Raw genomic sequence first — 429,779 nt, forward strand, 5'->3', positions numbered from 1 at the left:
TCGATGGCGGCGTCCCTGGACGTGGTGAGGTGGGCGCGGGCCCACATGCGTCCTCTCCAGTATGCTCTGCTCCGGAGGTGGTCTCCCCAGAGGCACGGGATGGATGTTCCGGTTCCCCTGCGAGGCTTGGCGCGCTGCAGTCTGCGTTGGTGGCTCCAGACCCCTCACCTAGTTCAGGGGGTGGGTCTGGATCTTCGGCAGTGGACGGTGCTCCTTACGGATGCGAGTCTCCTGGGTTGGGGGGCTCAGTGTCTAGGTCACTCAGCTCAGGGTACCTGGTCCGCGGAGGAGGCCTCCTGGTCGATCAACGTGTTGGAAACCAGAGCGGTCCGGCTGGCGCTGTTGGCTTTCCACTCCCTTTTGTTGGGCAAGTCGGTCAGAGTCCTGTCGGACAATGCCACGGCGGTGGCTTATGTCAATCGACAGGGGGGCACCAAGAGCACTCAGGTGGCGCAGGAGGCGGCTCGGCTCATGGTTTGGGCGGAGTCACATCTTCTGGACCTCTCGGCCTCTCACATTGCCGGGGTAGAAAATGTTCAGGCGGACTTCCTCAGTCGTCACTTCTTGGATCCAGGAGAGTGGTGTCTCGGCGCCGTGGCGTTTCAGTTGATAGTGCAGGCTTGGGGGCAGCCCCTGATGGATCTTATGGCCACAAGTGGCAACGCCAAAGTGCCCCGCTTCTTCAGTCGTCGCAGGGACGGTCTGGCCGAGGGTCTGGATGCTCTGGTCCAACCGTGGCTAACGGAGGGGCTGTTGTATGTGTTCCCTCCTTGGCCATTAGTGGGCAGAGTACTGCTTCGCATTGTTCGCCATCCGGGGCTGGTGGTTTTGGTGGCTCTGGATTGGCCTCATCGTCCGTGGTATGCGGATCTGGTGAGGCATCTGGTGGCGGATCCTCTTCCTCTGCCTCTCGTGTGCGATCTTCTGACGCAGGGTCCCATTCCCATGTTCGACCCGTCTCCCTTTTGTCTTACGGCTTGGCTCTTGAAAGGGGCCGCCTTAGTAAGAGGGGATATTCAGATAAGGTGATCTCTACACTTTTGGGGTCCCGGAGGCTTTTTACCTCTCGGGCTTATGTACGGGTTTGGCATCTTTTTGAGGAATGGTGCCGGGTGCGGGGAGTGGTCTCTTTTCGCGCTTCCCTGCCTAACATTCTAGAGTTCTTGCAGGATGGCCTGGATAGAGGCCTGGCTTGGTCTTCTCTCCGGGTTCAACTGGCGGCACTGGCGGTTTTTCGGGGGCTGGTGACAGGTCAGCGTTGTCGGCCATTCCTGATGTAATTCGCTTTCTTCGGGCGGCCAAGTTGCTCAGGCCTCCCATTCGGCCCTCGATTCCCTCTTGGGATCTCAATCTGGTTCTCTCGGTTTTGGTGCGCCCGCCTTTCGAGCCGTTGGATGGCTGTTCTTTGAAGGACCTTACGCTGAAGTCGGTCTTTTTGGTGGCCATTACTTCCGCTAGGCGGGTTTCTGAGCTACAGGCTTTCTCTTGTAGGGCTCCCTTCTTGGAATTTTCGAGGGAGCGGGTTGTTTTGCGGCCTGTTCCTTCTTTTCTGCCGAAAGTAGTTTCTCCTTTTCATGTCAATCAATCGGTGGTCCTCCCGGTCTTGGGTAGTCGGGAGGGCTCTTCTGAGCAACGGCAGCTGCGCAAGTTGGATGTCGGTCGGGTCCTCCGCGCTTATGTGCAGCGGACCCGGGATTTTCGGAGCTCCGATCATCTCTTTGTTCTTCTGGCGGGTCCTCGTCGGGGGGCTGGCGCTTCTAAGGCTACTATTGCGCGCTGGATCAAGGAGACGATTGCTTCCGCTTATCTTCTGAGTCAGAAACCGGTTCCGGAGTTTCTCAAGGCTCATTCCACTCGGGGTCAGGCGGCTTCTTGGGCTGAGTCGTCGCTCGTGCCTCCGGTGGATATTTGTAAGGCTGCGGTTTGGTCCTCCTTGCATTCATTTGTTAGACATTATCGGGTAGATGTTCAGGCGCGTCGGGACGCGGTGTTCGGTGAGCGTGTTCTGGTATCGGCCCTTCGGGGGTCCCGCCCGTGAGAGGGACTGCTTTGGTACGTCCCATTTGTAAAGATTAACCTCTACTGGTCTGGAGAGTGCTAAAGAAGGAGAAATTAGGTTCTTACCTGCTAATTTACTTTCTTTTAGCTTCTCCAGACCAGTAGAGGTCCCCACCCTGTCTGTTGTTGTTGTTGTTGGGGCTGTTTCGCGGGCAGTTTTGTTTTTTGCTGCGGGTTCTAGTATTTTTCTAGGGCCGGGGAGAATTAAAGAACAGCGGCTGTGGCTCGGCTGGCTTAGCTGGCGAGCTGTGGGGACATTTTCCTTCAGGTATTTCTCCTCTGCATTTTCCAACAGCATTTGGGTATGTTATTTGTTACTCCTGTTCGGAGTATTGTTTTCTTTCTGTTTTCCAGTTCTTGGTTCTGCTTGGCTATTCGGCAGACTGAGGGAAATAGAGAAGGGAGGATAGTATATACTGTCCCAAAGTTTTGTTTTCAGTCTCCACCTGCTGGTCATGATTGGATATATACCCATTTGTAAAGATTAACCTCTACTGGTCTGGAGAAGCTAAAAGAAAGTAAATTAGCAGGTAAGAACCTAATTTCTCCTTCCCAAACGTATAAGAAAATGTCATTTACCAGTTTCAGGTGCACAAAAAGAGCAGAATGAGCGTGGCATTTTCCGTGTGTAAGTGCTGGCACATTTTCAAAATCGCAATTAAGTAGTGAGGCCACTGGTTTGGGGTTTTTGGAGGCAGAAATAAACAATGAGGGGTTAAGGAGAACTTATCCCCTGAACGTACGTGCCTATAAAGCAGTGGGCACTTTAGAAAAAATTATACCTGCTATTGAGTTGATGCATAACTGGGTCAGACCAGTGGTCCATCGTGCCTAGCAGTCTACTCACACAGTAGCCCTCTGGTCAAAGACCAGCGCCCTAACTGAGACCAGCCCTACCTGCACACGTTCTGGTTCAGCAGGAACTTGTCTAACTTTGTCTTGGATCCCTGGAGGGTGTTTTCCCCTACAACAGCCTCTGGAAGAGCGTTCTAGTTTTCCACCACTTTGGGGAAAAAGAATTTCCTTACGTTTGTATGGAATCTATCCCCTTTCAATTTTAGAGTGTGTCCTCTCGTTCTCCCTACCTTGGAGAGGGTGAACAACCTGTCCTTATCTACTAAGTCTATGCCCTTCATTATCTTGAATGTTTCGATCATGTCCCCTCTCAATCTCCTCTGTTCGAGGGAAAACCCAAACAGGGAAATTTTGGAGTTTTTTTTAACACAGACATGTATTCCCTGTATAAGCTGGGAAGGTTTTTGGCCACCAAACCTTATTCCATGAAATCACATGTAAATAGCAGCTTTCTGAAAAGACCATGTAAACATGCATGTCATTTACATGTGGGGATGCTTTCACAATAGAGGGCTTGGGGTTCTGATACCCAGAAGAGTCTAGTGGTTACAATACAATGACCAGGAACAGGACAAAGAGCAGGTCAGAAATCCCTACTGGACAGAACTGCTCTGAAAAGCCAGAACACTGGAACTAATGTTTGAATCCAACTTCTCAAATTCACTTGAGGTGACAAACATAACATAAAAGCAATTTCTAGACTGCATAACCGTTAAGCTCTATGCCGTTAACAAAAGATTAATAATGTCTATTGCTAATTACACTAATATTTGGAGAATAAGTTTTTAATTGTTTCCTAAAATGTAAATAACAGCAGAGAGGCAGAAGATAAACTCCTTATCCCAAGTAGCGGCCTGATAGGAACGTGTGCGCTAATGATATTTTTTTTAATTTACAACCAGAAAAAGATGGAAATGAGAAAATAGGATTAATTTTATGAGCCACCTTTGTGCTGCTATGTAAAAAGATTCAGCCAGACATTGCGGAACGTGACCTAGAGATACTTTATAGTAAATGGGGCCCAGTTTAAAGATGATACGCGCCTCCACTGGCAACCAGTGCAAATTCCAGTGAAAAAGTGTGATGATGTCATGCTTCTTTAAACCAAAAAGAAGTCTGACTGCAGCGTTTTGGATAATTCTTAGTCTGCAGATGTTCTTTTTAATACCTGCAAGATAAAACTTCAGTTGACTTAAGACCAAGGATTGAACTAACAATTTAAAGGCTGGAAGGTCAACAAAATGCCCTCAGTGTACACAACTTCCTTAATGTATTAAACCCCTTTCATACAACAGAGTCCACATGATTCTTCATAGATAGGTTACAGTCAAGAATCGGATCTCAAAGTCCCTCCTTGAGGGCCGCAATCCAGTTGGGTTTTCAGGATTTCCCCAATGAATATGCTTTGAAAGCAGTGCATGCACATAGATCTCATGCATATTCATTGGGGAAATCCTGAAACCCCGACTGGATTGCGGCCCTCAAGGAAGGAGTTTGAGATCCCTGACATAGAGCCACCCATGTACGAGATAGTCCAGGGATGGGCAACTCCGGTCCTCGAGGGCCACAATCCAGTCGGGTTTTTAGGATTTCCCCAATGAATATGCATTGAAAGCAGTGCATGCACATAGATCTCATGCATATTCATTGGAGAAATCCTGAAAACACGACTGGATTGCGGCCCTCAAGGAGGGACTTTGAGACCTGGTACACCATAGACCAGGGATCTCAAAGTCTCTCCTTGAGGGCCGCAATCCAATCGGGTTTTCAGGATTTCCCCCATGAATATGCATTGAAAGCAGTGCATGCACATAGATCTCATGCATATTCATTGGAGAAATCCTGAAAACACGACTGGATTGCGGCCCTCAAGGAGGGACTTTGAGACCTGGTACACCATAGACCAGGGATCTCAAAGTCTCTCCTTGAGGGCCGCAATCCAATCGGGTTTTCAGGATTTCCCCCATGAATATGCATTGAAAGCAGTGCATGCACATAGATCTCATGCATATTCATTGGAGAAATCCTGAAAACACGACTGGATTGCGGCCCTCAAGGAGGGACTTTGAGACCTGGTACACCATAGACCAGGGATCTCAAAGTCTCTCCTTGAGGGCCGCAATCCAATCGGGTTTTCAGGATTTCCCCTATGAATATGCATTGAAAGCAGTGCATGCACATAGATCTCATGCATATTCATTGGAGAAATCCTGAAAACACGACTGGATTGCGGCCCTCAAGGAGGGACTTTGAGACCTGGTACACCATAGACCAGGGATCTCAAAGTCTCTCCTTGAGGGCCGCAATCCAATCGGGTTTTCAGGATTTCCCCCATGAATATGCATTGAAAGCAGTGCATGCACATAGATCTCATGCATATTCATTGGAGAAATCCTGAAAACACGACTGGATTGCGGCCCTCAAGGAGGGACTTTGAGACCTGGTACACCATAGACCAGGGATCTCAAAGTCTCTCCTTGAGGGCCGCAATCCAATCGGGTTTTCAGGATTTCCCCCATGAATATGCATTGAAAGCAGTGCATGCACATAGATCTCATGCATATTCATTGGAGAAATCCTGAAAACACGACTGGATTGCGGCCCTCAAGGAGGGACTTTGAGACCTGGTACACCATAGACCAGGGATCTCAAAGTCTCTCCTTGAGGGCCGCAATCCAATCGGGTTTTCAGGATTTCCCCCATGAATATGCATTGAAAGCAGTGCATGCACATAGATCTCATGCATATTCATTGGAGAAATCCTGAAAACACGACTGGATTGCGGCCCTCAAGGAGGGACTTTGAGACCTGGTACACCATAGACCAGGGATCTCAAAGTCTCTTCTTGAGGGCCGCAATCCAATCGGGTTTTCAGGATTTCCCCCATGAATATGCATTGAAAGCAGTGCATGCACATAGATCTCATGCATATTCATTGGAGAAATCCTGAAAACCCGACTGGATTGCGGCCCTCAAGGAGGGACTTTGAGACCTGGTACACCATAGACCAGGGATCTCAAAGTCTCTCCTTGAGGGCCGCAATCCAGTCGGGTTTTCAGGATTTCCCCCATGAATATGCATTGAAAGCAGTGCATGCACATAGATCTCATGCATATTCATTGGAGAAATCCTGAAAACACGACTGGATTGCGGCCCTCAAGGAGGGACTTTGAGACCTGGTACACCATAGACCAGGGATCTCAAAGTCTCTCCTTGAGGGCCGCAATCCAATCGGGTTTTCAGGATTTCCCCCATGAATATGCATTGAAAGCAGTGCATGCACATAGATCTCATGCATATTCATTGGAGAAATCCTGAAAACACGACTGGATTGCGGCCCTCAAGGAGGGACTTTGAGACCTGGTACACCATAGACCAGGGATCTCAAAGTCTCTCCTTGAGGGCCGCAATCCAATCGGGTTTTCAGGATTTCCCCCATGAATATGCATTGAAAGCAGTGCATGCACATAGATCTCATGCATATTCATTGGAGAAATCCTGAAAACACGACTGGATTGCGGCCCTCAAGGAGGGACTTTGAGACCTGGTACACCATAGACCAGGGATCTCAAAGTCTCTCCTTGAGGGCCGCAATCCAATCGGGTTTTCAGGATTTCCCCCATGAATATGCATTGAAAGCAGTGCATGCACATAGATCTCATGCATATTCATTGGGGAAATCCTGAAACCCCGACTGGATTGCGGCCCTCAAGGAGGGACTTTGAGACCTGGTACACCATAGACCAGGGATCTCAAAGTCTCTCCTTGAGGGCCGCAATCCAATCGGGTTTTCAGGATTTCCCCCATGAATATGCATTGAAAGCAGTGCATGCACATAGATCTCATGCATATTCATTGGAGAAATCCTGAAAACACGACTGGATTGCGGCCCTCAAGGAGGGACTTTGAGACCTGGTACACCATAGACCAGGGATCTCAAAGTCTCTTCTTGAGGGCCGCAATCCAATCGGGTTTTCAGGATTTCCCCCATGAATATGCATTGAAAGCAGTGCATGCACATAGATCTCATGCATATTCATTGGAGAAATCCTGAAAACCCGACTGGATTGCGGCCCTCAAGGAGGGACTTTGAGACCTGGTACACCATAGACCAGGGATCTCAAAGTCTCTCCTTGAGGGCCGCAATCCAGTCGGGTTTTCAGGATTTCCCCCATGAATATGCATTGAAAGCAGTGCATGCACATAGATCTCATGCATATTCATTGGAGAAATCCTGAAAACACGACTGGATTGCGGCCCTCAAGGAGGGACTTTGAGACCTGGTACACCATAGACCAGGGATCTCAAAGTCTCTCCTTGAGGGCCGCAATCCAATCGGGTTTTCAGGATTTCCCCCATGAATATGCATTGAAAGCAGTGCATGCACATAGATCTCATGCATATTCATTGGAGAAATCCTGAAAACACGACTGGATTGCGGCCCTCAAGGAGGGACTTTGAGACCTGGTACACCATAGACCAGGGATCTCAAAGTCTCTCCTTGAGGGCCGCAATCCAATCGGGTTTTCAGGATTTCCCCCATGAATATGCATTGAAAGCAGTGCATGCACATAGATCTCATGCATATTCATTGGAGAAATCCTGAAAACACGACTGGATTGCGGCCCTCAAGGAGGGACTTTGAGACCTGGTACACCATAGACCAGGGATCTCAAAGTCTCTCCTTGAGGGCCGCAATCCAATCGGGTTTTCAGGATTTCCCCCATGAATATGCATTGAAAGCAGTGCATGCACATAGATCTCATGCATATTCATTGGAGAAATCCTGAAAACACGACTGGATTGCGGCCCTCAAGGAGGGACTTTGAGACCTGGTACACCATAGACCAGGGATCTCAAAGTCTCTCCTTGAGGGCCGCAATCCAATCGGGTTTTCAGGATTTCCCCCATGAATATGCATTGAAAGCAGTGCATGCACATAGATCTCATGCATATTCATTGGAGAAATCCTGAAAACACGACTGGATTGCGGCCCTCAAGGAGGGACTTTGAGACCTGGTACACCATAGACCAGGGATCTCAAAGTCTCTCCTTGAGGGCCGCAATCCAATCGGGTTTTCAGGATTTCCCCCATGAATATGCATTGAAAGCAGTGCATGCACATAGATCTCATGCATATTCATTGGAGAAATCCTGAAAACCCGACTGGATTGCGGCCCTCAAGGAGGGACTTTGAGACCTGGTACACCATAGACCAGGGATCTCAAAGTCTCTTCTTGAGGGCCGCAATCCAATCGGGTTTTCAGGATTTCCCCCATGAATATGCATTGAAAGCAGTGCATGCACATAGATCTCATGCATATTCATTGGAGAAATCCTGAAAACACGACTGGATTGCGGCCCTCAAGGAGGGACTTTGAGACCTGGTACACCATAGACCAGGGATCTCAAAGTCTCTCCTTGAGGGCCGCAATCCAATCGGGTTTTCAGGAGTTCCCCCATGAATATGCATTGAAAGCAGTGCATGCACATAGATCTCATGCATATTCATTGGAGAAATCCTGAAAACACGACTGGATTGCGGCCCTCAAGGAGGGACTTTGAGACCTGGTACACCATAGACCAGGGATCTCAAAGTCTCTCCTTGAGGGCCGCAATCCAATCGGGTTTTCAGGATTTCCCCCATGAATATGCATTGAAAGCAGTGCATGCACATAGATCTCATGCATATTAATTGGGGAAATCCTGAAAACCCGATTCATGCTTCCCTTTGCGAGGGGACGCAAAAAAGAACTTGCTTTTCTCACGGTTTAATCTGTTTATATTCCTTCATTTTTCAATCACCGTAAATGTTTCTTCAACAACAGCTCCTCTTAAAACCAGTTACGTCTTCCTCAGTCCAATCTTACAGTCGCTTGAAAAGACAACAGACGCTCCTGGAATTTTTTTTTTTAATTCTTTATTCATTTTTAAAACACATTCAATAAGTGGAAACAGAATAAATTAATCATTTTACACTATATACATCACTTAAATTTTTCAAGATTCATACATATTAATACCCTCCCCCCACCCAACTCAATCTTTTCCATTAGAGTAACTATAAAATTTTCCCCTAATTTTAGTATTATATTATACATATTTTAAACAGAAAATACATATATATGTATACATTCAGACTTATTTTTCAAACCACAAAATTTATCATCCTTCCCCCCTATTTCCATCTGTAAAATAGTCGATTAAAGACCCTGTATACCTCCCACCCCTCCCCGGATGTGCATATTATCTAATAACAGACCATAACTATAGAGATTCTACAAAGGACTTCAATGGGCCCCAAATTAATTTAAAATTTGTATTATTCCCTAATATAACAGCGTTCATAACAGGAACTTGTCTAACTTTGTCTTGAATCCCTGGAGAGTGTTTTCCCCTATATCAGCCTCCGGAAGAGCGTTCCAGTTTTCCACCATTCGCTGGGTGAAAAAGAACTTCCTTCCAATTAACTTTAGAGAGTGCCCTCTCGTTCTCTCTACCTTGGAGAGGCTGAACAACCTGTCCTTATTTACTAAGTCTATTCCCTTGAATGTTTCAATCATGTCCCCTCTTTTCGAGGGAGAAGAGGCCCAGTTCCTCTAATCTTTCGCTGTACAGAAGCTCCTTCAACCTCTTAACCATCTTAGTTGCTCTTCTCTGGACCCTTTCGAGTAGTACCGTGTCCTTCTTCATGTACATCGACCAGTGCTGGACGCAGTACTCCAGGTGAGGGCGCACCATGGCCCGGTACAGCGGCATGATAACCTTCTCTGATCTGCTTGTGATCCCCTTCTGGACATGAAGGTGCATCAGTACACAGTGCTCAGATGGGGGATCCATATAGAGCTGCATTATGATGTCATTAAGAATTCTGGGTATGACCCTGATGCATTGTGATGTCACTGAGCGTTCAGACAGCTTCTACTGCTACTAATCATTCCTATAGTGCAGGGGTGCCCACACTTTTTGGGCTTGCGAGCTACTTTTAAAATGACCAAGTCAAAATGATATACCAACAATAAATTTTTTTTAAAACCCACAAAGCACACTGTACGCAGAGAAAATGTTAATTATCATTTATATTCTGCGGGTTTTCAAAGCGGTCAAGGCAGATGACTTTATGCAATGTCACCTCAGGAACAACTATACAAAAATAGACAAATATACCCCCTCCCTTTTTACTAACCCGCGAATGCCCTGCGCTGCTCTCAATGCTCATAGGCTCCCTGCGCTAAAAACTGCTATTACAGTTTAGTAAAAGGGGGCCATAGTGCAAAATATAGACAGCAGATATAAATTCTCAAAACGGACACATTTTGATCACTTAATTGAAAAGAAAATAATTTTTCCTACCTTTGTTGTCTGGTGATTTCATGAGTCTCTGGTTGCACTTTCCTCTTCTGACTGTGCATCCAATATTTCTTCCCTTCTTTCAGCCTGCTTTATGTTTCCAGACCTCATTCCCTCTGCCAACTTTTTCTTCCTCTCTACCTGCCCCCCTTTCTTTCTGTCTTTCTCTCTCCATGCCCCCTTTCTTTCTTTTTGTCTCCCTGCCTGCTCCCAAGCCACTGCCGCCGCCATCGGGGAACAGGCATCTAAACCACCGCCGCCCCAAGCTCTCTCTGCTTCCCCACACAGAAGCGTCAGGCCAATCAGTCTTCCTCTCCCTGACGTCATTTCTGAAGTCAGAGAGGAAGTTCCGGGCCAGCCATTCGCTGCCTGGCTGGCCCGGAACTTCCTCACCGACGTCAGAATTGATGTCGAGTGGGGAAAGTTGGTCAGCTCGGCGCTTCTGAGTCGGGAAGCAAGTAGAACGCGAAGGCAACGCGATCGACTGGGCACCCCTGCTATAGTGCTATTAGACATATGCAGTACAGTGCATCAAAACATAGAAGAGAGTCCTTGCTCTAAAGAGCTTACAATCTAGTCAAGACAGACAGACTGGACAAGAAGGTGCATCAATGTACAAGTTCTCCCAGGGGAGCTCAGACTGGTTTACATGAGTTTATTCGGGCACTCAAGCATTTTTCCCTGTCTGTCCTGCCAGGCTCACAATCTATCTAATGTACCTGGGGTCAAGGGGGATTAAGTGGCTTGCCCAGGGTCACAACCCCAGGGTGCTGAGGCTGTAGCTTTAACCACTGCCCACACTCTAAACTAAAGTACAATTTAACTCTATATACCAGGTCTTCAACACAGTTAACAATAAGTTAAAAAAAAATAGCAAACAGAAAAGTTTTTAAAGATTGAAAAGAGCTGGGACGCCTGAAAATTCCAGGAAGTTCATTGCATAACTGGGGCAATTCTCGCCTCTCCCCTGGATCCAGGACTTTGCACTAGCCTGGGAGGCCCTAAAGCATATGACACGAAGCATTTCCCCCAGGGGGCAGCAGTGGGTCTTGGGAGGAGCCTCAGCCAATCATATGACCGAGAGAGCGCGTGACCTGCCCTGGGAGTCGCGTGCGCCCGGGGAAGCTGCTCTGCAACCGCTGCTCAGCCGATCAGCGGACTCGGGCTCTGGGGAGCCGCCGGGGTTCGTTGTTTGCGCCGCGCTCGGATCCGCCGGATCTCTCGCCTCCCCGAAGGTCAAACGGGCAGATCCGGCCACATCCGGGAGAGCTGCCATTGCCTTGCCTACAAATGGCAGCAAAGTCAAGCAAAAGGAGGATTCTTTGAAAGTGACCCTCCTGTCCTTCTTTTTTGTTTCCACAGGGAATGTTGGTGCCAACCGAAAAGAAAAAGTCGATGGCAGCGGCTTCTCCGCAGGGCAGGTGGGCAGCTGCGTATGTGGCGGTGGGATGTGCCCTTGGCGCGGCTCTGCTGCTCCTTTGCTGGGATTCTCCAGTGGTGGCGGGCAGGGTCCTCCGAGCGGTACCTCTGCAACGTGCCCGTGCTCTTGCAGGGGAAGAGAAGCCAAAACGCGGGCATGAAAAAGCGCCAGCTGCAGCGTCTCCGCAGTGCAATGTCTGTCCAGACCGCAGGTTCGATTGTGCGCCTGAGAAGATCCTCACCAAAGAACAGTGTGAGGCCCGAGGCTGCTGCTTTGTTCCTCCGGGCAGCAGGCCTTCCCTGGGGCAGCCCTTCTGCTTCCTGCCGTCCAACTACCCCAGCTATGAAATGAAGAATCTCACTTCTACAGAAAGAGGCTACAGCGCCACCCTGAGTCGTACCTTTCCCACCTTTATGCCAAAAGACATCCTTTTGCTGCAGCTGGAGGTGCGCTTTGAGACCAGAAGTAGACTGCGTTTTACAGTAAGTAGCGGCAAGTTCTAGGCTGGAAACGATGGCATAAACTATAGAGCTAAACACTTTTTCTGAAACTTTAACTTGACAGGTAAAAAGATAATATGCAAAATATTTAGAAAAAAATGACATCCCAACAAATAATCAGCAGGACCTGCGTAGATCACGCCCCTTACCCACCTCTTACTTCTAGACACAGTTTTCAGGGGATTAAAAAGACTAAGAATATTACAATGCCCCTGTATCACTCCATGGTGCGTTCAGTTCTGGTCATCTTATCTCAAAAAAAATATGGCAGAACTAGAAAAGGTTCAAAGAAGAGCGACCAAGATGGTAAAGAGGCTGGAACTCTTCTCGTATGAGGAAAGACTAAAATGGTTAGGGCTCTTCAGCTTGGAAAAGAGACGGCTGAGGGGAGATAGGATTGAAGTCTACAAAATCCTGAGTGGAGTAGAACAGGTACAAGTGGATCGATTTTTCACTCCGTCAAAAATTACAAAGACTAGGGGACACCCGATGAAGTTACAGGGAAATACTTTTAAAACCAATAGGAGGACTTTTTTTCACTCAGAGAATAGTTAAGCTCTGGAACACGTTGCCAGAGGTTGTGCTAAGAGCAAATAGCATAGCTGGTTTTAAGAAAGGTTTGGACAAGTTCCTGGAGGAAAAGTCCATAGTCTGCTATTGAGACAGATATGGGGGAAGCCACTGCTTGCCCTGTACTGGTAGCATGGAATATAGCTACACCTTGGGTTTTGGTCAGGTATTAGTGACCTGGATTGGCCACCATGAGAACGGGCTACTGGGCTTGATGGACCATTGGTCTGACCCAGTAGGGCTATTCATATGTTCTTATCCGTTTTATTTCTTGCTGAAATGGTATTCTGGTAGAAACGCTCTCCCTGCTCCTAGGCCAGAAACAGCAAGAAGGAACTTCAGCCCAGGTTCTGGACAGCACCCCAACAGATTCTCAACCAGTTGGCTTGGGAGGAATCCGCAGCCCCTACCTCTCAAGATGGACGTCAGCCAGTGCCATCTTCTCTTACTCTCCATCCCCCTTCCCCACATATCTCTTTAAATATTCACCAGCTCTGGCACCATCTTCCATTTGCTGCTCGTGCCAGCATCAGCTCCCTTCTGATGTCATTTCCTGCTCACAGAACCAGGACATGATGTCAGAAGGGGACCAACACTAGCATGAACAGTGAGCGGAAGATGCTGTTCATGCCAGCAAGCATTTCAAGAGGTAGACCAGGATGGGGGAAGACGCCTGATGCTTGGCACCACCGCCCCAGGTGCCAACAACCTCCCTCGCTACGCTACTGCCCTGGCTGGCCCTGTCCATAGACATCCCCTAATTCCCTTGTCCACTCGAATCACTTTAAGATGCACAGAAGAAGGAAATCGGCAGCAATTCTGCAAAATGTCTCTCTCGAGGGCAGGTCACATTTTCTAGCATCTCTGTGTAGGGATCTGGGAGGTTGTGCTCTAACGATATCTCTGTTTTCAGGTCAGAGACCCAGCAAAGACTCGCTACGAGGTTCCAATCGAAACCCCGCCTGAGAAGGGCTCAGCCGCTCAGAAGCTCTACGATGTCCACTTCTCTGATAACCCCTTTGGTCTAATTATACAAAGACGGTCCAATGGGCTGGTTCTGTAAGTGCTTTTAGTTTCAATAGTGCTTCAGAGCTGTGTCAATTTCAGACCCCACTGAGAAGTGGGAAACCTGAATGTCAGGAGCTTAAAAGAGGTTGTATTTTTGGAACTAGTCTTGTGCCATTCATGTCTTGGGGGGGGGGGGGGGAGTTTCTGCCTTGCGGTGAGTGTGTCGTCTGTTCTTGTATTTCCGATCTTTTCCACCCTTGCTTCCTTTCTCTCTTTCACAGCCTGAACACCACTATTGCACCCCTGTTTTTTGCTGACCAGTTCCTCCAGATGTCAACTTCGCTGCCCTCCCAGTACATCTTTGGGCTTGGCGAGCACTTAACCTCACTGATGCTGAACATCAACTGGTCCAAAGTGACTCTCTGGAACCGGGACGCGTCACCCAGGGTAAGGAAGATAAAAATGGGGGGTGAGGTACGACACTTGAAAAACAGATAGAAAGGACAGTTTCCCTGGCCCCATTTACATAGCAGTAACCAGAGGGACACATTAGATTCTCACCCATGACTGGCTTGATCGGACATTTCTGACTTTAGCATCTGGGTTATCTCCCATAGGCAGCAGTTCAAGTAGGGGACGTCAACTACAGTCCTTGAGAGCCCTGGGCGGGGGCGGGATTCAGGACAGAACTTTGTGTAGGCTGATCTGTTGAAGCGTCAGATCTGAGAGCACAGGGATGCTGGGAATTTGCTGCCCGATTTTGTACAGCGGGCAAGGAGAGGTCTGATCCCACGGCCAGGGAAAGCTTGGTGGCCATTTGATATTCCGACCATCAGCTAGTATCTGACTGGTTTACAGAGTAAAATGACGTTATTAAAATGAAAATGTAGTTCTAAAATAATAGAGAGAAAGAAAAAGAAAACAATGGTCATTAGCCAAGTATTTACATAATTGACGGGCGGGACTTAGACTGCTTTGATGCAGAAGGAAGAAGGTTGACGCTCTGCTCTGTGACTTCAGCCAGGTGGCAATCTCTATGGCTCCCACCCTTTCTACCTTGTCATGGAAAAGGACGGTTCCTCGCATGGCGTCTTCCTGCTCAACAGCAATGCGATGGGTAAGTGCTTTGTTTTCTTTACTGTGTACTGGGAAGGCCAATGATTCGCAACTGTGACTTATTTTCCATGGGAAAAGATTACGATGTCCCTAGTTAAAGTGAACTGGAAACGCAGTTGAACGCCTAGCGCAGTGGCCTGAGAACTTGGCAGCTCCTTTGCCCCGGGTACAAAATAAGTACCTAAATATATGTATTGAAATCCATCTCAGAAAACGCAAACTAGAGAATGACATGGGGGTCAATTTTTCCCCCATCCCTGCCCCAAGAGTTTTGTTGCTGTTTCTGTCCCTGTCCCTGCCTCATTCCTTTAAGCTCTGCCTTAACTGCATAAGCCTTGAACACATGATTTGAAAGTGTTTGAGGCTTGTGCAGATGAGGACGGAGCTTACAGGAACGGGGCAAGGACAGGAAAAGAACTCTCTGGGATGGGAAAATGAGTTCCTGAGGGGTCGGGGGAAAATTTTCTAATGCAAACTGTATTGTATCACCACTACAGAAGCTCATATAACCTGCTCTGACTTGACGCCTCAGTCATTAGTAACGGTATAGAAGTTTTCAATAAATAAACCGCTTTGATTGTAACCACTGAAAGATAGTATGTCAAATCCCATTACCTAAAGGGGAATAAGGTGGGAGCCTGTGTTACGATAGCAGGGGGGAGGGGGGTTTCTGGTACTAGCAATGCTATAGGTCATCTCTCCTGGCATCTCTTTCCCAGATGTGCTTCTGCAGCCCACCCCTGCGGTTTCTTGGAGAACAATTGGTGGAATCCTGGATTTCTATGTCTTCCTGGGTCCAGAGCCTAAGAGTGTCGTGCGACAGTTCCAGGACGTGATTGGTAAGAGTATGTCAGTAGCTTCTACCCATGCAGGGTCAACCGAGGCTGGCTGGGGCCTTTGATGTGATCGCTAACAAACTCTCAGTCATTGTTCCCGACCACTCCTTAAGGTGGTGACTGTGCCTTCCAAAAGTGGGATTTCTATCTCGGTTTTGGGAACAGATTTAGTGCCAGAGTACCGAAGGAGGAACAGATACGCATAGAGTTCAGGATGAACGAGAAAGAAGGAAGAGATAGAGAGAAGGGAAGGATGGAGGAGAGAGAGTGCAGAAAAGGGGGTAGGATGGAGTGACAAAAACATTTTAGTAGTTTCTGCATTTGTTTACTTCTTTTTTTTTTTTATTAATTCTTTATTCATTTTCATATTTGACAATAAGTGCACAAAATATTATATTACAACAAGTTCTTAATTCAAATATTTATTAACTAGGCAATTTACAATAAAAACATTTGCAATCACATTAAAAAAAACAAACCATAAGAACATAAGCATCGCCTCTGCCGAGTCAGACCATAGGTCCATCGTGCCCAGCAGTCCGAAGGTCAGTGACCTGTAAGTGATCCTTTAATTAAGACATTTTATCCTATATAGTAGCCCTCTAACGATACCCCTCAATCCCCTTTTCCTTCAGGAACTTGTCCAACCCCTTTTTGAAACCCAAAATCATATTCTGCAATTTCAATGGATTATGTACATAAGAACATAAGAAGTTGCCTCCACTGGGTCAGACCAGAGGTCCATGCCGCCCAGTGGTCCGCTCCCGCGGCGGCCCATCAGATCTGTGACCTGTGAAGTGGTTACTGACCATTTCTATAACCTACCTCTAGTTTTATCTGTACCCCTCAATCCCCTTATCCTCCAGGAACCTATCCAAACCTTCCTTGAACCCCTGTAATGTGCTCTGGCCTATCACATCCTCCGGAAGCTTGTTCCATGTGTCCACCACCCTCTGGGTAAAAAAGAACTTCCTAGCATTAGTTCTAAGCCTGTCCCCTTTCAATTTCTCCGAGTGACCCCTAGTGCTTGTGGCTCCCCACAGTTTGAAGAATCTGTCCTTATCCACTTTCTCTATGCCCTTTAGGATTTTGAAGGTTTCTATCATGTCCCCTCTAAGTCTCCTCTTCTCCAGGCCCAGCATTTTTAACCTGTCAGCGTATGATAAATTTTCCATACCTTTTATCAGTTTAGTCGCTCTTCTCTGGACTCCCTCGAGTACTGCCATGTCCTTCTTGAGGTACGGCAACCAGTACTGGACACAGTACTCCAGGTGCGGGCGCACCATTGCGCGATACAGCGGCAAGATGGCTTCCTTCGTCCTGGTTGTGATACCCTTTTTGATGATACCCAACATTCTGTTCGCTTTCTTTGAGGCTGTCGCACACTGTGCCGATGCTTTCAATGTTGTGTCCACCACCACCCCCAGGTTTCTTTCAAGGTTGCTCACCCCTAGCAATGATCCCCCCATTTTGTAGCTGAACATCGGGTTCTTTTTCCCGACATGCATGACCTTACATTTCTCTATGTTAAAACCCATTTGCCACTTTTTTGCCCATTCTTCCAGTCTCGTTAGGTCCCTTTGCAGGTCTTCACAGTCTTCCGTGCTTCTAACCCTGCTGCAGAGTTTGGTGTCATCAGCAAATTTAATAACCTCACATTCAAATTTGCTGATGACACCAAACTCTGCAGCAGGGTTCAGTGTAGTTCAGTGAAAGCAGCCAGAGTGGACTTCTGCCTGTGGGAAGTGGGAAGGGCATGGGAGTGAATGTCCACTAGAAGCTCCCTGCTCCTAGGCCAGAAACAGGAAGAGGGAACTTCAGCCCACAGATTCTCAACCAGGCGTTCATTGATGCTCACTTGTTTTTCTGCAGGTTATCCCTTTATGCCTCCATACTGGGGCCTGGGTTTCCACCTCTGCCGCTTTGGCTACACATCCAGCAACATGACCCGCCTGGTGGTCCAGCGCATGAGAGAGGCAAAGATGCCCTTGGTACGTTGGAATCTTTAGAGACTAAGTGAGTTGTGCGAGTGGTGCATTCCGTCATACGGAACAAATGAATTTAAGACAAGTTTGGGGGATCTTTCGATAGAACAGTTATCGTGGGAGGAGGTGAAGGGTCATGTCTGCCAGTTAAGCGATTGCTGGGCCGGGTGCTGCCCTGGGGCTTTGGAAGAGAACTGAGTCGGTGAAATAAAGGAATTTAGGTGTCCTATTACTCTTCCTTCTTTCCACTAGCTAAATGATAATGAGATGCAGAATCTGTATTCGGTTCACCGAATGCTTAGACGCTGGGTTGAGAGTGGTTGGAACGGCATAAAGGTCTCCTGCTCTGCCCTAGGGTGTAGTGGAGATGGGCAGTGGGTAGAGCGCTGAGCATCAGGAGGGGATATTGGGAGATGTGGCTTGAAATTATGGTCTCTGCTCCCACAGGATGTTCAGTGGAATGATCTGGATTATATGGATGGCAGGCGGGACTTTTCTTACAGCCTGAAAAATTTTGGTGACCTCCCGGACATGGTGAAGGATTTCCATCAGAAGGGCATGAAATACATCATCATTGTGGTAAGTGGCAGGTCTTAGGACCTCTCAGGTTCCCCAAGTCTTTGGCTCTGACTCTAGTTCTATTATGTATAGTAAATTTTAAGAAAAACTTGATTAATTACAGACGGCATAAAGAAATCTCCTATAAGACCAGAACATATATTGAGTTGAAGTTGAACCAAGAACCTGAACAAAAAAAAGAAAACGTTTTCACATGCCATGCTCTGTTTTTGCCCTTGGTACCTCTGTCAGGGGGGATTAAGTGACTTGCCCAGGGTCACAAGGAGCAGCGTGGATTTGAACCCACAACCTCAGGGTGCTGAGGCTGTGGCTTTAACCACTGCACCGCTCTAGAAATCATAATGTAGTAAAAGTGAGCCAAGTAAAGGACAATTGAGCCATTGTGACATCACTGATGAGGTTGGCTCTTATTGGTGCAATTAGACATTGTGACATCACAATAGCAGCTCTGGTTACCAGAGGCTGAAGCTTTTCACACTATTTATTTCTTCAGTTTTCTATACTGTTCTCCCAGGGGAACATTAATTTATTCAGGTACTGAAGCATTTTTCCTTGTCCGTCCTGGGGGGCTCACAATCTATCTAATGTACCTGGGGCTATGGGGGGATGAAGTGACTTGCCCAGGGTCACAAGGAGCAGCGTGGATTTGAACTCACAACCTCAGGGTGCTGAGGCTGTGGCTCTAACCACTGCGCCACACTCCCCTTCCTGTTGTATAAGACAGTTTGTGGGTATTAAAATGAGGTAGATGCTCTTTAAAGGGCTTTGATAAGAGGTGATGTATAGCAGAGATTTTCTTTCCATAGTGGGTAATAATTCCTTATGCTCCTCATTTGAAACAGGATCCCGGTATCAGCAGCTCAAGTCCCCCTGGCACCTACACCCCCTATGATGATGGGCTAAAGAGAGGTGTCTTTATCATGAATGCGACGGGGCAGCCGCTGATAGGCAAGGTGAGAGCCATTGATGGGTGGAGGGAGAAGATGCTGAAAGTTAGCAGGGGAAGAAATGCAGAGAGGGAGGGGGAAACCCGGATGTGGAACCAGAGGAGCTGCAGTTTGGCGAGGAGACAGAGTTAGGAAAACTGTGGACAGAGAGGATCAAAGATTTATTTATTGAATTTTCTATACGGTTTTCCCAGGGTTTACATGAATTTATTCAGGTACTCAAGAACTTTCCCTGCCAGTCCTGGCAGGTTCACAACAGGGGCAATTGGGGGATTAAGTGACTTGCCAGGGTAACAAGAAGCAGCTTGGGTTTGAACCCATAACCCCAGGGTGCTGAGGCTGTGGCTCTAACCACTGCACCACTCTAGAAATCAAAATGTAGTGAAAGTGAGCCAAGTATAGGACAATCAAGCCCTTGTGACATCACTGCTGAGGTTGGCTCTTAGGCATTGGTGGAATGAGGCATTATGACGTCACAATCTCAGAAGCTGAAACTTTTCACACACTTTATTCAATATTCTATCCTGTTCTCCCAGCATAGTTTACATGAATTTATTCAGGTACTCCAGCATTTTCTCTTGATTGTCCTGGTGGGTTCACAATCTATTTAATATACCTGGGGCAATGACTTGCCCTGGGTCAAAGGGAGCAGCGTAGGTTTGAACCCACAACCCCAGGGTGCTGAGGCTGTGGCTTTAACCTCTGCGCCATACTCTGGGGCTTGTGAAAGGGAGGGGAAGAATGAGGTTGGAGCTAGAGTTGCTGATGAAAGGGGAGAGACATGGATTTGGAGGCATGGAGGGAGAATCTGTTTTGAAGCCAGGGAAAGAGCTGGAGCGAAGGGAACTTCAGATGCTGGTAGGCTCGGAGGGGTATTTTTGCTGCCTCTATGTGTTCTGGTAGTGCTGTCATTCCAGGTATTGTGTCACCCTTATGTACAGCGAGGCATTTAATGGTCTTGGTAAGAATCAACACGTCGGCCTTGGAGAGCTGACTCACATTGTAGACGGTTTAAGCACTCTCATTTTGTGTGTGTCTTTCTCTCACGTGCTGCCTCGCAGGTCTGGCCGGGTCCTACAGTATTTCCTGATTTCACCAACCCAGAGGCCTTCAATTGGTGGAGAGATTTGGTGAGGAATTTCCATGCCAAGGTGCCCTTCGATGGTCTGTGGATCGTGAGTATCGTTCTTCCACTCTCACCTCATCCTTTTGTCCAGTGGGAGAGACAGTCTCCCAGCACATCTGGGACTGTCGTGGTCTGATATTTTTTTTTGGGGGGGGTTCTAAATTTTAAGTTGAATAATATTTATTTTCATCCTTTATTATTCATCTGACATTTTAGGGGTTGCTATGCTTTAAATGGTCACTTTTCACAATTCAGATATGTTTGTAGAGGTCACTTTTCTGCATCAATGTTGGATGTTTCTGTGCTGATGGGACAGTAAGAAAAGTCCAGCGCAGGATGAAAGCCGTGTGTGATTCTTTTCTGAGCTCTGATCTTGCGCATTCCTTCTCCCAAATGACAGGACATGAACGAGCCCTCCAATATGGTGTGTGGCTCGATGGATGGCTGCCCTGACAATGAGTTGGAAAACCCTCCGTATGTCCCAGGTAATCCCAGAAGCGTTTCCCTGCCTCCCTTTGTGGGCTCTTTGATGCCCTCTGTTCTTATCCTTGGAAAGTGGGGTCTAAAAAAAAGCCAATTTTAAATGATCCTAGGGTCAGCCACGCCTGCCCCCTTGGAAGCTGTGGAATTAGCCCTCGAAATGTGCTGAGAATAGCCGTTTCAGTTATCGCTATTTGCCCTCAGTGGTATTGGAACTTCAGAAAGCTTCTAGAAGTCAGGGGGAAGTTGATGAATTCAAGTTTATTGTCTATTTGATTAATCGCTTACTCAAATTTCTAAGCGATGAACATATCATTAAAATTACAGACAATTAAGGGGGCAGCAAGACAAGCGATAACTAAACATACATAATGTAAAAACGAGAGGAAAGGATGGGTAGAGAAATACAAATTGCTGATAGAAAAGAAGACAATTATGGTAAAAAACAATAGGGAAGGGATAAACAATGAACCTTAAAGAGGTTATGGAAATGAAATGAAACTCCTAGTCAAGCTTTTTAAGTATCAAAAGCATCCTTGATGTGGACCGTGTTCCCTCCAATTGGGAAAGATGCCCTTCTAGAATCATCTTAATCGCTAATCAGGACTTGGCAATGCATGCTCTTGGAATTCTGTCAGAATCTGATCAGTTTGGGGGAGGGGGGTGTAGCTGCCTCACGTTAATGCCTTTGTCTGTCTTCTCGGTAGGAGTCGTAGGAGGCAGCCTGATGTCAGCCACTATATGTGCCTCCAGCAAGCAGCACCTGTCCAGTCATTACAACTTACACAACCTGTACGGACTGACTGAGGCCATCGCAACCCATAAGTGAGTGATCATGACAAGTCCTTAAAGCCTCAGCATGTCTCTCACAGCAGGGAACATTTACAAACCGCAGGGCAGTGGGTCCTGCAGTGCAGACTCCAGCCACTGGGGGGCAGCACGACATCTTCATTATTCATCCCTTTACACTTCTCCCTCCAAATACATGGTGGTTAGGGCAGAGTTTCGGCCTGCGGGTTGGGTTTTTTACCCTTGTGAGTATGACGAAATTGTGACTAGAATTTCTCTCTGCACGCTGAGAAAAAAGCGCCAAACTTTTTATCGGCACCCCAGGATGATGTCATTTTGGGGGGAGGAGCCATCAAGACAAAAATTGTGAATAATTGAAGTCGCGAGTAGTAAACCCACGTATACGGAGGGAGAAGTGTATTTCAAATGTCATTAAAGCCTCTCGCTCATAAATACCTCCATAACCGTCCCTTGGGGGAGGGAGGAAGATGAAAACTTTCTATGATAGCGAAGACCCTGGAATGACTGAGGATGTTCCCACTGTGGGTTCCGGAGCTGCTCTGATATTTCTAACAGGGAAAAGGATTTCCAAAGAAGTAACATTTCACAGGACGTTCTGACGTGGACGGAGTGTGTGGGATTCAGGTGGATCAGTAGATCGGGGCCTCTCTGAGATTGAACATTCTGGGTGTGAACAAGGGGGGAGAGTACTGTTTAGACCAGGAATCTCAAAGTCCCTCCTTGAGGGCCACAATCCAGTCGGGTTTTCAGGATTTCCCCAATGAATATGCATTGAAAGCAGTGCATGCAAATAGATCTCATGCATATTCATTGGGGAAATCTTGAAAACCCGACTGGATTGCGGCCCTCAAGGAGGGACTTCTACACCCCTGGTTTAGACCAACTGGCTCCAGCCCCTCCTCCTCCTCCCCCCGCCCCCCTCCCCTCAAGCACTGTCCATTCTAAACTAAACCTTAAGCTTATATACCGCATCCTCTCTATAAAGATAGAGTCTCGGCACGGTTTACAGGAACTTTAAAACAAGTAAAAAAAACATAAGAATTAATGATTATAAAGAGAGCAGAGAAATTTACATTTTTGAGAATAATAGTTTTCGGAATAATTGGAGGAAGCCCAGATTCCGCAGCTGGGCAGGAAGGTTATTCCAAAGCTCAGTGATTTTGAAGAAAAGAGATTTCCCTAATTTTCCGGTATAGGTAACGCCTTTTAATGAGGGGAAAGATAGTTTAAGGTTTTGGATGGATTTGGTAGAATTCCAAGATAGTGGAATTAGGGGGGTGGGAAGAATGCCATGCAGGATCTTGAATGTTAGGCAGGCACATTTAAAGTGAAGCCTAGAGATTACTGGAAGCCAGTGAAGTTTTGACAGAAGCAGGGAAAGATGATCAAATTTGCATTTTGCGAAGATCAACCTAGCCGCAGTATTCTGGATCTGCTGAAGTCCTTGAAGACTTTTCTTGGTTAGACTTAGATAGATGGAGTTATGCATAGAATGCTAGGTATTACAAGCAGAACGAAAGACGTTATCCTGCCGTTGTATCGGGCGATGGTGCGCCCCCATCTGGAGTACTGCATCCAGTATTGGTCGCCGTACCTAAAGAAGGATATGGCGATACTCGAGAGGGTTCAGAAAAGAGCGACACGATCGATAAAAGGTATGGAAAACCTTAGAGAAACTGGGGCTCTTTTCCCTAGAAAAATGGAGACTTAGAGGGGACATGATAGAAACCTACAAGATCATGAAGGGAATGGAGAAAGTGGAGAGGGACAGATTCTTCAAATGTTCGAAAACTACAAGAACGAGAGGGCATTCAGAAAAATTAAGAGGGGACAGATTCAGAACCAATGCTAGGAACTTCTTCTGCACCCAAAGGGTGGTGGACACCTGGAATGTGCTTCCAGAGGGTGTGATAGTCCACAGTACGGTATCGGGGTTCAAGAAGGGATTTGATGATTTCCTGAAGGAAAAAGGGGATAGAGGGGTATAGATTGAGACTACTACACAGGTCCTGGACCTGTTAGGCTGCTGCGCGTGTGGACTGCTGGACATGATGGACCTCTGGTCTGACCCAGCAGAGGCACTGCTTATGTTCTTATGTTCTATATAGCTCACATTACCCCTTTCTACCCCCCTCCCTGGCTCTTATCTGTGCTGTGTAGCTAATGTTATCCCCCTTGGCTCTTATCCATGCTGATCATGCTGCTTGGACCCTTCCTTCACCATGTCCTGGATAACACTACGCTGCCTCCTCATTTCCCTTTGTAGGCCACCTCCTGTAGCTGACAAAAGTTGCCTGCTGCTCTGTGTAGTGTCTCCCTCTTCTCATAGGCTTCAGCTCCGTGAAGACCTCCGTTCCAGAGCTACAGTAGAGAGCTTCTCCTTGACCTTCCCAGTTTCAAGTCTTGTATATTGGGATAGAAATATGCTTCTGCTGGGATCATAATCGTCAGAGCTAGGACCTCAGCAGGAGCTCGGCAGATTTCCTCTCTCCTCTCCTGTAACACACGGCCTCTTAGCTAGAGAGCTGCACAGGAACGAGGATGGAAGAAGTTGCCATGGGAGCTGTCAAAATCTCTGGTGATTCCAAAATGAGGTTCGGAATGCCCTGAGAAGCAGCCTAAGGCTTGGAACACTCATTGGTTGAAGAGTGAATACCATCCAAAAAGCTACAGGAAGCTCTTGGGGTCGGGGGGAAACAGAGGGCTGTGAGTAGACTCCTGTGGATACAGGTGGGGATGGAGGAGATTAATTTTGGTGGGTGGATAGGGTGGGGATGGGTGACATATCTGTCCCTGTACCGCTCTGTACTCTCGGCACACGCACGCGACTCCCTCTGCACCCACTGACAACTGACCTCGGAGCAGAGGGGTTTACCTCTCATTAGCACATTTCTCCTGTTCTGAAGAGAAGCCGTGGCTTTTAATAACCCTGTGTGCGTCTGGTCTCTCCCTCTTTACATAGTGCTCTGGTCGATGTGCTGGGGAGACGCCCTTTTGTAATCTCCCGGTCCACTTTTTCGAGTCATGGACATTACGCCGGACACTGGACCGGAGACATTCTCAGTACCTGGGAGCACCTGTACTATTCAATACCAGGTAATTGAGTGCTTCACTGGATGGAAATGTTCAGCCTTAGAAAGTGTAAGTGAAATACACCCTGCAGGGACCTGAGATGGCTCAACACACCCACCAAATTCTCTCAGGCAGCCACTGGGGCTGAAAACATGGTAGAGAAGGTCTGTTAGAGCTCTAAGCAGAAGGAATGAGGGGGAACCAGCCAGAAGCGGCAGCTGTTTTCAAAGAGTGGCAGTTACCTTACATTACCATTTGTATTCCCCCAAAGCCCTTATCAGTTCATGATGGATCCGAATAAATTAACCATTGGGTGGGGTGGGGGGTGGGTAACCTGCAAGGAACAGCAATTACAACCCGAAACAAAGGCGTTGGATATTCCAGGATTGTTGACTGTGTTACTGGTTGGTGGCCATTGACTTGAAGGTCCTGCTTTACTCGCTTGTAACAAGCTGGGCTGTGGGAAAGGGCTGGTGATGAGGAGCTGTGAGGGAGCCTGAAGATGATGGGGGGTGGATAGGAAACCAGGCTGGGAGTTTTACTGGGGGATTCCCAGATTGCTACTGGTGATGCTGGTTTTGCAGAGCCTAAACTAGTCAGGATAATAAATGATCTGTAGAGGTGGCTCCACTTTTCCACTGGCATGGCCTAGGTAGGTGTGAGCTGCACCAACAGATAATACGTGTCCTAAGGACGAAGCTGAGCCAGGCCTGAATTTTAACCCCCTGCCAAATCCTTCAGTGAAATGGGAACCAAGCCAGGCCAACCTCAGAGCTCCCTGATGCATACCAGGGACATTTCCAGGTACAGCTGCATGGTGGCCTGGGGAGGGGGGGTGGGGGCGCAGTGACGACAACCCCCGCTGCTTTCTCTCTCTGGACACACAAAGGATTAAAGCCTCAGCAACTGCTCCTGTAATTCCCAGGATTTGCACTGCTGCACTCTCAGGGTTCAAGTTGATTAACCATCGCAGCTCCCTTCTCTCCTAAAATGAGTAGATTAGCAATTCAAGGTTATGAATATTCGCCTTCATTTGCAGCTGAGGCACAGATAGATTGTATAATATATGTGGCCGTTACGCGCTGACCGGCTCTTTGCAAATGATCTCGTGAGAGGAGTACACGCATGAATTTCTCCGTTCTTTTCTGCACCCATATGCGTGTGTCATAAAGTATCAAATGGCCCCAAAGTGACCTCCTGTATCGCAGAAAGTCCACGATTTATCTGGGATTAGACCTCTAACTGACAGAACCTGTCTCTCGACTCTCCCCAGCGGTGCTGCTTTTTAATCTCTATGGCGTGCCACTGGTCGGAGCTGACATTTGCGGATTTTCTGGTAACACAGAGGAAGAGCTGTGTGTGCGATGGACCCAGCTGGGAGCTTTCTATCCATTCATGAGGAACCATAATGATGAGAATGGCAAGGTAAGTCAGCAGGAGTGCGAGAAGAAGGGGGGATGGTATTGCCCTGACCACTTTGGTAAGCACATGCGAACACAAACATGAAAACTAAAAGTAACTCTGGCCCTAGACTGAGGGGGAGCTGCAGACGGAAGCGCCCAGGTCAGAGGAGGGAGGGAAGGGGTGTAGAGATACCAGTGGAGGAGGGCTGATGTAGATAACGTGCGTAAAGGGTAAATACTAGCTGCTTAGTGCCAAAGGAAAACCTTTGAGACACCAACTACTGTTCATAAGATAATGGCGGTCACTTTGGTCATGACTGTATGAAGGAGTAAGATAATATACTGTAGAGAATGACACGGGGACAAATTTTCCTGTTCCTGCCCCATTCCTGCAAGCTCCGTCCACATTTTAAGTTCTTGTAAACCGTGTCGAGCTCCATTCTCATGGAGATGATGCGGTATATAAACTTAAGGTTTAGATTAGATTAGATTAGATCTGCACAAGCCTCAAACACTCTAAAATCCTAAGTAGCAACATTCTAGAGCTCATATTCTGATGTCATAATGCCTCATTCCACCAATGCCTAAGCTCCGTCCTCATCTGTACAAGCCTCAAACCCTAAGTAGCAACATTCTAGGGCTCAGATTGTGATGTCATAATGCCTCATTCCACCAATGCCTAAGCTCCGTCCTCATCTGCGCAAGCCTCAGACGCTTTAAAATCCTAAGTAGCAACATTCTAGAGCTCAGATTGTGATGTCATAATGCCTCATTCCACCAATGCCTAAGCTCCGTCCTCATCTGTACAAGCCTCAAACCCTAAGTAGCAACATTCTAGGGCTCAGATTGTGATGTCATAATGCCTCATTCCACCAATGCCTAAGCTCCGTCCTCATCTGCGCAAGCCTCAGACGCTTTAAAATCCTAAGTAGCAACATTCTAGAGCTCAGATTGTGATGTCATAATGCCTCATTCCACCAATGCCTAAGCTCCGTCCTCATCTGCATAAGCCTCAAACCCTTGAAAATCCTAAGTAGCAACATTCTAGAGCTCATATTCTGATGTCATAATGCCTCATTCCACCAATGCCTAAGCTCTGTCCTCATCTGCACAAGCCTCAAACCCTAAGTAGCAACATTCTAGAGCTCAGATTGTGATGTCATAATGCCTCATTCCACCAATGCCTGAGCTCCGTCCTCATCTGCACAAGCCTCAAACCCTTTAAAATCCTAAGTAGCAACATTCTAGAGCTCAGATTGTGATGTCATAATGCCTCATTCCACCAATGCCTGAGCTCCGTCCTCATCTGCACAAGCCTCAAACTCTTTAAAATCATAAGTGTTCGAGGCTTGTGTGGTTAAGGCAGAGCTGACAGGAAAATGAGTTCCCATGGGGAGGGGAAAAATTTGTCCCTATGTCATTCTTTAATACACTGCATGTAAACCCAGGTGGCAGATTGTGTACAGGACTGAGAGAAATTCACTGGAGTCCCTGCAGACTGAGGAGCTGGGGTAAGGTGTTTACTTTGGCAAGGGTAAAGGTTAGTTTTGTTCAGGAGAACAGCTTTATTGTTGGAGATGTCCAAAAATCAGTCCCCAAGCTCCCTAGTTATTCTTGCTGGTTGGACAAAATATTGTTTAGGCTGCAGTCCTGCCTGTGTTGTTTATGTCAGGATGACATGACTTCTAAACCCGCTGTCCTCTCAGAAGAGTCCCAGTAGAAAACAGGCCAGAGCTGTGATTCTCGGCCTTTCTCAGGTGGCTCCAAGACTCAGCTCGTCAGTGGAATTGAGTCAGGGGAACCTCAGCTTTCATAAATAGACCCCCCCCCCCCAGTCAATCAAATACAGCAACACTCGCATACACATACACACAGATTCCTATTTTGCTGAAAGAAACTTCTGAGCTTCTTGGCTGTCCTTTTCTGTTTACAGCCCCAGGAGCCCTTTGTCTTCAGTCCCGAAGCTCAGAAGGCCATACGGAAAGCCTTAAACCTGCGCTACACGCTGCTGCCGTATCTCTACACCCTCTTCCACAAGGCCCATACGGCCGGAGAGACTGTGGCTCGACCTCTCTTCCTTGAGTAAGTGCTCCAGGTTACAATAGCACATGTCAACGAGTGGCTGAGAAAATGAGCACAGAGCCATTCTGCGTGAAGCACCTGTCTTATTACCTCATGCACTGAGTACACTTGAGTTCTGCTGCTATTTGGGCCTGTACAACCTCTGCTGGCCTCCAGTGCAAAGTGTTTCTCCCCTTCCTTTTTGGCCTTCCTCCCTTTTCCCTCACATGTTACTCTCATTTAACCTTTTCATTGTAAGGAAAATGTTTATTGGTAGCAGATCGAGGAAAGGGTAGTGGATCCATAGCGAGACCCCCTGGGAGGGTGAAAGAGGTGGAAAGAGGATGAATTGTGAGGTGATGAGGGGAAAATCTGGGGTCAAGGCCTGGTTCTTGTTTTTTTTCCTCTTCGGTGCAGGCCACACAGCCCTTATCACTTGCTGGCAGGTCTGGTTCATCTGGCAAATGCTCTTATTGGGGGGGAGAGTCTTGGAATTACCTAGGCTGAGCTTCATTCTAGTCTGTTATTGTCCCCTTGCTATTGATGTACCCTCAGTTCCAGGCTGCAGAAACCTTTAGTTCTTGAAAGAGGCAAAGGCTGAGACGTGTCAACCCGTCCCTCTCACGCCTGGCAGCTCCACTCTCCCGTGTCTTATGTGTAATATCGCCTTTCAGATTTCCTTCAGACCCAAACACCTGGACTGTGGATCGCCAGTTAATGTGGGGGGAGGCTCTTCTCGTCACTCCAGTCTTGGAGAAGGGGAAGACAGACGTGACCGGCTACTTTCCCCCAGGGACGTGGTATGACACGGCAGCAGTAAGTGTCGGTTACAGAAGTTTACGTATACATTATTAATAGAGATTTTTAATCCTCTATTTATCCTTCACAGATTACATAAAAATATACATAATTCAAAGTAGGATAACATGCAGACCAAAAATCATGCAACAGTTCTGTGGTTCCCGCATTCATCAGAGCAAGTATGTTAGAAATAGAGACCGTGATAGGCCTTTTTTTGTTGTTTTTTGTGGAATTGCATAGCCACATTGCAGTAGTTCAGGTGGATTCGTACCACAGCCTGCATTACTGTTCAGAGGTCTTGTGGGCAAAAAAAGAGCACGTTTTGTCTTACCTTGTGTGACTGGGCCCTGCTTTTCACCACTGCAGTAACCTGGATTGCTGAGTCCAAAATGATTCTTACATTTGTCACGTCACTGGAAAATACAAGGTAAACCCTGTCCTGGAGAACCACCAGCCAGTCGGGAGCAGATTTGCATACCTGTCACCTCCATTATAGGCAAATCTCTCTCATGCATATTCATTAGAGCTATCCTGAAACTCTGACTGGCTGGATGTCCTCCAGGACAGGGTTGGGAACCTCTGCTTTACATCTGATCTCTAACTTACCAGTTGCTCATTGTAAGAATATTTTTGTATTGATAAAAACTGGAGGGACAAGAATCATTTCATCTTCTATGGAAGTCGACAGGGATAACTACTTTTCCTTTTTATTCCTTTCTCTCCTACCCCCCCCCCCCCCCACTTCCCAAATGCTGTTTGTTTAGGGAACTGCCATTCACAGCAAGGGGCAGTGGATCATTCTGTCAGCTCCTTTGGATTCAATCAATGTCCATGTTCGTGCCGGGTACATCCTACCTCTGCAGGTGAGACTCCGGTATTGCAGCTTTGGTGTGTGCCTAGTACCTCCCTCCCTCTGCTGGTGAGACTCCAGTACTGCAGGGTTAGTGTCCTAGATACTTTGCTTCTCGGTGGATGAGAGGTCAAATGTCCCTGGACACGCACTGGAAACAGTAAATATATTTCAGTTCTTTGTGTATTAGGTAAACATTTTTGTTTCTTTGGTGTCTTGCTAGTTTCCAGGCTACACCACAGAAGAGTCACGTAAAAATGGGATGTACCTGGTTGTGGCGCTGACGGAGGATGGAGAGGCCAGTGGTGATCTTTTCTGGGATGACGGGGAAAGTCTGAACACATTTATGAAGGAGGATTATACTCAGATCCTATTCCTGGCAAGCACAGTAAGCGTCCTGCGCACCGAGCCTGCCGGCTGGCCGGAGAACCCTATCCCAGTATTCTTTACTGTGATTGTAAAGCGGGGGTGGGGCAATTAATTCTCCCAGAGTGCCACATGAGAAACTGGAACTGTTATAGAGGGCCGGACCAATTCAGCTCCATGTTAATTTTATCTCTTTATAAAAAGCAGTAAATTGTATGGTTTTGATTAGCTGCTACTGGTAAATGTCAGAATTAGGCTATGCAAATTGTGAACTGGGTACCAACAGTTGTCTTGGGTGTATAATGTAGAATTATTGTGTTTGATCTCATGCGGGAACCATGCAATGCCCAGGTGTAAAGGGACAGATGAAAGGACCGTCGAAGGCTGTGGTACTGTGGGAAGAGGGAGAGGACAGGAGGACAAAATACAGGTCATAATTGGCCAGTACCAAATCACATTGTTTCAGTGGGAAATGATTAACTGATTCCCTTTCACGGGTATTTTTATTCCTAGCATTGTATAGGGAGTGAAAAGCCCTCGGGCTCCAATTGCTTCGAATGCAGCCCATTCTGAAGTAACTTAGGCAGGTTCCCCTCTCCCTGACCGCCACCTTCCTCTGCCCTCTTGCCTAGACTCTCTTCCTACAGATTGATTGACTAATTAATTGATTTATCGCAGAATGTAGTACTGAGTAAACTGATCCACGTGAACAGCCAAGTGGATGGACTGACATTGCAGCTGGTGAAGGTGTTCGGTGTCCCGAACCCTCCCTGGAAGGTTCTGGTTAACGGCGTCTCCAGCAGCGATTTCTCCTATCATCTGGACACTAAGGTAACCCATTTCCCTTGTAAGGGCAGTGAGAGGTGGGGTTGGTAGGAAGCAGGGCCATTTGGGGGTTTTCCTGTGCCACCCAAACCCAAATGAAGCCATATTTGCCTGTAAAACAAAATATTTGCACCAGCTCTAAGGCTCAGGCCCTAGCACAGTGAGCTGTAGTGCATTTGCGTTTGAAGTCCTACTGTCCAATGTACTCTTGAGTGCATCTGAGCCTGAGGAAGAAGGAAAGAGAGCAGTAGCCCCACTAGCCATAAACTATCAGAGGAGATTTCTGTCCAGCTCTGGTGGCCAGTAAAAATTCCTGAGCCATTGAGCTTTCACCAGCCCAGACCAGTTTTGTATATTAAGTAGACACCCCCTTTTTTCAGGGTCTGTCTCTTGCAGCCTTGCAGGACAGACGGTACCAGCTCTACTCATCTTCTTGATGGTGAGCAAGACTGATTCACACCATCCCTTCCCTGGCTGCTAGGTAGTGCCTCCCTCCCTCCCCCCTTCACCCCCACTCCCAACTTTTACCGATTGCAAAAAAAACAAAAAAAAACCCTTCCTAAATACATTGTGTCTTTTCTGCCATCTTCCATTGCAAGGTCTAGAGTAGGATTTGGGCTACAATCCAGTCAGATTTTCAGGATTTCCCCAATGAATTTGCATGAGATCTGCTTGCATGCACTTCTTCCATTGTATACAAATAGATCTCTTGCATATTCATTTGGAAAATCCTGAAAACCCAACCTGGCAAGGGCTGAGGTTGGACACCCCTGATCTAGAGACACCAAACCATTCATAGTGCATTAATAAAATTATGGTGGAAGAGGGGAGGGCGAGGAAAAGTGAGGATCAAAGTGGCTCAGCGAGGGGAGGGAGCCCCAGGTCAGGCTGGTGGGAGAGAAGAGCAGGGATTGGCTTAGCTTGGCTAGGGGCCGGAGGAGAAGAAGATGCACCCTAGGAATGCTGACCGTAGGTGCAGTAATTTGGTAGTGGGGGGGCAGAGAGCTAGAAGGAGTTGGAATGGGGAAGCTGGAAGAGAAGGCGGATGGAGAAGAAGGGATGATGAGGAGGAGGAAAGAATAAGGCTAATATTAAGAAGAAAAGAAAAACCTGAACCATGACTGAACTGTTGTCCATGTTGCTTTTCAGGTCCTGAGCGTGGAGAATCTCTCTCTTTCCATGGGGAGGCAGTTTGTGATCACATGGACATATAGCTGAACGTAGAAATCGGCACCGATTCAGCTATTTTCACACTGGATGGAGGAATAAAATCTGAGTTGGTGGGGTGGGTGAAGGTTGAAATGTTCTGTACATTTACTTGTTGGAGGTTGGTCAGTATCTTCTAGGTCCTGAGCTGAGACCTAGAAAATGGTTTTTTGCTTATTAGGTATTTGATTATACCACCTTTCACAAAAAAAAAAAATATTCTAATCAAAGTGCCTAACAATAAAGAAAATTCTGTAACATGAAGAAAGGCACTAGCCAATGGGGCTTGGCCAGAAATGAAGACGAGCATATCTGTAATCCAGTAGAAAACTTGCAGATTTCTGATTGGAACTGGTTTACTTTAGTCCACATTGCAGTGTGTTGCCCCAGCCCTGGCATTCAGGAATGAGCTGTGCATTGCCTATTTGAATCCAAAAAGCCCTTTGCTGTCATCTGGGTGGCATTTTTTGGGATAATGCCTTGAGTCTGAAAGCCAGCTCCATCTCAGGTTGGGCTGTAACTGACTTCACTCGAGTTCTGAACCATCTCTTGTGAGAGACTGTGCTTAACACTTTGATTTTGTCTGATTTTTTTTTTTTTTTTTTTTTTTTTGGGGGGGGGGGTTCTTGAGTTGGCCACACCAGCAAGTTCAAGTTTTATTACCATTTGATGAATCGCCTATACAAACTTTCTAAGCGATGAACAGTTTAATAAAAAACAACAATTTAGAGGACAAACAGCTTTAAAACACTTATAACACTTAACAAGTTTCATCATACATGTGGATATAAGATATAAGAGGCATGATATAAGAGGATAGGAGGGGAAAAGTTACAATTCTCTCAGGTAGAAAAAACATAAAAGAGAAAAGAACTAGAGGAAGGGAAAAATTGAATTCTGGATTAAGTTAACAGGTCTCAGAATTTAATTGTTAAAAGCATCATTAAATAAGAAAGTTTTTAGAAGTTTTTTAAAGGAAATAAGATCTTTTTCTTTTCTGATATAGAGTGGCAATGAATTCCACAATTGTGGAGCTATAGCAGACTTTGCAAGTGTAGAAAATATCCTCCAAACAACTAACAAAAAAGGTGAACTACATATATAAGTTCTACTCTTTGGGAGACTTTTCTATATATATTTTTTTTTACCCAGTAGTTTTTGATTGAAAATATCCTCCAGACATTGAGGGTCTCGCCATCATGTCCTTCAGAACAAGCACATGCGCTGAAGTCACAGCAGAAGCCATGAGCATAAAGTACCTCCTCCAGTTACTCGAAATAACTTTACTCAATTACAAGCATTGCTTTACGACTTTGGTTCCTCTACCATAAATCCTTTGATCCTTGGAGACTTTAACATCCATTTTGACGATACGAACAACCACAATACAACAGAAATACTTTCCTATATCAATCATTTGGACTTATATCCTTTTCTTACATCCCCTACCCACCAAGCAGGTCACACATTAGATATGGTCTTCATTCCTAAAACTGCTATTAATTTTTACTCACTTGGTTCCAGTTTCCCAGTCACGTGGTCCGATCATCATTTTGTTTCAATAGCTCACACAAGTTCTCATTTCATGGCTCCCTCAACACATAAGACTATCACAACAAGAGATCCCAAAGCCTTCACTGCTTACCCCTCTGTACGACCCGCTCCCCATTGACTCACTCTTATTGTAAACCCGTCCCTACAAAGTTACCTTACTCTATACAAACAGCCATGTACTCAAAGACTTCATTGTTTTTCGCTGTATGTCCAGCTCTTCTTTATTGTAAACCGCCTCGAACTACCTTGGCTTTGATGGTATACAAACAATAAATTATTATTATTATTATCTGAGCAAACTTTCATCTGAATTGATCTCCTCTGCTCTCAATCTAGATCACTCTGATATTAAGGCAGGTTCCTTAGATGATTCCCTTACGTTATAGAATACAGCTACAACAACTTTATTAGACGAAATAGCGCCTCTTCAGTTTAGATCTATCTCTGCCCGATAAAGTCAAAATCCCTGGTTTTCAGCAGAACTTAACACTCTAAAAAAACAACTTCGCACTTTGGAGCGCAGGTGGAGACACAAAAAAACTACTGCTAACCTAGAAAAATTCAAAGAGCATTCAAAATTTTATAAAGCTAAAATTAATCAGGCAAAAATGGAATACTTTTCTAAATTAATCGATAAAGCTAGAAACCCTTCTGCTCTTTACTCCATCTTAAAATCAATAAATCCTGATTCCAAACGGCAGGATCAGACAAATTGTAACCTGCCAACCACTCAAGAATTCGCAAACTATTTTATAGACAAAATCAACTCCATCAGGACAAATCTCATTTTAAAACCGAATTCAAATCCTGCTTCTGAACAAGTCAATACACTTTCATTGTCTTCAAAATGTTCTCAATTCAACCTTCCCTGTCTTGGGGAGATAGAATCCCTTATCAAGGCCATTAACATCAAGGGCTCTCGCACAGAAACTATTCCACCTTTCATTCTTAAACAATATTTCACCATCTTTGGTCCTTTCATTCTTGCATTAATTAATAAAAGCCTTCAAAATAGTATTATGCCTTTAGCCTGGAAGAAATCCATTATCCATCCCATCATGAAAGATCACAACATCAGTCCCGAGGTTAATTCAAACTATAGACCAATCGCCAATATCCCATTCTTAGCAAAGCTGACTGAGAAGGTGGTTTTTAATCAACTTTCAGATTTTATTGGAAAAAACTAATATTTTGCATCCAAATCAAACTGGCTTTAGGCAGCATCATTCTACTGAACATTTTATCTTTGGGACATTGCTGAAACAAGGCTGCCCTGTGAACTTCTAAAAGCTAAGTTACTCAGATTTTCATATTTCAGCATTTCATATTTCAGCTTTTCACTGGTTTTCAGCATTATATCTGCTTAATTTCTCTTCTCCTCCCTGTTTCTTACTAAAAAAAAAATATAAAAAAAAGCACAAAAAAATCCTTCTCTTTCCTCTGTTAAATCTTATTTCCTCTTCCTGCAGTTTTGTTTAAAATACTGTGTTTTAGGTGGTATAGAGCCTATATTTCTGGTGCCTGTGGCTCAAGGTGACTAAAGTAGGGAAAATCCTGTTATAAATCCTGTGTTTTAGGGTAGCACTGATAGAACCTGCAGTTTTGTTTAAAAAACTGTGTTTTAGGTGGTATAGAGCCTATATTTCTGGTGCCTGTGGCTCAAGGTGACTAAAGTAGGGAAAATCCTGTTATAAATCCTGTGTTTTAGGGTAGCACTGATAGAACCTGCAGTTTTGTTTAAAAAACTGTGTTTTTAGGTGGTATAGAGCCTATATTTCTGGTGCCTGTGGCTCAAGGTGACTAAAGTAGGGAAAATCCTGTTATAAATCCTGTGTTTTAGGGTAGCACTGATAGAACCTGCAGTTTTGTTTAAAATACTGTGTTTTAGGTGGTATAGAGCCTATATTTCTGGTGCCTGTGGCTCAAGGTGACTAAAGTAGGGAAAATCCTGTTATAAATCCTGTGTTTTAGGGTAGCACTGATAGAACCTGCAGTTTTGTTTAAAAAACTGTGTTTTAGGTGGTATAGAGCCTATATTTCTGGTGCCTGTGGCTCAAGGTGACTAAAGTAGGGAAAATCCTGTTATAAATCCTGTGTTTTAGGGTAGCACTGATAGAACCTGCAGTTTTGTTTAAAAAACTGTGTTTTAGGTGGTATAGAGCCTATATTTCTGACTCACTAGTTTTTAAACATTGTGTCTGATTAGGTGGAGAAGGGAGGGGCTCTGTTTTACTTCTAAGGTTAATTGCATTATCTTTGGGACATTGCTGAAACAAGGCTGCCCTGTGAACTTCTAAAAGCTAAGTTACTCAGATTTTCATATTTCAGCATTTCATATTTCAGCTTTTCACTGGTTTTCAGCATTATATCTGCTTAATTTCTCTTCTCCTCCCTGTTTCTTACTAAAAAAAAAAAATATAAAAAAAAGCACAAAAAAATCCTTCTCTTTCCTCTGTTAAATCTTATTTCCTCTTCCTGCAGTTTTGTTTAAAATACTGTGTTTTAGGTGGTATAGAGCCTATATTTCTGCCTTACTAGTAGTCTTACTTATAGTCCCACCAACCCCAGGGACCACTATTCATATATAGAGACCCATATAATCAGGACTTCACAACCAATCAAGATGACCTTTATTCTATGCAATCACTGTGGTGCTTTAATTCCAAGACATACTATTTGGAGGCTTAAGGCTTGCCCCATCTGTCTTCAACTTGCCAGTATTAAGGAGGAGCTCTGTAAACTTAAACAGGAATTGAATACAATTAAAGCAGCTTCCATCACTCCACAAAATCATACCAACTTACCACCTCTACCTCAAAGAATAAAACAGCCCAGGAATAAATGGGTCACAGTAGGCTCAGGAAGACTGCGACATGTAACACAGAAACATCCACCTTCACTAATATTACCTCTACAGAATTCCTTCGCTCCACTAGTGCACTGCGATACTCAGGAAAACAGAAGGGAGGTGGGACTGGAACCAATGAAAGAAACTCAAGAGAACAAGAGCACCCTAAGTACAAATAAAAAAGCCAAAAACAGAAAACTATTACTGTTGGGAGATTCCATCATCAGAGGCATTAACCTTGGAACACAGGGCGAGGAGTCCAAAATAGTGAAATGTCTTCCAGGATCCTCAGCTACCAGGAGTTCCAGGCAAATACTGACTATAATTAAGGAAGAAACTAAGGATTTTAACACTGATGTTGTTATCCATCTGGGAACAAATGACCTGGCCAACAACTCCACACTTGCAGCACAGAAAGCTTTTCGGGAGCTTGGTGAGGGCGTGAAACCTTTTGTAAAGACTTTAGCTTTTTCTGAAATACTGCCTGCATATGGAAAAGGAGAGCAAAGAATGAAAAACACAGAGGACTTTAATAGATGGCTCAGAGCCTGGTGTCATCAAGAAGGCTTCAGGTACATAGGAGGATGGGGAAATACATGGAAGGACAAGAAGCTATATTGCACTGATGGGCTACATATTACTACAGCAGGAAAAAGAAACCTTGCAGAGAAATTTAGACAATATTTTTCTAGGCATTTAAACTAGAAGGTGGGGGTGGTGTATGTAGAGACCACCCCCGGCAAAAGAAAAGATGTGATAGTAGTAAAGGCTGCAACAAAAGCAATATCAGCAACTCATTTCTTAGTATTGCAGCGGAAAGTGAAACGACACAAAAATCCATACGAAAAAGGAGATTATCGCTGAAAAATAGCTGGAAAGCGATGACCACAAATGCTCGCAGTCTAAGCAACAAAGTTCATGATCTGCAAGCCCTAATATTAGAGGCAGATCTAGATATTGTTGCTATCACAGAGACATGGTTCAGTGAATCACATGGATGGGATGCAAACATACCGGGATATAATCTTTTTAGGAAGGACAGAGATGGTCATAAAGGTGGAGGAGTAGCTCTCTATGTAAAGATCAATATCCAAGCGACCGAAATGCAAGGGACCTGGGGAGAGGAAGAAGCGATATGGATTGCTCTGAAAAGAGAAGATGGAACTTCTATCTACGTGGGTGTAGTCTACAGACCTCCGACTCAATCGCAGCAAATTGATAAGGATCTGATTGTGGATATCCAAAAGTTTGGAAGGAAAGAGGAGGTTCTGCTGTTGGGAGATTTCAACCTGCCGGATGCGGACTGGAATGTTCCGACTGCGGAATCGGAAAGAAGTAGGGAGATTGTGGATGCCTTTCAAGAGGCTCTGCTCAGACAAATGGTGACGGAACCCACAAGGGAAAAAGCGATATTGGATCTGGTCCTCACAAATGGAGAGAGTATATCTAATGTTCGAGTGGGTGCTCACCTGGGTAGTAGCGATCATCAAACGGTTTGGTTTGATATAACGGCTAAAGTGGAGAGCGGCCGCACGATACTTAAAGTCCTAGATTTCAAACGTACGGACTTTAATGCAATGGGAAAGTACCTGAAGAAAGAGCTGTTAGGATGGGAGGACATAAGAGAAGTGGAAAGACAGTGGTCTAAGCTGAAAGGAGCGATAAAAATGGCTACGGACCTTTATGTGAAGAAAATCAATAAAAACAAGAGAAAAAGGAAGCCGATATGGTTCTCCAACCTAGTGGCTGAGAAAATAAAGGCGAAAGAGTTGGCGTTCATGAAATATAAAAAAACCCAAGAAGAGGAGAGCAGAAAGGACTACAGGGTGAAACTGAAAGAAGCCAAGAGAGAGATACGTTTAGCGAAGGCACAGGCGGAAGAACAAATGGCTAAAAATGTAAAAAAGGGAGATAAAAAATTTTTTCAGATATATTAGTGAAAGGAGGAAGATAAAAAATGGAATTGCTAGGCTAAAAGATGCTGGGAACAAATATGTGGAGAGTGATGAGGAGAAAGCAAATGTGCTAAACAAATACTTCTGTTCTGTGTTCACAGAAGAAAATCCTGGAGAAGGACCGAGATTGTCCGGCAAAGTTACACGAGAAAATGGAGTAGATTCTGCGCCGTTCACGGAGGAGGGTGTTTATGAGCAACTTGAAAAACTGAAGGTGGACAAAGCGATGGGACCAGACGGGATCCATCCCAGGATACTAAGGGAACTCAGAGAGGTTCTGGCGAGTCCTATTAAAGACTTGTTCAACAAATCTCTGGAGACGGGAGTGATTCCTGGGGATTGGAGGAGAGCGGATGTGGTCCCTATTCATAAAAGTGGTCACAGGGATGAAGCAGGAAACTACAGGCCGGTGAGCCTCACTTCAGTTGTTGGAAAAATAATGGAAGTGTTGCTGAAAGAAAGGATAGTGTATTTCCTTGAATCTAATGGGTTACAGGATCCGAGGCAACATGGCTTTACAAAAGGTAAATCGTGCCAAACGAACCTGATTGAATTTTTTGATTGGGTGACCAGAGAGCTGGATCAAGGACATATGCTAGATGTAATTTACTTGGATTTCAGCAAAGCCTTTGATACAGTTCCTCATAGGAGGCTGTTGAACAAACTTGAAGGGCTGAAGTTAGGACCCAAAGTGGTGAACTGGGTCAGAAACTGGCTATCGGACAGACGCCAGAGGGTGGTGGTTAATGGAAGTCGCTCGAAGGAAGGAAAGGTGACTAGTGGAGTCCCTCAGGGTTCGGTGCTGGGGCCAATCCTGTTCAATATGTATGTAAGTGACATTGCTGAAGGGCTAGAAGGAAAAGTGTGCCTTTTTGCAGATGATACCAAGATTTGTAACAGAGTAGACACCGAAGAGGGAGTGGAAAATATGAAAAAGGATCTGCAAAAGTTAGAGGAATGGTCTAATGCCTGGCAACTAAAATTCAATGCAAAGAAATGCAGAGTAATGCATTTGGGGATTAATAATAGGAAGGAACCGTATATGCTGGGAGGAGAGAAGCTGATATGCACGGACGGAGAGAGGGACCTTGGGGTGATAGTGTCCGAAGATCTAAAGGTGAAAAAACAGTGTGATAAGGCAGTGGCTGCTGCCAGAAGGATTCTGGGCTGTATAAAGAGAGGCGTAGTCAGTAGAAGGAAGAAGGTGTTGATGCCCCTGTACAGGTCATTGGTGAGGCCCCACTTGGAGTATTGTGTTCAGTTTTGGAGACCGTATCTGGCGAAAGACGTAAGAAGACTTGAGGCGGTCCAGAGGAGGGCGACGAAAATGATAGGAGGCTTGCGCCAGAAGACGTATGAGGAGAGACTGGAAGACCTGAATATGTATACCCTAGAGGAAAGGAGAGACAGGGGAGATATGATTCAGACGTTCAAATACTTAAAGGGTATTAACGTAGAACAAAATCTTTTCCAGAGAAAGGAAAATGGTAAAACCAGAGGACATAATTTGAGGTTGAGGGGTGGTAGATTCAGGGGCAATGTTAGGAAATTCTACTTTACGGAGAGGGTGGTGGATGCCTGGAATGCGCTCCCGAGAGAGGTGGTGGAGAGTAAAACTGTGACTGAGTTCAAAGAAGCGTGGGATGAACACAGAGGATTTAGAATCAGAAAATAATATTAAATATTGAACTAGGCCAGTAACTGGGCAGACTTGCACGGTCTGTGTCTGTGTATGGCCGTTTGGTGGAGGATGGGCTGGGGAGGGCTTCAATGGCTGGGAGGGTGTAGATGGGCTGGAGTGGGTCTTGACGGAGATTTTGGCAGTTGGAACTCAGGCACAGTACCGGGTAGAGCTTTGGATTCTCGCCCAGAAATAGCTAAGAAGAAAAAAAAAAAAAATTAAAATTGAATCAGGTTGGGCAGACTGGATGGACCATTCGGGTCTTTATCTGCCGTCATCTACTATGTATATGTTTAGGTATGTCCACCTCAATTCTCTATTTTTTTAGATCATCATAAATCTGTTCTTCTCATTTCTATTGACCTCTCATCGGCTTTTGATACAATTGACCACAGCCTTCTCTTAGAAAGACTACAGTCCATAGGTATCACTGATCAGGTTCTTTCTTGGTTTAGATCCTACTTTACCAATCGCTCATCAACCGTAGCCTTTAATAAAAGTATATCAGAACAATTTTCAGTTACATATGGCATTCCTCAAGGGTCTATTCTCTCTCCGTTGCTATTTAACATTTTTCTAGCTCCACTTCTGACCCTTTGCCAATCCATTGGCTTCAATGTTTTTTCATATGCGGACGACATTCAACTTATACACCAGTTAGACTCTAATAATTCCTCCGATACAATAGCTATTAACAATAAACTTGAACAGATTCACCAATGGCTTGAAACTAATCGATTAACCCTGAACGTTAACAAATCTAATGTCATGTTTTTCCCTTGGAAAGATGATCATAAACTTCTGTTTCCCATTACTATTAAAGGTTCTATCCTGCAGTCAACCAGTAGCATTAAGATCCTCGGAGTTATTTTTGACAGCAAGCTTACCTTCCACGAACATATTAGTAGTATTGTTAGATCTACATTCTTTAGATTACGGCAAATTCGTTCTGTTTCTAAATTCCTATACCCTAAATCTCTAAATATACTGATTCACTCGCTGGTGATTTCAAAAATTGATTATTGTAATGCTTTATTCAAAGGAATTGCTTTAAAAGAAATCCGTCGTCTGCAGATTATACAAAATGCCTCAATTAAACTCATAAAGAACGCAAAACAATTTCCTTCCTTGGCCTTTTAGCGTGCAGTCGCGCTTCTCTGTGTTATCTCCGCCCTCCCCCAGCCGGCTCGATGGTCTTCAGAGTTTAGTTATTCTGGTTCCTGAGGAAGGGAGTTTTTTGTTCCCGAAACCATGCCTGGTTGACCTATTGTTCCTGCGGATCTTCTTGCTTTTGGGAGACCGTTTCACTACCTTTTCCAGCTAAGTCGGCGTTTTTGATTCTTGTGGGAGTTGTTCTTGGGGGAGGTCCTCTAAGAGACTGTTGAATGACCTCACTTGTGTGTGTGGCTTTGTGCTTTATTTTTTGCACTTTTTTCACTTAATGATTTATATCACACATTTTGGAAGTGCCCTATGATGGTGTGGGGGCAGGGACGGGTTGTCCTTGTCTCATGATGTGAGCATAGGAGTATTGCTCCCTTTGCTGCTTTAAGTCACACTGAGGGCACTCCTTCACTAAATTAAATTAATTTATTCTTTATTAATTACTCGTGTGAGTTTCACCGCTTGTGTGTTCACAAGTGTTTGGTTCGTGAACAGTCTCTTTGAGGACCGATTGATATTTACTGCCTCTCTTCTCTGGTATCTTGTTAAGTTCCTTTGGCAGGCTTTTTGGAGTGTACTTTTGTTTTTGTTCTTTTTAAAGATGCATTTGACAGCTAATAAAACGAGAATGTTGGATTAGTTTAGGGCTCTCTACTGAGCCCTGTGCTTCAAATTCTCTGTTACTTATTATTTTCCCCCCTCCCTATTGTTGTTCTTCCCTTATATGTTTCCTTTACTATCTTTTAAACTTGTATTTCTTTCCCCATTCCCTTCCTCTTGAGTCATGTTTTGTCTTGTGAGTTATATTCATATTGTCTGTTTCCCTTGAACTACTGTAATTTAATATTTTGTACATCGCTTAGAATGTGGAATAAGCGATTAATCAAATACTTAAGAAACTTGGAAACTTGGTGAGAGACTTTTGGTGAATATTGTTCTGGAAAAGTCTTTTCCATATTTCTCATCTTGGAAGCCATGATGAAAATGGTGGTAGTGGTGGTGGTGGTGGTGGTGGGCAGGGCTAGGCCTGAAACACTGCTGTGTTGCAGCAGTGTTTTTCGGAGGGGGGAGGATTTTCGGTTTCATGTCTACTCCTGTCTGCTTTGGAAGGAAATACTGTTTCTCAATAAAAAGATCCAATGATGTGAACACTTGACTGGTAATCCTGAATTTGGAGCTCAGACACAAGGCGTCACCTGAACTTGCCTTGTCCCCTCTTCCCAAACCTGAGGTCCTTTTTCAGCCTACTAATAAGAAATGAGTTAAGATGGTGGAACTTCAGGTGTGTAGAAGTTTTTCTTTTGATCCAGATAAATCCTAATATGGTTCTGAAAGGATCAGACTCTTAACAGTGATTCCCAAACCTGTCCTTGAAGCAGCCCAGCTAGTCAGATTTTCAGGATATCCTTTAAAAGAAAAGGTTAAAATAGCAGTTGAAGCTTTATCAAACAAGAAGTCGCCTGGCATTGATGGTATTCCGATTGAATTCTCAGAAGGCACTATTCTGGCTCTCAACTGTGTCAACAGATTTGGAAGGAAAATTTTAGCCAAAAGATTGGAGAAGATCACTTTTTATACCTTTACTGAAGAAAAATTGTAACAACTATAGGACGATTGCATTACTTCTGTACAGCAGCAAAATATTACTGAAAATAATTCAACAAAAGTTACATTCTTACGTTGAGCAAGAACTACCTGAAGTTCAGGCGGTTTCAGAAAAGGTCGAGGAACTAGAGACAGTATCACCAATGTTAGATGGATATTGGAGAAGAGCAAAGAATATCAAAAGCCTGTTTACCTTTGCTTCATTGATCATAGCAAAGCTTTGGATTGTGTGGATCAAGATAACCTCGTGCAAATGGGAATACCCAAACTTATAATTCAGTTGATAAAGAGCCTCTATGAAAGTCAAGAAGCTGCAGGGAGAACTGAATATGGCAACACTGATTGGTTCCCAATAAAACATGGTGTAAGGCAAGGATGCATCTTGTTTAATCTTTAGAGTGAAGCTATTTTCAGAAAAGCATATTTGGAAGAAGAGAGCATTGGTTTTAAATTAAGTACTCAAAATATAAACAGCCTACGTTATGCAGATGACACAACGCTCATTGCCAGTAGTAAAGAAGACATATCTGCTGAGAAAAGGTAAAAGCCAAAATCATGGGATTAGAACTGAATATAAACAAAGCAAAGATTATGAATATGGGAAATTATGAAGATTTTGAGCTTGAAGGTGGTAGAATGGAAGTTGTAAAGAGTTTTAATCTTTTGGGCTCTTTGGTAAACAAGGAAGCAACTGGCAGTGAAGAAATACTGCACCGAGTAGCAATCAATCGATCTTTAATGGAGGCTCTTGATAAAGTAAAGGCAAAGAAATAATAGTTAAAATGAAGATCAGACTGGTCCATGCACTCACTCGGTCAATTACAGATGTGAAAGCTGGATATTACGGAAACAAGACGGAAAGAAGATTGACTCATTTGAGTTCTGGTGCTGGAGAGATTCTGTGCATGCTGTGGACCGCTAGGAGCACTAACAAATCGATTTTGGAACAGATCAGTCCAGATATGTCACTCGAAGCCTACATGATCAAGTACCTTTCTTATTTCTAATCTTAATGTATATTTTCTGTAAACCGCTTAGAACCTAACGGATGTAGCGGTATATAAGAAATAAATTACATTACATTACATTACATTACATTAATGATTATCTTATTTTGGTCAGAAGAGAGAGATCACTGAAGAAGGACCTCATGTTTGGGAAGATCAAAGGAACTAGGCGAAGAGGGCGACCTGTTGACAACTACTATGGGGATTACACTGGAGGATCTCGTTGGACTAGCACTTGACCGCCTTCTTTTTGGATCTTTAGCTCATCAAAATCGCTAGAATGGGAACCCGAATCAATGGCATTTAACACACATAGACATGCATACCAAGGATCTCATGAATATTCATCGTGGATATCCCCAAAACCTGACTAGCTGGGGTTCCTCCAGGAAAGGTTTGGGGATCACTCACTCACTCATCCATTCATTCAATCTTCTATACCATTCTTCCAAGGGAGCTCAGAACAGTTTATATGAACTTACTCAGGTGCTTGACTATTTTTACCAGTCTGTCCTGTTGGGTTGACAATTGATCTAATGTACCTATATGTTAAATCAGAAACTATGGCTCAATCAGGGAAGCAAAGTCAGCCCTTCATTCAGGGACTCCCACACCATACAAGAAAATAATCAGTACACACCCACAAGAGCCCTGTGTTGTCATGAAAAGTTCTGCTTCCTTGAAAGTCAGTAATTCTTTAGGGTTGGTAGAAGGTGTCCACAGAAAGGCCAGGTCTCTACCCACAGCCACCCTATTTTTCCCAAGGTAATGTGTTTAGAATGTATGAAAACACATCTGAATAGGAGAGGCAATGAATCTGACAAATGCCTACGCTCAGCTTCCCAAACCTGTTGTGTGTTTCCTAGCAGAGCTCCCCTGGAATCCAGTATAGGGCCCTGAAAAACCTGCTTCTCCACTTACCGTCTCTCTCCTCCCTTTCTGCTTCCTTCCTCCTGGGGCCTCGCTCTACATGAGACGGAGTGTGGAGGAGACCCTGATTTGGGCGAGGGTGGAAAGAGGGAGACCAGAAAGAGCAGGGTGGAAGACGTAAGGCAGCGGATTGTCTGAAAAGGAAGAAAAGCCAAGAGAGAGAGAGAGAGAGTGCTCGGGGAGACTGCTATGTATAGGTGAGTAAGATGCCAGTCTTGCTCTAGTGAAAAGAGAGAGAGATGAATAGTGAATGCTGTCACTTCTCATGGAGCTTTCTAGAAGGCCGGGGAGCTTTTGTATCAGTGGTGGTCAGGTTACTGCACTTGTCCAGCCTTTGAGAGATTGGCTCCCTTCATCAATTCAGAGAAAAATGAACACATGTGTTTTTAATAGATTTTACACCATCAGCAGCTATGTTTAAAGCTCTAAAGAATTGTGAAGTTGAATGCTGGGAGGGAAAGGAAAAAAATTGATACTGAACAAAAAAACAGTGTGTCTGAGATTTTACTCATGTCTTCTGAGCCATTTCAGCAGCTTAGTTCCCCTCTAATGTGTGGTATCTTATACTGGCAGGGCTGGCCTAAGCACTAAGCAGACTAGGCGATTGCCTATGGCAGCAGCATCTGAGTGACAGCAAAACTAGGTTCTGAGAGTGGCAGAAATCCAGAACCATTGACTTGTTCTTTTACCCAAGGGTGGGTCGGCAGTTTTCAAATAGCTTATGTACCTAGGTAAATGATTTTGTGTAGAAATGACCCTATGTATAGCTAAGAGAAACTAAATTTAATATCTAAAATGAGCTTTCTGGGGTGGCTGGTGTAAGGCAGTGGTCTCCAACTCAAACCCTTTGCAGGGCCACATTTTGGATTTGTAGGTACTTGGAGGGCCTCTGAAAAAATAGTTAATGTCTTATTAAAGAAATGAGAATAAAACTCTTTATAGTTTATAAATCTTTCCTTTTGGCTAAGTCTTAATAATAATATTGTCATTTATAGCTAAAGAGACGTACGATCAAGAAACTGTTTTATTTTACTTTTGTGATTATGATAAACATACCGAGGGTCTCAAAATAGGACCTGGCAGGCTGTGAGTTTGAGACCACTGGTGTAGAGTGACTTTAATTATGAAAATCTCAGGGAGGAGGGAGTATTGGGGCCTGAGCAATGATGGTGAAGGCTTCAAGCTGAAGGGAACTAATACCCTTCACTAGCCCAGTTGACTGATGTCAGGTCCAGTGCAAGGAGCCCAGTGAAGACGAGATAACAGGAGGTGAGGCTTGTGGGGGGTATATTTTCCCTAAGCCAGACCATTTGATAAACAAACTTAGGTGATGGGACTTCAGAGCTAGAGAATGACAAGGGGACAAATTTTCCCGTCCCCACAAGCTCTGTCCTCATCTGCGCAAGCCTGAAACACTTTAAAATCATAAGTGTTCGAGGCTTGTGTGGTTAAGGCAGAGCTTACAGGAATGGGACAGGGAAATTGAGTTCCAATTTGTCTCCATGTCATTGTCTATTCAGAACTCTCCAGGAACTTAACCCATTTGAAATTAAAATGGCCAAACTCTTTTCAACATGATGTGATTTTGTGTCAAGTTCAGTCTCACCCACCCATCTTAAAGGGCTAAGTTGGTGACGTCAGAAGGATACTGATAATTCAACTTGGTTGACCACTCCATACTACTACAGATACTTGAAGCCATAGGGATCTCAGGCAGGGTCTACAACTGGTTCCAAGGATTCCTTAAATCAAGAACTTAACGATCTTAAATCAGAACCATGGTCTAACCCATGTGGAGTTCCACAAGGGTCACCACTGTCACCTACGCTCTTCAACCTCTTTATATCCTCCCTTGGGACCACTCTAGATAACCTAAATGTAACATCCTTCAGCTACGCAGACGACATCACCAATCTCCTCCCCTTTGATTCACCAGATCCCACCTCAACAGAAAACCTGAAAAAAACACTAGAAGCAGTGGAAAAATGGATGATAGACCACAAACTGAAACTAAACTCAGACAAAACAAAATTTCTTTTGCTCGAAATTACAGAATTAGAAATAAATGCCACCAAATACCCTTTCAGTCCGCTCTTAAACTCCTAGGAGTGATGATAGATAGATGCTGCACAATGCAGCTCCAAATCAACAAGACTACCCAGAAAGCATTTTTAATCATGAGAAATCTATGAAAAATAAGAAAATTCTTTGACATAGAGCAATATAGGCTCATAGTCCTAGGTCTAGTGGACTATTTCAACATCCTCTATCTACCATGCCCTGCAAACATGATAAAACAACTACAGGCTGTACAAAACACAGCCCTCAGATTGACCACATCACCACTGCCTACCTAGACTCATACTGGTTACCAATACAAGCACGGATTCATTTCAAATCATACTATCTATTATTCAAAGCATTAAATGGCACTGCCCCCACTTACCTAAACAATCACCTAAACCAGAACCTTATAACTAGACAAAGAAGAACTCAGACCCCATTTACCTACCCCCCATTCAAAGGCAAGAAAATGTTTGACAACCTTCTAGCGATGCAAGCAGCGAGACTTGACCACTCCATCTCCAACTGGCTGACAACAACGAGCGACTTCAAATCATTTCGAAAAGAAATTAAAACCCTGCTATTCAAAAAATTTATCCAGATATCTTAACTCTTCCCCTTGTCCTTCCCCTCCCTTGTAAATTCCCCCTCAAAGTCTCACCCTCTCTTGTAAATTTAATCTCCTGGAAATGTCCAGTTATCATTTTCTGTAATCCGCCTAGAACTGCAAGGTTCGAGCGGAATAGAAGTCACTAATGTAATGTCAGATTTAGGGCTATCTTTTATGTGACTAAATTTAGCATCCTGGACCTGATAGAGGCAGGTGAAGGTAAAAGGCTCTCGCCCGTTTTTGGTCACTTTGTGAAAAGGGGAGGGGGAGGGGGTGGATGTTGGATTAAACTTACCACAAAAGCCTGTCTTGCATAGGCACTGATCTCCGATAGCCCGACTTTAGCAGCGTGGACAGTGAGACTGGTGCAGGGAGGGGGAGCAGTTTTCCTTCTTTAGCCGTCATCTGTCTTGGTCACAGACGTTAATGTTCAGGCACCTTGCAATTAAGGGCTCCTTTTACTGAGGTGCCCTAGATGCTGGCGTTAGTTCTAGAAGTGTAGCACGCGTTCATTTCCTGCGTGCGCTAAAAACGCTAGCGCACTTTCCTAAAAGGAGCCCTAATGGCTTGCTCTTTTTCTCGGCATTCTGCTCATAGCTTTCCAGACACGGACAACCACAGAATCTGATGCTATTTCTACCCTTTCCCTTTCTTGTAACTAACCTCATGTTTCTTTTAGACTGGACTATGTTAATTTGTTTGTTCCCTCTCTTTTTATATTTTATATTGTAAACCACTGAGGTTTTAACCCCCGTTTTACAGCTGAGAAAGCATGCACATGTTCTCAGTGGGTTCAAACTACCTCTGTGCGTTGTGCCTGCTTCTTACCAGTTTTTCCATCAAGAGTAATGCAGGCAGAGCTGAAAACGCAACCTTCCTGCATTATATTCCTCTGACATATCATGGCTACCTCCAGGAGCACACTGTGCTTAAAAGAGGTCATTTCCAGGTAAATTATTATTACGCATAGATGACGGTCCTGGTTTAGCAACTTTGGGAAATGCACTGATCATTAGCTAGAAAAGGTTCAAAGAAGAGCGACCAAGATGGTAAAGGGGATGGAACTCCTCTCGTATGAGGAAAGACTAAAAAGGTTAGTTAGGGTTCTTCAGTTTGGAAAAGAGACGGCTGAGGGGAGATAGCATTGAAAACTACAAAATCCTGAGTGGAGTAGAACGGGTGGGTACAAGTGGATCGATTTTTCACTCCGTCAAAAATTACAAAGACTAGGGGGCGCTTGATGAAGTTACAGGGAAATACTTTTAAAACCAATAGGAGGAAATATTTTTTCACTCAGAGAATAGTTAAGCTCTGGAACACATTGCCAGAGGTTGTGGTAAGAGCAGATAGCGTAGCTGGTTTTAAGAAAGGTTTGGACAAGTTCCTGGAGGAAAAGTTCATAGTCTGTTATTGAGAAAGACATGGGGGAAGCAACTGTTTGCCCTGGATCGGTTGCATGGAATGTTGCTACTCTCTGGGATTCCGGAATCTTGCTATTCTTTGAGATTCTATATGGAATGTTGCTACTCCTTGGGGTTCTAGAATCTTGTTACTCTCTGGGATTCCGGAATCTTGCTATTCTTTAAGATTCTGTATAGAATGTTGCTACTCCTTGGGTTTTGGCCAGGTACTAGGGACCTGGATTGGCCACCGTGAGAATGGGCTACTGGGCTTGATGGACCATTGGTCTGACCCACTAAGGTTATTCTTATGTACATTAAATCCAAGCTTGGGGGGGGGGGTGTCTGTTTGCTCATTATATAACCCGGGAGCTTCTCCCGTTGGAAGGAGAGTACCTTCTACCCTGTCCTCAGGCCTCCTGACCAGTTCCATGACACTTAAAACTGTCCCAAAGACCAGTGACTAGGGGAGTGCCTCATAACAAGGCATAGTGAAGGAGTAGCCTAGTGGTCAGTGCACTAGCGTGTGAACCCGGAGAACTGGATTCAGTTCCACTGCAGCTCCCTGGGACTCTGGGCAACTCACTTAACCCTCCACTGGCCCAGGGTCAAAAATAAGACCCTGAACTGTTTATAATATGTAAACTACTGTGACTGTAACCAGAGAAAGTCCCAACCCCTTTCCCTAATAAAGTACCAGAGCACAGAGAGGACACAAATGAGGAAGGCTAAGAAATCTGGTAACACAATAATGTGGGATTTCAATTTGGTAACACAACAATAATGGAATGGCGCAGTCTTCCCCTCACACAGCATCTGGTTGTCATGAAACAGGATATATATATATTAGAGAATGACGCAGAGACCAATTTGTCTTTCTCCCTGCAGGATTTCAATATCCCTGCGCCACTCCTGCAAGCTCGGCCTTGATCACACACGCCTCAAACACTTAAGATTTTAAAGTGTTTGAGGCTTGTGCAGATGAGGACGGAGCTCACAGAGACTGGACGGGGATAGAAAGATCTCGCAGGGATGGGAAAATTTGTCCCTTTGTCATTCTCTAATATATATATTAAACAGAAAACGTGTGGACTGGTCGTGATATGAATGAGACGGGGCCTTTCTTTAATGAGTGAAAAGAGTAATATTTCCACGGTTAACCTCAGGGTTGAGACGCTATTATGTAATGATAAAAGCCTTTTTTTGCTGAATAAATGCTGAGCAGGTCCATGGTTTGACTCAGGCTAGGTTCATTTTTGACAGACTTTTGATTTCTAAAAATGTGAGGGTTCTGTGGTAGTTAGGAATTGCTCTTTAACATTGGATATTGGATATTGTGTTTGATATCTATCCAAGCCTCTTTTTTTGTATGTGATCAAGTTTCAAGTTTATTAAAATTTGATGGTTCGCCTATTAAAACTAAGCGAATTACATAATAAAAGAATATTAGCATAGGACAATAAAACAAGTTATTTTACATTAAAAAAAAAAAAAATTTCAAAGGGCTACGACAAACTGACAATACAGACGTACTAAGATACATAAGGGAAAAAACATTAGGGAGTAAAAGTTACAAATTGTTGTTTCCTCGAGGGAAGAAAGGGGTATGATAAGGGTAGGGCCAAACGATTAGGTTGGGGTAAGATGTGTGAGAAGATATTGATTGTTTAACTGTACGCGGGAAAGTTGTTCTAGAGGTTAAATGAAGCTTTGAAGAGAAATGTTTTTAGATTAGTCTTAAATAAGTTAAGATCTTTGATGTTTCTGATATATAGGGGAAGGGTATTCCATATGATGATTTCAGTTACCCCAATACCGATAAATGTCTCATCAGAACATGCTAGAAGGATGAGGTTCCCAGATGCCATAGCTTCACTTATTGGCCACTCGACATTACAGCAATTCATATGTAAATGTTTAGTGGTTCTCCCACCCCACCCTATGTCTCAACCACACCTCATTTAGATCCCACCACCGTCCCATCCCCATCTCCGCCACTCCAACTCAGAGAACCATCTACCATCCAACAGTTCTTCCACGTTTATCAACTTCGTATCCCAACTTAGAAAGAAGCTCCAAATTACCATCTTTCGTGGTTGGGAACGCAGAGAAGCCATCACCATCTTCTTAAATTGCAAAAAGGTTTTCTTTGAAATGAAGCAGGCAACTCATTCCCCCGGAAACTACTACAAGCTACTACTGCACTTAGCTTCACTATAACACTACTTGACACACAGAGCAGTTGCTCAAAACACGTATCTATTTGAGAAAATACCCACACAGGCCATCTCTTCTCTCACCATACTCATAAATTCTGCCCTATCATCGGGCCTCTTCTCCCCTGAAATGGGACGCATTGCACTGACCCCTCTACTGAAGAAAGCTGACCTAGACCCCTCCTCCCCATCCAATTATCGCCCAATAGCAAACATTCCGCTCCTAACCAAATTGCTAGAGTCCATCGTCTCCTCCCAACTCTCAGCCTACCTGGAAAGATTCTCTGTCCTCCTACCCTATCAATACGGCTTCAGACCCAACTTCAGTACCGAAACCCTCCTGGCCTCCCTAATCTCGAAGATCCAACAATTTCACTCTCACAAAAAATTTGCCGTTCTCCTTCAATTCGACCTCTCTGCTGCCTTTGACGTTGTCCACCATGACATTCTAATCTTCCTACTCTCCGAGATAGGCATTAGTTCTACAGTCCTGGACTGGTTCTCGAACTTCTTACGTTCTCGCTCTTACACCGTCACCAAACATGGTTCCTCTTCCTCCCCATGGAAACCGACTTGTGGAGTCCCACAAGGCTCCCCCCTTTCTCCCATCCTCTTCAACATTTATATGTCCTCCCTGAATCTTCTCCACCTATCCCCCCTAGAAACACTCTACACTTACGCCGACGATATCCTGGTCCTCATCGAGACCGACGCGAACCTCACCAATCTCGCAGCTAACATTTCTTCTTGCATAACCAAACTTCAATCCTGGGCTCACACTGTACAAATTAAATTGAACGAGTCCAAAACTAAACTACTTTGGCTTGGCCCTAAACTTGATCAATTACCCACTTCCATCCCACTGCCCACAGGCTCCTCTCTACAGCTGGAATTCTCTAGCAAAGTTCTGGGCATCACCATAGATTCATCATTATCCTTCAACGACCACCTCAACTCCCTGATAAAAAAATGCTTTTGCAGCCTTCACATGCTGAGGAAAGTGAGATCCTGCTTCCACCAAAAACACTTTGCCGTCCTCGTACAATCCATTATCCTCTCCAGATTGGATTATTGCAATTCCATTTACCTAAGCTTAACAAAGAAAAGCCTCCACAGACTCCAACTAATCCAGAACACCGCGGCCAAACTTATCTTCTCAAAAAGTAAATTTGACCATGTCACACCGCTCCTATCCAAACTCCACTGGCTTCCCGTTATTTCCAGGGTCTACTTTAAATGTGCCTGCCTAACCTTCAAGATCCTCCACGGTATCCTTCCTCCTTTTATCCCTCTATCCTGGAATTCCTCAAATCCAACCTCCACTAGATCCACTCAAAAATTAAAACTATCCTACCCCTCCTTAAAAGGCATCTCCCTTGTTGGTAAACTTGGCTCTTCCCTCCCTTTCAGAATCACTCAGCTCTGGAACAGTCTCCCTTCCCCTCTCCGCAATTTGAGCCCCCTTCTACCATTCCGTAAGCATCTGAAGACCTGGCTCTTCTCCAGAACGTAACCCCGTCCCGCTCCTGGCACTCTCACACCAACCTCTCTTCTCTCATACTTATATAATTCCACTGGAGTTCCGTTCCTTCCCTAACCATGTAAACCGTGTCGAGCTCCATCTGCGGAGATGATGCGGTATATAAACCCAAGATTTAGATTAGATTAGATTAGTAAGAGACCATCCCTGCTCAAATGACCGATTTGGAATCCCAGGCCTGAGAGATTCAAAACTACAATCAAGTATGGTAACTTATAGTAAACGACGGCAGATAGACCTGAATGGTCCATTCAGTTTGCCCGTTGGTTATATTCATTAACCGACTCTTATCATACCGAGCCGCTTCCAGGGATCCTGAATTGGGCCAAGATAGAAAGTTATTAAAAACCCATCTGTTCTCAAAATTCTTGTAATTCCTCCAAAGCAGAATATTGATGTGAAACTATTGTAAATCACTGACAATGGTCAGCCCTTTTGTAAGGGAAAATCAAAAGTTTTACGAGGCTGCCTGGACAGAACTTATACTTTGTGAATTAGGCAATCTAAAACCAGCTCTAAGTGCCCAGAAGGTATCCAAAGTGACAAGATAACCACTGCAGGCACAAAGTACAGACCCCCCACTTCCCAAGTGATCATTGCCCCCCCCCCCCATACTGCCATAAAACTCAGAATAAAAATGTACATACCTGCCTCCGGAACATCAGCACCTGGCATAGGAAAGCCTAGTAGAGCTGTACAGAGGTGGCTTAAGTAGTCTGGGGGGTGGGCTAGTGAATCATAGAGAGGAGGACCCAGGTCCATAAGCCACTCTAACTATTGCATTTATGATGAAAAATGTGAATCTCCCCCAAACCCTACTGTACTGCCATATAGGTGGCACCTGCAGCCATAAGGGCTATTGGGGTTGTAGACAGGTGGGTATAGTAGGTTTGGTGGGTGTTTTAGAGGGCTCACCATGACCTGCAAGGGAGTTGTGGTGAGATGTTTATATAGCACCCTTTTTGTGAAGTTCACAGCAGTGCCCTGTAAGGTGCCCTACTTGCACTGTTGCCATGTCTGGGTGGCCAGTCCATCACTTTGCTGGCCCCTCCCACAGCCAAAAGGTCTTGTTCTGGGCATTTGGGACTTGGACAAATATTTGGATGAGAATGTGGTATAAAGATAGACGTTGTGGCGGTCTGGACAATCAAACGCCTGGACGTACAGATAGACAATTTTTGAAAAAAAAAAAAATGTGGACATACTTTTTGAGAACAGATATTTTGCCACAGCCAACTTTGGACAACTAGCATCCTATGTCCAAATCGTACTTTGACATTTGTTTTAATTATGCCCCTCCACAGAAACAAGACAGAAAAAAGATTGACTCATTTGAGCTTTGGTGCTGGATTGGTGGATTGCCAGAAGGACTAACAAATTGATTCTGGAAGAGATCAAACCAGCTGTCACTCAAAGCACAAATGATGAAGTTGCGACTGTCTTATTTTGGTCACACCATCAGAAGAGAGAAGGACATCATGTTTGGGAAGATCGAAGGGCCATAGTACGCCCTCACCTGGAATATTGCGGCCAGCACTGGTCACTGTACATGAAGAAGGACACGGTACTACTCAAAAGAATCCAGAGAAGAGCGACTAAAATGGTTAAGGGGCTGGATGAGTTGCTGTACAGTGAGAGATTAGAGAAATTGGGCCTCTTCTCCCTTGAAAAGAGGAGAAGGAGAGGGACATGATCGAAACGTTCAAGATAATGAAGGGAATAGACTTAGTAGATAAAGACAGGTTGTTCACCCTCTCCAAGGCAGGGAGAACGAGAGGGCACTCTCTAAAGTTAAAAGGGGATAGATTCTGTACAAACGTAAGGAAGTTCTTCTTCACCCAGAGAGTGGTGGAAAACTGGAACGCTCTTCCTGAGTCTGTCATAGGGGGAAAACATCCTCCAGGGATTCAAGACAAAGTTAGACAAGTTCCTGATATACCAGAACATACGCAGGTAAGGCTAGTCTCAGTTAGGGCACTGGTCTTTGACCTAGGGGCCGCCGCATGAGCAAACTGCTGGGCACGATGGAGCACTGGTCTGACCCAGCAGCGGCAATTGTTATGTTCTTATGAACCAGGTGAAGAGGGCAACCTGGACATGTTGAAAACAATCATGGGGATGATGCTGGAGGACCTCTCCAGACTAGCACTAAACCAATTTATTTTTAGATCTGTAATCTATCAAATCGCTAGGACTCGCACGAGTTGATGGCACCTAACACAACCATCTAGACTTGTGTGGCAAATGAGACAGTATAAAAATTTTAATAAATTATAATAATTCAACATGTTTTACAATCCAAATAAAATAATTAAGACTCAAAAGAATATAAAAACAGCTAGACATTACAATTCTAATTATAACATAACATTGTGCTTGTTGACCGCATAACCATTAGTTCAACGTCTGATAGAAGCCTTTAAGAAAACAATGTCTTAAGACTCTTTTTCAATGCTAACAAGGTTAGTATATCTCTTAATTTGTGAAGTAGTTTGTTCCAGTAAAGGGAACCTAAAGCGCTAAAAGCTTTATTCTTCCATTTCACCCTGTTGCGATGCTCTAATGGTGGAATCTCCAACAATCTGTGGGAGGAAGATTGAAGCATATGAGAAAGAACATATGATGAAATTGAATACCTTATATAATCATAATCATCAGTGTAAATAAGGAACCAAGTCTGGAGTTAGTGGAGGAGAAGGAAATAGATAAGAGTGACTTTCATGAAGAACAGAGTTTCACGGGAGGGTGTAGGGAGAGATATGAGATAAGAGATGCTGAGGAACTGATGAATGAATGCACTCATAAGTCAGTAAGAGGAATTTGAACTGAATACAGAAATGTCTAGAGAGCCAATGAAGTGACTTGAAGAGAGGGGTTATGTGAGCATAGTGACACTGGCAAAACATAAGTCATGGAGCAGAATTTTGAAGAGAAGATTGTTTAGTGGGAGACCTATGAGGAGCAGGTTGCAGTAGTCTAAGGGTGAAGTGATGAGAATGTGAATAAGAGTTTTGCTAGTGAATTCAGAAAGGAAGGTGTAAATTTAGTAATTTTTTAGTGAAAGAAACAACAGTTTTTAGTAGACGGATATGTGCAGAAATAGAGAGAAGAGTCAAAGATGACCCCCCCAGGGCTTAATTAGGGTTTGAATGAAAAAATATTTTCTCCAATTTATTTTCAATGTCATCTCATGAAAATAATAGGAGCTTTGCTTGGCACAATTTTTAATTAAAGGCCTTTTCACAAAAATGTCAGCGCCCAGGTATCTGTAGAGGAAAATTAATGGAGACTCAGCAGGTAAAACATCTTGAAGATGGACTGGGGCTTTATGGCTTCAACATTGCAGACTGCTCCCTTGGGCCATATCAGTATGAGAAAAGTCCAGTGGGCCGAATGATCTCCATTAATTCAAGCCACTCTGAACTTACAAGATGCTCAGGGACTCTCTGTGAGCATCGCCTTCCAAGTTCCTCCTCCTCAAATTGTAACCATGGATGTGTCCAAACTGGGTTGGGGAACTCATGCAGAGGAACTCCTCTCCCAGGGATTCTGGTCTGCTAAGGAAAACTTAATCAGATAATCTTTCTAGAAGAAAGGGATGGTAAATATGACAAGAATGTTATAATGAGCTACACAAGAAAATCAGAAAGCCTCTATATTGCTCCTTGGTGAGATCTCACCTTGAGAATTGCGTACAGTTGACACCATATCTCAAAAGAGATATGGCAGAATTAGAAAAGGTTCAAAGAAAAGCAACCAAAATAATAAAGGGGATGGAACGTCTCCCATATGAGGAAAGACTAAAGAGATTGGGGCTCTTCAGTTTGGAAAAGAGACAGCTGAGGGGGAGGGGGAATATTATTGAGGTCTACAAAATCCTGAGTGGTGTAGAATGAGTTAGAACGAATAGATTTTTCACTCAATGAAATTACGTGGAAGTGCTTTTAAAACAAATAGAAGGAATTTTTTTTCACTCAACAAATAATTAAGCTGTGGAACTCATTGCCAGAGGATGTGGTAAGAGCAGTTAACATAGATAGCTTTAAGAATGGTTTGGACAAGTTATTGTAGGAAAAGTCCGTAGTCTGCTATTGAGATAGACATGGGAGAAGCCACTACTTGCCCTGGGATCAGTAGCATGCAATGTTGTTACTCTTTGGGTTTCTGCCAGGTACTTGTGACTTGAATTGGCCATTGTTGGAAACAGGAATCAGGGCTAGATGGACCATTGGTCTGATCCATTAGGGCTGTTCTTAATTTCTTACCATGCTCTAAAGGTTTTCAGAGGTCAATTGTGGTGTTCCTCAGGGGTCGGTGCTCGGACCGCTGCTATTCAATATATTTATTAATGATATAGAAACAGGGACGAAGTGTGAAATAATAAAATTTGCAGACGACACCAAACTATTTAGTGGTGCTCGGACTAAAGAGGACTGCGAGGAATTACAAAGGGACAGGAACAGGCTAGGGGAGTGGGCGACGAGATGGCAGATGAAGTTCAATGTAGAGAAATGTAAAGTATTGCATATAGGAAGCAGAAACCCAAGGTACAGCTTTACGATGGGAGGGATGTTATTGAATGAGAGTATCCAAGAAAGGGACTTGGGGGTAATGATGGACATGACAATGAAGCCGACGGCACAGTGTACAGTGGCCGCTAAGAGAGCAAATAGAATGCTAGGTATAATCAAGTGGGTATTACAGCCAGAACGAAAGAAGTTATCTTGCCATTGTATCGGGCGATGGTGCGTCCGCATCTGGAGTACTGTGTCCAATATTGGTCGCCATACCTTAAGAAGGATATGGCGATACTCGAGAGAGTTCAGAGGAGAGCGACACGTTTGATAAAAGGTATGGAAAACCTTTCATACATTGAGAGTCTGGAGAAACTGGGGCTCTTTTCCCTGGAGAAGAGGAGAATTAGAGGGGACATGATAGAGACTTACAAGATCATGACGAGCATAGAGAAAGTAGAGAGGATCAGGTTCTTCAAACTTTCAAAAACTACAAGAACGAGAGAGCATTCAGAAAAGTTGAAAGGGGAAAGATTCAAAACCAATGCTAGGAAGTTTTTCTTCACCCAACGGGTGGTGGACACCTGGAATGCGCTTCCAGAGGGCGTGATAGGACAGAATACGGTATTAGGGTTCAAGAAGGGATTGGACAATTTTCTGAAGGAAAAGGGGATAGAATGGTATAGATAGAGGACTACTACACAGGTCCTGGACCTGTTGGGTCGCTGCGCGAGCAGACTGCTGGGCACAATGGACCTCTGGTCTGACCCAGCAAAGGCACTTCTTATGTTCAATAAAACCAATCCTGATCCAGGCTAACACTGGGTAGTAATGTTTCACATGAGCAAGTACATAATTGTACTATCAGAATATGCAACTGGGTCATCACACAAGGGAAGACCATTACAGCCAAGTATTTGGTAGGAAAGAACCACATTCTAGAGGTCAAGCTGAGTAGAGGGAGATTCCATGAGTGGAGAACCCCCCTTGTGCATCTCTGAACATAAGAACATAAGATTTGCTGCTGCTGGGTCAGACCAGTGGTCCATCGTGCCCAGAGGCCTATTAGAGTCTAGCCTTATTTGCATATGTTCTGTTCCTTGTCTTGAATCCCTGAAGGGTGCTTTCCCCTATAACAGCCTCCGGAAGAGCGTTCCAGATTTCTACCACTCTCTGGGTGAAGAAGAACTTCCTTACGTTTGTAGGGAATCTATCCCCTTTTAATTTTAGTGAGTGCCCTCTTGTTCTCTCCACCTTGGAGAGGGTGAACAACCTGTCTCTATCTACTAAGTCTATTCCCTTCATTATCTTGAATGTTTCGATCATGTCCCCTCTTATCAAGGGAGAAGAGGCCCAGTTTCTCTAGCCTCTCATTGTACGGCAACTCCTCCAGTCCCTTAACCATTTTTGTTGCTCTTCTCTGGACCCTTTCGAGTAGTACTATGTCCTTTTTCATGTACGGCAACCAGTGTTGCAGTATTCCAGATGGGGGCATACCATGGCCCGGTACAACGGCATGATAACCTTTTCAGATCTGTTTGTGATCCCCTTCTTAATCATTCCTAGCATTCTATTTGCCCTTTTTGCCGCCGCTGCACATTGCGCGGACGGTTTCATTAACTTGTCTACAAGTACTCCCAAGTCTTTTTCCTGTGGGCTCTCTATAGTGTTACTTCATCCATAGGCCATGACATCATAGCCAACCTATAAAGTTCTTCAGTTGTCCTGTCCTTAGATTGGGAAGAGGCTTTTGTCTTTACAAATCTGCTCATTCCTTTAGTGAAGCTCAGAAGGTACCAAGGAATTGTTCTACTCACTGAGCTGTATTGTCCAAGACTGATGGCAGATCCGGTATCAGGGCTTAAGGCAGTGCATCCTGAGATTTCTGGTGTGCTGTGACACACTGGCGAAGAGGAGAGTGGTCCACGCCGGCTGCCTGCCTACGGGACGTGCCTCCTGCGGCGAGAGGCACATGCTGTAGGAAATCAGCTGGCGTAGATGACTCTCCTCCTGGCTGGCATCTCCTTCTCGCCCCGAACCTCCTGGATCTCTCCACCGGCGGGTCACGGCCAGATAGGCCTCCACGCATGCATGGCCGTCAATGCGATGACATCACGCATGCACATGATGTCATTACATCAATGACCGCACACTTCCGGGTGCCTTCCAGGTAGGACACTGGATTTAGTGTGCCACCGTCCGGAAAGTTTGCGAGACACTGGCTTAAGAAATACGGGAACTCATTTTCCTGTCCCATCCCGTTGAGTTCTTTTCCTGTCCCTACCCCATTCTTGCAAGCTCCGTCCTCATCTGCACAAGCCTCAAACACTTTAAAATCCTGAGTAGCAACATTCTAGAGCTCAGACTGTGATGTCATAATGCCTCATTCCACCAATGCCTAAGCTCCGCCCTCATCTGCACAAGCCTCAGACACTAAAATCATAAGTGGCAACATTCTAGAGCTCTGATTGTGATGTCAAAATGCCTCATTCCACCAATGCCTATGCTCCGCCCTCATCTGCGCAAGCCTCAAACACTTTAAAAGCATAAGAGCAACATTCTAGATTTCAGATTGTGATGTCATAAGGCCTCATTCCACCAATGCCTAAGCTCCGTCCTCATGTGCACAAGCCTCAAACACTTGAAAATCATACATGTTTGAGGTTTGTGCAGAGCATACAGGAATGGGGGCAGGGACAGCGAGAAAACTCATGGGGACGGGGACAAAATTTGTTCCCGTGTCATTCTCTATTAAGGAACTCTCAAACTGATTCATTCGGGGTCTTCCCTGATGCAAATCATACAGAACCAGGTAGCTCTTTGTATCGCGACATCAGATCCTACATCCTAGATTTTGAAGAAAGCATTGAGTTCACCAATTCTGATACTGTGTCTTATAGTGGAAGAGGTCTGCTGTCTGATGTGAGGAGAAGGCCCAGCGCTCTTCTCTCTTGCGAGGTGATGATGCCCGCTTCCGGAAACTGGTATGTTGTCCTTAGAGAGCAGATAAGAATATTGTGAGGTCACAGATCCTAATTTGTCCTCTGCTATAAACATGGACCCACACCTTGCTGTCTAGTTGATGTATAAACAATTAGAATTTCAGTTATAAATCGTCTCTTATGTGAATTCCCCAACCTTTACCTCTAAGCTGGCTAATATTTAATAAGGGTTGGGATGGAAAACACAGAGCTTGCTACTTCCTTTTCTAAATCTCTTCCCTGTTCTTGGTCTGCTTTTCTCTCAGCTTTTGGGGGCCGATGTCACTGAGTCTGGTTCTTCTGCAGGGTCTGACTTGCATCTTCAGGTTGTGAAGCTTGATTTTATTAGAGAGAGAACCTGAGGCTGATCTGAAGCATTAACTGTTTTGGAAACACCGCTCTACAGACCACTACCTAACAGAGCAAATCAAACCTTCTTTTTGGGGGTAATTAATTGAAACAATTGCATCCACCTTTTGTGCCCGCTGCTGCTGTGTTCTGTGGCTTCCTTTGCCTTGTGGTGTGATCAATATTTTTCCGTCTTCTGGTACTGATGCTCTGCTCGGTGACTTAGACACAGGATCTGAGTATCCAGAAGTCACATGCCAGCTTCTTATATTGTTCAGCTGGACACTGTCCTCATGTCATGTGAATCCTGAAGGGGGAATATGATTGAGATCTGTACCCTCCACTTCCTCTCCATTTCCCCCTTTTTTGTCTATAATATAGGGATTTACCAGCCTAACAGATATTCTGCTGCACAAAACTGACAACAGGAAATTAATCTGGCTCATTTTCTAGTGGGAGGTTTAGAAGAACTTAGGACCATTTGAAAAACAGTCTGCGAGACATCCGTGTTCCTAAGGCTCCCTGGAGCCTGGAGCATTTCTAAAGAAGTCTGACTGGAAGCGTCTTGAGGGGAAATTTTTCTGAAGTCCTTTGTACACAATGGGTTCACCCTTCGGATCCTGTGCTGTTCAACTGATTAATTTATTGATGGACTTTCCAAAGAGTTTGTCTACTTCCTGTTTCTCCTCTCCCATCATTGAATTTTCTGATTAAATGTTCTGTCTTCCTACAGATAACAAGAGGATAAAGAGTCGCCAGTGGCTCAGTCTTGCGGCTATGCCAAAGATGAGCCTATGGACCTCCATCTGTGTCTGCTGAGGTCTGCTCTGGGCTTCCACTTTTCTGTGTGACCCTCAGCTGACAGTGAGTATGTAAAGGGGACCTGAGGAAGTGCAAAAGCAGCAGGACGTGTGGCTGAAGTATCACTTTCCACTGTTGTCCGTACCTTCTCCGCAAGTGAGCAATGACTTATAGGGCTGTGCAGTTGTTTGAAACGTACATTTTCTGTTATTTCTTTCATGCCACCCTCACAAAAACAAACATTAATCTGTCATTAATAGTGTGAACTGTTTTTCCAGGACGCACCCTCTTTGCAGACAGTGGGTGCTGTTAACGACACCTGCTCCTGCAACGAAATTTTCAAAACGAAAGCAAAATCCTGAAGATGACATGAGAAACCAACCATAATGGCGTCTTGTTTATTGAAAGCTTCTATACCGCTACCAATGACTGGGGAGTCAATTCAGAGCAGTTTCCGTGCGTTTTCCATGTAAATGCAGACAGACTACCAGTATCGCGCCCTACATTCATTCCAAAACCTACTTACTGAGGCACTTAATACCAATATCGTGTATTATGTTCATCGAAGATCTGTTCATTCTCGTTATCTGCACTTATTTATCTGATTCTCGACATTTGGGGTATATTGTTTGTGTTCACCCTTATGGCCAAGGTGCTATGAAGCAACTCTCTGTCTTCTCATGCCCTAACCCCCCACTCTGCTTCTCTTGGGCCTCTTTATTGGAGCTGTCTTGTATCCCAATTAACCATCGTATTACTTTTAAAATTTTACTTTTAGTATTTAAAACCCTCAATTCATTAATAAATTACTTATCCCTTATAGCACTTCGCGTTCTCTCCGGTCCACTGATCAAAAGCTTATAGTGGTCCCCTCTTTGAAAGTTATTGGAACTCGACAACATGATATGTTTTCAGTGATGGCTCCGCAACTCTGGAACACCTTGCATTTAAGAGCGGAAAATGATTTGAGTCGTTTTAAAAGTAACTTAAAGAGTTTCCTTTTTAAAGATGCTTTTAATCTTTAAATTATGCCCAAATTTTATATTCGTTTTCTTCGTGGTTTCTACTCTTCCCTCTCTAATATTCTTTCCATTTATGGATCTCCTCTGTACTTTAAACCACAGTTCTTCAACCGCCGGTCCGCGGACTGGTGTCGGTCCGCAAAAAAATCTTGCCGGTCCGCAAAGGATTCAGGACCCCGCCGCAGCAAAATGTACCGGCGTCAGCTGACGTGCAACTTCCTGTTGCCGTCGCTATGCCGGCACTCCTGCCTGCCACCACCGACTCCTGCCGTGTTTGTTTCCGCACCCCCAGAAAAGCAGCGGCAGGTCTGTGTGCTTTTAACTTCGGCACACAGCTGCCCCTAGGCAGTATTTTAGCGCGGTTTCATGAGGCAGCCTCGGGGCCTTTGGTAGGCCGGCCCACATCGCATCATCGAAGCGAGCCGGCCTACCAAAGGCCCCAAGGCTGCCTCATGAAACCGCACTAAAATACTGCCTAGGGGCAGCTGTGTGACGAAGTTAAAAGCACACAGAGCTACTGCTAGCCTACATAGAGGGAACATTTTCTGGAGAGGGAAGGAGGGAAGGGAGAAGGGGTACTCCTGGACAAGGTAGGGGAAGAGGCTACTGCTGACAGGGGAGAAGGGAAAGGGAAGGGATGAGAATTACTGTTGGATAAGGGGAGGAGGAAAGGGAGAAGGGGTACTCCTGGACAAGGGAGGGGAAGGGAAGAGAAGAGAATTACTGTTGGAAAAGGGGAGGAAGAAAGGGAGAAGGTTCTGCTGGACAGGGGAGGAGGGAAAGGGAAGGGATGAGAATTACTGTTGGATAAGGGGAGGAGGAAAAGGAGAAGGGGTACTCCTGGACAAGGTAGGGGAAGAGGCTACTGCTGACAGGGGAGAAGGGAAAGGGAAGGGATGAGAATTACTGTTGGATAAGGGGAGGAGGAAAGGGAGAAGGGGTACTCCTGGACAAGGTAGGGGAAGAGGCTACTGCTGATAGGGGAGAAGGGAAAGGGAAGTGATGAGAATTACTGTTGGATAAGGGGAGGAGGAAAGGGAGAAGGGGTACTCCTGGACAAGGGAGGGGAAGGGGAAGGGAAGAGAGTTACTGTTGGATAAGGGGAGGAAGAAAGGGAGAAGGTACTGCTGGACAGGGGAGGAGGAACATTGGAAGGAAACAGCTGGCAGGGAGATTAGAGGAGGGGAAGGAGTCAGGATGGAATGGAGAGATCAGATGAGGGAAAGGGGAGAGACAGAGGAATGACAAGGTAGAGAGAGATTGATGCTGGGAAGGGGGGTCAGATGAAAAATAAGGAAAGAGGGACAAAGATGCTAGATCTGGTGTAGGAGAGAGGGGCATAGAAAGAACGCAGATACCATATGGGAGGGGGAGGGGTAGAGGGCAGACAGTGGATGGAAGAGGCAGATGCTGGATTGAAGAGACAGAGGGCAAATGCTGGATGGAAGAGAGTGAAAAGAAGATGAAAGCAAAAACCAGAGACGACAAAAGGTAGAAAAAAATAATTTTATTTCTATCTTGTGATTAAAATATATCAGATTTAAAATATGTATCCTGCTAGAGCTGATGTTAGACATAACTGGGGAGTGCAAAGCCCAGGCAGTGCGTCTTTAGCTTCCAGCTGGCTTAGGGCTCTCTCTGACCAGGAGGCAGTTGCCCTAGTTGCACTCCCCCTAACACCATTCCTGCCATGTGTGACTGCGGTATTCTGTTAGCATGATATTTGTGTAGCATTCTGTAATAATTTGGCTTATTCAGTTTTCTTGATAGTAGAGGGGATATATGTGAAGGGGAGGGGAGACGGGGGTTTTGTTGATCCTTGCCCTGTATTATTTATGTTTATAAAATGACAATTGTACAGAATATTGTTTCTTTTTATACTTTAATAAAGTATGTTCAATATAAAATCATAACTATTTGAGGCTTGTGCGGATGGGATCGGATGGTTAACGGGACCGAGCTTGCGGGGACAGGGCGGCAATGGGTTTTTAAAAAATTTCAGTCTTATTAGTTTGCCGGTCCACGAAATAATTATTTTATTTCCGCCAGTCCATAGGTGTAAAAAGGTTGAAGAACACTGCTTTAAACCATTGAATTGGAGTTCTGTCCCTTTTTACCTTGTGCATTGATTGGTCTGTAAGTCTATTTGTCTAACCCATTATTTTAAATTTTAAATGGTATGTCTAAATATATGCTTATATTTTTTTATTAATGTTGTATCTCGCTTAGTAAAATTAAATAAGCGATTCATCAAACTGAAATAAATAAACTTGAAACTTAGCATTTTATGTAAAGATAATATTCGGTTTTATTCTGATTATATTTGATGGCTGGCTTTATGTTGTACGTCACTGTTATGTTTTAGCAAGTAATGCTGCTTCATGATTTGATGTTTTGTTTGTTCATTTCATTGTATTTTTTTTTGTTGTTGTTGTTTATTTTCTAGATTGTAAAGCACTTTGATGGGCTTTTAATTCAGAGGATCGTTGAGGAAATTTTACAAATGAAATCAATGGAAAGGAGTAAAACGCGGACCTGACGGACCTCGCGGATCTAAACCCGCACGTCCTTAAAAATCTGAGGTCCGTGCCGCTTGTAATTAAGTTTCTGGCTCTGACAGACCTCAGTGACAATTTAGTGCTGACGGATCCGTCTCAGCATAGGGAGGGAAAAGTATTAGGATCCGTCAGCGCTACAATGTCACCGAGGTCTGTCGGAGCCAGAGACTAGTGCTGGAGCGGCTCTAAAACGAATCCTTTCAACTGGTTTCCTGCAGCCCCAGTAAATCAGCTCTGACAGACCTCGGTGACATTGTAGCGCTGACGGATCCTAATACTTTTCCCTCCCTAAGCTGAGACGGATCCATCAGCGCTAAATTGTCACCGAGGTCTGTCAGAGCCAGAAACTTAACTACAAGCGGCACGGACCTCAGATTTTTAAGGACGTGCGGGTTTAGATCCGCGAGGTCCGTCAAGTCCGCGTTTTACCCCTTCCCTGAAATCAATGATATGTTTATGAATGGATAATGAAGTCCAATGTCGACTTCACTTTCTTTCATCCCTTCTTCTCTGTTAGGAGTCAGCTATGGATAATGACAGTCCCACAGACCTGGAGATTAACGAGCTGGAAGAGGAAGAACTATGGGACATGATCGAGACTCATCGGTGCAAGATCGTGCACAGTCTGACTCCCAGCCGCCTGACCCCGTACCTGCGCCAGGCCAAAGTACTAGACCAGCTGGATGAGGAGGAAATCCTGCACAGCCTCTCTTTTACAAACACTGCTATGCGCACAGGTCAGAGGGGTCACTAAGACTGTTAGCAGGAGTGTGTGGCGTAGTGGTTGGATCTACAGCCTCAGCACCCTGGGGTTGTGGGTTCAAACCCCGTGCTGCTCCTTGTGACCCTGGGCAAGTCACTCAGTCCTCTATAGCCCCAGGTACGTTAGATAGATTATGAGCCCACCGGGACAGAGAGGGAAAATGCTTGAGTACCTGATTGTAAAAACCACTTAGATAACCTTGATAGGCGGTATTAAAATCCTAATAAAACTTGAAACTTATGGCCATGGCAAGGGAAGGAAGCAAAGCAGTTATCGGGGGGTCTGAGCACTTCATGAGGTCCCCTTGGAGAAGCTGGGCAGTGTTTCATTGTGTCTGCCACTGGCTCGGTCCATGCCCTGGGCTCTGGGATGTGTGGTTAGAGGAGTTTGTCTTGTATAAATAAGTTCTTATGGGCGCGGGACATATCTCTGCTCAGTTCAATCCATTTTTTAGGGCATCGGGATCCCTACTGGACCTCCCCCTCTCATGTCCATTGAGGTTCCCTCTTCATTTTACATACATCAGAAAAAATGCCATTGGCACCACTGCCCCAGGAGCTCTTTACAAACATGACTGCATGCCATGATTATGTGCCTCGATACTTGCCGTCGGTGGCGTTGTCCTAGTCACGTATCATTAAGCTTCCTTCTAGGGACTAGTAATCAACAAATTCAACAAGTCACAGTGGCCGAACGGAATTCCACCTAAAGATTTCCTGCTCTCAGTGCCCATGTTCTGACCTCCTATAACACAACTACGTTTGATCTGGTCTTCCTTTATTTTGAAGGCTTCCTACTGGATCGTTTGAAAACCCGTGGAAAGAATGGGGCCATTGCTTTTCTAGAAAGCCTAAAACTTCACAAACCTGAAATCTACACCTTGATAACTGGCAAGGAGCCATCTTTAGACCTCAACAGCTTCAGTGGTAATTGACTTCTTTCTCTCACAGTTCAGATCGGATTGTTTTGAGGACACCATACAGAGGAAGACACTTTGAGCGGGGTTATGTGGTATTACTTGGAGAGCTCCTCAGCTATGCACTGATACTTTTTTGTCTTTCCCTTTCTTTTCAGGCCTGATCGAGACCTCCAAGTTGACAGAGTGCCTGGCAAAGGCAGTGGGCAGCCTGCAGGATGAGCTCCTGCATGAAAAGTGCCAAAAAGTGAATCTCCTTCACCAGTGTCGCAAGATGAAAGAGAAGATTAACCTGCTGGACACTAAGAACAAGTCTCTGACAGACATGGAGGAGGAGCTTCACTGCCTGAGGAGGGACCGCAGCGCTCACTACCACGAAGTACTGAAGCTGAAGGACGAGAAATATGAGCTGTCCATGCGCTATACCAGCGCACTGCAGGAGAAGGACCTGGCTATCACCAGGTGCCAAGAGCTGCAAGAAAAGGTGCTAAGAGTAGCTGGTGTTAAGAAAGGTTTGGACAAGTTCCTGGAGGAAATGTCCATAGTGTGTTACTGAGAAAGACATGGGGGAAGCATCTGTTTGCATGGAATGTTGCTACTCTCTGGGATTCCGGAATCTTGTTACTCTCTGGGATTCTGGAATCTTGCTATTCTTTGAGATTCTGTATGGAATGTTGCTACTCCTTGGGTTTTGGCCAGGTACTAGGGAGAACGGACCACTGGGCTTGATGGACTGTTGGTCTGACCCAGTAAGGCTATTCTTAGGTTCTTATTAGGAATGGGAGAAAGCTCTGTGAAAATACACAAGGCATCACCAGCTAGGGAACATAGTGACGGGGCCACAGTGGAGGACAGGAGGCATAACCTCGTGGTCAGAGAAGCAGGGAAACGGGGGCTCAAATCCCAGGGGCAGTCCTTGTGACTGGGGGCAAGTCACTTTAGGTTCAAACAATTTTTATTGATGCAAACAACAAGAACACAATAGCAAGGCACCCCGAAGGTGCACAATACAAAACAAATATGCATCATATAAATAGTATAACATACAAGGACAAAACAAGACGAATATCGACCAAACCCCCCCCCCCCCGCACACCACTAAGAGCGTGCATGGGAAGGAGAGCGGAAAGGCACCCCGAGGCCCTGGACTCTGATGAGCCCCGAGGAAGCCACACCACTCCCCCCCCCCACTGAATCCCCCGTACACTGACCATAGCAAAATCCCAGAACCTACCCATACCCCTCAATCCCACCCCAAACCCCCCACCCACCCAAAGGTACTCCCCACCAATACTCGCCAGTACTCTCCCAGCCCAACTATCCGGGCACCCACATTAGAACACCCATCTCAATACCGCACTATGGCCCTTTGGATGCAAATCTTGCAAATATGGCTCCCAAATATTCAAGAACAACAACTTACGCTTCCTGGCCCCTCCCGTATCTCGCGCCTCCCAGATGGCCAACTGATACAACTGGTTCCGCCAATGCCAAAATGCCGGTGGGTCAGGGACCGTCCAGCTTTGAAGAATACACTTCCTAGCCAGTAAACTCATCTTCCTGCACAGAGCCCGATTCCCTTTAGGCAAGTGGCCAAAAGCCTCCGGTAAATCCAAGATAAAGTGGGCTGGGGTACTGCACAGGGCTCTCCCAATCAACCCGGACATGTAAAAGATTATACGCCTCCAGAAGCGCTGGATGATGGGGCAGGTCCAGAAGGCATGTCCCAAAGTGTATCCCCCCGACCCACATTTATGACACAGAGGTGTAGGGAGACCCCCACTATAATACAGCTGAGTGCGAGTGTAATATGCACGCAATGTCACCCTATAATGCGTTTCCCTAAACCAAGCACATGGGGTAACCCCAGGCGTCGCCCTCAAAGTACGGGCTACATCCCATTGTCCCAAATTAATGTGCAATTCCCCCCTCCCATTTACTCCTGATGTTCTGGTAATCTTTGGCAGGTTGTAACTCTTGCAAGCTAGCATGAATACTAGACACCGAGAGGGACACCCCCCTCCTCCTGAGTAAACAGTGCCCGCAGCCTGGCCCTCATATGTAATCGCAATTGTGCTCTATCGAGGGATCCCACATAGTGCTCCACCTGATGACACTCAAACTGCGCACCCCAGGTCTCCCCCACCTTAGCGAGCAAATCTGCAGGTGCCAACAACTCCCCATCATCCCCCAAAATATGTTCTAAACGAGAAACCCCTTTCGCTCCCCAGGACAGGAACTCTCTGGAGTCCCGTCCCGGAGGGAAGGCCGGGTTACCCCGCAAGGGCAAGAGATCAGTAACCATCGAATCCCCACCCAGGGCTTGCACAAGCCAATGCCAGGCCGGTGGCAATGCTCTGAAAATTATACTGGAGCGGAGAAAAGGGGGCAAAGCCCCTCGTGGACTATGCAAAAGCGCAAACACATCACAAGGAGCAAAAAACTCACATTCCATCAAAAGAGGAATCACCCAATCACCCAGATGGCAAAGCAAACACGCATAATTATAAACCCTCATATCCGGTATCCCCCCCCCCCCCCCCCCCCCCGCCAAGTCCCCAGCAACTGAGATATCCGCAATTTTGGTTTCTGGGCCGCCCAACAAAAACGAGAAATTCCTTTATAAAGATTGCACAAATCTTTCAAGTCACTTTCATTATAGCTGCTATTTGTTATACCACCTTGCCTTTAAACATCAAAGTGGTGTACAGTATAATTTAAACCTTAGTGTATCTTAAAAAAAATAAAACATACAACTGAAATCTAACAAGACTATAGAGTGCAAAGCGCATACTAATTAGCTGTAACCAGAAGGGTAAGGTCATTAATTTTCAAAGAAGGGATGGGTCCATCTAGCCCAGAATCCTCTTTCCAGCAGTGGCCCACCCAGGTCCCAAGTAGTAAAACAGATTTTATGCTGCTTATCCTAGAAATAAGTAGTGGATTTCCCCAAGCCATCTCAGGAATGGCCTATGGACTTTTTCTTTTAGGAAATTATCCAGTGCTTTTTTAAACCCTGCTAAGCTAACTGATTTCACCACATTCTCTGGCAATGAATTCCAGAGTTTAATTACACGTTGTGTGAAGAAATATTTTCTCCAGTTTGTTTTAAATCTACTACTTAGTAGCTTCATCGCATGCCCCCCTAGTCCTAGTATTTTTGGACAGCGTAAAAAAGCGATTCACATCTACCCTTTCCACTCCACTCATTATTTTATGGACCTCTATCAAATCACCCCTGGGGCGTCTCTTCTCCAAGCTATCATTTTCTTCTTTATAATAGTCTCTACCATTTTGCCTGGCACCATAAGAACATAAGAAGTGCCATCTCCGGATCAGACCTTCGGTCCATCAAGTCCGGCAATCCGCACACGCGGAAGCCCTCCCAGGTAAACACCTGGCATCATTTGTAGTCACCCATATCCTTCTATGCCTCTCTATAATTTCCCAGATCACCTTCTGGAACCCTTTTTAAAAATCAGCATTGCGTTGGCCACTGTCATCTTCCGGTACTTTGCTAGTTGAGAGGTATTAAGCTGGGATCACTAAATAATTACCTGCCGTGATGGACCGAAACTTAGCGAAGAAACATATAAATAGATTAGAGTTCTTAGCCAAAAGGCTCGGTGGGTGACTGGTGGCCATCTGAAGATTTCGCACTGTAGAGTAGTGTTTGATGGCCATACGAGATTCATTGCAACCTTTTCAGCTGATACAACAGACATAAAGATTCTACTTATCACAAAAACAGGCAGCTGGTTTCTGTGATTTAAAACCTCTTCAAAGAACAAATTTTCCTCAGATTCCAAAAATTGTTTTTACAACTTTTGAGATGTGCAAAGGAAATGTTAGATTCGCATTCCTTATCACTCCTAATGAAGTAATGATTAGAGAATGACACGGGGACAAAGCTGTCCCCATCCCCACAGGAACTCAATTTCTCTGCCCCATCCCCATGAGCTTTGTCGCTGACCCTGCCCCATTCCTGTAAGCTGTGCCTTAACCGCAGAAGCCTCGAACACTTATGATTTTAAAGGGTTTGAGGCTTGTGCAGATGAGGACGGAGCTTAGGCATTGGTGGAATGAGGCATTATGACATCACAATCTGAGCTCTAGAATGTTGCTACTTAGGATTTTAAAGGGTTTGAGGCTTGTGCAGATGAGGACGGAGCTCAGGCATTGGTGGAATGAGGCATTATGACATCACAATCTGAGCTCTAGAATGTTGCTAATTAGGATTTTAAAGGGTTTGAGGCTTGTGCAGATGAGGGCGGAGCTTAGGCATTGGTGGAATGAGGCATTATGACATCACAATCTGAGCTCTAGAATGTTGCTACTTAGGATTTTAAAGGGTTTGAGGCTTGTGCAGATGAGGACGGAGCTCAGGCATTGGTGGAATGAGGCATTATGACATCACAATCTGAGCTCTAGAATGTTGCTAATTAGGATTTTAAAGGGTTTGAGGCTTGTGCAGATGAGGACGGAGCTCAGGCATTGGTGGAATGAGGCATTATGACATCACAATCTGAGCTCTAGAATGTTGCTACTTAGGATTTGAAAGTGTTTGAGGCTTGTGCAGATGAGGATGGAGCTTAGGCATTGGTGGAATGAGACATTATGACATCACATTCTGAGCTCTAGAATGTTGCTACTTAGGATTTTAAAGGGTTTGAGGCTTGTGCAGATGAGGGCGGAGCTTAGGCATTGGTGGAATGAGGCATTATGACATCACAATCTCAGCTCTAGAATGTTGCTACTTAGGATTTTAAAGGGTTTGAGGCTTGTGCAGATGAGGGCGGAGCTTAGGCATTGGTGGAATGAGGCATTATGACATCACAATCTGAGCTCTAGAATGTTGCTAATTAGGATTTTAAAGGGTTTGAGGCTTGTGCAGATGAGGGCGGAGCTTAGGCATTGGTGGAATGAGGCATTATGACATCACAATCTCAGCTTGCAGGAATGGGGCAGGGACAGGAAAAGAAATCGCGGGGACCAGACGGGAAAACGAGTTCCCGTGGGGGCAGTGAAAAATTTGTCCCAGTGTCATTCTCTAGAATGATATCCTTAACTTTGGTTGCATGTTGTTGGATCATAGGGACAAACACAGGGACCTTAGTACCAGAGGTACACATAGCCTATAAGCTCTTGGGGGTAGGGAAGAGCTGCTGCACTTGACTAACTTTCCTTCAATGTAGATTTAGAAAGAGGAGCAATTAAGGTCAAACTTTATCCAGCTTCTATTTCTGTTTAATCCTGTAACCAGTGCAAAATTAGTGTGGCCGTGTCCTGGTAAATGTTTTAGCCCAAATCAGGCCAATGAGATGAAATTCCTTCGAGTGAACACCACTCTCAACGGTGTTAGTAGAATCCTGCAACTTTCTGTCTAAGTCACCAATCAGCACTCTGCCCCACCCCCCTCTTGTTTTGGGTAGATTTACATTGTGAAGGAGGAGCTGCAACGAGCACAGATGGACTCCTTCTGTGAAATGCAGCGGTCCATACGGCTGAAGAATGACCTGCAGCCCAAGGAAGATGAACTTCTGAGACTGCAGGAGGATAACAAGAGACTGCACCAGTCACTTGAAGAGCAGGGAAAACAGGGCCTGGTAAGCTCACTGTCTTATCCCCAAAGTCAACCCCTCCCCTCATAACAGCTGATGTAATTGCACCATGCCCCCCCCTCCCACTGACCCCTCCTTTTTGTCCCTCTAGCAAGAGGAGAAAGATACTGCCCCAGAAAGCAAGGAAAAAGCTGAAGCAGAAAAACTGGCATTGATGTACCGCATTCATGCTCTGCGAGGCAGGGCAGAGACAGCTGAGAAGCAGAAGAAGCAGGTGAGTCGTCCCCCCCCCCCCCCCCCTCGCGACACTGCAGTTCTGGTTCCCATCAGTGTAAGTTAATGCTTCTACCACCTTGTGTCTGGCACAGAGCAGTTTCAGCATGCCTAGGGTTACACTAGACCCAGCCCTAGGCCCACTCCGTTTCACCCATCCCCGCCCCCCGCTGCCTGCGCTCATCGGGCAGATGCCACGTCATGACATCACGTGCACGCGTGTTCACCTGCCCAACAGTGATTTGTTCCAAGCTTTTCAAATCCCGGACAAAGTGCCGGGTTTCGAAAAGCTGTCTGGGGAAATCCGTATGTCTGGTAACCCTAAACATGCCAAACTCTTCCATGACACACAGTTCCTGAGAGCTATTGCTTCTCACTAGCATTGGTAACTCACTTCTGTCCCAGACGCTGAGGCAATCCTATAAATTGGGGTCTTAGCGCCAGTCGTGTAATGGCATCTTGGCCCCAAGATTCTTTTTTGAAATGTTGTCGTAAATTTGGCGAATTTAAGTGTGCCATCTTATGCCATGCCAATGGCAGGCGTACATTGACGTGTCCAGGTGCGCAAGTGATGTGTGTAAGTTATAGTATTTCACAAATTAAGTGCAGAACTGAGAGACTCGCCCAGGGTCCACCCGTATGGGCTGACCCTTACCAGCTAGGATAGCATCTGGTGCGCAGAGGTTCCTAACTGTCAATTCTTAGGGCCTATGACACACGTAGGTGGTGCATAGATAGACAATGACACCGTGACAAAATTCATCACCGTTCCCGTCCTCGCGGATAACCACAGGAAACCATCACCATGTCACTCTTTAAGGAGAGTACGGTACTGGGGTTCAAGAAAGGATTGGACAATTTCCTACTGGAAATGGGGATAGAGGGGTATAGATAGAAGATTACTGCACAGGTCCTGGACCTGTTGGGCCGCCGCGTGAGCGGACTGCTGGGCACGATGGACCTTGGGTCTGACCCAGCAGAGGCATTTCTTATGTTCTTATGAGAGAGGGAAGAATCAAGAGTCTGAATGGACTCAGCTTGAGATAGACACTAAAGAATGGGACTTGGGTTGACCACTGTTGGAAACAGAAGACTGGGCATGATGGACCTTTGGTCTATCCCAAAATGGCAGCTCTTATGTGAGCCAAATATAGGACAATCAGGCCATTGTGACATCACTGCTGAGGTTGGCTCTTAGGCATTATGACATCACAATCTCAGCTCTGGAATGTTGCTATTCTTTGGGTTTCTGCCAGGTAGAGAATGACATGGGGACAGAATTTTCTCCTGTCCCTGTGGTTCACCACAAGAAACCATCCCTGCGTTATTCTTTTAGGAGAGAGGGAAGAATCAGAGTATGAATAGGCCCAGCTACTGACCCTCAAGCCTTGTGTTGAAGAATGCTGGTATAGAAGGACTGAGGATGAGAGAGACACTAAAGAATGACAGTCTCTGGTATCCAGAGCAGATACTGTGATGTCATAATGCCTCATTCCACCAGTGCCTAAGAGCTAACCTCATCAGTGATGTCACAATGGCTTCTATACTTGGCTCACATAAGAATCAGAGCATGAATGGGAATAACCACTGACCCTCAAGGCTTGCATTGAAGAATAAGGACTGAGGTTGAGAGAGACACTAAAGAATGACATGGGATGGTTTCCCGCGGTTATCTGCGGGGATGTGTCATCGTGACATTCATTACATATAGCTCTAGACAGCAGCTGATAAAACTACCCTGAATGCCTTCCATGTGCCTCTCCTACTGTCCAGATGAGATCCCACCAGAAGCCTGAAGCATCCTTCACGGGTGCAGTTGCCTTGTGAGCACAAGTACCCCCCCCCCTAGTGTTTTCTGACTTATCTGCCCCCTCCTTTCTGCCCTGTTTTTTCTCTCTTGGCCTGTTCAGTATCTGGAAGAGAAGGAGACAATTTTGGTGGAGTATCAGAAGACGAAGATGGATTCTGAAATGTACAAAGAGAAACTGGGGGACTTCTCCAGCCAGGTGATAGATCTGAAAAAGGAGAGGGACCAGGTAATAAGATCGGATTTGATTTGAATAATATACCGCTGAGACCTGAAATGCTAAAAACAGCTCATTATAACAAGTTCCGAACAATAACATCTCATTGTAAACAATTATTATACTAAAGAAACCTTCACATCCATAGGACCCACCCCTCAAATAATCATTATCACATTCTAGCATTTTGACTCTCCTTACTACCCATGTTATAGCGTTTTGCACAATGCAAAAGTTTTCAATTGCTTACGAAAACCCATCGATTGCAATTCAATTGGCAGCTTATTCCACAAGCCCTCTTCCGTTTTCCAGTCAATCTCACTTTATCGAATGATGGTAATTGAAGCAAGGGGTGAAAAGGGATGGATTATGATATAATAATAATAATCATTTATTTTTCTATACCGCCATACCCAGGGAGTTCTAGGCGGTTCACAACAAATAGATGAATTACAAAAGAGGAACATAACAAGGCAATCGAAGGGTCAAACTAGTTTACATTGACAATTTAAGTGAAGGAAGGGCTAATACAGAGCATATACAGTATGTACTGTAAGAGAATACAATTGGATTTATGAGAAGGGGGAACAAAGCATATTATATGAGAGGGGGGGAGGCAGGGATCTTGGAAGGGGGGGAGGAGGGGGAAAAAGTAAAGGAAGGTGGGCAGTGTTGAGGGGGGAGGGGAGAGTTAAGGATTTGATCTGTTGCAAAGAAGAGTCTTTAGAGTCATAAGAACATAAGAATTGCCGCTGCTGGGTCAGACCAGTGGTCTCCCCCCCCCCTTCCAAGATCGTGCCCAGCAGTTCGTTCACGCTCTAAATGAGTCCAGCCTCACCTGCGTACGTTCCAGTTTAGCAGGACCTGGATGTAATAATGCGGGTTACTGAAGTCTCAACGAACATCTTTTCTCCTCCTTCGTTAAAAATAATAAATACGCGCCATCAGTTTATTTTTTCAGTCACTGCTCCCCAAACCTGGAATTCTCTTCCTAGTTATTTACGAGAAGAAATTAACTTAGAAAAATTCAAATGTAAACTGAAAACTTTCCTTTTTAACAACGCCTTCACAATTTAATACTAAGATATTTCTTTTAACAAATTTAAAAAAAAAAAAAAGTATCAGAACCAACCTTTTCTTCTTTCCATAATCTTATATTTAATCATCTTTATTTTTATCCCTTCCCTAAGTGTTTTCCTTTTTTGTCTCCCACTCTGCTATTATATATTGTAATTTCTTCCCCTACCTATCCCTATGTTTCCAGTTCTTGTCAAAATTGTATTTGTCCCGTTAGTCTTTATTTATTTTAATATTTCTTTTATATTGTAATTTTAATTACTTGTACATCGCTTTGAATAACGACAAAGCGATTAATCAAATACATATTAAACTTGAAACTTGAAACTTGATAAAACCTAGAAAGAGGAAGAGAACATTGAGCAAAGCAGAAAGGAAAGGTTACAAGTCAGATGCACAAATGTGGTTCTTTCTCTGGGATGTGGGTTCTCACACTTAGAGCAGAGGGAAAGTGAACGACGTATTGGAAACCACAAAATCCCGTGGGGAATCTTCTCCGGCTCTGTTCAGCTCTCTGTGTTCTTTCCAGGCGTATGAAGCCCGGGACTTAGCGCAGGCACAGGTGTCGGAGAACTTGGCAGAGAAGGATTCCTTACGACGGCAAATTCTGGAGCTGAAAGAAGAGATATTTGAACTACGTCATCTGGTTCGGACGCTGGAGGACAAGCCGGTAAGACATAGGTGTGAGCTTGTTGCTTCGGATATAGAAACACCACTCGGGCATCTAAAAGGCCGTCGTTTCTCGCTGGTGAAACCAAAGCTAATATTCCCAAAATGACAGGAAGAAAGTCAGAAATCTCCACATTTCAGGTTTTTCTTGTGTTGTGCTTCTCAGAAACAGTTCGCCCTTTTCTCCGAATGCGTATGCTCTTCTGAAATCATGTGCGCGCTTTGGGAAAGACAGTGTGTGTATCTTCACACGAGCATGTGTTGTTTGCATGGGCATCGGTGGCACACGTGTGCCCACTGGTCGACCAAAATGTGCCCCTTTTCCTAAAGCGAGTGCGCTCGGTGACGTAGCGAGGGTGAGAGGTGCCTGGGGTGCTGGTGCCCCCCCCCATTTCTCCATCCCCCCCACCTCCATACGCTCTTTCCCCACCCCCTTCTGCCAAGCGGGCGCCGCTTCCCTTCCCCCTTACCTCTGTAACGTTCCTCCCAACCTGCTGTATTCCTCTGACGTCACTTCCTTGGCGCGGGGGCCCAGAAGTGACATCAGAGGGAGAGCCAACGCTGGTGCGAGCAACAGGTTGAAGGTGCTGATCGCACCAGTGAAGAGATAGAGATACGACGGGAGGGAAGTGAAGGCAAATGCATAGCGGGGGAGGGGGGCAGGACTGGGAAGGAGTGAGGGGGTGGAGAGGAGGAAAAGGGGTGCCGGCGGCCTCACCAAGATGGCGTCCACTGCGGACCACCCTCCGCCCTCCCCCCTTACTATACTACTGATTATACATCTTCTGAGCTGAAACCTAGCAGAGCTCCTCAAAAGACTAAAAGAAGAGCCTCTGCAACGATAAGATCTGACCAGAAATCCTCTCTCATCCTTTTCTTTTCTGCTGCTGGTTAGGAACACAGAGAACAGCTGAACAGTCCAACCCTAGGAGGTAGGCACCAGAGGTTGGTGAGGATGGATGCCATCTGCCCCAAGGAAGACATGGACTGCAGCTCCTTAAACGCCCACGAGGTCCATCGTTTGTATTTTTTTCTGCTTTTGTGCTTTTTCCCCTCTTTTCATGTCCAACTGCAGAGATTGACTTCATACTTCATCACCCCCTCCCTCTTCTTTCAGCACAGAAGTGAGCTCTGATTGCAGCCCATTCCTGATACATTCATTTCTTTTGCAGTCCTGGCAAGACGGTAGTAACCACAGGAGCTCTGACCTCCAGGACAGCGTCGGCTCTTGCTCCGCTCTCGCTCCCTGCACAGTTTCCCTGGACAACTCCATGTCCTACAGGTAAAGACCCCTTTCATCTGAGCTGTGAGTTTCGTCTTCTATGTGTGTGGGGTATATGTGAGTGAATTTATTCTGGTTGATTTCTTTTTTTGGTTTCATTAACTTTGTTCTTCTACCTTGTACTATTTGCAAATAATGTGCACGAGAAATAAAATGAAAGAAGATGAACCCCCCCCCCCCCACCAACTTTTTGGGGAGGTTTGTATTGAAACAAAATGTTTCACAGCATATTTCATTTTGCTTCAAGAGAAATGCCCAGCAAGATCCTTAAGGCATAGCCGGACCAGAAGGTGGCGCTGCTCTCCCTCTTCTCTGTCGTATGTCTCTGGCCCTATCATTTCTCATGCAGTGTGATTGGATTCAGAGGTGATTTTGAGTCTTCTAGGTGGTCCATTTCTCCTCCTGAGTCTTTACGATGGTGTTTGGTCACTCTGATGTCCAGTCTAGTTCTAGCAGCAAAATCTGCCACTCGCTGCTCATAGGGAGTAACGGGTGTAGTGTTAATAAGGGTGCTCCGATGTGCTTTCTGGACTCTTTTCTTTGCCGCTATGTGACTGCACAAGACTCTTTCAGATGTCTGGCTGTTCCACCAAGAAAACAGGCGCATGATGGCAGATAAAGGCCAAATGGCCCATCCGCAGCATCCACTATCTCCTCCTCTCCCTATTGGCTAAGGCTCTTAACATTTGCATCTCCTCTTCCTATAGGCTAAGGCTCTTTCCACCTGCATTGTGAAGTCATAGAGCTTTAGGGTTATAGAAACATGATGGCAGATAAAGGCCAAATGGCCCATCCGCAGCATCCACTATCTCCTCCTCTCCCTATTGGCTAAGGCTCTTAACATTTGCATCTCCTCTTCCTATTGGCTAAGGCTCTTTCCACCTGCATTGTGAGGTCATAGAGCTTTATGGTTATTGAAGCATGGTAACATGATGGCAGATAAAAGCCAAATGGCCCATCCAGTAACCATTATCTCTTTGCCTCTCTAAGAGATCCCATGTGCCTATCCCAGATTTTCTTGAATTCAGTCACAGTCTCTATCTCCACCACCTCTTCTGGGAGACTGTTCCACGCATCTTCCACCACATTTTTTCACAATTACACAGGTGGAAAATGCTTACCTGTCCTGTCTATAGGTTTGGCTGGACGCAGCCATTAAAGCATTCTTCATCTGTGATTATACAGTATTATCAGTGTAAATAAAGCTACCTGTGTTCAGAAGGATTGCTGTAGACATTAAATGGGATTCTGGCCGTACCCTTTCCACCACTGGATTCTCCAACTCCGACATAGAAGTGGAGGTTTGTGGTAATTATTTGGATCACACTGACGGGCAGCATCTCTGTCAGATGTGGCTAAAAATTTGGATGCTGTTGGTTACGGACGAGAATTGATACCGATTATTAATTGAAATGTGTTGTTGGTTCACTCTGTTGCATTTATTTTAACCTTTTTTAGCTTTGTAAACTGGCCAGGTGCACGTCGATGGTCGGTCTATTAAAATGTAATTAAACTTGAAACTTGATTTGATGTTTTTGAATTGTTTTAAATATTGTGCATGCATTTGTACATCATTTACCTGCTTTGAGTACTGGAAGGTTGAGCTACAAATGTTTATTAATAATGGGTGAGGGGGGAGGGGAGTCCTAAGGAGCTGCATTGGGAATCAAACTCACAAGCTCGGGGTGTTGAGGCAGCTGCTCTAACCACTAGGCCACGCCTCCACTTCAGAGTAATAATGCTGGGGAAGAGGTCAGTGTAGCGATGACATGACCAGTCTGACCGTTCCTCTGCTTCTTCTCCTGCAACAGTTCCCAGGAGTCCTTGAACACGTTATCTGCGGAGAAGGGAGACGATACAGAATCGGAATATGAGATGCTTCCACAAAGCGGTATGTGAGCTTCCGTGAAGAGGCAAACGAGCTGGAGCAGAGGTCCCAGGGCAGACTGAGGATTGGAACCCTGCTCGGAGCTTTCTTGAATTCAGGCCCAGTCTCTGTCTCTACCACCTCTTCCGGGAGTCTGTTCCATGCATCTACCACCCTTTCTGTAAAACGAGTAAGAACATAAGATTTGCCGCCGCTGGGTCAGACCAGTGGTTCATCGTGCCCAGCAGTCGCTCACGAGGTGGCCCTTAGGTCAAAGACCAGCGCCCTGAGTCTAGCCTTACCTGCAGGAACATATCTAACCTTTTCTTGAATCCCTGTAGGCTACTTTCCCCTATAACAGCCTCTTGCATGTCTATTCTTAGTGACACATGCCTATGTTATAAAACACACGTGTGCACCTATTTGTACCATTACTTAGACGTGTTTGTTATAAAATACATTTGTGTATCTGTTATGTTTATTGAAACCGTTACTAATGACTGGAGAGTCAATTCAGAGCGGTTTACATGAGCACTTACACATGATTTGTACCAGCCCTTAAATTACATAAGTTACAAAAGACACACGTGTGTCTAGTCTTACCAGCACTTTCCTATGTTTGCTAGAAAACACAGCCATATGTACTTTCCACCAAGCTCAAAGGGTACCAAAAGGTATGTCCAGAGCAGATCTCTGACCAATCTACTACAGAGGGATGCAAATTAGTACTGTTTTAAGACCCCCAGAGGTGAGCTTCAGAGTGAACTGCATCATATTTCTCCAAAATCAAGGAAACATTTTTAACACAGGGTTTCATGTTTTGCATAAAGCTGTTTCATAGAAAAGTCTCCTTCACATATCAGTGGTTAGCTTTGCTCACGCGACCCAGTCAACTGTTCCCCCCCCCCTAGTTCTCACACGAGTGCCCAGTGTCTAATCCCCACTTCCTCTCTCTGATCTCTCCAGAATACTCTCTGCCGTGTTTTCAGCTGACGGCTCAGGGCATCCACCAGTCACTTGGAACTGAACCTGGCTGCCCGTAAGTAATGTGCCTTTATTCTGTTGGGTTGCTGGAGTGGAAAGGTCACAGCATGAAATTCAGTTTATGGCATGTCCTCAGTCTTGGAAATGTATTGCCACAAATTCCAGAATGGGGTCTGAACCTCAGACCTTTCCTGTTCATTCATATTTTAAAATGGTGTTTCTTATTTAAAAAAAGCCCCAAAAAACCATGAAACTGTTCAAGTAGGCTGGAGATTTGAACATTGAGGCCAAAAGAATTGCCAGAATGGATTCTCTTTCCCACATGATTGGGCTAGAGACTCCGTTCTATGAATTCAAATAACAGGCGAGGAAAAGCCATGTAAAAACCAAATATGTTTATTGATAGAGCTTCCATAGTCTGGGAAGAGCAAGCCCTCAGAATTTCAGTGCTCTTCAAAGAGAGAAAACGAGGCAAACAGATTTATACCCTATGTGACATCATTTGTAGTAATTATCATGCTTTAGAATACAGTGGCACAGTTGATCACATGACTTCCTTTCCAAGAATGCCTTACGTCAATGTTAACATTAAAAGTCCATTCTGTTAAGTTTTTAAACCCAGTAGGTGGCAGTGTTTCACTTTTCTTCCTAAATCACTTTTGATCTTTGACCTTTCTAAATATCAATCATGTCAGTAAAAAGCCCTACTTCCTGCAGACACATCTTAACTTCTGTATGACCTTCAAAATAGTACTGTATTTTCTACTCTATAAGAAACAGATTCTCTGTAAAACAACCAAATTTCCTGTTCCTCTGAGAAGCTTAGGATGGATGTGAAGAATAGTACATAAATCTATGTCTCTTAAGAGTCACAAAATCAACCTTCTGAACTTCCTAGCATTAGCTGAAATGTAGACTCAGCAATTTAGACAGGGAATGCCAAGCTGTGAGCTTAATCTCTTTAATATAAGGCCTCAAGGCTGAGTTTCCAATGCAATGTGCAAAAAATGTATTTTAATTTATTCACGTAATTTTGATTAATTCACAATCTCAGTTTTCATATCATCGGTGACAACTCACACCTGTAAATTCCAGGAATCTTCAACAAAACAAAAGACAAAATTTTAAAATATGAAAAACAAAACATGTTTTGTTTACAGCTCTGTCCTCATATTTCTCCCCTCTTTTCCCTCCCCGGGATGATCTCTGGGTGGCTGGAACCTGGATCGTAAGGTCATTTTCTATGGCGCTTATGCAGCTTTCCTGGGTTGATCAAGTTCTTCACTCACCGGTCTATTAAATATATCAGTTTATTTCAGATTATTCTGTAATCCAAAATAGCTTTTATCACATATTTCTCAAACATCTGGACTTGGATTGGGGGAGCAGACTTTGAGTGGCTTCAGCACAGACCTAGAGACACCACAATCTTGGCATAACATTGTTTCAATACACAATGGAACTGAAGTCATATTAGTCCTAGTGTAACAAAGCAAGTGGCACCTTATAGACTAAGCCATGGATTGAGGGCTCAGGAAATTGGTTGGTAAATGGAATGGAGTGAGCTTTGACAGAGACTTCAGTACTGGGCAGAGCTTTGGATTCTTGCCCAGAAATAGCTAAGAAGAAGAAGGAAAAAAAACCAACAAATTTTTAGATTGAATCAGGTTGGGCAGACTGGATGGACCATTCGGGTCTTTATCTGCCGTCATCTACTATGTCACTATGTAGAAACAGGAGGATCCGGGGATAGGCAAGAGTGAAATATATCGAGATGAAATAAATAAAAAAGGGGGTTAAGGGGGAGGGGAAAGGGATTATGCTTCTTAAAAGCGGTTGGTATTCATTTCTATGTGCGAAGTGAGTCCCTGAATAAGCGAGTTTTTAATTTGGTCTTAAATTTGTCCAAAGATTCTTCCAATCTAATATCTAGTGGGAGAGCATTCCAAAGGGTGGTAGAAAACTGGAACAATCTTCTGGAGTCTGTCATAGGGGAAAACACCCTCCAGGGATTCAAGAGAAAGTTAGACAAGTTCCTGCTGAACAAGGACGTACGCTGATAGGGCTGGTCTCACTTAGGGTGCTGGTCTTTGACCAAAAGGGCTGCCACGCAAGCGGACTGCTGGCACGATGGACCGCTGGTCTGACCCGGCAGCGGCAATTCTTATGTTCTTATGTAGTGTCATAAATTAGTTCCCTAATGGATGGAATAGTAAATAAGTTCTGACTGTTGGATCTTAGTAACCGAGAGGGGGGCATAAGGAATTGGAATTGGAAACCTTATCTCAAAGAAGTAGCTAAAGCTTGTCAGACACTCACAGTTAGCAGCTCAGGGCCAAATCCCCGAATGACCTTCCTATCAGGGCCAGTGCAGTTGTATCCTTCATGGCTGGCTATTCAAAGTCTTGTGTGACTTGATTTGTTTCATTGACATCTGTTGCCTTCTTACATCGTCTCCTGTTGACTTGTGTTTATCAAACCTATTGAAGAATTTTCCCTCCCTGCACTTTATTCCTCTAGTATGATTTCTCGGAGACGGTACGCCAGGCGTATTTTGAGCCGCACTACCGTCATTGCCTTCCAAGGAGATGCTCTCTTGGAGCAGATCAGCATCATCGGTGGAAACCAAACTGGCGTCTTTATTCACCAGGTCACCGCTGGCTCAGCTGCCTCTGCAATGGCTCTAGTCCCGGGAAGTCAGATCATGGCGGTGAGGAACCCTGGCCTCTGCCTGTTTTCATCATGTCTTCTTGCTAGTTGTTTTATCGTTGGGGTGAACCAAATCAGAAGGGGGGGCTTATTCTATCTGTCACACCTGTGTGCCTCATAGGTGGATTACGATGTTATGGACCCGGCGTACAAGGCGATCCTGGAAGACGCCACGCTAGAGGAAGCCCTCTGGATTCTGAAGAGGGTGAAGGGCTTCTGCTGCCTTTCCATCAGGTTCAGCACTGACAGTAAGTCATCTCCTTTCTTATAGATTGTATTTACAAGAAGCTTCACACAAGGAAGAGAATGTATTTAAAACCTTAATGACAAACGAGCAAATTTTCAGTCCATATTCATCCGTAGAACAGTTAGTCATTCCTTCATACAGAAAATTTCTTCTTTCTTAGTTCGTGGCCCCACCCTTTCAAATTCCTTACACAATCTAATTTGGGATTCTTTAAATCAGAACTAAAAACTGTTCTTTTTAATGAGGCTTTTTGTAACTGAAATTCGTAGAATTGCAGCAAATCGTTGAAAAGGAAAATACAAGCACATAACATAGCATAAAAGCAATTTCTAGACCGCATAACCGTTAATAATAATAATAATAACAGTTTCTATACCACAGGACCGTGAAGTTCTATGCGGTTTACAATAATTAAAAATGCTACAAATTGAGTGGAGTTAACAAAGTTAGAAGCTAGTGATTAACATCTCTAGGGATCAGTTATTGTGGAATAAGATTGTGCAGGTTAGTTGCCTAAATACTTCAGGAACAGATATGTTTTTAGGCGTTTCCTAAATTCCCCATAAGTAGTAGGCGTAAGCAATTGTTCCAGATCTTTACCCCATAATGCGGCCTGATGTGAGAAAAGATGTAGATGATGTCTTTTAAATTTACATCCTCTAACCGGAGGGGAAGGAAAATTAAGTTCTATGCAGTTAACAAAAGATGAAATAATAAAGCTACAAATGGACGAAGGAACAAAAATTTGGAGCACAAATAAGTTTTTAATCGTTTCCTAAAATGTAACTAAGAAGTAGAGGATGATAATAGATGTTTGAACTCCATATCTCAAGTGGCAGCTTGAGAGGAAAGTGTGCGCTCAAGATATTTTTAAAATTTACAACCCGAAACGGGTGGAAATGTAAAAAAAGGATGAATTTTACAAGGGCCGAAATATAAAACGATTTAGCCAAATATTTGCAGGACTTGACCTAGAGATACTTTGTAGTAAATGCAGCCCAATTTAAAGATGATACGTACCTCCACGTGGCCGAAAATAAGTCTGACCGCAGCGTTTTGGATAAGTCTTAGGTTGGAAAGTTTTTTTTTAATGCCTGCAAGATAAATTATATCGCAGTAATCCAGCTGATTTAAAACCAAGGACTGTACCAACAAGGTGATTTCTATTATTTACCCTCACTTTTTGTCAATAGCGGTTAATCAAAACAGTCAATCCAATCCAGTCCATATGATAGAGGTTTATAAAATGCAGCTGGTTACCAAGGAATGGTCATTTTTCTTTTCAAGCTGGGAAAATGTTCAAATTTCTGTTTGTATATTGTGATGTTGAACCAATAAAAATGATGTTTAAACAAGAATCAGGGGAAGTCCGAAAAACTGATTAGCAGATTTGAAACAATTTTAGTCGCTTTTACAGCTCCTTAGTAGAGAATGACACGGTGACAAAATTTATCACCGTCCCCGTCCCCGCGGATAACTGCGGGAAATAATCCCATGTCATTTTCTAGTGTCTATTTCAACCTCAGTCCTTCTAATCTAATCTAATCTAATCCTTAGGTTTGTATACCGCATCATCTCCACGTTCGTAGAGCTCGATGCGGTTTATAGTAGGAGTGGTTGTGGCCATTCAAACTCTGATTCTTCCCTCTTTCATTAAAGAATGACATGAAGATAGTTTCCCGCGGTTATCCGCGGTGACGGGAACGGTGATGAATTTTGTCACCGTGTCATTCTCTACTCCTTAGTCTGTGGAATTTACTGCCAAGTTAATACCATAGATGCGTTTAAAAAAGATCTGAGCAGGCCCTTTATTAGTCATCAGGAACGCTCTGCTAAGTGACCTGGTCTGGCATTTCCATTGTTCAGGATACCGGAAACTGGTGAACGAAATGGAGAATGAAATAGTGACTTCAGGCGACTCCTTCTACATCCGGGTGAATATGAGCATGGAGAAAACCGCAGGGTGCAGCCTCCGGGTGCAGTGCAACGAGATCCTCCACATCACAGATACCATGTACGAGGGCAAATGCCAGTGGAGTGCCCATCGAGTCAGCCCATATACCATGAGCCACATGGAGAGCGGCATCATTCCTAACTATTATCAGTAAGAAACTCTTCCAGGAGCTATTATTATTATTATTTAGACAAATCTCTAGACCAGAGGTGCCCAAAACGTCGATCGCGATCTACCGGTCGATCGCAAAGGCAACGCCGGTAGCTCACAGAGCCAATGTTCTCCCTAGCATTCCCCCGGTCACTGTCTCACCTTTAAACTAGTGGAATTATGGCAGCCTGCAGAGCGAACATAGCAGATTTCCGTCAGCCTCTGTAGCACGTTCCCTCTGCCGCTGTCCCGCCCCCAACGTCAGAGGAGGTGCGGGACCACGGCAGAGGGAACGTGCTACAGAAGCTGATGGCAGCATGCTACGTTCGCTCTGCAGGCTGCCGTAATGAACTTTCAACTGTGATAGGCCAGAGGGAAGAACGGAGGTGAGGGATCCAGTCTAAGGGAAGCAGCTCGATGATCCAGTCTGATGGAAGCAGCGGAGATAAGGTCCCACATGTCGGGGTAAAATTGGGCCCATTGCGAGGGAGGAGGGAGATTGCCTTAGAGACGCTGGATCGGGGAGGGGGGGAGAGAGAAGAGACAAAAGGACCTTGAGGAGGGGCAGGAAAGCAGCCTTGAACAAAAAGGGAGTGGGAAGATAAGGCAGATCCTGGACTACTAGAGGGCTTAGAGAGGTTGAAACACTCTGAACCGAGGAGAGAGAGATGCCAGGCCCTGGGGAGGGGGAAGACAAAGAGAGTGAGAGACACAAAGACCTGGACCAATGATGGGAGGACTCAAAATGTTAGCAGAAGGAAGATAGAGAGGGAGAAACCTGAAACAAAGGGAAGGCAGAAGAGAGGGGACAGATATTGGGCTATGGGACAGAAGAGACAGAAGGGGAGAGACCCTGAGGAAGAACAAAGAGTTGCAATATCAGAACAGAGGAGGGAGACATGTTGCCAATAGGGGTGGAGGAGAGAGAAAGAAAAGCTGGAAGGACAGAGAGATGTTGGTTGGGGAATGGAGCGAGGTCTGGAGGACAGAAGAGGTGCACTCGATATATATATAAATAAATATGGGGGTCTTTTACTAAGGCGCGCTAGCTGATTTAGCGTGCACTAAATGCTAACGCATCCATAGAATACAATGGGCGCACGCTAAATCGGCTAGCGCACCACAGTACAAGAGGGGGTATATGTTTACTATTTTTATTGTTGGTAGATCATTTTGACTTGGTCGTTTTGAAAGTAGCTCGCAAGCCAAAAAAGTGTGGGCACCCCTGCTCTAGACTGTCCTCCCTGAAGGTTACAACTTGACAGAACAACTGATCAAATGGATGAAGAGCAGTAGTTGAAATTGCTGTGCACATGTTTTGGGTACTGGGCCAACGAGGATGCAAATTCCCATATATGATATTCAGAATAAGAGATTAAAGGGAAGAATGGAAGCAGAGGGATAACTCTTGTGAACTGCATGGAGAAATGAAGACATGATTTGGGGGCTGAGTGCAGTCGCAGGGCAAAGGAAAAGCCCTATAAGCAAAGCAGCTAGAATGACAATACAGTCAAAGTAAGGGACAATTTTAGGCATTCTTGGTGTCGGGACATGTAGTGGGGAGATAAGATCTTGCATAGTTTAGCACCGAGACTTGGTTACACCTGTAAGTCGCGTGAAGGGCACATTCAGTGAGGCAGTGGGGTAGAAATAGAGGTTAGGGGTGTGTTTCAAAGAGTCAGGTAACCCTAACTGCTATCAGTAATTATCTCACTCAGGAGCCATCACTAACTACGAAACATGGAGTAACTTTCTCAGGAGTGGCGTCTTGTTCAACCGATTTGTCACCTAAGAATTTGTTGTTCATTGTTTCTCGTATTCTGTATACCAAATTCATAGCTATGTCGCTGACTGTCCAGCGCCTCTTGTTGTAAACCTCCTCGAACTACCATGGCTTTGGCGGTATATAAGAAAATAAATTATTATTATTATTATTATTAATGGTTAGAGCTGGAGATTGCAAACTGGGGGAGCTTAGTTCAGATGTTGGGCAAGTCCCTTACCTTTCCATCCCCTCAGATACGAATTCCTCCAGCGACAGAAAGACACCTAGTGGACCTCGCAGAATACCACTCCAATAGCTTTCAGACTTGTATGAGCAAATCTCCCAGGAACTTCCTCTAAGTACTAGATACCATCAGGTCTTCTCTCAGGAGTATGTGTCAGAGACTGTCCCTTCTCCCCTCCCATATGCCAGTGGGTATCTCTTGCATATGCCATCTCCGAGTGCTCTATCCTCGCCATCCCTCCCCCCTCCCCCGATAACACGTCATGCAAAAACACATTTTGCTCTGCTCTCTTTTACTCCAGGGCGCAGCAGCTATTGATCAGAGCCATCCAGGACATGACATGGCAAAACTCAGCTTCACGGAAGGTAAGAAAGCCTGTGTTAATGTATGTTGCAATACATGCATGTCTGCTTTGCATGTTTAATGTATGTTGCAATGCATGCACGTCTGCTTTGCATGTTTAATGTATGTTGCAATGCATGCACATCTGCTTTGCATGTTTAATGTATGTTGCAATGCATGCACGTCTGCTTTGCATGTTTAATGTATGCTGCAATAGATACATCTGCTTTGCATGTTTAATGTATGTTGCAATATACACATGTCTGCTTTGCATGTTTAATGTATGTTGCAATGCATGCACGTCTGCTTTGCATGTTTAATATATGTTGCAATGCATGCACGTCTGCTTTGCATGTTTAATGTATGTTGCAATACACGCACATCTGCTTTGCATGTTTAATGTATGTTGCAATGCATGCACATCTGCTTTGCATGTTTAATATATGTTGCAATGCATGCACGTCTGCTTTGCATGTTTAATGTATGTTGCAATAGATACATCTGCTTTGCATGTTTAATGTATGTTGCAATATACACATGTCTGCTTTGCATGTTTATGTTTATTAAAACTTGATATAGCGCTATAGCTTCTGACAGTTCAAAGCGGTTTACAGTTAAGAGTGAGTTACGTGTCTGGTGCATTACACGTGTACTTGGAGTGCTATGTATGAAGCAAGAGATTCAAATGACCTTACCCTAGGTACACACGACTGCAGATAGTGGCTGGTGCGCTCTGCATGTCTACCGCACTTTCTAATCTAAAGATGAACTTTCTACTGGTCTTGCTCTTCCTATTTTTCAATGTCCTCTGCTCACCTGCCTTTCTTGAACCTCCAGCCTTTGACAGGACCCCAGAAGTTGATTCGGGTTGTCAGCACAAGGAGGAGCTTGATTAACCCCTTGTGGACCTCCTTCGATAGCAGCATCAATGAAGGCAAGTAGTTGGTCATTCCTCATTCTTTGCGATGAGCCTTGAGCCCTCGTAGTTCTCTGTTCCTCCTCTATATGGCACTATAGCATTTCACAGATCTATACAGACTGTGGCTATGAAAGGTCACAGGTATACATTTAGGTAAAGATACATCGGTTACGTTTATTAAATTTAATGAACTACTTTTCATACCCAGCATCAAAGTGTTTGAGGAAGTCGATGAAACAATTCCTAATACAACAATATAAACAAAGCAGTCTTAAGAAAATGAAACCAACCCATAAAGGGCAAAGGTTTGGACAAATTCATGGAGGAAAAATCCATAGTCTGCTATTGAGAAAGACATAGAGGAAGGCTCTGCTTGCCCTGGATCGGTAGCATGGAATGTTGCTGCTCTCTGGGATTCTAGAATCTTGTGACTCTCTGGGATTCCGGAATCTTGCTATTCTTTGAGATTCTGTATGGACTGTTGCTACTCCTTAGGTTTTGGCCAGGTACTAGTGACCTGGATTGGCCACCGTTGGTCTGACCCAGGAAGGCTATTCTTCTGTTCTAAAAAGCAAACCATCTCATGTAGACACACTTCTGTGGCAAGTTAATGTAAAGCTGCACTTTCTGGCATGTACTCGTATGCTAGGGATACGACTGCAATGTAGCACATGTATGTTCCTCCCAAGTCATTTGCTATTTAACAGTGAGACTTGGGGTTCCGCCTCGCTAACAGTCTTCTCCTCCTCTCTATGGCATAGGTCCCTTTGGTGTGCACCTTGAGGCTGGCAGCTGTTTCACCCTGATGCCGTACTCCATCGTGAAACCGCACAGGCCGGCCAAGCTACGTCCCATTGTTTTCATGCCCTCACTGCTTGGGAGGATCCTAAATGAGAAGCTGAGGAACAGCAAAGGCTTTGCCAAGTGTGAGCCAAGTATGTGCTCAATGCCTGTCCCTAGACAGGGGGGGAGGGAGAGGGTCTTGCAGTGCCTGGTGGGGAGAGGGAGTCCATTTCTTGTGACACAGGGTCATTAAGTACTTACTACTATGAAATGAATGGCTCCCAGTTAGCCTCTGTATGAGCCTTAACCACTAAAGACATGGAGAGGCTGGGACGGGAGCCAGGTGTGGTTTGTCACTCCATTGAGAGATGGGCAGCAGGATTAAAATACATGGCCTGGTGCTGGAAATTATGGGCTCCTTTTACGAAGGAGCGCTAGCGTTTTTAGTGCACGCTACACGAAAAATACTAACGCAAGCTCTATGGAGGCGTTAGCGTGTAGCCTAAAGAGATGGACATCTGGTTTCATTTTGGAAAAGAATTATAAATACACCTTCAATTGTCTTTATGTGCAGAAAACCACATTAATGCACAGAAAGATGATTTATTTATTTCAAATATTTATATCCCGCAAATCCAACAATGCTAAGCGGGTTCCAAGGTTACATATGTAATCAAAGAAAATGCAAAAGGTACAACACACCCAAGAACTAAACCATCACCAAACAAAGCCAAAAAAAACCAAACCAACCCACACAGTAACAACAAATTGAAAACATAACCCCCCCCTCCCCGAATTTTTTGCCGTTTCTCAGCAACCTCTGAATTTCAAAGGGAAATTTATTCATCATTCCTATTAAACAACATTTAGGGGTCATTTTATTAAGGCACGCAGCTAAAGATTAGCGCGCACTAAAGCGCCCATAGAATATAACGGATGCCTCAGCACACTTAATAAAAGGACCCCTTAATTATCTAAAGCTATGATGAAGATACTGATATTGTACCGTTACCACCTAGCGATTTTTGTACGTTGAAATGTTCAAGTTAAAACGCAATAAAATGTCATTGAAATGATACAGTTAACCAGGTGTCAGAATTTTGCAGTTCCTGAGAATGCTCAAAGGCGCCATTGCCAGCCGCCGATCATGAGCCAATCATGCAATGGTGCCGTTTGTCGACTTGCAGCCTGAAATGTAGGCCAGGGTTTTAAAGGCACTTTACGACGTCCAGCGCCATGCTTACAGTGACATACGGTATTGTAAGTGAAGCAAAAGAAGTAGGTAAAGACACCCCATGCAAGCAAAGCCCACCCCAACCAAATTTATTTCATAAAATTGCAAATCAACACATAAATAGAAAATCCTTAGTTTTCGTGACTTGACACGGTCTGTGTTTTGGCCTCCAAACAGAGGCCTGCCTCAGGAGCGTAATGGTACGTCCACAAGATGGCGCTGTCGTACTTGAAACACAAAACTTTAGAAAATAGTTTGTATAGGAATACACAAAATACGCCGGGGGGGGGGACGGGAACGGAAATGCAGACATCCGGACATGTCCTCCTTTCTGGCACTTTGTCTAGGTTTCGAAAAGCTTCCTCGAAATCGCATCTGACAGGAAGGTGTCCAAACATGCGCAGATGCCCTCCTGCCCGACGAGAGCAGGCATTGGGAGGTGGGGCTAGGGTGAGATTTGGGGAGGGACTTGGGGTGGTTGGGATCCGGATGTTATTAAAATAAAATCTGGTAATCCTATGCAGACGCCCACGGTACTTTTTTTTTTTTTTTTAAACTGCGTTATACACTTAAGTTAGGCACCTAACTTAAGCGGCTATTTATAGAATCTAAGCCAAAGTTTCTTCCCCCAGTTTTAACACAGGCCTTCAGTCGCTTTGAGAAGCTCTTAAAAGCCCCCCTCGGGCTGTCCCAGATCATCTGCACTGCAGCGCTTCCTTGACTTGGACGATTGTTTGCAGCTTTGGGTAGAGCTTGTGATCGACCTCCAACGTTGCTCCCCAGACAAAAGTTGTCAACAGTAAGCTGGGACCCCTGTTTTCTCTCTCAAATAATGGAAGTTTTACAGGGCTGGGTTTCCTTTGCTTGTGGGATCAAGTGTGCGCTACCACTGAAGCCCGGCTATCTTGTTCTGGACCCACTACGACATACTTGGCTTTTTGGGTTTTCTTTAACCGCTGTGTGACTGTACAGTCAGGTGGGGTTCAGGTTTTTCTCGGACTATGTCTGAGTTTGTGACTGAATTTCCGATGATTAAGGACATGTTGCCTCATTGGCTAAAAGGACCTATATTCAGTCCGTGTGTCTGAGGCTCGTTTTGATTAAGTGACAGTTCAGAGTAGTGACTCTTTTGTCCATAAAAGTTTTACAGAGCAAACATTTTTGAAATGTGTGAAAATCACATTCAAAAGTTTACAACTTCACCTTGTTAAAACATAATCTAATTTCACTTGGCCTGTAAAATGTAGATGGTAACAAACAAAGCTGTAAATTTTCACCTTTAAATTTCAAACGGTTGCTGAGAAAAACAGCAAAAAAAACTCTAGGGGGTTACGCTTTTTTCTTTTTTGCCTCCCCTGTACATTAAAACTTATAGTTTCAAGTTCTAGTTTGTTAAAAATTTGATTAATCGTTTAATCAAAATTCTATGTGATGTCCATAATTATGGGGGAACTTTACACGCAACTTAGACTTGACTGACGGACATAGCTACGAATGGGAAAGCCCCCCCCCCTAATATAGCCAAAAATCAGCAAAGAAACAGAAATCTGAAGGTGATTATGCTGTTGGATTATTGTCTCTAATGATAAATTATACGACATTCTACAATGATGCAGGAATTTTCTGGAGACGAGACCCTGTTTTGGCATTTTAAGGGCCAGGATCTGAGAACAGATTTAATGATCCACTCGTCTAAATGTTGTTTACTATTATGGAATCACTGGCCAGAAGTAGGGCCCAGTCCCTGGGGAGGAGCTGCTCTGACCCTCTTCCCTCCTCTTTCCCAGAGTTCCTTAGCGATGCAGAATATGAAACGTGTCAGCAGAACGGTGACATCATTGGAGAGGTGGTGGGAGAGGCATTTCACTGCTGCATCACGCGACAAGCCATGGATATATTAATAAAGAAGGTATAAAACAGAAACCCTTCAGCTTTTCATTGAAAAGAGCAGACTTTGATAAATAGGACTTTCCAGACCAAACCATGTAGCTTATTCCTAGAACGGGCGGCATTGAATCTATTTTTGCTACTTGGGATCTCGCTAGGTTCTTGGGACTCTAGTTGGCCACTGTTGGAAACGGGATACTGGGCTTGATGGACCCAGTAGGGGAACTCTTATGTGATCCAAATATAGGACAATAAAGCCATTGTGACATCACTGCTGAGGTTGGCTCATAGGCATTATGACATCACAACCTCAGCTCTGGAATGTTGCTACTCTTTGGGTTTCTGTCAGGTACTTGGGACCTGGGTTGGCCACTGTTGGAAACAGGATACTGGGCTTGATGGACCTTCCGTCTGTACCAGTATGGCAGCTCTTATGTGATCCAAATATAGCACAATCGTGCCATTGTGACATCACAGATGAGGTTGGCTCTTAGGCATTGGTGGAATAAAGCGTTATGACATCACAATCTCAGCTTTGGAATGTTGCTGCTATTTGGGTTTCTGCCAGGGACTTGGGACCTGGGTTGGCCACTGTTGGAAACAGGACACTGGGCTTGATGGACCATTAATCTGACCCAGTATAGCTATTCTTTTGTTCTTATGTGAATTAAAGATTTTCAGACCCCCCAAACCCAAGCCAGCAGAGGCCAGAGAAATGTCACCTCTCAGAATATGGAATTGGCCATGTCTTCCCGATACAAAGGAGGAGGGGGCTCCCTGGTGAGATAAGTAGCCTGAGCTAGAGACTGATGACCCAACTAAAGCAGTAGAAACTGACCTGAGGTGCACGTTTTCCACAGCCTAAGAGAGACGAGTGACCCTTTCCTGGCTGGGAAGGGAGAGAGGGGCCACCCTGGAGAGATTGTGAGAAAGTATGGGAGGCCAGAGTATGATAAACTCTCCCTGTGCTTGCCTCTCTTCTCCACAGAATGTTCACTGCCTCTTGGATCTGAGCGTAGATTGCGTGAGGGCTCTTCATCGGATGGAGCTCTACCCCATCGTCCTGCACATTCCTGTCAGTGAAAAGAACGCCAAAAAGCTGAAGTAAGTACTCGAGACCGATGGCATCCGTTCCTAAACCTATCCACAATGAATAAGCATGAGATAGATTCACATTCCTTATGGACAATCTGACCGGCTTGGGATCCCCCAGGGGCGACTGTGCCATCAACTGTGCCCTGCTCAAGAGTCTCCCCTCCATAGTCTGTGTCTGGACAGTAGGGGGCATCTTTTACACTTTTGACGTGCACTAGGTGAGGACGAATCAAAGGCCTTAGGCGTAGGATTTTGAGGCTCAATATTCAGCCAGTGATGATCAGCTTTTTGCTGGCAACCATTGGCATTAAACCGGAAAATGTAATGGTAGGCCACGTCCAGACACTGCCACTGAATTTCCAGGTTTGCGGGGCCAGCTAACTTATGGGGGTCCTATTTCTGCAGTGCCGAGTCCATCCCAGAATGCCCCAAATTAGCTGCTTTTGAGATAGATGCCGCTGAAAATGACGGATTAGCCTCAAACAGGCAATTTAACCATCTAGATGTCGTTTGTGGCCAATTAAATCCCTTTGAATATTGAGCTGTTGGATTTGTGCCTCATCAGAACCTGAGAAGCATGTTTATTATTAGAAGAATAGCTGCAAAGACATATTAATTGTAATGAAAGGGTCTCAGGGCTCCCCATTAATGGGATTACCAGATGTCTGGGAAAACCTGGACGTGTCTTCTTCTTAATTGTCTGGGTTTTGGAAGGCCCCGAGCTCAGGGCTATGTGTGGAGGGCAGATATGACGTGACATCATCACATGGCATCTGCACATGCTCAGAAGCCCTCCAGATGCGGCCTCGAGCTCGGGGAAGACGAGATGAAGTTCATGTTGGGGGGGGGGGGGGGCGGAACTAGGGTCATGAACTTGCTGCCCGGTTCTTCACACGGCCTCTTGCTTCCTTTCAGGAAACCTCTGCAACGGCCCAACGCGCTCCTGGAGTGCTCGCGGAGAGAGGAGGTGCTGCTGGATTCTCTGCCTTACCTGCACTGCACAATTGCTCCAGACAGGTGGCATGACCTGGACTCTCTGCTTGGCTGCGTGAGGGAGGCAGTGACTGACGAGCAGAAACACATTGTGTGGGTACATCAAGATCCCCACATGTAGTGCTGCTTCCTGTGTCCCCGAGAAGGGGAGACATCAAAGGCCTGAAAAAGATATTGACCTGGAAAAGTTTCATATTATCAGAATCAGCCTGAGAGCAGACTCTACTGTGCTTGCACCCTCTGTGCAGCGACAGAAATTCCACCCGTCCCCGCCAGAATCTTCTCCATGCCCGCAAAGAATCCCCTCCATATGCCCTCAAAATGACCTGTCCCCATAAAAAGCAGCAATTAGTTCTGACAGTTTTGATTTTAGTTTTTATTGAGTTTTACAGAAAATTCTAAACAAAAGTCAGACATCTGCCAGAACAGGCATAAAACCAATACCCTTTCTCCCTCCCTCTCCCCAAAATGCTATCCCAAAGAAGTAGATTTAAGGCAGAATTTGATGAACAGAAAGAAGATGCCCAGTGTAGCAATTCTCTTCCCCTCTGCTCTTTGTTGTTGTTTTTTTTTTTAAAGTTACATATTTAATGTTGGTACCTGCTGGGCTGAAGCAGTTTAATTCAGGGTAGTCTGGCTCTGGAGCTGCACAGTTATGCTGCCCAGTCTCTCCTGCGCTCCTCTGCACAGCCGCAGTGAGTGGTGGCAGGCTTGGGCCAGCAAAATTCTTGAGGGGAGGTCTCACGCCAAGGCTCACTACTGGGAGAGCTCTGCACATCCACCAGTCTGGGAGCACTTCTACAAGAAAGTGCTCATGATTGGCCATCAAGCTCCAGCTCTGTCTCCCTGATCGGTGCATGTGCAGAGCTCTCCCGTGTGAGTGGCAATCAGCAACTGGTGCACTGAGGGGTCGAAAAAGCTTAGAGGGAACATTGGAAGAAAGGTAGGCTGGCATTCCGTGGGAACCCCGGAGAACCAGCCTCCATCCCCGCGGAAGTCTTGTGGACCTAGGGGGATCCCCGCGGGAGTCCTGTGGACCTTGGGGGATCCCCGCGGGAGACCCACTGTATTCCCGTAATCCCCGTGCATGGTTTGGAAGAAAATTTTTTTTTGTTAAAGCCCACAGGGGCCACATCTAGAGCTGGTCTAAAATGGTCAGACAACACCATCCAACCATAAAGTTCTTTCTTCCTCCTAAACAAAAGCAGCATTAGGCACCCTGGAGTAGGTTGTCATTTCAACTCCTTGAAGAACTGCTACCTGGAAAGGACCTGAGTACAAGTTACACCTAACAACTGTAGAAGGCAACTTATTCTTTTGCTTTCCTACTGAGGATGTGACACATACTTATAACAATACAGAAACGCAGCCTCCAAGAGAACACAAAAGTGCCAAATGAACACAATTACACCTGCCAGTGAGGTCCACAGGGAGACAGGGTGGGATGCTGCCCCCTAGGAGGACTAAGGTGATCACACAGCAGTCCGAGACGTCTGCCCTGCCAGCCCGTTAGGTTTTCCAGATATCTGCAATGAAAAGTCAAGATTGAGATTTGCATGCAAATATGCATTGCGCAGATATCCTGAAAGCCTGATAGGCTGGGGCTCCCCCAGGACGGGTTTGGAACCACTGCCAAAGTCCAGCTTTCCTGATTGTTTCAGAGCCCATCACATGAATACCAGAAACAAATGTTGTCCTCAAGCCACTTCTGATGTTTTGGGTTTTTTCACATTTCAAAATCCAAAATAGACTGGCAGATTGGTTTATGGTGGAAAATATGGGACTATCTGAAATGAACCTGTAGCTCCATATCCAGGGGACAAGCTCAGTCAGTCCTGGGTTTACCCTCTGCATGCTGGGAGATGGAGTTTTCTTCCCTGTTATGTTCTCTGCATGACCGGCTTAGCTTGTCCCCCTGGCCATGGAGTTACATACTCCCCCTGCCTAACAGCTGCATTGATAGCCCATATTTGTGATGTCTGTAAATAGAAACATTTCTCTTGTCATTATTTATATTGGTTTGGCTTAACATTTCCTCCTGCTTCTTGGTGTTTTCACCTCAGCTGGACCTAGAGCCTGGATTTAGCATCAGGAAGTTTTAAACTGCACCTGAATGGGTGTTTTTCTTTATTTTTTCATCTCCTCCAAACATATCCAGTCATTGCAGTGACAGTCTGGATGGGGTTATCATCAGATATCTCCAGTCCCTTCAGAACCTTGTTGTAAGAGCAGTCTAATGATCACAGCAGGGGCCAGAGACCCAGGGGTTCACTTAACCCTCCGTTGTCTCAGCCTGTGAGACCCCCAAAGACAGGAAGAAATCCACTCTACCTGAATGCAACTGACTAAGAAAGAGGGCGCTCCCTTGCGCTCATGGGACCTAAATCCAGCCTCGCCTCTGCAGTTACTTGGACCGTCTGCATTATCTCAGCCCCAAGAAGAGATGATGCAGGTCTCTCTGCTTATCAATGCACTTCTTATTTAATTACAAAACAAAACCCCTCTCTCTGTGAGAAGCACATCTGTCTGCATAAAGCTTCTTCAGTGACTAAGGCATCTTTATGTCCAGAATCCTTATTCTCCAGAAATTCCCTTACTGAACACATTTGGCTCATGTATGATGCACGCAATTAGAACAGATGATGGGCTGACATTGGAATGCTTTCTGCTAATTATCTAAATTCTGGAATTCTCAACTTTTGCAATTCCCAGTCCACAGGGTGAAAAATCAGCAGGCGATGGCCAAATTATTCACTGTACTGAAGTCCTGAGGGACCCTAGATTCAGCTTTGTGATAGTTGGATACATTGTAAATTCTGCACTTTTTGTTAAATTAAAATTATCTATTTTTTCAGTGTTGGGGGTCTGAGTTGTTCACTTACAGGAAAGCCGTAGGGTTAACAAACGTCCAAATCTACCCAGACATATCCAGGGAGAAAGTGTCATGCTGCTGAACCTCTAGCCCTTTTCTCCACCTACCTTCTGCTCCGCTGAAACTGAATCTTCAGGCAGACCGGCAGCAGCAGCAAGGTGAGTCTGCTGCCGTCAGCCTGTCCTGGAAGCCCTCTCACTGGAGTGCCCACCTACACGGGTGCACAAACTCACTCCAGAGAGGCAGCTTCCGGGGCAGGCTGACAACAGCAAGCTCACCCCGCTACTGCTGCTGGATGGCCCAAAGAGGAGATAGGGGAGAGACCAGTCCCCTGCGGGGTGGAGGGAGAGAGAGAAGGAAGAACCTACAGAGAAGGGGGGTTGTGGAGAGAGAAAGAAAAAAAGCACCAGGAGAGGGGGGAACTGGCAAGAGAGAGAGAGAAGAACCCACAGGGAGGGGGGTTGTGGAGAAAGAGAGAAAAGCATCCCTGGGGGGGGGAGAGGTTGGAGGAAGGGAGAGAAAGAGAACCTGCAAAGAAAGGGGTTGTGGAGAGAGAGAAAAGCGCACAGGGGGTAGCTGGAGGAAGAGAAAGGGAATGGGACCTGTTTAATTTATTTTGTTTCAGATATTCTCATGAAGAGGGCAGAGTGCAAAATGCTTAAATATTGTATCTTAACATTACCTAGCATTGTCATATCCTAAGGAAATAGGGGAAAGGTGAGACTGGTGGGAGGCAGGGCCAGGGTGGAGGTGGGGTCATGTGTTCTCTCTTTTGACTTTACAAATATGGTAGCCCTAAAGAATGCAAAAAACTTTTATATAATACTGCTTTAAACTGGAACCTACATATCACAACACAAAGCCCAGTATTATCCAAGAACTCAGGCCTCAGAAACGGAGCCTACGCTCAGTCGTGAATCACAAACTGGAAGGATCCGCGTAGTCAAACAGCCCCTGCTCCAATCATTGGCCAATAAATACGGCTTATTTGAAAAAATTTTTTAAACATATTTTTTTAAGCAATTTAAAACTCTAACATCAATTAAAGAAATGTCTTGCATATGTGGTAGCCAGGATTTGAAAAAAGGACTTATCTCAGAGTTCAGCTTATTTTGTCTGCCATTTGTGTCTTATTTTGCCGACGCGGCCACGTTTCGCGGGAATTTTAACATCCGCTGCGTCAGGGCCATCCAGACACTCAAAATCACAGGCTCAAACCATTCCACCCGTCACAAATTTGTGACGGGTGGAATGGTTTGAGCCTGTGATTTTGAGTGTCTGGATGGCCCTGACGCAGCGGATGTTAAAATTCCCGCGAAACGTGGCCGCGTCGGCAAAATAAGACACAAATGGCAGACAAAATAAGCTGAACTCTGAGATAAGTCCTTTTTTCAAATCCTGGCTACCACATATGCAAGACATTTCTTTAATTGATGTTAGAGTTTTAAATTGCTTAAAAAAATATGTTTAAAAATTTTTTTCAAATAAGCCGTATTTATTGGCCAATGATTGGAGCAGGGGCTGTTTGACTACGCGGATCCTTCCAGTTTGTTATTCACGACTGAGCGTAGGCTCCGTTTCTGAGGCCTGAGTTCTTGGATAATACTGGGCTTTGTGTTGTGATATGTAGGTTCCAGTTTAAAGCAGTATTATATAAAAGTTTTTTGGATTAGTTTATATGCTGCTGGGATAACTAGTGTTAGGTTGTTAGCCCTAAAGAATGGTCTTATTCTCAGCCACAGCCCATATAAATCAATCTGGATAAATCTCTTGCAGTACCAATCTGATCCAGCAGGTGGGAGGTGGGTCTCCATAAACATTTAAGGGACTTTCCAGCACATGCATGTTGATACTTGGATAGAAAAGACTCGGCCCCCCCCCCAAAAAAAAAAAATAAATATATATATATATATTTCCAGTACACTTATGACATTATGCAAACTGTAGATTTTATTAACAGGGGATGTGATGCTCTTAAAGTCATTCCTTTTCTTGGAGCGGTAAAAAGCAAGGAAGCAGAAGACGGCCCTACGGAGAGCACCGCTTTGCCATGTCCCTCCGTCTCAGGGCATTTCAGTGTTGCTCCCTACCCTCTCCTACAATTCATTGTATAGTGGCCAGCACTGAGGGTTCAGCTTCTCTTCCAAAACACCATCAGGTGCACACACCCAGGGATCATGCGTGTCCCACTGCCAAGCCAATAGCCGAGTCTTCAGTTGCTGAAAAATCTCTCTGTACTGGGGGTCAGAGATCAGATTTTGGGTCTCGGTTGGATCTTTGCTCTGATCAAATAGCTCCCAGCGCTCCCTGTAGTAATACTGGTGAAGGGTTTTGAACCAGTGGGTGGGCTGCCCCGATTTGGTCCGATTGAGCAGGTCCTGGAATGTGGGCGAGATGTAGAAGTCTTGGTCGATGGGGAAGGGCATTTTGAAATGGATGTTGTGAATGAGGTGGAAATACTGCTGCTGAATGGATCTCATCGGATAGTACATGGTGGCCTCGTGATGGCTCTGACTGCTGAACGCAGTGGCCCACGGCTGTTCTGACACCAGGACCGGCAGGAGGGACTTTCCCGTCAGCTTGACCATTTTGTTGCCAAAGATGCTGTAGCTGGGATATGAGATGGAGAACCAGTCCAAAATGGTAGGGGTGAGATCTGAAAGAAAGGGGAGCAGAAGAACAGCAACAGCCATGAGAGAGTGAGAGAACTGTGAGAGCAGCATGGGGGGAGGGGAGAGGGCTGGTAGGAACATGGGACCAGGCATGGGGGAGGCAAAGGGACTGGGTCAGGAGGTAGAGGGAGGAGAGAGCAGAGAAAGAGTTCAGAACAATGTGGGGAGGGGGGATGTCTTCACTTCCCTCCCACCGCTCTTCTCTTCCTCTCCACACATCCCCTTTCCAATTCCTGAAGCATTTTTTCGGCGGTTGGCTGTGTAAGTCCCATCAGCTGCCCCATCTGTAGGGGGAGCACCTGCCTTTGCTAATGGCCAAGTCAGTGACCTGGCAGAAAGTCACCACCGAGACGGCGAAAGCAAGTTGAAACCGTCCAATGAGTTCCGAGGTTGTAGGTTTATTCTCTTTTAAAAGGTAATGAATGGTTAGTGACTTTTTTTTTACATTGTTATGTTTTAAGACCGTATTGCTATATGGTTTATAGTGTAAGCTACTTAGGCCTGGATTCTCTAAACGGCAGGCACCAAGCTCAGCGAAAAATGCCATTTAAATGACTTTTTAATTTCAAGGCGCCAACGGCACTGGAATCACTAATGCCAGTCTAGGCGTGGCTAACAGCAGAAGTGGCATTAGGCGGGGGCATGATTCACGTCAAAGGTAGGCACTGGAAACGCAGGCCTGGAAAACCCTGGCCTACATTTCTGGCGCCTGTCTTTGCCGGAGGCGTCATTCTCGAAACGACGTCGTCACACGATTAACATGTGATCAGCAGCCGCTGGCAATGATGCTGGTTAGACGCCAGCCCTTAATGTTTAGTGAGGAGAGGCATTTTAGATAAATAAATTACTCCCTGGGCTGAGGGGAGTGCCAGAATATGGAAAAGGCTGACTGGTCTGCTGATGCACTCTGCACGGTTCTGCTAGGAGATTCCTAATGGTGCACACAGAGAGAAACACAGCCTATCCTTCAGCAGCCATTTCACCTCTGCAGTAAATTCTTGCAAAATGCTACATTGTTTTAACAGTGAATACTGGGCAACCTGTGACAGAAAAAGTCTTACCCAGGAGGCTGGCATAGGCCTGGCTGACTTCACCCCAGCGCTGATGGTGCCGTGGAGACGATACCAGCATAGGCTCTGCCGTGCCGGACCTGTAGAGATTGGTCCTGCCGTTAGGAAAAGGAATGCCGTTGTCCGAGCTGTAAATCACCAAAGTGTCGTTCTCAAGCCCAGCACTGCGCAGCTCTTCCAAGACCAAGCCAATACCTGAAGGCAAAGACAGAAGCTGCTGAACACGGCAAATGTCTCATGCAGGTCAGACCAGTGCTAGATATCCGGGAGCCCCAAAGTCCCCCCTTAAGATGAGCTTGGAGTCCCCTGTGCCATGGTAGCCCAGGCCAGTTGCTCTGGTTGCCACTCTTAACACCAGCCCTGCATCAGAGCTCTTTGCACATTCCTGGGTGGGGGCAAATCAACTGAAGGCTATAATATGGGGCGAGTCACAGAGTACCTAAGCCCTGCCCTTCCTTCTTCCCTAACTGGCCATCTTCACTCAGAATATGAAGCCCAGTAGCCCGTGCTCACGGTGGCCACTTCATGTCACTAGTACCTTGATCAAGTCGGCTAATAGTGGTATACTGGGCAGCAATGTCTGTCCGAGCCGCTGGGGTGTCAGGAATGAAATCTGGGACCTGCAGAATCCGAGAACAAAAAAAGAGGATCGGTGATAGCTTAAAACCCTTACAAACCCCCCCCCCCCCCCCCCCCCCAATATCATCACTGCAGACAGACAAGAGTCATCCAGTTGCAAAAACACCCGTGTCCCACCTTGACTTGCTCTGGCGAGTAGTACAGCGGCTTCCAGTCTGGAATGGAGCCCATCCCACTCTCCCCATTCCCAAACTTCTCACAGAATTCTCCATACTGGGGTTGGGAATGGCCACATCGGTGGGGGTCATGGAAGGCAACATAAAGGAAGAACGGCCTGGAGAAGGCGAAAAAGAGCCCGAGGTAAGGCACTGAGTCCTGGCTGCCTCTCATCCCTGCATTTCTCTCTGGTTCGTCTCCATTTCTCCCCTTCTGTTTTCCACCTTCTCCTTTTAATGTTTTATCTTCTTCACATCTCCTTCTCCTTCTGACTCCTCAGTTTGTCCCTTTGTCATCTTCTCTCTTCCCTTTCTCCCTTTGTCTTTCTCCACTTCTCCCTCTCCTCTTGTCTTCTGCATCTCTTCCCTTTCTCCACTTCAACCCCCTCTTCCCCTCTCCTCTTCTTTTCTTTCTCTCTTCCCTTTCTCCACTTCTCCCTCTCTTCCCTTCTCCTCTTGTCTTTTCCCTCTTTCCCCATCTTCTTCACTTCTCTCTCTTTTCCTTCCTTTCTCATCTTCAGTAGTTCCTCTCTCTTCCCCTCTTCCCTTTCCCTCTCATCTTCCCCAATTCTTCCTCTCTCCTCCCTCCTTTTGTCTTCTTCATTACTTCCTCCTTCTCTTCTTCTCGCCTCACCTGTTTTGCCGACTCTGCAGGAACTTGTGTACCAGAAGCTTGATACGGGTAATATTGCGCCCCACCTGCAGGACAGAGTTGTTCTCTTCTGTATATGCAAAGTCGAAGGGATATACCGCCTCAGGCCCCACGTGCTTTTTCCCAATGATACCTGCGAGGGAGAGACGGCGACTCAGGAAAAGAGAGCAGAAATGCGGGAGGAGGTTCTCAAACAAACAGTTATTCGGTTATTTTATGATATCACAGAGCTCTGGGTTTGGGACTTTCTTCACACCAGTAGATCACACATAGCAAAGGAGAGCAGAGAAGGCACGAGCATCTTTACCTGTGTAGATCCCGGCCTGGCCCAGCAGCATGGGCAGACTCCGCACCTGGTCAAAGGAGTCAAAGTGGTGGACATCCTGATGCAGCCCGTACATCCCATTCTGGTGCTGGAGAGAGAGAAAAATGAGTCTCTTGGCACCGATGTACTGTAGCTTTCAGTCTCACCCAATCAGATTTACCCCTTTCATATTTAGCTTGTCAGGAATTATTCCATTTCCTTTCACTGTACTTTATCCACTAGAGATATGTATCTCCTAGCAACCCCCCCCCCCCCTGAGAACCGCTTCCAGCCTTTGCTGCTGAGCCCAGGGTCACTCCTTACCTGGGGCAAGCCACTCAGGATGGCAGCCCTACTGGGGGAGCAGCTGCTGACAGATGTGAACGCGTTCTGGAAGAGCAGGCTGCGCTGGGCCAGGGCGTCCAGGTTGGGGGTCTCGATGGCGCTGTTGTTGTACACCTGAGTCTCAAAGCCGGCATCGTCAGCTGTCAGGAGAGGGGTCACGGTTATACCCTGACCAAGGACAGTCTCTCCCCCACTGGCCAGAAGCTGATCTGGGAAGGGGGTGGATAACTCAACTGCCAACTTCACAGTGCATGGGTTGTTTTGGGGGGGGTTTGGTACTGAGCCCACCCCATCCCACCAAGAGCTTGTGCTAGTTCTGAATTCAGATTATAAAAACCAAATTACTTAGTTGTGCAGAGCAAATAGGAACTTCGGACCACAGAGATCCAGAAGCACCGCCCAAATCACTAAGCCCAACCCCCTCCCCGAATCAATTCCCCAAAAAGACAACCCTCTCAATTAGAGATCTAGAGCTAAAAAATGAGATCAGACATCAGGCTCTGAATTCAACTGTCTAGAACGAAGCAAATAGTCTGGGTCCCAAACCCCAGACCTGCCCCTCAAACGTCCCCGAGATCCGGATCCGGACCCCCGGATCCGCCCAGCCACTCACCGAGCAGCAGCAGCACGTTCCTGCCGGGGCTGGAGCCAACGAGCAGGGGCAGGAGAAGCAACAGCCAGCCCCCGACCGCCATGGTGCAGAGCCCGCTCCGGTTTCCGCCCCGCCCCCTTCCCGGACTAGCTCCTCCCACCGCCGATCACATGAGCCGGGCAAGGCAGTGACGAAGAACTCCGAGGGTGGGGGGGGGAGAGAAGTTCTTCTGGACCCGGGACCTGCCGTGTTCGGCTCCGGTAAGTTGCACCCATCTGCCCCTCACTCCGGGGGGGGGGGGTTAGAGCCCCCCCCACCTCCGATCCCGGGAACAAAGACTTTCCCAGGTAGCCCAAATCACAGAAAATGACATCCAGATGAAGTGACACCAAATGAGAAGCCAAGAAGTGCTGCAAGATGAGTGCTGGGGTCCCCCAGAGGCCGCCCGGCTGTTCCTCCCAGACCCTCCAGAAGAGCTTCCCCATCCTACGGTGGCTGCCCCACTACTCCCTGCCCTGCCTGAAGTTGGATCTCATCGCTGGGCTGACGGTTGGACTGACTGTAGTGCCACAAGCTCTAGCGTACGCTGACGTGGCCGGGTTACCTGCCCAGGTAAGCGCCCTTGAACCTGTTCAAATCACAGCCTGGCTTCTCGAGCCTTCACTAAGCAGCTCTTTCTCCTTCTCTACAGTATGGGCTCTATTCCTCCTTTATGGGCTGCTTCGTCTACTGTCTGATGGGAACGTCCAAGGATGTGACGCTTGGGCCGACAGCCATTATGTCCCTCTTGGTCTCGTTCTACACATTTGGGGACCCTGCTCTTGCCGTCCTGATGACCTTTCTCTCTGGCTGTATCCAACTAGCTATGGGTCTGCTCTGCCTTGGTAAGTCCTGCATGCAGGTGGGTTTCTTCTGGCCTTTCCTATGGGTCTTGCACTTTCCTGCCTCTCTTCTGAGGTGCCACTCGCCGCTCCAGCAAGTTATAGCCTTCCTCTATGTCCCCACCCCAGGGATCCTCATCTGCTCCCCCACTTTCTGTGCTTTACCTGCGAGGAGAGGCAGGATCTGATCATCTGCTCTGCTGAAATTCTGGTTTTCTTTAAGGACACAGGTGTCTGTACACAGGGAGGGCACTCGGCGTCATTAGTCTGGCTGGCTTCTTACCAGGAGAACTTTTAAAGAGAAACCTAACTGGTTTGCAGTTCTCTCAGGGTTTCCGCAGCTGGCATCGTGCTTGTTGCAGGTTTCCGGGTCTCACTGGGTCTTTGTCAGGTAGAAGCCAACATTTCAGCCACCATGTTCTGAAGTCTGCAGTATGACTTTGGAAATACACTTCTCCCTCTGAATCCGCAATTTTTTTTTAGATCCATTTTCATTTTTCAGAATATTTTTAAGCCCTCTTAGACCCCCCCCCCTTAAGCTTTACCTGGTGGTCTAGCGGGTTTTTGGGGCAGGAGCAATCTTCCTTCGCTCCTGCCCTGTGCAGATCACTCATAGGAAATGGCTGCCATGAGCTCCCGTAGTCTCTCGAGACTATGACGAGACCTCACGTCACCCATTTCCTATGAGTGATCTGCGCGGGGTAGGAGCGAAGGAAGATTGCTCCTGCCCCAAAAACCCGCTAGACCACCAGGTAAGGCGTAAGGGATGCCGGGAGGAAGCAGGGGTGGGTCAGAGCCAGCCCGAATATTATTTGTGGTCTTTTAAATATTCGTGGGCCTGCTCCGCCCCTAACCCCCGTGGATACAGAGGGAGAAGTATGGGTTCACTGTCCTGATTGGGAACAGGGCAGTCCACTAATTTTAATTTTGGCGGGAAAATCAGTTGGTCAGAACATCTAACCCGGCTCCACGGGAACAACATCTTTAAACCTACCATAGACTTTTTCCATTCTATGGACTTATACAACTAAATTCAAATTTCTGATCAACTGACTTTCCCGCCAAAATTCAGATTGGTGAACTGCCCTGTTCCCAATCAGGTCAGTGAATCCACTACTTACAAAGTCAAACTGAAGACTTCAGAGCGTACCCTGAAGAAAGCCACAGCATAGTGGCTGAAACGTTGGCGTCTACCTGACAAAGACCCAGCGAGAGATAGAAACCTGCAACAAACAGCTGGTTTCCAGCTTCCACAAAGCTCTGCATTTTCTCCACTTGTAGGTCAGGGCTTTTGGGTTTATATTTTATGTTCCACTGGTTTGCTCCCCCCCAATTGTAGCACTATCTGGAGATGCTGCATCCTGGTTTGAGAATTCAGAGGTGATAAATGTTTGACAGGTTGGACTAGGTGTCATTTAGGGATGGGAAATGCCGCTAGATATAGGTTTCTCCTTAGAGAATGACAAGGAGACAAATTTGTCCCCATTCATAGTAACATAACATAGTAGATGACGGCAGATAAAGACCCGAATGGTCCATCCAGTCTGCCCAACCTGATTCAATTTAAATTTTTTTTTTTTTTTTTTCTTCTTAGCTATTTCTGGGCAAGAATCCAAAGCTTTACCCGGTACTATGTTTGGGTTCCAACTGCCGAAATCTCTGTTAAGACTTACTCCAGCCCATCTACACCCTCCCAGCCATTGAAGCCCTCCCCTGCCCATCCTCTTCCAAACGGCCATACACAGACACAGACCGTGCAAGTCTGCCCAGTAACTGGCCTAGTTCAATCTTTAATATTATTTTCTGATTCTAAATCTTCTGTGTTCATCCCACGCTTCTTTGAACTCAGTCACAGTTTTACTCTCCACCACCTCTCTCGGGAGCGCATTCCAGGCATCCACCACCCTCTCCGTAAAGTAGAATTTCCTAACATTGCCTTTGAATCTACCACCCCTCAACCTCAAATTATGTCCTCTGGTTTTACATAGAAACATAGAAGAAACATAGAAGATGACGGCAGAAAAGGGCCATAGCCCAACAAGTCTGCCCACTCTATTGACCTACCCCCCTTGATTTTACCTCCTTAGAGAACCCACGTGTGTATCCCATTTCCTTTTAAAATCCGGCACACTGCTGGCCTCAATCACCTGAAGTGGAAGTTCATTCCAATTATCAACCACCCTCCTATGAGGAACTGTATCAAAGGCTTTGCTGAAATCCAAGTAAATTACATCTAGCATATGTCCTCGATCCAGCTCTCTGGTCACCCAATCAAAAAATTCAATCAGGTTCGTTTGGCACGATTCCCCGCGGGTTCTGTCCCTGCAAGCTCTGTCCCCATCTGCACAAGCCTCAAACTCATGATTTTATTTATTTATTTTTATATAAATCTTTATTAGTTTTCAATTATTAACAGTGCAATACAATGAATTTAAACATAATCAAATCAAACAAAAGCACTTTAAATATACAAATAGTTAAAAAAACAAACATTTTCACCCCCCCTCCTCCCATTAACTAATGAAAATAAAACCACATGTATAATTTCAATAAAATAGATATAATGAATAATAATTATAATGTTTTCCCCTCTCCCTGGATGTGTAAGGAGGTCAGATAAAAAGAAAAGGTACACGACAACTATTGTGACTCAATAAATGATGTCAATGGGCTCCACACCCTACTATATCCTCAAATTTCGGCATTCATTCTTTCCTGTTTGTAACTAGAACATAAGTTTGCCCACCAGAAAATATAATTAAGTCTATCATAACTCATCCAGTTGCGTGTTATCATCTGGATGGCTATTGCCGTCATTATTACGAAAAACCGGCTTTTATAGCGATCCAAAGAAGGTTTAACATGTAATAGAGTACCACAAATGATGGCTTTGTAAGTCAGTGATATCGATGACCCAAGTACTATATTAATTTGGCCCCATATCGACTTCCAAAAATTAAGTATCAACGGACAATAGAATATCAGATGATCCAAAGTTCATATATTAGTATGACAATGCCAGCATCTAACTGTCTAACTTTTGCAAACGAATTGGGGCTCAAAAAATCCTGACGCTGTACATTTCAACCTCCAAGTCCAAATTCGTGGCCATCGAGATGCAGAAATATAGTGCTATATCTCCATGCTCCAAATATCTCAGACTATTTTTTGGTTTTTTTATTCAAAAATTCAGAAATTAATTTAGACCATCGGGCGGCCTGATGTCCTAGAAGATCTGTCTGGAAGCATAGGACCTATAAGCTATAATAATTTTTGAGGTTCTGCCAATCAGGGAACCCACTCTGAATGGCCTGCTTCAACTGCAACCACCTATAATTTTGAGACTTTAAAATACCAAATAATTGTTGCAGTCGTGAAAACTCAAGCAGCCTCCCATTAGATATAACATCATCTAATGTACGAATACCTGCCTGCATCCAATTCTTCCACCTATCCAATAGAATAATATTGTCCTTAGCATATCTAGATAATTTGAAACTCAACACATGAGATAGTCGCATTGGGGACATAAGTTTCCATTCTAAATGTAACCAATCCATGAGCTCAGGGAGGATCCAATACATACCCTGATGATACCTATAAAAGTTGGGGAAATATACCCCACCCTCTGTAATGGGTTTTTGTACAGCTACTAAAGCAAACTCATGATTTTAAAGTGTCTGAAGCTTGTGCAGATGAGGGCAGAGCTTGTGGGGACGGGACGGAGATGGAGATAGATTCTGTGTGGACAAATTTTTCCGATTATAACCTTTTTACACTGGGTCTGTGTTGTGTATTGTCCTGCAAGCCCCAATTAATGTTCTACAGCCCTCTAAATAGGACTTAGGATGAAACTCTTCTGGCATTTGCTGACCTGGGCTGAAGAGACAGTGATAGGGGAGCGCCCTAGTTTCCCATTGAAGGGGCTGGGGTTTCAGGTGCTCCATACTGGAAGCCTAATTAGCTTAGAGTGAGAATTGGGTGAGATATGATCAAACTATTCTAAACAATCTTCATAGTAAAAAAAGAAAAAAAATGCATTTTACGCAATGAAATTGGATGTCTGAACATTTTCTCCTCTGAATAGAGCTAAAAATACCAGGTGCTGTCTCATCGGCGCAAAATGGACCTCACGGTTAACAAAAGAACCAGCAATGGCAAAAACAGAAAACAAAACAAGAAGGAATTAAAAAAAAATGAACGCAATGAAAGGCAAACCCCCAAAGAATCAGGAAATGTTCTGTCTTTGCAGCCCACTTTCATGGTAGCAAAGACCCCGGGGGCCAGGAGCAAGGAGGAAGACAATACAGGGCGTTTTGGAGGTGCTTTCAGCATGAAAGTCCCCCCCCCACCACCACCACCGACATTGTGGCTATGAGGGCAGTGTGAAGATTGTCCTTGAAGTAGATGGTCTCTCTTCCAACTGTTCTAGGTCCGAGAGGTTTCCTCAGAAATAAACCCTGAACAGTACACTTTTATGAGCCCATAATGATTACGAGACCCTCATCTGAGCTTCTGTTTAGCACATATTAAATGCCACCATTTAACTGAAGGCTCACACATTATTTAGTAAATTGTGTTAGATGGAATTTTTCTATACCATTCTCCCAGGGGAGTTCAGAATAGTTTACAAGCATTTTCCCCATCTGTCCCGGTGGGCTCACAATGTACCTGGGGCAATGGGGGGATTGAGTGAGCAGTGGTGGTTTGAACCCACAACCCCAGGGTGCTGAGGCTGTAGCTTTCACCACTGCATCACACTCTCCCCTGATGGTGTCAGTCTCACACGTCCGAGTATTTAGTTTTCTTTCTGGATCATGACACACTGATGCTATAGATTTTCTCCTGATGGGATCTTACTACATGAAGCTTTGATAGGAAAGTGGTGGATTCTGAACTCTCATCCTCCCCCCTGTGCTACAGGTTTGGACAGGGGGCACTTCCTGCAGACTGGTGCTGTGCTGAGATGATGCCCTAACCAGGTCTTTCCCTCTGCAGGTTTCCTGCTGGACTTTATTTCGTACCCTGTGATAAAAGGATTTACCTTGGCTGTTTCACTCACCATCGGATTCAGCCAGATCAAGGTATGTCAGGGTGGGGGACATGGAAGACAATCCCAGGGTGGGAGGACGTTGTTGTCACTTATTCTTCTGAGTCTCCTAAGCTGGATTTGAGGGAACTGTCCTTCCTCGAGCTTGAAGCACCTCATTGTGAGGCTGTGAGTTGCAATCGTGCCACCCAGTGGCATACTAAGAGGAGGGTGGGGGGAGGCAGTCTGCTCCGGGTGCTGCCTTGGTGGGGTGCTGGCACCCACCCCCCTCTCTGCCCCTGTACCTCTTTAATGCTCATGGCGCGAGTAGCAACCCCAACCTGCTGCTTGCGCCACTGTCATCTCTTCCTGTGATGTCACTTCCTGGACCCGCACCTAGGAAGTGACGTCAGAGGAAGAACCAGTGCTGGTATGAGCAGCAGGTTGGGGTTGCTGCTCGCACTGGGAACATTAAATAGGTTTGGGGAAGGGAAGGGGTGTGCACATGCAGGGGGGGGGGAAGGAGTAGATGGGGGGGGCAGAGAAGAGGGTGAGGTAGGGGCACCACCACCACCTCTCACCCTTGCTATGCCACTGGTGCCACCCTCCAGATGCAGTTGTTGCTCTGGTCTTCAACTGGTCAGAAGCTGAGTGGCCAGTGGCCTATCTCTGGCATCACTGCATTTCCTCTGGGTGTAAATGAAAGTTCCTGTACAATCCCTCTGGAGGCCGAACGGTAGGGTAATCGATCCCTTCCATGGAGCTCAAAACCAATGATTAATCCCTCCTCCTCTGCTCATCCTCTGTTTCGTTTCCTACAAGTCTTGTTGTAGGAGCTCATCTCTTCTAAGGCTACCATATCTAGATAGATCCGTGCGGCCATTTCGGCTGCCTATGTGTCAGCAGGGAAGAAGCCTCCCCTTGGGGTGAAGGCTCATTCTACCAGAGGAATGGCTTCCTCTTGGGCCCAATCGAAAGCTGTTTCTCCTGAGGAGATTTGCAGGGTGGCCACTTGGGCCTCGCTGCACACTTTCACAAAGTTCTACCAGCTTGATGAGGCAGCCAAGCAAGATGTTGCTTTTGGGGCTTCAGTCCTGACGGTGGGCTCATCAGGGTCCCCCCCCCCGATGTTCTGGGACTGCTCTGATACGTCCCTACCGTTCAGCCTCCAGAGGGATTGTACAAGAACGAAAGATTAGGTTTCTTATCTCTGCTAATCTTTTTTCTTGTAAATCTCCTCTGGAGGCTGAACACCTGCCCAGTTTTTCTGTTCGATTTGCAGGTCGCCTGTCTAGTAACTGGTAAGCTGGATTTCTGTCTTGAACCAACCTCACTGAGAATTCCATCTTGTTCCTTCGTGTAAGGTTTTGTGGTCCCCGGGTGGTTGTCCCCTTCTGACCCTTCAGGCTGTGTTTCCTTTATGCCAATTTGTACTGTTCCAAATTGTTTCTTGTTCAAATTTACTGTTTATGCTATGTTGGCCTTCGGGCATTAATGGTTTTGCAATTGTTTCTCATGAGCAGAATTGATATGCTGCGGTGAGTCCCCCACCCCTCCCCCTCTCTCTTTTCTTTTGTTTCCTGTTTTTGCTATAGATATACCTGGCTTGTGTACTAACTGAGATTCCAGGGGAGTGTCACAGAGGATGACCAGAGGAGGAGGAGTTAATCATTGGTTTTGAGTTCCCTACAATTCAGGGCTGGAAGGGATTGATTACCCTATCGCTCAGCCTCCAGAGGATATTTACAAGAAAGAAGATTAGCAGATGTGAGAAACCTAATCTTTCATTTCTGAAAATACCAGGGAGTCTAGGAGAAAAGTGTAAAGCTGTCTGTCTCCTAGGATCTGAGGGTGACTTTCACCATTTACACCAGTGGTCTTCAATGCAAGGCCCACAAGCCAATGGCGGCATGGGCAGCCTGCACACCTATCTGGAGTCCCCCTTCCCCCCCTCCACCTGGCAAGATCTGGTGTTTGATCACCGTTTTTGTTCCCAGCAGCATTGCTCTTACTCTTTGGACTACTGACAGTGTGGTGAAGTAAACACGCTGAAGCTTTCTCTTTGCTACTGCTTCCTTTCCCTGTGGGAACTTCTAGCTGGCTCCAGGTATCTGACAAACCACAAAAGAGAAACACGAGGACGAATGCAGGGTCCTATGGCATGTATGCACACTTAAGTGTGTGACAGTGCACACCTGGGATGTTAGGGCAATGGAACATAAGAGAAGATGGATCCTTAAACTAGACTACAAGAGCGGTGGCCCAGGGAGGGGGGTGGGGATCCTGGGAGGCTCATGCAAGAGATGTGGGACATTAGGGAGAGCTGTGCCACATGGTTCATTATGTCTCCTAAATCACTCTCTTAAGCTTTAGATGTTTCCTGTGATTTTCACTCTCTTCTCTGATTCTGTAACCATTGGAGGAAGTCTCTCATTACCAAACGCTCACCCACTGTCATTGTGCAACCCTGAGAACCTATGCAAGGACTGGTTGAAAGGCACCTGACTCGGCCCCTGGTCTCCTCCTTCCTTCCCCCTTTAGATTTGTGGCTGGCCAGCTGCACTGTGAAACTTCATGTGATGAAACCGAGGTCTCTCACACTGATAAGGATCTGTCACAGCATCCTCTGTGTCCTGCTCGTGACTCTTTATCATGAGAGTGAGATGCAATTTTCTATACGGTTCTCCCAAGTAGATAATGACACGGGGACAAATTTTTCCTGTCCCTGCAGGAACTCATTTTCCCGTCCCTTCCCTGCGAGTTCTTTTCCTGTCCTTGCCCCATTTCTGCAAGCTCCGTCCTCATCTGCACAAGCCTCAAACACTTTAAAATCCTAAGCAGCAACATTTGAGAGCTCGGATTGTGATGTCATAATGCCTCATTCCACCAATGCCTAAGCTCCGTCCTCATCTGCACAAGCCTCAAACACTTGAAAATCCTAAGTAGCAACATTCTAGAGCTCAGATTGTGATGTCATAATGCCTCATTCCACCAATGCCTAACCTCCGTCCTCATCTGCACAAGCCTCAAACCCTTTAAAATCCTAAGTGTTTGAGGTTTGTGTGGTTAAAGCAGAACTTGCAGGAATGGGACAGGGACAGCGACAGAAGTCACGGGGATGGAATGAGGAAATTGAGTTCCTGTGCAGATGGGAAAAAATTTGTCCCTGTGTCATTCTCTAGTGTACAGCATAGTTTTCTGATGTTTCATTCTAGGTGATTTGACTCGAGGAGGAGTGAGCATGGGGGGGGGGGGGGGTCCTGTGAAAAAGTTGCGTGCAGGGCCTGGGTCTTCAATGTTCTCTCTGTTTGATTTGAACAGAACCTCCTGGGTTTGCACAATATCCCTCAGCAGTTCTTCCTGCAGGTGTACGACACCTTCCGAAGAATCGGCGAGACCAGGTAAGACCTTCCCCAGCTCCTCTGGACTTTCTTGATTTAAGGAGCAAGAAAATGATGATTGTTTGTGTCATGTCAGGAGATTTCCTGCTCTTTTCATCAGTCTGGGCAGAACCTTTCAGACCCAAACTGTGATTCCGATGGGCCCAATCAGGAGAAGAATATCAGGGCTCTGAAGGGATACGCTACGCATGATTCGTGCTGAAAAGTGCCAAAAACGAGCTGAAAATACCCTGCCCTCATGACTCGGGGGTTTCTGTTTCCTGAGCCCAAATGTTAGTCACCCGCTCTTATTTCTCTGCAGAGCCGGGGATGCCACCCTTGGGGTTCTAAGCATTGTGGCCCTCTTGGTGCTGAAATTGATGAAAAGTCATATCCCAAAGATACACCGAGGGATGCCTCTGTGGCTCAGGCTCTGTTATCTGACTGTCTGGCTCACAGCAACAGGTACGGAGGAGGGGAGGGGAAATGGGTCCTTGTTCGGCTCCAAGTTTCAAGTTTATTTAAAATATTTGATATAATCGCACTATCCAAATCCAATGCGATGCATGATAAAATATGACATAAGGACATAAGCAGTGCCTCTGCTGGGTCAGACCAGAGGTCAATCCCGCCCAGCCGTCCGCTCGTCCGTCAAGGACCTGCATAGTAATCCTCTATCTATACCCTTCAATCCCCTTTTCCTTCAGGAATTCATCCAAACCCTTCTTGAAACCCTGTAGCGTACTCTGTCGTATCACACCCTCTGGAAGCGCATTCCAGGTGTCCACCACCCTCTGGGTGAAGAAGAACTTCCTACTATTGGTTCTGAATCTGTCTCCTCTTAACTTATCTGAATGCCTTCTCGTTCTTGTAGTTTTTGAAAGTTTGAAAAATCTGTCCCTCTCCACTTTCTCCATGCCCTTCATGATCTTGTAAGTCTCTATCATGTCCCCTCTAAGCCTCCACTTCTCCAGGGAAAAGAGTCCCAGTTTCTCCAATCTCTCTCTATTTCTGTCTCTCTCCCTTTCTCTCTCTCTCTCTCCCTTTCTCTCTCTCTTTCTGTCCCTCTCTACTCTCTCTATGCCCTTCATGATCTTGTAAGTCTCTATCATGTCCCCTCTAAGCCTCCACTTCTCCAAGGAAAAGAGGCCCAGTTTCTCCAATCTTTCGACATAAGTTAGGTTTTCCATACCCTTTATCAGTCGCGTCGCTCTCCTCTGAAATCTCTCGACTATCGCCATATCCTTCTTAAGGTACGGCGACCAGCATTGGACGCAGTACTCCAGATGCGGGCACACCATTGCCCGATATAGCAGCAGGATAACTTCTGCCGTTCTGGTTGTAATACCCTTCTTGATTATACCTAGCATTCTGTTCGCCTTTTTTGAGGCCGCTGTGCACTGCGCCGACGGCTTCATTGATCTGTCTACCACCTCCTTTCTTGTGTGACGTCACTGGATAATCCATGAGAAGCCTCTCAGTTTGGCCAACAAATACATGTGGAAAGTGAACCCTGCAAAGCCAGCCTAGAAATAATATTCAGTGCCTATTAATTCAGAAATCCAGCTGAGACCCCTTGTAATCTTGAACAAATTACTTCACCCTTCTTTGCCTTGGATATAAGTATACATTGTGGTCTTCTAGGGTAGGGAAAACGGCCTCAAGCTACCAAAAAAGGCAAATTTTGATAACAGTGTTTTAATTTTGGTTTTCTCTTCTACTCTCAGCCCGTAATGCGCTGCTGGTGATCGCTGCTGGCCTCATTGCATATTCCTTCCAGGTGATGGGGTCCCAGCCATTCATATTAACAGGGAAGACAGCAGAAGGTCTCCCCCCATTCCGGCTGCCCCCTTTTTCCAATGGTACTGTGCCTTTTATGAGCATGGTACAGGTGAGTGACGTGAGGGGTGAGTTGGGCTGAATGGGGAGGGTCTCTGCTGTCTGATTCAATGCCTTCTTTCCTTGTAGGATATGGGAGCCGGACTTGGCGTCATTCCCTTCATGGGACTCCTGGAAAGCATAGCCATTGCCAAGGCCTTCGGTAAAGTCCCTTACGTGAGATGTCGGATTTTATGTCTCTTTTATTCCTTGATGTCTGGGGTTGGGGGATCATTTCTTGGGGGAATACTGCAGAGGTTTACCATTGCCTTCTGGTCTTCCCTGGTGGTCCCCCGTCCAGGCCGGTACTAGCCAGGCCTGAGCACTCCTGATCAGTGAGGAGAGAGATGCAGCAGACTCATCCGGCTGGACCTGATTCCTGGGCTTTACCACCAGCAACAGCACCCTGTAAACTAAGAGACCAGCCTCAGAAACGAAGCTGTTAGCTACCTGGAAATAAAATGATCTTAATTCTTCCAAAACGTAGACTTATGATCCTAACGACAGTACTACAATGGCATTTTTAATGAAATTTCTAATGATGGTGTTGGGTCTGGAATTTCATCACACCGGTTTCTGACTAGGCCGATTTAATTAAGAGTCCTTGTGAAGCAGACGTTTAATAGAATCTCTGTTCCTGGTTTGTGCGGACTCAGTACAGATGCTGTAGGGCGTGTCTGCGCATTGATTTAGATTTATAAACCTGGTTCATATTAACATACGAAGCCCGACTGGTTAATCTATGCAGAGCTGTCGGACGGGAATGAAATGTCCTTCTCCTCTCTCCCTCTCTTTCTTCAGCCTCTCAAAATAATTACAGAATTGATCCCAATCAGGAGTTGTTAGCACTTGGTAAGTTTTGTGTGACAATCACATATCACAATTGGGGAACGGGTGTTGATTTTGGAAGATAAGACTATTTATTTATTAAAAGATTTACATACCACATACAACTATGAGGTTTACATATCACGTACCTAAAATCTTATTTCCCTACGATTTCCACGGTTCACAGTCATTCGCGTGCGGGACAAAGCCGCGCTGACATTTGAGCCCAGACAATTGGGCGCAAGACTCCAGCGTGCCGCCGGAAATGATAATTTTAAAGAGCTCCGATGGGGGGGTGTGAGGGGGGAACCCCCACAGTTTACTTAATAGTGTTCGCGCTGCCATTGGGGGAGGATTTGGGGGGTTGGAACCCCCCCCCCATTATAGAGGAAACTTAACTTTTTCCTGATTTTTTAGGAAAAAGTTAGGTTTTCTGTGTAATGTGGGAGGTTGCACCCCCCCCACACCCCACAACGGCAGCGCAAACAGTATTAAGTAAAGTGGGGGGTACCTCCCCACACCCCCCCCCCATTGGAGCTCTTTAAAATTAACTTTTACAGTGGCGCGCTGGAGTCTTGCACGCAATTGTCTGGGCCGAAATGTCAGCGCGGCTTTATCCGGCACACTTTTATCCCGTCACTGATTTCCACATATAACAAGACATAACTGGACAACATCATCAACATCCCCCTAATATAAAATGTCAGTATACGAATGCAACAATTAAGGAAGCAAAGAGACCTTAGATCAAACGATCCCTCCACTCCACATATACAGTCTAAGCAAGTCAAATTCCAACCATTCATGACTAGAAGCAAGCTTTAATTTATACAGTACTATCGGTGTATTCTAAAGAAGGCATTAGCAAATAATTGCGCTGTCAGCATTCTCTTAAAGTTATTCCGTAGTTCTACACCAGCCAGCGACATCATCGATGCTCCATCGACATTCTTCCCTCCAAACTTAATTTCATCCCATTTACAGATCTAAGCTCTCGTCTCGGTTTCTAAGAATTCTGATGCAATGTCTGATGGACCATCGCAAGAATCTTAAACTGTCCTCTTTGTCGTATGGGTAACCAATGTAATTTTTTTCAGCACAGGAGTAATTATGATGCTCCTGGACCCCCCTGTAATTAATCTAGCAGCAGAGTTGATAAGCAACTGCAGAGCCCTCAATTTTCCTTTTGCAATTCCCAAGTAGAATGAATTACAATAATCCACTCATTTATAGAGTGTGAAAACTCCTGGGTAGTGGATAAATGGCATTGAGTAGGACGGGAACTGCTTTTTGGTATGTGGTGAGGATGGGGGTGTTGTTGCAGGGAATGCTGGGTAGATTCTGGGGATGGTGGGTTACTGTGTGAGGAGAGGAAGGTCTGTGGTATTGCCCGGAGGACACGGGGAGCTGTCGGCACTGGTATATCGTCAATAATATTCCATCAAGCTGCTGCCCGCAGGGATATAATGACGGGGGTGGGGGGTCTTCTCATATTTTCTAGCTGGGGAGGGTCTGTAACCGAGATGAGGTATTCCTGTGCAGGGGTCTGCTTTCTTAAACTAAACTAAACTAAACCATTAGGTTTGTATACCGCACCGTCTCCGCATGCGCGCATGTACGGTTTACAGAGGTTAAGAGGAAAGGAATTACAAAGAAGGGGTATAGGAGAGGGACTGAGAGGATAGAGAGGGGCAGGGTACTAGAGAACGGGAGGAGATTAGATTTTTGAGAAGAGCCAAGTTTTCAAGCGTTTACGGAAGGATTGGAAGGAGCTAGAATTTCTGAGCGGGGATGAAAGGTTGTTCCAGAGTTCAGTGGTTCTAAAGGGGAGGGATGTTCCGAGTTTTCCTGCGCGGGATATACCTTTTATAGATGGGAAAGATAGTTTCAGTTTTTGGGAGGGTCTAGAAGAGAGCGGGTTTGAGGAATTCCAGAAGAGTGGGATAACGGGAGGAAGGACGCCATGTAGAATCTTGAAGGCTAAGCAGGCACATTTATAGAGGACTCTGGAGTATACTGGGAGCCAGTGGAGCTTGGAGAGGAGTGGGGAAACGTGATCAAACTTGCCTTTTGCGAAAATAAGCTTGGCAGCGGCGTTCTGAATTAGCTGAAGTCTATGGAGGTTTTTCTTAGTTAGGCATATATAGATGGAGTTGCAGTAGTCTAGTCTAGAGAGGATGGTGGATTGGACGAGGATGGCGAAATGAGAATGATGAAAACAAGATCTTACTTTTCTTAACATATACTTTCTTATACTTTACCGGTAGGATTGCCTTTTTATGCCGAGGGTTTGGTACACCAGCTGCGTAAGCAGTGACGCTCTGTCCCTGCCCTAAATGAATGAGGAAGGAGGATGGTGCACCACATACAGACATCCGAGCATCCCCCTCTGCATTTTTAAGACTGAAACATATTGCATGGCTCTTATGGGATGTTTAGGGTCCGAATGGATGTTGGAGCCTCCTGAAATGTGCTGCTCAGTGAATGACTGGCTGTGTCATTGTATTTTTCACAGGAATCACCAACATCCTTGGATCCTTTGTGTCATCCTATCCTGTCACAGGCAGCTTTGGGCGGTAGGTGGCTTGTTTTGGAAACCTAGGGCCAGATTCACTAACAATAGCGACTCAATCGCTGTTGGCCAATTATCCAAGAGTGATTGGTTCCCTATTAAGTTTGCAGAGCCCTAACAGGAGTGACAGGGGAAGCAGCCTCTGGGCACTGCTGTCAGGGCTTCTGCTTTTTCTGCGCACCATCTATCCCATTAAAAAATTCCCCCCACGTTAGCACCCCCCACCACAAAAATATGGCAGGAGGGATACTCATTCCCCCTCCAGGTCCCCGTACCTTTGACGTTGGAAGCAGGAGGTACTGAAAACACTGGGGGGGGGGGGCCCTAAGGCCTGATTGGCTCAGATGCCTCAGGCTCCTCCCTTGGGAGGGGCCTGAGGTGTCTGAGCCAATCAAGGACTTCCTTAGGGAGGAGTGGTTTGACTAAAGGTGGTGAAACTAACCGCACAGATAATTGTTTCAGTAAACCTAGCCTGCATCTTGTCCTCCTGTTTGTTTGTTTCGATTGTGTTTCACTGCAGACCAGTTGGATTGTGCTTTTCCTTTTATTTAAACGTCTCTATCGTATCTCATTGAGATCTTTAAGTCTGTCCCCATACGCCTTATGACGAAGACCAGCAGCTTTCCTCTGGACCGACTCCATCTTGCTTATATATTTTTGAATGTTTTGGGTACTGGGTGTCAGTGAGATCTTCCCTTCCTTCTCGCCCCTGAGGAGCAATATGGGGCCCTCTTAGAGGCTCTTCTCCCTACTCTGCAGAGCAGTACCTGCAATGTCCCCAGCCCTCGCCACCCACAGAATCTCAGGCTGTGTTCTTATGGCTATCATCTCCTCTGCTTAATGTTTTAGGACTGCAGTGAATGCACAGACCGGGGTTTGCACTCCTGCTGGAGGATTATTTACAGGTATGTGCCACCCTTTTTGACTGGAAGGAATAATTTAGGTTGGTTGTGATGAATGGGATAGGAAGAGGAGGGACTGGAAGTTTCGTCTGATGTCGGCTGTTAAGACTACATAGAAACATGATGATAGATAAAGGCCAATGGCCCATCTGCAGCATCCACTATCTCCTCCTCTCCCTATTGGCTAAGGCTCTTAACATTTGCATCTCCTCTTCCTATAGGCTAAGGCTCTTTCCACCTGCATTGTGAGGTCATAGAGCTTTATGGTTATAGAAACATGATGGCAGATAAAGGCCAAATGGCCCATCCGCAGCATCCACCATCTCCTCCTCTCCCTATTGGCTAAGGCTCTTAACATTTGCATCTCCTCTCCCTATTGGCTAAGGCTCTTTACACCTGCATTGCGAGGTCATAGAGCTTTATGGTTATAGAAACATAGAGCAGGCAAAACAGAAAAACACCTCGCTTTCGAGATAAGACAGTCAAACAAAAAAGGCAAGGGTGGCATGATGGACCCGTGCCTAGGAAGTGTGACATAAGAGGAAGAGTTGATGCTGGCACGACTGCAAGTTGGTGGTTGCTGCTTGCGCCAGGAACGTTACAGTGGTATGGTGGAAGGGAAGCAGCGCTGGCGGGGAAGGAGCATGCGGGGGAGGGGTCACCCTCGCTGCGCCACTGCCTCCATTGTATGCAAATGTATCTCATGCATATTCAGTGTGGATATCCTGAAATTCGTGAACTTCTTTGTGTGTTTTCTGTCTACTCCAGGTGCTCTTGTCCTGCTCTCGCTGGCGTACCTCACCCCTCTCTTCTTCTACATCCCCAAAGCTACCCTTGCGGCTGTCATCATCTGTGCTGTGGCCCCCATGTTTGATACGAAGGTCTTCAGAACTCTCTGGAAGGTGAAAAGTAAGGACATCGCAAAGAATCCCCTTCTCTTGGCCAAGCGTGTGCTGATGAGGCAGCAGAAAGACGCTCTGACTTTCTAGAGAGGTTGCGGGAATTGGGCGCTGGGGCTCGGACCGAGCTGTCCAAGGGGCAGTAGTGCAGCCGGTGGGAAAAGGCTTTTGGACACTCGACTGATACGGTCCGAGTGCCAAGCCGAAACTCAAAGATTTACCAAACTTCCAAGCCGAGCCTCCGCTACTTAGTCGGAGCCTAATTCCTAGAACACCTTTTGGGCACCTGAGTGAATCCTATCCAGTGGTCTGAGAGCTGAAAGAGTTTATTCCTCTGTTGGCATCACTGGCTGGTCTCGGTGAGAAAGGGATTGGGACTCGGATTCCGCCTTTTTCTAGTTTTACAACCACACTCAAAGCGGTTTGCATAAAGGCACTTCAAGCACTTTCCCTCTCTTTCCCACTGGGATCACAATCTATCTAGTGTACCTGGGGCAGTGGAGGATTATTTGACTTGCCTAGGGTCACAGGAAGCAGCGCAGGATTTGAACCCGCAACCTCATGGACTAGAATAAAAGTACTTGGGATCACAGTGACTGATTTTGCTGAGGCCGGCTCTGCCAGCGGGTACAAGATTCTCTCTCTGTGGCCTGTCTGAGGGCAAGTGGGTTGTCTGAGAGGAAACATTTCTTTTACTGAAATAATAGTTAAGCTAGTCTGGAACGCATTGCCAGAGCATGTGGTTACAGCAGTTAGCATAGCTGAGTTTAAAAAAGGTTTGGACAACTTCCTGGAGGAAAAGTCCATTGTCTGCTATTCAGACACTGCTTGCCTTGAATCAGTAGCTTGAAATATTGCTACTCTTTGGCTTTCTGCCAGATACTTGTGACCTGGATTGGCCACTGTTAGAAATAGGATACTGGGCTAGATGGACCATTAGTTTGACTCAGATGTTCTTAAGAACATAAGAATAGTCTTACTGGGTCCATCAAGCCCAGTAGCCAGTTCTCACAGTGGCCAATTCAGGTCACTAGAACCTGGCCAAACCCGGGGAGTAGCAACATTCCACGCTACCGATCCAGGGCAAGCAGAGGCTTCCCCCATGTCTTTCTCAATAACAAACTATGAACTTTTCCTCCAGGAATTTGTCCAAACCTTTCTTAAAACCATCTACGCTATCCGCTCTTAGCACAACCTGTGGGAATGCATTCCAGAGCTTAACTATTCTCTGAGTGAAAAAAAATTTCCTCCTCTTGGTTTTAAAAAGTATTTCCCTGTAACTTCATCGAGTGTCCCCTAGTCTTTTTCATTTTTGACGGAGTGAAAAATTGATCCACTTGTACCCGTTCTACTCCACTCAGGATTTTGTAGATTTCAATCCTATCTCCCCTCAGCCGTCTCTTTTCCAAGCTGAAGAGCCCTAACCTTTTTTAGTCTTTCCTCATACGAGAGGAGTTCCATCCCCTTTACCATCTTGGTCGCTCTTCTTTGAACCTTTTCTAGTGCCACTATATCTTTCTTGAGATAAGGAGACCAGAATTGAACGCAATACTCCAGATGAGGTCCCACCATGGAGCGATACATTATGGGCATTATGACATTCTTAGTCTTGTTAACCATCTCTTTTAAAATAATTTCTAGCATCCTGTTTGCTTTTTTGGCCGCCACCACACATTGGGCGGAAGGTTTCATCGTATTGTCTATTCTTAGGGAACCAAGGTGTCTTAGGAGGGGGGAGAGGCTGTTTGTTTGAGGGGGAAGCAAGGTGTCGGAGAGGAATTGGGTAATTATTCAATTTGGTTGTTCTCTTTCCAGAGCTGGACCTGCTTCCATTCTTTGCCACATTCCTTCTCTGCTTTTGGGAGGTCCAGTATGGGATCCTGGCTGGTGTGATTGTATCAGGAATTCTCCTTTTGTACCCGGTGGCTAGACCACAAATCAAGGTGGGTTGCTGTAACTTCTTGCTGCACAGAGGTGTTTAGACATGAAGGGGGAAGATGACAGTCTCAGGAATGGGGGGTCAAGCAAAATAGAAAGAGAAATGCCACAAGCTAGATTTTAGTTTCTAGGTAACATAATCCAGGCCTGAGCTGTTTGGTACTGAGACAGAGATGCCATAATTTTAAAAAAATTGCTTCCTATCCAGCCTGCCACATGTACGAAATATTCTTCCAGTCCCGATTAAAGATTGCTGATAAATGCTTTGGAATTTGTTGCAATGTTTTTTTTTATCACCAGTGATCTCTCACACATTGGTAACCTGTGCACTGACCCTGTAGAGCAGTGGTCTCAAACTCAGGCCCAGGGGCTACATGCAGCCCGCCAGGTACTATTCTGGGGCCCTCAGTATGTTACCATTGTTCTGGAACGTTGCCCGCCTCACTGCTGTAACCTCACGCAAGCGCTTTCCTGCATCTGTACACAATTGTGAGGTGGAGTGGAGAGGATAATGGCGTACAGACGTAGGAAAGCGCTTGCATGAGGTGGGCAATGTTCCAGAATGTAAGGTATCCATTGGAGGCAGTGCAGCTTGTGCGTGTGTACGTCATCTCGTGAACTCTCACGAAATTTGGCACCTCTCCTGGCGGTGGCTGCTTGATGTAAGACGGCGGTTGTGTCTGGTGCTGCAGGAGGTTGCAGACACGACCACTGGACACTTAAGACACAAGTCGGATATTGATTCTCCCCTAGAGGACTCCACCAAAATCTTGTCTCTTTCAGTTGATGCTTTAGAATCTAAATCACAATTTTGCATGAGGTAAAACTCTTCATAGTTTAGAAATTTTTCCTCAGTTGCTTCTGATCATTTCAGCTCTACACAGCTGAAAGCAGAGCAACATGCAGAAAATGGAAAACCATCTAAACTTCACTTTCTGCATGCTGTGTGTAGCTGAAATGATCAGAAGCAATTAAGGAAAGATTTATAAACTATGAAGAGTTTTTTACCTCATGCAAAGTTGTCATTTCTTTAATAAGACATTAACTCTTTTTTTCTGCAGCCCTCCAAATCCAAAGTGTGGCCCTGCAAAGGGTTTGAGTTTGAGACCGCTGCTGTAGAGGTTTACGTGGTACCTTCTAGGGGCTGAGGTATCTGGCATCAGCTTCCTTGGGTGAGATCAGGCCCAGGCGTTGCAATCAAAAACAGGAATCGATTCCAAAACCAGAGGAAATTTACCAGCAAAAGAGAACAAAGATCGGCAGCACAGGAGGAAAAATGTGGCATTTTACAGGGAAAACAGAGTCTAGTTGCAGACAATTATTCACTTCTGAAGAGGAAACGCAGAAAACCCACTTCACATCTAAATCTCAAACACAGAAACGTAGAACTTGACCTCATAGGGGCAATATCGGATCGCGCCAGTGGCTCTTTTTTAACTTTCTGGCTACCGCTGACTACATTAGACCCGGCTAGTCAGTGTTGGCTCACATGGTGCAAAATGTTCTGTTAGTTGGTATTTTATGAGCTCATTTACTCTTAAGTAGCCAGAATCCCCCCCCCCCCCATTCACATGCCTTTCTGGTGCCTGAAACTGGGGCTTCGTGGAGAATTACCCCCAGAGGGCATAATTTTCCCATGTTAGTGGCGCTTTTGCCTTCCCCCAAGTGCTAGAAATGCCACCCCCAGTTACCATGGAGGGTCTGCAGCCACTGCACATAACACAAATTAATTGCAAAGGCTGAACTCAGTAAATAGGCATCTTTGTGTTAAGAAGGTAACAGAGGACCCCCCCCCCCCCCGGTGCACTGAGAAATCACTTAATTTCTCTAATGTTGATAAGTAGTAGGGGGAAGAGTTTGTGGCGCAGGGGTTAAATCTATAGCCTCGGCACCCTGAGGTTGTGGGTTTAAATCCTACATGGCTCCTTGTGACTCTGGGCAAGTCACTTAATCTCCCCATTTCCCCAGGAACATTAGGTACTCTACTATTACTACTATTTATCACTTCTATAGCGCTGAAGGGTGTACGCAGCTCTGAACATTTGACATTTAATAGATGGTCCCTGCTCGGAAGAGCTTACAGTCTAACTTGGACAGACAGAGGGTTGGGGATGCAGAACTCTAGGTGACAGGAGTTAGGAGACAAAAGCACTCTCAAAGAGATGGACTGACATTATAGACGGTCCCTGCTAAGAAGAGCTTACACTCTTACAGTCTAACTTGGACAGACAGACATGAAATATAGGGTTAGGTATGCAGGTGAGAGGAGTAGGAGTCGAAAACACTCTCAAAGAGGTGGGCTTTTAAATGGCCACGCACTAATCTTGACTTGGGCGTGAGACTATTAAGTAAAGTTACCGCCTGAGCCCTTACCAATACCTGTTTTATAGGTGCTAATGGCCCATGCTCTAATGCCATGCTAACTTAGGCTCCAGCAGGCATCCTACCGCACCCAAGTTAAGTGAAATAATGCCATTTAAATGATGTTTTTAACTGATTTTCAAGACGCCTACCAGCAGCTAAAAATCTATCATCGGTAGAGTCTGAGCCATTGGGACAATTAGGGAAAAACGCTTGAGTACCTGAATATAAACCACTTAGGCTATAAGTGGTACAATAATACTTAAAAGAAATGTACTGTAATTCCTCAGTGAATAGCGCCATCTAATGGTGGAGGCATGCATAGCAAACAAGTAACATTCCAGCACCTAAATTAGAGACCTTAAAGCAGTAAATAGTAAATAACGGCAGATAAAGACCCGAATGGTCCATGCAGTCTGCCCTCTCTTGAAATTACTGATTTAATTAAAATTTTCCTTTTTCTTAGCTATTTCTGGGCCAGAGTAAATAACACTGGAGGCTCTATAACAAGGATTACCAGATTTTTGGACGCAGGGCCCCGCCCTGTTCCACTTCCAGCCCCGCCCTAAACATAGAAACATAGAAACATAGAAATAGACGGCAGATAAGGGCCACAGCCCATCTAGTCTGCCCACCCTAATGACCCTCCCCTACCTTTCTCTGTGAATAGATCCCACGTGTCTATCCCATTTGGCCTTAAAATCAGGCACGCTGCTGGCCTCAATCACCTGTAGTGGAAGACTGTTCCAGCGATCAACCACTCTTTCAGTGAAAAAGAATTTCCTGGTGTCACCTCGTAGTTTCCCGCCCCTGATTTTCAACGGATGCCCTCTTGTTGTCGTGGGACCCTTGAAAAAGAAGATATCTTCCTCCGCCTCGATGCGGCCCGTAAGATACTTGAACGTCTCGATCATGTCTCCCCTCTCTCTGCGCTCCTCGAGCGAGTATAGCTGTAATTTGTCAAGCCGTTCTTCATATGGAAGATCCTTGAGTCCCGAGACCATCCGGGTGGCCATTCTCTGCACCGACTCCAGTCTCAGCACATCCTTGCGATAATGTGGCCTCCAAAATTGCACACAGTATTCCAGGTGGGGCCTCACCATGGATCTATACAATGGCATAATGACTTCCCTCTTACGGCTGACGAAACCCCTTCGTATGCAACCCATTATTTGTCTTGCCTTGGATGAAGCCTGCTCCACTTGATTGGCAGACTTCATGTCCTCACTGACGATCACCCCCAAGTCTCGTTCTGCTACCGTTTTTGCTAGGATCTCGCCATTAAGGGTATAAGACTTGCATGGATTTTGGCTGCCCAGGTGCATAATTTTGCATTTTTTGGCATTGAAGTTGAGTTGCCATGTCCTAGACCAGCGCTCCAGCAGGAGTAGGTCGTGCATCATGTTGTCGGGCACTGAATCTTTGTCTGTTGTGCATTTGCCCACTACATTACTTAGTTTGGCGTCATCGGCGAATAATGTTATTTTACCTCGAAGCCCTTCTGCCAAGTCCCTTATAAAGATGTTGAATAGGATTGGGCCCAAGACTGAGCCCTGTGGCACTCCACTGATCACCTCCGTCATTTCGGAGGGGGTGCCATTCACCACCACCCTTTGAAGCCTACCTCCAAGCCAGTTCCCAACCCATTGCGTCAATGTGTCACCTAATCCTATAGAACTCATCTTGCCCAGCAACCTGCGGTGTGGTACGCTATCGAATGCTTTGCTAAAGTCCAGGTACACGATGTCCAGGGACTCCCCAATATCCAGCTTCTCCGTCACCCAATCAAAGAAGCTGATCAGGTTGGATTGGCATGATCTCCCCTTAGTAAATCCATGTTGTCGGGGATCCCGTAGATTCTTTTCATCCAGGATTTTATCCAATTGGTGTTTGATTAGAGTTTCCATTAGTTTGCTCACTATCGATGTTAGACTCACTGGTCTGTAGTTTTCTGTCTCCATCTTTGAGCCTTTCTTGTGGAGTGGAATGACGTTAGCCGTCCTCCAGTCCAACGGGACGCTGCCTGTACTAAGGGAGAGGTTGAAGAGCGCGGACAGTGGCTCCGCCAAGACATCACTCAGTTCCCTAAGCACCCTGGGGTGCAGGTTGTCCGGCCCCATTGCTTTGTTAACCTTGAGCTTTGACAGCTCACCGTAGACACTGCTGGGCGTAAACTCAAAGTCACTAAAAGGGTCAACTGAGCCAACCCTTGTCTGTAGCTGAGGGCCAAGCCCCGGCGCTTCTCGGGTGAAGACTGAGCAGAAGTATTCATTTAATAGTTGGGCTTTTTCCGAATCCTTATCCACATAGTCTCCGTCTGGATTCCTAAGACTTACAATCCCGCCTGAGTTTTTTCTTCTGTCACTGATATACCTGAAGAAGGATTTATCTCCCTTCTGGATGTTCTTTGCCAGAGACTCTTCCATGTGGAATTTAGCCTCTCTGACTGCTGTTTTGACGGCTTTTGATTTGGTCAGGTAGTCTGCTCTAGAGTCCTGCTTCCCTGATTTTTTGTAAGAGATGAAAGCTTCTTTCTTCTCCTTGATGAGGTTTGAGATCTCTGCAGTAAACCACTGTGGCTTATTGTTCCTTCGCCGTTTACTTACTGATTTAACATAGCGGTTTGTTGCTTCTTGTATGGTGGCTTTCAAAGTCGACCACATTTCTTCCACATTATCAGTTTCAGCTTGGCTTTGTAGCGCCTGGTGAACGAAGTCTCCCATTTCTTTGAAATTTGTGTCCTTGAATTTGAGGACCTTGGTCAGTGTGGTAGATTTAGTGAAACCTTTCCTGAGATTGAACCATACCATGTTGTGGTCACTGGAGGCCAATGTGTCGCCCACCGAGACCTCTGTGACACTTTCTCCATTGGTAAGTATCAGGTCCAGTATTGCCTGATCCCTTGTTGGTTCCAACACCAGTTGCCTGAGTCTTGCTCCCTTCATAGTGTTTAATAGCCTCCTGCTGCTTCCGGAAGCAGAGGTAAGTGTAACCCAATCCACATCAGGCATGTTGAAGTCACCTAGCAATACTGTGTCCCCACGCAAGGTGATATTTTCTATATCTCCGATTATTTCCATATCCAGGTCATCCTGTTGTCTTGGGGGTCTGTAAATTATGCCAAGATACAAGCATTTGTCTTTCCCTCTGGCCAAATTAACCCAAAGGGATTCCCCAGTGTACTGGACATCTGTGATTCTCGTGACCTTAATGTCATCTTTAGTATATAATGCTACACCTCCTCCCATTCTGCCCTCCCTGTCCCGGCGAAGCAAGTTGTAACCCGGTATGACCATATCCCACCCGTGGGAGTCTGTGAGCCAGGTCTCGGATATCGCCACCACATCCAGGTCGGCATTCCTTATTTCTGTTTCCAATTCCAGGATCTTGTTTCCTAAACTGTGTGCGTTGACGTACATAGCCCTCCATGTTGTATTTCTGTTATGTCTCAATGGGGATATTTCTGCTTGAGCTATTTGAACACCTTTAGCATTGTTTGCGTTATTTGTGCTTTCCTTAGGCCCAGAACTACAATGTGTATTCCCCATATACCCAGAACTACAGTGTGTACTCCCCTTAGACCCAGAATTACAATGTGACCCATAAATATGATATGACCCTACTCCCGACTTGAAAGTGTGTGCACTCACCCCCGACCCAGAATTTTGGTGACTACTTACCTCAGCCTCAAAAAAGTATTGGCCCTATTGCGCCCTTGTCCCCACAAAGCCTCGTCTTTCTTGTCTGATCTCTGGGCCACGTCTGGAGGGTCTCCGAGCATGCACAGATAGATGTGTGTGATGTCATCCTCGCATGCTCAGATGCCCTCCAGATGTGGCTGGGGATCGGGGCTTTCCAAAATCCAACCCAACTACTGGGTTTCGGAAAGTCCATCTGGGCACCCAGACGATCCTCTAAAAAAAGGACATGTCCGGGTTTTCCCAGACATCTGGTAACCCTATCTATAACACAACAGCGGTGTCAGCAGATGGCGTCTGCAGGAAGGGCATTTGTCCAGTCCAGGCGCCATGCTTCAGTTTTAAGTCCATTTGTGAGCATTCAGGCCTCAAGCAGCTCTTTCCAAGGATGCGGCCTGGGACCTTCCCTGCATAACAGAAGCGCTCTATTACCTTGCATATCAGGGCCTGGCCTCCACTCCTAACACCTCTTTCACTGGTTCCTAATTCAAAGACTTGCTTGGCCCGGATGCATCAGAAATCATCGTTAAGACCGTATGGGTCACTGTGGGCCAATTAATTGTCCAATTTTAAAATGGCGATCGATGTTCAATTGACTCTGTATGCAAATTAGTTTCATGGAGGTTGGCCGTAATTCCATCCCATCAGTCACTGGAAAAGCGACTTTCATACATGTGCAGAGCCGGCAGGGGAAACCCCGAAGCAGCCTCCTGACACTCAGCTGTTTGGGGCAGGAAGACATTTTTTCTTTCTTTTTTTTTTTTTTTTAATAGCACAGGTGTGTGTGTGTGTCCCCATTAAAAAAAAGTTGTGCCGGGCCCCCCGATTATGGCCCCTGAAAAAGAGAGAGGCAAAATGGATGCCCACTCCCTCCTTCCTCAGCCACCCAGATTCCCCCACAAACACCCTCCCCCCGGGATGATTGCCCCCTTCCCAACAACTTTTTAAAAAATCAGCAGGATGGAGGCCCATTCCCTCCTGCCTTGGCCACCTGGACCACCTCCACACCCCTGACTGCCCAAAACCTGGACCCCCCCCACTCCTCCCAACACCAAGGCCCCCACGTCTGACCCCTCCCACCACCACACCGAGTCTCCAAGAAAAGGCCCTGGTGGGTTGGGGTAAGTCAGGTCAGAACACCCCCTGCTCAAGTATCCCCCAAACCCCTTCTCATACCTTGTAGAAATCCAGATAGAGGCCTGTCTCTTCAAAATGGTGGGCTTTTCCCTTTCCAGTACATCTTGGGATGAACTGGGAGGGGCCTGATTGGCCTAGATACCTAAGGTCCCTCCCATAGGCACCTGGGCCAATCAGGGCCTTAGGCCCCTGGAGGGGGTCTAAGACTGGTTCAGATACCTTAAGCCCCTCCTATGCACGGTGACTTTAGTGCATTTGGTCCTCAGTCCCTTAATATTGTGGTTTCTCAAACTTTCTCAAGCTTTAACAGTCCTTCTGTTCAATAGAAGCCTATAAATGTACCACCCTGGGATATGAGTGAGGTGGGTGGATGGAGCGTGGTCGTGCGATATCATAACCCTACTTCTGTCACCATGGAAATCAGAGCGAGGGACAGCACTGCCCCAGAGCCTACCCGTGTTGGAGGATTAGAGACGCCACAATAAAGTTACTTTAGCAGAGGAGCTGTTGCTAACAGGCTTGGACTGAGGCATGGCAGGGACAGGCCAGCTCCTTTCATAATTTGGCACTGGAGACATTGCCCTGTACTGCCCATTCCTAAATCAATGGGGGAGCCATGTGCTCTCTGTCTCTGGCTGTGCCTTGTGCAAAAAGAGCTCCCAAGGGCCCTGGGGAATTACGGGAAGCAGCTCAGTGTATGTCAACCCTGTCAGGATGGAGAGAGGCTCTAAGTGCCACAGACTGAGCTTGACCACCTTGTGATATAAAGTACATTATTTTGAAGCAAAGAAATGCAGCAGAAACTAGAACATCCCTCTGGGAAACTGTGTCATGGGAGGGAAATAATGTCTCTGCGCTCACAGCTCCCGTAGGAGGTCTCTCTGGTGTGGTGCATTTCAGGGCTCCAGGAAGGCGTCAGGCAGTGAATATGGCCCGTTTTCTCTTCTGACTGCAGGTATATGATCAGGAGAATCTCGTGGTGCAGCCGCTGAGTGGTTTGAGCTTTCCAGCCACCGAATATATTCGAGATCGATTGTATGAAGTTGCCCTGGCAGGTGAGAGGGGTGGGAGGTGATGGGTGCACCGGGTGACGGTGACGGATTACCATAGTTAGGGAGGGTGGGTGGGAGCACAGGGGGCAGTGCCTTGGTATCCTGGGTAGGAGGGATGAGTCACAGGGGGCTGGAGAAGACATCATGTAAGGAGAGGACATGGATGCTGAAGAGCAGAAGCTAATTTGCTTTGGAAGACGTGTGAATGATCCTTAAATAGAAAATAATCCTGTCGATATTCTCTGTCTCCTTTGATTTTATTTTCCTGTCAAATTATTGGGGTGGAGGAGGTTTGTAAAAGGGAAAGAAGAGAAGGAGGTGAGATCACAGGACAGGGCTGGCTTAACCTATGGACCAGTACTAAAGGGAGCCAAATGCCCAGGGCTGTGATGTCGCCGGCTCTTAAGTTACGCTACGAGATGTGGCTTTGAGCACCGTCCTCATCCTCCCTCCGCTGACGCTGTTGCCCGGTCCTGACAAGATGCAGCTTCATAGGCCAGCTGGCACGAGGGAGGAGAGCCAGAGTCAACCTCAGCACTTCCCTCCTCCCTCCTCGTGAAGCCACACCTTGTCAGGACCGGGGAGTAGCGTCAGAGGAGGGAACTGGCCTGGAGGGGTGGGGCATGGGGGTCCGTGGACTCCATCATTTCTTGAGCCACCCTGCGGGAGGACATTGTGACCGCTTGACTGGCCTCGCACTGCTACCCCTCCCCCTTCGGTTGGCATCTGGGCTGGCGCTGGCAGGGAGGCTCCAGGTAACCGCTCTGGTTCTTTATTTCTGCAGCCTCTCCACCACGCTCCGTTGTCCTGGATTGTAGTCACCTGAACACCATCGATTACACTGTCGTGGCTGGACTGAATGACCTTCAGCAGGAGTTTCAGAGGAAGGGGGTCTCGCTCTCCTTCTCTGACCTGCAGGTGTGTGGACCCTCTGCTGCTACCCCAGGGAACATTAGCGCCTGTGCGTCTGGGCTGGGCTCTGCGGAGGTTTGATTAGAGATCACCATCATGGCCAGCAGTGGGGAGTTAAGTTTCAGGAGGTGGACAGACAGCCTCAGATACAGACAGCCACATGGCTTTTATTAATAATTTATTTAAACAAACAAGTCAAGAACACATACACTGATACCAAATTTTACATTAGCAGTGAATTAAATCCCAAATGATACAAGACAGGCAAAACAGCATGAGTCCAGGTGTTGGTTCCCCACAGCCTGTTCACCCCTTCCACCCACAGAAAGCAACAGAGGAACTACTGGTTTCTGTAGTCTATTTAAAATTTGACTCTTTACCGTGGGGGTTGAGGGTGTCCAGAAAAGAGGACCAAACCGACAAAAAGGCCTTAGTCCGGCTTCTAGAGAAATGGACCGACATAGATTCCCAAACCATTAAAAGGTGAAATTTATTTCTCCAGTACCAGATCGTGGGTGGGGAGTCCTGTAACCAAAGGTTTAGAATGCATTTCTTTCCCAGGACATAACCTTTACTAAAGAGTAGAGTAAATTCTCCCTAGCAAGGTGATAAGGGAGGGCATAGCAGCCAGCCGGATATTCAATGCCAGGCCATGACCTGGCACCGCAATTGAATATCTGGACGTGGCTAGAGAACGTTTAGCTGGTCGAAAGCGACACCCAGCACTTAGCAGCTACGACGAATCGCTGAAAGATAGGGCTGTTTAAATGCCATCCCCTCCCCCCACAGGTACCTGCAAAGCAGCTGGATTTTGGCTTGGGCATTGCCCAATTAGCCCCAGACAAGTGATATAAAAGCCAGAAGCCATTTCTGACCCTGTAAATTGCTTTCAATATCAACCCTGTGGAAAATAGGCATTTCAAGAAAAATATGTAATGGCGTGAAGGCTGAATCCCAGCCGAACGTGAATGGACTGGTGGGGACGGGCTCTATACCCTCCTGTGTCCACAGCACAAAAGCAGCGAGTGATGTCTTAAGACCGCTAGTCCAGTACGAGGAAGGGCTCCCAGACATCATTGCTGCTACAGATGTTCACTTTTTACCTGCAACAGCTGTGCCTCTTCTGGTTTACTCTAAGTTTTATTAGCCTGACTTGAGTGATTTGGCTCAAATCCTTGTTCTTTATCTGTACAGTGTCTGCTTTCAGATCTCTCCTACAGGCAAAGGTTGAATCTCTCTATCATCTCCACCCACTTAAGGAATGGAGGAGGAGCCCTAGTGACCTTCGAACCCCACCGTAGTCCCTTATAATTCTGGGCAAGTCATGTAACCCTTCATTGCCCTAGATACAAAATAAGTCCCCTCTGTATGTAATATGTAAATTGCTTTGATTGAACCACAGAAAGGTGGTATATAAAGCCTCATCCCCCCTTTCTGCTCACACAGACCCCTGGCCTGGAGCAGATGCCACACATGACAAGATCTCCATAGGTTGCAGATGAGTTGGGGGCAGGGGGTGCTCAAACACCCCAGAAATGAGCAGACTGCTACAGGGTCCAGGGCGGGATTATCAGCCTTTGGGATCTCAGGAATCAGAAGTTGACTCACACCGGTTAAACATAGAGGATCTCTAATTAGAAAATGAAGGATGTCAATTAAAGAACTAAGGCCGGTATTGGACAGACTTGCATGGTCTGTGTCCCAGATGTGGTGATTTGGTGTAGGATGAGCTGAGGAGGGCATCAGTGGGATCTCCAGGAACTTGGAACATGAGGACATTACTGGCCAGACTTTATGGTAGATTTCCTGCAAACAGGATGGTTAGATAGGCTGGAGTGAGCTTAAATGGCAACTTCAGCAGTTGGAACCTACAATCTATGACCCAGAAATATCAAAGAAGAGAGCAGTTAATTTAATCATGTATTTGTAATGGGTAGACTGGATGGACCGCTCAGGTCTTTATCTGCCGTCATTTACTATGTTACTTGGCAGAAAACCAAACATTCCAGAGCTGAGATTGTGATGTCATAATGCCTCATTCCACCAATGCCTAAGAGCCAACCTCAGCAGTGATGTCACAATGCCTCATTCCACCAATGCCTAAGAGCCAACCTCAGCAGTGATGTCACAATGGCTTGATTAGATGGCAACTTCAGTATTTAGAACCTAGGACAATCCCAGGTGGACTTTACAGTCTACGGCCCAGAAATATCAAAGAAGAGAGCAGTTAATTTAATCATGTATTTGTAATGGGTACAACTAATAGGCAGACTGGATGGACCGCTCGGGTCTTTATCTGCCCTTATTACTGTTACTATAATTCACAAAACCTTCCAATTCTATTCAGATAACAAACTAAGACAAACTGCACAAACACAGTGAGCTACAAAATCGCACTCAATATAACAAAACATATTTTGTTACATTGTATTTTGGTGTCTCTGTTTAAACATTTGTAAGGGTTCCCCTGCCGGGGAGTTAGATCTAGGTTAGTAAGCAGGTCCAGTCTGTCCCCTGCCGACTTCTGAGAAAGAGAACCGCTTCCTGCCCACATGTTCTCCTGTGTGTTGTTTCCTTGAATTTCTTCTCTCTCTCGCTCTGTAGGATCCTGTTTTCCGGGTTCTGCTGGCTGCCAAATTCACAGGACCTGGTTCGTTTCGTATCCAGGGGGAGGCCAGAGGTAAGATGAGTTTAAGGCTCAGTTCTGTGGATTGGATTGCAAGTAGAAATCCAGCAATGTGGGGGGAATATATTCTGAATAATATCTGCAGGGGAAACATTGAATGCAGCTGGTTAGAAGCTGAGATTGTCTGGCTTCTCCCACAGGAAAGGAAGACCAGCAGGAAGCGGATAGCAGCAGTCACTCATCACTTCTACCTGCCGTCAACAACTCACCAGAGATACTAGCAGAGTAACAGCAATGTGGGCAACGTGGTCCAGTATCGTGGCGGCCTTTGGCTACCCATCACTAGTTCTAGAGCTACAACCGTCGCCAAGGATGTTCTTCAAGCAGGTGCCACTGGGGTGTAAGATGTAGGACATAGTTGGATCTGATGTGTAAGAACCATCAGTGACGTTGTAGTTTTCAAGTGACAGACACAACGCATTCCAGCCACAGAGAATATTGTGGTATTAAGATGACATAGACAGGGAAAACCCGCAGAAGAACAAGGCGGAGGCACTAGAGCACAGTGTTGAGAGACCCACCACCAGGAGCACCGGAAGAGATGTCAAAGAGACAGTGGAAGAAAGAGTCAAAAGACTTAATACCTGGAGTGACGGTTCCAGGGGGGCCATGACAAGATTTATTACCATATCAATACCAGACAGCAACGTTTCAGCATCCACCTGCATCAACAGCGCTCTGCTGACCACATAGGACTGAGGGTCTTCTAAAACCAAGTAATGGAGGGGAGGAGTGGCCTAGTGGTTAGAGCTGCGGCCTCAGCCCTGAGGCTGTGAGTTCGATCCCAGTCTGTTCCCTGTGACTCTGGGTAAGTCACTTAACCCTCCGTGACCCCAAGTACCACTGTTACATTGCAAAAAGGGAAAATACTTAAGAAACATCGAAACCTGATGGTACTTAAAGGCCAAATGGCCCATCCAAAGCATCCACTATCTCCTCTCCCTATTGGCTAAGGCTCTTAACATTTGCATCTCCTCTCCCTATTGGCTAAGGCTCTTAACATTTGCATCTCCTCTTCCTATAGGCTAAGGCTCTTTACACCTGCATTGTGAGGTCATAGAGCTTTATGGTTGTAGAAACCTGATGGCAGATAAGGGCCAAATGGCCCATCCAGTCTGCCCATCCACAGTAACCATTATCTCTTCCTCTCTGTGAGAGATCCCACGTGCCTATCCCAGACCCTCTTGAATTCACACAGTCTCTGTTTCCACCACCTCTTCTGGGGAGACTGTTCCACACATCTACCACCCTTTCTGTAAAAAAGTATTTCCTTTGACTACTGTTTCATCCTATGCCCTCTCATTCCACAGCTTTCTTTTAAATGAAAGAGATTCAATTCATGCGCATTTATGCCACGTAGGTATTTAAACGTCTATCATGTCTCCCCTCTCCCGCCTTTCTTCCAAAGTCTACAGATTGAGATCTTTAAAGTCTGTCCCCATCAGTGATGCAGTAAGGGGGAAGGCAAGGGAGTGGTCTGCCCTGGGTGCCATGTTGGTGGGGGCATTGGCAAGCCTCCTCCTCTCCCAATTTCTCCCCTCTACATGCACGCGCCCCTTCCCTTCCCCCGTACCTCTAGTTGAAGTTGTTGTTTGCAGCAGTCAACAACGTGATCTTTGTGACCCCGTCAGCTCACCCAATGACATCACTTCCAGGTACCACCCACAGGAAGTGACGTCAGAGGGAGAGCCAGCGGGGTTGTGAGGAGCACGTTGTTGACCGCCGCAAGCAACAACTTCAACTAGAGGTATAGGGGAAGGGGGGGGGGGGCACCACCACTCCAGGCGCCTCTCGCTGGTCCCCATACACCTAATGACGAAGACCTGATTACTATTCAGTCTATTGTAAATAAATCCCAATAACTAAGTTTATGACCGTCTTTTATCCCGGTCGTCGTACTGGTGTTCATTGACAGTTGTACTGCTGGCCTTCCTGGAGCTGCCACCATAGCTGGTATTTCCTTTGACCAGAAGCACTGGGACAACTGTGATGCTTTCAGTGAAAACACAAAGGCCTAAATTCTCTAAATGGCGCCGTAAGAGCCCTGCTGCTCACTAACTTAATTGTTTTAGATGTAGACAATTTTATTGATGGTAAAACAAACCCACAAATGACAACAAAAGGCACAAGAAACAGCAAGCACTACCCTTCCCCCACCCCCACTCACCCCAACAATGCAGAAACACTGTGAGCCCCATCAGGGACCTAGACTCTTATGGTTTCCGAGGAAGAATCACCCTCTACTCCCTCTAATACCCCAACTAGCGCACCCCCGAAGGTAACGTAATTAATAATAATAATAATTTATTTCTTATATACCGCTATACCGTGAAGTTCGAAGCGGTTTACAATAAAGATACATTTGACAGTACATGGGATAGAAACGGTTTACAATAAAGATACGTTTAGTCAGTACATGGGATGCAAGTTACAGTAAAGATATATTTTGTCAGTACATGGGATGCAAGTGGGTTACAATACAAGTGGTTTACTATCAAGGTGCATTTTGTCAGTGTAAGGGATACAGGTGGGTTACCATAAAGATACATTTAGTCAGTACATGGGTTACAATAAAGATACGTTTTGTCAGTACATGAGATTCAAGGTGGAAAGTATAATTAGTTTCGGGCCTTGGAATTAGGGGGCGAAGTGGAAGGGTCATGGCGAGGAAGAGTTAGGTATGGGAATTTAGAATTTGTTAAACAGTCGAGTTTTCAGGGATTTTCTAAAGTCTGCGTATGTAGTGGCCTCAAGTATGGGCTTTCCAAGCCATGTGTTCAGCCTGGCTGCCTGGAATGATAACATTCTATCTAGAAACTTTTTGTATTGGTAAGATTTCAAGGAGGGGTAACATAGTAACATAGTAGATGATGGCAGATAAAGACCCGAATGGTCCATCCAGTCTGCACAATCTGATTCAATTTAAATTTTTTTAATTTTTTCTTCTTAGCTATTTCTGGGCAAGAATCCAAAGCTTTACCCGGTACTGTGCTTGGGTTCCAACTGCCGAAATCTCTGTTAAGACTTACTCCAGCCCATCTATACCCTCCCAGCCATTGAAGCCCTCCCCAGCCCATTCTCCACCAAACGGCCATGTACAGACACAAACCGTTCAAGTCTGCCCAGTACTGGCCTTAGTTCAATATTTAATCTTATTTTTTGATTCTAGACTCTTTGTGTTCATCCCAAGCTTCTTTGAACTCAGTCACAGTTTTACTCTCCACCACCTCTCTCGGGAGCGCATTCCAGGCATCCACCACCCTCTCCGTAAAGTAGAATTTCCTAACATTGTTCTTGAATCTACCACCCCTCAACCTCAAATTATGTCCTCTGGTTTTACCATTTTCCTTTCTCTGAAAAAGATTTTGTTCTACGTTAATACCCTTCAAGTATTTGAACGTCTGAATCATATCTCCCCTGTCTCTCCTTTCCTCTAGGGTATACATATTCAGGGCTTCCAGTCTCTCCTCATACGTCTTATGGCGCAAGCCTCCTATCATTTTCGTTTACCTCAAGTCTTCTTACATCCTTCGCCAGATACGGTCTCCAAAATTGAACACAATATTCCAAGTGGGGCCTTACCAATGACCTGTACAGGGGCATCAACACATTCTTCCTTCTACTGACTACGCCTCTCTTTATACAGCCCAGCATCCTTCTGGCAGCAGCCACTGCCTTGTCACACTGTTTTTTCACCTTTAGATCTTCGGACACTATCACCCCAAGGTCCCTCTCTCCGTCCGTGCATATCAGCTTCTCTCCTCCCAGCATATACGGTTCCTTCCTATTATTAATCCCCAAATGCATTACTCTGCATTTCTTTGCATTGAATTTTAGTTGCCAGGCATTAGACCATTCCTCTAACTTTTGCAGATCCTTTTTCATATTCTCCACTCCCTCTTCGGTGTCTACTCTGTTACAAATCTTGGTATCATCTGCAAAAAGGCACACTTTTCCTTCTAACCCTTCAGCAATGTCACTCACAAACATATTGAACAGGATCGGCCCCAGCACCGAACCCTGAGGGACTCCACTAGTCACCTTTCCTTCCTTCGATCGACTTCCATTAACCACCACCCTCTGGCGTCTGTCCGACAGCCAGTTTCTGACCCAGTTCACCACTTTGGGTCCTAACTTCAGCCCTTCAAGTTTGTTCAATAGCCTCCTATGAGGAACTGTATCAAAGGCTTTGCTGAAATCCAAGTAAATTACATCTAGCATATGTCCTCGATCCAACTCTTTGGTCACCCAATCAAAAAATTCAATCAGGTTCGTTTGGCACGATTTACCTTTTGTAAAGCCATGTTGCCTCTGATCCTGTAACCCATTTGATTCAAGGAAATACACTATCCTTTCTTTCAGCAACACTTCCATTATTTTTCCAACAACTGAAGTGAGGCTCACCGGCCTGTAGTTTCCTGCTTCATCCCTGTGACCACTTTTATGAATAGGGACCACATCCGCTCTCCTCCAATCCCCAGGAATCACTCCCGTCTCCAGAGATTTGTTGAACAAGTCTTTAATAGGACTCGCCAGAACCTCTCTGAGCTCCCTTAGTATCCTGGGATGGATCCCGTCTGGTCTCATCGCTTTGTCCACCTTCAGTTTTTCAAGTTGCTCATAAACATCCTCCTCCGTGAACGGCGCAGAATCTACTCCATTTTCTCGTGTAACTTTGCCAGACAATCTCGGTCCTTCTCCAGGATTTTCTTCTGTGAACACAGAACAGAAGTATTTGTTTAGCACATTTGCTTTCTCCTCATCACTCTCCACATATTTGTTCCCAGCATCTTTTAGCCTAGCAATTCCATTTTTTATCTTCCTCCTTTCACTAATATATCTGAAAAAAATTTTATCTCCCTTTTTTACATTTTTAGCCATTTGTTCTTCCGCCTGTGCTTTCGCCAGACGTATCTCTCTCTTGGCTTCTTTCAGTTTCACCCTGTAGTCCTGTAGAGGGATGTTTGCGATAGGTCTGAAATTGGTTAGGTTGTTGGGTGGTTCTTTGTTGTTCTTTTTAATGGGTGTTATTACAATTTAACCTAAGATTTTTGGAAATATTCCTGTGGTTAGTTGTAGGTTAACCCAGTTGAGTAGTTTGGCTTTGAAGATGATTGGGGCTGCTTTCATTACATCTGTCCGCATCGTTCAAAAAAGGACGCCGTAATCGCTTTTACAGAGGTGCCTAATGGCACATAAGGTCAAAGTAGGGGTGGTTTATGCCAGAAATGGCTTTAGGCTTCTCTCGTTCAGCAGGAACTTGTCTAACTTTGTCTTGAATCCTGGAGGGTGTTTTCCCCTATGACAGACTCCGGAAAAGCCTAAAGCCATTTCTGGCATAAACCACCCCTACTTTGACCTTATGTGCCATTAGGCACCTCTGTAAAAGCGATTACGGCATCCTTTTTTGAACGATGCGGACAATTACGTTACCCTCCGGGGGTGCGCTAGTTGGGGTATTAGAGGGAGTAGAGGGTGATTCTAAGAGTAACAAGATTCCAGAATCCCAGAGAGTAGAAACATTCCATACAGAATCTCAAAGAATAGTAAGATTCCAGAATCCCAGAGAGTAAAAAGATTCTAGAATCTCAAGGAGTAGCAACATTCCATGCTACCGATCCATGGCAAACAGTGGCTTCCCCCGTGTCTTTCTCAATAACAGACTATGGACTTTTCCTCCAGGAACTTGACCAAACCTTTCTTAAAACCAGCTACGCTATCTGCTCTTACCACAACCTCTGGCAATGCGTTCCAGTGCTTAACTATTGTATCTCGACGTAATTATATTCCCCAGTGTTCTCTTCCTTGACCCTGTCTGTTCATAACCCAGTTTTATTATATCATACCTGATATTGGTTTTAATTTCTTTTTTAAAATATATTATGCCTATTGTTATTGTTTGATAAATAAACTTGGCATGAGATTAAGGAATTACCGGGAACCACTGGAGACCATATAGTTTTAATATACATTAAAGCAAACTTTCTACACACGTACCTTTTTAATCGCCCTTTTTAAGAGTGTAAAGTGCTAAGTCACAGTTCTCAAGACAAACTGGCGGAAAGGAAATGTCACAACTCTATAGAGCCATTAGTGATACGGAAGAACGAGTAGCACTATAAATGTCCTGGTGTCATGGGAAGTGTGTGTGGCCCTATATTGCAGCCTGGCATGGGAGAATGTGTAGTTCTATACAGTAGAGCTGACTTGCATATGGGAACCATGATAAATAGCCAAATATCAGTGATCCGGGGACAACATTCCTAATTTCATAATGTAAATAGCTGCTAATGTATTATTTGATTAAGGATCAAATTTTATGCTACAGTTTTTATAAATTGGTAAAAATGTTTGTTCAACATTTATGACTGTGATTATGTAAACCGTAATATATGCTATATACATTTTTAAATGAATAAATGGCTGTAGGGGTTAGGCCAAAACTTGGAAATAAGGCCAAGTGTTTCACTAAGGGAGTCTTAGTGCACGCTAAATCTGCTAGCAAGCCTTAGTAAAAGCCCCCCTAAATAATAATTTATTTCTTTGGATTTAACAACTGCCTTTATGAAGAGATTCACCCAAGGCGGTGTACAGCAAGTAGAATCCTATATAATAAAACGTTAGCGGCGCATGCGCTTTAAAAAAAGCGTGATTCCTGCCGCTGTGGTGTGTGATCCAAGGCCGTGTTCCATTTTAGAACCCGGCCAGGGATCACTTTGGCCACTCCCCTCCTCCCGCCCTCACCTCACCAACCCGAAGCAAGCTCAACACACCTCCCGCCCTCACCTCACCAACCCGAAGCAAGCTGGAACATACCTCCCGCCTTCGCTCACCGCTGCCGCTGATCCTCTTCGCCGGCTATGGCGGACCTCGCGGGCCGCCTTCCGGCCTCGGTGGCATGTTCCCTCTGACGCACGGGAACGCGTCGGGGGGGAGCGTGCTTCCGGGTTGGGGAGCGGCCTGCTTTGAAGAGGAGCAGGCCAGAAGACGCCGGGATGGAGGGAGGGTAAGCAGGGGGATTAATTCAGGGGGCCAGAGGGAGAGGGAAAGGGGGCTGCTTTGGGGGGAGGGGTGTGCTGAGGGGAGACAGAAGGGACCTTGGAGAGATAGGGAGAGGGAAAGGGGGCTGCTATGAGGGAGGGGTGTGCTGGGGGGAGACAGAAGGGGCCATGGAGAGATAGGGAGAGGGAAAGGGGGCTGCTTTGGGTGGGAGGTGTGTTGGGGACAGACAACTTTGCTCTGGGGGGAAGACAGAAGGGGCCATGGACAGACAGGGAGAGGGAAAGGGGGGCTGCTTTGGGGGGAGGGGTGTGCTTAGGGCAAACAGCTTTGCTCTGGGGAGGGAAGACAGAAGAGGGCCATGGAGAGACAGGGAGAGGGAAAGGGGGCTGCTTTGGGGGGAGATGTGTGCTGGGGGCAGACAGCTTTGCTCGGGGGGGGGGGGAGGGAGAGACAGAAGGACACAGGCAGCGGCCAAGGAGAGAGAGATAAAGAAACACAGACAGACAGACATCTATTCTAGCACCCGTTAATGTAACAGGCTTAAAGACTAGTTCGACATAAAACTTACGATTTTGATAACAGTAGTAAAAAGACCAAATACAACAAACTGAACGAGCGAGGCAGAGTTAAGATCAGGAAATGGAAACTTATGAAAAAGACTACCATGAAAGAGTTTCAAAACTATTAGTCGTAAAAGAGTAAACATGACCACGACAGCGCCTGATACTAGGACACATGGCTCCGCCCCCTTCCACCCCAACACAAACCTCATCTCTTCGGGGCTGCGTTTGGAAGGCATCTGTAGACGTGTGGATGCAAGGTGATGACGTCACGTGACATCCTCATGTCACACCCTCCTTGAGGGCCGCAATCCAGTCGGGTTTTCAGGATTTCCCCAATGAATATGCATGAGATCTATTAGCATACAATGAAAGCAGTGCAAGCAAATACACCTCATGCATATTCATTGGGGAAATCCTGAAAACCCGACTGCATGGCAGCCCTCGAGGAGGGACTTTGACGGACATGTGTGGGTAAATCCGGACCTCTGTTTATCCCACCTGAAACAGCCTGCCAGCATTTTGGCAGATTTGCATATGTTACATGTATTTATCACCTGCCCCTAAAGGTGCTGGAAATGATGTAGAAAACGCACAAATGATTCAAGGGTTGGATGATTGTTTTCTATGATCTGTGTTATTGTGGTTTGTAAATTATTTGATATGCTAAAATTGTAACAAAAGAACTTGTTGATTAAATAAAGATTTAAAATAAACTCCTTTTATGCTTAAATCAACAGACTGTCCATAATACTGTAGACAGGTACTTAATATGTAATTAATATTAATGCACTTGAAGGTCTGAGAAAAAGACAAGACTTAGGGTGAGGGGAGAGTTGCTATCTGCCCAAAGTGGAGGAATTGTAGCCGAGTGGACTGGGTGGGTCAATGTGGTCTTTATAATTGCAGCTCTGTAGACCCGTTGGTGTCATGGAAAAGTGCGTGGCGTCTGACTTTAGCCACCCCGATGCCCTTGTCTGCTCTTAGGCCCATATTCTATAAAAGGCGTCTTAACCCAGGTGCCTAAGTTAAGAGGAAAATGCTGTTTAAAAGTGCTTTTAAAATAAATTTTAAGGTGCCTAAAAAAAAGTGCCAGAATTCCACCTATGGAAGCAATTTAGTTTATTTGATATATAACAAATATAATCAAACCAAAGCGATTAATAAAAGTAAAAGCAATGGGTTAAAAATAAAACCCAAAAAACAGACAGAGTAAAAAGACCAATCCAATAGACAAAAACAAAAGGCTTTGTGGGGAAGGGTTAAAGAAAAACAGATCGTGAAAGGGCACAATTTACCAAAATGCAAAGGATCCACAGCCAAACGCCTTTCTGAAGTAATAAGCTTGGTGCTTTGACTTGAAAACTTTCAAGGATTTTTCCGACCTTACATAAGAAATGCCTTCACCGGATCAGACCTTGGGTCCATCTAGTCCGGCAACCCGCACATGCGGTGGCTAAGCTAGGTGTTGCCTGTTGAAGACCCATATCCCGCAATGTGATTTGCAAGAAGGTGAGCATCCAACTTGCCCTTGAATCCCAGAATGATGGTTTCCGTCACAACCTCCTCCGGGAGAGCATTCCAAGTGTCCACCACTCGCTGTGTGATAAAGAACTTCCTGATATTTGTCATGGACATTTTGCCCCTCAGTTTCAGTCCATGACTTCGTGTCCGAGTCACATTTGACAATGTGAATACCGATGTATCTTGCTCAATTTTGTCAAAACCTTTCAGTATTTTAAAAGTCTCTATCATATCCCCTCGCAGCCTTCTCTTCTCGAGAGTGAACAATTCCACCTTGAATAAAGTGATAGTGAATTCCAGAGACTCGGGCCCATCACAGAAAAGCTTGAGTCACGATTAGCGTCCAGGAACATTTGCCGAAATGATGGTACAGTTAACAGATGCTGAGAGGAAGAACGAAGGTCCCTTATTGGCTTATATGGAATCAAGTGATCGAATTTGAATGGGATCCTATAAGCTATTGGAAGCACGTGTTCAGACATGGCTAACAAGCGCCATAAAGCGGTGCAATTCACGCCAAAGTTAGGCGCCAGAAACGGAGGCCTATATTTTGGGCACCTACCTTTCCTGAAAGCGCGATTTTCTAAATGGCCCCACCGCATGGTTGGCATGTGATTGCCACCAAAAATGGTGCCTTTTAGAGAATCCAGGACTTAATCCATAATGGAATCTTGACCCCCAGGGAAAGGGAAATAAAAGGTTGCTGGGGTTTGATACAGCACTTAAGGGTGTTTTCCCCTATTTGAATCCCTTAAGGGTGTTTTCCCCTATTTGAATCCCTGAAGGATGTTTTCCCCTATTTGAATCCCTTAAGGGTGTTTTCCCCTATAACAGTCACCAGAAGAGCGTTCCAGCTTCCTACCACTCTCTGGGTGAAGAAGAACTTCCTTACGTTCATACGGAATCTATCCCCTTTCAATTTTAGAGTGTGTCCTCTCGTTCTCCCTACCTTGGAGATGGTGAACAACCTGTCCTTATCTACTAAGTCTATTCCCTTCATTATCTTGAATGTTTCGATCATATCCCCTCTTTTCAAGGGAGAAGATGCCCAGTTTCTCCAATCTCTCACTGTACGACAACTCCTCCAGCCCCTTAACCATTTTAGTCGCTCTTCTCTGGACCCTTTTGAGTAGTACCGTGTCCTTCTTCTAAGAATGAAATGAATCGCACGCTTATAGATAAAGGTACAGAGTTTCCATTCATCAGGCCAAGTCATTACTGACAGCCCCAAAAGAAACTTTAAAATAATGAGTTTTTAGCTGAGCTTTAAACTTTGGAAATGATCCTTCTGACCGAATAGGTGGAGGAAGGTCATTTCTTAGTTTGGGACCTATAAACAAAAACACTGACTCATAGTTGGGCCTGTCTATGGGAGGGAAGGTGTAAGCAAGAATGAAAGAGATGACTGGGTGTGTAGGGGGGGATCTATGAGTAAGACAGAGAGTTTGTAAACAAAGACGGAAATGAACAGAAAAGCCAGTGCAATTTTAGCAAAAGTGGAGGAGCTGCATTCTGTGCCCTGGTAAGTGATGTACGAGATATGACATATATGTATATCATAAAATATATAAGGCTTCTAATAAAGACCTCTTGATGTTCCTCCTTTGTTTATATTTTGACTCTGCAGTTTGATCCTCTTTCTTTGGAGCTTCCTTTTTAACTGAAGCTCTGCTCTAGTTGAGAACTATTGTCCAGGGTCAGACTAATCACTGCGACAATAGGACAGTGCCTGAGTGAACTCAATAGTAGGGGGCCCACTCGTCCCTAGGGTCATCTAGTTTAATCTGGAATAGGCTACCTTTAAGTTAAGGAACATGTTAAAAGACATATTTCTTCTCTTTGGAATCCACAAGAAGTCCACGAAATCTTATTGTAACTCCAACCAACTGTCTTATATGACGGGGTGCTGGAAAGTTCTCAGCCCAACCAACTTCCTAAATTCTGAACGTTATTTTGCCACTATAGCTGAAAAGATTGTTATTTTATTTTGGAAAGTGCCAATTTGCAGAATTGTAATGCTATGTTTTGACATTGTTTCAGATCATTGATTGAACCATATCAACGAAAAGTGTCGAATTTTCAAGCGTGGAACTCCGAGCTGTCATGAAGTTCCTATTCCTGTAGAAGAAAACTGCAAAGAAAATTTGTGAACGTATGATGCAAACATTGAGTGACAAATGCTCATCATACTCCACAGTGAAGAACCATGTTTCATCAACAGTAACTAGTTGACACCAGCTTGCTGAAGATGTTGCAAAATCAACTTGGAAGAGTCCACTTGATGTCGTTTCTCATCAGCATTCAAATATTTGAGCACCCACTTGGCTGACAGCTTCTGCATACCCAGCTGCTTGTGGATTATACACCCATCACAGTCCTTGGATATCTGTAGTGTCTTAGCAATTGTTTTAGCTGATATTTATCAATCTGCCAAAATCAGATCATGGACATGGTCAACAGTTTCAGGAGCTGACACCGTTTGAGGCCTCCCAGACCTAGCTGCATCTTCGGTCTCAAAATCTCCATGCTGAAAGTTTGCACATCACTTTGATCCTGAGACAAAAGAAGTCCATGCAATGCCAGCACTCAGTTTCTTCAAGGCCAAGGAAATTCAAGACCCAAACAACAGCAGGAAAAGTCAAGTGTTTTGGGATCAGGAAGGTGTAATGACTATTTTTCAAGGGGCCAAACCATTAATGCAGACTACTACTATAACTTGCTGTGCCAATTAAAGAAGGCTTTGAAAGAAAAAGGAGAGGGAAGCTGTGGAAAGGAGTTCTTTTTGCAAGACAATGCACCTGCTCACAAAGCTGGCAAAATTATAGATGTCTTGACACAGTTGGGGTTTCAGTGCAAAGACCATCAACCTTACTCACCAGATTTTGCTCCATCTGACTATTTTCTGTTTCCAAATCTTAAAAAGAGTTTGAAAGGGCAACAATTTTCGAGTGATTTGGAGGTGATTGCAGCAGTGGAGCAGTATTTCAGTGATAGAAGACATCAGAGTATTTTTTGGAAGAGTTACAGAAACTTCAGACATGATGTGCTAAGTGTGTTGAACTTAGGGGTGAATATGTGAAATAACTTGTAAGTTGCATGGCTCCAAGTCATTCCATTCTTGGTTGGGCTGAGAACTTTTCCACACCCCCTCATGTTGTAAACCACAATGAATCTCAGTTGAAAATTGTGGGATATAAGAACTTGTATAGCGTGGTAATTAATTAGGATAGGTGGTTAGGAGCCCCTATCCCTTATACAGTTATTTTATTTGATATACCTCCATTTTTAACAAAAAAAAAGTCAAATCAAAGTGGTGTACAATAAATGAAAACAGTGGGCATGTACAGAAACAAATTACCCAAACTAGACACAAGAGGAAAGGTTTACAATATCTTAAGGGAAAAACAAGCAGGATAGGAGACAGAAAGAAAAAGCAGAGTAAAGATAAGCATAAGATAGTACAACTTCTGGTGGAATTCCATATGCCATATATATAAAATGGAGTGTACATTTGCAACACGGAGAGGTTATTTTGGTAAGTTTCAGAAGATCTGGGGACCATTAACAGACTTCTATAATGAATGATACCATTTTCCCATAATAAGTTATTTGTTAAGAGGGGATGTGGGTGGGTATTATTTTAATCATCTCATAATATATATGAATTTATCAATATATTTTGTTGTATTTGTATGCAATTTTTTAAGGGGAGGGGATGGGTGGGTCTACAATTTTAGTAATAATTGTTATACATATTATGTATTACATACTTTTTCAAATATTAGAGTACATGATTATAGAATATGTTGTATTTACAGTGATGCATGAAGGAATATCAAGTGTGTATTTTATGAGATTGCATAACTTTATATATGATACACTTGTTGTAGTATGAAAAATGAATAAAAAATTTTAAACAAAAAAGATAGTAATATGAAAAAGGTACAAGGCAATTAACTACTGAGTCTGAATTATGAGAATCACTTTCAGCTGCCCCTGCAATTGTCAGAGGCAGCAGAAAATCCAAGTGGCCATGGCCTCCCCATCTTTAGCTTGAACCGGGGATCGAACCCCTGAAGCTGCGCTCTGCCCAGTCCATGACGTTTGCAAAGCGAACCTATCGCAGGCCGAGCTGAAGTCCGGAAGCCGGTGGCTGCGCAGAGTTTGGCGCGCTTTCGCTTTATGTGGGAGCGTCTAGGACGGACGGAAAGGGGAGGAGCCGGCCCGGGCTGGCCGGGCTCTGATAGGACAGCCCGGACGGGACTATCTGCATACGGTGTGCTGATTGGCTAGAGGGGACGCGAGGCTGCTGCTGGGCGCGTGAAGCAGCCCCCGAGTTGCAGGGAACTGTGCTTGCAATTGCTGCTGCTTTCCTGCCCGGTGGGTCTCCAAAGTTTGCAAGTCTTAAGGTCCGTTTGGCATCTGAGGGTGGGGGAGGGAGTGCCCTGCCAGGGCATCCTAAGATGTGCTTGCACTTGAGTGGCAAGATAAGGTCAGAGGTCTCCCGATCAGCTGAGAGAATTGGGTGTAGCCTGCTTTGATGTTTGCACAGTTTAGCAACAGAATCAGTTGTTCCTGGGAGCAGCTGCGCTTTGCACTGGCTGGGCCAGGAAGCTCTGTGCATTGCATTGTGTATGGCAGAAGAGGGGTTAATAGGGCGCCCTAATCTCGGGGGTGGGGGTGCATGCACCTCCCATTTCCGTTGCATTTCTTTGGAAACGGAAACCGAAACTTAGCTGGAAGCCCATCATGTGTACGTCAGAGGTAAACCGAAACTGTTGCATCCTCATTTCATTCTTCTCCTTGTCGAAGGTGCCTTAAGGACTGCAGGTGGCGAGATGCAGTGCCCGGGCTGTGGCCACATCCCTCGAGAAGACTCCCCCAAGTTCTGTAGCCAGTGTGGGCAAAGGTTGACTCCTCTGCAGAATGAGCAGCACAGAGCCACCATCATTGGTAATTCTCTTTGGTGCTCCCTGGTGTCCTGGGGAGGGTTGAGAGCCACTGGGCACTGGTGGTTCCTGGCATTCTTGGGGGGTGGGGGAGGGGTGTTGGGAGCCACTGGAAGTCCCTGGCATGCTGGGGGGAGGGAGAGTTGGGAGCACTGGTAGTTCCTGGCATTCTTGGGGGGGGGGGGGGTGTTGGGAGGCACTGGGCATTGGTGGTTTGTGGCATGCTGGGGGGAGGGTTGGGAGTAACTGGTACTTCCTAACATGCTGGGAGGAAGGGAGGGTTGGGAGCCACTGGTAGTTCCTGGCATGCTGGGGGTGGAGGGGGGAAAAGTTGGGAGCCACTGGTCACTAGTGATGCCCGATTTCTGATTTGAATCAATTCAACGATTCATTTCGGGTGAATCGATTTGAATCAATTCCTTTTTTTAAAAAATTTGCCTTCCGATTATGTGACTATTCCTCCTCCAGGTGCCTTCAGGTCTTCTAAAGCAGAAGTCAGGAAGTGCTGCAGTGTTCTCTGGTTTCCCCCTGGCCTCCCGCTCTTACCTATATTACCATAGCCTGTAGAGAGGATTGGCAGTGCTGTAGCGATCCTTGCAGGCTGCCATCATTCTCAGTAGCACGTTTCCTCTGCCACGATCCTGCCCCTGACATCAGAGGAGGGGCAGAACCGCGGCAGAGGGAATGTGCTGCTGAGGACAACAGCAGCCTGCAAGGATCGCTACATCACTGCCAATCCTCTCTGCAGGCTGTGGTAATTAGCTGAATCTTTGGGAGGCCAGGGGGGACAGGCCTTCAGGTGGGGAACATGCAGGCTAGTGCTGCCCGATTCAAGGAAGAAATTTTTGATTCGGTTCACCCTGTTGAATCGATTTTTCAATTTGATTCACTTTCAATGACACAGCTTTTTAAGTTTAAACATTTTATTTAACCTTCCCCAAAGCTTCTCCAGCCCCCAGATTCCTATATGGCCTCAGAAAAGAAGAGAGCAGAAGATCCTTTTACTTACACTGTGGAATCGCGGGGAGGAGAGGATAAATGCTTCCGGGAAGGAGAAAAAGAGAGCCAGCCACCAAATCCAAATATTACCTTTGCTGCCGTTGGCGCTGATCCAAATGAGGTCCACTTGGTGTTCCCTTCATCAAAGTCCTTTCTTCTGACGTAACTTCTGGTTTCGCAAAACAGGAAGTTACATTAGATGGAACGACTCCGACGGTACAGGGAAAGCCCAAATAGTTCGGGGCTGACTTGAATCGGTGAGTCCGGTTTTTTTAAACAATGAATCGAATCGATTCACCCGATTCAAATCAAAAATTGAGCAGCACCAATGCAAGCCTTCAGGGGGGGCCCTGGTGTAGAAGAGGGAGGAAAGGGGGGTTCAAAGAGACATGCATATACCAGACTGGGGGATGGAGGGAGAGGGGGGGAAGAAATAATGGGTCTAAAAATAGAGGAGAGGGAGAGAGATGGTGGACAATGGGATTTAGGGAGGGAAGGAACTGAAAGAGAGAGAAGTTGGACACAAGGGATGGTGTGTGTGTATGGGGGGGGGGGTGGATAGAGATATTGGATAGGAGGATAGTTAGGAAGAGAAAGGGAGAGCTCGTGGATCCTGGGGTGGTGGGGAAGGAGGGAGAGATGCTGGATGAAAGGGTAGTAGAGAGATGGTGGATCTGGAGATGGTGGGGTCCATTGCTACAGGAATGGAGATGAAAAAAAGGAAATATGCCAGATCTCTGGGGGAGGAAAGGGAAACGGAGGGGGAGGACCTAGATAGAAGATGGATGGTTAGCATGGAGAAAGGAGACCCTGGCAAGCAAGTTATCAGAAGACAACCAGAGCCTGGGACCAACATGATTTGAAAAATGACTAGACAGCAAAAGGTAGAAAAACTAATTTTATTTTCAGTAGGCTGAATCAGGCAGCACTACTGGTCACTGGTAGTTCCTGGCATGCTGGGGGGGGGGGGGGAGGGTTGGAGCCATTGGGCACTGGCAGTGTGTGTGTTGGGGAGATGCCAAGAGAATAGAGGTCGTGTGTGTTGCAAGTACTTAATTGCGTCAGATGCAGGAATCTGTGTTTAACGGGTCTGGGCATGAAACAAAACTGAAAGCAGTGTTCAGGGCCAGAAATAAGCATTTAGCTGTGTGAAAGTGGAAATGAGCTTTGCTGAGAAGGGAGGGGCCTAAAGGAAAATATGACTGACCTTAAATACACAATAGTGCTGAATTGCTGAAATCTTAAATTTCACCCAGACCCACAGTTTTCTTGCATGGAGTTTTGTGTACACATCTTAAATCGAGCAGAGCATAAAGATCACTGACCTGCTTATATTTTGTAGATTAATTTTGTTCTTAAATTTGAGAGCACAGTGCAAAACGGCATCAGTGGATTTTTGGCATATAAATCAAAAGTTCCCTCCTTCCCTCTAACTGACACCCCCCCTCCCCCGGTGAGATCAGACCTACCTACATGCACAATAATCATGATAAAGATATAATTTTTTTATAAAATTAATATTACTGTAGGTCAGAAGGGTTAGATTACTCTAGACATTGCGGGAAGAGTGTGGCGCAGAGGTTAAAGCCTCATCATCCCGAGGATGTGGGTTCAAACCCACGCTTCTTGTGACCCTGGGCAAGTCACCTAATTCCCACCCCCACCCCCATTGCCCCAGGTACATTAGATTGTGAGCTTAACAGGACAGACAAGGAAAAATGCTGGTATTGTGATGTCATAATGCTGGCTCTTATTGTTGGAATGAAGCATTATGACATCATAATACCTCATTCCACCAATAGGAGCCAGCTTCATCAGTGATGTCACAATGGCTTCATTGTCCTATACTTGGTTCACTTTTACTACATTTTGATTTCTAGAGTGGTGCACTGGTTAAAGCTACAGCCTCAGCACCCTGAGGTTAGGGGTTCAAATCCCACACTGCTCCTTGTGACCCTGGACAAGTCACTTAATCCCCCATTGCCCCAGGTACAGTAAATAGGGGAAAATGCTTGAGTACATGAATCGATTCATGTAAACCGTTCTGAGCTCTCCTGGAAGAACGGTATAGAAAATTGAGTAAGTGTATAAATGGCTCTAGCTCTACTTGTGACCTTACATGGAAAAGATACATTGAAGTATAAAACTTTGTCTACCACCTTTACAATGTATCAAAGCAGTTTACAATACACAATAATAAAGCTTAAAGGGAAACCTCTAGGAGAGAAAAGGATAGAAGGGGTTAATAGGAAGCAGAGGTCATCCTCCATCCACAGGACTTTAAGAGAAAGTTAGTTTTCATATGTGGGGGAGGGGAAGAAAGCATTGGTTTAATGGTATATTGATCTTGAATGTGACTCTGCCGTGGCCATCATAGTAAAACCATTCTTCGGAGTATTCTGCTGTTGTGGCATCTGGCTTTTGTTCTAAGATTGCATCATATATAATTTACCAGTACGTGATTGACATGGTGACATCATGTTTCTATAACTATAAGGCTGTCTATGACCTCACAATGCAGGTGTAAAGAGCCTTAGCCTATAGGAAGAGGAGATGCAAATGTTAAGAGCCTTAGCCAATAGGGAGAGGAAGAGATAGTGGATGCTGCGGATGGGCCATTTGGCCTTTATCTGCCATCATGTTTCTATAACCATGAAGCTCTATGACATCACAATGCAGGTGTAAAGAGCCATAGCCTATAGGAAGAAGAGATGCAAATGATGAGCCTTAGCCAATAGGGAGAGGAGGAGATAGTGGATGCTGCGGATGGGCTATTTGGCCTTTCTCTGCCATCATGTTTCTATAACCCTAAAGCTCTATGACCTCACAATGCAGGTGGAAAGAGCCTTAGCCTATAGGAAGAGGAGATGCAAATGTTAAGAGCCTTAGCCAATAGGGAGAGGAAGAGATAGTGGATGCTGCAGATGGGCCATTTGGCCTTTATCTGCCATCATGTTACAATGTTTCTGTAAATAAGTAAACATAGGGATCAAAATAATATTCAATTGTGATAATAAACTAAATAACTATATTCATATCACTATATTAATAAATTAAATAAATAAATAGTGCTCAGACCCACAACCATTAGTGTTCAAGTGTAAAAACACACAACACCGGCTGCCGTCAGACCATCATAGCACTATTCATGTCTTTCCCACCAATTAACATCCATTTTCTATAAGATTAACTTATCTTTTTTTATGGTGGTTATAAAGTGCTCGTGCATGAAACACAAGTCCTCCCTTCGACTCGAGTTTTGCTTAGTGCGTGCTTCCTCAGGAAGGGATTATCTGAAATCAGCCTCCCTAAATGGACACATCCAAACTGCTCCAACCAAGCCATCATTTTTCTATGAATTGACAATTGGTTATTTGTACAGGTTACCCTCCTTCGTGATTAGAGCTCTGGCTGCCTTGTTCGGCAGACTGGAGAGGAGGACCTTGCCGGTCGATGACCTTTTAAACTCTGGATTGGAGGTTTCGGATCCAAGATAAAATCCCACAACTGAGGAGTAAGGCAATAACATGCCAAACAAGCAGGTCGTTTGGAATTTCTGAAATTTAAGACCGATTTCTCTTGGCAAATAATTGACTCTACTAAATCTGCACAGAGGGCTTTAAACAAATTACGTTTGGGTCTCCTGAAGCAGAAGATCTCGAAACGGGGCCACGTTGGGACCCCTGAGACTTTCAATCTTTTTAAGTCTTTTGCAGCTAAGTGCATTACATCATTTTGTCCATATAGAGAACTTTTTGTTATAAGTTTTGGAATAATACTGCATTGAATATATGAACCTACACTTTTACCAGTGACCAGAGAGTGATTTTCTACATGTAAATGCAATGATTGGATGGTAAACTCTTCCTTTCAAGAGGTGGTTTTCACCCCCTCTTCAGGGTTTCACTTCTCTGAGCATTTTTTTGAACACCAGTAGTTCCACTCCCTCCTCACTGTTAAACATTATTACTATAGTCAGTCTGTTCTTTCTATCATTCAGCAATTTTCTGACTACATTGATATATATCCCTGTATCCTCTTAAACGTGGTTATCAAGAAAAGGCAGAATTATTTGGGGAGGGAGGAGTTGATTAGAAGGGTATAATTGTGACAGTATGAAGATCTGTTTAAGTTATAAAGAGACACAGAAGTCGGTTGCAGGTGACTTTGTGCTGGCACATTGGAGACCCTAATGCTGGCCTCCAGAAATGTGACCTATTACTGTCTCCTAGAACGGGTCTCGTTACCAGAACTCCACATGGGAGGTGTTGTGTGTACACTTTCCTGCATTGAAGGGTAATAATAATAATAATAATAACTTTATTCTTATATACCGCCAACAATCTTGCGACTTCTAGGCGGTTTACAATAAAGAGTAATTGTACAGACAGTTGCTTACAGAGTATGGCAGTGTTCATCTGATAGTAACAGCTTGATAATAATAACAACAGGTTGTATACTGCAGGACCATTCAGTGTCGTGCGGTTTACAAAGAATTAGAAAAATTCCATGGATTGACTGGGGCATTCATAGTTAGTGATTGGGGGTTAACAGTTTACAAGATCAGGTTTGGGTGGGATTGCGTAGGGGGCTATTGTTCTGTTTCGTTACCTAGGTATTTCGAGAACAGGAATGTTTTTAGGTGTTTCCTAAATTCTCCATAATTGTTTGTGAGTGTGATTAGTTTTTCTAAGTCTTTGCCCCATATGGCTGCTTGATACGATAGAAGTTGTTGATGGTATCTCTTATATTTGCATCCTCTAGCCGGTGGGGAGACGAATTTCAGGTGTGCACTTCTTTCATGTCTGTTGGTTGGGAATGAGAAGAGGGCTGTTATGTATTTAGGGGCTAGACCAGATAATACCTTGAAGCATAGACATCCCAGCTTGAACTTCGTACGTGCCTCCATTGGCAGCCAATGCAGGAGTCGGGGGCGGCCTTCGTTTGGGTTCAGTTCAAAGGAAGGGGTGTTCATTTGTTTTGGGTTTTTACACTCGAGACCTTCCTGTGTCAGGTGCTGAACTATGCACACAGTCGGTTGCATGGTTTACTCTGCAAGACTTGGTAGCCACTATTATGCCATCCCTGTCCTGGAGGACTACCAGGCCAATCGGGTTTTCAGGCTAGCCCTAATGAATATGCATGAGAGGGATTTGCATATAATGGACATGACAAGCATGCAAATCTGCTCCATGCAGATTCATTAGGGCTAGCCTGAAAACTCGATTGGCCTGGTGGTCCTCCAGGACAGGGTTGGGAACCACTGCTCTAGAGCAGTGTTTCTCAACTCGGTCCTGGAGTACCCCCTTGCCAGTCAGGCTTTCAGGATATCCACAATGAATATGTATAAACTTGATTTGCATACACTGCCCTCCATTACATGCAAATTTCTTTCATGTGGATATCCTGAAAACCTGACTGGCAAGGGGATACTCCAGGACCGAGTTGAGAACCACTGACTGCTCTAGAACAGGGGTAGGCAATTCCGGTCCTCGAGAGCCACAGGCAGGTCAGGTTTTCAGGCTATTCGCACTGAATATGTATGAGAGGGATTTGCAGGCACTGCCTCCTTGAGATGCAAATCTATCTCATGCATGTTTATTGTGGATATTCTGAAAACCTGACCTGCCTGTGGCTCTCGAGGACTGGAAATGCCTACCCCTGGCTTAGAACAAGGAGTGGGGTTATTTCAGGTTGTAGTTTCTAAATTGTGTGTGTCTATGGGGGGGAGGGTCCCTTTTTTGAAATATGTATATTGTGTTAGTGTTTCTGTAAGATTTATAGGCGTGTTTTTGTAGTCCTCTGTGAGGTGACTTTTCATTGCTATTCGCAGGATATAAGATTTGAAAAACCCCAAGATGCAGTAGTGAAGTTGTCTGTAAAGGTTTATCCCTAATTAGCTGAAACAAATCTACATTTGTAACTTACAAACGGAAGCTTTGCTGCTAGGGTGTGGGGTGCATATAGGACTATTTTGATGCCAGCCACTACTCGCTGTTTGCCTTGGACAGTTTGTTCTCCAGAATTGAACCCAGTGTTTTCTCCGCCATGTTTCCCTGTGCATCCCTCTATCCATCTGGCTCTTGAGAACTCCCTTGTTTCATGTTCGGCAATCTTGAGATTTAGATTTGATCCCTCAAGACTTCTCTCCTGTTTATCCACTTTCTTTGGATTCTTGTGTCCAAGTACATTAACACCACATCTCTTGTGAAGCCCATATCCAAAGTTTGTTCGGTCACATCCTGTTTTATTCTGTTCTAGGGATGTGTATAAGTGGCATCTTAATCCCAAATTCTTTCTCTGCAGAGAGTGAAGACAGCAGCCTGTCCTCTGTGCCTGAGACGGAGCATGGAAAGGAGCTGAGAGTGGAACAGACTATACCACAGGATGGCCAACGGCTTTCTGCGAAGGGACAGGAGAAAGCTCCGGCATCCTTATCCCCATCTGACGATCCTAGCTTCAACGGCAAAAAGAAAGTAAGTTCAGAATGATAACTTACCTCTTACTGGTTTCCGAAACTATGGTGATGGTTCCCCCTCTCTGCGTCAGCTAAAGTTGCAACTGTGTTTGTGAAAATGAAGATCCCAAAAGCAGGCTAAATGTGAGACATCTTAATTAGACCTAGGCAGGGCTTCTCAGTTCGGTCCTGAGGACACACTCATCCAGTCAGGTTTTCAGGATCCTCACAATGAGTTTGCATGGTCCCCATTGTGAGTTTCCTGAGAACCTGACTGGTTCGGTATTTCCTGGGTTGGGAACTCCTGGGCTAAAGAAATGCACATTGGATGAGCTGACAGTTCCTTGTAGCTCGCTTCCCTGTCCATCTATGGTCTACAGTGCCACAGTTTTAAAACTCTTTAGTATCTGGAAAACAAAAAGGGGGAGGTGATGTGTCTGGGTTGTCCTTTACTTTGTTAATCTGTTTAGATTTCTTAAGGATTTTGGGGAGAGAAAAGTGCCAGAGACAAAGGGAGAGTTTTTGGTGTCTGGATTAACCTCTGAGCTGCTGCTGCTGTCCCTGCCATGAAGAGAGAGAGAATTTCTCTCAGGCCAATGCAGAAAACCTCTCTGTGTACACGTTGCAGGGGTGTCAAAGTCCCTCCTCGAGGGCCGGAATCCAGTCGGGTTTTCTGGATTTCCCCAATGAATATGCATTGAAAGCAGTGCATGCAAATAGAACTCATGCAGATTCATTGGGGAAATCCTGAAAACCCGACTGGATTCCGGCCCTCGAGGACCGACTTTGACACCTGTGCGTTAGAGGGTGAACGATACAGAAATGGCTTCGGAATGGGAGTCTGCTTGCGCATTGACATGGCGCACAGCTTATTAAATAGATGGCAAGTAGGCTAAAGCAAAGAGGTTTTTAAGGGAGCCCAGTGTGAGAAATTTACCACCAGCATTGAAGGGTTTGCTTGCTCTCTGCATCCGGGTATAAGAGGTAAAAGACCCCCCAGTTATTTCCCTTCTTTCCTCTCCTCCCTCCACCTGCACCCATAATTAAAAATACACCAACTACCAAGGATTTTTTCTTTATATCCCCCCATCCCAGTGCAATTTCAACGGTAGCAGTGATGCCCACTTAACTCCTGCCTCCATTTCACTATCTTGGAAAATGACACTGCATCCTGGGATGTGCAACGTGAACCAGTATGCCAAATAAGGAAATGTTTCCCTTATTTGGTAATCTCTGCCCACACTACCAAATAAGGGAAAATTGACCCTGTGCGATATGCATACCATTTTCCAAGGTTGTAAATAAGTAGGAGCGAATGGGCGTTGCTCTTGCCTTTTGAAGGTACACTTGTGGGAAGGGGGTCTGGGGGGTTTGGGAAATGTCTGAAGTGTGGGGGGGGGGGGGCAGTAGACTTAAAGAAAATTCCCTGGTAATGTTGGGGTTAGGGGGGCTGCCAGGCTACTAGGGACATGCTTTTCCTGGTGGTGGTGGTGGGGGATGCAAACCTAGTGGCTTTTTGAAAAGAGATTCCTGTCATTGCATGAGCCAATCACCACCCCACACACTAATAGGAAGGGGGGATATTAGCAATGATCTGTGGATTACTGACACAATTTTAACCTTGACCATTCCTTGACGTACTGAGCTGCAATATATATTTTCATTAATTTCCCAGTAGAAGCCACAAACTCAGCCATGGGTGCCTATCTCTACCATGTGGCTTTCTGCATTTGCTCCTCTGAAATCCCAGCTGCTAGGATCAGCCCAACTAATGCTCACAAGGTGAAGGGATCAGAAGTGCAGATAGCTCTCTGGAATAATTCTGTTTTATTTTGTATCAATGTAGAAGAAGAAGAAGAGGTCTAAAAAGAAGAAAAGCCCAGAATCTCTGTCATTCAGCTCTGACCTTGACAGCTTGAGCTCCATGGTAGGAACTGATGGTGACAAGTTACACACCGGAGAACTTGTGTCCAGCCAAAGAAGCACCGACATGTGCACTGGAGCTACGCCCTGCCAGGAGACCACAATTGCACCAGGAACTGATACGTGTACCAGCCACAACACCTCCATTGGTCAGAACTGTCCCACAGAGGTGGAAGTCTCCCAGTCTTCAACAGGTTCCTCGTTGTCTGCACAGGTGTCTTCTCATCCGTTGGAGGAACAAGAATTGGCCGCAGAAAACCAAAGGAAAGAGCATCAGTCAGCCAGGCCAGTGTCTGTAGAACCCTCTGAGGCTGGCAAAAACCAGGATGTCCACGTTCCTGTTCAGGAGGAAGGGGAACGTCCAGGGGAGACCAAAGACACTAGTGGTGACCCCTCGCCAGTGGCAGGAGTGAGAAAGGAGGATGACGCGGGAAATAATCTGAAACCCGAGAACTCTGCTGACCCACAGAAAGAGAACAGTTTACAAGGCAAGGGCAGGGAGAATCAGAAACGCGGAAAGAGCAAGGGTGAGCATGGAAACGCCACAGCCGCTCCTGAATCAGTGTCCAATACAAAGATGCCCGGGAACAAGAGAGAAGTTCCACGTGAAAAGGCCCAGAAAGATGAAGAGGAGTCTGAGAAGAAGAAGAATGAGCAGAAGAAAGGCCAGGAGTCCAGACGACAGGAGGAGCACTCGGGGGTAAAGGTAACTGGTCAGATGAGGATTCCCTGAAGACATGGGGAGGGGAAGGTCTCTGACATATACGACTCAAACGTCCCCTTCTGAAGGTGCAGGGTAAGGGAGGGTGCTCCCCCCCCTCAACACACACATTTCTCCCTGCACAAACCTTCATCTACAGCGGAGGCTGCATTGTGTGGTTTTAGTTGGGGAAACGTCATAGTTGATGTTGCATGTAAGAACTTGGTGGTGCGGGTAGGGGAGAGTTGTATCCATTGAAGTTTCTGGACCCTCGGTATAGTTATACTGGCATGGGAGCTGTGATCTAGAGCAATGGTTCCCAATCCTGTCCTGGAGGACCACCAGGCCAATCGGGTTTTCAGGCTAGTCCAGGGATCTCAAACTCCCTCCTTGAGGGTCGCAATCCAGTCGGGTTTTCAGGATTTCCCCAATGAATATGCATGAGATCTATGTGCATGCACTGCTTTCAATGCATATTCATTGGGGAAATCCTGAAAACCCGACCGGATTGCGACCCTCAAGGAGGGAGTTTGAGATCCCTGGGCTAGTCCTAATGAATATGCATGAGAGAGATTTGCATATAATGGAAGTGAGAGGCATTCAAATCTGCTCCATGAAAACACAATTGGCCTGGGGGTCCTCCACTGATCTAGAGCAGAGGTTCCCAAACCTGTCCTGGAGGACCACCAGCCAGTCGGGTTTTCGGGATAGCCCTAATGGAATATGCATGGAGCAGAATTGCACCATTATAGTCCAATCTGAAATGTTGTTGTTTTTCCATCTTAATATTTTTATTGAATATCTGTCATTCCATTGTGTTTAACTGGACTTGTTTCTGGCGGAATGGAATGTGATGCATTTGCCACTGGAGACTCGTTCTCATGGCCTTGTAAAAGGGTCCCAGGATGCCCCTATTTAAAGGCCGTCATCTTAGGCATGGAGCAAGTGCCCTCTCCTCTGGTGGCAGCTTAGATGCTTCCAATATCTTTGTATTAATTTTTGATACAAACATGCACAACAGTCTATATAATCCATTTCAGAAAGTATCGACCACGCAGTCCCCATAAAAAACCCCTCCTTCCCATATCCCCAGATCACCTGGATGAGACGTGAAAAGAATCCAGCCCAGATTAAAATAAGATCTTTACCCTTATGATCCCCTCACAACACCCCATTATGTAGATTAGTATAATCACTAGTACCCCCTCTCCCCCCTGAAACTGAGTATACTATTAATTGCTGATAAGCTAGGAAACATTCAGAAACCCACCCCCACACACACACACCAATGCTGAATGTTGGTCACAGTTCATTAAGGACAAGCCTTAAGAAACACGAAATGGTCTCTATTGGAAACAGGACACTAGGCTTAATGGACCTTTGGTCTCTCCCAAGATGGCAACTTTTGTGTTCCTATGAATCTAGGGTTCCCATATGAACCAGAAAATGTTTTTGTGGTTTGGGGCTGTTTTTCACCACCAGAAAATCACAGTAGGCTTGGGGGGGAGGGGAGGGAACGCTAGCTTCAGTCTGGTGGGGTTGGGGTGTGGGAAGGGGCACATGTTGATGGTGGCAGCAAAAGTCACCAGATTGGGAGGGTTTGTAGCCATGTGGGGGGGGGAGACTAATATAAACAGAGACTCCCATTTTGGGCAATTTTTCAATTTACAAAATCATAATCCAAAATATAAAACAGAAAAAGGAACCCAAACTTGGCCAACCCTTGCCCCCCCCCCCCGAGAAAGCATAAAAGCTATGCTCTGCGCATTTTTTTGTTCAGCCGACACTCTTCTCCATTACCCCCACCACCAAGCAACTAATTCAAATGGGTCCATTTGACTTGTGATGTATCAGAAGTTCCTGGAGTTGCTCCAAATCGCGAGTCACTTTTTCTCTTAAAGTCCAATCCCTTAATGTTGGGCTCTCTTCATCAGATGTTATCGCTTCAAAACTCTTGTGTTCAGATTCTTTGGGTTCCACTAGTGGTGTGTATATTCTCCATGCTTTCCCCGTTACTTGGGTCTGATGCCTGTCTCTGTCTCCCTATAGAAGGGTGAACAGGGAGATCAGGAGAACTCGGCAGAAGAGCCGGGAAAAGATGTCCCAGCTAACCAGAAGGAGACGAGCCGGCCGAAAGAGCATGCTCAGAGGTGTGGATTTATTTCTGTTTCAGATTTATAGCCAACTGTTCTTACGGGAGTGGAGTAAATGTAGCGTAACGTACCCAACCTCATTTGAAAACCGTAATAAAATAAATTCACTCCCATATTAAAATGTTGTTTCTTTAATGAACAGGTGAGCAAATTGTCTTGCTTTCTGGTGGGATAAAACATAGGAATTGGCTCTGAGTAGTTTATTTACCTGGATCAGTAGGGAAAAGCTTTGTTTAAGGAGCAAAGGCTGTAGCTTTCTAAGGCTGCAGATGGTTAACTTTGTCTTTGTCATTATCGATAATAATAAATCCCTTAGTAGTGCCTCCGCATGCGCAGTACACCGCCGAGCAGGGAAGCGTCTCAGCGCAGTGGCAGCAGTCCTGACCTGCCAACCCCCCTTTCATTACCCAAAGCAGCAGTGGAAGCGCTGTAAACAGGCTACTCGCAGCAAACTCTGGCAGGGCCTTTCCTCCATCGCATCACTTTGGATGTGGTAGAGGAAAGGCCCTGTTGGGGCTGGCCGCGAACAGCTTGTTTACAGCACTGCTACTGCTGCTTTGTGTAAGGAATGGGGGTCAGGACTGCTGCCGCTGCTTTGGGGCTGGAGCGAGGGAAGAAGGTTGGCGGATCAGGATCGCTGCTGCTTTCGGGCACAGAGGGAGGGAGGAGGGGTTAGTAGGTCAGGACCACTGCTGCCACCTCGGGTAAGTAGTGGAGGTTCAGGAGGCCAAACCCATTCGGAGCGAAGGAGTGCAGATGCGGACCAGATGTGTGTGTGGAGGGTTCATCAGGGTGAAGGGTTGGGGAGGGGAGATGGATGGATGTTAGAGCCTAAGTGTGGAGGGGGAGGGTTTGAAGTGGGGGAGATAAAGTGACCTAGACCATAAATGAGGGTGGGATGGGAGGAACAGATACTGGACCTACAAATGAGGGTAGGGGGTGATAGGGAGAGGAAGAGATTGAGGTGGGAAGGGAGACAAAACTATTTTTATAGTAACTCTCAAGCAACCAAAAACTACAGTTATCCAGTATCTACCAATCCCCATGGATGCCGGATAACTGAGAGTCTACTGTATTTAGGAATATTCAAGGGGGGGGGGGTTGGCAGCTTTTGGGGCAAGCCTGCCCAAAGATTCAGTGCAGTGGTCAGAGAGGAGATAGGTGGGGGAGTCAGGAGCTGCAGAAAGTGGTCTGAGGATACCATTGGGGGGTGGGGTTTGAATTGGTGCAGGCTCTGGTGTTGGGGTGTTGTTGGGTGAAGAGGGTTAAAGTGGCAGATGTTGGAATGGGGAAGGGGCAGGGGAGAGACGACAGAAAAATTGGTCCTGGGGTGGGGGTACAAGAGAAAGGGTAAAAAAAGGAAGAGAAGCTGGGTGGGGGTGGAATATAGGGACAGGAAGGACGGATAGGAATGGAGCTGGGACTGAAAGGGGGATAAATGCAGTGGAGGATTTAAGAGGGCCAAAAGGGTGCAGACGACTAAGGAAATGGTGAAAGGTGAGGTGGTGGGACTGGGATCAGTGGGAGGCGTGGCATGGGTGGGGTCAGGGTCAGGGTAGAGGTGGGGGCTAAAACACTTGTTTATTATTTAATGCACAATTTTTTCTTTCTTTTTTCTGGTGCAGTTTGGTGGAGAGTGGGAATGCGGTTACCGTCTGGTTTCATGCCATTCTCTCAAAGGATTTCAAGTTTGATCCTGACAAACACAGAGTTGTGATCAGGGCAGGGGGAATGAAAGGCTATACAGCTTGGAAAGATGATATCTGCGAGATGAGCGTCACAAGGTAAAGAAGAAGCCTTGTGATACATTGGGGGTTGAAGAAATCACCACGTTAGCGGAGTGTAGATTATACCAGTATTGGGTTTAGAGGGTCTCTTGAGCCTAATATCCTGTATCAAACAGTGACTGATCCGGGTCACAAGCTGTCGCCACAATCCCTGTGGGGTAGACCCATTTTATTTCTGCTCATTCGTACCCCATTCCTAATAGTGGTATGTGGACTTTTCCTCCAGAAATTTGTTCTTCAGGTATGCCATCTGTTTGTTTATTAAGAGAAACAGGAAATGATGATGTAGAAATGTTCTTTATTCTACAAACACTGACGTTCTATGCAGATTCCACCATAGAGCCAGGAAAGAATGTCGTGATGACAACCCAGATATACTAATTACTTTGATTTACATCCTTCAGCAACAAATTTCACAGCTTAAATTTTAAGTTGAGTGAAAAAAATACTTTACAGTGCTCCCCCGCGAATTCGTGGTTTGCGGTCATTTGCGGTATTTTCCGACTATGAAGGGGAGGTAGGAGAGGGCAGCCAGAGCACCAGCGAGTGAAGGAAATCACTCGCTGTATGCTCCAACCGCCTCTTCCTGTACTAAAGTCGGGCCTCACCAATCAAGAGCCATAACCTGTTTTGTGTCCCTTTATTAAAGGGGTGGTGGGTTCCCATTCCCTTGTATCGTTTTGCCTTTCTCTGGATTTTGTTAGTGGTAGGTTGACCAAAACTAAACTAAAACTTAGTTTTACAGACTCGGAGCTCAACTCGGTTTACAATAATGTAAAACTTAAAGGTGCGTTGGGGCCCTAACGCGCGGAATAGCACACGCTAAAATGCCGCACACGCTAAAATGCCACACACGCTAGCCGCTATCGCCTCCTTTTAAGCAGGTTGTAGTTTTTCGGCTAGTACGCGCTAATCCGGTGCGTGTGCTAAAAACGCTAGCGCACCTTTGTAAAAGGAGCCCATAGTACATAAACTTGACAAGGAAAAGTCGACTGAAATAGTTAATTTCCAAAATGTTTAGCAAACAAAAGTTTTCAGAACTTTCCGGAATAAAGCAAAAGAACCTAAACTTCTTCATGTAAGTGGTAAAGCATTCCAGAATTCGGTTAATTTAAAAGCAAAAGAATGACGAAATCTCTTAAAGGTTCTGTTTTTACTACTGAGAGAGGGAAAAGTGTAGTTACTTACCTGTAACGTAGGTTCTCCGTGGACAGCAGGATAGTCAGCCACATATGGGTGTTGTCCCAACACCTCCCAATTTGCGGATAAGCTCCAATAGCTCAGAGAGATTTTTTTGTTTGTTTGTTTTCTCTGAGCATGTGCAGTGCCCGGGCCCCACTGGGCATGCCCGAGCCCTACCCATTTCCCCCTGCTTCCCCCTAATCCCCAGGATGTTCCTAGCTGTGGCCGAGTCGGCCGTTTGGGGAGGCGGGTGGGTTGTGTGGCTGACTATCCTGCTGTCCACGGAGAACCTACGTTACAGGTAAGTAACTACACTTTCTCCTAGGACAAGCAGGATGAGTCAGCCACATATGGGTGACTCCCTAGCCGAGGGATGTACCGACTGGACCTGCGCCTTAGCGCTTTGTGCATCCCTCGCCTGGCTGTGGAGGCCGAGCCGGGCAGGGTAATCAGGCAAAGCAGGTGAAGTTGTGGAAACAAGGATTTAGATAAAGTGCTGTGTTAACTGAGCAATAATACTCACAGAACAGTGAACTGGTCAATGACAATCAATGAACAGTGAGAAACCAACTAGTCAACAGTGACAATTCGTACTTGCATGTGAGAATTCATACTTGCCTATTCCACTTTCAGTCTAGACAGGAGTGCTGGAAGACCTACTTAACTCATAGAACAGCGAAACTGGTCAATGACAATCAATGAACAGTGAGAAAACCAACTGGTCAACAGTGACAATTCGTACTTGCATGTGAGAATTCATACTTGCCTATTCCACTTTCAGTCTAGACAGGAGTGATGGAAGACCTACTTAACTCATAGAACAGCGAAACTGGTCAATGACAATCAATGAACAGTGAGAAAACCAACTGGTCAACAGTGACAATTCGTACTTGCATGTGAGAATTCATACTTGCCTATTCCACTTTCAGTCTAGACAGGAGTGCTGGAAGACCTACTTAACTCACAGAACAACGAAACTGGTCAATGACAATCAATGAACAGTGAGAAAACCAACTGATCAACAGTGACAATTCGTAACTGGTCAACAGTGACAATTCGTACTTGCATATGAGAATTCATACTTGCCTATTCCACATTCAGACTAGACAGGATTGCTGGAAGACCTACTTAACTCACAGAACAGTGAAACTGGTCAATGACAATCAATGAACAGTGAGAAACCAACTGGTCAACAGTGACAATTCGTACTTGCATGTGAGATTTCATACTTGCCTATTCCACATTCAGTCTAGGCAGGAGTGCTGGAAGACCTACTTAATCAATATCTATAACACCCTACTTGATCAGTGTTTGTCGATAATTATAACCCCCTACTTGATCAGTGTTTGTCAAGGCTGTGCTAGTGGTTGCTGTCCCTCCCGGGAGGGAAGAGCCACTTCCAAGACTGCTCGGCCGAATGCATTTGGAGCGTGGAATGCTATGTCGAGGCAGTAGTGCTTGGTGAAGGTGTGCATGGAGGACCAAGTGGCTGCATCGCAGATGTCCCCTATTGGTGTGTGGTGCAGATGAGCCATTGTGTTGGCTATGGTTCTGCGCTGGTGGGCGTTGGCTCCCACCTGCGGTTGATGCTGCGCTTTTCTATAGGTGAAGGGGATGCACTCTTATATCCAGCGCGAGCGCCTGCGTTTGGTGGCCGGAAGTCCTGGTCTGTTTTGGTCGTAGGAGACGAACAATTGAGGCTTGTCTAATCTGCTGCATAGTCAGGGCCCGCACACAGTCCAGGAGGTGTTGCTGAGGTGGCAGTGTGCCTCCCTGTGGGGAGATGTAGAGTGCCGGGAGGCACGCTGAAGCCACCTTCGGCAAGAATCGGGGGTGGGTTCTGGGTACCACCCTGTTCTCATGAGGGAGTGTGTTGGTAGACACGATGGTCAGGGTTTTCCCAGCCAGGAATACAGTATCTGCCTCCCCCAAAGGTTTGAAGGGGTCAAGGTGAGATGATGCGGCCCCAAGTTGAGGTCCCATCCGGGCAGTGGTGGTCTGACCGGTGGGTGCAGATTGGACAGTCCCTTCATGAAATTTTGTGATTCCTGGATGCCTCGACACTGATCTGTTGTCTAAGCCAGTGTTTTTCAACCTTTTTTGGGCAAAGGCACACTTGTTTCATGAAAAAAATCACGAGGCACACCACCATTAGAAAATGTTAAAAAATTTAACTCTGTGCCTATATTGACTATATATAAAGTAATTCTCTTGAATAGGAATCAAATAAACACAAAGAAAGTATTTTATAATTACTTTATTATGAAATATTAAGTAAACAGAATAGTGAAAAATTATAAAATACTTTATTCAGTGCGAAACCTGGGCCTGTTTGGCTGAACACAAAGCTGATATTCTGGCTGGAATCGAAGAAAGACACACACGTAGCTCTTCGTCAACAGCTCTCAGTCTCTCTCTGTATTTGGTTTTTATAGCATACAAAAATAGACAAATATACCCTCCATCCTTTTTATTAAACCACAATAGCAGTTTTTAGCGCAGGGAGCTGCGCTGAATGCCCAGCGCTGCTCTTGACGCTCATAGGCTCCCTGCGCTAAAAATCACTATTGCGGTTTAGTAAAAGGTGACCATATTGTAAAATATAGACAGCAGATATAAATTCAGAACTGTGCATAGTAAGTGAAGGGAAGTTTTCATCTCTGGGAATTTACCCAGTTAACTATTAAGTTATTTGGGCAAATTCCTTTGAAAACTGTGGTAATACTGCCTCCACTTTGCTAAATTTAAAATAAAATCATTTTTCCTACCTTGTCTGGTGATTTCTGGTTGCACTTTCTTCTTCTGACTGTGCATCCAATCTTTCTTCCCTTCTATCAGCCTGTATGCTTTCTCACCTCCACACCTCATTCCCTCCCCCAACTTTTTCTTCCTCTCTCCCTGACCTTTCTTTCTTTTTTTCTGTTTCTCTTCTTTCCTTCTGTTTCCCTGCCTGCCCCCTTTCTTTCTTTCTTTCTTTCTCCCTGCCGTTCTCCAAGCCACTGCCACTGCCATCGGGGAACAGGACCCACCAATGGATAACAGGCCCCAAAGCCGACGCTGACGCATGCTCTCCCTGACGTCAATTCTGCAATCGGAGAGGAAGTTCCGTCCAGCCAGGCAGCGATTGGCTGGCCCGAACTTCCTCTCCGACTGCAGAATTGACGTCGGGGAGAAGAAGACTTATCGGCTCGATTGATTAGATCGCCAAGACAAAGTGAGTCCTGGATGATCGACTCACTTTGCCTTGGTGAGCTACTGGCGCCCCTGCCTCGGGCCCCCTGTCAGCTCCGGGCCCCTGAATGCAGGACTGGTAGTACTGCCCTGATGGCGTCCCTGCGGCACACCAGGCAACATCTCGCGGCACACTAGTGTGCCGCGGAACAGTGGTTGAAAAACACTGGTCTAAGCCAGCGTGGTATGCCGCGATTTACTTAGGTGGACCTTGATGGAAGTGGGTTTTAGGTCCCCCTGAGATAAGCTCATTATGTACTGCAGGATGTCCGGTATGGGGCAGTTGTAGGGGTCTCGCTGTGTGTCTGTGCACTGGTAGCGGAACCTTCTACCCTTCAACCCATAGCGTTTTCTGGTTGAAGGTCTTCTGGCTGCCATAAGAGTGTGCTCCACGTCTTGTGGTAGGTTCATCCTCTCCTCATCCATGCGGTCAGGGCTAAGGAACACAGATCATGGTGGAGGGTAAGGTTCCCGCATTGTGTAATGAGAACTGCACTGATCGGGAGGGGGGGAGGTGGGTGAACCGCTATCCCTTGCCGGAACGGGAACCATGGTTGCAGGGGCCCGAACAGGGCAATCATGATCACCGTTGCTCTGTCCTGAAGAATCTTCTGCAGGACTTAGGGTGTGGCGGGTAGGCATATAAGAGTCCGTGGTTCCAACTCACAGACAGACCGTCGGGGCTGAGACGGCGATGGGTTGATCTCTTTGCGCAGAAGGTCGAGTATTTTGAGTTCGGTTTGGTTGCAAACAGGTCGATGCTCGGTGTGCCCCAGGTGCTGAAGATCTTCTTCATTGCCGCTGGGTTGAGACACCACTCATCGGGATCCAGCTGGTGGCTGAGTCTTTCTGCCAGGTCGTTCTGCTCCCACAGGAGGTAAGTTGCCTGGATGGGGCATTGAATGGAGTTGGAGAACTCCCACATGTGGCAAGCTTCCTTGCATAGCGAGGTTGACCCTGTCCCTCCCTGTTTATTGATATAGTGCAAGGCCACCTGGTTTTCTGTTTGGGTGAGGACTACCCTGCCTGTTTGAAGGTTTCGAGGGCATTCCCTATGGCCCTGAGCTCCAGTAGGTGGGTGGTCAGAGGTTGGGTACACTGGTCCCAGTGATGTCTGAGGTGCCCTTTCAGGGATCTCATGAGTAGTCTGGTGTGCTGCACAACAAAGACCGGAGCGTGCTGACGATGAGCTGCTGGCAGGGATGCACTGGGCCAGGGATGTCATGGCGTCGATCTGGTAGTCCCGTAGGACGGCCTTGGTCTGCGTGGTGTCGATGACTGCCAAGATGAACAATATCCCCTGGGTGGGTATCAGGTGGGATTTCAGGTAGTTGATGAGGAACCCCAGTTCTTGGAGGAGGGTTAAGATGGTTGACGGGGCTGCCAGCTGTCGAGATAAGATAGGACGCGCACCCCTTGAAGGCGAGGATGTGCCACTGCCACGCACTTTGTGAACGCTCTTGGAGCCGTTGAGAGTCCAAGGGGCAGGACCTTGTATTGGAGGCGTCTGTCTTGGCTTTAGAAGCGACGATGCCTCCTGTGGGCTGGGTGCATGGGATACTAGCCAATACTCGGGCTGTAACAGGGCCAAGACTGTACCCAGAGAGTGCATCTGGACCTTGTGTATGCACCTGTTGAGCTTGCAGAGATCCAGGAACGAGCGTTGTCCTTGTCCATGGTGACGCGGGGGTTCCTGGAGTAGAAACCCCTTGGTGATCTCCTCTGTTCATCACTGCCTCTATTGATTCTGCCGAAGCAGGTCCTCTCCTTGCTGCAGGAAAATTGGGTCGTCAGATGAAGGGTGCCCCGCCCACTCGGGGGGGGGGGGGGGGCGGGAGTGGAGACGAATTTGGAATCCCTGCTTGATGCTGAGGTCCCACTGGTCGATGGTGATCCTGGGCCAAGCCTTCGCAGACAATCTGATCCTGCTGGGCCGGAGGGTGGTCAAGGTTCTGTTTTTGTCTTGGGGAGAGGGCTGCCCTTGGATGCCCCTGCCCCTCGGGTGGTGCTTGTTTGCGTAGCAGTTATGTTACTGTTGCGAGCGCTGGGGCACAGACTGCTGCCAGTGTGGACTGGCTCAGTAGTGAGCTGGAGTCCCTATTTTATTTTATTTATTTATTTCCTCTCACTGGGCTCCTGATAAAGCTGCATCTGGAACTGGAGCGCAGCAATTCATGCGCTCAGCATTGCGCCCTCGAAGGTCTTTTTCCCCGTGGAAACCAGGGTTTTTCAGGTCCTTCCCTGACGGGAGTTGGAGGGGGGGGGGTCGTGCTGCCCTGTTTCTCCTAAGCTACCGCAATGTCCATATATGGCTGCTGCGGGTTGTCGAATCCCTGGGCTGGAAAGATCTGGTACTTCAATCCCAGTCTCCTTGATGTTGGTTGCCCTGAGGAGGGAGTCAGCCAAATCTTGTCTCTGCAGTCCAGGAGGTTCTTGTGGACTGGAATCGCCTCTGCCTGCGTGAAGTACTGGTACTGGTAGTTCAGGCCTTGTAGTACTCTGTCTTGGGTACTTGTTGTCCACCCACGTGGATCTTGAGAAAGGCTGTGAGTTTCTGGAGGGATTTGGGGTGAGTCCTCGTTTGTGGGTTTTTTTTTTTTTTTTTTTTAGTAAATATTTATTTATTTATTTTTGTGGGTGGTGACTCGGGGCGTGGCTGGAGGCTGGTGTGTAGCTTGTTCCTCCGTTGCTTGGGTGCATGGCATGCTGCTGGACCGCGCCATGTTGTTGTGCGTGGCTCCCTCTAAAGGGGGGCATTGTGGGGAATGTAGCCCACTGAGAGAGGAGTGGGTCAGCAGGAGGATTAACTGTGGCTGCTGGTCCCACCCCTGGTAGTTCGCAGGTTCATGTGCTGCTCCACTTGACTGGTTGGGTGGCTCCATGTACCCCACCGCCCTTCTCTGTCCTTCTTGAGAGGGGGGGGAGAGCCTGCAGAGAGGAGGCAGGATGCACCCCTTCATCTGTGCCAGTACTCCTGGCTGCGTTTCCCACTGTGCCTGGGGGCAGAGAAAGAGGAGTGATAATGCCTCTTGAGTGGGTTTCTCCTGCTGTACCGTACAGCGCTGCATATGCCTTTCAGTGCTATAGAAATAATGAATAGTATCATAGTCCCTCATGCTAGCTGGAAAAGCACTCTGCCTAGGTTTTATGAAGAGCAAACAGCTTTTTAGACTGAGGAGTTTCAAACCCCCACCTTTGGAGAGGCATGGTGTGACATGCCGCATCTCTGATGATATCAGCACCCTGCTGAGAAAGGCAGACTCCTCGTTCCCAACATGAGAGGGGGAGGGGGGTGCGGGTTGGGAGAGGTGTGAATTGCAGACTCTGCAGGACCCCAAGAGGGAAAGAAACATCGAGTTGTTGTTGTTTTTTTTTGAGCATGTCCTTTACAAGCTGAACTCTGGGGCAGCATGTCTCCTACTGGGGGGAGAGGTCTGCAGGTCCCCTCCAAGGGAAAGAAGCATGGGAGATTCTTTCTCCTTAAATTCAGATTGGGAGGAGGGTGGGGCAGAGCCCTCAGGGCTGCAACAGATTATCAGAGGTTTTCCCAAAAACAAGCAGATAGGACTTACCTTTGAACCCCGATCGGCTCCCTGCAGAGGCTGGCTGTACGCGGCAGCATGCAGTCTGGAGGGCGAAAGCCCCGATCTGTTGCTTGCAGAGGCTGTGGATTTACGCAGCAGCATGCGAGACTCCTATCAGCTGCCCTGCAGAGGCTGGCTGTACGTGGTAACATGCAGGGACTCCTGGAGAGATCTCTCGGTCTGGCGAGACTCCTATCGGCTGCCCTGCAGAGGCTGGCTGTAAGCAGCAACATGCAGGGACTCCAGGAGATATTTCTCTACCCCCGCTGCTGCATTCCGATGAGGATGGCTGCTGGAGGAAGATTCTCGGGCCTCACTTCTCTTCATGAAGTCTCTCAGTGCCCTCTTCCTTAGCTTGCGTGCACGTGGTGACATGTGCACACAATGCAAGCAACACGGAAACCTCGAGCGCCGGATCCAATCAGTAGGCGCACAATTCATGAGGATCCAGTGTGTTTATCCTCCTCCTGCATCCCAGTTGTTTCTTTAGATGATTCAGGCATCTTCAAGTTGATGAGTAGAAAAGTTGTAATGGAGAGCTGTAGAAAATCCGACCGATGGGAACAGGCGGAAACTAAAGACTGGGGATTAGGGGGAAGCAGGGGGAAATGGGTGGGGCTCGGGCATGCCCAGTGGGGCACTGCACGTGCTCAGAGAGAGAGAGAAAAAAAAAAATCTCTCTGAGCTATTGGAGAGCTTATCCGCAAATTGGGAGCTGTTGGGACAACACCCATATGTGGCTGACTCATCCTGCTTGTCCTAGGAGAATGTAAGTTTTAATTTTGGAGAACTTCTGGCAAGATGAGATCTAGGAACATTCCAGTCTAAAGGAATCAAAGCTGCGAAAATGCCAAATAGGATCTTAAATACACTTCAATTGAATTCTGAGATACACTGGAAGCCAATGTAATTCCTTGAGTAGAGGAGTAGAGGAATTTACTCTTACCAAAAATAAGTTTAGCTGCAGTGTTCTGAATTAATTAAAGTCGCTGCAGACTGACCTTTGAAAGACCCAAATACACTGAATTGCAGTAATCCAACCTTGACAAAATGATTGATTGAACCAATACAGAGAAGTGTTCTTGGTGAAAGAGTGCTCTCACTCTTCTCAGAGCACGGAGATTTAAAAAACACTTTTTAATAAGCTAGTTTAGTTGGTCCTTAAATGTAAGTGAAGAATCGATAAGAATACCTAATATTAACGAGGAAAACTCACACTCTACTCCTGTTGTCACTCCATGGAATTACAATATTCTATGGCTTTATTCTTTCTTCCTTTGTGATTGAATAATTTCTAACATCTTGCTTGCTTTTTTATTTGCCGTTGCAGACTGAGCTGAGCATTCCAGGGTGTTAATAACTCTTTTGATCTTTTTCCTGGGAGGTGATTCTTCCTCAGAACCAGGTGGCATCTTGTACATTTGGGATTCTTCCCTGAATCTCACTTGTCCACATTATACTTTATCTACCATTTAGGTTCTCGGTATCCCTGGTCTCTGCAATTTCTCACAAACAATTTATTTTTCTTAATATGATTTTTATTGGATTTTTAAAAAAGATACAAGCTGTAGCAATAATATGCTTTCATCCATAATATACAGTAAATTGTACAGCTGAGTAATGACAGTGAATTATACGAACCAAACATAGAATTAAACATCAAATAACAGTAAAAGTTAGTTGCAACTTATCAAATTAAAAGTATTTGGAACAAGAGAGAAAAATTTATCAAATTTGGATCATTTTTTATTATATTTGTAATTAACTAGTAAAGATAAAGATAAAAATCCTAATACTTCCGAAATAATAGTATAGTATGCCATCAGACATTAGAGTTGCTCTTCCAGTGTTGGATAATCAGTTTTAAAGCTACAGAGACTAAACAATTCTACAATGAAAGATTACATGACAAAACTAAGCATTTCCAAATAATGGATTTATTTAACAGTCTATTATTTTATAAAATCTTCATAGTTTTGGTCAACACACCAATCCAGAATCGAAAACATTGGCCTTCTTTTAATAAGCCATGGCAGAGGTCTTCACCATGGCCCAAAATACAAAACGCTCAGACACCCACAAGAATTCCATGAGCATCCAGTGCTCCAGGCCATGGCAGAAATCTCCATCGGGGCTCAGCAAAAGCAGGGGATTGTTACATTCAAAAATCATATGTTTGAGAGATCCCTTTGCACTGTTACAAGACTAGCAAAGATCATTTGGGCATAGCCCACATTTATTTAATCAGGGACTTCCTTAGACTCCTCCAGTGCAGGTGATCGAGGCACGCAGCATCCCAGACTTCAAGAACAAATGGGATACCTATGTGGGATCCCTACGAGGGTCATGCCAAGGGATAGGGTCACTAGGGTATAGACTTGAAAGAGCAGGTCAGTAGAGTGGCAGTATAATTACAATTATACTTAAGGGGGTCAGTAGACTTAAAGGGGTGGGTCAATAGAGTGGGCAGACTTGATGGGCTGTAGCCCTTATCTGCCGTCATCTTTCTATGTTTCTAAGGAAGTCCCTGATTGGCTGAGGCACCATGGGCCCCTCCCAATGGAGGAGCCCAAGGTGCCTCAGCCAATCAGTGCCTTAGGCCCCTCCCCATGCATCAGATTATGCATCGGTGCGTGGCCTAAGGCCAGTATCGCTGCAGAGGCAGGAGCAGGAGGACTTTGGGCTTCCTCCTGCTCAAGAAGATGATCATGGGAGGCCTCAGGAGCAGGAGGGACTGGCACCCCTCCTGCTCCCAACAGTTCTAAAGGTATGGGGAGGGGGTGGGCAGGGCCTGGCCAGCCGGACAGCCTACTACAGGGAGGGAGGTGGGCTGGGCCCGGCCAGGTGGTGTTTAAGATGGCAGGAGGGAGTTGGCTTCTCTCCTGCCTTGTGTTGGCGGGGCATCGGCGCGCAGAGCATTTTTTAGGGGTTTGGGGAGAGAGGCGGCACTTTGGGTGTGGGCTTTTTAAAATTTTAACCAAGCAGTTATTTTACGTTTGTAATACCTGCAAAATATCTGCCCGATTAAAATAAAAAATAATAAAAAAAGCTGTCAGAAGCCCGGACAGCAGTGACAGGAGGTTCCTTCTCCTGTCACTACTGTCAGGGTCTGCGCATGCTCCAGGATTGCTCTCTAGCGATCCGTGCTGTAGGAGGGGGGGGTGTGTGTCAACGACCATCCCCATTTGCATGCAGGACTTTTGTGAATTTGTCAGCCTGCATGCAATCAGGAACGGTTCTGAGATACAATCGGGGTTTAGTGAATCCGGGCCTATGTTTCTATAACCATAAAGCTCTATGACCTCACAATGCAGGTGGAAAGAGCCTTAACCAATAGGAAGAGGAGTTGCAAATGTTAAGAGCCTTAGCCAATAGGGAGAGGAGGAGATTGTGGATGCTGCGGATGGGCCATTTGGCCTTTATCTGCCATCATGTTTCTATAACCATAAAGCTCTATGACCTCACAATGCAGGTGTAAAGAGCCTTAGCCAATAGGAAGAGGAGGAGGAGATAGTGGATGCTGCGGATGGGCCATTTGGCCTTTATCTGCCATCATGTTTCTATAACCATAAAGCTCTATGACCTCACAATGCAGGTGTAAAGAGCCTTAGCCAATAGGAAGAGGAGGAGGAGATAGTGGATGCTGCGGATGGGCCATTTCTATGGTTGAAAGACAGAAAGCAGAGAGTAGGTTTAAATGGTCAATATTCTCAATGGAGAAGGGTAAATAGTGGGCTTCTATAATCACTCAAAACCCCTTTTCACAGCTCAAATTATATCAATTCAAAAACAAGCTATGGATGTGTCTATTGAATCAAACAGGTACAGGTACTCCTGCTTGGCGCTGATTGGCTTCCTGAATGGCTGTGGCGAGTCTCGTGAGAATTCGCAGGAGCCATTCAGGAAGCTGCTCAGTGCTGAGCTCGGTACTGCTGAAGCCAGAGCTCACGGCAGTGACCGACCGGTTTAGCAGCATGGCAGGAGCGCAGAAAAGCTCACTCCTGCCTGCTACACCTCTGGACCACCAGGGATTCCAGGTAGGCGGCAGAGAGGAGGTACAATGGACAGGGCAGGGAGTGGGAAATGGTGCCGGACCTGGTGGCCTGGCGGAGGCCTGCGATATTTGGGGGGGAGGTGGCTGGGCGCTGGCCTGAATTTAAACCGAGACCCCCCAATTTTTGGCCCCTAAATCTCTGTTTATATTTGAGTATTTATGGTATTTACTTAGCTTAATTGGAAATTTCTCATGCCTCTGCTTGACCTCCATGTTTCCTTTACAATGTGGCTTCCTTCCATTTCTTTGAATCTGCAGCTGGCTGTTTAAAATGCATTTGTTTTTGTCTCTTATTGTTTTGTATTGTACAAACTAGGGCTTTCACTCTTTCTCTCGCCCCTTTGCTGATTTCGCATCATAATTACTGCTCCGTCTTCAGAATAGCGGTCTGCTGGGATTTTGGAATTTATCAACATATAATACCATTATTCAAAACATTTATGCATATAATCAGTATGTGAATATTAACAGCTGCTTTATGGAGAATTGGGCCCTATGTTTTCTGATTACCCTCCCCCCCCCTGAGTGTTAAAAAATGATTCCTTGAAAGTACCAGAGTGCAGAGCAACAAAGAATCAAAGGGTAAGAAGCGGTGGAAGGTTTTGTTATGAGGAGGGCTGGAAAGCTGATCTGCTGTTTTGGACTTTTCTTTGTTTTACACTCAGGGACCTAAAAAATCATGGATTTCTTCTGCAAGGCTGCGCCTCCATTTCCAGGGAGTGTATGGAGAAAAGCATTCCTTACAAATACTGTATTATAAGGGACAAGAAAGTGGATTATGAGTATATCTACAAACCCGATGTCGCAGAAGGGATTCATGTGGACCGCTGTTTGTTCATAAAGTCCAAATTGCTTGTTGATAAAGGTAAGAGGTGCTTGCTATAATCGGCACAGGCTTACGGATGGGGTTTGACATGTGGGGTGGGTTTAATTTCATTTTAAATTGCCTCGCAATATATGCAGTGACAGAGTTGGATGTAGCTGTTCCTGAGGCATAGTTTTTATAGTGCTAGCGTGGGGTAGAGTTGTATATAATATTAATAATATTCTGTACATTCGACGGTTTACAGAGTAAACACACACATTGACACCTGCTGGTGACATTTACACGTTACAGGGATGGGCTCTGGGAACCTATTTCATAGAAGCACATAGGCATCTGTCTTGCATAGATGTTGGGCAAATGGCGGTGAATAGTGTAAAGAATTTTCCCTCTGTAAACCATGAGTTATATGTGACAATGGTTGTTAAGAAGTTTTTCCACATGTACCAGTGGCAAATAATTAGCCCCACAAGTGGGTATTATCCTGATGGTGCCAGACCAGATCGTCTCTCCCATAGCCCAGCAAAGTCTAGACCAGGGGTTCATAACCTGGGGTCCATGGATGTGTTTCAGGGGGTATGTGAGGGTTAGATAAAATAACATTTATATTCACTATACAGCCCAGTGGGTTGTTGGTTTTTTTGGGAGGGGGGGTTGTTTTAGATTTTTTTTTTTTTTTTTACTTTAAAATTTATTCCATTGTGTATGACAATCCAAAGCTCGATAAATAAAGTACATTATATTCATTGCATGCAAACTTGTGTTTATGTGAATATTTCTGGGGAAGGGGGTCTATAGCTTTCATCAGATTCTTAAAGGGGTCCGTGACTCAAAAAAAGAAAAGACCAACTGGGCATTCACGAGTGACCAAAGCCCCTCCTGTTCTCATTCTGAAACACTACAGCCTGCCTTCAGCCTCTCTAGGGTCCCAGACACCTCCCAGCATTTAAAGAGCCTTTTCAAGAAGCCAATAATGGGATGTTTTTGTCGTCATGAAATCCTAGGCCTCGGATCCAGCACCCATGGGTCTTCATGCTCTCAAATAGGAGTGATTGCCAGATCTCCCCAGCACAGTTTTCAAAGAGATTTACCAAAGTCTGTTGCAGACTTCCTAAAACAATTCCTGCATGTAAGCATCAGCAAGGGTATAGTTTGTTTAAATTGATTTGAGTCCAGTTATCCGCCGTTCTGAGCAGATTACAGATCAAACATAGGAATAAGTTACTTCATAATACAACTTACAATAACAAAGGATTATACAAAGCAAAAATGTAAAATAACACCATTATCTCAACAATTTTATATTGAAAATTAATTTAAATCAAAACACCGAGTTAAGAATTGCAACTCATAAGAACATAAGAAGTGCCATCTCCGGATCAGACCTACAGTCCATCAAGTCCGGCAATCCGCACACGCAGAGGCCCTCCCAGGTGTACACCTGGCATAATTTGTAGTCAACCTAAAACTAGTCACCCCAGCAGTATACAATATTATCATAAGGGTTAATCTAGAATACCGCTAATACCAGACAATACACATCAGTATTGTTAGCCCGACAGACTTGAAGGACTATGGCCTCAGAATCGGAGCCTACGCACAGCAGTGAAAATCAGAGACTGAGGATAATCCGCGTAGTACTACAGCTCCTGCTCCAATCATTGGCCGATGTATATATTTTTTAAAATAATTTTTCTAAAGCATTTCAATAAAGCTAAACCCTATACCCCGAACTTTAGAAACTTTTCCAGGGATACTGTGTATGTGTAAAAGCCAGGATTTGAAAAAATAGACCAGAAAGACTTATCTTGTTACTGATTTGTCTTTAAAAATAGATTTGGTCACTAGTGTCTGTTTGCCGACGCGGCCAGCGTTTCGTGGGAATTTTAAACATCCGCTGCGTCAGGGCCACCAGGACATTCAAAATCACAGGCCGAGTGGTCAAAATTTGTGACCGAGTGAACTGAACGAGCCTGTGATTTTGAATGTCCTGGTGGCCCTGACGCAGCGGATGTTTAAAATTCCCACGAAACGCTGGCCGCGTCGGCAAACAGACACTAGTGACCAAATCTATTTTTAAAGACAAATCAGTAACAAGATAAGTCTTTCTGGTCTATTTTTTCAAATCCTGGCTTTTACACATACACAGTATCCCTGGAAAAGTTTCTAAAGTTCGGGGTATAGGGTTTAGCTTTATTGAAATGCTTTAGAAAAATTATTTTAAAAAATATATACATCGGCCAATGATTGGAGCAGGAGCTGTAGTACTACGCGGATTATCCTCAGTCTCTGATTTTCACTGCTGTGCGTAGGCTCCGATTCTGAGGCCATAGTCCTTCAAGTCTGTCGGGCTAACAATACTGATGTGTATTGTCTGGTATTAGCGATATTCTAGATTAACCCTTATGATAATTTGTAGTCACACATATCCTTCTATGCCCCTCATAAGGAGATGTGCATCTAGTTTGCTTTCTAGGACGGTCGATTCCGCAATAATCTCGTTGGGGAGAGCATTCCAGGTGTCCACCACTCTGCGTGAAGCAGAACTTCCTGATATTCGTCCTGAACTTGTCCCCCCTCAGCTTCATTCCGTGTCCTCTTGTTCGTGTCAAATTGGACAATGTAAATAGTTTTTTCTGCTCTATTTTGTCGATTCCTTTCAGTATTTTGAAGGTCTCGATCATATCCCCTCGCAGGCTCCTCTTCTCAAGGGAGAACAATTCCAGTCTCATAAGTCGATCCTCGTATTCCAGTTTCTCCATACCCATTACTAGCTTTGTTGCTCGCCTCTGCACCCTCTCCAGCAGTTTTATATCCTTCTTTAGGTTGGGAGACCAGTGTTGGACGCAGTATTTCAAGTGGGGTCTGACCATTGCTCTATAAAGCGGCATTATGACCCTCTCCGATCTACTCATGATTCCCTTCTTTATCATGCCCAACATTCTATTTGCTTTCTTTGCTGCCACCGCACATTGTGCTGACGGCTTCAGGGTCCTCTCTATCAGTACTCCAGGTCCTTTTCTTGTTCACTCTTACCCAGAGTTGCACCTGACATTCTATACTCGTGTTCCTTATTCTTACTGCCTAAATGCATTACTTTGCATTTCTCCACGTTGAACATCTGCCATTTCTCTGCCCATTCTCTAACTGATACAAGTCGCTGTGGAGTTCCTCGCTATCTTCCTGTGATCTGATTGCCCGGCATAGCTTTGTGTCGTCTGCAAACTTGATGATCTCACTGGATGTTCCTTCTTCCAGGTCATTGATACAAATATTAAATAGGATCGGCCCAAGAACCGAGCCCTGGGGTACACCACTAGTCACTTTCTCCCAGTCGGAGAACTTCCCATTTATGCCTACTCTCTGCTTTCTATTTTCCAGCCATTTGCCTATCCACCTTTGTATATCTCCCTCTATTCCATGGCTTTGTAGTTTCCTGAGAAGTCTTTTGTGTGGAACTTTGTCGAATGCTTTCTGGAAGTCCAAGTATATTATGTCCACCGGCTTCCCACTATCAATTTGTTCGTTCACAGTCTCAAAAAATTGAAGTAAATTCGTTAAACATGATTTCCCTTTCCTGAAGCCATGTTGACTAGGTTTCATCAAGTCGTATGTATTCAAGTGCCGGACTATGCTATCCTTGATGAGTGCTTCAACCATCTTTCCAGGGACAGACGTAAGGCTCACAGGTCTGTAGTTGCCCAGTTCTCCTCTTGATCCTTTTTTGAAAATTGGCGTGACATTCGCTATCTTCCAGTCGTCCGGTATCTGTCCAGTTCTGATTGTCAGGTTGGCAAGTTTTTGCAATAACTCTCCGGATTTCAACCTTCAATTCCTTTAAGACTCTCGGGTGAATTCCATCCGGTCCAGGGGATTTGTCATTTAAGTTTGTCGATCTGGTAGTATATCTGGTCCAAGTCCACTTCAACTGTGGTGAGGCTGTCTTCTATTACTCCTCTAAACACTTTCACTGCTTCTGGTATTGTTGCAGTGTCCTCTTTCGTAAAGACAGATGCAAAGAAGGAATTTAGTTTGTCTGCAATTTGTTTATCTTCCTTGATGTACCCCTTTCTTCCCTGGTCGTCCAGGGGTCCCACTGCCTCTTTTGCGGGTTTTTTCCCTTTCACGTATCTAAAGAAGGGCTTGAAGTTTTTGACCTCTTGCGCTATTTTTTCCTCATAATCCTTTTTGGCATCCCTCACCACCTTGTGACATTTCTTATGATCATCTTTATGTTTATTCCAAGCTTCGATTGTTTTCATGTGTTTCCATTTTTTTGAAAGAGTCCTTTTCTTTTATGGCTTCCTTCACCTGTCTGGTAAGCCATGCCAGTTCTCCTTTGCCTTTTGTTCTCCGTTCTTTGGCAATCCGTGGAAAGTAGAGATTTTGTGCTTCTGTGATAGTATTTTTCAGTAGGGCCCATGCCTGGTCTACCATTTCAAGTTTGTCCACCTTTTTCTTGAGTCGTTGTTCTACCATGGCTCTCATGCGATCATATTTACCCTTTTTAAAGTTTAAGGTTGTGGTTAAGGTTTTGGTACGTTTCCCTTTCCCAATGTCAAGTTTAAAGTTGATCACATTGTGATCGCTCGTCCCCAGCGGGACCGTGACTTCTACTTCTTTTGTCGGTCCCATGAGGCCATTTAGGACCAAGTCGGCGTTGCCTCTTGTCGGCTCTTTTACCATTTGTTCCAGGAAGCAATCCCCTAGCGCCTCCAGGAACTTTGCCTCCTTGCCGCAGTTGGAGGTTCCTAGTTTCCAGTCTATCCCCGGGAAATTGAAGTCTCCCAATATTATTACATTGCCTGTCTTGCATTCTTGTTTGATTTCCTCTATCATTTCCGAGTCAGTTTCCTCCGCCTGTCCTGGGGGACGATAGTAAAGGCCAATTTTGTGTCTGCGCCATTTTGACTAGGAATCTTGATCCAGAGGTTATTTCAGCTTCTCTTTCATTTCCGTCATAGCCACTCCAACAGATTCTACTTCCTGAACATATAGGGCAATAGCTCCACCTTTCTGCCCTACTCGATCTCTTCTGTATAGCTTGTATCCTTGTAGTACTGTCCCAATTGTTTTCTTCATTCCACCATGTTTCTGTTATGCCAATGATTTCCAATTTATCATGTCTTGCTATTGTCTCTAGTTCCCCCATTTTGTTTCCTAGACTTCTAGCATTCGTATACACACATTTGAGTTCTCTTCGTGTTACCTTTTTGGACTTTCTACTCTTGGCTGTCCCTACTGTTTCTTTCACGGTGTCCTTTACCGCTCCTGGTGTTGTCTCCCTTGTTTGCTGTGTGGTCGTTCCCTCCTGTGTCCGAGTTGTCCCTTCCTGCCTTATCTCCCTTATTTGCTGTGAGGTCGTCCCCTCCTGTGTATGAGTAGTAGCCCTTGGTTTCTTCGTCGGGGCATCATGTCGTCCGTGCCATCGACTGGTGGTCGACTGTCGGCTTTCCAGGAACAAGAAGAAATGGTAATAATATTATTTAATAGTAGAGATGCAGATTAAATAAAAACTGGGAGGAGAATTAAATCTGAGATCAGAGATGGAGGCTGACCGAGTTTTGGTTCCATCTTTTGTGCTGAAAATGGCCTAAAATCTACGTTCAGCTTTGTTTCAGTTTTGGCCATAAATGCCAAATCATGTACAGCTGAACTGAAACATTTTGTCCTGTACCATGTAGTTCTCCTCCTCTCTCTACTCCACATGATCCTCAAGTCACTCCAGTCCCAAAATGGCTGCCAGGACCTCAGTGCCAATCTTGCAAGACTGGCACAGAAAGTCGTGGCAACTCTTTTGACTGTGCTCCTGCCCTCTAAGACACTAGACCAGGGTGATTCCGTAGGTCCAAGGGAAGGGGTTGTGGATGGTTTTGGGAGGGAGGTGGCTTCTTTGTTTCTGGAGGATGGGGGAGAGAAAGGAAGTTGATTTGCTTTGGTTCTGGGAGTGGAGGGAGGGATGGATTGGGGGGGCTGTTTGCTTTCGGGTACTGGCCATTTTCAGAGTGGCAAATTTCAGTCATAGATTTGGTTTTACTCACCCTCTAATCAAAGATACAACCCACAGCAAGACATGTACTGGGTTTGTTGCAGTTTTCCGGCTCTTGCTGCATCTGGCAATGTGGAGCCGAAGTTTCATCTATCGTTCTGTGGCTTTCTTCAGGGTATGCTGGGAAGTCTGTAGTTTTTGTATTTATATAGAGAAGTGGGTCCTCAAAACTAATTGGTTGGGGCTTAAGGTGAATGAGGCAGGAAAGTCCATTGGTCACTAATTTGAATTTTGGTGGGAAAGTCCGTTGGTCATAAATTTTGAATTTTGGCAGGAAAATCTGTTGGTCTCTTCTCGCCCCCCCCCCCCCCCCAATTGAATGCTAAATTCTCTGAGGCAAGAAAGACTGTTGGTCTTTAAACTAATGAGTCACCTTGAACCCCAGCCAATTGGGTTTGAAGACCTACTATATGTCAAGACAAACTTCAGATCTCACAGTACACTGTGAAGAAATATCGGTTCTACCCAACCAGATTCAGAACAACCTGGAAAATTGCAACAAGCCTGATGCCAGCCGCAGAAGCTTAAGAGAACATGTACTGGGTTATCTTGGGCTTTCCCTATTGTGTCCCAGAAGAGGATTTGCTCTGCTCACATGCCTGGTCTTCAGAAGCCACTCGCCTTTTTGACTTTAGGTTGTCAGAAAGAGGTAACTGGTCCCGAAGAGACTGTGTATTATCCCAGGACAAGCAGGCAGCATATTCTCACATGTGGGTGACGTCATCTACGGAGCCCCAGCGCGGACAGCTTTTCAAGCAAACTTGATTGAAGTTTCAAGTTTGCTACACTGCACCACGCATGTGCATGCCTTCTTGCCCACTAGAGGGCGCATCCCACCTCGTGGTCCTCAGTTCAGTTTTTTCTGCGGAGCCAGAAGCCCTGTGGAAATTGAGCTCTGCTCTTTTTTGCCTTCTGTCGCCGCGTCCGGTGAATTTTGATCGGTCGCTGTGCTGTACTTCGTTGGTTTTTGTTGTTTTGATTGTTCGTATACAAAAAAAAAAAAAGGTTTATTTTCGTTCAGCTCCGGGGGCTCCCGTGAGCCGCGGCCGAGGCCGACCTTGCTTTCGGCCGGGTCGATTTTTCATGTCCCGTCCCTTGACGGGTTTCAAGAAGTGCACCCGGTGTGAGCGGTTACTTTCCATTACCGACCCACACCGGTGGTGCTTGCTCTGCTTAGGACCCAAGCATCCGACTGACTCTTGCGATCGGTGCTCCACCTTTCAGGCCAGAGTGCTCCGCCGACGCCGTGCCAGGATGGCGGAGCTCTTCGTGGTCGACTCCGCGCTGGGGAAGGCCTCGACGTCGGCCTCGGCTTCGGCCCCGGCCTTGACCTCGGCCTCGGGATCCTCGGCTTCGCCGCGTCCTTCGACATCGAAGCCTACGCCTCCGACGAAACCTGCCTCGGGTAAGTCCTCTCTTCCATCCCCGACTCCAGGGTCGACGAAGAAGCCATCTTCGGGCTCCTCGACGGCGGGTGGGTCGTCCTCGGCCCCGCCGAGAACTATGGCCACTAATGCCCCGAGGGAATACTCGAGACCGAGGTCGCCCTCCAGGGAGCACCCTCCGGCCTCGGACCTGCCTACCATGGTGGGGATCCTGGCGTTCCAAGACTTGCTCCGAGCATTGATTGCCTCGGAGCTGTCTGGAGCCCTCGAGCACTTGCAGCAGGCTTCGGCCTCGACAGCTTCGGCCTCGAGGGCCCCGACCTCGGCGGCCTCGGTCTCGGCGGCCTCGGTCTCGACTCCCTCGGCCTCGGGTACCGGGACGGCACCGACCTCGGCCCCAACCTTACCCTCGACTTCGGCCTCGGGGGCCCCGCCTGAGAGTAGCGTTAGGCCCCGTGACAAGGTGCGCAGGGTGAGGCGGATCTCCTCCTCCTCTTCCTCGAGGTCCTCCCGGGACTCTTCGCCCTCGGGTCGGCCTCGGGCGAGGCGTCGTCCGAGGAAGCCTAAGCGTTCGCGTGGTTCTCCTCGATGACGTGGTCGCTCCTCGCCACTCGGGGGCGAGGCTTTGCGGGTCTCGGAGCTCCGCCTCGATAATCCGAGGCTGCTCCGTTCCCCAGCGAGAGGGGGTTCGCGTGACTCCTCGCCAAAGAGGAGGGGGCGTGCCTCGGTGCCTCGGACCCCTGGGACCTCTCCCAGGGGTTCTTCGAGACGTAGACGTTCCCCGAGCCCCTCGAGGCCATTGGATCTGGCCTCTTGGGAATCCGGGTCCGGTAGGGAACCACGCTATTCCCACGAGGCTTCCCCCTTCTGTTCGGCGGGGAGGTCGAGAACCCCCTCGCCGCCCGCCAGACCGTCCTCTTTTTCCATTTTCGTGCAGGACATGGCGCGTGCCTTGGGTCTAGACCTCATGGCTGGATCTCAATACACCAAGGAGTTCCTCGAGGAGCAGGACCTTCCCACTCCCCCGAGGGAAACTCCCCGACTCCCCTTGAATAAGGTCCTTCATCAGACCTTCCTTAAGAACCTGACTTCACCTCTTACAGTCACAGCGGTGCCGTCTAAGATGGAGTCAAAGTACAGGACTATCCCACCCAAGGGATTCGATAAGGCTCAACTCTCCCACCAGTCTTTGCTGGTTGAGTCGGCGCTGAAAAAGTCACAACCCTCCAGAGTTTCTGCGGCGGTCCCGCCCGGCAGGGAGGGTCGGACCCTGGACAAGTTTGGTCGTCGCCTCTATTCGAATTCCCTTATGGCAACCAGGGTGCTCAATTATGCCTTTACATTCTCATCCTACTTACATGGCATGGTGAAGGACCTCCCTCAGTATCACGACGATCTACCAGATTCCCGTAGGGAAGGATTCGCCAGGTTTATGTCCAACCTGTCTCAACTGCGCCTGTACCTGTTTCACGCTGTGTACGACGCGTTTGAGCTGGTGTCGAGGGTGTCTGCATTTGCTGTAGCTATGCGCCGACTAGCGTGGCTACGCACCCTCGATATGGATCCAAACCTGCAGGAACGCCTAGCGGATTTACCTTGCGTGGGGTCCGAGTTATTTGATGAGTCCCTAGAGGCGGCGACCAAACGGTTGTCGGAGCAGGAGCGCTCGTTGGCCTCGCTGGTCCGTCCGAAACCTCGGGCCACGCCGCAGAAACCCTTCCGCCCTCCTCCGAGGCGTTACCCTCAGAAGTCGACGCCGGCCTTTTCTAGGCCTCCGCCACGGCGTCCACCTCAACAGGGCAGAGGGGGACAAATGAAACCTCCGGCGCAGGGTCCCTCCAAACCTGAGCCATCTTTTTGACGGGCGATGCGGATGGGGCCGGCCCTCCTCCGCCATCGCGCCGGACCCCCTTCCCATAGGGGGTCGACTCCGGTCCTTTTATGCGGCTTGGACCGAGATAACATCCGACGCTTGGGTGCTCCAGACCGTCTCCGAGGGCTACTCTCTCAACTTTTGGTCTGCGCCGCCGGAGCAGTCACCGGGGGCTTGCCCATACAATCGGACCCAGCTCCCCATCCTCATGGCCGAGGCCAGGGCCTTGTTGAGGCTTCGGGCGGTGGAACCTGTACCCCACGATCAGCGGGGGCGGGGGTTTTACTCCCGTTACTTTTTGGTCCCAAAAAAGACCGGGGACTTGCGCCCCATTCTAGACCTCAGGAAGCTCAACAAGTTCCTGGTCCGGGAGAAGTTCCGGATGTTATCACTTCCGGTATTGTATCCTCTCTTGGAGGAAGGGGACTGGATGTGCTCCCTAGACCTGAAGGAAGCGTACACCCATGTTCCGGTGCATCCCACCTTCCGCAAATTCTTACGGTTCCAGGTGGGCGAGCTACACCTACAGTACCGGGTCCTCCCCTTCGGCCTGGCTTCGTCCCCTCGAGTCTTCACGAAGTGTATGGTGGTGGTCGCTGCAGCCCTGAGGTCTCGGGGGCTGCAGGTCTTCCCCTACCTGGACGATTGGCTAATCAAGGCCCCGACCAGGGAGGGGGTTATCTCAGCGACCCGACAGTCTATCATCTTCCTTCAGCAACTGGGATTCGAAGTGAACTTTCCCAAGTCCCAGTTGTGCCCAACTCAATCACTTCAATTTATAGGCGCAGTGCTGGACACTGTTCGCCTTCGTTCGTTCCTCCCTCCTCCTCGTTTGGAGGCTTTGGTTCGGTTGAGCCGTCTGATTTCACGGCTACCTGTGGTGTCGGCTCAGCGCATGATGATGCTTCTGGGCCACATGGCGTCGACGGTCCACGTCACTCCGTTCACCAGACTGCGCCTGAGAATTCCTCAGTGGACTCTGGCCTCTCAGTGGCGCCAGGATTGCGATCCTGTCTCTTGTCTCATAACGGTGACTCCTTCTTTGAGACGATCGCTCCGTTGGTGGACCGACTCTTCGAATCTTTCCGGAGGTTTGCTCTTTCTCGTCCCTCCACATCGCAAGGTTCTGACCACGGACTCCTCGGAGTATGCGTGGGGGGCCCACCTCGACGGTCTGCGGACCCAGGGCCTGTGGTTGGCGGAGGACCGACGCTGTCACATCAATGTGTTGGAGCTCCGGGCCATCTTTCTGGCGGCTCGCGCATTCTGCCATCTACTTCACGATCAGGTAGTCCTCGTGCGAACGGACAACCAGGTGGCCATGTATTATGTGAACAAGCAAGGTGGGACAGGCTCGTGGTCCCTTTGCCGGGAAGCTCTGCGCCTTTGGGAATGGGCGATCTCCCAGAATATCTTCCTACAGGCGGTCTATATCCAGGGAGAACGGAACTGCTTGGCAGACAAACTCAGTCGGCTTCTCCAGCCGCACGAGTGGTCACTCAACTCCAGAGTTCTGCGCGAGGTCTTCGACCGCTGGGGGACTCCGCAGGTGGACCTGTTTGCCTCCCCGGAGACGCGCAAACTGCCCCTGTACTGTTCTCGGATGTACTCCCTGGACCGTCTAGAAGCGGATGCCTTTCTTCTCGACTGGGGAGGGAGGTTCCTTTACGCGTTTCCTCCGTTTCCCCTGATCTTGAGGACGTTGGTTCGTCTCAAATCATCCAGAGCCACTATGATTCTCATTGCGCATCGGTGGCCTCGTCAACACTGGTTCTCCCTGCTTCTTCAACTCAGTGTCAGGGAGCCTCTGCTTCTGCCTGTGTTTCCCTCTCTGCTATCTCAGAGTCGGGGTTCGCTGTTGCATCCCAATCTTCAGTCGTTACACCTGACCGCTTGGTTCCTCTCCCCTTGACTTCGGTCCCGGTTTCTCAGCCGGTGAGGGAAGTTTTGGAAGCCTCGCGCAAGGTCTCGACCAGGCTTTGTTATTCCCAGATATGGACCAGGTTTTCCTCCTGGTGTTCCTCGCGTCATCTGGATCCGGATTCGGTCCCGGTGTCTTCGGTGTTGGACTACTTGTTGCATCTATCTAATTCAGGCCTGAAGACGACATCTGTTAGGGTGCATCTCAGTGCCATTTCCGCTTTCTATCGTCACTTGGAGGGACGTTCTCTTTCGCTTCATCCTCTGGTGACTCGTTTCATGAAGGGTCTACTCAATGTCTGTCCCCCTCTGAAGCCTCCTCCCGTCGTTTGGGATTTGAATGTTGTCTTAGCACAACTAATGAAACCTCCCTTTGAGCCTATCGACAAGTCTTCCCTGAAATTACTTACTTGGAAGGTGGTATTTCTGATTGCGCTCACTTCTGCTCGACGGATTAGTGAGCTGCAAGCTTTGGTTGCGGACCCGCCTTTTACTGTGTTTCATCATGACAAGGTGGTTCTCCGCACCCATCCTAAATTTTTACCTAAAGTTGTGTCTGATTTCCACCTCAATCAGTCCATTGTCCTTCCTGTGTTCTTTCCTAAGCCCCACTCCCATCCCAGCGAGACGGCGCTCCACACGCTTGACTGTAAGAGGGCGTTGGCATTTTATCTCCAACGTACCAGGTCTCATCGGAAGGTTCCTCAATTGTTTTTGTCCTTTGATCCTAATCGTTTAGGACACCCTGTTTCCAAGCGCACCTTGTCCAACTGGTTGGCTGCTTGTATTTCTTTTTGCTACGCTCAGGCTGGTCTTACGCTCCCGGGTCGAGTCACGGGGCATAAGGTCCGGGCGATGGCAGCTTCGGTTGCTTTCCTCCGATCTACTCCTATGGAGGACATATGTAAAGCTGCCACTTGGTCTTCGGTTCATACGTTCACCTCCCACTATTGTCTGGACACTTTGTCCAGAAACGATGGCCGGTTTGGCCAGTCGGTGTTACGTATTCTGTTTTCCTAAATTGCCATCCTCCCACCTGCCCTTTTTTGGTTTGCTTGGAGGTCACCCACATGTGAGAATATGCTGCCTGCTTGTCCTGGGATAAAGCACAGTTACTTACCGTAACAGGTGTTATCCAGGGACAGCAGGCAGATATTCTCACAACCCGCCCGCCTCCCTGGGGATGGCTTCTTTGCTAGTTATGGAACTGAGGACCACGAGGTGGGATGCGCCCTCTAGTGGGCACGAAGGCATGCACATGCGTGGTGCAGTGTAGCAAACTTGAAACTTCAATCAAGTTTGCTTGAAAAGCTGTCCGCGCTGGGGCTCCGTAGATGACGTCACCCACATGTGAGAATATCTGCCTGCTGTCCCTGGATAACACCTGTTACGGTAAGTAACTGTGCTGACTGTTTGCATTATAATTATTAGTAGTGGTAGTTTTTATCTTTTTTTTTTTTCTTTAGAATGGCATCAGTATGATGACATCATTTGTGCAAAACCGGATCGTGGCTTTCTGCAACGGTTTAAGAAACTTATTGGTTGGGATGAAAAAAAGAGAGATGTTGTTCGAGGGAAGGAGATAGCTGGACAGATTATGCTGGAGAATATCTTTTCCATCTTTGATACCTGGAACACTGAGACCCTGAACAATTTCTTCCTCCATCTGAATCAGTTTTACTGTGTAACATCAAAGCAAATGGTGTTCGAGAATCGCCCAGTAGAGTGGACATCTCTCCAGTTTGGACCAGTCAAGGTGACTTTGCATTTTTTATAGGATTAAAATTAATTGTTATGTTAAGATAATAGGAAAGAATTTCACCACTTTTCTATATGGGTGGCTTCGAAAGCTGGATTTTGCACAGAATGTTGAGATAGGAAGTGCAACGTTTTGGTTCAGATCGTTCAGTTGCCCTGGTATTTTACAGAAGGCTTTGCTGAATGTGTGGAGCCTTTTGTGAAATATGTATAAAGATGCCAACAAATACACATAGATCGGGAACTTTTACTGTATACTTCTAATTTTTGCTCACTGCTGTGATCTGCACAAGGCAAGTGGCACATCAAGTTTTCATAAACCATAAGAACATAAGAATAGCTTTATTGGGTCAGACCAAGGGTCCATCAAGCCCAGTAGCCCGGCTCTCGAGGACCGGAGTTCCCTACCCCTGATCTAGGGGGAAACAGTTAAAGCCACCCATAGAGCCAGTGTATATGGTCACACTTGCATGCCAGAGACACAAATGTAACTTATAGGATACTTTTATTCCTGGGAGAATTTGTGCATAATTCTGCAAAGGCACTGCATCGAGTTTTCTTGCCATCTCTCCCCCATGACCACAGAGATTGCACAGAAAGTGAACCACTTCATATTGGGTCGCGCCTTACTCCTCTTCCTGCTTAGACCCAACTGTTATATACTTCCCCCTCATCAGTGATACTTCACTGGCAGGAGAAAGCCGCGAAGCAACCTGTTTAGCGTGCTGTGGCCACCAACGCTGAAGGGAGGTTAGTTTTAAGGTCATCTCGCTGGGAGGGTCGCATGGGAGGGAGAGATAGCAGGGTCAGTGGAGGTTGGGCTGGGAGGGGAGAGAAGCGGTCTGCCTTGGGTGCTTCAAGGCCTGGCTTCTTCGGGCAGCAGCAGCGTTTACAATTCGCTGCTGTTTGCCGGCTTCAGGCCTTCCTCTCTGGCGGGTCCTGCCTACTTCCTGTTTTCATGAAGACAGGACGCGACAGAGAGGAAGGCCTGAAGCTGGCAACAGCAATGAATTGTGAATGCTGCTGCCCGATGAAGTTCAAGGATGAAAAGGAGCAGAGGGGGAGAGAATGGCTTGGAGGGAAGAAGAGATGGCAGGGCATGGAGGGAAGGAGGAAGGTATGCCAGACCAAGGGAAAAAGGAAGGGGGAAAGGAAGGAGGACATGCCATATGGAACAGAAAGAGAGAGGGCAGATACTGGATGGAAAGAGAAGAGAGGGCAGTGAATGGAAGGGTCAAGACATAGGATGAACAGTACACAGGAAGGGGTAGAGAGACACTGAATGGAAGTCTGAGGGACAAGGGGAGCAGGCGTTGGAAGGAAGTGGGAAGGAGAAAGAAAAAAAAGGGCACATGCAGGATTGAGGGAAGAGGCTAGAGATAGAAATAAAGATAGACAGGGGGCCAGGGAGAGACACAGACGGAAAGAATGACAGACAGCGTCCAAGGAGAGAGAGACAAATTAAAAAAAAACAACCCCAGACAGACAGACATCTACTCTAGCGCCCGTTAATGTAACGGGCTAAAACACTAGGTGCTACTGGGCCAGGGGAGCAAGGAAGAGGGACGGGGGAGCAGGGAAGAGGTGTTACTGGGCCGGGGGAGCAATGAAGAGGGACAGGGGGAGCAGGGAAGAGGTGCTACTGGGCCAGGGGAGCAATGAAAAGAGACAGGGGGAGCAGGGAAGAGGTGCTGCTGGACAGGGAAGTGGAGTGGGGAGGGAAATGCTGGTGAGAAAAGGGTGCTCGGGCTGAAAGGGAACAGATGGGAGAAGGGGGCTGGGGTTGGTGGGTAAAAATGGGTTTGGAGCTGGGGCTGAAAATAGGGGACATGTGAGGGAAGGAGGCTTTACTAGCACCCGTTAATGTAACGGGCTTAAACACTAGTTTAAAAATACGTTGAATAGCAGCGGTCCAAGCACCGACCCCTGCGAAACTCCACTCATGACCCTCCTCCACTTGAATAAGACGGTTTTCTCAAGGTCAGTCTTTGCTACCATCAAGCTCTGTTAACAAATCTAGTCTGCCAAACAAACTTACTCTTTGTCCCTGTAAGGCACTTTAAGGAGTTGTTGCCTTCGAAAGACTTTAGTTTCTATTCTCCCTGTCTTTTCCTGTTTTCTGCCCAGTTTGTGCAGATTTTCTTCTTTTTTTAAAGCTTCGTCATGTTTAACGTGTATCAGAGAGAAGTCACTGGAAATCCTTGAGGGTAATTACATTCTACGTCTGCATGGCCTCTTCTGTACCAGGTTTCTCTCGGGTTCTGTTCACTTGCAGCACATAATTCAGGTCTTTGTATGCCTGTGAGTGAAGCTTTGCTTTCTTTCTTTTTTATCTCTCTCTCTCTTCTTTCTTCTATAGGCAAATGAATTGATTTTAAATTCCATGAGTAATCTAGCAAAGCCATTTCTGAACAAGAACACTGATGCAGCAGCAGAGACTGTGGTGAAGAAAAGCCGGCTGGCCACGGGGCTTCTTCTGCTTATTGTAGGTGAACGCCTCAGCCTTCCAACCTCTAAGGAGCAGCTGGATCTGCTGTGTAAGCTCCTCTGTCTGGAGAAGTCGGAAGAAGGAGCCTGCCTTCAGGAAATCAAGAACATGAAGACCTGCCCGTGAGTAATTCATTGATTGCTTGGAGAGGACTGTCCAGAAATAATGAATAATAAAGTGTTTGGAATATAATCCATCAAACTATTCCTCATCCTCTTCCTCCCGATCTCAGGCACATGTACACCCGAGACACAACTTACATAACCCAGCAGAACTTCTTCATGTTTGTGCTGTGAAATAATACAATACATCTATTTGTGGGCACCTGGTGACCTACTCCAGAAATCTCCTTGAGATGATTGAGAACCCAGCTTTGTAGAGTGTAGAAGTTTGCTACTGTGGGCAAATACCCAGAAACAGAGTGAAAGGTTTCGGGTCCTGCATGTTGGGGTGGGATGGAGGGGGGGGGTTGGGTTTTTGGGCTTTTGGATGTGATGTTGGTTGAGCTGTTGACAATGTCAGTAGTCTAAGTTGCTACTGTTGTATGATAAGTGTGTTTCATATGATGTGATCAAAGGGGAGATGAGGTGAGGACAGATCTCAGTGGGTTGGTACTACTTTCGGGTACCAGTTCAGGACAGGACTTTCAATGTTCATATGAGGTCAGACAGCTCACTGCAGTACGAGACCAGGGCACCAGACAAATCATGAACCCCGATTGCTTGAATAAGAAGTGTCTACAATAATAGAAACATAGAAGATGACGGCAGATAAAGGCCATAGCCAATCAAGTCTGCCCACTCTACTGACCCACCCCCAAGTCTACTATCCTAGGGATCCCACTCCTGGTGACAGGTTCCCTTGGCTTAACGCTCTAAGGGATCCCACATGGGCATCCCATTTGCTCTTAAATTCTTGCACGCTGTTTGCCTCGGATCACCTGCACCGGGAGCTCGTTCCAAGGATCAACCACTCTCTCATTGAAGAAATATTTCCTGGTGTTTCCATGAAATTTTCCGCCCCTGAGTTTGAGCAGATGCCCTCTTGTGGCTGAGGGTCCTTTGAGAAAGAGAATCTCTTCTTCCATCTCGATATGGCCGGTAATATACTTAAACGTCTCGATCATGTCTCCTCTCTCCCTACGTTCCTCGAGTGAGTACAGCCGCAAATTTTTCAGCCTTTCCTCGTATGATAGATCCTTGAGCCCCGAGACCATCCTGGTGGCCATCCGTTGCACCGACTCTACTCTCAGCACATCTTTTCGGTAGTGTGGCCTCCAGAATTGCACACAGTATTCCAAATGAGGCCTCACCACGGTTCTGTATAATGGCATTATGACTTCAGGCTTCCGGCTGACGAAACTCCTGCGGATGCAACCTAACAACTGTCTTGCCTTAGATGAAGCCTTCTCCACATGATCAGCAGTGTTCATGTCTGCGCTGATGATCACTCCCAATTCTCGTTCTGTTGAAGTTCTAGCTAAGGTCTCACCATTCAAGGTGTAAGTTCTGCACGGATTTCTGCTGCCGAGGTGCATGATCTTGCATTTCTTAGCGTTGAAGCCCAGCAGCCAGGTCGAGGACCAAAGCTCCAACAAATGTAGGTCCTGTGTCATACTATTGGGTGAATTGCCATCTCTCACTATATTGCATAGTTTGGCGTCGTCAGCGAATAACGTTACCTTACCTTGAAGCCCCTGAATTAGGTCACCTATGAATATGTTGAAAAGGAGCGGGCCCAAGACTGAGCCCTGCGGTACTCCACTGGTCACCTCCGATGTTTTAGAGAGGGTACCGTTAACTACCACCCTCTGAAGTCTGCCACTCAGCCAGTCATTGACCCATGTAGTTAGTGTTTCTCCCAGCCCCATTGATTTCATCTTGCTCAACAGCCTGCGATGCGGGACACTATCGAAAGATTTGCTGAAGTCTAGGTATACGACGTCCACGGATTCTCCCAAGTCTAACTGTTTTGTTACCCAGTCAAAGAAGCTGATGAGATTGGATTGGCAGGACCTACCCTTGGTGAATCTGTATTGACTAGGATCCCGTAGATTCTCCTCATCCAAGATTGCGTCTAATTTACGTTTGATTAGTGTTTCCATGAGTTTGCATACTATTGATGTGAGACTCACCGGTCTGTAGTTTGCAGCCTCTGCCCTGCAACCCTTTTTGTGCAGTGGAACGACGTAAGCTGTTTTCCAGTCTATGGGGACTCTCCCCGAACTTAGGGAGAAATTGAAGAGTCCTGATAGCGGTTCTGCCAGGACATCACGCAGCTCACTGAGCACCCTGGGGTGTAGATTGTCCGGTCCCATGGCTTTGTTCACCTTGAGTCTTGCCAGTTCGTAGTAGATGTCGCCAGGTGTGAACTCGAAATTCTGAAATGGGTCTTCCACGCTGGGCCTTGCCTGCAACTGCGGACCGTGCAGGTGAAGACCGAGCAGAAGTATTCATTCAGTAGTTCTGCTTTATCGGAATCTGATTCTGCGCAGTTCCCATCTGGTTTTCTAAGGCATACTATCCCGTCTGTGTTCTTTTTCCTATCACTAATGTACCTGAAGAAGGATTTGTCCCCTTTCTTCATGTTCTTTGCCAGAGTCTCTTCCACTCGAAGTTTGGCCTCCCTGACTGCCATTTTAACCGCTGCAGACCTCGCCCTATGTTCTAGTTTAGCTTCCCTAGTCTCCGTTCGTTTGTAGGAAATAAATGCTTTTTTCTTCTCCTTGACGAGGTGCGAGATTTCTGCAGAGTACCATTGGGGTTTGTTGTTTCTCCGCCGTTTGTGTACTGATTTAATGTAGAGGCTTGTTGCTTCATGTATGGTAGATTTCAGGGATGACCACATAGCTTCCACATCATCGGTCGTAGCTTGGTTCTGCAGTGTCCAGTGGACGAAATCTCCCATGCGTTCGAAGTCAGTGCCTTGGAAGTTGAGTACTTTTGTTTTTGTGTTTGATCTAGGGAAACCTTTCCTGAGGTAGAACCACACCATGTTGTGGTCGCTGGAGGCTAGTGTATCTCCTACCGAGACCTTCGAGACGCTATCCCCGTTGGTGAGTACCAGGTCCAGGATTGCCTGGGCCCTAGTGGGTTCCAATACCATTTGTTTGAGTCGTGCTCCCTTTATGGATGTTAACAGTCTCCTGCTGCCGCTGGTTGTTGCTGAGTATGAGTTCCAATCTGCGTCAGGCATGTTGAAGTCCCCTAGCAGAACAGCGTCTCCCCGTAGAGTGATATTCTCTATGTCTTCAATTAATTTGGAGTCTTTGTCTTCCAGTTGTCTTGGAGGTTTATATACTACACCAAGATACAGGCATTTTTTCCTGCCTCTGGCCAGGTTCACCCAGAGGGATTCCCCGGTGTACTTGACATCTGTGATTCTGGTAGTTTTGATGTCTTCTTTAATGTATAGTGCCACCCTTCCCCCTGACTTTCCCTCTCTGTCCTGACGAAATAAGTTGTATCCCGGTATAGCCATATCCCACCCATGAGAGTCTGTGAACCAAGTTTTGGATATTGCCACCACGTCAAGGTCGGCATTCATTATTTCGGTCTCTAATTCTAGAATCTTATTGCCTAAACTGTGTGCATTAACATACATAGCCCTCCATATCCCGTGATTGCTAAGTCCCTGTGGGGAGTTTCCCACCTGGGGTAGTGTGACTCCTAGAGAATTGTTTGCAATGGGGGCACTTATTTTGGACTTAGAATCGGAGTTTCGACTCACCTCGTCAGGATCGTTCCTTACTGCACTTGTATCTTGTGGAATCTCTCTGCTTATTTATTTTTAAAATTTCTATACCCTTTAAAACTAAACGGTTTACATAATTTTACATACATAAAATTGTAAAAAAACATAATCGGACAAACAAATAATCCTCAGAGAACCATCTATAGAATAAAACAAAAAGTTTATACAAAGAGTCTTAAAAATTTTTTGAACCAGCATCACTGAAAAAGTTATTGTTTAGAAAAAGGTGTCTACAAATAATTGTGTCTTAAGCAGTTTTCTAAAACTGCCTTTCTCGCAGCATTTTTGTAATTAAGTAATTGTGTTGCATTAAATGGGGAGATGGGAGGGCAGGAATCTGCAGACCTGCTCTCCCTGACTGACTTCCTGTGCCATTCTCTTCCCATTACAGAATAGAGCAATATCTGACGCATTTGTGCCAGAGGTGCATCGATGAAGACTGTCTCAACTGGTTGCTCGTCATTCCTTTACTACATGAATTTTCTGCAGCCTCCAGTCCCGACAACGCTTCATCACTGGGGACTTCCCTTAAACCCGAAGACAGCTGGAATGGGCTACTGGGACTCCCTTTCAGTGATATTCGAAAGAAGTATTTTTATCGAGAGTAAGTGTCCAATTCAGGTAATTCTGGTCTCCCACCTCTTGTTCTCGTACAGTTTTTAATTTTAGTCAGCAGTAGGAAATGTTTGATAGTGTTGGTTGGTTAAATTATTTTATGCCTTTTTGGGGAGGGGGAGAATCTTGAGTCCTTTGCTGTAGTTCTGTTTGCCGATTGATTTTGAAGGGTGAGTTTATTCTATCCATTGGGAGATTCAGGCTTTGGAACCTACTATTTGGTTCTGTGGTTGTATCTTGCGGTTTTGTAAACCATTTCAAAGCAATATTCAGCAAGAGAGTCTATTAAGCACATTAAATAGTTGTAGATAGGCCGAGGACATGTAAATCGGCCACCTGGGGTCTGAGATCCAGGGCTGTGAGTACCCTTCCCCCCCCCTTACTCTCACTATGAAAATATCCGAGAATCTTTTCTGTTCAGAGAAAATAATTCTATTAAGAAAAAATAATTGACAGCGACTTCAACATTGTACAATATTTAGGCCCTGTTTTACTAAAGCGCACTAACCGATTAGCATGTGCTAATTTGATTAGCGCATAGCGCACCTTAGTAAAACAGGGGGTTAGAGTATTTTGGAGCTTTTTTTATGGCCAAAACTCTCTAGTATCTAAAAAACAGTCAACAGCAAGGTGCCAAAAATTAAATTATACAGTTTTCAGCTTTATTGTTCTTGGAGGAAAATGTGGCCTAGTGGTTTGAGCTACAGCCTCAGCTGCTGCTTGTGACCCTGGACAAGTCACTTAATCCTACACTGCCCCAGGTACATTAGATCAGAGTGTGAGCCCATGGGGACGGACAGACGGAAAATGCTTGAAGTACCTGTATGTAAACCACTTCATAAGTGTGGCTGTGAAACTACAAAAAGGTGGTAGACAACTCCCAATACCTTTCCCTTTCATTCAAGTACTCAAGTATTTTTCCTTGTCTGTCCTGGTGGGCTCACAATCTTTCTAATGTACCTGGGGCAGTGGGGGGATTAAGTGACTTGCCCAGGATCACAAGGAGCAATGTGGATTTGAACCCACAACCTCAGAGTGCTGAGACTGTAGTTCTAACCACTGTGTCTTAACTGCCAAGGCAAACCCAGCATTTACAAGTAAAAATATATATAAAAACTAGCTGATCACCCGGCGTTGCCCGGATATCCCAATCTCAGCAGCAAGAATGGCCCTCTCTGTCTCAGTGAGCCCAAAAACTATGGATTAGACACTTATCCTCAAACCCTAATACCACCAGATCCTCCCACAAATTAAAACTATCCTTCCCCTTGCTAAAAGGCATTTCCCACACAGGAAAGCTAGGGACCTCCCTCCACTTCAAAATCACTGAGCTCTGGAACAACCTTACCTCCCCTCTTCGGAACTTGAGCTCTCTCCAAGTTTTCTGCAAACATCTGAAAACCTGGCTTTTCTCAAAAAATGTAAGTCTCCCTCCAACTTAGGAATCAAGGAAACTCTTATCTTGGCATCCCAACTCCTCTAAATTTTCTTCACACTTCTACCTCTAACCCTCTATTGTAGTTCCTTCCTATTTGTCCTACTGTAAACCGTGTCAAGCTCTACAAACGTGGAGATGATGCGGTATACAAATCTAAGGATTAGATTAGATTATCTTTCATATCCTTTAGTCAGGCCTCATGCTGCTGTACTGACTCGGAAGCTCTAAATGTAGCAGCTGTCTTTATTATATCCTGTAGTCGGGCCTTATGATTCTGGACTGTCTCTGAAGCTCTAGATGTAGTTTTGATTACATTACATTTCCTTGGAGGCATTGTTACAGCAGTGAAAGCACAGCACAATGTGACATCATTCCCCAAACTTCATACAATTGGTCAAAGCAATATCTGTCTTTTTCAATGATTCTTTACATGTCACCCCCTTCCCACCCCCCACAGTTTGTTCCCAGATAATAAGTGATATGTATACCAAGTTTGGTTGAAACCTCTCCATGCATTTTGGAGTTATGCTGGAACATACATACATCTGATTTTTTTTTTATATATATATATTGAATAAAAACAGAAAAGAACTCCATTTTACGAAAGGACAGACACAAAAGAGAACCAGCTCCACAAAATCAAATTTGAAAACAGGCTGAATTACATTTTTATATTTTTGATCTTCCCCTTCCGCCATGTGCGGACTTTCAGGTAGAGAGACCCCAAAAGCCTAATTTGAAAAAGTGAGCCTTCAACCATTTCCTAAAACAGAACAAAGATTGGAAGCAATGCGCAAGGGAGCGTTGGTTTTGTTTGACCCCTGCATAGTGGAATTCTTTGTCAGAGGATCTGTGCAAAGAGCAATTGTCTATTTTGACCTGTTGGAATCTGGAGCAACAAAGCCAAACTTGACTAAAACCCATGTTGACACATAAGGCTTAATCAATTTGCTCACTGTTACCAGCTGCCTAGTGTAAATTAATTTATAGGTCATGACCAAAATCTTAAAACATATGATATACTGGCAACCAATGATTAATATAATGAGGGGTAACATTGATAACAACCCACCCCACTCAACATCCAAATCACTGTGTTTTGCATGTTCCTCAACTTGTGAACATTTCTCCCTGTAAGCCCTGCTAGCACTGCATTTGCTTAATCCAATTGAGTCATAAATAACAAACATATCAATCCAGTTCTCGCAAAGTATAAAACTTCCACAGTGTAATATAACCCTGCTTAACTAGACTATCCACATGAGTTGAGAGGGTCAAAGTGTCATCAATCAAGACCCCAAATGTTTAAAAGAAAACACCAAGGACAACGATTGCCTGCATGAACTGGGCATCGTGTGACCATTATGTACCCAACAGTTTTCTCTATGCTTGGAATCAATCGTATGATGCGCTGGTCATACAATAAAGCAGTGTTTCTCAACCTTGTCAAGCCAAGTACCCCCTAAGTCTAACAAATATCAACCGAGTACTCCTGCCTAGGTTCTGCCCCTGACCCCAACCCCATAATAATAGCACTAATTTGAATGCAATTTCTTCCATCCATTTTTCATATACACAATATAATCTTATTAATTCATAATGGTAACCACAAAATTAAAAAACACAAAGCACACTGTATGCAGAGAAAATGTTAATCATTATTCTTTTTTTTTTTCGAAGAGGTTAAGGCAGATGACTTTAGAATATGCAATGTCACCTCAGTAACTACTATAGAAAAATAGACAAATATAGTGTAAAATATAGACAGCAAATATAAATTCTCAAAACTAACACATTTCGATCACTAAATTGAAAATAAAATCATTTTTCCTACTTTGCTGTCTAGTGATTTCATGAGTCTTTGGTTGCACTTCCTTCTGACTGTGCAGCCAATATTTCTTTCTTTCTGCCTCTTGCACACTTCCTGTCCTCCGGACTTCATTCCCTACCCCAACTAACATCTCTGTCTGTCTCTCCATGAGTCCAACTTTCTTCCTCTCTCTTCCACCCCCATTGGCAACATGTCTCGCTAGCTCTCCGTCTCTCTCCATCTGTCTTGAGAGATCCAGACAACTCTCCCACCCCCTCTAATCCCACATCCAGCATTTCTCCTGCTCTCATCCCCTGGAGCATGTGCAGCATTTTTCACCACTGCCCACCAGCCCCCTGTCCATTTCTCCTCTTCAGCACAATGCCACATTTCTTCTTCCATCACTATGTCCAACATTCCTCCCCCTTGCATCCCCTTTCAATCTATTCCTCTGTTCCCTCTCCACCACCATATCCAACATTTCTCCCTCTCAACCTTCTATTCCCCATGCATCTCTACCTCTTTTCTCTCTCTATGCCCAATTTTCCTCTTTCTTCCTTCCACCATATGCACCATCTCTTTCCCTCTCACTCTCACTCACACACTCATTCCCAACAATTCTCCCTTTCTATTCCTTCCCTCCTATGTCCTAAGTTAGTACCCCCTTCCTCCCTTCCTTCTGTTATCCCAAGTTTGTGCACTCCATCCCTGCCTTCCAGCCTTTGTCCCAAAATCACACTCGTTCCTCCCTCCTTTCTCCCTTTGTCCCAGATCATGTCCTCTCTCTCCCTTACTTGCACGAGCTGCATTCCCTCCTTCTGCCTTCAGCGGCACTCATTGCAGGGACGTTACAAGCTGTACCCATAAGTCTTCCCTCTGACGTCGGAGAGGAGGTTTCTGAGTCACCTATGTGCAGGATGTGAACTGTTGCCTGTGTGTCCCTGCAACGAGTGCCCCTGAAGGCCAAAGGAGGTAACTGGGAAACATCCCCTCCTCCGCTGATCCGAAAGGCTTTCTTCTGACATTGGAGGGAAACCCTCTGGGTTGGCTTCGATGGAGGGGGTGGGCAGGAAGGAGGGATCTCTGCTGGTGGCTTCAGTGGTCAGGCAATATCTTCGGCGGTGTACCACATGTTGAGAAACACTGCAATAAAGGATCCGCTGTGTTGAAGGTCGCTTTGCTCGTCCCCTCCTTAGAGGATGGTTCAACTGTAGCTAATGCTTAAGAGGAGATTATTAAGCTTATACAGCAAAATTAATTAGTAAGAGCTGTTACTCCTAATAACCTGAAAAATTAATGCAAGAGGGTCTGATATTCCATGGAAGTTTTCTATCCAAGAACAACAGCTGCCTAGATGTTGTAGCTCTTTGGGGCCATACTTAGATTTTCACCAGCATTCATGTAATATTCAATGCTGATACCTGGATATAAAAATAATCCTTCTGGATATTAGTACTGGATATTAATATACGTAGATAACTTCCACTGGTCAGACTGGACAGCGCTGATGTATGGATCATCCGGCACTAAATATTTAAGTATAGATGTGTTTAAATCCAGCGCTAACCTCGGTGTTTAAATATTGGTGGGAGAATTTTACTTTTGGAAAGGCAAATTTGTTGAATTGACTGCTAAGGAGGCAAGAATGACTACCAGAGAAATGAAATTCTAAAGCTTGGGGAGGGTAATTGCTTTTGTGCTTTGCAATACAGTTTTGACTGGTAGGTTGCAGGGTGAACTCCAAAATGTGCCATCGAGTTGTCATATCTTTACTGAGCCAATGGGAGGTGCTGTTACAGATCTCGAAGACTGAGAGAATGATGACGATTTTATCTCTGAGCTTGTCTGGTTTTCTTCTTTCAGCAGTGTCTTTTCACTTATGAAAAGCAAGAAATACCTACTGGAAATGGACAGAACTTTGGTCCGGTCCTGGTTCTCTTTGGTACCCCAGCAGCACCTTGCAGATTTCGTGACAGAAATGCCCATGGATTTACCAGACGTTCTTCTGGGAACTTACTACAGGCTGCAAGAAAGTGCCGTGAGCTACAGTGATTATGAGGTTTGTCTTCATAGAGCCAGTGTCTAGATGTCTTTTAACTGGGTCACAGGAGAGCCACAGAGAGACATTCTGCTTATGTATTTTTGGAAGGTTTAGGCTACTGTCGTTGACTCCAGAATAAATTCTGTCCTTTTAAATTAAAAGCAGAGAGGTCACTAATTCGTCAGTATTTATCTGGGAGAGTGTGGCTCCCACCCGGGCTAGTGCAGCAGCTTTTTCTGGATAATGAGACTTGCTGCTGACTGATCTGGCACTATCTTGATGATAAGATCAAAATATAAAAACTTTGCTAAGGTTCCCATGTGGTGTGGAAGGCTGTTTTCGCATATACATACTTGACTATAAACCGAGATTTTTGAACCAAAAAAAAAGGCTTAAAAATGGGGATGTCGGTTTATATTCGAGTCGGCGCCCACCCACCCCCTCCAGGACCTATAGCAGGCCTTCCCGGGCCCACCCTAAGCCCTGGTAGTCCAGTGGTGAGCCAGGACAAGAGGGATCCCTCCCACCTCCTGTCCAAGCCAATTATGAACTATCCTATCTCCCAGACCTCTATGCCAGTGTTTTTCAACCTTTTTACACCTATGGACCGACAGAAATAAAAGAATTATTCTGTGGACCGGCGGTTTAAGAACACTGGGCTAAGTCGTGGGCCAGACCCCGCCCATCTCTACCCAATCTCCACCCCAGACCTGGCCCCCTTAATAGTACTAATTGCACCTTACACGTCCCATGCCTCATCTGGAAGCCTTCCCTCTGACGTCAGAGAGAAGGCTTCCGGTTCAGGCGCAGGATGCCCGTAGGAGCCACTGCCTGTGGCTTTGTGCACTGAATCAGTGAGGAAGAGGGAGCTGGCTCGAAGATAACGCCGCATCGATCGCACCGTGGACCGGTGGTTGAAGAACACTGTTTTGGGCCTGATGCACGTTCTGGCCCTGTGGACCGGCAGGAAAGTTCTGTGGACCGGCACTGGTCCGTGGACCGGTGGTTGAAGAACACTGCTCTAGAAAGCCTACCTTGAACCCCCTAGTGGTCTACCGATGAACCGGGGCAGGAGCGATCTTTTTTTTTCATTCACAACTGCAGTTTCCTCAATTCAAAAAATTAAGGGGATAAAACTTGGCTTGTAAGCTCCATTTCTGAAGGCTCCATTCCTCAGGGTTACAATCCCAAATGGTACTAAATATACAGAGCCGAGGTTCCTATCATATCCCTGACTTATGAATTAATTTATTTACAAGTCCCAGGAGAACTTGGAACAGGTTACAAAATTAGATAGTTTATGTTGCTGTTTGATTTAAAATTGGTAATTTTATTTTGATTATTGTATTTTTTTTTCTCTTTTACATTACTTTACTGATTTATATTCCGCCATTACCTTGTGGTCCAAGGCAGATTACAAAAGGAGTTGTCTGGCCATTTCCAGAGGAATTGAAGAGTAGAGCAAGTTGCTTCAGAGAATTGGGACGAGTCTTGCGGTGTTAGTTTGCCTTCAAGGATTTCTTGTTTTTTATTTCTTTTCTGAATGATTTGTAGTCTGGGGTCGTTATCAGTAAATTGGAGAATTGGTAGTCTAGTTTTGCTGCTTGTGTGGCTACAAGCCAATCGTACATGTATTTTTTCATTTTTCTGAGTAAAATGCAGTGGCTGGTATTTACCTGGGTAACGGGCAATATTCAGACTGGTAACTGGATATTTACCCCACTAAAGTTCAGCCTTTTTGCTGCGTTAACGTTTTCTAGTTACCAACCCATTCATCAACCTAAATATCATCAAGTAACTCCTGGCTCCATCCGTGGACTGCTGTGGCACCACCTAGATATCACCAGGGTGGCCAGTGGTAGTTTTTCAGTTGCATGAGTCAGATAGTGCACTAAAAGTTAACAGGCCCTAGTAGGAGCTGTGAATATTGACTGCACATTGCTATCCTTGTGCCATTAGGGGTTAGTATTACACTTCTCCCTCCGTATTCGCTGTGATAGGGGATTAACAGACCCGTGTATACAGAAAAACTGCGAATAACTTTTTCATGTTATTCGCTGTTTACTATTAAAAACCATCGTGAATATGGTGAAACCGCGAATAACAAGGTGGGAGATCTGGCCTGTTCCTGAGGAGAGGCAAAACACCATGGAGAAAGTGCTGGGAATCAGTGATTTTCTCTATAAATGCTTGGAATCAGCGATTTCTCTATGAAGCTGATGTAATTTGGAGGGAGGAGCCAGCAAGCTAAAAACCGTGAATAATCGGAACCATGAATACGAAGGGAGAAGTGTACCATGTTTTCCCCACAGAAAAAGGCTGTTATAAGATTCTGTGGCCTAAGGGCTGTATGTTGCTATCGCTAGGGATATTCTGCGCATCTCCTCCCACATGTAGCTGGACTGAATTCACAGAAAGTATTTAAATGCTGTGGCCGGCATTTGAAAAAGAAAGCATGCTGGGTTTTGTCTGTGTCTTTTTTAGACTAGTTGCAAGAATTTGACATTTATGTTTACTTTTGCAGATGGTGGAGACCCTCTTAAAGAAGACATTACACATTATGAACAATAGCCAGAACAGGTGATTAAGGGTGGGCCTTGTGTCCTTCAAATACACGGAGATAAAGCCGTCTTGCAAACACAGCAGCGCTTAGGGGCCGAGTAACCTGTGCCAGTGTCACCAGGAGCTCTTTGCAGTCTCCAGGCCCCTCTCGCAGTCCTCTGTATCTGCCTTAAACATGCTGGTTTCTGCCACCCCTGAGGATATTCTGAAAAACATAGAAAGCCAGAAAATCAGTCTCGGCTCCCCAACTCTGATATGCCCTGTCTGTCCAAATTAAATTGTAAGCTCTTCTGAGCAGGCACCGTCTATTGAAAGTTGCGTATGCCTTTCAACGCTATAGAAATGATAAATAGTAGTAGTGGTAAATATCAAATCAAAAAGGATCCTCTCCCCTCCCCCCCCTGTTGATGGATATGTTATGATGTGTCTGTATTCATCAGTAAAAGAGAATTCAGCTTTAAGGAACGGAGTCTGGAGTTGACGGTGGAGGAGATGGTTGCAGCTCGTGAGACTTAAAGTTCCTGGGGATGGGGTTGTAGGGAGTGATAAGAGTGGAAAGATGCTGGGGAGCTGCAGAGTGAATTCGCTGTAAGTCAATAAGAGGAGTCCGAACTGGATGAAGTGACTTGAGAGGCCGATGTGAGCAGGGCTGTGGAGTCGAGGAGTTGGAGTCGATAAAAATGTACCGACTCCAGCTCCTGATAAATTTAAATTATAATAAAAAAATACAGCAAGTTCAAATGTCCCATTTCACAAATAGTCATAATTAAGTACCATATTTTTCGCTCCATAAGACACACCTGACCATAAGACGCACCCTATATTTAGAGGAGGAAAACAAGAAAAAACCCCTTTCTGAACCAAAATTCTCCCTACCAGGCTCTGCACCCTGTCCCCCTTCTGGTGGTCTAGTGGTAGGCAGGGACAGGGTACAAGGCAGGCAGGCAGGCCTAGTGATAGGCAGGGCCCCCCACCCCAAGACAAGCAAGCAGGCAGACAGGGCCCCTCCAAAGCTTGTAATCTTTCTTCTCTTCTTCACTATCCATGTATACCATTTCCTCCCCAGCCATTAAGTATCACATCTCTGCATCTTTATTTCTCCCCTTTTCAGCATTATTCCGTGTCCTTGTCCCTATGCTCTCTCCTCCTTCAGCATTTCTTTGCTCTGTCTCTTTCCCTTCCCATGTTAAGCTTCATTTCCTTCCTCCTGTACTCCTCACCCCCTACCCCGAGGCAAGCAAGCAGGGCACCCCTGTACCCCCTCCAACCTCTCCCCGTACCTTATAGTTCCTCCGGCGCAGCTTGACGGGCCTGTTCCTCCATGTCCTGCCTGAACGCGAAGGGAGTCAGAGGAGCGGCGGTAGAGGCAGCTGAGGCCCGGATGTGCCGTTCGGCACTGCCTTGGGGGAAGGGAGGTAGGCGAGTGGGAGGCTGGAACCAGCCGCTGCTGCTGCTGTTAATGTAGCCACTCGCTCTTGTCAGGGCTGTGCCGCCATGCCGACTGCCAGCAGCTGCTGGTTCCGATGGCTGCTGCTCACGCCCGGCCCGTAAGGAGTGTGTGGGAAGCAGGACTTGCTGTCTCCAGCGGCAGAGCAGCGTGCAAGGCTGCCTGCCTGGTTGGCTGATGTGGCTGCCTCCTCTTCCCTTCTGTAGCAGCAGAGCAGCGCACAAGGCTGCTTGCCTGGTGCCACGCCACTTCCCCCAAGAATGGAAGCAGTGTGGAACTAGGCAGGTGCCTTGTGTGCTGCTCTGCCACTAAAGAGGCAGCCGCGTCCAGCAAGAGAGAGCACCAAAATTAAAATAAGGTGACCAAGGGGGGGGGGGGGGTGTTGGGTATTTGCTCCATAGGAAGCACCCTTTTTTTTCACCCACTTTTTGGGTGGAAAAAGTGCATCTTATGGAGCAAATAAATACAGTACTTCTCTGATGTAAGCATAAAGCCCAGTGCATAGTTGTATTTCTTCTAGTGTGAAGTTCAGGTGTGACATTCGCATTATTGTAATCTGGATTATGTACAGTACAAAAAGTGTTTTCATTTTCTTTCAGATATAATGTGTTCATTTGAGTGTAAACAAGTGTAATGATGTAAGTGTGGGCGAGTGCTATGGCCTGATGTGTGTTCAGGTGTCCTGTCTGCACTCCATATTTGCTCCCACCCAGGGCTGAACTTGAACATCATTTTGCATATCACCTAATACTAGAAAGTTAGTTAAGTGACCCCCCCCCCCCCCCCCGGCCCTGGAGCCTCCCACTGCCCTGTCTTCAGCAGAAGATCAGCAAACAAAGATAAAGGCAGCAGCGTCTGCTTGACTTAAATGGCGTATATGTTGCCTTCCTTCAATCATTAGCATATTAAATGCAGAGGAGTCGGAGTCGAAAGATTTATCTACCGACTCCACAGCCCTGGATGTGAGTGTGGTGATGCTGGTGGAACAGAAGTCGTGTAGCAGAATTTTGAACAGATTGAAGGGGAGAGAGATGGTTCAGTGGGAGATTTTTGAGAAGCCTCTTGCAGTAAATTAAGCATGAAGTGATTAGTGTGGATAAGGTTTTGGTAGTTTGATCAGAAAGGAAGGGACAGATTATAGAAGTCTGTTGTATAGGTTATGAGCTAAGTTTCAGATGGGGTTGAGCCTTCTAGGCAGAAGGGATGAAATGCCTGGTGTGGAGATGGTAAGGAAAAACCATGGGAAGAGATCAGAACACTAAGAGAATAAGTATTACAGGAAGAGACGGCCTCGTTGGATAACAGAGTGGATGAGAGGAGAAGTGAAATAGCCTGAAGATTCCAAAATGTGTTGGTGAAAATTAGACAAGACGAAGGGGAGGGGGAGGATGATTACGTGTGAAAGTTATCAAATGGTGGTCAGAGAGGAAAAACCGAGGTGGAGAATTATAGAAGATAAGATGAAGCTGGTGAGTTAGGAGTTAGTGGAGCACAGCAGAAGATTGAATTTGGATAATAAAATGAGAAACTTGGGGCTATATGCACTAAAGCCTCTGCTAATCTAATGATCATTGCTAAACCGGAATACAGAGGGAGGGGCCTTGGGTGTCTGAGCTAATCAGGGCCCTTTCCATGCATCACATGAAGCACCAGGGAGGGGAAGGCCCGCCATTTTGGACTGGCGGACCTCAGAGCAGTAGGAACCAAGCATCCCTCCTCAACTTCTCAGAAAGGTACGGTTGGGGGGGGGAGGTTCAGGGGGAGCATCTGATGGCAGGAGGTAGTTCATCCCTCCTACCATTTTCACTGCTGTGGGGGAGGGGGTGTCTCCCAGTATTGGTTTGTTGAGGAGGTCTTGGGGGAGGCTGGCATGGCATTTTATTTTATTTTTTTAATGGGGTAGATCTTTTGCGTGTGTGACACATGCACAATATCTGTGCTATTAAAAATGAAAAAAGCCCCAACAGCTGAGGGGCTTCCCCAAACCGGCTTTGCACATGTGTCAGTTGCTCTAAGAGCGACTGATCGGACAGGGATTACCATGAACCTCCATGGAAATAATTTGGAAGCTCAGGATTGAAATTTTGAGACATTCAGTTGAACCCATCAAGTGAACATTTTGTTGTAGGTTGTATGGTGCATCAATCGCTGTTCTAAAGTTGGCCAACAGTGATTCACATTGTCTTAATGGCCGTGTTTTGTGCATCTAGCCCTTAGAGGGGTCATTAGCATGAATGTGAAAATCCTCAAGAATGAGGGAAGGGGAGGTTGATTTGAGAAAGGAGGAAGGCCAGGAATCGGTCAGTGAGACAGGAAGAAATGACTTATCAAGGGGTTGATAAATAACAGCTCCTGGAGAGGTAGTAGAGTTAATAGATGGAAGGAGGGGCCGTCAGATTTCAACCTCTTCTTCCTCTTCAGTCTCAATGCTTGTCTTCCTCTATGAGAACCAGCAACTTTTCCGTTGCTTACTAAAACTGACCCATGGCCTCAAGTTTTAATGAGATTCCAGGCTCTGAGCACCAGTTCGGCCTTTTCATAGTTTCTGTGGCTGGTTGCCGGGGATTTTGGCTTTTGTGGGGCAGGTCTCTCAGTCATCGCTCAACTCCTGGCGTTTGAGTACCGAGACTTATTTTACCAGAAAAAAATGCACTGCTTGGCACCTTTCGTGTAACAGGTTCTCTTTATTAAATTCACCTGTTTAACCTGCTCCAGTGATGACCCTAGAAAGAGCTCTCCAAGTACAGGTTTCCTACACATTCAGAACTCACTGACCTCTGACACGGCATCAGAATCTTCTTCAGAAATACTGTATTCATTTAGTCTGTGATGGCTGACTTAGGGGTTGCTTCTAAGGGTTATGAAGAGCCTTTAGTTACTTAGTGATTGATTCACCCAAGATGGTGTAGAGCAGATACAATGTAACATAAAACAATAATAAAAATGACTAGATAGATATAAACAGAAATACAATACATGACGTAAACTTGGAAGCTCGGGATTGACATTCTGAGACGTTCAGTTGAACCCAAGTCAACATTTTGTTGTGGATTGTATGGTCATAATTTGGAACATGAAGGGTGGCTTTGCTTCTTCCTTTTTTAAAATTATTGATCATTACCTTTCATATAAGTTGTGGGTGGGTTTTTTTTTTCTTTTTATTTCTTTAAAGCTTCCTCCTGCCTTGCCCCAGTCTGCCTCACTCCTCCTGCCTTGTTCTTTCAGTGGATTTGATATTTTCACTTTCTGATTTTTCAGAGCTCTTCAGATGGAGTCTCTAAAGTTTTGTTTAAGCATCAGCTCTAAACTTCACGAGGTGATCTGCGGGAAGATGACTTCATTGAATTTATATGAAGTACCAGCCCTGTCTGCTGAGATAGTTGTAAAGGCGAGCTCGGTGAGTACCTGCAGGAAGATAATTCCCCCCCATCCCCAAACACCCTGACCTCTTTGAAGGTTAAGTGGCATGTAAGCAGAAAAGTAAGTGAAACTGTTTTGTAATTTTAACTCTCTCTGAGAGAGATCATGTGGTATCATTCCTAGAGAACTCATGATTTGACTAACATGGAAAGCAGTGGTGATGCTTGACCTTCCAGATGTTGTTGCTGAGTCATGTTCGCTGTCAGTCAAGACCTGTAGCTTTTTCTCCAGTCTTGACTTTATCCAATGTCCGTTGAACTTTGGTCTGAAAGCTGAGAGATTTAGTTCAGTTTAAAACCTTATATTCTTCCTCTTCTGGTAATTAGCCAATCCAAAGCAGACCAAGAACCAAAGCTTTAGCAATGCAGATATAGGGAGTAGGGATGGACGTCTTGTCTCTTTTTAGTTGTCTGTATTGTACCGACACCAGGGTCTGATGCTGTGGTCGCTACCCAGTTGTTCTGTGTCCACACACGCTTCCTCTAATGCATAGGTGTTAAAATCCCTCCTCGAGGGCCGCAATCCAGTCAGGTTTTCAGGATTTCCCCAATGAACATGCATGAGATCTATTTGCATGCACTGCTTTCATTGTATGCTAATAGATCTCATGCATATTCATTGTGGAAATCCTAAAAACCCAACTGGCTTGCGGCCCTCGAGGAGGGACTATGACACCCCTGCTTCCCTCTTCAATCCTCATTTTCTCTCTCTTTGTGCAACTTCAGATCGTGAAAGAGCTACTTGGAAAGGAAGTGGAGCAGAAGGTGCCATTGACGGAGGAAGAGCAGAAGTCCTTGAAAGCTACGAAAGACTGGTTTCGAAGAGTTCTCCAAATCAAATTACCAGTTTATGCAGTGCATTTCAGTCTTAACAATGAGCTTCAGGTGAGTAGGAAAACACAACATATAAGGAGAATCTCACGGCAGTCAGGCCTTTTCCTTTTCTGTCTGGAGCAGTCCGAGGAAGTTTTCAAACTGGCTATCACTGGTGCAAAGTTTGTGTGATACTGCACCAGGTTTCACCATGAACCCATCCTTCTGGATCCTTCTCCTCCTACTCTGCTCACCTCTCTATACTTCCCTCTGTCTGAAACCTCCCTCCCCCGCTAACACCAATAACATCTGCCCTGGACTCAGAATCCCCACACTGATACGCACCAGAAATCCCCCTCCCAAGAAAAACCCCCGAAAAGTCAACCAAGATTCTCTAAAGCCCCTGCCCCTTGCCAATCTTCCCAACACTGCCTCGGACTCTCTCACCCCAGTCCTGACACTTTATTGCAATGCCAGATCCGCGTGCAATAAGACCCAAATCTTGAAAGACCTTCTAGACGAGCTCAACCCTGGATTCCTGTGCATCACAGAATCATGGATCGCCAAAGACGATCTATTCACACAAAACGAACTCCTCCCCCACGGTTACCAAGGCCTCTTCTCCCCCAGACCCAAATGAAAAGGAGGTGGTCTGGCACTCCTCTACAAATCTTTCTTTGACGTCCAGCTCCTTGAGACGGGCACCCATGCTTCTCTAGAATATTTGCTTGCCTCAGTCAATGACGAACTCCGCACCCACCCATTGGACATCCTGTTACTATACTGCCCACCCACCCCTTGGACCAAATCCTCCAATCTCGTCTTTGAGACCATAACAAATGCCTTCCTTAAATTTCAAAGACTTCTGATCGTTGGTGATATCAATCTCCACCTTGACGACACCAACAGCAATAACACGTCTGAATTCAACAACTTCCTTACCTCTCTAGGCTTCACCTCACCCACCCCATCCCCAACCCACGAAAAAGGGCACACTCTAGACTTCACCACTTTCCTTGATCTTACCGCCTTCAAAACTTCAACCGACGACACTCGCTGGGAACAAGTCCCTTGGTCTGACCACTTCTTAGGGACTACCTGCCTCCCCATCTTCATGTCACATCTTGACTCCCCACCCCACTCCTCTCATTCCATAACCTTCCGCAAAAAAAACCTCGAGCAACCTATTCTGGTCCAAATTCCTCAACCAACTCTCCTCCAACCCTAGACCTACAGACCCCGAATCCCATTGGCGCAACTGGACCGCCCTCTCCGAGTCCACCTACTACTCCCTTGCTCCATTATCCACTAAAACCATCTCCTACCCCCGAAAGGCCCCCTGGTACTTACCTCTTCACAGAGAATTGAAACAGAAATGTCGCGCTTTGGAGCGCAAATGGAAAAAATCTAAATCCCCCTCTGATAGACAGACCTGGATGGTCAATATTAAACTTTACAATTCAACATTATAAAAAGCCAGGAAGAACTTCTTCGGAGACAAGATCTCTAGATCCAACAACCAGATCAGTGCGCTGTTCAACATCTGGCGCTCCTTAACTACAAAAAAAGACACATCTTTGCTCCCACCATCTCTATCAGCCGATGCCCTTGCAAATTTCTTTAATGAAAAGATGCTCCTTCCCACCCACAGTCTCCTACAATTCCCTGACCTCTATTGACCTCAACCCTACCTTACCTGTATCCACCCCCATTCCTGCCGACAGATCCTGGACCGCCTTCGAGCTTATCTCCGAATCGCAAGTCTCCAAACTCTGCCTCAAACTAAAAACTTGCAAGTGCATTTTGGATCCTTTCCCCTCCTATCTATTCGAGAATATCCCTACACAGGCCATAGCTTCCCTCACCGAACTTATAAACTCTGCCCTAACATCGGGCCTTTTCTCCCCCGACATGGAACACATTTCATTGTCCCCTCTACTGAAAAAGGCCGACCTTGATCCCTCCATCCCATCAAATTACCGTCCTATAGCAAATATCCCTCTCCTAACCAAGTTATTAGAATCCATCATATCCACCCAACTCTCATCCTACCTAGAAAGATTCTGTATTCTCCTACCCCACCAATTCGGCTTCAGACCCAACTTCAGCACCGAATCCCTCTTGGCCTCACTAATCTCTAAGGTGCAACAACTCCATTCTCGCAACAAATTTGCTGTTCTCCTTCAATTCGACCTCTCCGCAGCCTTCGATGTCGTCCACATGACATCCTAATCTTCCAACTCTCCGAAATAGGCATAAGCTCCACAGTCCTAGATTGGTTCTCGAAATTCCTACGCTTCCGCTCCTACACCGTTAACACAAATGGTACCTCATCCATCCCCTGGAAGCCAAAATGTGGAGTCCCGCAAGGCTCACCCCTCTCCCCTATCCTTTTCAACATCTACATGTCCTCTCTGAAACTCCTTCATCTATCCCCCCTAGAAACTCTCTACTCCTACGCTGATGACATCCTCATCCTCCTCGAGACCGACTCGAACCTCTCTAACCTTGCTGAGAACATATCCACATGTATAACGAACCTCCAATCCTGGGCCCAATCTGTACAAATGAAACTGAATGAGTCCAAAACAAAACTACTTTGGCTCGGCCCAATTTTAGATCATTTACCCACCTCCATCCCACTACCTTCCGGCCCCACTCTTCAGCTTGAGTTTTCAAGCAAAGTCCTAGGCATCGTCATAGACTCCTCTCTCTCCTTCAATGATCACCTCAACTCCCTGGTAAAAAAATGCTTCTTTAGCCTCCATATGTTGAGGAAAGTGAGATCTGCTTTCATCATTCTCATTTCGTCGTCCTCGTTCAATCCACCATCCTCTCTAGACTGGACTACTGCAACTCCATCTATATAAGCCTAACTAAGAAAAACCTCCATAGACTTCAGCTAATTCAGAACGCCACGGCCAAGCTTATTTTCGCAAAAGGCAAGTTCGATCACGTCTCCCCACTCCTCTCCAAGCTTCACTGGCTCCCAATATACTCTAGAGTCCTCTATAAATGTGCCTGCATAGCCTTCAAGATTCTACATGGCGTCCTTCCTCCCGTTATCCCACTCTTTTGGAATTCCTCAAACCCACACTCCACTAGATCCTCCCAAAAACTGAAACTATCTTTCCCCTCTATAAAAGGTATATCCCGCGCAGGAAAACTTGGAACATCCCTCCCCTTTAGAACCACAGAACTCTTGAAAACTTGACTCTTTTCAAAAATCTAATCACCTCCCGTTCTCTATTACCCTGTCCCTCTCTATCTTCTCAGTCCCTCTCCTATATCCCTTCATTGTAGTTCCTTTCCTCTTAACTTCTGTAAATCGTGCCGAGCTCTGCGCTTGCGGAGATGGAGTGGTATACAAACCTAAGGTTTAGTTTAGAATATACGGTAGGAAATTGACATACACAAGGTCCCTTGCACCTGCTTTTTGTGCAGGTAGGATGTGGTTGAACAGTACTGAGATTGGAAACTGTCATCTGTGTGTTACTTCCCTTGACCTACTACCTATCATGTCTATAATGCTGAAAGACATACACAGCGCTGTACATTTGCCATGTAATAGACTGTCCCGGTTCTGAAGAGCTTACATGTAATATTGATAGATAGACAGGACATATTGGGGTTGGGAAGTTTCTTGTAGAGAGAATGATAGGATGGACAAACGTATGTAATTTTACAGTGAGTGGGAATAAGGAGTTGAAAGTAGCCTCGAAAAAAAATGGTCTTTTAGCTTGGATTTGAATACTGCTAGAGACTGAGCTTGACATAATGACTTGGGCAGACCTATGCAGCTGAGAGGACCTGCCCTTGATGAACCACTTTGAAAATTTTCCTCTTTAAAATGATCGTTATTTATATAAATATAAAGTTGCATGCATGCTCAAACGTTAAGGGAAGCAGTGTGAATATGTGTTAATGTGAAGCGAGCTCCTGTGCATTAAGCTTGGACATGGCAGACAACGCAGCTCAGGCAGAGAAACATTTGATGTTGCTCATTAAGGCAATGTGATGGGACCCCTCCCCCTCCAGCCCCAGCCACTAACATGGAGACAGGAGTATGGTTTGCTTGCTTCAGGGTTGCATGGGAGAGGGGAAAAGGTAATGAAGTCCTCGCTGGCAGTGAGCGCGTGGAGGGGGGCGGGAGCAATTCAGTGTTAGCACCCATCATGCATGGGACGGTTGCTAATGCCTACCTCAAATTACACGTTTCAAGTTTATTGTTGCTTGATATACTGCTTAAAACAGACTAACTAAGTGGTTTATATTAAAACGTAGTATAAATAGAAAAAATATAAACTTACAAGGGAAGTTAAATCAAACTCTTTTCTATTTCAGTTCAGACTACGTTATTTACCTCAGCATTACAAAACTCTGCCTTTATAGATTGCAATTGATTTAAAATACTGCTGTGAAATTGATTTTTGGGAAACGTAAATTTGACCATGTGACTCTGTTGCTCCAGAGTCTTCATTGGCTCCCGGTTTATTTTAAAGTGCAATTTAAATGTGCTTGTGTTGCTTTCAAGATCCCATATGATATCTTTACTCCTCTTCTTCCTTTATCTTGGAATGTCGACCGATTCTCTTTTGCATGAGGCATCCAACAAGTTAAGCTACCGTGTTTCCCCGATGATAAGGCAGGGCCATCAAATAAGACAGCCCCCCCTTTTTAGAAAAAAATGTAAAATAAGGCACCCCCCCGCAAATAAGCCACCCACCGATACCTGCGCTTACCCGAATCGGGTGGTACGGTGGGTGACTCCGTGTGGTCCCTCCGTCTACCGTATTTGCCTCCATGGCTGCGTGCCGCGCCTCGTCATGAAGTGAAGAGGAGGAAGTGACAGGACTGCAGCGCGCGCACGTGACTCCGCGCAAGGAAACACAGGCAGCTTCCCTCATCCCTCCCTAACGGAGACTGCAGGAGTTTGTTCACGGCCAGAACATCCAAAAGTGAGACACGCAGACAGGTTTCTTTTGCTGTGAGCAATACCACTTACTGTATATAAAGCCTGTTTAAAATGCATACGGTATATAAACAATGGTTTCACATTGTCAAGTCCCCTCTGATGCTGCACTACAGAATAATCTCTTTACTGTGTTTCCCTGATGGAGGACATTGGGGACATTAAATGGTACAATATATGGTATGATGCATAAAGCTGGCCATACACGGTACGATTTTTCGGCCGACCGATTCTTCAGCCGACCGTTTTCTTCCTCCAACTGTGTACTGTAGTCTTCTTCATGGGTAAATAAGGCATCCCCCCGAAAATAAGCCCTAGAGCATATTTTGGCCTTCCAAAAAAAATAAGACAGTGTCTTACCATCAGGGAAACAGGGTATCTCTTCCTTCCAGGAAAGGGACTAAAGGAGTCATGATTTTTAGTCAATCTTTGATTTTTAAATTTTCTCAACTTTGGAATGATCTTCCGCTTCTTTTAAGATGTTCTGGTTCACTTCAATGTTTTCATAAATCTTTAAAAACCACTTTATTTGCTAAACATTTTGAAAATTAATTTTCTTGAAATTTTGTCATTATTCATAAGCACATAAGCAATGCCTCTGCTGGGTCAGACCAGAGGTCCATCGCACCCAGCAGTCCGCTCACGCGGCGGCCCATCAGGTCCAGGACCTGTATAGCAATTCTCTATCTATACCCTTCAATCCCCTTTTCCTTCAGAAAATCATCTAATCCCTTCTTGAAACCAAATAGCGTACTCTGTTCTATCACACCCTCTGGAAGCACATTCCAGGTGTCCACCACCCTTTGGGTGAAGAAGAACTTCCTAGCATTGGTTCTGAATCTGTCCCCTCTCAATTTTTCCGAATGTCCTGTTAAGTTAACTATTGTAAACCGAGTCGAGCTTTCTTAAAATGATGATTCGGTATATAAAGCCAAGCCTTAGATTAGATTACATAAGAACATAAGAAGTTGCCTCCACTGGGTCAGACCAGAGGTCCATCTTGCCCAGCGGTCCGCTCCCGCGGCGGCCCATCAGGTCCGTGACCTGTGAAGTGGTTAGAATAGATCGTTTCAAAAATAATAATAATAATAGTTTATTTTTATATACCGCCATACCTGGGAGTTCTAGGCGGTTCACATCAATCAATCAATCATTATACATACAGTACAAATAGATATTTAAAATTTAAATCATCTAAAATTTAAGCAAAGTTAAAAGCTTACAGTGGGAAGATACAAGCATCTTAAAATGAGATAAAAATTATAAGTAACTAATAAGATACATTAGGTTGCTAGTCTATTGAATAATTGAGCAATAAACGCATGGCTGAGGAAATGGTGCGAAGAGGAAGGTTTTCACTTTGAGAAGAACTGGACAACTTTTTTGGGGAAGAACAAGCTCTTCAGGAGGGACGTACTAAATCTGAGCACGGCAGGAACGAGACTGTTGGCGAACAACGTCAAGAGGGAAATAGAGAAGACTTTCCTATCCTTTTCAATATTTACATGTCCTCTTTGAAACTCCTTCATCTATCCCCCCTGGAAACTCTCTACACCTATGCTGACGATATCCTCATCCTCCTTGAGACCGACTCGAACCTCACTAACCTTGCTGAGAACATATCCCCATGTATAATGAACCTTCAATCCTGGGCACATTCTGTACAAATGAAATTGGAACGAGTCCAAAATAAAACTACTTTGGCTCGGCCCAATATTAGGTCATTTACCCATCTCCATCCCATTATCTTCCGGCTCCACTCTTCAGCTTGAGTTTTCAAGCAAAGTCCTTGGCATCATCATAGACTCCTCTCTCTCCTTCAATGACCACCTCAACTTCTTGGTAAAAAAATGCTTCTTTAGTCTTCATATGCTGAGGAAAGTGAGATCGTACTTTCATCATTCTCACTTCGTCGTCCTTGTTCAATCCACCATCCTCTCTAGACTGGATTATTGCAACTCCATCTATTTAAGCCTAACTAAAAAAATACTCCATAGACTTCAGCTAATCCAGAACGCCGCGGCCAAGCTTATTTTCGCTAAAGGCAAGTTCGACCACGTCTCCCCACTCCTGTCCAAACTTCACTGGCTCCCAGTTCACTCCAGAGTCCTCTTTAAATGTGCCTATTTAGCTTTCAAGATCCTACATGGCATTCTCCCTCCTGTTATCCCACTCTTCTGGAACTCCTCTAACCCTAATTCCACTAGATCCTCCCCAAAACTGAAACTATCATTCCCTTCTGCAAAAGGTATATCCCGCGTAGGAAAATTAGGAACATCCCTCCCCTTTAGAACCACAGAACTCTGGAACAACCTCACATCCCCGCTCAGAATTTCAAGCTCCCTCCAATCCTTCCGCAAACACCTGAAAACTTGGCTCTTTTCAAAAATCTAACACCTCCCGCTCTTTGGTACCCTGTCCCTCTTTATCTTCCTAGCTCCTTTTCAACCTAACCCTGTAAACCGTGCCGAGCTCTACGCTTGTGGAGATGGCGCGGTATACAAACCTAAGATTTAGTTTAGTTTAGTTTACTGAGAAGTAGGGGAAAGCTGACATTCGACCGGACGTTGACAGTTCGGACATAAGTATCAAATGAATATACTGAGCAGGAAAAATGCTGGGAAGAAGCAAAAGACGAGCTACAGGGATCAAAGGACCAGGAGAAACTAGAAAACAAAGAGAAGGGCAAACAGAAACTAGTCAGACAAAAGACCAAACAGGAGCCAGAAGACCAGGTGGACATAGGGAAACAGGTTGAGGACGAGGAAGGCGCACCACAGGAAGAGGAAGGACGAAACAAAAATCAGGGGCTGGCAGCCCATGAGGGGAATGGCAAGAGGAGCAAAATGCAAGGAAAAACAGCGGGAACAAAAAAACACCAGAACTTAAATTGCTTGTACGCAAATGCAAGGAGCCTAAGAGTCAAAATGGGAGAGCTGGAAATCATGGCCAAAAAAGAGGACCTGGATATCATTGGAATCACAGAAACCTAGTGGAATGAGGAAAACAAATGGGACGTAGTACTACCAGGGTACAATCTATATAGGAGAGACAGGACACACAAGAAGGGTGGAGTTCTCCTAGGACAAGCAGGATGAGTCAGCCACATATGGGTGTTGTCCCAACACCTCCCAATTTGCGGATAAGCTCTCCAATAGCTCAGAGAGATTTTTTTTTTTTTTCTCTGAGCACGTGCAGTGCCCGGGCCCCACTGGGCATGCCCGAGCCCTACCCATTTCCCCCTGCTTCCCTCTAATCCCCAGTCTTTAGTTTCCGCCCGTTCCCATCGGTCGGATTTTTCTACAGCTCTCCATTACAACTTTTCTACTCATCAACTTGAAGATGCCTGAATCATCTAAAGAAACAACTGGGATGCAGGAGGAGGATGAACACACTGGATCCTCATGAATTGTGCGCCCACTGATTGGATCCGGCGCTCGAGGTTTCCGTGTGGCTTGCATTGTGCGCACATGTCACCACGTGCACACAAGCTAAGGAAGAGGGCACTGAGAGACTTCATGAAGAGAAATGAGGCCCGAGAATCTTCCTCCAGCAGCCATCCTCATCGGAGCGTAGCAGCGGGGGATCCACAGACGAATCCGGTGAGGAGCCTCCAGGACATCCTGGCTCAGTCAACCCCCCCGACTGCAGCTTGCCCGGTCGAGAAATCTCTCCCGGAGGTCCTGCATGCTGTCGCTAGCCGCCAGCCCCTGCAGGAAGCCGACAGGAGTCTCACCAGACCGAGAGATCTCTCCAGGAGTTCCTGCATGTTACTGCTTACAGCCAGCCTCTGCAGGGCATGAAGAGAAGTGAGGCCCGAGAATCTTCCTCCAGCAGCCATCCTCATCAGAATGCAGCAGCGGGGGATCCACAAGCTACAGTGGCAAGGAGCCTCCAAGATGCCCTGGCTCAGCTAATCCCCCTGCCTGCACTTGGCCCGGTAGAGAAATATCTCCCGGAGTCCCTGCATGTTGCCGCTTAGAACCAACCTCTGCAGGGCAGCTGATAGGAGTCTTGCCAGACCGAGAGATCTCTCCAGGAATCCCTGCATGTTGCCATGCACAGCCATCCTCTGCAGGGCAGCCGATAGGAGTCTTGCATGCTGCTGCATAAATCCACAGCCTCTGCAAGCAACAGATCGGGGCTTTCACCCTCCAGACGGCATGCTGCCTCTTACAGCCAGCCTCTGCAGGGAGCCGATTGGGGTTCAAAGGTAAGTCCTATCTGCTTGTTTTTGGGAAAACCTCTGATAATCTGTTGCAGCCCCGAGGGCTCTGCCCCACCCTCCTCCCAATCTGAATTTAAGGAGAAAGAATCTCCCATGCTTCTTTCCCTTGGAGGGGACCTGCAGACCTCTCCCCCCAGTAGGAGACATGCTGCCCCAGAGTTCAGCTCATAAAGGACATGCTGGGGAAAAAAAAAAAAAAAAAACAACTTGATGTTTCTTTCCCTCTTGGGGTCCTGCAGAGTCTACAATTCACACCTTTCCCACCCCGCCCCCTCCCCCTCTCATGTTGGGAACGAGGAGTCTGCCTTTCTCAGCAGGGTGCTGATATCTTCAGAGATGCGGCATGTCAGACCATGCCTCTCCAAAGGTGGGGGTTTGAAACTCCTCAGTCTAAAAAGCTGTTTGCTCTTCATAAAACCTAGGCAGAGTGCTTTTCCAGCTAGCATGAGGGACTCTGTACTATTCATGATTTCTATAGCACTGAAAGGCATATGCAGCGCTGTACAGTTTAATATACAATAGGCAGTACAGCAGCAGAAGCCCACTCAAGAGGCATTATCACTCCTCTTTCTCTGCCTCCAGGCACAGTGGGAAACGCAGCCAGGAGCACTGGCACAGATGAAGGGGTGCATCCTGCCCCTTCTCTGCAGGCTCTCCCCCCCTCTCAAGAAGGACAGAGAAGGGCGGTGGGGTACATGGAGCCACCCAACCAGTCAAGTGGAGCAGCACATGAACCTGCGAACCACCAGGGGTGGGACCAGCAGCCACAGTTAATCCTCCTGCTGACCCACTCCTCTCTCAGCGGGCTACACTCCCCACTATGCCCCCCTTTAGAGGGAGCCACGCACAACAACATGGCGCGGTTCAGCGGCATGCCATGCACCCAAGCAACGGAGGAACAATCTACACACCAGCCTCCAGCCACGCCCCGAGTCACCACCCACAAAGATAAATAAATATTTACAAAAACCCCCCCCACAAACGAGGACTCACCCCAAGTCCCTACAGAAACTCACAGCCTTTCTCAAGATCCACGTGGGTGGACAACAAGTACCCAAGACAGAGTACTACAAGTACCAGTACTTCACGCAGGCAGTGGCGATTCCAGTCCACAAGAACCTCCTGGACTGCAGAGACAAGATTTGGCTGACTCCCTCCTCAGGGCAACCAACATCAAGGAGACTGGGATTGAAGTACCAGATCTTTCCAGCCCAGGGATTCGACAACCCGCAGCAGCCATACATGGACATTGCGGTAGCTTAAGAGAAACAGGGCAACACGACCCCCCCCTCCAACCCCTGTCAGGGAAGGACCTGAAAAACCCTGGTTTCCACGGGGAAAAAGACCTTCGAGGGCGTAATGCTGAGCGCACGAATTGCTGCGCTCCAGTTCCAGATGCGGCTTTATCAGGAGGCCAGTGAGAGGAAATAAATAAATAAAATAAAATAGAGACTCCAGCTCACAACTGAGCCAGTCCACACTGGCAGCAGTCTGTGCCCCAGCGCTCGCAACAGTAACATAACTGCTATGCAAACAAGCACCGCCCGAGGGGCAGGGCATCCAAGGGCAGCCCTCTCCCCAAGACAAAAACAGAATCTTGACCACCCTCCGGCCCAGCAGGATCAGATTGTCTGCGAAGGCTTGGCTCAGGATCACCATCGACCAGTGGGCCCTCAGCATCATCAAGCAGGGATTCCGAATTCGTCTCCACTCCCGCCCCCCCCCCCCCCGAGTGGGCGGGGCACCCTCCATCTGACGACCCAACTTTCCTGCAGCAAGGAGAGGACCTGCTTCGGCAGAATCAATAGAGGCGGTGACGAACAGAGGAGATCATCAAGGGGTTTCTACTCCAGGAAACCCCGCGTCACCATGGACAAGGACAACGCTCGTTCCTGGATCTCTGTAAGCTCAACAGATGCATACACAAGGTCCAGATACACTCTCTGGGTACAGTCTTGGCCCTGTTACAGCCCGAGTATTGGCTAGTATCCCATGCACCCAGCCCACAGGAGGCATTGTCGCTTCTAAAGCCAAGACAGACGCCTCCAGTACAAGGTCCTGCCCCTTGGACTCTCAACGGCTCCAAGAGCGTTCACAAAGTGCGTGGCAGTGGCACATCCTCGCCTTCAAGGGGTGCACGTCCTATCTTCTCTCGACAGCTGGCAGCCCCGTCAACCACCATAACCCTCCTCCAAGAACTGGGGTTCCTCATCAACTACATGAAATCCCACCTGATATCCACCCAGGGGATATCGTTCATCTGGGCAGTCATCGACACCACGCAGACCAAGGCCGTCCTACGGGACTACCAGATCGACGCCATGACATCCATGGCCCAGTGCATCCCTGCCAGCAGCTCATCGTCAGCACGCTCCGGTCTTTGTTGTGCAGCACACCAGACTACTCATGTGATCCCTGAAAGGGCACCTCAGACGTCACTAGGACCAGTGTACCCAACCTCTGACCACCCACCTACTGGAGCTCCGGGCCTTAGGGAATGCCCTCGAAACCTTCAAACAGGCAGGGCAGTCCTCACCCAAACAGAAAACCAGGTGGCCTTGCACTATATCAACAAACAGGGAGGGACAGGGTCAACCTCGCTATGCAAGGAAGCTTGCCACATGTGGGAGTTCTCCAACTCCATTCAATGCCCCATCCAGGCAACTTACCTCCTGTGGGAGCAGAACAACCTGGCAGAAAGACTCAGCCACCAGCTGGATCCCGATGAGTGGTGTCTCAACCCAGCGGCGATGAAGAAGATCTTCAGCACCTGGGGCACACCGAGCATCGACCTGTTTGCAACCGAACCGAACTCAAAATACTCGACCTTCTGCGCAAAGAGATCAACCCATCGCCGTCTCAGCCCCGACGGTCTGTCTGTGAGTTGGAACACCCTAAGTCCTGCAGAAGATTCTTCAGGACAGAGCAACGGTGATCATGATTGCCCTGTTCGGGCTCCTGCAACCATGGTTCCCGTTCCGGCAAGGGATAGCGGTTCACCTCTCCCCGCTCCCGATCAGTGCAGTTCTCATTACACAACGCGGGAACCTTACCCTCCACCACGACCTGCGTTCCTTAGCCCTGACCGCATGGATGATGAGAGGATGAACCTACCACAAGACGTGGAGCATACTCTTATGGCAGCCAGAAGACCTTCAACCAGAAAACGCTATGGGTTGAAAGGGAGAAGGTTCCGCTACCAGTGCACAGACACGCAGCGAGACCCCTACAACTGCCCCATACCGGACATCCTGCAGTACATACTGAGCTTATCTCAGGGGGACCTAAAACCCACTTCCATCAAGGTCCACCTAAGTGCAATCACGGCATACCACGCTGGCCTAGACAGCAAACCAGTGTCGACGCATCCAGTAATCACAGAATTTCATGAAGGGACTGTCCAATCTGCACCCACCGGTCAGACCACCACTGCCCGGATGGGACCTCAACTTGGGGCCGCATCATCTCACCTCGACCCCTTCAAACCTTTGGGGGAGGCAGATCCTGTATTCCTGGCTGGGAAAACCCTGACCATCGTGTCTACCGACACACTCCCTAATGAGAACAGGGTGGTACCCAGAACCCACCCCCGATTCTTGCCGAAGGTGGCTTCAGCGTGCCTCCCGGCACTCTACATCTCCCCACAGGGAGGCACACTGCCACCTCAGCAACACCTCCTGGACTGTGTGCGGGCCCTGACTATGCAGCAGATTAGACAAGCCTCAATTGTTCGTCTCCTACGACCAAAACAGACCAGGACTTCCGGCCACCAAACGCAGGCGCTCGCGCTGGATATAAGAGTGCATCCCCTTCACTTATAGAAAAGCGCAGCATCAACCGCAGGTGGGAGCCTACGCCCACCAGCGCAGAACCATAGCCAACACAACGGCACATCTGCACCACACACCAATAGGGGACATCTGCGATGCAGCCACTTGGTCCTCCATGCACACCTTCACCAAGCACTACTGCCTCGACATAGCATTCCACGCTCCAAATGCATTCGGCCGAGCAGTCTTGGAAGTGGCTCTTCCCTCCCGGGAGGGACAGCAACCACTAGCACAGCCTTGACAAACACTGATCAAGTAGGGTGTTATAAATATCGACAAACACTGTTCAAGTAGGGTGTTATAGATATTGATTAAGTAGATCTTCCAGCACTTCTTCCTAGACTGAATGTGGAATAGGCAAGTATGAATTCTCACATGCAAGTACGAATTGTCACTATTGACCAGTTATGAATTGTCACCGTTGACCAGTTGGTTTTCTCACTGTTCATTGATTGTCATTGACCAGTTTTCGCTGTTCTGTGAGTTAAGTAGGTCTTCCAGCACTCCTGTCTAGACTGAAAGTGGAATAGGCAAGTATGAATTCTCACATGCAAGTACGAATGGTCACTGTTGACCAGTTGGTTTCTCACTGTTCATTGATTGTCATTGACCAGTTCATTGTTCTGTGAGTATTACATAGAAACATAGAAATAGACGGCAGATAAGGGCCCACGGCCCATCTAGTCTGCCCACCTTAATGTCCCTCCCCTACCTTTGCCCTGTGAATAGATCCCATGTGCCGATCCCATTTGGCCTTAAAATCAGGCACGCTGCTGGCCTCAATCACCTGTAGTGGAAGACTATTCCAGCGATCAACCACTCTTTCGGTGAAAAAGAATTTCCTGGTGTCACCTCGTAGTTTCCCGCCCCTGATTTTCAACGGATGCCCTCTTGTTGTTGTGGGACCCTTGAAAAAGAAGATATCTTCCTCCGCCTCGATGCGGCCCGTAAGATACTTGAACGTCTCAGTTAACACAGCACTATATCTAAAACCTTGTTTCCACAACTTTACCTGCTTTGCCTGATTACCCTGCCCGGCTCGGCCTCCACAGCCAGGCGAGGGATGCACAAAGCGCTAAGGCGCAGGTCCAGTCGGTACATCCCTCGGCTAGGGAGTCACCCATATGTGGCTGACTCATCCTGCTTGTCCTAGGAGAAAGTGTAGTTACTTACCTGTAACGTAGGTTCTCCGTGGACAGCAGGATAGTCAGCCACACAACCCACCCACCTTCCCTTACGGCCGACCCGGCCACAGCTAGGAACATCCTGGGGATTAGGGGGAAGCAGGGGGAAATGGGTAGGGCTCGGGCATGCCCAGTGGGGCCCGGGCACTGCACGTGCTCAGAGAAAAAAAAAAAAAAATCTCTCTGAGCTATTGGAGAGCTTATCCGCAAATTGGGAGGTGTTGGGACAACACCCATATGTGGCTGACTATCCTGCTGTCCACGGAGAACCTACGTTACAGGTAAGTAACTACACTAAATAGCACTGTATATAGAGGACACTGTTCACTTGACCAAAGTGGATAAGGCAGCAACGGCGGAAGGATTGGAATCATTATGGGTTAAATTACCAGGAAAAAATGGAGCTGACACAAAATTAGGACTGTACTATCGCCCACCTGGGCAAACAGAAGCAAACGACAAAGAGCTGGGAGCAGAATTGAGGCGGGAATGCACAAACAGAAGAGTGATGGTAATGGGGGATTTTAACTACCCTGGGATAGACTGGAATATTGGAAACTCCAACTGTGCGAGGGAAGCAGAATTCCTAGAGGCTGTGAGGGACTGCTTTATGGAACAGCTTGTCAAGGAACCAACGAGAGGGGATGCCACCCTCGACCTAATCCTTAATGGACTAGGGGGACCTGCGAAGGAAGTGGAAGTAATAGGACCACTAGGAAACAGCGATCATAACATGATCCGGTACAAATTAGAAGTAGGAACATCAAAGGTGAAGAGAACCACAACGACAATACTCAACTTCAAGAAAGGGAACTATGAGGTTATGAGAGTAATGGTGAGAAAGAAACTCAGAAATAGCTCACAAAGGATAGAAACCATTGAAAAAGCCTGGTCTCTATTCAAGGACACGGTGCAAGAAGCACAAAATCTGTACGTCCCCAGGTTTAGGAAAGGGTGCAAAAAAAAAAACCAAACAAAAGACCCGGTATGGATAACAAATGAAATGAAGAAAGCAATAAGTGACAAGAAAAAATCGTTCCGGAAGTGGAAGAAGGACCAAAGCGGGGAAAACTGGAAAGAGCACAAAAAATACCAAAAGGAATGTCACCGAGTGGTTAGGAAGGCTAAAAGGGAATACGAAGAGAGGCTGGCTGGGGAAGCAAGAAACTTCAAACTGTTCTTCAGATACATTAAAGGGAAGCAGCCAGCGAGGGAGGAAGTAGGACCTTTGGATGATGGAGACAGAAAAGGAGTGGTAAAGGAGGAAAAAGAGGTCACAGACAGGTTGAACGAGTTCTTCTTGTCAGTCTTCACAAGCGAAGACACATCAATTGTGCCAGAACCGGAGGAGATCATAAGTGGAGACAAAGAAAGAAAACTGTTGCAAATAGAGGTAAACCAGGAGGATGTCCTCCAGCAGATAGGTTGAAAAGCGTCAAATCACCGGGACCGGATGGAATCCACCCAAGGGTGCTGAAAGAACTAAGAAATGAAATAGTGGAAACACTCCGACAAATTTGCAACCTATCTTTGAGAACTGGGGAGATCCCGGAGGACTGGAAAATAGCTAATGTCACACCTGTCTTCAAAAAGGGATCGAAGGGCGACCCGGGGAGCTACAGGCCAGTAAGCTTGACTTCAGTTCCGGGCAAGATGGTAGAAGCACTGATAAAAGACAGCATCTGCGAGCACATAGAAAAAAATGGACAATTGAAGGCAAGCCAGCATGGCTTCTGCAAGGGAAGATCGTGTCAGACGAACCTACTGCACTTCTTTGAAGGGATAAACAGCCAGATGGACAAAGGGGAACCCATTGACATCATTTATCTCGACTTCCAAAAAACCTTTGACAAGGTATCCCATGAGCGGCTACTTAGGAAGCTGCGGAACCACGGAGTGGAGGGGGACGTGCACAGATGGATTAAACACTGGCTGGCGGGCAGAAAGAAAAGGGTTGGAGTGAAGGGCCACTACTCGGACTGGTGGAGGGTCACGAGCGGTGTTCCCCAGGGGTCAGTACTCGGACCGCTGTTGTTCAATGTATTTATAAACGACCTGGAAATGGGGACGAAGTGTGAAATTATAAAATTTGCAGATGACACTAAACTCTGTAACAGGGTCAGAACAGCGGAAGATTGCGAAGACGTACAAAGGGACCTAAGCAAACTGGAGGAATGGGCAAATAAATGGCAAATTAAATTTAACATAGAGAAATGCAAGGTCATGCACTCGGGGAAAAAAACCTCAATGTTCAGCTACAAAATGGGGGGATCAATGCTAGGGGTAAGCAACCTTGAAAAGGACTTGGGTGTGCTGGTGGATACAACAATGAAACCAGCGGCACAATGCGCAGCAGCCTCAAAGAAAGCCAATAGAATGTTGGGCATCATTAAGAAGGGTATTACAACCAGGACGAAGGAAGTCATCATGCCGCTGTATCGTGCACTGGTGCGCCCGCATCTGGAATACTGTGTCCAATATTGGTCACCTTACCTCAAAAAGGACATGGCGATGCTTGAGAGGGTTCAGAAAAGAGCGATGAAGCTGATAAAAGGTATGGTTAGAAAGGCTGGGGCTCTTCTCCCTGGAAAAGCGGAGACTCAGAGAGACATGATAGAGACTTTCAAGATCATGAAGGGCATAGAGAAGGTAGAAAAGGAGATTCTTCAGCCTATTGGGAACCACAAGAACAAGGGGGCACTTGGAAAAGTTGAAAGGGGACAGGTTTAGAACAAATGCTAGGAAGTTCTTTTTCACTCAGGGTGGTGGACACCTGGAATGCACTTCCTGAGGTTGTAATAGGACAGAGTACACTAAGGGGCTTCAAAGAAGGATTGGACAAATTCTTGAAGGATACAGGGATTGAGGGATACAGATAAAGGTAGGGATAGCTTATGAAAAGGGTAAGGATAAAGGGGATACAAGGGTGTAGACAAGGATCTCCTTAAAGGTCATGGACCTGGTGGGCCACCATGGGAGCAGACCGCTGGGCGCAATGGACCTCTTGGTCTGACCCAGCGGAGGCAACTTCTTATGTTCTTATGTTTTTTATCTGTTTTCTAAAATCAAGATAAGAGAAAGCTTCTAACGCAATTTTGGCAAGCCATGTATTCAGTGTGGCCACCTGAAAAGAAAAGGTTTTGTCGAGGAACCTTTTGTAATGACAGGATTTTATTGAGGGATATGCAAACAAGTGTACTCTTCGAGAGCTCTTATTAATGTAACTCGGGCTAAGATAGCCTGGTGGCATGCCAAATACTGCTTTGTAGCAGATACATAAGGACTTAAATAAGACTCTGGATTCCAGTGGCAGCCAATGAAGCTTTTGATAGAATGGAGTAATATGCTCCCATTTTTTAAACCAAAAATAAGACGAACAGACGTATTCTGAACTATTCTCAACTTTTTGAGAATTTTCTTAAAAGCACCCAAATATATGATGTTACAGTAGTCCAGAATACTTAAAATGGAAGATTGAGTTAACAAGCGAAAAGAGGCTTCATCAGAGTACTTCTTGATGGTGCGGAGCTTCCAAAGCACCAAAATGCTTTTTTTAAATATTAAATCAGAATGTTTTTCCAATGTGAGGTGTTTATCCAAAGTTACTCCCAATATTTGTAAAGATTGTTTGAAAATGTAATCCATCCCATTTACATGTATCATTATTTCTTTGATTTTATCATTGGGAGTTGCTAAAAAAAAATTTGTTTTTTTCTGAATTTAATTTGAGTTTGAAGGCAGCCATCCAGAGTTCAATCTGATTTAAAATAGTTGATAATGAATTTGTAAACTCAGATGACAAGACAGGTTAGCAGGATGACTATATCATCCGCTAAATATAGAATTTAAGCTTTAAGCTCTGTAAAAAATTTCCCAAAGAAACAAGATAGATGTTAAAAAGGGCACGGGAAGGAAAAAACATAAAAAGGTACCGATATCAAAATCTTAATCTGTACAACGAATGCACCTATTCACCGAGGCTTTCCAGTCACTAAACATTATGGCAATTGCCATGGGATAACTATAAAACCTTACCGCAGCTTAGTAATTAGAGCATCACCCTCTTAAACCAGAGGTGGGCAACGAGGGCCACAATCCAGTTGGGTTTTTAGGATTTCCCCAATGAATATGCATGAGATTCATTTGCATACAATGGAGGCAGTGCTTGCAAATAGATCTCATGCATATTCACTGGGGAAATCCTGAAAACCTGACTGGATTCCAGTCCTCGTTGCCCACCCCTGCTCTAAGCATTCTTTGACTAAGAAGCCCCTGACACTCATTAAAAACGGGCTGATTAGCTCGTAAATTATCAAAATAATTGACCTGGGTCTTTAGCAGAACTTATTTATTTGTTTAAGGTGTCTGTCTCTGCAGTTTGAGTTTGTTTAGTAATTCCAGCTGCTCTGCACTAAGCACAGTTTAACTAAACCGAAGGGCCCCCTCTTTCTACCCAGGTGAATATTCTATGGATGACGGTTTGTTTTGGGGGGGTTAAAGAGAGAATTAAAGTGCTGGAGTTAGTCTCAGTATTTACTGGGACAATCCCTTCAGGTATCAAACTCTGTGTGCTCATTACACACTTTGGGCCATATTCTGTAAACGGCGCCTGGATCGCACCTACCAGCGTCTAACTAAATTCTTTAATTGACGCGGTAATTAAATGCACCATTTAAAATTGATTTTAAAAAGTAGGCGCCAAAATCGCACCTACAACATGGCAACTAGTGTCATCTTAAGGTCAAAGTAGGCCGAAGCGCCATTTTGCCAGTCAGCTGGAATTCCTCTCTACTAAACTAAAACTTAACCTTATATACCGGGTCTTCAACCAAAGGAAGCTCTACGCAATTAACAATAAATTAAAAAAATAAAAAAAGTAAACTGAAATACAAGAGTTAGTTTTCAAAATGTTTAGCGAATAAAAAGTTTTTAGAAGTTTACGAAAGATTTGGAAGGACCTGGGACATCTCAAAATTAGGGGAAGTTCATTCCATAGATGGGGAAATTTAAACGCCAGAGAGCTGCTAAAATTCTTAACTCCTTGAATTCCTTTCCTAGAAGGAAGAGAAAGTTTAAATCAATGAATGCCTCTCGCATATGAAAATCTAATAACATTCCATAGCAGAGGAACGAGAGGAGCAAAGATACCATGTAAAATCTTAAAAACAAGACATAAACACTTAAACCGAATTCTAAAATAAACCGGGAGCCAATGGAGAGAGAAAAGCAAGAGTCACATGGTCGAATTTGCTCTTTCCATAGATCAACTTTGCGGCGGTATTCTGAATCAATTGTCTTTGAAGGCAGTTCTTAGTGATGCCAATATAAATGGCGTTACTATAATCTAACCGGGATAATATAATAGATTGGACCAAAACAGAAAAATGACATTGATGGAAAAGAAATCTGACTCTTCTCCTAGTGTCAAGTTTTGTTTCCAGTGTGCCCACTCCTGAAGAAGGGGATTTTGGCCTCCATAACGGAGCTCTGTAGGGCCTAATTTATTTACCACTTCTTATACGCCAATGGAGATAAGTACCTTTCCTTCTCTCTAACAATTATGATTGAATTGCCCTATCATAAGGCTTCAGATTTAGGGGATTGGACCTCTTTTTGAGAAAAAACTCTTGAATGTTTTGATAATTTTACAAAGATACCTCACAGTGTAAAGATTTTCACTTTATGATTTTTGCGTTGTTACTCACGTATTGATTTACAAACATTTAGCATATGAAAATTAGGTCCACGCTTAATACCCTGTTGGGTTATTATGAGCTCTCAGCTCTTAAAATATGAGTTGTGAATACTGAGAACCATCATTACACTAAGGCACATGTTCCTAATTAATTATTATTATTTTTTATTTTTTGTCGTGCAATTAAGTGATCTTCGTGTGAGTTTACACAAGAGAATTCTCTTTTGCTGATCAGTTTTTATTTTGGGGGTTTTCACTTTTTGGAAGGCCTTTAAAATCCTACAGGCCTACAGTACGGGTGTGTAAGATTTTTCTTAGGTGCCGGTAGCTGCAATTCTGTTAACAGCACCCAAGTGTGATTGACATGTGGCTGGCGCTGTTTACAGAATCTGGGCCTTTGTGACTACTTTTGATGGTGATAACTGATTTATGAGCCATGTTTTGAACAAGCCTTTCTCAATCTTTGTCTTGGTTTTCTGGTCCTATCACACAGTATCGGTTCATCTAATACAAGAACTTCATGTTTCGTTTCTAGGCTGAACAAAATGCTGCAGTTGCAGCTGGTCAGGTTCAGACCTGCCAAGTCTCCGCTTTTGCGGGTCATCTCCTGCACTCCTGCCAGGGAATCAGGATCTCCTGCTGAGTGGCCTCTTTCCGATGACAGCAGGAATCGCCCTCATTAAACGTTCTCTGCTGGTCCCACGGCAACAGGAGACATTTGAGGAAGGTGTCTCCTGCTGCTGCTAGAAGGAGAGGCTAACTCTGGTGCCCCAATGTGTACCAGGGGCGGAGCTTTGGGTGGGGCTAGATGGAGCTATGGGCAGGCTCTAAATCTCCCGCTCTGAAAGTCGGCCCCCTTGGCAGGTCTGCCACAGTAGAGCGGGGATTCCTTTTCTTGCTCCTGTGACTCTGATATGATCTCTCCAACCACTACTAGGAGTTGGCGTTGACCTAATGGGTCCTCTGATAACCAACCTTTGCAAATAAGGCTGAATGTGTTAGCTCTGGGTCCCCCATTGACGTTTGTTTCTTTTGTACGTTTTTGTGTATTTTAGGTTTGGAATCGGTTTGTGTCTCTAACCTTTCATACTGAGGAGCAGGCTGAGTCGTGGAGAAACTCGCTTCTGTCGGACCTCGAAGGGAGAATCAAACAGGTATCACTGCAGCACAGCTGGTGGGGGTGGGGAGTTCTTATACACCACAACATGTGGGCCACCCTCCTTTCTCCTCTCCATAGTCCGCAGTGAATTTGGCCAGTGATTTGTCTTTTTCACCTGTGGAGCAGGTCTTTCCTAGGAAATAACAAAAGTGGTGGTGGTGGTGGGAGCAGAAGTTGGCCCCATGGTAATAATAATAACTTTATTCTTCTATACCGCCACAATCTTGCGACTTCTAGGCAGTTTACATTCAAGAGAGCTGGACATTCAGCAAGTTACAATATGCAGATAGTCAGAGGAAAATACAGAAACTTTAAGAAAGCTAAAAATAAAATATACAGTTTGCTAAGAAATTTCCAAGAGGACCTGTTTGAGAGAGGTAGTAATGTCTTGCTATTTTGATATATTGTACAATTTCATAATGTTATGTATCATGTATAAATCTTTGTAACATGTTTATACAGACTTCTACGTAGTGATAATGCTGCTTAAACCCCCACCTAGAACTGTGATTATTGGGGATTCGGGGGGATATAACACAGCATGTAAGAAGTGCCATGATAGGCTGAAGTTGCTCCCCTGCCCCTCTGTCTGTTCCTCAACAGGTGAGCCCATTCAATCAGATCGAGGTGTACTGCATGCACCATGTCATTTTGGAGACATTTCACAAGTCCATCGCCAAGTGCTTTGAGAGATGCGCAATTGAAGCCGTGCATTCTGCATGCCAGGTAGTCCAAATAATTTGACCTGCATTCACTCTATTATTACATCCATTGGTGGATGAGGACACTTTGGATATTTACAAATGGCTGAGAGTTTACAAAGGTTTATGAAGTTTTTTAAAACACCTGGGTGGATGAGGAACGGTGATTGATACTGTGCAGTATTCTGTGGGTTGGGGATAGGTTCGAATGTGATTTTTCACTGTGTTTGTGAAATGTGTGTTTTAAATATATTATTGATTATATAAGTATTTCTGGAACCCACCTGGGGGGTTAAGTGGGCTTTAAGTCTTTTAAATAAATAAATCTATCGGGAAAGAATATAAAACTGATCACAGTGGCATGGACTGCTGCTGCTATTTGGGTTTTTGACAGGTACTTGTGACTTGGCTTGGTCTCTGTGAAGACGGGATACTGGGCTGGATGGACCATTGGTCTAACCCAGTAAGGCTATTCATAAGCTCTTATGCAAGAGGATGTGGTAAGAATGGTTAATGTCGCTGGTTTTAAAAAAAGGTTTGCACAAGTTCCTGGAGGAAAAGTTTATAGTCTGCTGTTGAGATAGCCATGGGAGAAGCCACTTCTTGCCCTGGATCAGTGGCATGGACTGCTGTTACTATGGATTGGCCTCCTGAAGACGTATTCTGACTAATACCAAGTAATACCAGGAAGGATATTCTTATGTTCTTATGAATTAATTAAACTGGAGAAATCCAGGGTGAATCAGCAGAAACACCAAAGACTTGTTCCTGAAGGGGAAATCTTCTTTCCCTGTCCTGCTTCGTTTCCACCGCTCTTGTTTCTCAGTCACTGTCTGTTCTTCTAGCTAGATTTGTCCACTTGTAGCACCTGTAGTTTCCTGATGCGTTTCTTGATACACACTGAGATGGGTCTTGATCTCAGGCCTTGTAAGAACATAAGAATTGTCCTATTGGGTTAAGCGAAAGGTTCATCAAGCCTGGTATTCTTTCAACAGTGGGCAATAATTTGATTTTAACATATTAGGGATTATATTCCATTCTTGTGGTCACTGAAAGCAGTGCCATAGAAATACAGAGCTTAATTATGTGTTGAGAAAGAGAGAATATTTTTTTCCAGTTTAAATTGTACTCCAGCCATGACAGAGAACCAGTGAATGTGCTGTAGAGTCCAGTGAATTGGGCATCTTAAGTAAATTTTCAGCCATTTGACCTCTCTCCAATTATCTTAGAGGTTCCCCAACCCCAAGGGTTTGATTATACTCCTTGGTATCCAACTGTAACCATCCCAGAGCAAGCGTATAAAAGTGTATAATTGGAGATGAGGGAGTCCAGCAGTGAGAAGGGCACCGTCTGTGTAGAAATACACATGTTATCTGTGCGATTGTCCATTAATTAATCCATATAGTGCCTGAAAATGACCACAGAGGAACTTTCTGAATGTGGAATGGACATGGTCTGTAAAGTCAAAACACATGGTCGAAGTGTAGGCACATCTAATCTGGCTACCGCCACCTTCAGCCGTGTGCCAAGAACATAAGAACAGCCATATTGGGTCAGACTAAAGGTTCATCTAGACCAGTCTCCTGTTTCCACAGTGGTCAATCCTGGTTACAATTACCTGGCAGAAACCCAAAATTCTAGCAGAATTTATCATAAAGTCATTATCTATCAGTTAAATAAAGTTTCCATCTAAAAAATTTATATAAATTTCTCACTAGGGAATGGAGGTGAGCAGGAAAATAAATTTCGACTCGATTCGATTCAGCCTATTGAATTGGTTTTTTGATTCGGTTCGATTTTCCTGCCCAATTGGGTGTTTTTTTCAAACATCCTGGTGGGTTTATTTTATAGCCTCTTCACCCCCTTTGCCTTCTCCTAACCACACTGGCGCTGTGGTATAAACAAACAAAAAAGACTTTTCCTCTCTCTGTTAAATCCTAGCTCACGTTTACGGTCTTACACCAGCTCTGGCAGGATACACGTTTCAAATCTGACATATTGTAATCACAAAACGGAAAATAAAATTAGTTTTTCTACCTTTTGTTGTCTGGTCATTATTCAGATCTTGTTGGTCCCAGGTTCTGGTTGTCTTCTGATAACTTGCTTACCAGGGTCTCCTTCTTTCTTCTTTCTCCGTACTAACCATCCATCTGCCATCTCTGTCATCCCTTTCTGTTTCCTTTCCCTCCCCTGGAGGTCTGGCAACTTCCCTTTTTTCATCTCCATCCACGCAGCTGCAGTGATGGACCCCACCATCCCCAGATCCACCATCTCTCCTTTTCTCAACTACCCTTTCATCCAGCATCTCTCCCTCCTTCCCCACCACCCCAGGGTCAACCAGCTCTCTCTTTCTCTTCCCAACTACCCTCCTTTCCAGTATCTCTATCCCCCCCTTTGGGCTAACTTAAAGCATCTCCAGGGGGCCCCACGGTCCGGGCATCTCTTCCCCTTCTGTCCCTCTCCCTCTGTTCCCCTCACCTTCCCGGTCTCTTTTCACTCTTCTTGTTCAGAGGAGCCCCAACGTGGTAGTCATTCTCACAAGCTGCCAGCGCTTCCCTGAAGCTTTCCCTCTGTTGTGATCCACCCTCTCCCTGACTCAACTTCCTATTTATGCCTGGGTAGATCACAGTAGAGATAAAGCTTCAGGGCAGCGTCAGCAGCTTGTGAGAATGGCTGCCCCGCTGGGGCTTCTCCAAACAAGTCTGGGAAGGGATGTAGCAGGACAGAAGGGGAAGAGATACCCGGATGGGCCACACATTAGCTCTGGTCATGTGAGGTCCCCAAATTATTGGGGGTGCTCATGCACCCACAGAGCTGGTGCCTATGTTGCCAGATACTTGTAACCTGGGTTGGCCGTTATTGGCAACAGGATACTGGGCTTGAAGAACCTGCGGTCTGTTCCAGTATGGCAACTCCTATGTCTTTATGGCATGTAATAAGAAAGTATCAGAGCTTCCAAGTTACCCAGCTGCAGAGGGGAGATTGTAAATCAGACCTGTCGGCTCGGTTTTAGACATCCCTCCTCTCTGCTCTTCAGCCTTTTAGCTTTGACATCGCGGCTGCGCTAGAGCCTACATTTGCCCCTTCTTTTTGATCATTTCCACGTGCTTGCAGCCCCAGGCTCTAGCTTCCTTCGCGGCAGTGCAGGCGTTCCTCACGCGCAGACACAAGCGGAAGGAGTTTAGAGCAGAAGCTGAAGTTCATCTGTGAGCGGATCTAAGCCTTCCTCGACTTCCTGTCGGCAGGCGTCTGCTTCCGGTGAGCGGGAGGGATGGTTGGTGCAGATTTCGCCGTGTCTCTACTACTATTACTAATAGCGCTGAAACAGAGACAGAAACTGTCCAAGAGCAGCTTTAAGTTAGCGGTGCGGGGAGGAGTGTTGGGCCCCGAATCGGCGATGCTGATTTTTTAAAAAATACAAATTGATTCAAATCGATTCACCTAAAGTGAATCGGTTTGAATCGCAAATCGGGCAGCACTAGTGATCAGATCATTTGATCTCCTATGATCCATAGATCAATCATTCCAGGTCCGTACCTGAATTTGGTGGTGGCTGGTTTATATAAGCGTTGCCTTCTTTCCTAAAGGAATTCTTAAACAACATTATGGTTGTTTGATAAATTTCATTTGAATGAAATGGAAAAAAAAAGGGGGGGGGGTTTGCATAGATAATTAATATTTTTAGCACTTGTGGATAATCAGTTTAAATGGTGGGAAGGAAGGTTAGAGCATAAATGATTATAACATCAGATTCAGGTTACGGACCAGGAATGTTATGATCTGCTGACCTCTGTTCTCTAGTGAGAAATTTATATAGATTTTTTAGATGGAAACTTTATTTAACTGATAGATAATGACGTTATGATAAATTCTGCTAGAATTTAGTGTGAAATACAATTAAAGTTCTGACACACAAAGTCTCATGCAAACATCATGTTACCCATATTTTTTCTATACTGCTTATATTGGGTAAGATGGAATTTTAGGTCTAATTTCTTTGATATCTTAGAAACCCAAAGAGCAGCAACATTCCAGAGCTGAAATTGTGATGTCATTATGCCTCATTCCACCAATAAGATCCATCCTTGATTGTCCTATACTTGCCTCACATAAGAACAAAAGAATAACTCTACTGGGTCACTTCAATGGTCCATCAAGCCCATTTCCAACAGTGGCCAATCTAAGTCACAAGTAGCTGGTAGAAGCCCAAATAGTCACAACATTCTATGCTACTGATTCAGAGCAACCAGTGCCTTCCCCCATGTCCATCTCAATAGCACACTATGGTCTTTTCCTCCAGAAACTTGTCTAAACCTTTCTTAAACCCAGCGATGCTAACTGCTGTAGCCACATCTTCTGGCAACAAATTCCACAACTTAACTATTCTCCAAGTGAAAAAAAATTTCCTCCCATTGTTTTAAAAGTATTCTCATGTAATTTCATTGTGTCCCCTGGCTTTTCTACTTTTTGAAAGGATGAAAAATTGATTCACTCTTATCCTTTCTATACAACCCAGGATTTTGTAGAAACTAACAGACCATGAAGGCAGGAATTCTATGTTTACTGCAAACCTTTGCCACTCCAAGATTTCTGTAATGACTGTGGACTTGGCTCAAACCTTCAAATCCTCTTTATCTTTCAGGCTCAGAAGAATATTCTTGGCATGCTGAGCAGGTATAATCTAGAGAGGTTTGGCAAGCTGGTGTCTGCGGTTATCACCAGCTCCTGGCCAAAGAATGGAAATGGGAAACCCCTGGATGACTTTGACGACGTCTTGCGACATCTGCATGAGTGGCCAGATGTGCAGCACATCTTTAAACTGTATGGTAAGAGACGCTTTTGGTTTTATTTCTTGTGATTTGTTTCTGATGCCGAATGTCATCCGCTTAACATTTCTGGCATCCTTGCAGGCTCTGATGGGAAGATCTTGGAGCAGCTTACAGAGGATGCCAGACATTTGATGGGGGTTGCAGAATCTGTGTTCCAGCAGGTGACGGAGAGCCTGATGAGCGGGACACTGCTGGTCAAGCACTTGGCGTGCATCACCCGCAAAAAGGAGCAGTTTCTCTGCATCTGGAATTTGAGTAAGGAAACCATTTCCTGTCGCTGCCTGTTAACCTGAGCGAGTTCCTTGTGTAGTCATGGCCAGAATTGCCATCAGTCTTCAAACTTTATTTAAAATATTTATAAATCACGCTCTCTGACATCTTCTAGGCAGTGTACAAAATTAAAAAACACAAGAAATTTAAAACCGGACACAAAACAGAAACATTGCTTTAATCAAAAGTTACATCGTTTTAACGGTTGAGTCACTCTGAAAGTAATGTTAGTGAAATCAAGACGTTCAAGGGTCAATTTGTAAGAACAACTACCCTTTGAATTGCTTCTTAAACTGATACTTAGTATGTCATAAGGCAAAGTGTTCTAGAGTCAAGAACCTTCAACTTTAGCCATTGTAGAACAATAGATATCATTGGTTTGAAAGTTGGGATCTCGGGTCCACAATACCATTTATATTTTTTTCACTCAGGACTTTTTATTTATTTATTTATAATCCACTTGATGCCTAAATGGCTCATAATAAAACGTATGCAATATCAATAAACAGAACATAACTTTAAATAAAAAACAGCAATAAAATGATCAAAAGAAATAAAAACAAAAGATAAAAAGAATCTTCTCGTCTTACTCTCTTTCAAAAACTCATTTCACCTGTCACAATAACAGGAATTTAACAGTTATCAGAAGATCTTAAAATGTGATTGCAACGATACATTCTGAGAAGCAGCTGCAAGTGCTAATGGCATAGTAAAGGCGGGAGGGGCACGGATTGCCCAAGGCACCGTCAGCCCCCTCCCCCCCCCGGACCTCTTTAATTCTTTTGCAGGTGCAAACAGCATCTCCAAACTGCTCGTGCCAGCCTCGGTTCTCCCTCTGAAATTACTTTCTGGACGTAGGGCCAGGAAATGACATCATCGGGAGAGCCAAGGCTTGTGCAGATGAGGATGGAGCTTAGGCATTGGTGGAATGAGGCATTATGACATCACAATCTCAGCTCTAGAATGTTCCTACTTAGGATTTTAAAGTGTTTGAGGCTTGTGCAGATGAGGATGGAGCTTAGGCATTGGTGGAATGAGGCATTATGACATCACAATCTCAGCTCTAGAATGTTCCTACTTAGGATTTTAAAGTGTTTGAGGCTTGTGCAGATGAGGATGGAGCTTGCAGGAATGGGGCAGGGCAGGAAAAGAACTTGATGGGAAAATGAGCTGCAGGGACAGGGAAAAATTTGTCCCCATGTTATTCTCTACTTCATTGCCCTGCTGTATACATAGAAGCATTCATTCGTCAGCAGGCTGTTGAAATGATGTTGAACGTAAATCCCTTCTGAGCTCTGTCAAAATACAGAGCTTGTTGGATCTGTTGTCGGTGATGGTCTCTGTAAGAAACTCATAGGCTGAGTGTGATAGAAGGGAATTCCTGTTTAGATTTGACAAATTAAGATGGAAATCTAGTGCAATCAACACAAGAGAATTTCTTAAACTCAAGATGCAAATGAAGCTGAGGCTGAGTGACGTCACACCCAGAAAGTGTAATATCCCACCCCATGTGCTCTCGATAGATTTGCAGGTGATAAAGTGTTAAGCGTTGCTTCCTTCATTTTATTTTGTGGCACTGTTGGCAGTTTGCCACTTCACCGTCTCCCCTGCTGGTTGGTGTACGCATGGAGACGTTAGATAGGGGATGGGGGTTGATTCTCATTGAACTTTCTCGGTTTCTTTTTTTCCAGAACAAAAGAATTTATCAGCTTCTGAGAAAGAGTTGAAGGATCACATGAAGCAGGTGCTGGCTCAGAGGGAGATGGAGTTGAAGCAGCTGCTGACGGAGAGGGAGTGGGCAAACAGTCTCTTGAAGATGTGTCTGAACGTGGACGAATTTGTGCACGGTGAATCCCTTTTACTATTTGTATTTTCCCATGAACTTCTTCCTTCTCTGTTAGGCAAATAAATGCACAGCAGTGAGCAAGGTGCCAGAACAGTCTAGAAAGCTGAATTATTGCATTCCTTACTAAGCTGAGTTTGAGTTCACAGTGGTCCATGTGAGTGATTTGGGATTTGCTAGTACAGTAGGAATGACTTCTCAGAAAAATTGGGGGGGATAAAGTTGAGACAATCAAATGTCTGCAACTCATCGACTTAGGGCTGGTGACATTTTGAAGAGTGATGTACCATGCTAGTTATATTACGAGCATAATTTGTTCCAGAAGCATGCTTGTAAACCAAATTGCTCATATATCAAAGGGAGTTTCCCCATAATAAGTAAGGGAAACTCACTTGATTTGTTCCCACCCCCCGAGGCCACTGGCACTGCTCCACCCACCCCCGAGAATCGGCATCCTTCACCAGCCCATACAGAAGCCTTGCCCCATCTGGCACCGGCACGCAGATCTCAGAGATCTCTGAGAATCTCGGAGAGAGTGAGAACCAGAAGGCCTTGAGCATGCGCAGATGCTCAAGGTCCAGACAACAGGAAGGATCTTCGTTCACTGGCATGCCCTGTAGGCTGCGTGCCGGTGCCAGATGGGGTAAGGCTTCTGTTTGGGTGGGCGGAGGATGCCTGTTCGCGCAGGAGGGCGTTCGCGAGCGGGAGGGGAGCGATGCTGGTTCACGGGTGGGTGGGTGGGGGAGTAGCGATGTTCACAAATCAAGTCAACGCTCAGTTTGCGAGTCATGATTTGCAAGAATGTTTTGTTTGTCTTGCAAAACACTCGCAAACCGAGGTTTGACTGTAATTCCTTTGTGTTTCATCTGCATCTGGCAGATTTCTCTTTCTTGTAAACCACTCTGAGCAGTTAAGGTATAGCGGGTTATAAATAAATAATAATTATTATTATTAGGATGTTGGAATGTGGAGGAGAGGCGGTTTTGTGACTGGTAGTCCCTGCAGTACCCTTTTTAATTTTTTTTGCTCCAGCCGAGGAGTACCACACCATACCGTACATTTTCTTCTATACCACAAGGATTCAGTGTGGTTTACAAGATTTCTAATCGGTGGTCATGAACAATGAATTATAGGTTGAAGAAATGGGAATGTCTTTGGATTGTCTTCCCAACCATACACACTCCTATAAATTAATTATTTAATTTAAAAGGTCCTTTTTCTTTATATTTCTGGGCCAGAAACCCAGAGCTCTGCCCGGTACCGTTCTTAGGTTCCATCTACTGGAGTCTCCGTCAAAGCTCACTCCAGCCCATCTTAACCATCCCAGCCATCGAAACCCTCCCCAGCCCGTTCTCAACTGAATGTCCATATACGGGACACAGACCGTGCAATTCTGCCCAGTACTTGCGAGATTGATGGGAATGGATGATATAGTATGGAATATGATGGCCATCAGATAGCAAATAGTAACCTTATGCCTCAAGGCTTTGTGAGAAAAAAATTCCATTACTTTTTCTCTCCCTATTGCCGTACATTATCATTCATGATTAGAACTGGTAAATATGTGCAATGTCTCTGAAATGGAACGGATTGTAACCTGGCTGTTTTGTTTTAAAGTGAAAACTGAAGAACTGAAGAAGAAGCTGAGGGAGGACCTGGGTTTGAAGCCACTTAATGAGGTGGTGGTAGTGGACATTTTGGGGCACCAGCCCTGTACTGTGATCCACTTCGGCTTGAGCCAGGAGATGAAAGGCATAGCTAGTCAAATTCACTTCTTCAAGGACAGCGGCATCTTCAAGTTGTACTGGGAAAGGCAAGCCCAAGGCCTGCTAGTCCAAGATGAGTCAGAGGACACAGAAGATAATGACGACGAAATCAAGAAAGAGCTGAACCTAGAAGCGCTAGAAAAAGTGTTCTCTCCCTGTTTGAGGAAATACCGAGCCCTTTATGAGGAACTAAAATCTGGAAAACTGAGGTTTGCAGTTGTAGATGATGTGTTCAGAAGCTATAAAGACAACTATGAAGACCTGAGGCAGGATTTACAGATCATGTGTTGCCTGGAGGTGGGAAGCCAAAGAGAATGGATAAATGATCGACTCCAACAGATCCAACAGTATCATCAGCTCCACCTGGCCATTGATTCTGCCAAGGTCATCGCACAGGTCAAGGAAGACTTCAGGCTCTCTGGAGACTTCAGAATCCTGCAGACCTTCTTAGATTTTGTAAGTATGCTGCAAATGCATTCCATTGAAATCTGAGGCCAGTATAGAGCTTGCTCCAGGTCTTCACGACTTTGTGCAGGACAGGGAGGGCAGATCTGTAAGAGGGAAGCGAGTTTCTGTTTTATTAGGGTTTGTGGAAAGAAGGTTTTTGTTCAGGAAACATGCATGCTGCCACTTTTACATTCGTGTCCTAAGAGAGGATATTACATGGGTATCATAAGAACCACTAAAGCCGAATAGCCTCACTCCTTGTGTCTGTCTCATTGCACAGGCTGACGACTTTGAGGTTTTCAAGCAGCAGCAGCTGTCTTGTATCGATGATGAGCTGGTGCGGATGAAGCAAGAGCTGTCGGAGATCAGTGAGACACGGCGGGAGTGTCTGAAGGAAGTCACGAACAGAAGGGATTTTGTCAACTGGGTCACTGATGCCCTGAAAGGTAAAACCCCCCTAATCACGCTTCATTAGGCATCATGGCTTACATAAAAATGATGTCTCAATTACCCGAGTTTGTGCATCAATCCCCTTTCCTTCCCATGTTTAAAAGCAGACTGAAAACCCACCTTTCTGATATAGCCTTCAGTTTATAACCCTACTCCCTCTGCCTTCTAACCCAGCCAGCTGATTAACCCTTCCCCTTAACTGTATCCATGACATCCTGTTTGTCTATCTTGGCTGTTTACATTGTAAGCTCTTTGGAACAGGGACTGTCTTCTTTGTGACTCTGTACGGTGTTGCGTACGTCTGGTAGCGCTATAGAAATAATTCATAGTAGTATTGTGAAGAGTTTCAGTCTTTGGGAAGCAGAGCTGAGATTGTGATGTCATAATGCCTCATTCCACCAATAAGAGCCAACCTCATCAGTGATGTCACAATGGCTTCATTGTCCTGTACTCTCCTCTGCCCTCCAACCCAGCCAGCTGATTAACCCTTCCCCTTAACTGAATACATGACATCCTGTTTGTCTGTCTTGCCTGTTTAGATTGTAAGCTCTTTGAGCAGGGACTCACTCTTCTTTGTGGCTCTGTACAGTGCTGCGTGCGTCTGATAGCGCTATAGATATAATTAATAGTAGTGGTAGCAGTCTCACAAGGAAAATTAATTTCAGCTACCAACAGACCTTGGAGAAAACAGGTGGGGGAGGGAGGAAACTCATCTTTTGATAGCTCTCTGAATCGTCGATCTGAAGAACTTAATTCTAGAAGTTTTCTGAATCTTAACACAATTCCAGTATATTTAAAGAAATTTTACAGACACCAGTCGAATTTCTCTTAGAAAAGTCTGAAAAAAATATCATTTTGAGAGGAGACAGGTGAGCGACAATATTAGGAGAACTTTAAACCTACTATGGGAAGTAGGCAGAGGCCAAGACAAAGCAGTTTTGATATCAGTGGATGCTGAGAAAGCATTCGATAGGGTTATCTGGGGGTTTCTATGGGATGTGATGGATAGGATGGGACTGGGGGGCATGTTTGGAGAATGGGTTCGGGCCCTCTATGCTGCACCTAGGGCCTGTTTGCGGATAAACCAATCGTACACTGACTTTTTTCCTATCCTTAGGGGAACTCGACAGGGATGCCCGCTCTCCCCATTACTGTTTGCGGTATCGCTTGAACCCCTGGCTTTGGCCATAAGACATCATACATCCTTGGTTGGGATTGTTATTGGGGAAGTAGAGCACAGAATAGCGATGTTTGCAGATGATATCCTTCTATATGTGGGAAAACCTGAGTCATCCATACCTCATCTCTTAACGATATTTGATACTTATGGGAAGATTTCAGGATTCAAAGTAAATCTAGAGAAAACTGAAATCTTGAATCTGACTCTGACACAGGGCGAGGTAACTACGCTACAGGACACATTCCCCTTCAAATGGGCTGAGCAGGGAATTAGGTACCTGGGGATCTATATCCCTTCGGATCTCCAAAAACTCTATGAAAAGAATTACTTGCCAATCTACCGTAAAATTAGAACTGATTTACAAGGGTGGCACAGTCTTTGGGTGTCATGGTGGGGCAGGATAGCGATTATTAAAATGAATGTACTACCCAGGCTGTTATTCCTTTTTCAGACTTTGCCTCTATCGGTCCCTTTGGGAGAGTTAAAGAGACTGGGAAAGGAAATACGAAGTTTTGTTTGGCAACGTAAATCACCAAGACTTTCACAATCCTTGTTGTGGGCACCCAGGGAGGTAGGAGGGAGGGGATTACCCAATTTGGTGTGGTATTATCAGGCGGCACAGTTGAAACTAGTGCTAGACTGGGAAATAGGGGAATATAAAAGTGGGATACAATTGGAACAGTTATATAGTACAGAGGAACCTTTGAAAACTAGGCAATGGTCCTCTGGGTCGCAGAGTAGATGGGTCCAGAGCATATCGAACCCCTTTGTGCAGCATTTGGTGCGTTTATGGACCCAAATGCGCAAACAGATGGGTGGTGGGGCCAGAGTCTCCTCAATGGCAAATATAACTACTGAATCTTTATTTCCAGCAGGCCGAGACAATCGAGCCTTTCAACGATGGTCTCAAAAAGGGATCAGTAAATTTCGAGATTTACTGGGGGAGGATGGGATCATTTCATTTACCACTATTCAGCAGAAATATGATATAACAGAGGATGACTACTTTGCATACTTGCAAATTAGACATTTTATGGTGGCGCAGGGTTGGGGATCGGGACTCCACTTAGAAAAGGAACCGATGGAAAATCTTTGGTTATTACTACAGAGGGTTCCGAAACCATTATCAGTGATATATCAATATAGGCGGGGTAGCTCGACTACTACTTACCTTTATCGAAAACAATGGGAGAGGGATTTAGACATACGGATGTCTATTAATGACTGGGAAACAGTTTGTAGGGAAACCTATAAAGCCTCTTCCTGTGCATTACTACAGGAGAATGCTTATAAAGTATTAACACGATGGTACTTCACTCCGGATCGACTACATAAAATGTTTCCTGGAACATCAGCACTTTGTTGGAGATGTGGTCTGCATGAGGGGACCTTTATGCATATTTGGTGGGAATGTAGGATCATTCAACCATTTTGGTTATATGTGACTAACAAACTATCTGAATGTCTGGGTGAATGTGTGGGGGCGTCTCCTCAGAGCTGTCTCTTGGGGCTACATAATAATAGGGAAAGATCATGGCAAACAAAAATTTTGAGATGGGGTTTGGCGGCAGCGAAATGTCTTGTTGCCAACCATTGGAAAAATGTTGCAGCTCCCTCACAGAATGCATGGGTAAACCGACTGCTATCGATTGGTAAGATGGAAATGGCACTGGCTAAGAGGCGACATACATATACAACGTACTTGCTTACATGGAATAAATTGGAAGAAATATTGGAGGCTTTTTAGGGGATCTCTCGAAATTACATGTTTTGTTGTCTGCCAGAAGTATGGGGACCGGGAGGGGGGGGGTATGGGTGATATTGTGGAAGGGGAATTGGATTTATGGGGAGAAATTGGGGCTAGACTGAATATAATGGAACGGGTTTCAAGAATATTACAAGAAGCGGGATTAAGTTGTTATTTCAAAAGCATGGTTCAACTGTTTGTTTTATTTGCTCCTCCTCGGCTGATGGGGAGTGGTTGATATTGTATTATGGATGTCATTTGTAACATACAAACGTTTTTTCAATAAATATCTAAATATTAAAAAAAAAAAAAAAAGTCATTTTGAGCACAGCTGGCAGATGTGAATCGGATTGCCATCTGGTTACATAAGGCTAGATAGAGCTGCTTTGCAAAAAACTCAGATCTCTTGTCACTTTATCTGAGACTATAATTGCATTTCTCTTTTAAATCTTTCTTTTCTGATGTGAATAACCTCCGTGTGGACAGTTTCTCTGCAAACATATGCATCATCTCCCTTATTTGGTTCAGTGGCACTTCTTTTGTACGTGTTTAACATTTGGAGATCTTTGTTCAGATGAACTCGCGCTTCATTTGTGATTTGGGCAGACAGAATTTACAAGGGCAGGGTGAGATCTTTATTCTGTTTCTGTCCCCTATTTAATGCATGTCACCATAGGCCAAGCTCTGGCTGCTGCAATTTGAGTTTATACATTCAGCCAAATGACTGATAAACAGAGATATCAGGGTTCAAATCCCACTGTGGCTGCGTGTGATCTTGGGAAGGTCAAGGAAAGCTCCATTGCCTCAGGAACAAACCTAGGCTGAGAGACAGGGAAATGCCTTCCTAAATGCAGCTTATCTTGAACGGCCACTGAAAAAGTTGTGAACTGAATCCAAAATCCCTTCCCTTGAACTAGCTAAGAGCATAAGAATAACCTTACTGGGTCACACCAATGGTCCATCAAGCCCAGTAACCCGTTCTCACCGTGGCCAAACCAGGTCACTAGTACCTGGCCAAAACCCAAAGAGTAGTAAGATTACGGAACCCAAAATAGCAACATTCCATGTTATCGATCCAGGGCAAGCAGTGGCTTCTCCCATGTCTTTCTCAATAACAGACTGTGGACTTTTCCTCCAGGAATTTGTCCAAACATTTCTTAAAATCAGCTATGCTATCTGCTCTTACCACAACCTCTGGCAACGTGTTCCAGAGCTTAACTGTTGTCTGAGTGAAAAAATATTTCCTCCTATTAGTTTTGAAAGTACTTCCCTGTAACTTCATCGAGTGTCCCCTAGTCTTCGTAATTCTTGATGGAGTGAAAAATCGATCCACTTGTGCCCGTTCTACTCCACTCAGGATTTTGTAGACTTCAATCCTATCTCCCCTCAACCGTCTCTTTTCCAAGCTGAAGAGCCCCAACCTTTTAGTCTTTCCTCATACGAGAGGAGTTCCATCCCCTTTACCATATTGGTCGCTCTTCTTTGAACCTTTCTAGTGTCGCTATATCTTTCTTCCCAGTTAGAGTTAGCAAGTTAAGTACTGTCTTTCTACATGTCTGATAACTTATCTCCATGCTTCTCACACGCAAATAAAAAATGAAAGAAAACAACTGTGAAATCTGTAGCGCAGAGGTTCCAAGCTGTGGTCTGTGGAACTCCGTTTTTCTGACTGCCATGCCGGCCGGCTGGCAGCTGAACCCCAATCCCAAAAGAAGTTGCACATTTTCCCCTTAGGTGTTTAGGCACCAAAGTTGTCGGGGTGTCCAGGACTCCACCAGCCATGGAGACACATTCACACCCCAGGAGGATCCCTGATCTTGCTCTGCAAACTCTGATTGGTGCCCCTCCTCCTCAACCAGCCCTTCTGGTGATTTTTAGTTTAGAGATCCCTGCTGTAGAAAGCAGTTTTAGATGAAGTGTTTCACTCTTCATATTTATTTTATTTATTTAAAAAATTGTTATGCCGCCTAAAAACCTCAGCAGTTTACATATTTCATCTTCTTTTCGACTCCCAAGCTTTTTTTTTTGTAAATCTTTATTAGTTTTCAATTATTAACAGTGCAATACAGTGAATTTAAACATAAACGAATCAAACAAAAGCACTTTAAATATACAAATAATTCAGCAACAAACATTTTCACCCCCCTCCTCCCATTAACTAATGAAAATAAAACCACATGTATAATTTCAATAAAATAGATATAATGAATAATAATTATAATGTTTTCCCATCTCCCTGGATGTGTAAGGAGGTCAGATAAAAAGAAAAGGTATATGACAACTATTGTGACTCAATAAATGATGTCAATGGGCTCCACCCCTATATCCTCAAATTTCAGCATTCATTCTTTCCTGTTTGTAACTAGAACATAAGTTTGCCCACCAGAAAGTATAATTAAGTCTTTTTTTTCTTGACTTTTCTTAGGTGTGCTTTCCTGCCCTTTCATTTCTATCCTCATCCTCGGATACTGAGAGCTTATAATTTTAGTTTCTTTAGGGCTTAGAGCCTCATTTAATGTCTGTTAGCAAAGCTAAAAAATCAAGCCTGTAGCAGGATTGGCTCTGGGTTTAGGTGTCCCTGAAATGTTATGGAGTTTGAGCTTGTGTTGTGTTTTGAAGGGGTGTGTTCCGCCACTTATTTCTGTCAAATGGGATGATCATTGACACTCAGAAAAGCACACAGACAATATAAAGCATAAACAATAATGCTTTATTATTGTTATATTAGAATTAAATATAAAATAGCATCACCTTGCCCCATACAACGACCATCTTCACAATTTGGAATCCTTGCAATTGATAGATGGGTGGACCAAAGGACTGTCCCTTTAGACATCGTGGCTTCTCCCTTCAGACATCATGGATTCTAAGGTTAGAGGCAGAATTCCGTTTATATAGGATGAGAGACTGCTGAGTTCATAATAAGAACAGCTGGTCCTGTTATTATGATTCAGGCACCCCCCGGTCCTGGTCTTTTGTTAAGTCAGGATGTCAGAGAAGCAGACTTTGATGTTATCCAGGAGGTGTTACAGAGCCCGGTTTCCCATCTGACTTTACTGATGTGATTTGAGAGGCACGCAGGCAAAAGGAAATCAGGATGTCAGCTAAGCAGACTTGTTGCAGAAACCATCTGGTTTCACTGTCCTTTGGAGATCAAGGAGGTCAGGATGTCAGCTAAGCAAGCTTATTGCAGAAACCATCTGGTTTCACTGTCCTTTGGAGATCAAGGAGGTCAGGATGTCAGATAAGCAAGGAGGTGTTGCAGTTTACTGTCTCTTTGATGCTATCCAGGCGACAGCAGGCAAAGGAAATCAGGATGTCAGATAAACAGACTTTACTGTCCTTTTGGTGCTGTCAAGGTAACACTCAGGACAAGGAGGTCAGATAAGCAGAATTTCAGATAAGCAGACTTGAGGATACATGTCAGTAATATGCTGAGGCATAACAGGGTGTGTGGCCTAGTGGTTAAAGTTACAGCCTCAGCACCCTGAGGTTGTGGCTTCAAACCTATGTTGCTCCTTGTGACCCTGGGCAAGTCACTTACTCCCCCCGTTGCCCCAGGTACATTAGATAGATTATGAGCCCACCAGAATAGACAGGGTAAAATGCTTGAGTATCAGAATAAATTCATGGAAACCGTTCTGAGCTCCCCTGGGAGAACAGTATAGAAAATTGAACAAATAAATAGTGTGAAGAGTTTCAGCCTCTGATAACCAGAGCTGGTATTGTGATGTCACAATGTCTCATTGCACCAATAAGAGCCAACCTCATCAGTGATGTCACAATGGCTTCATTGTCCTATACTTGGCTCACTTTTACTACATTTTGGTTTCAAGAGTGGTGCAGTGGTTAAAGCTACAGCCTCAGCACCCCGAGGTTGTGGCTTCAAACCCATGCTGCTCCTTGTGACCCTGGGCAAGTCACTTAATCCCCCCTTGCCCCAGGTACATTAGATAGATTGTGAGCCCACTGGGACAGGTAGTAAAAATGCTTGAAGTCCCTCTATGTAAACTGCTTTGAGGGTGGTTGTCAAACGAGTCCCAATCCCTTTCTTACTGGTGCTCGTTTTGGGGTGTCTCTTGCATGTGTAATACAGTTTCATTTTTCTCTTCACCTGCTGTTTGCCGCATCGTTTCTTCTTCCCTCTTCAGATCTCAACGAGCTTAAAGTCTTCATAGAGTTGGCATCTATCTCGGCGGGTGAAAATGACATGGATGTGGACCGCGTGGCGTGCTTTCACGATGCTGTCTTTGGATACTCTGCCTTACTCTATGAGCTGAAGAACAACAAGGGCTTTGCAGGGCTTATGCTGTGTTTACAGAAGCTGTGGAAGGCTCTGGAGAGTGATAGAAATCTGCCCAAAAAATTGGTAACGAATTTTGCTCAAATAATATTCAGCTGGCATTGGCATTTAACCTTGACAAATTCTCATTAAAATCTAGCAGCCAGTCCAAAATCAGAATATTTCACTTCACTGGAATAATGCTGGATAGATGGGAAAAGGGGAAGTTTGGGAGACTGGAGGAATCCTTTCCCAAATCAGCAGTAGCTCTTTCCGAAATGGATTTACTAAGGCTCTACCCACCGGCAGAGAATAGGGAAAAAGACACTTTAGTTCAGATGTATCTGCAAATTGCTGATAGAATCCAGCAGGCTGTTGCCTATGTGAAAGCACTCCCTTGATAGGTGAAATAAATCTCTGTCCTTTTTTTTTTTTCCTCTCCCCCTCTCTTTTTTCTCTTTTTCTTCTTTTCTCTTTTTTCTCTCCTTTCTTTTTTCTTTCTTTTTTTCTCCTTTTTCTTTCTTTTTTTCTTCTATTTTTTTTCTTTCTTCTTTCTTTTCTTCTTCTTTTTCTTTCTTTTCTATTTTTTTTTCTGTCTCCCCCCAACCTTCACCTGGTTCTCCTTCTCTTTCTCTCTCTCCCCCCACAAACCTTCACCTGGTTCTCTCTCTTTTTTCTGTTTCATGCAATTAATGTGGTTGGGAATCTACCATCTATTCTTCTTGCTTTTCTATTTGTAGAGCTGCCTCAAACAGCGCACTTCCCACTTCCACATTACCATTTGCCTCTCTGTAAGCTTGAGTCTCCTTACAAAGAGCCGAATCATGGTGTGGAAGCTCTGCAAAAGAAGATTCCAGGGACCATGATGACCTCTGGCCCTCATTTAATCTATCCAGCACTGCTGAATAGTGCCATTTTTGCTCTACCTCAAACTTGACCTCCTATAAAGATAATGGGGAGTTATTATTTCCTGTGTAAGTTTTGAAAATGTACGGATAGTTAAATTATATTATGCTGGTATATGTCAAACTTCTTTTGCACATTTTCCTAAACATCTGCCGTGTGACGGATCAGAGTGTGAATCTTGCAGCTGTGCACAGGGGTGTCTTCAGTGAACTTCCTGCTTTTACACACAGTGATGGTGAACGGATAATAGGAAAAATATTCAAGTGTGAAAATGCACTTGCTCTACTTTTAAAATTCCTCAGTATTGAATGACAGCAGATAAAGACCGGAACGGTTTCAAGTTTCAAGTTTATTTAAATTTGATAAATCGCTTATTACATACTAAGCGAGTAACATTAAAATATAAAATAGATCAAGAGTTCATTATACAACTTTAAAAGGGGTTAAAAACAAACTGACAAGACAAACAGACTCAAATACATAAAGGAAAGGAAGAGAAGACAGTTACAATTGATATTTTTCATAATTGGGAAGAGAAGAAAAACCACATAAGGGAAAAACATATGGAATGGGATTAAGATTGGTAAAAATGAATTATTTAAACATTAAATGCATCTTTAAATAGAAAAGTTTTTAAATTATTTTTGAATCTGCTGAGATCTTTAACTTCTCTTATATATAAAGGCAAGGCGTTCCAGGTTAAAGGGGCCATTACAGAATATATATCGTGACATCTGGTTCCAATAATTTTCAAAGAAGGAATCATTAGCAATCCCTGAGATGTAGATCGGAGTGAACGTGTCGTATTGTAAGGAATGAGTAACCGATCTATAAATTGGGGTTCGTTGGTGGATAGCGTTTTAAATACTGAAAGCAAAATTTTATAGGTTATTCGTTGGTTAATGGGAAGCCAATGTGAGTCAATCAGAAAAGGAGTTACATGATCAAATTTTTTTCCATTATGAATGATTTTAATTGCAGTATTTTGGATTATTTGTAAACGTTTCTTTTCCTTTTGAGTAATGTTTAACAATAGCGAGTTACAATAATCGAGCTTAGCGATCACAAGTGAGTGTATTAAAATGTTTAACGATTTGGGTTCTAGAAACGGTCCATCCAGTCTGCACTACAGTCGCACTCATTACCGTAATTCACGATTAAAATGGTCTGTCCTTAACATTTGTGGAACATAGACTGTAAATTTGCCGGCGTCTAACTTGAGTGTTATAATTGGTTTTAAGTGATGTGATAATTGATTATGCCATTTGAAAACCAGGACGGGCGCTTAGTTCCTTAGGGCCTAGCAGCGCCTAGTGAGGTCAGAGCCCGGAAGTGAGTGTGTTTAGGGGCATCACTAGGCACCGCTGGCCGAGATTCTACAAGGACCCTAGGCGCTGGAAATGCAGGCCTACGTTTCCAGCACCTAGGGGCCTTGTTAGCTGCGATTCTATACTCGGCGCCTGTCTGTGACACGTGGCAGACGTCCCTTACAAAATCAGACCTTAAATGTGCTTAGGTTCCAACTACTGTAGCTGTCGTTGAAGTCCACTCCAGCCCAGTGGCGTAGCGAGGGTAGGAGGTACCCGGGACAATGGTGCCTTCTGCACCCCCCACACCTCGCTCGCCTCCTCCCTCCCCCTCTTCACCAGTGTGAGCAGCTTCTCCGGCCTGCTTCTCATGCTGGCATTGGTTTTCCCTCTGACATCCTGGCCCCAAGACCAGGAAGTGGTTTCAGAGGAGAGCCAGGCCAATGCAAGCCGGAGAAGTTGCTCGCACTGGTGAAAATTTAAAGAAGTACAGGTGGGAGGAGGGGAAGGAAGGGTATGAACGTTGGGAGGGGGGGGCAGAAATGTTCCAGTGCCCCAACCAAGATGGCGCCCAGGACTGTCTGCCCCCCCGCCACTGCACCAGCCTATCCAAACCATCTTGTCATTTGTGGGACACAGACATAACGGTCTGCCCAGTTGACACGTTCCAGATTTCTGGAGTCCTCTCCAGCCCATTCTAAACCGGTCTTAGTTCTTTACAGCCAGAATCGCCATCTAAGCATGATTTGCCACATTTCAAACAGCAAAATCAATAAGCCACCAACCAACATAAAAGATAAGTGATTTCTTTTATTTGTGTTTGAATTTTCATTCAATAGTGTTGGTGACAATAGGGACAGTAAAGGCGATGATGGTCCCGTTGGCAACCATAGTTTGGTGTTATCACTGAACAGTTTGCTTTAAGGGTCTGAACACTTTACTTATTAAATGATATATTTATGCATACAGTTTAATTTAATTCAGGATAAAAGCCAGAGCTGTGATATTGGAAGTGGTTCCATTTCATTATCATCACAGATTATTAATTCATAGCTCCTTAGATGAATGGACTACTATAAACATAGATTCAGACATTTAAGTTTTTACATCATTCATTTTCTAGTTCGAGATCCCAAGCCTTTTTGAATTCAGTCATTGTTTTCATCTCTAGCACTTGCCAAAGGTCTGTGAAAGTAGCCTCAATCAGCCTATTCGGCATTTCCTGCATCCTCTGTTAAAACCGCAGTCTCAATCTACGTAAAAGAAATGCTTCAACTCTTTCCAAGACCAGACTCTGTCCCCTTTCTCCTTCCTTCATCTGTTATTTTTCATTGCACGGTGTTTCTGCCAGAGTGTTCTGAGGAAAGATTTAAATTTTTTTTTTAAATTTCTTTCAGAGGGACTCTGCTCGCCATCTTGAATGGCTGAAAACAGTGAAGGAAAGCCATGGCTCCGTGGAACTGTCCTCTTTATCACTGGCGAGTGCAATCAATAGCAGAGGGATTTACCACCTCAGTGCACCAGAAGGCCAGAAGGTAAGCATGTATTCCCTGTGTTGCTCGCACCTGGCTCTTGCTTCTGTGGTATTGAGGAATAACATGGCGTAGCTGGAAAGGTCCATGCAAAACACGATAAAGATGACTAAAAAGTGATCGTTGCAGGTTTCTGGGTCTCGCTGCGTCTTGTCAGGTAGAAACTGACATTTCAGCCATCATGCTGTGGCTTTCTTCAGTTTTTAAATCGTGGGCTCACTGACGTGATTTGGAACAGGGCAGTCCACCAGTTCCAAAGTACATAATCAGAGAGATCCAAACAGTAGATTCCTGCTGGGAAAATCAAAGCAGACGAGTGCCACCCCGCTACTGAAAGAATTACACTGGCTCCCAGTTGAAAGAAGGGTGAATTCAAGATCATGTTGCTGACACACAATCATTCATCTGTCAGAGCCACAATATCTAGCAGTCGGACTACATCACCGCACACCAGCAGGTGCACTGGCCTTGAGCCCAAACCTCCTGCTGGAAATACCCTCCTTCAGAGACATCAAATACAAAAGCATCAGGAAAAGAATGTTTTCGGTGATGGCCCCAGTGGGGTGGATCTCCCTTCTGAGGGAATTAAAACCATTCCCCTTAACTGTATCCATGACATCCTGTTTGTCTGTCGTGTCTGTTTAGATGGTAAGCTCTTTGGAGCAGGGACTATTTTCTTCTTCTTTATGACTCTGTGCAGTGCTGCATGTAGAAAAGGACACCAAAAAGTTCAAGAAAGGAATAAAGACGACACTCTTCACAGAACACTTTAGCAAATAAAGAAACATTTAGTGGGAATAGCAACAAGGAGGAAACAGCAGACTTCCCCCCCCACCCCCACTTGGAACATGAAAGGGTGAACTCACAAATAATACAAAGGAAGACAAGTATATGACAACACAGAAACAACCATTATAGTGTATGTCTATAGATGGTATAAATAGGTAAGATTCACATATTGTAACACCACTACTGAAGCTCAGCTATTGTAACACCTTTACTGAAGCTTGTGCAAAGCGCTCAGAATCGATTCCCCAGTTGTCAGTAGCGGCATAGAAGCTTCCAATATACAAGACTCAGCAAGACCCGGAAACCTTCAACAAGCACAGCGCCAGCTGTGGAAACCCTGAGAGAACATGACCAAAGAGTGTTGTGATACTTTCTGTCCCAGTAGGTTATTATTCAAACGTAATTGACACGGACTTGTTTCGACCTATGTCAGGAATCTTGATATTTTTCTGTCAAGTTGTTTCAACAGTGCAGCTAACAGTAAAAATGCAGCATAGAATCTCTTGAGACTCATAAAACAACGGCCTGTGAAAGCGTGTCACTTTCGGTACCAAACGCTGATAAACCCGCTAGTGCAAAAGTAAAAAAAAAAATGGAGATCACTTTTAGATTTCAAATGCAAGTACTCACGCTGATTCTAAAGTAAGGTAGGCTACACAGTTGAAACAAGTTGACAAAAATATCAAGACTCCTATATCGAGTCATTTATGTTTAAATAATAAAGTATTGCAACACGTTTTGGTCATCTTCACTGTGGTTCTAAGGATCTTTGTTCTGTGGAGGTGGTTCTCCTCTTTGGTTGAGGTAGCTGGAAGGGTTGCATGACTTCCACCTGTCAGTCTTGCTCTGAACACTGAAACATTGCAAAATAATTTTCATAAATTTACAACAAAGTGAGCTGGGGTTACTATGGGGCAGTGTTTTGTAGGCTTGGCGGGAATGTGCCTCTTCTCCCCCACCCCCCCTAGAGTGCCTGAGTGAGCTGTGGTCTATCATAGCTGATTGTTTATAACGTTTGTTATGTTCAGGCACCGCACTGACAGAGAACCCTCCCCTACACACACATACATTTGTGGCCCAGTAACCATTGGCTCCATTTGAGGTACAATTGGCTATTGCTTGGCTTTGTGAACTTGTGTCTCAAGTCCTCTGTTTGAGTACTTCAGTGCCTTGAGAGAGGAATGGGTTCTGACCTTTTATAACCGGCAGGTTTCCATGGACACTGTGTTGCACCTGTACCTTCCTGAGAGCCATGACGATGAGGAAGAGCTGCGTTGCTACTCTCTGGAGGACCTGAGGGAGCTTCAGAACAAGCTGATGTTGATGTCTGGGCGAGGGGAGCAGGGCAATGTGGAAGTGGAGATGTTTTCAGAGGTGAGTATTTCCCATCACTGTCTTCTCTGCTGCACAGTTGACCTCTAGTACAGCACCGGAGGGGGTTGGCTTAAGGAAAGAACCAACTCCCTGTTATATTTAAATGCACTGGAGGGGTAGCAGGATCTTGGGGAAATATGTGTCAGGTCCTTTAGTTATTATTCTTTGTAAAATTTCTTTATCCCAGGACAGCAGGCAGCTATTCTCACTAGTGGGTGATGTCATCAGACAGAGCCCCGGTACGGACGTCTCACAAGCACGTGTTGCTTGTAGAAACTTAAAGTTTCTAGATGCCCGCACCGCGCATGCGCCGGTGCCTTCCTACCCGGAGATCCGGGCGTGTCTCCTCAGTTCTTTCTTTTCCGCGGAGCTGAGAAGTTCAACTTCTTCATGCGCTAGCTGAATTCAGTTAAATTTGCCTTCCTTGTCCGCGTTTTCGTTTTCTTTTAATTACAGTTAACAGTTCTTTTCTTTTTCAGTAAAAAAAAAAAAAAAAAAAAAAGAAGATTATTTCCTCCGGCGGGTCGAACGGGCCGGCCACGTGGCTCAGGCCCACTGGCTTCGACCTCGCGGCGGAGATTTTCCGGCCTATGTCCCGGCCAATCACCGGGTTTAAAAAGTGCAGCAAGTGCCAACGCGCGATTTCACTCACGGACCCTCACTGGCGCTGTTTGCAGTGTTTGGGCCCTGACCACATCCCGAAATCGTGCAGGCCTTGCTCTACCCTTACGGCACGCTCATTCAAGCGGCGTTGCCTATTGTGGGAATCGATGTTCAAGATGGACGCAGCTAAGGATCCCTCAGCCTCCACTTCATCTGATACCTCCCCGGTTCGGGCGAAACCGGCATCGACCCCTCCTGCATCGAGTGTGGTGAAACCGGCATCGCTCACCCCGACACCATCCACGAGCTCGACGTCGGTGCCTGCCCCGGTCTCCTCGGTTCAGGTACCTCTTCCTTCCACAGTGCCACCAATGGTCATCAAAGTGCCGAAAGCTACTAAGCAGAAGCACTCGGCCTCGAAGGAGCGCGATGTCCGTGCAGGAGGACCCCCTTTCGGTGCGGATCCCTCCTTATCGGCTTCGCTACGGTCCGTGCTGGAAGCTCAATTCGTTGAGCTCATGCAGACCATCGGACCCGGGCTCATCGCTGCCATACAGGGTGACCTCCCGGTACCGGTCCAAAGGCGGTCCGCCCCCTCCCCCACACCGTTCGACCTCGACAACCGACGAGGACGAACGGGGGAGGGCGGCGATGCCCGCGCGGCAAGCCTCGCTTACCGATATGCCGCCATTAGAACCCATTACGCCTCCGCGCCAACATGGGACCAGACCTCCGATCGATACTCGAAGCCCTGGGCATAGTCAGGAAGAGTTCTTCCGTACTCCTTACCAGACTTGGGTAGCATCGCAAGAACCCGCATCGCAAACCCAGTTGCGATCCACTGCTTCCAGCCCTATCCACTTGGGGGCCTCGGGAGACCATGCGATGCACAGACGATCCCGATCCCCGTCCCGCCACCGAGACGGGCACCGATCGAGACACTCATCCTGGCACTCCTCACGCCATTCGGAGGTGTCACCGCAGAAAAAACTGCAACGTAGGGGATACTCCTCATCAGAGGTGTCCCCTCCGAGGGGCCCGGAGTACGAGGAGACACCGGTGCCCGATTCTCCTTGTCACTCCCCGATGTCCACGGACCTGGAGGCCTCCTCCTCCTCCAGCCCGTCCCACAGACCAACGCTGGCGGAACAATTGTCCTTCTCATCATTCCTCCGACAAATGGCGGATGATCTGGATGTGACCCTTGACACGGGCTCCCGATACTCCAAAGAGTATCTGGACACCATGCATTTACCTAACCCTCCAACGGAGTCGCTTCGGCTCCCCTTGCATAAATTACTGGACCAGACCTTCATGCAGTGCTTCGAAACACCGTATTCCATACCGGCGATCCCCAGCAAACTCGATGCTCGATACCGCATCGTGCACCATAAAGGGTTCGAGTGCCCTCAACTCTCCCACCAATCCCTACTGGTCGAGTCCTCCCTTAAACGCTCTCATCCCTCCCAGGTCTACGCCTCTGTACCGCCGGGCCGAGAGGGGAGAACAATGGACAAATTTGGTAGAAAATTCTACCAAAACTCCATGATGGCGTCACGGGTGCTAAACTACAACTTCTTTTTCTCTTCCTATCTGGAGTTCTTCTTGCCGGTGCTCCGCAAGTTCACTCCGTTCATAGACAACCAAGCTCGATTCGAGTTCGAGGAAGTGGTAGCCTCCCTCTCCCAATTACGCCTCCAGCTGATGCAATCCTCCTTCGATGCATTCGAACTCTCGGCACGCGCCGCCGCAAGCGCGGTAGCTATGCGTCGCCTGGCATGGCTCCGTACCATCGATATGGATCCCAACCTACAGGACAGACTCGCCAACGTACCATGTGCTGGAGCTGACCTGTTCGATGAGTCTATCGAAACTGTTACCAAGAAGCTGTCGGATCATGAAAAATCCTTTCAATCCATCCTGCGGCCCAAACCCAAACCTCAACAGTCTCGACCTTCCAGGCCACCCCTGATTTACCAGCGGCGTTACATGCCCAGACAAACGCCTGCTGCGAGACAGCCTGCGAAGAGACAACCTCCCCAGAAGTCTCAGCAAAAACCTCAGCCACCGGCTGTACCTAAGGCTCCCCAGCCCTTTTGACGCCCCCCCCGGGAGCATAACCTCGGCCTCTCCCATAGGGGGCCGCCTCCATCTTTTTTACCATCGATGGGAGGCCATAACCACGGACCTATGGGTCCTCACCATCATAAGAGAAGGATACTCTCTTCAATTCCACCGGGTCCCCCCGGACCACCCTCCAAGAGAGTATCCTTCAAGCTCGACGCAGACCGCCCTTCTTCTTCAGGAAGTCCAAACCTTACTTCAGCTTCGGGCTGTCGAGCCGGTCCTGCCAGACCAATTGAACCGAGGGTTTTACTCCCGGTACTTCCTCGTCCCGAAGAAAACGGGCGACCTGCGACCCATTTTAGACCTTCGGGCCCTCAACAAGTTCCTGGTCAAAGAGAAGTTTCGCATGTTGACTTTGGCTTCTCTATACCCCCTCCTCGAGCAGAACGACTGGTTATGCTCCCTGGATCTCAAGGAGGCCTACACTCACATCCCCATTCACCCGGCCTCCCGAAAGTTCCTCAGATTTCGGGTGGGAAATCTGCACCTACAGTATCGAGTGCTACCATTCGGCCTATCTTCATCCCCCAGAGTCTTCACAAAGTGCCTGGTGGTAGTGGCCGCAGCACTCCGGGACAGGGGTCTACAGGTGTTCCCATACCTCGACGACTGGCTCATCAAGGCCCCGTCAGCCCCAGAGGTCACTTCGGCGGCCTTGGCTACAACCTACTTCCTCCAGAATTTGGGTTTCGAGATCAACTTCTCCAAGTCTCATCTACAACCCACCCAGTCCCTCCCCTTCATCGGAGCGGTCCTGGACACCACCCGACTCCGAGCATTCCTGCCTCGGCAACGCATGGAGTCTCTTCTTCATCTCTGCCAGTCGGTGTCTACTCGCCAAACCCTACCGGCGAGACAACTGATGGTGCTCCTGGGCCATATGGCCTCCACAGTACATGTGACACCCTTTGCCAGACTCCACCTCAGGATCCCCCAGTGGACCCTGGCATCACAGTGGAATCAGACGTCCGATCCACTATCCAAACGCATCTTAGTCACACCTGCTCTTCGGCAGTCTCTACTTTGGTGGATGACCTCTTCGAATCTATCCAGAGGTTTGCTGATGCACTCTCCCCCCCATCAGAAAGTTCTCACAACCGATTCGTCGAATTACGCATGGGGGGCCCACCTGGAGGGTCTCCGCACCCAAGGATTCTGGACCAGTGCGGAAAGACTACACCAAATCAATCTACTGGAACTCAGAGCCATCTTCAATGCGCTCCAAGCTTTCCAACACCTACTCCACGACATGGTAATCCTCATTCGCACAGACAATCAGGCCGCCATGTATTATATCAACAAGCAAGGAGGCACGGGCTCGGCCCTCCTTTGCCAGGAAGCTCTACGAGTCTGGGACTGGGCGGTGCGCCACAACGCCATACTCAGAGCAGTATACATCCAGGGGGAGAACAACGTCCTAGCAGACAAACTAAGCCGTCTGCTACAACCGCACGAATGGACTCTCCATTCCAGCCCCCTTCACCAAATCTTCACGCAATGGGGGACGCCTCAGATAGACCTCTTTGCGGCTCCCCACAACTCCAAACTGCCTCAGTTTTGCTCCAGGATCTACACTCCTCATCGCCTCGAGGCAGATGCTTTTCTACTGAACTGGGTGAAACGATTTCTATATGCGTTCCCACCATTCCCGCTGATCCAGAAGACTCTGGTCAAGCTGAAACTCGAACAGGCCACCATGATTCTAATAGCTCCTCGGTGGCCCAGACAACCTTGGTTCTCCCTCCTACTTCAACTCAGCAGCAGGGAACCAGTACCACTTCCAGTGTTTCCTTCACTACTTACTCAACATCAAGGATCACTACTTCATCCCAACCTGCAGTCTCTCCACCTGACAGCTTGGTTCCTCTCAACGTAACCCCTCACCAATTCTCACAAGAAGTGAGGGAGGTCTTGGAAGCTTCCAGGAAGCCCGCCACTCGACAATGCTACTCCCAGAAATGGACCAGATTCTCCTCATGGTGTGTTTCTAAGTCAAAGGAACCTCAGCGAGCTTCCTTATCCTCCGTGCTGGACTATCTCCTACACCTATCTCAATCTGGGCTCAAGTCCACATCCATACGAGTCCACCTGAGCGCTATTGCGGCGTTCCACCAGCCCCTACAAGGGAAACCCCTCTCGGCCCATCCGGTGGTCGCCAGATTTATGAAAGGACTCTTCCATGTTAACCCTCCTCTCAAACCACCCCCAGTAGTTTGGGACCTCAATGTAGTCCTTTCCCATCTCATGAAGCCCCCGTTTGAACCACTCAACAGGGCCCCTCTGAAGTATCTCACCTGGAAAGTGCTTTTCCTTGTAGCCCTTACGTCCGCTCGCAGAGTCAGCGAACTCCAGGCATTGATGGCGGATCCACCATTCACAGTATTCCACCATGACAAGGTGGTCCTCCGCACTCACCCGAAATTCCTGCCTAAGGTGGTCTCCAAATTTCATCTCAACCAATCCATTGTACTTCCAGTATTCTTCCCTAAGCCTCATTCTCACCACGGAGAATCGGCCCTTCACACTCTAGACTGTAAACGTGCCTTGGCTTTCTACCTGGATCGCACCAAGCCACACAGAACCACTCCTCAACTTTTTGTCTCCTTCGACCCTAACAAGTTGGGAAGACCCGTATCAAAGCGCACCATCTCTAATTGGATGGCGGCTTGTATCTCTTTCTGCTATGCCCAGGCTGGATTATCACTTCCTTGTAAGGTCACAGCCCATAAGGTCAGAGCAATGGCAGCCTCAGTAGCATTCCTCAGATCAACACCAATCGAGGAAATTTGCAAGGCTGCCACCTGGTCCTCGGTTCACACATTCACCTCACATTATTGTCTGGATACCCTCTCCAGACGGGATGGACAGTTTGGCCAAACAGTATTGAAAAATTTATTCTCTTAAGTCGCCAACTCCCCCTCCATCCCACTGAGGTTAGCTTGGAGGTCACCCACTAGTGAGAATACCTGCCTGCTTGTCCTGGGATAAAGCAATGTTACTTACCGTAACAGTTGTTATCCAGGGACAGCAGGCAGCTATTCTCACGTCCCACCCACCTCCCCTGGGTTGGCTTCTCAGGCTAGCTACCTGAACTGAGGAGACACGCCCGGATCTCCGGGTAGGAAGGCACCGGCGCATGCGCGGTGCGGGCATCTAGAAACTTTAAGTTTCTACAAGCAACACGTGCTTGTGAGACGTCCGTACCGGGGCTCTGTCTGATGACATCACCCACTAGTGAGAATAGCTGCCTGCTGTCCCTGGATAACAACTGTTACGGTAAGTAACATTGCTTTTCCTGCTTCCCTGTAGATTTTCTCCAATGTCCAGAGACTATCCTCCTCCTTCATTGATCTTCATGCTGCTGGAAACTTGTTGATCAGGGACTGGGAAGCCATGGTCTGCTGCTCCTCACAGAGCCTGGTTGGCATCCACATGGACTTTCATTTGGCAGCAGCTGGTGTGATAAAGGTGAAGGGGTCTGTGGTGGATCTGCTTCCTGTCCTCTGCAAAGAGATGGAGCGCCTTCTCAAGAGCTGGAAGGCCTATATGGACGCGATGCGCTCCCAGCACTATTTCTTGAACTACTACACGGCTGAGCAGCTGGTGTACCTATGCCAGCAGCTGGCGCAGACAGATTTCACTGAAGATTTCCTGATGATGCTTTCCTTCATAAAGTCCAGCTGCATGAGTGATGAGGTGCGCAGGAGCAAACTTAAAGTTACATCTGGGTTACTGGCGCTTTTGCAGCCCAGGTCGTTCAGTGAGGGAGGCACAACATTAAAGTCAAGCATTCCACTTCTTACCACCAGGGCTTGGGAGTCAAATACTGTAGATCTGCCAAGCATGTGCGCTGAGATGGTCAAGCAGCTGAGGAAGGTCTGGGAATGTTACATGGAGCACATGACCACCTTCCTCTCGGAATCCTTGGATATTGGCACCCTAGGGCGCTTTTTGGCCTCCCTAGCAGAGACAGAAGGAGAAACAGTGACCAGAGCTCTCCCCCCGAGCCTGCTGCCTGAACGTCCCAATCTCATCCTTTGCCCACCTCATGAGATCCTGCCTTGCGCACTGGCAATCTACATGCAGAGCCCAGACCAGCCTCTGCCCACGTATGATGAGGTTCTTCTGTGTACCCCACAAACCACATTTGAGCAGGTGGAGCTGTTCTTGAGGCGCTGCCTCATCGCTGGCCTTCATGGGCAAAAGATTTATACTCTCTTACATGCGGATAAGTTGATCTACGAAGTGGGACTGAAACTGGAGCAGCTGTTCCGGAGGCTGGAGGCACAGTGCAAGGAAGCGTATCGGCTGGTGATACTCTGTAACTCTGACCAGGACCACTGCTACATCCCCTCCGTCTTCAGCCAGTACAAAGTGCATAGCATCCCACAAGAGCCGCTGGAGAAGATTCAGAAGTATTTACAAGATCATTTCACGGTGCCATGGTCTGTGTTTAAGGCTAGATCCTGTGTGGGGATTGTATCTTCTAAACGGGCCGGAGTTGGTGAGTTGAGCTGCCATGCATGCCCCTTGAGGTCCAGATGAAGTCTTCATGTCCCTCTTTACTTGAGTAATTTTTCAGTTAGTGAGTGGTGTGTTTTGTGTGCTAACATCCTTAGGGCTCACAGCTCTGAACAGACCCTGGTCAGTGGAATTAACTGGTAAAGGACCAGATCTGTTGGTATCTGCATTAGCATGCAGCCATGTCCAATGTGTGTTGTACAGATACTCTGCAGAGTTTAGACACAGGAATATGATGTCAGTTGAAGATGTTGGGCTCAACTAACTTAACGTAGAGATTGTCATAAAGGTAGTTCAATGAGTTTTGCCCAACAGTCTAATAACTGATTTTTGCCCATGAAACAGGAAAGTCCCTTTATGTGAAAAGACTGCACAGAAGACTGACAATTCCTGAAGGGAAAAAAGGGCGTCGCCTTAAAACCATCCGGTTGATCGATTCCCAGGTGGATGAGAGCAAAGTCCTGCAGGCGCTGCTACCGTTCCTGGACAAGCAGTACAAGAAAGCACCCGTGATCTTTCATTTCGATATTACGTCATCCGTACGTATTGTCGTGGTTTGCAGTTTCTTGTACTCGTTAACACCTCTAAAGCTCATGTGTGCCTAATGTCATTAAGAAAGCAATTTTCAAAAACTATTTAAATGGGTAAATAGTGATGACATCATTGAAAACTGGAGCTAGTTCTGCTGTAGAAATACCAATTAGAAGGGGATTAAAAGTTCATGTGGCGTCTGCTATCTGCATGCCTTTAACTGCAGTTAGATAAGGCTTTTCAGGGTTGTCTTTTCAGGGATACGGAAGTACTTTCCAGAGTGAAAAGCAGGGGTGGATGGGACTCTTCATTTGTGCTTTCTCTTTCCAAAGTGCTTACAAAGACCAGGAATAAAACGGAGCAATGTAGCCAGTATGAAATATGCTCTGTGATGGTATTGGGTATGACATACAATGGGGGAGATGACTTGAGGGCGTATTCTCACCTTTCCCAGACATTTGTGTTGAATGAGGAGCGTATAGAAGTCCAAGAGCTGAGATGCCTCCCAAAGTCCTCAGCCAGCACTTGGGAAGGTCCTTAGATCACTTTGGGGTCCTCGTACTGAAGCTTCACATGTGCTAATTCCCTTACTAAGCACTAAGGCCCGGATTCTAAAACTAGCGCCATTAGGAAGGCACTGGTAGGCGCTCGACCAGTGCCTTTGTTAATTGACATAATTGGCTGTCAACGGCATGGTAATTGACCAAACCATTAAAAACACAATTAAAAATACCATATTTTTCGGACCATAAGATGCACCGGACCATAAGACGCACCCACCTATAGAGGAGGAAAAACCAAGAAAAGGTTCAGAATTTTTTTTCTTCTTGGTTTTTCCTCCTCTACATGTAGGTGTCTCTGGTGGTCTGGTGCGTACAGTGCTGGGAAGCCCGAAGTCGCCCACAGCCACCAGAAGTATGAAGCCACCTTCAGCTGCTAGAAGCCCGCAGCCACCAGAAGCCCACAGCCGCCTGAATCCAGAAGCCGCCCGCAGTCCCCCCCACCCCCCGGTACCTTTTTTAGTGGTGGTCCAGTGCGATCTCCGGGATGGCTGCTTGTGTCTTTAGCTAGCAGAGCGACACAGGCACGCGACCTTTGCGCTTCCTGCCTGGTCCCACGCCGCTCTGTGATTGGCTGCAGTCAGTTACGGGACCAGGCCGCAATTCTGAATGCAGCGTTGTAATTGGAGTGACACGTGACTGGCGCTGGTTTTGGTTTTTTTTTTTTTTTTCAGACGCCTGCTGATTATGGCGCCGCTTTCAAAATCCGGGCCTAAATTCTTCTCCTCCTATTTTATGCCTGTGCTCCACACAACACTAAACCTTCGTAAAAGGACCCCTCCGGAACACAAAACCCCCTGGTTCTGGTCTCCCTTTCCTTGGTTCTCTTCAGCATCTGACCATGCAAAGCCCTGATCTGCTGAATTCCCAAGCTTTGTCCTCTGGGGGGTAATTTTCAGACTTGTCATAGTGTACAAGCGCATTTTTCAAAGGGACACCCAGCACAGGGTTCCCTTTAAAAATCTGACTGGGGGGGGCAATGAGTGCTTGGTATTTGGGTAACATTTGCCCCTGTTTGTGAAAATTCTATTCAGGCTTTCAAAATCAAAGCACGCCAACCTCTCAGTTCTGCTCCTTTTTTGTATATGACTTAAGGGTTCATTTATCTGTAGTGAAAGGGAACAATTTCAAAGAGGTTTTAGTTGGGGGCAAAACTTCTGAAAATCGTTGCCCTCGTCTGCATGCCTGTTCAAGTGCCTGAGTCGTCGTGTTAATGGATGTTTGTCTCAATTATTTTTTTGTCTCAGGCTCAGAGTGGAATATCAGAATTTCTCTTCAAGTTGCTGGTTTTACAGTATTTGATGGATGATGATGGAAAAATGTGGAAACGCAATCCTCACCATTTGTATCTTTTTGAGATCCTGGAAGGATCTGCCGCAGCGTCTAAGAAACCAACCAGACTGGTATGTTTGATGTCCATGTCCCTGTGTCCTGCTCAGGCTTTCTGCCTTGAAGTTCCACATCTTACTGTTTGCAGTTTAGAAAAGGGGTTGCTTGGGATGAAGCCAGGGAAACTATGCGCTCGTGTCCCTGAGTTAAATGTGTGGATTTTAGGCTGCAAAAGGAAACTTGGTTTATCAAGTTTAGCAGTAAGAAATTTCTTTATTCAGTCCTGCCAGAGGTTGTGATAAGAGCGAATAGCGTAACTGGTTTTAAGAAAGGTCTGTACAATTTCCTGGAGGAAAAGTCCATAGTCTGTTATTGAGAAAAACATGGGGGAAGCCACTGCTTGCCCTGGATCGGTAGCATGGAATGTTGCTACTCTTGGGATTCTGGAATCTTGCTATTCTTTGAGATTCTGATTGGAATGTTGTTACTCTTTGGGTTTTGGCCGGGTTCTAGGGACCTGGATTGGCCACCATGAGAACTGGCTACGGGGCTTGATGGACCATTGGTCTGACCCATTGGCTCTTATGTGACATCACTGATGAGGTTGGCTCTTAAGCATTATGACATCACAATCTAAATTCTGGAATGTTGCTATTCGGGTTTCTGCCAGATATTGTGACCTGGATTGGCAACCGTGAAAATGGCCTACTGGGCTTGATGGACCATTGGTCTAACCCAGTAAGGCTAGTCTTATGTTCTTATTACCTTGTGTTCATTGCCTGGCCATCAGAGAGGTCACAGGTGAGGGAGACTGTCTTCTATAGCAAATTGAGTTCTTTGAAATATGATAGAAATTGTCCATGCATTTCAACGTCTAAATCTGCAAGTCAATAAGCCACAGGTGGGGAATATGGAAATGGTACATTTTTAGTACTCCTCTGTCATCGTAGTCATATTTTCCAGTATCCTGTCTGTTTTCTGTTTCTGTAGTGTTGCAAGAGCTTAGGGGCTCTAAGATTGTGATGTCAATGCCTAAGAGCCAACCTCAGCAGTGATGTCACAATGGCTTGATTGTCCTGTAGTTGGCTCGCATAAGAACATAAGAGTTGTAGTCCTGGGACAGGCCGAAGGTCCATCAAGCCCAATATCCTGTTACCAATAGTGGCCAACCCAGATCCCAAGTCCCTGGCAGAAACCCAAAGAGTAGCAACATTCCAGAGCTGAGATTGTGATGTCATAATGCCTAAGAGCCAACCTCAGCAGTGATGTCACAATGGCTTCATTGTCCTGTAGTTGGCTCACATAAGAAGTGCCAGGTTGGAAGGTCCATCAAGCCCAGGATTGTGTTTCCAGCAGTGGCCAACCCAAGTCCCAAGTATACCAGGGAGGGAGGGTTCTCGAGTGGGCAGACTTGTTGGGCCGCTGGCCCTCTTCTGCCGTCTTATTCTATGTTTCTATGTTTTACCTAGCAGTGTGTCTTTGCGTTTCGGGGCAGGCCTGAGGTAGAATAGGTTCAATTGTGAACTAGTTCATCTAATTTTCCTCAGAGTTCCCTTTAAGTTGCTTGAGGACCTTAGCCTGTTTTTAATAAACTGGTCACTTTGCCATTTTTGCGTGCAACTGATACCGTTTTATAAGTTGCACATGTTTCTTGGTGACAAACCAGTACTTCACCCCTGTGCACTGCCCTCGCAGTTATGCACTAAGGAACTTTGGTGTGTATTTTAGTGCCCAGCACACGCTTATTGGTGTACCTAATGCTGGCACCCTGTGAAGCATGTATGGCACGGGAGAATCGCCACTCATATCATCTAATTCGAGCTTTAAGACCCTGAAGGGCATTACTTGGACTGAGCTAAATAACCTTTTGAATAGGAAAAAAATAAAATAAGTTGGTTTTCAAAGCAATTTGAATGCTTAAATAGTCATTTAAGCTTATAAATTGTCTATTTAAAAATTATCCTCACTCTGTAAAGCTAAAAGCACAAGCAGATGTTTTAGAGGAAATGAACTATTAAATTTATTTTCAGCTCTGCATGCTATTTTCAGTGACGAAAAGTATATTTACACAAAAAGCAAGTGCAACCCACAGCAAGTTTCAAAGTGAATGTACTTTCTGCTTTCTTTGGCAGTGGGGTAGACAACCCAAAGATAAAAAATTATCACCAGTGTTGGATGCTTTAAAAATTGTGTCCCATGCTGCTCCCAATTCTAAAATATGACTAATTTTAAACATTTCCTGCCCTAATTTACAGTTTGAGATTCCATCTTTGAAACAGGTCAGACTAGGGTGCCATCGCCATTCAATGCTTGCAGTTCAGGGTGTGTTATTGCCACTTGAAGGCTCCATCTTTATTAAGCTTCAGAAAATTACTTAAAACAGTACTGTTTGAACGATGTACCATTGGTTTCAGAAGCAGCAGCTGTTACATTGTCCTTTTGTCTGTTTTAAGATTATGAAATAGTGATCTATGTTTCAATTATGAATGTTCATTTGTGACTCGCACAGAATTGTAGGATGTTGCGAGTAAAATTTTTTTTAAATAAATAAAAATAAAAGTGATAGTAGGCTTAAACTTTTTTTTGTCTTTCTCCCTTCAGGTTTCTCGTGGACCACAATACCATTTTTTAGATTTATTCCCAAAAGTGATGTGTCGAGCTCCCAAAGAAGTATTAGAAAGAGAGATGCAGCGCCAAGATGCAAAGCATGATGCAGACCCTGGAATGGACCGTGAGGAGTTCTGTAGCGAGGCCTTTCAGCGACCTTTCCAGTATCTGACCCGATTCAGACAGAGGCAGGATCTGGACTTCTTTAATTATAGACCGGGCTCTGTGGAAGGGAGCCCCACCGAGTGCTTGCAGCTTCTCTTAATATACTGTGGGATAATGGATCCCAGCTGGTCAGAGCTGAGGAACTTCACTTGGTTCTTGAACCTCCAGCTGAAAGATTGCGAGTCGTCTCTCTTCTGCAATGCACTGTTTGTTCAAGATGTGTTACAGGGTTTCAAAACCTTTGTGGTCAAATTTATGATCCTGATGGCAAAGGATTTTGCAACCCCATCTTTAAACATTTCGGATCAGAGTCCAGGGAGCATGGCACCCATTAATTTAGATGATCTTAGAGAAGAGGATATTGCTCCTTTCCTGTTGCGTAAAAGATGGGAAACTGAACCCCATCCGTACATATTTTTTAATGCCGACCACGAATCCATGACATTTATTGGTTTCCATCTACAGCCCAACAGTAGCACTGGGGGTGTGGATGCTATTAATCCGGTCAGTAGAAAAATGATTGAGCAGAACGTGATGACAATGGAGCTGTATCAAGGTCTGCATCTGCAGAGGGTCCCCTTCAACGTTGACTTTGATGCACTGCCCAGAGGCCAAAAGATAGAGAGACTTTGCTTAGTGTTAGGCATCCAGTGGCCGCTAGATCCTGACGAATCGTATGAGCTGACAATGGACAACATGTTAAAGATCCTTGCCATTGAGATGCGGTTTAGGTGTGGAATCCCCGTCATCATCATGGGAGAAACGGGTTGTGGGAAGACCAGGCTTATTAAATTCCTGTGTGAACTGCGCAGGAGTGGTGCCACTGCAGATAACTTGAAGCTGGTCAAAGTTCATGGTGGTACAAGCGCCAAGACGATTTACGATAAAATCCGAGAAGCAGAGGCCATTGCAGTCGCAAACACACGGGATTTTATGTTTGACACGGTGTTGTTTTTTGATGAGGCCAACACAACGGATGCCATAAGCAGTATTAAGGAAGCCCTGTGTGACCACACAGTAGAAGGAGAGCCTTTGCTCAATGGGACTGGCTTGCAGATCATAGCTGCATGCAACCCTTATCGTAAGCACACACAGAATATGATTACGCGCCTTGAGTCAGCTGGGTTAGGATACCGAGTCAAAGCAGATGATACCAAAGAAAAGCTTGGCTCTATCCCTTTGCGGCAACTTGTTTACCGTGTCCACTCTCTGCCACCCAGCATTATCCCTTTGGTGTGGGATTTTGGACAGCTGAATAACACCACAGAAAAGAAATACATTCAGCAGATCGTACAAAGATTAGCTGAGTCGATACAGTTATCAAGAGACCAAGCCAACCTGCTGACAACTGTCCTATCGGCTTCACAGTGTTTCATGAGGCAGAGGCAAGATGAATGCAGCTTTGTCAGTCTGAGGGATGTGGAGCGCTGCATAGAGGTTTTCAGCTGGTTTTACAGCCATAGTGAGGTGCTGTGGAGTAGTCTTGAACAGTATGTGAAGAAGCATAATATTAAATACTGCATGCCCTCAGATGAAGTTGCTTGGTCCTTGGTGCTTGCCATTGGTGTTTGTTATCATGCGTCGTTAGAAAGTAAAGATGCGTACAGAAAGAGAGTCTGTAAGGACCTTCCTGACCCTTACACAGACCACAGAAAGATCCGGCATACTATAACAATCATGCAAGATCTTTTCTTGGATGGCGTGGACTTGAGGGAAGCTATTGCAAGGAACCTTGCTCTGAAAGAAAACGTCTTCATGATGGTCATTTGTATTGAACTTAAAATTCCTTTATTTCTTGTCGGAAAGCCTGGCAGTTCCAAATCCCTTGCCAAGACTGTCGTGGCTGATGCCATGCAAGGCCAAGCAGCCCATTCTGATCTCTATAAGAAACTGAAACAGATCCACCTTGTGTCCTTTCAGTGCAGCCCACATTCGACTCCAGAAGGGATCATAGGCACCTTCAAACACTGTGCCCGTTTTCAGGAAGGGAAGAATCTGAAAGATTATGTTTCTGTGGTGGTGCTGGATGAGATAGGACTGGCTGAAGACTCTCCAAAAATGCCTTTAAAGACCTTGCACCCTCTTCTTGAAGATGGTTGTGTTGATGATGACAATCCCCTTCCTCACAAAAAAGTTGGTTTTATTGGAATTTCCAACTGGGCCTTGGATCCTGCTAAGATGAATCGGGGCATTTTTGTGTCCCGTGGAGATCTTAAAAAGGATGAGCTCATTGAAAGTGCAAAAGGAATCTGCTCATCAGATAATGGCTCTGTACTACGAAAGATCAAAAACTACTTTCCTAGTTTTGCAAAAGCTTACAGAGAGATATGCAAGAAGCAAGGCAAGGAATTCTTTGGGCTGCGTGATTACTACAGCCTCATAAAAATGTTTTTTGCCCTGACACGGTGCTCTACAAAAGAACCTACCATTCATGAGATAGTGCAAGTGGTTCTTCGCAATTTTAGTGGGAAAGATGACATTAATGCTGTTGAGATTTTTGTCTCTAATATGAGTGAGCAATACATTGAAGATGTTGACACAATTGCCCTGGTCCAGCAGAATATATTCAGTAATGACCAGGATGAGTGCAGATACTTGCTCATCTTGACCAAGAATTACGCAGCTCTGCAGATTCTCCAACAGACTTTCTTTGATGAGAGCAAACAACCGGAAGTCATCTTTGGCTCCAGCTTCCCCAAAGACCAGGAGTATGCCCAGATCTGCAGAAATATCAATCGTGTTAAAATCTGCATGGAAACTGGACAAATGGTGGTCCTTCTAAACCTACAGAATCTGTATGAAAGCCTCTATGATGCTCTTAACCAGTATTATGTATACCTGGCCGGTCAGAAATATGTTGATTTGGGCTTGGGCACACATCGTGTGAAGTGCAGAGTTCATAATAAATTTCGTTTGATAGTCATTGAGGAGAAAGACATTGTATACACTCGTTTCCCCATTCCATTGATCAACAGACTAGAGAAACACTACTTGGACATCTATACTGTCCTGAGCAAATGGCAAAAGGTTATTGTTCAAGACCTTAAGAAATGGGTAGAAGACTTCACCGCAATTGATACCGAATCAATGCTTCTGGGACAGCAAACATATAGTCCTGTTGACGTGTTTATCGGTTACCATGAAGATACCTGTGCCACAGTCATCCTGCAGGTGACGGAGAGACTCAGACAAGAGTGTACTGCTGAGACATTCCCAGAAAATGTGACTGAAGAGGCGAGGTTGGCCCTGTTGAACTGTGCTACTCCTGAATCTGTGATTCGACTGAGCAGCTCTAAGCTAGGTCCCTACGCGGCTGTGCCATTGGTCAATAAATACTTCAGAAAGCAGAAACACAGTTCCCTTGTGGATTTTCTCCACTCTCACACCTGGATGGAGTCGGGCTGTGGCAGTGTGTTTACTGAGGTAATTTCTCTTTTAATACTATTTTAATACTATTTTGTATATTCCTTTTCCAAATCAACTGAGTCGTGAGGGATGTATTTCATCCTGTCCAATTGTGTGGTGATGATTGAGGTCATGGAGGACCAATTTCTTGGAAAGAGAATCCAAATGTTTTGGGGCCTTGCAGGTGAACATATACACACTACTGATGATGCCAGAGTGGACAGAGTGAAGTTCGTGTGGGCATCTCATTTTGAAATCCTCGCACCTGCTTCCTTCTGCTTTTCCCTGTATGCCTTACCACCTGCATCATTTCTGTGGCACTAGCCTGATGGTGCTTTTTGAAAGGGAAGCCCCACAGGGAGTTATAGTTCTTTGGTTACCCAGGGGTCTTAGAACTTATGACAGCCTTCAAAGTGTAATAAGGCCGCTTTGCCCTTTTGTGACACACTCTATGAAGCATTGTAATAGAGAGATTTGGTTAACAAAAAGGAATGTGTGTGTTTGGGGGGGAATAATGTAATTGAGAACTTTTACAAATATAAAAAAATAAGTATTTATTTATTTTATTTATACACCACTTATAGCCTAAGTGGTTTACATTCAGGTACTTGAGCATTTTTCTCTGTTTGCCCCAGTGGGGTTCACACTCTATCTAATGTACCTGGGGCAATGGGGGATTAGGTGACTTGCTCAGAGTCACAAGGAGCAGCATGGGATTTGAACCCTCAACCTCAGGGTGCTGAAACTGTAGCTCTAACTACTGCACCACACACTCCCCTACTATGCACACAGCAGCAGTGTAGTAGGTCATCGAACTGCGTAGCATTGTATACAGTCGTGTCCTAACCCAGCTGGTAATTTAAGAATTTCACTATGGAGGGGTGATGGTTGGGGCACCACTTTCTCGCACTGCTTTGTTTGGTATTGCAAGATGCACCGACACTCATCCCATTGCTTTCTCTGAAGATTACAACTTTCTCACGGCTCCTGACAGCGGCTGACAAGAGGAGTTTGGAAGAGGAGTTGAAAGACAAAGTTCAGAAAATGAAGATCCTGTCGCTACAGCAGTTTGACACAGAACATGCCTTCCTGAAGGAAATTCGGTTAGTCTTTCTGCCCTGAGCCTAGTGTGCGTAGGGAAAAGCATAACCAGGAGTTAAAACCTACAGTTGTTGATGAGACCTCATCTATACGGTCATATCTAATTCTGGAGGTCCTACTCACAGCCATAGTGGGAATGGTACAGTAAAGGACTACCAAAATGGTTCAGTCAGTTCCCGAAGTTCTGAGAGATTAGACAGAAGGACCCAGGGGAAAGGGGATAATACCTGAAAGCTGTAAGTAATGGAAGAAGCAAACACATATTCAAGTGGGGATGGCGCTTTAGACATGTAAGGTCATCCTATGAGGCTCAAAGGAAGTGGAGATGAGAGTGACCTTAGGAAACATTTCTCAGAAAGGGCTTTGGTACAATTCGAGAAGACATAAGATAAGAAAAGATCCCAGAATGTGAAGCTCAGAACGGTTTACATGAATCTATTCAGGTACCTGTCTGTCCCAGCGGGCTCACAATCTATCTAATGCATCTGATGCAATTGAGGAGGGGGAATTAGGTGACTTGCCCAGGGTTACAAGGAACAGCGTGGGTTTGAACCCGCAATCTCAGCTGAAGCTGTAGCTTTAACCATTGCACCACACTCTGCCCCTAACCATAAGGGAAAAGGTAGAGGGTAAAGTGTAGTTACTTACCTATAACGTAGGTTTTCCGTGAACAGCAGGATAGTCAGCCACATATGGGTGTTGTCCCAACAGCTCCCAATTTGCGGATAAGCTCTCCAATAGCTCAGAGAGATTTTTTTTTTTTTTTCTTCTCTGAGCACATGCAGTGCCCAGGCCCCACTGGGCATGCCCGAGCCCTACACATTTCCCCCTGCTTCCCTCTAATCCCCAGGATGTTCCTAGCTGTGGCCGGGTCGGCCATATGGGGAGGTGGGTGGGTTGTGTGGCTGACTATCCTGCTGTCCACGGAGAACCTACGTTACAGGTAAGTAACTACACTTTCTCCTAGGACAAGCAGGATGAGTCGGCCACATATGGGTGACTCCCTAGCCGAGGGATGTACCGACTGGACCTGCGCCTTAGCGGTCTGTGCATCCCTCGCCTGGCTGTGGAGGCCGAGCCGGGCAGGGTAATCAGGCGAAGCAGGTGAAGTTGTAGAAACAAGGTTTTTAATAAAGCGCTGTGTTAACTGAGCAATAATACTCACAGAACAGTGAAACTGGTCAATAACATTCAATGATCAGTGAGAAACCAACTGGTCAACAGTGACAAATCGTACTTGTATGTGACAATTCATACTTGCATATTCAACATTCAGTCTAGACAGGTAGTGCTGAAAGACCTACTTAATCAATATCTATAACACCATACTTGATCAGTGTTTGTCGATATTTATAACACCCTACTTGATCAGTATTTGTCAAGGCTGTGCTAGTGGTTGCTATCCCTCCCGGGAGGGTAGAGCCACTTCCAAGACTGCTCGGCCGAATGCATTTGGAGCGTGGAATGCTATGTCGAGGCAGTAGTGCTTGGTGAAGGTGTGCATGGAGGACCAAGTGGTTGCATCGCAGATGTCCCCTATTGATGTGTGGTGCAGATGAGCCATTGTGGAGGCTATGGCCCTGCGCTGGTGGGCGTGGGCTCCCACCTGCGGTTGACACTGCGCTCTTCTATAGGTGAAGGGGATGCACTTGGATATATCCAGCGCGAGAGCCTGCGTTTGGTGGCTGGCAGTCCTGGTCTGTTTTGGTCGTAGGAGACGAACAATTGAGGCTTGTCTGGTCTGTTGCATAGTCAGGGCCCGCACACAGTCCAGGAGGTGTCGCTGTGGTGGCTGTGTGCCTCCCTGTGGGGGGGATGTAGAGTGCCGGGAGGCACGCTGAAGCCACCTTCAGCAAGAATCGGGGGTGGGTTCTGGGTACCATCCTGTTCTCATGGAGGAGTGTGTCGATTCTGGGTACCACCCTGTTCTCATGGAGGAGTGTGTCGGGGGGTGATGGACCAGGGCCTGGATCTCGCCGATACTTCTGGCCGACGCGGTGGAGGTCAAGGTTTTCCCGGCCAGGAATACGGGATCTGCCTCCCCCAAAGGTTTGAAGGGGTCGAGGTGAGCTGATGCAGCACCAAGTTGAGGTCCCATCCGGGCGGTGGTGGTCTGACCGGTGGGTGCAGATTGGACAGTCCCTTCATGAAATTTGTGATTACTGGATGCCTAGACACTGGTTTGTTGTCTAGGCCAGTGTGGTATGCCGTGATGGCACTTAGGTGGACCTTGATGGAAGTGGGTTTTAGGTCCCACTGAGATAAGCTCAGAATGTACTGCAGGATGTCCGGTATGGGGCAGTTGTAGGGGTCTCACTGCGTGTCTGTGCACTGGTAGCAGAACCTTCTCCATTTCAACACATAGCATTTTCTGGTTGAAGGTCTTCTGGCTGCCATAAGAGTGTGCTCCATGTCTTGTGGTAGGTTCATCCTCTCATCATCCATGCGGTCAGGGCTAAGGAACGCAGGTCGTGGTGGAGGCTCACGTGTTATGTTATGAGAACTGCACTGATCGGGAGGGGGAGAGGTGGGTGAACCGCTATCCCTTGCTGGAACGGGAACCATGGTTGCTGGGGCCCGAACAGGGCAATCATAATCACCGTTGCTCTGTCCTGAAGGATCTTCTGCAGGACTTAGGGTATGGCGGGTAGGCATATAAGAGTCCGTAGTTCCAACTCACAGACAGACCGTCGGGGCTGAGACGGTGATTGGTTGATCTCTTTGAGCAGAAGGTTGAGTATTTTGAGTTCAGTTCGGTTGCAAGCAGGTCGATGCTCGGTGTGCCCCAGGTGCTGAAGATCTTCTTCGTTGCCGCTGGGTTGAGACACCACTCATAGGGATCCAGCTGGGGGCTGAAGCTTTCTGCCAGGTCGTTCTGCTCCCCCCGGGAGGTAAGTTTCCTGGATGGGGCATTGAATGGAGTTGGTGAACTCCCATATGCGGCAAGCTTCCTTGCATAACGAGGCTGACCCTGATCCTCCCTGCTTGTTGATGTAGTACATGGCCACCTGGTTTTCTGTTTGGGTGAGGACTGCCCTACCTGTCACCCATTGTTTGAAGGTTTCGAGGGCATTCCCTATGGCCCTGAGCTCCAGTAGGTAGATATGGAGTGAGGACGCCTGGGCCGACCATATGTCTCCTGTGCGAAGATGGAGAAGGTGTGTCCCCCTCCATGTTTGGAGGCATCCATGTTGGCCACCAGCTGGTGAGGTGGTGGTCTGGTTTCCCTTTCGCTAAGTTATCTCGGGCCATTCACCAGTGAAGCGTCTTGTGTATGGGCTGGCGAATGGGTATCTGGGTGGTCAGAGGTTGGGTATACTGGTCCCAGTGACGTCTGAGGTGCCCTTTCAGGGATCTCGTGTAGTCTGGTGTGCTGGACAACAAAGACCGCAGCCGAGACACAGGAGGGGGCATGCTGACGATGAGCTGCTGGCCGAGATGCGCTAGGCCAGGGAAGTCATGGCGTCGATCTGGTAGTCCCGTAGGATGGCCTTGGTCTGTGTGGTGTCAATGACTGCCCAGATGAATGATATCGCCTGGAGGGGTATCAGGTGGGATTTCATGTAGTTGATGAGGAACCCCAGTTCTTGGAGGATTATGGTGGTTGTCGGGGCTGCCAGTTGTCGAGATAAGATAGGACGCACACCCCTTGAAGGCGAGGATGTGCCACTGCCACGCACTTTGTGAACACTCTTGGAGCCGTTGAGAGTCCAAGGGGTAGGACCTTGTATTGGAGGTGTCTGTCTTGGCTTTAGAAGCGACGATGCCTCCTGTGGGCTGGGTGCATGGGCACATGAGTGTATGCATCATGTAAGTCAAGGGATACTAGCCAATACTCGGGCTGTAACAGGGCCAGACTGTACCCAGAGAGTGCATCTGGAATCGTTCCTTGTGTATGCACCTGTTGAGCTTGCAGAGATCCAGGATCGAGAGTTGTCCTTGTCCATGGGGACGCGGGGAGTCCTGGAGTAAAAACCCCTTGGTGATCTCCTCTGTTCGGCACCGCCTCTATTGATTCTGCCAAAGCAGGTCCTCTCCTTGCTGCAGGAAAATTGGGTCGTCATAAGGAGGGTGCCCCGCCCACTCTGGGGGGGGTGGGAGTGGAGACAAATTCGGAATCCCTGCTTGATGATGCTGATGGCCCACTGGTCGATGGTGATCCTGGGCTAAGCTTTCGCAGACAATCTGATCCTGCTGGGCCGGAGGGTGGTCAAGGTTCTGTTTTTGTTTTGGGGGAGAGGGCTGCCCTTGGATGCCCCTGCCCCTCGGGCGGTGCTTGTTTGCGTAGCAGTTATGTTACTGTTGCGAGCGCTGGGGCACAGACTACTGCCAGTGTGGACTGGCTCGGTGATGAGCTGGAGTCCCTGTTTTATTTTATTTATTTATTTTCTCTCAATGGCCTCCTGATAAAGCTGCATCTGGAACTGGAGCGCAGCAATTCATGCGTTCAGCATTGTGCCTTCGAAGGTCTTTTTCCCCGTGGAGTCCAGGGTTTTTCAGGTCCTTCCCTGACGGAGCGTTGGAGGGGGGGATCGTGCTGCCCTGTTTCTCTTAAGCGCCAAGGCTACCGCAATGTCCATATATGGCTGCTGTGAGTTGTCGAATCCCCGGGCCGGAAAGATCTGGTACTTCAGTCACAGTCTCCTTGATGTTGGTTGCCCTGAACAGGGAGTCTGCCAAATCTCGTCTCTGCAGTCCAGGAGGTTCTTGTGGACTGGAATCGCCACCGCTTGCCTGAAGTAGTTCGGGCATTGTAGTACTCTGTCTTGGGTACTGGTAGTTCAGGCATTGTAGTACTCTGTCTTGGGTACTGGTGGTCCACCCACGTGGATCTTGAGAAAGGCTGTGAGTTTCTGGAGGAACTTGGGGTGAGTCCTCGTTTGTGGGTTTTTTGTTTTTTGTTATTTAAGGTATTGGGGGGAGTGTTGCCCGCTGAGAGAGGAGTTGGGTCAGCAGGAAGATAACTGTTGCTGCTGGCCCCACCCCTGGTGGTTTGCAGGTTCATGTGCTGCTCCCCTTGACTGGTTGGGTGGCTCCATGTACTTCGCTGACCTTCTCTGTCCTTCTTGAGAGGGGGGGAGAGTCTGCAGAGAGGGGGCAGGATTCAACCCTTTATCTGTGCCAGTGCTCCTGGCTGCATTTCCCCACTGTGCCTGGAGGCAGAGAAAGAGGAGTGATGATGCCTCCTGTGTGGGCTTCTCCTGTTGTACTGCCTATTGTATATTAAACTGTACAGCGCTGCATATGCCTTTCAGTGCTATAGAAATCATAAATAGTAGCAGAGTCCCTCCTGCTGGCTGTGAGCTGTGGAAAAGTGCAGTGAACAGCTCTTTAGGCTGAGGAGTTTCAAACCCCCACCTTTGGGGAGGCGTGGTCTGACATGCCACATCACTGATGACATCAGCACCATTCTTTGTGAAGAGTTCCCCGGGACTGCCCCTGTTGCCAGGAAGGAAGGAAAAACTTATGTTGCAATTGGTTGCCAGCGGTTTCCATCATGGCTGGTTGCTGAGACCCTGCCCAGTCTGAGCTCAAGGCTAATGTGAAAGGCAGACTCCTCATTCCCGACATGAGGGGGGGGGGGGGAGGATGGGAGAGGTCTGAACTGCAGACTCTGCAGGATCCCAAGAGGGAAAGAAGCATCGAGTTTATTTATTTATTTATTTTCAGAATGTGGGGAGATTGCAGGGAGGAGGGACATCCACTCCCTGTACAAGACATGGGGCAGCATGTCTCCTGCCGGTGGGAGAGGTCTGCAGGTCTCCCTGAGGGAATGGGAGTTTCTTTCTCCTTAAGTTCAGATTGGGAGGAGGGTGGGGCAGAGCCCTCGGGGCTGCAAAAGATTATCAGAGGTTTTCCCAAAAACAAGCAGATAGGACTTACCTTTGGGGCTGGAGGGGGAACCCAGATCGGCTGTCTGCAGAGGCTGGCTGTACGCGGCAGCATGCAGGGACTCCAGGGGAGATCTCTCAGTCTGGAGGGCGTAAACCCCGATCTGCTGTCTGCAGAGGCTGGCTTTACGCAGCAGCATGCAGGGCCTCCGGGGGAGATCTCTCAGTCTGGCAAGACCCCTATCGGCTGCCCTGCAGGGGCTGGCTGTACGCAGCAGCATGCAGGGACTTCGGGAGAGATTTCTCTGCCGGGCCGAGTGCAGGCAGGGGGATTAGCTGAGCCAGGGCATCCAGGAGGCTTCTTGCTGCTGTAGCTTGTGGATCCCCCGCTGCTGCATTCCGATGAGGATGGCTGCTGGAGGAAGATTCTTGGGCCTCACTTCTCTTCATGAAGTCTCTCAGTGCCCTCTTCCTTAGCTTGTATGCACGTGGACACATGTGCGCACAATGCAAACAACACGGAAACCTCGAGCACCGGATCCAATCAGTGGGCGCACAATTCATGAGGATCCAGTGCATTCATCCTTATCCTGCATCCCAGTCATTTCTTTAGATGATTCAGGCATCTTCAAGGTGATGAGTAGAAAAGTTGTAATGGAGAGCTGTAGAAAATCTGACCGATGGGAACGGGCGGAAACTAAAGACTGGGGATTAGGGGGAAGCAGGGGGAAATGGGTAGGGCTCAGGCATGCCTAGTGGGGCCCGGGCACTGCACGTGCTCAGAGAAAAAAAAAAAAAAAATCTCTCTGAGCTATTGGAGAGCTTATCCGCAAATTGGGAGCTGTTGGTACAACACCCATATGTGGCTGACTCATCCTGCTTGTCCTAGGAGAACTGAGGTCTCTGTATTATGCTAGACTAGGGGTCTTAAAAAGCAAAGAACCAATTTATCCTAAAAATTTGACCCAAGATTTACAAAGAGCCGCAATGGGTAGAGAAGGGAGTTTGAGATATTCTAGGTCTCTCACTCTCGCTTCTCTCCTCTTTCTTCCCTCCAACCCCTCGCAGGTCTCTGCACTTCTCTTCCCTCCCCACCTGGCTGCCTTCTAAAATGGCTGCAGTGACCTTTCACGACTGCTCGCAGCATATTCTGTAGTACTGCGAGCTGCCGTGAGAGTTCGCAACAGCCATTTTAGAAGGCAACCGTGAGGAGGCAGGAGCGAAAGGGCTGTGCTCCTGCCACAACCCCTCCCCCCCCCGCAATGGAGGGGAATTGTGGGGATGGGAGGGGGATTAAAGGGTCAGGGCAGAAGAGTCGCAATTGATTCGTGAGCCACAGGTTGCCGACCCCTGCACTAGACTAAATTATTCTTACCTGCCACCGTTTTTGGCCAGATCCTTTGCTTCCACTCCTCCCTCACTGCACTGCAGACACCGAGTTTGTTGTACTCTTGGGATCCTTGCTTTTGGAGACTGAATGGTAGAGGAAGAGTCGATGTGGGTTTCTGGATCTCTTCCTCATCTGCAAGAGCCATGGGGAGAAGGGCTGGTATGAATTTTTTCCTTCTTTTTTTTAGAAACTTCCTTGAGGAGACTGTCAGAACGAAGATCCTTATTATTCAGACTGAATTTGAAGATGGTAGCCAGAGCGGTGATCTTATTGCATCTGCTAAGTAAGTGACCCATGAAATGTCCAGCTCTTTATTGGAGATGAGATAGTTCCTTGGCTAAACAGCGTCCTGGTCAGTGGCTGGGTGAAGAGGGTTCCCTCTCCAATGATGTAGATGACCGTGGGGGTGAAGGTGACCGGGCAGTGGGGGGAAGAAGGTCTCTAATGTGCCTGTCAGCCAAAGATGAGACAGAAGTTTGGCTCTGTAGAATTTCCATCTGGTTTTATTACAGCGTTGACGACGTTATTACATCCCCTTGACCCAGTCTGGAGTCCCTTCAGTCAGTTCTCCTCCATACAGCTCTGGGTGAAGGGTTCTGTTTCGCCTAATATTCTCCTTGACTTGTGTGTTGGTGAGGTTTAGTATAGAAACTTTATGGATATGATAAGTTTAGGCTCATGTGGAGAAATCAACACAAAAGAAGAAAGTTACTGATATTTCGACTCTGACGTTGCCTATAGCTCTTTCTCCTCATTATTACTACTAATATTATTTCTAGAGCGCTAACAGACGTACACAGCGCTGTATATTGTCACAAAGGAGACAGTCCCTCCTTGAGTGAGCTTATAATCTAAAGACAGACAAACGGGATGCCAGGGTAAGGGTTACAGTTAGAGGGGATGGTTAAACTGCTGGCTAGGGTGGGGGAGCAGGGTTGTGAGTTGAAGGCCGTCTCTAAAAGGTGGGTTAGAAATGTTTCATCTGTTAGAGGCATTCATGTAAGATGTTGCTCTTGTCATCTCCCAAGTAGAAGTTAGTTGCATGGTCCTTGACTCGGTTGTTTATAAAAGTGTGAATGGCCTCAAACTCGGGGACAAGCTGAGTGGAGGGAGCCTTTAGAAGGGATATCGATGGCATCCAGCTTCCAGTCTTTTGTCCTGTTCTGCATTGATGGGAGAGGGGAGATGCCTGCTTGATTTATATATTGTACAGAATATAAACTCATTATCAGAAATGTATATCACCTAACACAGTAAATGACGGCAGCAAAAGACTCTCATGGTCCATCCAGGTTGCAAGCAAGGTAACCAGAGCCCCACCCACCACTCTGTGTAGGCCCATGTCACCCATATTTAAATCTGGTTGTGAAGTCAGGTCAGCCAAACATGGTGGAGATCATAAGTTAATATTGTCAGTGTTATACGACATATCAGTCAAGATACCTTCTTTTATCCCAGGACAAGCAGGCAGCATATTCTTGACTGATGGGTGACGGCACCGATGGAGCCCCGGTACGGACAATTTTAGAGTGATTGCACTCTAAGAACTTGGAAAGTTCTAGCAGGCCGTACCGCGCACGCGCGAGTGCCTTCCCGCCCGACGGAGGCGCGCGGTCCCCAGTTTCTTAGTTTCCGCGGAGCTAAGAAGACGCACGTTTCAACGGCTGTTGAAAACTTTTTTCTATTTTCGCCTTCCCACTCGCGTAAACTCGTTGGGAAATATTGTTTCCCTCATTTTATTTTCTTTTCTTTGTTAAAAAAAAAACAAAACAACTTAATTCGTTTTTCTTTCATTTTTTCGGTTTCGCCCCAGCGGGGCCTGTTGCCACCATCGAGGCCTCGGCCTTCGATTTGGTTGAAGCCGTTTTTACATTCATGCCCCCTCAACCCGGGTTTAAGAAGTGCCAGTGGTGCGCTCGACCAATTTCACTCATAGACCCGCACAACTGGTGTCTACAGTGTCTTGGTCCTGACCATCGAGCGTCTACTTGCACCCGCTGTGCCACTCTTAAAAAGAGAACTTTAAAAAATCGACAAATCCAACAGCGATTATTGTTTGGTACCGAGATGTCGGATTTGGCGGCACCGGTCCCCACTTCGACCCCGATGCAGGCGGCACCTGCCTCGTCGACACCGCGCCGGCGTCGCACCCTTCAGGTAAGCCGGCTAAGAAGCCTTCCCCCTGGAGTGCCCTCCGGTCTCAGTGGCAGCGAGCCAAATCCTGCCGACCTCGAGGCGCCTGCGGAAGCGCTCCGCTCCGATTGAGGTAAGCCCCTCGACATCGGGTTCCTCTTCGGAGTGTAGAGCGGCACCCAAGGTACCGCAGAAGAAAAAAGCGGTACCGGTGCCTTCACTGGACGAGCGCATTGCCGCCGTCCTGCAAGTACAGCTTAAAGAACAACTACAGCAGCTGTTACCTGCCCTTCTGACACCGAGCATTCCAGTCCCGGTCCGGTCTGAGCCTCCGGTACCGACAGTGGAGCAGCCTCCTTTTGTCGGCATCCACCTTGTCGGTACCGATGCATACCACTTCCTCGGTATCTATGCCAGTCTTAGCGCCGGAACCGAGATCCTTACACCAGGCTGTTCAAACATCGGCGCCGACACAGCCTATAACATCTCCCGGTACCGTTTCACAGAGGTCTGGGAAGTCGATGCATAAAACTCAACACCTAGAACCCTCCACACCGGAATCCCGGGACCGCAGTTTTCAAGTGCGGGACCCTGATCTGTGGGGCGATTCGGAGGACCCTCTTCTCTCAGAGGGAGAGTGTTCATCAGGAGAAGAGGATCCTTAAATTAAATCACACTGGCTCCCTATTAATCATCGGATTACCTATAAAATTCTATTGTTAACTTTCAAAACCTTAGACACCAATGAACCCCAATTCATAAACAAATTACTTATCCCCTATAATTCTTCACGTTCTTTGCGATCAAACAACCACAAACTTCTAACTATTCCCTCGTTAAAAATCATTGGAACCCGTCGTCAGGATATGTTTTCTGTAGTAGCACCTCAACTCTGGAACTCTTTACCTTTACACTTAAGAGAAATAAATAACCTAAACGATTTTAAAAATAATTTAAAATGCTTTTTATTTAAAGACGCTTTTAATATTTAAAATTATCCATGTGCTCTTTTTATATATCAAGATTCGTTATATTATTGAATTCTTATTTTAATATATAATTTTTAAGCTAAAATTTCTGCAATTTTTATGATTTTTGTACCTTATAACTTTTAATTTGTAATTTTATATTTAACTATTATGTTTTTTCTTAAAACTTAATGTATAAATTGTTAAATTTTTAATATTTTATGTTATTTACTGTTTCAATATTGTGTTTACATATAAACTGTAATTCGCTTAGAAATAATCTAATTAAGCGATTAATCAAATATGAATAAAACTTGAAACTTGAAACTTCTGTTTTGGATCCATCCTCTAAACCTGATGCAACTTCTTTTACCTCTTTTCTCAAAGAGATGTGTGAATCTCTCTCTATTCCCTTGGAGGCTGAATCCAAAAAATCCAAGGCATTTCTTGATGCTCTGGATTTTGACCAGCCTCCAAGGGAATTTCTCAAACTGCCTCACCATGACATATTAAGAGAGACATTTTACAAAAATCTAGAGACACCCTTGACCATCCCAGGAGCTCCCCGCAAACTGGACTCCTTATATAAGGTCATACCTATTCCAGGCTTTGACAAGCCGCAACTCCCCCATGAGTCCTTACTGGTGGAATCTACTTTAAAGAAATCCACGGGGGCTAGTGTATACGCTTCTGTCCCTCCTGGCAGAGAAGGTAAGGCCATGGATAAGTTTGGCAAGAGGTTGTATCAAAATGCGATGCTAGCAAATAGATCAGGGAACTATGCTTTCCATTTTTCTTTTTACCTTAAGCATCTCATTCAGACTTTGTCATCTTTTGAGAAATATCTCCCTGACCGTAAAAAATCTGCCTTTCGCCAAACTTCTTCATCGCTCTTACAACTGCGCAAGTTCATGGTCAGATCAATCTATGACACCTTTGAGCTGACCTCTAGGGCCACGGCTATGTCGGTAGCTATGCGGCGACTGGCCTGGCTCAGAGTTTCAGAACTCGATGTCAATCATCAAGATCGACTGGCCAATGCACCTTGTTTGGGGGATGAGCTGTTTGGAGAATCCATGGACTCCACTACTCAGAAACTCTCAGCTCATGAGACTCGATGGGACACTCCTTAAGACAAAGAAGAAGACCCCACCTACTAGGCCTTTTCGCCAACAATCGGCCTATCAACGTAGATTTGTGGCTCGTCCTTTACCTCAGAAAGACCCAGCAGCAACCCAGGCGTCAGAGGCAACAACAGAGGCAAGCTGCTAGACCAGCACAGCAGCAACAGCAGGTGAAACCTCCCCCTTCACAGAAATCAACTCAACCCTTTTGACTTGGTTCTCCAGGACATAGCCAGTCTCTCTCCTTCTGCCCATCTTCAGCAGCCCATAGGAGGACGCCTTACTCATTTCATAAGCCGTTGGGAAATCATCACCTCGGATCAGTGGGTCCTCAACATCATCCGCCACGGCTACTCTCTCAATTTCCAGACTCTTCCTGCCCAAAGTCTGCCAAGAGAGTCTGCTTTGAACACTTCTCAGTCTTCCCTCCTTCTTCAAGAGGTTCAATCCCTCCTTCTTCTGAACGCCATAGAGGAGGTTCCTCTGGATCAAAAGGGGCAGGGATTTTACTCCCGTTACTTTCTAGTTCCAAAAAAGACAGGAGATCTCAGACCCATTTTAGATCTTCGCGATCTCAACAAATGCTTGGTAAAAGAGAAATTCAAGATGCTTTCTCTAGCTACTCTTTATCCTCTTCTCAATCAAGGCGACTGGCTATGTTCCCTAGATCTCAAAGAAGCATACACTCACATACCGGTCAATCTGGCCTCCAGACAGTACCTCCGCTTCATGATCAACCATTGTCATTACCAATACAAGGTGCTACCCTTCGGTCTGGTCTCCTCTCCAAGAGTGTTCACCAAATGTCTGATTGTGGTGGCCGCCTTTCTACGTTCCCACCACCTTCAGGTGTTTCCTTACCTGGACGATTGGTTGATAAAGGCCAATTCTTCTCAGATAGTACTCCAGGCCACCAACCAGACCATCATGTTTTTACAACTTCTGGGGTTCGAGATCAATCTATCCAAATCTCATATTATCCCCACTCAGAGACTTCAATTCATTGGAGCGGTGCTGGACACAGTCCTCATGAGAGCTTTTCTGCCGTCCAACCGTCTTCACACTCTCCAATCTCTGTGTCAGCAGGTGCTTCATCAACGTTCCATCTCTGCCAAGCAAATGATGATACTCTTGGGTCACATGGCCTCCACAGTTCATGTCACACCCTTCGCACGTCTCCACCTACGCACTCCTCAATGGACCCTAGCGACCCAGTGGTCCCAAACGACGGATCCTTGCTCACAACACATATCTGTGACATCATCTCTTCATCAGTCTCTACAATGGTGGTTGATATCCTCAATCTCTCCAGAGGTCTTTTGTTCCATCTACCTCCTCATCAACTTGTCATCACCATCGACGCCTCCCCTTATGCCTGGGGAGCTCATTTGAACGAATTCCAAACTCAAGGACTTTGGACAGCCCAGGAAATGAAACATCACATCAACTTCCTGGAACTCAGAGCGATGTTTTATGCCCTCAAGGCCTTCCAGCATCTTCTCTTTCCTCAGGTCCTTCTACTGTGCACAGACAATCAAGTTGCGATGTACTACATCAACAAGCAGGGTGGGACGGGCTCTCGCCTCTTGTGCCAGGAAGCCCAGAAGATTTGGGCTTGGGCCACAGATCATCACCTATTCCTAAAAGCTATCTACATTCAAGGAGAACAGAATTCCTTAGCGGACAAGCTCAGCAGAATTCTCCAGCCTCACGAGTGGACATTCGATCCTTTTACTCTGCAGTCCATCTTCGCTCAGTGGGGCACTCCTCAGATAGACCTCTTTGCAGCTCCTCACAATCATCAGCTGCCCCACTTCTGCTCCAGACTCTACTCTCCTCACCGTCTGGCAGCGGATGCATTTCTCCTGGATTGGTCCAATCTCTTCCTGTATGCTTTCCCTCCTCTGCCTCTCATGCTCAGGACCTTGTTCAAGCTCCAGAGGGAACAGGCCACCATGATTCTGATTGCGCCACGGTGGCCAAGGCAACATTGGTTCTCCCTTCTACTTCAACTCAGTTCCAGGGAACCTATTCTACTTCCACAATTTCCTTCTCTGCTCACACAACATCAAGAGACCCTTCTGCATCCCAACCTCCAGTCTCTGCACCTGACAGCCTGGTATCTCTCGGGCTGACTTCAAATGATACTCTTTTATCTCTGCCCGTTCGTTCTGTTCTGGATGCCTCCAGGAAACCGGCCACTCTGCAATGTTACCATCAGAAGTGGACACGGTTTTCTTCCTGGTGTCTTCTTCATCATCATAATCCTACATCCCTTGCTGTGGAGACCGTGTTGGATTACCTTCTTTCTTTGTCTGATTCTGGTCTCAAGTCTACTTCCATCAGAGTCCACCTCAGTGCTATTGCTGCTTTTCATGAGCCAGTCCATGGGAAACTCCTTTCAGCTCATCCCTTGGTCTCCAGATTCATACGAGGACTTTTCAATGTGAAACCACCTCTTAAACCTTCTCCTGTGATCTGGGATCTTAACGTGGTTCTTTCAGCCTTAATGAAACCTCCGTTTGAACCTTTGGCCACGGCTTCTTTCAAATTTCTCACTTGGAAGGTTCTCTTCCTGATTGCTCTCACCTCTGCCAGGAGGGTCAGTGAGCTCCATGCACTAGTAGCAGACCCACCCTTTACCGTCTTTCATCATGACAAGGTGGTTCTGCGTACACATCCAAAGTTTCTCCCTAAGGTTGTCTCTGAATTCCATCTCAACCAATCCATTGTTCTGCCTGTTTTCTTTCCGAAACCTCACTCTCACTCTGGAGAACAGGCTTTGCATACTTTGGACTGTAAGCAGGCTTTAGCTTACTACTTAGACCGTACTTAGCCCCACAGATCATTCCCTCAACTCTTTCTGTCCTTTGATCCGAATAAATTGGGACATCCTGTTTCTAAATGTACGCTGTCCAATTGGCTCGCAGCGTGCATTTCTTTCTGTTATGCTCAGACCGGACTGACTCTGGAAGGTTCTGTCACGGCCCATAGAATTAGAGCTATGGCAGCATCTGTAGCTTTCCTCCGTTCCACTCCTATTGAGGAAATCTGCAAGGCTGCCACTTGGTCCTCAGTTCATACTTTTACATCTCACTATTGTCTGGACGCATTCTCCAGACGGGATGGTCACTTCGGCCAATCTGTTTTGCAAAATTTGTTTTCCTAATGGCCAACCTTCCCACCATCCCTCTTTTTGTTAGCTTGGAGGTCACCCATCAGTCAAGAATATGCTGCCTGCTTGTCCTGGGATAAAGCACAGTTACTTACCGTAACAGGTGTTATCCAGGGACAGCAGGCAGATATTCTTGCGTCCCACCCACCTCCCCGGGTTGGCTTCTTAGCTGGCTTATCCCAACTGGGGACCGCGCGCCTCCGTCGGGCGGGAAGGCACTCGCACGTGCGCGGTGCAAGCTGCTAGAACTTTCCAAGTTCTTAGAGTGCAATCACTCTAAAATTGTCCGTACCGGGGCTCCGTCGGTGCCGTCACCCATCAGTCAAGAATATCTGCCTGCTGTCCCTGGATAACACCTGTTACGGTAAGTAACTGTGCTTTCTCTCCTAAGTTGCACAGTCCCCGCCCCCCACACACACAGTCACAGGATGGAGGCGGAGGGGCTAAATCTACACAACTCTATAAAATGTTTTTTAACTTAAAATACAACAAGTTTTGGCATATTCAGTGGTATTCCCACACTACTACTTCAGTGTCCACAGACACAATCTGACAAACCTGAGTCACAGGGTTCTACTCATCTTAACAAGTAACACATGACAAATTCCTTCCTGGCTAAATAGTTTTATATTTTTTTAAACTAATGATGAGCACAGCCCACTTTGATGAGAGAGCAAAATGAGTTCATTGTGTTTCTTTTTTAGCATATTGTTGTGGAATTTTGGTAACTCAAGTGCATATAACACAATCAAAATGGAGGCACTTAAGCGTCAAAAGGAAGGTGCACTAGCCATGGAGGTGCCTCGTTTCATTAACTTCCTCAGGGACAAAAAAGCGCTTTCATCCTTCCTCCAAACTTGTCACAAATTTTAGTTCTGCTTCAAAGTTAATGAAACGAGGCACCTCCTCGGGCAGTGCACCTTCCTTTTGACGCTTACGTGCCTCCATTTTGATCGTAACTGTGAGTTTGAGGTTGGGGGGGGGGTGTTACTGAACCGGTAATGTGGGAACACTGCGGAATACACTAATAAGCCTTCCTGTTGTATTTTAAGTAATAAATCACTTTTGAAAGCAGTGTAGACACAGCCCCCTGTGACATATATACAGTATTTGATAGTGAGCTTATACTTTGTATTTAATTTTTGCTCTCAGTTGGGGATTTTTCCTGATTTTTTTAATATTCTAAGCAGAAAATGAGTTAGAACTCTTGTCTATATATTTGAATAAGAAGGATTCTGCGACTCAAAGGGACTGGTTGTAATGTGTACCTGATCTACTATAGATACTCTGCTGTGAATGAAATCAACAAGGTGAAGCTAAAAGACATCTCTCTGTTCGTCTGCTTCATCATGAAGCTACCACGGATGGAGGGCGGAACATCTTATGTGGGCTTCCATGGAGGTAGGAAATCAACACTGCATGCTCCATGGCGGGGGCAACTCAGTGGGACTATGGCCATCCATGTATGTCTTCTGCTGTGCTCGATCCAGAAGATTCTTCATAGGGGGCGGTGCACCCTGGGTGCCATCTTGCTATGGGCACCAGCACCCTTCCGCTACCCCCCCCTTCTACTCCTCTCCCTGCCGCATGCGCACCTCTTCCCTTTCCCATAAATTTTTAACTTCAGTGTGAGCAGCCACCAACTTGCTACCCGGGTCAGTTTCGGTGTTGTCTCTGACATCACTTCTGGGACCCACACCTAGAAAGCGATGTCAGAGAGAGCGCCGAAGCCGACACGGACAGCAAGTTAGTGGCTTCTCACGCTGAAGTTAAAAAGGTGCAGGGGAAGAGGGCGAGGGAGGGACTATGCCAATGTTCGTAGTAGACATTATGTTTGAACGATGCAAGGATTGGCGACCTGATTCCCTTAAGACTTTTTCACGCTGATCGTGTACGTGCAGCCAGGCAGCTCTTTAAAACTCAGGTAAAAATACCGTATGACTCAACCAGCATTTGTGTCATAAAGCACGTTTTTCCTTTGGATGATAAGTGCCATCTATTGGATTATCATCTACACCCCTGAAGCAGGCTTCCTCCCCGAAGCCGAAAGATGGACCGTGTCGGGTCTGGAAGGATATGAAAGACGGATTGTTTTGTATTTTAATAGATGACTGTATTTTTAAAAACTCAATTTGACCTGAGGTTGATGTGTACAGTTCTTCTCCCTTTCTCTTTGTTGCATATTTGTCAGGCCTTGTTTTTCTGGACTAGATTTGTTCCCTTAAGACCTTCCCATTAGCCAGTCTGTTGCTATATCCCAGGCTGCTCCTCTTGTTGTAGGGCTGTGGTAAAGAGAAAGTGGAGATGTTGCCCTTCAAGTGTGTATCCTGTGCTAGGGATATTTGTAGTGTTGTGGGGGAGAGGGATGGGAGGAGGGTTACTCTGGATTCATACCATTCATTGGTGATGGATATTCAGGACTAATGTTTCTTTCCCTCTGGCAGGGCTCTGGCAGTCTATACATATTGATGACCTGCGAAAATCTAAGGACATGGTATCGGATATAACTTCGCTGCAGAACTTCACTATCAGCCAGCTGTTCTGTGAGGAACAACCTAAACGTAAGTAACCAGTCTCCTGGGCTCTCATCCTTTTGTCCAACCTTCCATGCTTGCTTTCTTTTTCTAAGCTGAATTTCCTTCTACCTGCTCTGACGAATCTTTAATGTTCTGTTTACAGATCTGTTTGTGGTCATGAAAAGAGACCTAGCCGAGTGCAGGGTGGAGATGAGGCCCCATGAGAAGTGCAACATAGAAGTTACAACTTTCAGAGAGACTAGCATGGAGGAAGCTGGATCTTATAATGAGGACAAGAGGGAGACCAACATGATGGAGACGGAGGAGAGTGAGGAGAATGAACTCGAGGAGACCAGGATGGAGGAGTGTGACGAAGCAGCCAAGATAGAGGACATGCCCCAAGAGAAGCATGAGAAGAAAGTGAGAAACCTTAATGAGACTAGATTAGAGGAGCCTGGACCTCAAAATGAGGACAGGGGGGAGATAAAAGAGGAGGATGAATCCCACAAGATGAAGGAATATGAAAAAGAGGTGGAACCTAAGGATGAGACCATGATGGAGGAGCATAGGGAAACAGTAAAGACAGGGGAGGCCAGGGTGCAAGAGAGTGTGGATGAGGCCAGACATGAGGAGGAAGAGGAAGCCAGCCTCAAGGAGGAGGAGAGTGAGGAGGAAGAGGAGGCCAGCCTCAAGGAGGAGGAGAGTGAGGAGGAAGAGGAGGCCAGCCTCAACGAGGAGGAGGAGAGTGAGGAGGAAGAGGAGGCCAGCCTCAACAAGGAGGAGGAGAGTGAGGAGGAAGAGGAGGCCAGCCTCAACGAGGAGGAGAGTGAGGAAGAAGAGGAGGCCAGCCTCAACGAGGAGGAGGAGAGTGAGGAGGAAGAGGAGGCCAGCCTCAAGGAGGAGGAGAGTGAGGAGGAAGAGGAGGCCAGCCTCGAGGAGGAGAGTGAGGAGGAAGACGAGGCCAGCCTCAAGGAGGAGGAGAGCGAGGAGGAGGAGGTTGACCTTGAGGAGGAGATTAAGATGGAGCAGCAGAGGGAAATAGTAAAGACGAAGGAGGCACGAGCCCAAGAGGAGGAGGAGGTTGTACTCCAGGAGGAGACTAAGATGAAGGTTCATGCAGAGGAGAGTGAAGAGCAGATCAGACCTCAACAGGAAATCTTGGCAGTAGAGCATGAGAGAGCAGTCAAATCTAATCCGGAGCAGAATGAAATAGAAGCAAGGCTTGTAAGTATTGAGATCTGAATTATACCGAGTGTTAAAATAAGGTTAAGTGTCCGGTTCTTATGAGTAATGGATGATTATCTTCTCATCCCCACTCCCTTCGGTGTCTCTGTGGAATGACCCAGGTTTTGGACACTACCACACTTATCCGGAGCTGTGTGCAGAATGCAGTAGGAATGCTGAGGGACCAGGATGAGGCCTTCAGTCGCAGCACCAGAAGGATCGAGATTCTTCTTGGTCTCCTCAGCAGAGAAGAGGAATTCAAAGGTAATGTGGTGTCACATGCTGTTTGGTTATGGTTATAAGCTTGTGTTGGTGATACAGGCTGGTGTGCGCCATGTAGCACAGTAAGTATTCTTGGGACATTGCTGGGAACAGGGTTAAGAAACCGGGTAAAAGACATGGGGGAGGGAATCTGGGGTGTGACATATAGAATTTTATATATGCTTCCTTACCCAAAGTGGCTGAAAACCTAGAGAGGAAGGCAGCTGGGCAGATAGGACGAGGCGATTGGTCATTAACTGCCATCATCTACCATGTATGCGGCCCAACCTGTTGCATATGCAGATTTTTGGAGAATTGGCTTGATGCGTTCCATGCTTGGAAGAGCATACAGCATCCCCTCTATCCCTAAACTCTGAGGAATAATTCTTCACACGTTAAGGGGAAGCAACCAGCAAGGGAGGAAGTGGGACCCTTAGATGATGGGGACAGAAAGGGAGTGGTAAAAGAAGAAAAGGAGATAGCTGACAGGCTAAATAAGTTCTTCACGTCAGTCTTCACGAGGGAGGACACAACCAACATTCCGGAACCTGAGGAGATCGTAAAGGGGGAGCAGGATGAAAATCTAGTTCAACTAGGTAAGCAAGGTGGATGTCCTCCGGCAGATAGACAGGCTAAAGAGCGACAAATCGCCAGGTCCAGATGGCATTCACCCAAGGGTACTTAAGGAACTAAGGAACGAAATAGCTGAACCACTTCGACAAATATGCAACCTATGCTTAAAAACTGGAGAGATTCCGGAAAACTGGAAAATAGCAAATGTTACGCCCATCTTCAAGAAAGGCTCAAGGGGAGACCCAGGAAACTACAGGCCGGTGAGCTTGACCTCAGTCCCGGGAAAGATGATGGAAGCACTGATTAAAGACAGCATCTGGGAACACATCGACAACTATGGGCAGCTAAAGTCGAGCCAGCATGGCTTCTGCAAGGGCAGGTCATGCCTCATGAACTTATTATACTTCTTTGAGGGGGTAACCAGCCAGGTGGATAAAGGGGAATCCATAGATATCATTTACCTTGACTTCCAAAAAGCCTTCGACAAGGTGCCACATGAAAGACTACTAAGGAAGCTATGGAACCACGGGGTGCAAGGGGAGGTCCACCGATGGATCAAAAACTGGTTGGCGGACGGGAAACAGAGGGTTGGAGTAAAAGGCCATTACTCAGACTGGCAATGGGTCACAAGCGGAGTTCCACAGGGGTCGGTGCTGGGACCGCTACTTTTCAACATATTCATTAACGACCTGGAGGCAGGAACAAAATGTGAGGTTATTAAATTTGCAGATGACACCAAACTATATCGCAAGGTAAATAACATGGAGGACTGCGAAGATCTCCAAAAAGATCTGACAACACTGGAAGAATGGGCCAAAAAATGGCAAATGAGTTTCAACATAGGGAAGTGCAAAGTCGTACATATAGGGGGAAAAAACCCGATGTTCACTTACAAAATGGGGGGATCAGCGCTAGAGGTGAGCGACCTTGAAAGAGACCTGGGAGTGATGGTAGACACAACATTGAAGGCGTCGGTGCAGTGTGCAACAGCCTCAAGGAAAGCAAACAAAATGTTGGGTATCATTAAGAAGGGTATCACGACCAGAAAGAAGGAAGTCATCCTGCCACTGTATCGTGCTATGGTGCTCCCGCACCTGGAGTACTGTGTTCAATTCTGGTCGCCGTACCTCAAGAAGGACATGGAGGTACTTGAGAGAGTTCAAAGAAGAGCAACTAAGCTAATAAAGGGTATGGAGGACCTCTCATATACTGACAGACTGAAAAGGCTAGGGCTTTTCTCCCTGGAAAAGCGGAGACTTAGAGGAGACATGATAGAAACCTTCAAGATCATGAAGGGCATAGAAAAAATAGACAGGGACAGATTTTTCAAATTAAGGGGATCAATAAGTACAAGGGGGCACTCAGAGAAATTGAAAGGGGAGAAGTTTAGAACAAACGCCGGGAAGTTCTTTTTCACACAGAGGGTGGTGGATACATGGAACGCGCTACTGGAGGATGTGATAAACAGGAGCACGCTACAGGGCTTCAAAGAAGCTTTGGATAGGTACTTGGAAGACAAAGGGATTGAGGGGTACAGATAAGAGTAGAGGTAGATTATAGGGATGGGATTAGAGGTAAGTTACAAAATTAATCAGGGACCACTGTTCAGGCATTAGGCCTGATGGGCCGCCGCGGGAGCGGACCGCTGAGCAAGATGGACCTCTGGTCTGACTCAGCGGGGGCAACTTCTTATGTTCTTATGTTTCATTAAGCTCACACAAAATGTCTTCTGCTTTAAAGTTTGCGTTTTGCCACACAGTCATGTATGTTAATGGGACCTGGGTGCACTCTAGACTGAAACAGAATTTATGCACATAGATAAAATTCTTATCAAGACACGCAAGTCACGTACATACATTACAGCTGCTTCCGAGCAGACCTAAATTACTCAGTCTCAGTTTAGCCCCAGCATTTTATAAAAATATACAGGTACCTACATGCCTTTATAAAATAGGCTGGAACTTGAGTGACCTGCTGTAAAATGACCTTATAAACGCTTCTCAGGAGCTCTTAGAGTTCACAGGACAAGGGCATGGTGAGCCCTTTTAATTCCTAAGCTGATTTTTCAGCTGGTCTGTCTGTGCAATGAACTTTTTTTTTTTTTTTGCTCCAAAGCATTGACGGACCCCTGAATGAAGCGACAGTGTTGGGAGCCATTAAGCACAGACCTCACAGGGAATATTTCCAAATTCTGATACACTCTAGGGATGTCACAAGGATTCTGGCTTTTTATTTCAGGTACATTTCTGAAGATGTTAAAATATCGTCTTTATGAACTTCTGAAGAATCAGGAGGAGAACTCGTACAATGCAAAGGAGTGGGTGGTGAGGGAGGCGCTGAATGTGGATGCCCTTCAGGAAGCTGGCACATTCAGGTACTTTTGATGTGGGTAGCATCGCAGCTGAGGATATTTGACGTGTTTTTTATACTTCATGTAGTCTCACATGGAGCTGCCGAGTGTGGTCCCTCCTGCGCATAGGGGTTTAACGTGTTGCGTTGCCTGTGTCCTCTCAGCCTCTGATTGCTGTGGTTCCATCGGTCTTCTGGTGCTGAGTCAGAGATAGAGGGGGTCCCGCAGGAATCCCCCCCAACCCATGGGACTCCCACGGGGACCCCCCTCTGGCCCACGGGGATGGAAGGCTTTGGAAGCAGGGTTCGTCCATATAATATAATGGACAAGTCAGCCTTAGTAAAAGAGGGGGTTTATAAGTTAATTAACTGAACAGAAAACAAAAAAAGGGTTCCACCAAAGAGATTCCACAAGGAAAACAGCAAAAGAAACTGTGGAATTGATGATCCTGTCAGAAGTAATTGCTGCTTTTTATGGGGACGGGCGGGGTTGGAGGTAATTATTTGAGGGGACGGGTGGGGACGGAGAGGATCCTGACGGGGACGGGTGGGGACAGCGAGGATCCTGGCGGGGATGGGTGGGGTTTCTGTCCCCGTGCAACTCTCTAGTCAGCGAGCTTGGTCTCTATAGACCCTTGAATGTCCGGTGGCATTAGACACTGCGTGAATCACTGACACAGACTGACAGGCCCCATCTCTTAAACACCATTTCTTTTTTCTCCCTCACCCCGTTGCCTAATTTCAGACAAACACTATGGAAGCGCATTCAGGCTACAGTGACCCCGTTTTTGGCCCACCTGGTATCTATCCTAGACAGAGACGGGAACCTGGAGTTTCTGGTGGATGCCAGTACAAATGGCTATGTGAAAGATCTCTGGATGTTCATCTTCATGGATACGAAACTGCTCAGTGTCCCTTATATGATGGGTAACATCAGGTAAGCTGAAGGCATCAGAAAGAACACTAATACGCTTATTTTTGTCCTTGGATTGGAATGAATCTGGGCTTTGTCGCCTTTCCCTAAAGTTTAAATGTGTGATTGCTCTGCCCCTGGGGAGCCTGGATGTCATTTCTCATGATTCTTTATATTTTCTCTTTGTAATGTTTCCGGTTTACAGCTTTCAGACCGAGACTATCTTGGTACAGAATTACATAAAGCCATTGAGGGATTTCCACAGTGAGATGCCTTTCAGCTGGAGGATCAGAGATTACCTGGATGAGATCTGGGTGCAGGCTCAGTACATTCAGAGCATGGCAGGTGAGGAGAAACAGGATCCAGTCATAGCATGTGTACCTTGCTCTGTGTTAATGCTGGGCAGGATTTGTAAGTGAGAACACAAAGTTTAAGTCGGTGTCTGTAAAAGGATGATCCCATAATGATTTTTATCTTTTAGTCCTCCTCCGCTGCCATCCCATGGTTCTGTTTTGGGCCCTCTCCTCTTCTCCATCTATACCCACTCCCTCGGTGCACTGGTCTCCTGCTATGGTTTTCAGTGTCACCTCTATTCCGATGACTCCTAGATCTACCTCTCCACACCAGATATCTTTACAGGAATCCGGGCCCGAGTCTCAGCCTGCCTGACCAACATTGCAGCTTGGATGGCTCATCACCATCTCAAACTGAATATAGCTAAAACCGAACTCCTTATCTTTCCGCCTAAACCCACATGCCCCCTCCTACCGCTCTCCTCCTTGTCTTGTCTACTCACAACTTCAGGGTCATCTTTGACTCCTCTCTCTCCTTCTCTGCTCAGATCCAACAAACCGCTAAAACCTGTCGCTTCTTCCTCTAAAGTATTACCAAAAGCCCTACACCTGCTCTCCAAGCACACTACAAAAACCCTAATCCACGCTCTCATCACCTCATGCTTAGACTACTGCAATGTACTTATCTCAGGCCTCCCTCTCCCTTTCAATCCATTCTAAAAATGCTGTTTCTGTGAGAGCCTCCACGCTCACATTACCCCTCTCCTCAAGTCACTTCACTGGCTCCCCATCTGCTTCTGAATACATTTCAAACTCCTCTTACTGACTTAAAAATGCATTCACTCTGTAGCTCCTCAATATCTCTCCACTTATCTCCCCCTACGCTCCCCTCCCCCCCATGAACTCTGTTCAAAGAAACATGATGGCAGCTCATGGTCCAGTCCCTAGTCCTAGTTCTCCTTGACTACTGCAACATCCTATATCTCCCCTGCCCCGCAACAATGATAAAACAACTACAAACAGTAGAAAACACAGCCCTGAGACTAATTTTTTCACTAAGAAAACACTACCACATCACCGAGGAGGAATACCTTGATTCACACTGGCTCCCAATTCAAGCAAGAATACTATTTAAATTCTACTGTATTATTTAAATCCATAAATGGTGACAGCCCAGCCTACTTGAACAACCGCCTAATCCAAACTACCACAACCAGACACAGGAGAACCCAGACACCATTCACACACCCTCCAATCAGAGACATCAAGTGGAAAAAACTGTACGATGGCCTTCTAGCCACACAGGCAGCAAAACTAGACCACCAACTCTCCAATCGACTAATCGCGACCCCAGACTACAAAACTTTCAGAAAAGAAATAAAAACCCTGCTATTCAAGAAATCCATGAAGACTAACTAACACCGAATGAAACATTTCAACCCGCTCTACTCTGTAACACCTCTGGACATGTCCAGAAATCCTCTTCTGTAATCCGCCTTGAACCGCAAGGTAATGGCAGAATAAAAATCACTAATGTAATGTAATAAATGCCAAATGGCCCATCTAGTCTGCCCACCCACAGTAACCATTATCTCTTTCTCTCTCCGAGAGATCCCACGTGCCTATCCCAGGTCTTCTTGAATTCAGACACAGTCTCTGTCTCCACCACCTCTTCTGGGCGACTGTTCCACGCATCTACCACCCTTTCTGTAAAAAAGTATTTCCTTTGACTACTCCTGAGCCTATCACCTCTTAACTTCATCCTATGCCCTCTCATTCCACAGCTTCCTTTCAAATGAAAGAGACTTGACTCATCCGCATTTACATCACTTAGGTATTTAAACGTGTCTATCATATCTCCCCTCTCCCACCTTTCCTCCAAAGTTCCTCCTATCTGTATCCTTCTCCGCCACCACCAACTCCAGATTCCGTCCCTTCTTTCTTGCCTACGTCAAGCTCCGTCTCGAGCAGTCTTGAAATCCAAGCTAAAAGCCCACTTTTTTGAAACTGCTTTGAACTCCCACTCACTGTCAGATATCTATACCTTCTGCCAGAAACTCCTCAATCTGTCCAAATTAGATTGTAAGCTCTTCAGGGACTGTCTATTGAATGTTAAATGGACAGCGTTGCATAAGTCTTTCAGTGCTATAGAAATGATAAATAATAGTTGTATTAGCCCTGCAAAAGAATTTACTCTGTCCATTGCATTTCCATGAGGTGTTAAGAAATGGCCCATATTTCTACAGGACAATATGTTCTTCCAAATAACTGGTTCCCTTACTCACGTTAACCCTCTCCTCAAATCTCTTCATTGGCTCCCTATTCATTTTTTTATTAAACTTCTGTAATGTTACATAACAAAATAATATTCCCAGAAATTTTCAAAGTAGAAATTTCCTCAATTACTGAAAAAAACCCCCACATTAAGGAATCCAGCCCACATTATGGAAGACAGATCAAATGATTCTAAAAAGGAAACAAAATCTCCAAGAAAATCAAAGACCCCAAGTTAGCAGGCAAGAAATTTCTTTAACCCTATAATTTAAAAAAAAAAACAAAATCAACCTGTAAAAGAAAAAACTATCCATCTTTGCTATGGAGAAAACTTTCCAGATGGGCAGAATCTAAAAAGATAAATTATTACAGGGAAACTGCCAAATTCCTAGACTTCAGCAGAAGGAAAGCTTTTCTTTGTAATTGAAATATAGACATAGCCTGACCACAGAAAGGTACTGCTTTCTCAGGGGGAAAAAAGTTTTAAGATTAACATCTTGTTTTTTTCAAGTGAGCTTAACGAAACCAATAAAGTAGCTCTTTTCACAATATTTCCCTGTGAAGACTCCAAAAGATTTGATAGCGGTAAAGACCCTCCTCTTCAACTAAAATTACAACTGCAATCTACCCCTCACCCACCCTAAACTCCCCCTCCCTTCTACCCTCTCTTCTCCATTCTTAATCTTTACTTAAATTGCCGTATTGTCCACTGTGAATGTTGCTTGTAGGCCGTTCTGAGCTTCTGGGAGGACGGGATAAAAATATAAATAAATAAATTCACCTTCACTTTTCTGAGATCTCACTTTTCTAGAAATATAATAAACACTTCTCACTCCGAACTCTTCCAAATTTAAAAGTACATAAGCAATGCCTCTGATGGGTCAGACCTGAGGTCCATCGTGCCCAGCAGTTCGCTCATGCGGTGGCCCAACAGGTCCAGAACCTGTGCAGTAATCTTCTATCTATACCCCTCTATCCCCTTTTCCAGTAGGAAATTGTCCAATCCTAGCTTAAACCCCAGTACCGTACTCTGCCCTATTACGCTCTCTGGAAGCGCATTCCAGGTGTCCACCACACTTTGGGTAAAGAAGAACTTCCTAGCATTCGTTTTCAATCTGTCCCCTATCAGCTTTTCCAAGTGCCCTCTTGTTCTTTTATTTTGCGAGAGTTTGAAGAATCTGTCCCTCTCTACTCTCTCTATGCCCTTCATGATCTTATAAGTCTCTATCATATCCCCTCTAAGTCTCCTCTTCTCCAGGGAAAAGAGACCCAGTTTCTCCATTCTCTCAGCGTATGAAAGGTTTTCCATCCCTTTTATCAGACGTGTCGCTCTTCTCTGAACCCTCTCGAGTAACGCCATATCCTTCTTAAGGTACGGCGACCAATATTGGACGCAGTACTCCAGATGTGGACGCACCATCTCCCGATACAATGGCAGGATAACTTCTTTCGTTCTGGTTGTAATACCCTTCTTGATTATGCCTAGCATTCTATTTGCCTTCTTAGCAGCCGCTGCGCACTGTGCCATCGGCTTCATTATTATGTCCACCATTACCCCCAAGTCCCTTTCTTGGGTACTCTCATTCAGTAACATCCCTCCCATCGTATAGTTGTACCTCGGGTTTCTGTTTCTCACATGTAATGCTTTACATTTCTCAACGTTGAACTTCATCTGCCATCTTGTTTCCCATTCCCCTAGTTTATTCAAGTCCCTTTGCAATTCTTCGCAGTCCTCTTTAGTCCGAGCTCCATGAAATAGTTTGGTGTCGTCCGCAAATTTTATTATCTCATACTTCGTCCCTGTTTCTAGATCATTTATGAATATATTGAATAGCAGCGGCCCGAGCACCGAGCCCTGCGGGACCCCACTCGTGACCCTCCTCCAGTCCGAGTAGTGGCCCTAAGATATTTCTTAAGCATTTCAAGAGGGGAAAGAAAGTGAATCATTAGGTAGTCCTGTGTAGTCGCTGGTAAAGCTGACGGACAACAGGCTGATCAATACTGACAGCTCCAGAGCGCAAGCAAAGGATTCTGGGATATTAAAACAATCTGACCATTGCTTACCTTGGGGGAATTATAAACTGAATGGCTCCTGAAAGATCTTTTACTTAGAATGCCACTAAATGACTCCTAAAAGCCATGGACTTTCAAAAGAGGTGATAATGACAGGTGCTTAAGTATAACAAAGGAATTCAAATACAGAAGGGCTCTAGCGACATATTCTTCAAAAGTCACTCCTCTTGTCAATTAAAACTTGCTGAATATAAGAAGGTTATCTTGCAGATTTTTGTCCATCATGTAAACCAGTGGTTCCCTTCCCAACCCTGTCCTGGAGGACCACCAGGCCAGTCTGGTTTTCAGGATAGCCCTAATGAATATGCATGGAGCAGGTTTGCATGCCATTATATGCAGATCTCTCCCATGCATATTCATTAGGGCTATCCTGAAAACCTGAATGGCCTGGTGGTCCTCCAGGACAGGGTTGGGAATCACTGATGTAAACCATTCTGAGCTCCCCTGGAAGAACAGTATTGAAAACTAACTAAATAAATAAAAGCCCACCTTTGAGTCTCCTTTTAACTCCTAACTTTTATTTGCCAGGTCTGTTTTGATCATTTCCATCATTTTCTAAGGCCGTATTTGTCCTGTTATCCAGATTGTAAGCTCTTAGGGGTTGTATTTGATAAAAAAAACTAACCTTCCATAACCACATAAGTTCTGTAATTAAATCATGTTTTTTCAAGCTGCGACTGATTCGCTCAATCTCTAAATTCTTAGAACCAAAATCCATTAACATTCTGGTACATTCATTAATCATTGCGAAATTAGATTACTGTAATAGCTTATTTACAGGAGTACCCCAGAAAGAATTAAAGAATGTTTACAAATAATTCAAAATGTCGCAATAAAATTAATAACAAAATCTAGAAAATGTTACCCCCTACTTCGAAATGCCCATTGGCTGCCAAATAATCAAATCTCTCTCATAACATTTAAAACAATTCATTCTAAACTGCCCCAATTTTTTGAGAAATATCTTATCCCATATGACCCACCCTACAGTCTTAGATCATCTAATCGTAAATTGCTGACGGTCCCCTCCCTTCATATAATAGGAACCAAAAGGCCTGACATTTTTTCAGTCGTAGCCCCTCAACTTTGGAAGACCCTACCAGCTCTTGTTAGAGAAGAAGCCTACTCAAGAGTCATTTATTTCAAGAAGCTTTTAACATTTGATTTAAATTTTACAGTATCCTTTTTAACTCCCTTAAGCAATGAGCCCTTTCCTTTTGGGGTTTTTTTTCCTTATTTGTCTTTCGTTCCTATCCAAATTGTATTTCTAACCCTACTTCCTTTTGTCTCCCATCTGTCTGTCTCATTTATCCCTTTTTAATATGTCAATTATTAGTTGATGTTTCTTTGTAATTTGTTGGGGTTTTTTTGATTATTAATGATATTGTTAATGGCATTTTTATTATGTTCATTCTCTTTTTATATATATATATATTGTAAACTCGCTTAGAAATTAGATAAGCGATTAAATCAAATTTTAATGAAACCTTGAAACCTATGTTGACCTGGAACTCTCTCGTATGTGTGAGTGTAGAGGAGTCGTAGGGAGGGGTTGCAAGAGTCTGTTTTTTGCCTATCCTCAACCTCACTGTTTCCTGTGGCTTCTCTTCTCTCCAGGGCACGAGGAGAAATTTGTAGAGATTTTTCAACAAACTCCACTGGGGCAATTCATTTCCAGTCTGTGCAAGGAAGAAAGACATGAACTGTCCCTGCGTTATATTTGTGACTTCCTGCTTCTGAGCATGACGGTCTCGTCCCTAGAAGAGTTACAGGTTTGTGCCTTGACTTCGGAGATGTGCACAGAACACTGTCATCCCTTTTAGGATATTCTTGTGTTGGTTTTTAAATGAATGCCAACCGTAGGGGACATGTTGCTTGAAGAATCTCATCTTGAAATGGACCTGGTCTGGTTCCCGCCTCAGTGGTTATGAGATTATCCTTCTTTATAATAAGCAGAATCGCTCAGCTAAAACACAAGCTGTGGGGGTTCAGTACATGAGCAGGAACGACCTTGGCACAATTAGTAACAGGATGTAAAACACAGAGCTCAGAACACAAAGAGAAAACGACCTTGTGGCTTCTTAGCAAAATGAAAACTGTTTCAGCAGTTCTTCTTTTTATATGCTACACAAGCAGGAATAGAAAAACTTACAAGGAATATATGTGCCCCTTCACATCGCAAATGTTTCCCCTGGGACAAAGAGCACTATGATGTAGCCAGTGGCATAGAGAGGGTAAGAGGTGCCCGGGCTGGTGCCACCCCTCTCCCACACTCTTCTCTATTACAGCCGCTCCTTCCCTTCCCCCATACCTCTTTAAATTCCCCAGCGTGAGTAGTATCACTAACTTGCTGCCCATGTCTGCTCTCCCTCCAACGTCACTTCCAGGACCCGGAAGTGATGTCAGAGGGAGAGCTGGCGCGAGCAGCAGGTTGGCGTTGCTGCTCATGGCTAGCGGTCCGGTGGGGGGGGAGGAGTGGGAAGGAACAGAGAGGCGGAGGGGTGCCCAGGGCGGACCCCCCTCCTTTACTATGCCACTGGACGTAGCTATCATTGGGTGTCACTGGTGCTATCCTACAAGGGCGTCCTCAGTGGATGAAGGAGGAGCTGATGCAACTTCTTCCTGGGATCTTCGTGTGACCCTGACCTGGCTGTGGAGTTTCACAAATATACAGAAAACGTGTACTGCGTGAAGAGAGGACAGTCCTCGGCGGTGTCCAGTCACCTGTGGCAAATGTCAGACCATGAGATCCTTTGTAGAGAATGACACGGGGAAAAAATCTGTCACCGCCCCGTCCCCGGCCCACCATCCTCTGCACCGCCCCGTCACCGCCGTTCCCTTCACCGCCCCGTCACCGCCTCGTGACCACCACTGCCATCCCATTCACCGCCCCGTCACCGTCCCCGCTGCATCCATATAAGCCTTAGTACTGTAATATTTAGCTTATTCCTTTCTTATAAATCAAAGTTCCTGCTGCTGAACTAGAGAAAGAGATGTTCAGCTGGCAGGACTTTGTTTATAAATTTTTATCAACACAACTAATATACTACTTTATCCTAAAGCAAAAAATAAATAAATAAAAATTTTTTCTACCTTTGTTGTCTGGTTTCTGCTTTCCACATCTTCTCATTCAATTCCTTCCATCCACTGTGTGTCTTCTCTCTGCGTCTTCCATTTGCTGTTACTGTGCCTCTCCCTTCACCCCCCCCCCCCCAATTGGTCTAGCACCCATCTTTTTCCCTCCGCTCCCCCATAGTCTGGCATCTGTCTTCTTCCCACTCTGTCTTCCACATTTCCCTTCAGGGTCTGTTCCTCTCCACCCTCCTTCAGTGTCTGTCCTATTCCTTTCCACCACCACCCTTCCCTCCCTCCTTTACCATCTGTTCCTTTCTACTACCCTTCAGCTCCTCTCGCGTGGCCTATCTTATCTACCTTCCTCCCTCTTATTTTCATGGCACGTTAAAATGTAATTTGTGCAAGCCACTGGAGCCTGCGAGCTCGGTCCCTGTCCCATCCCCACAAACCATCTTGCTTCTGTGCTCCTATTTTCCCCATTTCTAATATCTCCCCTATGTATCTGCCATTGCCTCCCCCCCCCCCCCGTGTCCATATACCATCCCCATGGCATGTCCCCTTTATGTGTCTGTCCCTATGCCCCATGCACATAATTTCCCCTCTTTCTGTTACCTTCCTGTGTTCAGATTTCCCCTATCTTCCATACCAGTATGTCTCTTCTTTTCAACCCCATCTAGCTTTTTCCCTTCTTTCTTCCCCCCCCCCTGCTTCTAGCATCTGGCTCACCTGCCTGTCCTTCCCTTTCTTTCCTGCTGTGGGTTTTTCTTTCCGTCTTCATCCCCTTGGTCCAGAATCCTTTTCCTTTTCACTCCCTCCTTCCAGTTTGAGCCGGGAACACGGGCGATCGCACGGTCCCCGCAGCCCGCACCCGCCTGCCCAATCGATCCTAGTGTTTAGCCAGCTCTCTCCCTTCTCCTCACCTTAGTTTGCAGGCTTTCTTTTTCGGCGACCTGCACGCTTTCCCAAAGAGCTGTGCACGCGCGGCTGCTCAGTGTTCAATCTTCTGCTCTGCTGCAACTTCCTGTTTCTGGTTGCGTCAGAGCAAAAGATTGAACACTGAGCAGCCGAGGGTGCGCGGCTCTTTGATAGTGTGCGGGTCGCTGAAAAAGAAAGCCTACAAACTAAGGTGAGGAGAAGGGAGAGAGCTGGCTAAACACTTGGATCGATTGGGCAGGCGGGTGGGGGCTGCGGGGACCGCGCAATCCTTTTGCCTCACTGCGGAGACAAGACCATTCACCGCTCCACGGGGCGGTGAATGGCCTTGTCCCTGTCCCCGCAGCAACTGCTATTTTTTATTCCCCGTTTTGGCGGGTTACCCGCGGCTAAACGCGGGTAACCGCCACCGTGTCATTCTCTAATCCTTTGCACAGGGAACCCCTGTGTAGAGACCAGCTGTAGGGGGAGGAGCAAGAATTATGACAGACGGTGCGTTGAATAAATTGATCTAGCAGTAGTGAAGGCCTTTTCGTTGGTTCTGTAACAGTCTCTTCACCTTCTAGTTTCTGCAGATGGCTCTGCTCTCCTGTGTAGCGGAGCTGAGGGAGGAGCAGGAGGAGCTGCTGCTACCCTGGGTCCACATTGGCTACTTCCAGTTCAGGCACCGGCTGCAGAATTTCTCCCGTATCCTGGCTGTGAGCCCACATGTGCTGGAGTCGCTGACCCCCAGGATTGAAGAGCTGCAGATGCGGTCGAGCCGTGAGATGGTAGGGCTTCTTAAAGGAGTTGGGACCTTCCCAATATAGTCCTTACAGATGGGAGGGGGTCCAAAGGGTTCTAATACACCCCCTTAGTTCCAGTGCTGGACTAACAGGGAAGAACACTTTTTAAAGTGGAGATTTCTCTCTGCATGCTGTGGACTGCTGAATCTGGGCCGGGCTAGATTCTGGCAGGCTGTATGTGTTTTGGGACTGTCCCATTCTGACACCCCATGTACATTTTCAGGCTTTGGATGTGTTTGCAGCCATCGCCAGCACAGAAGTGCTGGAGGCTCGGCTCTTGCTCCCTACGCCCGAGGCTTGGCTACGCCAGGTGAAGAACCTTCAGATGCCCGTTGAGCTCCTTTGTGCCGAGAGCTACACGCAGGGCAGAGCTCAGGACTGTCAGCGGCTGTTCGAAGAGGTCAGGTGAGTATTGTGACCTTGATGGACCCTGTCTGACCTGCTGCTCTTCCTCAGGCCTGGCACTGGTGATCGTGCTTGGAGAAGCTTTGGTTGTGCTGAGTTGGACGTTGAGACTGCTTCTCAAGATGATGATGATTTTGTCTCTGTAAACTGTCGCCTTTCCTCGCAGGGCCCAGTGGAATCGCATCTTTACCATGGCCCTCTTTGTGGAGCATGTGCTACTTGGTGAAGGGCCCCAGAATCAAGCACTCTACAGTCTGGTTAAGAAGAGCACCACAATAATGGGCAAGGTGAGTGCGGCCCTGCCAGGTCAGAAAAGCAAGGGTCTTGCGTCGGAGGCCCTGCCTGTCCCGCTTGGGATGGAACAGACAGACACACAGACGGGAGGGGATCTCATAAGAATAGCCTTAGTGGGGTCAGAACAATGGTCCATCAAGCCCAGTATCCCATCTTCATGGTGGCCAATCCAGGTCCCTAGTACCTGACCAAAACCCAAGGAGCAGCAAGATTCTAGAATCCCAGAGTAGCAACATTCCATACAGAATTTCAAAGAATAGCAAGATTCCGGAATCCCAGAGAGTAACAAGATTCTAGAATCCCAGAGTAGCAACATTCCATACAGAATTTCAAAGAATAGCAAGATTCCGGAATCCCAGAGAGTAACAAGATTCTAGAATTCCAGAGAGTAGCAACATTCCATGCTACCGATCCAGGGCAAGTAGTGGCTTCCCCCATGTCTTTCTCAATAACAGACTTTGGACTTTTCCTCCAGGAAATTGTCCAAACCTTTCTTAAAACCAGCTACGCTATCCGCTCTGACCACATCCTCTGACAAGGCACAGAATGCAGTGTTCTGATTTTGAGTCTCGATTTCTAGGTACTCGAAGCAGATTCTGATTTGAAGAGACTGGAACCTTTCAAGGCAGTGATAGAGGTCCTGCGTGACTGTAAGAACAGTGCCAGCGCAGTTTTCTATAGGTAAAACGGGCAGGACCATTCCAACACCCTGTGTAACACCCCCCCTAGAGCTTCTGTCACAGCCAAGCAGGAAAGGCAATGGTTGTGGATTCAACCCCACGCTGCTCTTTGTGGCCCTGGGCAAGTCACTTAATCCCCCCATGGCCCCAGGTAGATTGTGAGCCCACCGGGATAGACAGGGAAAATGCTTGAGTACCTGAATAAATTTATGTAAACCGTTCTGAGCTCCCTGGGAGAACGGTAGAGAAAATGGAATGAATGAATGAGAGGACAGCTTCGGAAGCCTTGCTTCTTCCTGTGTGGTCACACTGCCCGCACGTATCTTGCTACAGCTGTGAAAATGGGGCACTGTGGAGCTGTTCCTAGAAGCTCTTCTGGACAGTTGCCTCTACTTGTCTGAGGTGCAGGAGCTGCATCTACTGATAAGTCTGCCTATCTTCTGCAGGAAGCGTCTCGGGGAGTGTCCGATCTGCCTGTGCAGCCCAGACGAGCCGGTTCTCTTGCCTTGTGACCACGTGTGCTGTAAAGCTTGCATCCTACCCTGGCTGATACCAGCACGAATGATCTGCCCCTACTGCAGAACTGCCCTTCCAGACGACTACAGCGTTTCTGTCTGTCAGGAGCTCAGGTACAAGCCTCCCTCTCCTCCACCCCAAAGGCACTCTCTTCTGGAACTGCCCAGAAGGAGCTCAGCTACTCCCCAGAATATTAGAAATGCATGCAAGTCTCACACAATCATATTTCTGTACATATTTTTGTCAAATATCAAAATATAATTATTGTTTTTGCGTGATGTCTAATTTAAAACACAACAGGGGACAAAAATTGCTAAATTTTGAATGATTTTGTACAGAATTTCTCCCCCCCCCCCCCACCTCTCCTCTCTCCTCCCACTCAGATTTCCGAAGAAAACTGAAAACCCATCTGTTTGATACTTAATCTCCTTTACCCTCTTTTCTCTCCCCTCCCTCTCCCTCTTACCTATCCACCTCGTCTCTCTCCCCTCTTACCTCTCTTTATAGTTGCCTTGAGCCTGTTTAGGTCTGAGCGACACACAAATAGAAGATTAGATTAGATTTTTGACTCCATAGCTCTTTCATCCTCCCTAGCTCTCGCTACTCTTCCCCATCCTCAAACCCTGATCCTCACCATACTTAAACCCTCCCCAGTGATTTCTCTCCAGCCATTGACCTCCACTACTCATGCTGGCTCTCTCACTAGGCTCTGTCTCACTGTATTTACTGTCACTCCACCCCCCCCCCCAGCTCCCTCCTTCTCTTCACCCTTTCCAGTTCTTTCTCTCTCCACCACCACTCTAGAAGCGGCTTCGGTTCCTCATTTCTCCCTCACCTCTGTAGCCACCAGTTCCTCCTCCTCCCCAACCATTCCTGTTGCGCTCTTCCTTCTCTGGCTGGTCCCTGGCTCTTGTCACACAGATCACATGTTGTCTTTCAGTTTTCATCATTCTTCTTATGGAAAAGCAGGTTTGGATTATCTGTACTTCCTTTCCTTGAGTTCTGCCAGACTGTGTCTCCTTACGACACTGGGCAAGTAGCGGAGACTTGGATTGCATGACTTACATGGTGCCTTTTCCCAAGCCAGAATATAAGCTTACCTAAATTGGTCTGTCTCCCTTTTTTCCCCAAGCTTACTGGAACAAATGAGGGAAAAAGTGATCGCTTTGGACCACCTGATCAAATTTTTAATCTGACCCAGCACCTTAGCAGGCTAAGAAGAGGCTGCATTAAAAGTTTGGGGGGAGGGTTTATTCCGGGAATATATCTCTGGTCTCCTCCCAAGAATAGGTACTTCAGCCACAAACTCTCACAAGGATTGGAAGGGGAAGGGGGCGGGGCCTGTTATTACCTGGTCTGACCCCTGCACTCTGTGGACTGACCTCGAGAAGAGAGATGGTAAACCTGATTAACGTCTGTTCTACTCTGACCTCCCCAGCGCTGCTCTCGAGAAGTATTCTCACTTCCGAAAGATGTGCAACAATTTCTTCATCGATCTAGTGTCCAGCTTGTGTTTTAAGGACAATGTGGCTCCGGACAAGGGGGTCATCGAGCTGCTCCTCTCCCTGCTGTTCTTCAGCAAGAAGCTGTGCCAGGCCCTGGAGCAGAGTGAGTCTTCTCTCACCATTAACGCCGGTCTGTCCTCACCCGATGCCCGTCTCCCTTCATATTTTTTCCTTTATTTCAGATCAGACAAGCTGCACAAAATCCTTGTCTCCTTTCGATGACTTCATGGATAAGAGTCCTGTTATTCGTTCTGTAGTTCTGAAATTACTGCTGAAATACAGGTATTGACACCTTGGGGGGGGGTTTGTTACTTACACTATTCATCTAATATCCTCTCATCACCTCTCTAGTCCTGGCTCACCCCCCCTTGCTTATCTCTTCACCCTTCCCAGCCACCTCCTTCTTTTTGGACTGTACGCACGACCTGCCTCGCTGTACCGGGCTGGGCTGCCGCTTGAGGGATACGCTACAGCACGCAAAGTAACTGTCGAGGGATCGCTTTCTGTAGCGTATAGTGATTGTATGGTTTCTCTCTGTTTAGCTTTGAGGACGTGAGAGAGTACATTCAAGGGTATTTATCCGAAATAGAGAAATCGACCTGTCTCAGCCAGGAGGATATGACCGAAGTGTACATGCTTTTTGTCAGCTGTCTGGAGGTACAGTGAATTATGGCTCCTCCTCTTAAGGAGGCAACATATGAAGTGAGGGTTCAGGTGATCTTTTAAAGGCCACTTCTGTCAGTGCACACCTGTGGTTGCACACGCCTCTGTATGCATAAAGCAGAAAACCATGTGCACATAAGAGTCTTAAACAGTATTAAGCGCAAGGTGTCTGTGTGTGTGGAAATCCCAATTACATGCACAACGTTCCAGGCACATTTAGGCAGCTACAGTTATACCAGTCTGCAGGCATCTAAATTTAATCCGCATCAGTGGTGCTAATGGAATCTGGGTGCCCGGATGCTTGTTCTCGCCATGCGGCGTCAGGCAGCGCCACCTTACTGTTAATTCCAGGAGATTTTTAATAACGTTTGGGGCCATTGCAGGACACTGAAGGTGTGTTGGTGGGGAGGGTTTTGTGCATATCCAGGTGGTAGTTTATAGGGGAATGGGGAGGGGGGGAGAGTTTCTCAGAGGACTGATAAAAGATGTTTTATATAAAAGACATAAAGGAACTCATTTTCAAAGCACTTGGACATAACATAACGTTTGTACACCGCAATACCCTTCAGATCCATGCGGTTTATCAAAGTACCATAGAAACCTCTGACAAATGAGCCCCATATAAGACTCAGAATGTAAACCAAGTAAAGTACAAAAGACAAAAGAAAATATGTAGCATATAGACTAAATACGAATGTATTTTAAGCAGCTGGAACTGGAGGAAACATTTGGGCTTGCCTATGAATTTTCAGACCAGTCCAGAATCAATATTTATGGAGACAAATGACTAGTGAGCTCTTCCCTTTTAGGGGGGCTGTGCAGCTCCTGCTAATCGGTCTTTCCATTAGAAAGCAAAGAGAGATCAAACTCCCCCCCCCTGGTTTCCAGAAGGAGGGAGTTCATGGTTCCAACTAAAAACCTGAGGGAGCCAGAAGAGCATCCCCTAAAATTTCTTCCTGGGAACACAAACCCCAACACCTTAGGGCAGGACTCGAGGAAAGAAAATGAGCAAATACTTTCCTTCTTTATCCCCCAGATTTAAAAAGAAAATCACCACTTAAATTGATTATTCCTAGAGGGGAACGTTATCGACATGGGTTACTGTTAGATTATTTTACCGCAAATCGTACTATGTTATCACAGGATCTCATTGCATAAAATGGGCCCCTGTGTTAAAATGACACGACTTGTAGTACAATAGCCCATCTTACCAATAGCCCTTTTTGATAACTTCATCCCTGAAAGACTGAAGAAGGAGGTCCCCAAATTGCCGTCGGTCTGTGGGGTCCTTTGGCCCTTTGAGGATGCACTTGCAGTCAAGAACTCTGAAGCCAGCAGCCCCTCCACTGCCTTCGAATTGTGCCTGCACCCATGGTCCAATTGTCCCATGGCCAGGAACAGCACTTGATGTGCTCCAGTGAGGTTTCTGTTCCCTCTGTGCTTCACTAGCACCCTTGCTTACTCTGAGGCTCCCTTTGAGCTCTGCTCCTCCTGGTGAGATTAGATGCAGTCTGCAGTGTTAGGCTGGCAAATGAAGCTCCCTCCTACAACATTAGGCCCAGTGCTTGCCAGTGCTCTCATGCTGACAGGATGCTTACAGCAAATATTCTCTCTGTATGAATATATATGTATCTGCCTTTTGAGGCCAGGATGGAAGTTATTGTCCTCTGTCTCCATCTGCTGGTTGACGGGAGTAGCCTTGAGGTTATAGCACCGGAATGACTACCAACAAAGCCAGGTTCAAATCCCACTGCTGTTTTCTGTGATCTTGGGCAAGTCACTTAATCATCCATTGTCTCGGGTACAAACAGATTGTAAGCACTCCAGGGACAGGGAAGTACTTAATGTACCAGAATGCAGCTCACCTTGAGCTAGTACTGAAAAGATGTATGCTAAATCCAATTGTTCTGGACTGGCCTGGTGGATGATAAGGGATGACACTGATATGCAGATAAAGCTGAAAACAGTTGGGCATGCCTTGCTTCCACTTCCTTCTACCTTTTAAACATAACATTTAGATGGATCAAAGGTTATCCATTCAAGAGGCTAAATTTCAAACACTTACAACTGTAACTGCAGAACTCCCAAATGTAACCAGCTAAAGTATTTTGAATGTGAAACTCCTGAGTGTTCTGTGGCCTGCAGGATGCTATGTATGAGAAGATGGGTGTCCTCATTAAGGAACACAGAGTGCGTCAACTGAAGGAGGATGGACGCTTCCTGATGAGTTACCAGCAGAAGACCCTGCGAGAGTCCTCCATTGAGTATCTGCAAGGAGTGGCCCGTATCAGGGTCTGCCTGGACACCGCAGCACAGTTGATCTTTGGCGTGTATGGAGAAGCCGGTGAGTGGCACAGACATCGGACGCAGGCCTGACACTGGAGAGAGTGCCTGAGCTCTTATAATTTCAGAACCTTTCTCCTGTGTTTAATCTCTCCAAAACTCAGAGAATGATCGATTGTTGATTTATGTATTTTTATATATTCTTTCAAAAAGCTGCAAAATGTTTTACAATATAGCATAATTCCACAAAATAAAAAGAAACCATGCAACCCAATCTACCCGTTATCTCTACCCCACCAACCCCCATCCTTGCCAACCCTTATAGACCAACTGATATAATAAGGTCTTCCAGTGTTTACAAAATTGTTGGGCATAATGATCTCTCAACATCTTCTTAGGAGCTTTAGGTCCACAAAATGGGGCCTGCACAGGAAAAGGTGTGCTCCCACATTTCACTCAAAATTACACCATCTGGTCTTTACATCAAACCCTTTTGGGAGGAGTATAAAGTAGAGAGCTGCACGGTAATGGGGACGACGGGAATCCCGCGGGACCCGTGGGTTCCCCCTTCGGGTCACGGGGATCCCTTGGGGATGCCCCCTAGGGTCGCGGGAATCCCATGGGGACGCCCCCTAGGGTCGCGGGGATCCCGTGGGGACGCCTCCGAGGGTTGCGGGGTTCCTGCGGGGCTGGATGTACTAAGTCGCGAGGCTTTTCTCCCTACCTGCTCTGCTTGCAGCACAGAGCCGAACGGAAGTCTTCCCGACGTCAGCGCTGACGTCGGAGGGGAGGGAGGGCTTAAACAAAGCCCTCCCTCCCTCCGACGTCAGCGCTGATGTCGGGAAGACTTCCGTTCGGCTCTGTGCTGCAGGCAGGGTAGGTGAGGAGGAGTAGCCTCGCGGCTCGAGTGGCTACCAAGGGAGGAGGGCGGTCCACCCCGCCCCGGGTGTAGCACAGCCGGCCAGGTCCTCTTACTTTTATGGCGTTTCCCCGACCGACCGACAACAGCCCTGGTCCGACATACCTCCCTGCCCTTAACTGCGAATCTAAATTATCTTCTTACAGCAGCTGTAAGAAGGAAATTTAGATTCGCGGTTAAGGGCAGGGAGGTTTGTCAGACCGGGGCTGCTGTCGGTCGGTCGGGGAAGCGCCATAAAAGTAAGGGGACCTGGCCGGCTGTGCTGCACCCGGGGCGAGAGAGAAGGAGGGGGGAGAAGGACGCTGAAAGCACTGGGGAAGACAAAGGGGTGGAGAAGGACGCTGACAGGACATGGGGAAGATGGGGGGGGGGAGAAGGACGCTGAAAGGAAATGGGGAAGAGAGAGTGGGGAGAAGACGCTGGCAGGGAAGAAGACAGAGATGCCAGACTATGGTGGGAGCGGAGGGAAGAAGATAGGTGCCAGACCAATTTGTAAGGGGGGAGAAAGGCACAGTAACAGAGCAAATGGAAGACGCAGAAGGAAAAGAGACAGTGGATGGAAGGAACTGAATGAGAACATGAGGAAAGCAGAAACCAGGCAACAAAGGTAGGAAAAAATTATTATTTTTTTTTTTTGCTTCAGGATAAAGTAGTATATTAGTTGTGTTGATAAAAATTTATAAACATTAGAGGCTCTGGTAGAAACCCGTTTACAAAGTATGTATTCTTCCCAATTAATATTTCCAAATTAATAAAGTCTTTTTGCTTATTTGTAAATGGGTTTCTACCAGAGCCTTTAATTCAGTAGCATAATTAAATGAAATAACTATTTCTGAAGTTTATAGGGACGGGCGGGGACGGAGGGGATTCCTCACGGGGACGGGCGGGGACGGAGGGGATTCCTCGCGGGGACGGAGGGATTCCTCACGGGGACGGGTGAGACTTTGGCGGGGACGGGTGGGATTTCTGTCCCCGCGCAACTCTCTAGTATAAAGCCCTGGGTGGTAAGGAATGCCTGCTAAAAGGTACCATTGGCTCTGGAGCCAATTCTCGCAAAATCCTGTGTTCTGTAGGTAGCTTGTGAAGTTGCTTGAAAACTGGGCATATATTCTTCCTGTGACGTTGTACTCGCAGTCACTCCTGCAGTGGCATTCTGAGTTAAATGCAATTTCCACAGTTTATTTATTCATTCAGTTTTCTCTACCATTCTCCCAGGAGAGCTCAGAACGGTTTACATGATTTATTCAGGTACTCAAGCATTTTTCCCTGTTGATATTTAGGTAATCCTGCCTACAAAGCGCTACAGTAATCGAGCCAAAGATAAATCCTTGCATGTACTAATGTGACCAAGTCTAATAAATATTCTATAAACGATATTCTATAATAACTATCTTCAGGCTCGATTTTTTTCTATTAAATGACTCTTAACTGGATCTAGTTTACAAACTAAATACAACTAAAACTGAAAATTTCTAATTTAAAAAATCCTATTTAAAAATTGTCCAAAGTTTAACACTCTTGGGTGTATTTTAAAGTGTTCTCAATTTTAACTGGCTAGGTTGCAGCTGGATATAGCATAACCCAGTCAGCTATTGTCATCCCTCTGTTTCAGTCTCACAATTGACTCCTTGGTCTGCAGAGTATCCAGGCCCTGCACTAGGCCTCAGTCACCTGATTTAGCAAGCGATGGAGATGGAAATGCACTTCTGCTGTTTCCCTTCCACTGAAAGGGAAGGCCCAGCACAACGGTGCTCTGTTATCCTGCCGCCACTCCTTCGGTTCTTACGCAGGTTGGGGGATTGTTAGTGGGTGGAAGGATGAAGAGCACAAACTTTTTTTCCCTTGCTCAGTTTCTCCCTCTCTCCGCAGGCACAGAGGCTGATCATGAGAAGAGGTCGTATCTGCATTGTGTGAAAACTTTCTGCACCAGGTCCACCAATGCCTGGTACCTTGTGTTCCTGGTACGCAAACTGGCAGACAAGCACAGCTTGAAGTTTGTTCAGGTGCTTTCCAAGGATGGCAGCTACCACTGGCTATTCCCGCCAGAAGCCATTCAGCAGCAGGTGAGGAAAGGAACAGGTGTTTGTGCCGCTGGTCTCCCGGACATGCTGTTTCCTAAGTGTTTACTGCCACATGGTACTCACTATTGGGGTTTCTGCCAGATACTTGTGACCTTCATTCGCAGGATACTGGGCTAAAGGTCTGACCCAGTATGGCAGTTCTGCTCATCAGGTTCACCAGATTGAAATAGTCCTATTCTCACCAGTTTCCCTTTGGCTATGACCCCAGTTTGCACAGCTGCAGAAAATGGGCACAGACCAATGTCCTATGGAGCTCTTGCTCGGGTTGCAAATGTGGGTCTCTCAAATGTGGGGGGATCATAACCTACAGGTTGGGAGACTCGTAAAAAAGGTCCTTATTCAAAGGAGGAGGGGAGGGTGCTGTAGGTGAAAGGGATCTGAACTGTGCAGGAAGCATTTTGGTCTGTTTGCCTTTTCATTAGGTTTTTATCTTCCTATTTCAGTGTCACAAACTGAACATCTCTGGAGAAAGAAATCCTTTTGCTTTTCTTGAAGAAATTGTTGTTGAGGCTCTCCTGAGAATGAAGTTGGGGAGGGGGGCCTCTTCTTGTCCCAATGAAAGCATTGAACACTAGCAGTTCATCTAATATAATTGTTCCCATTATAATCCCATAAAAGGGTTTGCGGGGGTTAGGGGCAGAGTCAGCCCGCAAATATTGAATATTCGCGAATAACTTTTGGGCCGTGTCTGACCCACCCCCGCCTCCCTCCCGGCATCCCAGACCTTACCTGGTGGTCTAGCGGGCTTTCAGGGCAGGAGCAATCTTCCTACGCTCCTGCCCCGTGCAGATCACCCATAGCAAATGGCTGCCGTGAGTTCCTGTAGTCTCTCTAGACTATAATGGGAACTGTAGAAGGATTTATGGTTCACTTAGCAGTATTATAAACACGTTACGTTTCTGTTAAGTGGTCTAGAGAAAACCATAACCTTTTAATCAAGTTCAAATATCATGGTCTAATTATACGACACAAACCCAGGCTAATGAAAAATATCTTTATTATGAAAATAGAAAAATATAATTCACAAGCCAGCTGCAGAATCTAAGTATTGTTCAAAATATCTAATTACACAAATGAAACTCAGTACATGATTATCACAATCTAATGGTTAGACAACTAAGTAAAACTTCTTGTTACACACACACTATTCCTTATAATAATAATCCCTGATTAGCAAATGATTATATTATCACCCAGGTAACTTTTCAACCCTTTACCTTTATCAATGATTCCTATCTAATTCCCAAGCTAATAAAAGTAATTTCCGTATGCTCACCCTTAATTAGCCTCTCCGGCACAATTAGGTGGAAGAGAAAACTTCGTGTCAGCTGGAAGACGTCAGGAATACCGTTGTAAAAGTTACACGTGTTGAAGATCCTTGATGAGGCTATAAATCATCAGCAATAAGTTCCGTTTATCTGTGCTAAGTTCAGAACAGTTTTTAAATGTCCGAATTTCTATCTCTTAGGCAGAGAATCACACAAGGTAACTTACAGGTCTAATTATTGAAAGAAAAAGTTTACAATTAGAACATCTGTGAGCAGATCTGAGCTTCCCCGGACCTTATCACAGACTAACTAATTATTAATTAATTAGCACCTTTCTTTTCTTGAATCTCATCAGATGACTTCCTCGGACCAATCCAGAAACAGAACTTGATGAATAGCCTTTCTGTATAAAGTATCATATATGCTGGAAGACCCAGGGCTGTTAGACAGATAAGAACAGAATAATTTCTTCAAGATTCACACTGTCCCATTATTAAAGCACAGATGAATGCCCTTGAATAGCAACATTCGGGTACATCCCCATAATGCATCGTTCTTCTTACTTCTTGCAAAATTCATACTGGAAAGTTGCTTGCAGAGAGATTCTTGAAACAATGGTTCAGGCTTGATGACATCATGGAGGCCTAACCTTCAGGTGTGAATACGGAAATATCCCTACAGTCCCCCCTTTTGGAGGAGAAATAACTTCAATGGAGTCTATTTCACCTTCAACCTAACTAAGTAGGAAAGGATCGACAAGACCCAAGGTGATATAAAAATGCATAAACATAAGCAATACCATATAAATCAGCGATAAATCAAAGATATCAATAATCAATGGATAATAATCATAAAGGCAAGGGCAAAATATATGAACCCAGCCAAATAAATGATAATAAAATCACTGAATAATGGCAATATATGATAAAATCAAAAAATCATAACTACTTAGCAAGGCACAAAAGGTATGCCAAAGCAAAAGTTAAGACAGATAGATCATAATCAAAAATACGGCTAGCAAAATTACTCTTTCATAGCCGCAATGAAATCATGCATTCTTAAGTCAGTATGTGATGGTTTCTGTTGAATAAGACGTCTAATCCGGATGGTCTCATAGAGTGCAAAAACAGAGAACCCAAATAAGAGAACCCACAGGATGGCAAAAATTGGAATAACAACAGTGATAAAAAGATCAATACTGCGGGTATCAACAACTTCATGTACATTGGAGGAGCCAATATGAAAGTCCTCAATATGAAGCTTATCATTATCAACTTTCAGTTCAATGGTGTGGGAAGGTTTTGTCATCAAATATTGTTCCACTTCAAGGGTAAAGTTGATGGGATGTCCACGGAAAATATCCAGGATTTCCAATTCAGTTTCAGTAGGAGTAGAGTCCAAATGGAAAAGAGAAACATCGAAAGAAGATGTGCTGGAGCAGGATCTGGAACGGGAAGAACAAGAAACCAGGAGAATCTTGAAGGACAACACGGGACTGCGGACCAGGATTGATTACTTTGGTACCAACGCCAATCAGCAGGACAACCAGGAACATCATCGGCAGAACTCGTTTCGCCATCTGAAAAACAGAAAAGAGAGAGAACAGCCTAGGCTGTTGCTAGGTTAATGTCTTCATCACAACAATGGTTTCATCCTGGGCAAATTTACTGGGATGACATGGTCTCAGTTGATTAATGTGGACCCATTTAAGGACATCTGCACCTGGAGAATTTGACTTGATGAGAATTTGATAGGCCACAGGTGAAGCTTTTTCCACTATAGGGAATGGACCATGCCAACTTGGCAAAAATTTACTTTCTTTGGTCTTGGTTTTGCCAAAATTGTAATAAAATACCTTGTCGCCAATTTGGTATTCCTTTGTGGTAGTCCTATGATCATAATAGGCTTTTCTACCTTTAGCAGCAATTTCCAGATTTTTCTGGGCAAAAGAAAATGCACCCTGTAAATGTTTACACAAATGTGTGACATATTCATGAGCAGTAGTAGCACTAGAAAGATTTACATCATTAGTTCTATACAACAAATGAATTGGTAATGTCATTTCTCTACCTGTCATCAATTCAAAAGGCGTCACCCCCGTAGAACGGTGAGGCGTGGCACGAATAGCCATCAGTACCAAAGGTAACTTCATGTCCCAATTCTTACCAGAGGTAGACACGTACTTCTTCAGGATCATGATGATGGTACGATTCGCTCTTTCCACTTGTCCCGATGATTGAGGGTGATAAGCTATGTGCAATTTACTTTTCACTCCGAGCATCTTCCACATATGTCGCATCACATCCGCAGTGAAATGTGATCCTTGGTCTGAGTCCACTCTCATGGGCAAACCCCACCTACTGAACACATGATTCAGTAACAAGGTAGCGGTAGTCTCTGCCGTACAATTGGGTGCAGGCAAGCACTCAATCCACTTTGTAAACAAACAAGTTACAGTCAACATATACTTATTACCTCGGGAGGAACGGACCACTGGGCCTATCCAGTCAATCTGGATGTCGGACCAGGGCATGACCAAACCCTTCTTTCTCAAGGGTGCTCGGTGAAGTGGTGTAGAGGGTTGAAATTGACAACAAGTCAAGCAACCTCTCGTATATAACTGCACATCTTGCCGCATATGAGGCCAGTAGGCCACTTGCTTCAGTGTCTCATAGGTAACTTCTTCACCTCTATGTCCAGCACAAGGTTCATCATGGGCATGTTGCAACATGATTCCTCGATATGCACGGGGTACAACCCACTGCACAATACCATGCTTACTCGTCCGAGTGAGCAGGTCCTGGTGAATCGAAAATTTCTCTCTGGAGGTGTAGAGTATCCTCAGTTCTTCATCCTTCTGGTCGTCTTCAGACAATGGATGATCCTGTGGATTCTGTATGAAGTTATAGAACTTTCCCAGGATAAGATCGGTCTTCTGAGCGGTTACAAGATCAAAGGAAGGGATATCATTACCCCACTGCACTACAGGTGTTTCAACTACCTGTTTCGCTTGGCGTCGAGTAATAGCATGTACCATCGAAAACAACTCTTCAGGGCATTGCCATAGTTCACCTGACAAAGCACCTTCTTTGGCCAGTTGATCCGCAAGGTCATTTCCGATCTTGTCAGAACTATTAACTTTAGCATGACCTTTCACTTTCTTCCAGTAGATGGTCATGTCATTGTCTCGTACCAATTGATCTAAGGCTAGAATCAAGTCACCATGATGGACAGGCTTTCCTTTGGAATTTAACATGTCCTTCTTTTTCCACACGGGTAAGTGAGACACAAAGTTTTGACGCACATAATCAGAATCTGTACAATCATGCAATTCTGCTATCCCTTGGGCTACTGTATTTCGATGTTTCTGGGCATACTTTACCTGTAAAGGCCATCCTTGGAGAGCCAAAGTCCATGAGACTATTCGGCTATTGGAGACACGACCAGTTTTGATCTTGTCACTGCCCAAGAAACTAATGGGTTGATGACAAGTCTCTACAATGAGTTTTTCTCCTTGGATATAACTCCGAAAATGTTGAAGAGCCCAAACAGTTGACAGTAGAGCTTTCTCACATTCAGAATACTTCTTCTCTACATCAGTGAAGCCTTTGCTTGCATAGGCCACCACACGCTTGTCAGAGTCGTATTTCTGGTACAGGACAGCACTCATAGAGTGTTTGGAGAATCCTAGGTCGATGAAGAATTCAAGACCACTCTCAGGGTAGGCCAAGCAAGGAAAGCTACTAAGCTGATCTTTCATCTCTTGCATAGCATCTTCCTGTTCAGGACCCCACGTCCAAGGTACATCCTTCTTTAGTAAGGCAACCAAGGGTCTAGAGATCTCTGCATACTGCCTATGAGTGATCTGTAGGGGCAGGAGTGTAAGAAGATCGCTCCTGCCCTGAAAGCCCGCTAGACCACCAGGTAAGGTCTGGGATGCTGGGAGGGAGGCAGGGAAGGTCCGGAATGCAGCTTTATTTAAAAAAACAAAAATTGCGAATAACCGAATCCGTGGATACTGAAACCACGGATTTGGAAGGCTCATGTATAATCATCAGGAAATCACACTTAAAAGAGCAGTTTTCCAGTTTAAGAATTCTAACGCATACTTATAAAAAGTTGAAGAGATTACTATCATCCTTATACCTTAGTTTAGGTTTGGGTTCTTTTCCTGTCATGGTGTGCACTAGACTCACGTGCACACATTACCAGTCTGCAATCATAGCTATGTAAGGGTAACGGGAGTTCATGCTCCCGTCTGAAGTTGCACTTGAGTGGTCCCACTGGTTCTCACGGCCCGTGTCTGTGCTTTCTAGTTACAGATGTGCCATGTAGATCTCTTCCTGGTTTGTGGCGAGGAGTACCGAGCCTTGCGGGATGCACTGGGCACTGCCATAATTGAATGCAAGACGGAGAACATTGTGGTAGCTCAGAAGGTAACGCAAGGAAACTCTTGGTTTTCATTCCCTGCGCACGCCATATCTAGGGTCTCCAGTGCTTCTCCCACCCAAGTACGGGGGACCCATCAATGCATTCGTAGTTTTAAAAAGAAATAAAAGCATTTGATGGGCTGAGGGACAGTGTGGTGGTCTGTAGGGTAACTTCTAACTCCCACTCACGGCTGTCAGATACCTATATCTACTGTATCATTTCCTCTACCATAATCTCCCCAACCCTGAAATGTCCTGTCTAAATTGGATTGTAAGCTCTTCTGAGCAGGGACCATCTATTGTATATTAAAATGTACAGCGCTATAGAAATAATAAATAGTAGTAGTAGGGTGTGGCATCATCTAGTTAGTCTTTCCGTTGAGATATTTGAGGGGAGCTCTATGGTGGAGAGGGCAGGGAAAGAGGTCTGAAATGTTGTTTGCTTTGACCAGAGATGGTGCAAGGGTGGTAGGCACACTAGACAGATCTTCAGCTTTACCCTTCTCCCATCACCCTCTTATATTAACTTTATGTCGTTTACCCCGCAGCCAACCCCTCCTTCCCTTCTCCTTCACACAAAAATCCTATAAAAATTAAAGAATGTGCTGATCCTTCTTTGAATTTGTCAGCTCTCAGAACGTGTTGCTGCCTTAGGCAGTTGCCTAGTCATGCCAAATGGCTGAGTGAGCCCTGGCCATGATGCACAAAATATTTGTTTGTACCTGTTATCTTAATTCCATGTCTCTTCACTCTTAGAAATGGAAGAGCTCAGATATGCAACAAGCTGTCTACCTGCTGCTGGCCATTTTTCGGGAGCTGACTATGCTGTATGGCTCCCAGAAAGCTGACTTGCTTCCCAAGCCGGCCGTAAGTCCATCTCTTGCTGCGTCCTCCACTTCACTCAGCTCTTTGCTCTCCTCTCTGCTCGCTTCCTGAGTGATGCGAATATTCTTTTCCATGATGCCCAGGATGTGCTGGTACGTCACTCAAACACGTCATTCCTCTTTCCAGCAATGCGAAACCCTAAATAAATTCATCCACACCACCAAAGCCTTACAGTCAGATAAGGGAATAACAGGTAAGCCAGTGGTTCTTAAACCTGTCCCAGGCAACCCCCAGCCAGTCAGGTCTTCAAGATATCCCTAATGAATATGCATGAGGCAGATTTGCATGCCTGTCATCTCTATTATATATAAATCTGCTTCGTACATATTCCGTAGCTGGTTTTAAGAAAGGTTTGGATAATTTCCTGGAGGAAAAGTCCATAGTCTGTTATTGAGAAAGAATGGGGGAAGCAACTGCTTGCCCTGGATTGGTAGCATGGAATGTTGCTACTCTTTGGGATTCTAGAATCTTGTTATTCTCTAGGATTCTGGAATGTTGCTATTCTTTCAGATTCTGTATGGAATGTTACTACTGCTTGGATTTTGGCCAGGTGCTATGGACCTGGATTGGCCATCGTGAGGCTATTCTTATGTTCTTATGTACCCAGCTGGCTGGGGTCCCTCGATTTAAGAACCAGTGAGCTAAAGTAAGAGGAGGGAAGAAGAAATTCCAAAAACTGGATTCAATGTGCAAATCTCAAAGGGAGGGAGTTGAAGAATAGAAAACAGAACATCTAGTAGAGTTGAGTTGTACACAAGCTACAGAGGGGACTGTTAGAACGTAGGCGATGAAGGAATCAGAGTGGCTGCAAGTAAAGAGCTGTAACAAAACTCACAATTCCTCTTTCTAGCAATGCGAAACCCTGAATAAATTCATCCACACCACCAAAGCCTTTCAGTCAGATACTGTGGTGAGGTTTGCGGAATCCCTTGTGATGAACAGTCAGCCAACGCTAAAGGTGATACCCGGAAGCTCCAGTTTCAGAGGGACAGTGACGGAGATTCTGATTCACACGGCAACTGTCCTGGTCTGCGGCAAGAACAGGATTCTGGATCCACTGAAGAATCTGGCTTATTTTCCAACTAAGATGAAGGTAAAAGCCTCGGAATATTTCCTCCCCACTTACCTTTTTCAGCCCTGGCAGCAGACCCTCTCCCAACCAGCTTCTTGTGCTAAATCTATACCCTCTTTGCAGTGGAGGAGTTGCCTAGCTGTGAACTGGGTTCAATTCCAACTGCAGCTCCTTGTGAGTCATTTAATCCTCCATTACCCCCAGGTTATATGTAAATCACTTTGATTGTAGCCATTGAAAGGCAGTCTGTCGATCTCTTCTCTTCCTCTTGAACTTTTAACATACAGCAGGATACCAGGTGTCCAGATGAGCATCAGCCTAGGAGAACATCCTCTGCTGTGGCATCTTAACAGCCTCATTTACTGAAGTACAAGCAAAAAAATAGAGTCTTATCCTTAAAAGTTTGACCCAGTAAACAGGTGCCAAAGTTAGATGCCTGAGGATAAATTCTAGAATCTCATCTGGGCACCCAGACCCCATCATCAGTAGGGGAGGGGAGACAACCTTCCAACACCTGGTGTACCTCTTGAAATGTTCGCCATCATCCACCTACTGCTTCCATCGGCCTTGGCTACTTCTGGTCGCAGGACCAGGCCGTAATGTGAGAAGGCTGGTGTAAGCAGCAGGTGGAAGATGCCGAATGTTTGGTGATACTGGGTGCCATCCTCCCTAGCTACACCATTGCCCATCATAGAGCACTGGCATAAATTAGCATTTCTGCACCTAGGTTCAGGGGCCCACTTAGGCCATATCAACAGCAGGTGTAAATGCAAATGCCTAAATGTGTCACTCTAGCGTGGAACTGACAGCGTTTTGTAATTCTATGCCCTATCCAGGTGTACATCCCCCCCCTTTGAAATTTTGCACCGTTATTAAATAGCACTTGGGCACTATTCCCAGTGGCTGCTTTAAAAGCGACCCACCAGTCACGTGTCAATCATGCAATGGCACTATTAGAGAATTGCACCTCCGGCAAAGGTAGGCCAGGGTTTTCGAGGTCTCTGTTTCCGGCACTTTCCTTTGATGTGAATTGTTCCTTTGTAGGCACTTTATGGGGCCAGTTTTTTGGCGCCTTGGATATCAGTTTAAAATGTCATTTAAACGGTGTTTTTATGTAGCTTAGGAGCTTCCCGGCATCTAAAAAGACAATGTTGAGTACAGAATATGGGCCTTAATGCCCAGCTCGCGCTTACATGAATTGTACGCTTACTCATGTAACTGTCTATTTTGTATTTTAGCAAGCAAATGGCGCTTACCTTTAGGCACTAAAGTTATAGAATGGGGGGGGGGGTCTTGCTGCCACAGACTAAGATTTTTCTATCTCCTTCCCACCCCCTCAAAAAAGGTTCTTGTAATATCATAAGGAGAGCTACCTGGGGGAGAGTCACTGACATATGTAACCACAGAGCTGTGAAGCTGGGAGAAGCGCACAGGGACGGAGCCAGCAGCCCAGGGGAGGGTATGACATGGAGTTGGAATTTACACTTCTGCTTTGTCTGCTTTCAGAATGCTTTCCTGCCTACCATGCCTGAAGACCTATTGCATCAGGCACGGGCATGGGACGGACTGCAGAACCTGCACTGGTACCGTGAGTATTGCTGGGTCTGGCGGTAATGCAAGGCCTGCGTTAGCATTGCTGTGGTTCTGAATGACTGGGAGAAGCTATGCCTAGGGAAGCAGGGCCTGTGTTTCTGCTGCTGTACAGTAGATTTGCAGAACGGGCCTGATTGTCTAACTTGGAGGGATGGGTCAGTTCTGCCTGACCTACAGATTTAATATAGACCCTTCATCATCTGCAGCTTCTGAGATCTAAAATGAATGAGCAATTGCTCACATGCTCGGCTTAGAGGGAACAGAGTAAGAGTGTCGCTCACAAAAATACCTGCAAATCTGGAAAATTGTTGGTTTTTAGAAATTGTCGCTCAACCCAGCCCAGCCCAGCAGAAACATCTGGAGTTCAGCTAATGGGGCACTGAGAAGCAAACCATCTTCCATGTGTCATACCCTGCCGTGTGCACATTCCCTAATTTCCCAATGGAGTTGCCATCTCCTCCCCCCTGCTCTACTTCCCAGGTGTCCAGCATCTCCCTTCCCTTTCCCCGGTTTCTAGCATCTCTTTCCCTTTCCTCTTCAGAGTATTTAGCAACTCCCCCCCCTCCACATCTGCTGTGACCATCACCACCTTACCACTGTGGAAGTCCAAAAAAAAATACAGGTTTTGAGAGTGAATGGGGCGGCAGCAGAGCACTGAAACAGCCACAAAGACCGTGACAAGGAAGCCTGTTCAAAGCCACTGTGAGCGGTGGGTGGCCTTTCAGCGTTCCAGCTCAGGTGGGTGCTCAAAGCCTGCCTCATCCCACTCTTTCTAGGAGACATAGCGTGGTTTGAGCACACATGCACGAGCTACGATGCTGAAAGCCTCCACCCCCACCTCAACAGTGGCAATGGCTTTTTAAAGAGCTTTCCTTCTACTCTCTTTGCTGGCTGCTGCCTTAGGCGGACATATAATCTGCCTAATCTTAAGGAGGGTCCTGGGCAGTGATGCAATTCAGTGATGTATTCCAACCACAGTGTCCTAAGCAAGATGGACAACATAGTTGGCTTATTCCAAAATACAGCCCAGGTGCACAGGGTTAGCACAATTTTAGGAAATCAATTCCCCCCTTCCCCCCAATTTGCAGTGTGGCATGTCTTCCTCGCCCTCTTCCCCCCCCCCCACACACACACACACACACAGTCTGTCTTCAGACTTATTTTAGATGTCGCCAGTAGCGATTCACAAACCCTGCTCACAGCTGGACCTGGAGCCTTCTCTCTGATGCGATCTGTCCACCAGAAAAAGGAAGTTGTCAGAGGAGACAGGGTGAGTCGCATCAGAGGGAAGAGGAGAGGAAGAAGATAGGGAATTGTGACATCAAGTTGGAAAGAGTGGGGAGATGCTGACTGGAGGGAAGTAGGGGGAAGAGGGGGAGGTGCACTGCACTGTTGAGTTGGGGGAGCAGAAAAACTGCACTCTTGGGGAGAAGGGGACAGGATAGGGAGATGTCAGGCTATAAATATGGGGAGGGAGAGAAAAGCTGGATATCTATTAGCGAGGGGGGAGCGATGCGGGGCTCAATAATTAATCATTTTGAAAGTATGATATAAATAAAGGTGCTTCCAAATTTGAGGAGGGTGGGGATGAGTGGATGTGCACTCTGGTGGGGACATACAACATGGGAGAGAGAGGCACTAGTGGGTGGATGGAAAAGGTTGACCTACGGCGTCAGATACCCTTGGGCCAGCCCTGACTGGCCTCTTTAGCTCCTCTTGGGTTTGTCTCTCACTGGTTTTCTTTTGTCTTGTAGTGTGTCCCAATGGTCATTACTGCACCATAGGAGAGGTAAGGAGTGTCCATTTATTACCTGTCTTAATATAGAGAAAGAAACACAGAACGTGAGAGAGAGAATGATTCTTTACGGTTTGGTCGACATCAAGTAGAATCCTTAACCGAATTCAACTAAACCTGCCATCCACAAAATACCTCCACTACAAGCAAATTTTCCACACTAGGCTAACTCATCTGGGTGTAAAAACCTGGAATGACCTACCAGAAGCAATCAGGAAAGAGACAAACTACACCTGAAGACCCACCTCTTTGACAATTAACTGTTTCAGCCTCTGTATAGCTCCCCCTACTTTAAGGCCCCTCCCCTTGCTTCTCCATGCCCCGCCTACTTATTTCCCTCTTCCTCTTTGATCTTGTCACCTTGAGCTTGTATAGGTTTGTGCGACTCACAAATGGAAGATTAGATTAGATAAAGATCATACAGTCTATATACAGCTTTGCACCTTGCATATAACCTGCTTATCAAACAAACAAAAAAAACCCAGTCATAATCTGCCAAACACATGACACAATAACTTTTCCCCCTTCCTGTCCTTAAGAGATCCTCTGAGCTTATTTTGTGTGCACACGAAGAGGTCAGAAAAATCATTCTACTTCCAGTTTGCATGTGGCTGTTTTTCACTATTTAACACTTACTGGAAAGGCAACTTTTTCTCCCCACTCAGGGTATTTGTCCTGATAAAGGGGTAGTTTTCTAATAGGCCAATGTACTTGTGTATAAATCGCATCACATTTCTTTATTATTAAAAATGCTTTATTAAATAATTTGAAGAGATTTAAAAAAGGAACATCTATCTTATATAAACAGAGATTGTACAATATATTAATTCATTACATATCTTATTATCCTTATTTCTTCAATAAGCTAGCGCTCCCCCCCCCCACCCCGTGAGAGGGATGTATGCAGGAGATTCTGAAGTATAAAAGTATAAGTATAGGATTGCCCACTTGAGAGCTAATCTGTCGCATCACATTTCAAAGGGAAACAAAATGCATCCTTCCCCATGGGAAACCACCCCTTTGAATTTATAGGCACTAGTGCTGTCTGATTCAGGGAAAATGTTTCGATTTGCTTTTCCTGCCCAATCGGGAATTTCGGTTTTTTGTTGGGTTTTGGTTTTTTGGTTGTTTTTTTCAAATATTCTGGCAGGTTTATTTTGTAGCTTTTCCACCCCCTTTGCCCTCTCCAACCCCATGCCAACGCTGTGGTGTAAACAAAATGAAAAAAAGACTTTTCCTCTCTCTGTTAGGTCCTAGCTCACACTTGCTGTCTAACAGCACCTCTGGTAGGATACATATTTCAAATCTGACATACTTTAATCACAAAATAGAAAATACAATTATTTTTTTTCCACCTTTCACTGTCATATCCAACATTTGTTTCTTTTCCACTGTCGGTGTCTCTCTTCCCGTCCATGCAGGACCTCTCTCTCTCCCCCTCCATGCATGTCTCCCTCCCCTCCACCATATGCAGGATTTCTTCCTATCACCCCTTTCTACCTCTTTGTTCCATTTCTCCTTTCCTTCCAACCCCCATGTGCAGCATCTTTCCTTTCCTCCCATCCCCCTGTTCAGCAGCACCCCGCTGACCCACCGTGAGACATGAAATACCTCCACCGCCTCCCCTGCTAGGGCTTCCTTCAGCAGCAACACTGATGGTGTAATCAGTAATGTGGCAGGGGGAAGGCCGTGCTACCGTCTCTGCTGCATTGGAGGTATGTCGGGTCTCACTGGGGTGGGGATCACTGAATCGGTGAGTCCAGTTTTCTCGGACAGTGAATCGATTCAAATCGGGCAGCACTAATAAGCAGACATCACATCTGCTTTTTTAGTACCACAGAATTTTTTAGAAAATTATATTCAGATTTCTGCAAATCTAGAAGGATGTGTAAGTCAGTACCCCCCCACCCCCAGGAATGCCTCTGCCCATGCAGTGTGGAAGTACATGTGACATGGTGCTGTGTGCGCATATGTTCCAGGCAAGTTCATAGCCACTAGTTCCATGCATAAATCTCTAATACATATAGATGATTTTTTACACTGATTCCACAGGGAGCTGCTGTGGATTTTGTTTCTTCTCTGCTTCTCGTAATGGTTCTTCTCGCCTGTCTCGGTGCCTGCTTGTCTAATACCTTTTTCTTCTTTTCGTTCACAGTGTGGTCGTCCGATGGAAATTGCACGATGTGTGGATTGTGGGTCTTCAATCGGTGGCCAAAACCATATGCCAAAGGAGGGCTTTACAATGCTCCAGTATGTTCTCTGTGGTTCTGGGTCTCCCACGTTCGTTTGAGGTTAACGGGGGAGGGGATTAATGCGGCTTCTACTGCGATCGCTCCCAGCACAATGCACTAGTGATGCTGTTCCGTTGTACAGTTGTATCCCGTTTGATATGAGCCAAGCCACAAAATGAACAGAACAAGAACTCCTTAAAGTTAATAGGAAACGGATGTCATTCTCATTTAAAAACATTAAATAAATCTTCACAAGGTTGTCTGTTCAGGCTCTTGTCGGGAGTGGTGAAAGATTTATGGAAGATATTGACTTGTGATAAGTTTTTACTTTGTAAAATTTAATATATTCATGGGACTTTCCAATAACAAATTATGGCTAATATCAATCGTTTTTCTTTTCTGTATGTGGTTTGTAGTGCTAAGCGGTCATTCCACTTTTGCGCTCATCGTTAAATGACTTGATTTTAATTTGAAACTTTGAATGAAGAGTTTGAGTCTGGAGATTTCAGCCTGGACACACTGATATGCTTATACAGTGACTTCAACTGAGGTCTTTTTCTCCATCCTATATAATAAAACGCTAGCCGCGCATGCGCAATCAGACTTGCATGATCTGTAATCCCTGATCCGTAGGTCCGTGGCTAAGGTGATGTGCGGTCTTGCCGGCTCTGGCTCCCTTTCCCTTCACGGGTTATTTCTACGTTCACCCAGCTCCCTTACACTGTAGGTCCGTGGCTAACATGATGTGTGCTCTTGACGGCTCTGGCTCCCTTTCCCTTCACGGATTATTTGTATGTTCACCCTGCTCCCTTACAGCGGCGGCGGTGGCTCCTCTCTCGAGTCTATGGCTATGCTACAACCCATGCAGCCGGGGAGCGAGAGATAAGCCTCCACTGCCGCTTGGAACTTTAGAAGAAACACTCTGCAAGCCACTTGGGGGAGGGGGAGCTCAAGGAATGAAGTTCCCCTCCAAAATTGGGTGACGGGGTCAAAAGCACGCGAGACAAAAGTGCACTGAAAAACCAGCGCGGGCGCGCCTTTGTCTCGCGCGCTTTTGACCCGTCACCCAATTTTGGAGGGGAACTTTATCCCTTGAGCCCCCCCTCCCCCATGACTCTGCCACTGCCTTGAAGGGAAATTCCTACTCACATAACCTGCTCCAAACACAGGATTCTTCTTCAGAGCAGCAGTATTACCAAGCCGAGTCGAGCCAATCACATCGCAAGCAACATTCTTATACCACCTCCCCATCCGGGTAATAGCACACATGTTCGACGGTTGGCCGACTCACGATGGGAGGATGCGCCGCAGCAAAGTGCTGCACAGGTACTGGAGGGGGAGAGACATATCGCTTCTGCACCGGTACAAACATCCCTCCAGCGTTGGCAGTCGCTGCACGTTAAACAGGCTGCTTCGGGCTTTCTCCTGCAGTTGAGCCCCTCTGCCGCGTCACTGATGGCGTCATCAATGACGCGACAGAGAGACTTAACTGAAGAAGAAAGCCGAAGCAGCCTGTTTAGCGTGCTGCGGCTGCCAACGCTGGAGGGAGGTTTGATATTAAAGTCATCTTGCTGGGAGGGTCGCAGAGTCAGCGGGGGTTGGGCTGGGAGGGGAGAGAAGCGTCTGCCTCGGGTGCTTCAGGCAGCAGCAGCGTTTACAATTCGCTGCTGTTGCTGGCTTCAGGCCTTCCTCTCTGGCCGGTCCTGCCTACTTCCTGTTTTCATGAAGACAGGACGGGCCAGAGAGAAAGACCTGAAGCCAGCAACAGCAATGAACTGTGAATGCTGCTGCTGACCAATGAAGTAGTTAAATGAGGAAAGGGAGCAGAGGGGGAGAGAATGGCTTGGAGGGAAGGAGGAAGGTATGCCAGACCAAGGCAAAAGGAAGGAGGAGATGGAGAGAGGCCATATGGGACAGAGAGAGAGAGATGGAAAGAGAAGAGAGGGCAGTGAATGGAAGGGGCAACATAGAGGGTGAACAGTATTCTAGCACCCATTAATGTAACGGGCTTAATGACTAGTTACTCTATATTTTTATTAGATTAGTAGAATCGGCCACCTGCAGTATGTCTGTTTCAGCAGAACTATATTTTGGCATTGCATTGGTTTCTGCTGCCTTCACAATGATTTTGTTATTTCTGATGCAAGAAGTTCCACATCCAGAATTCCTAATTTGTTGTCAAAATCTAGTGAAATGGCTGGTATACAGAGGTCAAGTGTTGGAGGATAGACGCAGTAGAAGGGGGCATGTGTGCATCTTGTTCTGCTGATTGCACTCCTGTGGTTGTTTGTATTTAGCTGGTCTGTACTTGACACGAGTATAGCTGTTCTGTGCAGTAATTCTGGGATGTTTTCTGGCCCTGCAAGTACAGACTTGTCACTCTGGGGTTAGTGTTGTGAACTCCTGCATATCTAGAATCAAAAAGTAAACTCTTCTGGTTGTATTTTTGTTGAACAGGGGGCTTCCTGGGGACAGAACCCGGACCGGTCATATACTGGGAGACTCTGGTTCCAGGGAAGCAGTGGTGGCCCCTGACCGGGATTTGCCTCCAGTCTCATTTGTTCTCCTCCGGCTTTTCACACATTTAGCGATGCTGCTGGGAACAGATGCCGATGAGCAGGTATGAAGGTGTTCATAGAGCAAAGCTGGTAATACTGAGCCTTTCCCTTACGGGTTGCATCCTGTGGTATGAAGGATAGTCAGACCCCCCAGCATCACGACCTGTGACCACATCCGGTGCCTATTTTTTATAAGTATAGCAGTCACACATTCTCTTTTTTTAATATTGGTTTTAAAAGTATTTTCCTGTAACTTCATTGAGTGTCCCCAGTCTTTGTAATTTTTGATGGAGTAAAAAAAATTGATCCACTTGTACCCATTCTACACCACTCAGGACTTTGTAAACTTTAATCATATTTCCCCTCGGCTGTTCCTTTTCCAAGCCAATGTAGCCCTTAAGCTAGATAACTTTTTTTGGATATGATTCCAGGCATACAGATTACGTTCTGAGCCTTAGCTGGTGATGCAGTAGCCCTGAAACTCCCAGAGTCCATTGTAGTCTCTCATCAGCACCAAACCACAACTGCTCAATTGTTTATTCTGTTCAACCTGATAGAACATTAGAAAGAAATCATATGTAAGGGGTCAGACACGTTCATTCATCTGTCTGTGTTGAGGGCAAAATAACTCTCTGAAAATTAAATGGGATGGGACCAAATTTGGAATCAGAGAGAAGATGCATCTAATATGTAAATAGGCTAGATTGAATTGGGGGCTCCCGAGGAAAAAAAAAGTCCTCAAAAATGTCCTAATATCTTTTTGTGGGAGCAAGAGGTTGAGAGCTGCTCCACAGAAACATTGAAAAGTTATTCTGTACGTGGCGTGGAAGCTCTGGCCATGTGTGCACCTCCTGTTAGCAAGCGTACACTTGCAGGCTGAAGTGCTGGCAATCTGCAACTTTATGCACAAAGTAGCGTGTGAGTGCAGCATCTTTGTAGAAGTCCCCTTTGTGCTGTAAACCACCTGGAAAGTTCTCTGATTTGGAACTGATCACACTTGAGTTCACATGTGCACACTCACCCCCCTTCCACGTGCCATGGTACAGATAAACCTCACATGTTCTGAGGTTCTCAATAAAGCAGACTCTACTCTCTGAACCTGCGGGAATTTGGGTTTTGACGGATTAATTCTTTAGCAACGTTACCTTATCTTGGCCTTACATTTCTGCTTTCTTTTGTAGTCTGTGCAGAACATAATAAACCCAGAGGTGCAGGATCCAGTGGCTTTTCTCCTCTCTCACATCAGGAAAGATTTGGAACAGCTGCAAAGCACATTGGGGAAGAGTGCCGATGACACGATCCTAGTTATCCACCTGGTGCTATGCCATCTCCTGAGAGATTCTTACCAGCAGCCCAGCCAGTGTAAGCACCATGCACATGCCAGCAAAACTATAACAGCTCATCAAGGTAACATGTTGATCCCAAATAGAGAATGACACGGTGACAGATCTTCACCGTTCCTGTCCCCGCGGAAAACCTTGAGAAACCATCTCATGGACTTCTTTAGTGTCTATCTCAACTTCAGTCCTTCACCAGCATTCTTCAATGCAAAGCTTGAGGGTTAGTGGCTGGGCTCATTCATACTCTGATTCTTCCCACTCCTTAAAGAATGACGCGGGGATGGTTTCTTGCGGATATTCTATTCCCATGTCTTTCTCTACCTGGCAGAAACCCAAAGAGTAGCAACATTCCAGAGCTGAGATTCTGATGTCATAATGCCTCATTCCACCAATGCCTAAGAGCTATCCTCAGCAGTGATGTCACAATGGCCTGATTGTCCTATATTTCAGATGACATAAGAGCTTCCATTCTGGGACAGACCGAAGGTCCATCAAGCCCAGTATCCTGTTTCCAACAGTGGCAACCCAGGTCCCAAGTACCTGACAGAAATCCAAAGAGTAGCAACATTCCAGAGCTGATGTCATAATGCCTCATTCCACCAATGCCTAAGAGCCATCCTCAGCAGTAATGTCACAATGGCCTGATTGTCCTATATTTGGATCACATAAGAGCTGCCATACTGGGACAGACTGAAGATCCATCAAGCCCACTATCCTGTTTCCAACAGTGGCAAACCAGGTCCCAAGTCCCTGGCAGAAACCCAAATAATAGCAACGTTTCAGAGCTGAGATTGCGATGTAATGCCTTATTCCACCAATGCCTAAGAGCCAACCTCATCAGTGATGTCACAATGGCTTGATTGTCCTATTCTTAGCTCACTTAAGAACATAAGAGCTGCCATACTGGGACAGACCAAAGGTCCATCAAGTCCAGTAGCTGTTTCCAACAGTGGCCAACCAAAGTACCTGGCAGAAACCTACATAGTAGCAACATTCCAGAGCTGAGATTGTGATGTCATAATGCCTCATTCCACCAATGCCTAAGAGCCAACCTCATCAGTGATGTCACAATAGCTTGATTGTCCTATACATAAGAACACAAGAGCTGCTGTACTGAGATAGACCGAAGGTCCTTCAAGCCCAGTATCCTGTTTCCAACAGTGGCCAACCCAGGTCCCATTCTTTTAGTGTCTATAGCAACTTCAGTCCTTAATTTTCAACGCAAGGCTTTGAGGGTCAGTGGCTGGGCCCATTCATATTCTGATTCTTCCCCCTTTTCTTAAAGAATGACATAGGGATGGTTTCCTGCAGTTATCCGCGGGGATGGGAATGGTGATTAATTCTGTTACCGTATCATTCTCTATTGATCCCAAACATGTCCCACAAAGCAACTCACCAGCAGCTTGTTTGTGCTTGCGTTCCTGCACATATCTGCTAGAACACCACAAATGTTAACGATGAATCGGTTGAAAAAATTACTAACAAGACCACGAGTCCAAGATATTTTGGCCAGTATTGGTTTTATACTTGTAAATACGCTATTTGACTGCTTATCACAGACCTCTGATCTTACTACCCCTCCTCCCTCCCATGCATTTTAAGGTACCTGCTGTTCCCCTGGGCTAATAATGATTTACGCTTTCTTCCTATAGGGCCAGTACGTTTTGATAGTGAACTCTCAAGGAAGGACGGCAGGAATGCCTGGGAAAGATGCGTGGCCAGTTCAGTCATAGCTCCAGTAATGCAGGTAGGACGCACTTGCATGTTCTGGGTGCAGGGAGTGCCAGGCCTGCCCTTGTTCAAGCCAGGCTAGGAGACTTGAACAGAATTACCGGAATGGTTTCTCTCTCCCAACATGACTGGTCTAGAGACTCCGTTCTGTGAATTCAAATAACAGACCTGAGAAAAAGCCGTGTAATAATCAAATCCATGTTTATTAATAGAAACATGACGGCAGATAAAGGCCAAATGGTCCATCTAGTCTGCCCATCCACAGTAACCATATCTGGGGAGAGCCATACACATTATCAAAGGAGGGTTAAAATCAAAGACTTTTTACCTAATCTGATATCATTGTAATAATTATCATGCTTTAGAATACAATGGCACAGTTGATCACATGAGATACCTTATGTCACTTTACATTTAAATCCTAAATTTAATGGTAAGCCCAATTTTTAAAGGCCTATTTATTCGTTTTTGCAATTTTTAAACCCAGTAGGTGGCAGTATTTCACTTTTTCTATCCTTTCAGCCTTTACATAACATTCCTTAAATGTGATGTGCATCCTGATCTATGGAAATCAGACATTTTTTTAAGGCCTAAGTTTCCTGTTTTTCTGGGCATTTCCTGAAAGTTCTTAACTTGCATGCCAGCATGGTTTTTTTCCTTTTCTAACTCTGGGCTACTTATTCTTTTCTGAGAATTTCAGCTTATAAAAACTTTTATTCCGTTTGATTCTATCACAGCCAATTTAAACTAACAATTCACCTGTCTCATATACCCCAAATAATTTCAAAGTTAATCTTGTATCACCTTGAATGCTTTTATTTTCCAGTTTTAATTATTAATAGCAGCTGGGCACGCCCATGATATCAATACCCTGATGGGGTGTGATGCAGAATTTGTTATGATTGCGGGATTACCACAGTTGGACATGATGTGATGGAGACATGCATGGCTCTGTTGGTCGCAACGTTTGAATTGTTGTCATTTTGTACACAGCATTTAGATAAGAAGTTATTGGAGGTGAACGATCGCATTAGCCAGGATAAGCGAATTGGCTCCAGTCCTGTTATCAAAATGGTGTACGGCGACCCCAGGACCTTCCTGTCTGGGTTACCGCAGGACAGTCGAGTGCATTGCTCCAGACTGTGGAGCTGCGGGAAGAGAATCTCCATCGAGAACCTGAGACATGTGACTCAACAGCAGGACGGCAAGGACAGGGTGCCAGTGCTGTGGCAGTTCCTGCAGAGGGTGAGTGTGCAGTGACCACGGACAAATATCTCAAACCGTCACGGTACAGAGACCAGCTCTGGATTTGTTCTATGAATATAACGCATTAAATTAATGTGATTTTACCATTTGATTTTGAGCATTACAAACAAACCAGTTCCTTTTTCGGCAGCAGATAGAGGCAGGAGTGAGACAGGCCTTGGACTGGCCCCAGGGGCAGGATTATCCCAGGCTGGACCAGCTTCAGGGCTGCTGTTTCTCTCCATCCACTTCACACAACTGCCGTCTTTCCACCCAGCTCTGGCACAATTGTCCTCCTGTCTCCTGCTTCTTAACATTGAAACCTTTAAGCATTAAATTTCAATTATTCTGTACATGGAGGTTTGTACAGAAATAAGTGAAATCCAAAATAAAAATAGGCTGAAGTAAGACAAATATGGGGCTAATTTTCAAAACCATAGAAACCTAAGGTACTTTGTGTGTCTAAATGCTTTGAAAATGAGCCCCTATATGTCTAAATCAAGTCATTATTTTGGCTCCAAAAGCAGCTAATCCAACAATGTCCTGTGCTGCTTCCATTCCCCAATTCTAGTCCAAACCGCCACATCTTGCAAAAGCTGCCTCCAGACATCTCCCAGGGCAACGGCCCCTGCTTTCTGCTTTTTTATGGGGCTTCCGGCCTTGCCACAACTGCCTTTTTGAAAGCATATTTCTATTCCTAATTAGACTAGATGGTTAGTCCTAACCCCTGGAATCCCAAAAACAGACAGACTTGAATGCTAGGCACTAGCTTCGTGACACCCCAGCACACTGGGAGAGACTGGCTTGGTCAGCCAGCAGCCAATTCTAGCACAGCTCCCGCCCTTTCTTCTGTACTCTTTCTCTGAACCCCTGAAGTAAATTCTGCCCAAACGGGGGACCCAGAGAAGGTGGGACTCGCTTATAACTGCTCACATATCTTCTAAGGTGGATTCTGCTGTTCTGAGAATCCTTAATTTGAATTTCTGAGTCTGCTCTGAGTCAATTCCATGCTTTTTCTTGCCCCAGGAGGCTGAGCTACGCCAGGTGAAGTTCCTGCCAGAGATTTTGGCTCTTCAAAGAGATCTGGTGAAGAGGTTCCAGAGCATTACAGATGTGGAGAAGCAAAAGATAGAAGATTTCCTGGGAAGCCTTCACTCAGGTAAGTCCCTATCCTCACACTTACAGATACAGACGTGCTGTATATGGGGTAATTATGTCACAGATTGACTGGTAGACGCCTACTTTTCTCTATAGGATTCTAGCTTAACCAAGTGGACAGTATATACATGTGTGGCATGTAGGTACCACTGCCGTAGGACACAGGGAAAGGAAGTGACCCTGTTCTGCCAGTACATTCACTGATTTCCATTCAGGGTCCTGACTGACTATTTGGAAAGCAGTGCTTTAGAGACTTATCAAAAAACTGTGCTCGGTGTTCAGGTGTTACCATAACATTTCGGGTATATTCCCCTTTCTTTCTGTGCTAGTACATTTCTGATCTCAGTGGTCTCTAATATCTCTTTAAAATTCAATTTCAAACAATAGATCTGGCAAGTAAATAGGGCCAAAACAGAAGCTGTAATGACTTTGTGTTCCTGAAGGTGAAGTTTCCCGTGTGACATAATCTGCCTTTGAACAATCAATCAGTTCTTGCTGGCTAGCTAATTTATCCTATTTTTTTGAATTTTAAAGAATGATTGTATTAAAAAAAACAACCAATCAGATCATCCCCACAATGATTTCAAACTTCCAGTTGCTTAAATATTTATTTAATTTCCTATACTGTTCTCCCAGGGGACCTCAGAACGGTTTACATGAATTTATTCAGGTACTCAAGCATTTTTTTTTTCCCTTCTGTCCTGGTGAAATGTAACCTTTTAATGATTGCCAAACCTGGTAGTGAATATAAAGATAACCCTTCTGAGAGTGAAACCAAAGCCTGAGAGAAAAAAATGGGGGAAGTTCGAGGGCCTTTTCTCCCTCGAACAGAGGACATTGAGAGGGAACATGATCGAAACATTCAAGGTACTGAAGGTAATAGACTTGGTAGATAGGGACAGGTTGTTCTCCTTCTCCAAGGTAGGAAGAACAAGAGGGCACTCCCTAAAGCTGAAAGGGAATAGATTCCGTACAAACGAAAGGAAGTTCTTCTTCACCCAGAGAGTGGTAGAAAACTGGAACGCTTTTCCAGAGTCAGATATAGGGGAAAACACCCTCCAGGGATTCAAGACAAAGTTGGACAAGTTCCTTCTGAATTGGAACGTACGCAGGTAGGGCTAGTCTTAATTAGGGCACTGGTCTTTGACCAGAGGGCTGCCACGTGAGCAGACTGCTGGGCACGATGGACCACTAGTCTGACCCAGCAGCGGCAATTCTTATGTTCTGTTTTCACTCGGTTTTAGCTGTGTTGCTCTGTTTTTCATAACTGATCTGCCAGTGAAAGTCTTAGTGTTTCCTGTGTGCTCTGCTGCAGATGGAATGAGGAACGTGTTCAAGAGAAGAATAGAAATTTTTCTGTACACGTGGAACCAGCTGAGAACATTGCTGCAGACGAGCGGTGAGGCGTCTTTCCTCTTCACGTCTTGTTGCTGCTTAAGAAAACCTTCTGTAAAAGCAGTTTGGGGATTTGAGAAGATTTGTCATGTGTTCAGCCTGGCGATAGTCCTGTTCACTTACACCCACACACACACACTCACAGCACTTTATAATTGAAATCTTAAAATTTGTGAGTTAATTATTTAAAGTTTTTAAAACTATGTATGGGTAATTGTAACTACAGCGAAACTAAAGTAGATAGAATTGCTAATCAATGCGATGGATATGCTTGTTTTTTAGTTCAAATTAACTCGATAGTTGACAAGCACAAACACACATTTCATCATCCACCATCTGCAGTTGTTCTCTTTTTTTTTTTTTTTTATTTAATTTCTATCAGAGCTGAAAATCCAAGTCTTCAAAGATCCAAATGGTAACAAAGCCTTGATTGCTTTGTTGCTCAAGTTAGGATAACTTCTGCATGAAAACTAAAATGACTTCCCGTTAGTTTTCAAGGACCAATTGCATCAAAGAATGATGCTTGTTTGGGTGGTGGTTGTATCCTTAGGCACAGACACTAACATTGACAGACTCTTGCATATGCGATGTACATGTCATTTATTCTAGTGTACTCTTATGAAGGGAATTTTTAAAAATATTAAAATAAAATTCTGGAATCTCTCGGGGCACACTGTCATAGGTTGAAATATATGTCCCAAATCCTGGCAGACATTGTGCTTCCTGGCATTCTCTCTCTCCCAGCTTTTTGCTGCCACTGTAAGGAGGTTTTCAAGGAATTACGATCTGTGTGCTTGTTGCCTCTGGTATTTCTTATGGGCTTCTCTGGCTCTTACAGGTGACATTAAACTCCCTGAAGGCATCTGTCAGGAGACCCTGAACCTGAAGAGTGATTTGGAAATCCTACTACCACGGAGGCAGGGGTTGGGGCTCTGCGCCACTGCCCTGGTCAGCCACCTCATCAACCTGCATAATGAGTTTGTCCGTATTGTGGGAAAACATACCAAGAAAGTCGAGGAGTATGTTTTTCCTTCCTCTTAAATATTCTGTCACATGTCTTTGCATCTGTTATTCAAACTTTGATACCCGACAGAAATGCCTGAGGCATCTTGGTAAACCTGAACTCCTGATAAATGGGTCATTGTGGCCTCCAGGAGCTCAGCCAGCTCTATAAGAAAGCAGAGTTTCTTGGATGGGGGAATTATCAAAGTAGGCTACGGTTAAGACTTGTTATTTTAAGACTACTATTTTAACATGGGTCCTATTTTATGCAGCAAGACCTAGTTACTAATAACTGGACTAACAGTAAAATAACACATCTTAACGGTAGCCCACATTGACAACTCCCCCCCTCCCCCTTAGCATATGGGTTGTTCTGTGTGCAGGGTATGGTCTTGTCAGCAATCTGAATGTGGCTTTATGGTTATATGCATACAAAGTAGCATAGCTGGCTGGATTGGAGCAACCTAGGGATGAACTCCATGTGCTTTTGTTTCCCTCAGATACTCCGTCAGTCCTTCAGAAGTCGCTGATCTGCATATGATCAGCTATGAAGTAGAGAAGGACATTATTCCACTCATTCTCTCGAACTGTCAGTACAGCATAGAGAGCGGAGGGCAGACGTTGCAAGAGTTCGACTTGGAGAAGATCCAGCGCCAGCTGGTCAGCAGATTCCTGCAAGGGAAACCTCTAATCACATCAGTGGTAAGAGCAAAGCCTGCCTTCCCTAACTTATGACGTAGCAGCTTAGGGCCTGGTTTAACAGCAGGGGGCAGTATCTTGCAGGTGCTCTACCCTGGAATTGCCTCCTAGTGCAAGGGTACTGGGTACCCTATTTTTTCAGGCCCCTGTGCTCTCCCCCAGATTTTCAACAGTTTTCATCCCATTTTCACCCTTCTCAAACAATCCTGTAAAAATGCAGAAAATTGTGTTCTGTAACTTTATTTGCAGCTGTTCTCTGTCAACCCCCGAGAAGTTGCCACCCTAGACAGCTGCGTAGTCTTGCCTAATGGTTAAACCAGCCCTGACCTCCCATTCTGTACAGGGAGGTAATAAGGGAGCACCCCTCCCCCCAGCCCTATCATTTAACCCTCCTGTGACATAGATGGAGGGTCCCCATTTCCGTGGCTGCTGATTCTGTGCCTGAGGGTTCCTGGAAGTGAACAGGTTTACAGGTACAATTTCTATTCCTCTTGTCTCCACAGGGAATTCCAACCCTGGTTTACAGACAAGACCGCAACTATGAGAATATTTTCTCTGATGTGAAAGCAAAACTGCAACAGGTGAGTCTCTGTAGGGCTCAGTCTCCACATTGCTGTCAACAGTTTATCAGGTTTTGTTTATACAAATGGGCTTTAACATCCACAGAATATGCAGAGGAAACAGATAGCCATGTTAGATTCACCTTGAACATGTCTGATTCTCAAGAGCTGCACACCTGAAGCAGGTGGGAGCACAGTTTGGAGAAAGATAGGGTACAGCCTCACCTGCTTTACTGTTGCAGGACTCCCTACCTAATTCAGTGATCAACATGATGAGTGGCGAGCTGCATTCCTACAGCGAGGTTTGCGAGGCGCTGTCTGTGACCGAAGTGACTCTGGGATTCCTGGCTATGGCGGGAGGAGAGCCGGACATGCTTCTGGTTACTTACCTGGACGATGTGCTGCAGATGAGAGATCAGATAAGCACCCATGTCCTGCAGGTGAGCCCTGGGAACGGATTCAGCAAGGTGTTGGGAGAGGGGGTGGATTTACAAATGGAGCAGGCAGTGGAGAGGAGGAAGAAGGATGGGGAAGACAGATCTGGAGACAAATTGTTGAATGAGTTAGACTTTGTACTTTTATCTGGGCTTGCAGGCTCTGAGTCGCTGTCACCTGAAGCACATCATCGCCCTTTGGCAGTTCCTGTCTGCCCAGAAATCGGAACACCTACTGTGCTTGAAGCGGGTAAGAGTTTTGTACGGCAATGTTGCCCCGAAAGTGTACGATTCCTAGCGTGTCTGCTTTGAACTGTTAGCATGGATAGAAGTGTGTAGCATGAACACCAACACTATGAATCCCAGTGTCTGACCCCTATAGGGGCTTTTGCCGCCTAATACCAGGGTAAATTTATGGTTGTGTGGGGAGTATGAGTAGCTGGATGCAGGGTGAGTGATTGTTGTGACTTTGAGGATGGCTGACTGTGGCTATCTCAGCGTGTGCATGGCTGGGGGTTTCCTATTACCTAAAAATGTCAATTGTGAGGAGACTGTGACCAGGGGTTTCTTAGTCTCTCTTTCGTATCACTGGTTTGCGTTCTGCTGATTGTATTACATGCTGTTAAGCACTGTTGCTATTTCTAATACTTCTGATTGTCTGTTACTTGTTGCAATTACTAATAAACACAATTGAAAAGAAAAAAGACATGTGTAGCATGCATTTTAAGGCAGGGGTGGGCAACCATGATTCTCAAGGGCCACAACTTAGTTAGGTTTTCAAGATTTCCTTAATAGACTTGTATACAATGGAAGTACATGCAAATTAATCTCATGCATATTCATTGTGGAAATCTTGAAAACCCGATTGGGTGAGGTTGCCCACCCCGGATTAGAATGTACAGATATCGGTGTAAGAAGGCGGCAGATGCAGGGTCTTCATGGTTACAAGACGCCAAAAATCTGAACGCTTAAGAAATGGTGGGAATCCTCAACTAGGTCTCTTGCACCCAGAGATCACTAGGAAACAATATTGGCATTGGCACTAGGAATCGGTTACAGATAGTGAAAACAGCAAACCCAGCGCCTGAGTTTCTCTGTTCTACCTCGGAGGCAAATTTCACAAATTTTCTCCATATGTTAAGATTCCGTACATGTTAACAAATCAGCAGGTTAGTTTTTCTGAGAGGTGACACCATTGCCTGGTTTCTTGGTCTCTGGAGCCACCTATGAAATGAATGCTGGTAATAGTGGAAAATAACCCCCAGCAGCTCTCGGGCTTTAATCTGAGACCTTAAGCAATTAAGGTGTGACATATATGTACACTTGTCAACCTCAACTCTGTATTCCCTGGCTGTAAGTAGAAACATGCCATTGTTCACTGCTCTGTCTTTCATCTGGTTCTAGCATGACCTTTTCTCCTCTGTGTTCTGCTAGTCCCCAAACCTGACCAGTGATCCTGCAGATCATTAGCCATAAATATCAGGTAGAGAATGACATGGTGGCTGTTAACCGCGGCTAGGTGCGGGTTACCTGCCAAAATGGTGACCAAAAAAAAAGGTCACTGCGAGTTTGGGGACAAGGCCATTCACCGCCCCGTGGAGTGGTAAATGGTAGCACAGGGCGTTGAATAAGTAGTGAACGCGCGGTGAACGAACGTTCGATCTGGCAGCCCACTCTCTCCCACCGGCCGTCCATGCATCTCCCTCCCTCCTTTTCTCTTACCTTTTCTTCTTGAAACTGGCGATTTCTATAAGGCTAAGAGCTGTATTACAGCCGGAGCCTTGAAGTTGCGTCGCATTGCCTGCTGGAAAAAAGTCTCCTCTGACGCAACTTCCTGTTTCTGGTTGCATCGGAGGAGACTTTTCAAGCAGGCAACCTGACGCGACTTCAAGGCTCCAGCTGTAATACAGCTCGTAGCCTTATAGAACTTGCCAGTTTCAAGAAGAAAAGGTAAGGGAAAAGGAGGGAGGGAAATGCTCAGCTGGCCAGTGGGAGGGAGCTGCTGGATCGTGTGAAGGGTGCTGGGGGTGGGGGGATGGAAAGAAGAAGACGGGGCCGGGACGGTGAAAGAGACAGCGGGGACGGTGACGGGGCGGTGAAGGGGACGGCAGAGACGGGGACAGGGCGGTGAAAGGACCAGCGGGGACGGGGCGGTGCAGAGGATGGTGGTCCCCATGTCATTCTCTAATATCAGGTTAAATTTTTACCCCTTACCCCTCGTTCTTTTCTTTCTGTTTATTGTAGTTCTACCCTTTTTCCTCTCGTGTGAGTTTGATTTGTGAGACTTTATAGATGTCTTTATTGGATAAAAATTAGGTACTAATTTTCATGTGTTTGTATGCCCTGCTTTCTGTTTTTTATTTATTGTAAAGCCGCTTTGTAATTTAAAAAGGCGGGATAACAAATTTTTAATAAAACTTGAACTTGAAAACTTGATCAGGAGAAGCCTTCAGCTCCGTACTGGAGGAGAGGGCAGGATTCCTACATTGCGCTCTTTGGTCCCAGATATGATTCCGGGGTATCGGTGCAGGGTCTTGCTGTCAAGGTGTCACATACAGTCTATCTGTCTGCTTTGTAGGAGCCATTTGGGGATGTGAACCCAGCATACAAGCAGCCACTGAGCACTGAACATTCACGGCTGCTGAATGGCTCCCTGGTGCAGGTGGGGCTGGAAACCTTCCTGCTGGAGCTTCATGAATTTATCTTTCTGAAACTGAAAGCTCCTCGTGCCACTCTGGATTTCAATCCCTCCTGGAGGTACTTCTGCTCTTGCTTATAGGCATGCTATTCACATCAAAGTATCAACTTCATAATTACACAAAACAGGCAGTAAAGTGAAGGGAGATTAGTCGTTAGTATGGCCTGTAAAGAAGCTGAGGTGGGATTGATGTGTGAGGGACGCCATGTAGAGAGATGGGGGCAACAGAGAAAGACTGGCTGGGATGTCTTCTGGGAGGGGGAAAGCGAAGTTAAACAAAAAGAAAAAAGGAGGAAACTGCAGCTTGAATCACAGAGCTGAAGGGAGGGATCATAAGATCTTTTGCTATGAAACAGAGTGGAAAATACCAAAGTTAGCTGCGATACAGCAAGCTAGTGTGAATAAATAGTCATTGAATGGGCAGATCCCCCAGATGAGAGACTTTGAGGCTGATCTGTTGATAGGAATCCCACAAACTACACTTTCTCCTTGAAATAAGGGAAAAAAGCTTTACAGGAGTGGTTGTAGAGCCTCTGTGTCAGTGGTGATGTCTTAATACTCTGATGTACTCTTGTCTTGTAGCCTGAGGGACACACTGGCTCCAGTTATGGAAAGGAAAGGCGTGGATGTGCTCCCAGAGCTGGAGGACCAGTTCCCAGAGCAGATTCTTCTCTCCCACTGCGTGGAAGCCTGGAAAGCGGCGGCAGCCTTGAGACGGGCCCGTGTTCTGAGATAGAAGAGTTGATGCATACTGGTTTTCAGCCACCGGAAGACTGAAATGTGGAAAGCTGTCAGAGCCCAGGAAAGTGTAAGATCATATCTTACACTAAAGAATGTGTTTACTGCTGCTGTTCAGAACTTTTTACTTGCCAGGTTCTGACAGAGTGTGAAGAGACTGGGGATACTTGCATTTAAGTGGCCGTCAAAATGAAGGATTTCCTAACCCAAAGTTGTACCCTGATGGATAGCCACTGGATAGCTGGGATGCAGGCTGGTCCTTGTTTCCCTCTTCCTGGTGCAGCTGAGAATTCCCATGCTGCAACTGATGGGAACTTTTCTGGCTGAAATGATAGCTGGTGCTGCTTAAAGAAGCCCTCAATTCTCAGGATAGTAAAAGTCACAACCTGCCTTCGCACTGAAGCCACACACTGTTTCTTTCCATGGGTCAGCATGGCCAGAAAGTATGAAGATGAGAGAGGCTTCAGTTTGTGCTACTGTTAACATAAGGTCCAGAAAGGCATCGGGCCTAAGTGCAGTCTCTCGCCCTTCTTTTTTCACTTGACTTGATAGAACCAATACAAAAGCATTTTGCCGATGAAGAATCTTGTTTGAACACATGTAATTCTTGGTGAAAACCTTATTAAAATGTGCTTCCCATAGTCTGATCTGGAAGCGAAAAACGCCTGCACTGGAGTGGATCCTCCACAGCACCAAAACACTGTCGACAGACACTGGTGGGGACTTTTGTGATGTTTAAAAAAAAAAAAAATTAGCACCTTTCTCTCTGTCTTTCCAGGAATGGATTCTCTCACTACCTAGCCAGCCATAGCAGGTCCTAGTTTTCTCTGCAGCCTCAGCCTTGGTTAATCTTTAAAACTTGATGTATGAAGAAATGCATAATGAAAGCAGAATAGAAACTGGTAGTTAATTATAAGCCTTACATCACAGCAGTTATATGAGGCTTATGACTGGTAAAACAGATATATACTGAACCGTGAAATACAGAAAATAGCATAGATGCCCTAAGCAGCTTAGAGAGAAATGAAGATTGCGCTGGTACTGCTCTCTGCACATCTCATCACTGATAAGAGCGGGAGAGATTGCTCCCTGCAAAACCTTTCCTTTTCCTACGAGTTTCAATACATAACATAAGGTACCCTAATTCCCCAAATTTAGGATTTGTTTTCTAAGATGTGTTAAGTATATAATGCACATCTCATTGGGACTAAGCTATGCGCTTAAATGAATTAACATGTCTTAGTGAATGAGAACCTTTGAATGTGACCCTTCATTTCTGTTCTGAAAAGATCTAAATGCTCACGATGACGATGGAAGGGCCTGAGTTAATGAGTTTCCTGTTGGTACAGATTCGCGAAGGCGTGCGCACCACATTATTAAGTGCCTTACAAAGCAGCACTGCTCACTGGGCCAGGCACTGGAGTAAAAACTAACTTTAATAACTTAACAAAGAAGAAATGGTTTAGTTTCTGTTTTAGTGATTATCATGGAGCACCAGTTTAGACAGGATGGTAAAGATTCCTAGGGACGGGGCGGTGCAGAGGATGGTGGTCCCCATGTCATTCTCTAATATCAGGTTAAATTTTTACCCCTTACCTCCCGTTCTTTTCTTTCTGTTTATTGTAGTTCTACCCTTTTTCCTCTCGTGTGAGTTTGATTTGTGAGACTTTGTAGATGTCTTTATTGGATAAAAATTAGGGTCCAGACTCAACTGTTAAGGTTGGAAGACTTTTTTTTTCTCTCTCTCTCTCTCTCTTGGGACTTTGTACAAAATTGTTAATTCAATAAACCAATTTTATGTGATAGATTGTTGGCCATTGTTAATTGTGATCCTAAAGATTGTTCTTGTGTGTGAAAACTGAGCATGTGTGAGATGCTGCCATCAATGGCTCAGGAACCCTGCCACTAACTCATGCTTGGCAGCAGGGAGTTTTGGGTGCCTTTTGAGGAGATCTCCAGCTGGTGGGATGTGGGGGGATCCCTGACATTTCAGGTATTGTATAATTTATACTGAGTTGGGGGGGGAGAGGCAGAGAGGATATTTCATGCCCACCCAAAATTTGCCATTTGTCTACATTACTGCTAAAGAGTAGAAAAGAAGAGTTTTCCCTACTACTTGCCATCCCAAAAAAGCATATTCAAAGTCTGATGTCCTTTCACTGATAGAAGCAAAACAAAAGAAAGGCAAAGCCGACGTCACAATACAACACAAGGGATTTTATTGAAAGTTCCTATGGGAAGTCCCAACTAGGTTCCTGGTTTCAGCAGAACAATGCCTTCCTCATGGGACATACCAAACTGGTAACAGGATATTACAATGGTATCTCTATTTCAGGTAGTCTTGAAAAAGACCTTTAGGAGAAAATATCCTGTTACTAGATTGGTATGTCCCATGAGGAAGGCAGTGTTCTGCTGAAACCAGGATCCTAGTTGGGACTTCCCATAGGAACTTTCAATAAAATCCCTTGTGTTGTATTGTGACGTCGGCTTTGCCTTTCTTTTGTTTTGCTTCTCGCTGTGCTGGGCAAAGGAAGACTCCTTTTTTTCTGTCCTTTCACTGGTGACAGAAACTCCAGATGGTACTTTCGAGCTGGAAGTGATCTGGAGGGGGAAAGGGAATGTGGCAAGAACAGAGCGAGCCCAGCAGAGTCCAGAGCTGCCCAGTGGTAGAGGCCACCTAGTACAGTTGGATCCTCTTCCTTGTCCCTACAATCAAGTAGCTCTATCCTTTATCCTTGTTTTCATGCCTCCCTCAACTCACTGGGGTCATCAACAATGGCAGCAATGCAGATAGGTTGGCTCTACTTGGACCAGGTTTTCCTCTGCTGTATCCAGCATCCTCTGATGCAACTTCCTTTGCAGGTGGTATATGACAAAGGGAAGGCACAGGGACCAGCTGGAGGTACAGTTTTTATAACTGCCGCTACTGGCAACCTATGGAGGGGGTGGGGGAGAAAGAGGCTGGATTGGGGAAGAGATGAGAAGAGGAAGGGAGGGGTGAGAGACCCTGGACCAATAGAAGGGAGCAAGGTAGGGTGAGAAGGAGACAGATTCTAGACTAGAGGGAGAGAGATGTTGGACCAATCCCTTCTTCACAGCTCTAGGCTTCAATAGTTTCTCCCCCTTGTTCAACCCTTTCAGTCCCATCTGACTACATTTCACCTGCGCTGCCATTGTCGCACCTCTCCTACTCCTCAGGCTCACTGTGGTGGGGACATCAACCCCAGTCTTGGTCCTACTCATCAACACTCACCCAACTCATGCATATCACACTGCAACTTCTCCAGCCTTGTTTCTGTTCCTGTCCTCTCCCTGGGACCCAAAGTGACATCGGAGAGAACGAACACCGACGTGGGCACAAGTTCGAAATGGTGGAAGTGCCAGGAAAATTAAAGAGGTTTGATGGAAAGGGGGGGCAGGGGGGGCGGACAGGTGCTAGCACCCCCACCAAGACAGTGCCTGGGATGGACTACTCCCCCCCATTTACTATGCTACTGTAGCTTGTTACATTAATTGGTTTTCCTCCCTCCATATACTTCTCTCTCTCCCCCCCCCACCAAAATACATACACTGCAAACTTTCCTGTTAGATATTTTTTCTTAGTATGCCCCTAATCTTCAATACTTATAGTTTGTTGTGGCAGGAGGGAGTGGGCATCCCTCCTGCTGACTAACTGAATAAGATTGGTAGGGGGGGGGACTCTTCTTTCTGCTGCTCTCTCTGCCAGTTAATCAGCTGAGCCAGCAGGACTTGGGGAGACCTGATGCTTTAACTGGTTGGTGCAGGGATAACGTGACCATTTATTTTTTTCATCAAAACGAGATATCTATTAATATTCAGCCCCGCCCCAATCCTGCCCTAGCCCCACCCCAAATTTCTTCCATTCATTTTTCATGTACACACAATATCTTATTAATTCATAATGGTAAACACAAAATTTAAAAAAAACAAAGCGCACTATGCAGAGAAAATGTTAATTATCACGAGTTTGGGGTTTTTTTCAAAGATGTCAAGGCACATTACTTTAAAATATGCAATGTCAATAACTACAGAAAAATAGACAAGTATAGTGCAAAATATAGACAGCAAATATAAATTTTCAAAATGGACATATTTTGATCACTAAATTAAAAATAAAATAATTTTTCTTACCTTTGTTGTCTGGTGATTTCATGAGTCTGGTTGCACTTCCTTCTGACTGCATCCAATCGTTCTTTCACATCCAACATTTCTTTCACAATCCAGCCCCATCCCCTTTGGGTCCAGGTCTCTCTCTCTTTTCCCTCTGTTACCCTCCCCAGATCCAGTGTCATTTGTACCTTTGTTCCAGGTCTCCCTCTCTCTCCCTCCTCTGTTATGATCTTAAATCTCCCTGTTCTTCCCCAGGGTCTCTTCCCCTCTGTCTGAACCTCCCATAGTCCTGTATCTGCCTCCTGTCTTTCCCCTTTGGCCAGGCCTTTCTCTCTCTAGTCCTTCTAATCTGCTTACAACGTCCCCGTCCCCCCCCTTCTCTGCCTCTTTCTCGCTTTCCTTCCTTCCTCCCAGCAGATTTTAGCATATGTCTCTATTCCTTTTCTCCCCTCAGATCTGGTATCTATCTCCTTCCTCTTTTCCTCCTCCCAGGTTTGGTATCTGTCTCCTTCCCTTCCCCCCTGCTCAGGCATCTCTCTCTGCTCCCTTCCTCCTGTTCTTCCTATTCAATTTATTTTCTGCCTCTGTCTAAATTCTTTCTTACTATTCAGTCCTCAATTTCCCTCTTTCAGTGTGTCTACCTATAACTTGCCACCTCTTTCCCTCACCCCTTCCATTATCTAACTCTGTCCTCTTCCCTCAATCCAGCATGTGCCCTTTTTTCTTTCTCCTCCCCACTTCCTTCCAGCGTCTGCTCCTCCTATCCCCCCCCACTTCCATTCAGCATCTGTCCCTCCTATCCCCCCCCACTTCCATTCAGCATCTGTCCCTCCTATCCCCCCCACTTCCATTCAGCATCTGTCCCTCCTATCCCCCCCCACTTCCATTCAGCATCTGTCCCTCCTATCCCCCCCACTTCCATTCAGCATCTGTCCCTCCTATCCCCCCCACTTCCATTCAGCATCTGTCCCTCCTATCCCCCCACTTCCATTCAGCATCTGCCCCTCCTATCCCCCCACTTCCATTCAGCATCTGTCCCCCCTATCCCCCCACTTCCATTCAGCATCTGTCCCCCTCTCTCTACCCCATCTACTGTTCACCCTCTGCCTCGCCCCTTCCATTCTCTGCCCTTTCCATCCAGTGTCCCTGCCCTTTCTCTCTTCCATATGGTATCTTCCCTCTTTCTATGCTCCTTCCATAAACTGTCTCCTTTGTACATGATTCATTTCAGCTTCATCCCCTCTCCATTTTTCTGTCTCACTATGCTCTGGAATCTTTCTCTTTTCCTTTCCTTCCTACACAACCCCATGGTCTGGCATTTCTATCTCCTTCCCTCCCACATGCTCTGGCATCTCTTTCCCTCTATTCTCTTGCATTTGTTTCCTATCTCTCCCCCATGCTCTGTCATATTTCTCCTCTCCTTCCAACTTCCCCTCCCTCCTTCCTTTTCCCATGGTCTGGCATCTCTCCCTCCCCCTCCATGGTCTGGTATCTCCTTTCCTTCACTCCCATGGACTTGGCATCTCTTGTTCCTCTCCCTTTTCCTTCTCCCTCCTGTGTCAGCATGCCCCCTATCTACATATTACTCCAATATCCAGAACCCTCTTTTTCTTCTTATTGCATTCACCCTGGGTCCAGCAGCTCCCACCTGTCTTTCTATTCACATCATGTCTGTTTTTTTCCTTCACCCTACAACCTCCATGTCCAGCATCTTCCTGTGTTCCTTTTTTTCTTCCTTATCTGGTTTAGCAGCTTTCTTCCCTTTCCTGAGCCAGCCAACCCACTATCTTCCCACATCCCATTCCAGTACCTCCCTTCTTTTTCCCAACTTAGGCCGGGATGGTATAGAAGTCCCTCAGGGAATCAGCCCTCAGCTTAATTTAGAGGCAAGTGTTCCAGTGCTGCTGTGAGACTGGAGGCGATTCTTAGCTGCCACCAGCTGTGATACCGCTAAACTGGATGGTAAAAGCAAAGAGAGGGGCCGTTGGACTTTTCCACTTGCTTGCATCACTCGATGTTCTGCCGCTCTCGATTTCGCCCCCCTCTGAAGTGACTTCTTGTTTTTGAGGGGCGGGATTGAGAGCGGCAGAACTTCGAGCGATGCAGGCAAATGGAAATGTCCCAAGGCGTCACTCTTTGCTTTTACCGTCCACTTTAGCATTACCAGGGCAGCTGATGACAGCTAATGACAGCTAAGAGAGCTGCCTGGATCACGGGGCCCCCTTCCCATCTTCGAGAATAGAGAGGGTGATTCCGGACCTGGCGCACCCTCCCTGACCATTGTGGCGCTGTAGGGAGGGGAGGGGAAGTGATCGACGGTCCCTTGGCCCCTCGCACAGCTTCGGGGCGCTGTCCCTGAAAATGGGACATTTCGGCATCCCAGGACAACAGGACGATCCCATTGAAAACAGGACATATGGTCACCTTAGGCAGGGAGAGCAGCTTTGAGAGGTGGGATAGAGCTCTACTTAGCAATTGTTCTGAGCAAGTGCCAGGCACAGTTCTTGTCCTGGGGCCATTCTCTGCATAACTAGCCTGCATCTAATTGAATAGCCCATAAAATAAAAGTCGCTCCAACTGAGGGCACTACATCAACTGGCATGGCTGAAACACGATGGCAGATGAAGGCTAAAGGGCCCATCCGCAGTAACCATTCTCTCTTTCTCTGAGAGATCCCACGTGCCCATCCCAGGCCCTCTTGAATTCAGACACAAGCACAAGCTGAGGATGCGCAAGTGGACAGAAGCCCAGGAAAGCAACCCTGAGGCTAAATGACTTTTTAGAATAACTTATAGTTAGCACTTTTTGACTGAATTTTATGGAATTTAAATATATTGTATTTCAATTATCTCTTCATTTATTGTATAATTCTAGTTCAACTTTTTAATCATTGACTGTACATTTTTAGTATTTTATGTGAACCGCCTAGAACTATGAGGTAGGGCGATATAGAAAAATAAAATGATTATTTTCGCTTCTGCTGGCAGGTGGGGTCTGTCCTGGGGCTCCATTCCTTACTATTTCGAAGGGACTTGCCACTACCACGGAGGAGATGATGGGCCCTGGCCTAGTTCTCTTCCCCGTGCGAGACCTCATTTAGGCGGGAACAGGAAGTCCCGCCTCCGGAACCTCGCAGAGGAAGTGACGTCTCGCCTGGCCCACGACTGCGCCTGGACATGGCGGAAGGGACCCAAGAGAGCGGGACGGAGAAGCCCCGGGAAGAGAGCGACGACAGCCTGTCGCCGGAGGAGCGAGAGCTCCGGGCTCGCTGGGAAAGGTAAGGCCGCGGCGTCACTTCCGGCCCGGCAGCGCCGCTTCCGGCTCCCAGTCCGAGGCACTTTCGCCAACGCTCTCGCGCTTTGTGTAGGGAACAGGAGCAGCTCAAGTGGCGGCTGGTGGAGGGGGACACGGAAGAGTGGCAGGAAGAGGCGACTTTTGCCGGGCTGCAGAGAGTCGGAGGGCTGGACCTGTCCTTCGTCAAAGGAGACGAGGCCAACGCCTGCGCCTCGCTGGTGGTTCTCAGCTACCCCGACCTGGAGGTGAGTTGGGGGCGGGGGCAGGGCGGCCCCCCCCTACACTTATGGTCTCGTCCGGCCTTCACTGGAGCCACCACCTTGATTGACCCCGGTGCTAGGTTGGCATCTTAATGCCTGAAAGTCCCTTTTACCTTATCTTTGCTTTGAATTGATGTATTCTCATTTTATCTTCATGCCATTTTATTTACACCCTATGCATTCACTTTTCTTGTTGTGAACCGCTTTGAACCTTTTTGCTATGGCGGTATATAAAAATAAAATTATTAAATCCTGCAATTGTGTGGCTTTAATATGATCTTGACTTCAACAAGTTTTATGAGTGATGATATATACTCATCATAACTTAAAGAACTTTAACATGTTTCCTACACTTAAACATAATGTATAAACTCGTTAAAGTTTTAAACAACTACCAGTTCCTCATAAATTCCATAAATTAACTACATTACAAACCACTACGAGAATGCTTCTACCAGTGCCTCTATAGTCATCCGACTCTCCCCGTGCTCAGAGCAAGATGGCCGCGGCTTTCTTGAACGTTACTTAAATAACTTTATTGACTCTGTGTGAGAGAGATTTAAAGAAGCCACCTCCAACCTGTACTATAGCGGCACTGGTAGGACCATTCTTGTAGTGGTTTGTAATGTAGCTAATTTATTGAATTTCTGAGGAACTGGTACTTGTTTAAGCATATAAAACTTTAACGAGTTTATACATTATGCTTACTTGTAGGAAACATGTTAAAGTTCTTTAAGCTATCACGGGTATATATCATCACTCATAACACTTGTTGAAGTCTACAGCTATGAATATAAGGATTGCATAAAGTTAACCATCACAATAGAACAATAAGTTTAATATGATCTTGAATATAGGCCGTTTCTCTTTCCCCTACTCTGTCTTTCCTGGGCAGATTATAGCCTGGTATAACTGTATCCCAGTCATGATTCCCTGTGAACCACATTTCAGTGATCACCACTCAATCCTCTTCCATCCCAGCCTCTAGATCCGTTCTAAGCCCCCCTGGGAGAACGCTATAGAAAATTGAATGAATAAATAATGGTTTTTCATTTCTTACACTTTTTTCCACTGAAGTAGTGTTTTCAAATGTTTCTTTTGCTGATATGATAAGAGATAAAAAATGTCTTGATGCAGGACCTAAAGCAAATGTTGATGTATTATCATTGTTCTGGCCTTTCTCTCTCGCTCTCTCCCTCCCTCCATAGGTTGTCTATGAAGACTGCTGCATGGTTAATCTAACTGCTCCATATGTGGCTGGCTTCTTGGCATTCCGTGAGGTGCCTTCACTGGTGGAAGCTGTTGAGAGACTTCAGGACAAAGATCCCAGTCTGATGCCTCAGGTGATCCTAATAAGCATATTTTGAGCTGGATTTGCAGTGTATCTCACTGTTGGAAGCACTCGGCCTTATGGCTTTCTTATTTTGCGCTGAAGTGAGTCCACACGGACACAAATGTTACTCTGCTCATGGTTTCCCCACAAAATTTCCCCTTCCAAATTTAATATTGGGTTTGATCCAGTGTGCTGTCATTAGAAAATGCACTCGTAATAATTTTTGGAAAAGCAGAGTAGGTTTTAAGAGTTGAAAGTAACCTGGTGGCTAATTTTTAATTCGGTTAAGGGCAAGCACTGTATTAAAATTTTCAGGCGTAATATTGCTGGATTTTGTCTCCTACCAACACTTGGTGAGTTTTGAGAGAATTCAGCAATTGTTAACAGTGAAGAACCTTTGCTCACAGTAGAGCTAAAGGACAGCTCCTCGCTCACCTAGATCAGATGTCTTTTGTAATTCTGTTAGTGTGCCTTAACATTAAGGATCCAGGCGATATGTGGGCATTAGGATGTGCCTCTGAGATTCCTAGGTCATTATCCCATCTCTCCTGCTACTCTGGCTCAGCAGAGAGAGAGCTGAGGCTTCTGCAGTTTGTGTGAACCCAGAGGCAGCCCAAGGCTTTAGTGCCAGTTTAAGCAACAGAAGACAAAATAAATTTAGGACCAACAAATCCAGAAAACTCTTGAGAACTCTGAATAAGCCAAACCTGACAGATTTTGGAAGAAAGAAGAAGGGTTGGGTCTGGCTGGTGGCCACTTGGAAGACCAGCTGTGAAGAGTGAGTTCTTTGGACTAGAGAAGTCAATGGGAGAGCTTCCTGCAGCAAACCCATCACCAGGCCAGCCAATGCCTGGGCAAACCAGAGGGTGGAGCTAAGGATATTGCAAATGCACCGCTCACAATCCCTGGATCTAGGGGCTCAGTCCTTGCATAGTGCCGACACCTGGTGACCAAATTCAGAACCCATGAATGAAGGCGCCATGGTGCATGAGCACTGGAAGAAGACTGAGATTTAAAAAAAAAAAAAAATTGGGGGAGGTGGGATAGAGGAGCATTCCCCATGTAGTTAACAAGAAAGGTTCATGGTGCCAGATTCCAGAAGGAGCAAAATTAAAGTCCAGGTTAAAAAAAAAAAGCAAAGAACGTGAGGTGAAGTGTTTTCAAAATAGCTCTGTGGGAGGGGATGTCCTGCTAGTCCAGCACACGTCTGCTTGCTTTGTGGAGATGAGTTTCAAGAAGGGGCAGTAAAATGTCGTCTGATTTTTCCAGGTGCTCCTCGTTGACGGTAACGGTGTTCTACATCACAGAGGTAACCCTGCTGCATCGCACTCATCTTTCTTCCTCTTTCTTGTTCATGTTGCTTGAGTAACGAAAAGGACATGAAGGCAGTAGTCTCCAGATACAGGACGTTTACAAACCCCTCAGTATATTAGGGCATTATATTGGGAGGGTGTGACCTGAAGCTGAACAACCCCCTAAAATGTTGCTCTCACAGTGGAAAGTCCAAACTGGCCCTCTTATGGACTCTGAGCTTTCCTTGTTGTGTTTCTTGGTTTGCTCCTTGGTTTCTTCCATTATTCAAAGCAAGCTGCAGTGTGGGATGCAGACTGGTGGCTGACTTCCCTTTTCTGGATGGAGGAGCTCCAGAAGCTGTTTACCTTTTAGGAAATAAGTGTGGTACTGACTCCCACTGCCGTTTCTCACTGCCTGTCTCTTGGGCTTCCTCCTGCAGGCTTTGGGGTGGCCTGTCACCTGGGGGTCCTCACTGGCCTGCCCTGCATCGGCATAGCCAAAAATCTCTTGCAGGTGTCTGGATTGGAGAATGATGAGCTTCACAAGGAGCAGGTAAGAGAGAGGGGGGGGGGGGTAAGAAGGTATGAGTAATTGTGGTAAGCTTCATTCAGCTGCAGGTGTGCCGGGGGACCTGGTTCCCAAGTATTCAATGAGAGAGAAGAACCCAAGGCATTGTCACAAAGGTTCCAGGAGCGTATGGAAGGGCGAGAGTGTCTGATCAAAGCTGGACAGGGGAAATGCTTAGGTACGGTCCCTCTTGTTCATTAAATGGCTGGGTTAGATGCTGATCTGGTAAGAAAGAAGGAGGTGAAACAGGGGGTTTGAAGGTTTGCAGGGTGAGATGAGGTGCATACAAGCAGGGGCGGTGCAGGTCCACTGGTTGATAGCATCATCAGATGGAACCAAGATGCTGGAGCTCTCCCCTAGCTTAAATTCAAATTTTGCTCTTTCAATTGTGTGGGACTTAGAGAGAGAGCCTGCTAGTATGGATTCAGGCTAGTTTGTCTCATCATACTACTATGCTGGTTAGACCTCCTCTCTCTCCTCTCAGATGCTGAAAAGGCTTGTCTGACACATCCAGAGAGCTCCAGCAACCTGCAGCCAACACTTCCTACTCTGCTCAGTCCTGCTTCCACTCTTCCTCCCACTGCCACCTCCCCGGATTTGCTCAGCACTTTTCACGCCTGTTGAGGATAGTTTGTGGTGCCTGCCTCATCCCACTATTCAGACTCCACCCTGAAGGATCAAGAACCTCAGCCAGAGCACCAGAAGGATGATTACCATATATACTCGAATATAAGTTGATCCAAGTATAAGACGAGGCACCTTTTTCCCTCCAAAAAGGATGACTCGAATATAATATTCATGTACCCTGCCCCCTCCCTCTCCTGATAGGCTCTGCACTCAGCCCCCCTCCTTGCCTTGTTCCCTTTTCCCCATATCTCCTGATGTCCTGCAGGCCTCCACTGGGCCTGCCTATGACCTGGTTGGCCAGAACAGGAGGGATCCTTCCTGTCTCGGCAGTCTCTGCCAATTTTTTTTACCTCCCTCCCGCCTCCCCCCGTGTATCTTTTTGAATCCCTGGTGGTCCAGCGGTCTACCAGGCATGAGTGACCTTTCCTCACTCCTGCCCGGCTCTGAGCCACTTGCTGAATGGCTGCCTCTAGTTCTCACAAGTCCTGCGAGAACTCAGGGCAGCCATTCAGCGAGCGGTTCAGCTCCAGGCAGGAATGAGGAAAGGTTGCTCATGCCTGGTACACTGCTGTGCCGCAGGAACTTGTGGCCATTCAGGGAAGGGCTCAGTGTGGGGCAGGAGTACGGAAAGCTGGACCACCAGGGATTCAAAAAGATATGCAGGGGGAAGCGGGAGAGAGGTAAAATGAATTGGCAGAGTCCGCCGGGATAGGAGATGGGTGGGATCCCTCTTGTCTTGGCCAACCCCAGCAGGCCATGCGGTAGCCTGCAACAAGTCGTGGGGGGAGAGGGGAATGACCCAAATATAAACAGAAACCCCCATTTTTGAGCAATCATTTTGGCCCAAAAACCTTGGTTTATATATGAGTATATACGGTAATACACTCACTTTCTCTAAAAACTGGCTGCTGCCTTATAACCATCCTCTATGCAGAGTCCCACAGACGGAAGGAACTTCCAGGCCATCCTGCAGTCCTGTGCTACCACAAAGGATTTTCATGCCCTCTAAGATCTCCAGCTTTCCATCTGGCAATTGCCTCTGTTGGTAGTGGCATCCCAAGATGTCAAATTATGAGGTTCATCCTGCCCTGGGGCACTCGCCCTCAGTTTGCAGTCAACCCAGAAGTTTAAATTGCCCTCCAGGAAATGTCCATAAAATTTTGTACTCGGTCTGCTCAAGAGCTTACAGGGCTTTATGTCAACATCAAAGATTGTAGCTTCTCCACTGTCTCCCCACAGGTCTACCTCAAGCTTTTGACTCCTTACCTCTTGGGGTACTTCCTTTGGTTCCAAGAAGCCTGGCCTTTCATCACCACAGGTCGGTGGGTTCTCTCTTTTGTGTCCCAAGGGTACATGTTGAACATAGAAGATGACGGCAGATAAGGGCCATAGCCCATCAGGTCTGCCCACTCTACTGACCCACCCCCAAGTCTACTATCCTAGGGATCCCACTCCTGGTGACAGGTTCCCTTGGCTTAACCCTCTAAGGGATCCCACATGGGCATCCCATTTGCTCTTAAATTCTTGCATGCTGTTTGCCTCGATCACCTGTACCCGGAGCTCGTTCCAAAGATCAACCACTCTCTTGGTGAAGAAATATTTCCTGGTGTCGCCATGAAATTTCCCGCCCCTGAGTTTGAGCGGATGCCCTCTTGTGGCTGAGGGTCCTTTGAGAAAGAGAATCTCTTCTTCCATCTCGATACGTCTCTCATGGGTCACAGAAACACCCTCCATAGGGGAACCGTGCCTCCCTAAGCATCACATAATCCTGTGAGGACAGGGATTTTAGTCAGATTTAACATAGAAACAAAGAGTATGATGGTAGAAAAGGGCCACCCCCTAAGCACTTCCTCGAAGTGAACCCACATGTTTATCCCATTTATTCTTGAAAGCGAGCACGTTGTTGGCCTCATTCCAACGATCAACCACCTTTTCGGTGAAGAAATGCTTTCTAATGTCCCCATGAAATCTCCCACTCTTGATTTTTAGCAGATGCCCTCTTGTCGTCGTAGGTCCTGTAAGGAAAAAGATATCTTCTTCCATTTCCATACGGCCAGTAACATATTTGAACGTCTCTATCATGTCTCCCCTCTCTCTTTCTTTCTTGTCCTCCCCTCCCTCAAATCCCAAGGCTTTTGTCCCACATTCGACCCAAGGAACCTCAGTCACTTCATCAGAAGAGATAAGCTTAGGATGAACTCCCTGGGCACAATCCATCCTCCTCATTCCCTGGGATACCTGGCTGGCCTTCCTTGTCCTGAAGGACTTTGACACCCCATTGGCTGTTCTCTGCTTCCCCTTCTTTCAGCCTCATTTCCAGTACAGGCTCCTCCCATTTGGACTCTGTGTGCTCCTTTGAAAAGCAAGAGCTGCTACACTTCCATTCTTCTACTGCTAGTTATCACGTATGCAGAAGTGTTCATTTAAGAGACAGTCCCAGCTCAGAAGAGCTTGCAATCTAATCAATAGATAAACAGGACAAGTAGGGGGTTAGGAGTTAAAGGCATTCCTTTTGCAGTTCTTCAGCTGTGAACACATGACAGAAGTATTTATCTTTGTCATCTTCTACACGTTCCTCCGCTTCAGCCTTGAATCTCCCAAGGCCATTTTTGAAACTCTCCTGTCACATTCATTGTTAGTTTAATAATGAATTGATAATGAGTTTGACTGTTGAGCAGACTGTGGATGAATCGTTCAGGTCTTTATCTTCCATCATTCATTCATTCATTCATTTCATTTACAGTACTAGGTTACTAATATATCCAAAAAGTCTTGTCCCTTTTTATCGTGTTGGCTATTTTTTCTTCCATTTGCGTATTTGATTTTGTGGCAACTTGTTACCAGCTTTTCCAGATATTGTTGCTTCTTATTTATGTAACATTATTTATCCCAGGACAAGCAGGCAGCATATTCTTTACGCATGGGTGACGTCACCGACGGAGCCCACGGTACGGACCTTTTTACTAGAAAGTTCTAGTTGGCCGCACCGCGCGTGCGCGAGTGCCTTCCCGCCCGACGGAGGAGAGCGTGGTCCCCAGTTTCTTCGTTTCCGCGGAGCGAAGAAGACGTGCGTTTTTCAACTCCGATTGAAAATCTCTTTTTGCCTTCCCGCTCGCGTTCTTTTTTCGTTTATTTACCTTCGGGTTGCTTTTTTATTTCATTTCCCAAAAAAAAAAAAAAAAAATATTTTCTTTTTGTTTCGTTTTTTGTCTTTGCCCCGGCGGGGCCTGTTGTCACAATCCAGGCCTCGGGGTTTGATTTTGCGGAGGCCGTGTTTCCATTCATGCCCCCGCAGCCCGGTTTTAAGAAGTGCCAGCGGTGTGCACGCCCGATCTCCCTCACTGACCCACACAATTGGTGTTTACAGTGTTTGGGACCTGAGCATCGGGCAGACTCGTGCACCCGCTGTGCCACTCTTAAAAAACGCACTTTGAAGAATCGTCAAATTCAGCAAAGTCTCCTGTTCGGCACCGGCCCGACTATGGACTCGACTTCTTCAACTGCGGCACCATCGAAGTCGGCACCGACCACCTCGACACCGCCTGACATCACATCGGCGCCACCGGCGCCAGGTAAGCCGGCTAAGAAGCCTTCCACCCTTGAGCGCCCTCCCACCTCGGTGGCGACACCGGCTCTTTCGGCTCCACGCCGAACTAAAAAACGCTCCGCTCCGATATCGGTGAGTGCCTCGTCATCGGCCTCCTCATCGCCGGAGCGTAGAGCGGCACCCATGGAACCAAAGCAGAAAAAAGTGGTTCCGGTGCCATCCCTGGATGACCGCATTGCGGCCATCCTCCAGGATAAGTTGCAGGAACAACTCCAAACGCAACTTAAACAGCTCTTGCCCTCTATCCTGGCACCGCTGCTTTCGGTACCAGACCGGCCCGAGCCCCACACCGTCCAACCGGTATCCACACCATCGGTACCTATGGACCCCTCCATGCCCATTCTCTCGGCACCGCATACCCATGCCCATGCCGAGGCCGTCGCTCTGACGACAGCCGATCCTCCTCGGGACCGAGCGGAACACCGGTCTTCCCGCGAACCTGACCGGCACCGTTCTTCCCGGGACCGAGACAGACACAGGTCTTCATCCCCCGGTACCGTCTCGGTACGCTCAGGCAAGTCTCGGTCCAAAGCTCATCATACCGAGCCTTCCACTCCAGTCTCTCGGCACGCACACACCGATGTCAGAGACCCGGACCTCTGGGAGGAATCTCCCCTCGGTACCGAGGAGGATGCATCGTCGTCGGACGAAGAGCCCTCGGCCCCCGATACCACATCTAAACCTGAGCAGTCTTCCTTTTCGAAATTCCTCAGGGAGTTATCGGGGGCCTTATCTTTGCCTCTGGAATCTGATTCCAAGAAATCACAAGCTTTCCTGGAGGCATTAGATTTCGATCAACCCCCTAAGGAGTTTCTCAAGTTACCCGTGCATGACATCCTACGGGAAACTTTTTATAAAAATTGGGAAAATCCATTAACTATCCCTGGGGCACCCCGTAAACTGGACAGCCTTTACCGGGTTATTCCAATCCCGGGATTTGATAAACCCCAGCTGCCCCATGAATCTCTCCTGGTTGAGTCCACTTTAAAAAAGACTCAAGGCTCCAGTGTATATGCCTCTACCCCTCCTGGCAGGGAGGGCAAAACTATGGACAAGTTTGGCAAGCGGCTCTACCAGAATGCCATGCTGGCCAACAGGGCAAACAATTACTCTTTCCACTTTTCATTCTACCTGAAACATCTGGTAATGCAACTCTCCGCCATGCAAAAGTACATGCCGGAGCACAAAGTCCCACTATTCCAGCAGCACATCTCCAGCCTGCTTCAACTTAGAAAATTTATGGTACGCTCCATCTATGACTCCTTTGAGCTTACCTCTCGTGCATCTGCCATCGCTGTGGCCATGCGCCGCCTGGCCTGGCTCAGGGTCTCTGATCTGGATGTCAACCATCAGGACCGACTAGCCAACGCCCCATGTACGGGAGACGAATTGTTCGGAGAGTCTCTGGATACCACCACACAAAAACTCTCCGCCCATGAGACCAGATGGGATACTCTCATCAAACCAAAGAAGAAGACCCCTCCTGCTCGGCCTTACAAACCACAGTCTTCTTACCAGCGCAGGTTCTCCGCTAGGCCGCTTAACCCGCCTTCACAGCAACCTAGGCGGGCTCGCCAGCAACACCATACCCAGGCTCGTGCACAGTCTAATCAACCTGCCAAGCCTCTTCCTCCTGCCAAACCTTCTCAGCCCTTTTGACTCCTCTCTCCAGGGCTTAGCCAGTCTTCCACCCTCATTGCCTCTCCCTCAGCCAATCGGAGGCAGGCTCCACATTTTTCTCAGCCGTTGGGAGGTCATCACATCGGACCAGTGGGTCCTCAACATCATCCGCCACGGCTACTCTCTAAACTTCCAGACTCTTCCACCAGACAATCCTCCCGTAGAGTCTGCTTCTCTTTCGACTCAAACCCCCCTCCTCCTGAGGGAGGTCCAATCCCTCCTTCTCCTCAATGCCATCGAAGAAGTACCTCTGGAACAAAGGGGCCGGGGATTCTACTCCCGTTACTTTCTGGTTCCAAAAAAGACAGGAGACCTTCGTCCCATTCTCGATCTCAGGGACCTCAACAAATGTCTTGTCAAGGAGAAGTTCAGAATGCTCTCCCTTGCCACGCTTTACCCTCATCTCTCTCAGAACGACTGGCTATGTTCCCTGGACCTCAAAGAGGCCTACACTCACATACCAATCAATCCAGCTTCACGTCGCTACCTAAGATTCCAGGTGCACCATCGTCATTATCAGTACAAAGTGCTACCTTTTGGCCTCGCTTCATCACCCAGGGTGTTCACCAAATGCCTCATTGTGGCGGCGGCCTTCCTCAGGTCTCACAACCTCCAGGTGTTTCCCTACTTGGACGATTGGTTGGTGAAAGCACCTACGTCTCCGCTTGTGCTACAAGCCACTCATCAGACCATCTCTCTCCTCCACCTCCTGGGGTTCGAGATCAACTACCCCAAGTCGCATCTGCTTCCCACACAACGCCTTCAGTTTATTGGAGCAGTTCTCGACACCACACTAATGAGGGCGTTTCTCCCCTCCGACCGTCAGCGGAACCTGCTCCGCCTGTGTCGTCAGGTGCTCCTTCATCACTCCATTTCTGCCAGACAGATGATGGTCCTCCTGGGCCACATGGCCTCGACGGTGCATGTGCTTCCCCTGGCACGACTCCACCTCAGGACACCTCAATGGACTCTGGCCAGCCAATGGTCGCAGACCTCGAATCTTCTTTCTCATCCCATCTCTGTGACATCGTCTCTTCAGCAATCTCTACAATGGTGGTTGAACTCCTCAAATCTTTCCAGGGGCCTTCTTTTTCATCTGCCCCCGCATTCCATGACCATCACCACGGATGCCTCCCCTTATGCATGGGGAGCTCACCTGGGAGACCTACGCACCCAAGGTCTTTGGACCCCGCAGGAGCGTCTTCATCACATCAATTTCCTGGAACTACGAGCCATGTTCTATGCCCTCAAGGCCTTCCAGCACCTCCTTTGCCCTCAGGTTCTGCTCCTGTGCACGGACAACCAAGTTGCCATGTACTACATCAACAAACAGGGCGGCACCGGATCTCACCTCCTTTGTCAGGAGGCTCTTCGCATTTGGACCTGGGCCACGGCCCGCAACCTCTTTCTCAAGGCTGTCTACATCCAGGGCGAACAGAACTCCCTGGCCGACAATCTGAGCCGCATCCTTCAACCTCACGAGTGGACTTTGGATCCTCCCACGCTCCACTCCATCTTTGCTCGCTGGGGCACTCCGCAGGTGGACCTATTCGCAGCTCCTCACAACCATCAGCTGCCCCAGTTCTGCTCCAGACTCTTCTCTCCTCATCGTCTGGCCCCGGATGCATTCCTTCTCGACTGGGCGGATCGGTTCCTCTATGCCTTTCCTCCTCTACCTCTGATGTTGCGGACTTTATCCAAGCTCCGCAGGGACGGAGCCACCATGATTCTCATAGCGCCCCGGTGGCCTCGTCAACACTGGTTCTCCCTCCTGCTTCAGCTCAGCTCCAGGGATCCCATTCCTCTGCCTGTGTTTCCTACTCTACTTACACAGCAACATCAGTCTCTACTACATCCCAATCTGTCCTCGCTCCACCTGACAGCTTGGTTTCTCTCGGGCTGACCTCTTCAGGACATCTGTCTCAGCCTGTCCGTCTCATTTTGGACGCCTCCAGGAAACCGACCACCCTTCAATGTTACCATCAGAAGTGGACCAGGTTCTCCTCTTGGTGCCTACGTCATCATCACAATCCCACCTCTTTAGCGGTGGAAACTGTTCTGGACTACTTGCTCTCCCTGTCCAACGCAGGCCTCAAGTCTACCTCTATCAGAGTCCATCTCAGTGCCATCACGGCTTTTCATGAACCTGTCTTAGGAAAACCTCTCACAGCTCACCCTCTGGTTTCCCGATTCATGAGGGGCCTCTTCAACATCAAACCACCTCTGAAGCCTCCCCCGGTCGTCTGGGACCTGAATGTGGTTTTATCTGCCCTCATGAAACCTCCCTTTGAGCCGCTTGCCACAACTTCGCTCAAATTTCTGACATGGAAGGTTCTTTTCCTCATTGCCATCACCTCGGCCAGGAGGGATAGTGAGCTTCATGCACTGGTTGCCGATCCACCGTTCACTATTTTTCACCATGACAAGGTGGTTCTGCGCACCCATCCAAAGTTCCTTCCAAAGGTGGTCTCAGCTTTTCACCTCAACCAGTCCATTGTGTTGCCTGTTTTCTTTCCGAAACCTCATTCACATCCCGGAGAACAGGCATTGCACAGCCTTGACTGCAAGCGTGCCCTGGCTTACTATCTTGATCGTACAAGGGCTCACCGCTTGTCCCCTCAGCTCTTCCTGACCTTCGACCCAAATCGTTTGGGTCGACCGGTCTCTAAACGGACGCTATCCAACTGGCTTGCAGCTTGCATCGCGTTCTGTTACGCTCGGGCCGGTCTGTCACTAGACGGCGCTGTCACGGCCCACAGGGTAAGAGCTATGGCCGCTTCTGTTGCTTTCCTCCGTTCCACACCCATTGAGGAAATCTGCAAGGCGGCCACCTGGTCCTCAGTTCACACATTCACTACTCACTACTGTCTGGATGCTTTCTCCAGACGGGATGGGCACTTCGGCCAATCTGTACTTCAGAATTTATTTTCCTAATGGCCAACCATCCCTCCTCCCTCTTTGTTAGCTTGGAGGTCACCCATGCGTAAAGAATATGCTGCCTGCTTGTCCTGGGATAAAGCACAGTTACTTACCGTAACAGGTGTTATCCAGGGACAGCAGGCAGATATTCTTACGTCCCTCCCTCCTCCCCGGGTTGGCTTCTTAGCTGGCTTATACTAACTGGGGACCACGCTCTCCTCCGTCGGGCGGGAAGGCACTCGCGCACGCGCGGTGCGGCCAACTAGAACTTTCTAGTAAAAAGGTCCGTACCGTGGGCTCCGTCGGTGACGTCACCCATGCGTAAAGAATATCTGCCTGCTGTCCCTGGATAACACCTGTTACGGTAAGTAACTGTGCTATCCTGCACATCCCAAAATCTTCTTGCTGTGCCGCATTTCAATGTTAAAATGACAGTGATTTACAAAATCAATCTCTATAGAAAGGAAGGGAATGCCAGTCAACTAATGGGAAAAGCCAACATGGGCAGATGGTGGTTTGCTAGGAGCAGAATTTATACGGTTACAGATATACCGTATATGTTGCTAGAATGTGCCAGAACTAACTTGCTGAAAGTGTTGATGATTTCTTGGGGAGGGGATTAAGGCAATCGGAGGTAATGAATTGATATCCCAGATATGCTTGCTTCATTAAGAAATCAAAGAGATAGGAAGCGTCGGTGTTCTCAAGAGTTCGAGTAAAAGAATCAAATGAATTTAACTTGGACATTATACTGTAACGTGAAAAAGGGGGAACCATGGTTGCAGATAGTGAACAGAAGGGGGGAGATGTTAGGAGCATTAAGGCTGCTGAAAGTGGGGGGGACCCAAGTCTTGTACCATGTAAGAAAAAAAACCTGTAAACAGGAGTGGGGGTCCTTAGCACGAGGGATTCTTGGGTTGAGGGGATAGGTTGTGAGCCACGTGGACAGGATTTGATGGACAGGAAAACTATGTTCAGAAAGAATATAAGCTGATGCTGAAAAAGGGAAGGGTGTAGCTGCCCTTCTTGCTGCATTAATGTGAGCGTTTGAACAGTTGTGAATGAAGGTTCCTAGTGGCAGATTCCAAGATGCCGGACTCCGGATCAGTGAATGGAATCGGGACCCTCCTTATGTGTGGAAATAAGACTGCGGGACTTAAAGGGAAAGTGAGCTGTGACATTGGTGGAGGAGGAGATGAAATGAAATCGGACAAAGAGCAGACGAACACATTTCAGTCTGCATCAACTTTTGGGTTGTGGTTTGTTTTGTTTTTTTAATGTTCTGCCACATCACATCCATTTAGATTTGGTTTACAGTCTCTGAAACTGGCAGAGAATTCTCTGGTCAATGTACTGACCGTTAGGGAAAGGGACGGGGACTTGTAGACCGCCTTTTTTTTGTAGTTTTACAACTATACTCAAAGTGGTTTACATACAGGCACTTGAAGCACTTTCCCTACCTGTCCCAGTGGGCTCTAATGTACCTGGAGCAATGGGGGGATTAAGTGACTGGCTTAGTGTGTTTGAACCCACAATCTCGGGGTGCCGAGGCTGTAGCTCTAAACACTTTGCCACACTCTCCTTGTGGCAGTGAGCTGCAAAAAGTAGGAACAGTTCAAGAGAAGGATGTAGAACGGGAGGTATCCAACCAGATCCTCGTAAAAGATGGAACCCCCCAGGAGGTTGGTCCATGAAGGAGCAGATGCGTATGGAATAGTTAAGAGAGATAATCCAGCAAACCTGAGTAGTGAACCCTATGTGGAAGCAAAAGAAGTTTAAATTGAATTCTGTACTGAACTGGAAGCCAGACCTCTTTGCCCCATAAATTACCTGTGGAAGGTGTTATAAGTGGATGGAGAGGGAGCTGGCAAGCAATGAATTAGAAAAAAACCCAGTCATTCGACATAACCTTTGAAAGCATTGGCTTCTTTTACTGGAGCATTTAAATGAAAGGAAAGCTGCGTTTGTGTAATGACAGAACTACCTCACTTTCTGGAAGAGACTGAAAACGTACCTATTTGATAAATTCCTTTCAGCTCCATGACAATGTAACCGTCCTCCAGAACATGATAGAACTACTACTCTTCAATGTGTTGTAACATTTTCCCCTGTTATAACAGTGTAACCATTTCCCCATGATGCTGCAAGGGCCTCTTTTACCTTGGACATCGTCTTGAACTTGTATTGAATAAGTGCGATTAAGAAATTCTGATTAGATGTATTGAGGTGTACTTGAAGCTATGTTTTTTGTTTGTTTGTATTGTATTTGTACTTTTGAACTTTAGAGCAGCAGACAAAGCAAAAAATGTTAGGTCTTATCTTCAAAGCATCACGCCGGGCGTCCTGTGCTTTCTTGTTACAGATCCGAAACTTGCAGACGGGCGGAGACACTTTTCCTTTGGTGGAGAGTTCAGGGAAAGTCCTAGGAATGGTAAGTTTCCTATGAAGTGCTTGAATGCAGTGTGTCAGGCAAAGCTGGTATAAAATTAGCTTACAATGTATTTCAGGAATCCTGTCCTTGTGAGGTCCCATCCCAAAGATCTTACTGCTGAACGTCAATCTGGGGAGGGTAATTAACCTTGGCCATGAGTTGGGCTGAACCCTGAGCATCCAGATTCTGCCTCTAATACTTAGCCACACCATGCACAGTCCCCAGAGCAGAGAGCAGCCCGGGTTAAAGTCCTAAAGCAGTGGTAGATATAAGCTGATCTCATATCAGCTCTTCTATGGCTAGCGCTGTTCTCGCAGGTGCATCTGTCCTGACACGGGCAGAGCCCCTGATTCTGCGAGCCCCTCGCTGACCCTCTCTGTCCCTTCTGGCAGGCTTTGAGGAGCTGTGACAAGAGCACCAAACCCATCTATATCTCTGTGGGGCACAAGATGAGCTTGGAGTCTGCCGTGCGCTTAATCCATTCCTGTTGTAGATACCGAGTCCCAGAGCCCATCCGCCAGGTGAGATGAGCCCTACATAAAGGAGTGTGGCTCTTCAATTGGTCTAGCTTCATACAGTTTTTGACTACTTTTGAAGGCCAGACTCGGTGAAATGCTCTTATGTTCTGTTGTCATCTTTGGCTCACACTGTTCTGACCTGAGGAAGAAGGTTTGGGCCTTTGAAATCGGGACAAAAAATGTATGAAGTTCGTCTAATAAAATACAAAAAAGATTATTTATTTCTATTTATTAACCCTATGTGAGTGGGTAAAGAGAGGAAGAGACGATATACGGGGGGGTTCTGTGTGGTTATAATCACAGTTGTTTACAGATTTTACACAGGTACTTAATTTTGTACGTGGGGCAATTAAGTGTTAAGTGACTTGCCCAGAGTCACAAGGAGCTGCAGTGGGAATCGAACTCACAACCTCAGGATGCTGAGGCAGTGCGCTCCTCCAAGTGGTATTACTTCAAGCAGCCACAGGGGGGCAGAACTGGATTGTGTTTGATAATATTTGCAGCTGCTTGTTGGACTGGTTACTAGAATGAAATGTGGTTTATTTTAAAATTACAAAACAAAAAGATACAGGTTCTACACGCAATTGGATTGGTATTGAACAAGAGGAAAAGACCTCAGAAGCCTGCACCATAAAGAATATTTAATTCTACAATGGTTACTCGGCAGGACAGGTTCTCTATCATTGGTCTCACAAACCTTTTATGACCGATTAGCAAAAAACTTTTTAGTCGTGTATTCAACACATCTCACTTTTTAATCGGTAATATGAACAAAAATGTAATGCACTTATCTGAGTTGGTGATAAGAGCCCGACGGGACCCGTTTCGCCAGATTATTGGCTTCGTCGGGGGACTTTTTGATAGCTAAAAAGCAAAAAGAAAAGAAAAGACAAGTGCTATAACTTTCAATCAAATAAATATACAACAATTGTCTCAATATTTCTGCGAAATAGTACTCACTGCATTCAGTCTGAACTAGCACATCAAAAAATGTTGTCTACATTTAAGAGGTTCTAATCCATTTCAGTTCCACAGTTATTTTAAAATTAAACAAATGGCAATAATTGATGAGCTTTTGAAAATTGTTCCGCTTGACTTGTCATTTGTATACATTAAGGGCCTCATTTTACAGAGATGGGAGCTGAGAAGCTCAGCAGAGTCTTTTTCTAAATACCTGCAGGAATGTTCTGTATTTCCAGGCCATACGCAGTGAGTGCAGCCATTTCTCAAATATACACCTGGGAAAAGTGAATCTCACGAACTGGGCATCTTCCATTCATAACTGCCCCACTTTACAAGTAAGGGAGCCGCAGTTTTAACTCTTTCACCTTTAAGGTGGAAATAAACTGCACAGGATTCAGGAAAATGACCTCCCCCCAAATCCTTTAGTAAAACCTGGCTGAAATGAACAGTATTTACAAACTTCTGCACCCTTTGAGTAGGTGTATTTTTCCCCTACAAATGTATTACCTTAGTAAAATGGGGATTTCCTGTGTATTTTGCCTCCCCCGTGGAATCCACGTGTGGTTCTGCATAACGGCAATAGCCATGAGTTCAATGCGGTTAACAAAAGATTAATACGAAAGAGAAACCCAAAGAATGTTATATGAGGACATCTAATTAATCAAAAATGTATTGAAGAGAGAGGTTTTCCACAACTTTCTAAAATGTTCGTAACAGTAGTGAGAAATCGTTATCATAGTACCCCGCCTGATAAGTAGGAGTGTGTTTGTGATATTTCTTCCATTCTGGTTGTGCTTAGGATTTACGCCTGAAGATTTCGCTGCTTACGTAGGAGAAGCTGCTGATAATAGTTCTGACCACATCAGTGGCACATCCGTGGATGTAGTGTTATACAATACAGTGGAACCTTGGTTTACAAGCGTAATCATTCCAGAAGCATGCTCGTAAACCAAATTGCTCGTATATCAAAGGAAGTAAGGGAAACTCGCTTGATTGGTTCCACCTCCCCCCTCCACGAGGCCACTGGCGCTGCTCCACCACCCTCATCCCCGCTCGAACTGGCATCTCTCCCCCCTGCAAACACGCCCCCGAACTGGCATAACCCCACCCCCCCGCTTGAACCGGCATTGCTCCTGCCTGCGAATGCCCCCCCCCCCCGAGAACCAGTATCGCAACCCCATGCTGGAAGCAGCATCCCCCGTCTACCCAAACAAGCCCCTTACCCCATCTGGCACCGGCACGCAGCACCAACCCACAGGACATGTCGGTGCCAATGAATGAAGATCCCGCCTCTTGCCCTGTGGGTTGGTGCTGCCTGCCGGTGCCAGATGGGGTAAGAGGCTTGTTTGGACAGGCGGGGGATGCCGCTTCCAGCAGGGGCTGTGCTGCCGGTTCACGGGTGGGGGGCGTTTGCGGGGGGGAGGTGCTTGCAAATCTAGTCAACACTTGGTTTGCAAGTCACAATTTGCTTGTCTTGCAAAACACTCGCAAACCCCGTTACTCACAAACCGAGGTTTGACTGTATGCTGTTATAATCCATCAGGATAACCTTTTATAACTTGCACTTTCCAGTTCCAGTCGCATTTCTTCCCTGATTTTGTTGCAAATGCATTAGAGGTTTGTTCTTGGTCCTGGGACAGCTGATTTTAGGTAGAAAATATTGGAGGTAGCCTTTAAAAAATGTTTGTTAGTTTTTTTTCTGAAATCAGGTGGGAATCCACAAAAGAAAAGAATCTTCTGATGTTGGTATTAAAGGCCAGTCCCTGCCCGGGACAGCAGTGATAATCTCAGGGATTTAGCTGAGTTTAAATCTCCTTGTTCAGTTCTTATACTATAGATAAACTGCTTAAGGTATTGATTCTAAGATGCCTCGCCAGAAAGCACGGTGCTGAGAGTCACCAGAAGTGAGGTTCCAGCCTCCTTAGCAAATAATTATTTTAGAAAGCAACCCCGGATCTTTCTTTTGTTTGGGGGATTACAGCTGTCCTTTGTTTTTATTCCTTGTTGTCAATGCAATCGCTGTCATGGGCTTGGAATAGACAATTCTGTGTTACAGGCTGGGCTGTGGAGGAAATAAACCAGACTTCCAACTCTTGGCTCCAGCTCCTCCCTGCGCCCTGTCTCTTTCTTCCTTTCTTTCTGTCTCTCTCCCTCCCACTGTCTTATCTTTCTTTCTGTCTCTCCCCCTCTTTTTTTCAATTTTTCTCTCTCTCTCTCTCCCTGCCCAGACCCTCACTGAAGCTGCTTTCCACCTGTGCCAGCTAAGGGATCCCTCGCCCTTTCCTCAATCCAGCTGTGGCCAGCTGCCCGCACACACCTGCCCAGCTACACAACAGGCAAACATGTCCTGTCTCCCCTCCGGACCTCGTTCGCTCACCCTTGGTGCTGGATCGCTGCCTGATGCTGCTCCACAGGAAGCTCGCAAATTTCTGGGCCATGGCAAGCTGAACTGAGCCCCAGCGCGCACTTCCGCACTCCTCCGCGCTTTCATTTTCTCCAGGATGGGGCGTGGGGGAGGGCTCCTTTAGCCCTCACTTGCTGAGGTGGTGGAGGCCTACCCCATCCATGTACTCTCTCTCTCCTACCTGCCTGTCTAGCTGGGGTCCGCTCACATTCCCGCTGTCTTCTGACTCATTCCCTGGACCCACTTCTGCTCTTCCCAGACTGCTGCCTCACTTTCAGCGCTGCCAGGAGCCCCCGAGAGATCGCTGTAGAACTGCGATTAAACTTCCTGTATGCTCTCGGATCGCAACACCCACCTCATGCTTCCACATGGGGCGGTCCTCCCTCTCCCCCCCCTCCTTGGTAGGCCGGTCGTCACTGGATCCGGCCTTGCAGCGTCACCGAAGGAGGGCAATGGTGAAACCGCCGCTAGCAGAGTTCCACTCTACTGCGCATGCGGCGGCACGGAACATGGAGATTAAAGTGTGCAAGCGCGCTAAGGGTTTTATTATAGCGGATGATAGTTGTTTGTTTTATGTGGTTTTTTTGGCAAATCTTGATCAAAAAGAGGACTGGGCAAAATTGTCTTAAAGAATAGAAACAAGACTTTACAACTGAATGACTCCGAAATATCTGAATCGGCTAAGCAACAGCCAAGAGACTCTTCTTTTTCATGTGGTATCAATGTGCTGTCTCTTTAATTGGCCCACTTTCCCTTTTTCAATTGTTCTAGTATTGAGTTGTATAGGTGATATTTCAAATAAACTGAATCTGAACCTGGAGTATCTAATTTATCTTGTGCAAGTATTTAGGAAAGTGAGTAGGGTGGCCTGCCACGCCAACTATTGGCCAAACTCTTTGATTGCCCCCAACCCAGGGCTGCCTCTGGTTCTGTGGGGACCAAACACAATGATCAGTCCCACGGCTTTTTGTCCTGACTGGCACAGGCATCTCTGCAATTGGGGGTTTGTGTGTTTCCAGGTCTGTGAGATAATGTGTTGGCAGGACTGTGTCCCTTGTAATGATGCTGCTCAGAATTTCTTGTTAGAGCTGCTTTATTGTTTTCTCTCTCTTTTTCCTCCCTTCCCTTCTTCAGCAGTTTTCTATATCTTCCTTGCACCACTCCCTCTCTCAGCATTACCCAGTGAGAGAGAGACACCATTAGCTAATTGAGTCCACTGAGCTTGTAATTGCCCTGTGGCTTATGGGGTCAGTGTGTAGCATTAGCCGATCCCAGCACCCCCCTCTGTGGCTTCACACAGCAGACCTAATGTCTGCAGCGGGGGGTAAATAATGTAGTCATCAGTTTTTCTTCTCTGTTGGAAAGGTCATAGGGTCCCTCTTTGTACAGCCACAGGAAAGGCTCTGTTTAAGTGGTAGAGGTTTTTAAATCCCCAAAACAAGCTGCCTGCCTGAAGTGCGCTGGAGCCCCAGTGCCAGGAAGACAAAGGCTGAATTAATATCTTTTGCTTACTGGCTGTTTCTTTTCCATTCCAGGCTGATATCCGTTCCAGAGCCTACATCCGTCAAAATTTCCCCCACCTCAGCTGATGGCTTTCCCAGCTCTGGCAGAGAGAGAGGGGGGACTGTACTGATGCTTGTTAGCTGGGCTCTGTCTGTACTGTAGCTCCTCAAAATGACAGTAACCCTGAGCCCCGCAGGGCAGGACTGAGCCATGACAGCTGTGGGCGACTGAGTCGCACTTCTTGAAGATCAGAGCTTCTGCAGGTCCAGCTTGAAGTCCATCGAGACAGCCGTGTGGGGCTCTGTCTTCTAGAAGAGCAGAGGCATGCTATATGTCAGCCCAGACTTGATCAATCTGACACCCAGTCCCCAATCCCTTGGCACCATGCAGTTTTCCCAGTGTCACCAAATAAATATATACAGTTGTCATCGGTGAGGCTGGGAGGATTCTGAATTATTGATGCAAGGAGCGGGGTTTTGGCATGGTTCCTGGAAGTAGGAATGGGGGAGGAAGGAGAAATGTCAAGTTTTTAGGACAGGCCTCCATGACCAAAGGGGCCTCTGATGGAGCTGTACAGCTGGCGATCTCCGGTGTTTACATCTGAGCCCTGAACCAAACGTCTCTGATCTCAGCCTCAACTCTTTGTCTTCTGTCACTCCTATTCTGTAGTTCTACTGCTGTTTTGAAGACTCTCGTGTCTGGCTCTTATTTTAATTTTTTATACATTTGAAAAATGAAAACAAATTTGTGACTTTCTCCCTTGTCTTTTTTGGTAGAGTGGGATAGGATCCTGCAAAGGGGTGATATTCTGTAAGCGTTGCTTTAGGTACCTTGATTGCTTTAATCAGCACAGTATTTGGCCACGTCAATTAAAACCAATTAAAAACTCATTTTAAAAAAGTAGGCGCCTATATACAATGCCTATTCGGACCCCTTTTACAAAACTGTAGTACAGTTTATAGCGTTGGCTGCGGCGATAACAGCTCTGATGCTCATAGGAATTCTATGAGCGCCACAGATGGTACTAAAAACCGTGCTACGGTTTTATAAAAGGTGGGGGGGATAAATTAGCAAAGATTCTTAAAAAATTGCTGCTGGTCTTGCTCCAAGGAACCTAGTACAGAATTTCATCTCCTCTTCTCAAGCCCAAAATGTTCAATCATACTGGAATACGAGTTGCATTAACATTTGGGCTATACCAGGGGTGTCAAAGCATTGAAAGCAGTGCATGCAAATAGATCTCATGCATATTCATTGGGGAAATCCTGAAAACCCGACTGGGCTATACAGAAAATTATATTACGCTCCTCAAATCTGGGTTCTGGCATCCACCCAATGTTTGCCAAACTATCACCTTGTTTCAGATCGGTGGTGGAACTACCTGTGATCTATAAGGAAATCCAAGGAAGTTATGGTGATTAAATATCACACCGTTTCCAGTTTTCAAAAATCATGAGAACCACTGGACTAATATTGCAATTCAATGTTCTCCAATCTATTCCATTCTTGCTTCATCCATTTGACTTGACATAGCTTGCATGTCTAAAAACCTTTATGTACAATGATGTTCTTTACATTTTGTTATATACACGTATTCAAAAACTTCAATAGAATGTATTGGGGGGAAAAAGTGAGTGCTGGAATTGCACCTATCAGCGCCTAAGATCAAAGTAGGCGGAGTTAGGGGGTGGAGATGACCTTGGGAGCTGCTAGGCCTTCATTACTGACGCCAATAGTGGCAGTTCTGTTAGTGGCACCTAAGTGTGATTGACAGGTGACTGCTGCTGTTTTTGTGGGCACCGTCTGATTTTGGCACTGTTTACAGAATTTGGGCCAAAATGTCTTCTTGCTTTCCTGTTGATCGCATCATCTCCCTTGAAATTCATGGGTCTCTGTGGTGGGATGGAATGAGTAAAATCCAACTCGTTTGTTTCATTCTTTCAAAAAGTACAAAGACTAGGGATATTCCATGAGGTCACTTAGTAATTCATAGAAACATGATGGCAGATAATGGCCAAACGGCCCATCCATGGTCGCTATTATCTCTTCCTTTCTCTAGGAGATCCCACGTGCCTATCCCAGGCTTTCTTGAATTCAGATACAGTCTCTGTTCCACCACCTCTTCCGGGAGACTGCGTCATGCATCTACCACCCTTTCTGTAAAAAAATTGCCTCTTCACTTCATCCTATGCCTTCTCATTCCAGAGCTTTCTTTCAAATGAAAGAACCTTGACGCATGTGCATTTACACCAGATAGGTATTTAAATGTCTCTATCATATCTCCCCTTTCCTGCCTTTCCTCCAAAGTATACAGATTGAGATCTTTAAGTCTGTCCCCTCACGCCTTATGACGAAGACCACGCACCATTTTAGTAGCCTTCTTCTGGACCAGGGGTAGACAGTTCCAGTCCTCGAGAGCCACAGGCAAGTCAGATTTTCTGGATATCCACAATAAATATGTATGAGATGGATTTGCATGCACAGCTTCCTTGAGATGCAAATCTATCTCATGCATATTTATTGTGGAGATCCTGAAAACCTGACCTGCCTGTACCTCTCGAGGACCAGAATTGCCTACCCCTGCTCTGGACCAACTTCATCCTTTTTATATCTTTTTGAAGGTTGGTCTCCTGAACTGTACATAATATCCTAAATTAGGTCTCACCAGAGTCTTATACAGGGGCATCAATACCTCCTTTTTCTTACTGGCCATATCTCTCCCTATGCAACCTAGTATCCTTCTAGCTTTTGTCATCACCTTTTCAACCTGTTTGGCCACCTTAAGATGATCACATACAATCACACCCAAGTCCCGCTCTTCTGTCATGCGCATAAGTTCTTCACCCCCTAAACTGTACCATTCCTTTGGGTTTTTGCAGCCCAAATGTATGGCCTTACATTTCTTAGCATTAAATTTTAGCTGACATTCTTCAAGCTTCGCTAGGTCTTTCTTGATGTTATTGACACCATCCAGGATGTCTACTGTATTGCATATATTGGTATTCTTGAGGGAGGGGTTTTTAATTTGTTAAGGGTTGATGAACTGTTTCTGATAGTTTATAAGTGCTTAATTTTCAGATGTATGACAAGCATACTATATTGCACTTTTGTAAGAACTGAAAATTTAATAAAGAATAAAAAAAAAAAAAAAAAGAACAGGCCCAAGAACCATTCTTAAGGTACACCACTGGTAACATCTCTTTCCTCAGAGTGATCTCCATTGACCACTACCCTTTGTTGTCTTCCACTCAACCGGTTCCTGACCCAGCCCGTCACTTTGGGGCCCATCCCGAGGGCACTCAGTTTATTTATTAGATGGCTGTGTGGAACACTGTCAAAGGCTTTGATAAAATCTAAATACATCACATCTGGCGCACTCCCTCTATCCAATTGTACGGTGACCCAGTCAAAGAAATTGATCAGATTTGTCTGACCAAACCTACCTCTAATGAATCCACGTTGCCTCTGGTCCTTCAAGCCACCGGATTCCAGAAACTTCATTTAAAACAATTAGGATGAAATGTTTTTCATGTGACACACATTAAGCGTGTAACTCATAGGTAGAGGAACTAGTAACAGCAGTTTTGACAAATTCCTGGAAGTGAGCACCATAATCAGGAAAGTCGGGAATCTTGCTCCTGGTTTGAGACCTGGATTGGGTACTGTTGGAAACAGGATCCTGGGCCTGATGGACCTTTGGTTTTATCTAGTGTGGCTCTTCTAGGTCTTCCTTCTATTCACCATTTAAAGAACGAAAGAGGGGCTTCTTCATTTCTAAAGGAAGGATTTCCTATGACAAGGAATTGTATTGCTTCTGCCTTAATACTTTTGGAGCAAATAATAAACCCTGAGCCAAACTGATTCATGGATGTGGGTTGACTTGTCTATTGTGTACTTAGATATGTATTTATGTATTTAATTTATAATCCGCCTAAAAAACCTAAGCGGTTCCCAGTAAAACATACATTACAACCATAATAGACAAAATCAATAAAATTATCCTACTCGGGTAGCTCTTAACATCAACTGAATAACTTACAAGATTGCTTTGTTAATATTTAAAACCCTTAAAGGAACCGTCCTTCATAGATAAAATTCTTATTCCGTATGAATCTTTTTTTATAATTCTTTATTCATTTTATAATTTACATCAAGTACAACAATATTGATATTAACATTGTAACACAGATAATACACTTGAGATTTTACAATTAATCTTTATCAAATTAAGTTTATCCCACTCCCTCCCATAATTTTATATTTCATAAAATCATTTTCTTCAATAATAAAATCCCCCCTCCCCCCGCCCTGTTTTTCATTTGTACTAAACAGGGAAGAAAAATATATACGTATTCTTTACAATAGTCTGATAATGGCCTCCACACATCCTGAAATTTATTAAAATTCCCTTTTTGAATGGCTAATGTTCTTTCCATTTTATAAATATGGCATACTGAATTCCACCTAAAACTAAAGTTCAGTCTATTCCAACTTTTCCAATTATGTGTTATTTGTTGTATGGCAACTCCTGTCAAAATGAGCAAAAGTTTATTATTATTAGAGGATATTTGGTTCTTGGCCCTCATCGCCATGCCAAATAATAAGCAATTTATCTGGCTCCAAATTGATTTCCAAAATTCCATAATAATTGGACAATGGAACAATAAATGGTCTAAAGTCCCTGCTTTAAGATGACAATCCCAGCATCTATCAGACTTAGAGCTATCTAATTTTTGTAAACGAACAGGGGTCCAGAAGGCTGTATGCAACAGGAAGAACCATGTTTGTCTCATAGACGCAGCCATTGTCCATCTCATCCTCCCAGACCAAATGCGTGGCCGTATGAATCTAACAGATCCTGAAGATCTTCCAGCCTCTCGCCGGACAATATTCTCAATAACTGCACCCACAATCTGGAATGCCTTACCAACTCAACCTAAAGGAGCCTTAAAAAGGTTTTTGTTCAAAGACGCTTTTGAATATTAAATTCTCCACTCTCTTTTCAACGGTTCCAGTGACTTAAATTTTCTCCCATTTACGTTCTCTTTTCTACAGCCCTTTCGTTTAATGTATGGTGTACGGGGACAAACTTAAAGATCTCAATCTGTATACTTTGTAGGAAAGGCAAGAGAGACGTTTAAATACCCACGTGGCGTAAATGCGCATGAGTCGAGTCTCATTTGAAAGGAAATTCTGCAATGAGGGGGCATAGGATGAAGTTAAGAGGTGATGGGCTCCGGTGTAATCTAAGCCAATACTTTTGTACAGAAAGGGTGGTAGATGCATGGAACAGTCTCCTGGAAGAGGTGGTGGAGACAGAGACAGAGACTGTGTCTGAATTCTAGTGGGCCTGGGATAGGCATGTGGGATCTCTCGGAGAAAGAGATAATGGTTACTGCGGATGGGCAGACTAGATGGTCCATTTGGCCTGATAATGGCTACTGCAGATGGGCAGACTGGATGGGCCATTTGGCCTTTATCTGCCATCAGGTTTCTATGTATTATTATATGTCCATCTATACATTTTTCATTTGTAAATATTAGCTTGTTTTAATTTGTCTTTCCCCTTTATTATTAATTTTGTAAAACGCTAAATATTTGATAGGTGTTTAATCAAATTTCTAAATAAACTTGGAAACATGTTTTCTGTGCCATAGTAAGGGGGAGTGGCACCCCCTTCCCTTCCCCCATTCATCGCCACATGCAACAACCTCAACGTGCTCCTCGCATCCCTGTCCTCTATCCCGCTGACGTCACTTCCGTGTTTCATGCGTAGGAAGTGACGTCAGCGGGAGAGACAACAGGATCGCGAGGCACACGTTGAAGTTCTTTTTGCTCGCAGCAGTGAACAGCTAGAGGTACGGGGGAAGGGGTGGGCGTGCAGCAGGGGGCATCGGGGAGGCAGAGATGAGGGCGGGGAGGGGCACTCTGACCCTCGCTGTGTCACATTCTGATTATTCCTGAGACACCATTCCACAAAAGTGGTCTTGGAACGGACAAAGAGGATTTTATATGTCTAATAACATTCCATTTTCTGGTCTATATAAGGTGTAAAGTAGTCCTGGTGCAGGACCTTAAATTCCTTGTTGGACTATCTTCAAAATTTCAAACTGTAAATGGTCATATACCAGCAACCAGTGAAGTTTTTTTTAAAAATTGGGAGTGATGTGTTCAAATTGTGATGTCCCCATTAAAATCCAGCCTGCTGAAGCAATCCTAAATAGATACTGTTACAATAGTCAAGTTTTGCTAGAACCTTGCCTTTTAGGACTTGTCTAAAATCCCAGCCACTCGAAACAATTCTCAGTTGAGAAAATAAGCCAACTGCAGCACTCTCGAATCACCCCTAAGGCCATGATGCTAGGAGCTGCCTGTTCTTACCGCCAGTGGCGTAGCGAGGATAGGAGATGCCTCCCCCATGCTCGCCTCCCTGCCCCCCTTCTCCTTTCATGCCAACCCCCCTCCACGACACACTTACACCCTCCCCACCTCTTTAAATCTTCACCAACGCAAACAACTTTGCACTGGCTTTCCCTCTGATGTCACTTCCTGGCCCCACGGCCCGGAAGTGATTTGAGTAAGCAACAGGCTAGAGTAGTTGTTTGCACTGGCAAAGATTTTAAAGAGGTATGGGGGTTGGGGAAGGGAGAGCAGAAGCGTGGCATGGGGGGGGGGCAGAGAGATGTCAGCGCCCCCTCCGAAGATGGCACCCGGGGTGGTCTACCTCCCCTCACCCCATCCCCTTACTGCACTACTGCTTACATCCTTGATGGAATTGCCTGTGATACCCTATGTTTCAGGACTGAGGATGCTGATCACTACTAATTCAAGCATAAATCACGTCTTACAAATTCATGTTGTGTGCCTGGAGATAGTCTGCAGTTTAAATAATGAGTTGATCTTTTCTAAAGAAAATTTGTAAGCCCACTAGTGTGCAAAAGAAAAGGTAATAAACGGTACTGAGCAAAAGCCTGTGACACTTAAGGGTTTGGATGCAAGATTAAATGCTAATCAATACTTTACATGTCCCCATGGATGCCGATATTGTCTTGTCTAAAGGAAGCCCTGGGCGCTCTTTGGAGCAGATCTTTATGATGTGTTGTACTCCTGATGAATATCCTGGAAGGGACTGAGTCTGTACGAGACGGGGGAACAGGAGGACTCCCTTCAGCTGGCCTGCTTGTCTATGCCCTCCTTGAAGGTTACGTCTGTATAGTTGGCTTTTCTGTGCCTGCTGATGAAATGATTATTCTCCTGTTGCTAGTCCAAGAAGCACTTAAAGCCAGAGAGCAGAGACGGTGCCCTGTGTTTTCTGTTTATTTTCCAGCAAGTTTCTTAGTATAAGTAGGGCATTTGGTCTCCTATGATGCTGCAGTAAGGACCTGAAAGTCCAGACCTTGTCACAAGCTTCATTTATCCCTCACAAAGTCACAGGACAAGGCCAGCAGGGACTGTTTCACACCCTCATCTCCTTCCCTATCCTTAGCATCAGTAGGGAGGGGGAGGGGAGCAGTGGTGCCCCAGCTGCCTTTCACTTCCCTCTGCATAGTTGGCATAAGAACATAAGAGTTGCCTCCGCTGAGGCAGACCAGAGGTCCATCTTGCTCAGCGGTCCGCATCTGCGGCGGCCCATCAGGCCTATTGCCTGAACAGTGGTCCCTGACTAATTTTATAACTTACTCTAATCCCATCCCTATAATCTACCTCTACTCTTATCTGTACCCCTCAATCCCTTTGTCCTCCAAGTACCTATCCAAAGCTTCTTTGAACCCCTGTAGCGTGCTCCTGTTTATCACATCCTCCGGCAGCTCGTTCCATGTATCCACCACCCTCTGTGTGAAAAAGAACTTCCTGGCGTTTGTTCTAAACCTCTCCCCTTTCAATTTCTCTGAGTGCCCCCTTGTACTTATTGATCCCCTTAATTTGATAAATCTGTCCCTGTCTATTTTTTCTATGCCCTTCATGATCTTGAAGGTTTCTATCATGTCTCCTCTAAGTCTCCGCTTTTCCAGGGAGAAAAGCCCCAACTTTTTCAGTCTGTCAGTATATGAGAGGTCCTCCATGCCCTTTATTAGTTTAGTTGCTCTTCTCTGGACTTTCTCAAGCACTGCCATGTCCTTCTTGAAGTACGGCGACCAGTACTGAACACAGTACTCCAGGTGCGGTCGCACCATTGCACGATACATTTGGGGCATAGTTGGCATTTGAGCTGTATATTGCAATGGTGCCCTGTACAGTTGAAATTCCTAGTCAGACTCCACCAGCAGGGGAGGAAGAGACAGCCCATGTGCCCATGTCCTGCCAACTCAAAAGGGAGGAGGGAAAAATGGGGTATGTGTGTTCTTGTGACAGGGAAATAATAAAGTTAGGCGGAAGGCAAGGAGAGGAGAAAGGTGCCACGCCCTTAGGAAGATCCAGCATTCACCAGTGTCTACTGATAGAATCACCACTAAAATTACAGTAGCACTCTTCGACTACCAATAACTGGCTTCACTCTGTCTTGCCCCAGATTTCAAGACTCTTCTTGCACCCCATTTGACATTTTCAGGCACCACTGGTTAAGAACCCTTTGGTAGAAAGCAAACCTACCATTGGCTCAGCTTGTCCATCTTGACTTGGAGTTTTGGGGTGGAAGGCAGTAAGTCTTCCGAATCTGAGCTCTTCGAGTCTAGGGTTTCATCGGAAGCTTCTATAAGTATAAAAAGAGAAACTCTCTCCAGCAAAGCAAAACATGGTTTAGTCCACAGAATGCATGGACTCATGATATCTGTTGTCTTGATTGTTGCCATAAGACAAACAAGACTACAATTCCCAGCATGCAGTACAATCAGGACTGGATCATCCTAGCCTGAAAATCTGTTGACAAACATAATGAATGGGTGTAGAGGTGGGGGAGCAAGAGATTTAAAAAAAAGCTGTGATAACCACAGTGGGTCCCGACTCCCCACTAATAAAGAAATTAGACAAGAGCCAGATACAAACTGGGATCTGCAGCACTGCACCAGCAATGAAACTGGAAGAGACCAGGTGCTCTCTCTCCTCCTCTCACGCCTTATCCCATCAGATTCTTTGTGTAAGCAGAGAGAATGCTGTAGTTTTGAGGAGTCCCCTCTGCCCCTCTCTGAGTGTGGCGCAGTAGTTAAAGCCTGAGGTTGTGGGTTCAAACCTACGCTACTCCTTGCGACCCTGTGCAAGTCACTCAATCCCCCCATTGCCCCAGGGACATTAGATAGATTGTGAGCCCACCAGGATAGGGTAAGCATATGACTCCAGAAAAAGGACGGATTGAGACATCTGGATTTTACTTGCATTGAAAGCAATGGAAGTAAAGAGAATAGATAGAAACATCTGGAATTTATTCAGTGGCATAGTAAGGAGGGAGGGGGCAGAATGCCCCAGATGCTGTGTCAGTGGGGGCACCAGAACCTCTCCATCACACCCCATGCCTCTGTAGATCTCTGCTAGTGTTGGTGGTTCCCCTCTGAATTACTTCTGGGTCACGGGGCCAGGAAGTGACATCACAGAGAAATCCATTACTGGCACAAAGAGCATGCTGGAGAAATGCCACTTGCGCTGGCAAAGATTTAGATGTACAAGGGGGGAAAGGGAGAGCCAGAGTGGGGAGCACAGAAGGAGCAGGGACATGGAAAGGGGGGCACCTCCTACCCTTACTAGAGTGCTGGATTGATTGATTGATTCAATTTTCTATACCATTCTCCCAGGGGAGCTTAGAACAGGCTCACAATCTATCTAATGTACCTGGGGCAGTGGGGGACCAAGTGACCTGCCCAGAGCAGCTTCCATTGAATGCAATGAAAGTAAAACCTGGATGTCTCAGTCCATCCTCCTTTCTCTGGAGCCATATGGTAACTCTACACCAGCATTTGGGACCTGGGACAATACCAGGTGGACTTTACAGTCTATGACCCAGAAATATCAAAGAAGAGACAAGTTAATTTAATCATGTATTTGTAATGGGCAGACTGGATGGATGTATATTTTCTGTAAACCGCTTAGAACCTAACGGATGTAGCGGTATATAAGAAATAAATTACATTACATTACATTACCAACGGCAGGATAACTTCTTTCGTTCTTCTTGTAATACCCTTCTTGATTATACCAAGCATTCTATTCGCTCTCTTAGCGGCCGCTGCGCACTGTGCCGTCGGCTTCATTGTCATGTCCACCATTACCCCCAAGTCCCTTTCTTGGGTACTCTCATTCAATAACATCCCTCCCATCGTATAGTTGTACCTCAGGTTTCTTCTTCCCACATGTAATACTTTACATTTCTCAACGTTGAACTTCATCTGCCATCTCGTCGCCCATTCCCCTAGTTTGTTCAAGTCCCTTTGCAATTCTTCGCAGTCCTCTTTAGTCCGAGCTCCACTAAATAGTTTGGTGTCGTCTGCAAATTTTATTATCTCACACTTCGTCCCTGTTTCTAGATCATTTATGAATATATTAAATAGCAGCGGCCTGAGCACTGAGCCCTGCGGGACACCACTCGTGACCCTCCTCCAGTCTGAGTAGTGGCCCTTCACTTGCGCCAGAAGACATATGAGGAGAGACTGGAAGCCCTGAATATGTATACCCTAGAGGAAAGGAGAGACAGGGGAGATATGATTCAGACGTTCAAATACTTGAAGGGTATTAACGTAGAACAAAATCTTTTTCAGAGAAAGGAAATGGTAAAACCAGAGGACATAATTTGAAGTTGAGGGGTGGTAGATTCAAAGGCAATGTTAGGAAATTCTACTTTATGGAGAGGGTGGTGGATGCCTGGAATGCGCTCCCGAGAGAGGTGGTGGAGAGGAAAATGGTGACTGAGTTCAAAGAAGCGTGGGATGAACACAAAGGAGCTAGAATCAGAAAATAAGATTAAATATTGAACTAAGGCCAGTACTGGGCAGACTTGCACGGTCTGTGTCTGTATATGGCTGTTTGGTGGAGGATGGGCAGGGGAGGGCTTCAATGGCTGGGAGGGTGTAGATGGGCTAGAGTAAGTCTTAACAGAGATTTCAGCAGTTGGAACCCAAGCACAGTATAGGGTAAAGCTTTGGATTCTTGTCCAGAAATAGCTAAGAAGAAGAAATTAAAAAATTTAAATTGAATCAGGTTGGGCAGACTGCAAGGACCATTCGGGTCTTTATCTGTCGTCATCTACTATGTTACTATGTTACCCTCTGTTTCCTACCCTCCAACCAGTTTCTGATCCATCTATGTACGTCTCCTTCCACCCCATAGTTCTTCAGTTTCCGGAGTAGACGTTCATGGGGCACCTTGTCAAAGGCTTTTTGTAAATCTAGATATATGATGTCTATGGGGTCTCCTTTGTCCATCCGTTCGCTAATCCCTTTGAAGAAGTGCAATAAGTTCGTTAGGCAGGATCTCCCCTTGCAGAAACTATGTTGGCTGGTTACAAGAAGTTCATTTCTTTCAAAATGTTCATCGATGTTTTCTTTTATCAGTGCTTTTGCCATTTTCCCCGGAACCGAGGTCAGGCTCACCGGTCTGTAGTTTCCCAGGTCACCTCTTGAAAGCAGTGCATGCAAATAGTTCTCATGCTTATTCATTGGGGAAATCCTGAAAACCCGACTGGATTGTGGCCCTTGAGGAGGGACTTTGACACCCCTGGTCTAGTCTGTGTTTCCTAATTATCTGTGGACAGGTGTGAGAGGAGGCTGGGATTTGATTGCTGAGTGTCCCCATTTGCTAAGGAGTTAATCATGTAAATGTCCCCTGGCTAAAGGGTTACCCCTTGCATTTATCAAACACCGATAGTCAACACAGTGAACTAATAGTCATTAGGACCTAATTAACCTGCAACCAGAAGGACTCTCCTTTTCCTTGGAGGATGGTGGAGGTGCACATGGGGCAAGGTGATTCTGTCATTTTCCTTTTCTTGCTTGTGGGTTCCAAGTCAGCATTATGAAAGCATTAGTCTGAGATGGAAAACAGGAGTTCCTTGGCAGCCTGGTGCTTCATGGTGCGTGGGAGGAGACAGTAAGATGCTTCCGAGCCTGGGCTATTTCTGAACATTTCATTAAGAGGATGGCTGAGGCCCTGAGCTTTCCCAAAAGGATAAGCAATCCATTGACTGAGAAGCTTAAGTAGTTATTCGGGGTTTAGCTGTTACTTGGTGAGAGGTTGCAGCTCTGATGACTGTGTCAGCACAGCTGGATTTTCTGGCCACTGGCCATTGTAGAGGTCACGGGGTAACGTTCCTCCTTCCCTACTCCCTGCTGTTATCCAGTGTAGCTCTTGTCTTCATTCATGGAAAAACACTTACAATAGTATATATTATTCAGAAAGCTTGCCTAAGTATGAGAGTGAATATATATATTTTTAAAACCCTTCTGTGAACTGGCTGCAGACTTCTCCCTGTGAGCTTGCAATTCAAGTATGAGATTGGGAAAATTAAGTGAGGGGTGGGGGGGGGGGCAAACAGAGCAACTGCCTGGTCTCTACAGCTCCAAGGGGCCCCGTGCACTGGGATGTCCTTCCCTTTTCCCTCCCCTGTTCCAAAGTCTCCCTCACCTTTTAAAATGCAGCACTTTTCCCCCTGCCGCGGTCTGTCCCCTCTGCTGGAATTTCCCATTTCTGTTTGGGCGGGCTGTGGCCGGGGATCAGTGCCAAGGAAGCCACAAGCAGCGCTAGAGAATTGCTGATGTGCCAACAACCCCTTTGCATTTTAAAAAAAAATGAGGGGGGCTTTGGAACAGGGTGGGGAGAAGGAAAGACATCCTGGCCCATGGGAGCCCCCTGGAGCAGCTGATTTTGAAATGAAGGGAGGGATGCTGGGTGGGAGAACTTGTGGTGGAGCCAAGGGTAAGGGTGAGAGAGGGAGGGAGGACGGGAGAGATGCTGGATGAGAAGGGAATAGGGGGAGGGGCATGGAGGAGAGGAACGCTCTCCTGGTGGAGATTGCTGCAGAACCCACCATTCTAGGATTTAAGGGCAAGTTAGATGCACATCTCCTCGGAAGGCAAATAGAGGGATACCGGTGACTAAGTTTTCGCCAGGTCGCACCTGACTGGGCCTCCGCGTGAGCGGATCACCGGACTTGATGGGCCCAGGGTCTGATCCGGTGATGGCAGTTCTTATGTTATGAATTGGGGACTCCTTCCTCGGTTTCTACTCTGGGCTCCAGCTTGTCTAACACTGACATGAGGTTGTTTTAGGACAGCTGTATGGTGTCTACATAGCGAAGTACTATTTATGCATGAAAACAGCATACACATGCTGAACACTTATTTTGCAATGCTGCTATTAACATGTGTGGATACCGCTGTAGGGGTGCTGGATGCATAGATTACTCACTGGCCTTTACATCTGCTCTGAGACATGTGTAGGCATCAGTTACCAGCTATGCAGGGCTGAAGGTACAATTGCGCTTACCTCTCGGATGTCTAACAGCGCCTCGATTTAAACAATTTATTCCCCTTAATTGGCTCTGTGTACAGTACATGTAGCTTGTAAAATCATACACTTCCTCAAGGAACTGGTAGGAAATACCCATGACTGTTGCAAGTGGCACATCCTGTACTTTTGCTACCAGGGCTTACGTATGTAAAGCCCCAAGCGAAGCCTCTTTTTTAAATGTGAAATGGCTGCATCACTTTGAAGTTTATGTCATCACTATTACAGTGCTACTAAGATATTAATAACAGATCTTGGCTAGCTCTTCCTTCTCCCCTAAAAAGAGCAGGGACCTCTCCTGAAAGCTCTTTCTGTGAATTGAGAGGCTGCTGAGTTGCATTCCTGCAAAGAAAAGAACAAGGGAGATGCCAGCAGGAGCCAGTGGATAGGCTTTATGGAGGCCTTAATTAGGCCAAATTAATGAGACTCCCTAAGAAACAGATGTCGCATTCAGAAAGAGGGAGTTAATTTATGACTTGGCCTGGTAATTCCTTGGATAAAGAGAAACAATGTACAGGTCAGCTTTATCACTGGAGCCCTCTAGGGGGCGCATGCACTTGGAGTGGCCACTATGCCTCAACTAGCCCAAGGCATATTGAGGGCTAGTCTCATGCATATGGGCAGGTCAAGTGGCATGTTCATTGGATGTTGTGAACTTGGGGGAAGCCTGACATTTTTTATTTCAATGTGCAGTTCTCTTGAACTTTCCGCCAAGTTCTTAAGAAGGTGGAAGCTTATTTTAAAAACTCTATGGGGCTCATAATAAAAAAAAAAAACCAGCTTAGGTCTTTCCCCTGTCTCTAAACGCATAGAGCGAAAAGAGGCGTTTTTAGAGCAGGGGAAAGGGCGGGAGGTGGGCCGACCTACACCTAGGCATACATCAGGTATAACCAAACCTTTTGACAGGTTGCCTAGTCAGCACTTATACATTTGGACTTAGACCAAGTCAAAACACATATAAGTGCCATAAAGGGGGCCGCTAAGCTGATCGCTGCAGCTCAACGGCCCCAACAACCCGCCTACCACCTACTGCAACTATCGCTGCAGGAGAGATGGCTCATATCTCCTGCCGCGATGGTGATCGCCCACCCCCCTCCGAACCGCAGCACTTTGGGGGCGAGCATCGTGGCAGGACATCTCCTTTTGGATGTTTTTTTTGATAATGGACATTTTCCCTGCTTCTACTTTCAACGTTTAAGGCCTTAGGCCAAAAGGGGACTTAGGCGTTTTGTTTTGTTTTTTATTATGCCCCTCTATGTTTTTACCTTTTTTTAGTTCACCCGATCGTCCACTGTGTTTCAGTACGTCCGTTACTGTCATCACCTACGTTTCAACTATATTGTGCAGTGCCTAGAAGTTTTGATAAGCGATTAATCAAAATTTATAATAAACTTGATTATAGTTTTCCAACATTCCATATGGACTTCAATTTTCATCACTTAACCCCCTCCCCTTCCCCTTTTTACAAAACCTCTCATGAAGTTTTTAACGCCAGCCAGCATTCTGATTGCTCTGCGCTGCTCCGATGCTCATAGGAATTCTATGTCGGAGCCTTCAGTGCGGTTTTGTTAAAGGGGGGTGGTGTTAGTCTGACATTTTTACAAGCAAGTTTGAACATTTTTTTAAAGTAGGGCTCTGGTACCCTGGTGAAAATTAGAAAAAGAGCTCGCTCTATCTCTATCTCATCTCTCTCTATCTCATCTCTCTCTCTCGGGAAGGGGTAAAACGCGGACCTGACGGATCTAAACCCGTACGGCCTTAAAAATCTGAGGTCCGGGTCGGTCCGTGTCCCTGCCGCTTGTAGTTTCTGTCGCTGACAGACCTTGATGAGATTTGAGCGCTGACGGATCCGTCTCAGCATAGGGAGGGAAAAGTGTTAGGATCCGTCAGCGCTAAAATCTCTTCGAGGTCTGTCAGAGCCAGAGACTAGTGCTGGAGCGGCAGAGCAGAAGCCAAGAGAGCGGGGAAAAGAAGTCTCCAAACTCCAGCACTAGTCTCTGGCTCTGACAGACCTCGAAGAGATTTTAGCACTGACGGATCCTAACACTTTTCCCTCCCTGTGCTGAGAAGGATCCGTCAGCACTCAAATCTCATCAAGGTCTGTCAGCGACAGAAACTACAAGCGGCAGGGACACGGACCGACACGGACCTCAGATTTTTAAGGCCGTACGGGTTTAGATCCGTCAGGTCCGTGTTTTATTTATTTTATTTTATTTATTTATTTGGATTTTGCGGTTTACAAATCCCTTCCCCTCTCTCTTTCTCTCTCTCTCTATCTCATCTCTCTCTCATCCCTCATTTTTCTTTTTATCTCTTTCTATCTCCCTCTGTCTCTCTCTCTCTCTCTCTATCTCATCTCCCTCCCTCTCTATCTCATCTCTCTCTCATCCCTCATTTTTCTTTCTATCTCTTCTCTATCTCTCTATCTCATCTCCCTCTCTCTCTCTCTCTATCTCATCTCCCTCTCTCTCTCTCTCTCTCTCTATCTCATCTCCCTCCCTCCCTCTCTCTCTCTCTCTCTCTAGCCCTCCCCAAGCATGTTAACACGCTTTTGTGAAAGAAGCATGTTTCCAGCAGATGAAACCCCAGAAGATATTTTGAGTCATGAGTGGATAGGGGGGAGGGAGCAGGGTAATCTAAGTGCAGAAAAGCTTTTCTCTCTCTCATTCCTATTTCTTCAGTGCTTCTACAATGCCAGACCCAGCACTCAATGCCCTCAGTTTACAGGTCCATTACACTCTGCAGAGACAGAGAGACATCTTCTTTCCATAAATGTCCACATCCCCATTTCACCATACTGATTTTTATTGCATTTAAAATTTAAAATGTCCCCAAATCCATAGAGATATACAGAAATATATAAATAGTAACAATTTCAAAATATGGAAAAAACCAAAAAGATATTAAATCGTCCACAAGTGAAGTAATGGATTCAAGATTTACCTAATAAACAGAGAAAATATTTGAAACCTTGAAGATTACCCAGGATCAAACCCCTCCCACCCATCCCTTACAGCGACGATAAGGATCTTCTAACCTTAAGGAAATCATCCAATTGTTTAGGATCAAAAAACTGAAACCGATTACCCTCAAAAGTCACAAAGCAAATACAAGGAAAACGCAAACCCAATTCAGCTCCCAGGGCAAGAGCCCTAGAATGAAAGGCCAAAAAGCCCTGCATCGCACTTGAGCCAAAAAACAAGGCATGAAGAAATCCCCATTTTCCCAAAGAGGGGGCAGTTAATGAGACCTCTGAAGGTGTAGCCACTATAACTTTCCTGGAATAATTTTGCTGCTTGGAAAGTTTATTGCAAATTGTATTAAGCATTTGCTGCTTTGACTTTTGAATACATGATGGGCCTGTTAATGAGTGAAAGGTCAATTTTCATCACACAGCATAGTAAGTTGACTCCTTGCACTGGAAACCCTCTTGAAACGAAAGCTAAACTCAAATAAACATAAATAATTCAGTGTCGCCGAAATTCACATCATCGAGGTTGTCATAAGAAGAGGCCAAATGAAGAATGTACATGTCTCTTTGTACTTCTGTGTTGTCTCCATGTTAACGCTGCTTCTCTGGTTTCAGATGTATAATACAATGTCTGCCAAGCTGTTTGCCATGCTGTGCTTGTATATACACTTCTCCCTCCATATTCACCGGGGTTTGGGGCAGAGCCGGCCCATGAATATTGAAATATCGCAAATAACTTTTAGGGCTGACTCTGACCCACCCCCGCCTCACTCCTGCTTCCTGGACCTCTCTACATCTTACCCGGTGGTTTAGTGGTGAAGCGGGGCAGGAACAGTCTTCCTATGCTCCTGCCCCGTGCAGAGGCGTCAACAAAAATGGCTGCCATGAGTTCCTGTGGTCTCACGAGACGGCAGCGGGAACTCAAGGCAGCCAGTTTTGTTGATGGCTCTGCACGGGGCAGGAGCCTAGGAAGACCGCTCCAGCCCCGCTTCACCGCTAGGCCACCAGGTACAGTATGGTGAGGTCCAGGAGGTGGGGGTGGGTCAGGGTTTAGAAACTTGCGAATAACCGAAGTCGTGAGTCCTAAACCCATGAATTTGGAGGGAAAAGTGTATAATACAATGTCTGCCATGCTTGTAATACTATGCTTATCATCTAACACAGTGATTCCCAGCCCTGTCCTGGAGGAACACCAGGCCAATCGGGTTTTCAGGCTAGCCCTAATGAATATGCATGGGAGAGATTTGCATATGATGGAAGTGATAGGCATGCAAATTTGCTTCATGCATATTCATTAGGGCTAGCCTGAAAACCCAATTGGCCTGGTGTTCCTCCAGGACAGGGTTGGGAACCACTGATCTAACAGAAAATAATGGGTATATATTGAAGGAATTAAAGCCAGTACTGGACAGGCTTGTTGGGCCTGTGTCCTATAAAAAAAGGGGGCAGGGTGGTATGGAAGGGTGGTGCTGATGGAATTGATGTACAGAGAAAGGGGAGAGACATAAGGGGGAAGGATATTGGAGGGAAAGAAAGGGGGCAGATGCTAATTGAAGAGGGGTGGATGGAGAGAGAAAGGGCAGACATTGGATGGTAGTGGGGAGCCTATGCTGGATGGAAGTGCAGAGGAGAGGGAAGGAGAGGAGAGAGATGCCAGACCAATGGGGGTGAAAGGAGAGATGGAAAGGGGAGGCATACAGTTTCTGGAAGGGGCATAGAAGGAGAGAAGATGCCATATAGGGGAAGAGAGACGGCAGACAGTGGATGGAAGGAAGAGAGTTACAAGAAAATGAGGAAAGCAGAAACCAGAGAAGACAAAGGTAGAAAAAAATTTTCTATTTATTTATTGCTTTAGGAGACATGTGTCACTGTTTCTGTGGTGTTGGATTGTATGCAGAGTCCAGCTTCTTGCTGGTTCAATTTAACCTTTGTCTATGTATTTCTATTTTATCCCCCCTTTTACAAAACTGTGGAGCGTTTTTTAGCACCAGCCGTGGTGGTAGCAGCTCTGATGCTCAGAATTCTATGAGCGTCAGAGCTGTTACCACCGTGGCTAAAATCCACACTACAGTTTTGTAAAAGGGGGAGGGGTTAGTTTGTGATGACATATTCCATACTAGGCGAAGGTGTTTTCTGTGTTCTGTGTGTTCGAAAGACATGGTTTTCTGTTAGGATTGACGGTGTAGGATTGATCTGTGCTGGTCTGGCTTGTTTAGTTTTACAATGGGTGTATTGATGTACTGCTCACTGCAATATGTAAGATGCTGCCTTTTCCTAGGTACTCATGTGTGACGTGTGGCTTGTTACTAAAAATCATATTTTTTGTATAGATGGGGGGGTGTCAAATAATTATGGGCCCAGGGTGTCACATATGCCAGGTTCGCCACTGTTGTCATTACAATCACTTTCTGGAGTCAAAAACAGTAATGTAGCCAGAAGTGAATTTCTGAAGGAGTGGACTAGGTGGGGCAATGCGTTGCCTCCCCCCCCCTCCTCCCCCCACAGCAATAAAAATTAATACACAGATACAGAAAATGACAGCAGGCCTATCCCGTCTGACCATCCATACCATCAACTATCCCTTCCTCTCATTTATAGATCCCATGTGCTTCTACCAAGTATTTGTGGATAAGGTGGGTGGTTAGAACTAAAGCCTCAGCACCCTGAGGTTGTGGGTTCAAACCCCATGCTGCTCCTTGTGACCCTGGGCAAGTCGCCTAATCCACCCTTGCCCCAGGTACAGAGAGGGAAAATGCTTGCAGTACCTGTATGTAAACTGTTCTGAATGTGGTCGTATAACTGCAAAAAGGCAGAATCCAAGTCCGCAACCCTTTCCCTTTCTCAAATTCAAGTACAGTCTGTGGAAGAGGAAATAGAGACCGGACACTGTCTGTAAGAGGGGTTGCATTATCTGGACAGTGAAACTGTGAATGCCTATGGTAAAGGCTGTACCTTGCTTGGGGTATCCTTAAGCCTGGTCAAATGAAGATATCCTCCATCAGACACCCCCCCCCCCCCCCCCATTGGTGATGAAAGTGCATTTCCATCTGCTGACACCAGCATCCCTTGTGTATTCTCAGTTCATGCTCAGGCCTTGTCACGTGGCCCAGGGGAGCTTCCACTGGAGGATGTGGGCCTGAACTAAGAGAGCAGGGTTGGTGCAACATAATTGGACTCCCTCGCCAAGCGTTGATAATTAAACAACAGTTATCGCCATCCCACTCTCCTAAAACCATCTCGTAAGACTGTGTAACAATATAACAGGATGCGCCAATGATTCTTCCAAGTTTGTCTGGCTTTCAGGATTTGTTGTTTTGCTTTGATTACAGCTGCTCTTTGATGCACCCAGAAGCCACTGCCCTAGGCAACTGCCTAGTCATGCCAAAATATTTAAATACAAGTTTTTATTAAAATTTGATTCAATCACTTATTTTACTTACAAAGCGAGGTACAATTAAATAAAATTGGGTATCAAATAAATGAAAATACAATAACAATATTACGAATTACAGACATACTGACAAATGTAAGGGGTAGAAATACACTCTTTAAAGCAGTGTTTCTCAACTCGGTCCTGGAGTCCCCCCTTGCCATTCAGGTTTTCAGAATATCCACATTTAATTTGCATAAACTTGATTTGCATACACTGCCTCCGTTATATGCAAATTTCTGTCATGCATATTCATTGTGGATATCTTGAAACCCTGACTGGCAAGGGGCGGCTCCAGGACCGAGTTGAGAAACACATTCAAGGAAAAAACAATAGAGTGGGGGAAAGGGTATAGAGAAGTGGGATTGCTTTTTAGCAATAATAAAAGGTTACACTGGCCCTGAAGTGGGCCTATTTTGATTGGTGAGAGAGGGTCCATTTTTCGCAGGCTTAGGCTGGATGTTACCAGGTCAAATGCATCCTTGCCTGCAGCTGTCTGAGTTACAGAAAAGCTAAGGTGCCAGACCTGCTGGTCACTTATTATGCGTTGCCTGCAATCGGATGCTGACACCAAGCACTGTGCTCTTGGATGCTTGGCAAGTCAGTTCAGGTGAACTAACTCATTTTGGGTTAAGGGCAAGCTGTGTAGGAGACGTTGCAGGGGCTTCACCTTTTCATTCACTTGCTGGTTTTGAATTTCAAAGCCTGGAAGCTGCCGAGTGCCTGAGAAATAAGACTAGGGAGTGAGAACCGAGTGGTTCTTGTTCAAAATCCACTCTTGCAGCACAGATGTGGTAATAAAGCGCTGCTGTGATAGAATAAGGCCCTCTTTATTCAACAGCACAGCCACCGTGAGAAACGGATCGATGACAACATGTTGGAACAATCTACCCTTCCACTCCACAGCACAGCTGCTAATCCTAAAAGCAAGATGATTGAGAAGTGGGGCATCTGTAAAATGAAAGGGATGCACCTCAGCCAGTGGTTTCCAAACCTGGTCTTCGAGGCACCCCAGTCAGGATATCCACAATGAATATTCATGACAAAGATTTGCATGCAAACTAGCATTTGTTTGAATGGGGAGTGGTGGGGGAGTGGTTGGTCGAGTCACATTTTTATGACCACCTGTTAATATCCAGAATAACCGCCTCTGGCAGCCAGACGCCATGGGAGTGACTCACTAAGATGCTGGATAGTTGCTCGAGGTATCTGAGGCCATGCAGTTGCTGACAGGTGCGTAGTGGTGGGTCCAGTCATCGAACAAGTCGATTGAGGTGAACATAAGAATTGCCTTACTGGATCAGACCAATGGTCCATCTGGCCCAGTATCCCATCTCCACGGAGACCAGTCCAAATCACAAGGACCTCTATGTGCTCAATTGGGTTAAGGTCTGGGGAATTCAGAGGCCATGGAAGTAGCTGGAAGTCGTGCTACTTGTGAGCAATTCTGGTGGTATGACATGTCGCATTGTCCTGTTGAAAGATCACATCGGCCACAGGGAAGACTGTCAACATGTACAGGTCTTCCAAAGGTATCAAGAGACCCATATCATACCAAGAAAACATTCCCCAGACCATAACACTGCCACTACCAGCTTGTGTATATCCAACAATGGTTGCTCCTGTGCAAATTGCAATGAGCCCTCGTGAGCATGGGTGCAGTCTCCAGCCGTCTGCTCCAGAGCCTCATTCGCAACAGTCATTTTGGACACACATCTGGAAGCTCCCTGGTTTATTTGGAAGGTGAGCTATTCCACGGGAGAATGCCGATCGGCCCGCACCAACCTGAGCAGCCGACACTCACATCTCACATTGATGGCTTGTGCTACCCCAGTTACCAAGTTGAGTCATCGAAAAGGTTCCGTTCGTCTACTCACGGTACACTTTAACCACAGCAGCCCATGAACAGTTCACCAACTGACATTTCCAAAATGCCTTTTTCAATGTCTGATAAATCACGCTTCCCCCTTGACAGCCACGGTTGCTATATTGGCAACTTGCTGACATCCTACCTTTTATTCCCACAAAGTCTGCACACGACATGTGCATTAGTTCATTGGCTGTGCGTCCCTGACATCAGAATAATATGACTTGACCATGTAATTTCTAATACTTACATTGAATACTGTTCTGTAATTTTATCTAAACCATGATGAGTGCAGGTTTAGAGTGATGACATAAAAGTTTAACAAAAACAAACAAGGCAAAAAGCTTTAAATTCCTCAACAGCAGAAAAGTGATTTTTTTTCCCCCCTGGTTTGAAAAATAAGACTTGGTATCCAATGATCATTGCATGGTACAGTTTAATATTAGAAACATGATGGCAGGTAAAGGCCAAATGGCCCATCCAGTCTCCCATCTGCAGCATCCACTGTCTCCTTCTTTCCCTATTGGCTAAGGCTCTTAACATTTGCATCTCCTCTTCCTATAGGCTAAGGCTCTATGCACCTGCATTGTGATGTCATAGAGCTGCCCATCCGCAGTAACCATTATCTCTTTCTCTCTCCGAGAGATCCCACATGCCTATTCCAGGCCCTCTTGAATTCAGACACAGTCTCTACCCTTTCTGTAAAAAAGTATTTCCTTAGATTGCTCCAGAGTTTCCTTTCAAATGAAAGAGACTCAACTCATGCGCATTTACATCACATAGGTATTTAAACATCTGTATCATATCTCCCCTCTCCCGCCTTTCTTCCGAAGTATATAGATTGTCCCCATACGCCTTATGATGAAGCCCATATACTATTTTAGTAGCCTTCCCCTGGACCAACTCCATCCTTTTTATATCTTTTTGAAGGTGCAGCCTCCAGAATTTTATACAGTATTCTAAATGAGGTCTCACCGATACCTCCTTTTTCCTACTGGCCATACCTCTCCCTATGCATCCTTCTAGCTTTCACCATCAACTTTTCAACCTGTTTGGCCACCTTAAGATCATCACATACAATCACACCCAAGTTCGCTCTTCTATCGTTCACGTGGAGGGGCATAATTGAAAGGAATGTCTAAGTCCATTTTCGTCCAAGTCGCAAGTCATCCAAAGTAAAAAAGAGCTTAAAGACACATTTTTAAAAAATATATCCAAATTTTTTCCATTTCAAAAATCGTCTAACTATACGTCCTGTTGATCTTATCGTCCAAGCCGCTAAATCGTCCATCTTTATACCACATTTTTGACCAACTTTTTGTCCAAGTCAAAAACGCCTAGAACAAGCCCTGTTGGACGAGGGAGGGGTCTGCAAAGTGATGGACTGAACACCCAGACATGGAACCTAAATAGTGGGGTACCTTACAGGGCACTGCTGTGAACTTCACAAAAAGGGTTCCATGTCTTCATCTCACTACAGCTCCCTTATAGGGCATGGTGAGCCCCCCAAACTACCTCCAGAATCCCATAGACCCACTTATCTACCACCCCAATAGCCCTTATGACTGCAGGAGTCACATATGCTAGTAAAAAAGGGTTTTGGGGGTGTATAGGGGAGTGCACATTTTTCAATATCAATGCAGTGATTACAGGGGCTTATGGGCATGGGTCCTCCTCTCCATGGGTCCCTAACCCACCCCCAAGACGACTTAAGCCGCCTCTGTGCAGGACGACTAGGCTTTCCTAGGCCAGGCTGCCATGTGATGATGGTCTGGAGGCTGAATTTTAAAGGTGTGATTACGATTTTTAAGGGGTGGGGGGGTCGGTGATCACTGGGGTAGTGTGTGGGGGTCTGTATTATGTGTTTGCAGTGCTTATCTGGTGACTTTATGTGGGTTTTTGTGACTTAGACCATGTTTTAAACGGTCTAAGTCACAATGTCCAAGTTCTGTCGATCGTCGGCTGTATAACTTTCGGTTATACATGCAGTACGACTAAGTCTAAGCCTGCCCACATCCCGCCCAACTCCCGCCCTCGACACTCCTCCTGAAATGCCCCGTTTAGCGGTGGTCGTTCAGCAGCACTATGAAGGCCTAGGTCATTTAGAAATACGTCCAAAACCTGTTTATTATTGGCACTTGGACGTATTTTGACAATGTTTTTGGACATTTTTTCTCTTTCGATTATGAGCCCTATAAGCTCTTCACTCCCTTATCTGTACCGTTCCCTCAGGTTTTTGCAGCCCAAATGCTTGACCTTTCAGTTCTAGGTGGTTTACAAAAAGAATTGGTCTGGGCATTCCCAGGGAGCAAGAATTTATGGATAGTGTGATCGATGGGATCTGGGGGTGGATTTTAAGGTTTAGTTAGATCATTTGACAAATTTTTTTGAAAAGCTCTGGTCTCTGGGGCATTTGGTCATAGATTTATTTATGAATTTTTGCAAATGTTTAGCCCCCCAGTTCGGAAAAATATCCTTTTCTTGGTGAGTTACAATAAACACTATTGGTAGCGAGAGAGGATAGAATTACATCACCAATAATCAATTGGGAAGCTGAAGTGTGCGTCCAAAGTCATTTTATAATTGATGTTTAGGTCCTGAGTCACCAAGGACTAGATTCAGAAATGACACACACACTAAACCCCCGGGGAGCACAGCATAATTTGACCTGAGACAATTGAACGAGGTAATTCGATGAGCATCGGAGGATTTACCCTGCCGGCCCACGTTAGAAACCTCTGGCACAGCTTGATAAAAGGGGGCTACGGTAATATGACCGAAGGGAATTCCTGAGAGACAGGAAGAGGAAAAACAAGACGTGGACCTGGGCTAAAGGTGGGAATTTGGGCAGTCATGACTTGTTTGCTGCACCAAGGTGAGTTTCAAGTAGCAAGAGAAATATTTGGCAGGTTTTGTCTAATGCCTGGGTGCAATGCAGTAAAATCTCACCACACAGTGAACATTATTAATATTCAGAGTACTGGATGTTAAGTAATTATAAGCCAAGTAATCACAGCTTATATTTAATAAAATTTAACATTAAAAATCAACCAAGAGCAGCAGAACTAAAGCTTGAGTGCATTCCTGCTTGAATTAATAATGTCTGATTTAGAGCAGTGGTTCCCAACCCTGTCCTGGTGGACCACCAGCCAGTCATGGGATAGGTGGCAAAGTTCAGTTGTGGATTAGGAATTGATTATTGGATAGAAAACAGAGGGTAGGGTTAAATGGTCATTTTTCTCAATGGAGGAGAGGAAACAGTGGAGTGCCACAGGGATCTGTACTGGGACCGGTGCTATTTAACTTATTTATAAATGATCTGGAAATTGGAACGATGAGTGAGGTGATTCAATTTGCAGATAACACTAAATTGTTCAAAGTTGTTAAAATGCATGCGGATTGTAAAAAATTGCAGGAGGACTTTAATAATAATAATAACTTTATTCTTCTATAACACCACGATCTTGCGACTTCTAGGTGGTTTACAATCAAGGGAGCTGGACATTCAGCAAGTTACAATATGCAGATGATCAGAGGAAATACAGAGTGCAGAAATTTTAATAAAGCAAAAATATAAATATACAGTTTGCTAAGAAATTTCCAAGAGGACCCGATAGGAAAAGGTCGCGCATTTCAAAAAATACAGCGAAAATTACAATATGATAATAATAACAGTTTATATATATCGCTGAACCGTAAAGTTCTATACGGACTTAAGAGGGGAGAGAGGAAATGGGTAAGAGGTTGGGAGGACCTTTATTGTGGAGAGAGAGAAGCGTGGGTCAGTTGTCTAGGTATTTTAGGAACAGGTATGTTCCTGAAATTGGAAGACTGGGCGTCCAAGTGGCAGATGAAATTTAATGTGGACAAATGCAAAGTGATGCACATTGGGAAGAATAACCCAAATCACAATTACCGGATGCTAGAGTCCATCATGGGGTTAGTGCCCAAGAAAAGGATCTTGGTGTCATTGTAGACAATACGATGAAACAAGACTAAGAATGTTATAATGCCCCTGTATAATGCCACGGTGCAACCTCATCTGGAGTATTGCTGCCGTAGCATCTCAACAGGTTTGAAAGGGCTAAAGCCTGTATTGCCAGAGGGGCTTCTCTTTCTCCTGGGAGATGAATCATCTGAGGAATTGGGTCGGTTCTCAAAACTCCTTCACCTAAGCCAAATAACTGATTCATTTCTGGAGGAGTTTTCTGACCACCTCATTCAATCGTCTCAGGTCAAATTATGCTGTGCTCCATGTGGATTTTTTTGTGCGGGTCGTTTCTGTAATCCCATTTACTGAATCTAGTTTTTAGTAGGGTTACCATATGGCTCCAGAAAGAGGAGGACGGATTGAGACATCTGGATTTTACTTCCATTGCTTTCAATGGAAGTAAAACTCAGATGTCTCATTCCGTCATCCTTTTTCTAGAGCCATACGGTAATCCTAGTTAGTGACTCAGGACCTAAACATCAATTATAAAATGGCTTTGGACACACACTTGAGCTTCCTAATTCATTATTGGTGATATAATTCTATCCTCTCCTGTCTGAAGTTATTTCCTCTGCACACAGGTGAGAATAGGATTACAGCACTGATCACCAATTGGGAAGCTCAAGTGTGTGTCCATAATAATTTTGTAATTGATATTTAGGTCCTGAGTCACTCAACTTGATATTTATATTGTGGCGGGGTGCAAGGTCAGCCGGATCTGACCCCTGCCCTCAACATAGCCCAGCCGAGCAGATACTGGAGTGGCTAGTGAGATTACAAGCCCAAAATAAGAGAGTCCAATCCAACAATAGTCTGCCATGATGTTGCATCACATCTTCCTCGGTATCTGGCTTCCATTATTTCTATGTCTTGGTGAAATCTTTCACCTTGCTTTTCACTTAAGTTACCAAGGTTCTCAGGAAAGCGATCTAAGTGACTGGACTTTAACACTCATGGTAAAGCCAAGCCTGTTTAAATGAAAGAGCATGTCGTCTACTCATTGTGTGTAGTTGTCGGCCTTCTTGTTGCCAAGAAAGTTTTTCACAACAAGAACAAATGAAGCCCAGGCACATGATTCAATTTCATTCACTGATGCTATGAAATATGGCTCATTTATAAGTTGTCTGATCTGTGGACCATCAAATTCCTGCCTTCAGTTTTTCCATGGTAAGTCCAGGTAACATATGCACTAGGTATTCAATGCATGAACCGTCTTTATTCAAAGCCTTTACAAATTGTTTCATCAGGCCTAGCTTTCTATGTAGTGGTGGCAATACGATTCTATCTCCTGCTACATTTTGTCCTCCAACCACCATATATTCCCTCGGAGGCCAATATTTATTTTGCCCAATGTTTATGTTTGGCTCTGCTATCCCAAAGGCATATCTACTATCCCATAATCATATCTAAGAAATTAGAGTTGATGCAGTCTATACAATTTTCTGAATCAGCGCCCCAAAGAACCCCAGGAACAAGTCAAAAACCCAAGGCACCAAGAAAACAAATGTTGTGTTGGCCTGTGTAACTGTTTCAGTAGAGCAGAAATAAAAGTTACTGAAAAGTCAGGCTTCTTGTGTGCAGATTAACATTTTTTATTAATACAAATGTGTGAAATGAACCTAAAGAAAAAATCTAGAACTGTGCAAAAAGGCTACAAGTGAACACCCATTCTGTATGTGCGTGTCTATATACAGTACACACACACACAGGCATCCTTTCTCCCTCTTGATCTTCTAATGAAAACCTCTGCTTGTTGAGATTTGATAGCTCTCTGATTTAATTTATATTCACATATATCCAGGAGGGCTGTTTACTCATTTTCTTGGAGGGATGCAGCGAGCAACGGTATGGACAATGTAATGAGAAGGGCCCCCAAGAAATTGCCTAGAAAGCAGGGGCTCACAAAGGGAGGGGGGAAAATTTAGCATGGATCTCTTATCTTGTAACTGCCTTAAATCTGTTCTGGAGAAGGGAGCAGGCCTAGAAGGTACCCACATAGGATCAGATTAAGAGCAGGAAGCGACATCTGTGTTGGGGGAGGGGGCACCCGTAATCCATCCCTGCTGGCATCTCTGGACTTTTCTTGATCTTTCCAGTGCTAGGGGAAAATCCTGACTGGAAAAGTGAAACCCTAGCAGCCTCCAAACAAATCTGGGCCAAGACAATGAAAATCTCCCTCTCTCATTCTTGACCTCTTAGTTTCCTTAACACATTACATTTATTTAGGTCTTCTGCATAGACAGAGACGCTGTTTGCTTACAGTAACTGGAAAGTTGTCCTTCAATGAAAAAACCTCTTTCTTTAATGTGAGATGGGACATCCTGTAGGAGGCACTGTGGTAGCTCGCTAGACAAACTATTATTATGTGGCAAAGAGACAGAGAATCAGCTAAAACTATCTGATCTGTACCATCCCTCATTTAGAATGTTCATATTTTTCTGGAGGCTGTAAATTAGCCTCTGATGTTATGGCTGAATTCACGCGGTGCCTTGCGTTTTAAAAATTTCAAGACAACAGAGCAAGTTGCTCTATGAACATTAGCAGTTTCCACATTGAAAATGACATAAATACCAGAAATAGGTCCATCAGCCCCTGAGAACGGAGTTGTAAAAATATTTGCATATTCGGTGATTCAGCCTTCAGGTTGCTTCTTGTTTTGTTGTTGTCGTTTTTGTGACTAACGGGTACCTTCATGGGGGGGAGGGGGGGTTAGCAATTGACTTATTTATGAGATGATAATGTGACTCTTGCAGCTGTCAAAGGAGGAAGAGACCCCCTAACCCCTATCTGTCCTGCTGTGTCTCTTACATGTTTAGTAGTAGGAGAATCTCTCTTCAAGACCTCGTTCTAAACTGTGGGCGTTTTCTGAGAGGAGGGTTAAGGGGGGGGGGTTTCGGCTTTTTCGCTCCACTTCACTTTCCACTATTATTGGAGTGGCACACACAGTCGAGAAATGGAAAATGTGTTTGCTTTAGACTTCGAAATGTAATGTATGAATACAACATATCATAGCTTTACTCTGCCATTTCTTTGTGTTAATTAATAGCCCCGTTAATTAGTAATGCCCTGATTAGAGAACTGTGTGCTAACACTTGAAATCATCTTTGTGGCACTGGTGCGCTGTAATTCCAACAATCACATTAACTGGTCTACTAGACAAGACAAGAGAAATGAAATGCAAGAAAGTAAAGTAAGTGGAAGTGCTTTTTCTTTGCTCTTTATTGTGTAAAAATAAACTGAACAAGTCATTCAATTTCAGCAGTAAAATGGATTTAAAAGCACGAACACCAGTAGAAAGAGAATAAGTCCAGGTGAATGCAGGTTTATCGGCTACGGAGGGGAATTTACAGCTTTGGCCAGTAGAGATACATTAATTCCCTTCAATACTGTACATATATACACATTATAAACTAGATAGTTTTTTGTCAAGAAGTGGACTTCATGTTGTGACATGTATTTCTCAGAAAGCTGAACTTTGGTTACCGTGAGATGAAGCCAACCCAATAGCTGAACAAAATTAACTCAGGAGATTTGAAGAACCATAAGAGCTGACCGATTGTACCCTGAGACTTTGGCTGTAAATATCAGGTCCTCTTTGCTGAGAATCATAGTGCTTTTGCGAGGGTCCCCCTCCCCCCTCACTTAGCACTTCCTCTCTCTCTCTCTCTCTCTCTCTCTTTGTATATAGTTTCTTGGTCTTCACCCATGGCTTTTTATTGAGAGATTTTTTTATATTTCTCTGACCAGCTCTACCAAGGTTTGAATGTGTTCAGCCCCTAAAAGAGAACATTTTGGAGAGCGATGAAGCTCTTGGGCTGATCTTTATATTTCAGTAATGAAGCAGGCATCCCAGCAAAGAAAACAAAACCACAGAAAATGTGGGTTTTCCCTTTTTTTTTTTTAAATGCTTCATTCTAGTAATTTTCAGAATCGTAGATTTTTCAAGGGAACAGTAGGTTGAATTATTTTTGCATATATAATTCCTTGAGATATAAAACACAATAGTTAATAATAAACTTTGTCTTACAGAGCTAGAACATCATATTATCAAAAGGAAAAAAAAAAGTCGATAAAGTTGATAGTATCTTGGGACATTTAAGAAGGCCAGACAATAAAACAATTTGGATGAATTTTGGACATCAATCACACAGTAATTAGGCAAAAATGACACCAATCTTTCAACAGTACCTTTCTATAAAATTGTACTACCTGAGAGAGGTGTGTAATATTTAGTGCAAGTGGGAACATTGATTCAATTAAGAAATGGCAAAACATTCAGAATATTTGGTTACTTGCCTCATGCCACATGCACTAAGCTTTTCCCCATAAACAGAATGGGGCGAAACTTACCTCCTGTTTTACTAAGGTGGGTTAACCGATTAGCGTGCACTAAATCAGTTTGCATGCGCTAATCGGTTAGTGCACCTTAGTAAAAAGGGGGTTAGTATTTATCTCAGGCCCTTGAAGATATCCCCTTAATGCATCTGACCCGTGAATGGTGCTGAATGGACAGCTCCCAATGTTTACTCTGTGTGTGTGTGTGAGAGAGAGAAATGTTCGTCTACATACACCCTTGGACTTGCACATTGCTTCTTACTGGTGCAAATAAGTCGATTATTTTTTTATGAAGGAGTGGCCAGAAAATTAGACTTCTTTAACAATAAATACAAGAAAGCACGAATCACCTACAGAGAAGCATGCAATTACAGAAAAGGAAAATTCCAAACCTATAAATCTGAAGTGTAATGAAAAGAACAGTTGACAATTCCAGCTAGCTTGCACTAAATGTTAATGGTTGGTCGCAAATCTAAAAACAATAAGAGCAGCAGATTTGCAACCAGGTCTTAGAATATTTTGTTCACCTTGGTAAACAAATATAAGGTTTGCAGGCTCAGGCTCTTGGTTCATCAGTTACATTTTGTTCATGGGAAGTCTCTTCTCTCTTTTTGCACAGTAATGTTTCATATTAAAGCAGAACCAGAATATAGTGTACGTGTAAACCACACCTCGGAAAAGTGTATATTATAGAAAAAAAAAAGTAGGTACCATCATACTGTCAGACTCGTTTCCAATGGAAAACTTCAACTATGAATTTCTCTCATTTTTCTGTCTGACATATACTAAAGTATTTATTGTTCTTATTTTCAAAAATATATTTCTTTCCCCTAACGGGTAATGGCTATTTCATCATTACAAAATAAAATAGGAAGATTTTGTGTTTGCCTGATTCATGCTTTGTAACTAACACAGTAAAAAGCAAATGGCCTTTTTTTCCCAAAAGTTAATCTTTGAAGCTGCCAGTGCGTGATGAGCCATCCACAGAGAACACTGTTTAGTAGAAAATAACCATTATCTGCCAAAAGACAAAGTTGCTTTTAACCAACTGCATATAAAGACATTTATTGTAATAATATATATGTGTGTGTGTGTGTATTAAAAAGTATGCAAATGAAGACAAATGCGTTGACTGAAGATTTGCACCAGCCCAAGGCACTCAGGCTTTGAAACTAAGTTGGCAATTACTGAAATAAAACCTTCAGGCTTCCTCTCCAAAGACGACAAAAAGTGCCCGCTTCCGCCATTTTATCCTTCAGGTTATGCCTGAGACACTTAGCCCAAGTTCCTAGACAGAAAAGTGATTTTTTTATGGTAATACAAGTGACCATATTATCGAGGGTCCTTTTTTTTTTTCTTTTTTTTGCACAAAAGGAAAACAAACGGTCCTTGGCTCATCCCCGTTCAAAGGGAGAGGAAAGGTTAAATAATGATAATCGCTCAAGCGTAAAGAAAGAGAAGCTCCCTTTCCCCCATAGTTTGTTCTTAGTTGATCTGACGACAGGCTTCAAATGTCCATTTCGTGGCCCCCCCAAATATCTCAATGCTGGTCTCCGACCAGGCTATGACGTTCCCAGTCAAAGCCTTACTGCTGCACGTGGCCAGGCTATAGATCTCCCCCGGGGTGAGCTTCCTGTCCCAAATGTTGAAATGAGCAAGTTCACCAACAAAAGCTTGAGTTGCATCAAATCCACCTCCCAGCGTATCCTTTACATAAATGTAAAAACAAAGAAGAAAAGACATTTTCATAAATATCTGAAGATTATTTGGTGAAGGGGTCAGGAATCTGATTCATTTACATTATTATTTTTTCTTTTTACATAACCCTAATTTTGAATAATGAAAATGCCTCCTTTTTTATTACAGGAAAACAATTTCATGCAGCTACAATCTAGGTTCCCTAAAAAAACAAAAAAGAGGAAATGTACCTTTGGAATTAAACTGGTGTGGTTTGACTTAGGGATCCAGGTCTTGGCAGCCTGTTCCCCCTTCCCATCCCCCAGGAGAAATTTCCTTCGTGTTACTTCTGGGCTCTCACCAGTCTTAACTCATTCTGCTTCATTTTGCACAGAACAGCCTTCCCATCCGTGAAAATGTCCTAAAATATTTCACAATCCAATACATACGAATCGCTAAAGAAAAGGCTTTTTTTGGGTGGGTTTTTGTTTTTAACTTTACCACAATTTAGGTCTCTAGGCAGTTAACCCCATCAGAACCATAGGTACCAAACAATAAAAGGTACCCCTCCCTGGACCCAATTAAGGAGCTTGCTCAGTCCTGAGGATCAGCCAGAGGGATGGTTCCCATGATTCAGAGAACCGTATTTCTATCCCTGGTCTTCTATTTAATATCTTCTTACTAGGCTTTATTCCCCCCCCCCCTACGATAATGGTTTTCACGTTTTTTATTTCAGCTTTGACCTCCTATTTGTTAAAAGTCTCTATTTCAGGACTCCCAAATCTGTTCTGATAACCAGATTGCCAAGATATTCACAAGTATAGCATGGGATAAATTTGCATTCACTGAAAATCTAGTCATGCATATTTATTATGGCTAACCTGAAAACCTAACTGGGAACAGGTTTGAGAAGCCCCTGCTCCATAGAGCTGCCTATAGACTGCAGAAGGCTTTCACCGCAGACTTCTCCACTAGAGCACAATCTTTTCAGCTCTCCATGCCTTTCCCCAGATTCTTCAGCACCAACCAAGACTGCATATTGCTAATTATCTAACAGACTTTACCTGTTCCTGACCCAGGACAAGAACACCTTGGGGTTTGATCGGGTGATACGGTGCTAGGTTCTCTCCGTTCCCTCTGAGCACGCCATCCTGGTAAGCCTCCCACACTCCATCCCTAGTGGTCCAAGTAATGCAGATGTGATGCCATTTACCGTCGTTAATTACAAAGGGTAATTTAGCTACCTAGAAATAAAAGGTAAAAAGACGAGACACATCTAAATAGAGCAGAGGATTATGGGTGTCATTCCGATCTATCCCGAGTCAGGCATGGCTGCTTAGAAGTAAAGGCAGCAGGCCTTATCATCTCATTTTGATTCAGTTATGAAAAGATAGGCAGAATTACTTCAGGATAATTTCTGGTTTGACTCTAAACATAACGTTTTTTGAAATCTTGTCAGGTAGGAAGAAATGTATAGAGCCAGATTTTCCAAACCTGTCCTGGGACCCTCAAGCCTGTAGGGTTTACAGAATCTCCACTATTAACATGATGCGACTAATTTGCATATGCTGAGCCTCCAGTGTATTGAGGTTTATCCAGTGCCTGTTACGGGTGAAGATCTGGGAAACTCCATTGGAATGGGGTTCCCGGGACATGTCTGGAAAGCCCTTATGCCCAGACAGAAAGAACTGTCATAGACAAGGAAGACCGAGAGACAAAGGGGAAACCAAGGTCATTGGAGGAAAGTGGAGGAGACACAATATGGCTTCCTTAGATGAAGAAGCAGAAGGGCAGGAGGGATGCCTTGGGAAGCTTGCACCTACCTTATCATTGATAAGTATCTCCATTGGGTTGTTGCTCCATTCTATCAGCACCAGCTCATTAGCTTGTCCAGGCACTGCATAGGAGAAGGGGGTTCCGACTCCGGGAGAAGCGTTGGATTTTAGCCACATACAGACTGTGAAAGCATACATCTCAGGCAAGCTCTTCTTCAGCTTGGCATACAGGTAATTTGTCCTCAACGGAAAGGCTAGCTGGAACTTATCAGTGACTTTGTTGTCTTTTTGACCTGAGCAACAAGCAAATGCATTTAGTTTTAATAACTGGGAAGTGTTAAATGCATTCACTGTGCAAACCTGAGATAGGGAAAAATAAAATTATATATATATAGTTTTTACAGAAATGTGGCATCCCATTACTCATCCAGAATTAGTAAAGATATGAAGTTCGGGTTTAACTATGTTCCCAGAACTTCCTGCCCTCCCTTTTCAAAGACAAATTGATTTTAATGCCTTCTATTTGACCCCATCATTCCTGACCATTTCCTCATTCCCTCCAAAAATACCCCTACTTTCTTCCTATGGATGTAATGTCCTCTGTGGAACCCTAGATGGCAATATTGAGCTCATTCACCCCCACTCCAGCATATTTCACGATAACCCCCGTCACATGCATTGAGCTATGGGAATAGTTGTCTTCTTATAACCTTGTTTGAATTTTTCTGCTGGAAAGTGAACAGTTGCAAATATGAATCAATATTCTGGAGGCTTGAATGGGTACAATAGCCCCGTGTGCAGGAGGTCAATTAGAGGGTAGAAAATCTGGTAACAATTCACCGCTTTTTTAAACTTTTTCAATAAATGGGGATTTCCTCTGCTACTGGCTTTCTTTCAAACCTGCTCTCAGGCTGCAATAATATTTTAATTTCTGTGGGTTGTTGGGTTTTTTTTTTTTTTTTAATAATCCCAAATAATCAGACTTTTAAAAAGTCTACCATTCCTAAATGGCTACAGATCGTCCATTTTCCCTCTCATTTACCTTTCTCCAGGTCTGTGATTCTTTGGTGGAGAGAGGTTAAGGTGCTTTCAATTTTGTTCCTTTGCTCGGTTTCATTTTTCGGGGTTTTCCCCTCCTCCAGGCTGTTTACTCGAGACAAGACTTGTTTCTCTAAATCTTCTATTTTATTCTGCAGAAGATCTTTCAGATTATTCGTCTGGACTGAAGAGTTGCCCCGACTGAACTGCTGGGAGAGGAAAGGGGAAAAGAAGAGACATAAGGAACTCCGCAATGCCATTCACTGCACCAACCCTACCGCTAATTTGGGAGCTAAGCTCAGCGAGTCCGATTTGGCGTTCTAAGGCGTCCTAAGGCGTCCAAATCGTGGCGTTTCTGCTCACCTCGAGGTTTTCCAGCCTGTTCTTGAGCGACTGTAGGGTTTGCCCCAGCTGACTGAGGGTCTCTGAAGCCGGTACCTTGGACAGCTCCGCCACGGGCGCGCTCTGGCTCTCGCATCTGCCCAACTTGCCCGTCAGCTCCCTGATGGTCTCCTTCTGGCTCATGATGGTCTCCTTCTGCTGCAGCACCGTCTCTCTCAGCTGCAGCACGGTCGCCTTCAAGTCCTCGGGGGGGCCGCTGCTCTGCATGGACGAAGTGCACATGTCCATGTCCACCGGGACCGAGGTGCAGAGAAAGCGAGTCTGGCCCAGGTTCTGGGCCGATCCATGGAGAAAGAAGGCGGCCAGGAGCCAAGACCTCCACGGGACTCCGGGGCTCATGGCTGCGAGGAAGCGCCTCTGTCTCTGCTGCGGTAGGCGGACGCCTTTTATATGGGCGCAGGAGGCTGCGGCACACGTCAGCCAGGACTGGCAGCCCATGGAATTGGCTTGTGAGCGGGTCTTAAGGAGGTCTCGGAGAAGTAGCCTTTGCCACCCACATTGTCCTCAAGGATGATTGACTTCGGCCAGTGCAAAAGGATCTTTGTGAGGACTGCGGAAGCCCCTAAGAATCGGATTTTCCTGGGGGGGGGGGGGAGGGGGCGAGTGTGTCTAATCCGCAAAGCCAAGTGTCAAGGACAATGAACTTTGGGGACTCCGTTGGCTCTGGGGAATGATGTTGGGTCGGACATCAAGAGTGACTTTGTGCCCCAGCTGCAACGGATGCTTTGCTGGGCGAGGGTAACCGGTTCTGCTCTCGCCCTCGGAGGCGAGCGGGCAACTGAATTCTGGACCACCTTAAGCAGCAAAGAGAGGGGGCTCCGGAGAGGATTTTCCGGCCTCAATCTCCGCCAGGGGCATTTCCAGCGCTTTCTTGGCTGAAAGCCAACAATGACCAACCGCAGCCCCCATTCAAGATCCCTTTCGAGCCCACTATAGTGGAAACTGGCTTCAATGTGACATTTTGTACAAATTCTCAGCCTCTGCGGTCAGAAATGCTCGTTAAACGGACCCGGCGATGCTCAGAGGTTGGGCAGCATTAGCGCGTGCATTGAAGCTGCTCTAGAGCCGGGTTTTCAGGATGGCCCTAATGAATATGCATGAGAGAGATCTGCATATAATGGAGGTGCCAGGCATGCAAACCTGCCCCATGCATATTCCTTAGGGCTATCCTGAAAACCCCATAGGGTTCGGAACCACTGCTATATAGCCCCTCCCCCCCCCCACTTGACAGCACGTGCTCTCAAAGCCTTAGTATTCAACCTTGTCTGCAGTGTCTGAGCTTGACCTGGTTTATGGTACATCAAGCTTCTAATTTTGATCAGATTCTGAAGCAGGGGTCCCCCAAAGTCCCCCCTTGAGGGCCGCAATCCAGTCCCTCAAGGATTTCCCCAATGAATATGCATTGAAAGCACATTCATTGGGGAAATCCTGAAAACCCGACTGGATTCGGCTCTCAAGGAGGGTCTTTGGGGACCAATCTGAAGGGTCTAGAGCAGGGGTTCCCAACCCTGTCCCCGTGTCATTTTCTAGTGTAGAGGCCACTGTAGCAGCAATGGGTCTGCACGGGAACAGGGATTGCAGGAATCCTGCGGGATCCCCCCCCCCCCAGATCTACAGGACTCCCACAGGGATCCCCTCAAGTCTACGGGACTCTCATGGGGATCCTCCCCAGGCTCACGGGACTCCCACAGGTATGGAACTGGGGTTCCCGAGGCCTGGAAAGAGAATTAGTAGAAGATAGACAAAATGATGGAAAAACAAAATGTCCCACCAGCTACAGCAAGGGAGATGTTCATTTTGAGGGGGGCTAAGCTCAAAGTGGGAGGCCCAGCCCCCTCTCATGGTTATGCCACCAATTGTGTTTACTACAAAATGAAGTACTGGCTGAGTTTGTTTTGGGGTTTCCAGTTCAGTTTTGGCACATTTTTCTTATGCTTGAAATGATTTTGCTGCCGTATTGTTCGATTCTTTGCTGCATTAAAAACCATTTGTGGATCTTGGAAGGACCTGACTTGAGTTACCTTTGCCAGATGGTGGAACCAGATTTGTTTGCTCTACAGATATGAGCTTTACATTGCCAAAAAATCTAACTCTTTTAACAAGAAATGGTCGACCCTACAGTCACATGACCTAATGCCTATTCTAATTCTTTCCGGTGACGTTATGCATCTCTTATTTCTGTTCACTGTTATTTGTTTATATTGTATTTTATTGTTGGTTTAAATAAACTAAGAGTTAAAAAACATCAAAACTGTCAGAAGTAATTGCTGCTTTTTATGGGGACAGGTAACTTATGGGGGGACAGGTGGGGATGGAAGAGATTCTTAATGGGGACAGGTGGGGTTGGAGGGGATTCTTCGCAGGATTGGGCAGGTACAGAGGAGATTCCTCGTGGGGATGGGCAGAGATGGAGGAGATTCTGGTGGGGACAGGTGGGATACCGGTGAGGACGGGTGGGGATGGGCCAGATTTCTGTCCCCATGCAACTCGCTAGCCTTTACCCTCCCCAAATAGACCACTCAGAGCCTGAAGATAGATTCTACTATCTGGAATTCCCAGGGAGGGGGCAGGGAGACCAGGTGATTCTATGATAGATAGATATACAGAGAGAGAAGATATGGATATGTAATAAAGTTATCCAGGTATTGTTAGATGCAAGAAGACATAACAGAAAATAGAGAAATAATGTAATTATTTGCCATGTCATTGTTTATGGGTAACAAGAAAAGGACTGAGTGCCTCTAATATTGTTGGTGAAATCTGATGGATCGCTGTAGCGGCTGTAAATCTAACGATTCAAAAAAGATGAGCCATTCTCAAAGAACTATGCATGCAAATGAGGTTTGTGGAGGTTCATGAAGGGTCACCAAATTTACATGAGATCAGTCGCTGGTGATAGCAATTGGCACATGCGCAGAATAGACCATGGAAAGAGCCATGAGTAGATAGCAGGGACGAAGAACTACCAGAAAACGCTACATTACACGTGCCAGCACTATTGCACGGAGGGGACTGGAGATGCCATCATCAACTTTCAACAAGCACATATATAATATGCCTTTAATACATGCGCTCAAGACATGTGCTTTTGATATTTTTTTTCCCCATCACTATATTACTATAATGTAAGTGATGAGTGTGTTTAAAAAAAATTTTAAATCATGAGCCAGAGCCCGAAACACATGCCTGAGACACGGTTTTCACTGTACCAGCACCCCCAGACCAGCCGGTAGTTTTTGGTTGCTAAAAGCCAGTGCTTCATTTGAAGAATCAGCCGGTGATCATAGAGAATCACCTGGAGTGCTCATTTAAATCTTAATGAACATAAGAACAGCCTTACTGGGTCAGACCAATGGTCCATCAAACCCAGTAGCCCCTTCTCACAGTGGGCAATCCATGTCCCTAGTACCTGACAAAACCCAAGGAATAGCAACATTCCATACAGAATCTCAAAGAATAGCAAGATTCCGGAATCCCAGAGAGTAACAAGATTCTAGAACTCCAAAGAGTAGAAACATTCCATATAGAATCCCAAGGAATAGCAAGATTCTAGAATCCCAGAGAGTAACAAGATTCTAGAATCCCAAAGAATAGCAACATTCCATGCAGAATCTCAAAGAATAGCAAGATTCCAGAATCCCAGAGAGTAACAAGATTCTAGAATCCCAAAGAGTAGCAACATTCCATGCTACCGATCCAGGGCAAGCAGTGGTTTCCCCAATGTCTTTCTCAATAGCAGACTATGGACTTTTCCTCCAGGAACTTGTCCAAACCTTTCTTAAAACCAGCTACATTATCCGCTTTCACCACAACCTCTGGCAACGCGTTCCAGAGCTTAACTTTTCTCTGAGTGAAAAAATGTTTCATCCCATTTTAATAGTAATGACCTCGTTGTACTAGAAGCCCATTTCTATAATTTTGCATAAAGAGCTGCCATTCATTTGCCTGGCATTTCCCACTACATTTTATTGCGTCATAGAGTCTGTCCCAAACCTACAAGTTTTTTTTTAACTTTCTGCTAAGTAACCAGACAGGCAACCACTCTGACAGCCAGGACCTTAGCCACCAGCTTTGCGGCTTTTCAAGTTGCTGAAAGGAGCTTCCTCCCCCTCCCCCCCACTAGATATATTCTATGCATTAAAGAAGGAAGACCAAAAGGCAGCCAGTGTGGTTAACGAGTGAAGTGAAGGAAGCAATTAGAGCTTAAAGAGATGCCTTCAGAAAGTGGAAGAAGGATCTGACTGAAAATAATTGTAAACAGCACAAGGAATGTCAATTCAAATGCAAGGCACTAATAAGGAAGGCGACGAGAGATCTTGAAAGCAAAAACTTTCTTTAGGTAATATTACAAGCAAGAAGCCAGGAAGAGAATCAGTTGGACCACTAGATCCCTTCCACAAAAAATCTGCAATACAAACATGTTTTCCACTCCATGCTCACCTTTCTAGGCGTAAAAACTTGGAATGACCAGGACGGAACCGAACCACACCATATTCCGGAAGAAACTGAAAACTCATCTATTTGACACTTAATCATATGTATCCTCTCCTCCCCCCCCCCTCCCTCCCCCTCCTACCCTCATCTTCTCTTCTCTTCTCCCACCCCTCCTCCCCCTTCTCCTTCCTCACCCCCCTCTTTTTAATTCGCCTTGAGCCTACCTAGATATGAGCAACGCAAAAATAGAAGATTAGATTAGATGACTGCGGGATAAAAGGGTCTCTCAGGGAAGACAAGGCCTGAAAGAGCCCATTGCTAGGCTCTATCACTTAACCCTCTATCTAAGAGAGAACGACCAAGCCACTCGCTATGTGCCTTAGAATAATGCTGGTATTTTATTTCTACAGGATTATAGTCTTAGCAAGTGAACAGCATTATAAAGTAATTATAAAGAAATTCTCAGCATATAATCAGTACTGTACATAGGGAGAGAGATTTATGACACGATAGAGTGCTGGCGTCTATCAGTGCAGAAAATATCTCTGAGAGCCCAAGTTGTATTCTCCACATTCTTATACTTTTTATGATGTCATTAGAGGACCACATGATTTATCGTAAATCATAGCTAACTTTACCCAGAACACGTCCTATTCCTAAGCCCCCCTTTCCAGCTCTCATGAGCCCGAGTTGCTTCCTTGTCCATTGCTTCCTCTGTCCATATAAGCTGTACTTCCTCTTTTCATCGTGAACACTAGTGACTTTCCCAGGCCATAGTGGAGAGATTAAATTAATTCTTTGCCTTGGTGTTCACCAAGGAAGATGTGGGGAAATTACCAGTGCCAGATATGGTATTCAGTTCTAATGAATTGGAGAAACTCCAACAAATCTCTAATGCTAGAAGATTAATGGGTCAATTTGACAAATTGAACAGTAGCAAATCACCTAGACTGGATGGTATACATCCCAGAATGCTGTTAAAATTGAAAAATTGCAGAGCTATTGCTAGTAATTTGTAATTTTTCTTTAAAAGCCAGCATAGTACTAGAAGACTGGAGGGTGGCCAGCATGACACTGATTTTTAAAAAGGGTTCCAGAGATGATCCGGGAAATTATAGACCAGTGAGTCTGACATTGGTGCTGGGTAAAATGGTAGAGGCTATTATAAAGAACAGAATAACTGAACATATACATACGCATGGGTTAATGAGCAAAAGCCAGCATGAATTTAGTCAAGGGAAATCTTGCCTCACCAATCTACTGCATTTTTTTTAAAGTAGTGAATGAGCACGTGGATAAAGGTGAGTCGGTTGATATTGTGTATTTGGATAAGACTTCTGGGGAAATTAGAAAGTCATGGCTTAGGAGGTAAGACAGAAAACAGAGAATGGGTTTAAATCAGGGGTTTCAAAGTCCCTCCTTGAGGGCCGCAATCCAGTCGGGTTTTCAGGATTTTCCCAATGAATATGCATGAGATCTATGTGCATGCACTGCTTTCAATGCATATTCATTGGGGAAATCCTGAAAACCCGACTGGATTGCAGCCGTCAAGGAGGGACTTTGAGATTCCTGGTTTAAATGGTCAATATTCTCAATGGAGAAGGGTAAATAGTGGGGTTCCCCAGGGGTCTGTCCAGGGACTACTACTTTTTACCATATTTATCAATTATCTAGAGACGGGAATAACTAGTGAGATAATCAAATTTGCTGATGAGACAAAGTTGATAAATTGCAGGAGGACCTTTAATGTGAGCAAGTACAAAGTGATGCATGTGGGAAAAAGGAACCCAAAGTATAGCTCCATGTTACAGGGTTTCACGTTAGGAGTCAGAGCCCAGGAAAAGGATCTAGGTGACATCATTGAGGATATGTTGAAACCCTCAGCTCAATGTGTGGCGGTGGCTGAGAAAGCAAATAGAATGTTAGGAATTATCAGGAAAGGAATGGAAGACAAAGAGGAAAATGTCATAGTGCCCTTGTATGGTACAGCCGTTCTTTGAACACTGTGTGTCTCAAAAAAGATATAGTGGAATTAGAAAAGGTACAGAGAAGGGTGATGAAAATGGTGGGATGACTTCCCTATGAGGAGAGGCTAAAGCGGCTGGGGCTCTTCAACTTGGAGAAGAGACGGCTCAAGGGTGATAGGATAGAGGTCCTAAAATACTGAATGGAGTGGTCTAGCATTTCCTTTGAAGTAGGCCTAGAGTGGACAATTATTGGGAGGGGGAAGCTTCAGTCTCATATCTTTGAGTGCCTATGATTTCAATCTGTCCCTACTCCGCACTCCACCCCACTCTAGCCTGGACCTGTCCTTCTAGTCATAAGCAGCGGAATGCTTCTTTGTATGGGGGGGCCCAGGAGCTCTGCCCTGGCGCACGAGTCCTCCACCCACCTCCTCCTGGTGCTTTAGTTAAATTTTCAGCACCCGCCACACAGCGTTCATGAGCAGGCCTGCCCCCGGAAGAAGAATGAAGGTCTCAGGGGGGCAGGCCTGCTGTTCTGACGTTGCGCGGTGGCTGCCTGAAGATTTAAGCAACACCACCAGCGACCGAGAATTTGTGGCCTCCCCCTTTCTGATGCCTCGGCTGCTCACTGTAAACACTTCCTCCTTTCAAATGATTTCTACATTTTTAGGGATTTGAATGTCTTCATCACTTGTGAAAGAAGAGTCAGTCAGAAAGAGAAAGAGAGAAATGAAAAGAAGAAGAAGCTCGAGCAGTGTTAGATGTTTCTCATGAGAGGCAGCTTAATCAAAAAGGAACCTTTCCAACCACTGCTTTCTACAAAGAAGAGGTTTGTAAACATTCATTATTCATGAGGAACTGTAAATTATTCTAATAATATTTCCCGTTCTGGTCCTGTATTGCTACAGGAAGAGCTGCTGAGGCTGACTAATGGAGAATTTGCTGGCCAGGGAGATTTCTTTTCTTTCCAATGCAAGCAAGGGTTGGTCAGTTTCAAGCAGCCCAGAGCTCAGACGGATGTCCTACAGCTGAAGTCTTTCTCTTCTGTGCTAGGTTCATGTCCAATAACCCCGCTAGGCTGAGGTTTAGAACTTGACATATGCAGGTCTTTTCCTTCTAGGTTGTTCCAAATGGAATAGGACTGTTGTGAGAAATTCATAAATCAGATGGAGTTTTATTCCAGCACAGGTGGAACCAAATTATTGTGCCATCCCACCTGGGATAATTAGAGCCAACAATGTGGTTTATGGCTAATTTTCACCAATTGATTACAACAGTGGTCCCCAACCCTGTCCTGGAGGACCACTAGCCAGTCGGGTTTTCAGGGTAGCCCTAATGAATATGCATGAAAGAGATTTGCATGTAATGAAGATGAATGCAGATCTACCCCATGCATATTCATTAGGGCTATCCTGAAAACCCGACTAGCTAGTGGTCCTCCAGGACAGGGTTGGGGACCACTGGATTACAACACATAGCTGTTAGTACTTTTTCACATAATCTTATATTTCTCAATACGTATCATTGCTGAAAATACTGTCTAAAAGTTGGTCATAGTGCTACACTTTCTCTATTCTTTGACGACTCCTGATGAAGGCTTTAATACCATAACATGACTTCTGTGGAACCTGTAGCCTGTCTAAAAAGAATGTATGCTAATTATGTACCACTACTCAATGAAGGTCTAGAAATAAGTAAATACATCTTGTGATGATCTCTTGGTCCATCTGTTTGGTCATTACATAAGAATAGCCTTACTGGGTCAGACCAATGGTCCATCAAGCCCAGTAACCCGTTCTCACGGTGGCCAATCCATGTCACTAGTACCTGGCCAAAACCCAAGGAGTAGCAACATTCCACATAGAATTTCAAAGAATAGCAAGATTCCAGAATCCCAGAGAGTAGCAAAATTCCATCCAGAATCTCAAAGAATAGCAAGATTCCAGAATCCCAGAGAGTCACAAGATTCTAGAATCCCAAAGAGTAGCAACATTCCATCCAGAATCTCAAAGAATAGCAAGATTCCAGAATCCCAGAGAGTCACAAGATTCTAGAATCCCAAAGAGTAGCAACATTCCATCCAGAATCTCAAAGAATAGCAAGATTCCGGAATCCCAGAGAGTCACAAGATTCTAGAATCCCAAAGAGTAGCAACATTCCATCCAGAATCTCAAAGAATAGCAAGATTCCGGAATCCCAGAGAGTCACAAGATTCTAGAATCCCAAAGAGTAGCAACATTCCATCCAGAATCTCAAAGAATAGCAAGATTCCGGAATCCCAGAGAGTCACAAGATTCTAGAATCCCAAAGAGTAGCAACATTCCATGCTACCGATCCAGGGCAAGCAGTGGCTCCCCCCATGTCTTTCCCACTGTTTTCGCTGCAATTTACATTCAGAATAATTTCTATGCTAATTTCCTGGACATTTATTCTGATGTGAATGATTTGTTCTCAGAACTTTTAGACAAAGTTCCAACAGAAAATGTTATCAGCAATTTTTTTCTCCACTTCCAAAGCTGGTCATCTCCAGGTTCTGCTCCCAACAGCTGTGCATAGAAGCCAATTGCTGAGGAGGAGATTTGCCCTGTCAACCTTAATCTTGTGGTTGCAAATAGCAGGAAATCTTAGATGGAGGGTTATTTTCATTTTTTCCTGCAAATCTTCTTCCAGTGTTAAAGTGGACTTCTAGACAGGCTCTGTGTGACCTAGGGACATGTTTCTCTGATCTTGAGCTAGTCACACTTTCAACCTGTGCCTCCCTTTACACAACTGTAGCTGGGTCATAATATTAGAGCAACATCAATCTCTTTTCTGCTACCTCTGTTGTTCTGATGCCAGAAATCTGTGGCAGAGCTCACTGGTGGATCTACCAAAACGTAGATTGTCAGCCCAATAGTGACAGAGAGAGGAGCTGCAAATAACACATCCATGTCCCTTGACATGTGTTGTTGATATACTAAGTGCCTCTTTTGCAAAGCCGCGCTAGTGACTGCTACGCGGCAACAGCCCCAAAGCCCTTTAAATCTCTATGGGCTTTGGGGCCATTAGCACAGGGCAGCCGCTAGCGCAGCTTTGTAAAAGAGGCCGTAAAAGTTTTTGAAATAATTATTTTTATCAAACCAACAATCACAAGCAATGACAGTGATAACAGAATCATGTTTTTTTTTCTCATTCAACAGTATAATCTTTCTTCCCCGGTGGCAAGTCAAGTGCGTGCGGACAATTGCGTGAAGACAATTCAGCGCAACACAATTGCGCTATAAAGTCCTGCGTGCTATTGTCTTTTGCTACAATAACTTGCACGCTATTGCCTTGCGCTATAAAGTCCTGCGTGCTATTGTCTTTTGCTATAATAACTTGCACGCTATTGCCTTGGGCTATAAAGTCCTGCGTGCTATTGTCTTTTGCTATAATAACTTGCACGCTATTGCCTTGCGCTATAAAGTCCTGCGTGCTATTGTCTTTTGCTATAATAACTTGCACGCTATTGCCTTGCGCTATAAAGTCCTGCGTGCTATTGTCTTTTGCTATAATAACTTGCACGCTATTGCCTTGCGCTATAAAGTCCTGCGTGCTATTGTCTTTTGCTATAATAACTTGCACGCTATTGCCTTGCGCTATAAAGTCCTGCGTGCTATTGTCTTTTGCTATAATAACTTGCACGCTATTGCCTTGCGCTATAAAGACTTGCGTGCTATTGTCTTTTGCTACAATAACTTGCACGCTATTGCCTTGCGCTATAAAGTCCTGCGTGCTATTGTCTTTTGCTATAATAACTTGCACGCTATTGCCTTGCGCTATAAAGTCCTGCGTGCTATTGTCTTTTGCTATAATAACTTGCACGCTATTGCCTTGCGCTATAAAGTCCTGCGTGCTATTGTCTTTTGCTATAATAACTTGCACGCTATTGCCTTGCGCTATAAAGTCCTGCGTGCTATTGTCTTTTGCTATAATAACTTGCACGCTATTGCCTTGCGCTATAAAGTCCTGCGTGCTATTGTCTTTTGCTATAATAACTTGCACGCTATTGCCTTGCGCTATAAAGTCCTGCGTGCTATTGTCTTTTGCTATAATAACTTGCACGCTATTGCCTTGCGCTATAAAGTCCTGCGTGCTATTGTCTTTTGCTATAATAACTTGCACGCTATTGCCTTGCGCTATAAAGTCCTGCGTGCGTCTGACCGCGCGTGTTTGACTACCAACCTTCATCCCCATTTCACTTTGTCTGCTCAGTTTAGAAATCTAACAACTACTGGCCTGGGGTGACCCTGTGTGACCTGTTATATCCTTTGGATTGCTCACCCACATTTAGTCAGCTCTTTGAGGGCAGTAGGTGCTCGAACAAACTCCTTTGCAGAGGGAGAATTTGTGTTGCAAGTGGGAAGTCAATAAATGGACAAGTGAGGTGGTTATGTTGGTCCTTAATTCTTTCACGACTCCAAGAGTGCGTATGAAGTTAAATGCCCCTAAAACCAAACTATTATGGTTTGGTCCAACCTGAGCTAATTTACCTTCATCTAAAAGATTCAATTCTGGTGATTCTTTAAAGATTGAATTTTCATCTAGAATTCCTGGATTTGTTTTAGATTCAACCTTATCATTGACTAATCAAATTAATAACATATCTAAAAAGTGTTTTCTGAGTCTACGGATACAGTTTTTTTTTCATCAGCATCACTTTGTTATTTTAGTCCAGGCTATAATTTTAGCAGATTTGGACTATGCTAATTCTCTTTACCTCGGTTTAAGCAAATGTAATTTGAAGAGATTACAGCTTATTCAGAACTGATTTTTCATCAAAATAAATTTGACCATGTTACACCATTGTTGAGGGCATTACATTGGCTTCAGTTCACGTGTGCTAACGTTCTTTTTATGAGTTTATATATTTTTTTCCCCGTCTTCAGTCTACTAGGAATTTACAAAAATTTAAATTAAAATTTCCTTCTGTTAGAGGGATTCTAACTTTGAGTAAATTCTCACATTCTTTGGCATATACTATGGTAAAAGTTTGGAATGATCTTCCCTCGGTTATTAGAACTTCTTTATCTTTGATCCATTTTAGAAAAAGTTTGAAAACGTATCTGTTTAAGAAATTTCTAATGGAGAGTTGAAGGAATTTCTCTAATCGATTGATGAATGTTAATATTTACTACTTTTGTAGTTTCATCACTTTATCACTAATGTATTATTAATTTAAAGTTTGTTAACTGGCTCGAGTCCCCTAGGGCAGGGGTAGGCAATTCTGGTCCTCGAGAGCCGGAGCCAGGTCAGGTTTTCAGGATATCCACAATGAATATGTACGAGATGGATTTGCATGCCCTGCCTTCTTGAGATGCAAATCTATCTCATGCATATTTATTGTGGATATCCCTGAAAACCTGACCTGGCTCTGGCTCTCAAGGACCGGAACTGCCTACCCCTGCCCTAGGGGAATGATCCAGTATATTAGATTAGATCTGGGTGCTGCTCCTTGGAGGTGAGTCTCTGCGTCACTGCTTCTACAGTATGTACCAGACCCGCTGATTAAATTCTGGGGTCAATGCAGAAAGATACACTTTAGAGCTGTTTGCCGATGGCTGACCCCACAGCTTCTAATGCAAATATAATGCGAAAGCTTTGCTCTCTGATGCAGTAAATTACTGCCATGTTGAAAACGGTGAGTTCTCAGAATAGCAGCACACACCATGGTGGATGTATGTAGTCATTGGCTCCTGCATTAATGAGGGAGACCATGGTTTGATATCAAAGCAGGAATCACTGTTATGCAAGGGGTCACCTCCAGCCCCTACCCAACAACCTAGACTATTTGGCAGACTGATCCTATGAGTTGCATCCCAGAATGCACCATGTGAGGTCAGGTGCCATCATTTTGGAAAATGACAGTGCAGAGGTAGGAGTGAATGGGCATCACACCTAGCTCCTTTTCAAGGTACATGGATTAGGCTGCATGGCCCACTAACTGCCAGGGATATATTTGGGGGTGGGATTCCACTAAACTACCAGGGATCTTTTTGGGTATGTTTTGAGTTGGATGGGAGACATTGCCTACCTTTAGATCCTATTTCGAAGCTGCTGCTTTCAGAATCCTGGTTCAGTCATTACTTCTGAGTCTACAGCAGTGGTTCCCAAACCTGTCCTGGGGGACCCCAGCCAGTCAGGTTTTCAAGATATCCCTAATGAATATGCATGAGAGAGATTTGCATACCTGTCACTTCCATTATATGCAAATCTCTCTCATGCATATTCATTAGGGATATCTGGAAAACCTGACTGGCTGGGGGTCCCCCAGGACAGATTTGGGAACCACTGGTCTACAGGATTATTGTAATGTTGTTTACTTGGTGAGCACTGAGAAAAACATGGCTAGATTGACCTTGGTTCAGAATATGGCAGAGAGATTGATTTAGGGCCTGAGGAAATACGACCATGTGACCCCTTATTACCGTGAGTTGCACTGGCTTCCTGTTCAGGCCCAGGTGATCTTTAAGTTGGGATGCTTATGTCATAAAGCTGCCTTTGGAGCAGCTTCACTATACCTTGCCGACAGGTTCTTCATAGGGTCACATAAGAATAGTAGAGTGTCACATGCCCTTTTAACGTTTCCGTTAGTTAAGAGCTGTAACAGTACAAAATATCATAAGCACACTATGATAAAGATTTCTGACCATTGCTACTTAGATCTAGCTCTTATGAACAGTTTAGAAAATTGCTGAAAACCTTTCTCTTTTCAAAATTTTTGACTAATTAGATCTTTCTGTATTCTTCAAAGCATAATTGGTATTTTTCATAGCACAATCTTTGTTAATCGCATTGAACTTATGGCTATGCGGTCTAGAAATTTGTTGTTATGTTATGGTGGGTAGGATTTCAGAACAAAAAGGGACCTTTCTGGGGTGGGAGATTGGAGGATTTTTTTTTTTTTTTTGGGGGGGGGGTGCAAAATTGGGAGATTGAAACAGGTATTACAGATCGTACTACAGAAACCTTAAAGTCTTCCAAGCATTTCCCTGAATTGGGGCTGAATAGCTATAAGGTTGATTAACATTCATTTCAATACGAAGAAACTAAGTAGTAAATTTAAAACAAATCAGAGGAAATTTCTCTTCACTCTGGAATTTGTTGCCAGAGAATGTGGAGAAAGCAGTTAGCTTAGCAGGATTTAAACAAGGTTTGGATAATTATCTAAAAGAGAAGTCCATAAATCACTATTAAGATGGACTTGGAGAAAATCCACTGCTTATTTCTAGGATGAGTAGAATAAAATCTGTTTTACTTTTTTAGGATCTTGCCAGATATTTGAGACCTGAATTGGCCACTGTTGGAAACAGGATACTGGACTTGATGGACTTTCAGTCTGGCCCAGTATGGCAATGCTTATGTTCTAAATTAGTTGTGCACGGGTATCCTACGCATCGATTCTCGCAGTATATTCTGCAGGAAACACGTCTCTGCAAACAGATGGATGCCATACTAACCCTGGGCAAATGCCTATAAAAGCTTTTGGCATCAGCCCCTCTGTAAAGAGCAAAAGGGTCCTCAGAAACCACTGATGTGTTTCGAATCTTTTTCAAGATCCTCCAAATTTCTCTGCTCCCTGCTTACCTTCTGCCTTCCTGGGTTTTTTGCAGGTGCTAAGCAGTGCTTTTGGAGTAAGTCATATCCCACTGGGGTTATTTTTCCCCCCCCCCCCATGTTTTAACTTCTTCTTTCGTTGCAGTGGGTAATTTTCCTTGATCTTCTGAGCACTGCAGCATCGCCTGAAATCCTCGCCTGGTTTTCTTTGTTTCTGGATGTTAATATGAGCAAAGACGTCTGTGCTCTGTTGATCTCGGAAGCTGTTAAAGGGGCATTGAATATTTCTTGGGATCAGCAGTTTCTTCCTGTCCCTTTTGAATGGATTAATTGATTTATATTTGGCTATACCTTTTCATTGGTTGGCTCAAAGTAAGTTGCATCAAAATATAGTACATATTTCCTTCTCTCCAGACTAAGTCCCACCGATCCGCCATATTGAAGGATCTCATCTGAGAGCTGCAGCCCCCAGGAAGTGGAATAAATTGCCACTTGAACTCTGTATAATTGATTATTATAAGAGATTTTAAAAAGTCTGAAAAACCTGGCTGTTCCTCTGGACAGTTTGATTATACTTTTTAGGGGGGAGGGAATAAGGAACCGAAGAATTGTTATGATTTTTGTATTGGGTAGGGGAGGGTGACATTGTTTCAACTCAGGCCAGTCATTGCAGTGACGGTGCTCTTCTGGAGGCTCTTTGGGGGAATCTGCAGACCTTGACTCTATGTCTGGCCATTAGGTGTCTCTGTTGTGTGATGGCTGAGACTTCCTTCTTTCCCTGGGGGAAGTGAACCCTGCTTCCATGGCAGACCTGAGTCACAACATTGGACTCAGCTGCTCTGCGGCGCTGCTAGTGAGCCACCAGGCAAGCCCAGGATAGAGAATATTTGAATACAAATAATTTAGTTTGCTTTGAAAAGCTTTCTGGTGCAATGTCATATTGGCATGCTGTACTGCACCATCAATATTACATTACAGGAGAAGCTGCTCTTACGCACTTTCATAAAAAATGTAATTTGTGGTTTTAAATGCAGCGTTTCTTCACAGGTAAGCCTAGTTTGATTATGTAACACTCTAGCAGAGAGAATCAGCTTTGCAGAAACTGAGAATGGAGACTACAGGCCAAACGCTGCTTCTTAGGTTCACTTCCCACGTCTTCAGTTGACGTTGTGTCCCATTCCACATCCATCCAACCCTCTCTCAACTGGTTTCTAACCCAGTTCATGACATCACCTGTTGTCGTGGAAAACTTTGCGATGTCATAACGAAAGGAAATTGTTGATGTCGTCTAAGCTGCACCATCCTGTACGGGGAAACCAACCCAAAATATCCAAAATGTTTCAATCGGTATAAAAATATGAATATATTTATCACAAAAGACATGTCGATTTGCATATGCCAAAGTCTCCTTTCCTCACCTACTTTCTGCAGTGGATCAGTGAACATGGGCTCAGTCAGCACATGTATGTTAATGGGAAGAGAGGCTGAGCAATGGTCAGGATGGCATTTTGTACTGATTCCCTGACTGAGGGTCCCCAATTTCATTCCTATACAGAGCTACTTACACTGCAGGTTGGCTGAGTAACAGGAAAAAAGAGAAGGAAGGAACCAGAAAAAGACACCATTTTATACCTGTAAACATCTTCTTCCTCACATGGAACACACAGACATTTTCCAGATTTGCATTTTTGTCTTAAGTTAAGGCACAATTTAGTAGGATACCGAAACTACATTCTCGGGAAACAAAATCAGTTATTACATGCCAGAAAAGAAAACACAAATTTGATTTTCTAAGTGTGCCTGACAGAGTAATCAATGCAACTGAGGCAGCAAATTGCACATAGAGAGACGGAAAAGAGCTCACAATATAGAGAAATGTGTGACTAGAAGGATCAAGAATATCGGTTGCCATATTATTCATGTATTCACTCAGCATAAATGATAAAGAAGTACATTTGAAAGACGTTTGGCTTGAATTTGAAGATAGAACCCTCTTCTATTAAACTGTGATAGCAGTTTCTAGCGCAGAGAGCCGTGCTGAATGATCCGCGCTCATAGGAACTCTATGAGCGTCGGGAGCAATGGAGGCCATTCGGCACAGCTCCTCGCACTAGAAATTGCTATTGCAGTTTCGTAGAAGAAGGGGATAGAGTTCCTATGAGCGTTGGGAGCAGCGCGGGCCATTCAGCGTGACTCTCTGCGCTAGAAACTACTAACGCAGTTTAATAGAAGAGGGGGGGGCTCTATCTGTTCTTCCCTATGTTTATTTGTTTACTTATGTATAATCTGCCTTTATCAAAGCAAAATACAATATAACACACACACAATAAAAGTAATATACTACATCAAATAGCATTTCACATGATGTGATCGACAGCCCTAAAATCAGCATAACTGTACAATTGCCAACTCATCTTTTTCATTACAAACAAACAAACTGGTCGCCGTACTTGAAGAAGGACAAGGTACTACTCAAAAGGGTCCAGAGAAGAGCGACTAAAATGGTTAAGGGGCTGGAGGAGTTGTCATACAGTGAGAGATTAGTGAAACTGGGCCTCTTCTCACTTGAAAAGAGGAAACTGAGAGGGGACATGATCAAAACGTTCAAGATAATGAAGGGAATAGACTTAGCAGATAAAGACCGGTTGTTCACCCTCTCCAAGGTAGAGAGAATGAGAGGGCACTCTCTAAAGTTGAAAGGGGATAGATTCCGTACAAATGTAAGGAAGTTCTTCTTCACCCAGGGAGTGGTAGAAATCTGGAACGCTCTTCCGGAGGCTGTTATAGGGGAAAACACCCTCCAGGAATTCAAAACAAAGTTAGACAGGTTCCTGCTAAACCAGAACGTACGCAGATGAGGCTGGACTCATTTAGAGCACTGATCTTTGACCTAAGGGACACCGCAGGAGCAGACTGCTGGGCACGATGGACCATTGGTCTGACCCAGCAGCAGCAATTCTTATGTTGTTAATATAATTACAATACAGTTCTAGAATCATTACAAAACTTCATAGGGCAAAACAGGTGAGGTTTCAACAACTTTTTAGACTTGCTCATCCTTCCCTGTTGTCTAATGTGAGATGGGAGTTGATTCCACTCTTCTAGCGCTGCCCAGGAAAAAACCCCGGCTCTAACTGTCTGCAACCGAACCTCTCTTCTTGTCGGTATTGTTAAACCACACTACACAGAAGAGTGCAACTAAGGAGTTATACATTCCACCAGATAGTTTGGGGCATGAGTAAGAGCTTGTATCTAACCCGAAAATCAATTTTAAGCCAATAGGGCCTATAATAAAACGCAGATATGTGGTCATGTTTTTTCAATCTAAACAATGTTCTAATCATAGAAATCTGAACCACCTGCAAAGAACATAGAACAATTTGAGTGAGACCTAGCAGTACGAAATTACAGTAATCCATGGCCGACAACACCACCGTTTGAAGTATGGAAATGGTGATAAAGTTTATTTAAAAGAAGCAATTTAAAATAAGCTTTCCTTTCAACATGTTGTCTATAAGACAACTGAGAATCAAGAATTATTCCTAAATATTGAAATTCTGATGACAACGGAACCACAGAATCCAAGGCCCTCACTGATGACCATGAACTTGCCCATGACGTCCTCGCCAAATGCATTACTTCTGTACATTCAGCATCTACTTTATTTGAACACATCCACTGTTTAATTTGTATCATAAGAAAATCTAGGCTATCAAGAGCCGGATCCATTGACCCTTCTATGGGGAAAAAGAAAAGCAGATCATCGGCATATACCCTATAAGACGCCTGAAGACTATACAATAAAGAGCATGGGGTAAGATATATAAATTAAACAACACCGCCGAGAGCGATGAACCTTGTTGTTTTCCTGTTTTTACTTCCCTTTGCTCAGATAGTTTTCCATGAACATAAACTTCCTGTCTTCAATCTTGAAGAAATGACCTGAACCAAGATAGAACAGTTCCACCTAAGTCACAGGCCAAGAGGCGTTCCAACAAGATATCATGATCCAGGGTGTTGAACGCAGCAGAGATGTGTAGTGATACCATAATAAATTCTTCTCTTTGATCAAACCCACGCCTGATTTAATCAATAAGTGATACAAGCAACAAAAATGAAAACTGAAATCATATATATATATATATATATATATATATATATATATATATATATATATATATATATATATATATATATATATATATATACGCAGATGACATCACTATCATCATTCCCATAACCTCTCTTACACAAGAGACTGAACAATTCACCTCTTCCGTCCTCACCAAGATAGAACAATGGACCACATTTTTCAAATTAAAACTGAACTCAGAAAAAACCAAAATTTTCCTGGCTACTCCTACCTACAAGCTAACAAATACCTCCTTGGAATTAAACGGGTTAGACTACCCAATTAATCCTACTATCAAAATCCTTGGAGTCATTCTGGACTGATGCCTGACTTTCGAAGTCCTTACCAATGCTCAGGTTAAAAAATGTTTTAGTACCCTCTGGAAACTTCACACCATCAAAAACTATTTCGACTTCCTCTCCTTCCGACTGCTGGTCCAATCACTAATCTTAAGCATCCTACATTACTGCAATATTATATACCTGGGATCCTTTAAGAAAACCATCAAATGCCCAAGAATCGTTCAGAATGCTACCGTTCGCCTCATTTATGATCTCAAAAAATCAGATCATGTAAGCCCTTATTACAAAAAACTGCACTGGCTGCCGATGGAGGCAAGGATCATCTTCAAATTTGCATGCCTCTGCTTCAAAACACTAACAGGCTCTTCTCCAATCTACCTGTCAGAACACTTTGAACGATCAGGCCCCACCCGCACACGTAATGCCTACCTGTTTGCCTTCCCATCCCCAAAGGGCTGTATCTACAAGAGATTCCTTGATAGATCTCTGGCATTCCAAGCAGGCAAATGGAATAAATGTCTAACCACTCTCATTTCTAACTCACCCTCCTACCAACCCTTCAGGAAATCAATCAAAACCTATCTCTTTGATAAATTTCTCTGACTCCCTCCCAGCCTTGTAACCCTGCCTTGTATCTCTGATATGCCTCCGGATATACCTGACTACTCCCGACTTGCTAAGTTAAGCTGATTGTCTTGTTTGTAACTTCGCTGTCAATGTAGTCTCTTCCTCTGTTAACCACTCCGAACTGTTATGGTACGGCAGTATACAAAATAAAGTTATTATTATTATTATTTCTGTACTATGATTAGACCTAAAAGCATATTGTTGCATATCCAGGATGTCATGTGATTGAAGATGATGATTTAATTGCAAATACACCAGCTTTTCAAGACTCTTCAACAACACTGGCAAAGATGCTACAGGCCTATAGTTCCTTAGCTCACCCATCCCTACTTTCATGTCTTTCACCAAGGGTTTCATTGTTGAAATCTTCAATTACTGTGGGACCATTCCCTCGCTCATTATCTCCACCTGCAATTCCTGTAATATCTTGGGTGAAAATAAATCCCCAGATGACACTGTTGGTCTGCAATCATGTAGCATTTTGACGACCAATCGATATGGTACACAATCAAGAGAAATATTGGTCAAAAAGAAAACTGCCCATTTATGGGGATTACAATGGCCACCTCATTGCTATGCGAATAGAAGAAACTTTGGGGTATTAGTGCTAAATATTTAAAACATAGAAACATAGAAGATGACGGCAGAAAAGGGCTACAGCCCATCAAGTCTGCCCACTCTGCTTACCCACCCCCTGTCTATGCCCTAATGACCCAATTTCCTTATCTTGACCCTCGTAGGGATCCCACATGGGTATCCCATTTATTCTTAAAGTCTGGCACGCTGTCTGCCTCGATCACCTGCACTGGAAGCTTGTTCCAATGATCAACCACTCTCTCTGTGAAGAAATACTTTCTGGTGTCTGCAGCAGCCACTCTCTCCTCCTCTCCCTATTGGCTAAGGCTCTTAACATTTGCATCTCCTCTTCCTATAGGCTAAGGCTCTTTACACCTGCATTGTGATGTCATAGAACTTTCTGATTATAGAAACATAGAAACATGATGACAGATAAAGGCCAAATGACCCATCATAGAAACATAGCAACATAGAAGATGACGGCAGAAAAGGGCTCCAGCCCATCAAGTCTGCCCACTCTGCTTACCCACCCCCTGTCTATGCCCTAATGACCCAATTTCCTTATCTTGACCCTCGTAGGGATCCCACATGGGAATCCCATTTATTCTTAAAGTCTGGCACGCTGTCTGCCTCGATCACCTGCACTGGAAGCTTGTTCCAATGATCAACCACTCTCTCTGTGAAGAAATACTTTCTGGTGTCTGCAGCAGCCACTCTCTCCTCCTCTCCCTATTGGCTAAGGCTCTTAACATTTGCATCTCCTCTTCCTATAGGCTAAGGCTCTTTACACCTGCATTGTGATGTCATAGAACTTTCTGATTATAGAAACATAGAAACATGATGGCAGATAAAGGCCAAATGACCCATCATAGAAACATAGAAGATGACGGCAGAAAAGGGCTCCAGCCCATCAAGTCTGCCCACTCTGCTTACCCACCCCCCTGTCTATGCCCTAATGACCCTCGTAGGGATCCCACATGGGTATCCCATTTCTTCTTAAAGTCTGGCACGCTGTCTGCCTCGATCACCTGCACTGGAAGCTTGTTCCAATGATCAACCACTCTCTCTGTGAAGAAATACTTTCTGGTGTCTGCAGCAGCCACTCTCTCCTCCTCTCCCTATTGGCTAAGGCTCTTAACATTTGCATCTCCTCTTCCTATAGGCTAAGGCTCTTTACACCTGCATTGTGATGTCATAGAACTTTCTGATTATAGAAACATAGAAACATGATGGCAGATAAAGGCCAAATGACCCATCATAGAAACATAGAAGATGACAGCAGAAAAGGGCTACAGCCCATCAAGTCTGCCCACTCTGCTTACCCACCCCCTGTCTATGCCCTAATGACCCAATTTCCTTATCTTGACCCTCGTAGGGATCCCACATGGGTATCCCATTTATTCTTAAAGTCTGGCACGCTGTCTGCCTCGATCACCTGCACTGGAAGCTTGTTCCAATGATCAACCACTCTCTCTGTGAAGAAATACTTTCTGGTGTCGCCATGAAATTTTCCGCCCCTGAGTTTGAGCGGGTGCCCTCTTGTGGCCGAGGGTCCCTTGAGAAAGAAAATATCATCTTCCACTTTGACACGTCCCGTGAGGTACTTAAATGTTTCGATCAAGTCTCTCCTCTCCCTACGTTCCTCAAGAGTGTAGAGCTGCAATTTGTTCAGTCTCTCTTCGTACGAGAGACCCTTGAGCCCCGAGATCATCCTGGTGGCCGTCCGTTGAACCGATTCAATTCTGCGCACATCTTTACTGTAGTGCATGTTATTTCAGCAGGCCCCAAAGGAATAACATTGGTTCTGTGGCAGACAACATGTAGTAATCTTTTGTAAAAGACCCCTTTGAGATTTCAGGTGCTTTAAATGAAGTACTCAGAAAGCAATACCAGCAAACATAATTACTTTTTTTTTAAACTTTACTTTGTTTTTAATGCCAACAGAAAGTGTAATACAATTTATATACAAATAATGATAATTAACCAGTATCTATACAAAAGATATACATTCCCTGCCCCATCCATCATTACCATCAGGAATACGGTAATACCAAAACAAAAGATATACCCCCTCCCGCTCCCGCCCCCCCCCCTCCCCGGATGTGTGGGTGAAAAACAATGGAAAATAAAGATAAAGAAAAAGGACAACTATAGCAAATGTACAAAAGATGTCGATGGACCCCAAACTAATTTGAATATCTTATTATGCCCCAGCATGTCAACATTCATTTTATCATATTTCTAAAAGGAAAACTAAAGTGATCCCAATTCTTCCAATTACTTCATACTCATCTGTAAGTAAGATAGTACTGTACTCTTCATTCCTTCAACAAGGTGTGGCTGGCCATACAAACCCATAAACAGAATAAATAGAACAAAAGACCTAGGAAGAAGAGCCCAAACAGAACCTCACTTTCAAAGTTTGATGCCAAAATTCTCCCTCATATTTGTCCCCCTATCTGAAATTTTCTTACTCAACAAAAGAAACTAGAAATTCTGGAAGGTTCATCTTTCCTACTCCAAAGGCCTGTTGTTTTAAGACCTTTTTAGACAGGATTTTGGAGCATCAAGCTAGTAAGATAAACTCATGGCTAAGTCCGATGGTTGTTCAATCTAATTCTTACTTCACATTTAGGAAATCATTAAAGACCTATTTATTTGACAAATAAGAATATTAATTTTGATATATTTTAATGAGGTCTTCTGTTTCTATTCTTATTGTCATAGTATGTTTTAATTGTTTTAATAATTTTTAACATTGTATTTGAATGTTTTTAACAATTGTATTACTTTTATTATATAATTTTAGATTGTACGTAGTGTGTTCTATGAAACTGTACCATGTGCTGAAATGTCTCAGTATTTTCCTGTTGTGAACCACCCAGAACTACTGGTTGGGTGGTATTTAAGAAAATAAATTTTTATTATTATATGTAAAAGTACAGCAAATGAATTTGTGACCTAGAAAACCCCAAACCATTTACCTCTCTAATCTGATTCTCTTTGGCAGGTCAGACACAATCCTAGGTTTATCTCCCCTGCAACAGAAACTTGTAATCCGATTTCCCTAGCAAAAGCATCACTACAAGCTATTGAGATAAAGCCAGGACTATATCATTTGTATTTAAAACCTGTAGCAAGCTGGTCAGTTTGCCAGCAGTGCTCCTGGATTCTGGAGGCTCATCAGAGAATGAAGGCCTTGGGTTCAGTTTTGGAAGCCGTTTCTGGGGAAGGATATAAAAAGATTTAAAGTGGTCTAGAGCAGTGTTCTTCAACCACCGGTCCATGGACCAGTGCCGGTCCACAGAAATTTCCTGCCGGTCCACAGGGCCAGCACGTGCATCAGGCCCAAAACAGTGTTCTTCAACCGCCGGTCCACGGAGCGAGCAATGCGGCGTTATCTTCGAGCCAGCTCCCTCTTCCTAACTGATTCAGTGTACAAAGCCACGTTGCAACGTCAGAGGGAAGGCTTCCAGATGAGGCACGGGACGTGCAAGGTGCAATTAGTACTATTCTGGGGGCGGGGTCTGGGGTGGAGATTGGGTAGGGATGGGCGGGATCTGGCCCATGACTTAGCCCAGTGTTTTTCAACTGCCGGTCCACGGACCGATGCCAGTCCACAGAATAATTCTTTTATTTTTGCCGATCCATAGGTGTAAAAAGGTTGAAAAACACTGGTCTAGAGGAAGGCGATGAAAACCACAAGAAGTATGAGAAGGTACTGGAAGACCTAAATATGTCTACTCTGGAGGAGAGGAGGGACAAGGGAGATATGATATAGACCAGGGGTCTCCAAGTCCCTCCTTGAGGGCCGCCATCCAGTTGGGTTTTCAGGATTTCTCCAATGAATACGCATGAGATCTATGTGCATGCACTGCTTTCAATGCATATTCATTGGGGAAATCCTGAAAACCCGACTGGATTGCGGCCCTTGAGGAGGGCCTTTGAGATCCCTGATATAGACATTTAAATATTTGAAAGGTATTAATATAGAACCAAATCTTTTCCAGAGAAGAGAAAGTAGTAAAACTAGAGGTTGTGGGAAGAAAGACTCAGGAGTAATGTTAGGTAATTGTTATTCATGGAGATGGTGGTGGATGCCTGGAATGCCCTCCCGAGGGAAGTGGTGGAGAGGAAAACGGTGATGGAATTAAAAAAAAACATGGGATAAACATAGAGGATTTCTAATTAGAAAATGAAGGATGTAAATTAAAGAACTAAGGTATTGGGGGTATTGGGTGATGTGAGGGGGTTGCCTGATGTTGGGGGTGTCAGGTGATGGGGGTCCAGGAATGTGGGGGGATGTAGGGGGGCTGGGGAGAGGGGTTTAGGGCCCCAGCTGATCCTGGTAGGGGGAATTCCCATCAGCTGAGCCAGCAGGAATCCCTGAAACTGTCACAGCTGAAGAGGATTTCTCTGCCACAATCTGCTGATGGCAAGCCCTTAATGTGCTGTCCTCCCCCTCTCCAATCTCTGGGTGGTGGAAGGGGGTCATAACCAATGGGGAGTAAGGGAGGGTCTTGCCTTAAACCCTCCAGTTGTCTTCTTGTCCATTTGGTCACCTTCGGGGCACTTAGACCTGTTTTAAGAGTAGCCCGAGAGCCCGTCTCAAAGGGCGAAGGGTAACATGGGGCTGGGAGCCCTATGTCGCCCGCGAGGCAGGTGTAGCAGAGTGAGGGTTAGGAATAGGAAAAGTTAAAATTAGTGAGGGGGAGGTGTGTGCCAATAAGCTGGTGCGTGATTGGGTAAAAAGGAAGAGTGGGCGGCACGGAGGAGGCTTTTTCAGGGTCCTCCAGGGCGGCTTTTTCCCCGCCCACCCGCCCTTATTGGTGGCCTTGGTAGCTCGGGTTGGTGGGTCTCCCGAGCTACTGGGTGCTGGGGCTCATCCGGCGATGAGCGGTGGGCCAGCTGGGAGCAGTGCCTTGGGGTCTACTGACCTGGTTAAAGGGGCATGAGGTCATGTCACCCCTCAGACTCTTGCTGTTCATGGCGGGGTAGGGGGCAATTGATTGATGGTTTCACTGGGTAGCTCGGGAGGAGCTGGCAGATCTTGTTATATTGAAGTTACTGTGTTAAGGATGTTAATTTATGCAAATTAATTTAATTGCTGTTTTGATTAATAAATTGAGCAGCGGCTATATTCCAAATTTTGTGTTATTGGGACAAGATATAGGGAGGAGGGGGGTATATGGGCAGTAGTAGGGGCTATCCAGATCCCGCTGTTACTTTGGTCTAAGTCCCAGCATGTAAATTCTACCTAGGATGTCCCGGAAAAGCTTTGATTGTTGCTTCAGGACATCCAGGTGGAAGCCCACCCAAAACACACCCATTTCAGCTCTGGACACACAGCAGTTTAGAAGAGTTGCTGACTGGCCAGGAAGTTTGTTTTGATTATTGGCACTTGGACGTCTTTATTCTTCTATAACGCCACAATCTGACGACTTCTCAGCAGTTTACATCAAAGAGAGCTGGACAATCAGTGAGGTACAAAATACAAATAGTAACGGTACAGTATATTTCTAAAGGATATTCAGAGCAGAATTATTGTAATTATTACAATTAATGTAATTTCTATTTAGGAAATGTATCTATCAAATAGTACAGTTTTAATTTCTTTCCGAAAAGTGCCGTCGGTCAACCTGGCTCCACTAATGTAATGACCTACCCAGGACTGCTGTTTACTTGCTTGAAACATTAAAGTCCTATCCCAAAATGACCTATTTCTACAACCAGTAATCTTTGGATAGGCAAATAAATGACCATTTCTGGTTCTCCTCATGGGGTTGTATAGTACAAAATGAGACAGTCCCCAAATCAACTTAAAACAAATACAAGAAAATTTGAATATTACTCGTGCCTTCACTGGTAACCAATGCAGCAATCTATAGTAGGGACTAACATGTCAGGATGTCCAAGTACCCAAAATGTATAATCACCACTGAATTATATTAGATTATAGATCGTATGGCGTGCCCTCAGTGTGTGATCTTTGAGGACCAAATACCCTTAATGGGCTGCACCCAGTAACTTAAAATGCTTAGAATGATCATTTGCAGCTTAACAATAAGTTTCCTGTCTACACACCATCAGAGATGCAGCAAAACTAGATAACCAAATCTCCAATCTACTGATAACAACCCCAGACTACAAGATGTTCAGAAAAGAAATCCCTGAAAAAGGCTTAACACCACGAGTATCATCCTTCTTCCCATCTTCTCCCTAACTCAACGATACAACCTGATCTACTCTTTACCATCACAAGAAATGACCTGTTATCTTACTTTGTAATCCGCCTTGAACCGCAAGGTAATGGCGGAATAGAAATCTGTAATGTGTGTCGTGTGACATATTTTTGATGGATAAAAATGTTTTCCCTGTCAATGGAGATGAACTCAAAGTGCTATGATTAAAAAAGGAGAGATTGGGGCAATGCCCTTGTCTGGTCTCTCACAGACTTTTTTTCTGAGCATGCCCAGAAAGATACATTGAAATCTATTAGGCTGTGAACCAGGGTTTGTTTTCTTTTCTTCCTGATACTTTGTATTTCATTACCTTTGGTGTTACATACAACAATGTGTGTTGGGTTTCCTGCCACTTAAATACAGTACACTGTACACTTCCCCCTCAATATTCGCAGGGGTTAGGGGCATAACCGGCCCGCAAATATTTTTTAAAAACACCTGTGAATAACTTTTAGGGCTGGCTCTGACCAACCCCCACCTCCCTCCTGCATCCTGGACCTTACCTGGTGGCCTAGCGGCGATGCGGGGCAGGATCGATCTTCCTACGCTCCTGCCCTGTGCAGAGCCATCATCAAAATGGCTGTCGTGAGTTCCCGTTGTAGTCTCGATGACGGGGCAGGAAGATTGATCCTGCCCTGCGTCACCGCTAGACCACCAGGTAAGGTCTGGGGTAGAGGTTTCAAGTTTCAAGTTTAATATTTATTTGATTAATCGCCTTGTCAGTATTCAAGGCGATTTACACATGGATAAAAGTTACAGAATAAAAAGAATTTTAAAACAATTAAAAACTGACTAGACACAGACGATAACTAGACAAACTGGAAACAAGAGGAAGGTAGGGGAAGAAGTTACAATGTAATTGAGCAGAGTGGGAAGCCAAAAATGGAAAACACAAAAGGATGGGATGAAAAATAGTTGAATGTGTAGAATGTGTGGAGAAAAGACAGTTAGGTCCAAAATTTTGTTGAATATTGATTAAAAGGAACCAATGATATTAGATTACAAAAGCATCTTTAAATAAGAAAGTTTTCAGTTTATTTTTAAATTTGTCTAGATTGATTTCTTCATGTAAATAGATGGGGAAAGAATTCCAAGTTTGGGGTGCACGGGAATGGGGATCGCGGGATTCCCGCGGTCCCACGGGAATCCTCCCTAACCCACGGGATTCCCACGGGGATGGAAGGCTTTGGAAGCAGGGTTCGTCCATATAATATAATGGACACGTCAGCCTTAGTAAAAGAGGGGGTTTATAAGTTAATTACCTGAACAGAAAACAAAAAAAAGGTTCCACCAAAGAGATTCCACAAGGAAAACAGCAGCACAAACACAAAAGAAACTGTGGAATTGATGATCCTGTCAGAAGTAATTCTTGCTTTTTATGGGGACGGGCGGAGATGGAGGTAATTCCTTGCGGGGATGGATGGGGACGGAGAGGATCCTGACGGGGATGGGTGGGGACGGAGAG

The 429,779-nt window shown here is 45.7% G+C and overlaps 7 protein-coding genes across 17 annotated transcripts; 5 read left to right on the forward strand and 2 right to left on the reverse strand.

Annotated features, from left to right (window-relative positions):
* Positions 1–11,313: 11,313 nt before the first annotated feature.
* Positions 11,314–34,228, forward strand: GAA (glucosidase alpha, acid). 2 transcript variants are annotated; one of them, XM_033961619.1, is made up of 20 exons: positions 11,314–11,446; positions 11,626–12,165; positions 13,667–13,812; positions 14,043–14,208; positions 14,782–14,878; positions 15,597–15,716; positions 17,586–17,704; positions 18,146–18,277; positions 19,120–19,230; positions 20,286–20,399; positions 20,751–20,835; positions 21,538–21,655; positions 24,603–24,736; positions 25,986–26,137; positions 28,049–28,197; positions 28,851–28,992; positions 29,742–29,840; positions 30,051–30,215; positions 30,872–31,024; positions 32,168–34,228. In XM_033961619.1, the coding sequence occupies exons 2-20, from the start codon at positions 11,629–11,631 to the stop codon at positions 32,234–32,236; spliced, it is 2,808 nt and encodes a 935-aa protein (XP_033817510.1). In that variant the 5' UTR covers positions 11,314–11,446; positions 11,626–11,628; the 3' UTR covers positions 32,237–34,228. The 2 variants fall into 2 exon arrangements, with proteins under 2 accessions (XP_033817510.1, XP_033817509.1); XM_033961618.1 differs by having other exon boundaries at positions 11,343–11,498.
* A 9,935-nt stretch (positions 34,229–44,163) lies between these two features.
* On the forward strand, positions 44,164–97,610 carry CARD14 (caspase recruitment domain family member 14). Of its 5 annotated transcripts, XM_033961643.1 has the most exons (22): positions 60,579–60,739; positions 61,375–61,505; positions 65,540–65,759; positions 66,574–66,711; positions 66,860–67,185; positions 72,134–72,307; positions 72,414–72,536; positions 74,446–74,571; positions 76,166–76,306; positions 77,201–77,317; positions 77,478–77,587; positions 79,399–79,478; positions 80,421–80,493; positions 82,959–83,148; positions 83,269–83,395; positions 85,261–85,498; positions 87,809–87,872; positions 88,687–88,783; positions 89,530–89,703; positions 92,573–92,694; positions 93,661–93,776; positions 94,683–97,610. In XM_033961643.1, the coding sequence occupies exons 3-22, from the start codon at positions 65,549–65,551 to the stop codon at positions 94,879–94,881; spliced, it is 2,946 nt and encodes a 981-aa protein (XP_033817534.1). In that variant the 5' UTR covers positions 60,579–60,739; positions 61,375–61,505; positions 65,540–65,548; the 3' UTR covers positions 94,882–97,610. The 5 variants fall into 5 exon arrangements, with proteins under 5 accessions (XP_033817537.1, XP_033817534.1, XP_033817538.1 ...); XM_033961646.1 differs by lacking the exons at positions 60,579–60,739; positions 61,375–61,505 and adding an exon at positions 44,164–45,165; XM_033961647.1 differs by lacking the exon at positions 61,375–61,505.
* Positions 97,611–99,533: 1,923 nt separating this feature from the next.
* Positions 99,534–104,236, reverse strand: SGSH (N-sulfoglucosamine sulfohydrolase). Of its 2 annotated transcripts, XM_033961385.1 has the most exons (8): positions 104,083–104,236; positions 103,449–103,609; positions 103,128–103,233; positions 102,803–102,953; positions 102,131–102,287; positions 101,913–101,994; positions 101,366–101,569; positions 99,534–100,288 (listed from the first exon to the last, which is right to left on the reverse strand). In XM_033961385.1, exons 1-8 carry the CDS (start codon positions 104,162–104,164, stop codon positions 99,729–99,731), a joined length of 1,503 nt encoding a protein of 500 aa, XP_033817276.1. In that variant the 5' UTR covers positions 104,165–104,236; the 3' UTR covers positions 99,534–99,728. The 2 variants fall into 2 exon arrangements, with proteins under 2 accessions (XP_033817276.1, XP_033817277.1); XM_033961386.1 differs by lacking the exon at positions 103,449–103,609 and having other exon boundaries at positions 99,538–100,288; positions 104,083–104,199.
* Positions 104,237–104,244: 8 nt separating this feature from the next.
* Positions 104,245–135,234, forward strand: SLC26A11 (solute carrier family 26 member 11). Of its 3 annotated transcripts, XM_033961382.1 has the most exons (16): positions 104,245–104,673; positions 104,753–104,945; positions 109,941–110,026; positions 113,293–113,372; positions 113,674–113,816; positions 115,079–115,242; positions 115,320–115,392; positions 116,031–116,081; positions 118,573–118,633; positions 119,479–119,534; positions 120,300–120,440; positions 122,246–122,373; positions 130,520–130,619; positions 131,401–131,534; positions 134,133–134,208; positions 134,355–135,234. In XM_033961382.1, exons 1-16 carry the CDS (start codon positions 104,479–104,481, stop codon positions 134,441–134,443), a joined length of 1,770 nt encoding a protein of 589 aa, XP_033817273.1. In that variant the 5' UTR covers positions 104,245–104,478; the 3' UTR covers positions 134,444–135,234. The 3 variants fall into 3 exon arrangements, with proteins under 3 accessions (XP_033817273.1, XP_033817274.1, XP_033817275.1); XM_033961383.1 differs by lacking the exon at positions 116,031–116,081; XM_033961384.1 differs by lacking the exons at positions 115,079–115,242; positions 115,320–115,392; positions 116,031–116,081.
* Positions 135,235–147,563: 12,329 nt separating this feature from the next.
* Positions 147,564–341,826, forward strand: RNF213 (ring finger protein 213). The gene is given in 67 exon segments (XM_033962240.1): positions 147,564–147,680; positions 148,113–148,253; positions 155,555–155,724; positions 157,552–158,334; positions 160,378–160,478; positions 162,107–162,265; positions 174,985–175,184; positions 187,836–188,125; positions 190,487–190,737; positions 194,760–194,972; positions 200,095–200,290; positions 202,797–202,852; positions 207,540–207,678; positions 208,427–208,585; positions 229,478–229,576; positions 230,185–230,307; positions 234,925–235,108; positions 235,193–235,366; positions 237,073–237,228; positions 238,842–239,446; positions 239,718–239,883; positions 246,966–247,183; positions 250,707–250,844; positions 252,840–253,004; positions 259,044–260,238; positions 260,601–260,794; positions 262,594–262,749; positions 265,277–268,870; positions 269,819–269,955; positions 277,362–277,457; positions 285,857–285,975; positions 287,019–287,117; positions 287,926–288,314; positions 288,437–288,578; positions 291,387–291,522; positions 292,243–292,434; positions 292,616–292,755; positions 298,668–298,822; positions 301,625–301,828; positions 302,067–302,248; positions 302,415–302,535; positions 303,123–303,223; positions 303,669–303,851; positions 305,177–305,346; positions 305,426–305,525; positions 305,786–305,900; positions 308,052–308,250; positions 310,978–311,171; positions 316,774–316,893; positions 317,644–317,754; positions 318,623–318,865; positions 320,351–320,432; positions 322,192–322,226; positions 324,388–324,482; positions 326,921–327,083; positions 328,203–328,383; positions 330,014–330,108; positions 331,086–331,337; positions 332,364–332,496; positions 333,811–333,894; positions 334,729–334,909; positions 335,393–335,594; positions 336,095–336,172; positions 336,394–336,591; positions 336,746–336,835; positions 339,164–339,342; positions 339,866–341,826. Coding segments are annotated over 66 exon segments (15,849 nt in total). The 5' UTR covers positions 147,564–147,680; positions 148,113–148,138; the 3' UTR covers positions 340,020–341,826.
* Positions 341,827–347,282: 5,456 nt separating this feature from the next.
* On the forward strand, positions 347,283–368,306 carry ENDOV (endonuclease V). Of its 3 annotated transcripts, XM_033961557.1 has the most exons (8): positions 347,283–347,429; positions 347,520–347,691; positions 348,915–349,049; positions 350,309–350,348; positions 350,772–350,884; positions 362,095–362,163; positions 362,556–362,684; positions 367,584–368,306. In XM_033961557.1, the coding sequence occupies exons 1-8, from the start codon at positions 347,329–347,331 to the stop codon at positions 367,635–367,637; spliced, it is 813 nt and encodes a 270-aa protein (XP_033817448.1). In that variant the 5' UTR covers positions 347,283–347,328; the 3' UTR covers positions 367,638–368,306. The 3 variants fall into 3 exon arrangements, with proteins under 3 accessions (XP_033817448.1, XP_033817449.1, XP_033817450.1); XM_033961558.1 differs by lacking the exon at positions 362,556–362,684; XM_033961559.1 differs by lacking the exons at positions 350,309–350,348; positions 350,772–350,884.
* A 30,075-nt stretch (positions 368,307–398,381) lies between these two features.
* NPTX1 (neuronal pentraxin 1) lies at positions 398,382–402,777 on the reverse strand. Its single transcript, XM_033961804.1, has 5 exons — positions 402,424–402,777; positions 402,065–402,269; positions 401,071–401,315; positions 400,312–400,491; positions 398,382–399,277 (listed from the first exon to the last, which is right to left on the reverse strand). The coding sequence occupies exons 1-5, from the start codon at positions 402,688–402,690 to the stop codon at positions 399,056–399,058; spliced, it is 1,119 nt and encodes a 372-aa protein (XP_033817695.1). The 5' UTR covers positions 402,691–402,777; the 3' UTR covers positions 398,382–399,055.
* Between the last annotated feature and the right edge of the window lie 27,002 nt (positions 402,778–429,779).

Source organism: Geotrypetes seraphini, chromosome 10 (assembly GCF_902459505.1).
Source record: "Geotrypetes seraphini chromosome 10, aGeoSer1.1, whole genome shotgun sequence".
Classification (NCBI taxonomy): domain Eukaryota; kingdom Metazoa; phylum Chordata; class Amphibia; order Gymnophiona; family Dermophiidae; genus Geotrypetes; species Geotrypetes seraphini.

Bases quoted from the DNA above. Each gene is read 5' to 3' on its own strand.
- GAA (XM_033961619.1), top strand. From the start codon at position 11,629: ATGTTGGTGCCAACCGAAAAGAAAAAGTCGATGGCAGCGGCTTCTCCG. The intron at 28,198-28,850 runs GTAAGTGCTCCA...ATCGCCTTTCAG, and splicing joins GCTCGACCTCTCTTCCTTGA to ATTTCCTTCAGACCCAAACA. The intron at 29,841-30,050 runs GTGAGACTCCGG...GTGTCTTGCTAG, and splicing joins GGTACATCCTACCTCTGCAG to TTTCCAGGCTACACCACAGA.
- CARD14 (XM_033961646.1), top strand. From the start codon at position 65,549: ATGGATAATGACAGTCCCACAGACCTGGAGATTAACGAGCTGGAAGAG. The intron at 72,308-72,413 runs GTAAGCTCACTG...TTGTCCCTCTAG, and splicing joins AGCAGGGAAAACAGGGCCTG to CAAGAGGAGAAAGATACTGC. The intron at 89,704-92,572 runs GTATGTGCTCAA...CCTCTTTCCCAG, and splicing joins CTTTGCCAAGTGTGAGCCAA to AGTTCCTTAGCGATGCAGAA.
- SGSH (XM_033961385.1), bottom strand. From the start codon at position 104,164: ATGGCGGTCGGGGGCTGGCTGTTGCTTCTCCTGCCCCTGCTCGTTGGC. The intron at 102,954-103,127 runs GTAAAGATGCTC...TCTCCCTCGCAG, and splicing joins CCAGGCCGGGATCTACACAG to GTATCATTGGGAAAAAGCAC. The intron at 102,288-102,802 runs GTGAGGCGAGAA...CGCCTTCTCCAG, and splicing joins CTGCAGAGTCGGCAAAACAG to GCCGTTCTTCCTTTATGTTG.
- SLC26A11 (XM_033961382.1), top strand. From the start codon at position 104,479: ATGAGTGCTGGGGTCCCCCAGAGGCCGCCCGGCTGTTCCTCCCAGACC. The intron at 104,946-109,940 runs GTAAGTCCTGCA...TTCCCTCTGCAG, and splicing joins TATGGGTCTGCTCTGCCTTG to GTTTCCTGCTGGACTTTATT. The intron at 118,634-119,478 runs GTAGGTGGCTTG...TTAATGTTTTAG, and splicing joins GTCACAGGCAGCTTTGGGCG to GACTGCAGTGAATGCACAGA.
- ENDOV (XM_033961557.1), top strand. From the start codon at position 347,329: ATGGCGGAAGGGACCCAAGAGAGCGGGACGGAGAAGCCCCGGGAAGAG. The intron at 347,430-347,519 runs GTAAGGCCGCGG...CGCTTTGTGTAG, and splicing joins CTCCGGGCTCGCTGGGAAAG to GGAACAGGAGCAGCTCAAGT. The intron at 362,164-362,555 runs GTAAGTTTCCTA...CCCTTCTGGCAG, and splicing joins CAGGGAAAGTCCTAGGAATG to GCTTTGAGGAGCTGTGACAA.
- NPTX1 (XM_033961804.1), bottom strand. From the start codon at position 402,690: ATGGACATGTGCACTTCGTCCATGCAGAGCAGCGGCCCCCCCGAGGAC. The intron at 401,316-402,064 runs GTAAATGAGAGG...CTTGTTGCTCAG, and splicing joins AATCACAGACCTGGAGAAAG to GTCAAAAAGACAACAAAGTC. The intron at 399,278-400,311 runs GTAAAGTCTGTT...ATTTATGTAAAG, and splicing joins TTGTCCTGGGTCAGGAACAG to GATACGCTGGGAGGTGGATT.